The 576,716-nt window shown below is 37.6% G+C and overlaps 19 protein-coding genes, 5 long non-coding RNA genes and 1 pseudogene across 40 annotated transcripts; 15 read left to right on the top strand and 10 right to left on the bottom strand.

Annotated features, from left to right (window-relative positions):
* Positions 1–1,470: 1,470 nt before the first annotated feature.
* On the top strand, positions 1,471–10,313 carry LOC132113166 (uncharacterized). Its single transcript, XR_009425099.1, has 3 exons — positions 1,471–1,585; positions 9,978–10,042; positions 10,276–10,313. It is a non-coding gene; the product is annotated as an uncharacterized LOC132113166 (long non-coding RNA).
* Positions 10,314–21,666: 11,353 nt separating this feature from the next.
* LOC132113164 (uncharacterized) lies at positions 21,667–23,187 on the bottom strand. The gene is made up of 3 exons (XR_009425098.1): positions 22,888–23,187; positions 22,157–22,230; positions 21,667–22,031 (listed from the first exon to the last, which is right to left on the bottom strand). It is a non-coding gene; the product is annotated as an uncharacterized LOC132113164 (long non-coding RNA).
* A 61,987-nt stretch (positions 23,188–85,174) lies between these two features.
* On the top strand, positions 85,175–86,634 carry LOC132112436 (uncharacterized). The gene is made up of 3 exons (XR_009424952.1): positions 85,175–85,983; positions 86,084–86,127; positions 86,485–86,634. It is a non-coding gene; the product is annotated as an uncharacterized LOC132112436 (long non-coding RNA).
* A 51,987-nt stretch (positions 86,635–138,621) lies between these two features.
* Positions 138,622–140,923, top strand: LOC132112437 (uncharacterized). The gene is made up of 2 exons (XR_009424953.1): positions 138,622–138,760; positions 140,669–140,923. It is a non-coding gene; the product is annotated as an uncharacterized LOC132112437 (long non-coding RNA).
* A 20,184-nt stretch (positions 140,924–161,107) lies between these two features.
* On the top strand, positions 161,108–162,199 carry LOC132113163 (prosaposin-like). Its single transcript, XM_059520983.1, has 5 exons — positions 161,108–161,222; positions 161,338–161,402; positions 161,657–161,755; positions 161,838–161,999; positions 162,120–162,199. Exons 1-4 carry the CDS (start codon positions 161,180–161,182, stop codon positions 161,994–161,996), a joined length of 366 nt encoding a protein of 121 aa, XP_059376966.1. The 5' UTR covers positions 161,108–161,179; the 3' UTR covers positions 161,997–161,999; positions 162,120–162,199.
* An 11,441-nt stretch (positions 162,200–173,640) lies between these two features.
* LOC132113363 (tonsoku-like protein) lies at positions 173,641–180,849 on the bottom strand (annotated as a pseudogene).
* A 2,954-nt stretch (positions 180,850–183,803) lies between these two features.
* Positions 183,804–197,976, bottom strand: edrf1 (erythroid differentiation regulatory factor 1). 2 transcript variants are annotated; one of them, XM_059519909.1, is made up of 25 exons: positions 197,527–197,976; positions 196,987–197,189; positions 193,639–193,705; positions 192,887–193,012; positions 192,528–192,652; positions 192,294–192,444; positions 192,116–192,208; positions 191,867–191,988; positions 191,224–191,335; positions 190,987–191,134; positions 190,783–190,894; positions 190,582–190,693; positions 190,237–190,497; positions 189,959–190,030; positions 188,918–189,065; positions 188,632–188,823; positions 187,948–188,148; positions 187,540–187,761; positions 187,217–187,458; positions 186,688–186,846; positions 186,456–186,605; positions 186,216–186,369; positions 186,011–186,126; positions 184,819–184,997; positions 183,804–184,650 (listed from the first exon to the last, which is right to left on the bottom strand). In XM_059519909.1, the coding sequence occupies exons 1-25, from the start codon at positions 197,623–197,625 to the stop codon at positions 184,488–184,490; spliced, it is 3,729 nt and encodes a 1,242-aa protein (XP_059375892.1). In that variant the 5' UTR covers positions 197,626–197,976; the 3' UTR covers positions 183,804–184,487. The 2 variants fall into 2 exon arrangements, with proteins under 2 accessions (XP_059375892.1, XP_059375893.1); XM_059519910.1 differs by having other exon boundaries at positions 187,217–187,443; positions 197,527–197,975.
* Positions 197,977–198,593: 617 nt separating this feature from the next.
* Positions 198,594–200,621, top strand: tex36 (testis expressed 36). The gene is made up of 4 exons (XM_059520982.1): positions 198,594–198,759; positions 198,891–199,031; positions 199,864–199,944; positions 200,027–200,621. Exons 1-4 carry the CDS (start codon positions 198,706–198,708, stop codon positions 200,348–200,350), a joined length of 600 nt encoding a protein of 199 aa, XP_059376965.1. The 5' UTR covers positions 198,594–198,705; the 3' UTR covers positions 200,351–200,621.
* Positions 200,622–206,545: 5,924 nt separating this feature from the next.
* On the top strand, positions 206,546–251,078 carry LOC132112433 (C-terminal-binding protein 2-like). 6 transcript variants are annotated; one of them, XM_059519907.1, is made up of 10 exons: positions 206,546–206,761; positions 218,849–219,001; positions 239,825–239,979; positions 241,730–241,874; positions 242,681–242,887; positions 244,342–244,556; positions 244,665–244,795; positions 246,184–246,311; positions 246,643–246,757; positions 249,621–251,078. In XM_059519907.1, exons 2-10 carry the CDS (start codon positions 218,944–218,946, stop codon positions 249,787–249,789), a joined length of 1,323 nt encoding a protein of 440 aa, XP_059375890.1. In that variant the 5' UTR covers positions 206,546–206,761; positions 218,849–218,943; the 3' UTR covers positions 249,790–251,078. The 6 variants fall into 6 exon arrangements, with proteins under 6 accessions (XP_059375890.1, XP_059375886.1, XP_059375888.1 ...); XM_059519905.1 differs by lacking the exons at positions 206,546–206,761; positions 218,849–219,001 and adding exons at positions 225,578–228,188; positions 248,083–248,153 and having other exon boundaries at positions 249,621–249,756; XM_059519904.1 differs by lacking the exons at positions 206,546–206,761; positions 218,849–219,001 and adding exons at positions 225,578–228,188; positions 248,080–248,153 and having other exon boundaries at positions 249,621–249,756.
* Positions 251,079–252,837: 1,759 nt separating this feature from the next.
* Positions 252,838–256,895, top strand: LOC132112431 (keratinocyte-associated protein 3-like). 2 transcript variants are annotated; one of them, XM_059519902.1, is made up of 6 exons: positions 252,838–252,980; positions 253,491–253,675; positions 254,841–254,900; positions 255,137–255,334; positions 255,402–255,536; positions 256,061–256,895. In XM_059519902.1, the coding sequence occupies exons 1-6, from the start codon at positions 252,968–252,970 to the stop codon at positions 256,154–256,156; spliced, it is 687 nt and encodes a 228-aa protein (XP_059375885.1). In that variant the 5' UTR covers positions 252,838–252,967; the 3' UTR covers positions 256,157–256,895. The 2 variants fall into 2 exon arrangements, with proteins under 2 accessions (XP_059375885.1, XP_059375884.1); XM_059519901.1 differs by lacking the exon at positions 252,838–252,980 and adding an exon at positions 252,989–253,122.
* Positions 256,896–257,781: 886 nt separating this feature from the next.
* LOC132112430 (frizzled-3-like) lies at positions 257,782–291,927 on the top strand. The gene is made up of 7 exons (XM_059519900.1): positions 257,782–258,049; positions 259,437–259,977; positions 275,022–275,218; positions 276,145–277,162; positions 282,629–282,777; positions 285,761–286,000; positions 290,673–291,927. The coding sequence occupies exons 2-7, from the start codon at positions 259,519–259,521 to the stop codon at positions 290,887–290,889; spliced, it is 2,280 nt and encodes a 759-aa protein (XP_059375883.1). The 5' UTR covers positions 257,782–258,049; positions 259,437–259,518; the 3' UTR covers positions 290,890–291,927.
* A 3,329-nt stretch (positions 291,928–295,256) lies between these two features.
* On the bottom strand, positions 295,257–363,557 carry cdc42bpaa (CDC42 binding protein kinase alpha (DMPK-like) a). 6 transcript variants are annotated; one of them, XM_059519894.1, is made up of 39 exons: positions 362,394–363,557; positions 356,664–356,755; positions 351,432–351,515; positions 351,235–351,330; positions 350,782–350,930; positions 333,094–333,187; positions 329,919–330,119; positions 329,515–329,763; positions 329,322–329,401; positions 328,506–328,666; positions 328,303–328,425; positions 326,707–326,840; positions 325,741–325,983; positions 325,541–325,651; positions 324,183–324,430; positions 323,754–323,859; positions 319,585–319,709; positions 318,650–318,755; positions 318,360–318,508; positions 317,591–317,682; positions 317,403–317,479; positions 317,037–317,075; positions 316,273–316,392; positions 315,916–315,993; positions 315,485–315,590; positions 315,257–315,393; positions 314,897–315,036; positions 304,701–304,782; positions 304,362–304,581; positions 303,717–303,779; positions 303,012–303,605; positions 302,342–302,439; positions 302,095–302,179; positions 301,625–301,748; positions 300,430–300,547; positions 299,824–300,006; positions 299,067–299,184; positions 297,992–298,152; positions 295,257–295,694 (listed from the first exon to the last, which is right to left on the bottom strand). In XM_059519894.1, exons 1-39 carry the CDS (start codon positions 362,569–362,571, stop codon positions 295,563–295,565), a joined length of 5,496 nt encoding a protein of 1,831 aa, XP_059375877.1. In that variant the 5' UTR covers positions 362,572–363,557; the 3' UTR covers positions 295,257–295,562. The 6 variants fall into 6 exon arrangements, with proteins under 6 accessions (XP_059375877.1, XP_059375882.1, XP_059375878.1 ...); XM_059519899.1 differs by lacking the exon at positions 299,824–300,006 and adding an exon at positions 297,293–297,367; XM_059519895.1 differs by having other exon boundaries at positions 315,916–315,990.
* A 4,088-nt stretch (positions 363,558–367,645) lies between these two features.
* On the top strand, positions 367,646–370,033 carry LOC132113161 (left-right determination factor 2-like). Its single transcript, XM_059520981.1, has 4 exons — positions 367,646–367,930; positions 368,792–369,035; positions 369,151–369,402; positions 369,514–370,033. The coding sequence occupies exons 1-4, from the start codon at positions 367,666–367,668 to the stop codon at positions 369,839–369,841; spliced, it is 1,089 nt and encodes a 362-aa protein (XP_059376964.1). The 5' UTR covers positions 367,646–367,665; the 3' UTR covers positions 369,842–370,033.
* A 1,536-nt stretch (positions 370,034–371,569) lies between these two features.
* LOC132113362 (NACHT, LRR and PYD domains-containing protein 3-like) lies at positions 371,570–389,014 on the bottom strand. The gene is made up of 7 exons (XM_059521155.1): positions 388,963–389,014; positions 385,442–386,609; positions 381,459–381,629; positions 373,821–373,991; positions 373,262–373,423; positions 372,860–372,906; positions 371,570–372,639 (listed from the first exon to the last, which is right to left on the bottom strand). The coding sequence occupies exons 1-7, from the start codon at positions 389,012–389,014 to the stop codon at positions 372,113–372,115; spliced, it is 2,298 nt and encodes a 765-aa protein (XP_059377138.1). The 3' UTR covers positions 371,570–372,112.
* On the top strand, positions 375,042–377,671 carry LOC132113328 (left-right determination factor 2-like). Its single transcript, XM_059521128.1, has 4 exons — positions 375,042–375,057; positions 376,430–376,673; positions 376,789–377,040; positions 377,152–377,671. The coding sequence occupies exons 1-4, from the start codon at positions 375,042–375,044 to the stop codon at positions 377,477–377,479; spliced, it is 840 nt and encodes a 279-aa protein (XP_059377111.1). The 3' UTR covers positions 377,480–377,671.
* A 1,162-nt stretch (positions 389,015–390,176) lies between the features above and the next one.
* ahi1 (Abelson helper integration site 1) lies at positions 390,177–401,755 on the top strand. Its single transcript, XM_059519893.1, has 27 exons — positions 390,177–390,290; positions 390,743–390,799; positions 390,906–391,030; positions 391,134–391,672; positions 391,947–392,062; positions 392,338–392,512; positions 392,624–392,816; positions 392,899–392,994; positions 393,138–393,323; positions 393,410–393,562; positions 393,642–393,774; positions 394,505–394,628; positions 394,746–394,975; positions 397,640–397,746; positions 397,838–397,956; positions 398,496–398,626; positions 398,710–398,850; positions 398,954–399,144; positions 399,401–399,443; positions 399,571–399,602; positions 399,927–400,041; positions 400,230–400,288; positions 400,775–400,837; positions 400,928–401,090; positions 401,167–401,258; positions 401,340–401,419; positions 401,492–401,755. The coding sequence occupies exons 2-27, from the start codon at positions 390,790–390,792 to the stop codon at positions 401,652–401,654; spliced, it is 3,579 nt and encodes a 1,192-aa protein (XP_059375876.1). The 5' UTR covers positions 390,177–390,290; positions 390,743–390,789; the 3' UTR covers positions 401,655–401,755.
* A 514-nt stretch (positions 401,756–402,269) lies between these two features.
* Positions 402,270–406,000, bottom strand: slc18b1 (solute carrier family 18 member B1). 3 transcript variants are annotated; one of them, XM_059520978.1, is made up of 14 exons: positions 405,944–406,000; positions 405,696–405,829; positions 405,472–405,567; positions 405,298–405,371; positions 404,960–405,107; positions 404,561–404,717; positions 404,308–404,444; positions 403,987–404,088; positions 403,689–403,780; positions 403,494–403,589; positions 403,182–403,256; positions 403,009–403,102; positions 402,854–402,900; positions 402,270–402,638 (listed from the first exon to the last, which is right to left on the bottom strand). In XM_059520978.1, the coding sequence occupies exons 1-14, from the start codon at positions 405,963–405,965 to the stop codon at positions 402,542–402,544; spliced, it is 1,371 nt and encodes a 456-aa protein (XP_059376961.1). In that variant the 5' UTR covers positions 405,966–406,000; the 3' UTR covers positions 402,270–402,541. The 3 variants fall into 3 exon arrangements, with proteins under 3 accessions (XP_059376961.1, XP_059376963.1, XP_059376962.1); XM_059520980.1 differs by lacking the exon at positions 402,854–402,900; XM_059520979.1 differs by lacking the exon at positions 403,494–403,589.
* A 538-nt stretch (positions 406,001–406,538) lies between these two features.
* Positions 406,539–421,138, bottom strand: tulp4b (TUB like protein 4b). Of its 2 annotated transcripts, none has more exons than XM_059519891.1 (16): positions 420,990–421,138; positions 419,899–420,192; positions 418,394–418,663; positions 417,962–418,090; positions 417,162–417,323; positions 416,829–417,009; positions 416,155–416,262; positions 415,706–415,872; positions 414,391–414,615; positions 414,075–414,309; positions 413,814–413,976; positions 413,492–413,633; positions 412,419–412,512; positions 412,180–412,323; positions 408,659–412,086; positions 406,539–408,287 (listed from the first exon to the last, which is right to left on the bottom strand). In XM_059519891.1, exons 2-16 carry the CDS (start codon positions 419,917–419,919, stop codon positions 408,171–408,173), a joined length of 5,586 nt encoding a protein of 1,861 aa, XP_059375874.1. In that variant the 5' UTR covers positions 419,920–420,192; positions 420,990–421,138; the 3' UTR covers positions 406,539–408,170. The 2 variants fall into 2 exon arrangements, with proteins under 2 accessions (XP_059375874.1, XP_059375875.1); XM_059519892.1 differs by having other exon boundaries at positions 413,832–413,976.
* Positions 421,139–422,544: 1,406 nt separating this feature from the next.
* Positions 422,545–424,299, top strand: LOC132113158 (uncharacterized). Its single transcript, XR_009425097.1, has 2 exons — positions 422,545–422,658; positions 423,606–424,299. It is a non-coding gene; the product is annotated as an uncharacterized LOC132113158 (long non-coding RNA).
* On the bottom strand, positions 422,887–424,754 carry myct1b (myc target 1b). The gene is made up of 2 exons (XM_059520977.1): positions 424,629–424,754; positions 422,887–424,128 (listed from the first exon to the last, which is right to left on the bottom strand). Exons 1-2 carry the CDS (start codon positions 424,699–424,701, stop codon positions 423,611–423,613), a joined length of 591 nt encoding a protein of 196 aa, XP_059376960.1. The 5' UTR covers positions 424,702–424,754; the 3' UTR covers positions 422,887–423,610.
* Positions 424,755–426,803: 2,049 nt separating this feature from the next.
* syne1b (spectrin repeat containing, nuclear envelope 1b) lies at positions 426,804–534,868 on the top strand. The gene is made up of 145 exons (XM_059519890.1): positions 426,804–427,017; positions 434,775–434,836; positions 441,972–442,067; positions 442,233–442,316; positions 443,946–444,038; positions 444,140–444,318; positions 444,438–444,634; positions 445,630–445,739; positions 446,794–446,826; positions 447,031–447,138; positions 447,291–447,428; positions 447,768–447,932; positions 448,024–448,136; positions 450,032–450,200; positions 450,307–450,403; positions 451,969–452,171; positions 452,255–452,419; positions 452,637–452,789; positions 453,596–453,739; positions 453,821–453,988; positions 454,526–454,684; positions 454,914–455,078; positions 455,217–455,351; positions 457,490–457,648; positions 457,736–457,944; positions 458,957–459,065; positions 459,135–459,299; positions 459,775–459,942; positions 460,036–460,212; positions 460,335–460,475; positions 460,799–460,959; positions 461,079–461,229; positions 461,749–461,976; positions 462,053–462,151; positions 462,230–462,417; positions 462,507–462,630; positions 462,965–463,131; positions 463,809–463,962; positions 465,721–466,346; positions 466,425–466,604; positions 467,327–467,477; positions 467,574–467,732; positions 467,823–468,005; positions 468,096–468,197; positions 468,273–468,476; positions 468,961–469,168; positions 469,277–469,389; positions 470,049–470,254; positions 470,438–470,587; positions 471,288–471,579; positions 472,562–472,734; positions 472,812–473,121; positions 474,112–474,276; positions 474,397–474,753; positions 474,842–474,978; positions 475,609–475,786; positions 475,860–476,042; positions 477,141–477,284; positions 478,292–478,447; positions 479,955–480,119; positions 480,379–480,551; positions 481,213–481,366; positions 481,459–481,602; positions 481,688–481,852; positions 482,771–483,088; positions 483,316–483,471; positions 483,585–483,758; positions 484,095–484,421; positions 484,552–484,704; positions 484,780–484,947; positions 485,170–485,346; positions 485,432–485,578; positions 485,680–485,805; positions 485,898–486,074; positions 486,541–486,806; positions 486,926–489,086; positions 489,286–489,623; positions 489,757–489,901; positions 490,007–490,225; positions 490,450–490,718; positions 490,940–491,105; positions 491,390–491,545; positions 491,677–491,829; positions 491,937–492,119; positions 492,291–492,428; positions 492,525–492,710; positions 492,881–493,003; positions 493,663–493,845; positions 494,249–494,392; positions 494,902–495,090; positions 495,594–495,734; positions 496,596–496,715; positions 496,797–496,958; positions 497,063–497,257; positions 498,007–498,168; positions 500,574–500,765; positions 501,910–502,044; positions 502,208–502,311; positions 502,392–502,569; positions 503,598–503,729; positions 503,923–504,072; positions 504,969–505,178; positions 505,257–505,358; positions 509,126–509,245; positions 509,399–509,599; positions 509,688–509,861; positions 510,326–510,457; positions 510,626–510,822; positions 510,919–511,051; positions 511,458–511,640; positions 511,772–511,921; positions 512,115–512,291; positions 513,299–513,454; positions 513,546–513,701; positions 513,817–513,987; positions 514,069–514,202; positions 514,404–514,608; positions 515,667–515,849; positions 515,923–516,069; positions 516,941–517,095; positions 517,219–517,366; positions 517,548–517,642; positions 517,741–517,975; positions 518,051–518,245; positions 519,025–519,150; positions 519,220–519,375; positions 519,972–520,130; positions 520,291–520,457; positions 520,918–521,080; positions 521,486–521,673; positions 522,547–522,697; positions 522,774–522,956; positions 523,495–523,632; positions 523,715–523,906; positions 525,017–525,350; positions 525,461–525,529; positions 526,934–527,076; positions 527,179–527,305; positions 527,664–527,875; positions 528,956–529,156; positions 529,249–529,377; positions 529,463–529,675; positions 530,588–530,680; positions 532,814–532,872; positions 534,602–534,868. The coding sequence occupies exons 1-145, from the start codon at positions 426,951–426,953 to the stop codon at positions 534,849–534,851; spliced, it is 26,406 nt and encodes an 8,801-aa protein (XP_059375873.1). The 5' UTR covers positions 426,804–426,950; the 3' UTR covers positions 534,852–534,868.
* A 1,621-nt stretch (positions 534,869–536,489) lies between these two features.
* ccdc170 (coiled-coil domain containing 170) lies at positions 536,490–541,790 on the bottom strand. Of its 2 annotated transcripts, none has more exons than XM_059520975.1 (11): positions 541,672–541,790; positions 540,843–540,976; positions 540,511–540,767; positions 540,080–540,224; positions 539,827–540,012; positions 539,406–539,723; positions 539,148–539,327; positions 538,850–539,023; positions 538,016–538,258; positions 537,182–537,397; positions 536,490–536,794 (listed from the first exon to the last, which is right to left on the bottom strand). In XM_059520975.1, exons 2-11 carry the CDS (start codon positions 540,951–540,953, stop codon positions 536,519–536,521), a joined length of 2,106 nt encoding a protein of 701 aa, XP_059376958.1. In that variant the 5' UTR covers positions 540,954–540,976; positions 541,672–541,790; the 3' UTR covers positions 536,490–536,518. The 2 variants fall into 2 exon arrangements, with proteins under 2 accessions (XP_059376958.1, XP_059376959.1); XM_059520976.1 differs by having other exon boundaries at positions 536,654–536,843; positions 537,139–537,397.
* Positions 541,791–544,136: 2,346 nt separating this feature from the next.
* LOC132112424 (required for meiotic nuclear division protein 1 homolog) lies at positions 544,137–548,092 on the top strand. Its single transcript, XM_059519889.1, has 12 exons — positions 544,137–544,338; positions 544,622–545,028; positions 545,111–545,219; positions 545,330–545,405; positions 545,474–545,513; positions 546,083–546,183; positions 546,283–546,389; positions 546,515–546,579; positions 546,745–546,821; positions 546,925–547,045; positions 547,620–547,736; positions 547,940–548,092. Exons 2-12 carry the CDS (start codon positions 544,624–544,626, stop codon positions 547,970–547,972), a joined length of 1,251 nt encoding a protein of 416 aa, XP_059375872.1. The 5' UTR covers positions 544,137–544,338; positions 544,622–544,623; the 3' UTR covers positions 547,973–548,092.
* A 519-nt stretch (positions 548,093–548,611) lies between these two features.
* On the top strand, positions 548,612–556,928 carry zbtb2a (zinc finger and BTB domain containing 2a). Its single transcript, XM_059519888.1, has 3 exons — positions 548,612–548,796; positions 555,305–555,487; positions 555,575–556,928. The coding sequence occupies exons 2-3, from the start codon at positions 555,315–555,317 to the stop codon at positions 556,734–556,736; spliced, it is 1,335 nt and encodes a 444-aa protein (XP_059375871.1). The 5' UTR covers positions 548,612–548,796; positions 555,305–555,314; the 3' UTR covers positions 556,737–556,928.
* Positions 556,929–557,819: 891 nt separating this feature from the next.
* akap12a (A kinase (PRKA) anchor protein 12a) lies at positions 557,820–575,619 on the bottom strand. The gene is made up of 4 exons (XM_059521153.1): positions 575,368–575,619; positions 566,958–567,057; positions 558,303–566,794; positions 557,820–558,215 (listed from the first exon to the last, which is right to left on the bottom strand). The coding sequence occupies exons 1-3, from the start codon at positions 575,482–575,484 to the stop codon at positions 558,342–558,344; spliced, it is 8,670 nt and encodes a 2,889-aa protein (XP_059377136.1). The 5' UTR covers positions 575,485–575,619; the 3' UTR covers positions 557,820–558,215; positions 558,303–558,341.
* Between the last annotated feature and the right edge of the window lie 1,097 nt (positions 575,620–576,716).

Here is a 576,716-nt window from a genome sequence, read left to right as displayed (position 1 = left end):
TACATAAAAACAACAACAACGTGTACGTGTTTTTTTTTATAACGTGAATCTGAAGCATCAATAAAAAAGGCAGTACTCTAACAACTTTTATTAAGATAATACATTAATAAATGAAAATACTTAAAGTTAAAAAATATATAAAAATAGAAACAGAAAATAGTGAAATGAAGACCAAATTCCAGTAAAAACCTGTATTTTCATAATTCTCTTTGATGCCTGTAAGTACATCATTACGTGTATTTTGGTCTGATTGAGGTGTTTCCGTGAAACACAGAACAGCAGAGTGTGAGAAATCCTTATTTGTCCAGGAAAGCAGAAGGAGTTAGTTGGGCATTTTGTTGGGTAGAGAGCGGAGATTTGCCAAGATGGATGCAAGGCAACGGCGTTGGAAACTGCGTTTTCTGAGTCTCACGAGCGCGCCAGCTCTTTCCCCCCGTTTTCGCATCCTCCTGAAGCGTGTGATCAGCGCATATTGTACTTTTTTCTCTATCTTTTTTTCATATTTGTAAACATAATTGGCAATAAAGCTAATTCTGATTATGATTCTGATAATAATAATGATTAGGGGGGGGGGGGGGACACTTATAATGGTTTCACAAAAATGGAGTAAAATCTTATTCTTCATTCAACCCAGGAAAAATGTTAGCTCTTAACTAAAATATCCAATAAGCTTCCCTTTGTAAATGTCTTTGTAGTCTGTCACCCTTTTTAATAGATCCAGTCACTGTTTCCAGACCAATAGTTTTTTAAGTAGAGGTATTAGAATCATGAACAGACACACAACTCACTGACATAGGATAATCTTTGTTTTTTGTACGAACTGCATTTTTTGGATCCCATAATCTATCTTGCAACCTATGTTTAGTTTGACCCACATAGAAACAGTTACAAGGAAATTGAGGTCGATTACATACATACTCTTACAGCGTATAAATGATTTGATTGAATACATTTTCTTTGTGCAGACATCTACATATGATTTAGTTTGAATTACATTGTCACAATGATTGCAACGTCCACACTTAAACATCCCTTGTAACTTTATCATTGATCGAGGAAGGCTTTCTGTAGCTCACTATTGGAGGTTGAAAAATCTCACATAAACTACGATTGATCTCCCAGTTTTGATTAATTATACATTTCATTTCATGTAACACAGTACTATAATCCATCATGAAATGCTGTGTTGTGTTGTGTCTTCTTGCTTTTCTTTTTAAGAAGGTCGTCCTGTTGTAGTTGTCACTTTATTCAAAGCCTGATCCACACTTAGATTTTCTTAAGATTATGTTAAAAAGTACTAAAGAATAATTTTTTGTATATGTAAGTACAAAATTAGCACATGAAAATAGAGCACTATAAGTACATTATGGAAGTGCAAATTTTTCTCCTGCTCAAGACATCTGTGGTTTGTGGTTGGAAAGAAACGTTCACTTGTGGTGGATGCAGACCTCTATAATAGATCTCCACATGCTTCTGAGGAGCACTTCTGAACCTCGATTTTGAAAACTTCATCTTCACACTGGTTAGACATCCTCTGCTAAGATGCTCCGCAACATCTTTCTTGTCAGTTTGCTTATATATGCAGGTAAAATAATTAAGAACCATAAAGGAGATCATTTTTGAACATGATCAACCTTATGACAATTTCTGAATGAGAATAAATTTGGGGATCCCTAAAATAAAAAAAAATCTGAATAAAGCAATTATCTGTGTTTTCTTTTTAATGTTTTAGAATTATTAAGCTAAATCAAACATGTTTAAAATATAAAGTAAATAAAATCTAAACATAATAAATGTTCAAATATGCAGACAATATTCTGAACAACAGCTCAAAAGCAAAAAAAATAATTAAATAATCATAATTTTTACCATTTCATACTAGTGCATTGTTTCGTCTGCTTTGCAAAGAAATTAATCTAATTAAACTGAAAAGTATATGTTTACATCTTAAGTCATCTATGTTTCTTGCAGAATAAATATTAGTTCAGTCCACTGTGATTATGAAAGATGTGCATGAGGTTTGGACAGCTGCAGATAAATGAAGGGCTCTTGACTTCTGCCATATCTAGGACAGATCAAACCATTTAAAGTGACATGCCTGATTTGATGATGCCATTTCTGAATAATGTCTTACAGAACTTGACTTGTACGACTATGCTGAGAGAAAAATTAAAGGGACAATAAGTAACTTTTTAGGTATTTTAATATCTAAAATCAATATTTTTATTCATAAATATGCCCTCAATGGTGTACAAATACCTATGCCAATGTTTAAACTAATCCTCGTAAATGAAGAATTTATTATCTTTATATACATGGGACGGGTAGGTCGACGGAGGCTTCCATGTAGTTCCGCCATCTTGCAAAACTATAATAGCAGAGAGGGACAAAAAGTACTAAGCCAACGCGTTTCCACAACGCGTTTTCGGTCAGAGCCAGAAACGCAGGTGCAGAGCAGTGAGAGGCGCTTGAAACTGCACCGGCAAGTTTAAAAGTCTGGATTGCATTCTTATTATGGACCATACATATGCCGCGCCACAGGAGAAGAAAACATCGTCGCCAAAACGAAGTGCTATTAGAAGACATCCTGTCAAAGCTTTTTGGTACATATCGCCTACCGTAGATGCAACGCGCATTTGAAAAAGCGAGGCGCTGGAGAGCAAAATTAGTTTGAATGCAAAATACAATTTCACCACTAGATGGGAGTAATTCCTACTTACAGCCCCTTTAAATTTCACTCTTTTATGAGCCCCTATAAAATCAGGCACTTCTAAAACATTATATAATGCGATATATACTATACTATAATACTATAATGTTGCTTGCAAGAAAAACTTCAGTCACTTATATTAGTCATACACTACTGTTGCACTACTGTTAAAACTTAATAAAAAACGAATATAATATATAAAATAATCATAATATGTAGTTTTTCAAGTATAAAATAAACAAATATGAGCCTATCTTGTAAAATGATGTATTTACCAATAATTTACAATACACAATATTCACCATATTAATTTTATTGAAGCATAGACTATAAAGTTGATAAAGTAGCATCAAGACAAATAAGATTCAAGGAAAATAATAATGTATCATCAAAAATACATTAACATCATATATTAATCAGTTCACAGATGAGTAATGAAATGTCCTTAAAAGTCAAACAGTTCTATCAGTCAACTTTGATACAGATCACGTGATACATATAAGACATTTGGTACGGTTTTAGAAAATGATGATTCCTTATCATCACATCTAAACTGGTTTCATTTCCCCATCATAATCTTCTTCTCTCATGTCTGGAAACAGTTTGTGGCTGATGTCCAGAACCGATGTGGTGCCGCTTTTTCTCAGACAGAGGATCTCTCAGTCCTAACATCCCATTTTCAGACAGATCCCAGACCTGGTCAAAGTAAAACAAATAACACAAACAATTCACATGAAGTTGTTTAATGGACAGTCAGCTTAGCTTATGTTCTGCGTGATTTTAGCAGTTTGAGAAACTATGACCCTAGAAGTACTGTACACATACCATTTTTCAAGCTGTTTTAAGACCTTTTGAGAAGCTTTATCTTTGAAGTCAATTTACCACATCCTCTTCTTTCACTCCTTTCAAGAGCATCACTTGGTCAAGACACCTCATTTGGCTGATTAGATTATCTGTACAAAGTAAAATTGTTAAAATACAGCAATAAAAATCAATTATGCAAAAATTAAGAAAAGGTTACAGAGGCAAAGGACTTGCACATGAGACACCATTAGCATGTGTAGTTCTCAGAGACTGGAGTTTTTGCCTCTAGAATATATCTTTTGTTGCAGTAAATGTGTCTTTTTCCTCTAAAACCTTTCTCCAAAGTTCATGACTGAAATGTGTTTTAGTCTGTGCAATGTAAGGCCTGGCTTCAAACCAATCAACTATCAATCCACAATTTATAACACACGCAACATTTACAAAACAATGAAATAATGTAAATTGGTGTTTATATCAACTAAACCAATTTCATGACACTTGTCTGCTTTTATTTAAGAAAAACAGGTGGTGTGGTTTTTAAAAACTACAAAAATTTCCAGTCACGCTTTAGTAACATGCTATAATCATAGCTGTATCTAAAAAAATGATAATAAAAAAAACATATTAGAAAGAATAATCAAGGATGACATGAACAGTCCTGTGAGAGATCATCATGAAGTGCTGTAACACATAACACAGCATTGCTTCAATACACACATACAGTACCAGTGGACTTTAGCACCTTTCTGTCTGTGTTTGGGCTCAAGACAAGATGGCCGTCTTCATTCCTCATCCTGAGCAAATTATTTCCTTGGTCTTCCTTCTCTTCTGTGGAACAAGATAATCTCTACTTACTCTGTGGTCAATTAATATTGCTCCTTAAACATACAATTAAATTCATTTAAAATAAGATTCCGACCAGAACATTTGATGCGTAAATGTTGATTAAAAAAATTCTAAACAAATGTACCTGGGAAGGGTTGATCATAGCAAGATTCGCTGAGACTCTGTATCAGCTCTTTTCATTTTTAGGAAGGATTGTGAGGGTTGGCTCTTAAAAGAGCTGTTGAGCTCGATATTGTACACCTGAAAATGAAGGACATCATTATCTGCAAGCAATCCTGTAAGACAGAAAGGAAAGAAATATTATTACATTATTACATGCAACTTATACATTACTGTGGGTTTTTTTTAGACCATAAAAGCAGCCTCTTTAAAGATGCTGTATAATTAAATGTTAAATGCATCCATTATTAAAAGCAAGTCATTAATAGCAAGCTAACAGCACTGTTATCAGTAGTGTAATTAATCTGGTTCTGACAAATTAATCAAAGAATTGATATACCACGTGACACATCAAACTAGCATTTCCACTGTTGGAAACATAAATGACGAGGTGCAGAGAGATATCATGTATAGCTGGAACATGAACTGATGGGGCTTATTTGAAGTAATTTATTAAGAAGCCAATGGACAATATGAAATTTCTGACTGTGTGTGGCATCTGACTTCTTTCCAAGAAGAGCGCATGTTTCCAAACCAATAATTTTTTTAAGTAGAGGGATTAGAATCTTGAACAGACACATAATGCACTGACATAGGATAATCTTTGTTTCTTGTACGAACTGCATTTTTTGGATCCCATAATCTACAAGCCCGATTCCAAAAAAGTTGGGACACTGTACAAATTTTGAGTAAAAAAGGAATGGAATAATTTACAAATCTCATAAACCTATATTTTATTCACCATAGAATATAGATAACATATGAAATGTTGAAAGCGCTACACAATCCAAAAAAGTTGGGACAGGTAGCAATAAGAAGCCAGAAAAGTTAAATATACATATAAGGAACAGCTGGAGGACCAATTTGCAACTTATTAGGTCAATTGGTAACATGATTGGGTATAAAAAGAGCCTCTCAGAGTGGCAGTGTCTCTCAGAAGTCAAGATGGGCAGAGGATCACCAATTCCCCCAATGCTGCAGCGAAAAATAGTGGAGCAATATCAGAAAGGAGTTTCTCAGAGAGAAATTGGAAAGAGTTTAAAGTTATCATCATCTACAGTCAGGGCCGTCACTAATGGGGTGAAAGGTGGTGACGATTATAGGGGCCCACGGCCGAGGGGGGGCCCCCTGGCGATCTCAACCGTCTGGGTGAGGCCAGCCTAAAAAGACGATCAGGACAGGTTGACAGGCCAATGCTGCTTGTGGTCACGAAAGCTTACCATTTTCACGTGTTTTTAAGCCTTGCCACTTGTCGATTTAAACATTAAAAAGAGTTTAAAGCATTCAAACGCAAGAGGCGGAAAAGCGCTCAACTGAATAGCTGTTACTCGCGCGCTGTGTTCTGTGCGCACACGGAGAGAGAGCCGCATCTCACAGACAGCAACACTGAACCGAGCTCTCTTCTGCGAAGTTCTCCTCGAACTTCTTCCTGCACTTGAACGAACAAATACAAATCGCAGTTTAAACAAACAGAAAAGGATGTGAAAGAGCCCAATTCAGCACCCGCGGTGTTCTGGTGTTCAGGGCTCACACAGAGACAGGCGTCTCAAAACGCTTGAACACTGTATTTGCCTTATATTGCTCTTGTACCACAAATACATACACCGTAAAATTCATACCGTCTTGGAAAGTATTTTCGAAAAAAAAAAATGTCGGTTATGTCTTAAGTGAAAGTAAAAAGTTTAGAAAAAAATCTGATGTGTATTATATTTAATGGATTCATTGTCTCTTAAAGTGACCACGCCTAATTTAGCTATATAGCCACTGTAATGTTAATCCAAGAAAATGAAAGAAAGAAAATCACACACTGCTCTTGAATGAATTACTTTGTAGTTTTAACAAGAATTAATGCACAGTCAAACCAGCAATTATTCAGACACCAGATATAATTTTCTTTTTCTTCTAGTAGGTGCAGGACACTATAATACTTTTATGCAAGTGAGTATAGCAAAATAAAGTGAACTGTGACATATTATACCCAAAAGTTTTTCATACAGTGGACCACTAGTGAAATTGAATAATAATAATAATAATAATAATAATAATAATAATAATAATAATAATAATGATAATGATAATGATAATGATATATGATATCATGATAATATGATAATAAAAATTATTCAGCACCATATAAAGCACCATGTTTTGCTTATGTGTTTTGTCCTGAATTGCTAATAGAACCTTTTCACACCACAATCTAAACAAAATTAAGCATTGCTTGGTAATTGTTCAACAAAGTATTGATAGATGTGTAAATATTGTCATACTAACAGTTGTCTGACGTTTTTGCTGATTGTAATTCATTATATCTTTCTATCAAAGTTAGCTAACATTATCATTTGTTCTGACAGTTAAACTCTGAGATCTTGTCATATTTTATTACCATTTTCCAAACTATAGCAAGTAAACTGTGATAATGTGAGAAATGTTGAAGGTGTCTGAATATATTTTGGTTTGATTGTATATTTAATTTTTACATTGAACACTATGCACTGTAATTTTACATTTAATTGTTCTGTACCTTGACTCCTACAAACTTGAAAAAAAAATGTAAACATTGTGTAAATAGCACAAATAAATAAATAGAACGAACATGCAAATTAAACAATTTCCAACAGGGCCCACTGATACAACCTTCACCGGGGCCCCGCAAACCCCAGCTACGGCTCTGTCTACAGTGCATAATATCATCCAAAGATTCAGAGAATCTGGAACAATCTCTGTGCATAAGGGTCACGGCTGGAAAACCATACTGGATGTCCATGATCTTCGGGCCCTTAGACAGCACTGCATCACATACAGGGATGCTACTGTAATGGAAATCACAACATGGGCTCAGGAATACTTTCAGAAAACATTGTCGGTGAACACAATCCACCGTGCCATTCACCGTTGCTGGCTAAAACTCTATAGGTCAAAAAAGAAGCCATATCTAAACATGATCAAGAAGCACAGGCGTTTTCTCTGGGCCAAGGCTAATTTAAAAAATATCTTGCAACTTACGTTTAGTGTGACTAACATAGAAAAAGTTACAAGTACATCAAGGTCTATAGATTACATAGCTGTACGTACTCTTACAATATATAAATAATCTGATTGAATACATCTTCTTTGTGCAGACATTTACCTATGATTTAGTTCAAATTATATTGTCACAATGATCACAACATCCACACTTAAACATCCCTTATATTTCTCTATCCAACATAAACTTCTCACAACTTTATCATTGATCGAGGAAGGTTTTCTCTAGCTCACTTTTGGAAGGTGAAAAATCTCACATAAACTACGATTGATCTCCCAGTTTCGATTAATTATACGTTTGATTTCATGTGACACTGTACTATAATCCATAATGAAATATTGTTGTGTTGTGTCTTCTTGCTTTTCTTTTTAAGAAGGTCGTCCTGTTGTAGTTGTCACTTTATTCAAAGCCTGATCCACACTTAGATGTTCTTAAGATTATGTTAAAAAGTACTAAAGAATAATTTTTAGTGCAACCCGAATTCCGGAAAAGTTGGGACGTTTTTTAAATTTTAATAAAATGAAAACTAAAAGACTTTCAAATCACATGAGCCAATATTTTATTCACAATAGAACATAGATAACATAGGAAATGTTTAAACTGAGAAAATTATCAATTTTATGCACAAAATGAGCTCATTTCAATTTTGATTTCTGCTACAGGTCTCAAAATAGTTGGGACGGGGCATGTTTACCATGGTGTAGCATCTCCTTTTCTTTTCAAAACAGTTTGAAGACGTCTGGGCATTGAGGCTATGAGTTGCTGGAGTTTTGCTGTTGGAATTTGGTCACATTCTTGCCTTATATAGATTTCCAGCTGCTGAAGAGTTCGTGGTCGTCTTTGACGTATTTTTCGTTTAATGATGTGCCAAATGTTCTCTATAGGTGAAAGATCTGGACTGCAGGCAGGCCAGGTTAGCACCCGGACTCTTCTATGACGAAGCCATGCTATTGTTATAGCTGCAGTATGTGGTTTTGCATTGTCCTGCTGAAATAAACAAGGCCTTCCCTGAAATAGACGTTGTTTGGAGGGAAGCATATGTTGCTCTTAAACCTTTATATACCTTTCAGCATTCACAGAGCCTTCCAAAACATGCAAGCTGCCCATACCGTATGCACTTATGCACCCCCATACCATCAGAGATGCTGGCTTTTGAACTGAACGCTGATAACATGCTGGAAGGTCTCCCTCCTCTTTAGCCCGGAGGACACGGCGTCTGTGATTTCCAACAAGAATGTCAAATTTGGACTCGTCTGACCATAAAACACTATTCCACTTTGAAATAGTCCATTTTAAATGAGCCTTGGCCCACAGGACACGACGGCGCTTCTGGACCATGTTCACATATGGCTTCCTTTTTGCATGATAGAGCTTTAGTTGGCATCTGCTGATGGCACGGCGGATTGTGTTTACCGACAGTGGTTTCTGAAAGTATTCCTGGGCCAATTTAATAATGTCATTGACACAATCATGCCGATGAGTGATGCAGTGTCGTCTGAGAGCCCGAAGACCACGGGCATCCAATAAAGGTCTCCGGCCTTGTCCCTTACGCACAGAGATTTCTCCAGTTTCTCTGAATCTTCTGATGATATTATGCACTGTAGATGATGAGATTTGCAAAGCCTTGCAATTTGACGTTGAGGAACATTGTTTTTAAAGTTTTCACAGATTGGAGAGCCTCTGCCCATCTTTACTTCTGAGAGACTCTGCTTCTCTAAGACAAAGCTTTTATAGCTAATCATGTTACAGACCTGATATCAATTAACTCAATTAATCACTAGATGTTCTCCCAGCTGAATCTTTTCAAAACTGCTTGCTTTGTTAGCCATTTGTTGCCCCCGTGCCAACTTTTTTGAGACCTGTAGCAGGCATTAAATTTTAAATGAGCTAATTAAGTGGATAAAAGTGTAAAATTTCTCAGTTTAAACATTTGCTACGTTATCTATGTTCTATTGTGAATAAAATATTGGCTCATGTGATTTGAAATTCCTTTAGTTTTCATTTTATTAAAATTTAAAAAACGTCCCAACTTTTCCAGAATTCGGGTTGTATATATAAGTACAAAATTAGCACATGAAAATAGAGCACTATAAGTACATTATGGAAGTGCAAATTTTTCTCCTGGTCAAGACATCTGTGGTTTTTGGTTGGAAAGAAACGTTCACTTGTGGTGGATGAGGACCTCTATAAAAGATCTCCACATGTCTCTGAGGAGCATATCTGAACCTTGATTTTGAAAACTTCATCTTCACACTGGTTAGACATCCTCTGCCAAGATGCTCCGCAACATCTTTCTTGTCAGTTTGCTTATATATGCAGGTAAAATAATCACCAGTTCAGTTCAAATATCACTTTTATTTTGTGTTAAGTAAATATTTGTTTTAAGCTTGAATCATTTGATTTAACATGAATTATTGTCCATATTTGTAGTCTGTGGAGCTCATTGGGATATCGGTGAGGTGGACTCTGCTGAGGACCAAGATGAAGAGTTCTCTGTAAGCATCTCCTGATTACAACAGTTTATTAAATGAGTGTATACTTTAAAATAATGACAGATGCACATATCTGTTTAACCAGACTAGGGGAAAACCTTTCACTCATTTGCATGTGATTAACAGGTGATCATTGACTGATTAAGCAGCATAGTTTTTTTTATTGTCTCTATGAATCCAGAGAGATTTGAAGATGTATATGATTTATGTTTTCTTCATATCGCAATGTTTTTCAGGCTGATGGCATGCCGACACAGCAGTCATCTAGTGAGTGCATAATATGCAAATTGATCGTAAAGGCAGTGAAAACATTACTCTCCCATAAACCAACGGTGGTGGGTGTCATGTTTAATACTAAATTATTGACCTGACCATAAATTCTCATAACAACTTTGACAAAATGTATAATTTCCCTTAGGATGAAATCAAAACTAAGCTGAAAAAGGGCTGTAATCTATTAAATCAGAGGAAAGATCCATGCAAGCACTTCATTGAGAAGTATATGAACAAGCTGGTCGATGAGCTGATGACAGATGACGCCCCAAACAAAGTCTGTTCTAAAATTCTTATCTGCTTATAGGTACAGAAAAACCCATGCTAAAAATGTACAATCATGTCTTTTTTCCAACAGCAATATGGTGATAATGGTTAAATGAGGATATATTAAAACATTTTTTTACCCTTTTTAATTGTTGCAGGTCAGAACCTTAAAGGAGATCATTTTTGTACACGATCAACCTCATGACAATTTCTGAATGAGAATAAATTTGGGAATCCCTGCATTACAGTGAAAAAATAAAAAAATAAAATATGAATAAAGCAATCAATTATCGGTGTTTTGTTTTTATTATTGTCTGATTATTAAGCTAAATCAAACGTCTAAAATACAGTATAAAGTAAATAAAATCTAAACAGGATAAATGTTCAAATATGCAGACGATATTTGGAACAACACAAAAGCAAAAAAATAAATAAAATAATTAAATTATTTTTACAAGATCCATTTCATACTAGTGCATTGTTTCGTATGCATTGCAAAGAAATTAATCAAATTAAACTGAAAAGTATATGTTTTCATCTTAAGTCAACTATGTGCAAGAGGTTTGGACAGCTGCAGATAAATGAAGGGCTCTTGACTTCTGCCATATCTAGGACAGATCAAACCATTTAAAGTGGCATGCCTGATTTGATGATGCCATTTCTGAATGATGTCTTACAGAACTTGACTTGAAAATATAATTTCACTCTTTTATGAGCTCCTATAAAATCAGGCACTTCTAAAACATACTATAATGCGATATATACTATACTATAATACTATAACATTGCTTGCACACAAAAAAAATTCTGTCACTTATATCTGTCATACACTACTGTTACACTACTGTTAAAACTAATTTAATGTATAAAATAATACCGGTAATTAACAATATATAGTTTTTCAATTATAAAATAAACAAATATGAGCCTACCTACTAAAATGATGTATAATACTATAGTACCAATACTTTTCAATACACAATATTCACCATATTCATTTTATTGAAGTATAGACTATAAAGTTGATAAATACAAGACAAATAAAATTCAAGGAAAATAATAATGGTTCATCAAAAATACATTAACATCATATATTCCCCGGGCACCTCAACATAAATGGCTGCCCACCGCTCCGGGTGTGTGTTCAGTGTGTGTGTTCACTGCTGTGTGTGTGCACTTCGGATGGGTCAAATGCAGAGCATGAATTCTGAGTATGGGTCACCATACTTGGCTGTATGTCACTTTTTAGTTTCATATATTAATCAGTTCACACAGATGAATAATGAAATGTCCTTAAAAGTCAAACGGTTCTATCAGTCAACTGTGATACAGATCACGTGATACATATAAGACATTTGGTACGGTTTTAAAAAATGATGATTCCTTATCATCACATCTAAACTGGTTTCATTTCCCCATCATGATCTTCTTCTCTCATGTCTGGAAACAGTTTGTGGTTGATGTCCAGCACCGACGTGGTGCAGCTTTTTCTCAGACAGAGGATCTCTCAATACTAACATCCCATTTTCAGACAGATCCCAGACCTGGTCAAAGTAAAACAAAAAACACAAACAATTCACATGAAGTTGTTTAATGGAGAGTCAGCTTAGCTTATGTTCTGCGTGATTTTAGCAGTTTGAGAAACTATGACCCTTGAAGTACTGTACACATACCATTTTTCAAGCTGTTTTAAGACCTTTTGAGAAGCTTTATCTTTGAAGTCAATTTACCACATCCTCTTCTTTCACTCCTTTCAAGAGCATCACTTGGTCAAGACACCTCATTTGGCTGATTAGATTATCTGTACAAAGCAAAATTGTTAAAATACTGCATTAAAATTTAATTATGCAAGAATTAAGAAAAGGTTACAGAGGCAAAGGACTTGCACATGAGACACCATTAGCATGTGTAGTTCTCAGAGACTGGAGTTTTTGCCTCTAGAATATATCTTTTGTTGCAGTAAATGTAAATAAGGCCTGGCTTCAAACTCAATCAACTCTCAATCCACAATTTATAACACACGCAACATTTACAAAACAACTAAACCAATTTAATGACACTTGTCTGCTTTTATTTAAGAAAAACAGGTGGTGTTTAAAATGTTCCAGTCACACTTTGCTTACATGCTATAATTGTAATTGTAAAATAACATATTAGAATAATCAAGGCTGACATCAAGTCAAGTCAAGTCTGCTTTATTGTCAATTCTTCCACATGTACAGTACATACATACAGAGAATCGAAATTGCGTTACTCTCAGAGCCCCAGTGCATACAGATAACATTAACAGTAGAGCCTAAAAATCTAGATCAAATATAAAATGTGGATACAACTATACAATAAGGGAATGTAATAAAAGACATATAATAAAATTACAAATAAAGTTAAAGCAGCGCAAGGCACATGGTAGATAGAGTGCAAATCAGTGAAGTGAACAAACAGTTCAGATAATCCATTTTTAGTTAAAAAAAGAAGCTTATTCAGTCTGATTAAATTGACAAAGGGCTCAAGAGCAGTTATTTTGTTTAACTGACTGATGAGGTAGTAGAATGATGTCAGTTCCATTGTGAATGAGGTAGTGAGCAGATCAATGCTGCACAAAGTGACTAGTACATGTCATCGTATATTAGTGGAAGGAGGTGGTGGTGGAAGTACCTGGGGATGTGGGCTCTGGGGGGGGGGTCATAGTCCATTTATTTCTTCCTCTCAACGAGCACCATGAACACCGTGAAAACTACAGAATAAACAGAAATACAAAATGCTTCCATGTAGTTTCACAAATAATTTGCACATAAATCATCTTCACATATTAATCATTTTTACACCCAATACAAATTTTAACAAACCATGCGCTCTAGCTTGACACACCCTCACAGTACGGAGCTCTTAAAAATAACATGTAAGAGCAATACAAAAATAATAAAGTAAATCACAATGTAAACTCTTTCTTTACAAGATTCAAATGGATGAACATGATAAATAACTTAAGTGTTTACAAGTTTTTACCGTTCTTCCGATGATACGTGAATCCCACATTGTGACCAGGTGGCAAAGAAGTCGACTGGAAGTTGAAGTCGGCCGCGTGCCACCATCTTGTAGCAGAACTTCACTTGCGTTAGCTTTCCCATTGACTCCAATTCATTTTGGCGTCACTTTGACAGCGAATAACTTTACATCTGAGGCGTTTAAAGACTCCGTTTGTCCATTATTTATTTCTAAAGATACACGACAATGTATAAAGGGCTCCATTACCTTCTATGTTATATTATGGCCCCGTAGAAACAGTTTTTGTAAAAAATAGACTAACGATTTCGTCATAACCACTCGACTCTCTGTCGCTTTACCGTACAGACAGGAGGAGAAGCTCGCAGGCAATAAACTTAATATGGCGTACTGGCATTACATTTTAAAATACTATACAAAATAATTAATCAGAATACTTACTCCTGCTCACTCACGCCAAAGAACTCCCCGCTCAAGCTCGCCGTCTCTGCAAGATTAACGATGGCAGTTTGCACGCACAGCCACTTAGAAGATTTACATCTGTCAGAGAGGTTGCAGACGTCATCAAGCTTAGTTTGAGTCTGCGTGTCAGAAACGGAAGTGCTAAAAAACGCTAAAAATGGGCTTTACTTGTCTCAATTGAGTTCCAATGGGGTCGCTAAAAAAAAAAAAAAACATCCGAAGAAGAAAACGGTGCTTTTCAAAATAAAAGCGGAACAGACAAAGTGACACTGTTAAACATATAATGCCTTAAAATATAAATATAAAATGTTATATATGTTAGAAACTGTGTAGAATATTAATGCGATTTATAAAGACATTTACAAATATATATAATAATAAAAATAAAAAGATAAAAGATTTGTTAAAACATATTTAGACTAAACAATTTTATTCAAGAATAATATGATAAAACTGTGATAAAATAGACTTGACATTTATGCAATGGATCAGCCGTTGTTGTGTTATTTCACGAAATAGCATTAGGATTCGGTTGCGTGTTCTTGAAATCAGACAATTGTCTTTGACTTAAGAAAGAGTCAAACAGTCCCATCTGCTATCTGAATATTCAGTCTGTCTTCATCATGAATCATGAATCCATTCTAGAGAGAATGTGTGGTGTGTTAGACAGGGTGCTTTATGACCTTTATGAAAGAGGTATGTCTTCATCTAATTGAGCGTGACCGGTATTTAGGGTGACCAGGAATGTTAGGCAAGGCAAGGCTAGTTTATTTGTATTGCACATTTCATACAAAATGGTAATTCACTTTACATAAATGAAAGTAGAATAATCATTAAAATAATAATAATAATCACAACAGTAAAACAAGGAATAAAAAAAAGAAAACTTTTAAAATGAATTAAAACAGTTAAGAACAGAAAATGGTTATTGATAAGATACAGTACAACCAGTTCGGACGTAGCACAGTGCTCATTTCATTCAGTAAATGCACGGCTAAACAGAAAAAATTACTCTGACTCCAGAATCACAACAAGATTCTTGAATTAGTTTTAGTCGTTTGCCCCTAGAGTCAAGGTATGCATACGTCCTGAGAAATAAATCTTTGTTTCCAAATTAAACGACTTCAGTTTTCTCCTTGTTTAACCGAAGAATGTTTTGGCTCATCCAATCGTTAATTTCATCAATGCATTGGCAGAGGGAGTCAGTGGGGCCGTAGTCATTTGGTGACAAGTCTAGGTTTACCTTGGTAACATCTGTAAAGCTGTGATAGGCAATTTGGTTCTTTCTCATTATTTGCCCTATAGCGGGGGCATATACAGGATAAACAAGAGCGGGGCAAGAAATGAGCCTTGTGGGTCTCTGCATGTCATGGACATCTTGTTAGTCTTATGCTCTCCTATACCCACATAATAACCTCTCCCTTCTAAGTATTACCTGAACCAATTGATTACCACCCCAGAAAGCCCGACCCCGTTTTCCAGTCTCAAACGCTGCACTCCGATCTAGTAGTACAGCACTGATATTTTGCCAGAATCAGAATTTAAGCTAATATAATTTATTATCTTAATGAGCACTGTCTCTGTGCTGTGATGTGGTAGGAAACCAGATTGAAAAATGTCCCAGGAATCCAATTGAATTTAAGTAGCTGTTCGGCTGATTAAAAAAAAAAAATTATAGTTCTGCCTGGAAAAGGAAGATTTGATATTAGTCTATAGTTGCTCAATATGGTGTAATTTTAGCTAAACAACTAAAAACGCTTTGAACCACGTTTGAGAGGGAGTTAGATATGATCAACTGCGTAGACCGCTTATCCATTCTAGATCATATAAGAATAACATGATTAAAATAAGACACTTAGTTCAAATATAAACAAGAACCGCCGGACAACAGATGTAAAGAGAGTCTGTTTATTTAAACATAAAAGTAATATCGCTGTCATAAGAGATGTAGTGCATTTAAAACGTTTTCTCTAATATCCACTTTATCTTTTGCAGCGGACCGAAATGACAGGAGCATGCACTCACGCAGGCGGAGAGAGAGAGAGAGTAGAGTTGTGACGTTCGCGAACGAACCGATTCTTTTGAACGGCTCATAAACATGAACGATGGGAGCCGAGTCGCGGCTGGAGGGGAGCCGTTCTTTCTGTCGTTCTTTTTTCCTATGCGTATTTCACACAGATGCACACAAATGAGCTCCTCCGCGAGACAGAACAGTTATAGGGGGAGGGGCGCACCCAGCGCAGGCCAACCCTTTATAGCGTGATGATATTAGTTATTAGTTGTGCATGTTCATTGCAGCCCACTTTGTTATTGTTCATTGACTTGAAGGGGCTGATGTCCTATTTGCAAAGTTTACAGTAGTAATAGTATGTAGTATGTAGACATTTCCATTTTATTTATTCTAATTTTATCTACTTTAAATATTTTTTGTTTTCTATCAAAATGTTCTTGTGTGATAACAATTATCTTGTGTGAAAGTGTTTGTAGTAAAAGCTGTTTTTCACAGAAATTCATTGCAGCCGGCTTTGTTTTTGATGTTTAGTTGAGTAGGTATTGTATGAATAACATAAGTCAACGTAGCTTTACACACACACACACACACACACACACACACACACACACACACACACACACACACACACACACACACACACACACACACACTTTGTACTAAAGGTAAATCCAAAATAGTGATGTCACTGTCTAAGCAGAGGGATTTGTGCAACCCTATGGAATATAGTCCACACATGACAAACGAGGTAATAATCAATATTTCAGAATAATTCAAACTCAGATATTGGTGTGTGATATCTGAGTTTTAATTATTTGACTACAAATCTCACCTCATTTTTCCTCCCAGTGATTATTTCCAGGATAAACTGAGATGCCCCCAAGCTGGCTTCTTAAAACTGACTAAATATTTAAAAAGAGCCAAAAGAGCCGTTCTTTTGAACGGCTCTTTGAAAGGAACGGATCGCGAAGATCCGGATCCCCTCAAAGAGCCATAAATCCCATCACTAAGAGAGAGAGAGAGAGAGAGATAGAGGGCTCGCGCTACTGATTAGTTTAAACAAGACAAAATATTGTGGACCTCATTGAGGAATCGTAGTGCTCGCACGCGGGAGACTTTCAAAATAATGTCTGGGAATTTATATTTTTGTTGGTTTATTCGCAGTTTATTAATACGTTGAGAATTGTTTTATATAAATGGTAGGCTAAATTAAATGCATACACCCCCCCCCCCCACACACACACACACACACATCCAGACACACATGATCTCACGATCTGTTAAAATCATTTATTATATTTATCCTTCATCAAAACGTACTTGTTTTATCACAGTTTACACGTACACATACGCACACACACAGTGAGAGCGCGCGCTCGAGCATTACAGTTAGTGCATTCAACTACAATTGTCTTCTTGATTTCTGTGAAGGAATGTCTGCCAGGATCCAATAAAACTTTAGTTTTGAAAAAAAAAGTTCTGTTCCTTCTAATCTGGCAGCCGAAAACCCAACAAGAAGACATTTTAAATTCAAAACCTCAAACTTTTAGCGCACCTGCTATGAGCTCTGCCTTATTTTTTGTCTCCAGCTAGAGCGGTGACGTCACAGTGACGTAGGCGATTAAGGGGTCTATACATTTTAGTGACATTTGCGATTACTAAGAAAAACACGAACAGAGTATGTTATCTTTGAGACTATTGAACGATAAACAATATAACTGGCCTAATGCATGGTATTCATGTACACTCATAGAGAATAATGTGTTCGAATTTTAAAGCAGTGGCGCGACCCGACGCGGCGCTGCGCTGCGCTTCTCGTCCGGTGTGCGACCCCCTTTAGGCTTCAAAAACACACTTTAGGAGTCTACGGGTGACGTCATGGACACTACATCCATGTTTTTATACAGTCTATGGTTCGGAAACCGCATAGCCTTTAATTAAGCACTTAATTTCAATAAGTACTAACTTAACGAGCGCTAAAAGAGTACAGCCTAAATGCGTATGTATGAAGTATGAATGCAAATATTATATGATCATCCGCTATGTTGATCATGTGACCTACAAAGTTAAAACAAGCACAAAAATGCAAAAGACATAAGTGACAGGTTTATTTTGTAATTATCTTGATAATGAAGAGCATGGGCGAGGCTAGCCCCTTTTTAGGGGTGCTGGAGCACCCCAAAAAAGGAGCTCAGCACCCCTAAAACTTGGAGTAAGAAATTTTGTAATTCTAAAATTTTTGTTCGTCTTTTACACGGTTAAATATTGTCCAAAACATACTCCGTAGTTTGTGGTTTAAAATGTATGTGTTAAGGAGGAAAATGAAAACATTCCCGCATAGCAAATGGTGTCATCTTCTTCTCTTCTTCTACTTCTGTGTACCTGCACCGATCAGCACGACCGTCATCCAGCGCGAAACACACGCAGAGTGAGAACCCGTGATGTAGTGTTGTGATCGGTTGTGGTGCAACTAAGTTCCGAAACCATATCGGTGAATACTGGAGTCAGTTTCCTGAATCACCATGGTGGTACATCTATAATAAGTGTTTATTTTCAGACTATTTTAGTCCGGCGGGTCGCCGCCGCTGTGGAGTAGCACAGGACCTGGGTGACTCGTCCATATTCATAAACGGAGTGAAGTAACGCCGGTTACAATGTTCTTCCGCAAGACGCATGCAGTTCTGTTTATTAACTGCTAGAGCGTGAAACAAAAACAGAAGCGCGACAAATAAACTGCGTACCTGTGTACTGCGTACGTGTGTCTCTGTTGTTAAAGTTTATCGTTAATTTAATACTCGGGAGTCATGTAAACATGAAGTCACGTGCGTCTTTTCTCGTCAGTCGTCATGGAAACATGAAGCCCTGGCGTTTTGAGTGAAAACACGTATCACTGAAAACACTCACTGTGGCTTTTTAAAAGAATTGTTATTAATTCCTAGATTTATATCTGTTATTTTTCAGTTGTGGCTGACAATCAAACTAGACAATAAAAGAAAGTTTCATGTTTTTCTTTTGCTGTATTTATTCATTCATCACACACAGGATTTAACCTGAACCAGGCTTAACTCCTGAACTCCTAGCATTACTCTCTCTCTCTGTGTGTGTGTGTGTGTGTGTCTGTGGCCTGGCAGTGAGTGAAAGTGAAGTGACATTCTGCCAAGTATGGTGACCCATACTCAGAATTTGTGCTCTGCATTTAACCCATCCGAAATGCACACACACAGAGCAGTGAACACACACACACACTGTGAGCACACACCCGGAGCAGTGGGCAGCCATTTATGCTGCGGCGCCCGGGGAGCAGTTGGGGGTTCGATGCCTTGCTCAAGGGCACCTAAGTCGTGGTATTGAAGGTGGAGAGAGAACTGTACATGCACTCCCCCCACCCACAATGGACATACGACAATTCTTTAAAAGAAAAAAGACAGATTCAGGTGAGAGACGAGACAGTCCATAATGACCTCTGTCTTGTTTTTTTTTTTCTTCTGCTGAAAAGAGTTAAGTTAAAGTAAAAGATAATGCAAACCCGCTGCTTTTGTATCAAATTACTTATCTAGGCAATGGTCCCCTGCTTTTATTTTTTATTTATTTATTTCAAACTCACAAGTTTCTCTTGTGAAAGGAATTTGTCATTTAAAAAACGTTTCTAAGCCCAATAATAATACTAATAAAGACATTTAAAATGACTCTTGATATGAAGCTTGTTTTATTATTATTTATTGATGACATATTGGTTTATGAAAGTTCAGACAGGCGTGCATCCAGATATGTTAGAGATGGCCATTTGTAAATAATTTACAGAAGATGAATTACATTTTGTTGTCCAAGTACCTGTTACTTTGTTCAATGACAATAAAGTTGAATCTAATGTAACCAATCTGATGACTGTTGATACAAAAGGAGGCACATGGAGTTAACGGTCAGGAAAACCAGCTGAGTGAAGAAGGTTTTGTGTTTGTTACAGAGGGCTGTCTGTGTGAACTCTCACAATTAAGCTGTTGTTTTGAAAAGGTCTCAAAAAAAATAAAAATAAAACTGGATTTTGGAGTTAGTTGAATCAATGTTAAAATTATAGTTATTTTTCAATAGACATATTTTTTGTTTTCGTGTGAAAAGAGGGTGGGTGGAGGCATTGGGGCTCATTGGGTGCTCAGCACCCCTAAAGCTCTGACCCTAGAATCGCCCCTGATGAAGAGCATGTTGCAGAAACGGCTGCCTTTTTTATTTTGTGATTGTAGTATAGCCAATACTATTGATTTTAATTTTGTATATTTTTAACTCCACTAATGTTTTATCCTTAAAGAATTTTTTTATAATTTGAAAACCCAAAATCATTATCTCTTGAATATTTTTTCAATTATTTTACGTGAAAAATGTTTTTCTTGTATAGTATCTCATACTATGATGAAAACATGATTTTTTATTTTTTATTTACTGTTTTATGGCATTATGGTTGTTTATTGTTAGATACAACCGTCTTACCATGATCTTTTATGAAATAATTTGGCAATAATTATTAAAAAAAGAGGGTCAGGTGCACTAACTCCTCACAGCGACTCTGCAATTATCTGCACAAAGGGTACTTCGTTCAGCTGCTCGAAGATCTCACCTTTGAAGAAGACTGTTGATTTGACACTAAAAATTTAAGTATTACTACTCGAAAATTAACATTACCCCATAATGAATTGCATCTTTTGCCCACCCCAACACTCACCATGATAAATGCCAACCAATAATTATATAATTTTTTTTTCTTAAAATGACATTTTAGTAAAAGAAGCCAAATGTATTTTCTTTTGTGACACAGCTATACATGAATATATACTAGTTAAATAAATGCAGTCAATGTGAATACATCCATTTTCAGTCAAGCAATTAATACATGAATGGATAAAATATTTATGTTATTTACTGACAACAAAAAACATGTCTAAATGATTAAAATAATGTATATAAAGTTAGCATCACAATAAATGCATACATGTACAAGTCAACAACACATGATACAAAGCTTCATTCAAACTTAATGTTCTAACAATCATGTATTTACAGATGGTGAACCCAAAATCCTCCTGCCATCTGAACACAGCTGATACAGTTCTGCTGCTGCACTTCACAATCTCACTCTTCTCAACAGGGATGTCGTTGAGCAACAGGATGAAGGAGACGTTGATGATGGCTCTCTGAACCACACAACCTTAAAGCGAGAGCAGAAGAACACGTGCAGGACAATCTGACTGCTGAAAAACATTTACACAGAATTTACATATACAGAAGTACATGCATTGATTTATTACTTTTGTAGTGGGCTAAACCACTGAAGTGGTTCAAATGCATAAATAAATTATACATTTATCCAAAGTGACTTACAGTGCATTCAGACTAACAGTTTTACCTAACATGTGTTCCCTGGTATTCGAACCCCCAACCTTGCACTGCTAACGCAATGCTCTACAACTTGAGCCACAGGAACACCAGTGTGTCCTTGGGCAAGGCTCTGTTCCCCAGGTTGATCAGGGGATTTTAGGCCCCTGTAATAAGAGCACTGTCAATCACTTCAGATAAAAGCTCCATCAAATTTTTTGATGATGCTTTTGAAGCTTTTGAAAGTCAGCTTTCATTGTTTAAACAGTAACCAGCTGAACAAACTTTACCAAAATCACATCGTCAGTGTCTTGTGGTCTTTCTCTTGATGCTCTCACTGGCTCTGGGGTCACTGAGGATGAAGACACCACAGCAGCATCTGGTCCTGATGAGACAGTAAGAGCTGGAGTGATGTAGCGTCTCATTTGTGACTCTCGATCATTTCCAGGATGATGATTTGGTCTTCTCCATCCTCAGTGCACACATCAGTCTACAGACATTTTCATGCCCTACAAAAATACACATACACAATACGTCATTACATTATTCTTTTGTTTCAGGTTTTCCCTCTTTTTCACCTTTCCTTGCAGGTCCTGCTGCACCACAAAAGATCTGCAGCAAATGCACAGAAATCAAGAATAAGAAAGGAGGTGTAATAGTTGTTTAAAATTACATTAATTAAAATAAAATACAACTTAAGATTTAAAATGTTTCACTTATTTTTGTAGTGTACTTACACAAATCCTTTGATGGCAGCATTCCTTCATCAGTGTCTCTGCAGCAGATAAACACACGTGTGTCTCATCTGTCCCTGTAACATCCAGACAAGAGTCAGTCTCCTCTGTGATTTATCTGTGATATAATGCATTTACATGTTGAGTTAATAACTGATGTAACTCACTTTTTATCCAACACAAATGTTCCTTAAATTATCAATATTGCAAATGGACAAATAAAATAGATAACTTATGTTTAGTTACTTTACGTAGATTTGTTTGTTTACATGACTTACACTCATCTAAAGCAGTGTTGACAAAAGTGAATTCTACACAATATCACACACACATCACTCAGACACCTGTTTCATGTCTGTTAGATGTGCTCATCTACAATTCTTATCAAACATTATCCAGTCAGATGATAAATAGACATTTTAGTAATAGTCTTCAAGAAGTATATATGGTTTATGTAAATCCACTATTGAGTCGTGTACTTAATGGAGCTCCCCTGTTAGTTATGCATTATAAAACATGTTTACAGCAAAATTACAAATATGCTATATTATGTAGGTCACAGACAGACTGAGCCTGTGATACCTGGGGATAGCGTCTTTAGACCTTTTGCTTATATGTTGCTTACTTTACGCCTTAGTTTTAATAAATTATTAACTCCAAAAACAATACCACTGTATGAAAATGACTTATACACTTAAATTTAAATAACTATTTCGGAAAAAAAAGATTCTCACCGTTGTCTCTCACAGCAAGCTGTCATATTCGTCTTCTTTCCAGTTTAACGGCGGTTCGCATCCAGCTTATTGGTGCAATACCGCCCTCTTCTGTTCCGGAGTGTGGGTCAGATAATACGTTTTCCTACTAAAACGTACACTCTCACATTGTCCCCTAACATTAATATCTACACACACATCATGCATCAAATCCTGCCTAAAACCCCTGCTTCCCTTAAAATGTAATCAATATTTTACTCTGTGCCGCCATATTGCCAACAACTTATCGTTTTGAGGTCTCGCGTGGTTCTGTGTGATTTGGACAACTTCAAGTTACGCCTCCTACTTCAAGTTACGCCCCCGTCTTGCAGTCTGCAGACGTACACGCTTGGAAAAGATGGGCAAAAATCTTACACTAACCCATTTCAAATGATCCATGCTATCACCATGAATAAAAGTTAGAAATGTGGGTCTTTTATAACGTGAAATGTACATAAAAACCTGTTTTTGTTAAAAAAACTTATTTGAAAGAAAAATATACATTTATATAAATATAAAAAAATCATAAATTCTCACAAAACTGCATAAATGTGGAGTCATAAACAGTAATAAACAGAGTAAAATTAATAAAAAAAAATAATTATTTTGTTAAATAATTGACTTTTAATCATACTGTGGCAAGGTGGGGGGGGGGTGTGGTTTAGCTAACCCTGCAGCGGGGGAGAGGGTCAGGAGATGTGCGGTGAGTGAATGGGTTAAGCGCAAATAACGAACATCCAGCAGGACCCTTCATGATGGCCTGACAGCTCCAGGACTCTTGCCGCAAATGGTTGCTGGCCAACAGAAGCGATGTGGAGAAGAAAAATCGATCGTGTGGTGCTGGAGCAGTTCATCACTCGGCTACCGAGAAGAACTGTCGAGTGGGACCAGTGCCACCGCCCCACGTCGCTGGAGTCGGCAATTGATCTCGCGGAGGACCATATGGTGGCGTGCCCCGGGGTCGGCGAACCTCTCCCATCAGCTTCTCTCTCTCCTTCTTTTTTTTCTCCTTCTCTCTCTCGGCCTATCCCTTTACCCAGGTCCCGTCCGCCCTTTCTTGAGTGGCCAAAATCACTATTCGGCTCCCCGAGTCCAGTCCAACCACTTAACCCACTCCCTGCCACTGGAGCGGCGGGGAGTTCTGGGCCGGCCTGCTGGTGTTGTGGGGATTCAGACCATTTTGTGGACAGGTGTCCCGTTATGGAGGTGGGGATGATGATCTGGGTCTCGGACGTCCCGCAGGCTGCCCCCGGTCAGGCTGGGTGGTACCAAATACCTGTGAGTATCAAGGGGGGTACCTATCAGGTGTTGATGGATTCAGGATGTAACCAAACCTCAATCCATCAAAGTTTGATACAATCCGGGGCTTTGGATACGAGCCGCATGGTTAAAGTACGGTGTGTGGACGGGGATGTGGTTGAGTATCCTATTTTGCCAGTCGTTATTAAATTTAGGTGACAAAACCATAGTGTTGAGGTGGCAGTTAATCCGCACCTCCGGCATCCGTTAATTTTGGGAACGAATTGGCCAGTGTTAAAAGAATTATTGGGGGTTTTATGCACGGATGTGTCTTGGGGAAAGAATGCACCGGAGGGGAGTGCGAGTGTGCAGGCAGGAGAGACTGAACCGGGACCACTGAGTACTGCCTCAGCGGAACAGAGCAAAATCGAGAGAATTATTCTCTCGGAGCGCGATGATTTTCCCCTGGAGCAGTCTCAGGATGAGACGCTGAAATGCGCGTTTGAACAGGTCAGGACCATCGATGGTCAGCCTCTCCATCCTGGACAGCCGCTTACCTGTCCATATTTTGCAATAATTAAAGATAGGTTGTATCGAGTGACCCAAGACGCTCAGACAAAAGAAGATACAACTCAGTTGTTAATTCCTAGGAGCCGCCGGGAAATGCTTTTTCAGGCGGCTCATTCTAATCCAATGGCTGGTCATTTAGGACATGGAACGACTCTAAATTGCCTCATGACCCGTTTTTTTTGATCGGGTATTCACGAGAATGTGCGCAGGTGGTGCGTGGCTTGTCGTGAATGTCAGTTGGTAAACCCACCGGCCACCCCAAAAGCGCCTTTGTGCCCCCTCCCATTAATGCAGGTCCCCTTCGAGAGAATTGGCATGGACCTCATCGGGCCATTAGAGCGATCAGCATGAGGACATAGTTTGGCATTAGTCATTGTGGATTATGCAACACGATATCCAGAAGCAGTGCCTCTCCGCAACATTTCCGCTAAGAGTGTTGCTGACGCACAGTTTTCTTTAAACTCCCGAATGGGGATTCCTAAGGAAATCCTCACTGATCAGGGCACAGCGTTTATGTCACGGACATTACGCGAACTTTACAAATTATTGGGCATTAAATCGATTCGGACCAGCGTCTTTCACCCACAAACGGACGGGCTGGTCGAACGTTTTAATCGCACGCTTAAGACAATGATTCGGAAATTCGTTCAGGAAGACGCCAAAAATTGGGACAGATGGTTGGAACCCCTGTTGTTCGCTGTGCGAGAGGTCCCGCAAGCCTCCACGGGGTTTTCCCCCTTCGAGTTGCTCTATGGTCGCCAGCACAGGGGGGTGCTGGACGTCATAAGAGAGACTTGGGAGAACGGACCTTCTCAGTCTAAAAACAAAAATTCAGTTTGTGATGGACCTGAGAACAAAACTCCACACTTTGGGGCGGCTCTTTATGGAGAATTTGTAACAGGCCCAGGACAAACAGAGCCATCTGTATAACAGGGGAACCAATTTGAATAAATTTGCACCGGGAGATAAAGTGCTTGTATTACTCCCAACGTCAAGTTCAAAATTACTTGCAAAGTGGCAAGGACCGTTTGAGGTCACCCACGGCAAGTTGGAGAGCTCGATTATGAGGTAATAAGCTCAGATAGGAGAGGATCACGTCAAATTTATCACCTCAATCTCCTGAAAAAAATGGAATGAGGGAGAATCAGTGATGTTAGCGACGGTGATTAGCGGAAAGGATGATCTTGGACCAGAAGCAAATATAAAAAAACAATCTCTCGCTCTGGCCCCAGGGGGAGATCATCTCTCGCCCTCCTAGCTCATTGATTTGACTACGTTAAAGGCGGAGTTTGCTGACGTGTTTTCTCCCCTACCTGGCCGTACAAATCTCATTCAGCACCATATTGAGACAGAGCCGAGAGTGATAGTTCACAGCGGGCCATATCACTTGCCTGAAAACAAGAAAGAAGTAGTACAGGAAGAATTAGGTGCGATGCTTGAAATGGGGGTAATAGAAGAATCCAACAGTAATTAGGCGAGCCCGATAGTTTTGGTTCCTAAGACGGACGGCTCAGTGCGGTTCTGTGCGGATTTTCGCTGTGTCGAAACCACGGGTTGACGAATTGCTTGACCGGCTCGGTATGGCTCGTTTTTGTTTTCGACATTGGACTTAACAAAGGGTTATTGGCAGATCCCCTTGTCTCCCTTATCCAGAGAAAAAACAGCTTTCACGACGCCGTTTGGGTTACACCAATTTGTTACACTGCCTTTCGGGCTGTTCGGCGCACCTGCTACTTTTCAGTGACTGATGGACAGGGTGTTGCGGCCCCATGGTGCATATGCTGCTGCCTAGCTAGATGATATAATTATATTTAGTAATGACTGGCAGCGGCATAAGCAGCATGTGAGGGCGGTACTGAGGTCGCTGAGAGGGGCTGGGCTCATGGCCAACCCGAAGAAGTGTGCGATTGGGCGTGTGGAGGTAAAGTATCTGGGTTTTCACTTGGGACATGGACAGGTGCATCCCCAAATTGATAAGACTGTAGCGGTTGCGACCTGTCCGCGTCCCAAAACCAAAAATGAGGGGAGTTCTTGGGGCTTGTGGTGGGGGGTGAGGGGTATGTGGCAACGGGGGGCGTGGTTTAGCAAACCCTGCAGCAGGGGAGAGAGCAACAGAACACATGTCTCTTGTTGCAGTGATTGGCGTGGAGAGAGTATAAAACACCAGGAGAAACAGGAGCAAGTGAGAGAGAGAAGGACTGCTGGCTGCTACACTCATGGACTAATTTATGTTGATGGTTTTGTTTCTTTTGTGCTGGTTTTTGCACACTTTTTGTTTTGAATTGTAAATAAAAGCAGTCAGTAGTAACAGCCAACCCTGCCATCTTCCTTCCTATACAACGTACATTGTTACTATTTTTTTGAAGATCTAGAAAGTGTTTACCACTGTACAAAGTCTCATGCAATTTGGACAAAGAGAAAACAATTTTTTAATTTCAGGAAATGTCATTTGCAAGTCAAAAAGACCCCGCAGACCATATAAGGGTTAAAATTATAATAATAATGTCCATTAATTACAAAGTGTGATTGGGCTAGTCAACACTATTATTGTCAGTTCTGATCTCTTTATAGTCATGCAAAAATCTTTGTGTAAGGGCTTTATGCTTTTACAGGAATCAATAGCCACTGAAGTTTAATTTGCTATTAAGGCATCATTGTTAAATGTAATGCATTCTTGTCCTTCTGCAAGGGTTCACTCATCAGGTTCTCATGGTTAAATGGAGTCTATCAAGCTTTGTGGGAATTCCATGGCTGCCGATGCAGAGAACCGTGGCTCACAATTCATCTTCACACAGGTCACTCTCTGGACTGGCACCAGAGAGTGATCAAGCTGACGTACCCTCTTCCATTTGTGTTCTAGGTAAGATTCGGCTTATCTTTAAAGTCCATGTGAATCGGAAGTTGCTATCAACTTTATTTCAGTATGGTGACGTATTTCCAGCTAAAATTGAATATTGAATAGAGGGCATGTTTTTTCCGCTCCTGGTCTCTGTCTCTCACTCATAGCAAACTAATGGCTGGAGGAGTGTGTTTAAGGATATTCTACCCAAGCCGTCAAACTGACGTCATCAGAAAAGGAATGACATTCCATAGTGGATGTAAATGTTCAGATTTTGATTAAGGATTACAAAGATGATTATTTTTCTTTTTCAGCGGATTAACTCGCACAGATTGTTTGCATCAATGCTAGCCATGTATGCTAGTAAAGTCAATTTTGATTTCATGTGGACTTTAAGTTATAATCAAGGCTTGTTTATTTTTTTTTGCATCTACTGTCGTTGGTTCAATCTGTTTCCTCATACTTATCGACTTTGGTCTTACCTGGTTGTTTCATGGTCATGCTGATCTGGCTCATTAGGATCCTCTGTGGGTTCTAGCTGTTAGATGGAGTTTTATCAAGTGTGCGCAGGAGTCTAGCCTAAAGAATTATGTATGTGTATATGCTCTTGAGTCGCTGCTAGAACCCTAATTCTACCTCTATCAATTAACCTAAACGAATGACCTCCCTTACTCAATGCGGTGGTTTAGAATTCCTCTAATCTGCCATCAAACTGCTATGTACATGATCGTCCTCATCGGACATCCGTCAAGATCAGACTCTAAACTATTTCACATAATATTCAAGGTACAGTATAATCCTCTTAGCAAAATACTGGTGGCGGTTACTTCTCACATGGTCCTCATGTCCAGTTTATCATGGTTTTTCACATACAATGGCCTATCGTGGTCATCTACACAAGGCTTTCACATCGCATAGTTTATAGAAATGTATGTTGCCGATCAACGTAATTGCAACCCATCAGGCCTTCACTTTACATGGCCTATCGATGCTCCACATTACTCGACCTATAGCGGCTTTCGCTCAATTTGGTCTATTGTGACCTTCAGATAAATTACTATTGTTTACCTAACTGTCTATTATTGTCCTTCACAAAATTGACCTGTGATGACTTTTCTCATTACATGAACTGTGCTGTCTTTGTGTAAAATGGTATAATGTGGCCTGTCATTAGATGGCTCATACAGTCATCCGTTTGTAAATATGTATGCATTTTGTTTAAAAATGTAATTCTGTGTGTTTATGGTAAATTAAGCAAATACTGGTGGTGGTGTCACACCTATTCATTACATCTACTCTTTCATCGCCTCTCGCAGGCTACCATCATGGCCTTAGCAGCTATACTCTCTACATACTATTTTAGCCGTTCTATCACGGCCTATCGGGGCCTTTCTCTCTGCGGATAGTTTAGCTCCGTTTAGTCACCTGTAGAAGCTGCGATCTGTCACCGCCTTTATACATGACCACTTCTGCTGTTGAACTTTGAGTTCAAACATCAGATATCAAGCTACTGGGAAGATGGTCATCCTCCGCATTTGAATCCCACATTAGACCTAAACCACTATACAACACAAGGAATATCAAGCTGTCCTTAAGGTAATCTATATACAATTACTGGTGGTGGTACAATACCTCTTCATATTACTCCCAACAACCTCTGTGGTTTACTGTGGCTTAACTTGGCCTTTCTTTCTGTGGCCTGTCTTTCATGGCCTTCCCCTCTGTTACCCATCTCGTGGCGTTTCCCACTGTGGTCTAATTACTGTGGTCTAGTCTCAGCCTCAGACGTCATGCCCATGGACCATTGGCTAAGCGTCTGATGCACACGGGACATAAAATTGGAAATGCTTCAGAATGTTGAAGTCGTCATCAGATTGGTTAAATTCTACAGGAGTTCTGTGAGACGTGTGTCAAGTTCTTTCACGTTCCGCTGAAAACAAATATTACTGTGGTGCCAAACTCCCCTTCAAAAGAAGAAACCCCACATGTTTAAAACTGTGAGCGCTTATTGGGATCAGCTAAACGCTGGATTTTTTAAAAGTATGTGAAATATTTAAAGTTCACGGCATAGAATCTTTAAAGTCAAAGAGTTTTACACACCAGTATGTTACTGTGGTGACATTTCCACGCCTCGAAACGTGAAGATGAACAAAATGAACTGTGATTTGACATGTCAGTCAAACATCCTCATGGGCAGGCCTTGGCCAAGGAAAGCTGCCATGAATTCCAGACCTTCAGTCTGAAGGCTTAGCGAGACTAATTGTGGTTAACTGTCAGTATGGCTTATCCGACCTCTATCACTGTCTGGCCTATCGTGGTCTCTATCCAGCCTATGGTGGCTCTATCTAAACTTGCCTTGCCTTGCCTATCTGACCTATCATGGTCTCTATCAACATCCAGCCTTTCCTGGCCTCTATGACTACCTGGCCTATGGTGGCCTCTATCACTGTCTGGCACTCTTAAATGCTTTAATAATCACTTTAATTATGACTGATTTAAATTTTATTTTTTCTTTTGTCCTTATGTTCTAGGAGCTTGTAAGAAGTACTTCATCTGGTGGGTATTTAATTTTCTTCTTTCTTTTGGGGAATGCTCTGCCCTGCCTTAGTCTTCAGCAGGAATAGCTGGAATCTACAACGTCTGATTCAAGCTACAGATGGGGCCTACGCCAAAATAATTTTGTTCTTTTGTATTGGTTTTCTAAATTAGTACTTTTGCATTTCATCTTCACCTCCTGAGTCTTTCTGGTAGAAATGGAAGTGTCAGCGCAAGTTGTACAAGCAAGACTTAATGCCATGACACATTACAATTAAATCTAGCCAATAAGCACTCAACACGGGGATTATAAAAGCCCTTTACTCACACTTCATTGTGTTTGCAGATACTGCCGCAAAGTTTCCCCTCAATCCTCCCCAACACCACCAGGTAGGCCCTGTCCATGCGGGGGTATGCTCCGCCCTGCCTTAGTCTTCGGCAGGAATATTTATATAATATCTGATTTAAGATACTGATGGGGCCTATGCCAAAATAATTTAGATTTGTGTTGGTTTTGTATATACTTTTGCATTTCATCTTCACCTCCTAAATCTTTCTGGTAGAAATGATATATTTCATTATCAAAGATGATTGGCTAAAGCCTTTAAAGTAACTAAAAATGAGCAAGAAGTGTTGTGTGGAGGGATTTGTGTAGTATCAGTGTACTTATGTAAGTTGTTTGTCAAATGGAGCTGTTTAAGTTGTCTGATTGTTGTGGCAGGGGTGTGAAAATGGCCCGTTAAACAGGTGGTGTGTATGATGTGTGTAGGCGCTGGTGAAGATGAACAGATGAACACAAACTCATCATTCATCATGTCATTCCAGACCTGTATGACTTATTTTCTTTTTTGGATTACAAAATAACTTTATTAGGGTGAATTCAGTACAGTGGCAATACATTGTGACTAGGCTTGGAGACACTGATCTATAATAGTATTATAATATTATAATAGTATAATTTATATAAACTGGCGAAAATCATCTAAAATGGTGATACGTTAATGTGGAGAGATACAGAGGTAACAAATAACATTACATTTGAACCACTGATGGCACATGGACTGTTCTTTTCATACTTTTCTGGACCTTGATAGTGTACGTAAATAACTTGGCGGTCAATGGGACAGTCACAAGCCTCCCGGTTTTCATTCAAAATACCTTAAATTGTGTTCCAAAGATGAACAAAGCTTTCATGGGTTTGGAATGACATGGGGGTGATTAATGACAAAATTTTCATTTTGGGTTGGAGTAACCCTTTAACAAATAGGCCTGTTGAAATGATACTCCCCTGACCATCACACAGGTTCACAATGTCATAGACTCAACATATTGATCCTATATTCACATCTAATTAAGGAGGTGGTGTGCTTACACATAGCTACAGTCTGGTATTGACAACATGGGTATATCTGTGGTAGTGTAATTTCCACAATGTTATCTATTGAGCCTGTTAAAATTTTACTCTCCTGTCAAGCACAGGTTTATGAGTTTTGAAAAGCACTGGCTTGCATACATCTACTAAAAACCTCCAAAACATTAGCAGATTAAAAGACACTGACATTTCAGTCATGAAATGTTATGTTAAATATGCAATACAGGTGCTTCTCAGTAAATTAGAATGTCAAGGAAAAGTTCATTTATTTCAGTAATTCAACTCAAATTGTAAAACTCATGTATCAAATAAATTCAATGCACACAGACTGAAGTAGTTTAAGTCTTTGGTTCTTTTAATTGTGATGATTTTGGCTCACATTTAACAAAAACCCACCAATTCACTGTCTCAACAAATTTGAATACTTCATAAGACCAATAATAAAAAAAAAACATTTAGTGAATTGTTGGCCTTCTGAAAAGTATGTCAATTTACTGTACATGTACTCAGTACTTGCTAGGGGCTCCTTTTGCTTTAATTACTGCCTCAATTTGCCGTGGCATGGAGGTGATCAGTTTGTGGCACTGCTGAGGTGGTATGGAACCCCAGGTGGCCTTCAGCTCATCTGCACTGTTTGGTCTCTTGTTTCTCATCTTCCTCTTGACAATACCCCATATATTCTCAATGGGGTTCAGGTCTGGTGAGTTTGCTGGCTAGTCAAGCACACCAACACCATGGTCATTCAACCAACTGTGAGGTGCCAAATCCTGCCAGTAAATGAAATCAGCATCTTCAAAAAGCTGGTCAGCAGATGGAAGCATGAAGTGTTCCAAGATTTCTTGGTAAACGTGTGCAGTGACTTCTTCTCCTTAGCCCAGGTAAGATGCCTCTGACGTTGTCTGTGGTACAGGAGTGGCTTAACAAGAGGAATACGACAACTATTGTATAGCCAAATTCCTTGACACTTTTGTATGTGGTGGCTCTTAATGCCTTGACCCCAGCCTCAGTACATTCCTTGTGAAGTTCTCTAAAATATTTGAATCGATTTTGCTTGACAGTTCTCATAAGGCTGCGGTTCTCTCGGTTGGTTGTGCATCTTTTTCTTCCACACTTTTTCGTTCCACTTAACTTTCTGTTAACATGCCTGTATACAGCACTCTGTGAACAGCCATCTTATTGGCAATGAATTTTTGTGACTTACACTCCTTGTGAAGGGTGTCAATAATTGTCAGAGACCATTTTGAAGGCTCAGGAAACCTTTGCAGGTGTTTTGAGTTGAGTAGCTGATTGGCATGCCATCATTTTCTAATTTGTGGAGATTGTGATTTGGTGGGTTTTCGTTAGATGAGAGCCAAATCATCACAATTAAAAGAACCAAAGACTTAGACTACTTCAGTCTGTGTTCATTGAATTTATTTAATACATGAGTTTCAGAATTTGAGTTGAATTACTGAAATAAATGAACTTCCTCAACATTCTAATTTATTGAGAAGTACCTGTAGATGATTATCTTCAGATTATTATTTTTTTTGTTATGCTGGTTGAAAGTCTCTTCACGTCCCAATAGCAATCATTAAAGTTAAGTGTTTTAAATGTACTTAACTGTATTTATGTATTCTGTGGAAGATGTAGCACCAAATAACAACTTAATTCACATACCATAGCATGTAGCCATGAGAGCGCTGACCCAGATCCGGTGTTATTCTGTTCTGGTTAGAACTAGTTTTGCGCTGTTCTTAAGTGAGTAGTTCAAAGCATGATAATATATTTTAAGTTTCCGCACAATTTGTTGCTAGTTATAATTCCATTATAATCCCATAGGTTAAGTATAGAAAGGAATATTCCTACGTGGCCAGATTGTACAGACCAGAGGAGAAACATCGGGTCAGAGACACAGAAAGGACCTCTCTCTATACCAAAACTAGTAGGGGGCCCCTTCTCTCTAGGGAGGTATCAAAATTGTAAGCATAAGGAAAAGTTTAACTATTTTGAATGCCCTGTATACTGTATATAAGGAGATACCATATAACATTCGAGAGATATCCTTGCAAGGAACTCTGGACTTTATTCTCCTTGAAATAAAGTATTTTCGAATAATGTATCTCTTAAATTGTGACTGTAGTTGCATCTGATCAAATGCTCATTCTTATTCTTTAGCTTGGGTTAAACTAATTAATTTTACTTTGTTGGATCAGCAGCTATGCTAATGATGTCTCTATTTGTTTCTATTTTTTTCCACTTTACATCCCATGGTAACTAGGATTTACACAAGCTCCAGTCTGGATCCAGAACACCTGAAAAGAGATGATGCTGACCCCTCAGAGGACCCCAGATGATGCTAACCCTGAATCAACAAACAAATATTGCTACAAGTGTGACTGCATCATATAATGATTGCTGTTAATAATGTTCATCGTCTGGCTGACTACGTCTTGTATTAATTTTTTCTGAAAAATCCTGTCATACACGCACAAACTGACAGTCACCACTTATAAGCTACTACTAAATATTGTAGAAACTTACAAAAAAGTTACTTTGCAATGATTTGTATTGTAAAAAGCGCTATACAAATAAACTTGAATTGAAAAAAAAAACTTGAATCATAATCTAGATGTGCTCTGTTTGACAGAAACCTGGATAAAACCTGATGATTACATTATTTTAAATGAGTCTACCCCCCAAGATTACTGTTATAAACATGGGCCAGGCCAAAAGGTAAAGGGGGAGGTGTTGCTTCAATTTCTAACAATGTTTTCAGGATTTCTCAGAAAGCAGGCTTCAAATATAACTTGTTTGAAGTAATGCTGCTTCATATAAAATTATCCAGATAAACAAATGTTAATGAAAAATCCCCTGTGATGTTTGTACTGGCTTCTGTATACAGGCCACCAGGGCACCATATAGACTTCATTAAAGAGTTTGCTGATTTTACATCATAACATAATATGATGTAGTATTATTTATTTTCTTTTTTACAATAGCCTGTCAAGCAAGCTATTGTGAATGTAATGTCTGTGATTTTTTTTTAAATCATTCTATTTTATTTATTTAGTTTTGTATTTATTTTGTTAAAATTATATCTAGCGTATTTTCAAAGTTTTCTGTGTTTATTTATTTAATGGTAAAATTATTTTCTAGTTAATCGTTTTTTGCATGTATGCAGGCCTAGCCTGCGTTTAAACACTGAGGTGCCGCCAGTTGCATTTTTGTTTTAACAGTTAATGTTTTATATCGCTAATGTTTTTGTCATGTGTGGTGCTTTGGTTAAGCATCGGTTTAAAATGGTATCTGTGACGATTTCCAGTCAGGATTTAGACCGTATCATAGTACTGATACTGCTCTCCTTAGAGTTACAAATGACCTGCTCTTATCATCTGATTGTGGTTGTATCTCTCTATTAGTGCTATTGGATCTTAGTGCTGCGTTCAACACTATTAACTACAACATTATTTTGCTTCGACTAGAACACTTTGTTGGCATTAATGGAAGTGCATTAGCATGGTTTAAATCATACTTATATGACCGCCATCAATTCATAGCAGTGAATGAAGAGGTATCATATCGATCACAAGTGCAGTATGGAGTACCTCAAGCAGGGGCGGAGTGGGACCAAAAAATCTACCGGGAAATTTCGTAAACCACTGGCCCTCGGTGGTCAAAAAAAAAAAATGCTAAAAAATATATACTACTAACGTCATAACCCTTGCAAAATTATTTTAAATATATTAAGAAAGACACTGCTACTGGTCACGTGATCTATGGTTAGACTTTGTAAATTATATAGTTTATCATAAACTAACCACTTATAAATTACTTATAACTGAACTTTTATTATAAAGTGTTACTGATTATTAATTGGTGTTGGCGACGCCACTATAGTATGAATATATATAATACACACACCACTGTCTACCTACCACTAATTAAATTAGTCATTATTATTAGGCTACCAACATTTACTAGCTTGTGCTATGGTCGGCTAGCAATAACGTACGTTAATGCTTGAGCGGCGCCACTGTTTTTTCTGTCAATTCACCTGTTGACGCCTGATTTCGGAATAAATCCGTAATTTTTGATCACTTTGATGCATTCTCCTCCAGCATCCGCTTCTTCTTCATTCTAGCCTTTTCGGCCCCTCCTTTGTCCTTTCTCTTCTTGCCTTCCACGGGGGTATCATTAAATGTTAATATGCAACCACGCTAATCCTTCCTGACTGTCAATTTTTTTTTTCTAGAATTTGCGCGCTTTCTCTCTCTCTCTAGTCTGGCGTGTGCCATTTTTGGGTCATGCCATTATACTTGTTTTTTGTTTGTTTTTTTGTGAACATGAAAGATCTGTATGAAGAATATGACGGGGGAGATGAGATGAGTGTGCAGGGGGGTAACTATGACTGAGAAATACAGTGCCGGCCGCCGCGCTCCCGCTCCGGCCACTCTCACGGCCGTTATGAATAATTTATAATGGGCCGATCATGAAAAATTCATCAACCGGCCGGCCGGTCGACCGGCCGACCGGGAAAAGTCCCGATCGTCCCGATTGCCACTCCGCCTCTGACCTCAAGGTTCAGTACTAGGGCTGTTACTCTTCACGCTTTACATGTTACCCTTGGGAGATATCATCAGGAAACACGGTGTTAGCTTTCACTGTTATGCTGATGTTACTCAGCTCTATATTTCTTCGCGGCCCGGCGAAACATGCCAATTTGAAAAACTAACGGAATGCATAGTTGATGCGGAATGCAAAACTGGATCACAACTAATTTCTCACTGCTAAATTTTGCAAAAACATAGGTGTTAATTATAGGACCTAAAAACTCTGCATGTAATAACCTAAAACATTGTCTAAGATGGCTGCTCTGTCAATTCTTCATCATCAGTTAGGAACCTAGGTGTGCTACTTGATAGCAATCTCTCCTTAGAAAGCCACATTACTAGCATTTGTAAAACTGCATTGTTCGATCTCAAAAATATATCTTAATTATGGCCTATGCTCTCAATGTCAAATGCAGAAATGTTAATCCATGCGTTTATGACCTCAAGGTTAGATTATTGTAATGCTTTATTGGGTGGTTGTTCTGCACACTTAGTAAACAAACTCCAGTTAGTCCAAAATGCAGCAGCTAGAGTTCTTAATGAACCAGGAAGTATGACCCGGTCCTGTCAACACTGCACTGGCTCCTTATTAAACATCATATTGATTTTAAAATCTAATCATTACTTATAAAGCCCTGAATGGTTTAGAACCTCAGTATTTGAACGAGCTTTTGTTACATTATAATCCTCCACTTCCGCTGCGTTCTCAAAACTCAGGCAATTTGATAATACCTAGTATTTCAACTGCGGGCGGCAGATCCTTTTCCTATTAGCGCCTAAACTCTGGAATAACCTAACATTGTTCGGGAGGCAGACACACTCTTGCAGTTTAAATCTAGATTAAAGACCCATTTCTTTAACCTGGCTTACAAATAACACACTAATTATGCTTCTAATATCCAAATCTGTTAAAGGATTTTTAGGCTGCATTAATTAGGTAAACCGGAACCAAGAACACTTCCCATAACACCCTATGTACTTGCTACATCATTAGAAGAATGGCATCGATGCTAATATTAGTCTGTTTCTCTCTTATCAGTCCAGATCCAGTCTCTATCCACATCACAGGGTCACTGCAGTCACCCGGATCCAGTACAAGTATCAAGTATCAAGTCTGCTTTATTGTCAAATCTTCCACATGTACAGTAAATACAGAGAATCTTAATTGCTTTACCCTCAGATCCCCTGTGCATACAGATAACACTAACAGTAGAGCCTAAACATCTACAACCCGAATTCCGGAAAAGTTGGGACGTTTTTTAAATTTTAATAAAATGAAAACTAAAAGACTTTCAAATCACATGAGCCAATATTTTATTCACAATAGAACATAGATAACAAAGCAAATGTTTAAACTGAGAAAGTTTACAATTTTATGCACAAAATGAGCTCATTTCAATTTTGATTTCTGCTACAGGTCTCAAAATAGTTGGGACGGGGCATGTTTACCATGGTGTAGCATCTCCTTTTCTTTTCAAAACAGTTTGAAGACGTCTGGGCATTGAGGCTATGAGTTGCTGGAGTTTTGCTGTTGGAATTTGGTCCCATTCTTGCCTTATATAGATTTCCAGCTGCTGAAGAGTTCGTGGTCGTCTTTGACGTATTTTTCGTTTAATGATGTGCCAAATGTTCTCTATAGGTGAAAGATCTGGACTGCAGGCAGGCCAGGTTAGCACCCGGACTCTTCTACGACGAAGCCATGCTGTTGTTTTAGCTGCAGTATGTGGTTTTGCATTGTCCTGCTGAAATAAACAAGGCCTTCCCTGAAATAGACGTTGTTTGGAGGGAAGCATATGTTGCTCTAAAACCTTTATATACCTTTCAGCATTCACAGAGCCTTCCAAAACATGCAAGCTGCCCATACCGTATGCACTTATGCACCCCCATACCATCAGAGATGCTGGCTTTTGAACTGAACGCTGATAACATGCTGGAAGGTCTCCCTCCTCTTTAGCCCGGAGGACACGGCGTCCGTGATTTCCAACAAGAATGTCAAATTTGGACTCGTCTGACCATAAAACACTATTCCACTTTGAAATAGTCCATTTTAAACGAGCCTTGGCCCACAGGACACGACGGCGCTTCTGGACCATGTTCACATATGGCTTTCTTTTTGCATGATAGAGCTTTAGTTGGCATCTGCTGATGGCACGGCGGATTGTGTTTACCGACAGTGGTTTCTGAAAGTATTCCTGGGCCCATTTAGTAATGTCATTGACACAATCATGCCGATGAGTGATGCAGTGTCGTCTGAGAGCCCGAAGACCATGGGCATCCAATAAAGGTCTCCGGCCTTGTCCCTTACGCACAGAGATTTCTCCAGTTTCTCTGAATCTTTTGATGATGTTATGCACTGTAGATGATGAGATTTGCAAAGCCTTTGCAATTTGACGTTGAGGAACATTGTTTTTAAAGTTTTCCACATTTTTTTTACGCAGTCTTTCACAGATTGGAGAGCCTTTGCCCATCTTTACTTCTGAGAGACTCTGCTTCTCTAAGACAAAGCTTTTATAGCTAATCATGTTAAAGACCTGATATCAATTAACTTAATTAATCACTAGATGTTCTCCCAGCTGAATCTTTTCAAAACTGCTTGCTTTTTTAGCCATTTGTTGCCCCCGTGCCAACTTTTTTGAGACCTGTAGCAGGCATTAAATTTTAAATGAGCTAATTAAGTGCATAAAAGTGTAAAATTTCTCAGTTTAAACATTTGCTACGTTATCTATGTTCTATTGTGAATAAAATATTGGCTCATGTGATTTGAAATTCCTTTAGTTTTCATTTTATTAAAATTTTAAAAACGTCCCAACTTTTTCGGAATTCGGGTTGTAGATCAAATATAAAATATAAGTGTCAGGATCTGGGTTGTCTCTCTCTCTCTCTCTCTCTCTCATCTCTCTCTCTCTCTCTCTCCCTCTCTCTCCCTCTCTCTCTCTCTCTCATCTCTCTCACGGCGCTGATCCACTTGTCCGTGCGACACTTCTGTCGCGCCGCGCTCCACTATATTCCTATGGGTGACGTCACGCGACTTTGTCGCACCCGCAAAGCATTCCGGGAAGGCGGTGCTTCATTTGAAAAAGTGCTGCGCGTCAAAAAGCTGGCCGATGCCCATCTTTATGCAATTGAAGTCCGTCAAATGCGGCGCATCTATCCAATAGAAGTAGAGCATATGGAGACGGAGGGAAGTCTCTTCGCAGGTCACATCCTACTTCAAAAATGCGCGGAAACTTTAGTTCCAGAGTACAAAATGGAGGAGCTCCAACACAAGGCGGTGGTACTCCCCACACTCGCGCCGGACAACTTCACTCCAGATAGGGTGAACCCAGTGCCGACGACGTGGCTTCTTCCTCCGGAGGTAGAGCAGAGCAGCTACAATGATCATTCTCTTATTCGATTCATGACTGAAATCCACAAAACACATCACTTCCTCGAACAAATGCTTTAAATAAGCAACATTTCCCGCTTGGTCAAAACCACGCCCATAGCGGCAAACAGAGGAACGCCCATCAAAGTACAAATGTGGGGAGGCGTCGCGACACCACGCGACAGTCGTGTCGGATAAGTGGATCAGCGCCGTCACACTCCAGTGCGTGCACACCTGTTTGCGCTCTGTCATCACCTGTTCATCATTGCAATCAGCGCTTTCGCTGCTTTGCGCTCACACCTTTGTCTTGTCTTGTCTAATTACTCGGTCTACTTCTGGCATTTTTTCTCTGTCCGGAGTCAGATTATTGTGTGAGCTATGCCCTCGTATGCATGTCTACTGTAACCCTGTCTTGTCCTGTCTTGTGTAGCAGCGTTCGCCTTAGTGTGCCCTGTCTCCTGTTCCCAGCCGGGAAGTGCCTCACCTGGAGTTTCTCTCCGCTCAAGCAGCCCTACACCTGTGCAAAATCCTGAGAGCAAGTATTTTTTGTTCGGCGCTGCCCCTCCCGGCAGAGACTCTTCTGTCAAGTTTTTAAGGGGAGTGTTTTTTGTTCCATTTTTTATGCCATCTACCTTTGGCTGTTTTTTGTTAAATAATAAAGGACTTTGACTTGAGCTACCTTTGCTTTTGGATCTTCTGTCTCTTTGCCTGACAATAAGATACAACTATACAATAAGGGGAAGTCGTGGCCTAATGGTTAGAGAGTCGGACTGGCAATCGAAAGGTTGTGAGTTCGAGTCTCGGGCCGGCAGGAATTGTAGGTGGGGGGAGTGCATGTACAGTTCTCTCTCCACCTTCAATACCACGACTTAGGTGCCCTTGAGCAAGGCACCAAACCCCCAACTGCTCCCTGGGCGCCGCAGCATAAATGGCTGCCCACTGCTCTGGGTGTGTGTTCGCAGTGTGTGTGTGTGTGTTCACTGCTCTGTGTGTGTGCACTTCGGATGTTAAGTGCAGAGCACAAATTCTGAGTATGGGTCACCATACTTGGCTGAATGTCACTTTCACTTTCATAAGGGAATGTAAAAAAGACATTTAATTAAAATAAAAATAAAGATAAATAAAGCAGTGCAAGGCACATGGCAGAGTGCAAACCAGTAGAGTGAACAAACAGATAAAAAGATTTTTAGTTAAAAAAAAAGAAGAAGCTTATTCAGCCTGATTAAAGTGACATATCCAGACAAGATGGTGGATTAGCACCTAGAAAGGACCTCTACATCCCTGAAAGACAGCAGAGACCAGGACAACTAGAGCCCCAGATACAGATCCCCTGTAAAGCCCTTGTCTCAGACGACCACCGGGACAAGACCACAGGAAACAGATGATTCTTCTGCACAATCTGACTTTGCTGCAGCCTGGAATTGAACTACTGGTTTCGTCTGGTCAGAGGATAACTGGCCCCCCAACTGAGCCTGGTTTCTCCAAAGGTTTTTTTCTCCATTCTGTCACCGATGGAGTTTTGGTTCCTTGCTGCTGTCGCCTCTGTCTTGCTTAGTTGGGGACACTTCATTTAAAGCGATATCGTCGACTTGATTGCAAATGATTGCACAGAGACTATTTAAATTGAACTGAGATGATGACATCACTGAATTCAATGATGAACTGCCTTTAACTGTCATTTTGCATTATTGTCACACGGTTTTCCTAATGAATGTTGTTCAGTTGCTTTGACGCAATCTTTTTTGTTTAAAGTGCTATATAAATAAAGGTGACTTGACTTGACTTGTTGGATCAGACCAGGGGCCCTCTTTCACTCTCCACGTGCATCAGTGAGCCATGACCATGTCACCAGTTCACCTTTGTTCCTTCCTTTGACCACTTTTGATAGATACTGACCACTGCAGATCAGGAACACCCCACAAGAGTTGCAGTTTTAGAGATGCTCCAATCTAGTCATCTAATCATCTCAATTTGGCCCTGTCAAACTCGCTCAAATTCTTACACTTGCCCATTTGTCCTGTTTCTAACACCAACTTTGAGGACAAAATGTTCACTTGTTGCCTATTCTAACCCACACACTAACAGGTGCCATGATAAAGAGATAATCAGTGTTATTCACTTTACCTGTCTGTGGTCATGTATATGTATATGCATGAGAACATTTGCCATCCTCAAGTTAGTTTTACCACTTTGGTCTATGGTTTCATATGTGGTAGACAACAATTAAACGCAGAAGTAAAGACCAGCATTAAACTATCTTTAATACGTTTAAAACAGGTCTGTATCCTGGTGTTTTATTTACAGATTTATTAAAACAAAAATGTTGATTGAAATGATTTGCAAAAAAAGTTAAGTTTCTTTCCAACAGCTTCCCACCTCCAACTACACTTCCTAACAGCTACACCTACTACTACAGTATTTAATGTCTTGTGTCTTTATTTTCAAACTCCTGCACTTTGTTTCTGTTTAATCACACAAATCAAGTGCTCAGAGCTCACCTCATTTAAATTCAGGAGACAGCTGCTTTTAAACCATCTACATTATTATTAAATGCAATATATCAGTCATATTGCACTACAGGTTAAAAATAAACATTAAATGTTTGATTCTTACTTAAATTACTAAATTTACTAAAAATGTCCAGTGTATTGCAATGCTAAAGGAGCCCGACCAAGTATTGAGTGCATAAATGAACATACTTTAAAGAACTTGAACTTTTCTGTTTTGCAAATCAGGTTTAAAACAGCTCTGTATCCTGGTTATGTAAATTTCATTATTAGGAGCTTATTCATACATATCTTACAAAATTTGACAACTTGGGGTAAGAAAGAGTTGTTTAGTGTTATGCTTCCTTTTTTAATGTACATGTGGACAACTTGTTGATGTAAGAGAGTTGTTTAGTGTTACGCTTCCTTTTTTATGTAAATGCATGAGAACATTTACCATTCTCATGCTGGTTTTACCACTGTGGTTCGTTAGAAATATTAAAAATAAACAATGTTTTTTTCTGGGTACTTTTTTTTTTTACTTTTTATTTTTGGCCACACAGAAAAAAAGAATCCTCAGACTTAATTCAATACTATAGCTTGTAGAATTTTTGCAGTGAATGAGAAGATATTAACATCAATTAAGTTATTAACAGCAACTATTTATGCAGTCACACAAGTTTCCTAACAAATATATGTTTTATTTATTCACAAATTTATTAAAACAAAAATGTTCATTGAAATGATTTGCAAAAAAAGTTTCTTTCCAACAGCTTCCCACCTCCAACTACACTTCCCAACAGTTACACTACAGAATTTAATGTCTTGTGTCTTTATTTTCAAACTCCTGCACTTTGTATCTGTTTGGGTAGTTAATCACACAAATCAAGTGCTCAGAGCTCACCTCATTTAAATTCAGGAGACAGCTGCTTTTAAACCATCAACATTATTATTAAATGCAATATATCAGTCATATTGCACTACAGTGTAAAAAGAAACATTAAATGTTTGATTCTTACTTAAATTACTAAATTTACAAAAAAAAATGTCCAGTTTATTGCAATGCTAAAGGAGCCCGACCAAGTATTGAGTAAATGAACATACTTTAAAGAACTTGTACTTTTCTGTTTTGCAAAGCCTTTTTTGGTTGATCTAAGAAAATATTCTAATATTCTGAGATACTGGATTTTTGACATTCATGAGTTGTAAGCTCTAATCATCCAAATTAAATCACAAATAATAAAAAAAAAATCTTTTGAAATGTTTTCCTCCACTTTTTGATATAAGTTCCTAAATAAAATGTAGCAAAAATGTATTTCAATAATTGATATAATGTTACCAACATATTTAATTAATAAAATCTACCAACTTCCAAAAAGTGGTGAACCTCACATGAAGTTCAACAAGCATATTTAAACAAAGCACATTAAATTTTATTTAACAACATTAAATGTAAAACCCTAATGAACATAACTGCTGAGAAAAAAACTAAGAAACAGTTATTTCGACAACAACATAAACAAAAAAATGAATATTAAAGGGTTAGTTCACCCAAAAATGAAAATTCTGTCATTAATTACTCAGCCTCATGTTGTTCCAAACAAAAACAGAACACTTTTTGTCGGCAAAGAAAATAATAAAAACATAATTTATTCAACAATTCTTCTCCACAAGTTACTATCTTCCACTATTTTGGAGAGTACCTCAGAACTTAATCAACTTAATTCAGTGTTGTTTACGTTCAGTAGACAGCGCGCACATGCTGAATGTAAAAACATTTTACTTTCCAAAATGGAGGAAAAAAATTTAACTTGGGGAGAAGAATTGTTGAATAAATTATGTTATTACTGTTTTCTTTGCGCAGAAAAAATTTACTTGTAGCTTCGTAATATGTCACATGGACTATTTTATGTTTGCTACGTTTCTGGACCTGGGAACATTGCAGTGCTTTCCTTTCTACAGAGGATCAGAGAGCTCTCAGATTTGATCAAAAATATATTAATTTATGTTCTGAACAATGTCTTATCGGTTTGAAATGACATGAGGTTGAGTAATTAATGACATAATTTTAATTTTTGTTTGAACTAACCCTTTAAGTCTCATTCAGGGAATTCTGGGAATGTCCATTTTTGTTTTTTCACAGTTAGTTATACTGGGACTTGGTACAATTCTAGTTTATTTACATTTATTGATTTGGCAAACGCTTTTTATTCAAGTTTCAGTCAATGTTCAAAATAGTAAAAGCTAGGACAGGAAGGGACAAAGGGTAATAAAGGAATAGAAAAAGTGAAGGCATATTTTTTTTTTTTTTGAGGAGGCAGTTAGATGCAAGAAATAAGTTTTAGTTGTTTCATGAAGATTCTGACTGGGAAGATGAGAAGGTTGAGTTGCAGGTGATGCTCTTTCATCCATGCTGAGATGTTCGTCAGGCAGTCTGAGATCTGAGCAGGTACCATTGGATCATCCGGTTGAAATGAGAAATAGAGCTGTGTGTCATTATCATAGCAATAGCAGGAGAAACCATGTGCCTAACTGATGGGTCCCAGTGATCTAATTTATATAGAGAACAGGAGGGGTCCAAGAACTGATCGCTGAAGAACCTCAGTGATTTGGATACCTCTCCTCCACAAGACACCCTGAAGGACCCACCTGTGAGCTAAGACTGGAAAAATCATCAGCAGTTAAAGACAAAGGAGAGTATTGAATGTTTTGAAGAGTTTGCATGTGTCTAATGCACTGTTGATCTTGTTATGGAAGAAGTTAGTTATGGCAATGTAACAGTGTTTTACTGTAAAATTACATCAAACAATTCCAGTGTAATTCCAGTTATACACTGTTTATAGTATGAAAACCTACTGTTCACCAATTAAAAATTTTTGTGCATTCTTGAAAAATGTTTCTTAACAGTACAAGAATAGCTTGTACAAGAGTAGCTTGTAACAATAGCAGAACCCTTTTTGGTGCTGAATAGAACCCTTTTTGTAGGGTTACATTAAGAACAATGCCTTGAAAATGCTATATAGGACCTTAAAAGGGTTGTTATAAACAAGCTTTTTAACCATATTTTCATTAATATTAGTATATTTATATCATAATATTAATATTATTCATATTAGTTGTGTTTATTATTTATTAATATTGATTTTTTTTACCCCTCTATCTGTCTGGTATTACGATATTGTAGTTTATATTAGGGTTTTACATAAAAACAACAACGTGTCAACTGTTTTTTTTATATAATGTGAAATTGAAGCATAAAAAAGGCAGTGCTCTAACAACTGTTATTAACATAATACATTAATAAATGACATTGAGTTAAGAGTTGCAATGTGTCTCCTTCCATTTGTTTTTGTGTGAATGTGATATAAAGTCATGCAGCTGTGTCTTGGTATGTTTATGCATAAACCTAAGTAATTGGAGAAAAAAAAGACCATAAATTAAATGTTTTATGTTACTTACTATGTGGTAAAGAGGAGAGAAGTATCCTTAACTGAACAGGGCTGGTCACACATGTTCTCTTAAACTAAAGAGAGACAAAGATATGATTGGTAGGAAACCAGTTACAATTTGAAAGCTATAATTCAAAGACATTTTAATAAAGAAATAATTTACCCGTTTTATATATATATATATATCTAGTATGTATATATGGACTCCCCCTCCAGAATTTCACGTATAAACTTATAGTTCGTCTTCATTATGATGCCATATACAGTTTTGGGTGTTTAATTTTTAATTTGCATACAACCTTGTTAGCCATTACAAAGTGCTACTACTGCTACTACTACTACTACTACAAAAATGGAGTAAAATCTTATTCTTCATTCAGCCCAGGAAAAATGGTAGCTCTAAACTGAAATATCCAAAAAGCTTCCTATTGTAAAAGTCATTAGATCCAGTCACTGTTTCCAAACCAATATTTTTTTTTTAAGTAGAGGGATTAGAATCATGAACAGACACATAATGCACTGACATAGGATAATCTTTGTTTCTTGTACGAACTGCATTGGATCCCATAATCCATAGTTTGACCAAACAGTTACAAGGACATCGAGGTCTATAACTGTGTGTACTCAGTACAATGTATAAATTATATTTTCTTTGTGCAGACAACTACAAATGATTTAGTTTGAATTATATTGCCACAATGATCAGAACGTCCACACATAATCATCTCTTGTATTCCTCTATCCAACAATAACTTCTCACAACTTTATCATTGATCGAGGGAAGCTTTCTGTAGCTCACTTTTGGAGGTTGAAAAATCTCACATAAACTATTATTGATCTCCCAGTTTAGATTAATTTAACATTTGATTTCATGTGACACTGTACTATAATCTATCACGAAATATGGTTGTGTTGAGGTGTTCTTCTTGCTTTTCTTTTTAAGAAGGTCCTTCTGTTGTAGTTGTGTCACTTTATTCAAAGCCTGATCCACACTTATGTTCTTAAGATTATGTTAAAAAGTACTAAAGAATCATTTTTAGTATATATAAGTACAAAATGGAAGTGCAATTTTTTTCTCCTGGTCAAGACATCTGTGGTTTGTGGTTGGAAAGAAATGTTCACTTGTGGTGGATGCAGACCTCTATAAAAGAGCTCCACATGCTTCTGATGAGCACATCTGAACCTCGATTCTGAAAACTTCATCTTCACACTGGTTAGACATTCTCTGCTAAGATGCTCCGCAACATCTTTCTTGTCAGCTTGCTCATATATGCAGGTAAAATAATCACCAGTTCAGTTCTAATATGACTTCTATTTTGTGTTAAGTATAAATATTTGTTTTATGCTTGAATAATTTGTTTTAACATGAATTACTGTCCATTTATTTGTAGTCTGTGCAGCTCAATGGGATATCCATGAGGTGGACTCTGCTGAGGACCAAGATGAAGAGATCTCTGTAAGCATCTCCTGATTTGCATCTGATTAACAGTTGTTTGATGACTAATTAAGCAGCATAATTTATTACATTGTCTCTATGAGTCCAGAGAGATTTGGAGATTGGCTTCTGCTGTATTATTATCTGCTTTATGGATATATGATTCATATTTGCTTCATATGGCAATATTTTTCAGACTGATGGCATGCCAAAACTGATGGTAGCTTGCTTATTATGCAAAGGGGCCATGATGGGGTTGAATGAGTTACTCTCCTCTAAACCAAGGGCGGTGGGTGTCATGATTAATACTAAATTATTGAACTGAACATACATCTGACAACAACTTTGACTAAATCCCTAATTTCCCTCAGGATAAAATCAAAACAGGGCTGATGAAGGGCTGTGATCTATTAAAGGAGAAGAAATATCCATGCAAGGAGTTTGTTGAGAAGTATATGAACAAGCTGATCGATAAGCTGATGATGAATGATGCACCAAAGACCATCTGTACTACATTTTTAATGTGTGATTAGGTACACAGAGATACCCATGCCAAAAGTTGACAATCACATATTTTTCCCCACAGTAATATGATGATAATGGTTCAAATTTAGCTTTTTTGTGTGTTTTGTTTGTTGCAGGTCATTTTTGTACATGATCAAGCTCATGCCAATTTCTGAATGAGAATAAATTACTTTGAAAGCATTACATTAGAGTTCCTCAAATTTTATCCTGGAGGACCAATGTGCTGCCGAGTTTAGATCCAACCCTGATCAAACTCACCTACCTGTGATTTTCTAAAAATCTTTAAAACAATGATTAGCATGCTCAGGTGCTTTTAAACAGGGTATAGAAACTCTTCAGGAAAGTGGATCTTGTGGGCCAAATTTGGGGATCACTGCATTACAGTGAAAAAAAAAAATATATATATATATATATATATATATAATAAAAATAATAATAATAATAATAATATTATATATATATATATATATATATATATATATATATATATATATATATATATATATATATATATATATATATATATATATATATATACACACACGTAGGCTATATATAAAATAAATATGAACAAAGCAATCAATTATCTGTTTTCATTTCTTTTTATTGTTTTCTAATTATTAAGCTAAATCAAACATTTAAAAATAAAGTAAATAAAATCTAAACAAATAAATGTCATTCAAATATGCAGAGACAATATTCTCAACAACAGCTCAACAGCAAAAAAATAAAATAAATATAATAATCATGATTTTTTACCAGATCCGTTTCATACTAGTGCATTGTTTTGTCTGCATTGCTAATAAATTAATCAAATTAAACTGAAAAGTATATGTTTATATCATAAGTCAACTATGTTGCTTGCAGAATAAGTATTAGTTCATTCCACTGTAGTGGTGGAAATTATGATTCTTTCAAGAGATTCGTTCATTTTCAGTTCGTTCACCAAAATGATTCGATCAGAATCGTTCACTGATTCGTTCAGTGATAATTTCTTGTATTACACAAAATATGCCAGCAGGTGGCAAAAAAGAGTGTATTATGTGTTATGTCTTTAGTCAACGAACGAACGTATTCCCTTGTTACAAAAACTGATCTGGCTTTATAAAAATTTGTGCATAATCGCATTCAATATATAAAGTCTAATTAAGTTGATCAGATGAACAAAGCACGAGGTTTTCTTGCCTAATTAGAATTTTAATTGTTTGGTCATACAGTTTGTATATTATATATTAACATTCATAAATCGGGGATAAAACGTGGAGTTCTGTATGCTACATATCAAAACAAGCGTATGTGCACAGTACCTGTAACTGCGCTTTGTATTTTGCGAGATTGACATGCTAAATGGCAGACTAACCCAGTTTACTCTCATTCATTTCGTTCACGAACAAGATAAGCTATACCAGTTCATTTCATTCACGAACGACGTATCCGTTCATTCAACTCATTCACGAACGACATGTGCCAGTTCAGTCATTTAATTCACGAACGAGATGTACTAAATCATTCAACTCGTTCACGAACGACATGGGTATCAGTTCAGTCATTTCATTCACGAACGATAAGATCTCTAGATCTAGTTCAGACTCATATGAAACTCGTTCATATAAGGGCGTATTCGTTCACTACATTCAACAAATCACATGCTCTGTCACATCTCATACTCGAAGGCTATTGGCTCGAGGTTGAGTAATTCTTTGACAGGATGAAATGGTTCAGTTTCCCGGATCACTGAGCTGCACATGCGCTGCTTATAGCGCCGCGCTGCTGTGGAGGGAGGAACTTCACTGAACGAGAAATATGAGTCTGTATATTATGTTTATTATATATATATATATATATAACTTCAAACGGCTATTTCATTGAAAAAAGAGCGCTGCACATTGCAGTGTCACAAGGCGGAGCCATAGACTGTATAAAAACATGGACGTAGTGTCCGTGACGTCACCCGTAGACTCCTGAAGAGAGTTTTTGAAGCCTAAAGTGTGCAGAGGGGGAGGTGTCAAGATGGCGCCGCATTAACATCAACTTTATCTCGCTCTTATTCTAATTTATGTGCTGTGCTTAAAGCTTTGAATTTCTATGAACAATCTTTTCTATAACTTGTTGCGGAAGTTCGGCATACTCTTTTAAAACTGTCTTTAATGAGTTCGGGACCCCATTTTTGTTGTTTTTTGTTACTTTCTACACCTGGGTTAAGTAGCTCAGTTGCTACAAACATGGAGGAAGATATGGATACAGCTTCTTTTGAGGCTTCTGCAAACAGCGATAATCTAAAGGTGCATAATTAGGCAAGACGCCTAGAAAATACATTTGGAAGCTCTCCGGACACTCCTAGTAAGTCCCCTGCTCAGAAGAAATCTCGAACGAACACCCCCGACACAATATCTAACTCTGTGCTGCTAACGGCAATCAAAAAGGTCAGCAAGTTACAAGAAGAGTCGTTGGTAAAACTGCAGTTCGTCGAAGCCTCGGTGAAGAAAAACACCTCTTCAATCTGCAAGCTTACCTGCTCGCTTGAAGCCATGAATAAACAGGTGGATGACGTGACAGAGAAGGTGCTTTGTCTGCAATCAAAGGTGGAGATCCTCGAAAAAGAAAACAAGTCTCTCAAGGAGAAATGCAGCGGAATTGGATTGCTACAAACGCAGATGGAACCTCTGTGTAGCTGGGATACCTGAACGTGAAGGGGAAAATGTCAAAATGGTTATCATTGAGCTTTTCAGGAACCTCTCTCCACACTCCACGGAGAAAATACAGGACATGGTTGACATCGCACATAGACTTGGCCCCAAGTCTGGAAACTCCAACCCACGGCGTATCATCGTCCAGTTTTTATCCCGCACTTGCCGTGATGCAATATGGGCAGAAGCCAAACGATCTGAGCTGCTGGAACAGAAGAAAATTTGGATCCTGGAAGATCTCACTCAGGCATACATGCCAACCCTCCCTAATTTTCCAGGAGACTCCCGAATTTCAAAGCCCCTCCCGAAAATCTCCCGGACCGACCTTTCTCCCGAATTTCTCCCGATTTCCACCCGGACAACAATATTGCTACACCATCCGTCACTGGGCGCCGTTTTAGACCAAACGCTTGCGCTCCCATGGCGTCTGTCGTTGCTATGCAACTAAACTGCGCTCTCCATGATGACGACGAAGAAGTATCAGCAAAGGGTTAATTGATTTCTAGCCTCACCTCGGCTCGCATTAGCTTTACTACTAGATATATTTCTGGAGATGAGAAGGAAAAACCCGCCTGGAAAAAGTAGCGCACCACGTTGCTTCCATTATGAGCGTGCTCACCGCGGCCGCGCACCTACGGTTGAAATAACGAGCTTAAGCGCGAAAAAGATGCGATATGTGAACGGCCCCTAGAAGCAGACGTCTGAAATGAAAGGCAAGAACAGCTATTTATTTAGCTTTAGACTGTTACATGAAAATTTAAAATGAAATGTCATAATTATAATGTTTTGAGAGTTTACTTATGTAATTGTTGCATTATGCTATGAATTAATAAATGTTTATCGATAAGATCTAGCTATTTCATATCTCTTCATTTACAGTAGCTAACAAATTAGGGTCTAACCTCCTGAGGAGAGGCCTTATGGAATTGAATTTGTCAAATAAATGAATTACATTTTTCTTTGCGTTTGTGTATGTGATATATATGACGACACACAACCCCCCCCCTCCCCCGGTCCTTTTTAATGTCTCCCTAATTCTGAGGTCTCAAGGTTGGCAAGTATGCACTCAGGAAGACAAAGAGGCTAGAAACAAACTCTGGCCACTCGTTGAAAAGGCAAGAAAGGAAGGAAAGAAAGCTGGGTTTAATGGGCCAGTTGCTTTCATTAACGGGAAGAGAATTTCTGTGTATGATAGTATACCTCTTACACTTTGATTTTTCAAAACCCGATTACAATTTTTTTATTTTTTTATGTGTATATATATATAATATATATATAATATATATATATATATATGTGTAACGCGCGTGAGTATTCACTTGCTAAAGTCCTTACCCAGCGCTGTGTCGTGGGTTCTTGGCTTCGTTCTGTTATCCACACTATAAAGAGGACACTGGCAAGGAGCTCGGGTGATTACAACACTTGTTTATTGAACAATCAGAGGCAATATTCCAACTTGACCGCAGCCGATTACAGAGTGCGTCTTAGCTCTCCCTCTCTCTCATCTCAACAAAACCCCGCGTTCCTCCACTCCCGCGATCTCAATCGCGGGCGCTATTCTCGCGATATTAACCCAATTCCTATTTAAAGTCATAGAACATTTTAACTAAATTTCACTTCCTACATAATACTCCCTTACCCAACAAGAAATGTCCTCATTTCTATTACACAGTCCTGGAACCACACAAACAATTTTTTTTTTTTTTTTTTTTCAATTGTCTACCAACATGTCGAAATTAACAAAACATGCTTGGAAATACTGAAACAGAATAAATCAAATAGACTCTTAAAGGTCTCAATATACATGAGCCCTCTCAAAGTAAAGATTCCCATTGATACAGCTTTGCACATAAAATAGATTTAAAAAAAAACAACATAAAAAAATAACAACCTTTAGCAAATCAGTAAAGTGCAAAGTCTTTCAAATGGCAAGGCAACCGACGTGTCCTGGGGGGCATACCCCGAGTGGACACCGGAGTGTCAGGAAACTCATAAGCACCAGTTGACAGTCCAGCCTCCGGTATGCACCGTGTTAGAGGAAAGAGTTCAGGATTCGGGGTAACACGGCTGTCCTGTGCATTTTGTGTGGAGCTGGACGGTTGGGGGGTGCCAGGTTGTTGAATGCAACGTTGCAACTGGGGCAATGGTGCGGGCTCCAATGGAACCTGGGGTGCAGGGAGTCCTGGTGGCACTGGTGTAATGTGAGGTGGGACGAGGCCTGATAATGTATTCAAGGTATTCGGTTGAACAGGGGGGAAAGGGGGAAAGGGGGGGAGAAAGCGTGTGTGTTCTTTGAGTCTGTAATGTAAGGTTTCATACGATTGTAGTGTATTATTTTTGCTTTTGCCCCCGGTCTGGATACATCCTGCACCTCGAAATTAACAGGGGTGGAAATACCAGAGGGGCATATTGGTTGCAAAACCTCATAGGGGCCGACCCAACGTGGAGACAGTTTGTTATGGCGGTGGGCAGGATCATCCACTAACACCAAGTCACCACAGTTATAAGGAGTGTACTTTAAACGACGATCGTAGTTCAGGCGTTGCTGATCTTGTGCCTTGTCTCGGTAAGCAGTTGCAGAATGATAAGCAGCGGTCAATCTTTTGCGCAGCTTGTTTGCATATCCTGCTGGTGTGCCCGCTGTCGCTGCACTGCAAGCATTATCATTCTGGAGCAGTGTGTCCAGGGAGATGCGTGCCTCACGGCCATGAGCCAGAAAGAAGGGTGTCAATCCCGTACTAGTGTGCTTGGTGGTGTTATAAGCCAATGCAACCTGCGGGAGGTGCTCGTCCCATTCTGTGCCAGATGCAAAAAGATGTTTGGAAAGTTCGTCTTTTAGAGTACGATTAAAGCGTTCCTCAGCCCCGTCGCATTGAGCGTGATAAGGGGACGTACGAAGCTTCTTAATTGACAACAATTTACAAAGGTGCTTTATGAGGTCGGACTCGAACTGTCTGCCCTGGTCAGAGTGTAGGGCCTCAGGGACACCATGTTGTGGAACGTAGCGGTCAAAGATGCAGCCTGCTACGGAGACAGCCGTTTGATCCTTCAATGGGTAGAGATTGACAAATTTGGTGTATAGGTCCATCATTACTAGAACATAACGGTTACCCTTGGTAGAAATAGGCAACTCTGTTATGTCTGCAGCCACTATTTGAAATGGGCGGTCCGGGGAGATAGGAATGAGTGGTGCCTGAGGTCGGGGCACAGGAGAACACCTTGACTGACAAGCAGCACATTGGGAGCAATGTTTAGCAATGTCTGACGACATGTAAGGCCAGTAAAAGGACCGCATGGCTCTGTCCAGTGTTTTGGCCACACCATAATGACCCACTGAGGGGTGTCCATGGACATGACTGAGGATCTCAGGAATAAATGATGTAGGAATGACAACTTGTAAGGCCTTGTCACCACAAGAGTTGCGTGAATGTCTGCATAACAACCCATTATGAATAACGAGGCGACTAAACTGTGCCCACAGTTTTCTAAGGTATGATGATGCGTCACGTAGCCTCCATAAGGGTGGTCTACGTCCTGTTTCCATCCACGAGAGAACAGCAGCTAAATCCGGGTCTGACATTTGTTGTTCTATAATGTTCCAATCACTTTGGATTTGAACCATATTTGCTGTTGTGTGGTTTGGACCAAGCATGGGCAAGGGGGCATTTTTGTCCATGGGCAGTGTTTGGGAGTGTGCTAACATCGTTTTTTCCTGCAAACATTCTGATGTGGTCTGAGTTGCGGCAGAGACAGTCAATGCATTGCTCTGGACACACCGGTCCGGTTCCCGAGGATCGGTCTCTGGCCGTCTAGACATGGCATCTGCATTAAGGTGTTTAACTCCATTACGGTGAATTACATGCCAGTCATAAAGATCCAATTCTATAGCCCAACGTGCTCGTCTACCTGTGGGGTCGTGATCTAAGGGAAGTTTCTTGAGACCAACCAAAGGTTTATGATCAGTAATGATGGTGAACGGATGACAAGCAAGATGCAACCACACAATGGCAAACAATTCCCGATCGAAGGTGGACCATTTTCTTTCCGCAGCAGATAGAACATGGCTGGCGTATGCAATGACATGCTCTTTTCCATCTACTTGTTGTGACAGAACAGAGCCCAGTGAATGAAGGGAAGCATCAGTGTAAAGGATAAAGGGAATTGAAAAATTTGGAAATGCCATAATTGGTTGGGATGTCAGTTCCTGTTTCAGTACACTGAAAGCTTCATCTGCTTCTGCTGACCAAGAGAATGGTACTCCTTTGTGTGTGAGATGGTACAAGGGTTCTGCCGTGCGTGCAAAATGTCTAATGAATCGACGATAGTATGAGCACAGACCCAGGAAAGCCCTGACCTGCGTGGCTGTTGTTGGAATTGGCCATGTCTTGACTTTGTCTATGTTTGCTGGGTCTGGCTCGACACCGGCACTCGAAACACGGTGGCCCAGGAAGGTAACAGAAGAACATGCCAGATGGCACTTGGACAGCTTAAGTTTGAGTCCAGCTGTACAAAATCGCTGAAAAACTTCGCGCAGATGCTGCAGGTGTTGGGGGAAATCAGCACTGTAGACGATAATATCGTCTAAGTAGATCAAACAAATACTCCAGTGCAGACCCCGGAGCACGAGCTCCATTAAGCGCTGGAAACTGGGTGGGGCATTCGAGATCCCCATTGGCATCATACGGAACTGATATAGGCCTGTACCAGTGGAGAAAGCGGTTTTCTCTTTGTCACTTGGAGTGAGTGGTATTTGCCAGTAACCAGCAGTTAAATCAATTGTAGTAAACACTCTGGCCCCCGAAAGTCTATCGAGGGTATCATCTACTCGAGGAAGTGGGTGCAAGTCCTTGATGGTGACGTCATTGAGACGTCTATAATCTACACAGAACCGGTGTGTGCCATCTTTTTTCCGGACAAGTACTACCGGAGCTGACCACGGACTGTGAGATTCCTCGATGACGTTATGATCCAAAAGCCTCGACACCTCTTGCTGTAATACAGCCTGAGTAGCTGGTGACGTTCTATAAGGGCACAATTTTACTGGAGCCGCATCACCTGTGTTGATACTATGTGTAATCAGGTCAGTTTTACCATAGTCATGAGAATGGGAGCTAAAAATGTTAGCAAACTCTGTCAACAGATTTTTGAGCTGTACCTGTTCTTCGGCATTTAAGTTTGTATTCTCCAAATGCACATCAGGCACTGGATGAGCAACTTCTGTGGAAGTGGTCACAGCTGAGACTAATACATACTCATCAAGTGTATTGCCAGTGACAGAGAAAATCTGACCTAATGGGCATCCAGCCTCAAGAGAGACTGTTTCGTTGGTCGGGTTAACAACTCTAACAATGCCCCTCCCCTTTTGAACAGATGTCAGTGTTCGTGCGATGCCTAACGTCATGACTAAAGAAGCCTGAGGTTCCAGTATACCTATATATGTGTCTGTGAAAGGATTTGCTACCCCATTATCTTTGACAGAAATTGGGATTGCCATTTCTGACATAGGCGGGACAGTCACCTGAGCAATAGTAACAGCAGAGCTTTGCACTGGAATCAGGGACTGGGGTGGTGAGAAAGGCACTGACGTGTTATACAGTTGTAAACTTGCATGTGGGATGTCAACAGTTATGGCATGTTCAATTAGAAAATCCCATCCTAGTAGAACAGGATGAGTAGCTGTACGTACCACATGGAAAACATGAGAAAATGTTACATCTCCAATATGTATGGGAGCTATGACAGAGCCAATTATGTCCAATAGCTGTCCGGTTACAGATGACGCTAACACAAATGATTTACTGATAGACTGGGTAGACAAAACTGGAATTGATTTACGACATTCATCTGTAATGAGGGACAGACCTGACCCAGTATCGACCAAAGCATGGAGTTCGGTGCCCGCCAATGCAATTTGGATGAATGGTGTAGGTGGAGTAGCTTTAAGACTAACTGTATCAGAATGGACCATTAGTGGAGATGAAGCTGGCATTTGGTCCCCAATGACAACTTCTACTCGTTTCCCCGTTGTGGTGAGGAAGACCCCTTGTGAGGTAGGGAAAAATGCACACGTTGTGTGGGTGATCTTGACAAACTCTGGGAATGGGGGGGTGTCGACGGGGAGCTGTGTCTGTGGTAACTGGAAGTTCTGTACTGTGGGCTTGGTGAGGGTGAACGGGCATAACGGGTTCTGTGTTCATATTCAAAGTCAGACCGGCGGTCTCGTGTAGGCGAGCGGCCAGAGCTAAAGCTACTATAATAATGTTTATGGGGGGTATATTTGTCAGATTGTGTAGTGTGATAAACTGGTGACTCACGACTGCGGGAGGAAGGGGAGTAGCTGCGATGCCTTTGGTAGGAAAAGTCATCCTTTGGAAGTGCTCGATCGGTTTCTGAACGGCCGTGGTAGTGTCGTGGGGGACAGCAGTCATCCTGCGGGTGTTGTTGTCGACCTCGATGTGTACATTGTGAAGAGCAGCAGCAGCCCTGGTTGTAGTGATGACCGTCTCGGCTGTAATGCTGATTGTCACGGCGGTAATGGTGGTCGTCCCGGCGATAATGATGGTCGTCCTGATCGGACTGCCGATGGCGCACTGTAATGTCATAGTCCACGGCTGCACAGGTCCGATGTGGAGAGTGTGTGGAAGATGTCACATTGTCCTGAAGGCTGGAAATCTGCTGCGAGAGCTGGTCCATGCGTTCATCAGTTCGTCGCAGGTGAGATTGACGTAAGGCATGCAGGTCGGTTCGGAGTTCAGCAATGGCTGATGCTAGTTCAGTGATGTGGGTTGCAGACACCGTGCTGGAAGATGGTTGTGAATTTACAGTCACAGGCATAACAGTTGAAGGGTTAGCAACACTAATGGCCAACTGAGCACGTTCACATTGAGTGGCGACTTTCAAGGCATTAGCTAACGTTACAGCCCCGTGCTCATGGATTTTTAGCTGAAGTGATGGATCTAAGCCGGTCACAAATCTGCGAAAAATTTCACAATTCCGTGCTGCTGTATCATAATGAGGAAATGCTTCAGTCACTAGATTTGTGAGCTCGGCCGCATAGACTTCAAGAGGTTCTTGTGGTTTACGTGGACGAGCATTCAAAAAAGTCTGAAATGTGGCCAAAAAAGTTGTAAGTCCAAAAACAGTGCTCAAACTGGCTTTAGTCGAATCGTAGTCAGCTTTCACCGCAGTGGAGAGAGACTGCCAGTATGCAAATGCTGAACCAGTAAGCTTTACTGGGAGAAGTTTGGCCTTTTCCAGTGGTACAGCTGAGACATTTAATGCTACTTCGAATCTCTGAATCCATGCACTAAAAGGCTCCTTACCATCTCCAGAAAAAGGAGCAGGCAGATCAATTTTAAATGGCATATGTGAACTCATTTCATCTGCAGCGTGTCTGTCTCTCTGTATTGCAGCTGGGTCATTCTTCAATTGGGGTGGCAAATGAGAGGCAGAAATTTTAAAAATGCTTGTTTGTTTTCTTTTAATAAAATGTATTGCTATGCATTTAAAATTAGTTTAATATTATATATCCATTAAAATTGAAGCTTAATAAAATTTAGATTTTTAAATAATTTGAATCAAACACTGGTGAAACAACCACTTATGTCTATGGTGTTACCAATATTTGAAGTAAAATTTTGGTTTGTTCTAAAATGAGCAGGGATATGCAACTTTAGGTAATAATTAATAAATACATAAATTACTGTAAGGACTCGGTTGCATTGATCATTTAAATTTAATTTTTCAAAAGAAATGTTTAATTGTTCATCTTGGCCCCTATTTTTGCCAAAGAAGAATTGTTTAGTTTTTATTAAATGTGTATATACATAAAAAAAGGCAGGAAAAATGGTCTGTGTTACTTTTATAGTCTTTATTCTAAAATATTAAAACCACTTTACAGTCTAAAAACATTAAATTATATGATCAAATGGCTCTGAAGGAAAGAAATTTCAGATACTTTTTGAAGTAACACCACAGACATAATATAACACCACAGACATAATATTGCATAAAAGGTTTAACAATTTAAAGTTTATTGAGCAAAATACTGAAATTCATCATGAGTAAGATTACAAGAACTATCTTCTCTGATAAAAGAACATTTAGAGAAAAACTGAATAAAAAAATTATTAAAACACTACATAAACACTGTTTCTCACAGTGAGTGTTTCTCACTCTATCAAAAAATTGTCTGCACAATGGGTTGTGCTGCAATCACAATGCGTGATATGTTTCAATAGAGAATACAAAAAACTGTCCACAGACTTGACACAAAACATTCAAAAAAATAAATAAAATCATTAAAAAAATCTGAACATCTTCAGTGAATAAATCATGTATCCACAAACTCATTTAACACAAAACACAAAAAATGCAGAACATCTTCAGTGAATAAATCATGTATCCACATACCTGACAAGAGAGATACAATTATGTGATTATGGCTGTTCTATGTGTTTTATTAAAAATACAACATGTCTGCGGAGTTACTACAGAGTTACTATAGAGTCTGTGGTGTCTGTGGTGTTACCAGGATAGGATAACACCACAGACAGTAACACCACAGACAAATTAGCCTAAATCCAGACTTTTCTAAAATGGAGGCTGCCATCATGATGATTGAAAGATCAGGGCATATTTTGGAGATATGAATAAACATGCAATTATCAAAATTTTGATTAAAATTTGTAAAATCTGCAAGTTATCAACATAACACCACAGACACTAATAAAGTGCGACACATGAAATTGTCAGGAGTTTAGCTAACTTTAAGAAAATTAATAAGAAAGAATGTACTCACCATGCACCCCTCAGATCAACCAGCACCTGCAATGGCCTTTACACACAGGAAGTAGGCCAAATAGATTTCCCCCTTTTCTTAAAGGGACGATGTCCATTGATGTAACACCACAGACATGAATTTGGGGGACACTACTTTATTCTTAAATATTACAAAATATGTATTTTTAAAAACAATTTAATAGAATTGTACATGTTGAATTAAATCTATATTCACAATATAACCACTTTATTTGTGTTAAAAATTTTATATTGTTGCCATTACATTCTATGAAACCTCTCTGAGGTATGGCGGGAACATGCATATTTTGTTACAAAAGTAATCTTTCAAACTCAATAAAATATGTATTTTAATACAAAAATGTAATTATTAATAGTGCAAAAATTGTTTTTATCCTACAGAATACAAAAATGCAACAACAAATTTTTTTAATGGTATTTAAAGTTTATTTAAACTGTTTTAAAGTAGAGGGACACCACTTGCCACCACAAATGAAGAATGACCCAGCTGCGTCATTCTCGTCATCAGCCATTTTAATGAGGGGGGGGGGGGGGGGTGCACGTAATCCAAACTTGCAAAAAGAGCATGTGAAGAAAAAAATAATGTAACAGTATTTCAACGGCTCTGCAGGTTAAAGCGGTGATATTCGCGTCGTTCAATATGGAGAAAACAAGCGTCCAACAGAAAAAAAAAGGCAACCAACGCTGCCACCAGTGTAACGCGCGTGAGTATTCACTTGCTAAAGTCCTTACCCAGCGCTGTGTCGTGGGTTCTTGGCTTCGTTCTGTTATCCACACTATAGAGAGGACACCGGCAAGGAGCTCGGGTGATTACAACACTTGTTTATTGAACAATCAGAGGCAATATTCCAACTTGACCGCAGCCGATTACAGAGTGCGTCTTAGCTCTCCCTCTCTCTCATCTCAACAAAACACCGCGTTCCTCCACTCCCGCGATCTCAATCGCGGGCGCTATTCTCGCGATATTAACTCAATTGCTATTTAAAGTCATAGAATATTATTACTAAATTTCACTTCCTACATATATATATATATATATATATATATATATATATATATATATATATATATATATATATATATATATATATATATATATATATACACACACATATATATATATATATATATATATATATATATATATATATATATATATATATATATACATATATATATATACACACATATATATATATATATATATATATATATATATATATATTGTATTAACCTTTTTTGATTATTATTATTATTATTATTATTAACCTTTTTTGATTATTAATTGATTAATCATTATTATTTTTTTCTTTTCTTTTCTTTTCTTTCGGGGTCCACAACAGAGTGTGTTGCCCTTCCCAAACTTTATTGGGAATTCGAGCTTTATGCTCTGCATATCTTCTAAGAAGCACTTTATTTGTCGTATCTGTTTGTAACAGTTCCATTTACTCAGAGTTGAGTTCCACTACTATTTTTAGTTCGTATTTCTCTTGTTTTTCTTTGAATGTTCGGGGGCTACGTGACTTAAACAAACGAAAAGCTTTATTTTTGTTTTGTAAATCCATGAAAAGGGATGTTTATTTTTTGCAAGAGACACACTCTTGTGTGAATGACGACAAGTTCTGGCGTACCCAGTGGGGAAGCTCCATTTCTTTCTGTCATAACTCTAGTTCGTCAGGTGGGGTCGCTATTCTACTTGATTATGGATTTCAGGGAAAAATTATAGAAATGCTTTCTTCAGGGATAGGAAGATGGATTATCTCAGTTGTTCTCTTGAATAACAATTTCTTTATAATGGCTAACTTATATGGGTTTAACAATTCTTCAAACAATAAAACTCTTTTTGATAGTATAATCCTTAATGTAAATAATCTGAAACTTAAGTATCCCTCTGCCTTTACATTAATTGGTGGTGATTTCAATGAAGCACCAGACTTTATTGCTGATAGATTTCCATCTAGGTCTGTGTCTAACAGTGTTAACCCCTTAATAGGAAAGTTATGTAGATGTCTGAACCTGATTGATGCACATAGATATTTAAACCCTGATAGCCCTATGTTCACTTGGTTTAAATCTGATCTTTCTCAAAAATCTAATATAGACCTGTGGCTAATATCTGACTCTTTAATTTCATATTTGACATCAGCAGGAATCTCACTGTCACCTCTAACAGATCATGCAGCAATTGATATTACTTTTTCTGACGATGAATCTAAGCAAAGAAGAAAAGTTAGCCCTGGTTACTGGAAATTAAATTGTTCTTTTTTACTGTCTGAATCATATTGTCAGCAAATTAGGGAAATTGCAGAGAGTGTGAAGTCTCAGGCTAATATCTCGGCCACATCTAAATGGGAGCAATTTAAATATGAATGCAGAAAATTCTCCGTAAAATTTGGAAAAAATAGAGCATCTGTTAAAAATAAAGAAGTTACAGATTTATTTAGAAAGATGAGCCAAATTTTAATAAATCCCATCCTGGGAGAAGATGTCAAGCAATCTCTTTATACTTTACAAAGCGGGCTGGATGATTTATTTTTAGAGAAAGCAAGGGCTGCTTTCATTAGATCGAGAGCTAAATGGCTCGAGTTTGGGGAAAAAAACTCTGCTTACTTTTTCAACCTAGAGAAAAAACATGGAAGTAATAAGAGCATTTCCTCTCTAGTAATAATTCACTATCTAATGACCCCTCCATCATCTCGTCTCATGTTTCTAATTTTTATCAAAATCTATACACCTCTTCTTTCGATCTTGTTGCTTCATCTTTATTTTTCCATAAGGTTCATTCTGTGATTCCTAAAATTAATGACCACAATAAAAAACTTTGTGAGGAACCCTTTACTATAGATGATCTTTATAACATAGTAAAAAGAATGCCACACAATAAATCTCCAGGGCCAGATGGGCTCCCATTTGAATTTTTTAAAGTCTTTTGGGACTCTATTAAGTTTCTTCTTTACGAAGCCCTTATTGAGTGTATAAACAATGGTGAATTGGCAGAATCAATGAAACAAGGTCTCATTTGTCTTATACCTAAGCCTAATAAGGATCCCAATATTTTGGTCACCCTTTTGAACTCTTATTATAAATTATTGGCTTCTGTTTATGCTGAAAGGCTAAAGTCTTGCTTAGCAGACCTAATTTCTAACACTCAGTCTGGTTTTCTAAAAGGTAGACACATCTCTAACAATATCAGATTAATTATAGATATTTTGGATTATTCCGAATTTATAAATAAAGATGCGTTAATTTTGTTTATCGACTTTTATAAAGCATTCGATACTGTTGAGCATTACTTTATTTTTGAAGCCATTTATCAGTTTGGTTTTGGTAGATCCTTTATTAACGCGATTCGTACTCTATATAACGGTATTAATAGCTGTGTCTCCTTAGCTTCCGATACTTCTCCCCGGTTTTCGGTGGGTCGAGGTATTCGCCAAGGATGCCCCATCTCTCTTGTGATGGTGTCCGTTTGCCCCCTGTTGCTTCAAATATGTTGTTTTTCTTTCAACTGCAATAAAAAAAATAAAAAAATAATAAATAATAATAAAAAAAAAGTGTGCAGAGCGAGCCGTCGCCATCTTGGCAGCGCGTCACCGCGCGCCTCTCCCGGACAATCGAAAATGGGCAAAAGGGCGGTAGCTGGTTGCTTAAGCCACGACCACCTAGCGCGACGGCTGTGACAGCAGTGGCAATTCACCTGTCACCAGTGTTGGGGAGTAACTAGTTACATGTAATGGCGTTACGTAATTTAATTACAAAATTATTGTAACTGTAATTAGTTACAGTTACTACGAAAAAATTAGTAATTAAATTACAGTTACTTATGAATTTTTTAACGATTACAAAGGGGATTACATTTGAATATTTACACACATCCACATACAGATTTAACCCAAATTGCACTGACTATTCTGAGACATACCGCCCTAATAATTTCCGGGATGCGGAAATACAGTCTGGTTCGTAGAATCCAGTCATAAAAACGGAATGCCTAACGCGGATGGAATATGCCACATTTTGGATGACTAAATCAAAAGTAGGTCAGTACACTTGAATCAAAACATGACATGGACTAGTGTCTGTGAATATTAAGCCCCAAAAATGCAATATATGACTTGCACATTCCGCGTGTCTGTGGAAATCAGGCGCGGACTGGACACCGGGAGAACCGGGACAATTCCCAGTGGCCTGGCAGCTGATTTTGCCCCACTATTTAATATCATTATTGTATAATTGCCTGCCGAATGTACTAAAGCGATCATTTGCGAATACGCCATTTGATAATTAAATCTCTAATAAGTCATGAAGTGTTAGTCATGACTCGCACGCTCTCCGCACCTCCGCCAAACGGTTTGGATCTGACTCCAAGTAATCAATGCGAATAGAGAGAGAATAGAGTGGACTGTGGAAGCGCACAGCTGGAGCAGAGAAGCAGAACTATACTGTTCAGGGTTTTAGGTCAGTTTTATCTGTAAAGATGCTTTTTTTGTCTTTTTTTTTTTTTTATTAATCAAGCAGCAGCACGTTGCTCATCAGTCATCGCTCAAAAAACTATATTAAGGACATCATTATTATCTGTTGTAATGTTACAGTAGTTATTTAGCTGAAAAAAATTCGGATATTTTTTTTTATAGGTTTAGGGGGAGCTACGACATACAACAACACAACCCTTATGAAAATTAACATTTTAATATTTAACTATAAATTTAACTGTGGTAACAAAAAATTTAAAATTATTTTACAAATGTATTTATTTAAAAATAAATACAAATCCATTTGCAAAAAAACAAAAACAAAACAAGGTTATTTTACTTTTATATAGGCTAATAAAAGCATGGTTAATTTTTGTAAGGGAAAAACATGACTCATGTACAGTATTAGGATTTTTCTATAAAGATATTGTAGTATTGTAGAGTATTGTATTGTAAAGTATAGTTTTGTTCAATCTTGAGTATTAAAGTCATGAGAGAGATGGATAACAGGGCAAAATAAAGAGACTGAAGAGAAAAATAGAAGTGAATGTGCAGTTCAGGAGAGAACTTTAAATTATTTTGCATGGTCCCAAATTAAAGATTTAAACCTTTTTTTATGTCAGGTCCATACAAAAAAATAGTTTTGTCCATGAATTTGTTTGTATGAGTTTGAATTTTTCTGAATTTTTTTCCCAGTCCGTCCCTCCTGTGAATTAATGGCAAAGACATGGTTTCATTTACTACACATAGGCCTACTGAAGCTCGCAGTGTTTTCAACCTCTGCTGCCTCAATATAGGAGTACACTAGCACATAAACATAATTTCTAGAACTGCTCTGTGTCGTTTCATGTGCATTTTACTTATTTTGAGAAAACTATCATCATATACAAAGAGACAGCAGTTAAAAAAAAACACCAATGTTTCAGGAGTTTAGTACACAGAATACGTCACATGCTTATTAGATAAATGTATTTAAGTTGATGTATATGCTTTCATTTATTATTCTTTAATTTTCACAAATTTAGAAAAGTAATCAAAAAGTACTCAAAAGTAATTAGTTACATTACTTTAATAAAGTAATTGAAAAAGTTTCACTACTATTCCATTTTAAACAGGGTAACTTGTAATCTGTAACCTATTACATTTCCAAAGTAACCTTCCCAACACTGCCTGTCACTCAAGTGGCCTTGCCCTTAATTATGCAGAACTTTAAGGCTTAAAGGGTCATGAAACCCCAGACTACTTATTCTAAGATTTTAGCAGAGGTGTTTGTGTTGCACATCATAGAAGACAATGTTAGCATCCGCTAATTTTAACTGTTATAGAAAATTGGTTAATTTTAAGATTTTTTGCTCCATTTTCATCTTCTGGATTTAGAATCTACATTGTGTTGACGTCACGTCATGGATTGCAGAAGAGTGTTTGTTTTTTCTTTGTCATAAGAGATCGGCACAAACGTGATTCATTCATTTGGTGAGTGTTACCGTTTTTATAGCTCTCTGACACAACCTGTCAGAAGGCTTATATAAACGCCACAGAATAATATATATGTCTCATTTGTGAGTCGCTTTGAATAAAAGCGTCTGCTAAATGACTAAATGTGTAATATGTTTTCGATGCAGAGTGCAAATGGCTGTGCATTTATTTGTGCTTTTAGCTCGATGGGAGCGAAATGAAACTGTCTGAACGCAAAGCTGTGTATGCTGTCTGTCTCCCCTCTTTCTTCCCCCTCCCCAGGTCCGCTGCACACCACGCCCACTTTTTTAGCATTTTTTAAAACCGTGGTGAGAACTAACCTGTGCTGAAATGGGGGGTTTCATGACCCTTTAATATAATTTAAACGGATGGGACTCTTTTTTGCAGCCAGCTTCAAGTGGCCAGTCGATGAATTGCAGTTTTAGTCACTTCCTTATTGGCTTCACTAGAGAGAGCGGGAGGTTGCCACTCGGGTGGAGCTGTCGCGCCTTCAACAGACTCGCGCAACAGGCGTCACTGCTTCAGAGTGATTCTCAATCAATGAATAGCCTGAGACCGGGTATAGGTGTAACACTTTTTTCTTCAGCACCTAAAATTAAGGGTAATCCAAGTGATATGCCACAACAACAGTTTTATTTTAAATGAATGGCTGCAACAATGAAATGTGTGTGAATATGGGGAGTGTATGAGCATATTGTGTGTTTTTGTGCATGCACACATGTGCGTTTGTGTGTGCATGTCTGTACGTGCACTGCGCCTAATTTAGCTACTAGCTGCTGTAGCTAGTCCAACAAAATGAAAGAAAGAAAACCACTCACTGCTCTTGACTGAATTACTTTGTAGTTTTAACAAGAATTAATGCACAGTCAAACCAACAATTATTCAGACATCAGATATATTTTTTTACTAGTGGGTGCAGGACAAATGTAATTAGTGTAAGTGAGTAGGCCTATAACAAAATAAAGTGAACTGTGACATATTATATAATATATATAGCTATAATAAATATAAACTGATAAAAAAGTAAAAAAATAAAATAAAAATAAAAGTGGGACCAAAAATTATTCAGACACTTTGACCTGACCATGTTTTGCTTATGTGTTTTTTTCCTGAATTGCTAATGCAACCTTTTCACACCACAGACTGAACAACATTAAGCATTGCTTGGTAATTTTTCAACAAAGTATTGATAGTTGTGTAAGTTGTCTGAAGTTTTGGTTGATTGTAATCCATTACATACATTTCTATCAAAGTTATCTGACATTATCAAGATGAATTTGTTCTGACAACGTTTAACTCTGAGTTGTCATATTTTATTACCAGTTTCTAAACTATAGCAAATAAACTGTGATAATGTGAAAAATTGTGAAGGTGTCTGAATTAAATTTGGTTTGACTGCAAATTGATTTTACAGTGAAGACTGTGCAGTGCTATTTTACATTTAATTATTTGGTTTTTGTACTTGGACACCTACAAACTTGAAAAAAACTTAAACATTGTGTAAATAGAACAAATAAATAAATAGAATGAATATACAAATGAAACAATTTCAAACAGAGCCCACTGGTACAGCCCGCACTGGGGCCCCGCTAACCCCAGCTACGGCCCTGTTTATTTATATACTTGTATTAGGTTTCACATAATGTGTAAACATTTTACTAGTTAGACTTTTTCCAAACTATAATTCCGGACTAAATGTATAATCAAGTGAAACATTATGAAGTTTCAATAACAATATACACTACTATACCATTCAAAAGCTTGATGTAAACAATATAAATGTAACAAACAATGGCGTTCATTCTTTCAATTTATCAACAAAAAAAAACATGAAAGAAATATTCTCAGCTCTTTTCCACATTAATAATAATAATAATGATAATAATAACAATAAAAGGTTTTTTTTTTTTTTGGTAGAAAATCACTGTGACTGGAGCAATGATGCAATGATTCAGCTTTTGAAAGTCAGATTTGATTGTTCCTAATAAACTGTTTATCTGCACTTGCAAGTGAATATTAAATTATTTTGTGGAATAATTAAATATATTCTAAATAAACTACAAACATAAAAAAAAATATGCATTTATTTTGTCCTCACATTCTTTCTTGTAACTCCTCCCTCTCAGTGGCACAGATGACTGAAAGGCTCATTATGCAGCTCATTATGCAGGCCTTTGTCTTCTCAGGTGTAAATCACAATGATATTAATGATAGTTGACGCCTCCTCGCATATGACTTTTACAAACAAAAAGTATCTTAGAAAATTTAAATCAATATATTGTTTTCTGTGAGTGAGTAAACAAGATGATTTCACATAATTTAGAAAGAAAAATTCTAGGCTACAAGATCCAGTTCTTAGAAGTTCCGTGTTTATTGCCTTATTCAAGTGACATTTTTAGTTTTTCACTAACCACGCATAAACTTTCTCAAAAACACAATCATGTACATACATGCAGCTCACATATTATTATAGCCCAGTTTGTGCTGATTACACAGATTTGAGACTTTAGCCATTTAGATGTTTATAAGCAACTGAAAAAAGCACAAATGTCAGGGCATGACAAAACTTCTCCAGGCCCCAAAAAATACCCTTAGACCTAGGAGGGTTAAAATATTAATTGAAAAAAAGTTGCCTTTGTATTAATATTTCACAATGATACTGTTTATATTATATTATTATCAAATAAATGCAGCTATGGTGAACATAAGAGACTTCTTTCAAAAACAGAAATCTTACCCATGCACCCAAACTTTTGAACACTTTTGGTGTACATGGCTAATTTTGGATGTCAATGGAGGAAGATGCTCTTTCCAGCCGAAGCATGTAGTTTACCACTACAACCAACAGGGGCCAAATAACCATGCTAACCAGTCCAACTTTGAAAAATTTGAGAGGCTTTTTTTAACCAGGTACAAGGCTGAGTAAGTACCAGATAAAGCTATCCAACCACAACAGTTTCAGAAGAAAAACTAAACAAGCTTAAGCATGACTGATTACCTACATGGCACAATCTAATGAGGCTATTTAACATGAATGTTGTCTATTTAGATCAACAGTTCCCACTTTCACACTCATCAGTCATTTAGTTTTAGCACAAAACTCCCCTTTAAACATCCACCTCCAACACTTCCTTGAAAAAATAACAGGCTACTCATGTGCTAAACAGATTAATTAAATTAAATTTAGTCAAAGCAATTGTATCAGTGCCATTACAATAATAATTACTGATATACAGAGTCGTTTACATTTTCATTTAGGTTTTCATTTACTTTGTTTGCAATCAGTTTGTGATTATCACAACTCAGAGGCAGGATGCAAGTGCAAGGCGGTTTAATGACAAGGTAAGTAGAAGGTCAGACAAATAGATAACAATGAAATCCAAAACACAGAAGGAGAGTGGCGACGATCATAAGCTCTGATGGTGGGTGACACATGGACCTCAGTGGACAACAGTTATGATCCTCGGTAATCTGGTGCTGTATTTCCCAGTGAAGGTGCTTGTGATCCCGGTGCAGAGAACAGGAAGACACGACAAAGAATGAATGGGGAACCCACGATCCAATACAGCCAGAAGAACAGAACCAAACACAGGGAAGAACCACAACAATCTGACAACACGAGACACAGTTACTGCACTTAAATAGACACATACAATGGGATGCAGGTTATACTGTTAATCAGTTGTGATCAAAGACCACGCCCACAGAAACACACCTGCACACTAAACAAGCCGAGAGAGAGACAGCGGCTGATTTCTTGGTGTGGTGTTTGACTCGAGACTTACATGGAGGGATTATGTATCAAGTATAGTAGACAAATGTATAAGGGTAATGAATTTAATGAGATGTCTTGCTGGAACAGAATGGGGAGCAGATGTAGCTTCTTTGAAGCAAATTTATATATATTTAATTAGAGCAAGAATTGAATATGGGTGTTAGGTTTATGGATCTGCAGCCAAGTCAAGTTTTAGCTAGATTAGATGTAATTCAATTCTTCTCCATTGTGTTCCTTGCAGGTAGAAACAGGAGAAATGCGACTCTGTTTGCAAAGAAAGCAGCTTCAGGCTAGCTATTGGGTCAATTTGATAGGTCAAAGGTGTGATCAAGCTGGGAAAGAGAGGTGGCAAGTCTTTCAAGTTTTGGATGGACAAGGGAGACATTGGCACAGGAAATGTCTATACACTACATGACAAGAAATTTTGCCCAGGAGTACTGTGGCCATCAGTTCCAATTGGAGGTCCCAAACACTGATTTAGAGATACTTGGGATTAAGTCAGATAATCCTGAGGCAAATTTAGTGTATGAATTCCAGTGTCATATAAGAGAAAGAACATAATTTTTACTGATGGGTCAAAGGATCAAGAAATGGGTACTACAGGAGCAGCTTTTGTCGTTCAGAGGTGGAATGTCCAAGCTTCTAAGAGAACATCAAATTTCCTAAGAGTGTTCAAAGTGGAATTATACGCAATCCTGATGGCGGTACAATGGACTGAGCAGATTAGGAACCATAAAGTGTTAATATGTAGTGACTCTGTGTCAGCAATAAATAGTATAGGGAAAGGGTTTTCAAAGAGTCTACAAGATCTTGTGTATGATATTCTTCTGGCACGTGAAAAGGGGTGGGGTAGAGATCATCATTTGTGTGGGTTCCAGCCCATGTAGGTATTGCATTAAATTAAAAGGTTGATAAATTGGCCAAGGAAGCCGCTCAAAAGGAGACTATAGATCAGTGATCTCAAACTGAATTCCTGGAGGGCCACAGCTCTGCAGAGTTTAGCTTCAACCAGCTCCAAATCACACCTGGGGCTCGTTCTTCGTACGTCGCTAACTCAGTTAGCTGGATTTGAATGTTGACGATTTGGCATGATCTTGGATTGTTTGGTTCTTCGAAGCTCATCCCGGACTTGCTGTCATAGCAACAGGTGCGCAATCTTAAACCTGCTCGCGAGCAGGCTTATTTCATGTAAACAGGATTAGACAGCGGCTCATAAACGGAGATGATACGGGAAGTCCAGCGCGATAGTGCACTTTCTGAGATATATATATATATATATATATATATATTTTTTTTTTTTTTTTTTTTTTTTCCGTGACTCTTGAGATTGTCGTTTACATTTTTCATTTGTTGGAAAGGCACATTTATTTTCGACTTGTCGGAGTCGGGCTTTAACTACAGAACAAACTGTACCCTAAGATTATTTGCAAGTGGCTCTTTCATTTATAGCCTACTAATGGAGATGCGGAGAACTTGATGGAAAGTGCTGTCTGTCGTGCCATTCGGAGTTTGCCTGGTGCTTTTAGGTTTAAAAAACAGTTTTGGTGACATTTCCAAGCCACTTTAGACCCAAAGTTGTAAAGCAGTTTTTTAAGCAGTTTTTAATTTTTTTTATTTATTAGACGACTATACTATTTATTAGACTATTTAAATATTTTTTTTAATGAAGATCATGCAATCATGGCCATGCTGATTACAGTATATGTCACTCAGGCTTATGCTAGACCATAGACTGCCATCAAGGCCTCAATGAAGGGGATTATGTGAACAGAAAGGGGGTTCACAATGTAAATGTGCAGCCCAATTACTATTGTGATTCTTAATATTCCAGATTAATAAAATTATATCAAATAAAAAAAAGGCAGTTGACAAATCTTCCATATCACAAATGTGAAAGCAAATGGCCAGGATCTGTGCATGACTTAAGAATTTGCAGAGATTCACATTTATGCACATTATTTGAAAAGTGGTAAGGAAAGTTCCACAATTAAATATCAAGCTATATTACACTTATGCTGATCCTAACAGAACTGCATTATTTCATAGGTGATTATGACATGTTCCTGCCTGCAGACAGGTGTTTTATGACCCCATTCCCTGACCCAAACCACTTGCAGCTCCAGGACAAGGGCACACAATGAGATTAACTTTGGCTATCTAAAGGGAAGATTTCAGTGTCTGAAAAGTCTGAGGGTTGCACACCTGACAGGGCCTGTGACATATTACACAACATTGCCAAAAAAACACTTTTCATTAAATGTTTAATAAAAGACAAATATGCTTAGTTCTTTGAGTTTTATTTCAATTGTTCTTTGTAAAGAAAAGCCAGTGGTCAAGTGCCTGCAACAAGAGATATTAGACACATGCCTCATGCAACAAATAAAAAGGAAAAGTTGGCTATACACTGCCCACCTGTAGGCCTATGTCTCCTCTGTCTGTGCAGACTATTCTGTAGGCCTTTCTGTAGATGTGGAATCCTGCAACTTATACTGCAGCCATAAAGCATACAAGTATAAATTAAGTAAAGTTATTATGCACTTGCAGGTAGGCTAGTTCCTCCATATGACAGTTATCTGAGAGGGTTTATTCACTGTCCAGTGCAATGGAAACAAATAGACATTACAAAGTCTTATACTTTCTTTTCTTTGGAAAGTTAGAAAATGTCCACTTAAGTTAACAAGTGTTGGTGTATTATGTAAAAGTGCACAAAAGAGGAAAACACAATGTCATTAAAATGAACTACACTTGGGAAAAATGTGATCAATAACTCTTTTTGAACTCTTCTTCAATAAATAGTTTTACATTAACATAAGTTTATCAGTTTTCACTTTCACAAGTCAAAGCAATTCATCATTACTCAAGATTTAACAGTTGAAATGACTATACAGCCTTAATTTAATGCAGGAAAATATTTTACAGTGTAGGCTACTAAGATCTTTTCTATTTTTCAGCCTTTTTCTTGGTTGCTATTATACACAGACAACCATTTATTTAACAGTGCCTTTTATAGAAGAGAAGAGACTATAATATAACAAAAAAAATACCATGTAGAATATTTTGTACTTCACTTTTATTTGTTCCCATGTTCTAGTGTGGTGACTCTGACATTACAATGAACAAAATAATTATGCAATTATTAAAATACAAAAATATAGGCTAATAAGTGATAAAAAACATATAACATGGCCACTTCTAATGGATTTAAATTGTCTGCTACTTTTTGCCAGCCCTCTCTCCTGGCTTTTGCAGACTTTGAGGTGTTCCCTGGCGTTTTGATTAAACATTAAAATTCCGAATAAACTTCGACTATCTTGCTCTGCTGAGGAGAAAAACTGTGCGCGCTCTTTGGCAACGCTGAGCAGCCAATAGCAGCGTTGCTGATCAATGTTTCTACTATCGATACATATCCCCTTTTAAGCCAGCGCGTGAACGCGCAGTTATCTCAGATAACTCAATCCAGCGATACTAATCATAAACAACAGGTGTGTTCGAAGAGCTCAATTAGCCGGATTATGATTAGCACGATGAAATCATCTCGGATGTGTCATTTGATCTCGGATATAATAAGCAACGTACGAAGAACGAGCCCCTGCTTGGAAGTTTCTAGTAATCCTGAAGACCTTGATTAGCTGGATCAGGTGTGTTTGATTAGGGTTGGAGCAAAACTGTGCAGAGCTGTGGCCCTCCAGGGGTGTATTCCAGAAAGCAGGGTTAACTTACCTTGAACTAAAACCTGAACTCTCGGTTGATTAACCCCAAACCTTGCTAACTCAAGGTATGTGGTTCCACAATCGCGTCCGGGAGTAAGTTCATTCAACTCAGAGTATGTTTCTGGTTAAGACTCAAGACATTCTCAACCGAGCGACGAATCGACGAGTCACTATAGAACTATAGAAGTTAAACATTACCTTGTCATAGTGTTTTATAATTTATACAGATAACTCTTATATAAGCCAATAAAAGAAATAATCATATTAGAATAATATATTACTTTATTTATTAGCCTGCTTATATTATTAGCGCTTCCTCATTAACATCATATATATATATATAATAGGCTATATTACATATTGTAATATTATATAATGTTTTGCGCTATCTTTCACACCCACTGAAGGCTCGCTGAAGTGAACTAACCCTGGATCAGAAGCTGCTCCGGAGCAGGTTAAGTTCAGAGAGTGAGTTGCTATGACTACTAACATACCCTGAAAGTTACCTCCGTTTTTGGAACCAAAAGTTGAGGTTATCCGCTTTCTTACTCTTAAACATAACCAGTTATGTCACATAACCTGCTTTCTGGAATACCCCCCAGTAATTGAGTTTGAGACCAATGCTATAGATGTAAACATAATTCTAAGGCAGAGGGTAAAAGTACAGTATGGCAGGAAACAATGTTAAAATGGCAACAGTTTTGGGAGCAGGAAATCAAAAGGATACACTTATTTTCATTTTCGAGTAGGGTAACTGACTCGGTTAATATTTATAATAAAGGGGAATTAGTCGTAAGGAACAAGTTATTATTTCTAGAATGAGGATTGGGCAAACATTTTTAAATAGCACTTTATTTATTTTAGGAAAACATCAGAGTGGCTTGTGTTCATGTTTGGATCCTGAGACAGTGGAACATGTGCTGCTTTTGTGTAGAAAATATAACCTACAAAGACAAGATGTATACAGAGAATTGTGAGAAATTGGTTTGGAAGAAATATCTCTGAAAAGTATTTTAGAAGTAGGGGTAAGCACGAAAGGAAAACTCTGTCTTTTTAAATTTCTAATAGACTCTGGACTGTATAAAAGGATATAGTGAAATGGTATAATAGATCCATAGATAGCAGCAATACAACTTATTGGATGCCGGCTGCCATAAAATCCCATAGAAGAAGAAGAAGAAGAAGACAGCAGTTGCATCCGAAAACTTAGACAGGTGACTTGCTGCCTCGCTGTCGTATCAGGACTTTGTAGGCAAGGCAAGTTATTTATATAGCACATTTCATACACAATGGTAATTCAAAGTGCTTTACATAAAATATAGTAAAATAATCATGAAGAAAGATAAAAAAAATAAAACAAGCAATTTTTAAACTTTTAAAGTGATTTAAAAATGTACTTATTTAAAATGAATTTAAAAAAAGTTAGAAACAAAATTATTTTACATTAAAAAAAAAGTGAAAATACAGTGCAATCAGTTCGGAAATTGCACAGTGCTCATTCAAGAAATGCACAGCTAAACAGATGAGTTTTAAGTCTAGATTTAAATGTGACTAGTGTTTTAGCACATCTGATCTCTTCTGGAAGTTGATTCCAACTGTGGGCGGCATAGTAACTAAAGGACTCCCCTTGCTTTGTGTGAACCCTTGGTATTTCTAACTGACTCGATCCTAATGATCTGAGTGGTGTGTTAGGTTTATATTCAGTGAGCATATCTGCAATATATTTCGGTCCTAGGTCATTTAGTGACGTATATATACGATTAAAAGTACTTTAAAATCAGTGCTAAATGTAACTGGAAGCCATAAGGACCTGAGGACTGGTGTGAAATGCTCAGATTTTCTGGTTCTAGTCAGAATTCTGGCAGCAGCGTTCTGGATGAGCTGCAGCTGTCTAATGGTCTTTTTGGGAAGGCCGGTGAGGAGCCCATTACAATAGTCCACCCTGCTGGTGATGAAGGCATGAACAAGTTTCTCCAAGTCTTGACTGGAAACAAAACATCTAATTCTTGCAATGTTTTTAAATGATAGTATGCTAATTTAGTTATTGCTTTGACATGACTACTGAAACTAAGATCTGTCTCCAGAATAACACCAAGTTTCCTGCTTGATTTTTAGTTGTTTGACCCCTATATAAGTGTATTTATATAAGTGTTTGCACATCAGTGGCTACTTAATTCATTTCGATTGATGAATATGATTGTAGTGTTTACATGAATGCTAAATAAAGTGATCAGGTTGATGTCCGCATATATATATCTTACAAGCTTCAAATCTGATTTTTTTTTTTTACATGCGTACACTGCACAAAATACAGAGTTTCTCACTGTTTGCACATAATAACCACTCTCCTACATGGTTTCTTTATTTGTTTTTACCAGAAGATTTAATATTTATCCATTTAAGGATTAATATATATAAACTGCTGTGCATAGCTCTTATCATGCAAAAAAAAGCCTCTGCCTGCACCCAAAACGGGTTGCCTGTGGATGAGTATCCAAAACAAGGTCGTTCTGCTCCACTTCACAGTTGCCGAGTGAAAGGAGAGTTTTATATTGATAGGATACACATTTATACAACACTTTATTCAAAATGAAGAGCTGCTCGTTCTGTCATATGTCATTACTTTATTTAGTTTCAATCCGACCTAGTGTTTACCTGCACTCTCAATTGTATTAGAAGAGGAATAAACCACCCCCTTTAATCCGATCAAAATTTAATTCCAATCGAGCTCACTCAGATCAATTAAGGTGTTTACATGAAGGCTTTTTAGTCCAATTGAGCCATCAATGCGATTACAAATTCATTCAAGTTTATTTGTATAGCGCTTTTTACAATACAAATCATTACAAAGCAACTTTACAGGAAATTAAGTTTCTACATTATTTAGTAGTAGCTTATAAGTGGTGACTGTCAGTTTATGTGATATATGACAGGAATTTTCAGAAAAATTAATACAAGTTGTAGTCAACCAGATGATGAACATTATTAACAGCAATTATTATACGATTCAATCACACTTGTAGTAATATTAGTTCTGTTTGTTGTTTCAGGGTTAGCATCATCTGGGGTCCTCTGAGGGGTCAGCATCATCTCTTCTCATGTGTTCTGGATCCAGACTGGAGCTTGTGTAAATCCTAGTTACATGCAAAACAGAGAAACAAATAGAGACATCATTAGCATAGCTGTTGTTCCAACAAAGTAAAATTAATTAGTTTAACCCAAGCTAAAGAATAAGAATGCACATTTGATCAGGTGCAACTGCAGTCACAATTTATGAGATACATTATTCGAATGCTTGGCGAAAGAGATGTGTTTTTAATCTAGATTTAAACAGAGAGAGTGTGTCTGAACCTTGAACATAATCAGGAAGGCTATTCCAGAGTTTGGGAGCCAAAATGTGAAAAAGCTCTACCTCCTTTATTAGACTTTGCTATCATAGGAACTACCAAAAATCCAGCGTTTTGTGACCTTAGGGAGCGTGATGGATTGTAACGTGGTAGAAGATTAGTTAGGTACGCAAGAGCTAAACCATTTAGGCCCTTATAGGTAAGTAATGATAATTTGTAACTTAGTTTAGATGCAGTTTTAAGTTTATATAGCTCTTTCTATCCTTGTCACGCTGTCTGGTCTCTGTTTCCCTGAGTCTCCACTAGTGGTCTCACTTCCCCATAGGCACCTCACCGTAGGCACTACAATTCCCACAAAGCCTTGTCCCTTCATCACAGTAATTGCACTCCTGTTAATTGCACTCAGGTGTCTTCACTGGATAGTCATTACCCTGCTTATATTTACCGGTCTTTTCTGTTTGTCTTCATGGAGTCCTTTCATTCCGTCACCCAGTTTCCTCGCCTTCCGATTGTCCTCGTCTTCTGAGTTTCCGGTTCCCTTTCCTGTTCCTTCCCTGTTTGTTTATTTTTGGATGGATTTATGGTTTTGACCCCTGCTTGTTGGATGCTGATTTGGATTACCCATTAAAACCCACACTGCAATTGGATCTCTCGTCTCCTGTGTTTCCCTGGGTCTCTGGTCGTAACAATCCTATGGTTGTAAAGTACTGCATTTTATCTTTGGGTGCGATGGATGAAACTGAAGTGTTAGACGCTGTAATCTACATTCGCTATTGTATTTCTAATGTTATCTATTTTATCAGTGAAGAAATTCATAGTCATTACTATTAAATGTTGATGGAATATTTGAATCAGGTGGCATCTGGTTATTTGTTAATTTAGCCACTGTGCTAAATAAAAATCTTGGATTGTTTTGGTTATTTTCAATGAGTTTGTGGATCTGCTCGGCCCTGGCAGATTTTAGAGCCTGTCTTTAGCTGGACATACTGTTTTTCCACGCAATTCTAAAAACTTCCAAGTTAGTTTTCTTCCATTTGCGTTCAAGACTACGAGTTTCTTTCTTGAGAGAGTGAGTATTACTGTTATACCATGGCACAGTAGGTTTTTCTCTAACCTTTTTCAATTTGATGGGGGCAACAGCTTCTAATGTATTAGAGAAAATAGTGCCCATGTTGCAAGTCATTTGATCTAGTTCATGTGTATTTTTGGGTACAAATAGAAGTTGAGATAAATCAGGCAAGTTATTTGCGACTCTTTCTTTGGTGGCTGGAACAATAGTTCTGCCCAGACGGTAACGCTGAGACATATAGTTAATATTAGTGATACGCAGCATGCACGATACAAGGAAATGGTCTGTAACATCACTTTGAGGTATGATATCTATATCAGTAAGATCGATTCCATGCAATATAATTAAATCTGGTGTATGATTAAAATGATGAGTGGGCCCGGTGACATTTTGCTTGACTCCAGAAGAGTTTATTAGGTCAGTAAACGCAAGTCCTAATGCATCATTTGTATTATCAACATTAATATTAAAATCTCCCATGATTGGCGCTTTATCAACTTTAACCAGGTCTGAAAGAAAATCTGCAAATCCTTTAGGAATTCTGTATATGGCCCTGGTGGTCTATACACAGTAGCCAGAGCAAAATACACAATACTGTAGATTTATTTTACATATCTGACAGTGTAAAATTAAGCAGAAGTATTTTGAATGAGTTATCCTAGAACCTGTATCCTGTTTTCTGGGTAACATTGAGAATATCACTGTATATTGTTTCAACACCTCCGCCACGACCAGACTGACTGGGCTCATGCTTATAACAGTAGTTTGGTGGAGTCGACTCATTTAGACCAATATAATCATTTGGTTTTAGCCAGGTGTATTGAAAGCTGTAGTATGCACTGATTACTGTTACGGTTCTAAATCACCTTAGAGGACTATTTACACAAATAATGTCCAGTAACTAGGAGAGGATTAAAGAAGCCAGAGTCATGTGTCCAATTCACTCAATGTATTAATGAAAAAATGAATTATTTTCTCACAATGTTAACACAATGTAAATGACACAATAAAACAGCGTAGGCCTATGCAAAATAACCAAAACAATAAAACAATATTCTTTGAATCAAAAGATACAAAAATGTTGACATAAGGCAGTGAAAAGGTGTTATTGAGAATACTCAGTCCCAACAAGTCCCAGGTTTCCAGAGAATGTCCACGTAATGAAAGGAAGTCACAGATATCTTCAGACGTCGATCCTCAGACGTGATGTCATCACATTGGAACTCGAACAGACGGTATGTTAGTAGTAGGGATCTTTGTTTGATACTGATAGGGTTAATATGATGTGGTGATAACAGTGAGGCCTGTAGCTTCGTGTGTTACGATATTCAGTGTGTGTGTTGGGTTTGTGTGATTACAGTTCGCTGGACAAACGTGGATAAACGCGTGGTTCTATAATGAAACAAATAAACTCAATTAGTCTCTGTTACAATTCGTACAACAAAGTGCTGTGTCATTATCACTTCACATGATTGAACGTGAGAGACATCGCAAACATATGATAAGGGCATAATATAACAGCTGTTCTTTTATAACTGAAGAAATATCTTATTGATGCATCTAACAGCATATCAAATGATGATTATTGGACTGAATAATATGATATAAACACTTACGGTCTGCAATGACGCACGCGCTGATATTCACCATATAATTCCAGCAACTTCTGAAGCGATCACACAACATCGGCCGCCCATCACATTTGAAACGCCTAACTGCTCACCAGCTGAGTGCTATATATCAATCTATAGCTTGATGGCTTTAATCAAACTTGCCGCATGCATTTACAATACTAACACGCACCACATTTCTTCCTTACTTTTCTCCATTGCCGTATATCTGATCTCACGCTATTTTTCTCCAAACTCGCGAGACTTCTGATTAAACTCCGCCCACTCAACAGGCGCAACACTTGAACAGAATACTGAACAACTATAATATTAAAATAAATGTAACTTGACCATGGCCTTTTGCACAGCCGCCCCCAAATTTGGTATGCAAATTTGTCATTAGTAGGGTCTATAAGGAACTCTCTGTGTCTGGGGGTAAGGTAGGCAATTCAATCAACTTAGCTACTGGTCTTGTGTATGTTTGATCTTTCACTTTGACCACTGCTGTTCTGATTCTTTCATCTGAACTAGGAATGACAGCAGAGACAGTACCAACTCTCCAGAGCGCTCTTGGGATCTGCTCATCAACGATGAGTACTACAGTACCAACTGCAATATTCTCTTTCTCTCTGTACCATTTCTGCCTTGACTAAAATGTGGGTAGGAAGTCATGAATAAAATGCTTCCAAAAATGATCACTCAGAACCTGACTATGTCTCCATCTTTTTCTACTGAGTAATTCGTGGTCTGAATAAACAACTTGGGGCAAGGAGGAGTCAGGCCCCCCATCAGCAAAGAATTTGGCGTTACTGGGTCTGGATCTGCTATGTCGCTAGAGACATAACCCAATGGTCTAGAATTAAGAATGCCCTCCACCTCGATCAAGATGGTTCTCAATACCTCCTCGGTAACTGTCTGAGCGCCTAAGGTGATTCTTAAGGCTGTCTTTACAGACCTCACCTCTCTTTCCCATGAGCTGCCGAAATGAGGTGCACTGGGTGGATTAAACCGGAATCTGATTTGTTCTTTTGCTAGCTGGTCTCTAATGCTGGTCTGCATCTTGGAGAATGTGTCCTCCAGCTCTTTACATCCACCTCGGAAATTTGTTCCCTGATCAGAGAGAATCTCATAGGGTTCTCCTCTTCGGGCAATGAAACGCCTGAAAGACAGCAGGAATGAATCTCTATCCATGTGATCCAACAGATCAAGATGTACAGCTCGAGTAGTGAGGCACCTGTATACAACACCCCACCTTTTCTCAGTACGGCGGGTAACCTTCACTAACAGTGGTCCAAAACAATCTACTCCGGTGGAGTAAAAAGGAGGTCTACATAGCCTCAGACTTGATGTGGGTAAGTCTGACATTCTAGGAATCTTTGGTTTGCCTCTCCATTTATTACAATCAAGACAGTGGTGCTGATGTCTTTTAATCGCCTCTGCTCCTCGCAAAATCCAAAACTTATGCCGCAGCTCAGCATACACCCTGCCAGCTCCCGGGTGGTGCAGTTGATCATCATAATGCTTGATTAGGAGCTTAACTACTGGATTATCTTGTGACAGAACAATAGGGTGTAGAACTGCATCACTCAATCCATGGCACTTACGAAGTCGTCCTCCTACTCTAATCTAAGTCTAGTTCTTTGTCATACTCAGGAGCAAGCTTAATGAGTCGGCTATGTACAGAAATGTCTTTTCCTCCTTTGAGCAAAGCAAATTCGTCAGGAAAGTCATGCATCTGACATTGTCTAAGGATAGACAATTCTGCCTTCTGAAACACATCTGCACTGGGTGAATTGGTGTCATCAGCCGCCCCATGAAGGAATTGTGCCGTAGCCTCTAGTAACTCAGGATAGCTACTAAATTGACTGGGATCAGGTTCAACTTGCAGTTTATGTTCAGTCAATGAGCCGCAAAACACAGATTTCTTAAGTTCCTGAACTTCTTCAGGTGCCTGTCCTTTTGGTGCCTTAGGCCAACAACTGCTAGACTGCATCAAAAAGGGTGGTCCTTGTTTCCATCGTGTTTCTTTAGCTAGTTGAACCAGTGATAACCCACGCGTGATATCATCAGCAGGATTGGCTGCTGAATCGACATAGCTCCAAGCTCCAGAGTCAGACAACTCTTGAATTTCGGTGACTCTAACTCCTACAAACACTCGGTATCTGCAAGAATCAGACTGCAGCCAAGAAAGAACTGCAGTGGAGTCAGACCAATAGACGAATTTGGAGATATCTAGGGTCAGCTCTTTCTTCAAGACGTCTCCTAGTTGTGCTCCTGTCAATGCAACACAAAGCTCTAAACAAGGAATGGAGATTTGTTTCCGTGGAGCGACACGTGACCTTGCCGCCGAAGGCAACATGTATATTACCCTGACTGTCTTCAGAGCACAAGTATGCTACAGAGCCGTATGCTTTTTCAGAAGCATCACAAAACACATGAACACTGCGGCTCTTGACAGGATACTGAAGGCTGGAACTGTAGCATCTTGGCAGGTGGATCTGAGACAATTGTGGGAGCTCGCTCTCCCACTGATGCCAAATGTCTAGTAAGCCCGATGGTAAAGTAGGATCATCCCATCCTCGTTTCTTATCCCACAACAATTGCACAACAATTTTGGCTCTGGTGGTATATGGAATGAGATATCCAAGGGGGTCGTAAAGCTTGGCTAAAGTGCGATAGATTCTCCGCATGGTAATTTCACCTTCATCTCTCTCGTAAGGTTTGTATAACAATGTGTCTGATCTACATTGCCATATCAGTCCAAGAGCATTCTCCTGAGGGTTGATCATTTCTTGACTTAGCCAAATCTCCCCACTCTTCGACTTTAACTCAGCAGGAAGGTGGTGAATAACTTCAGGGATGTTACTGGCCCATTGCCTCAATTCGAATCCACCGTCCATAAGATGGCACTGCAATCGGTTTACCAGTTCTACAGCTTGAGCTTCAGTAGAGACACTCTTAAGACAATTGTAAACATAGAAGCTACGCTCCACCGTTTGACGTACTTCATCAGTACCTTCGAGATCCACCTTGGCATGGGACTGAAGTGCATAAGTAGCACAACAAGGGCTACAAGAAGTGCCAAATGGCAGAACTTGCCACTGATACACGATGGCCGGTTCAGATGTAATCCCATGACGCCACAGAAAGCGAAGGAAGGGTTTATCTTCATCAAGGAGACGGATTTGATGGAACATACCCTTCACATCACTACAGATGGCCACAGAATGTTCTCGAAAGCGAAGGAGAACTCCTAACAAGCTGGCACTTAAGGTAGGACCGGGCAAAAGATGTTTATCAAAGACTGACCCTGGTACTCAAAAGAACAATTGAAGACAATACGGTTCTTTGCATTGTGATGAACCATATGATGTGGTATGTACCATGACTGGGGACTCAGATCACATTCTGCAGCTGTCAACGGTGTGACGTAACCTGCCTCCAGCAGTTTCTGAATTTCTGATTCATAAGACGCAGCCATACTAGGTTCTTTAGATAACTTTCGCTCTGTGCTGCGTAGCAGGGCCATGACAGCCTCCTTGGGTGCGTTCAGAGGTGGAGGCAACTCTTTCCAGAGTAGAGGCATGGCGTACCTTTTTACACCATTCACATCGATCCTGATGGTTTTCTCCTCTAGGAAGCGAACAGCTTCCGCATCCTGTCGTGATCGACTGACCACTTTCTCAGATTGATAAGGAAGAGTATCCAGTTGCCAAAGCTTTTCGACTTGACGGAATAGCTCAGCTTCAGGAGAAACACAAGAAATGAATAAACATTCTTGAGCCTGCAAGTGAGGCTTAATAAGCCTTGAGGGACCTTGCAATGTCCAACCGAGCTTTGTATGAACCGCCGCTGGACCTCCAGGAGGCCCCAATCTCACTGGCTCAACAGGGGTTATCAAGTGAGGATAATCTGAGCCAATAAGTACCAAGGGCTGCGCTTCATGGATGTCATGTAAAGGTAAGTCACGGAGATGGTGATATCTTCTTTGCAAATCAGAGATGGGGTAAGTATGCTGAACCAGGGCTAGCTCTTTTGCTGTGAATGCACCCTTGACCGGGTAAGATCTGTCAGGGTGTGAAACAGGTGCTATGAAGAAAGATACAGATCTTCCATGAATGGTATGGACATCCTGCCTCACGGTACGCAGAGCCAGATCTTCAATTTCACCCTGAAGGTCTAGACGTCGAGCAGCTTCATTCAACAAAATAGTTCGCTCAGATCCGTCGTCTAGCACAGCGTAGGTTTCTAATGACTTATCCCCATTCCGAATGATTACTCGAATTAACTTCAGTAGCACTTGCCTGCTACTCGTAGGTCGATCCAAGTATAGGGCCTGAGAAGTAGGGCTTACTGAACTGTCCTCCGATGTCCGGTTATTACTTTTACTCATCACATCAGCGTTGGCATTGACTTCATGAAGAACATCAAGATGCCTCCGTTCACACCGCTTGCATTTCGCCTTTAACGTGCATTTAGAGGAAGAATGCCCTCGTCCGCAACGCCAACATCTATGTCCTGTTCTGATCAAACTCTCAATTTGCTCTTTAGTTAAGAGTTTGAAGTTAGAGCACTGATTCATGTAGTGTTGAACTGTGTTACAGAACTGACAATACTTTTTCGGCTTCTCCTGTGACCTTTCTGAGTCCATGCATTCAGCCTTTGGAAGCTCTACTGATCCTACTTTCTGCTCTTTACCATGTAGGAAAGTAGTCTGCTTTCGGGGCACAAAACCAGTTCGCTTGTCTTTGTGAACACTGTGTTTCACATGCTCACATAACATACTGTGTTCCTTCTACCTGCACGCAAACCTCATATTCCAAACATTCTGCGAAATCAATCAGAGTTGGAATAGGTGTCTGAAGTTAGCTCTGAGGTCATACGGCAATTTAGCTAAGAGACGAGAAACATGTGAGCCACATTTCAGTTCAGTCCAACCTGTGCTACCTAACTGATTTAACATTCCAACCAGTGCTCGGACACGAAGGGCAAATGCCTTGAAAGACTTCACATCCCCGCTCCTGATATTGGGCCCATCCATCAGATTAGTGATCCTTTGCAGTGCCAAATGATGTGGTTGCCCATACATATCAGTGAGCGCTCTTATAGTGTCACTGAATGGAGTACGACTGTGACTATACGAGTCAGCGACAAGTGCGTCTTCCAGCTTAAGGTGGTCCATAAGTATTTGGAACTTAAACGACTCAGAAGCGTCTTCAGGAAGAACGTTGTTTAATGCAAGCTTAAGACGGGAAAACTCTCGGGGATCATCCCGAACGAAATCTGGAATTGTAGGTGTCGGCCCTCGATATTGCATTGGGGGTGGATGCACAGGACGAGGAAGCTCAGAATATCCAAGCAAATTGTGAGAATGTTCAGATGTAAGTAACGGTCCATTATTTCGACTGTACTCTTGCCTCTAATCATTTGGAGAATGATCGAAACGATCCATGAAAGCATTCTTCTGCAGACGCTCTCATTTAAGCGGCGATGGTAAGGATCCGTTGCTGGATGATAATAAACATCATGAGAAGGCATAGTTGACCGCAACACTGGTGAGTCATCTGGATATTGCTGACGAATATCAGATGAATGAGGTGGCCGCAGAGGAACATTAGTATCATAATAGTGATCATACCGTGGCAAGTCATTTTTACTACTATGTGGATCATTATACGAAGGGGTCAACATACCTGAATTATGTGGACTATCACTAAGGCGACCTGCTCTCTGTAGACTGTCCGTAAGCTCTTCAATTAGCTCTTGCTCACGACTGCGAACTGTAAGGAGGGATTCATCTCTAGGTGGCACCAAAGGAGTATGTTCTGTCTGGCTAGAGTTTCCATCACCCTTAAATGACTCCTGCATACTAATAGACTTTGGTGTAGATGAAACCACTGCTCCTTCATTCAAAAGCTGTTGCTCAGATAATGAAACCTGGGAAGCTAACACAGAAGAGTTAACAATCATATCAGATATGCGTTGCATGTCTTGCCTCATTCGCCTATTTTCCTCCCTCAATTCACGCATACAACTGATCATATCAGACTGCTCATCTGCAAATGCAAGCTGTTTTGGAGGATAGCTAACCTCATAATCACGCAAATGTGTTGGCCTTCTTATTACTCTACATGGGCGTACAACCTCTGGCTCAATAACTCCCTCACTATTTCTGGACATCATTGCTAAGGTGGTTATAGCATCCGGCTGGAAGGACCATTAAATGTATTGAAAGCTGTAGTATGCACTGATTACTGTTACGGTTCTAAATCACCTTAGAGGACTATTTACACAAATAATGTCCAGTAACTAGGAGAGGATTAAAGAAGCCAGAGTCATGTGTCCAATTCACTCAATGTATTAATGAAAAAATGAATTATTTTCTCACAATGTTAACACAATGTAAATGACACAATAAAACAGCGTAGGCCTATGCAAAATAACCAAAACAATAAAACAATATTCTTTGAATCAAAAGATACAAAAATGTTGACATAAGGCAGTGAAAAGGTGTTATTGAGAATACTCAGTCCCAACAAGTCCCAGGTTTCCAGAGGATGTCCACGTAATGAAAGGAAGTCACAGATATCTTCAGACGTCGATCCTCAGACGTGATGTCATCACATTGGAACTCGAACAGACGGTATGTTAGTAGTAGGGATCTTTGTTTGATACTGATAGGGTTAATATGATGTGGTGATAACAGTGAGGCCTGTAGCTTCGTGTGTTACGATATTCAGTGTGTGTGTTGGGTTTGTGTGATTACAGTTCGCTGGACAAACGTGGATAAATGCGTGGTTCTATAATGAAACAAATAAACTCAATTAGTCTCGGTTACAATTCGTACAACAAAGTGCTGTGTCATTATCACTTCACATGATTGAACGTGAGAGACATCGCAAACATCCCTGCTGAAAAAAACAATAGAAACCATTACAGAATTTGTAATGGTTTTAATGGTTCTAATTGGAATTCTAATGGTTTTAATGGACACTGTAATGGTCTCTGTGGGTCTCTATTGGTAATTTGCTTTCTTCTATTGGTGGCATGTATTGTCTATTGGATACCATTAAGGACCAATAGAACACCTTTAGAAACTTCTGGTGGTATCTACTGGACACCAGTAGAAACCATTATGACTCCAATAAATTTAGTGGTTTCTTTGGAAAACTGTAATAGTCTTAGTGGGTAGGCTACTGCTGAAAAAAAAAATAAAAAAAAAAATAAAAAAATGAACACAAACAATAGAAACCATTACAAAATTTGTAATGGTTTTAATGGTTATAATGGGAATTCTGTTGGTTTTAATGGTCACAGTAATGGTCCCTGTGGGTCTCTATTGGTAAATTGCTTTCTTCTATTGGTGGAATGTATTGTCTTGGATTGCCACCATACGTCATTTGGAAAGGTTATTTTTTATTTATTAATTTTTTTAAATATTTTTTTTTTTGTCTAAATCAACTCAACTCGTCATGGCCTTCAAAATTGACGTTGAAAGTTGGTCTTTGCTTGGTTCGTCGGATTTGGTCCAAATTTAGCATAAAAATTGATGTTAAATAACAGTGAAATTCTGCGTGACTTCCACGTGCTGTAATGTGCGCGTGCGCAGAACTGGAGCGGAGGACGTCACCATGGAAACGAGGCGGCAGCCCAACCGTCAAGCAGCTGAACGCTGACTCTCAATGTGGTTTCACTATTTTTTTCAGGTAACTTTAGTCTATAAAATTACACAAATAGTACATTAAAGTGTTCCTGGCACTTTATTTCATGTAAATTATACGCTTACGTTTAATATTTACTTTATAGAAATGGTTTAGTGTCGTCAGAAAAAGTCCGTTAGCATCTCAACCGTAAGGCTAACTACACTAACAGTTAACTCTTATTTATTAAGTTTGGGCTTTTAATGTTATCTTGTGTGTAGATGATCATGATCGATCTCTCTCTCTCTCTCTCTCTCTCTCTCTCTCTCTCTATATATATATATATATATATATATATATATATATATATATATATATCAATGGATGAATGGAAGTAACCGAATAAATTTAACCCTAAAAGTATGCACCGTTTAATCCTAAAATGTGCACTAACGTAACCGGAAAACGTTACATCACTTACATAGATCGTGAAAATGGACTGACACCTTCAGGTTTTGATCTTTCATGGTAAATACATAAATACATACACTTGTTCTGTGATTTCAGAAGTGCCAGTAAAAAACCTCTATGACAGAGGAGAAGTTCCTGATTTTAACATTTCTGAAGGGAGCTGCTGACAGAGAGGATGAAAACACACACATTTTGATGTCCACGCTGTAGGAGCATTACTAAATAAGTAAAACTAAAATGTTTTATATATATATATTCTAGATAGGGCTGTGACGGTGGCTGATTTTTACCACCGCGGTAGTCATGGACCAACAACCGCCGGTGGCGCAGTGTTTGAAAAAAAACAAAAAAAAAACAAATAATAATAATATATATATATAATGTATAAATATATTGGTGTCAAAATTTGCTCGTTAACGAAGGCGATACTTTTTTTCCAGTTTAACGTATTCAAATCATTTTACGTAGGGGCGGGGATGGCCACCCACTCACAACTGCTGCTTCCGTCACTTTTTCTCAAGACAAGAAGTAAATTTATTCAGTCACAGAATGACTAAACAGGAGACGTTTCAGACACGCGCTCCACTTCACTTTATTATCAGGTGCAAGTTAAGCGAGCGTGGACGGTCCTGTGCTCAAAGGCGGCGCATAAACTATGTGCAAGCAGTGTCGTGGTCAGTTAATTCATGGAATTACCAAAAAAAGGTGATTAAAGCTGACTTAAACTGTGCATGCATGTAATATATTTTATATATATTATATACAGGATATATTTATATGTATGCACGTCTAGAAATCAGCCCATCTCACTCATCTAGCACATCCTATTTAATTCGTCAGTTAGTGTTTATTTGAGCACTTCAGTCAGTGAACGCCGCCTGCAAAACACTAAAATAAATATCAAAGAAATAATTCAGTTAAACAAGAAAGTAGCCTAAATAAGAAAAGTTAAATACCCCCTATCTAACGGACGCGAGCGACGCAGCGCGACAAAATACTCATTATAATCAGTGATGCTACACTGGATGCAGCACAACACGATATGATAAATCCCCGTCCGGTCTGTGATGTAGGCTACTGACACAGAGTTCATATGTCCTAGACACTAGACAGACTAAACCTGTAGCAACGCGGTTGTGTTGCGTCCGGTTTACTTTTCCGCCACCAAGCAAGCTCAATAACTTAGGCCGGCGACACACTGGATGTATGGAAAGCCAAAGTAGTCACTAACGCCTGCTCGGGCGTCTGATTGCATCTTGGCACGTCAAAAGCGCGCGATTTAACAGCAAAGCGCGCGTCCTTGACGCGCGATTTGCCATAACAACGCGCGTTCTTAGCGTGCGCTTTGGGATTGTGGACAACGTGCGCCAGAAACGCGCGTTTTATTGTATCCAAACGCGCGTCCTTGACGTGTGATTTACTGTAAAAACGCACGTTCTTAGCGTGCGCTTTGGAGTCACCAAAGACGCGCGTTTTTTACATGCGTTTATCATAATAGAAACGGGCGTCCAAGACGTGCGTTTTGAGTCGGACAAAACACGCGTTTTGAACGTGTAAACAGGTCAACCAAACTGGCGGTGCAAACGTCTTTTGAAGTATCCAAACAGGCGAAAGAAACGTGCGCTCTCGTAGTGTTTTCAAAATGGCACGTCGGAAGCGTGTGCTCACTTCATAGGGCAGGAGCCTGTAATGCTTTGTCCGCTATATATGGGCTATTACGGTAGCCTGAGGCATGACTGCCGCATACATATATATATATATATTCCACTCAGTCATAATGAGGGATGTTATGTTGTTTAAACGACACATTTTAATTGTATGTTGTTAAGCTTCATTAAAGAAATATGTCTGATACACTCTCTATTATAGATCAGTAGTGTGGTACAGTTTAGCCTACATGATGTCAGTTGTTGTTAATTTTAGCTGCTATCTAACGTTACCTGTGTAGCACCATGTAATGATATTATGTCATGGCCACGAGTTTCATGCGTAAACAAACCTGCGAGACCATAACAACAAGGTATTGTCAGAGTTGGATTCATTAATGTTTTATTTTGAATTAAGACTATTATATTAATATATAATTTTTTTTAATTATTAAATTATTATAATGACCATAGGCCTTGTCTACCGGCTGTATGCGATCGTCAGCATTCAAATTAAGTTTATCATGAACAAATGTTATATAAAGTGCATAATATAAAATAGACTTAAAGTAAAATATTTGATCATTGTCTTGTGAGTCCATTAACTAACTGATCGTCTTTCCCCCGTATTATTTCTATATTATTATGCACCGTTTAATCCTAAAATGTGCACTAACGTAACCGGAAAACGTTACATCACTTACATAGATCGTGAAAATGGACTGACACCTTCAGGTTTTGATCTTTCATGGTAAATACATAAATACATACACTTGTTCTGTGATTTCAGAAGTGCCAGTAAAAAACCTCTATGACAGAGGAGAAGTTCCTGATTTTAACATTTCTGAAGGGAGCTGCTGACAGAGAGGATGAAAACACACACATTTTGATGTCCACGCTGTAGGAGCATTACTAAATAAGTAAAACTAAAATGTTTTATATATATATATTCTGTAAATTATTATGTGAATTATATATTCTGTGAATTATTATTTTTCTTTTCTGCATTTCACCTCTGCTATAGTTTTTGCCAGAGCCATGGCTCTGGTTTATGCCTTATACCTGGCATTGTATAATAAATATTGTTGTCTTTGTGACAGTATGCTTATGATCCTAGGTTCTTCCATGCTGAATGGCTGTGCTCTAGATAGGGCTGTGACGGTGGCTGATTTTTACCACCGCGGTAGTCATGGACCAACAACCGCCGGTGGCGCAGTGTTTGAAAAAAAAAAAAAAAAAAAAAAAAAATAATATATATATATATATATATATATATATATATATATATATATATATATATATATATATATATATATATAATAATAATAATAATAATAATAATATTATATATATATATATATATATATATATATATATATATATATATATATATATAAATGTATAAATATATTGGTGTCAAAATTTGCTCGTTAACGAAGGCGATACTTTTTTTCCAGTTTAACGTATTCAAATCATTTTACGTAGGGGCGGGGATGGCCACCCACTCACAACTGCTGCTTCTGTCACTCTCAAGACAAGAAGTAAATTTATTCAGTCACAGAATGACTAAACAGGAGACGTTTCAGACACGCGCTCCACTTCACTTTATTATCAGGTGCAAGTTAAGCGAGCGTGGACGGTCCTGTGCTCAAAGGCGGCGCATAAACTATGTGCAAGCAGTGTCGTGGTCAGTTAATTCATGGAATTACCAAAAAAGGTGATTAAAGCTGACTTAAACTGTGCATGCATGTAATATATTTTATATATATTATATACAGGATATATTTATATGTATGCACGTCTAGAAATCAGCCCATCTCACTCATCTAACACATCCTATTTAACTCGTCAGTTAGTGTTTATTTGAGCACTTCAGTCAGTGAACGCCGCCTGCAAAACACTAAAATAAATATCAAAGAAATAATTCAGTTAAACAAGAAAGTAGCCTAAATAAGAAAAGTTAAATACCCCCTATCTAACGGACGCGAGCGACGCAGCGCGACAAAATACTCATTATAATCAGTGATGTATGGCAAGCCAAAAGGGTCAGAATTACGCTATAGATGAATCGCGTTTACAGCCAAACGCCGTAAAATACGGCGTTTTAAACCGTTTTTGCGCCGCGAAATACGCCGTTGTGATTACAAACGCCGTAAAAAACGTGCGAAAATGTGTCAATGACGCCGTATTTGACGGCGTTTTGGTGTCCATGAAAAACGCTGTTTTTTACGCCGTTAATGTTGCCATAGGACGGCGTAAAAACGCCGTTTTGGTTGCACAGAGCGCGCGTCATTCACGGCGTTTTGCTAATAATATAATGAGCCACGCCCACTGATTCCCGCAGCCAGTATGTTTGAATGGTTTTCACCCAATCAATGGTAACTTAAAACAGACCAGACTAATTGATCACAGATCATTCTAGCCAAATGAATTAATAGGATATTTAAGTACAATACCCCTTTCCTTTTTGGATATTTAATCTCTACTAACATTAAACATAAAAAAATTGCACCTCTTCATCATAGTGTAATGTAGGCTTATTGCTAAGATTATGTTCAACAACTATCCTACCTTCCCCATTTTATGTATTCAACTTACCACAGAGATACCTTTTACTACTGCGTTAGAAAATAAATGGACACAGCTTTGAGTAATGTTTCCAAATGAGAAAAAGCCCCTATTAAAGTGAGATAGTGTTTAATAGTTGCACATCATATTATGGAGCCTGTTGATCACCTGCTTGTTAAAGTGCCAGACTCCCACGTCACCGAGCGCTGGTTCATGTTCGGCTCTTAGCAGGTCTAGCCAGCATTTTAGCATTGATTAAACAGTGAATAGACGTCGGGTTCCATCATGTCCATAAGCCAGTCAACATTGAATTTTGTTTAGATTTTGCAAATTGGATCAAGGTTAATATTTTGAAATAGTTTCACCATCGTATACCTTTTCAACATGGGTGAATACACTACTGTACGTTCAATTACATTTACATTTAATCATTTAGCAGACGCTTTTATCCAAAGCAACTTACAAATGAGAACAACAGAAGCAGTCAGGTCAACAAGAGAACAACAACAGTATACAAGTGCCATGACAAGTCTCAGTTAGTCTAGTATAGAACGCATAGGTAGGTTTTTTTTTTTTTTTTTTTTTTTTTTAATTAAAAGACAAGAAAATGAAAAGTGCTAGTGTTAGTTGGTTAAGTGCAGGCGAAAAAGATGAGTCTTTAGCCGTTTCTTGAAAATGAGTAACGACTCAGCTGTACGAATTGAGATTGGGAGGTCATTCCACCAGCTGGGGACAGTCCAGGAAAAGGTCCTTGAGAGTGATTTTGAACTTCTTTGGGATGGTACCACAAGGCGTCAATCACTTGCAGAGCGCAAACTTCTGGAGGGCACATAAGATTTAACCAATGAGTTTAGGTAAGTTGGTGCCGTGCCAGTGGTCGTCTTGTAGGCTAGCATCAGTACCTTGAATTTGATGCCAGCAGCTACTGGTAGCCAGTGTAACCTGATGAGGAGCGGAGTAACGTGAGCTTTCTTTGGCTCATTGAAGACAACCCTCGCTGCTGCATTCTGGATCAATTGCAGAGGCTTGACAGTACATGCAGGAAGGCCCGCCAGGAGAGCATTACAATAGTCCAGTCTGGAGAGAACAAGAGCTTGGACAAGAAGTTGGGTTGCTTGCTCTGACAGGAAGGGTCTAATCTTCCTAATGTTGTATAAGGCAAACCTGCAGGACCGGGTAGTTGTAGCAATGTGGTCTGTGAAGCTTAACTGATGATCCATCACAACTCCTAGGTTTCTAGCTGTCCTCGAAGGAGTAATGGTTGATGAGCCCAGCTGTATAGAGAAGTTGTGATGAAGCAATGGGTTAGCTGGAATCACCAGGAGTTCTGTCTTCGTAAGGTTAAGCTGAAGGTGATGGTCATTCATCCAGCTAGAGATGTCACTCAGACAGGCTGAAATGCGAGCAGCTACCGTCGGGTCATCTGGTTGGAATGAGAGGTAGAGTTGGGTGTCATCAGCGTAGCAGTGATAAGAAAAGCCATGCTTCTGAATGACAGATCCTAATGATGTCATGTAGATTGAGAAGAGAAGTGGTCCAAGTACTGAGCCTTGAGGAACCCCAGTAGCAAGGTGGTGTGACTTTGAAACATCACCCCTCCAAGACACACTGAAGGATCTGTCAGAGAGGTAGGACTTAACCCACAGGAGTGCTGTTCCAGAGATGCCCATCTTTCTGAGGGTGGACAGGAGAATCTGGTGATTAACAGTGTCAAAAGCAGCAGAAAGGTCCAGTAAGATGAGTACCGAGGATTTTGAAGCTGCTCTTGCTAGTCGCAGGGCTTCAGTAACCGAGAGCAGAGCAGTCTCAGTTGAGTGGCCACTTTTGAAGCCAGATTGGTTGCTGTCCAGGAGGTTGTTCTGTACAAGGAATATAGAAAACTGGTTGAACACAGCTCGCTCAAGTGTCTTTGCAATGAATGGAAGAAGGGATACCGGTCTGTAGTTTTCAAGAAGCGCTTGATTTAGTGATGGTTTCTTGAGCAGTGGGCTTACCCGAGCCTGCTTGAATGCTGAGGGAAATGTTCCAGAGTGAAGAGAGGAGTTGATAACGTGAGTAAGCGAAGGTATGACTGAAGAAGAGATCGCTTGAAGGAGGTGAGTGGGGATCGGATCAAGTGGACAATTAGTAGGATGATTGGACAGGAGAAGTTCGGAGACGTCCATCTCTGAGAGTGGGGAGAAGGAGGAGAAAGAGTGTGCATCGGTCATTGTGAAGTTGTCCTCAGTCTGCGGTGTGGAGAATTGGCCGATGAAGAGTCGATGGAGGAGGTGGTGGCGGCGGATTAAGAAGAGAAGAGAAAGTCTTGAAGAGTGTCCGAGCGTCACAACAGCTGTTAATTTTGTTGTGGTAGTAGGATGTTTTAGCCGTGAAGACATTTGCAGAGAAGGAAGAGAGGAGAGACTGATACAGACTGAGGTCTGTAGAGTTTCTTGATTTCTGCCATTTCCTCTCTGCAGCCCTGAGTTTAGAGCGATGTTCACGGAGAACCTCAGACAGCCAGGGGGCAGATGGGGCAGTGCGTGCTGGTCTAGACAACAGTGGGCAAAAGTTGTCCAAGCAAGATGTTAAAGTGGAGCAAAGAGTGTCCGTAGCGCTGTTCGTGTCCAGAGCAGAGAACTGAGAGAGTGCAGGAAGTGAGGATGAAACCACAGAAGATAGGCGAGATAGAGAGAGTGAGCGTAGGTTCCGTCGAAAGGTGACCTGCGTTGGAGTGTGAGGCACTTCAGGAGTAAGTGCTAGATTAGCAGTAATGAGGAAGTGGTCTGAGGTGTGCAGTGGAGCAACTGAAGAGTTGTCCACAGAGCAACAGCGCGTGTAGATGAGGTCCAGTTGGTTGCCTGATTTGTGAGACGCTGTAGTAGACACTAGCTTGAGATCAAATGAGGCGAGCAGAGTTTTGAAGTCAGCAGCCTGGGGTTTATCTAGGTGGATGTTGAAGTCACCAAGCAGTACCAGAGGAGTACCATCTTCAGGAAAGTTTGATAGCAGCACATCCAACTCCTCCAAGAAGTTTCCCAATTGACCTGGGGGACGATAAATGACCACAAACTGGATTTTAACAGGGTGGGTTACAGTAATGGCATGTGATTCAAATGAACCAGTACCTGTAGGTGATGGCTGAAGATCAAATTTCCATTCTTTTGATATAAGGAGACCCGTTCCTCCACCCCTCCCAGTGGTACGAGGAGTGTGGAAACAAGTGAAATTAGTGGAGAGGGCTGCAGGGGTGGCAGTATCTTCAGGTTTGATCCAAGTCTCTGTCAGTGCCATGAGGTTGAGACCGGAATGAGTAGCAAGAGAAGAAATGAAGTCTGCTTTGTTAACTGCAGCCTGGCAGTTCCAGAGACCAACTGGAATAGAGAGCGTAGTAGTAGAGGTCAGAGGGACAGGCCGTAGGTTTGTCAGACAGGCCTTCCTGCGACGTCCATAGCGTGCTCTCCGAGTGTTAGTAGTGATAGTAGAGATCTGAAAGCACATAGTGACTACAGGTGTAAGATATTTGAGAACAAGATATACAAAAAGTAACGAAAGAGGAGAAAAGCAATACTCAAGTGCCCTGTCGGTGTCCTTGCTCGGTGGAGTCGTGCAGGTAGAGTCGATCGTCTTCACACGAGGAGGGCTCACACGAGGGCTGCCGCGACCGCTGCCGCGGTGAAACTTAGCGCTTTTGTATTAGCCTGATTACCTGTGATTGAAGTCAGCTGGCCACGCCTCACTATTTAGCAGATCGAAACCAGGCAGTCCCGCGATAGGCAAACGCAAAACCAAGCGCCACTGTCAGCACGTATTAACCAGGGTAAGACACACACAATTTAAACCAAAAAAAACTTTCCTAGCAATGACGATCACACACTAGTCTGATGAGAAAACAAGGCAAAACACTCACAAGCTGCTGTCCTTCTCTGTAGCTCGACTGTTTCTTCTGACAAGTGCTTTCTAAACAGCTAATTAAGTACTGTGACGAAGGACGACTACTTTCAGGCAGATAAAACTGACTGTTTGAGAAGCAGCCAATCAGAATTGTCACTGCGCTCTGCGGCTTGCTGAAGCAGACAGCTTTAGTTTCAGTTTCGAAACACTTGGAAGAGATCGCTGACGTTGAAAGACTGTGTAGTGTTATTTTTATAAATAATATAAGAAAGTGACGCTGTACTTATTTACAAGCTCCTAGTATTGTGTGCGTGCAACTACCAGTAAGTATACTGAAGTTTGTTGTTATTTTTACCTCACTTTTACCTCAATAATGTTGCGCATGTTGCTGTTCATTGTCGTACAGTATAATGGCGGAGCTTCGTACTGCTCTTGTGTTTAATTGTTGAGAATGCTGTTTATTACTGAAAGTGTTGATCTGCAAACCTTATGTGCCTTAATTGAAATAACTTCTGTTCTTGCACGATGTGTAACGTTGTTTAATTTAAGGAGTAACTCTGCAGTCCATAATTATTATATGTTCAGCTGAATTTTGGCATGTTGTATATTGTTGTAGTTAATGTGCAGCAAAGTAATCTTTGAATAGAGATATCGTGTACTACTGCATTTCTAAGTTTGTATTTACTTAGTAATAATCATTTATTATAACACTGCATTCAAGTCATACATAACAAAACATATATAATTTAATTTTGATTGTGTTTGTTTATTATATACCTGTTTCTTTGTTATTTATATAGAGTTTACATGTTTATTGATTTATGTCTGTATCTCTATTTCAGAACCACACACATATACTTTAAACCTTTATTTCAATAAAACACCTAAAAGGAACATCTCGTCTGCATTCTAATCGATGCCCCCTGGTGGTCACAACCTTCCAAAGACCAGTCAATTATACAGTCCTTAACAATCACCAAAACAAGTACTTTCACTGGCTTTGGCCACGCCTCACTATTTAGCAGATCGAAACCAGGCAGTCCCGCGATAGGCAAACGCAAAACCAAGCGCCACTGTCAGCACGTATTAACCAGGGTAAGACACACACAATTTAAACCAAAAAAACTTTCCTAGCAAAGACGATCACACACTAGTCTGATGAGAAAACAAGGCAAAACACTCACAAGCTGCTGTCCTTCTCTGTAGCTCGACTGTTTCTTCGGTTTCTTCAATTAGACCTAGTTCGCATTTAGATCAACCCTGTACATTCATAAAGGTTTAAAAAAAAAAAATATATATATATATATATATATATATATATATATATATATAATAAAATAACTGGCAGCAATGGCTTTAAAATCAACCTCAAACTACCACATGCTAATTTTTTTTTTAACAAGTTTTATTTTGGTAATATTCTGTATAAAACTGATGAATATGATCCCAAACTTTAGCTTGCAGTGTTTGTGCATGGATGACTTGTTAAAAACCTGTAGAACAACCATCCAAATACAAAAATAAAATAAAAATCCTGCACATTTTGCACTTGTAAGACAATCCCACGTACTTAGAAACCCCTGTACTTTTTTTGACTGAAACAAGTTGCTTTTATTTTGGTGAAAAAATATGGTTTATGTGAAAACATGTTATACTAATGGGTCTCATTACAAGAGATGCGTACATTTGTGCAGTGAAAATACTGAACTGTTTGAGAATGGAACCTGCAACAGAATCTGTGGTCCAAGACCAGTCTTGATTTTTGTCGACAGCCAGAGGTGGCCCTAAATTTGACAGTCACCTTAATTCTGTACGGAAGAACCCTACCTTGAATGAAATGCATTTAATATTTTAATTAGAACGGTTTCTTCAAATTGTGATAAAGTGTTACAACCAACAGCCTCGTTTTTTGTGGTTATGCTTTGGGTGATCCTTGAAAGAGTCCCAGCTCTAGGTCCTTTCTGATGCAGTCCTCTCCTCTCTCCCATGTGTGCGCTTTCTGTATGGTCCTTTACTAAATACTCAATATCAGCTCGTTAAATATCTTTAACTGAAAGCAAAACAAATCACATACAATATTTTCACTTTACAGTTCAGTAACAGTGGGGTTGGAAAAAGTGCACAAGGCTATTCATTAAACACTTAATGTATTCAGATGAAAGTTTGCAATATTAAATTATTCACAAGCAGTGTTTTAGAGCCCCCAGTTACACGGTTTTAATTAGAATCCTAACTATATAGTGTATTTTGTAAATCAAGTAAAATCAAAACCTATAACAATTGGTTGATGCATCCCTCCCAACTGAAGTGACAGTGAAATGTAGCAGATGAACAACTCCTTACCAATTTGCCAAGAATAAGCTAGATCTTTGATGACTCTACAAGGGGAAAGAAATGTTTACTGAAAAAGTTCTTAAAAAGTAGGATTTCATTTTATACCATTTCTTTAAACCAGTGGTTCTCAAACCTTTTATACCAACTTTAGAAAATATTTGGCTCTCCAAGTACTACCATAACGACCAACATTAAAATTTCAGCAGCATAGTTGGCCTAACTATTCAGCTACAGCTCTGCACAGTTTTATACGAGCCAGTTTTATTCCTCATAAGAATATTTATTGTCAGCCACTTCAACATTGTAAATACTCAGTTTTAACATTAACACTGTACTGTTTACATACTGTTAAATAATTAAATTATAAATTCAAATGTGTTGTACCAAAAGTGAAACAAAAACTGTACTATTTAAAATGGAAACACCAAAAAACAACTTTACTCAAAAGACCAAATTAAAATGTATTAACATTAATTTGTTTAGTGATTCCTCTGCGTACCACTAGAAGGCGCTAACTAACTAACGTTAGTGCTACTCGTACCACACTTTGAGAACCACTGCTTTAAACAATCTTGGTGGTATGGGGAATTTTGTCAAGGCTTATTTTCTAATGTAACCTATCGCTGGGCTAACTAGGATTAGCAATGTGTATTATTTTAAGGTGAGACACTGCAGGCAAAAACACTGGGCTTTTTGGTTTTTCATAAAATGCTTTTTCAAACTAGTGGAAGGAAAACATCCAAAAGACACTGTTAAGTATTTCCTTTATAGCACTTTATCTGTTTGTGTCAATAGATTTCAATTACAATACATATTTTTAAAGGCCGTTTTCTCAAAATAAGTTTTTTCTTCAACACTGAGCCATAAATCTCCGCTTCAGTAGCACTTACACACACCAAACTTGACATTTTTATTCCGGTCTATATTCTGAAGATTTTTTACAGAGGGATTTGTTCATATATATATTCCTTGATTATATACAACATTTTATTCCCCCCAAAATTGTGAAAATATATTGTTTTCTGGCTGTTCAAAGTTTTTTCTGAATTATGGAGTGACGAAAAAAGATAACCAGAATTCCCTCTGTAAAAACATTTGACTCTAATATGTCAAAAAAATTATACAAAAAATTTGAAACTGACTTCATTTAGTGTTCAGATTTTTGTACTAGACATTTATGCAAATTAGCACATATTTCATTAAATAATGCCTCATTTGCATATTTAAACATAACATTTTTGAAAACTTGTAATACAAATAATGTTTGCAATAATCAATGTATTCAATCAACTCTGTACATAAGGTGATAACTATTAGTTATTTTTTTTGCCCTATTCACCTGCAGTGTCTCGCCTTAAGAGACCATTCAAAGGATGGCGCACACATCTATCGCTGTATGTTTGTTTAACATTTAAACTTGCTGACGTTAGTGTACTGAAGGTTGGCGACTTTCACCTATAAAACAGAAACTTGCTGATTTACTAGATAAAACCAACACACCATTTCATATGCATAGATTATTTTACCTGATATGAAGTGTGCACTGCAAACACGAGTCTGTACGTCTGTACGTCAAGTCTGTACGTCGTATTGCATTCAACCACAACTGTCTTCTTGATTTCTGTGAAGGAATGTCTGCCGGGATCCGGTAAAATTTTAGTTTTGAAACAAAAGTTCTGTTCCTTCTATTCTGGCAGCCAAAAACCCAACAAGACATTTTAAAGTCAAAACCTCAAACTTTTATGAGCTCTGCCTTATGTTTTGCCTCCAGCTAGAGCGGTGACGTCACAGTGACGTAGAAGATTAAGGGGTTTATACATTTAAGTGACATTTGCGATTACTAAGAAAAACACAAACAGAGTATGTTATCTTTGAGACTATTGAACGATAAACAATATAATGGGCCTAATGCATGGCATTCACATCAGAAAAATATGCAAAGTCTCTAAAGGACAGACATTAACAAATTAGCAGCATCACACATCAGATGAGCTTCTAACTTTAGCTTCTGTGATACAATATAAATATACACACGGACAGATTTATCTTCTGCAGGTTACATGTCCTTTAGCCATTTACAAATTAACTATTTTTGAAAGGTATAGCGATTTTCTTACCTGATTTTGCCCATTTGTTTGCAGGACCTCGCAGATCACATCTGACCCATGTGCTTACATTCCATTCTAAAAATAAAACATTAACAGCTAAATATAAAATAATTCGGCACCAGCCCAGCAGTTTTAATGAGCAGCATTGCAATTGCCCGATTGGGTGAAAACCGTAGCTGTGGGAATCAGTGGGCGTGGCTCATTATATTATTAGCAAAATGCAGTGAATGACACGCGCTCTGTACAACCAAAACGGCGTTTTTTACGCCGTCATATGGCAACATGAACGGCGTAAAAAACGGCGTTTTTCATGGACACCAAAACGCCGTCAAATACGGTGTCATTGACGCATTTTCGCACGTTTTTTACTGAGTTTGTAATCACAACAGCGTATTTTGCGTCGCAAATACTGCAAATGCTCTCTTTTTTCTTTCTTTTTTTTGTTTAGAACTTATTTAATTTAGTTATTTAAATAATGTATATTACATTTTATTTTATTTTAGCCTTTAAAAAGTTTTAGCTAACAATACCAGCACTGCCATGCAATTGTATTATGTCACCCACATGCACTTCTCTCTGCTGTTTAAAAAAAATCTTTTTTTAATATTTTATTTATTTAAGTGACTACAAAAAAGTAGTAAAGAGAAATGATAAACGGTTTGATTTTATAATTATTTGTCTGTTGTTATTTCGTTTTGTTTGAGAAACGGAAAAATGAAATTAAGCTAGGTTTTTTTCTTGGGTAAAAACAAATAAACTTAGACTATGCATTAATAATTATTTTACATGCGTGGGCAGCTTCAGGTCCATTTTAGTCTGATTATGATATATTATTGACTATAGATTGGTATCTTTACCTGAATCGTGTCCCACTTTACCATAATGTGAGCAAGCTAATGCTGCTGTCGCCGCGGTCCTGACATAAAAGAGCATCTGCACTCTGCTGAAATTATAAGAATACACTATTTTAAATGTATTGTAATATTTTTCACAATACCGACTCTGGGCTAGAAATGTTTCTTTATTTGAGTGACTCAAGTTTGATTTAACGACAAATCTAAATACAAACAAAAAGAAATAAAGATAAATGATAATTTGATTGTAGTATTATCATTATTATTATGATTATTATTATTTCGTTCTGTCTGAAGAATGGAAAAACGAAAATTAAGCTATATATCAGACTAAAATGGGACTAATGCTGCACACGCATGTGAAAGAAATAAAGCATAGGCCTAGTCTAAATACTATTCACAAATGTGAAGTGGGCTAATTATTTAGTATTTGTGACATTCCATTCAAGTCCGAAGTTAAATAGGCCTATTTTAGACAAGATCAGGAAATACGATTAAAACTTAACTTTGAACCTCTTATGCTGTCTAACGTAAATTGAGCTCTTGGTTACATCGTAATTTGGTAGCAGATGGGTTGGGTTATATCGGGTTATTTGTCCCGCAGTGGATCTGGGCTGGATTTCCCGAATACTGAATACCCATTGGGCTTGCCCACAAAAAGAAAAAAAAGCCTTGTATGTATGTATGTATATGTGTATTTATATTTATATATTTACACACCCAGCCCACACTGTATACACGCTGTCCCCACCGTCCCCACACCCAGCCCACACTTGTATGCACAATCTCCCCACTGTGCCCACACCCAGCCCACACTGAACCTACGCCCTCCCCACCGTCCCCACACCCAGCCCACACTTGTATGCACAAACTCTCTGCCGTCCCCACACCGAATGCTTCCCAACTGCATTCCTCAAGTCCAACGCTGCTGCTGGGAAGTTGGTTATCACAGCATCTGCCAAATAATAATAATAAAAAAAAAAGCTTTTTTTATATTTTTTTACTTTAATTACACTAAGGAATTTTCATTTTAGTACAAACTATATATAAAAGTAAAATATTACGGTTCATATTTTTGTGTTTAACAGATGAAATGGAAGTGTTTAAATACACCTACCCAGCCCCTGCACCAAGGAACACAAGAACTACAGATGTTGAGGAATGTTGGCTTTATTCGCTTATGTATACCTTTAGTATTTTATATAAAATGGATGTTCTTATGGAACATTAAAAAAAAAAAGGGACAGTTCCAGTAAAGATTTTCTGGTGATGCACAACAATAATCACAATGTGGGAACTTTAAACTTATTTTCAAGTTCGAAATGTGACCTTGCTATTTGTGATGTTACTTTAAAATGCCACACCATCTTAAAGGGTTAGTTCACCCAAAAATCTAATTTGTCATTACTCACCCTCATGATTTCCAAAACCTTTAAGATCTTAGTTAGACCTCAAAACAAAAATTAAAATATTTTAGATTCAATTCGGGAGTAATTCGAAACAAATATCATTAAGAATCGAAGCTTCTTGAATCACGGTTCTGAGATGGTCCTTCACTAGATTGAAAAAGTCGGTTTTTGTGCACAAAAACTATTTGTTGCTTTATGAAAGTCATTACATTTGCGAAGTATGGTAACCCATACTCCGAATTGGTGGTCTGCATTTGTCCTATCCAAGTGCACAGACACTTACATTGTATTCATTAAATTAGCAGATGCTTTTATTTACACACAGCAGTGAGAAGTGAAAACACCATGAACACACACACACACACACACACACACAGAGCAGCTATATATATCCAGCGCCTGAGAAGCAACTGGGGGTTCAGTGCCTAGCTTGCAGTCACTTCAGCCATGGATCTTGAAGGTGACTCCTGCGAGCTTGATTCTGCTGCCGGTACCTGAAGAATGGTTTCATTTGCTGGCCCAGCTGTTCTGCCAAAGATCTCTTCTATTGCAGTGATCCACTGTCCTTTTTGTTCCAGGCAGCCCCGATCAAAAATCTGCATGGGTGTCTGGTGTTGTTCCGTTCTCAGCCCATGGTTATTCCACTGTCGAGTAAAGGCTGAGAAACGCCTGTTGATCCTCAGCACATAGACAAGGTGAAGAGCCCAGAGATGCATTTCATTATCTAGGTCCAAGATACCTTCAGCCTCCAGGAAGTGGAAGAGATTATAATAAACAGTCAATCCCCGCCACGTCACCCCAGAGCCTCTCAATTTTTGGTTGTGAACGCTCCTGCCTCTTATTACGCTGCCTCTCTGTGAGCCCCTGAAAAGGTTCATTAATCACACAGACATCACGGTTTACTCCTCCATGATCTGTTCGGACCCTAGAAGGCACTCAAAGTCAAGTCACCTTTATTTATGTAGTGCTTCTAAACAAAAAAAAAAAAAAAAAAATTGTGTCAAAGCAACTGAACAACATTCATTAGGAAAGCAGTGTGTCAATAATGCAAAATGATAGCTAAAGGCAGTTCTTCATTGAATTCAGTGATGTCATCTCTGTTCGGTTAAATAGTGTCTGTGCATTTATTTGCAATCAAGTCAACGATATCGCTGTAGATGAAGTGACCCCAACTAAGCAAGCCAGAGGCGACAGCGGCAAGGAACCGAAACTCCATCGGTGACAGAATGGAGAAAAAAACCTTGGGAGAAACCAGGCTCAGTTGGGGGGTCAGTTCTCCTCTGACCAGACGAAACCAGTAGTTCAATTCCAGACAGCAGCAAAGTCAGATTGTGCAGAAGAATCATCTGTTTCCTGTGGTCTTGTCCTGGTGGTCGTCTGAGACAAGGTCTTTACAGGGGATCTGTATCTGGGGCTCTAGTTGTCCTGGTCTCCACTGACTCCATACCTGGCCACAGCATTCAAAAAGCTATTCATTACTGTGCTGCTGCGGTTGTTGTTGTTCGAGGCACAAAGAAAAACTGTAAGACGACTGTAGCCATCTATACCACCGTGAATGACAATTCTCCATCTAAAACATGAGAAAAATAAATAAATGACATTAAAAGACAAGCGGCAAGTTATTGAATTGCCTTACTTTCAAAAAGTTCACAGTATTTTTTTTTTTTTTGGATACCATGAAAGCTACCTGCATTTTTTAATTCATTCTTGTGTTCAAAGAAAAACTCATACAGATGTTAAATAAGTTAAGAATGAGTACATGTGACTAATTTCACTTCAGTCAACCATCCCTTTAACATCTGATTGTCTTTTGCTGCAAAACCAGCCAAAATCAAAGCATGAGTTTTTCCAGAAACTCTTTAGTTTATACCATACTCACAAAACACTGCCACTACAATACTTTTCTTTAGCCTTAGAAAGAGCAGAATTATGAAGTTGATGTTTCTTTTTGCCAGGGACAAACTATGACAGGTTCATCATACACAAATCTTGTTTAGTTAATCTCTTTGAATGGATAAAAACTATGGGTGTGCAATATTACATAAATATTTTCTGGGGTTTTAGCTTTAATGATAATTAGATGAAATCTTACGGAGAGTGTTATTGTGCTGGTACCTTGACTTTTTTTCCATATTTGTCTTTTTTTGTCTAGTTTGCAATGCAGAGGAAACGGATATCTACCTTATCAATTTGTGGTTGCCATCTAGGTGCCACAGGGAGTTTGGACCAGTAACACTGTACAGCCTTCTGTGTGGTCTTTGTGACATGGCCCGTTGTGGCGCTACCCTTGGGTTAATTCGAACCAAGCTCCTCCGTACTCTTGTATTTGTACACGAATTCCATCTGCCCGTAACTGCACCCTGACAGCCTCCGATCCCAGCTTGTCATTTCCATCCACAACGTCGGTAATCACATCGAGGTCAACATCAGTTATTTCAGAATACATCAGAGAGGGATTTAAATTGAACCTCCTGGAACAAACACGCATACAAAAGTATTATTGCTTCTCAAAAATAATTTTAAACCATTAACTAAGTGCACTTTTCATGCATTACAAGTAATAAAAAGCTAATTTTAAAACCAAATCTTACTTCGCATCGTTTAAAGTGATGAGACTATCTCATCAGAATGGCTAATGTAATAAATTGCACTCACTATCTTTTTTTAATCTTCTCTAAAAGTTAAGATAAATTAATATGGGCTCATTAATACTTAGAACTTGCTAGACAGACAGTTTGAAAGCTATAGCTAGAGGGTTTAGACAGAAAAGACATTTCAGAAGAGTTTAGAAATGATAGATGGATAGTTTAGAAAATAGTTTTCTACAATAACTATTTGGATAGTTTAATAATAGATAGAAGTGATAGATGGATATTTTAGAAAAGTGGCCAATTAAGAAATACAGATGGTTTAGAAAAGATAGACGATAATTTAGAAATGATAAAAGGAATAATTTAGAAACAACAGATAAACAGACAGTTTAGCAAATAGATAAATTGACATTAGAAATTATAGATGGATAGTTAAAATGTAGTATAGAAGACAGAGAGAGATTTTAGAAAAGACAAAAAAGGTAGACACTAGAAAGCCAGAATTTTAAAGTTCAAGATATTACAGATACAGTTTAGAAATGACTTACCTTGTTGTCCATGCTGCCTATGGTCTTGTACCTCTGCTATAGATTCATTGAGATCATCAAGTAACTTGTCTGCTTCTGGTGAAGTGATCAGCCTCCTTCTCACCCATGCAATGCTTCTTTGCATTGTTTCTAGCCTTTAAAAAAAGAAGCCACTTTTATGTACTGAATTTTCAGGATGCAAAAAGGTTCATCAATATAATAATTTAGAATAGAATAAGAACATTCAACTTAATGGGCTAAAGAAAGCACACAAATCTAAGGTTCAGAAACAAGGTTGTGTAAACTCAGTCCTAGAAAGTCACTATCCAGCAGAGTTTAGCTCAACTTGCAATAAACCTTCCTGGAAGTTTCCCGGATGCTGTTGAGAGCTTGATTATCTGAATCAGGTGTGTTTAATTGGGGTTAGAGCAAAAAGGTCGCAGGACAGCGCCCATGTTTTACATAACCTGAAACAAAGCAATCTTACCTCACTAAAGTTGACTGTAATACACCAGAATCTTCTGTCAGCTGTCGAGTACAATTGTTCAGCTTCTGTTAACAACGCAAAATAAAATTTCTCCTGGTCACTTTGATGTCAATCAACCGAATCGAACTCGGAGATAAACTAGTCTGGTCTTAGTCATGTCATCATTGATTGGACGAGAACAGTTCAGACTTATTGGTTACAGAAATCAGTGGGCGTGGCTCATTATACTATTAGCAAAACGCCGTAAATAACTCGCGCTTTTGTGCAATCACAACGGCGTTTTTTACGGCGTCCTGTGGCAGGCCAAACGGCGCAAAAAGCAGCGCTTTTTACAAACACTAAAACGCCATTAAATACGGCGTTTTTTACGGTTAACGCGCGTTTTTAACGGCGTTTGCCATCAGGACGGCGCTGATACCGTTTTAAACGGCGTAAAAAAACGGCGTTTTGAATGTAAACGCGATTCATCTATAGCGTAATTCTGACCCTTTTGCCATAGTAACGGCGCTTATTTAACGCCTGGCGGCGTTATGAAAACGGCGTTTTAAAATTAATACGGCGTTGAAAACCACGCGTATTCTGAGCCTTTTGGCTTTCCATATAAATACGTGTATTTCACACGTAAACATATGGCAAGCCAAAAGGGTCAGAATTACGCTATAGATGAATCGCGTTTACATTCAAAACGCCGTTTTTTACGCCGTTTAAAACGGTATCAGCGCCGTCAAATACGCCATCCTGATGGCAAACGCCGTTAAAAACGCGCGTTAACCGTAAAAAACGCCGTATTTAACGGCGTTTTAGTGTTTGTAAAAAGCGCTGCTTTTTGCGCTGTTTGGCCTGCCACAGGACGCCGTAAAAAACGCCGTTCTGATTGCACAAAAGCGCGCGTTATTTACGGCGTTTTGCTAATAGTATAATGAGCCGCGCCCACTGATTTCTGTAACCAATAAGTTTGAACTGTTCTCGTCCAATCAATGATGACATGACTAAGACCAGACTAGTTTATCTCCGAGTTCGAAGCATTCGGTTGATTGACATCAAGGTGACCAGGAGAATTTTTATTTTGCGTTGTTAACAGAAGCTGAACAATTGTACTCGACAGCTGACAGAAGATTCTGGTGTATTACAGTCAACTTTAGTGAGGTAAGATTGCTTTGTTTCAGGTTATGTAAAACATGGGCGCTGTCCTGCGACCTTTTTGCTCTAACCCCAATTAAACACACCTGATTCAGATAATCAAGCCCTCAACAGCATCCGGGAAACTTCCAGGAAGGTTTATTGCAAGTTGAGCTAAACTCTGCTGGATAGTGACTTTCTAGGACTGAGTTTACACAACCTTGTTTCTGAACCTTAGATTTGTGTGCTTTCTTTAGCCCATTAAGTTGAATGTTCTTATTCTATTCTAAATTATTATATTGATGAACCTTTTTGCATCCTGAAAATTCAGTACATAAAAGTGGCTTCTTTTTTTTAAAGGCTAGAAACAATGCAAAGAAGCATTGCATGGGTGAGAAGGAGGCTGATCACTTCACCAGAAGCAGACAAGTTACTTGATGATCTCAATGAATCTATAGCAGAGGTACAAGACCATAGGCAGCATGGACAACAAGGTAAGTCATTTCTAAACTGTATCTGTAATATCTTGAACTTTAAAATTCTGGCTTTCTAGTGTCTACCTTTTGTCTTTTCTAAAATCTCTCTCTGTCTTCTATACTACATTCTAACTATCCATCTATAATTTCTAATGTCAATTTATCTATTTGCTGAACTGTCTATCTGTTGTTTCTAAATTATTCCTTTTATCATTTCTAAATTATCGTCTATCTTTTCTAAACCATCATCTGTATTTCTTAAATGGCCACTTTTCTAAAATATCCATCTATCACTTTTATCTATTATTAAACTATCCAAATAGTTATTGTAGAAAACTATTTTCTAAACTATCCATCTATCATTTCTAAACTCTTCTGAAATGTCTTTTCTGTCTAAACCCTCTAGCTATAGCTTTCAAACTGTCTGTCTAGCAAGTTCTAAGTATTAATGAGCCCATATTAATTTATCTTAACTTTTAGAGAAGATTAAAAAAAGATAGTGAGTGCAATTTATTACATTAGCCATTCTGATGAGATAGTCTCATCACTTTAAACGATGCGAAGTAAGATTTGGTTTTAAAATTAGCTTTTTATTACTTGTAATGCATGAAAAGTGCACTTAGTTAATGGTTTAGAATTATTTTTGAGAAGCAATAATACTTTTGTATGCGTGTTTGTTCCAGGAGGTTCAATTTAAATCCCTCTCTGATGTATTCTGAAATAACTGATGTTGACCTCGATGTGATTACCGACGTTGTGGATGGAAATGACAAGCTGGGATCGGAGGCTGTCAGGGTGCAGTTACGGGCAGATGGAATTCGTGTACAAATACAAGAGTACGGAGGAGCTTGGTTCGAATTAACCCAAGGGTAGCGCCACAACGGGCCATGTCACAAAGACCACACAGAAGGCTGTACAGTGTTACTGGTCCAAACTCCCTGTGGCACCTAGATGGCAACCACAAATTGATAAGGTAGATATCCGTTTCCTCTGCATTGCAAACTTTTTTTTTTCTTCTTTACTTTATTTCACTTGGTAACAACACTATTGTGTCTAATTGAATTTGATTAAAGACAAATATGGAAAAAAAAAAGTCAAGGTACCAGCACAATAACACTCTCCGTAAGATTTCATCTAATTATCATTAAAGATAAAACCCCAGAAAATATTTATGTAATATTGCACACCCATAGTTTTTATCCATTCAAAGAGATTAACTAAACAAGATTTGTGTATGATGAACCTGTCATAGTTTGTCCCTGGCAAAAAGAAACATCAACTTCATAATTCTGCCCTTTCTAAGGCTAAAGAAAAGTATTGTAGTGGCAGTGTTTTGTGAGTATGGTATAAACTAAAGAGTTTCTGGAAAAACTCATGCTTTGATTTTGGCTGGTTTTGCAGCAAAAGACAATCAGATGTTAAAGGGATGGTTGACTGAAATGAAATTAGTCACATGTACTCATTCTTAACTTATTTAACATCTGTATGAGTTTTTCTTTGAACACAAGAATGAATTAATAAATGCAGGTAGCTTTCATGGTATCCAAAAAAAAAAAAATACTGTGAACTTTTTGAAAGGCAATTCAATAACTTGCCGCTTGTCTTTTAATGTCATTTATTTATTTTTCTCATGTTTTAGATGGAGAATTGTCATTCACGGTGGTATAGATGGCTACAGTCGTCTTACAGTTTTTCTTTGTGCCTCGAACAACAACAACCGCAGCAGCACAGTAATGAATAGCTTTTTGAATGCTGTGGCCAGGTATGGAGTCAGTGGAGACCAGGACAACTAGAGCCCCAGATACAGATCCCCTGTAAAGACCTTGTCTCAGACGACCACCAGGACAAGACCACAGGAAACAGATGATTCTTCTGCACAATCTGACTTTGCTGCTGTCTGGAATTGAACTACTGGTTTCGTCTGGTCAGAGGAGAACTGACCCCCCAACTGAGCCTGGTTTCTCCCAAGGTTTTTTTCTCCATTCTGTCACCGATGGAGTTTCGGTTCCTTGCCGCTGTCGCCTCTGGCTTGCTTAGTTGGGGTCACTTCATCTACAGCGATATCGTTGACTTGATTGCAAATAAATGCACAGACACTATTTAACCGAACAGAGATGACATCACTGAATTCAATGAAGATCTGCCTTTAGCTATCATTTTGCATTATTGACACACTGCTTTCCTAATGAATGTTGTTCAGTTGCTTTGACACAATCTTTTTTTTTTTTTTTTTGTTTAAAGCACTATATAAATAAAGGTGACTTGACTTTGAGTGCCTTCTAGGGTCCGAACAGATCATGGAGGAGTAAACCGTGATGTCTGTGTGATTAATGAACCTTTTCAGGGGCTCACAGAGAGGCAGCGTAATAAGAGGCAGGAGCGTTCACAACCAAAAATTGAGAGGCTCTGGGGTGACGTGGCGGGGATTGACTGTTTATTATAATCTCTTCCACTTCCTGGAGGCTGAAGGTATCTTGGACCTAGATAATGAAATGCATCTCTGGGCTCTTCACCTTGTCTATGTGCTGAGGATCAACAGGCGTTTCTCAGCCTTTACTCGACAGTGGAATAACCATGGGCTGAGAACGGAACAACACCAGACACCCATGCAGATTTTTGATCGGGGCTGCCTGGAACAAAAAGGACAGTGGATCACTGCAATAGAAGAGATCTTTGGCAGAACAGCTGGGCCAGCAAATGAAACCATTCTTCAGGTACCGGCAGCAGAATCAAGCTCGCAGGAGTCACCTTCAAGATCCATGGCTGAAGTGACTGCAAGCTAGGCACTGAACCCCCAGTTGCTTCTCAGGCGCTGGATATATATAGCTGCTCTGTGTGTGTGTGTGTGTGTTCATGGTGTTTTCACTTCTCACTGCTGTGTGTAAATAAAAGCATCTGCTAAATTAATGAATACAATGTAAGTGTCTGTGCACTTGGATAGGACAAATGCAGACCACCAATTCGGATTATGGGTTACCATACTTCGCAAATGTAATGACTTTCATAAAGCAACAAATAGTTTTTGTGCACAAAAACAGACTTTTTCAATCTAGTGAAGGACCATCTCAGAACCGTGATTCAAGAAGCTTCGATTCTTAGTGATATTTGTTTCGAATTACTCCCGAATTGAATCTAAAATATTTTAATTTTTGTTTTGAGGTCTAACTAAGATCTTAAAGGTTTTGGAAATCATGAGGGTGAGTAATGACAAATTAGATTTTTGGGTGAACTAACCCTTTAAGATGGTGTGGCATTTTAAAGTAACATCACAAATAGCAAGGTCACATTTCGAACTTGAAAATAAGTTTAAAGTTCCCACATTGTGATTATTGTTGTGCATCACCAGAAAATCTTTACTGGAACTGTCCCTTTTTTTTTTTTTAATGTTCCATAAGAACATCCATTTTATATAAAATACTAAAGGTATACATAAGCGAATAAAGCCAACATTCCTCAACATCTGTAGTTCTTGTGTTCCTTGGTGCAGGGGCTGGGTAGGTGTATTTAAACACTTCCATTTCATCTGTTAAACACAAAAATATGAACCGTAATATTTTACTTTTGATAACCAACTTCCCAGCAGCAGCGTTGGACTTGAGGAATGCAGTTGGGAAGCATTCGGTGTGGGCTGGGTGTGGGGACGGCAGAGATTGTGCATACAAGTGTGGGCTGGGTGTGGGGATGGTGGGGAGGGCGTAGGTTCAGTGTGGGCTGGGTGTGGGCACAGTGGGGAGATTGTGCATACAAGTGTGGGCTGGGTGTGGGGACGGTGGGGACAGCGTGTATACAGTGTGGGCTGGGTGTGTAAATATATAAATATAAATACACATATACATACATACATACAAGGCTTTTTTTTTCTTTTTGTGGGCAAGCCCAATGGGTATTCAGTATTCGGGAAATCCAGCCCAGATCCACTGCGGGACAAATAACCCGATATAACCCAACCCATCTGCTACCAAATTACGATGTAACCAAGAGCTCAATTTACGTTGGACAACATAAGAGGTTCAAAGTTAAGTTTTAATCGTATTTCCTGATCTTGTCTAAAATAGGCCTATTTAACTTCGGACTTGAATGGAATGTCACAAATACTAAATAATTAGCCCACTTCACATTTGTGAATAGTATTTAGACTAGGCCTATGCTTTATTTCTTTCACATGCGTGTGCAGCATTAGTCCCATTTTAGTCTGATATATAGCTTAATTTTCGTTTTTCCATTCTTCAGACAGAACGAAATAATAATAATCATAATAATAATGATAATACTACAATCAAATTATCATTTATCTTTATTTCTTTTTGTTTGTATTTAGATTTGTCGTTAAATCAAACTTGAGTCACTCAAATAAAGAAACATTTCTAGCCCAGAGTCGGTATTTAAAAATATTAAATACATTTAAAATAGTGTATTCTTATAATTTCAGCAGAGTGCAGATGCTCTTTTATGTCAGGACCGCGGCGACAGCAGCATTAGCTTGCTCACATTATGGTAAAGTGGGACACGATTCAGGTAAAGATACCAATCTATAGTCAATAATATATCATAATCAGACTAAAATGGACCTGAAGCTGCCCACGCATGTAAAATAATTATTAATGCATAGTCTAAGTTTATTTGTTTTTACCCACGAAAAAAACCTAGCTTAATTTCATTTTTCCGTTTCTCAAACAAAACGAAATAACAACAACAGACAAATAATTATAAAATCAAACCGTTTATCATTTCTCTTTACTACTTTTTTGTAGTCACTTAAATAAATAAAATATTAAAAAAAGATTTTTTTTAAACAGCAGAGAGAAGTGCATGTGGGTGACATAATACAATTGCATGGCAGTGCTGGTATTGTTAGCTAAAACTTTTTAAAGGCTAAAATAAAATAAAATGTAATATGCATTATTTAAATAACTAAATTAAATAAGTTCTAAACAAAAAAAAGAAAGAAAAAAGAGAGCATTTGCAGTATTTGCGACGCAAAATACGCTGTTGTGATTACTAACTCAGTAAAAAACGTGCGAAAATGCGTCAATGACACCGTATTTGACGGCGTTTTGGTGTCCATGAAAAACGCCGTTTTTTACGCCGTTCATGTTGCCATATGACGGCGTAAAAAACGCCGTTTTGGTTGTACAGAGCGCGTGTCAGTGTTGCCAGATTAGAAATGTCGAAGTATCGTACCAAAACCTCAAAATTATCGTTTTTTGTGAAAAATTATCGTACACGAACCAAACACATACAATATAGCTATTTTCCAACAATTTTATTTTCCAAATAATTTTACAGCCAATTTAAACAAGCTGTGCAATACGCTCACACTAACTGGAGGAAGTCTGGCTACTTTTTTTTTTTTTTTTTTTTTTGCCAAAGTGCAAAAGATATGCCGAAAGACATTTTGAACTAGACCATAATTAAACTATGATCAACTTAAAAAAAAAAAAAAAAAAAAAAAAAAATTAAACTATGATACAGAGAGAAAAAAACGTTTACAATCAACATTAGAAAGATTCGAATTCTATCTCTAAGTCGCTGTCATCTTCGGATGCCACATCCACTTGTGCTGTGTTGGCAGATGTTGTTGGTTGGGGAATCCTTTTACAGTACAGATTGGATGCCGTCATGGAGCGCAGCATAGTGTTCGTCGGTTTGAAGGCGTGACACCCACCAGCATTCTTCACACACTCCGATGTGTGCAGGAGTCCATTCAGAGTGTCTGTAATGAGTCGGTTTCGTGGTTTTGTTTTGATTAGATTTACTTTTGAAAACACTCGTTCGCATGACGCATTTGAGTGGGGAAACACAAGCACATCCAGAGCAAACTTTCCCAGTTCACTGAACACAGCTTTCCCCTGTAAATCCTCCAACGTAGAAATATGATGCCAAAATTCATCGACATCCATTTCTTTCGTGTCTTCACTCAAGGCCATGAGAGGCAATCGCCTCCACTGATCATCAATGACTTGGAGACTGTCTGTGTCTGACCTGTCAATCACCCGTGGCACTTGTTCCATGAGGGGGAGCAGAGACGGATGTTCAACTCGTGCGTTCGCATCTGTTGCAGTGGCAGGAGAAAGGCATACAAGGCGGGTCAAGAGAGCATCATCAAAATCAAATCGTTTTTTGATTTCCCCGCAGGCAACCTGTAGAAAGTTCTGACAGCGCACATAAAAATCTGTCAGATTTGCTGGCGAAATTTTTGCCTGCTGCACATGCTGCATCACCTTTATGCCCAAGTACATTGAGCTCAGTGTGACTTTTGGGCCATTATTGATGTCAATGTCTTTCAGTGAATTGCGCATGACATGGTCCCTATCCATGAACGTCAGAAGCAGATCTTTGTAAGTCTCGCAGACCTTGCTTCTCAATGAAGTGATCACCACCTTTTCGCTCTGAAAATACTGATTAAGATCTGTGAATTTCGGAAGGACCCATTCAAGGAAATAATAGAAGAGGCGTAGAGACTGGTCATCGAGTGAGTGAAAAATAGTCTCCGCTGCAGTAAGTCTGGCCTCAAGCCACTGATCTGTGAAAAAAAGACGGAGAGCATCCCATTGCGCAGACACGCGTTTTACAACGTCGTTCAGTGACAGCCATCTAGTCTGTGATGGCTTGAGCATTTTGTGGGGCTCAACATGGCAAAAATCTTGAAATTCGCGGAGTTGCGCGATACGTTTTGAGCTGTTTCTGAAGTACCCATAAATGTCTCTGGCTAAATCCTCACACCTGCGAGGGAGTTGTCTGCATGCCTCGCTTGCGCAAAGGTGCAGTGAATGGCACGCGCAGCGCTGCACTGTGATGCCTGGAAGATCACTCCTAAGGCAGCTGGAGACAGAGTTGTGTTTCCCCATCATTGTGTTGCAGCCATCTGACCCGAACCCCACAATATTTTCGAGTGGTACACCTGCATCAGTGAATGACTTCATCATCTCGGTGTAAAGTCGTTCCGCAGTGGCTCCCTCTCTAGCATGTCTGTGGTCGTCTGTGTTCGAGAAGAGTTGTACCAGTTTCCAAAATCTGGTCTGAATCTTCTTTGGTCCCTCGTCAAAAAAACGAACAACCACACACAGCGTTTTTACATTGCCTATGTCAGTTTATTCGTCAATCAAAACACTGAATTTCTTTCTTTTAAGAATTTCTGTTAGACTTTCAGAATAACAATCCCCAATGACATGCTTGGTTATAGCAGCCGTCTTTGTGCGCCCGAGGGTCATATTTTGGGCTATTTGTGAATCGTGGAAAATATCTTTTAAGACCAAGACCAAATGGTCTGAGATTCTCAGAGGTACGTTGTGCTCTGCCATGAACCCTGTTAACTTGATTTCAGCATTCTTCACAGATTCATCTAACTTTTGTTTTTCAGACGGTTTCTGTAGGCATTGTGCTATGGACCTTTGTGATGGGGCTAGATTTTTCTTTTTATCTGTATGTTTCTTGGACTTTCCATGATTTTTTTAAAACCGTGATCTCTGCCACCATTTGGACGTTGCAACAACGACAGACTGCTTTAGCATCGTTTCCTGGGACAGGTTTTAGCCATCCTGCAAAAGTGGGGTCTTTTTCCCACTCTGTCCTATATGTTTGTGGCCTATGCTTACTTTTCCGCTGCTCTTCAGACTCTGCCTTCCTCTTCGCCCCTCCACTGTCCTCACCTTCCTTTCTGAACTCATTTTTTTTTGCACTTTACTGCTTCGTTTTGTTAAACTGATCTAAACCATAGACTGATGATTCTAAACTGAACTGTCTTCTTCGGCAAAACTGTGTAGTGTTGACGTGCGGGCGACACCGTGTGGTGCGTGTGTGTGTGCATGCGTGTGTGTTTGTGTGTGTGTGTGTGTATACGTGCTTGCGTGCAGGCAGGCGAGCCTGCGAAATAATTCGGGGTCAGAGAGAGAAGCGGTGTGTGTGTGTTTGGACGAACGACTGAAAACTCTGAAATTATCGTACATTATGGGATTTTTTTCATTATTGATCGTACATCGTACAGAGGTCAAAATTATCGTACAAATACGATAATTATCGTACATCTGGCAACACTGGCGCGTGTCATTCACGGCATTTTGCTAATAATATAATGAGCCACGCCCACTGATTCCCACAGCTACGGTTTTCACCCAATCGGGCAATTGCAATGCTGCTCATTAAAACTGCTGGGCTGGTGCCGAATTATTTTATATTTAGCTGTTAATGTTTTATTTTTAGAATGGAATGTAAGCACATGGGTCAGATGTGATCTGCAAGGTCCTGCAAACAAATGGGCAAAATCAGGTAAGAAAATCGCTATACCTTTCAAAAATAGTTAATTTGTAAATGGCTAAAGGACATGTAACCTGCAGAAGATAAATATGTCCGTGTGTATATTTATATTGTATCACAGAAGCTAAAGTTAGAAGCTCATCTGATGTGTGATGCTGCTAATTTGTTAATGTCTGTCCTTTAGAGACTTTGCATATTTTTCTGATGTGAATGCCATGCATTAGGCCCATTATATTGTTTATCGTTCAATAGTCTCAAAGATAACATACTCTGTTTGTGTTTTTCTTAGTAATCGCAAATGTCACTTAAATGTATAAACCCCTTAATCTTCTACGTCACTGTGACGTCACCGATCTAGCTGGAGGCAAAACATAAGGCAGAGCTCATAAAAGTTTGAGGTTTTGACTTTAAAATGTCTTGTTGGGTTTTTGGCTGCCAGAATAGAAGGAACAGAACTTTTGTTTCAAAACTAAAATTTTACCGGATCCCGGCAGACATTCCTTCACAGAAATCAAGAAGACAGTTGTGGTTGAATGCAATACGACGTACAGACTTGACGGAGATGATCATAAATAATGCTCGTGTTTGCAGTGCACACTTCATATCAGGTAAAATAATCTATGCATATGAAATGGTGTGTTGGTTTTATCTAGTAAATCAGCAAGTTTCTGTTTTATAGGTGAAAGTCGCCAACCTTCAGTACACTAACGTCAGCAAGTTTAAATGTTAAACAAACATACAGCGATAGATGTGTGCGCCATCCTTTGAATGGTCTCTTAAGGCGAGACACTGCAGGTGAATAGGGCAAAAAAAATAACTAATAGTTATCACCTTATGTACAGAGTTGATTGAATACATTGATTATTGCAAACATTATTTGTATTACAAGTTTTCAAAAATGTTATGTTTAAATATGCAAATGAGGCATTATTTAATGAAATATGTGCTAATATGCATAAATGTCTAGTACAAAAATCTGAACACTAAATGAAGTCAGTTTCAAATTTGTTTAATTTTTTTGACATATTAGAGTCAAATGTTTTTACAGAGGGAATTCTGGTTATCTTTTTTTGTCACTCCATAATTCAGAAAATACTTTGAACAGCCAGAAAACAATATATTTTCACAATTTTGGGGGGAATAAAATGTTGTATATAATCAAGGAAAATATATATGAACAAATCCCTCTGTAAAAATCTTCAGAATATAGACAGGAATAAAAATGTCAAGTTTGGTGTGTGTAAGTGCTACTGAAGCGGAGATTTATGGCTCCGTGTTGAAGAAAAAACTTATTTTGAGAAAACGGCCTTTAAAAATATGTATTGTAATTGAAATCTATTGACACAAACAGATAAAGTGCTATAAAGGAAATACTTAACAGTGTCTTTTGGATGTTTTCCTTCCACTAGTTTGAAAAAGCATTTTATAAAAAAAAACAAAAAGCCCAAAATCTCAAAATTGACAGGTGCTTGAAAAAACTGTGTTTTTGCCTGCAGTGTCTCACCTTAAAATAATACACATTGCTAATCCTAGTTAGCCCAGTGATAGGTTACATTAGAAAATAAGCCTTGACAAAATTCCCCATACCACCAAGATTGTTTAAAGCAGTGGTTCTCAAAGTGTGGTACGAGTAGCACTAACGTTAGTTAGTTAGCGCCTTCTAGTGGTACGCAGAGGAATCACTAAACAAATTAATGTTAATACATTTTAATTTGGTCTTTTGAGTAAAGTTGTTTTTTGGTGTTTCCATTTTAAATAGTACAGTTTTTGTTTCACTTTTGGTACAACACATTTGAATTTATAATTTAATTATTTAACAGTATGTAAACAGTACAGTGTTAATGTTAAAACTGAGTATTTACAATGTTGAAGTGGCTGACAACAATAAATATTCTTATGAGGAATAAAACTGGCTCGTATTAAACTGTGCAGAGCTGTAGCTGAATAGTTAGGCCAACTATGCTGCTGAAATTTTAATGTTGGTCGTTATGGTAGTACTTGGAGAGCCAAATATTTTCTAAAGTTGGTATAAAAGGTTTGAGAACCACTGGTTTAAAGAAATGGTATAAAATGAAATCCTACTTTTTAAGAACTTTTTCAGTAAACATTTCTTTCCCCTTGTAGAGTCATCAAAGATCTAGCTTATTCTTGGCAAATTGGTAAGGAGTTGTTCATCTGCTACATTTCACTGTCACTTCAGTTGGGAGGGATGCATCGACCAATTGTTATAGGTTTTGATTTTACTTGATTTACAAAATACACTATATAGTTAGGATTCTAATTAAAACCGTGTAACTGGGGGCTCTAAAACACTGCTTGTGAATAATTTAATATTGCAAACTTTCATCTGAATACATTAAGTGTTTAATGAATAGCCTTGTGCACTTTTTCCAACCCCACTGTTACTGAACTGTAAAGTGAAAATATTGTATGTGATTTGTTTTGCTTTCAGTTAAAGATATTTAACGAGCTGATATTGAGTATTTAGTAAAGGACCATACAGAAAGCGCACACATGGGAGAGAGGAGAGTACTGCATCAGAAAGGACCTAGAGCTGGGACTCTTTCAAGGATCACCCAAAGCATAACCACAAAAAACGAGGCTGTTGGTTGTAACACTTTATCACAATTTGAAGAAACCGTTCTAATTAAAATATTAAATGCATTTCATTCAAGGTAGGGTTCTTCCGTACAGAATTAAGGTGACTGTCAAATTTAGGGCCACCTCTGGCTGTCGACAAAAATCAAGACTGGTCTTGGACCACGGATTCTGTTGCAGGTTCCATTCTCAAACAGTTCAGTATTTTCACTGCACAAATGTACGCATCTCTTGTAATGAGACCCATTAGTATAACATGTTTTCACATAAACCATATTTTTTCACCAAAATAAAAGCAACTTGTTTCAGTCAAAAAAAGTACAGGGGTTTCTAAGTACGTGGGATTGTCTTACAAGTGCAAAATGTGCAGGATTTCTATTTTTTTTTTTGTATTTGGATGGTTGTTCTACAGGTTTTTAACAAGCCATCCATGCACAAATACTGCAAGCTAAAGTTTGGGATCATATTCATCAGTTTTATACAGAATATTACCAAAATAAAACTTGTTTTAAAAAAAATTAGCATGTGGTAGTTTGAGGTTGATTTTAAAGCCATTGCTGCCAGTTTTTTCATTTTATATATATATATTTAAACCTTTATGAATGTACAGGGTTGATCTAAATGCGAATAGGTCTAATTGAACGTACAGTTGTGTATTCACCCATGTTGAAAAGGTATACGATGGTGAAACTATTTCAAAATATTAACCTTGATCCAATTTGCAAAATCTAAATATAATTCAATGTTGACTGGCTTATGGACATGATGGAACCCGACGTCTATTCACTGTTTAATCAACGCTAAAATGCTGGCTAGACCTGCTAAGAGCCGAACATGAACCAGCGCTCGGTGACGTGGGAGTCTGGCACTTTAACAAGCAGGTGATCAACAGGCTCCATAATATGATGTGCAACTATTAAACACTATCTCACTTTAATAGGGGCTTTTTCTCATTTGGAAACATTACTCAAAGCTGTGTCCATTTATTTTCTAACGCAGTAGTAAAAGGTATCTCTGTGGTAAGTTGAATACATAAAATGGGGAAGGTAGGATAGTTGTTGAACATAATCTTAGCAATAAGCCTACATTACACCATGATGAAGAGGTGCAATTTTTTTATGTTTAATGTTAGTAGAGATTAAATATCCAAAAAGGAAAGGGGTATTGTACTTAAATATCCTATTAATTCATTTTGCTAGAATGATCTGTGATCAATTAGTCTGGTCTGTTTTAAGTTACCATTGATTGGGTGAAAACCATTCAAACATACTGGCTGCGGGAATCAGTGGGCGTGGCTCATTATACTATTAGCAAAACGCCGTGAATGACGCGCACTCTGTGCCGTCCTATGGCAACATTAACGGCGTAAAAAACGGCGTCAAATACGGCGTCATTGACACATTTTCGCACGTTTTTTACGGCGTTTGTAATCACAACGGCGTATTTCGCGGCGCAAAAACGGTTTAAAATGCCGTATTTTACGGCGTTTGGCTGTAAACGCGATTCATCTATAGCGTAATTCTGACCCTTTTGGCTTGCCATATAAACAACACGTATTTAACGCGTTAAATACGAGTTGTTTACGCGTTAAAAATCAGCACGTATTTAACGTGTATTTCACGTGTTAAATACACGTGAAGTACGCGTTGAAAATCAGTTTGAACGGGTCAATGTCATTGGCTGCTGAGGACTTGGGTCAAACCACTTCTGTGAGCTTAGAGGGGTGTACCATTCATAGACAGGCAACCATCATTTAACATGCTATAGATCAGCTTATTCAGCCTTATTATTTAGTCTTTTTTTGTATAGCCTATAGAAATAATATATTTATGAGTTTTATGAAATATTTATTTTTTAATAAATATTAATTAAAATTTTGTGCTGATAGTATAAAGTTTATAAAAGTTACAGTATTTTGTAATGAAACAGGACTTTTTGTTTAGCTCTTGACTCGCCGAAGTATACTATTTAAATACTGTTGCTTTCTGAGTGCCATACACAAAAATACCAACTCATAACTCCACGAATGTAGCAAGGAGAGTCAAAAGTTATAGTCTGATTCTACTGTGACGATCCAAGGGGCTGTAGTACTTTATTTTGTCCAGCAGGTGTCATGGGGTAACACTTTTTGTGTCTTTAGGTTAAGTGCTGTGATGCAGGTGTGGAAAATTGATTGTGATTAACTATGCTGCTTATAAGATGCTGGCTTTCTTACCCTCGGGAGGGAAGGAGATTGGGGCTTGGTCTCTGCTGGTCTTGCTGTTTGGTGGTCAGGTGGACTTTCTCACGCTCTCCAGTTCAAGGCTTCATGTTGTGTTTTTGTATCTTTATATATTTTTTATGTTTTACCTTAATGTAGTTATGTCTGTTTTCTGATTAAAATACAAATTTGTGCAAATTTGATTATGTTGTATGGACTCTCCATTCATGTTGCTACTCCTTGAGCCAAGGGGTTGTAACCCTATGTTCTGTCAAATGTTTAATAGAGTTCTCCAACTGATTCATGACATACATATGAAAGATCGTAATGCATTGTTTTTATTTTGGACTGGAATCTGCTGTTATTGATGATATGTCATTTTTCACAATCAGAGCATGTTTCATGATCATGAAGTTATAAAGGTAAAATCATGAGAATATTGCAGCATGTGCGCGTTTGGATTTTTTTTTTTTTTTTTTTTAATTCGATGACGAATATCTTCAAATCTAAATGACAGATTATTGTATAATTGGGCTCATTTTAATCTAAAGAAATTTAAATTTTCCATGAGCTATGCATGTTTCATGAAGTTATGAATGGAAACATAACATATTTTTTTTCTCAATTGAATGGTTTCATGTGTGTGATAATATCGTAAGTAATATATTTAGATCAAGTGAACAAATTACGATGAATTTGAGCTCCTTTTAATCTGGAAAATTTTCTGAAAAAAATGACCAATGATTTTGCATGATATATGAATGTTTCATGAAGTTATTAATAAAAGCGCAAAGTGAAACTAAAGTTATTTGTTGTGCTGTGCCTGTTGGGTTTTATGTGTTATAGCAATATGAGTAATATATTTGGATCTCATCCATGGATTACAGTATCTCTGGGCTCATTTTAATTGGGATAATATTCTGAAAATAATGATCTATGCTTGATTCTTGAAGCAATGAATGAAAACGAAACGTGAAGTATCGAGCTGTTTTTCTTTGCAGCCTCAGTGCGCCAGTCTGCTTTCATGTGTCACAGCTCTATGAACAAAATCTTTCGATCTGATCAAAGGATCTATGCATGTTTGGTGAAGTTAAGAGGTAAAGCGGCACGGGACTGAAACCTATGGAGCCCCTCTGGTCCCACTTTGTCAAAAAATATATATATAACTAACTCGTGGCCTCAAGATAGTGAAGTGTCTGACACTTGGACCCTCTGTTATTAAACTGGAATGTAATACTTCACATTCTGTGCAATATTATCTGTTTTAATATTCAGTGTAATATAATTTGCTGCAGTTCTGTTTCTATTTATTTACTAGTACCGTTTTTACAATCAAGTCAATTCTGTTAATACAGTAATGTAAATCTTGTAGGCTGCATATCCATAGTCCTTTATAATTCTTCTTCATATTTTATAGCATATATTTATAATTTTTACATGTATATAGGCTACTTGTTTATTTACCAACTTCTATTATTATTTATATTCCTTTAAATGTCTTGATGTGCACACCAACTGTGACACAAGAATTGTCCCCCGGGTTATCAATATCAATAAAGATCAAAGTATTTCTGATTCTGATTTTAAGATAGCCTATAGTAGTGTGCAGACTGGTTCATTAATTATTGAAGTGTTTCACATTTTGGAAAAGCATGTCTGTTTAGCCTGTTGACGGCAAAGAGTTGCAGGATGAGAATGCGTTAGATGATCATATGAATAATTAGCATAACAAGTTAAGCAGGTTAATTCAACGTTAATGGCTATCAAGTCCGATAAAGGGCAATTCCATGCAAAGGTCATCTTTACCATGACAAAATAAAGTTTTAACCAAAAGAACAAAACCCTTTTTATGTTGTCCATTTAGGTCTGTAATATACTGTATTAATGTGCTTTAACAAATTTTTTAAGAAAATTGCCTTGTTTATCCACCAGATATGAGGTGAGCAACAATGCTTAAATTACATTTTCAACCAGGCATATTTCATGCTTTCAAAAAAAGGTATCAAAGACCCCCCTTTTTAAACTTTATTTTAACAGTAAGCATTTTGCAGAAAGATGGAGGCATGCCTGAGAAATAAATGTACTAATTTGGTCAGAACAGCACTGCCTGTTGGCGCTTCAGTGCACTGTCACGTCCATAACGTTTTAAAGGTTTAGTTTATTTATGACAATTATAAATACAAATAACTTGAAACTTTATTTACAAAGCTAAATTATGTTTATGCTTATTAGGATCGACAATTCATCTCATTACTTTGCTCTGAACAACCATAATAATGCGTTACGGACGCTTCATATTAAATCATGCATATGGACTGTTGTGATCTGTTTCGAAACAGAAATGATTTTGGACAATTCAGTAAATGTTTGATTTGTAGAAAGACTTTTTTTATAGTGAATTTCGTTTTGTATAAATTGTATCTTAATAAAATGTGATGATTTTGACTCGCAACTGTGCATTAAAATCCATAAACGGCCGAAAACCGTGCGATCATTTAGACACAAAAAACGTAGGCTACATGATTGCTAGTGACTCACAGTGACTGCTAGTGACTTGCTACGGACAATAATGTCCATCGGTTCACCTGACTGTGGAGGAAACCTGTGATTTGAACTCCTATATGACAAACATTAATTGTTAATGTATTTAATCTCGACTGTCTTCCGTAATAGTCTCTGCTTTGTTCCGTCTGTTTGTTTATGCCTATTCATTCACATCCTAGTCGAGAGGCGCCCTGCAATTGCGCGAGGAACCTGATTGTTTTAGGCGCGAAACAGGCGCCCTCTAATTCGCTCGCGGTTCCTGTCATTCAAGCTCAGGTTTTGACAGCTCAAAGATAGCGTTATCTTAAAGCTATACGCCTACCACAACGACAGATGGATAAAATGGTAAGATGATACTAAAAACCACACACAATCAGGGAAAATAAATTGAATAAAAATCTAGTTATATTAATGTGTCATATCAAATATTGTCACCTCAGAGTCATTACCTCAGATGAGATACCATGACAATATAACAACCTACTTTATAGCAGGCTATATATGTATACATATTTATGTGTGTGTGTGTGTGTGTGTGTGTGTGTGTGTGTGTGTGTGTGTGTACACACACTAGGGTGACCACCTGGCTATTGCTCTGTTGCAGGTCAGCAGATTTGATTTTGCGGGACAATGCTGGACACGAGGGAGATAACTTACTATTATTATACTAGGTGAATAAATATAGATTTTATATTAGATGTCTTTTTGCAGTCATGTTAACATGTTTTAAATTGCTAATGGGCTTTATAAAAATGACGGTGCTGGCTGGCGCTGTGTGAATGTCACTAATAAAATACTAATAACTCTATTCAACAGCACGTGTCTATTCAATCTAAATAATTAAGTAAAAATAATAATCCAATCGCTAAAAAGCACATTTCCAAATAAGCACATAAATTCCAGTAGGAAAGACTAGAAATACTAAATGCGTTCTTACCGGATTCAGTGCATCTTGAATTTTTTTAAAAATATATATTTTTTGTCTGATCTGGCAGCTTCGTGTAGGGCCATCTCATTTATTATGTGTCTTTAGAACTCCTGGCAGGTGTAGCTGTAGTTAACTTTCACCAGGAGTTCAGTTCACTTTTTATGAGGTCCACAGTTGTGTCTCTGTCCACACAGCAGTCATCATCAGAGAAAACACCCTCTTTTTCTCAGTGTTTGTTTTCCCGCTCTGGCTAGAACCAATAATAATGGCTGCGCATGTTCAAAATGCGGGACAGGACGTCACCCTAACACACACATATGTTAAATCTCTCTCCACCTTCAATACCACGACTTAGGTGCCCTTGAGCAAGGCACCGAACCCCCAACTGCTCCCCGGGCGCCGCAGCATAAATGGCTGCCCACTGCTCCGGGTGTGTGTTCACAGTGTGTGTGTGTGTTCACTGCTCTGTGTGTGTGCACTTCGGATGGGTTAAATGCAGAGCACAAATTCTGAGTATGGGTCACCATACTTGGCTGAATGTCACTTCACTTCACTTCACTTCAATAACTTTATAAAAATTATAAATGTCAATGGACCTAATACTAGGTTGCTACACTTTAGGTAAAAGCTATGTCCAATGCTGAACGTCAGAAAGCTTTCAGGGAAAGGCACAAAGATGATGAAAACTACAAAGAAAAGGAGAGGAAAAGAAAGGGAGAGGAAAGGGCCAGAAAAAAACTCTGCAAACTAAAGAGGAGAAAGAGAGAGTTTGCACTCTTGCAAAAGAGAGACAAAGGAAAAGGAGACTCCGTTTTAAACGTCAACGTTTAGATGTACAAAGGGCTCCTGTCCCGGCATACAAGAGTAAGCAGTCTCTTGGGAGGGCAGTGAAACGAGTCCTCACTGCTCTTCCTCAAAGTCCAAACAAAAAAAAAGCAGTGATGAAAAAGATTGTTGACACAGTTGGATGTGTTGAGCACAGTGAAATGAAACAAGTAGGCCTATCAGTTACAACTGACCACATTAAAGAAAAGGTTAAGCAATTTTATGTCCGGGATGACATCTCACGACAGGCACCTGGGAGGAAAGATTCTGTTACCATAAAAGAAGATGGAGTTAAGAAGACATATCAAAAGAGGCACTTAACTATGTCTATTTTAGAGGCATATAGAGACTTTCAGCAAGAGTACCCAGAGATTCAAATCGGAAAATCTAAATTTGCAGCACTGCGGCCAGGAGAAGTCTTCACAAAAGCAGAAACACCTCGAAATGTTTGCCTCTGTAAATACCATGAGAACATACAAATGCTGCTGGAGAGTGTACATAAACACATCCCACGACATGCTTTCGAAAGCATACCAGCATTTATCAGAGCTGTGGTCTGCAGTCCTGACTCTCCGGAGTGTATGTTAAATGGATGTGAAACATGTTGTGATGCAATTCTCCTTCAGAACATCATTAGCAACATCCCAGATGAAGATAAGAACATCCAAACAACATGGCATTCATGGGAATCTGAAGGGGGGTTACAGGTTAAGATAATGAAGAGTGGAGTATTGCGCGGTGTGTTCGCATTGCTGCTGGCGTCGACCACTAAATTTCTTAAGCACTGCTTCATAAAAAGAAATCAAAGTGCAGTTTTCCAACAGAAGATGAAAGATGCAAGTGAGACTACAGTGGTGTTGCAGATTGATTTTGCAGAAAATTACACTACTGCATATCAAGATGAAATCCAGGCAGCCCACTGGACCAGCAGACAAGTCACAATTTTCACTGCTGTTGGATGGAGCAAAGCAGAGGTGCAATCCTATGCTATTGTCAGTGATACACTGGAGCATGAAAAGAAGGCTGTTGCTACATTTCTCTCCAAGGTGGTGGATGACCTGATGAAAAAAAACCCAAGCATGGAAAAGTTGAAGAACTTTCTTCATCACTGAAGAAAAGGTGCGTTAGATCAGCTGTGCTAAGCCGCAAGGTAATTGTGAACGATCCACAGTCCTTTGTGGAAACAGCTGCACATTACTGCCCGAACATTAATATCAAACTCGTTTTGGAAAAGGACATCCAGATGTTCACACATGAACACCAGCTAGAGCGTCTGTGGACTAATGTAAGACCTCTCATAGGTAAGTATTGGATAGCAATTTGTGCTCCCTAATGAATGTGTACATAATGTTATTCAAAGCGATATCTGTATTATTATGATGACCTTTTTGCACTCTTTCTTAGGAACCCAAAGTGTGCACCACATTGAACCCACCTCTTGGGGCCTCATCAAACATAGTCCGTATTCATCCTCAGAGGCAGCAACACATGCATTTCATCATTCAAGTGAGGTTGAGCCTCAAGCCCACCCATGTGAGCCATTGGGCAACATAAAAACAGGTGATTGCCTGCTGATCAGTTACAAAGGAAAGAAATCCAGCAGGGAGTTTGTCGGCCTTGTCACTGATTTGGATCCTGATGGTTGTGAAATGCAATTCCTAAGGAGAAACGATGAACTGGGATTTGTCTATATCCTGCCCACAAAGGAGGACAAGTCGTGGGTGGAGAAAGGACAAATTATCCACCATCTCAATCCTTTTGTTGACAACAGAGGCCGTTATACTTTCGAAGAGGCTGTACTGGCAGAATAAATGAATGAAAAATATTCATTAAAAAGAATTTTCATGAATTACAATTATTAAGATGAAAGTGTTAAGCATGAACGAATGAAATACATAAATCAAATAAATACCTTCACCCTCATCTTCTCTTATTGTCAGTTATTTTACATATTGAATTATGATGTACAGTTGGATCCAAGCTAAAAAAATAACTAAATCATAATTGGGGGGGGGGGGGGGGTCTTCAGAATAATTTCAGACAGTCTTCTTGTCAATGTCAAAACAGCCACTATGCGTCAACAAAAGCGCCATGATGGTTTGATTGTTGATTTTCCAAACAGATTCTATGTATTTCAGACACGTCACATCCATAACAGGGTTTTTGTCACATCCATAACGTTGTTTTTTACTCATAATACACTTCATAAAAATATTTATATTTTAAACATTGATATTTTTATGTTCAGCTAAGACCCCTTCATCATGTGGATAGCAATATTTACCACGACTTAGGTGCCCTTGAGCAAGGCATCGAACCCCCAACTGCTCCCCGGGCGCCGCAGCATAAATGGCTGCCCACTGCTCCGGGTGTGTGCTCACAGTGTGTGTGTGTGTGTGTGTTCACTGCTCTGTGTGTGTGCATTTCGGATGGGTTAAATGCAGAGCACAAATTCTGAGTATGGGTCACCATACTTGGCTGAATGTCACTTCACTTTCATTTATACATTGGACTTAAAAGTTCACAGACTTAAAGGAAATCGAACAGTATACAAAAAACTCTGTCATTTCCTGTCACATCCATAACGCATGCATATTTACCTTTTTTGGGGGTGCTTAAATTTTTTTTAGAAAAAAATATTTTGCCTGTCAATTCCCCAGATTGGGTGCTCTGAGAATATGCATTTCCAATTTAAATATTGTAAGAAGGTTTTTTCTTCTGAGACATTTCACCTGTCATTATGAGTTCATATGTCACATCCATAACGCTGGAATTGCCCTAAAATTATTTAAAATTGATAACCATTAACGTTGAATTAGCCTGCTTAACTTGTTATGCTAATCGTTAATGCTTCCAGCTATAGTCTTGCAGTAATTTGCCATCTAACTAAATGTTAACCATTCTAATTAAAACACTCTTACCTCTGTGAAGCTGTCACAATTATTCATATGATCATCTAGCGCATTCTCATCCTGCAACTCCTTGCCGTCAACTGGGAAATACCGGGAAATACAGATAAATAGATACAGCCAGACGGAGGTACCGTGACCTAAGCATAGAACGCCCTCTTCTGACGTTTTATCATAGGCTACACAGACATGCTTTTCCAAAATGTGAAACACTTCAATAATTAATGAACCAGTCTGCACACTACTATAGGCTAACTTCAAATCCGAATCAGAAATACTTTGATCTTTATTGATATTGATAACCCGGGGGACAATTCTTGTGTCACAGTTGATGTGCACATCAAGACATTTAAAGGAATATAAATAATAATAGAAGTTGGTAAATAAACAAGTAGCCTATAAACAGTCGTGGCCAAAAGTTTTGAGAATTACATAAATATTGGAAATTGGAAAAGTTGCTGCTTAAGTTTTTATAATAGCAATTTGCATATACTCCAGAATGTTATGAAGAGTGATCAGATGAATTGCATAGTCCTTCTTTGCCATGAAAATTAACTTAATCCCAAAAAAACCTTTCCACTGCATTTCATTGCTGTCATTAAAGGACCTGCTGAGATCATTTCAGTAATCATCTTGTTAACTCAGGTGAGAATGTTGACGAGCACAAGGCTGGAGATCATTATGTCAGGCTGATTGGGTTAGAATGGCAGACTTGACATGTTAAAAGGAGGGTGATGCTTCAAATCATTGTTCTTCCATTGTTAACCATGGTGACCTGCAAAGAAACGCGTGCAGCCATCATTGCGTTGCATAAAAATGGCTTCACAGGCAAGGATATTGTGGCTACTAAGATTGCACCTAAATCAACAATTTATAGGATCATCAAGAACTTCAAGGAAAGAGGTTCAATTCTTGTAAAGAAGGCTTCAGGGCGTCCAAGAAAGTCCAGCAAGCGTCTCCTAAAGAGGATTCAGCTGCGGGATCGGTGCCACCAGTGCAGAGCTTGCTCAGGAATGGCAGCAGGCAGGTGTGAGCGCATCTGCACGCACAGTGAGGCCAAGACTTTTGGAAGATTGCCTGGTGTCAAGAAGGGCAGCAAAGAAGCCACTTCTCTCCAAAAAAAAAAAAACATCAGGGACAGATTGATCTTCTGCAGAAAGTATAGTGAATGGACTGCTGAGGACTGGGGCAAAGTCATATTCTCCGATGAAGCCCCTTTCCGATTGTTTGGGGCATCTGAAAAAAGGCTTGTCCGGAGAAGAAAAGGTGAGCACTACCATCAGTCCTGTGTCATGCCAACAGTAAAGCATCCTGACACCATTCATGTGTGGGGTTGCTTCTCATCCAAGGGAGTGGGCTCACTCACAATTCTGCCAAAAAACACAGCCATGAATAAAGAATGGTACCAAAACACCCTCCAACAGCAACTTCTTCCAACAATCCAACAACAGTTTGGTGAAGAACAATGCATTTTCCAGCACGATGGAGCACCGTGCCATAAGGCAAAAGTGATAACTAAGTGGCTCGGGGACAAGAATGTTGAAATTTTGGGTCCATGGCCTGGAAACTCCCCAGATCTTAATCCCATTGAGAACTTGTGGTCAATCCTCAAGAGGCGGGTGGACAAACAAAAACCCACTAATTCTGACAAACTCCAAGAAGTGATTATGAAAGAATGGGTTGCTATCAGTCAGGATTTGGCCCAGAAGTTGATTGAGAGCATGCCCAGTCGAATTGCAGAGGTCCTGAAAAAGAAGGGCCAACACTGCAAATACTGACTCTTTGCATAAATGTCATGTAATTGTCGATAAAAGCCTTTGGAACGTATGAAGTGCTTGTAATTATATTTCAGTACATCACAGAAACAACAGAAACAAAAATCTAAAAGAAGTTTAGCAGCAAACTTTAAAAAAAAAAAAAAAAAATTTATGTAATTCTCAAAACTTTTGGCCACGACTGTACATGTAAAAAGTATAAATATATGCTATAAAATATGAAGAAGAATTATAAAGGACTATGGATATGCAGCCTACAAGATTTACATTACTGTATTAACAGAATTGACTTGATTGTAAAAACGGTACTAGTAAATAAATAGAAACAGAACTGCAGCAAATTATATTACACTGAATATTAAAACAGATAATATTGCACAGAATGTGAAGTATTACATTGCACTACAGTACAGGGTCCAGTTTAATAACAAAGGGTCCAAGTGTCAGACACTTCACTATCTTGAGGCCACGAGTTAGTTATATATATATTTTTTGACAAAGTGGGACCAGAGGGGCTCCATAGGTTTCAGTCCCGTGCCGCTTTACCTCTTAACTTCACCAAACATGCATAGATCCTTTGATCAGATCGAAAGATTTTGTTCATAGAGCTGTGACACATGAAAGCAGACTGGCGCACTGAGGCTGCAAAGAAAAACAGCTCGATACTTCACGTTTCGTTTTCATTCATTGCTTCAAGAATCAAGCATAGATCATTATTTTCAGAATATTATCCCAATTAAAATGAGCCCAGAGATACTGTAATCCATGGATGAGATCCAAATATATTACTCATATTGCTATAACACATAAAACCCAACAGGCACAGCACAACAAATAACTTTAGTTTCACTTTGCGCTTTTATTAATAACTTCATGAAACATTCATATATCATGCAAAATCATTGGTCATTTTTTTCAGAAAATTCTCCAGATTAAAAGGAGCTCAAATTCATCGTAATTTGTTCACTTGATCTAAATATATTACTTACGATATTATCACACACATGAAACCATTCAATTGAGAAAAAAAATATGTTATGTTTCCATTCATAACTTCATGAAACATGCATAGCTCATGGAAAATTTAAATTTCTTTAGATTAAAATGGAGCCCAATTATACAATAATCTGTCATTTAGATTTGAAGATATTTATCATTGAATTAAAAAAAAAAAAAAAAAAATCCAAACGCGCACATGCTGCAATATTCTCATGATTTTACCTTTATAACTTCATGATCATGAAACATGCTCTGATTGTGAAAAATGACATATCATCATTAACAGCAGATTCCAGTCCAAAATAAAAACAATCCATTACGATCTTTCATATGTATGTCATGAATCAGTTGGAGAACTCTATTAAACATTTGACAGCACATAGGGTTACAACCCCTTGGCTCAAGCAGTAGCAACATGAATGGAGAGTCCATACAACATCATCAAATTTGCACAAATTTGTATTTTAATCAGAAAACAGACATAACTACATTAAGGTAAAACATAAAAAATATATAAAGATACAAAAACACAACATGAAGCCTTGAACTGGAGAGCGTGAGAAAGTCCACCTGACCACCAAACAGCAAGACCAGCAGAGACCAAGCCCCAATCTCCTTCCCTCCCGAGGGTAAGAAAGCCAGCATCTTATAAGCAGCATAGTTAATCACAATCAATTTTCCACACCTGCATCACAGCACTTAACCTAAAGACACAAAAAGTGTTACCCCATAACACCTGCTGGACAAAATAAAGTACTACAGCCCCTTGGATCGTCACAGTAGAATCAGACTATAACTTTTGACTCTCCTTGCTACATTCGTGGAGTTATGAGTTGGTATTTTTGTGTATGGCACTCAGAAAGCAACAGTATTTAAATAGTATACTTCGGCGAGTCAAGAGCTAAACAAAAAGTCCTGTTTCATTACAAAATACTGTAACTTTTATAAACTTTATACTATCAGCACAAAATTGTAATTAATATTTATTAAAAAATAAATATTTCATAAAACTGCTATTTAAATATATTATTTCTATAGGCTATACAAAAAAAGACTAAATAATAAGGCTGAATAAGCTGATCTATAGCATGTTTAATGATGGTTGCCTGTCTATGAATGGTACACCCCTCTAAGCTCACAGAAGTGGTTTGACCCAAGTCCTCAGCAGCCAATGACATTGACCCGTTCAAACTGATTTTCAAGGCGTACTTCACGTGTATTTCACGTGTATTTAACACGTGAAATACACGTTAAATACGTGCTGATTTTTAACGCGTAAACAACACATATTTAACGCGTTAAATACGTGTTGTTTACGTGTGAAATACACGTATTTAACGTGTTGTTGACGCGTTAAAATTCACGTGAATTTGGCCCTCATGGCCTTCCATAGCCACGCTCTCGCCACGCAGCCAGTGTGTCACCGGCCTAACTCTTCATCTGAACGCGCTCTCTTTGAAATAGGAATCGTTGCCATATTTCTTGTTACCATCGTTTATTCATCGCTGTCTCGTTTGTATTTGGCCAGTTTGGAGAAAGCCTCACCAAACCTGACCAGCCAGCGTTTGCGATCACGAGAACTTGTGCAAACGCCGATGGGTGACATGAATGCAGATGACTCCAGATCGGTGATGCGGTATTTGCTTTCCCAACAAGATCCATCGCCCAACACTAAATTAATTTGCTGAATGCATAAACTGTATTTTCCTGTGCTCAAATCTGCATATCTAAAGGAATGTTTGAGGTAATTTGTTAATTACCATAGACATAGAATTTGCAACTATTACAGTTATTACACTTATATACAAAACTTTGTATTATGCTTGCTATAGAGTTTGTGACGTCGCGTGCACTACCGCCGGTGGCAGTAGACAACCGCGGTAGCAACCGACCACCGCGGTGACGCGGTTGTTACGGCAACCGTCACAGCCCTAGCTCTAGAGTCATATCTCCTGTCGAAGAACATTTTTAGACATTATGAACCATGAATAGTAAGCAATTCGTCAAACATACACTACCATTCAAAAATGTAAGGGTCAGATGTGTCATGTATTTCAAAGACAAATCTGAATTCAAAGTGATCAAAGCTGAATTTTGTTAGCAGAGTAACTCACGCAGACAACAGGATTACTGTTTCACATCAACCAGTTTTGTTCAGACTGGCGCACTTTTATTTAAACAGAAACATGCGCATTCATTCAGTCACTGATTAGGTCACATGACATACACTCTGCAATATGATTGCCTGGTTCAAGGAAAATAAATAAAAGGTAAACAAACCAAATATAAATGAGAGCACAATATTTATAAATCTCAACACCCCCACTTGCTCTCACATTTTTATTTCAACATTTCCAGTTCATCATCTCAATAAAAGTACAAAATTCATACACCAAACATAAATGAGTTAAATTTCATTAACTTGAGCTTTGTTGCTGGTTTTGTTAGCACATCTGCAACCATATCACCAGTTGGACAGTATTCCAGACTAATTCTGCCCTCCTTTATCACAGATCTCACAAAATGGTACTTAATGTCCACATGTTTACATCGTTGTCTATACACAGGATTTTTTGCTAAAGCAATGGCACCCTGATTGTCCTCATACACTCTCGATTCATATTTCTGACCATCAATGTTTTCTAACAATTGCTGTAGAAATAAACACTCCTGTACAGTCGCAGCTAAAGCGATATACTCTGCTTCACAAGTCGACAGAGCAACAGTAGGCTGTCTTTTGGTCTTCCATGAGACCAGTGGACCATTTTTGTTTAGGCTAATACAGTAACCTGTAGTACTCAGTCTATCAGTTACATCAGCTGCCCAATTCGCGTCGCTGTACGCATGAATCAAGTTATCATTTTCACCTTTTTTGTAACACAGTTCTTTGTCTTGTGTCCCTTTTAAATATCTTAAAACATGCTTGACAGTGTTCCACTGTTCTGTGGTTGGTCTAGTAAAATACTGTGACAGTTTGCTCACTACAAAACTTAGGTCTGGTCTTGTGCATGTTGCCAGGTAGATTAAGCTACCTACAACCTCCCTGTATTTTCTGACATCACTCATTTCCACAGCATCATCAGTGTAGTTTAGTTTCGGTTCACATGGAGTTACTCTGGACTTACAATTCTGCATGTCAAATCTCTCAAGTATTTTCTTAATATACCTACATTGAGACATTGTAACACAATCAAAATCTTGCTCATAATCAATACCAAGGAAATGTGTTAATTTTCCCAAGTCCTTCATTTTAAATTTTGCACTGAGTTTCTCTTTCACATGATTAAGCACATACATATTGTTGGCTGCAATAATCAAGTCATCAACCCATATGATTATAAAAACTTTCTCAGTTTCTGTAACCTTCGTGTAAACACAATGGTCAGCTGGGTTTTGAACAAACTTCATTTCACAAAGATACTCATGCAACATTCGGTTCCAGTTCCGGCCCGACTGTTTAAGTCCATACAGTGATTTTTTCAATTTATACACCAGTTTTGCATTACCTTGAGATTTTATCTCGTAACCCTCTGGCTGTTTCATATAAATGTCACACTCTATTGGCGCATGTAAGTATGCAGTGGTCACATCCATTTGATGAACAATCAAATTTTCCTGTACTGCCTTCTGTATCAACACTCTGATGCTTGTCATACTGGCAGTTGGAGAAAAAGTCTCATCATAGTTCACACCTCTCTCTTGACTGTAACCTTTGGCAACATATCGCGCTTTGTATTTGTCTGTTCCATCACTATTTTTCTTAATAGCGTAGACCCATTTACCCCCCACTAATTTTTTACCTTCAGGTAGACTGGTCAGGGTAAAAGTTACACTTTCCTTTAATGACTTCATCTCCTCATTCATAGCCTTAACCCATTCATCTGCATTCACTGATGTTACTGCTTCTTTGTATGTCTGGGGTACATTACATACAAGTCTGTAACAATAATCAATGTTAGCTCCGTCACCATCCAAACCACAAACATAATCACTTAAATATCCTGGCCTTTTCCTCTCTCTGGCAGGATTTCTCCCGGTTTCAGGTTTATGATCTTTTTGTGTTTGGTTTTCGCACATTTCTGGCTCTTTTACTGTGACTGGTTCTTGAGAATTTTGCAGATTAATTTCAGAACCTTCTCTTTTCGATTCTCTAAGATTATTCCCAACCCCAAAATCGTCACAATCATCATCAATCGAAATCTCGTCTGCCTCAGCACTCATTTCAGGTAAAAACTTAACTAGTCTGCGCTTCTGTATTTTCCTGCTATCAGGATAGTAGATCATGTATGCTGGACTATTCTTGTCATATCCCACAAAAATGCCCTTCTCACATCTAGAGTTCAGCTTACTTTTCTCATGTTGATAAGCGTAACACGGAATACCAAACTTCTGCATTCTAGAAATGTTAGGTTGCCTGGCTGTTAACATGAAGTAAGCTGTCTGTTTAGTTCGGTTATTAAAACATCTGTTTCTAACTACAGCCGCAGTCTGGACTGCATAGGTCCACAATGTCTTTGGTAACCCACTTTCTATTAACATGCACCTAGCCATGTCAAATAATGTTCTCCAGTTACGTTCCGCAGTGCCGTTTTGGTGTGGAGAGTATGGTGCAGAGGTCTCATGTCTAATACCGTTTCTACTCAATAATGCCTGGTACTCCCTTCCTGTGAACTCTGTCCCATTATCAGACCTGATGCATTTAACTCTGCCATATGGAGCCATATCAGCAAGAAATTTCTCTGTGGCGGTTATTGTGTCGCTCTTGTTTCTCAAAAAATATACAAACACCGCACTAGAATAATCATCTGTGAAAGATAATGCATATTTATGGCCGTCCTTGGACATTGGGTCTATAGGTCCTGCTAAATCGGTATGTACCATTTCTAGAGCTGCTTTGGCTCTCGCATCTGGCTCTCGGTTTCTAGTCTCAATAAACTTGCCTTGTATGCAAATCTCACACGGTGGGGTTGGTTTGTCTGCTCTATTCTCAATTTTCATACCGTCTACAACATTCTCGAGCTTAATTACATCCCCATAGTTGCAATGACCTAATATCTCATGCCATGTCTGCAAGTCATAACATTTTCTACATTGGTCATCACACTCGTTGTCTTTTGTGTGCAAATAGTACAGTTTATTGTGCACGTGTATGGGGAATTCAGTACCGTCTTTATGTAGCAGAACGTTCTTCCCTTCTCTGAAGATCACGGTTGCTCCATTCGAGGTGGCTGCCTTCACAGAGAAGATGTCCTGTGGGTATGTGGGGATGTACAGCGCGTTCCTTAGCGTTGTCTTGAAACGTCGTCCAGTGCTGTCCACCAAACATACTGCCGCGTCTCCTCTGTTCTTAGCGACTCCGTTGCACCTCGTGCCGTCAGCCAATTCCACACAGTGTGTGTCAGCCTGGAAACTGCTGTCAAACCACTGGAACTTTGCGATGTCTGTGATGATGTGTGAAGTTGCACCTGCATCCACCATTAGGCCCTTTCTTTCATCCTCATGCCTCCACATCTCAGCGTCGCTTGCCCGAAAAACATATTCTTTGTCACCCGGCTCCTCGGACACTTTTCTTGCGTTATCCCGCGGCTTTCTCCGTCTGCAGGTTGCATCGCGGTGAGTGGTATTTTTACATTGACTGCACCACTGTTTACGTTGGCATGTCCTTGCTTTATGGCCTTTTGTGCCACACCGGTAACAGACAATGTCAGCACTTGCAGCTGCACAGTCAGCAAAAGTGGATTTTGTTCCAAACTGCGCTCTTGCTTTCATTACATTGTCCCCGGACGCAGTTGTCCGCATATTTTCAATGTCCTCATAACTTCGAAGTCTTGTCTTAAATTCGGCAAAAGTCATTTTAACATCACTCTGAGTAACATGGATAGTAAATGGCTTAAATGTCTCTGGAAGTCCTTTCAAAACCATTGCTGTCAAAAGTTCGTCACTCAGATTCTCACCTGCATTTCTCAAAGCAGTGATTGTAGTTTCAGCTCTGATGACATATTCCGTAACACTCTCACTCGACAATTTTTGGAGTGAAGTTAGCTCTGTGTACAAGCTTATTACCCGGGGCTTCCCTTTGCCAGCATAATATCCACGTAAAATCTCCAGCGCTGTACGTCCGTCATCTGCTGCTTCTCTCATGACCAGCGACAGGCTTTTGTCATCCAGGAACTGTATCAGCTCAGCATAGGCTTCGGCGTTTTTCGTCTCGTCTTCCTCATCTTCGACAGAAGGCTCATTCAAAATAGTCTCTGTCAGTCCTTGTAAACAAAGGTGACCCAAAAATTTCGTCTCCCATAACTCATAATTTTTCTCATCTCCGTCAAAGACAAGCCTTGACCAGCGGCTCGATGATACCGCTGCTTTTGTCTTTCTGCTCATGTTTGCAGCCTCATGTCATTTCTCTTACAAACTCGGGTACACGCAGTTAAGTTTTCGTTGCGACTTTTACCCAGCGACTTAACACCCGTATTCTGGGCCCATAACCTGTTAGCAGAGTAACTCACGCAGACAACAGGATTACTGTTTCACATCAACCAGTTTTGTTCAGACTGGCGCACTTTTATTTAAACAGAAACATGTGCATTCATTCAGTCACTGATTAGGTCACATGACATACACTCTGCAATATGATTGCCTGGTTCAAGGAAAATAAATAAAAGGTAAACAAACCAAATATAAATGAGAGCACAATATTTATAAATCTCAACAAATTTTCAGCATCATTACTCCAGTCTCCAGTGTCACACAATCCTTCAGAGATCATGCTTTGTGAAATCAAGAATAAAATTGTACAAAATATTCACATATAAAGCAGTTATTTGAAATCGTACTAATATTTCACAACATTACCATTTTTATTTATGATCAAATAAATGAAGTTTTCTTAGTGTACATAAGACTTATTTCAGAAACATAAAAAAAATCTCTTATCTCCAAGCTGCACACTCTCACACTGTGTCTGTTAAAAATCATTCAAACTTTGTGTCAGTACATCATAAATAGGAAAAGGCATCAGATCACCGTCTGTGATTTGTTGTGTCGTGCCGCATCCAGTGTAGAGAGCATCACTGATTATAATAGGCTCTGTTGTATTTTGTTGTGCTGTCCAGTGACGACACAGTGTTAGAACTCTTGTTAAATATCATTACATATGATGTATGTATGATGCCATTCAGCACTGATAGATCTTTTCTATTCATCTATAAATCATTGATAAACCACAAGGTTACTGTAACATATTTAAACAATATTAATAAGAATAAATAAAAATGCATCTGTGACTTAATATTGCTTCTTATTTTTCAGTGGGTTGAAAGTTATCATTAAACACATTCAAATTACAGTTATATATATCCTGATAAATACAGGTGCAGGTCATATAATTAGAATATCATCAAAAAGTTGATTTCACTAATTCCATTCAAAAAGTGAAACTTGTATATTATATTCATTCATTACACAGACTGATATATTTCAAATCTTTATTTCTTTTAATTTTGATGTTTATAACTGACTACTAAGGAAAATCCCAAATTCAGTATCCCAGAAAATTAGAATATTGTGAAAAGGTTCAATATTGAAGACACCTGGTGCCACACTCTAATCAGCTAATTAACTCAAAACACCTGCAAAGGCCTTTAGATGGTCTCTCAGTCTAGTTCTGTAAGCTACACAATCATGGGGAAGACTGCTGACTTGACAGTTGTCCGAAAGACGACCTTTGACACCTTGCACAAGGAGGGCAAGACACAAATTTGCAAAAGAGGCTGGCTGTTCACAGAGCTCTGTGTCCAAGCACATTAATAGAGAGGCGAAGGGAAGGAAAAGATGTGGTAGAAAAAAAGTTTACAAGCAATAGGGATAACTACACCCTGGAGAGGATTGTGAAACAAAACCCATTCAAAAATGTGGGGGAGATTCACAAAGAGTGGACTGCAGCTGGAGTCAGTGCTTCAAGAATCACTACACACAGACGTATGCAAGACATGGGTTTCAGCTGTCGCATTCCTTGTGTCAAGCCACTGTTGAACAACAGACAGCGTCAGAAGCGTCTCACTTCAAAAAGGACTGGACTGCTGCTGAGTAGTACAAAGTTATGTTCTCTGATGAAAGTACATTGAGAATTTCCTTTGGAAATCAGGGTCCCAGGGTCTGGAGGAAGAGAGGAGAGGCACACAATCCACGTTGCTTGAGATCCAGTGTAAAGTTTCCATAGTCAGTGATGGTTTGGGGTGCCATGTCATCTGCTGGTGTTGGTCCACTGTGTTTTCTGAGGTCCAAGGTCAACACAGCTGTATACCAAGAAGTTTTAGAGCACTTCATGCTTCCTGCTGCTGACCAACTTTATGGAGATGCAGATTTCATTTTCCAACAGGACTTGGCACCTGCACACACTGCCAAAGCTTCCAGTACCTGGTTTAAGGACCATGGTATCCCTGTTCTTAATTTGCCAGCAAACTCACCTGACCTTAACCCCAAAGAAAATCTATGGGGTATTGTGAAGAGGAAGATGTGATATGCCAGACCCAAGAATGCAGAAGAGCTGAAGGCCACTATCAGAGCAACCTGGGCTCTCATAACACCTGAGCAGTGCCAAAGACTGATCGATTCGATCTGATTTTCCTTAGTTGTCAGTTATAAATAAATATATCAGTCTGTGTGTAATGAATGAATATAATATACAAGTTTCACTTTTTGAATTGAAATGATGATATTCTAATTATATGACCAGCACCTGTATACACAGAATGACTCATTGAACTGCTTGTATAGTTTTAATAATTCATTTATTTGTAATGAATAAAGGGATTTTACATTTGATTATTTGTTTTTCTTACTTGAATGCTTTTGTTCGAATGTAAAATAAAAAAGTGAATTATTATTAAGAAAAGATCTGCAGGAAAAGATGCAATGTTGCTCTGTGATTTTGCTTTGGAACCTTTAGAAAATAGAAAAGATTTGACTTTGCTAACTCTTTCAACTTCATAACGGTTGTAGCTCAGTATTATTTTGTCAGATTTCAACAAGTTATACATCATTTTGAAGGACTTTTTAATGAGAAAAAAACCTCAACTCATTTTTGCTCATTGTGACTTACTTTGCCAGCACAGGTCACATATGCTACTTAATTTCCACTTGAGAGTGGTCAGATTTAAAGTCTGAGATTAGTCCATCAGTTCTTGAATTTCAATTTTTATTTATGCGTGTGTGTGTGTTCAAAACAAGAGTGTCTGTCTCAGAACCTGAAGAAAAGAGGCCACACCTTATAGGAAATAAACGCCTCCTAAGTGTACGGAAATACCTGGCTGAGGAGATCAGTGACATAAACCAGATAAAACTGTCAGTGGTAAGTGTTTACATATCCGAATGGAATTGCTACAACCTCTTATCTAATATGACTCGAAGTGAATAGAGACTATGTATCATAAAAAGTAGACAATGTAATTATTCAAGCCTATTTGTGAAACTGGACCACAAAACCAGTTACAAGGGTAATTGTTTTTATTTTATTTTTTAGTTTTTTATAATAATAATAAATATGTTTTCCATTGATGTATGGTTTGTTAGGAGGACAATATTTGTCTGAGATACAACTATTTGAAAATCTGGAATCTGATGGTGCTAAAAAATCTAAATATTGTGAAAAATATTTCAAATCCAAAGCAAAGCATTTTATTAATAAAAAATTAAGTTGACACATTTATGGTAGGAAATTTACAAAATATATTCATGGAACATTATCTTTTTTTAAATCCTAATGATTTTTGGCATGAAAAATCAATAATTTTGACCCATCTTGCACACACCACATCTCGCTGTAACCAAATCTTCTCCGCTGTCGCAAAACCTCAACTGTGTGCATGCGTTAGTGGAACCAGACGATAGGCTTAAATGTTCCGCGACTTGACTGTTAAAAGCAGATGATTGGCTTTCCAGCGGGAGGGGTGGGACATGTGCATACAACCGCCATCTTTGCCGTTACAGGTTTTCCTTTTATAGTTGTATTGAGGATTGAGGAAGTGGTATATCTCTTATAAATTGTCTCTGGTATGGAACAGTGAACTGACTTGGAACCAGAATTCCAAGAATTCCGAGAGGAATCCAGTATTCAGACAGACCATGGAATAACTAACATTTATTTACTAATGGAACGTTATTCTAAAGTAATTGTTTTAAAAAATGTTCAAGAGTGTTTCACTTTGGTCTGTTACTGTAGGAACATTGACTTTACATTTCCATACTCCTAAACATGACGCTGAACAAAACAAACTGGTTTGTTTTACTCATGAACATAAAATGAGTAATGGACAAAAGTTCACATCTGTCAAGAACTTGAATCTGCTCAAAGTGCCCCCAAAGTGTTGGACGAATTTAAACATGATGATGTTTTGTCAACAACTAAGTTTTTGCAACTTTTTTGAGACTGCCATATAAATATATGTATAGATAATGTCACATACTGGTAATGTGGTTTAAGTGGTACATTAGGGCTGCACGATATTGGGAAAAAATGACATTGCGATATTTTATTTTTCTGCGATATATATTGCGATATTTTTTCTTACAAGCAAAAATGGGGTGAGCACACTTACATTCTCATTTCGTGTTGTTTGAAAATGGCTCGCTCTCTCTTGGTCTCTCTCTCTCTCTCAATTCAATTCATATTGCTTTATTGGCATGACATACAAAGGTACATATTGCCAAAGCATTGTACATAGCAGAATAGAAACAAACAAAACAAAAATACATATATATTCATAAGAAAAAAAAATTACATGCAAAATAAATCCATATACATTTCTATAAACATTGATGGTACTTCAAATGTACTCTCTGTCTGTCTCTCTCGCGCGCTCTCTCTCTCTCTCTCTCTCTCTCTCTCTCTCTCTCTCTGTCTCTCTCACGTGCGCTCTCTCTCTCTCTCTGTCTCTCTCGCGCGCTCTCTCTGTCTCTCTCGCGCTCCCTCTCTCTTTGCCCTGTTAAACTTGCATGTGGTTTTCAGTCCTGTCAATTATAAACTTTCACTCTATGATGGTTAAGCTGTGCAATTAATCCGCGAATCACACTGTCAAGGGCAGGGGACTAGCTGGCCCCTACAGTTAATGAATAATGGATCAACTACGACAGCCTACATCGCACATCCTGCGATGTGACTATCGTGGATTCGTACATCGCGATATCGATGCTTAAACGACACATCGTGCAGCCCTATGGTACATTGTCCTAATGAATTGTCCTTTTTTTTTTTTTGCAGGTCTGAGACAGCTACAATGAAGCCACAAAAACAGTTCATAGTTTCCTGTATTTCTATAATGCATTAATGAATAACAATAATTAAAATAAAATTTAATGTCAAGGTTTTGTGTTAATTCCAGCTATGTTGAGTATTCTGTGAATAATTTTGATTTTAGGTGCATATTCTTAATTCTTTGCAAAACAACCTGAACTGTTTGCTATTGAAAGGTTGGTATGTAGTTTAAATAAATAAAAAATTATATTCTTGACAAAACCTGTGTACAGTTTGTATTAATAATTTAAATTATTTAATTATATTAATTAATGGCCTAATTACCAGCTATCAGTTAAACATTTAAATCAGAACCAATACAAAACTGCAACGAAAGCTATTAAATATGTGCTAATAAAGACCAATACAAACTTGTAATGGAACCATCAGAACCAATACAAAACTGATGGAAACCATTAAATTTGTGCTAATAAAGACCAATACAAACTTGTAATGGAACCATCAAAACCATTACAAAACTGACGGAAACCATTAAATTTGTGCTAATAAAGACCAATACAAACTTGTAATGGAACCATCAGAACCATTACAAAACTGTGATGGAAACCATTATGTGCAAATCGTGACCAATACAAACTTGTAATGGAAACCAATACAAACCAATAAATCCTAATGGAATATGCCCAAAACACACTACGTAATGGAAACCATTTGGTAATGGTTTTAATGGTTAATTGCTGATGGTTTGTAATGGTTTTGTAATGGAAACCATTAGAATTTCTGTAATGGTTTCTATTGTTTTTTTCAGCAGGGATATGATAAGGGCATAATATAACAGCTGTTCTTTATATAAGATATAACTGAAGAAATATCTTATTGATGCATCTAACAGCATATCAAACGATGATTATTGGACTGAATAATATGATATAAACACTTACGGTCTGCAATGACGCACGCGCTGATATTCACCATATAATTCCAGCAACTTCTGAAGCGATCACACAACATCGGCCGCCCATCACATTTGAAACGCTCAAGCCTTGTTTATACTTTCGCCTGGCTCCGCAGCGCGAGTCTCCGCAGACTGCGCGCGCACCTCCGCAAACGGACGAGGCGTTTATACTTGACGCGCTCGCCGTTGTACTATTTTTTTTAACCGACAGGGGGCGACTCGGAGTAATTCTCCTCTAAACCACCTGGAATCGGCGGCGAAGAAGTAGTTTGCCGGAACAACAACACTGAGAACATGGCGCCTCTGGCTCTGGACGTGCTGAATGCTGAAGAAGAGTTGTGTTTGTTGATGTTAACTAAAAGACAAAATGCAAAAAGTGTTACAGTGCATCATATAATTACGTCAGAACAAAACGAAATTAAATTACCCCCCCGCAATGACGTCATTTTTGCCGCGCGCACCTTCGCGCTCCTGTGGACGCGTCGAGTATAAACCAGGCTTAACTGCTCACCAGCTGAGTGCTATATATCAATCTATAGCTTGATGGCTTTAATTAAACTTGCCGCATGCATTTACAATACTAACACGCACCGCATTTCTTCCTTACTTTTCTCCATTGCCGTATATCTGATCTCACGCTATTTTTCTCCAAAATCGCGAGACTTCCGATTAAACTCCGCCCACTCAACAGGCGCAACACTTGAACAGAATACTGAACAACTATAATATTAAAATAAATGTAACTTGACCATGGCCTTTTGCACACCAGGTTTAAGTCAAGCAGAGTACATCAAAACTATTATCTGTGATCATTTCTTTTACAATAACTGCTTTTGGTGTGAGTGATCTAATATTTATGAGCCCAAACTTTAAAAATAGTTTTTGCTCATTTATTATTTTTCTGGTTTAATCACAATAAGATTTTTTTTCTAGATCCTTCATTAAATTAATATTTTGACCTCAATATTTGGGGAACAGACACCGTTTTAACAGATTGGACAGCACAAGTAGGCTACTTCTATCATTTGAGCATTTAGAACAAAAATCATCATAATAGTTATTCATATGGAGCAAAGGGTCCTGGAGATGTTGTCAGAGAGCAGCTCCACTCCAACTCATCGTAGGTCATCAGCGCGACAAAGCCTAGGACGCTCCCAGAAAAGATTGCAATTATAAAAAAATAGCAGTTTCTGTTCTTTACACCATGACAATAACCATTCATTTAAAGCAACAAGTCTACTGAAACTTTCGTGTCCTCGTCCATACGTGGGCAGTGGTCCTGACACAATGATCATAGCCTCGGGCGTCGTGCTACGAACCGTCTCGATCAGGCTCCTGAAGTCCCTCTTCAGTGTCTCTCCGTCTGCTGCAGCGTGTTGTCGTTAACCCCGCTCTGGGGTTCTCGTCGGCCTTCAGGACCACGGGTATCTGCGCAGAAACATCGAGAACACGAGCTTCAGGGAAAGAGTGAGTGTGCACTTTACCTTCAGCTAACGTAGCATGGACGATGGAGTCTCCAATGAACACTGCGTCACGTCCCGTCTTGCGGAGGGGAGCGAAGCGGTTCCGGATGGAGATCTCGAAGACCGGAGGGGGAGAAGTCATCGCCCGGGGCTTGGCTCGCATCCTCCGCCGTGGATGCATCCAGGGTCTGTGGTGCCCCGGCGCCGGAGTGAAGGACATCTGGGAGGATTGCATCCTGGGTGCACCGGGCCTATGCAGAGAAATACACAGAGTAGACGTGGTGGGACTGTTACCAGCACGCTGTATACTTACCCCGGACTTGTGAGCATCAGCCCAGAAGGTTTCCAGAGCGGTTCTCCACTCTCTTGCCTCACCTCCAGGTCATGAATCTGCTTCTCCACGGCCTCCAGCTCAAGCTGCACTGAATGCAGCTCGAACGTGTCCTCACCTGCAATCAAAGGTAGACATACATCCGACATTAAAGCAAGTAACAGTGGGTAAAGTAATAGTAATATGTGTGAATAGAGTATTAGCAATGCAAGCGCGGTAAGCGACAACCATGCTGCCGATGTTAACAGGCTATAAGCTAATAGCAGACCCAGGAAATAAAAACAAAATTAGTGATAACGAGGCACTCTGATTGTTTTGTTGTAGAATACGATAGAGGATATATTCACACGTTATAGAAATTAAATGGTGTATAAAATAGATTTTTAAACATGGAACTGAAAGTCATGACATTTGCCAAGTATGGGAACCCATACTCAGAATTGGTGCTCTGCATTTAACCAATCCAAATGCACACACACAGCAGCTATATCCAGCTGCCCAGGGAGCAACTGGGGGTTCAGTGGCACTTCAGCCATGGGTATTCCACATGGGTGGAAGAGAGTGTTGTTCGTTCACCCCACTCCCCCATCTACCTATAACTCCTGCCGGAATCAAGACTTGAACCTTTGACCATCGGGTTACAAGTCCAACTCTCTAACCATTAGGCCACAGTTTCCTCCATAGCCAGTGAAATCAATTTTAGCACTCATTATGTCTATTACTAAGGCAAAAGGTTTCATTTTTTATTTTTTAAGCAATTCGTTCTTTTGGTTCAAAAAGCAAAGTTGAGTATACTTCACGAAAGTTACTTATATGCATTAATCTGGAGTGATGAATGGCTGCCGTGGCTGGAGAGTACACGTCTACATCATCAGTTTTCTAAGCTTTTTTTGTATTATTCATAATAATGAACACTTAAGATCCAATCACTGTGCTGTATTATGTATGAGATCGTCTTACAGTGGATAACTCAAATCTCATGAAAGAGCTAATGCGCTGTCAGTTTATCTCTGTTAACACAACCATAACAATATAAAAACAGCATGTGGAGCACGCATTAGAGACATTTCTGTGTGGAAAGCTGTGATGAGTTTCATAACACTCGCTGCACAGATCATATTTCATATCCAGATCGGAGCAAGCATGTTTCATGTTTATGTAAACATATTTCATAAACTCCAATGCTTCAAACATGAACCAGCATGCACCCAATGTCTTCAAAAAAAAGATGTGCAGCAGCAGCTGTGGCTCGTGTGATCATGAACACGACAGTATGGTGGAATATTGTGATACACAGCAAATAATACAGATCGAAAATTCAAAGAAGAGTAAACAAAGTAACTGCCTTTATTCTTTCTGTTTTAAAGCTATTTTTATATTCATTTGTCTTTATGAGTGTGCTGTAGGTCTGTGTTTTATTTGTTGTTGTATCCCCTTTTCCCATCCCCTACACTCCTACTTTTCCACAGTTTTACACTCATTTCTGGAGACTTTTTCAGATCCAGGGTGTCAAAGACCAGTGCTGAAACAGAGGGGTTTCATGACACTTTAAGCCCTTTGTTCCATCAGTTGTCATGAGGAATGTCAACTCATTGGCTAACAAAATAGATGAACTGGCTGCATTGGTGAAGAACGCCAGGATCTACAGGGGGTGTAGTTTGAGAATTGGCTAACCGCTAGCATCCCGGAAGCTAACGTGGACCTGGCTTCACCACAGTCAGAGCAGACAGAGACACAAAGGCGTGCGTAAAGATTAAAGGTGGGTGACTTGCAAAGTTTATTAAGTGTAATCCTAGGCATGTTACTGTGAAGATGTCAACTTGCTGTAGGGACATTGAGCTCTTGGTTGTGGGTCTACGCCCTTTCCACATGCTGAGGGAGTTTTCACACACCATCACGGTTTGTGTTTACATCCCCCCACTTGAGCAAGCTAAATCCCTGTGTAAAGTTATTCATTTGGTAGTTGCGAGACTGCAGACATTCAGAAGCCTTCATGTTTATTTCTGGGGATTTTAATCATGTCACAGTGGACTCTTCACTGTCTGCTTTCTCTCGGTATCTGGACTGCTTCACTAGAGGGAACAGGACTGTTGTTCTGCTGTATGCTAATGTTAAAGATGCATATACTGCCATTTCTCTGCCACCCTTGGAGAGATCAGAACACAGATTGGTTTTGCTCCAGCCTCATTATAAGCCTTAAGTAGTGAAGCAACCTATCATCACACGCTCCTTTAGAAAGAGGACTTTTGGAGCTGAGGAGGCCATACAGGACCTTTTCAGTCTACTGACTAGGGAATGCTACAGGAGTCGTATGGGAATGAGAGTTCCCCCTAGATCCATTTGCTGTTTTCCCAAAAATAAGGATTACTAGTTACATGAAGGACCTCCTCAACCAGAAGAAGAGGGCTTTTAAGAAGGGTGACTTGGAAGAGAATAGATGTATACAAAGAGAGCTCAAAGTCCAGGTGAAAAAGCTAAAGATAAATACAGTAGGAAAGTAGAGTAGAAGTTACAGCAAAACAGCATAAGGGAGATGTGGCATGGCATGAAAACTATGACTGGATGCAGTTAAAAGAGAGGTAATTTTGTGAAGGGGGATGTGGGGAGGGCCAACCAGTTAAACAACTTCTTCAATAGGTTTGACTACCCTGGTTTCACCTGGTGAGAGTAATAAACATCTTCAATCATCATGTATCAGGGTAGTAACATTGTAAGAAAGATGTTTTTCGATTTCACTAGTGCATTTAATGCCACCCAGCCCCCTCTACTGAAAGACAGACTGACAGAAATGAGTGTGGAGTCTTATCTTAATAAGCTCGTTACAGATTATCTGACAGAGACCTCAATATGTCCAACTGATGGATAGCACCGCTGATACTGTAGTTAGCAGCACGGGGGCACCACAGGGGACAGTGCTCTCCCCTATCCTGTTTGTCTTATACACTCCAGATTTCAAGTATAATTCAGAATTGTGTCATATGCCAAAAGTTGTTGTAGATGTTTTAATAGACTGTCATTGCTAGCATCCTCTTCTGTGCTGTCATGTGCTGGGTGAGCAGCATTAGAAAGAGGAATGCAACACAGGAGAGGAGGATTCTTAGCAAGTTATTGTCCATCTTGGACAATATCCATCATCCGTTGAGTGTCTGTTTTTAATTTTGTTATTTCCCTTTGGAATTACCGTAATTCCTCAAATAAAAACCAGTAGTCAAATAAACGCCCGACCTCTTATAGTGGCTGGGGGCATGGTCAACACAGGCAAATAAAGGCCGGTCTTAAATAAAGCCTGGGGGAAAATTTGTGCAGCAGAGCCAGATAACAAGCGTACACGCCCACTGCTGGAGCGTTTCTCGTTCTCGAGTCAAGAACCGGTTGCATCGGTTTTCGATTCACCGGTACACTGAACCGAGAAACGTTTCTGTCAGATGCGTCCGATTCGAGAACCGAGGAGCTGATGATACTGCGCATGCGTGATTCAGCGTGAAGCAGACTGACACACAGAATGTCTGAACCGAACTGATTCGTTTGGTGATTGATTCTGAACTGATTCTGTGCTAATGCTATGATCTCTGTCCACTGGAACGCTGTTGCTTTTTATTTAAAACAATTACTTATCAAACAGATGGAATTAGAAATAAAGGCCTGCTTCTAATAAAAGCCTGCTTCAAATAAAAGCCTGTTACCTTCTGCAGTTCAGGTAAATAAAGGCCCAGGCTTTTATTTGAGGAATTACGGTAATTAAGTATCTACTGTATCTATCTATCCATCCATCCATCCATCTATCTAAAAAGGCCATAGCCACCAGGGAATACTATTTTCATGAAAAGGTGTACATGGTCTGCAACAATGCTTAGGTAGATGGTACATGTCATAGTGGATGGACGGCAGGATCCAAGATTTCCAAGCAGAACATTGCCCAAAGCATCACACTGCCTCCGCTGGCTTGCTATAGTGCATCTTAAGGCCGGGACACACCAAGCCAACTTCAACTAAGTTGTGGTGACAAAAGCAGAAGGAGTTGTCGCCTTGTGTCAGTAGCATCAGAACAAAAAGCTGCACTTGAACACACTATCCCCATGCCAATTCAACATGCTAATTCAGGCAAACACTCGCCAGTGTGAATCCGACAAGAGGAACACACCAAACAAACTTGCCCGACCGTAGCTCAACTGTTGGATCAGACCACATGGGCCCTCCTTTACTCTCCACGTGCATCAGTGAGCCATGACCATGTCACCAGTTCATCTCTGTTCCTTTCTTTGACAACTTTTGATAGACACTGCAGATTGGGAACACCCTAAAAGAGTTGAAGTTTTAGAGATGCTCCAATCCAGTCGTCTACCCATCTCAATTTGGCCCTTGTCAACCTCGCTCAAATCCTTACACTTGCCCAAATTTTCTGTTTCTAACACCAACTTTGAGGACAAAATGTTCACTTGTTGCCTAATCTATCCCACACACTAACAGGTGCCACTATAAAGACATAATTAGTATTATTCACTTTACCTGTCAGTTGTCATAATGTTATGCCTGATCTGTGTATACATGTATATTCGTGGGAACATTTGCCATCCTCAAGTTAGTTGTACCACTTTGGTCTATGGTTTCATGTGTGGTAGACCACAATTAAACGAAGAAGTAAAGATCAGCATTAAATTTTCTTTATTATCTTTAAAACAGATCTGTATCTTGGTTATGTAAATTTCATAATTAGGAGCCTATTCATACATATCTTACAAAAATTTGTAAAAACTTTTTGAGGTAAGGAAGAGTTGTTTAGTGTTACGCTTCCTTTTTTAAAAATGTACATGCATGACATGCATGAGAACATTTACCATTCTCACGCTGGTTTTACCACTGTGGTTCGTTGGAAATATTAGAAATAAATGACGAAGTAAACAATGGCATTAACAGGTCTATTAACTTCTGTGATTGTGTAATTAGCTTTGGTAATTTTTCTGGGTACTTTTTCCTTTTCTTTTTTTGGCCACACAGAAAATGTGTGAATGAGAAGATATTAAAAGCAATTAAGTTATTAACAGCAAATATTTATACAGTCATGCATTCTTACTTAAATTACAAAATGTACAAAAAATGTCCAGTGTATTGCAATGCTAAAGGAGCCCAACCAATTATTGAGTGCATAAATGAACATAGTTTAAAGAAATTGAACTTTTTTGGTTGATCTTAGAAAATATTCTAATATTTTGAGGTACTGGATTTTTGACATTCATGAGCTGTAAGCTCTAATCATCAAAATTAAATCACAAAAAAAACTATTTTGAAATGTTTTACTTCACTTTTTGAAATAAGTTACAAAACAATTTTTTTTCATGATATTCACATTTTTCAAGATACAACTGTGTTTGTGTGTGTGTGAGTGTATATATATATATATATATATATATATATATATATATATATATATATATATATATATACATACACACACACACACACACACAGTGCCATAAAGGTTATAAATCTAATAACTGCTTGTACCACCGTTTGCAGCAACAACTGCAATCATGCGTTTGTGATAACTGTCAAGGAGTCTTTCACATCACTGTGGAGGAATTTTGGTCCACTCTTCTTTGCAGTATTGTTTTAATTCAGCCACATTGGATGGTTTACAAGCCTGAAGGGACTGTTTAAGGTCATGCCACAGCATCTCAATCGGATTTAAGTCTGGTCTTTGATCCACTCCAAATCCTTAATTTTGTTTTTCTTGAGCCATTAAGAGGTAGACTTCCTGGTGTGTTTCCGATCATTGTCCTGCTGCATAACCCAAGTGCACTTGAGCTTCAGGATTTTCTGATAGAGTGCAGAATTCATGATTCCATCAATTATGGCAAGACATCCAGGTCCTGAAGCTGTATAAAAATTTTTAGGCACGTTATACTTTCAGTGACGCATGCGAACGATCTCGGCGTCAGCGCGGAGAGTGAGGTACTAACTGATCTTTGCTTCATTAAAGTTTGCACATATTTTTTTGTCGCGAAAGTTAATCTTCCTTCAAAACAGCCGGTAAAAGGGTCGCGCGATAACGTGCGTCATCACTACGACACGGCATTAGATCTGGCTTTTGTTCAAACAGCGCTCGTTCCGGGACTGAACCAGGCAATGTTACTAGTAGGGCTGTCACTTTTGTGAAAAAATCATTTTCGATTTTTAAGACATAAGTGTTCATTGAATCGATTGTAAAATCGATTTTCCATGTCAAAAAAAAAAAAGATGTTTCCTTTTTCAACGTCAAATAATGGACGAACATAAAGAGAGCGCTGGAAACGCAAAAGTCAGCAATATTTCTTATTTATTGGCATGAAGTGCAGAATAACAAACAGCAACAGGAGTGCAACATTCTTGAAAAAAGATATATGCAGAGGGGACGGCTTGCAAAGTTTATTAAGTGTAATCCTAGGCATGTTACTGTGAAGATGACAACTTGCTGTAGGGACATTGAGCTCTTGGTTGTGGGTCTACGCCCTTTCCACATGCTGAGGGAGTTTTCACACACCATCACGGTTTGTGTTTACATCCCCCCACTTGAGCAAGCTAAATCCGTGTGTAAAGTTATTCATTTGGTAGTTGCGAGACTGCAGACATTCAGAACCCTTCATGTTTATTTCTGGGGATTTTAATCATGTCACAGTGGACTCTTCACTGTCTGCTTTCTCTCGGTATCTGGACTGCTTCACTAGAGGGAACAGGACTGTTGTTCTGCTGTATGCTAATGTTAAAGATGCATATACTGCCATTTCTCTGCCACCCTTGGAGAGATCAGAACACAGATTGGCTTTGCTCCAGCCTCATTATAAGCCTTAAAGGTGCATTGCGCAACTTTTCATGTTAAAAATACCCGTTTTCTAACCCATACATGCTTAAACAATTGCCTGATGGGCTGAATGAGCCCTTCTCTGATCACTGCGATTGCCTCTATAATCCTGTACAGTAAAATAAATAAGAGGGGTTCGGGTCGGAATCTGAGACTGGGCGTGACGTCATGCGCGTTCACGGCACGCTCATATGTCTGGCAGGTTTGTGTATGCGCCGACGCCGCAATTCTCCGTCGAAAATGGATTCTAAGAGACCGGCTAGTAGTTCATTTCAAACACCAACGCAAACTCCATGTAAGATAAAAAAAAGAAAACTTTTGTCTAGTGCAACCAAAAGGTCCAAATTGGAGTCAGACAGGCGTCGGGCTAAGACGAGAGTAAACATAGGGAAGGCTTTCAACAAATGGAGAGGTCTCCGGTCTGCTATAGGGCTCAAACGGGATCCTCAGTTGGCTTTTTTCTTGATAAAAAGGTAAGATATATACCATTCTCTAATGTCTGATACGCCCAATATATGACAATAAATGACGGTCCGTAAAATGTGTAATGCTTTAGCGTAAGCTAGATAAATGTACAATCGGAATAAGTTTTACTAACTTACCATTGTCAGTGATCAGGTTCAGAAACTGTGTATGACCTAGCTACTACCGGTAGCCTTGAGTCCTTTGCTAACATGCTATGTTGCTCACGTCCTTGACCAACATTGAATAATATATATCTTCTATTTCTGGAAAAATAGTAAATTGTTCCCGGGAATGTGGTACATTTTGTATGTAGTTTATAATAGGTATGTGGGGGCAACAATGTATTCTACTCTTTGTAAATCAATACGTTTGAGAGGCTAACTTTACTGGGTCTGGACCTGGTTTAGCCCTGATTTAATCCTATTTTTTTTATTACTTCGACATAATAATCAATATTATATTTACATGTACTCATTGTATTCTGTTTGGTAAGGGCTTTCTTGTTTTCAGCTATGAGAAGACTGTAGTATTACCATCTACATCTACACCTCATCAGGCATCTACTATAATAAGTCAATAAGTACTATATGTCATAAGTGGATACAGTAAACACATAACACAGTTCAACATGGAGATAGATGGAAATAAAAAATGAAGTTTTCTACTACCCCCATTTTTTCCCTCACACATAAGTGTGTAATTTACTCAATTGCCTTTACTTTCACATATTTAAAATGACTTTCAGATTTAAAACTTTATTACCTCTGAAGACATTATGATTGTAAACAAAAGATTTGTGCGGCTGATGCTCCTTGGGTTATGACCAGCTCGTGCAAGCGTGCGTGTGGTCCGTGAGCGTGCACACCTCTGGTTGCAGTTTCGCTTGCCGCAGAAAATGGCCGCTGACACCTTTCTCAGGTACTTCGAGACATTATCAAGGATCCTAGAGGTTCCCAAGACGGTTCACGTCATGGCTGCTGAGTCAGCGCCTCAGCACAAGATGGCCGCCAGCCCAGCGCCACAGCACAAAATGGCCGCCAGCCCAGAGCCACAGCACAAGATGGCCACCAGCCCAGTGCCACAGCACAAGATGGCCGACTCAACGCCTGAGTCTCCGGACAAGGGGCCACCCACTCGCCATCATAGAGGGCGGAGGAGGAGGAGAAAGGCGCCTACTGTTCCTCAAAGCCCAGAGAACGTTCCCGAGCGGACCGCTGTCGTCCAGGAGGACGTTCCCGAGCGGGCCACTGCCGTCCAGGAGGACGTTCCCGAGCGGGCCGCTGCCGTCAAGGATGACGTTCCCGAGGCGGTGCGCGATGCTGTTCCGGAGGCCGAGGCGGTGCCCGATGCTGTTCCGGAGGCTGAGGCGGTGCCCGATGCTGTTCCGGAGGCCGAGGCGGTGCCCGATGCCGAGGCGGTGACCGATGCTGTTCCGGAGGCCGAGGCGGTGCCCGAGGCCGCTCCCGATGCGGTGCGCGAGACCGCTCCCGAGGCCGTTCCAGAGGCGGTGCCCGAAGCCGAGGCGTCTCACGTCTCCACAGGCAGTCCAAATGCAGGTCAGGTGCCCATTGACTTTCCAGAGTTGAGTCAGTTCCCGGTTGACCCTCCAGAGTCGAGTCAGGTGTTCATGGACCCTCCTGAGTCAGGGTTAGTCACCGTCGACCATCCAAAGTCAGGGCTGGTTCCTGTTGACCTTCCAGAGATGAGTCAGGTTCCAGTGAATTCTCCAGAGTCGAGTCAGGTTCCAGTGGACCCTCCAGAGTCGAGTCAGGTGATTGTTGAATTTTCAGAGTTGAGTGAGGTTCCGGTTGACCTTTCAGAGGCTAATCAGGTGCTTGTGGACCCTCCAGAGTCAGGGCTAGTCACCGATGAACCTCCAGAGTCAGGGCTAGTCACCGATGACCTTCCAGAGTCAGGGCTAGTCACCGATGACCCTCCAGCGTCAGGGCCAGTCACCGATGACCGTCCAGAGTCAGGGCCAGTCACCGATGACCATCCAGAGTCAGGGCCAGTCACTGATGACCTTCCAGAGCGAGGGCTAGGTACCATGGACTCTCCAGAGACAAGGCTAGTCATCGTGGACCTTTCTGAGTCAGGTCAAGTCACTGGGTGGCCTTCTGCTCCGCCCTTGGGGACTCCGACGTCAACCACAAGGACGTGGTGGTCATCTGCTCCGCCCTGGGGGACTCCGGCGTCGACCACGAGGACGTGGTGGTCCTCTGCTACGCCCTGGGGGGCTTCCGCTCTGACCACGCGGACATGGTGGTCCTCTGCCCCGCCCTGGGGGGCTTCCGCTCTGACCACACGGACGTGGTGGTCTCCTGTTTCGCCCTGGGGGGCTTCCGCTCTGACCATACGGACATGGTGGTCTTCTGCTCCGCCCTGGGGGGCGCTTGCCCTGACTACATGGTTGTGGTGGTCTTCCGCTCCGCCCTGGAGGACTCTGGCCTTGACCACAAGGGTGTGGTGGTCTTCTGCTCCGCCCTGGGGGGCTTCATGTTGTTTTTTTCCTTTTGTTTTTGTGTTAATGTCTGTCCCTGTTCCTCTCTGTTAGTCTGGCCCTCCGTCCCTCCCCCTGAACCTCCTCCGGTCCTCCTCCCTCCTGGTCTTCTTGTTTTGAGTTTACATTCTGGTGCCTGTTCCCCATGTTTTTCTTTTCTGACCCTCCATCCCTCCCCCTGAGCCTCCACCTGTCCGCCTCCCTCCTGGTCTCTGTTTTGTGTCTGTCTTGGAGCGTCTGGGAGCCGCTCCGTAGAGGGGGGGTACTGTCACAGTGTCTGGGTTGTGTTCCCTGGGTTTCCACTAGGTGTCCTCCTGTTCCCACGGTGTGTATCTTATTATCACATCCTGTCTCCTTATTTGGTCTCCTTCCTCCTTGTTTAGTTAATTGATTGTTCCCCACCTGTCTCCATATTCCCCATTATCCTTTTGTGTATTTATACCCGGTCTGTCTGAGTCTTTGTCATGGAGTCCTTGTCGTTTGTGTGATACTTCCCTGAGTCTGCTCTGTCTATTCTTGTTATGTTATTGGATATTCTGGTTTTGACCCTGCCTGGAGTGTTTACCCCTTTTGGATTGCCCCTCAATAAACCTCATACCTGCATTTGGATCTCTCCCTTGTTTCTTGTATCAACGTACGTGACACTAGTTACATGAAGGACCTCCTCAACCAGAAGAAGAGGGCTTTTAAGAAGGGTGACTTGGAAGAGAATAGATGTATACAAAGAGAGCTCAAAGTCCAGGTGAAAAAGCTAAAGATAAATACAGTAGGAAAGTAGAGTAGAAGTTACAGCAAAACAGCATAAGGGAGATGTGGCATGGCATGAAAACTATGACTGGATGCAGTTAAAAGAGAGGGAATTTTGTGAAGGGGGATGTGGGGAGGGCCAACCAGTTAAACAACTTCTTCAATAGGTTTGACTACCCTGATTTCACCTGGTGAGAGTAATAAACATCTTCAATTATCATGTATCAGGGTAGTTACATTGTAAGAAAGATGTTTTTCGATTTCACCAGTGCATTTAATGCCACCCAGCCCCCTCTACTGAAAGACAGACTGACAGAAATGAGTGTGGAGTCTTATCTTAATAAGCTCGTTACAGATTATCTGACAGAGACCTCAATATGTCCAACTGAGGGATAGCACCGCTGATACTGTAGTTAGCAGCACGGGGGCACCACAGGGGACAGTGCTCTCCCCTATCCTGCTTGTCTTATACACTCCAGATTTCAAGTATAATTCAGAATTGTGTCATATGCCAAAAGTTGTTGTAGATGTTTTGATAGACTGTCATTGCTAGCCTCCTCTTCTGTGCTGTCATGTGCTGGGTGAGCAGCATTAGAAAGAGGAATGCAACACAGGAGAGGAGGATTCTTAGCAAGTTATTGTCCATCTTGGACAATGTCCATCATCCGTTGAGTGTCTGTTTTTAATGTTGTTATTTCCCTTTGGAATTACCGTAATTCCTCAAATAAAAACCAGTAGTCAAATAAACGCCCGACCTCTTATAGTGGCTGGGGGCATGGTCAACACAGGCAAATAAAGGCCGGTCTTAAATAAAGCCTGGGGGAAAATTTGTGCAGCAGAGCCAGAAAACAAACGTACACGCCCACTGCTGGAGCGTTTCTCGTTCTCGAGTCAAGAACCGGTTGCATCGGTTTTCGATTCACCGGTACACTGAACCGAGAAACGTTTCTGTCAGATGCGTACAATTCGAGAACCGAGGAGCTGATGATACTGCGCATGCGTGATTCAGCGTGAAGCAGACTGACACACAGAGTGTCTGAACCGAACTGATTCGTTTGGTGATTGATTCTGAACTGATTCTGTGCTAATGCTATGATCTCTGTCCACTGGAACGCTGTCACTTTTTATTTAAAACAATTACTTATCAAACAGATGGAATTAGAAATAAAGGCCTGCTTCTAATAAAAGCCTGCATGAAATAAAAGGCTGTTACCTTCTGCAGTTCAGGTAAATAAAGGCCCAGGCTTTTATTTGAGGAATTACGGTAATTAAGTATCTACTGTATCTATCTATCCATCCATCCATCTATCTAAAAAGGCCATAGCCACCAGGGAATACTATTTTCATGAAAAGGTGTACATGGTCTGCAACAATGCTTAGGTAGATGGTACATGTCATAGTGGATGGACGGCAGGATCCAAGATTTCCAAGCAGAACATTGCCCAAAGCATCACACTGCCTCCGCTGGCTTGCTATAGTGCATCTTAAGGCCGGGACACACCAAGCCAACTTCAACTAAGTTGTGGTGACAAAAGCAGAAGGAGTTGTCGCCTTGTGTCAGTAGCATCAGAACAAAAAGCTGCACTTGAACACACTATCCCCATGCCAATTCAACATGCTAAATCAGGCAAACACTCGCCAATGTGAATCCGACAGGAGGAACACACCAAACAAACTTGCCTGACCGTAGCTCAACTGTTGGATCAGACCACATGGGCCCTCCTTTACTCTCCACGTGCATCAGTGAGCCATGACCATGTCACCAGTTCACCTCTGTTCCTTTCTTTGACAACTTTTGATAGACACTGCAGATTGGGAACACCCCAAAAGAGTTGAAGTTTTAGAGATGCTCCAATCCAGTCGTCTACCCATCTCAATTTGGCCCTTGTCAACCTCGCTCAAATCCTTACACTTGCCCAAATTTTCTGTTTCAAACACCAACTTTGAGGACAAAATGTTCACTTGTTGCCTAATCTATCCCACACACTAACAGGTGCCACTATAAAGACATAATCAGTATTATTCACTTTACCTGTCAGTTGTCATAATGTTATGCCTGATCTGTGTATACATGTATATTTGTGGGAACATTTGCCATCCTCAAGTTAGTTGTACCACTTTGGTCTATGGTTTCATGTGTGGTAGACCACAATTAAACGAAGAAGTAAAGATCAGCATTAAATTTTCTTTGTTATCTTTTAATATTATCTTTAATATTACAGATCTGTATCTTGGTTATGTAAATTTCATAATTAGGAGCCTATTCATACATATCTTACAAAAATTTGTAAAAACTTTTTGAGGTAAGGAAGAGTTGTTTAGTGTTACGCTTCCTTTTTTAAAAATGTACATGCATGACATGCATGAGAACATTTACCATTCTCACGCTGGTTTTACCACTGTGGTTCGTTGGAAATATTAGAAATAAATGATGAAGTAAACAATGGCATTAACAGGTCTATTAACTTCTGTGATTGTGTAATTTGCTTTGGTAATTTTTCCTTTTCTTTTTTTGGCCACACAGAAAATGTGTGAATGAGAAGATATTAAAAGCAATTAAGTTATTAACAGCAAATATTTATACAGTCATGCATTCTTACTTAAATTACAAAATGTACAAAAAATGTCCAGTGTATTGCAATGCTAAAGGAGCCCAACCAATTATTGAGTGCATAAATGAACATAGTTTAAAGAAATTGAACTTTTTTGGTTGATCTTAGAAAATATTCTAATATTTTGAGGTACTGGATTTTTGACATTCATGAGCTGTAAGCTCTAATCATCAAATTTAAATCACAAAAAAAAATATTTTGAAATGTTTTATTTCACTTTTTGAAATAAGTTACAAAAAAAATTTTTTCATGATATTCACATTTTTCAAGATACAACTGTGTTTGTGTGTGTGTGAGTGTATATATATATATATATATATATATATATATATATATACACACACACACACACACACACACACAGTGCCATAAAGGTTATAAATCGAATAACTGCTTGTACCACCGTTTGCAGCAACAACTGCAATCATGCGTTTGCGATAACTGTCAAGGAGTCTTTCACATCACTGTGGAGGAATTTTGGTCCACTCTTCTTTGCAGTATTGTTTTAATTCAGCCACATTGGAGGGTTTACAAGCCTGAAGGGACTGTTTAAGGTCATGCCACAGCATCTCAATCGGATTTAAGTCTGGTCTTTGATCCACTCCAAATCCTTCATTTTGTTTTTCTTGAGCCATTAAGAGGTAGACTTCCTGGTGTGTTTCCGATCATTGTCCTGCTGCAAAACCCAAGTGCACTTGAGCTTCAGGATTTTCTGATAGAGTGCAGAATTCATGATTCCATCAATTATGGCAAGATATCCAGGTCCTGAAGCTGTATAAAAAATTTTAGGCACATTATACTTTCAGTGACGCAAGCGAACGATCTCGGCGTCAGCGCAGAGAGTGAGGTACTAACTGATCTCTGAGTTTGCACATATTTTTTTGTCGCGAAAGTTGATCTTCCTTCAAAACAGCCGGTAAAAGAGTCGCGCGATAACGTGCGTCATCACTACGACACAGCATTAGATCTGGCTTTTGTTCAAACAGCGCTCGTTCAGGGACTGAACCAGGCAATGTTACTAGTAGGGGCTGTCACTTTTGTGAAAAAATCATTTTCGATTTTTAAGACATAAGTGTTCATTGAATCGATTGTAAAATCGATTTTCCATGTCAAAAAAAAAAGATGTTTCCTTTTTCAACGTCAAATAATGGACGAACATAAAGAGAGCGCTGGAAACGCAAAAGTCAGCAATATTTCTTATTTATTGGCATGAAGTGCAAAATAACAAACAGCAACAGGAGTGCAACATTCTCGAAAAGATATATATGCAGAGGGGACGGCTGCCATAAAAAAAGAAAAACATCACTGCAGGCTTCAACCCGGCTGCATTTATGATTTAGGCAATTCAAAAATCTCCAAGATTATTTTAAATAGTGATTCAATCCATTTCAAACAACTGTTCAAAAAAATGAAACTTTAAATGGACCTGAGAAAGAGGCCATGTGTGTTTTTTATAGAACGTAATCGACACTTAGGCTAGGCGGCACTAGGCAGGCATAATGAAATGCGCAAAAAGTTACAAATTTATTGGACAGGAAAACAAGTCGATCAACATTTTCGGGGTTTATTCACTATATGTCCAGCTGTTGAGAAGACGCGTTCCGACCGCACTGATGTCCCAGGGACACTCAGGTACAGCTGCGCAAGGTGGGGGTATTACTGCCAATTTTCCACCACAAAAGCCGGTCGCTGTCAGCTTGCAACGGTCCTTTTCATAACTCAGAATCTCCTGCAACTAGATGCGCGAATGAGGCGAATTCGCGTCTACCGCGCCGCGAGACCCCCAGAGGCGCGTAAAAGCGTCTTTACATTGACTTAACATTGAAATCATTCGCACCAGGCACTCTATTCGCGTTTGGTGTGAACGCAGCATAAGAAGTCGCTTTCGACGTCACTGGGTCTTATCATAGACAGTAAAAGAAATGGACACAGCGACCCCAATGGATTCAACGGAGACAAGTGAAGTCATTTAGAAGCAAGCACTTCCTGGGGGGTCGGGCGTACTGCGCAGACTCAAACTGAACTTGATGACCTAAATGTCACGTGAGCAACCTGTAAGTCTTCTAATCGCTGTGCCAAGAGAAATCTGAATCACCCACCGAATCTTCCAGAGAAGGCGCGCGTGAACAGGAGCACATTTTGGTAAGTATTCTGATTAATTATCTCCCTTGACTTCATGCCTCCACGTTCCCCCGATTGCCTCATAGACAGTAAAAGATTGTCTGCGAGCTTCTCCTCCTGTCCATACGGTAATTTCTCTACTGTGCGACAGAGAGTCGCTGGTTATGACGCAATCGTTAGCCTATTTTTTTTACAAAAACTGTTTCTACGGGACCATAACGTAAGATACAAGGTAATGGAGCCTTTTATACATTTTCGTGTTTCTTTAGAAATAATTAATGGACAAATGGAGTCTTTAAACGCCTCAGATATAAAGTTATTCGCTGTCAAAGTTACGCCAAAATGAATGGGAGTCAATAGAATGCTAACAGCAGGTGGGGGTCCGCTAGCCAATGGTAGCGCCCAGGGGGTGCTTCCAAAAAATATGAAACCCTGCCCCCCTGGGTTTTATAGGCGCGTAAAATTGCTGGTATTTTCTGTCTAGCTTTCGCAAGGCATACTGCACTTTCGGATTTCTTTATTTTCTTTTTCTGCTTGTTTGTGAGTTTTGTTACATGTATATTTTTTATTGTTTAATTATTTTAAAATTAATAGTGTACATATTTGGTTAAAATCGATTCCCTATTTTCATTTTCGAAACCTTTTTTGGTTAGTCCGATCGATTTTGCAATCGATTTTCGAACTTAAAGTGACAGCCCTAGTACTAGGTCCCCGACCCAGGTTCAGTGCCGGAATCAATCCCGGGACGTGTTTGCTTTCACACAGAAGGTGACCCGGTAATGTTCCAGCAATTTGCCGGGTCCGACATGTAGAGTGAAAGGGGATTTGGTAAAGTATGATGTTCTTTTTATGAAATGCTGTGTTGGTTTTACGCCAGATGTAACGAGGCACACACCAAGTAATTTTTGTCTCAGTCCAAATAATTTTTGCCTAAATTTGTCACCATGTGACGACCCCTCCAGAATTTCACGTATAAACTTTGTCTTCGTTATGATGCCATATACAGTTTTGGATGTTTCATTTTTAATTTACTGAAAGCTTCAAGAACAGTTAATTATCAGTAAAATCTGGAGCATTGTTGTTCATGTAAAGGTACTGACTGATGCCTTTTGGCCTTTAGCCTTCCTCAGAGTGTGTCAGGTATCAAATGAATGGCAGGTGTATAATTAATTAGTCTGTGGCATTGGGAGAAACCGAAAAAGCCACTACAAAAGAGAAGTGACATACAGCTATGGTGACCCATACTCAGAATTCATGCTCTGCATTTAACCCATCCAAAGAGCACACACACAGCAGTGAACACACACCCAAAGCAGTGGGCAGCCATTTATGCTGCGGCACCCAGGGATCAGTGCCTTGCTCAAGGGCACCTCAGTCATGGTATTGCCAGCCCGAGACTTGAACCCACAACCTTAGGAGTCAAACTATCTAACCACTAGGCCATGACTTCCCCAAGGGGGTGTACAATAATAAAAAAAGTACAATAATAATAATAATTATTAAGGGGGTGAGGGGGGCATACTAATAATGTTTTCACAAAAATTGAGTAAAATCTTATTCTACATTCAACCCAGGAAAAATGTTAGCTCTCAACTTAAATATACAAAAAGCTTTCCTTTGTAAAAGTCTTTGTAGTCTATCACCCTTCTAATAGATCAGTCACTGTTACCAAACCAATTTTTTTTTAAGTATAGGAATTAGAATCATGAACAGACACATAATGCACTGACATAGGATAATCTTTGTTTCTTGTACGAACTGCATTTTTGTATCTTGCAACCTATGTTTAGTTTGACCCACATAGAAACAGTTACAAGGACATTGAGGTCTATAGATTACATAGCCGTATGTACTCTTACAATGTATAAATTATTTGATTGAATACATTTTCTTTGTGCAGACATCTACAAATTATTTAGTTCAAGTTACATTGTCACAATGATCACAACGTCCACACTTAAACATCCCTTGTACTTAAACAATAACTTCTCACAACTTTATCATTGATCGAGGGAGGCTTTCTGTAGCTCACTATTGGAGGTAGAAAAATCTCACATAAACTATTATTGATCTCCCAGTTTAGATTAATTATACATTTGATTTTATGTGATTCTGTATTATAATCCATCAAAAAATATTGATTTGTTGTGGTGTTCTTTTTGCTTTTCTTTTTAAGAAGGTTATCTTGTTGTAGTTGTGACACTTTATTCAAAGCCTGTGCCACACTTAGATGTTAAAAAGTAATAAAGAATAATTTTTTGTACATATACGTACAAAATTAGCACATGAAAATAGAGCACTAAAAGTACATTGTGTAAGTGCAATTTTTTCTCCTGGTCAAGACATCTGTGGTTTGTGGTTGGAAAGAAACGTTCACTTGTGGTGGATGCAGACCTCTATAAAAGAGCTCCACATGCTTCTGATGAGCACATCTGAACCTCGATTCTGAAAACTTCATCTTCACACTGGTTAGAGATCCTCTGCTAAGATGCTCCGCAACATCTTTCTTGTCAGCTTGCTCATATATGCAGGTAAAATAATCACCAGTTCAGTTCTAATATGACTTCTATGTTGTGTTAAGTATAAATATTTGTTTTATGCTTGAATCATTTGTTTTAACATTAATTATTGTCCATTTATTTGTAGTCTGTGGAGCTCATTGGGAGATCCGTGAGGTGGACTCTGCTGAGGACCAAGATGAAGAGATCTCTGTAAGCATCTCCTGATTACAACAGTTTGTTAAATGAGTTTATACTTTAAAATAATGACCGATGCACATATCTGTTTAACTAAAACTTTTCACACATTTGCATGTGATTAACAGGTGATCATTGACTGATTAAGTGGCACAGTTTATTGCATTGTCTCTATGAGTGCAGAGAGATTTGGAGATTTGCTTTTGTTATATTGTTATCTGCTTTACTGTATATGATTTATGTTTGCTTCATATGACGATGTTTTTCAGGCTGATGGCATGCCGAAACAGCAGTCAATTGGTGAATGCATTATATGCAAAACGATAGTAAAGGCGGTGAAAACATTACTCTCCCATAAACCAACGGTGGTGGGTGTCATTATTAATACTAAATTATTGACCTGACCATACATCTCATAACAACTTTGACTAAATTTATAATTTCCCTCAGGAAGAAATCAAAACCAAGCTGAAAAAGGTCTGTGCTATATTTGACCACAGGAAAGATTCGTGTGAAAACTTCATTGAGACGTATATTAAGAAGCTGGTCGATGAGCTGATGACAGATGACGCCCCAAACAAAGTCTGCTCTTTAATTCTTATCTGCTAATAGGTACAGAAAAACCCATGCTAAAAATGTACAATCATGCCTTTCCCCACAGTAATATTGTGATAATGGTTAAATGAGGATATATTAAAAAATTTTAAAACCTTTTTTGTTTGTTTGTTGTAGGTCAGAACCATAAAGGAGATCATTTTTGTACACGATCAACCTCATGACAATTTCTGAATGAGAATAAATTTGGGGATCCCTGCATTACAGTAAAAATAAAAATAAAAAATATGAATAAAGCAATCAATTATCTGTGTTTTCTTTTTTATTGTTTTCTAATTGTTAAGCTAAATCAAACATGTTCAAAATGTAAAGTAAATAAAATCTAAACAGAACAAATGTTATTCAAATATGCAGACAATATTCTCAACACCTCGAAAGCAAAAAATATTGCAGATAAATAAAGGGCTCTCGTCTTCTGCCACATCTAGAACAGATCAAACCATTTAGAGTGGCATTTCTGATTTGAATTGAATTTATGCATTTAGCAGACACTTTTATCCAAAGCAACTTACAGTGCATTCAGGCTAACAATTTTTACCTACCGTGTTCCCTGGAAATCAAACCCACAACCTTTTGCGTTGTTAACACAATGCTCTACCACTGAGCCACAGGAACACTAATTTACTAATCATTTAATTTAAATAGATTTGATGATGCCATTTCTGAATGATGTCTTACAGAACTTGACTCGTATGACTATGCTGAGAGGAAAATATAATTTCACTCTTTTATGAACCCATATAAAATCAGGCACTTCTAAATCATACTATAATATTAAATATATTATACTATAATACTATAATGTTGCTTGCAAGAAAAAATTCAGTCACTTATATAAGTCATACACTACTGTTTCAGAAAAAAATATAATGTATCATGGTTTCCACAAAAATATGACATATATATTGGTATAAAATGTTAAAATTCTTACCACCCCCAGACTTTTAAACAGTGGTGTACACGCCTAATTTTCAATGGATGTCAATGGAGGAAGATGCTCTTTTCTACCAAAATGTGTAGTTTACGACTACAGGGGTCTAAAAACTATGCTAACCAGCCCAACCTTGAACCTTGACCAGTATTATCCTGAATATTAAACAAACCTATAAATTGCTATCAGGGCACTGAACTGGAAATGGTTAAATGTTGAAAAGGTTTTTTGCTCAGATACCAGATAAGGCGGACTATACCAAATATAAAACAATGCAACTGCACCCGAGTACTAGGAGAAAAACTAAGCAAAGTATGACTGATTACCTACAAGGCACCAACTAATGAGGCCATGAGGCCATCTAACATGAATGCGGCAGAGGTGGAAAGTAACTATCCTTACGGAAAGAAATTTATTAAGAAGAAACTGAAACAACAGATGCTTCCATACTTAATTAAACATGATTATCAGACATAAAACTACGGAAGAGGATTAGGGCCAAGCAATATTAAAAAAATAAAACCATCTTGAGATTAAAGTCATTATAATCAAAGCTCCAAGCAAAAAAAAAAAAACATTTTCTTTTTTTTTTTTTTTTTAAACAAATCAATTAAAGAGCCATTGGCTCCTATAAAAGACAAAATTAGGCTGGAAATTTTTTTTTTAGGTGCCACAGAAATTTTTTTTATTTTTTTTTACGCTTTCACACCTATATTGTAATGTGTTTTTATCTTATAATTTCTTGTCTTTATCAGCATTTTAATCCATTTTATAGACGTTAGGAAACTAAGGTTTGCTTAAATTGGGAACTAAAAATGTTTTCCAACTTGGAAACTATATTCAGTCCCAAAGAACGGTTTATTACTCAGTCATTACTGTGCCAATTTCATGAACCATAACTATTTCAGCATCACTTGGCCCTCGAGTGTAGTTTGGGCTCCTCCTCAATGCATTCTATAAATGTTGTCCTGCACACATGCATTCTGTTATTCCTCTCAAGTCACTTGCAATTATATATGATGTGTTGAATTTGACCTATGCATTCTTGCATTCTTTCTTATCATGTCAACAGGTTAAGTAAAAATATGAATATGCAATATAGCACATACATTTATTCTGATGTAAATGATAGTTACGTTGCACTGTTTACACGTGCAAATGAGTGATTACATGAGACATTTCAGAAAGAAACTGTATCTTATAAAATACCATTTGATGTGCATTCATGTTTATTTCTAATAGTAGTAAAGCCAAAGATGTGATGAGTTCACATGCCGCTTGAACTGAGGTTCTAAAGGAAGCGCTCATGCCCATTAAAGAGTGCCAAATTGGTATTTATTTATTTTAGCTTTAAGTGTAGCGCATATCGAAGCTTGTATTGCTTCAGAGCAATGACGTCATTTATGTTGTCCGAAGCCTCCTTGACCAGACTGTTTCAGGAAGCGGTTAAAATCTTGTAAATTCGTGGACTGTAAAGTGTACTTCACAGGGTATTCCGCCATTTTAATAATAATTATAATAATTTGATACATTCTGGGTACTCAAAGTGCTTTACATGAAAAGGGGGATCTCCTCAACCACCACCAATATGCAGCATCCACCTGGATAACCCATCTGAGTTTCCATTCTGAAGGGGGCGAACATGTTCAGTTTAAATGGCACTGTGAATGGCATAGGGAATAAGGGAACATTGATACATCACTTCACAGGGAATGGAGAGGGAAAATCACCCAACTGTAATTGTGCACTGGATCACCAGTCAGAATTAATGATAAAGCAGAGCCATAGAGCAACAATCACACCACACTGAGTTGAGTTCATCACTGTTTTTTGATTTGAACCTACAACCTTTCCAACATCAGCTAAATTTTTTTACCAATCAATCCACTGGCAGGATACAAAAGCAAAATATGCAACAAAATTACAAATGTATGTATCCGAGCTGACAAGACACTTGATTAAATATTAAAATCATTGGAGGAATAGAATACTCCTTGAAGATTGAGATGGGCCAAAGGCCCCTCTATAGTGGCAGTAACCATAAAATGCAACTAAATGTCCTTTTTTCCACAAGGGGGCATCAGAGATGCTAACAATGATGTTAACAATAACATTGAATCACAATGATGTTTTTTTTTTAAATAATGTAAAGAAATATATATATACAGAGAGAGAGAGAGAGAGAGAGAGAGAGAGAGATAATTGTTGCTTATAGGTATGTACGTAAGTGTTTTGCCTCTGTCTGCTGTGTGTTTTGTTTGTCTCCATAACTACCCTCATTAGTTAGTCATTAGCCATAGACACTCATTGGTCCACCCACTCCTTGTTAGTTTCCATAGTAACTCATTGGTTCCTTCTGTTCACCTCTTGTGCTTTGTTAGTTGTTGAATGTTATGGTGTTGTTCTTCTCCTTGGATTCACGTGTTCTTGTTTTTTATATTAATTGCCTGGACTTAGATCCAAGCCTTAGCCTGTTTCCTCCAGCTCCTGCTCACAACAGTATATGCCATTGTAATACATTATACACTCACATTATTAGGTAGACCTGTTCAATTGCTTGGTAAGACAAATTACTAATCAGAAAACCACATGGAAACAACTCAATGCATTTAGGCATCTAGATCTGGTGAAAACGACTTGCTGAAGTGCAAACCGAGCATCAGAATGGGGAAGAAAGTGGGTTTAAGTGACTTTGAACTTGGAATGGTTGTTGGTGCCAGATGGGCTGGTCTGAGTATTTCAAAAACTGCTGATCTATTGGGATTGTAACGCACAACCCCTCAAGAGTATACAGATGGTCCAAAAAAGAAAAAATATCCAGTGAGTGACAGTTATGTGCAAAAATACCTTGTGGATGTTAGAGGTCAGAGAAGAATGGGCAGACTGGTTAGAGATGATAGAAAGGCAACAGTAACGCAAATAACCACTCGTTACAACCAAGGTATGCAGACTACCATCTCTTATCGACAACACGTCAAACCCTGAAACAGATGAGCTACAGCAGCAGAAGACCACACCGGGTGCTGCTCCTATCAGCTAAGAACAGGAAACAGAGCTTACAATTCACACAGGATCACCAAAATTTAACAATAGAAGATTGGAGAAACGTTGTCTGGTCTCATGAGTCTCGATTTCTGCTGCAACATTCAGATGGTAGAGTCAGAATTTGGTGTAAAGAACATGAAAGAAATGATCCATCCTTCTCTCAAGGGTTCAGGCTGTTGGTGGTGTAATGGTGTGGGGGATATTTTCTTGGCATACTTTGGGCCCCTTAGTACCAACTGAGCATTGATTAAATGCCACATCCTACCTGAGTATTGTTGCTGACCATGTCCACCCCTTTATGACTACAGTGTACCCATCTTCTGATGACTACTTCCAGCAGGATAATGCACCAAGTCAGAAAGCTCAAATCATCTCAGACTGGTTTCTTGTACATGACAATGAGTAACACAACCATCTGTATTAACATTTGAGTTTGCAAGAAATAGGTGTGGAGTTAATTCATAAACTTTTTAAAGTTGAAGAATTCTGTTTTCTTTGATAAACTGAAGAAATGTGCAAGGCTCGTTTGTTTGTTTCTAAAGGACTTTTCACACTGCACTTTATTAATGTCATTCTAAACCCAATTTCTAATTCCGGTTAATGGAATGTTTCATGTGTTTCAGCTTTGTCAGTCCAAGTCCATTCAGGAAAGAAAAAAAACTTTTATAGAGTCAGCAATATATGAGGATGTGCAATGTAAGAGTGATAAATGACACCAACCATGCAAATATGCAAAGCAGAATGTTAACCCAGGATTTAGGAATGTAGCATCTGTACCAAATGTACTCAGGATTTCGTTTTCCCATATTTAGAATGACTCGGGCTGAAAGGCATACTTAATGCTAAATGAAAATACTGTCATCATTTATTCACCCTCAAGTTATTCCAAATCTTTATAAATTTATTTCTTGTTTTGAACACAAACATTACAATTATTTTGAAGAATATGTGTAACCAAAGAGTTGATGGTCCCCATTGATTTCCATAGTATTTTTTCCATACTATGGAAGTCAGTGGAGACCATAAGGTGTTTGGTTACCCATATTCAAAATATATTCTATGTTCAACAGAAAAAAAGACATTCATGCAGGTTTGAGAGTGAGTAAATAATGAGAGATCTTTTATTTGAATGTGTACTACAACCTTAACTATTTCAAGTCTAAAAAGCCCTTGAATGTTAGCTTTAGCTGGGAAGTTGGTGAACTTCCTGGAACTTCTGCACTAGAGATAATGGTGTGATTATTGTGGTGTTGTATGCCACAGTTTTCTGCATATTTGTCATGTATACTCAACTTTACACCACTTTTTTGCTTTCAGTTGAAAATAAATGTGTGAAACAAACTTTAATGTTTTGTGACATGAGTTCTCACTTATTGGTCCATCCATTGGTCGCACATACTTTTACAAACAGAGGATGCTTGAATTAGTATTTTACTGGTCCGTTTCTTGGTCTATCAGCACTGTACCATATACATTGATATCCCATTCCAATTTTAAACTCATAATTTCTTAAATTTCACAAATAATCCGCAATAGAGACAATTTGGAGAAAGACTGTCAAGACTGTGAAAGACTGGGAGACTTTCAAAAAGAACAAGAAACTTCAAACATTACAATAATGATCGTTATCAGTTTGGTTGTCTTTGCGCAGATGAGCTTCTAAAACAGCTTTACTTTTGAGATACTGCAAGATACTGCTACTGCAAGATTATGTCACCACAAGCAGCTTTTAGCAGTAATACAATTTATTGTGTAAACAAAGAAGAATGATATCATATTTGTACTAGTAATTCCTCCCATTTGCTATCAGTTTTGAAAACTTGGAAAGCAATAGTACAGGTCAATATTGTAAACCTATTACTATTCCTTTAAATAGGATTTCATCATTGTTTTGAACTTACAATCTTTGCATTATCAGCCCAGATCTTTACCAACCAAAAAACTGACAGGATACAAAAGCAAAATGCACAATAATTTGACAATTTATGTATGTGAGCTGATGAGACACTGGCGATTAAACCTGAACATCAACTGAGGAAAAGAAAATATTGAAGTTTGATATAGGTCAAAGGTCGCTGGGCCTCCATGAGGGCGTTAAGAAGACTTTGAAAGCTAACTGAGATCACTAAAGGGTTGGCAGAGTCCAAAGTCCAAAGACACAAGAGAGGGGATAAAAGGAAAAACATCTAAAAACAACCAAAAAATTCAGACCTGTATGACATGCATTCTTCTATGGAAGACACAATGACTAGCTGGAACCAAGAACCACCTCTTTAAATGTATCAAATTAGGTATTAATTTGATTGGTGTAAGAGTAAGATAAATTTTCACATTTAAAATGGAAAACCACCACCACCACAAAAAAAAAAAAAAAAAAAAAAGTTGGTGAGGTGAGGTTTTGTTACTCTCTCTAACAAGAAGAGGATGATGGTTAGAAAAAATAAACACAAGATCAACTAAACCCAATGATGTTTGGTTCTTTTAACGGTTTTCTTAGGTAAATTCTACAAAGTTTCAAACAAAATAATTATTTTACAGCTTCCACCATGTACAATTACAGAAAAAAGGATTGTAATGAATTGTTTCTTTTTAGTCCATCAAAAACATAGAGTACATTTTAAGAGGCCAAACAGGCCATAATTATTGAAAAGCTTCTTGCAAACTCTGGTGAAGTAAACCCTTATCAACGTTAGTGAAATTGATTACTGAAAAGCCTGTAGGTTTCTAATAAGACTAAAGGAATTGATTAGCTGGATCAGTTGAATCTGAATCAGTCAGAATCTGTTGAATCTGAACTCTTTTGGACAGTGGCTCTACAGAAAATGAAATTGACACCTCTTCTTGATCTTACAGCTGTCTTTAATACTGTGGATCATAATGATCTTATTTGCTCTTTAGAACATCTGATCAGTATCAGGGGCACAGCCTTATGGTAGTTCAGTTCTTATTTCAAAGTTAGGTCTTTTTCTGTAGAGCTAGGCAAGTTTTCCTCATCACCTGCCTCAATTATTAGGGGAGTACCTTATATATGCACCCTTTATCAGGATGCACAATGTTTCTTTTAATTTATATGCTGATGTACCTCCCGCTAAAAGCTGATGATTCCATTCAACCATTGCTGGACTGTATCTCAGATATAAAAAAATGGTTATCAAATAACTTTCTCCAACTCATTGTGAAAAAAAACGAAATTAATGTTTTTGGTCCCCAAAAAATGAAAATGGATATTAAGGAGCTGGGCAATCATTTCCCCTCCATTTCCTCACAAGTAAGAAACCTGGGCGTTATCATAGATTCAGAATTATGTTTGTCCAAACAAATTAATTCTGTCATTAGGAACTGTTTTTATCGATTACCGGTCATCTACAAACTTAAATCGTTTTTGTCTTTTCAGGATTAGAAAAAGATTATTCATGCTTTTATTACCTCATGTTTGGATTAGTGTAACTCACTGTACTCAGGTCTTCCTCAGTCATTGCTTTCACGTCTCCAGTTGGTACAAAATGCAGCTGCAAAACTGCTGACTGGGGCAAAGAAATATGACCATGTCACTTCAATTTTAGCTTCACTTCACTGGCTGCCAGTCCATTTGAGAGTTAAGTTTAAGATTCTGTTGTTTGTTTTTAAAGCTCTTAAATGGTAAATGGACTGCATTTATATAGCGCTTTCAACAGACCACATGGCCATCCAAAGCGCTTTACAATTTGCCTCACATTCACACACCAACTGCGGTGTCAGCCATTCAAGGCGCCATCCAGCTCGTCGGGAGCAGCTGGGGTTAGGTGTCTTGCTCAAGGACACCTCGACACTTGGTCAGGTGGAGCCGGGGATTGAACCACCAACCTTCTGGTTTGTAGACAACCTACATGAACCACTGAGCCACTGCCACCCACAATCAAGCTCCATCTTATCTTTGAGAAAACTGCCTTTAAAGTTGTCCAAATGAAGTCCTTAGCAATGCATATTACTAATCAAAAATTAAGTTTTTATATATTTATGGAAGGAAATTTTGATCCATGCAATGTATTTTTGGCTATTGCTGCAAATATACCCCAGTGACTTAAGACAGAAGTTTTTATGGTCCAGGGTCACAAATTTTATCAAAATAGATTGATATAAGCTTTCTGGACCAGAACAAGAAATATGATTATATATCAGGTTTTGTTACTCTCTAACAAGAGAGTATAAAAACAAAATAACTAAAGTAGGCATGCAAAACTCTTTAGAGTTTAGTTTCAACACTGTTCCACAGTACATACCATAGTTGTTTAATGTATAATGCCAGTTATTAGATTGCATTATACATGTTTCATGGTAGTACAATTGCATTGTTGAAAGCAGCTTCTCTTATGATGGCACATTCAATTTCTGTGCAATAGCATTACAGTCTGAAATATGGTACTATTTAGATATAGTATATGTAATCAAAGTACTATCATTTTTTTAAAATAAGCATCACGCATACAGGAAGATGTATAAAACAAAAAAGTAATACAATCTTGACATGTTCGTGCTACTCATCTCACCCCACAATTTATGTGGTTTCTGGTTTTAAAGCAATGTTTTAAAAAGGAGTGGCACAAAGACAATCAAGCAAACAACAGTTTTCAGTCACATTGCGCTCAGACTCTTTTGCCAAACAAGATGCTGCGGAGTATCATCCTGATCACCCTGCTGATTTCCTCAGGTAAAATTAGCACAGATCAGTTGTTGTTAGTTATTTTTATTAAACAATTTCACTATATTTTCTTTTCCTCACTGAAAAACACAGCTTAGACTGATTTGGACCAGTTTAAGTTCAGTGAATGTACCTAAACTAAACATATCATTCTTATGGTTTAACTGAACTCATGCAGTATATTGCAGAACATTTATTACTTAATATGTCCTATATATATATATCATGCATTTATTCCTTACAGTTTGTGCTCTTCACTTGGAAATGCACAAAGCCAAATCTACTGAAAATGAATTTAAAGAAGACTATGTAAGTTGTCCTCAATGTTGTTTATCACAATCTCATTTTGTGTTTACATTTAAAGAAGCAAAGCAAATTATTTCACCAGATTGTGCATAATTAGTGCTGAAACAAACATATTTAACACAGACATTTTCTTGCCTTTTTATTATTGCATTTATTTCTAGTATTTTTCCAGATTATTATTGTTTTACCAAGCTTTTATGCCTGCGCAAACTTTTATCATAACAAATAACATGTACACAAATGTATCTAATTTAGTCATTCCCAATGATCTACATTGATGCTACTGCCATTAAATCCTGAACAATATACATTCTAAGGATGTTTAAGTCATAAATTACACCATTTGAGCAGCTTAAAGTTGATACAAAAATAATTTTAAACATTTTACAGCATTTTAAACCGGTATTTCCGCATCCCATTTTCTTACAGACTTACTATGACTGATATTTAATTTTTATTTACATTGTTGTAACATTTCTCCCTATTGTATACTTTTTTCTAATTATTAAATGTAACAGTTATAATTAAGGTTTTTAGTGTGTGTTTAAATAAGGTGGTGTACATCTTTGATAGTGACCTAACTGTCATGTAACTATTGACTTTAATATGCTGTATCTGTTATCTTGTTAGGTTGAGATGCCAACAGGACAATTCCCTGGAATGTGCTGGGCTTGCAAGTGGGCAATGGGGAAGCTGAAAAGTCAGGTCACCAATGGCTCATCTAAGGTTGGTAACAGTACTGTTTCATACTCTTTAATAAGTTCATATGAGGCTAATGGCCTAATGTTAACTCTACTGGTCACTTTACTACAGGAGGACATTAAAAGGATGCTGGGGATGGTCTGTGATGAGATCGGCTTCCTGAAGTACCTGTGTAGGATGTTTGTGAACAAGTACATGGGCACTCTGATCGAAGAACTTTCAACTTCTGATAGTGCCAGGACCATCTGTGTTCACGTTGGTGTTTGTTAAAGGCCTTTGAAAGTTTAATAATTTTTTAAAAGTTTAAGTCCTTTCTTTGATAAATTGAATAAATGCATAAGGCTATTTAGTTAGTTTGCTTCTTAAGGGCTTTTCACACTGCTCTTCAAGAGATAGTTCATCCAAAAATGAAAATTACCCCATGACTTACTTACCCTCAAGCCATCCTAAGAGTATATGACTTGCTTATTTCAGACTAATACAATCGCAGTTATATTAAAAAATTTCCTGGCTTTTCCAAGCTTTATAATTCAAGAGAATGGTGGTCAAGATTTTGAAGCAAAATAAAGTGCATCCGTCCATCATAAAAAGTGCTCCTCACAGCTCCAGGGGGTTAATAAAGGCCTTCTGAAGCAAAGTACAGCATTTGTGTAAAAAAAATATATCCAAATTTATGACAGTTAGCAGCTAAACATTATTGGATATTTTTCTTACACAAATGCATCAGATTACTTTAGAAGGCCTTTATTAATCCCCTGGAGCCATGTGAAGCTCTTTTTTTATGATGGATAGATGCACTTTATTTTGCTTCAAAATCTCAACCACCATTCACTGCCATTATAAAGCTAGGAAGAGGCAGGCTATTTTTTAAACTCTAATTGTACTAAACTAAGAAAATCATACGCCTGAAGGTGAGTAGATAAACAATGGCACAATTGTAATTTTAAAATGGCACAATTGTCGTTCTAAACCCTGCCTTTAACCCCCGGGTAAAGAAACCTTTCACACTTTAGAAGCAGGTTTATATGTAGTGAGAAACAGTTGGGTGTTAAAATGTTAGGGCTAAACACTTAGCAACAGTTATGGAAAAGTCGCACGATAAACTGTCGGTTTAGCTTTTAAGGGGAAAAAATGTCAATTGGTGACTGAAAATGTGCTAAAATTTGAGTGATAAAGAGTCTGTTTCATTCTTACCTTTACAGTCCAAAAACTCCATATAGAGAAGAAAGAAACAGCATAATTGGCAACATATAATATGAAGATGAGCAACGCAAGAGCTGTTATGTAAGCAAGTCACGATCTGTTAGTCCACTGACCCCACGAAAATGCAAAAAAGCGCAAAAAAAAATCTGGATTTAGGAATGTACAGTATGAAATGTCGGCATATGAATAACCACTTTTAATTGTTAGCCCCTGGTACATTCTGAGCAATGTGTGATGTGAAGCAAGATAACCCAGGATCCTGTTGACCCAGAGTTAACTGTTTCAAGTGTGAAAAGCCCTTGAGTGTTCGCTTTAGCTGGGAAAACTGAGCTAACATCAAGAGCACTAGAGCTAATGGTGTGATTATTACACTTTTGTATACCACATTTTTTTAATACTGTATACTCTCTTTTTCTTTAAATTACGCCACAATAAATGCATGCAACTCATGTTTTGTGACATGTTTTTGCTCTTCCAATTTTTGGAGATACTTTTACAAACAGAGGATGCCTGAGTTAATATTTATTGGTCTGTTTCTTGGTCCATAAGCACCACATTAACATATTAATATCCCTTGCCCATTTCAAACTCATAATTTCTTACATTTACCAAAAAATCTGCAATGAAGAAATGGGTTTGAAGTCAAGTATAAACAAACATACATGTCCATACAAATAATTACAATAACAAAAATACATAATGACTGTACACATGCTACAATTAGACAGTATTTACAGACAAATGTTTTCAAGAATTTGTCCATTAGACTAATGCTACTGCCAGAAAGAGTTTACTGAGAAGCTGCGGTGATGCTCAGCTTGCATTTGGAGTTGCGAGAACACATGCATGGGTTCTGATCTTCGTCTCCAGCTCTGCTGCAGTGCATCCTGGTCTAGTTTATTCAGACTCTGGGAGCACAAACGCAGGTCTCTGATGTGATCAGACAGACTTTCCAAACAAACATCACCCAGAGGTCCTGACACCTGACAGCCTGTCATGAAGAACAAGAGGAACTTCAAACATTACAGGACACAGTAAAAAGTCACATTCATAACAACAGTGATCATTATCAGTTTGGCTGGTGACACATCCAGCAATTCAAACATTGCACAAATTAGCTTCTCAAACAGCTTTTCCTGTGAGCAACTGATGCTGCAAGATTATGATGTGACTACATGCAACTCTGTAACAAAAATAAGCTTGAAGTGTCACAAGTGTCAGAAATTTGTCACCACTTCCAGTTAATTTGATATCTATTATCTTCATTATATGCCTTTTTGCAGCAAATAAAATGTTGCTTGTCAAAAAACTGAATAACATCATACTCTTACTAGTTATTACTCCCATTTTTGATCAGATGCTCAGAAAGCAAGGTCTGAATTGTCAGTAAACCTATCACATGAAAAGTACCCTAAAATTCCCTTTGAGTTTTAACCTCTTTGCTTAAAGGGATAATTCACCCAAAATTGGAAATTCTGTCATTAATTACTCACCCTTATGTCGTTCCTAACCCGTTAAGACCTTAAGATATTTATGATGTATTCCGAGAGCTCTCACCCTCCCATAGACAGCAAGGATCTTTTACAAAAATTGCCAAAAACAGCCCTCAAGTCCAAACATCTTAAGCACACGTTCTTGTTTTTATTATTTGGAAAGGGGAACTGACTGACAGGTTGTAGTCTAAACTGCACTCGAGGGAAGTAAGTGTACTTGTGTCAGGAGTTTAATGAGGATCTCCTTGAAAGGCTGGTCAGATGGACCTCTACAGACTGCAGAGAGCTGAAAGTGCGTGAGTCAGTGCATTGGTAACGTCTTCAACACAAGCTCAAAACCAGTGGAGCCCAGTGTATTATGGGAGAGGCACACTGTCCGCATATTTCCAATGCCTGTGAGAGCATAAAATAACAGACGGTATAGAAACAGCATTCATTCAGGTGTCTAACAGAGGTCACTTCAGATCAGATGCATCTGATGGTGCACCTACTGGCCATGGCGTTGGCTAAGAGGAAACGTTGTTGCTGCAGGAAGCATGCAGAGAGGCCACAAGCTTGCAGGGACAGAGTGGACAGCAGGGGGCAGGCGGACAGAAGACCTGCTAATGCCTGCATCTAGCCATCACCCAGAGGATTCATGCTTAAATTCATCTCCTCTAGACACTACAGAGAGAAAAGATTTGAATATAAAAGGAGCGGGGGGAAATTAATATATAACATATATAATCAATGTATGCTATTAAAAAGTATATTATGCATCACTCGTTTCAGAGAATGATGATCAACAAGTTCTCAGCAATCTGATTTCATGATGTGAGAATTTCACATCTGTTCTTTTAGACTTGACCATTAACGCTTTCCTCGTGAAACCACTGAACTAAAAAAGGGAAGCAGTTCATTTCTTCTCAGAGAGGAGCAAAACTCATGACCACATACTGACAAGAGAGTCTTAAATATCTTATATTCATTTTTCACACGTAGCTGCAGATCTTTAGATTGGTTCGGACTGTGGAATCAAATTTCCTCTATTGAGGACAATAAAGAATAAATATGAATATGAATATGAATATGACTAATAAATTCCCACGAGCCTCAGAAATGCGACCCTGGTCTCCTTCCTTCTCCTACAAAAGAACATTATCACATACATTTATGCAAGTTATAAGTTATTACAAGTGTATTTAAATATGCTAAATTAATCTTAATGTGAAAATAGGGGAAAGAGTTTAAACATGAAATATAATAATATTTTAAATATCTATTATCTACGGTGCGCGTAAAGTGACTTGTTCGGTTTACTTAGTTTTGTCGTGGCCACGACGTAATAACTCGTGGGAACGTGATAATATGTTGTGGCCACGAGATATTAATTTGTGGGAACGTCATATTAACTCGTGGGAACGTCATATTATGTCGTGGCCACGAGATAATTTTGTCGAGGTAACGACATCCTTATGTCGTGGCCTCAAGATGCTATGTTGAGGGAACAACATCCATTTCTCGTGGCCACGACTTCTTATGTTGAGGGAACGACATGTTTTTCTCGTGGCCACAAGTTTAATGCGTAAAACAAACCTGCGTGACCATAGCAACCCAGGTTTATCAGAGATGGATTCATTTATATACATATAAAGTGTTGGTTTTATCTAGTAAATCAGCATGTTTCTGTTTTATAGGTGAAAAGTCGCCAACCTTCAGCGCACTAGCTAGTTTAAATGTTAAACAAACATACAGCGATAGATGTGTGTGCCATCCTTTGGATGGTCTCTTAAAATAATACACATTGCTAATCATAGTTAGCCCAGCGATAGGTTACATTAGAAAATAAGCCTTGACAAAATTCCCCATACCACCCAAAAGTAATTCATATGGCCGTATGGCATACGGGTCAGGTAGCCTGCTTCCATCCGCGAGAGTTAATAAAAAAAGAAAAGCTGTCACAGTCCCGCAGAGTCAGGGACTGTACATATTCGGACAGTTCCGAACCTTCTTCTGCATCCATGTTTAATAAATCCCTCCTACAACGTGCTAGTTTATGCTTGTCAACACTGCGTCCGCGCCTCTTTTTGCCTCCAGCTAAGCCCCGCCCACCCGGAGACGTTGGAATGTTTACAAACTTTTAAGGGGTCTATAGGCTAATAATAATAATAATGTACACATATTACGTGAGAAATACTATCAGTTAATCGACTTACAAGACTGTAGGATGGATAAAAAAGTTCTTTATGTCATATTTATTTATGATAAACTTCATTTGAATGCTGACAATCGCATGTAATACAGCCCGGTAGCCAAATCATATGGTTAATATAATAATTTCTTAAAAAAATATTAAAATATTAATGAATACATCTCTGATAATCCCAGGTTGCTATGGTCACGCAGGTTTGTTTTACGCATTAAACTCGATGGTGAGTTTATCTCAGATGGTGAGATAAATGGCCACGAGAAAAACATGTAGTTCCCTCAACATAAGAAGTCATGGCCACGAGAAATGGATGTTGTTCCCAGGGGGGCAGGGTTTCATATTTTTTTGAAGCACCCATGGGTGCCGCCATTGGCTAGAGGACCCCCACTTGCTGTTAGCATTCCATTGACTCCCATTAATTTTGGCGTCACTTTGACAGTGAATAACTTTACATCTGAGGCATTTAAATACTCCATTTGTCAGTTAATTATCTCTAAAGAAACATGAAAATGTATAAAAGGCTCCATTAACTTGTATCTTATGTTATGTTCCCGTAGAAGCAGTTTTTGTAAAAACTAACGACTAACGATTGCGTCATAACCAGCGACTCTCTGTCGCACAGTAGAGAAATTACCATATGGACAGGAGGAGAAGCTCGCAGACAATCTTTTACTGTCTATGAGGCTATCGGGGGGGGGGGGGGGGGGTGGTGGAGGCATGAAGTCAAGGGAGATAATTAATCAGAATACTTACCAAAATGTGCTCCTGTTCACGCTCGCCTTCTCTGGAAGATTCAGTGGGTGATTCAGATTTCTCTTGGCACAGCGATTAGAAGACTTACAGGTTGCTCACGTGACATTTACGCCATCAAGCTCAGTTTGAGTCTGCGCAGTACGCCCGACCCCCCAGGAAGTGCTTGCTTCTAATTGACTTCAATTTTCTCCGTTGAATCCAATGGGGTCGCTGTGTCCATTTCTTTTACTGTCTATGGTTGCTCCCTCAAAAGTCAACATAGTATTCTTAGGCCACGACCAGTGTTGGGAAGGTTACTTTGGAAATGTAATAGGTTACAGATTACAAGTTACCCTGTTTAAAATGGAATAGTAGTGTAACTTTTTCAATTACTTTATTAAAGTAATGTAACTAATTACTTTTGAGTACTTTTTGATTACTTTTCTAAATTTGTGAAAATTAAAGAATAATAAATGAAAGCATATACATCAACTTAAATAAAGTTATCTAATAAGCATGTGACGTATTCTGTGTAATAAACTCCTGAAACATTGGTGTTTTTTTAAACTGCTGTTTCTTTGTATATGATGATAGTTTTCTCAAAATAAGTAAAATGCACATGAAATGACACAGAGCAGTTCTAGAAATTATGTTTATGTGCTCGTGTACTCCTATATTGAGGCAGCAGAGGTTGAAAACACTGCGAGCTTCAGTAGGCCTATGTGTAGTAAATGAAACCATGTCTTTGGCATTAATTTACAGGAGGGGCGGACTGGGAAAAAACTCATACAAACAAATTCATGGACAAAACTATTTTTTTGTATGGACCTGACATAAAAAAAGGTTTAAATCTTTAATTTGGGACCATGCAAAATAATTTAAAGTTCTCTCCTGAACTGCACCTTCACTTCTATTTTTCTCTTCAGTTTCTTTATTTTGCCCTGTTATCCATCTCTCTCATGACTTTAATACTCAAGATTGAACAAAACTATACTTTACAATACAATACTCTACAATACTACAATATCTTTATAGAAAAATCCTAATACTGTACATGAGTCATGTTTTCCCTTACAAAAATTAACCATGCTTTTATTAGCCTATATAAAAGTAAAATAACCTTGTTTTGTTTTTGTTTTTTTGCAAATGGATTTGTATTTATTTTTAAATAAATACATTTGTAAAATAATTTTACATTTTTGGTTACCACAGTTAAATTTATAGTTAAATATTAAAATGTTAATTTTCATAAGGGTTGTGTTGTTGTCTGTCGTAGCTCCCCCTAAACCTATAAAAAAAAATATCCGAATTTTTTTCAGCTAAATAACTACTGTAACATTACAACAGATAATAATGATGTCCTTAATATAGTTTTTTGAGCGATGACTGATGAGCAACGTGCTGCTGCTTGATTAATAAAAAAAAAAAAAAAAAAAAAACACAAAAAAAGCATCTTTACAGATAAAACTGACCTAAAACCCTGAACAGTATAGTTCTGCTTCTCTGCTCCAGCTGTGCGCTTCCACACTCCACTCTCTTTCTCACATTGATTACTCTCGGTCTGATCCAAACCGTTTGGCGGAGGCGCGGAGAGCGCGCGAGTCATGACTAACACTTCATGACTTATTAGAGATTTAATTATCAAATGGCGTATTCGCAAATGATCGCTTTAGTACATTCGGCAGGCAATTATACAATAATGATATTAAATGGTGGGGTAAAATCAGCTGCCAGGCCACCGGGAATTGTCCCGTTTCTCCCGGTGTCCAGTCCGCGCCTGATTTCCACAGACAGAAAGAATGTGCAAGTCATATATTGCATTTTTGGGGCTTAATATTCACAGACACTAGTCCATGTCATGTTTTGATTTAAGTGTACTGACCTACTTTTGATTTAGTCATCCAAAATGTGGCATATTCCGTCCGCGTTAGGCATTCCGTTTTTATGACTGGATTCTACGAACCAGACTGTATTTCCGCATCCCGGAAATTATTAGGGTGGTATGTCTCAGAATAGTCAGTGCAATTTGGGTTAAATCTGTATGTGGATGTGTGTAAATATTCAAATGTAATCCCCTTTGTAATCGTTAAAAAATTCATAAGTAGCCTAACTGTAATTTAATTACTAATTTTTTCGTAGTAACTGTAACTAATTACAGTTACAATAATTTTGTAATTAAATTACGTTACGCTATTACATGTAACTAGTTATTCCCCAACACTGGCCACAACATAAGGATGTCGTTACCTCGACAAAATGATCTCATGGCCACGACATAATATGACGTTCCCACGAGTTAATATGACGTTCCCACAAATTAATATCTCGAGGCCACGACATATTATCACGTTCCCACGAGTTATTATTTCATGGCCACAACAAAACTAAGTAAACCGAACAAGTCACTTTACGGGCACCGTAATTATCGACTGATTTCATTAAACAAAAAAAAAATGATAAGAAAGACTCTAATAATGGCCAATAACTGATAGGAAAACTTCTGTAATGTCCATCCCTAATAGATGATCTTACATTACTGGAACAATAAAAGTACACTTACCTGGAAAGCAGCTTGACTCTTCATTTCAAATGTGTCCGAATTTTTTGAGCCCCTCTCTAGTGATCTGAATGGCTGATATGTCTAAAATCCTCAGTTTGGACATAGTGGCTGCTGCAGAAATCAGTTCTGGAAGGAGCTAATTGTTCAGAAGGTTGGCAGAGATGCGCAGCTCTGTGAGGCTGGCCTGCAGTTTGAGGGCTCGGAGGAGAGGAGTCAAAAAAAAAAAAAAAAATTGTATATATATATATATATATATATATATATATATAGTACCAAATAAATGAAAATGTGATTAAGAAACTGCAGAATCGAGGAAGACATAAAACTAATTAGCAATGGAAAATAAAGTTTAGTATCATTAATATCTGTCTATTCATTTTATTATTATTATATTATACTGTATTTTATTATACTATATACAAAACTATTATATATTAACAATTTCTTCTTAGTAAAATTTTTTTTATTATTATTATTATTATTATTATTATTATTAATAAACTATTTATTTTAAAATTTATTTAAAAGCAGTTCCTGGCAACTCTTTTGCTCCCACAGTATGTTTGTTTTTCTACAATCCCTCTGTAAATGACTCTAATCTTGGCTTTCATTCTTTAGTTAAAAAAAAAAGTAAAACTTATGTATGAGCAAAAATTATTTGCTTTTCATTAAGCTCTTACAAAAACCTACAAACAATAGAAAAATACAGAGACGTTCGCCCATGATCTCTGACCTCTTCATTAGTGTGTAGCAAAGCTAGCAGTGGATCGGTGGGTAAGAGAAGAGTGCCCTCTTTCTGCAGGGATAGACGCAGCGGTGATCCACACGTCTTCACACAACCACGCCACCGTACAGGAGTCTGCCTCACTGCACTGCACAACACAACATATAACATCTATAATTACATACACTCAATGACCATTAAACACTATCTGATACATTCAAAAGCAGCATCAGACCTGTGTGGAACAGGAATCAAGAAGACATTGTCCTGATCTCTGACCCTCATCCTGATCGGTGCAGGAACATGGGCTGCTCGGTTCTGAAATGATGCTGGAAGCTATAAAAACTTTTTTATACTTTTTGACTCATTTGCTTAGTTTTGCTAAGAATTATGACATTTTTACATAAATAGTGTTAGAATTGCAGAATAACTGCATTCATTTCCAAAATGGTAACTGAATGCCACTTTATACATTAAACATACAAAGTAATAATGAGAGTGTATTACCACTGACTGATGGGCAGGAGGTGCAGGGGCATTGGATGGGCTCAGATCCTTGAGTCATGATTGGACTTTGTGGCCTGCTGACCTCCCTCCTGGCTAGATTCACCGGGCATTTGATTCATCTTCACCTGCCGAGACTTATTAGTGCCCTTCTTCAGAGACAGACCCCTACTGGAGGAACTTTGAACTGCTATGAGAAATAGTTAGAGGAATCAAACTAATTCACACTGACAATTATGTAATATCTGTATATTAATTAAAATATATTAATAATAACATACAAAAAGAACATTTTATGTCAAACATTAATTAATGTATTAATTCATTTCAGTGTTGGGAAATGTTAGTTTTGAAAGCATTCCAGGAAAAGTGTTACATTACCATATATATCATAATTACATCGAAATAAACAGGACCATTTTCTAAAAAAAAATTAAGTATAGAAAACACAGCATTGCACATTGCATAATTTCTTAATTAAACATTTAACTTATAAAAAATTTTTTTTATTATTATTCATTCAAATGGAGCTAAAATAAAATAAAAATATTTGATGAAACACTTATACTAAAGAGAAAGTTAGAAAGACTGCCTTGGCAACTCACTGAAATAAAAATAAATTAAAATAATAAATTGACTAAAATTTTAATAAAGTTAATTGAATTAAACTTAAATATTAATAAAAGCACCTACCAAAATGATTAAAACTTCAATTAAAATTAAAACTAAAAACATAAAAGCAAAAACAAATACAAAATATGAATAATTACAAAAAATATTAGTGCTGTCAAACGATTAATCATATCCAAAATAAACGTTTTTGTTTACATAATATGTGTGTACTGTGTATAATTATTGTGTATATATAAATACACACACATGCATGTATGTAATTTTTTTCTATTGTTTCTTGTTTCTTTTTTTTTTATTAATTAATTTTGTAACATTTTGTAACCTTTCATAACATTACAAATGTCTTTACTGTCACTTATGATCAATTTAATCCATCCTTCCTGAATAAAAGTATTGATTATTATTTTTTTATCTTACCCTGAAATTTTGAACTATAGCGTATCATGATTTCCACAAAAATATTAAGCAGCACAACTGTTTTCAACATAATAAAACTAAACATTTCTTAAGTGTAAAATCAGCATATTAGAATGATTTCTAAAGGATCAAGTGACACTGAAGACTGGAGCAATGATGCTGAAAATTAAGTTTAACACAGGAATGAACTACATTTTGAAATATATTCAAATAGAAAACAGTTATTTCAAATAGTAAAACTGAACAAAATCAATGTTTTTACTATATGTTTTATCAAATAAGTGCAACCTTGGTGAGCATTCATTATTTGAAACTTTTGACTACTGGAATTTTTCACTTGTTTATCAGCAAAAACAAAGTGTCTTACTCTGCGATGTAGATGCTTTGCTGTATGAAATCACTGTATGAAATCATTTCTTCATCCCATCATACACAGCCCAGATTCAGCAGCAGACGGGCTTTCATCTCACTCAGATCTTGTGATGATACGGTACCTACAAAAACAGAGATACAGTATACAAAGTCTCCTTTTTTAGCAAACATAGTATATCATCATAGTATATATACTACGTACAGTACTAGTAGTAGTATTTTGACCAGGTTAACCATGTCATTTTATATGCATAAATTCATTCTTTAACCTTCCAGGCGCTCATCTACAATGGCCAAAATCTTCTTGAATGCATCTTCTGCATGCTTCAAGCTGTCCAGTGAATTATCCGAATCAAAGAGGAAGAGGTATGTTTGTCCAATAGTGGCCAGAGCCCTCTGCTCCTCTGCTGCATCATGGACAGATCGAGCCAGATTCAGATGAAGCCTCTGGTGCTGAGAGAGAATCTCCATGTGAGGATGACTCCATGCAATCACTCCATTTATAACTAACATGTACTTGCAAACCTATACAAACATATTTTATACGTACATTATAAATTATGTATGGATGGATGCATAATTATACTGAATCACAGAATGCATCCAAAATATAAGTTTTTGTTTACATAATATATGTTTATTGTTTATATTTATTATGTATATATAAATACACATATATTTAAGAAAAAAATTACGTTTATATATTAATATATTTATATGATATAAATTATATAAATATATACATTTAAATACATGTAAGTATATTTTTTTAAATATGTGCTGTATGTGTGTTGTGTTTAATTATACATATACATATATAAACAAACTTTTATTTTGGATGCGATTAATCATTTGGCAGCACATATATACACACAGACACTGACATTTACATATGTAAACAAACCAAAACAAAAAAAAAATGTGTAGATGGTGTGGCTGATTGGCTAGTGTAGTTCACGTCAGGAAGCTCCCATGATTCTCTTCGTGTCGTAATAATGTCCATATCGAGTAGCCATCTTGATGAGGACTTTACCCTTCTTTTTTTCTCAGTAAAATGTTTATTAAAAAGCCACATATCATATGCCAGTGAGGTACACATATAAGATTAGAAAAATGTGTTTAAGTTTTTCTAATCACCATTAGTCTCAATTATATTTAATGAATATTAATGTTATTAAAATGCTTAAACCAAGTTTTTTTTAGAGTAACAGGTGTTACTATTATTATTTTATGAGACTCAAGCCTTGATAATCACTTACTTAATTTATTTTTTTCTTGAAAGTGTATTTACGAAGCCAGCGATAATAAAAGAATTCTTTCAAGCACAGTTTTGGAATGAATTTGGGGAATACACTGGACTTTCGTGGTTAAAAAATTATAAAAGTTGTACAATATATATCTAAGTTCTTACATGTATATATGACAAATCTAGAAGTCTTTCAGTTCTGAAAAACAAAAACATGACAATGACTTTGAGCAGCTTTGAATTTTGTTAAAAGATTTAAAAGCCAAGCCATCACAAATTTTTACAACCCCTTAACTAGATAATCACCGCTGTTGCATTGACCTTTACTAAATTATTGCACATTTTTATTGAAAATCTTTTTTCACAGTTCATGAGCTTATTTATACAGCAGAAAAAGAATAGCCTGCAAGTGTGCTTCCAAATAAAAAGTCAAACAAACCCACGTTCGCATTTTGTACATATTTTCTCATTAACGATAAATATCTGCTCTACAAACAACTGTACAGTTTGGGTTTATTATCATACTGTTTCATGTAGTTCGAGTCTGTGAGCTCTTATAGGAAGTCCAGCACAATGTGAGCAGAAGAAAGGCACTGCTGGTGAGCGATGTAGTTCACATTTTCTTTCCAAGTCACTTGCCAAAACTTATTAACATATCAGCTATGGTTGGTTTTGTAAAATTAAGATTGTTTTCAACTCTAAACTGGCATTAATAATGTCAGGAAGCCAAAGAGTCCTTTGGATTTGATTCTCAAGATGATGATCTTGCTTCATCTCTTCCTGTCGATGGTTTCAGCTGATCCAGCAGCTCCATGAAAAGGGAAACCCGCTGAATGAGCGGGACGGACTTTTCGGCCCGCAGGAGGCGAGAATATACGCTCTTGTAGATCTTCACCTGCTCCTCTTCTTTACCACTGCATATAAAAAAATAAAAATAAAAAAAACACCACATATACATTAAGCGCCACATCTCAAAACACTATAATGCCTTTTTTAGTAATGATACTAAATCTGTTGAATTTATATGGAATATGGTACTGAAGTATATTGTGTATAAAGTGTGTATATTTTGTATCTCTCACCTAAGTTTGCGTTTGCTTGCAGGGCTGAGTTTAATCAGCTGCAGCAGCAGGAAGGAGAAACTAGGCTCAAAGACGCCAGTTAACTTCACAACCTCGTCAGTGTTGAGCTCAGAAGAGGAAGAACTATCTGACGCCTCATGGAGTTCTTCAGGTCTGTCCGAGTCTGCTGGCGTCAGCATCTGTCAACATACAGCACATAACAGTGTAAAACTGACCATTCAACACAGAGAACAATTGTTGTTATTATAAATAATAATAATAATAATTCTATAATAATATTAAATCTAAGACTCTTTTTCCAAGGGGCTTAAAAATGAGAAATCATTATTGTTCATAATAATAATAATAAACAAAATATTAAACAAAAATAATGAAATATAGAAGACACTTTTGTCCATGGTGAGGATGATCATGATTATCATCATTATTATTATTATTATCTTTATTGTCTTTACAGACACATTCGTGCAAGGGACTAACAAATGAGAAGTTATAAATATTAATATTACTAATAATAGTAATGATGATAAATATTAACCTTAATATAATACACTTTTATCCAAGAGAGTTACAAATGAGAAATAGTTATTTATTATTAATATTAATTCAATTGATAATAAAAATAGACTTTTGCAATGAGAAATAATTATTGTTTATAATAAAAACATGAATAATAACAAACCAAATTTTAAACAAAAATAGAAGACATTTTTGTCCAAGGGAGATATAATGATGATGATGATGATGATTTATAAAATAAAACTAATATAATAACCTTTTATAGGCTTTATTGTGCTAGGGATTAACAAATTAGAAATTATTACTAATAAATAACAATAGTAATGATTAAAAATATTATATATTATATAAATATAACAACCTTAATACTAATTTATTCAAGGGACTTATAAATGAGAAAGTTATATATAATAATAATCATAAAAATAATATTATAATCTAATTATTATATCTTATATAATAAATATTAACATCTTAATTTAACAACCTTAATACAATGTACTTGTACAATGTACAAAGGACTAACAAATGAGAAAGCATTATTATTATTTATGATCATAATGCAAATTAACATTCTTAATAAAACAATGTTTGTATAAGACACTAACCTAAGGGACATATTAATGAGATACTATATTATATTATTATGATTATTATATGTCTGTGTATATACCTTCTCCTGTTGCTCCAGCAGCTCTTTATGGATGAGTTTGAAAGCATGCTGTGTTTCACACATGATCTCTAGAGCACCTGTCAGGGTTTTCAGTTTCACAGCACTACTGTTCTGACCTGGAAAACACAATAAAACATCCAATAAGAGGTTTCCTCGTGTTCCTTCAGCCTCTCCCAGCTGATATTCCCTGCAGTGTGTTTCTCACCTGCCAAGGTGAACTCAGCGAAGGCTACTCTCTCCAGAAGCGCGCGGAGCAGCTCGCACGGGGCGTCACTCAGACCAATGAAGAGCCGCACAGCCTTACTGTAATGCTGCTCTGCCAGAGCTCTGTGCTGCTTACGGAGACACTCGTCTCCAACCTGAGAGAGAACAAACAATGTTAAGTCTCACTGCATGTTGAAGATAAAGGTGTAGCCTCTTCCTCTGCAGGTGTCTGATGCTGTACCTGGTTGCGGTAGCAGCTGTGGTACATTGAAGCCAGTCTGTGGTGGATAGTGGCTGCTCTGTACTGGTAGAGCGGCTGGCGAGCGGACTCCGTCTGCAGGTCGCAGTACCTCAGCGACTTCATCATGGTCTCGGTGACTTCCCTCTCGATCTGAAACACAGTCCGCTCATGTCAAGTGGAGTTCATCATTTCAGCAGTCTGTACAGACAGAATGAAGTGTGTGTGTGTGTACCTGCTCCTGTGCTTTACGGGACAGCGGTGCATAGTCCTGGAGGAGTGTGGCTAATGTGAAATATGTTGTAGAGAGTTCCCAGTTTACAGAGTCCCAGACGGCTGAGTGACTCTCCCTGCAGCCCAGAGACTTCAGCGCACGCTGATAGTAATCTATCGCCTATTGATGGAGAGAGAGAGAGAGAGAGACGGCTACTGTCATGCTGCTACAGCAACAAGGACCCTCTTTCTAGGCTTATTTTGGATGAAGTATTACATTTACATGAATTAATTTATCTAATGGGACTTACAAATCAGAAATGTATTACTACTATTAAATATTATAATTTTTGTTTATTAATATTATTGTTGTTGTTGTATTTTCATATAACTATCTTGATATAAGACACTTCTATCCAAGGGATATACAAATGATGATGATGTACAAGAGAAATTAATACAATTTGTAAAATAGAAAAACTAAAAATAATAAAATTTTTAACATCTTAAATGTTCAAGTACAGTTCAAGACTGTATTTGTGATAATAAACCTTGTTGTAGTAGAGGGCTTCTTCTGGTGAGAACTCGCCGCGGTTGTGCTCTGATGTCATCACGCAGTGAGCCTGAGCACAGATACGCATGAGTCGACCGATGTTACACAGCAGCAGGGCTGTGTTCACAGAGTCTGAAATCGCATTGAAATCCTGCATGCCCTTCTCAAAACATGAGAAACTCTTTTTCCACAGCTCCTGCTCGGCCACACACACGCTCCTGCGCGCTGAAAAAGAAAAAGCTATACTTCACAAACAACTTTCGATAAACCACCCCTAATGTTTGTTGTTGAAGTCTAATAAAAAACTTAAGAACCCCTTACCTCCTTGTTTCTCCGCCTGCATGGCCGCGGCCTGGTTCATATAAAATACCCCCATCTCGTTACGGATATTACCAAGCCGTTTCAGAACCTGACCCAGCTGCTCCTGTCCCAGGTTCTTCAGAACTCCTGAGGTCAAAAGGTCATGGGCAGCCTCGTAACACTTGCAGCTGACGATCAGCTGGTACTCTGGGTCTGAGGCCAGATCAGTGGCCATGCTAAAGGCTGAGAGAGCAAAAAAACAAATGTTATAAGACACTGTCTCTTCCAAGAGTTTTAATATCCAATCCACATCACTGGTCCAAAATCCCATTCCACATCGGTGTTGCAGTAATTACAGTAGCTGCTACCAAAACGAACATTATATTATAATTTCTTCAGCAAAAAGAGCATGTGATGTAGTGTACAGACCTTGGCAGGAGCTCTCACGGTGTAGGCAGTGGAGGATCTCCTGGTCGTCTTTAGTCTGATAGTTGCATTCCTCCAGATAGGCAGCTCTGTTTGAGGTATTCTGGGCCAACATGAGCTGAACATCTCCACACAGAGACAGACACTGGCAGTGGAATAGAAGCACCTGCGGGTGGAGACCACCACCGATGGAGCAATAGCCATCTACAGGGACAGATAAAGCACATCTCGATCAAGTTTGAACAGATAAGCTCTAAAGAAGCTGCTTAAATAACAGTCTTTATTTATTTATTTTTAACTTCCTGTTTTAATAAGAACATCATGCACAAGTGTAAAATATTCACATTCAATATTCATATGTCTGAGGTCAGTAAGATATTTTTAATGTTCCTGAAACAAGACTTTATTATAAAAATTTAGAACATTACAATTTCAAATAATTGTTTCCTGTATTTTTTTTATATATTTGAAAATGTAATTTATTCCTGTGATGCAAAGCTGAATTTTCAGCATCATTACACCAATCTTCAGTGTCACATGATCATTCTAATAATTTGGGCTCAAGAAACATGAATTAATTTAAGCATAAATTTCTTTAAAAATAAAAATCTTACTGACCCCAAACTTTTGAACGACAATGTATGTCCTGAAGTTTTTTTGACAACACTGAGAGCTGCTTGTTCTTACCATGGCACTGCAGAGCCAGTTTGATATAGCGCAGGGCCCGTCCGTACTTCAGCAGGTTTGTTGCAGCCTCTGACAGAACATAGTACGCTTTCGACGCTTTCAGGAACAGCTGCAGTTTCATGCGGTGCTGCCATGTGCCCGGTAACATCCCAGAACGGGTTGGCACCTTCAGCTCCTCATTACACGGCCCGACTGTGTGACCCAAGATGAAGATGAGCATTGTACGTAATCAAATAGTGAAAGAAGAAACAGTTTCTGAGGAAGTGAATGGATGAGGTTGACTGACCTCTGTCCAGAAGCAGAGCAATCTCTTTCTCCACGTCTCTAGCTCCATTCTGACTCCTCTCCTCATATTTTAGAGGGATAGGTGTGCTGGGGTCGGCCGCAGGAAGGTCACTCTCTTTCTTTATGCTGCTGTCCACAGCTTTTAAACCCTAAACACACAGAGGAGGTTTGGCATTGGCAATTTTTTTTGGATTGATGGATTGATGGACGGATGGACAGACAAGATGGATGGATGGATAGACGTACAGACAAGATGGATGGATGGGGACGGACGGACGGAGGGTCAGAAAGATGGATGGATGGACAGACGGAGGGATGGACGGACAAGATGGACGGACAGACAGACAGACTGACGGATGGACGGACAAGATGGATGGATCGACAGAGGGATGGACGGACGGACAAGATGGAATGATGGATGGACAGAGGGACGGACGGATGGATGGACTGACTAGATGGATGGATGTATCGACAGATGTACTGATGGATCAATGGACAAGATGGATGGATGGATGGACAGACAAGATGGATGGATGGATGGATGGACAGACAAGATGGATGGACGGATGGAGAGATGCATGGATGGACGGACAAGATGGATGGATATTTGGACAAACAAGATGGATAGATGGATGGACAAGATGGATGGATGGACGGACAGACGGACGAGAAGGATGGATGGACAGATGAATGGATGGATGGAAGGACGGAGAGACAGGACAGAGAGATGGGACAAGATAAATGGATGGACAGGATGGACAAGATAGAATGGCAGATGGATGGATGGAAGATTATGGATAGATGGATAAGACAGAATGATGAACAGATGGATGGATGGACAGATGGATGATAGATGGATGGATGGATGGATGGATAAGATAGAACAATGGATGGATGGATGGATGAATAATCGATGGACAAATGGATGGACAGAAAAATCAATTGATGTATAAGATGAATGGATGGATGAAGTCCAGAGAACTAAGAAAATGCATGCAAATGAACAAAAATATGAAAATAAATATTAATCTAATTCTCTTACCTTTAGAATGTAGCTGAGAACCAGTCGGCACTTCACCTCCTTGTCTTGTGACACAGGAAATGCACCGTTGGGCTGGAAGGCAACATAATGCTAATAGTAACATGATACATTGGTAACATGATGCAAAATCATTATGCAAAATCATGCAAGGTGGAAAAGAGTACATTTACAAATATCTAAATAGACCATTTTATCTTCAACTATACATCAAATAGCTTATATTCAATCATTTCAGTGTACAAACAAAAATGAAACCAGTCTTCAGACTGATCTCCTACTCTGATCTGATGTGTGCTCTTGTATTTCTCTGGAACCGACAGCTCCCCGACAGACTTGATGATGGCCACAGCTTTGGAGTCATCCTGCGGCTCAAAGGAGGTGCTGTAGGAGCAGCTCTCATCTTCCTCTTCCTCCTCCTCCTCATCACTGTAGCTGTCTTCAGATCCCCCACCCCTCAGTGACTCCCCGTTCCCCTCGTCCTCACTCACATCATCCAGCTGAAACAGTTCTGCCAGTGTGTAGTGAGCCGAAGCGATGATCTACACCAGCAAACAGAAGAAAACTGTCAATATCATGCATCAGCTCAAGAAATTAATATAATGTAATGTAATGAAGCTTCATACCTGTGGATGCCGCTCCTCATCCAGCAGTTTAATACAGTTGAGCAACAGAGTTCTGATGGTCCCATAGTTCTTCCTGTTGTGGCTCTTCTTTAGCATCATGTTGCTAGCCACTCTGTCATGCAAAACATCAAATAGATTTGTCTCTGATGCTTACTGATGAAACTTATGGAACAGAATGGTAGTTATGAATGTAAATCATACTTGTAGAGAAGCACCGCTACAGGAAGTGTAAAGGGATTTTGGCATTTCTCCTCTGCCGCTTCTTCACACAGAGTAGTGAGGTCATACAGCTTCACGATGTCACTTCCACTAGCTGAATGGACAAAACAGAAAGCCTTTGGTGATTAAAGAAGTCACTTTAGCTGAAGAAGTTAGAAAGCAAACTTAAGAACATCAGCCGCCCACCTTTGAAGAGCCAGTACGTGTGTCCTTCTTTGGTACAGTTGGATTTCAGGAATGATAGGATATTCTGTGCAATGTCTTTGACAACCCGCGTCGAGAACGTAGAGTTCTCCAAATTCGGGATGTCCTCTGTCTTTATCATTTCATATTTCTGTAAATGAAATAAGAGTTGTTAGGAAATTGAATATTGTTGTACATCAATATGTGCAAAGCTATTTAATAATCACCAAATCATCTTACCTGCACAATGCCATTGACGTGAAAGCACATGACCAACTCTGGTACGTTACACATCAAATTATCTAGCCAGTAATCAATTCCTGTGAGAACGTTGATCGGTTTGTTGTTGTCCCTGTTTAGACAAAGTGAAGTATTTAAAATAAATATATAAAATGCTTAAATAAAAGATGTATGAGTACAAAAAAATATTTCTGCAAGTGGTTTCCTATGCTCAACAAGTCTGCATCTATTTAATAAAAAATGAATTGACGTAAAAACATCAATTTGCTACTATTAAAAATAACCTTTTTCTGTTGTAATATACTTTAAAATTTAATTTATTCCTGTGATGACAAACCTCAATTGATGCTCAATAAACTATAATCAAGGTTGAAAAACAGTTGTACTTCTTAATATTTTGTGCATTCTTTGATGAATATAAAGCTAAATATTATATTATAATATAATATAAATATTAAATATAAATTTAAGGCACTCTTGTTGAATAAAATATTACTTTTTTAAATCTTACTGACCCCAAACTTTTGATAGAGTTTAGCCTTCAAATGTAATAAATTTAGAAAAATTCAAAAGCAGATAAATATATCCTAAAATATATGAAACAACACAAAATTGATTAATTAATTAAATGTAGATCTCTAACCTGAGTCGTAGACTGACTGCTGGGTATCGGCCACCTCCAAATATGGGCATATTTGATCCCACAAGCATGTGGATGTCCTCAAACGTCCATAGAATATTCCGGACAAAGTCATTCCTCAAACCCTGAGACCGTAAGAGATAGAGAAAACTAACATAAAAATATTTTTTAAATGTTGTAAAGGCAAAATGTTCAGGTGCAGGTCAAGATATGACTTTGGAAGTTACAGAATGTTAAAGAAATGTTTATTACCTGACTATTTTCTCCTTCATTGAACAATGTGGGCAGATTTTGCTCTTTGGAAACCGAAGACACGTGACCTAATGTGTATGTGTCCACCTGCTCCTGAAAGACAGTGAACAGGCTGATTCAGCCTCAGATTCCCTGAGAGCACATGAGAAATGAGAAGCAGAGGAAAAGCTGAGCGCACCTGCTTGGGTATCGCAGACTCGTCAGATTCAGTGGTGGAACTGTTGTAGGTGGCAGGCCAAGACAGTCCTTCAGCCGCCGTCCCACATCCCTCTTCTGCCACCTGCTCTGTATCTGACGGTACAGGCACTGCAGTCCCATCACTGTTAATACTGAAACACAGGAGAGTATTGTGAATGGAAGTGATGAAATCAGTGCTGTCATGAGATGGCAATCATGTAAAGTCAGTTCTTACCTGTAATAGAGAAACTTCGAGAGGATGGCCTTCTCATTCCAGTGCTCTTTACTTTTCTTCTTTCTTTGCCACTTTTGGTCGATCAGACGCTGGTAAAACTCCTTCAGCCATGTCCAGTCACCAGTCTACAGGGCATTTCGAATATTAGGCTAATCTTATGATGGCATAAACACTCCCTTCACACATAAAATAAATCCTACATCATTTGAACAGCATAAATAAATGTTTCCTGCTATGTAATTCAGTATTTTGATTCCAGGCTTGAGGAATAGACATTAGAAGGTTAAATGGAGATGCTTTTATAGGCTCCATGACCAAATACTATACAGCTAAGAGAATAAGTGACTATTTCCTGTTACCTGTGATGACCTCATGAATAGCTCCTGAATGTCCAGTTCATCTAGCAGTAGCGTGCCGCCCACTCTGTGAACAGCCATACTGACATGAGACTTACTGTAGGGGATCTTCAACAACTTCTTGATATTCTGTTTAGATCAAGAAAAAAAAGTCATAAATAAACCATTCAAAATGTAAAAACTTAAAAACAAGGCTGCATTTATTTGATCAAAGAAACAGTAAGAAAAATAATATTGTAAAATATTATTGCAACTTAATATATGTTTTCTACTTAAATATAATTTAAAATGTAATTTATTGCTGTGATCAAAGCTGAATTTTCAGCATCATTACTCCAGTCTTCAGTGTCACATGATCCTTCAGAAATCATTTAAATCTGCTTTGCTGCTCAAGAGACATCTCTTATTATTATCAATGTTGAAAACGATTCTGCTTCATATTTTAGTGAAAACTGATAACATTTTTGGGATTCTTTGATAAATACAAATGTAACTTTATTCATGTCTTTACTGTCACTTTTGAACAATGAATACATCCTTGCTGTATAAAAGCATTAATTATTTCACAAAAAAAAAAAAAAAACGTTTACCTTGCATAATGTTTAGTTATATTCTCTTATATCATTATACAAACATATGACAGCGGAGCGCTGTGATCAACCAATCAGAATCAAATATTCAAGAAAGTCATTTTAATTTAATCATTTATTGTGTCATATAAAGAAGACTTTGTATTCTGAATGCTAGAGACTCACCTCTGAATCAGACACAACATCAACATCATCACCTATACAGTCAAGGAAGTCGTACGCCATCCCAAAACTGCAATTAACAAAAAGAAAAAAAGATCAGCTTCACTGCCATCTAAATATACACATTTAGGGACTGTTCAACCGAAAATTGTAATTCTGTAATTAATTACTCACCCTGATGTTGTTCCAAAGAACACATATTAAGATATTTTTGATTAAATCTGAGAGTTTTCTGACCCTGCATAGACAGCAACACAACTGACACATTCGAGGCCCAGAAAGATAGTAAGGACATCGTTAAAATACTCCATGTGACATCAGTGTTTCAACCTTACATTTATGAAGCTACAAGAATATTTTTTATTCACAAAGACAATTTTAAAGATATCCTCACTACCTTTCTGGGCCTTGAGCGTGTCAGTTGCACTGCTGTCTATAGAAGGTCAGAAAGCTCTCGGATTTATTCAAAAATATCTTAATTTGTGTTCCGAAGATGAACAGAGGTCTTACAGGTTTGGAAGGACATGAAGGTAAGTAATTAATGACATTGTTTTCATTTTTGGGTGAACTATCCCTTTAAATGTAATGTAACATGGAATACATTTGAAATGTAATACAGAAAAGCTCACATTAAATGTAACACAAGCTTTCCTGCAGATCAAACAGCAGAGCATGAGGATTTTAGGGATGCTCATTTCGATTAATTTTCCCGACCGACAACCGCCGCTAGTTAATCGATTATTAACCGTTAACTGATAAGATTATAATATTGAATTGGCATTAAATACAAATAAAATTGACGCGTATCTGTTACCCTTTAAAAAAATACAAACATTTTTTTTTTTATCAAAGGGTTTATTTTAACGTGCAAAGTGCAAACAGCAGCATACAGAACAGATCAACAACAGAACCTGGATTCAGTTTAAATTTCCACACACCTGCAGCATTTCTGACAGTGAGAGAAAAATAGAATGAAATAATACAAATAAAAAACAAAATAGGCCTACACTAAACATATTTTTAAACTTAAATGATTAACAAATTAAGATGACAAAAAGAAAACACTGAATCCGTTTGAACGAAACTTTCAAAAACCGGCAATTTTTTTCGTTAGACTAAGATTTTTCATTAAATTAAAATAGCAGCCCTACCTCAACACCTTGTCTAATTTTTATTTAAAAAAAGCAACATATCAACGTGATGTGGGGTCAGTCTGGAGCGCAGCCTGTTGACAGTTAGACCCGTGGCAGAAAACACCCTCTCTGATGGGACAGATGTACCGGGAATACACAGGTAACGTCTCGCTAGAGTGGCCAGCTTCGGGAAGCGCCTTTCATTTGCTTTCCACCAGTCAAGAGGATTAATATCAAGAGAAGGAGGATCGTCTCTCATGTAGATGTCAACCTCTGCTTCTGGATAATCAGTGGCTTGACGAGGGGTGCTGTAGTCACCTCCCAGGAGCATCATCATGGCGTTGCTTTTGCTGCGGTCTTCATCTCCAGCTTGTGTAGCAGACACCGCTTTCTCATCTCCTTCCGCATTGGCCATTTCCAAAGCAGCACACATTTCAATAAGTTTTGCTTTCGCGGCTTCTTTCTCTGTTTGTGCAAAAAAAGGGAGATGTTTATGGCGTGGGTCCAGGACAGAGGCAATCAGCGCAGGTTTGGCCACCAGGTCATCCTTGTCAACCTGTGACGAACATATAACCTCCTTTTTAATGCAAAACAACGAAAATAATAAATAATAATAATAATAACTACCTCCATGCGGCCACTTAAGGACTGCCGAACCTTTGCCTTGAACTCCGTCACTCTGTGGCCGTCATCCTCGGCTCTAATCAGGTGTGTATTCAGCAGGCTAAAGGTGATGGGGTAAATGTTGGAAATTGAAACGTTCTTTTCTGATGACATTATGGTGGTTGCACATTTAAAGTTTCCAACACGGGCGCAATCTCCTCCATTATTTACCAGTGTTCGTCTCGTATCTCCAGGGTTCTGGCATCTTGCAGCCTTGTAACTGTTCGGTCAGATAGAACAGCTGTAACAGACCACCTTTGTTCGAGAAGTCTTCCGAACATGTCACACACCGAGTTCCATCTTGTTTTACAAGACTGAATGAGCTGGTGTTTCGGAAGTTTCATTTGTGATTGTTTATATTCCAGTGCCTTGGATGCAGGAGTGCTGTGGTTAAAATGCCTAACCAAGCGCCCAGCTGCAACGATGACCCGATGCACGAACACATTAAATCCATCATTTACAGCGAGCTGTAATGTATGAGCAAAACAGGGAACCGAGTCCCAGTTCACCCGTTCTGGAGAGTTTGCAGCCACGATGTTGCGTGCATTGTCATGAACACATGCAGACACTTTCCCATCAAGTCCCCATGTCTCCACTGCATCAATTAGTTTAGCTGCGAGGTTCTCAGCTGTGTGTCTGCTTGGCATACTCTGTGTTAGAAGGACAGCTGTATTAACTTGCCAGTCCTCGTCGATGTAGTGGCACGTTATTGTTATATAGCTCTCCGTTGTGAGTGCCGTCCAGCAGTCAGTCGTGAGGGCCACAAACTTTGTGCTTTCGAGTTGTGATTTAAGCGATTTTTTTCGCTCCTCAAAACGGGCCTCAATTCTACGGGTAATAGTGCATCTTGATGGGATTTCGTAATTGGGCTCAATATAGCCCAGTAGCTCTTGAAAACCTTCACCACAGACGACACTTATGGGCAAAGTGTCTTTTACTACCATTGAACAGATTCTCTGCGTTATCTCCTCAGATCGCCGTGCATCGCATCTTCTCCCTGAAAACATGGAGGGCAAAGTTTGTTGCCCTTCATCACTCGAAGCTTGTGGGTGTTTGCTTCGTAAATGGTACTGCATCGTACTTGTGCTACTGCTGTATTTTAATACGGCGCCGCATAATTTACAGGTAACTTCGTCGCCCTTTCTGTTAAAATGATCCCACACAGTGCTTCTTTTCGCTCGCTTCATTTTGCTTCCCTTGCTCGGAAAAAAAAATTCTGCAGGCATGTGTCACTTGTGTGGTTGCGCGTGCCGATGCGCTCCGTGAGTTAATAAATATAAGCTATATAGTAGGCTATTTTATTTTTAAACCATGCAGCAAACTAAAAAAAAAAAGAACCTTAAAAAAAACGTTTTAAACCGTTTAACTGATAGTATTAATCGGTCAAAATTTTTACTTTCGGTTAACGGTTAAACGGTCAATATGAGCATCCCTACTCGCAATGTCAAGATCATGGGTTTGATTTCCAGGGAATGCAACGGAAATGGAACACAAGTCACTTAAGATAAAAGCATCGGCCAAATACACAAATATATATCTAAAATAATAGTGATACCTGGAGAAGGGTTTGCTCTTCCTGCTGGATCCGAGTATGGTGGTCCCTGCGGTGCCCAGCTGAGTATTTTCCCGCAGCCAGTTTGCTGGGGGCAGCTTGAGGTCGGTCTTCTCCTGTAGTAATGCATAGGATGAGGACGGCGGAGCGGCCGAGTACTTCACTACCGCACGACTCTTCACTTCATTGTTACCCAGACAAATAATCTAAAACCATGTATAACATACATACAACATTCATCTCAATAGGACTGAACATCTTTGAACCTGATGACATCCATCCACATTTCCAGAAATGCAAAGCAACATAAATGCATAATTAGTGCACATTCCTGTGGCTCAGTGGTAGAGCATTGCGTTAGCAGGGAAAAAGGTTGTGGGTTCGATTCCCACTTGTTAGGTAAAAAATGTAAAAGCCTGAATGCACTGTAAGTCGCTTTGGATAAAAGCGTCTGCTAAATGCATAAATGTAAGATAAGAGCATCACAGTCTCTAATAGTGTCACATTATAGTGTTACAGGGCTCAGGACACAAACTATCAGACCTGTTTGTTGTCTTCAGATGCAGGGCTGCTCTGATCCTCCTCATGTCTGGTATCCAAGTCTGTGTTCTTATCCTGAGAGCTCATATTCACCTCACTCATCCATCCATAACCTCCACAAAACGACGAATTACACGAAGGTAACGTTTAAAACATACAGTCGCTGTTTCTTTCACTCATACGCTGTAACTGATCATAAATCTGCCAAACTAACTAACGTTACTGGATCACACAGCAGACCATGTTGCTTTTTTCATTACATTTCTCACAGTTTTATTTTAAATGTCGATATGCGAGTGACTTGCAGAAATCTGTCAGATTAATCGATAACTCTCAGGCGACTAAATAAAAGCTGTCAACTGAGGAAATCCTGTGTCTATCACCTGGCAGCTTCTCACTGTGACTGTGAGCGTTCCAAACTTACTGTAGCTCTCACCCGGATGTACACGTGACGTCAGCGAAAGGACGTTCTAGAAAGGAGTGGAAATATGTAGAAATGCGTTAAAAGTGTCTTTGACTAAAATACTACATATAATTTTAAAAACACATCAATATAAATTTGTTATATATTTAGGATATATAGGTTATATAATGTACTAAATACTCATAAATATCGGTTTATTTGTATATATTAGTTTTTTACATATCGCAGTTATATAAATAATATACCCGTTAAAACGTATTAACGGTATTTTAAACTAAAATAATTACGTTAGATTGTATTTAAATGTTATTTTACGTTATATTTTAGATTATTATAATAATGGCATTTTATATATTGAATGTGATTAAAGTATTATATTACTATATATACATAATAGATTTACTATAACGTTATATAAACGCTAGTTTATAGTTATTAGGCTACTATACATATAAATAAATAATACACAATTGTATATATTATTATAAACGTTTCTTATCATAGTGTAATATTATTTTAAACTACAGTGTATCTACATACAGGTATTGCGTGTCAAAAATGCATATATTTATTGTGATTGTGTTTTTTATTATTATTGTGGTTGTATGTTTGTTTTCTGTGCTCGGTTGTTTATGAATATCGTATGCGTTCTGTTGCCATGGTTACAGAATCACAGTTTGCTCTCGTTCACCTGAGTTCACCTGCTTTAGTTAGTAGTAAACTTAGTTATGTGTTGTGTTTAAATTTATGCAGTGACAATGAGTAATGGAGGCAAGAGATACTTTAATAAGAAGAACAAGAGTGGAAACTGGGTAAGATAACCACTTCTTCAACTAGTCTTCAACTTTAGGCTGAATTTTACACTGCTCTCGCCTAGTTCTTTCTTTCTTTCTTTCTCTAATTGATTTATTCATTCATCATTGTGCCTGCTCGTCTTTTCCAGTTTATTCCCACTGGTGTGTCACACACTGAACAAACACGTGATCTGGGCACGAGCACAGGTTCAATGCTGGCACATGGAGTTCCTCAAGCCCTGACACAAGAAGAGGAGAGATATCCCAAAATATTCATCAATCCTGAAAAGGTTAGCTATTGCTATTAAAATAAAGTGATATTTTGATAGGTATTTCATATTCAGATTTTACTACAAAATACAGCAAATTACAACCAGTGTTAGATAGTAACTGATTATATAATCTGGATTACATAATCCAAAAAAAAGAAAAAAAAAGAAATATTAACAAATTTAATATTAGATTAAATGTTTGGTTATTAAAATTATTTTCAATTATTTTAAAATACTCAATCAGACTACAGTTACTTTTTTATTTATTGCATGATTATGTCATGGCAGTAAATTCATAATAATAATAATAAAATTCTTAATAATAAAACTTTTTTCCCTTGTTTTTCGACCACATGGCATAAACAAATAATACATATCCATTTTTATTGATATAATTACTAATAATTATTTTACATTTAAAAAATTATGATATTTAAAATCTTATTAAATATTTAATTATTATTATGTTAAAATATTTTACAATGATGTATATATTTAAAATATAAATTTTTTAAGATTTCATTAAAAAGATTATAATAACAATAATTTATTAACCCCTGTATTCACAAACCCCAGTTTGGAAAACTATCATGTAATTTAATATGAGTAATCAAAAAGTCAGATTATATTACCTAGAATGAGTAATGTAACTGATTTAATCACTAACTACAGTTTTCGTCATGTAATTTTTATTCAGTGATGGACTACAATTAAATTGACTACGAAAAAGAATTTCATCGAGCACTGGTCACAGATAGCAAATTTCTGGAGGAAATTATTTTTTAACTGTAATCATGCTGATTCATCCTTGTATGAAGAAAGATTCTCATGTTGATGCTTTCTGTGGCAGAAAACAATGGGCAGAGAATATCCACTGTCAGCACATGATAACCGCACAGCACTGCAGCACTCTGTTGACGTGTATGATCAGGTGAGCTCATAATTATGATAAACAGTGATTCTATTTATCATATCTTAAATCTTTATAAACATTTCCCTGTGTATGTGTTCAGGGTTTTGGCCGTAAGAAATGTTTTGATGAGCGTCGCCAGCATAACTCTCATTTCTACCTGTGCCATTATGATGAAGCCTTGAGTCCGGATAGCACAGCACAGTGGGACCACTTAGCTTATCGAACCGACTTCCTGCCTAAACAGGAAACCAAGGGCAGAGAAGACACACTCAGAAGACGCTTCCCCAGAGATCACTCAGCGAGGTCTCAAATGAACGCTACGGCTCAGGCCGGGGAGTGTTTCATGTGGTTTGGGAGGAATGACTCTAACCAGAACACTCCACTAAGTGTACTAGCAGTCACCAACCTCTCATTAACCCCTTAAAATAACACAATCAGAGATGATCAGACTTCAGTTACTGTTTGTGACACAAGCATGAACCTCTAGTGTCATTCTCTGCTTTAACCGGCAGAGGTCAGTGTCCTTTTGTCTGTCTATGCTGGTCAACTGGCATGACCACTACTATAGCTTTGCAGGGTCACAAATTCTGAAATCTGTTTCACTATGTAAAGAGCATCAGTGTTGAATGTGATATACTGTATAATAAGAAAAAAATAAACAGTTTCAGCTCAGTTGTATGTGAAAGAATGATTTATTAAAGCTTATTGTATTTCTTGTATTTATCAACTTTGTCAGCCTATATATGTATTAGAACAAACTTATCTCAGAAATAAATAACTGTGACAATAATTTGATGAGAAATGGTGTTATCTTACTGACATATTGCCTTTTTTTCATATTTGGAATTTTTGGTATAACAGCATAATATTTCACTTATTTTAATAATTAACATAAGAGTTTGCATATATATATATATATATATATATATATATATATATATATATATATATATATATATATATATATATATATATATATATATATTATTCTTGTTTTAGTAATTATAAAAATAAATTATATTAAATATATATATTATAATATATAATATAATATATTATATTATTCTTGTGTTAGTAATTATAAAAAAAAAATATAATAAATATTATGTTACTATTACTAGAGTAATACTACTATTACTTAAACTTTTTTTTTTTTTTTTTTGCTATAGGCACAAAAATCCTCATTTTTGCTTTGTTGAACTTGAGATACTAAAATACCTGAATTAAACCAATAATTAAAAATGTATTAAAAAAACAATATTGTTTTTTAAATAATAAAAATGACACAAGTACATAATAACACTACTAAAACTTTAAAATGAAGGTGAAAAAATAAAAAATATATAATGTTGTATCAGTGAGAATAGTGAGAACCAGCGAGAATCACAAAATTAAATTGCCATTTAATGTGGCATTTTACTCACCTGATGTGGTTCACAGTGAGAAATGGGGATTTGTGTGGATGTAAGGGTAAAAAACTCGGGCTTAAGCTCAGAATCCTGTCTTTGAAAGAGATTAAACAGTGAACGGCGTTAAGTTATCTCAGCTTCAAAGAGAGAGCGGGAGATTGCCATCTTATTCTAGCAGGTGTTGCATTTGAAACGACAGCTGTATCGCAGTCTGTGCACACCTGGAAAAGCGCAGCGAGGAGAATCCTCTGTGCTCTTCAGATTTCCTTTAGCCACACGTCCAGATAGCAGGAACCCATGGAGAGATACTGGGAGGAATCGCTGTCTTTGTTAAGCCCACATTTTGAAATGTAATCCAAGAACATGACATCCAGTAATTAAGTATTTATTTCTTTGATGGTAATGAAGTTTTGCACATTGCATTTCTTTCATAACCTATTCATGAAAGATAAGCATGTTGCCATGGTGATGGCACAGAGAATTCTCTTAACATTGTCTGTTCTCTTAATATTGTCTGACTTACTCTTGTGCTGGTGCTGGTGCTGAGTCTTTGTTTTTTCAAATGCTAAACTTTGATCTTAATGTTATTTGTCTATGTGCTGACAGCTAATTGCAATTCCCACTGTTGAAAGATAATATAGTGAAAAATAAATAGCTGGACACAAGCTGATGGATTTGCTGAATGCAGAATAACCCGGTTGAGATCAAAGAACTGCATCTCATTGAGATTCATCTTTTATTGTGCAGCACTTTAAAGGGCTCCGGTGCACCAACAAGCATTTGAGTTGTGTTAAAAATAAACTAAGTGCATTTTCTTTCAAAACAGGAAAGTTTTCAATAGATTGTTACAGTTCCATTTAACCAAACCTGTTCTGGTTTCTATTATGAAAGGATAGTCAGATGTCAAGGTACATTATAAAACATTAGAATGCATTATGTGTTAATAGAGTAGATTAATCATCATAAATCATTTCTGAATTAAGAGCCTTAACTTAAGGGCATTCCATCACTTCATTTCACTGGCCTTGTTATAATTAATACTGCCAGATAATGAATTAATGAAACAGTCTGGCATGTTTTACACGAGAGGTCAAGACAAATAATTTAACCCATAACGTTCTCTGCTGATGAAATAATTAGTGCATCTTAACACTCTAATTAGCTTTTTTTCCAGACAAGTGTAAACACATGTTTCTTTGTAATGCAGAAATCTGTCTGCAGTTATGTTTTGAAACGCATGAGATCTGCTGTCTAAACCCTTTCTTTGATTATAATTCATAGAGCATAATTCGGTTATGTTTTCTCCTCGTCAACAGCATCTTTTCCTTGACGCTGTTATTGTGAGTTATTGCTCACTGTTGCCTCTCAGCTGCACATTCTTGTTTTTCAGCTTGGCCCGGTGATAACTCTGTCTAACCTTGAGAAATGGCTGCAGGAGACCCGGCACACAGCAGAATAAACCTTCATTGCGATTAAATATTCATTCAAATGAGTTTGAGAGAGCTGCTGCATTAGAATATGTCATTGTTTAAGATTGCTCACATCCGTACAGGCGTATATCAGTCTGAGTGGATGTTACAGCACAGAAAACTCAGTGTTTGGTGTCAGATGTCAGTATTCAGTGCTGCACCGGTTCACTCAAGTGCTTCATTTTACAACTATTTGATCAAGCTACTCAGTTGAAGCATGTTCTTTTAAAATGAAAACACTGAGTTAAGCCAATAAAAATAAAATGAAGCAAACTTTGAATGTTTTAATGGGAACCTAGCTAACAAAATAGGTTCGACATTCAAAATTGGAACATTCCATTTCATAATTTTCCATGCATTATGTTTACTTTTGAATATTCTCTAAATGATTTGAAACCAACAGTAACATTTAGAGGAACGTCCCACTAAAATGTTCCAGAAATAATACATTCCATGAATGTTGTATATAAGCCATGTTTACTAATATCAGAACATTAGTAAAGACCAGATAATCTATTACATTAATGAAAGTATGTTTGTTCATAAATTTGAGAGAACCTTGCCAGAACTTTCTTTGAGTACATTTGAAAACATTATTTTTAGGGCTTTTTACACTTGAAAATTTGAATCCTGGGTCATTCTAAATCTCCTGGGTTATCTTGTTTCACTTTACACACTGCTCCCAACTTGTCATTAGGAGTCTCTAAAATATATATTATAATAATCTTATAGTTTCACACCCATGAATTAACCATGGTTTTGCTACATTAATTGGTATTTGTTGTAAAACTGTGGTTATACAAGTGGTACAATATGCCAAAAAACACTAAACTTTTACGATAATTAAATGATTAATTTTATTAAGGGATTTGTATGTGTACTTTTCTGTCATTTCTTCTTTCTTTGTTTTGTTTTTTTATAACTGTACTGCCTCAATGCTTTGGTGTTTTATACTGTTTAAGGAAAAAAAAGCAAGAATTGAAGAAGATTTGAGATATACATGCTCGGAAGATCAGAACTTCAAAGCGAGTTCATGATTCAGATTCATTTAAATGCTAATCATTTAGATACCTCGGAGTGGCTTCTTGTATCATTATTCACATCGGTACAATCATTGATTTAGATAGAAACTTCTGAGCGCATATGGCGAATCAGATGTTTAGATTGTAACCTTTGAGAAGGTTCGGGAATCATTTTTATTTAGATTGGAACTATCACGAATAATTTAAAGGGGTCCTTTTTCACCTTCATTTTGTTTTTCTTGAGCCATTCAGAGGTGGACTTGCTGGTGTGTTTGGGATCATCGTCCTGCTCAACACACTGACGGCCGGACATTCTCCTTCAGGATTTCCTGATAGAGTGCAGAGTTCATGATTCCATCAATTATGGAAAGTCGTCCAAGTCCTGAAGCTGTATAGCAGCCCCAGACCATCGCATTTCCACCACCATGTTTGACTGTTGGTATGATGTTCTTTTTATGAAGTGCGTGTTGGTTTTACGCCAGATGTAACGGGGCACACACCTTCCAAAAAGTTCAACTTTTGTCTCATAAGTCCACAGAATTTTTGCTCTAAAGTCTTAGGGATAATCAACATATTTTTTGCCAAATGTGAGACAAGCCTTTGTATTCTTTTTTGTCAGCAGTGAATTTTGCATTGGAACTCTCCCATGGATGCCATTTTTGCACAGAATATGTCTTATTGTTGAATCATGAACACTGATCATAATTGAGGCAAGTGATGCCTGCAGGTCTTTAGATGTTGTTCTAGGTTCTTTTAAGACCTCCTGGATGAGTCGTCATTGTGCTCTTGGAGTAATTTTGGTAGCCCGGCCACTCCTGGAAAAGTTCAACACTGTTCCAAGTTTTCTCCATTTGTGGATAATGGCTCTGACCGTGGTTTGCTGGAGTCCCAAAGCCTGAGGAAATGGCTTTATAATCCTTTTTTCAGACTGATACATGTCAACTATTTTGTTTCTCATCTGTACTTTCATTTCTTTAGATCACTGCATGATGTGTTGCTCTTTAAGCATCTCAAGCATTCACTTTGTCAGACAGGTTCTATTTAAGTGATTTCTTGATCCAACAGGTCTGGCGGTAATCAGACCTGGGTGTGGCTAGTGAAATTATATAAAATAATGTTTTTAATCACATTTCTTTCATGATTTAACAAGAGGGGGCAATTAATTTTTCACATAACGCCAGGTAGTTTGGACAGTTTTTTTCCCCTTAATAAATGAAATCATAATTTAAAAACTGCATTTTGTATTTACTTGCATTACATTTATGTAATATTACAATTAGTTTGATGATCTGAATCTTTTAAGTGTGACAAATATGCAAAAAAATAAAAAAACAGGAAGGGGCAAAAACCTTTTCACGGCGCTGTATAAGGGGAGAAAGAGAGAGAAGAGAAGATGTGAGGGATTTGTGAGGATGAATATGTGTTTGTGTGTGTGTGTCCTACAAAAAATATGTTTATTTCAAACTTATTGCCCAGTTTCACAAACGGGGCTTAGCTTAAGCCAGGACTAGGCCTTAGTTAAATTAAGATATTTAAGCAACTTTTACCACAGTGCCTTAGAAGAAAACATTAAAGGTGTGCATCTTGACACAGAACAATGACACTGACATATTTTAAGATATGTCAGAGCAAGATATTTTCAGCTGCAGACAGCTTAAACGTGGGACTAGCTTAAGCCTTGTCTGTGAAACCGGGGTATATGAAGTGCATTTGCAGTTGAGCCAAAAAAGACAATGTCTTATAGAGAAGAGAGAAATTCTGTGGATAAAACATGTGCATCAATAACACATGCACATTTTATTATCCAGCGTTGCTTGCATATTTGTATTCAATATCACTGTATTTTATATTGTTCTTTTTATGCTGCATTTTTTGGCATATCTTTACATATTTTGGAATTACATTATCTCCATCTGCACTACAGTATCTGCTTAACCACACACATCTATATGATTTATTGTCAATATTTACTGTTAATTAGTGAAAGTGTTTGTATTTATTGGCTAATCAACCTGATGTCAATGTGGCTGTCTTGTAAAGATCTGTGATGGTCTGACCCGAATTGACAATAAACTACTTCGATTTTTTTTTATATTAATCTACCTCCAACTGAATGATGTGAAGAAAAGCACTGACATACCTCTCACTGTTGCCACTGTCAATTATGAATGATGAATATTTTCATTTTTAAAGAGGAAACACAAAATGCAGAAATATTTCAGATTCAGTACTATTTCTAGGTCACTAATCAGCTCTTTTCTCTCAGATGTGAGCAGAATTTTTTAAATTAAATTCAAATTCAAAATAATCTCAGACTGAAATATATACATTAATATTCTCATCTAGTTTCACATATTAGGCTATTTCATACTTTGTAATTCATTTATAGTAAATGCCTAACCTAATTATTCAAATTAAATTTCACATAAATTTCACACAAACCAAGTTTGACATAAAGGAAGACAAACAATGCGTTTTAAAAAGGAGCTCTCTTAAAAGTAACAAAAATCAACACCAGGGGTCAAGTATGAGAGAATTTCCACTACTCTGCGAAAATAATTAATGCTAGTGTTCCGCAGGCTTGCTGTGGTCAATCTGACCAGTGCAAACGCACTCGATGTGGGCGTGACCCCGCGCTAACCGCGCCGCTATTGGCCAGCTCAACCCAAAGCCCCGCCTCTTTCAAAAAGATAGAGAAAAAAGAAAAGGAAAACAGAGAGACATCTCAATCCTTGCAACTGGGGAAAAGAAGAAAACGTAGTGCACCATAGTCTCCGAATCACCTCCTCTTATTTTGAACCCCTTAAACCACCTTCTTTCGCTCTGAACCAAACTGAGACACATTTCTAAGTTATTTCAATCACCCAAAGCCAAACATCACAATCAGATATTCAGTTTTGGCCCACGCTGGATTAAGTTTTGTAGCATTTTAAAGGTGAGTCGTTAATCATGAACGCTTCTACGTTGTATCTGAGCAGCGGATTGTTTCTTAATGGATATATGAACCCGATATCTTCATACATACATAGGCGTTTGTCCAGGTAAGATATAAGATGTACTCGCCGGTTGTTGGTTTGAGGAACCGCGGCTGGTGTTGCGCGGTGTGTCCGTATATGTGTGTGTTTATTCGCCTGCGACATGGAGGGGATGGGTGGGCTTTTCGCTGTGTTTCTAATATCCGAGGACATCTTGAGCCACTCAGCGACTGAAATAGTTGGAATGACTGTAATATTGGCTCTTTGATCCGTGGCTACATTGTATCGGCGGATTCTTCTGGATTTGATTACATTGCGTCCGTTAGATCAAGTGTTGCAACAATGTATAAAACAGCTTTATTAAAACTGTTGACATGTTGCATGTGTACTGATAGGATAGCATTAGCTTAATGTTGCATGTCTTATAAGGACACTATGTAAGGAAATGTACAATTTGAGACAACGTGGATGTAATATTTAGTTGATAATGTATGATTAGGTTGCTAAATAAGGTTTTGGCCTAGTATGATGTAGTTAAAAAGTTTAGTCTGGTTGCTGAACTTATTACATACGTGTTTTTGAAGATTTGTGATGATTCCTTACAGAATTAAAACAAGATATTAAGAAATGTGTGTGTGTGTGTGTGATGCCCCTTTGTCTGTGCTGGAGGAGAGGGGGTGTGTACAGATGTTCTCTACCAGGACATCTGCTGTTTCTAAGGGCTTTGTCAAGGGCCCTTTCAAGGAGGCACCGGGGCCCGAAAGAAAATGTCACTTTTCCTAGCTTAACTCCGCAAACTATGAAATGTGATGCAATCCTTGCCGGTTTAATGGATGCAATGCATGTGTTACTCACAAGCAGTTATGTATTCTCATTAGGTTGCATGTTTGGGTTTGACGACTGGAGACCTTGATTTCTAACACGTCCATTATGTTTCCCGCTGAGAATTCTCTCTCTCTCTCTCTCTCTCTCTCTCTCTCTCTCTCGCTCACCCTGGAGCGCTCACACATCACACACTGAATCATAGTGTACATGGCAGCATACGAAGCAAGAAGACATTTATTAGAGTCAGACAGGAAAATGCAAAGGGCTTCTTTAATATTTATGGCACCCTGTTTTTCAGGTGTGTGGAGGGAATGTGTGCATTCATTTATATGTTGCTTGGATCAGTGATTCTCAAGTGGTTTTACACTGGATATCAAGTGGTGACCCAGTACAGAAATGTGTCTTGAACAGAATATTTAGATTTTTTCTTTAATGTAGTCTGTTGAATATTGTCTCGTACCTTTCATGGTGGTGAATTTGCACCAAAATACCATAGAAGTATCTTCTCTTTCTTTTTAAAAGTTGATGAGCCTGTTTGGTTTTTGTCCTAATTATGCACTATTATATAGGTCATGACTTCACACTTTTGGGCCGCTGTGACCGCTGTTTTGTTTTTTTTCTGTTACAGGCACTTCAAATATCTTCCTACTTTTAAACAACTTCATGGTTTGGATTTATGGTGCTTATATTAGCAAATGAAACTATGACTTCTGCAGGCTTCAAACTATGAAGAAGTTATTGAAGTAAAATGTTATAAGATGTAGTCTATGTTTGTCAACAGTAGACTTTCATGTGTTCCATCTACATCATTTACTAAAGTGTCATGCAACTGTTAGGCCTGTTTGAAACTTATAAAGGACATGATTCATACACTCATGTGTGAATATCTAACAATATTAAGAACAATGCATTTGATGTAATGGAAAACAATATACATGTTCAGATAATGTTTTTGTTTGCATTCATTTGCTGTTTAAAAGTGTGGGGTCTGTAATGTTTAAAAACAAAAAAGGATTTTGCTCACCAAGCTGCATTTATTTGATCAAAAATACAGTATAACAGTAGCATTGGGAATTGTATTTCCATTTAAAATTTTAATCTATTTTAAAATGTCATTTATTCCTGTGATGATGATCCTACAGAAATCATTCTAATATGCTGATTTGCCGATCAAGAAACGTTTATTATCATTAATGATGAAAACTAGAAAAAAAGATTTAGATTTTTTTTTGCAACACTAAACTTTTGATCAGTTTACTACATCCTTGCTCAATAAAAGTATTAATTTCCTAATAAAAAATTCATAGTGACTCCAAGGTTTTGAACAGTGGTGTACTGTATCTTGCATATTTCAAGGTAGAACATATGATAGTCATATTTTTCGTATGTGCTGCATTCATCGGGTTAGAAGTGTTGTGTTGTTTGATAGCATATATGCTGATTTGTGTGTTTTCCAGCCTGTAGTTTTGTCTTTTACATGTGAGCATGTGTTCTTTCCCAAAAGTAATGATAACATCCAGTGTAGCTCTTTTTTCCAGTGCTGTTAAGACCATGAATGTTGACATTCCTCCGTGAGCGGAGCACAGAATAGAAATGTGTTTGTTTTTGAGCGAGTGTAAGGTGAATTTTAAAGAGCGACGCTCACTTGAGTGGTACAGAGAGGATGAATATTAATGATTTCTTCTCCGTTTAATACCTTGTTTAACACACACTAATATGGCCTCTTCTGCATATATTCTAGTGTAGCATTCCAGTGATTTCTCAACGGTAGAGAACTGAAAGGATGTCTGACGGGGTGCCTGATAGGAAGGTAATTGGTATGAAATTGGAACATGGCATCAGCCTAGAGCTGCAGAATTCAACCTGTATTTCATTCGCCGCTCGTCTGAGTCTCAGGGATGTGTCTGGCTGTCAGTCAGAATGTGATGAGATTCAAGCTCAAATGTCTTGAAGAAAAGATTCATTCATTCCCCTTCTTTACTATTAAAGAGTCAATTTATAAAGAGACTTTGAGGAGTGAAAAACATAATGGAATACTGCAGGAACTCTCTGTTTTGAGTGGTTTTTGCTGTAGATGTCAATGAACCTCTTCTGTTTTGTGATCTCGCACTCTTTCTCCTGCCAGACTCAGTTGTAAAGGAAATGCTACAGGTTTGCTTCCGGTTTCTTTCGTACAGGCATGAGATCCTTCATGTGCTTGACAAGGGTGGAAATCCTTAGTGTAAATTTCAGATCTGATTTGCCTACAAAAAGAGAATTTGGTTCATTTAGCATGGGTGCTTTTACTGTGTAACTAACAGAAATTATCATTCTGTTTGAACCCGTACATGTATAGACATTTTGGCCAATTCTGATAAAGATGATAAGACTGCATTTCTAAAAATGCATTTCTAGATAACATTTATTATATTGTTATCTTGAAACACGTGTCTTGTGTTTTCACATGCAAAAATGGTCTTTCAATTGTTTTGTGTGTGTAATCAAGCACTAGACAGACGTGTTTAACTCTCGCATCACACACCTTTTGGAGCATCTCACACTTAAAAACTCTCTACTCAAGTTAAAAGTAGTTCAATTAATTTTTTTTTGTATATTTTTAAGCTATTTTGCTTCAACATAATATTTTTTCTGACTAGTGACAAGTAAACATCCAGTTTTGTACACATTTAGGTATACATTTTATTGCACTGTTATTTACATCATTAGATTTCAATTGTGTCTTTAAAATGAGTAAAATGTCTTTCTCATAATTAATTGTTTTTGTTATGTGCTGAGGCAGAAAAAAATCTGCTTTAGCACTGACACCAAACATTCAAGTTTTATTTCTATCTATGTTCTGAATATTTTTAACAGAGGGGTTTGTTGTTATATCATTCACCTGGTTTATATGAAATTTTATTCCTAAAAAGCATGCTTCAAAAGTTTTTTGTTTTTTCTTTTAAGACAATTTATTACATAACAGTCTTAATGTATAAATGAAAGTTATTGTAAGTTAAAAATGTTCACATTTCTCTCTATTATACATTGTTTTTACAAAAAGTACACCATTTAAATAAGAAAGATATAAGATCGGCTTCGGTGATGCCGATGATACTGATAAAATTGGCAAAAAGATAAGCAAAAATAATTTCTGTTTCCAATACTGATTTGTTCAGACTGATATGATCGATTACCAATATATTGCACGACTAAATTGTTCTCTTGGATCTTTTGGCTTTTCATGAACATTTTGAGCATCTCTGACAGATAAGGGCATAATAACCCCTCGTCCTCTCAGGGTAGAGCAGATGTCCTTTAAGTCAGCCTGTGGATGTGAGGAAAATGTCTGAAATTGCTGATGAATGTTGAGTATTAATCCCCTGAGCTGAAATCATTTTGCGCTGTAGGAGGTGATGTGAGCAGTCTCTCCTCCAGGTTATTAAAGTTCGACTCCAAGAGCGAGAGTCAAAGCAGGGTCACTGAGTTCAGCGTGTTATGAAGGGGTCAGCGAGGCAAGGGGCCCCTTCATTGTGCTCGGGCTGTGAGGGGTCGCTTAGCTCATATAACTGTGACCATCACAGATCAATACAGCCATCACGGAGGTATTTGTGGAGTCCTATTATAAATGCCAGTTCACTTGCTTTTGCTTGTTGCCTTGTTTTGTGGTGTTTCTGTGATGAATGTGAAGAGGTTTCTGTTGTACATCGAGATGAAGAAAGCAAGAGAAATGACTGAGAAAGAACATGATGTGTTTGGAGATACAGATGTGTGGGAGCGAGGTCAAGTGTTTGTGATTTCGCATGAGGAGGTTTCTGTTCACGAAAGAGCGGCACAGAGGATTTTGTTGATGTTGCACTTTTGTTGCTCAGAAGACTTAATTGAGCTCTCAGTTATGTTCCATTTAAAGCTGAACACTTGCAGCATCAAATACAAATGCAAAATCAATGGCTTAGTTTTGATGAACGCTTCTGTTGATTAAATGAGAAGTCTAGGGAAAGTGAGATCTCTGGCTTGTGGTTGCAGACTTTGCTATCTTTTATGTATCAGTTTGAAAACTTGTTGGCATCTCTCTGAATATCTCTGTGGCAAGGGTTTAGTGAACCCTGCAGCGGGGGAGAGCATCAAGAGACAGGTGTTCGTTGTTTGTGCTTAACCCACTCACCTGACGCTCTCCCCCGCTGCAGGGTTCACTAAACCACGCCCCCCCTTGCCACAATCTCTTATACTTGTGCAGTTAATAATAATCAAAATTATAATTTTAAAAGATAGAAAGATAAACAAATAAATGCAATTCTGGCCAGAAAACATTTATATAAATATATAACAAATATATTTTGGACCAGAACAGCGTAACGTAAAGTTACATATACACATACATATATCTGGACAAAATAAAAATATTACATTGACACACTGATTATACACAGATTTTTTCTTCTTTTTTTTCTGAAATAGTTTTCTGCCATATTGAAAGATGTAAAGACATTTAGATCTTAAACGGAGAGTTTCTCTTTCAGAGCTCAGGTGACTTCATTGTCCTCCAAAAATGTTCTTTCAACAGTTTCTCCATGTTGATTTAATGTTTTGCAGTTAAGTTTCATACTTTAAAGGTAAAGCCAAATGCGTCAGTAGTGTGGTTATCATCGCTTAGAACGTTTAATATTGGAGGAATTTGCTTGAGAAATATTAAGATTTCTGGCTTTTGATAGATTTCAGACAGTACTACAGTATAGTGCAGTATAGTGCTGATTCTGAATAGCACTGAAAGTGGTTCATTGGCTTGTAATCATAGGGTAACCTCTTTAAGTGCTATATAGCTCCTATCTTTAAAGTGCTGTACAGTACCTCTGTCAGATAGACTATAGTGCTGTAGAATTATAAGAGGAACCTCATTCTCCTCCTCAGATTTCAGATATGTTACTTCACACTCATATGTTTGCTATGAATGGGAATTTAATACAGGGCTTTTTTATGCACTGGAATATTTCCTTACAGGGGGATTTGAGAACAAAATGTTCAAGAACCGTGCAATCTTCTGGAAATATACTGTATTTTAATGTCGTTTTTTAATCATTTCCCCAGCTAGACTAAGAGACAGTTACAAAGCCTTTAAAAAGACGGGCTTAGCAGGTTCTTTATACAGTAGCAGGGCTATGTAGCACCTCAACGACCTCAAAGAAATGCTTAAGAACCACATTTTTTTGTGTGTGTTTAGAGGAAACAGTTGAGATATTAAAGAGATAGAAAGTGAGATATGTGACTCAGACAGAAAGTGATTTGTTAGGAGATATAGGAGTTAGGTCAAGTGTTCATGACAACTCGGTGGTGTCTGCAAAACAATGTTAAAACCATAGACATGGCGCTTTATCTTTTATCATGCTTTATCAGTGACACATTGGGAGTGTTCTCTCTGTTCTTCTAAACTCTTTCAGTGCCTCCTCTGATAAGCTTCCAGTATGTTTCGACACACTTTACTCAAGTTGATTTAAAATCCGTCTGCTCTCTTTGTGTGCGTTACAGGAAGTGAGACAGTTCACAGTCCTGCTGCTTTGATGAGCGCTGGCATTTCTAAAGGTCTCTGGAAAAAACAGTTGTGATTTGATGATCTGCATATTTAAAATGCCACCTCAACAAAGTGCTCCAGAGCTGTTAAAGACGAAACATCTTGAGAACAATCACACAGGAGTTTGAAATTCACTGCTCGATTTGGTCAGGATTTTTAGTTCAAGTGGTAAAAGAATAAATAGATGAATCTGATAAAGAAAAGACCAGCTCATATTTCACCACAGGATCATACAGGAGAGGGAAATGTTTTTAGGACCATTTTTTGTGACATTATTTTCATAACAGTTGCGCACATTTTTCCAACAAAAGTCATAATGAAAAATAATTCCTCAGTTGAAATTCAGTATAAATAAATTCAGTGCAACAAACATGAACAAACATTGAAATATCTGGTTAGTTTGCAAATACCTTTTATTCCCTAAAGATGAAATTATTTATTTATTTTTCATTTTCATTAGGCTAAATAATTTGTTTGTTTATCTACACACACACACACACGCACACACACACACACACACACACAGGGGACTCTCCATAGGCATAATGGTTTTTATACTGTACAGACCGTATTTTGTATCGCCCTACACCAAACCTACCCCTAAACCTAACCCTCACAGGAAACTTTTTTTATTTGATTTTATTTTTTTACTTGTAATATTATCGTTTTGTTTGTATTCAGTTATGTATTTTTATTTTAGTTTTCAGTTTTTTATTTTTAATTAATTAATTTAATTTTATTATTTATTTATTATTTATTATCTATTTTTTGTTATTTAATTTTATTGTTTATGTATTTTTTTTTATCTATCTATCTATCTATCCATCTATCTACCTATCTATATACTTTTATTTATTGGTGTTTTTATTTTTTCATTTGTTTACTTTATTATTTTTTCCTTTCTTTCTTTAAGGCTGAAATATGACACAAATTTCACAGTTTTCATGTGACTGAGGAGTGAGTGAAGGAGTTTGACACCAAGAGCGTGGAGTATCAATGCGACGTTTAATGAAAATATTCACATAACAGCTCGGATTTGCATAACGCTTAATGAATATTAAGATGAAGTGAGGTCAGTGTAAATGTGTCTATTGTGCAGGATAAACATGAGGAACGAAACACACAAACATCAATCACAGAGAGTCATAACACACACACACACACACACAGGTGCGGCTGAATCAAAGCAGCAGGTTTGTGAATGGAGCAGATGTAATTCATGCTTTGTGTGAAGGAGTGCTTTAGAAACGCGAGTCTCTGAAGTGGATACAGCTGATGTCTCTGTGCCTTTGAAAGGTGTTTTCTTTTCTAGTGCTGCATGAACTGCCACAAAAATGTACATCTCAAACTAAAATCACTTATTATGACTTGTGCAGCTCTTTAGATCAGTCTTATTGGTTAATTAATTAAACAGAATTACATAAAACAGTCTTTCTGCTAATATTCATCTAGCTAATCATCTAAATGCTACTGCTATTTTTTAGTTTTTGCTCAGTGTTTCTATGGCAGGTTTGTGCCGTTCTTTCCTCTGACCTTAAACATAACAGCACAGGTCACAGGAAGTGATGGTTGCCTTGGTGACAGATGATGGTTGTGACGAGTGGGGCGGGGCCGAGGGACATGGGAGCGAGGCCGGTGGAGTGATTGGAGATGAACTACACCTGTTCGACCCGCCGGTCTCGAGGCCCATGGAGGAGATGGAAGGATATAAAACTGGAGCGACGACAGTGAAGGACGAGAGAGGACCAGGCCTGGGCGTTATTTTAGTTGTGTTTTGGTTTTTATTTGCGCGCACCAGTCGTCCGTGAGGGGCTGGTGCGCTGTTTTGTGTTTATTTTGCTTTATTAAAATGTTGTTTGATTGTCCGCCGGTTCCCGCCTCCTTCTTCCCGATGATTAGCAAGGTTTAATTCATTACAGTGGTGCCGTAACCCGGGAGAAGGAGGGAGGCGCTGCTGAAGATCCCTCGCTGCTGTGGTGAATCCGCGGTGCCAACGAGCAGGCGAGGAGTGTGCCGCCATGGACGCTCGAGGCGGTGGGCTGGAGCGAGTTGCCGGGGACGGGCGAGCTCGCTACCGGCCGCCCACGATAGGGAGGGGCGGCTGCCGTCCGTGAGGGAGCGGAGGAGTCTGCGCCGTTCGCCAGGTGGCCGGAGCCTGCTGCCATCCGCCGGAACGGGGAGGAGCAGGGAACGGGGGACTCCTGCCGGCTGCCCAAAACCGGAGGAGCCGTCGCCGTCCACCGGGCGGCGGAGGAGTGTCGTCCCGTCCGCCGAGGGCCGTCCAGTGCCACCGCCAGGCACCGCGGAGGAGATCGCCCAGCTGGTGGAGGGCCGAGCAGCGGTGCGTCTGGGAACCGGATTTTTTTTTTTTTTCCTCTCTCCCCTCTCTCGTCTCTGTCGCTCCTCCTTCCATCTCCTTTTCTCTCGCCTCGTCTGTCTCGTCTCTCGCCTCGTCTGGCCTGCGAGGGGCGATGGGGGTATGTGACGAGTGGGGCGGGGTCGAGGGACATGGGAGCGAGGCCGGTGGAGTGATTGGAGATGAGCTACACCTGTTCGACCCGCCGGTCTCGAGGCCCATGGAGGAGATGGAAGGATATAAAACTGGAGCGACGACAGTGAAGGACGAGAGAGGACCAGGCCTGGGCGTTATTTTAGTTGTGTTTTGGTTTTTATTTGCGCGCACCAGTTGTCCGTGAGGGGCTGGTGCGCTGTTTTGTGTTTATTTTGCTTTATTAAAATGTTGTTTGATTGTCCGCCGGTTCCCGCCTCCTTCTTCCCGATGATTAGCAAGGTTTAATTCCTTACAATGGTCATGGTTAATTATTACAGCATTCTGTCTCTTTTTGTATGGAATAATATTGTGATTGTGTATCTACTGTAGTTAGCTTTAAAATAAAATTTACAATATTTTATTTAATGCATTTCTGTTATGATTATTCTGATGTATTCTGTTATGCTATATATTTATATATTTGCTATATAAATATATTTGCTGTTGAAAAGCTTCAGGGCAGTAAGGTTTTCATGTTTTTGAAATAAGTGTCTTATAAACATGAAGGCTGCATTTATTTGTTTAGTAAAAACAGTAATTGTGAAATACGGCGATTTAAAATATCTGTTTTCTATTTAAATATATTTTAAAATGTAATTTATTTCTGTGATGCGAAGCTGAATTTTCAACATCATTCCTCCAGTCTTCATTTACATTTAAATTTACGTTTAATCATTTAGAAAAGAAAAGGTAAGTGCTAGTATTAGTTGGTCAATTGCTGCGAAAAAGATGTGTCTTTACATGTTTTTTGAAAATGAGTAAAGACTCATGTCTCATGTCTTCAGTGTCACATGATCCTTCAGAAATCATTCTAATAGCTCTTGGAACATTTTTGTGTAGAATGACTAAATAATATTTTTATTTTTATTCGTGGTGTCTGTTAAGTCAAGCAAGTATTGCTCATATAATCTGAGCCATAAATAAAGACTTGCTTTTTGACCCAGTAAATAACCACCTAGCTACTGGAGGAACACCCTGGCAACCACCTAAAGATGACCTGGAAACCACCTTAGCATCATGACACCACTCATATTTCCTTAAAGGGACCTACCCTCCTGTTTTTCAAAACCTGTATTATTATTTTCTTCTTCTTCTGTTGAACGCAAAAGAAGATATCTTAAAGAATGTCAGTAACCAGACAGTTTCTAGTAGCCATTGAAATTCATAGTATAAAAAAATAAATAAATACTCGGAAAGTCAATAGCTAGAAATTATTACACTATTTTCATTTTGGGGTGACCTGTCACTTTAAATGTGAGTGGTAAGTATAAAATCTAGTAACCACTGCATTTCCTCTCCAGATGCCTCATGAGACGCAGGAATAGTTTTAGTCTTCTTTTGCCATCACGATTAGAATTTTGGCAGTGTTTTAGGTCGAGTGAGCTGTGCTCTAAAACTGTAAGGTTTCTTGTCACAGAGTGCGATATTAAACTGTGTGTGTGTGTTAAGCTGTTAGACTCTAATACGCTGCTGAATCAACAAGGTGTTAAAGAGCTTGCTTTCACCTCCTCAAACGCTAATGTTATTGGCTATTGTTGCTGCCTCGCAGGTCAGATCTTTCAGATTACCCAGCATACAGCTGGAAAATATGAGTCTTTGCTGACCCTGTGACCCACATTGCCTTGGAGAACAGATTGTGTGTGAATGAGTTTGTGCAACAACAACAAAACAAAAAGGCCAAGGATGCTGCAGAAATTGCTTGTGCACTTACTGTGGTCATTGAAAGAGAGATCAGGAAAAGATGGAAAGGGAGGAAGTGCTCAAAAGGATGAGGACTGAGAAATGCAGGATGCCTTTTTTTAATTGAAAATGATCTGTTATGAAACACTCTTTATAAAACGATCCATCATGCATTTCTTTCATGGTTCTCTCCTGTCTGAAGGGTCGATATTTGTCCTTCAGCAGGATGGATGAAATTGAGTCGTGCTTTTGTAGGATGGCTGTGTGTGTGTGTGACGTGTGCACTGATCAGTTTCAGGTTGAGTGAGAGGGCACCGGTTCTTAAATCGCTGAAGCGAGATGTGTCTTGGTGAGTTCGTCTCAGCGTGGGACTGGAAGTCTGTTTGTGTCTCTTTCTCAGCTCAGGGAGACTGGCAGCTCTGCACAGACGTTTTCTGATTTCAAATGCTTTTTTTTAAACCTCAAAGGCCCAGCAAAACACACAAAAAATATTAAAGTTACAGACTCCAGTCACCTCGAGTCTAGTCAGAATGAAATAAAGCATGAAAATTGACCTTATTTCTGTGCATGATTCATCTCAAGAAAAATGTAAATTACTTTTATTTCTCTATTTAACTTTTCTGCTGATGGTATTCAAGGTCATATAATAAATTTGTTTTACTCCAGTAATTTTAGTGTTGTTTGGCATTAATCTAGCTTGCCAAGGCATTTTGAGCTACGGTAGTTGCTTTTAGGGGTGATTGCTTATTAAAAACACACAAGTCAAAACTCATCACTTCTTATGTCTTAGATGTAATAGTCAGTTAGATGTTTATATGGTTTTTAAAGAAAATGTTACTTTTTTATTCAGCAAGGTAATGACAGTAAAGACATTTAGAATGTTACAAAAGTTTTCAAATAAATGCTGTTGTTGTTTTTTTTACTTTCAACTCGTCCTGAAAGAAAATGAATGACAGTTTCCACGAAAATATTAATTAGCACAAACATTGATGATAAATTGTATTTAAAAATATATTCAAATAATAAATTATTTTAAATTATAACAACATTTTACAGTATTGCTCTTTTACAGGACTTTTGATCTAATAAATGCAGCTTTAGTGAACATAAGAGACAAAATCTTACCAACCCCACACTTTTAATGGAAGTGAACACACAATTTTAAGATATGACTATGAGTACGTTTGATTTTTTTTATTTAGATTATTTAGAATTTTGTAAATGTGAACATTTTGTATCACTACTGGAGTTTTATGTTATCTTTTAGGCTATCAAAGACTGTTATCATATGAAAATATTAGTTTATCTATTTGTTGTTTCTCCAGCCAAATGAATGCTTGAAGCTCATACTTATTTGAATAGTATCATGATGGCTCCCTCTAGCGGCTAAAATCATGTCATTTTGTCAGTTGTCTTCTGGTTTCATCTGGACTGTGTTTTTCTGTGCAGGTGTACGGTGGCGTTATGCCCACTGGAGGATTCTGGGGGCTGTAGTTTCCTGTTGTTAAGCTCAGTGAACAGCAGACGAGGAGAACAGAGCTGCCATGGCTTTGATTGACAAACACAAGGTCAAACGACAAAGACTTGACAAAATCTGCGAGGGTAAGAAATCTCACAGTGACTCTTAAGTACTGTGCCTGTACCATGGTGCAGTGATGGTATCAAATGATAATACATAATCTTACATATAAATGCTATTTTATATGTCCAATAGACTTCAAGAAATATGTAAGAATGTGTTTTTTATGCACTACAGTTTATAAGTCTATTATGCTCACTTATTTGATCACAAATACAGTAAAAACAGCAATGTTGGTAAATATTTTTACAATTGAAAACAACCGTGTTTTATTTGGATATAATTTAAAATGTAATTTTATTTTATTCCTGTGATTCAAAGCTGAATATTCAGCATCATTACTCCAGTCTTTAGTTTCACATGATCCTTCAGAAATCATTCTAATGTACTGATTTGCTGCTCAAGAAACCACGAATAGAAAGTTCAAAAGAACTGAATTTATTTGAAATGGAAATTATGAATATGTTTAATGTCACTTTTAATAAATCTAATGCATCCATGCCAAATAAAAGTATACGAAATCACGATATTAATTTTTTTTCTAAGAAGCTATGGTAATTGTGCAGTACTTTTTTGTCCTTTTCATAGTGTTTGTATATCTATCTATCTATCTATCTATCTATCTATCTATCTATCTATATATATATATATATATATATATATATATATATATATATATATATATATATATATATATATATATATATATATATATATATATATATATACACACACATATATACAGTATATATATATGTATATGAGTGTTTGTGTGTGGGCATGTGTGATAAGTGATGTCATCTCGGGTTCCCTGAGAAAGTTTTTCCAGCTTCCCTAATGTTCTTATTGGTCCCATTTGAAAGCCATCAGAGGCAGATTAAAAAACCAAAGGAATAACTAGTGAAACTAAATCCACATTTACTCCAAAACACATGTTGAACGTTCACCAAAGTTGATATCAGTCATGATGATGCAATGTTCCTCTAATGGAGCAGGAACTTAAATGACTGTTTAAACCCCATATCACATATACAGCAACACACACATACATGCAATCAATCTGTAATCCCCGGACACTGGGAAAGTTTTCCATCCTTTCCACAGAAAAACCACGGTTTGGCATCTCTCTGCTGCCTGATATTATAAGTGTATAAAAGTTTGCATTTGGCTCCTGGACCCCCTCCCTGGGACTCCTGAATGCGGTTGATCTGGCAGCCTTGTGTTTTCTTCCTCACACATCAATTAAGCTCAGGGTTTGGAAACCGAGGAGGGGAAATGTGCCTCTGGGGATGTTGTAAATGACACTGTGTACAAAGAGGAAGGGCCAGAGAGTCATTAGTTTTTTGGTCTGACAGGGTGTAGTTTTCATATGTGAGATGGAGACTGCTGACCGCTGAAATGTTTTTACAGCTTTATATGTTTATTTGTTTTATCTTATGGTCTTTTTTATTATGTCTCCATGTGCAGTAAAGGAATGTGTTAAAGTCACCATGATCTGTGCAAATTATTCCAAAGAAAAAAAGTTTTGTAATCTTTAATCAAAACATTTCTTCTGAAACTAATTTCTTTGCATTTGACGTCATTGGATAATGTTGACTAAAAGTCAAATAGCTATTTATACAGTGTTTTGGTAAACTTGTAATCAGTCTGTCAGTCTCCATTCTGGTATGGAACGGCCCTTTTTAAAAATTGATTTGACTCATCCCACATTTTTTCATGTTGAATAATACTTTTACACTTGGAAATACATCATACTGTGGATGTGAAAGAGTTTGTGATTAGTCGTGATTTAAAAAATGTTTTTTGTGTTCATGTGTATTGCGTTGCCTTTTTCCAAAGAAGCTGAGAGATGAGTTGAAATAGATTTCTGTGGTCATCAACATTATGCCTCCAATCCTTTTGACTGAACTTTTTGAACCTGCAACATTCCTTTAATGCTATGCGAGTTGACCTTGTTGCATTCAAAGATATTTCATGCTTGCTTGCATTAGACAAAAAAAGCTATTTCAATTGAATGTATAATTGTTTATTTATTTATTTATTTATTTCTACTAAGAAATTAGATTTATTTAACCTTTTTTAAATAGCTGTTTTTTTTAAATACATAAACTTTAATAATAATATTATTTGATCATTTATTTAGTTTATTGTTAAAGTAAGGTTTATTACTATTGCTATATTTCACTACAAAGAGTATCTATTTTTATTTTATAGTGAAATGTTACAAAAAGTAATGATTCTTGTTTAATAATATAATGAAATACTCATTTATTATTATTTATTTTACAGTAGAACTATACCATACCAATACTCATATTTATAAGTCTTTATTTCTTCATTTTCAATTGTTAAATCATCAAGCTTTTATTTTGAACACAGTGCTGTACTATAAAACATGCAGTGCATATATTTATTAAATTAAACCACAGCTTCTGTTATTTGGAAATTGCACTAAGCCATGCTTGACAGACATGCTTACCTGAGACTAGATGTGTCTCGATGTTCATCAGGTAGTTAAATTTTCTCCTGTGAGATTGTAATTTATTGGAAGATATGTGAGTTCCTCTAGGAAGCATTTCATTGTGGGGTTTTTGGCTATTGTGCTGTGGTGTCCCCTGTCACACTAGTTAAATAGTGCTTCTAAGTAGTGCAAGTGTGTGATACATTAACTGCTAGGTAAAGTTCAAGACTGAAAGATCAGGTGTCAGAAACTCGAGTCGTAGTCATATTCCCTACAGCTCCAGCACAAAGCCTACAGTCATCACATCTGCAGCCACTGGCTCGTTAAACGCATGACTCGCTTTCCCAGAGTTGGAAAAGCCAGGTTCTTCAGTATACCTCCCATAATGAAGAAATGTCAAGTCTCCCTTTTTCCTTTTTTAAAAAGAGCCTTATTACAGCACCACGATGGGACTCCCCAAGGGAATTCTGCTGGCAGAGGAGAAACCAGCAGAAAAGAAGAAATAGACAAGAGAAACGAGGAAGTTAAGTTGTGAAATGCGTTATAGTGAGATGTCTGAAAAGAGAGCTGTCAGCTGAATCGCTGTGCAGAGGCTGCCTAAGAAAAATCTATAAAATGGTGTAAAATCTTTTCAGTAGAAGAATTGTTACTTGAGTGGTTATGAATTGGACTGCACTGTTTTTCCCCGAATTAACACTGTAGCTGTATGTGGGCCTCAACCAAGGTTCCTGTGCTTCTGAGAAGAAAAGAGACAAGGCACATCACAAAGAGTTAATTGTATTTGCGGCTCTTGTGATTTATATTGGAAGATTAGGGTATTCAGATTATTATAACAGATGACAAGTAAATGTTTAATACCCTTGCTGGAAAAACAGGTCAAGCTGGTTTTCTGGAACAGAGTAGCTGGGTTGTTTTTGTACCAATGAGATTGACCCAGATGGTCTACCAGCTCAAACTTGGATCAACTAGCTGATCGTCCCGCTTATCAACCATGTAGACCATCTTAGACTAGTTATTGTTAACTAAAACTATTAAAAATGTTTTCATTATAGTGACATAAAGCTGAAATAAAATATGTAAGTATTATGCATGATAATAAGCAACTAGTTATTAGTGAGAATTTGTCCCTAAACTAAAGTTTCGCCAAATAAAAAATGAATATGATATATGAGAAATTTGTGAAATTTATTTTTTATATAGATTTTTTTTAAAACAAAATGTAAAAATGTTACCTTGGAAATAAAAAAGTTTGTTGAAGAGCTACAATTTCTGAAACTAAAACAAAAAAGAAATCAATGCTAAATTAAAAAAACTATAATAAAATGATGAAAGCATGTAACAAAATGAATAAAACTTAAATTTAAATAAATAAAAAAAAATAATTCAAAATAATAAATTATACTAGTGTGTAAATAATACAATAATGCTGTCTTAGACCAGACTGAAACCATGATAGAGCTTAAATCATTTTGTACACACAGCATTTCTTTTAATCCAGTGTTAGTTGTTCTTGCTGTATCAAAATGAGAACATTTTTCATAAATTGCCAATTTATAAGCAACTTTAATGAACAAAAAAACACAGTATACAGCATTAGGAACTCCCAGCTGAACAAGAAAGTGAGTAAATTAGTTGAAGCAATGTTTCATTTCACCGCATTCTGCTTTTAATCGCTTCATATCCTTTTTTTATGAATTTGCTTCCCTCAAAGAGCTCTCGTATTAGTAGTCATGTATAAAATTGCTTACACATGTATTCCCAGATAGGCAGAGAAGCTTGTTGAAGCCAAGTGTCCCACGGGGTTTTGTATTTGATTAGTCACAGTCTCTCAGGCACAAAGGATTTATGAAAATTCTCTCTCTTTTCCTTTGTTTCTGTCTCTCTTTCTTTCTCTCTTTTGTTCCTTAAAGTTCTGCAGAAGGATAACTAAAGACAGTGTTGCCATGATACAACTCTCCTGTTTTTTCCATTGTAATGCAACTGTACTGATCCATGTTGTTTTTTTCTTTTTGGTAATTGTGTAGCAGTTGTTAAAGAATCCAATATAATCCTCACTGTGTCTGTAAGCAAAAAGAAGAAAGAAAAGACTCTTCCGGAGAGATTTCATTTCATTTGGCTGTGTTGGATACTCTCTCTTGCTCTGTGCCAGAACCTAGTAAACTAGTAAGGCATCAGTGCCACGCTCCAAAAAAATGTAGGCAGTATAATTATAGGGGAGCTTGACTTGTAGCACACACAGAGAAGGAAATCCAAGCATGCAGTGCACTTATGAGGTGAGAGAATTGTTGATTATGATTATGAAAATAATTATTTTATCTGTTGCTGAAAATTGTTGACAAAAATAGTGCATTCTAAAATAAAGTGTTTTGTGTGTCACTGGCTGAACAATAAGTTATCTCTACTGACATTAGTGTTTAGGTTTGAATCTCCAGCATCAAATGCTTTTTGTGTGATGTGCCTGTGAAGAGAGGACAGTTAGGTCACTTATGACAAGAAAACTATAATGGGTGTCGTTTGCAATCTGGGAATGCTAATGTATTCAGGTGTAGTTGATTCTGAACAACAGGCTTAAAGCCAACATGAAATTCCTGCCATATCTGTATTACAGGCATGAAACAGTGTTTCATAAAAGTGAAAGGATCAAAACAAAGCAAAGTACTGGAAAGTCACTTTAAACTGTGCAGAGCTTTAGAAGGTATCAAAATGCAGAATTTATCACAATGACAGTGGATAGTCAAAGAATATGCCCTATTAATTTTATCCTCACAAATCTCTTTCTCTCCCTCCCTCTCAATCTCTCTCTCTCTCTCTCTCTCTCTCTCTTTCTGGTGTTTGTGGGGATCAGAAAGGATTTGGGTGGAGTGTTTCAGTGGCAGGTGGACAAAATCTGTTCACAACAAAAAGCTTGTCCTAAACCGAAAAACTCAAGATTCAACTGTTAACATTCATATTGCTGGAATGTTTTTCATGAAACACTATTTGAAAGCCTTTAGATATTGTAGTATTATTTGATGTCCCAGATTTTGCCTTTCAGCCCCTGTGGGTTTTATAATGCTTGTCTTTATAACATAGCCATGCTTTCTCAGTGGGGAATAGCAAAACACGGGGTGATGGCTTCTTTATGTAGAATGAATGTCTAAAAAAACTGTATTGGTGTATTCAAGGGATTGTTCAACTGAAGATGAAAATGCTATCATTATTTACTCACCCTCATGTTATTCCAAACCTGTAGGCATTTCTTTCTTAATGACCTTTGGGGTCCAAAAAACACTAGATCCCATTGACTTTAATTGTATGGACAAAAAGTGTCCCTTTAAAGGGTAACAAAGTATTTTTATGTTGTGCTGATGTTTCTAAGAAATTACACTATCCTTATGTAATTTAACTAAAAGTGGTATCGCAATTTGCTTGAGATCTAATTGGTTTTGTAATGAAGCTGTAATTCATAAGCTTCAAGAAGCTTTGTGACCTCATTGTTGGTGTACTGTGAAGGGTGTTTGGAAGCAGGGGTTCATAAAGCTGCACTGGTGTCGGCTCGGGTCATAAAGCAATAGATGAGTGGTGATGCTGGATCTCTGCATTTGCATTGCTCTGCAGGCATTGCTGGCCCATCATAGGATTATTGTTCAATCAGGATTTGACGTTTCCTGACAGTGCTACACGATTCTGCCCTGCTGCATTAGATCTGTATTAGTTTAACTGGCCCGCCCCACTGGCCCATCTCTTGGAGTCCAGCAAAGACCGCCTGCTTCATGCCAGCTGGACAGGCTTATGAAAGAAGCACAGACCACCTCAACCATTGGCATCAGGTAAGTGTGTCCATGGCAGCATGTGTTCCTGTCCAAAGGGATTTCATTTTATTCATTATCATCAGGGACACATTTTGTTTGCTTTTTCATGTGACGTCACAAGGGTGAAGAGTGGATTTAAGCTGGATTTATTTGGTCTGTAATCCCTCATAGCAATCTGAATGAGTAAAATGTTCAGAGTTCAGAGCGGATCAGCTTCACTGGATTATCACAAGCCCTTGCCTCCCCCACACCAACCCTCCCCTTGTTAAAATTTTTCTTCCTGTCTCTCTGTTTTTTCTCTTTTTCTTTCCCTCTGTCTGTTCACGCTTGTCGCTTTGCATTGCCAGAATGGAGTAGTCAGGCAGGCTTCGCCTACCAACATTATTTGTGAGAGTGCATGGTGTCCTCTTTCCTGCTTTCATCACCACCAGCAGTATTCCCCAGATTAATTATTCACCGATCGCCAAGCAAGAGGAGCCATTTGATAGCCAGTCCTTGCCACTGTGATAGAGACGGGAGACAGAAATTACAACTGGACCTTCAGGTGAAAAGCAGTACTTCTGTTTAAATTTGTTTCTTTCACCCTTCTTCCTCACACCACTTGACAACATCTTGCAACTAGAAACTTAAAGGAAAACCTTTCTAATTTTTTCTTCCCTGCGAGTAAGGTATATCTCTTCCTCATGTTGATCTCCAGTAAGCAGTTGCCGATCGGCCGCTCCCAGAGCTGGGACACGCTGGGTGGGAATGAGGGTCATTGGGAGCGCAGTGACGGTGTTTACGAGCAGCAGGCCCGGATGGCTGGTCGACGCAACTCGCTGAGCTATGGAGCGGATGTGGGAGGGGGATGGTATGAGCCACTGCCTGGAGTGCGTCCCCCTGACCTGGATTTGAAACGGGAGCAAGACTCCTACCAGGAATCTCTTTACAATCAGGGATATTTGGATCGTCCGGACCCCCGTAACATTAGAAAGAGTTCTGTTCCTGAGTTGAACAGCCATTACGACCGGTCACCCATGGCTCACCGTGGTTCCCTGCCACCCCACGACTACTATCAGCAAGACTCAGGCATGCCACCACAAACAACCGAGGGTTTTTATCGTGGAGAGCAACCTCATTCTATTAATAGGTCATCTTCACATTATGGAATGATGGCTGGTCCTCGGCAATTGTGGGAACACAGCTCAGGAAGTCGACCTGGTTCTGCTGCCCCAACACCCGCCATACCTCCTCCCCCACCTCCAACTGCTCAGGACATGGGTCGTATTTACAGAGAACCATCTCTGCCTGGACCCCCACATTCTACTCCTGGCAACAAAATGATGCAGGATGGGCAGTGCATTCCAAGCCGTGCACCATCTCCAGCTCGTTATTATATGGAGCCAAATTCTCCCCGTTATGGTGCTGAGCCACCTGCCTCTCTAACTAGCCATTCAGTCTACAGTGATGTTAACGGAAGGCAGATTGATCCTCATCAGCCAACCCCCACTTGCCTGGTGGTTGAACCAGTTGCTCAAGGAATGGATGGAACTGCCCGAGGTATGGTCATGCATCCAGAAAACCCCTCACAATACACCATGCAACAGCAAGCCCAACACCAGGCTCAACAACAAGCACAGCAACAAATGCAACAACAAATACAGCAACAGCAAATGCAGCAGGTTCAGCCAGTCCAGCAAATGCAGCAAGCTCAGCCAGTGCAACAAATGCATCAAGTTCAGCCAGTGCAACAAATGCAGCAAGTTCAGCAAATGCAGCCCAATCAGCCAGTGCAGCAAGTTCAGCAGGTACCACAGGTTCAGCCAGTGCAGCAAGTTCCACATGTGCAACCCATGGCACCCCCAAACCCTGTCTATACTCCAGCTCCCCCTATAGCTGCTGCCCCAGTAAACACTCCAAGTGTGGCCAATATTCCTGCTCCGTTACCTCAAATTCCTGCTCAGCCTTTTACTGCTCCTCTTCCCACTGTTCCTCAGACCCCAGTGGCTCCTGTAGACCCTAAAAAAAATGCGGACCCTGAGTTTCTGGCATTGCTGCAAAAAGAGGGCCTCTCAGAAAGCACTATAACCTCTCTACTGCAGCAGGGCTTTGACTCCACTGCAATGTTGGCTGTAATGGAGGAAAATGATGTCCGTTCAGTAGCTCCAAACTTAGGACAAGCTCGGGTTCTGTCACGTGTTGTGCTTTGTTGCAAGCGACCACCTGAAATCCTTCATTCTACCCCCCTGCATCCCAATGCTCCGGCCCGTGGCAGATCTAACAGCTTTAGCCATCGCAGTGACATTTACATGCACCAGCCACCACCCTTGACTCCAGGCATGGAGTCCCAGTATATGCAGCCACCCTCTACCCCCATGCAGACTATTTCTCCAAGGATGGGTGAAGGTTATAGTCGCAGACCCAGCAGTGCTCCCTCCCAGCAACTTCTTGAGACCAGTGGGTATCCTGGAGCCAGGTCTGTAGGAGCATACAGTGGTGCTGTGGTTCCAGTCCAGCCTCGCGCTTTGTCAGGCTACAATCCTCATGCTGGCTTGCCCATGTCACATATGACTGCAATGTCCCAACAGGTAGCCATTCCATCACATCTACCAGGAATGGCACCACAAATGACAGCTTTGCAGGCCCCAATCCATGCAATGCCACAGTCATTTCCAGCAGTTCCCCAACCAATGACTGTTCCTGCTTTGGCACCACAGCAGGCTCCGAAGGCATATACCACCAACTATACTGTACCAATGGAGTTGATGAAGAGGGATCGAAGCTTGGCTACAATGTCGCCCATGCCTAGTCACAATGCAAGCCCACAAGTACTACGGAAGGCTGGAATGTCCTCAGACAGAGCACTAGTACCCGTTGGTGGTGCCGTCCAAGGCCAAAATGTGAGTCTGTCTAATCAGAAGCTCAGCCGGCGTACTGGACCTCCGGTCATTGTCTCCACTATGGCATCGCCAGACACAAGTAAATGAAAGCCCTCTTCCATTGCCACCTTCATTTTCTCCTTTTTTCCTCTCCACCACCCCCTCCAGTGCTTCAGCTCCTAACTGTCTGTGTCAGAGTGAGCGTGTGTATCATATGGTTGTAGGTTAATTAATTTGTTAAATTTCTCACCTTGAACTTGAACTTGTTTGTTTTGTTGTTAAAATAGTTATGAATAGAGTTGCTAAGGATGTTCCTAGATGTTTTCCAACCAAGGCTCAGTTTTTTTTTAAATAAAGAGTATCAAAGCTTATGGAACTTGCTTGTTTTGTGATAGATCAAATTCAGCTTTCTTTTGTACATGAAGGCTTAGAAAAGATTAATTTATTTAGTGTGTCATAATTCATCATCTTTTTATACCTTGTCATTGCATAATTACATACCACTAAACATTGAATTTCTGTAGTCTAGCACAAACTCAATTGAAATGTATTGTAAATTGTGCTAGAATGTGCAAGCATGTTTTCATTATGTTGCCTTGTGTTTCAGTGGCCTGTTATGTTATAAGTCAGTCACATTTTTGCAATATTAGTTATTATCAGCTTCAGGGTGTCAGTGACTTGGATTGTGCTTTAACTTGCCTTGGTATTCTGTATTACATTGCTTTTATGTATATTCTGTAGTAGGCGTATCTAAATGGATTTGGACTGACATGTTTTATTTTTATTTTTTTTGTGACTTTGTATTTGCTAGTTTAAACCTCTGTCACTATCTGCCTGTCGCAGCTGAGCTGTCTGACTAAGATACTGTGAGTGAAGTGTAGCTTGTCAGTTAGCGGTAGAGCCCTTTCATACCATTTGATGTGAATTGTCACCTTTGAGCAAAACACAGGCTCAGGGAGAGAACGACAGTTTAGTTTTTTGCCAAGCACAAACTTCAATAGGAAATTTCCATTGCGAGAATCAACTGAGCATGTCGTTTTTCAGTTTATAGTTAACAGAGTGACATTACTTACATGACATTTAAGAAAAAAAAAATCATTATTATAATGCAAAAAAATATCCTTTTCATTATTATAATGCAAAAACATTTTTTATTAGCATGAAATGTCACAGTGCAAATGTTTTTTTTATTTTCTTTTATGCAAAATATATATATTTTTCTTTTGATTTTGGTGTGAAATGTGACTGTTTTTATGGGATTCATTCGAATGTTTTTGCAGGACTTATGTTGATGCATGTTTTGCCGATCGTGCTTAAGACTGTAAAGGGTCATATTTCTCTGTTCTTCAATCCCACCTGGTGCAGCTGGTGTAAGAGACAGTTTCCAGCCCACATTGACTGTTTCAGAATGATGACCAGTGACTGCATTGAGGGGGAGGGGAGGCAGCATGGGGAGTTTTATTCTGAGCTGAAATGGAGATGCAGTGTCAGACCCCAGCAGGAAATTAAACAACACATCACCATAGTCAGGCTAATCACATTGTGGTGATAGTAATCAGAGTGTATGGATATGATTGGAGAGCCTCTGGGGTGGGAGAGAAATGAGCGGTGATAAACATTATTAAAGGCTGACTGGTTCAGTGCCTTGTGAGCGAGCAGCTTCAGGAGTGTTGGGCAATATGTCCAAAATCACGGTACGAGTTATTATATTTCATGATAACAGCATGTATCCCAAAATAGTTATTAGTGCTGGAAATACAAGGAAGGATGGTTTATATGTTAGATAAGCATAGAAAAGACTATTTTTAGATAATGTAGTGGATTAAATACTTTGGAACTAGATGGGCTCAAATCACAAGATAAGGTTTTTTATAACAGATAAATCTGACATCAATCCATAAACAGTAATTCATTATGAAAATCTTAAGTTAAAAATTAATTATTTCAAATATTTCCACCATTTAAATGATATATGTGCTTATTGACACATTTCTGCTGTTATTCGCTCTACTATGCAGTGCTTTTAGATCTTTGAAGGATCTAGATGTTTGATATGTTGTTTAAGTGCTGGTTGACCTAACCAGCCTAGATGGCATCGTAATCTTTTACGACCGACTCTAATCCACGGCCTCCTCATGCATCCTCATTTCGTTTCTCTTTCAAAGGCTTCCATTTCCCTTTGTATCTTTTTTCCCCCTTTGCTTCTGTTACACCTTCCCTGCCATCTCACATGAGTTAATGGGTTTAGCTGGCTTTCGTTCCATATAATGAAACCATTTCTCCAGTGCCCCAGTCATCTCTGACTCCAGATGTTTCAGGTTGGATAGAGTCAGAGTACATTGCTCATGTTCTAAACATCTGTGAAAACCCCAGCGGGCAATAATATGAGCACTTCTCTTATGAACAGCAAAGTCATTTGCATGTGGGAGATGGTTTGTTTAGCCAGTAATTTCGTCTGCTAATGGACAGGCTGAAGACTGCGGGCTCGCAGGGTATTCCTTAATTGTGTGTTGCTAGGTGACCTGTTTTTGGTAGTGTCGACTGCTGATTTTTTTCTATTTTATTATAATTATTATTATTGTGCCATATCTTTTAGAAAGCATGCACATAAACCATCATTCTTTTTTTACGGTCTAATACATTTCAATGAACTGAACTGAAAAGAGCCTGCTTCCTTGACCATATATGGTCGTTCTAAATGCCCCCAAGACTAATTGTGTCTATATATGGACCTGCAGGGACAACCCTGGCAGAAGACCTTCCTTTCTAGTAAGAAGGGATTACGTAGCCATGGCGATGGGTGTCGCAGTCAAGCCATATGAGAGTTTTCCAGGTCAGGTGTGTCCATGTGTTTGTGTATAGTCGTTTGTGTTTTATTGTATCTGAGGTATTATTTGATATTGATTTTGTTGCTGGAAGTTCTTTTAGGAATAGAGCTCTTAGGACCCAGCGTTTAGAGTGATCATCCTGTAGTCTGGGATAAGCTGCTCCTGGTCATGGATCAGAAGCGTTACGCTGAAAGGAGGCTTCATGGTATGATTTACTCTAGTGCAGGCTGTTTAGTTGAGCTACTTCATTCTAGGCCACAGTGTTTCTGTATTTTCGCAGGTGACTGTTAGTGCTAAAAAAAACTACAGTTGTACTAGATTTGCATTTTCTGTGTAATCAAATGCAGCTTGACAATCAGCATATTGTTATTTTAGTTTTAATGAAAGGAGAATCAGCATATGGCTATATGGTTAAATATATGCAAGGACAAGGCCAATCACAAGTCCGTATGCAGATATTGTGGTGATGTCATCCCTGTTGTTTACCTTTTGAATGTCAAATGAGTCTAGCTAACTACAGCTTGATAAATAGATGGCACATTTAAGGTTAAAATGTTCAAAATAACATTTTACTTTTCTGAGCACATATCATTGTAATACTATGATATTATTAGGAGTAGCATGATGCATACCTCTGTAAATGAATATAGAAATGATTCAGTACCACTGTATTTATCAAATAATTTGATGTATGATGTTTAGTATAAAATATATGCATTTATGTTTGTGCCAGTAGCTAATACGGTGCAGATATATACATTTCTAATAATTTAATAATTGCAAATGAGGTTCTCAGAAAATCATGAAATTAAAAGAATACTTATTTTGCTCAAAATTTAATTCAAATATTCAGTTGAATTAAATAATCTCAAAGTGACCAAATACTGGTTTATGAATCGGCCTATTGGTATCTGATACCATTCCTGTGCTATACTATGTTTTTGTGAGGATTGATACTTTTTGATTTAGAACTATATTTATAGTGACTGAAGATTTAAATAAAGACTGAAGACTGAATATTAAAATAAACATGTATTTTTTTTATACCTGGCATGACTGTCCAAGAAAATAAAGGTGGCGGGTAGAGCATAAAAATGACTTGTTCAGTTTTTTTGCAATAATCTGTAGAAATTTGACCAGTCTCGTAGGAAATTTGGAGAAAAATCAACATGGAGTAGGAAAAAGAGAGGAAACAATGAATGAGAATGAAGGGCAAAGACGTTCAAACCCAAAAGTCGTTTCAGTGCCAATTTGTCCAGCTCAGCATATTCATTTACCGTTGGTTTCAGAAATAAAAAGAGAAGACAGAGAGAGAGAGAATGAAAGAAAAGAGATTAGAGAAGTAAAATCCCACTAGCCATCTGCACAATGGGCCCAGTGGGAAGAGGGGGGGGGGGGGGGGTCTGGGTTAGCGCTCTCCATCAGAACATAATCCTGCAGAAATGAATGAATGCGGGTACTGTAATCCCTGTCCGCAGCAGGACGACTCCTCTGACTTGTCTCTGACGTACAGAACTGTCCTGCATCATGGCATATTTGCATTATAGAATCAGAAATGTGTGTGATATTGGTTTGTTTGAACGTATGAATAATCAATTTTCCCTGGTGCAGCATGCAGACGAGAGCTGTATGTAAACAACTCCCAGCGTCTGATATTTCCTACTTCATAAAATGTTAAACAACTTGTAAATCACTTATGCCGTAGCATTATTTATTTGTAAATGGCTTTGGATAACAGCATCTGCTAAAATAATACATTAATTTCATGCTGCATGTATATGCAGTTCACTGCATTAGTCTGTGTACACCTTAAATCTGCCTTTTTACTGTGCATACTAAATGTTTGCACAGCGTCACAGAGAACAGAGGCTGAATGAATAAATGAGTGTCAAACTAGGATTAAACTGTAAGGATGGGCTGATAGAGAGTGAGTTTCTGGACAGTTAACAGAAAGGTCACTTGCTTTATTGGGCCAGTGCTGTATCACAGTATTATCTGTGTCTCATTCTGTATATTCTGTATTATCACAGTCTCAAGTGAATTTTTTGCATTGCAAACTTAAACATTTGGTTTTATGTGATGTATCCAATATTGTTGTTGCAAAATCTGCTGAACTAAATGTCACTAGGTTCAGGCTGCATATTTGTCTGATAGTCTGGGAAGCATTAGTTATTGCCAATGCCATTGTCTTCCAGGAAAGGTTTTTTTTTTTTTACATTTATTGCTCCTGTAGCTGTATAATTTTTTTGTATAATTTTTGATTAAAAACAGCTTGTTTTAACTTGTTTGGGGTGGGGGGGGGGAAGCCATCATGATGAAATAAAACCAAAAATACAAATTATATTTATTTATTTTCTATAAATTTCTATTAAAAATTCATATTATATTAATAATATAAAATATGTATTATTATAAATATAGTAAATAAAAATGGGTTCTAAAGCATGAAAAAACATGAAAAAAGGGAACAAATAATACAAATTATAATTTTTGTGGCATGTGAAAATATTGGGAGGGCAAAGAACAAGCCTACCAAATATATATAGTTGAATTTCATACTATATATTTCAAGTAACAAAAAGGGTTTTATGGTTTTAGTTTTAGGTACCTATAATAACCCTGATCCCAGCGTAAAACCCCCAAAAGTTCAAAGATACAAACAGAAACAAAGATACGTACTGTACCATGCAAAATATTGTCTTTGTAAAGAATGAGAGAACATGTGGATGGTTGCAGAAGAGAATCCTTGTGTGTGTGTGTGTGTGTGTGTGTGTGTGTGTGTGTGTGTGTGTGTGAGCTAGCAAACAGGTCCCGGTGAATTATTCATTGTGAGAAAATGAAAAGGTCACGGAGATTGAGTTTCATTCATAGATGGAGAGGCAGATCTCTGTATGAACACAGACAGCGCGTGCAGACGCAGATGTTGCATGGGCCTGAAAATGTTTAGCACTTTAATTCAATGCAAACTATAGAAGAAAAAAGACATGAAAGAATTGTCTGATACTTTGAATGCTTTGTGAATTTCTATACCTGCAAGGACAGACTTGCATGTGTACATCTGCTCAAAGAGACTTGTTCAAGTAATTTTTGTTTAAACTATGTGAAGTATTTCCTATTGAAACAATAAGAAAAAAGTAGACTAGGATTTCGGGAATTGATTAGATTGTGAAAAGTGGGTGTTGAATATCAAAACAGTGTGTACAAGTATAAGTGTGTGTCTGTTTTTGCTGTAACTCTACCCCTAATGTTAAGCACTGTCACCTCATAAAGAGCCTCTGTCTTTATTGTAACAAAACACAGCTGTGTGTCTCTCTGTGTGTGTGTGTGTGTGTGTGTGTGTGTGTGTGTGTGTGTGTGTGCATTGTAAACCTCTCGTTCCCCGGTCCAATCTCTTGTTCTGGAAGGCCAGATGGCTTCTGTCATATAGAGATCTAACAGAAGGAGGGAGCAAGAGAATGTGAAACTAATGAATAGAGGGGAAAAAAGTATTTTGGGGAATGAAACCAAGTGAGAGAGATCACATCTGCTGTGTGTGTGTTCGCGTCAAGAGGAGAGAATGAAGATTGAATGTTGGGCTAATTATCTGTGTTAACGTGTTTGTTTCCTCTTGTTTGCTCACCACACCAGGTTTGCTTGCCCATCACTATAAAGTAACAGTTGAGATTGTGTAATGTATGTAAGCTGAAGGATGTCATTTTATCCACACCATTCTGAGTTTTGGATGGAAAAACCTGTTTGTCTGAACAGTGAAGGATGGACAGGTGTTTAAAACGGGTTATTAAAAAGGATTATTATTTTTGCAGTTCTGTTTTGTTGACATACAGATAAGATAAGATTGTGCCGTTTTTATCGTGAAAACACCAGATCATGTGCCTCTTGAATTTAATGAAAAATAATGATGCGCTTCACTCTAAAACACACAGTGTATGTAATTAAATCACAATTTGTGATTTGATCATTTATTTGACACGTCATGCTTCAGTTTTTCCACTTATGATGTCTGTCGAGGTTTCTTGTCCCAAAAGCAGTGATAATTTAGTTTTTATTGCCCTCTCTCTGATCCTTTTAATACAGCTCATATGGGCTGTTTTTCCTACTGTACCTTTAAGACTGTTATGTAAATGAGCTCTGCTATGATCGTCTGACCGGTGTGCTTCATACTATCATCAAGGTTTGGAATGTTTCAAATACCAATAGGTGTTGATTATGTAAATGTGGGCGGGCATATGATAATGAGCTCATTGTAACATCATAACCACAATGATTTTGTTTCCACACGATAGTTTCCATAAATCTTCTGTTTGAACTGGGGGATGCTTTGTGTTGTGAACAACAGTATGCATGCACTGTTTGATTTTAAATGCTTAAGGAAAATCTTGTTTTCCGTGGCAAGTCCCCTGTAAGGATGATATTGTATGTCTAAATAATAGTGTTGATCTTGTTCTTCTGTGTTGTGTTGACAAGCTGTGTGTTAGGTAACCCTCCGCTCATATGGTGACTGGTCAACATCCTTAAATTCCTTTCCGTAAGTGTATTTTCTGAAAAATGTCTTGACTTTAACTGGAAATGTGATTTGGGATGGCGTGTATTGGCCACTGTGACGGTTTGCTCGTTTGGTCTTAAATAGCTTAAAATCACTCATTCAGCTACATCTTTTGTGTGTGTGTCTGCACTATGCTCTATGTTATGTTTCCTTTCAAGTGTTATTATTCATGTAGTGTTCAATAGTTCATTAATTAATGTGCTCGTTTGCTTTGGTGGTTAGTTTGATCATTTTATAGTTTGCCCTTTCATTTGTTGATTTATTTATTCTTTCATTAATTCAATGATCATTTATTTTTATTTATTTACTTTGGGTCTGTTCTTTTTTAATGTGTTTTTTAGTTGATTCATTCATTCATTTTTCATTGTGTGTTTGGTTATTAATTTGACATTAATTAATTAATTCATACACAGTGTGTGTGTGTGTGTGTGTGTGTATATATATATATATATATATATATATATATATATATATATATGTCAAATTAATACTAATTTCATTTTTGGTCAGTACTTTGTTGTTTTCCTTTTATTTAATTTATTTTTTGTTTACGCCTTTTTAGTTTGCTTTTTTTTTTTTTTTTACTTTTTTTGTTGGATCATTTGTTTGTTCATGTTTTTCCAAAACATATATTTTTTCATTCATTGATTTGTAGATAGATTGATTAATAATCAATCAATCAATCAATGTTTCAGTCTTTTAGTATTTCAGTCATTTTTCGTTTCCGTTTGTTCTTTTGTTTGTTTTCCTTTAACCTTCATTTTGCTTCTTTCATAAAGCACACACACATACGGTGTTCACATTACATAAGCCAAATAAATACCATTTTAACAGACAGAAGTGACTGTAATTTTTGAGCATAGAGGGAGGGTGAATAAAATAGAGGCAGAAAGAGCAAGAGAAAATAAAAGAAAGAAAGGCAGGCGGAGAGATGTGAGTGGAAGGGAGAGGCTGGCAGTCTCTAACCACTGTGGTCTCCAAATCATAAATTTGAGAGCGAGGGAGTGCGGTTGAGGGGAGAAAAAAGGAGTGGGTTGAAAAAAAAAAAAAAAGCAACAGAAGGGGGAGTGATTGGAAGCGTGAGGAGTGGAACGGCACAACTCGTTTGCACTGGCACTCGTGTGGGAATTTTTGACCCTCTCCCTCTTTCCGTGACTCCTCGACTCGGCCAGGCATAATTATTCCTCTCCTCTTTCACCTTGAGAGGTTTGCTCTAAAATGAGACGAGAGAGGGGGGATGAAAACGGCAATCAAGATGGACAAACCCAGAGCGAGAGGCTAGAACGAGAACAAGGAATGAAAACAACAGGCTCTTCTGTTCGTCTCTGAACGCTTGCCATTCTGCGCGACTGACCGAAGACGAGCAGAAATCTCTGCTTACCCACATATGGGGGAGTGAGCGAGCGACAGACAGACAGCGAGAGGAGGGAGAGACCCCCAGGACACAATCACAGGAGAAGGCTTTTTTCTCTGCCACCTCCCTCCATTTTTTTTCTCCTCCGTTTTTTGGGCTGCCCTTCATGGGAGGAATGTGGAGGCAGCATTTTCCAGGCAAGACGCATGTTTCCAAAATCGAAAATAAAAAGTGTGTGTGTGTGTGTGTTTGCATGCATGCGTGTGTGTGTGTGTGTGAGCAGTTCTCTGTAGTGTCACAAGCGCATGTCTTGGCTGCTCTCTGTGACACATCTGCAAACTAGTTTGTGTGTGTGTGTGTGTGTGTGTGTGTGTGCAAACACACACAGTGCATTGTGCGCCTGACTCCTTTATCATTAGTGTGTGTGTGTGTGTTAGGGCAGCCAAATCCCTGGCTAATAGATCAGGAGGGGTGGAGAGGAGAAAAAGTGACGCAGCACAGATACACTCTTATTTGACACTCACACATGCACCTGGTTTATTTCAGGTCCTGGACTGCCATTCAGTGATCTGACTGTTTTAACTGCTTTTCCTGCAAGAGTCTATTTGGTTTGGAGCAAAAAAGTGTGTTTTGTGTGTTTTCAGAAGTATTGTGTGTGTGCATGTGTGTTTGTGTGTGTGTTTATTTTGTGACTGTGAGAGATGAGGTTGCTTGGTAACCACAAGCAGCAGTTGACAGTGAGGTGAGGCACTTGGCTGCCAGCTTTTTTTTTTAATCCAAGATTGCTTGTGTCACACACACACACACACACACACACACACACACACACACACACACACACACTTATTAAAATCACAGTGGCACACCTAAGCAAGAGGTGGGGAAACTCACACATACAGTGTGATGTGCACGCTGCCATATTTAACACACACACACACACACACACATACACAATCCACGTCAACGCAGCTCCATGGAAAAATCTCCTCATTTCCTTTTGTTTTTACAGACTTTTATTGTTCAAGGGATTTCAAAGAGAGTATTACATTTCTCTCGCTCGCTCGCTCACTCTCACTCTCATTAGTTTCACATGCATTACAGGGATAGTTTACTCAAATCTATCATTATTTATATACCTTTGTGTTACAAACTTTATGATGGAACACTAATGGAGATGTTTGGTAAAATGTTCCACGCCGCTTTGTCTGTTTAATAAAAGCCATCATTTACTCCTCCAAAAAATGCACATTGAAATTAGTGTTTGAATAGAACATTTCACATTTAAATTCACATTTATTACGAACAGACCTAAATTTTAAGTGATTGTTTGCTTCTCTTTGCATGTAGCTTTCAAATATAACACATATTTGGCCTTTAACATTGTGACTGGTCACCTGACATGTAAAAAACAATGGTATGCAGTATTGGTCACTGAAAAAAAAAAAAAGATTTTCTTAGTATTTTTTGTCTTGTTTTTCAGTATGCATATCTAAGCATTCTTAAATCAACATATACTAACTTGAAAAATGCATCAAAATAAATTGAATTTAACCTTAAACAAGACATCTTTATTTAAAGAGAAAACAAGAATATTTTAAAACTCAAACTAAAATCAAAACCATAAAAATAAACATTTTTATTATTTAAAAATAATTGTTAGCTGAAAATAAAATAAAATATAAAAAATAAAACATTTTATAAATAAAAATATGAAAATAAAAAACAATTCAGCTAGCTGCCAAACCAATCATTTCTAAATGTATTTGGTTTAATAAAATAAAAAAATACAAATAAAAAAAAATCTAAATTTGTAACTAAAATTTAAATATTTAGCAGATATTTTTCTTGTTTTAAGCACAAAACCTTTCAATACTTTTTATAGTGTTTTAAAAAACAAGACTTGATGTCAAATGTACAATGCAACGTATTTGAATGTTTGTGAGTGCAAATGAGATTTGAAAGCTTTGGTGGAAGGAAAGTTTTCCTCATATAAAGCTGTCATATGGTACAGAAGATTATGCACAAAAATCATATGAACTACTTTTATGGTTCTTTTGTTTGACATCTTTGCAACTTGACAGCCAATGGTCACCATATGTTTTCATTGTATGAAAAAAAGGACAATTGTCTGTGTTCCAAGGAAGAGAGAAAGTCGTGGGTTTTAAAACAACATTATGGTATGTAAAAAAAAAAAAATCTACCCGCTGGAAGAAAACTGTAAGACTGAGAGAAATTGTGTAGGCAATAACAAATAAAAAGCCTTGCATGTCTGAAATCGATGTTTTGTCTGGATCTTTTGTGCTCTGTGATCAGAGTAAATTTGGAGATGCCTGTGGAAAATGGCTGAAGGGCCGAGATTTCCCCTGCTGCTTTCTGATTGGATAATTCCCCTGCTCGTCTCTGATTGGATAATGGTTGTGTACTGCTCGGCTCAGGCTCTGTTTGTTTTAAAAATCATTGAGTTTAAGTTTATCTTTGTTGTTCTTGTCCAAAAAAGCTTTTAGACCTCCGAAATTGTTTATGGGTTGGAAAATGAACAGTCGGCACAGTTTTGTGAACATTGATTGGTTGAGCACCTACATGAGTGTGTGTGTGTGTGTGTGTGTTAATACTGGTCTTCTGAGAGTCCAATCGTCTGTCCTTCCCTCTCTGATTTCTCCCGCTCTGATGTAGCGATCTCTCCAGCATGTCATTTGTGTTTCTGTTTGATGTGTCCACTGCTTATTTAAAGCGCGCCAGACCCCTGATCTCTCGCATCCCTCCGAGAAACCCAGCTCTGCCTTAACATCTCCCACACAATTATTTTTTAATAATACTCTGGTAAATAATTCTCTTTTTTAAATACATGGTGGAGAGTGAAAAGACAGAAAGCAAAGAACAAGATGTTTCCCCAAAGGCTATTAAAAATAATGTATTCATAACTCTGCCCAAATGCTATAATCACCATGACAACAAGACACATGGCAGGGGGCGAATGGGAAGTTCACATTTCTCTCTCTCTCTCTCTGCAGGTATAAGGCCGCAAATCATGAACGGTCCGATGCACCCTCGGCCGCTGGTCGCTCTGCTGGACGGGAGGGACTGTACCGTAGAGATGCCCATCCTGAAGGATTTAGCCACTGTGGCGTTCTGTGATGCTCAGTCAACGCAGGAAATACATGAGAAGGTCTGCTTCAACTATTTTTCTTGCATCACTAGCACGACAGCAAACATATTGTTCTAGTTGAGTTGTAAGTTAGCAGTATTAATTGAATCAGCAATGTTTTTAAATTAAATTTTGATTCAAATTTTTTAGTTGAATACTCCCAATACTAGAAACCAAAGGCAGAGGCACTGTTTATTTTGACTTTGTTAGCAATAGATATAGACGCTCCGAGTCCGACTATACTGGAAACTGTACTCCAATACTGGAACTGGGGAGAAAAAAAAAGTGTGTGTGTGTGTATGTATGTATGTGTGTGTGTATATATATATAATTTGACTATCTTTTTGTTTCTTTGTTTGTTTATTTGCTTATTTATTTCAGCATTTACCCAATATTTAAAATATATCTCAATATGTTAAACATTTTTACCAAACATTGTACATTTATATAATATAATATATTTGTATAGTTGTGTATATATAATATAATATTTATATATATATATATATATATATATATATATATAATTAAGCCTTTTGCCAATATTTAAAATATATCTCCATATTTAAAATGTTTTACCCATCAGGAATATATTTTATATAATAAATATTTACATAATATTTATATAGGTATTTATATAGATATGTTAATGTAACTGATTTGGGGGAAGTCGTGGCCTAATGGTTAGAGAGTCGGACTCCCAATCGAAAGGTTGTGGGTTCGAGTCCCTGGCCGGCAGGAATTGTGGGTGGGGGGAGTGCATGTACAGTTCTCTCTCCACCTTCAATACCACGACTTAGGTGCCCTTGAGCAAGGCATCGAACCCCCAACTGCTCCCCGGGCGCCGCAGCATAAATGGCTGCCCACCGCTCCGGGTGTGTGCTCACAGTGTGTGTGTGTGTGTTCACTGCTCTGTGTGTGTGCATTTCGGATGGGTTAAATGCAGAGCACAAATTCTGGGTATGGGTCACCATACTTGGCTGAATGTCACTTCACTCACTCACTCACTGATCTGTCTATATCAGAAGATATATTATTTCAAACAGATTTTCTAATTTTCTATCTATCAGCTTTAATGCTGTTTTTCTACTTAAGTTTAAATCCCACTGTAAACAAATAACAACCAAGCATGCAGCAACAAATAGCATGACCGCTGTTGTCTGATTCACAAGCTCCTATGAGCCAGTTCTATTAAATAATTGATCTAACAGACTCACAAATGCACCAGCTATGTGAATCTGATACTGACATACTGACTGGATGTCTATATGAGAGAGATTTGTTGTAATAAATGGTATGTTAATTAAAAGAACATTGAAATATGGCACATAAAATAGATTTGTTCAGTATGCATGTATGCATACTAAACAAAAACTGGAAGAAACACTGGCTCATAGAAACACATTAATTTCATAGTGACCCAATTATCAGACCCACTAATGCTGCATATATTCATTTAGTCTAGAATCTCTTACTCCTGTTCCATCACAAGGGAAAATTGCCTGTTAATTTTAATCATATCTTTTATTGCTGTCGGATTCAGAATAACGTGTTTGTAATGTGTGTAATTGCACAGATTATAAAACAAACAATTATCTGGAGTAAAAGCATGAAATGACATGTAGATAAACATGGCAAACTCATCATAAGAAATGCATTCCACCCACATACTCCTCCCAGGATGCTAAAAAATGATTTATGTGTCCTTAATAAACACCCCACTGCATTATTTTCTCATGTTTATAGTGTGGTATAAATGTGTCTATGGCAGGTTTTGAATGAGGCGGTGGGGGCGATGATGTACCACACCATCACTCTGACCAGAGAAGATCTGGAGAAATTTAAAGCCCTCCGAATCATAATCCGCATCGGTAGTGGATACGACAATATCGACATTAAAGCAGCTGGAGAGATGGGTAAGAAGTGTTTCCTGGTCAAAATATTTGCTCTTAAAGGGATAGTTCACCCAAAAATTTACATTTTATCATCATTAACTCTCAGGTTGTTTCAAACCTGTACAAGTTTCTTTCTTCTTTTGAGCAAAAAATAAGATAGTCTGCCTTGTAATGCAACTTTATGATGCGACCACATTTGTAACCACTCTAATGCATTGTAATATTTATCTGTTCATTGTTATATATATGTAATGCATTAAATGCGTGATAAAAAACCAGGTGCAGATATAGCAAGGAATCTGCAGATATTATAATGCAATTTAACTTTATTTATTATTTATGAAACAATATAATGCATTTCAACATATGAATACTGATGCATGACACACAATGCATTGTACATAAAAATAATCTTGTGTAAAAATCAGGTGCAATGTTGTTTTCGCAGCTTTCTGTACAATAAAATACCTCTAATTAATAGACAGTGAGAAACCTGAATGGTAGATGATATTGTGAAAAGCAATAGCAGATAAAATCTTGAATGAAAACATGCTACTGAAATCAAACACCGCTTAGCTGAGAAACCAGGTTTAATCTTTGTTCAGAAATACAAAGTACTCTGCATGTAATGCAGAAAATTTGGGAACAGAGACAGGAGGAGGTACAGGAGAGCTAACTGTGCTAACTGTGAGAGCTAACTACAGGAGAGAGAAGATGGGATCTGGGGTTACTTTACTGTAAGTGTTTATAGACCATCAGAGGCCATTTGAATCTGGTTTATAGAGTGTTCTGATATGAAAAGATTCATATTTACATGTTGTCTGCAGGTATTGCGGTGTGTAATATTCCATCAGCTGCTGTGGAGGAGACGGCAGACTCAACGCTGTGCCACATCCTGAACCTGTACCGGAGGAACACCTGGCTGTACCAGGCCATGCGCGAGGGCACACGGGTCCAGAGCGTGGAGCAGATCAGAGAGGTGGCGTCAGGGGCCGCCCGCATCAGAGGAGAAACACTCGGACTTATTGGCTTCGGTGAGGGACAGAAATATTGAAACAATTATGCAGATTATTTTTATGCAAAGGTGTTGTTTTTATTAACTAAAACTATTAAATTGGTAAATGAAATAATGTATAAATAAAATATAAATATGATTACATAACTTAAAATATTCTTGCCTTGGCAACTAACTGAAATAAGTTTTATTTGACTTACAAAATTTACTAAAGCTACAATTGAAATAAAAATAAGGATAATACTTGAAAACATAAAAAAATGCTTAAAGGAAAAAACAAATGCTACTAAAATGACTGAAATTAAAATATATTAAAATATAAAAATTAAAGACAAAATAAGAATAAATATATGGACAGTTATGCAATTGTAGTAAGCATGTAATAATGCTTGCTATGTAATAATAATGCTTGTTAATGTAATTTAATGAAAATTATTGCTATTATTATTGAACTAATTATTAGTTATCATAATCATAAAATCTAATGAATTATTATTTATTCATTATTGATATATACACTCATACATTTTATAAAACTGATTAAGTTTGTTTGAATGAACTCATATACTGTTTTTGTAAAAGTAAAAAAAAAAACTTTTTGTAAAAAGTAAAAAAAATTTTTTTTACATTTTTAAAATTGTAAAAAAGTAAAAAAAAAAACTTTTTGTAAAAAGTAAAAAAATTTTTTTTTACAATTTTATAATTGTAAAAAAAAGTCAAATTAAATTATAGGAATTATAGAGATCAAAACATGCGCAAATATCTTCATCTGTGACCTCGGACCACAAAAGCCACTTAAGTGTCTTAAGTGTCAATTTTTCCGAGCTTTCCATTGATGTATGGTTTGTAAGGATCGGACGATATCTGGTCGGGATACAACTATTTGAAAATCTGGAATCTGAGGATGCAAAAAAATACAAGAAGTACCTAAATACTGAGAAAATAGTTTCAGTAAAATAAATTTGCCCAAATGAAGTATTTAGCAATGCATATTACAAATAAAAATGCAATTTTGATATATTTACAAAACATCTTCATGGAACATGATATTTACTTAATATCCTAATGAAGTTCAGCTTAAAAGAAAAATCTATAATTTTGACCCATACAATGTATGTTTGGCTATTTCTATAAATATCCCTGTGCAACTTAAGACTAGTTTTGTGCTCCAGGGTCACATATGTTGATAGTTATATATAGCCACAATTTATCGCTGTCTATACGACCGATTTCAGGCATTAAAAAAAAATTTAATTAAGTATTCAATTTCGACCTCAAGACATGAAGATGTTGCAGATGCAAATAAATGATGTCATCATCTAATCAGGCCATTCATGTCAAATTTCAGTCCGTGACAGTGGAGGTTTCATGTTCCAAAAAGGACAAAAAAGCACCATAATTGTCCATTTAAGTTATATATGTCATCCTAAAGTCATTTCTGTGTTAACATGTTTATGTGTATTTGTCTCATAGGCCGATCGGGACAGGCTGTGGCTGTTCGAGCAAAAGCGTTTGGCTTCAGTGTGATCTTTTATGACCCGTACCTGCAAGACGGTTTAGAGCGATCGCTGGGCGTCCAGAGAGTTTACACCTTACAGGACCTCCTGTACCAGAGCGACTGTGTGTCTCTCCACTGCAACCTAAACGAACACAATCACCACCTCATCAACGACTTCACCATCAAGCAGGTACATTACACACAAACAGCACAAAAATCCCATCCAGAGATCTTGTGTGCCATCTGGTGGCTATGAGGTGAACATGACTGTGAAATATCATGTATGATGTTTTGATAGATGCGACAGGGAGCATTTCTAGTCAACACAGCACGAGGCGGTCTGGTAGATGAAAAGGCCCTGGCTCAGGCTCTCAAAGAGGGCAGGATACGGGGTGCCGCCCTGGACGTCCACGAGTCTGAACCCTTCAGGTAACATTTGGAATGACATGCCAATTTCAATCCAAACTCCATTGCCACTCAAAACTTTTCTTCAGCTGCACCAAAATTTGTATGCTGTAAAAATAAAGGTGCTTCATGATGCCATAGAAGAACTTTTTTTGTCTAAATGGTTCTATAAGAACCTTTAACATATGGAGAATCAGATTCTTTAAAGAACCTCTGACTGAATGGTTCTATGTGGAACCAAAAATGCTTCTTCTGTGGCATCGCCGTGAAGAACCTTATAAGCAGCCTTTAATTTTAATAAGTGTATAAAATGCAAAATTAGGATTAGAGCATCTTAGATATTATAGTACATTGAAAATCGTCTATTGTTTTTGGTGGATTTTCCAAATGTGCATCCATGAAGGCTTTTTTGGCTAATATGTTACCCAAAAAACTGCAAATCTAATTAATGCTTACTTTTTAGCTCTGGCATTATACTTTTCTAGAAGATTTGATATGTGCTGCACTACATGTGTATTTATTTATTTGATAAAACTGGTTTAAGTTGCTGCTTCTTTATTTATTGTAGTAATCTCAATTGATTATTCTTACTCTCTTTGATAATTACTTTTATTACTAGTATCCAAAATTTTAGTATTAGTATTAATTCATTTTAATATTGAAATGTATGGACCCAAAGTTGAGTAAAAATACATTTTAATTAATGTTGTCAAACAATTAATTGCATCCAAAATAAAGGTTTTATTTACATAATATATGTGTGTGTGCTGTGTATATTTATTATGTATATATAAATACACACACATACAGCATATATCTAGAAAATATTTACATGTAAATATTTATATTCATATAATTTATATCATATATAAAAATATTTAATATATAAATGTAAACACTTTCTTAAATATATACATGGATTTGTGTGTATATATTTATACATAATAAATATACACAATACACAACAACTGTATTTGTAAATGTATATATGTAAACAAAAACTTTTATTTTGGATGCAATTAATCGTGATTAATCATTTGACAGCACTGATTGTAAGGAAATTAATTTAGTTAGAAGCTTTTTTTTTTTTTTTACTGTTTTAACTTTCTATTCATCAAACAATCTTGGAAATGTATATATGTTACAGGAGTAATGATGCTGAAAATCACAATACATCACTATAATAAATTAAATTTTTAAATATATTCAAATAGAAAACAGCTTTTTTAAACTGTAATGATATTTTACAAAATATTACTGCATATAAATGCAGCTGTAATAAGAGCATAAGAGACTTTCTTCAAAAGCATTAACAAAATCTTATTGCAATAGAGTATGTACATGACCAATGACGTTTAATGTGTAGTAAATTGATAGTAAATTGCCTTCCTCATGCTCTGGTGTTCTCTCAGTTTTTCTCAGGGTCCTCTGAAGGACGCCCCCAATCTGATCTGCACCCCTCACACAGCGTGGTACAGTGAGCAGGCCTCACTAGAGATGAGAGAGGCAGCGGCCACTGAGATCCGCAGGGCCATCACCGGTACGAAATCTCCCATTGACTTGGTGTGTTAGAATATTTGCTATTCAGAATGGAACCACTTCTGATGATGAGGTCAACATTGTGATTATCAATGGGCAAGATCAAGTGTGTAGGGAGGAGTCCCGATTTATCTCTCTTTCTTTCACTTCTATACTGCATATCTTTTCAAACTATAATTTTACTTAAAACATTATTATTTTGCTGCCTGCTATGCACTTGTATTTCCTTCAGGAATTGTAAATCAAGTTCCTTTTATAAGCTCTCTATCTGTCTCTCAAAGCATGCGTCCTATTATAAATCAGCTGTGTGTTGGGTCTATTCTGGTTTTCAGGTCGTATTCCAGACAGTCTCAGAAACTGCGTCAACAAAGAGTTTTTTGTGACTACAGCGCCATGGGGGGTGATGGAGCAGCAGGTACATCCAGAGCTCAACGGCGGAGCCTACAGGTGACAAAAGAGATCTTTAACATCCAGATGGTTCACCTCGTTCATCATATCATACTAACCCTTCTTCTACCCATCATTTAGTTTGTTACCATCACATACACCCTCTTTTCTATGATTGACAATCTAGAACGGGTTCTTATTTAGAACTAAACCCAATGGATTTTCAATGCATTTTTTTCTGTTAATCTTTTAGTCCTAAAAATATTATTCAAGTCAAGTCAAGTCACCTTTATTTATATAGCGCTTTAAACAAAATACATTGCATCAAAGCAAATGACCAACATTCATTAGTAAAACAGTGTGTCAATTATACAAAATGATAGTTAAAGGCAGTTCATCATTGAATTCAGTGATGTCATCTCTGTCATCTCATTATTCTAATATAATTAACCTTTTTGAAAATCATTTTCTTAAGTATAAATGATATAAAAAAAATTCTTTGAACTATTCTGTATACTATAACTATATAACAGTGTGTGATAATTAAACCGTATAGACAGAATTTTTATTGAATAGTTTAAGTTTTTTTTTCTTACCACACTGGCAATTTTTTTCTTCTTCTTGTTTTCAGTTTAAATCTAACATACTTTAGTGAAATTTATGACCATAAAACAAGAAAAACTATCTGCAAGTGAGACACATTCTGAAAATGATGTAGTTAAATGGTATAATACTGAATAGTAATAGTTGAACAAATAGAATAATAAATATTACTTGCTAATAAATAGTATTTTATTATAGTATTTACTAAAATTATTTATTACTTAATACTATGATAATAAATATTGAGTAATAGTAATAAATATTTTTGTTATTAAATCAATAGTATTTTAAGTATAGGTTTTTCTAAAATAGTATAGTAAGTAGTAAGTATAGTATAGTAAGTGAATCATCCAATTAAATCTGAATCCAAACCAGAATGAAGCCCTGTTCTTTTCCACACTGGACTGAAGATCGCTCCTTACTCGCTGTGAGATGAAACACTTAACAAATTATCATTAATCATTGATTGCACTGTATGAGCAGGCAAGCAGTACAGCGGCTGTGTTTAGTAATGCAAACGCTTCATTAGTTCATCCCTGTGTAGTGAGTGTTATCCCTCCAGATCACCATATGCAAATAGACTCAAACGAGACCGCCGTCTGTCCCTGTGGAACACATAAATTAACTTCGACAGACTCACCTCTAGATTTACCCGCTATGACCCTTCTGAACATTTCCCTGAACTAACACCTCATTATAAAAGCATTTAACTCTCCAACCCACACACACACAAACCAGCCCCGATTGTGTTTCTCAGTCTGACTGCTTCTCTCGCTCAGCAGAGTGACCCAGCCGCTACCAGCCGTTTCTCCTGGCGGCCTGCAAGACAAAATGTATACCTAAACAATGACAGGTAACTACTTACAGTGTGCTGAAACACACGGTCCAAACAGATCTAAAAGACACTTGATGAACAAAACAATGATGTCTGAAGCAACAAGGATATCCTCACCTTTTATTTTGACATTTCTCATTCCCATAGAACATGCAAATATCATGTGATGCCTGCTGATTGATTGCTTATTTAAATTATACATAATCTTTGCTACCTCGTGTTTTTAGATGTGTTGTGTTTGCATTTGTTGTGCTAAATTAGACTGCCACTTTTTTTTTTTAATTGAGAAAAATTATTTGAGAATTCCGTAAATCAGTCAATATATAAATACATGATAAAAATGTGAACAAAATGAGTATGTTATCCAGGGATTTTCACTTTTAGAAATGTAAAATATTTGTCGAGCATAATCACTTTCTACATTGATATTGATGTCTTTGTCATATTTAACATGCTGAATTGTATGTAAAAGAAAAAATTGACAAGTATATTCACTTTTTTATGTTTTTAAACTATTAAATGAATAATTATTTGATTTTAGCCATTTAAGATAAATAAAATAGATACAGTTAAGTCACTTCTGATTTAAAAAAAAATTCTATTAAAACAGTAATATTGTGAAATATTGTAAAAAGTAATTTATTGCTGTGATCAAAGCTGAATTTTCAGCATCGTTACTGTAGTCTTCAGTGTCACATGATCCTTCAGAAATCATTCTAATATGCTCAAGAAAACATTTATTGTTATCAATGTTGAAAACCGTTCTGCTGCTTAATATAGTAATTTTGTAGAGGCAGAAATGCATTTTTTTTCAAAGATAATTTGATGAATTGACAGCTAATCATTGTTTCTTAGAAATCTGTTAGCACTTTATTTTACAGTCCTGTTCCGCATGTACATACTATGTAATTATTATAGTAATTACAATAACTATGTAATAACTAGGTACTAACCCTGAACCTACCTGTAAAACCCTATCCCATGTTACCTTGTATTACCAGAACTTTCTTAGATAAATACTCTGTAAGTACACTATAAGTACACGTAAGTACACGTACTGTAAAATAAAGTGCAACCAGAAATCTTTTAGAACAATATAAAAGTCTTTGTCACTTTTGATCAATTGAATGCCTCCCAGCTGAATAAAATATACATTTCTTAAAAAAAAAAATCTTACTGGCTCCAATCTTTTGAGCAGTAGAGAATATAGCAGTGATTTTGTTTTTGTCTGCAAAATTCAGTTTAAGCATTAAAGCTGAAGCCTTGAGATCAAATATTATTATTATTATTTTATTTTATTTTTTTAAGAAACCTGAGAAACATTTCAATTAAATATGCCCAAACTTTTGCTAGAGTATCAATTTAAAAAAGGTTTCTCCACCGAAGTGATGCTTTTGAGTCTGTAATCTTGTGGTAAAGGGCGGAGCATAAAGCGGACGACCTCATCATACAGTACCTCTCATTATTTCCTCTGTATTTTCTCAGGTTTCCTCCTGGTGCGGTGGGTGTGTCTCCTGGTGGCATGGGTGGACAGATCGAGGGCATGATGCCCGGGGCCCATCCCCTGCCGCCGGGCACCCAGCCCAGCCTCGCCCCGTCCCCCACCCAGCTCCTCAAACACAATGACCATAGAGAACACCTCGCCAAGTCATAACCACCTGACCACTGATCGACAGTCATTCAGCAAAACTGCAAATCAAAGAGACTAAGAGACAGTGAACGGGTGAACAAGCAATCAGCTGCCGCTAGCTGCACCGGAGACATGCTTCAAGGACGTCTCTCCACCGTCTTGTTTTCATTTTCAGTGTTTTTCCATTCATTTCCGTTGTTTCTGTTGTTCTTGTGAAGGGAGGACATCATTTCCACCTGTTTTTGAATCAGGTGGGCGGTGCTTTCTTTGTTGGGGGCGTGGCATGACATAATGGCCACACCTCTTTCTTGTGCACCAATTACAGAGTTCGAAACGTTGACAGTTATCAGATGCCATGCACTTGTCTTCTTCCTCTTCGCCTTATTTGGGCCCCTAAACAAAACTCATAACTGTTTCTTTCTTTACATCCACAGAATTAGTGCTTGTCTTTGTTTGAATGTTAAAAGTGCTTGATAATGAAAAAATATATATACAGTGTATCTATTAAGAGAACAGAGAGGTAAAGAATGGTCTTGGGCAAAGATGAAGATGAATTATTAGCTTTTTTCCAACATTTTGCATAGCTGATCTCTTGTTTACAGAATTGCACAAATTCAACAAGCACCAGCTCAGAAACAAGTCCTCTTCAAGACCCAAGAGCACACTATTTTACTGATATAGCCATTCATTTCGGTTCAAAATGAGTTTGCAGGATTTCAAATACAAACTGCATTTGGTTTTAAGATGTCAGTTTCCAAAATCTTCAATTTGGATTTGAATGAACTTCACCTGTGAGGGACATCATTTTGTTTTTGTGTTTGCTTTCAAATAAAGAAAAGAAAAAAAATTGATAGATGGCAGCTCACATAGAAAAAGGGACTGGAGTGAAAAACCGCCCCTGTCTCAGGAAGAACATTTACCGGTTACTCCAAAACACACGACTAAATACTCGCTCCTTCCCATCAGCCTACCCGAGGTATTTTTATAGATCTGCCATCCAGTACGTTTTTGGTGTTGAATGTATGGCAGTTAAATTAGATTTGTATTGTCTAGTTTAATGTTTTTGTAACCATACTTGCCTGTGATCCTCTCCCTGTTCCTTTTCATTTTGGGTTCTTTATGTGGAAGCGCACTGTTCGGAGCTCATTGTGTTGTTTTTATGCAATATTCTGAGGTCCTCGGCCAACTCCAGTCAGGTTGGTTCTGGAACTGTAGGTTTGGTTTTTAGTGTGAGTATTTGTATTTGTTTATTGTACCGAGGTGAACATTTAGCATACAGTACAGTTCAAATAAAAAATACCATTCTGACTTTCTGTTCTGTGCTTGTGTGTCTGTCTCGCTTTACACACACATTTATGAGGGTCTGACAGGATTTGCAGTATGTAATGACCTTCAGATGACCTCTGCATGTGTCTGGACGCCACAAGGGGTCGCTGTGGATCTGGGTTTTTTAGGTTATTTATGCACTGATAATTTTCACTCATATTTATATGCATACTTTAGGGAAAATTATAATAAGAGAGAAACAAGTCTTTTACAAAAAATTAAGAAAAGAGAACATTCAAAAAAAAAAAACAATAAACAAATCATGCTTAAGTCATATTCTACAAAACCATTTATTAATTTCTGGCAACATCATTAAAATGCTATATTATCCACTGTTATTAAAAAAGAAAAAAAAATATATATATTATTTTAAAGTGAAATGATACTATTAAAAAGTTATTTTTAAATCACTGTACTCCAAGTATTTGTAGTAAATTATTTCCTAAGTAAATTGTTTGACTATATTTAAATAAAATTTAAATATTAAAATGTTCATATTTTGTGTGTGTGTGTTCTGTAAATTTAGTCTATTTCTTTTTCAATATTCAGATATTATCTTGTTGACCTGATATGCCTGCGTTTTGTCCTTGCTTTCACTCTAATATTTGCTTAGTGCTGATATTGTAGGGTGTGATGTTCAGATATGACAGGACTTTGGACACTGGCATTGTTCTATACATCTCAGTAGATCAATGCTGTCATAGTTTGAATAGTTCATATGAACAGACAGATGCCAGATACTGTTTTAGTGCTACAGTGAATGTCATGAAACTAATTCTATTTTTGGATAGAGCATTGGTCATGTGAGATGCATCACCATCTGGTAAAATTATTGTGGACATAATGGAAAGCTAGAGCATTCCTAATGCCAATACAATGGCAGTATGCAATATATTTGTTTGTTGTACATTAAAATAAAAATCGTTTTTTTTTGCCCACCAGAATATCCCATTACATAAGAAAATAAGAGAGAGATTAGAGCTCTTCTGTATTCGCACTGAATATCCTTTGTATTTTGGCTCCTCCCACTTTTTTGTTTTTATTACAAAGCTTGTAAAAAAAATACTGTAACAGGGAAAGGACAATTAATCAATTCCAACAAAAAAAAAATCATAAAAATAAGAACAGAAAACAAATATTCTGAATTTGCATATGTCAAATTCGAGCGCCAACCTCCCGCTCTCTCTCGTGAGGCCAATAAGGAAGTGACTAAAACTGCAATTCATCGACTGGCCGCTTGAGGCTGGCTGCAAAAGGGAGTCAGTCCCATAGACTCCCCATGTTAAAATGCCCAACTTTACAGCACGAAAAAACATGTTTACAGCCTGGTTCAAAAAATGATTTTGGTCTAAATAGCTAATTTTGCCCTTCATGACAACTGTGAGGGGGGTGAATTTTTTTTTATAACTCATCCGTTTAAATTATATTAAGACTTAAAGTTCTGCATAATTAAGGGCGTAGCCACTTGAGTGACAGGTGGATTGCCGCTGCTGACACTGCCGTCTTGCTAGGTGGGTGTGGCTTTAGCAACTAGCTCCCGCCTTTTTGCCCATTTTTGATTGTCCGGCAGAGTTGCGCGGTGACGCGGTGCCAAGATGGCGACGGCCCGCTCTACACACTTTAGGCTTCAAAAACACACTTCAGGAGACTACGGGTGACGTCACGGACACTACGTCCATGTTTTTATACAGTCTATGGTCAACTTATAGTATCATCGATACATAAAAGTGCAAAAATAAACGTACATTATTTTGGCTCCTCCCACTTCCGCTGCACAGGTGAGTCGTGCGTGACGTCATCGGGCATGAAAGGAGGAAACTGCGTTTGATAGCCTAGTTTGTCCTTCTAAACTGGGTTCAAATTAACGGATACAGATATGTGTGATTTCGGTAAGATCGTCATTTATTTCTTTTTAATCGCACGTGCGCGAATTATACGTGATTTATAGTTTAATTTTTTTTGTAAAAAACGGTGTCCAGAGAAGAGTAGCCTCCGATAATCAGATGTGTTCTCGTGAAGTGCGCGTCTGTTGTAATGTTTACATTTTCCTCATCTCTATTCACTGTAGAAAATAATATTTACCAGCTGAATAAACCTGTAGGAACAATATTTTTTTCGCTAAACCAGATTAATAGGAAAATAGTATTAGCATCACAGTTATACTTCATACACAACTATTGCCTAAATATTATAAACTATATAAATCAGTTGATATGTATTGCAAGTAATTTTTTTCTATTGAGGCAACACTTAATATGTTTTTCAAATACATTTCAAAATAAATAAAATACGCTGGAGTTCATTGCAAACCTGCTTATTAAAGGTTCATTTGTTCTGATTCAATAAACTTTTGAGGTGTGACTTTTAAGTCCACGGTATAAAAGTGTGCTATATTCTAGACAAGCAGAAGGGCCCTGGACGGCTGATGAAGAAAGGATTGACCCTTATTGTCATCGGCCATGTTAATTTCATTCTGAGTGCCATCGTCCATGGCAGCGTGTTACGCCACGTATCCAAACCCAGTAATGAGATCTCAACAGAATATACCGTATCAAACATCATCTCCGTCACTTCAGGACTGCTGGTGAGTGGTTGCACTTCTGTGGCTCCTAAATGATGCTGATTCAACTCATGCATGTAGGTCTAATCTCCAGTAAGTGATGCTTTCTGAATGTCGAGAATATTCTCTCAGAAAGGGCCTGGTCACATGTCTGTAGTGTAAATCGAAGAATTAGCTACTACTTTGTGTGTGCTGCATCACCCAGTTCACCCAAGTTAAGTCTGCATATTGACTTAAGGAATATATCACACAAAAATTAAAATCTGCACAAATTTTACTCGCCCTATCCAACTATGTAGATTCTTCAACAGAGAAGATTTGGAGAAATCACATGCTCACCAATGAATCCTCTGCAGTGAATGGGTGCCGTCAGAATGAGAGTCTTAACAGCTAATAAAAACATCGCAATAATTCATGCTTCTCCACACCACTCCAGTCCATCAGTTACTATCTTTGTGTCTGTAAGAAACAAATTCATCATTAAGGCATTTTAGCTTCAAACTGTTGCTTCTTGCCAAAATATGAGTCCATAATAAATAATCCATAATAATGCTTCCTCCAGTGAAAAAGTCCCTCCCGTGTTGTCCACTCACATGAAAATCCACTAACCTATTTGTTTAGAACTGTTTTCGTTTGTGAACAGTGCTTAATCTGTACATATTTCTCTCCTGATTCAGATGAGATCATCTTTTTCACTGGAGAAAGCAAAATTATGGATGGAGGACTTGTTTAAAGTTAAAAAAAAAATAGTTAGTTTATTACTAATTTGCAGCTTTTTGCTTCACAAGACATTAACTAATGGACTGGTGTCATGTGGATTGCTTGTGGATTATTGTGATGTTTTTATCAGAGTTTGATTTTATCATGAGTTTGGTCTCTTGTGATGGCATCCATTCACTGCTAAGGATTTACATTTATCCAAATCTATTCTGATGAAGAAACAAACTCATATATATCCTGGATGGCCCGAGATTATCCTTGAATATATTTAACAAATGGTCATTTTGCTTTTTTTATTTTTTTTGGATGAACTATTGCTTAGCTGTTTAGAAAATTGCTTAAAAACTCTTTTCACACCTATTTAACACACTGAATTTGTTGGGGTTCCTGAGTTATTTTAACATTTCTACATTTCCCCACAGAAGAAGAAAAATCTGAAACCTTATCATGTTAACATGTTTTTTCTCAGAGCATTGCAAGTGGAATTGTTGCAATATTGGTGTCAAGGAATATTACCAACTTGAAGCTGGTAAGTAGGCCTTATCTAGGGTGAATATGTTATCTTTATGAGATGAGTATGAAAGCATGAAAACAAAACCAAAACCTGGACATTTAAGATGATTTAGGCATGTGGGAAAAAGAGGACGTGTAGTCACACTAAGCTTATCAACATTATTGTTGTTTATACCAATGCAAAAATACTATAAAATACCATGTTGTTTCCCTGTAGTGTTTAACACCACTCTGTTCTTCTGCTTCCTGTAGCACATCGGTCTGTTAGCGAGTTCCTTTCTGAACGCCTTTCTCTCGCTGGCGTGTTTAGTGGGGCTGGTTTTAGCGATCAGTATGACCATTTCAGCTGATGGGAGCACGCTCATGAAAGGATGTAATTCCACTAACATGCCTGTGAATGCACGATCTCCGGTCATCGTCAACTGTCCTTTCGATGCCACCCGCATCTATGTGAGTCAGTCTATTGAAATGCATGTGGTGTTTTTGAAATAAATTCGAACTGCTGTTTCTCCTCCAGGACACAACTCTTGCTCTGTGGTTCACCTGTGCTACGTTGACCGCACTGGAGGCTGGACTGTCTGTGTGGTGCTTTATTGTGGGTCTCCAGTTAAGAGGCATCGGACCCTGTGCTCAAACCTACATCAGAGAGCAGGTACATCTATCTAAATTCATCCAGACAGCTCAACTGAATGAACCTGCTGTTTAAAACCATAGTAATTTACATAGGGATTTTTCATGAACCTTTTTATGGAAATGATTTGTTAGGGTTCTGAGCTCTTTACATATACATTTATGCATTTAGTTGTTCACTTAAAAAATGAACATTTACTCTCACTCAGACTTTACACTCAGACCATCCAAGGTATAGATAAGCTTGCTTCTTCATGGGAATAGGTTTGGAGAAGTTTAGCATCCCATCACTTACTCACCAGTGGGTACACACTGCAGTGAATGGGTGCCGTCAGAATGTTGGATTTATGGACTGGAGTGGTGTGGATTATTGTGATATTTTTATCAGCTGTTTGGACTCTCAATCTGATGGCACCCATTCACTCGTGTAATTCCAAGAGGCAAAGAGTGGAAAAATGTCTTGAAAATCTGTTATTAGAAGTGATCAGTGATTTAAAAAGTTATCATATGCCCTCTTTTAATCATTGTGATTTCATTTCACAACAGCTGGAAGCGGAGGCACTAGCATCAGGATCAAAGATGGACCAAGACCATACGACTCAAGGAGAGCGTCTCATCGCACATCACTCGGCCAGTGCGTAGAGAGACAGTCTCGAGGTTAGGGTTGAAGTTTAATTAAACGCAGTGTAGTGCAACAGATCATAGTAGTAGTTAGTTACATTCTGAATCTATATCAATTGATAATGGTAGATGATCTAAAGCACTGAGGTTATGGTACACAATCAGTTGAGCTCCAATCAGATAGAGGTTTGGACTGTATGTTTTCAATGTTTTCAGTCCACACATGTAATTAGGCCGAAAACATCTTTATATCCATGATGTTGTTTTCTGAAACTGTATCTGGAGTTATGTTTTGTGGTTCCTGTTTACATTAAAATCCAACTTGTGCATAATTTCAAAATTAACCTGATGATTTTTCTAAAGTGACTATTTGTATTATTTTTTATATGAGATGTTATTGTGCTTGCAATGTTGAATATACCAAAGATATTTTCGTTAACTTGAAAGCAGCTGTTTTAATAGCTAATGTGCCACAGACTGAGCTCTTTATAACCCGTAATCATTCAGATATTCCAGTATGCCATATAGAGAGTGTGATAATCCATTATGATTAAATGATTTCCCTCTACATGATGCATTATAGTTCATTTCAAAAGACTGTGTTTGTGTGTTTAGAGAACTGTAATTTTGTTTCATTCCTGACGGATTATTCAAAAGTCCCTCATTTCAGTTCAGAGAGCTAAAGCATTGCTGTCTACGTTTCATTTTTATTACTGTTTAACACTGTGGTATGTTGTTATCAATGTGCATTATATTTGAATAAATACATATTAATTTAAAAATAGTTTTCAGAATCTTTTCTCAATGTAAATGTGCTCCATAATGAATAATTGTTTACATAAGTCTGTGAAATAATATTTTGATAGACAGATAAAGTAATTTCATTTTAGATTCCAGAAAAAAAGGTGAATGTTAATGTTTTAACCTAGACTTTAACCAAGAGAAAATTATTAATTGAACAATTATCTAAAATGCAATTACCTAAAAAGCTCAACAATTCAAACAAAAGTTATTTGACCCTTTTTAGGTGGATGTCAACATTTTCTGAAGACATACTTTGACCGATGCTTTGTTAGATTGTAAAAACACAGATCTCATGCTGGCTCTGTTTAATTCCATATGTAAGTTGATGTGTTCTCAGTGTTATGGTAAAGCTGACCTCATTCACTTCACCTGTTGAATTGTTGGACATCTGCTGATTATAATTTTCCAGTTACTATGTGGCTATACAATTATTATTATTATGATATTTAGTTTTTCGCTGTGTATTTTCAATTAATTATAAATTATTATATGCATCGCTAACACGTAACACGCAGAGCGGGTTTGTTCACATGGTACCTGTTACTTTTCTCAGCGCTGGTAAGCCTGGACTAATCAGAGTCGATTTTGATTACCTTAAAGTAGTGTTGAAATTATTTTTATAGTAAGAGTTGTGATAGGTTTTTGACATTTGTATGTCAGATACTAATCTGTCAAATAAACGCATTTAAACAATTACAGGTTTTAAAGGATACACTTCTCTAACAACACGTTGGATGTGAATGGGATTCAATGGCGGATTGTGTTTTGGAGCCACCAAGCGCCCCCTGGATGAAGATAGATGTATGTCTCGTTGGAAACAGCTGAAGGTGGGGCGAATCGGGAGTTTCGCTGTGAATATGCAAAGCCACCAGCCGTCCGTGACGCTCTTCATGTGCTCGTTTCTGGTAGTTTACGATTTTTGCATCCCTCAGCGTCTCAATGCAAATAAGCGAATGTGTTAAGGTTTAACTGTCTTAGGGAAGCTACAGCGCGCACTTCAGTGTGTTACATGAGTGTAGGTGCAGAAATCGAACCTGCTGCGTAAATCTACACCGAGGCACGCTGTATTGTGTCATATGGACAAAACCAGAGGAGCTCTGCCACGGAAAGGTAAAGTTTTACATGCATAATATTGCACGCACCGTCCGCGAGTTTTAACCCATATAAATGTGTCTTTATCCTTTATTTCGTATAACCATACATATGGTCTGCTGTCCATGTCTGGAATTGAATAATGTTCAGACATGTGGAGCCCCATAATATGTGTAACATTGCTGACACTGCAGTCCTGCATGAAATATCCGAATATTCGGAATATTTTATATGTGTAATGCAATGTAAGGTGTGCTACACCCTATAATGATAATTAATATATAATTATGTCTACTACTGTGTTTTCGTATAAGACCATTCCTGAAGACTTTATTCGGATTTTTAAATATCTGGTTACTGTGTTTCCTGGCTGGTTGGAGCAGGTTGTGTGTTGTAGACTCACACAAACGTGTTGTAAGGGGGATGGGATATGTTTACACTGGCTTCTGTTAATTCAGATTTAACACAATCGGGATTGAGAAGGGCTGTGTGAAGTGATATGTGAGAAAATGTATCATATTATTTACTCACTGTCCATATTACGATTACTACTTAATAGTTTATCTCACTGTATGTGTGTCTGTGTATTAATCAACATTGGATTCATTTGCGCATTTAAATCGGAAATGCATCAAATATATCATTTGATTTGATGCATATGAATCCAGTGTAGGTTTGTGAAGGAAGTTCATATTTCAGCTCAGTCTAAAAAAATGATTAAGTTATATAATGCATAATATAAATGAAGTATTTACAGTAAGATTTTTTTTTTTAAATTACACTTTTTAAACATTATTTTCATGACAATTAAGCAGATTTCTCCACAGAATTTCCAATAATTTAGCGCAAGAAAATCTTGTTCTCATTACAATAATACAGAAATCAATGCAATGTATTTTAAATTAAATTAAGCAATAAGTAAATTAAGTAAAACAGATACTACCATAATGGATACATTTGTTTTTTATATATTTATTATTATTTAATGACTTACATGCTATATGCACTAATGCATTTTTTTGCACTAATGCAATTTTCACAATAAATACAATTTTAAGGGCTCTTAAATAGGCTCAATTTTTTTCTGTTAAATAAAATATCGTTATTTGTTTTTTTTTCTCTGTTGATTTTAGAGCTAAAATATGACTTGACAGGTTTTTGTGAGGTTCATCTAGATAATGGATTGTTGGTTTTGGTTTACGGCTGTTATAACAGCTGTTTAAATGGTCTTTCCTGCTACAGGAACTGTTTACAAGCTAGGCTTTGCCAGACACAAAACTAATGAAGTAAACCAGTTAAAATAGCTAATTTGTTTATTGCACACTAGCTTCAGATGAGTCTGGTGGTGTCTGTATTTTACAAATCCCCTTGTTTTAAACTTGTCTTTTAATATGTGTCGTTACAGGTATCCAGTATCAGTCATAGCCACATCCTAAAGCCGATCTATTGAGGACCACCCTGATCAAAGACAGATTCTGTAGTCTTGTATGAATGTGAGAGGATGCATTAGACTGTCGAAGGGTCTGATCAAAGCGTGCACTGACCCGAGACGCCGGTCAACATCAGGTATCCATGAGGACCGGACAGGAAGGAGATGGAAGTGGTCGCTCGTAGCGGTATACCTTACACGCTGTGGTTTCTGCGTAGAGAATAAACCCTTGTGCTCACGTTTGTCCTCTCAGTCCTGTCCCGCCGTGTTCTGCCGTTCAAGCATGGGGCACATTGTGGATTTACCTTTGCGAAGGATGTGGCTCTTCTGTGCTCTTCTGGTTCTGTCCCAGTTCACCGGCAGCCTGGGCATCCACATGGATTCGGTGGGAAGTCACAGCATGTTCACCTGCGAGTCGATTGGCCTGCGAATGTGCCAGGATCTTCCCTACAACACCACCTTCATGCCCAACCTCCTCAACCACTACGACCAGCAGACGGCCGCTCTGGCGATGGAGGTAACCATGCTTTTCCTTCTGTCTTATACAGCTGGGATTTAGAGAAGGTGGCAGGAAATCTAGGTTGCCATGGAGCTGTTTGTCGTGGAAGCTTGTGGTTCGTGGTCGGTGCTTTGATGAGCTTGAATAATTTAGGCTGACGGTGGCTCTTGACAAGTGAAATAAGCTTTATTATATATTTTTAAAACATGTTTATATATTACCTACCAAAATTCTTGTTTTGAATGGTTATAGTGGCAGATAATGCTAAAAACATACTCAATTTTTCATTTTCTCTTCCCCCCATTTGTGTAATGCAGGACATGCTTGCTCAGGACTTTCTCAGAGTTTTAATGTCTGCCACGGCCATTTTGATGAATCATATCCATATGAAATGCAGTGAGATCATTTTTGCCCTGAGGTTTTTTGTGTGCGTGTAATGGATCTGTTATTCATCAAGAAAACAAACTCAGGTGCTGATATGTCTGTCATCAAGGATAGTAGATCTCCCTAAAAAGGCAAAACTAATTATAATTAATTATTTAAACTACAAAAAAAATTCTATATTATACATTTATATTCATATTTTCTTTCATGTTCACTATATATATATATATCAGTCAGGATTTGGCCCAGAAGTTGATTGAGAGCATGCCCAGTCGAATTGCAGAGGTCCTGAAAAAGAAGGGCCAACACTGCAAATACTGACTCTTTGTCATGTCATGTAATTGTCGATAAAAGCCTTTGAAACGTATGAAGTGCTTGTAATTATATTTCAGTACATCACAGAAACAACTGAAACAAAGATTTAAAAGCAGTCTAGGAGCAAACTTTTTGAAAACTAATATTTATGTAATTCTCAAAACTTTTGGCCACGACTGTATATATATATACTGTGTATTTGTGGTGTGTGTGTGTGTGTGTGTGTGTATATATACACACACACACACACACACACACATATATATATATACAGTGAAAAATATATTAATATAAAATCTAAATAATATTATATAATGTAGAGCTTTATGATTATGACAAGAATCATAATAATAGATTATTCCCTTGAAATTGTAATTGCCATTATTAATTACGATTACAACGATTATTAACATTGAATGATATTTATAACATTGTTTGATGCAACTGCAAGCCGTATTTTCAGATGAAAATAAAGAAGCTGAAAACTCTAACTGAAAAACTTTGTACTTTCTATAGTATATTAAACCTCAAATGTCAACTCTAGATCGGATTGATTTCTTTAAATTATAATATATATATATATATATATGAATGGTATTATAATGTTATACTAAAACTAAAATGTAAATAATGGGAAAAACCCTTAAGATAAAATGTAGAAAGAAAAAAAGCATCTTAAGTGTGCAGAATAATATAAAGGGACTTTGAACGATTAATTGCTGCTTTGAACGATTATGTCATTGTGGCATCCATAATTGTAATCGCGATTAGAAATTTGATTAATTGTGCAGCCCTAATATAATGTATGTATACTGAAACTTTTCCTCCTGCTAAATAATTAGACTTAGTTTTATTTAGATATTGATTATATGGATATCAGATGTGTAACTTATTAACCTTAATAATAAATATTATTTGTCTGTTGTAGAAATATCTAGAGGGAATGTCAAGAAGCTCTAGTATAACTCTTGTGAAATGCATCTGTGGCATCTCAGGAGTGGCTCGTCTGTTGAATATTCCACGTGTTAGAGGAACTAATGGTGCCATCTTCAGTTTTTTTCCCGCCTCTAACGAGCTCATAATCTGCTGAGAGCTGTAATGGCTGGATAGATTTGAGGCGTGGAGTAATGCGCTTTCTCTCATTGTTTCAGTCAATTAAACACCATCTGTGTTGTGACATCACTACAGAGCGGCCGGTGTCAGTCGGTCATGTGACCCATCATCTGGTCATCTGAGGCTCATGGTGGCTCATCTGTCAGGGGTGTACAGTATCCCCTGTGGGTATGTATTACATCACCCCGAGATGCCCTGCTGGTGAACCAGAGCAGAGACCGTAAAAACAACACTTCCCCCTTCCCATGCTGCCTCTGTGATGAGCTAGGGTTAAATCAGTTATCTGATACACTGCTCTGTTTTATGACTTAAAATAGAAGCAATAAAGTGTCTTTAACTATATGTATGTATTTTGTGTCAATGTTTAATTGTTCCAGCATTACTGAAATTATTTTAACTTAATTACTTGCAGAATTAATAATAATGTTTTTACTCACAATGTTTTTACTCTCTTTATTTGTACATCTGAGTATTACGAAAAATTACATATTTTGAAAATACACTTTAAATAATGTTCTCAATATTTTTATTGATATTTGTTATTTTTCCCAAAAATGGTTTAAATTGTTTGCAGATTTAAATTTTTTTATCACTCTAAATATATAAATAAATTATATATTATATTAATTAAAAATAATCATATAATACAGTAAGTTGAACTTTAGAGACATTGCATATTGTTTCTTTTGACTGAAAAAAAGGGGAAGAATTTATGTAAAATATAGACATATTATAAATATTTTAACAAATACAAATTACAGTTACATTTTAATCAACATAAATTAAGGAATAATTGTATTAAGAATGTAAGAATAAAAATAAAAAAAATTAAAAACTCCAGTTGCTCCTATGACTTAAAATAGAGGCCGTTAAATATTTTTTACCACTTATTTTGTGTAAATGTTTAATATGGTGTTTCTGCTGTTGCATACGAATAGTATATATATATATATATATATATATATATATATTATTCTATATATATATATATATATATATATATTATTCTATATATATATATATATTATTCTATATATATATATATATATATATTATTCTATATATATATATATATATATTATTCTATATATATATATATATTATTCTATATATATATATATATATATTCTATATATATTCTATATATATATATATATATATATATTCTATATATATATATATATATTATATATATATATATATATATATATATTATATATATATTCTATATATATATATATATTATATATATATTCTATATATATATATATATATATATTTATTTTTTTACACCTTCATCAGTATTGGTCACGATAACTTTAATAATATTATTTTAATATTTTTTTTTTTTTTCGAGATTTCTATACAGATTGATCTGAATGCTGTGTTTCAGAATTATTTTTAATCAAATCGGTTTGAACGAATGATTTGTTCGTAGATCGGACACAGGGCCGTATTAAGACAGTGTGGTGCCCCTGGGCACTAAACCTCAAAAGCACCTACCATTTTTTACAGAATTTTTTACAATTTACAGAAGTTTGAGAAATATCTAATAAATCATTTTTTCGTGTAAATAATTATTTTTATATTTGCATTTTTTTTTGCATGTGACATTATTTCCATTGTGATAAGCACAGACATTTCATTTCTGATTCCGAATTGTCATTACTGTAAAATAAAACCTTGTTAATACAGTAATGTTCTAGACAGATTTCATGGGATGTAGCCAGTTTCTGAAAAGGTTAAGAAGCTTGTGAATTCATTTGATCTGTTAACCCTTAGTTCAGCCGTTTAGGTTTTCACTGAGTAATTACAAATGAACCAGAATATGATGTGACTGTGGCTTTCCTTCATGGAACCAAAAGCACTCAAGGTTCCCACCCTGCGCTGATTAAAGATCTCCAGGGAAATTGGTTTTGGGGTCTACGTCTGCATTGTGATGCAAGCAGTGATGCTGTAAGTGGGCGGAGTCTGTGTGATAATGACAGACCTGTGTGTGAGGTCATCAGTCGTTGGCTAAAATGAAAGCCTGAGGCTGTTCAGAATGAAACACTAGCATACTGATTAATGCATGCAGCACATCATGCTGTAAAATGCCTAAAAATACTATGTGCGCTGCATACAGATAATTTGCATAATAATAAATAAAGACTTTTATGGTAGTATGCTATTACAAAAAGCCACAGGAATACCAGAATACTGCTTAATGCACATTATACTCTGTCTACTATTTTTGTTTAAAGAAAAAAAAAAATTCTTATTATATTTTTGTTGTTTTCAAGTATACACAACCGTAACATTCTTCAACAGTCAAGATGCATTCACTTGAGAGACAAAGGTGATTAAGTCATACTTAAGTGTGAAAAATGTGTTTATGAAAAGTCTGCAAAAATGTGTTTAAAAAAGAAAAATCAGCTAGTGGGGTAAGAAAAAATAAACTTGTTTTCCCTTAAAAAGAAGTTTAATTTTCTGACCCCAATGGCAGATTTTTGTTTTGTTTTAGATTTAAACTTAATTATGATCATTGTTTACAGAAAACAAGACTTAACTTATGTCTTTTAAGTAAATGTCTCTTGGTTTCAGAGTGTTTAAATATTTGTGCTGGAAAACAAGATCAAAATATTGTAATATCCAAATAGTCACATGACCTCAGTACTTTTCAGCACTTTTCATGTTTTGATCAAAGAATAATTAAACAGAGAGACTTTTATTACTTAACGTTTTATTTGTTACATTTTAATAATAATTTTTCTTTTTTTTTAGGTGAAATACGATTTTAGTAAGGTCACTTAATAAAGTTATTTACTTAATAATTATATTTGTGCTGGAAAACAAGACATAAATACTATAAAATGTAATATTCAGAATGTTTTATGCTACATTGTCACATGACCTGTGCACTTTGCTTGTGTACCGTAGTTCAAAATTGCATTGCATTGCAGGATACAGTTTAATGCACATTTTGGCAAATACAGAAGGCCGCTTGTGTAATCCAGGCATAAAGGAAATTTGCCACACAACATCTATACTGCAGAAATAGCACAAGTATTATGCTGATGTCCTATTCTGGAAGATTTTCCTCAAGAAAGCAGAAGAACCTGTGAATCTGAGATGGAAAGCAAGTGCTACTTTTATGCTGGCATGTATGCTGATGAAAGATAATGCATAGAATATACAAAGAACTCCCTGACAGGTACGTTTCTTTGGCTTTTTAAGTAAAAATAGTTCAGCTCGTCTGCATTCAGTTGCAGTCTAGCTGTGTTTGAACACAAGAACACGTCCTGTGTGAACGGCCCCTAATTCTGTACGTTTTTGTGTGCATTCAGATTGGAATAATTGTAATGGTGTGTTGTTTGTCTGTAAGACCCCCTGTAGTTTCTACAGAACTGCTCTTTTTGAGATGGACTCAAATCTCTCTTTCACTCTCTTCAATTCTCTCCATCTTCCTTAACTGGGTAGAGGCGTCACCATAGTAACAAACCGTGATTGTACGGCCTCAAAAGGACAAGCTTTAGTGTTCCCAGGAGGCGGTTCCTCACGCTGACCTCTGACCCCTGAGGATGAAGAGTTGTCAAAAGCCCTTCACTTCAGATGGGCCTGTTCCTACATCAGAGTTACCATGGTGCGACTATTAAAAATGTCAGGAAAGAGCGCTGAGACGAGTGAAAGCTTGGAAAGACGGGGCCAGGACGAGAAGTGGTCTTGATTCAGGGCTGGATGAATGACAGGACAGAAGGAGTGTGGGAGCGGGCTGTCCTTTCTTTCTCCTGTTATTCTTCCAGAGCTCAGATGAAGGAAATCACTCCCCGTTTGGCCAATTTTCCCCATTCAAGGCCCTTGAGTCTTTCACGCCTGTGTGAAAGTGAAGGGCCGCCCAGAGCCAATTGGTGACTGCAGAAGGAGTTTATCTTTGTTGTTGTTCTAGGAGAGACAGGATGTGTTTTATTCTCTGTGTGCCCCTGCACGCCACAATTTATTCAGCCGTTCAGAGCAGCCAGCGTGTTTCCGTGTCACTCACATGGACGATTCACTTCTCGTTTTGTGTCCTCGTTTATAAGCACTCAATCAGTGTCTCTTTACATCTGTGAACGCAAAAACACTGGAATGTTTTACAGCATTTTGAATGCATAAGTATTGCATTCTCTCCTTTCAGAAAATCAATCAATAAATAAATATCTGTTAGGAAGGTATTATTTTTTTCAACAATGTCTGTAAAGACATTTATTAATAAATATACATTTATTACAAAAAATCTAAGCCTATTTAAAAAAAATGCTCTTCTATTGAGCTTTATATTCATCAAAGAATTCTGAAAAAAATAGTTATATTGATAATAATCAGAAATGCTTCTTGAGCAGGAAATCAGCATATTATGATTTCTATAGAATCATGTGACACTGAAGACTGGAGTAATGATGCTGAAAATACAGCTTTGTGTCAGAGAAATAAAGATACATTTTCAGATACATTAAATAGAGAGCAGTTATTTTAAATATAATATTAATATAAATAATATTTCATAATGTTACTGTTTTTAATGTATTTTGGTGCATGCCTTGCTGAACAAAAGATATATTTTTTTTAAAGTAATTCATCACAGCAATATTTTAGTCTGTGATGTAACTCATTAAATATTAGTAAAAATGTCCTGTAAATTAGTAAATGTTAATATTGTTACAGTTCATATAGTTAATATTGTGGTGGTGTTTTTATTTTTTTTTTTACTATAAAGTCATTTAAAATTGAAGTTAAGCTAAAAGGGTTATGTAATCTTTTGAGGAAATTGTGCATTATTTAAACGTTAATTTTGTCATTTTCTGAAGAAATCTGAGCAGGTTTCTACCTGAGCATTCTGACAAGTTTTGCAAAGGTGTTACTGTGGTATTTTATATGGTTTTAAGCACTTTTTTTTCAACAGTTTTATTATTTTAAATAAAGTCCGATTTCTTCAGCTGACAGTTATGATGTCGTGTATTATCATTAATATACCAGCAGCTCTGGCCAATGAATACAGCTCAACTTCTCTGTGACATATCAAACTGTTCTTTAAACCCTAAGATTTGTATTTGCTGCCAGAAACACTGGATCTTCAGCTCTTCAGCAGGGATGTGGAGCTGCAGACAGACTGATGGTGGGTCACTGCTGATGGGAAACGTCCTGATAGTATCTGACAGTGTCCTGGGCCGGAGGGAAGAATCTGTTACGTAAGGACTCTTCTACGACTCTGGCAGTTCAGACTATCTAGTGCACAGCAGTATGTCAGAGCATGTTAACTTGAGACTTGTAAACAGAAAGAGATGCATATGTGTTTGAATGGGTTCTCTGTGTCTTCCAATCACATTCACCGTTGACCTGCTTTTATTAATGGAGTTTGCTAAGACAAGCATCACCATTATAATCACTTATACTCTGGGTTTGTGACTGGATAATAATTGTGCAAAATAATGTTCTAGATAAAAAATGGCTTAAAAATCCATCAGACTTCCACTGAATGAGAAACTTGAGCTTATTATCTACACATAGACAACTAAGCCATTAAATCTACAGTAGCTTAACAACCTCTGCAAATCTTTAGTTGACTACTAAAATAAATGTTTCAGGACAGTACTAAATCCACATGAAATGCATTTTGTATAATCCTACTTATTTTGGTAAAATAATGTATGTAAACGTCTGACCTCAGCTGAATATATGAGTGTGACTGTGAAATCTGTCATTTGACCTTTAAATAATGACAGTTTTGGGAAGCGTGTCAAGCAGAAACGCAGTCATTCAGAACTGATCAGCATGGCACACACACACATCACAGTAGGGAAAGGGTGAGCAATTCTCGCATTAGAAAGACTCAAACCCTTTGACTTTCTAACTCTCTGCAGAGTTGGTAAACTGGATTTTCCACTAGCACAAGGTCTGTTTGCTTGGCGATTCCACCTGCTCTGTGAGCGGAGGACGGGTGTGGGGGTTTTCCTGTTTCGGATCTGATTTCACTCTTTCACTATGTCCAAATCCACCAGAAAACACGGTCAGGCAAGAGTCCAGTCCAGACACCTGCATTACCCTGCAGGCATCCATTATGAGACTGCTTTTGTGGACACATACTATAGTACTACCATGTTTTTTATACTAGTCATTCAGCAGTACTATCGGAGTACCCTGATGTTTTAGACATGTATCTTGATAATACCATGTTTTGGGCTAGATATCATGGTAATGTCATTTATTCTTTAAATTAGTGCCATGCTGTTTGATTTAAATCATTCAGTTATTTGGTTATGTATTAAGTTTGGCATTTCCATGATTTTTTAGACATTTACTGTGGTATGTGCATGTGGTAATCAACAGCAGCACCATGATATATGTCAAACTATGAGCGTAATCATATTTTATGACATATAGCCTGCCATGTAATACCAGGGTATTTTTTAAAGTAAGATGTAAATATACCATGGTAAAAGAATATGGTAAAAATTCAGTACCTCTCTATATCATAGCACCCTGGCATTACGTTATTATTTTGATACATGTGGAATTTTTTTTTTAAGTTCCTTGTAAATGAGGTATCATGTAAATATGAACATGGTATTCATTCAGTGATACGTGTATATAAAAATAGCATGGTGTTACCATGACGTTTTAGATTATATTGTGTGGTAAAAGTGTGCTAATACCAAGTTTTGGGTCGGTATCATGATAATGCCTTGATATTCTTTAAGGACCATGCAATATTATTTAAATATATAAATATGCTAATTATTATTATCACATCACCAGCCATTGGCAGGTGTGGCAAAAAGTTAGTTTTAGGCCCTGATTATAAATGTTTGATCACCACATTTGAGTTATCATTGCAAACTGTGTTTATGTGTAGGCTATATATTCTGTTTATTGTATTCTATATAGTAAAAAGTTTGGAAACACAAATGGGAAGTATGTCCAAACTTTTGACTATACTGTACTATAATATAGCCTACACATAAAGAATATCGTCTGATAGATTGGTAGTGAACTTTTTTACTCCCTAATATTGGCATCGGCCCCCAAAAAACCAATATCGGTCGGGCTCTATTTAGCATGATAATACCAAGTTTTCTTTTTGGGCATGTATCATTGTAATGCCGTGGTTTTCTTTGAATTAACAGTATGATTTAAATTTATTTAATTATTAAATTACATATATTAAATTACCTTGGCGTTTTGGACATATGCCATGGTATATGATTGTGGTCATCATTCAGTTTCATGGGATGTCAAAGTGCAATGGTAATATCTTGATTTTTGGAAATATACCATGTAATAGCAAAGTAATTTTTCAAGTACCTCTAAGTATCATGTAAATGCATCATGGTAAATGAAAATGGCCATTTGTTTAGTACTACTCTATATTAAAGCACCCTGGCATTATATGGTTTTGGACATGTATCTTAAAATAAAACATGTTTTTGGACATGCATCATGGTAATACCTTGTTGTGCATTTCTACAAAAAGTACCATACAGTACCATTGAAATGCCATGGTATTGGCAATCGTATGCCAACCTTGTACCATGGTGCTGCCAGAGGACATTTTTGCTTTTTTCTGCAAAACCCAAAATGGTGCCAGGTCTTGTCCAGATATATGTGCTTCCTTTTCTACCTAATCCACACTGAAATACAGTTTGTAGACGTCTTAATGTGTTATTTTTGTTCTGAAGTAGCCCAGGAAGCAGTAAAAGCATGCAGCATTACTCTGAAAGCTTGAGGCTTTCAAAGGTAACCTCTATTCATTGATTCTTTAAATGAATCATGAGTCTGACAAAAGAAAAACAGGCAGAAACTTAATCCATCCATTGAAGTGTTAGAGGAGTGGTGCTTGGCGACTGTGAGAGACAAATGTGCTCTTTTGCACCGCTGCCAGAAACTCACCCGTTTCCTCGGGCTGATCCTCCTACACAGTCTGGGCTCGCTGGCTCGACGACGCAGCTTTCACATCAACCCCGCAATGTTTTAATTACCATTACCGTCTTAGACATGGAGATTAGGCTAAATAATATGTATGAATCTCTCTTTTGGGAACGTGTGAGTGGTCTTGATTAATTACACCTTCACGTCTAACTGACAGGCGAACAGAAAGAGCCGTTCACAGAAAACGCAACTCTTATATGCATTAGTCTTGCTTTATTTTTTGCTAGTTATACTAATTCACAGTGTGAAAGGTGCAATGTGAAAGCTGTAGAAAAGAGTAAATACTTCACTCGTCTTCCAACAAGGGACCTGGAAAAAGTTGTCCGTGCTTATATTTTTTCACGTCTAGACTACTGTAGTGCTCTTAATGTTGTCATAAACATGTCGCTCGCTTGCAGTTAGTACTAAATGCTGCTGCAAGGTTGTTAATGAATGCCAGGAAATGAGATCATGTTACTCCCTTCTTGTCTTTTTAGGATGGTTACCAGTACAATTTAGGATACAGTATAAGCTTTTGATATATGTCTTTAAAGCTCTTCATGGAATGGCACCAGGATACCTAGCTGAGTTTAATAAGCCCGACAGTCCAAGCGTTATACTAACATCATCAATTTCTTCTAACACTCACTTGTGCATGTCTCAGATTGAAGGGTAATTGTGCTTTCTCCGTCTGTGGTCCAAGACTGTGGAATAATTTGCCACTGGATGTTAGATCTTCCTTAACTTTAAACATTTGAGATCATATATTTGTACTTCCTGGCATTTAAGTATTCTACTGTGTAGACTGCAAGGTGCTACATAAATAAATAAACGAACGAACGAACACTTATGCAGTATAAGTTGCATTTTTCAAAACAGTGTCACACAGGGCCAGGCATTTACTCTGATGAGCGGAGTTTTTTAGGCTGTTCGTGCAGAAGCTGAGCTGTAGATGTGAAGTCAGTGATGTGAAAGCAGCACTGCTGTGGTGATGGAGACCTATGAGAGGCTGTTAGAGGAGGAATCGTCTCTAAGAATGGGGTCAGCGGGGTTGACACCCTCCGGGAAAGAGATGGATAGAGAGCTATCCAAATGCTCTCCCCGCTGGGAAGTTTGCGGTCATCGATTTTAAGTGCACATGCTTGAAGAAGCACGCTATGCGAGTGTTTACAACACACGCGTGTTAACGCACATATGGCTGCATGCTGAAATATTGAGAGTGATTGTGCCTGTTAAAAGCATGTGAGTGAGTGGGGTTGAACACGCTTCAGTGAAGAAAAATCAGTTGAAAAAAATCTTACAGTTGATTTGTATTACAGTAAGTGTATATATCATTAAATAGTTATTTTGGGAACACTTTACAATAAGGTCTCATTTGTTAACTTTGAAGCATTTGTGAATGCTAATCGAAATGCAAGCTAGTTTAGTGTGCATTATGTAATTTTAACGGATACAGTTTTTTATTTTAAAATGAAATTAACATTTTTAAATAGTATTGTTTATTTAGTGCATTTACTATATATATATATATATATGATGGCCACTCGTTTTCCTGCTTTTTTCTTGCCATAATACAAATTCTAACAGTCTATTCAGTAGGACTATCAGCTGTGTATCCACCTGACTTCTGCACAACACAACTGATGGTCCCAACCCCATTTATAAGGCAAGAAATCACACTTATTAAACCTCACAGGGCACACCTGTGAAGTGAAAACCATTTCAGGCGACTACCTCTTGAAGCTCATCAAGAGAATGCCAAGAGTGTGCAAAGCAGTAATCAAAGCAAAAGGTGGCTACTTTGAAGAACCTAGAATATGAGATATTTTCAGTTGTTTCACACTTTTTTGTTATGTATATAATTCCATATATAATTCCACATGTGTTAATTCATAGTTTTGATGCCTTCAGTGTGAATCTACAATTTTCATAGTCATGAAAATAAAGAAAACTCTTTGAATGAGTTTTGGGGTGGTGTTGGCGCAGTGGATAAGACACATGCCTTTGGTGTGAGAGACCCGGGTTCGAATCCACTGTGAGACACCAATGTGTCCCTGAGGAAGACACTTAACCCCTAGTTGCTCCAGAGGAGTGCGACCTCTGACATATATAGCAATTGTAAGTCGCTTTGGATAAAAGCGTCAGCTAAATGAATAAATGTAAATGTAATGTAAATGAATGAGAAGGTGTCCAAACTTTTGGTCTGTACTGTATATATATATATATATATATATATATATATATATATATATATATATATAGTAAATGCTGAAATTAGCATTCAAATAAATACTGTAGAATTGCTGTAGAAGTATTTTACTGTATATATATATATATATATATATAAAGTAAAAATTTTATATTTTATTATATTTTATTAAATTACCAAAGATTATTAAATATTTCAGAAATATTGATCATTGTTAGCAAATGTTAACTAATGTAGTTATCTGTTTAAAAAATGAAGCCTTATTGTGCATAAGCACCACTATTTTAGGTATAAATGTAACCCAGAAACATTTTATATATTAATTAATCTTTGGTAATAAATTAGGTAATACTTTAACATTTTATCATTAATCATTAACTTGGTTTTTGTATATATATATTTTTTTGGACGTACCATATTATTATGACAAATCATTGCTTGGCAAAGCTATTGTTGAATTGTGTCTGCATTATAATGAATGAAGCTGTCAACTCTGGAACAGTCTGTGAGAGACTTTGGAAAGTAGGCTATTGTTTCTACATCAAATTAGATTTTTTTTAAGCACTGTGGAATAAACGACATAGAAGAAACTTCAGTGCTTGACACATTTCTGCCTCCACACAGTATATACAGCCTCTTTATAGATCTATGTGTCATTTTAATCCAGCTTTCTTCATTTTAAAGTAGTTCATCGTTTCCCAAATGTCTGTGGCTTGATGGATGTTCAGCGCTCTTTTCCTCTTCACAAGGCTTCAACACTCAGGATTGTCTGTCTAAATTTGGCAGCGCTCATTTTTTTTGTCAGTGTGCGTTTTTTAGAACCTTTAATTCATGCTCACTAAATAAAAGGCTGTGATCTCCATTCTGGATTCAGAGTAAGCATGCGAAAGGGCATTTCATGCTCTGACAGGGAGAAGAATCATGGCGTTCTAGTGGCGTCTCTATCTGCTCGACAGATCCACAGATTATACTGTGAGACGGTCTGAGCTGCCGTTTGTAGTTACACCCCTGTCATTCATATGCTTTACAGAATATGTTGCTACCTTTGAAGGGTGATTTATGAAAAACAGGTGAGTTTTGACATGTTTAAACATTACACACTAACGTTAAAAAAGTCTTCATATCTTCCACTGTAGAAAGCCAACAACATTAATGCTCATAAATAGATATATTTGCAGAGCCAGCCATGTGTTTGTGTATTGTATGTTGTGTGTTGTGTTTTCTTCAGCATGTAGTACATGTGCCGCCACAAGGAATCCTGTCACGATATGACTGCACTATTGTATCAGATCCGCATAAATAATAAAGACGGCTGGTGTAATTCAGTTCCTCTGTTGTACCCGAGTCCGATTCCCATAAGACTGCACGGTTATCTCCTCCTGAATGTACCAGTAGAGCATGGAGTGATGGGGAGGACACTCAAAATCAATAAAATGACCAGTCTGGCATCTACAGGGGGCAAAACATGTCAAGAGCCATTTAAATTCTGTTCGTACAGCTCAATTACTGAAGTGCATGGGGTTTCCATGCAGGAGGCCGATAGTAGCTGCTCGTGTTTCTTTTGATGTTGCTTTAATTCACTCGCTCCAGAGGCAGGGTAAATATTTTATAACCATCCTCAAATATTGATAAAGCTTTTATTCATGGCTCATTTGCATCATACCAATTTTGAGAAAGTTATTTTGGAACTTTTTTAAGACGTTCTGGAGCTCCTTGCTGGTTTTCTCAGCAGTATGCTGGTGTCTGTGTCTTGGTGGGAAAACCGTAACTCATGCAAATGATCTGTAAATATTGTCCTACGTGGGGATTAAGTTCCACTGGAGCAATCCGGCAATGCTGCGGTGTGTCAATCACCCAGTTCTTTCCAAAAAACACGGCGGTCACAAAGGGCCAGACCTCAGCAGGAAGTGCATATGTATTGGCTAACCCCAGGTGGAGGCTTATTGTCTGTTCCTTCAAAGATTTGAATTTAAATGCCCGGCTCTGCAGCTGCTCTCTCTCCCAGCATGCACTGGGCCCCTTTAGGGCACAAAAGCGTCCTTGGAGCTGCCAAACTGGCCTGTAATCCTGATGAAGGGGCATCAGGTTACTGTACCCAGACAACTTCCTGCCTGTCTTCTTGCACCTTGAGATTCTGGGAGGCACGAAACTCTTCTCAAGGGAGAAGTTAAGAAATTTCTTAAGTGAAAATTCGAAGACATTCGTGAAAATGTTGAAAATTTTCAAATGACAGAAAATGACAGATTTTGTTGTTATCAGGGGCTGGACTCATGCAAATCTTCTAAAGAAATAAATCAAGAAATGTCTTAAGATTAATAAAAAATAAATGTCTTTAATCCCCAGATTGTTTCAGGAAGTTTGTAAGAATGTTCACAAGTAAAATTAATTTTTTTTTTTTTAAATTGCATGTTCTCATATATATGTTTGTAAGAGTCTTATTTATCTTAAGAAATTATATTAAGAAAATAACTAAGAATTGAGAAAATAACATTTTTCATAAATTAAATAGGTTTGTTAGAAAGTAACTGTTAAATTAAAAAGTTTTCAAATATTTTCTTAGGATCTTTTTTTTTTTCTTAAGATGTAAATGACTAAACGCACTTGAAAATTTTTTTTCCCTACCAGATTACTGTAAGATAAGCATATTAAGCATGCACAATATTTTTTTATAGCATCTGGCCTGATGAAAGTACTTTTAAAGTCTTTCTAAAGACTGATTGATTTGGGCATTTGAGACCAATTTTAGTGGTATCCTAACCTGAAAATATTACAATGATAATATGTTGAAAATATAAGGCCTCAATGAAATCATCTGAAAAGTAGTTTCAAAAGCAGAGTAAGTTGTACTTTGATTCCACAGTCAGACATCTTTGTTCAAAGAACAGCTCACATTGGATAACATTTTTAAGTTGTCAGTTTCAATTTTTTGTTGACTTCAGCCGGAGAAGTTTTCTTGCACCTCTTCCTTACGGGCAATCTAAACTCTTGCCAAGCAGGACTAGTGGAGTTCATTTTTCTCCCAGACTGCTGCCAGAGCCAAGCTGGGTGTTTTTACGAGATCTGTCATAAACTTTCTGGGTGCTTGGCACGAACTAACTCTCTGCTCTCCCTCCCCAAACAGCCCTTCCACCCCATGGTGAACCTGCAGTGCTCTCCAGACCTCCGGCCGTTCCTGTGTGCCCTGTATGCCCCTGTGTGTATGGAGTATGGTCGGGTGTCTCTGCCGTGCCGGAGCCTGTGCACGCATGCCAAGAGAGACTGCCAGAAGCTCATGGACATGTTTGGAGTCACCTGGCCGGAGGAGACGGAGTGCAGCAGGTACTCATTCAAGAGTTTGGGAAATTTAAGGTCGTTTTTGAGAGAAGGTACAAAGTGTACATTGGCCAATGTATCAAGATGTAATTGCCACATAATTGCTCAGCATTTCTGAAGGTAAATAGTGCTGTAATGTTTGAACATGTTTATTCTTGGACACGGTTAATAGAAAACGTTTTCTGACTGAAACGGTGGTTTAAGCAGATGCAGATGTTGAGGGAAACTTTTAATCTCCAGTGAAAACCAGTCATTCTGAAGAGAGAAAAATGTGTTCACAATTCAAACCAGGCTGAAATAAATCTGCAGCATATGTTAGATTAATTAATGTTAGCAGTCAGCAGTCAAACATTCAGTGGTTATATGGAAACATACTTTCAAAGCAGTAGTTGTCAGGAAAGAAAGCATATTTTATTACTCCAGAATCAACCTTTTAGTAGAGTTTAGTGAAACAAAACTTGCAGCAATAAATTCTGTGCAACATTTCTTGTGATTTTGTATAATATGCACCTGATGGACTTACTAGCAATCTCTTTACATGCTAGTAAGTAATCAAGAAAGAGCTTGTGTCTGTCATGGAAGTAATAATTTGCCTGGCCCCGCCCCTTTAGTTACTGTTGCTAGCACTGGCTGTTGTTAATTTTGCTACTGGCAAACATTGGGAGAGAAGTCAGGTTGGGTGAATAATTTAACAAAATCTGGATTAAACATGCTTTTATACTGCTCTGTTACCTGGAGCTGCACATCATCATCTTTAATAAAATAATAAAAAATTAGTGAAAAAAACAAATAAATTGTACCCAACAGAACCCAACATTTATCAGTTATAACATGAAAATATTTATTAATTTATTGTTATTGGCAACTGTATATATATATATATATAATTAATATTGTTTGTAAATATGTATGTCTTTGTCTCTTTGCTGCAGGTTCCCAGACTGTGATGAGTCTTACCCTCGTGCTGTAGATCTGCTCGTGAACGAGGATCCCACTGACCAGTCGTCCATGTCCGTTCAGCGTGACTATGGCTTCTGGTGCCCGCGCGAGCTCAAAGTGGAGCCCGAGTTCGGCTACACGTTTCTCGGTGTGCGCGACTGCTCCGCTCCCTGTCCTAACATGTACTTCCGGCGCGAGGAGCTCACCTTCGCCCGCTACTTCATTGGCGTCGTCTCCATCGTCTGCCTCTCAGCTACGCTCTTCACCTTCCTCACCTTCCTCATCGACGTCACACGCTTCCGCTACCCAGAGCGGCCCATCATCTTCTACGCCGTCTGCTACATGATGGTTTCACTGGTGTTTTTCTTGGGCTTTCTGCTGGAGGATCGCGTAGCGTGTAATGCAGCCAATCCGAGCCAGTACAAAACGTCCACAGTGACTCAAGGCTCGCATAACAAGGCTTGCACGCTGCTTTTTATGGTGCTGTACTTCTTTACCATGGCGGGAAGCGTTTGGTGGGTCATTCTTACCATCACGTGGTTCTTGGCTGCTGTTCCCAAATGGGGCAGTGAAGCCATCGAGAAGAAGGCGTTGCTCTTCCACGCCAGCGCTTGGGGAATTCCTGGCATGCTAACCATAGCCCTGCTGGCTCTGAATAAAATCGAGGGTGATAACATCAGCGGTGTGTGTTTCGTGGGCCTATACGATGTACACACTCTCCGCTGGTTCGTGCTGGCACCACTCTGTCTGGACGTCCTGGTAGGAGTGTCGCTGCTGCTGGCCGGGATCGTAGCGCTCAACAGGGTCCGAATGGAGATTCCTCTGGAGAAGGAGAATCAGGACAAGCTGGTGAAGTTCATGATCCGGATCGGCGTGTTCTCGGTGCTGTATCTGGTGCCGCTGCTGACCGTAGTGGGCTGTTACCTGTATGAACAGACGCACCGCTCCGTTTGGGAGACCACATGGGTGCAGGAGCGCTGCAGAGACTACCACATACCCTGCCCCTTCAAGGTAAATCAACAAACAAAAATACTTTATATTTAAATTCTACTTCTGCAAGTCTTGTTAACGGGGTCATCGGATGCCCATTTTCCACAAGTTTCTATGATTCTTTTGGTTCTTAATGAAAAGTTTATAACATAGTAGGGTTGTGCTGATAGACGATTGTATCGTGTATCGACGATAGTAAGAGATATCGACGATAGCAGATGTCTCTGTCGATAGTCAAGACGATATTAGGCTCAATTTCCTATTAATGTATTAAATTATAACAATAATAATTATTTTTATTTTTATTAGGCGGCCTATTATAATTTGGCTATCAAACTGCCCAGCTATTTCACTTCAGTACTGCGTTTCACACACACACACACACACACACGTGCGTGCGTGCATGCGCAAAAGAGGATGAGCCTGTAGCGGGTGAAGAAGTCTCCATCCACAAACAGACGTACATCGTCTGAAGATATAAGGTATTTCATTGCATCGGATGCCCATTGGATGCACTTTAACAAGTAATCTGAACGGTCTATATATGTACAATATTTTAAACAAGCCCTCACTAACTGAGTTTAATACCACATTTATGTTAGAATGCATGTCATTCTTGTATCTGTGACGGTGCGTTGGGCTCATCATGGGGCGCACGGTCTGGAGCGATGTATGACTGAAGACTCTGTTTATACAGATGTAAAAACGACGTTTTTTATACGTGACGTAAAAATCATCATCGGAGAGTGTGCGCGGAGGCTCTGAGCGGACGACCACGTGCCTCCCATTTTTTATGTCCGCACGGTAAGTAGGCTTCAAAAGCACAACTGCACATGTGCAGGCAGTGTGAAGAAGCCCATTGCTATTCGAACCTTTGCAATCCGTCAATAAAAGAATATAAAGACAGCCAGATGTGCAATAATTCTGGGCAGTTCACATGTTTGTTGCAGAGTGGACCATCAGCATATGCTTTTGCGTTCGGATCGGAAAATATAACACAGGCTTAATACATCAGTTCAACTGAATTTTACTCCAAATATATAAACTTACCTGTTTTGAAAACTTTATATTTAACGTGTATTAGTGTTAACCTGTTGGACTTTAAATGAAATCTACTATTGATTTTCACCATTGACTGATTTTGCAGAACACTAATAACTTCTGTGCGCAGATGCAGCAAATCTGTCACAGGATGCGCGATATGACAGTTGCGTCCGACTATATATGAACTAGCTGTTTTAAATACCGTACTTTTATATTTAACGTTAATTTATTAGTATGTCTGAAAGTATATTTTTTCGATTATTGGGGATGACATAGGTTCTCTCTCGCGCACCTGCGCTGTTTAAAGCATAATAGTTATGCTATGACAAGAACAAAGGGTCTCTCTCTTGCTCCACATATGCACGATAATATTGTGTATCGTCGATCTCATGGGCTGACGATATGACGATTTGAAAAATGACCATATCGCCCAACACTATAACATAGTTTGGTTAAAATTTCTCAATGGTAGTGTAAAACAACACGTTTTTACCATGTCAAAAAAGGCTCCGTCTAAAGCAAGCTGTTTTCTTGCATGCTGCTTTAAATACAAATTAACTCTTCTGACCGTGCCCTTCTCTTCCGTGTTGCTCTCTGAGAGACGGTAAACTTTAGCCACATTTATCACAAAACTTGCTAACTAGCACATTATTAGGAAAGGTTATTTGCAAAGATTAATTTACAAAACCTTATGCTCACTTTCTTCTGGAGGTGAAGGTGGATCATGAATGATTCGCTCAAACATAGGTGCATTTAGGTAGATTGGGGGTGCATTCCCTTCAGAAAGAAACGTAATCCACTGCGTCTTCAGCAGCTCAGGTGTCAGGAGTAAATTAAGACAGATATGATCATTATTACATCCAACAACAGAACACTTCAATCGCTTAGGAGACATTCTTGTCTACATCTGCTCCGGCGGTGAGACAATGGCGGACTGATGACAGCTCACTGAGGGCGGGTCTAAGGTAAGACACCAGTCCAGTCTGTGCTGAAACACTACTGTCAATCAAACTACACTGGGAGGGGCTTTGTCTGTGTGACGTAACACATACAGGTGTCTGAGATCGGCTCGATTTGAGGAAGGGGTAATTATTTAACAAGATAAAAAAATAACTCCGAGTGGATTTTTGTCGTTATAGGGTGGTAATGTATACACACTGCCAAAACACAATTCAGTTAAAACAACTTTTAAAAGTGCATGTCACATCCGAAATTATTTACATAATTTATTTGTATAAAGAATTATATTAGACTGATATAAATAAATTGTTAATAATTTTTTATTTATTTGATGAAACATTCAGTAAAAACAATAATAGTGTTAATTATTATTATTATTTAAAATAATTATTTCCTATTTTGATATATTTATTTTTTATATTGATATATTTTATATTTAAATATTATGTATTATTATTATGACAAAACTGAATTTTCAGCATTTATCTGAAATAGATAATTTTGTATCAATATTATATATTCATTGTCACTGTTGATCAGTTTAATGCATGAATAAAATTATTAATTTCTTTAAAAGAAAAAAAAATTACTCACCCCAAATGTATGTAATGGATATTTTATTGTTCATACTTATTTACCTTTTTTTTTTTTTTTTATATTTCTTATTTGGAATTTCACAGAAAAATACACTTTTGAAACTATTTATGCAAAAAAACTTACAATTCCATAAAGAAAGAAAAGAATCCTAATATTAAAATCCAATGATTGATTGATTAGGTTTCAGACTCGATCGGAATCGGACATTACCTCCCGATCAGAACTCGGATATATATATATTCTCATTATTTTTTAACACACCTTTAGTTATGCGGTGGCACAGAGTTAGACCCTTTTGACTCCACACAGAAACAGCAACGCGTGCGGCATGACATCACTTTGTTTGACCCATCACTAATAGAAACTATTCTGCCTTATTATGTGATAAACAGTGTTTGTAGTATATAAACAAATCATTATTATTTGTTATTGTCCAGCATTTATAGATTTCTAAGCCAATTAAAAGCTAGAAAATAAGAGAAAAATTAAAGTTGCCTATACTACCAGTAAGAAATTTTTGAACCGTAAGCTTGTTAATGTTAATGTTAAGAAGTCTCTTCTGTTCACAAAGCCTGTATTTATTTGATCCAAAGTACAGCAAAACAGTAAAATGTTTGAAATATTTTCACTAGCCTATTTAAAATAGCTGTTTTATATTTGAATATATTTCAAAATGTAATTTATTTGATCTGTTTTTTCACTCTTCTTTATTTTTTTTTTTTTAATGTATTATAGAAATATCGGATCGGGAATGGGTATCAGCAGATACTGAAAATCAAATGACTCGGACTCGAGGGCAAAAAAACCTGATCGGGACATCCCTAAAATACATATCATTCCCTGTATTTTTACAGTCAACTAATATATTCTTAAGCTAATATTTAAAACCTGAATTAATAAAACTATTAAATTATGTTTAATGAATCTCAGAATGAAAATCCTTTTTCTATACTGTATATGCCTAAATTTAGGTATAATATTGTAATATGTGATTGGTTTTAATGAGTTTCATTTTTAGACTTTTTTTTTTAATATAAAATATGAATTAGTATTAATAATAATATACATATTGAATATTTATCAGTCACATCAGCCATAGCATGCAAATAATGATTAGCTTATTGATATTGTCAATAATTTTAGAAGAAGAGACAGAAGAAGGGTTGTGTATGTTATATAGTGTTGTACATATTTTATATGTAATATAGTGCATGTATTTTTATATTCAAAGTTGTGGCAATCAATGTTCTGTCTTCATAATATCATTTCTACTGGAAAGATGAGTCTTTAAGCACTCATATTAATGTTTCTGGCAGCTAGAGAGGCAGATGTGGTTTAGAATCGTACCTCCCACTTTTCCTCCCCTGGTTTCAGCTGTTAGCCTCCTCCAAGTGTTGCACCAGTGTTTCTAATTCTCTTTATGAAGATGGAGACATCAGATGGTGAGGCAGTAGAAGTGTGTGATTGATTTACTGTACAGCTGCTTTGCTGTAGCTGATTGAATGAAGATGATTGTAGTAAAGCCCCACATTTGCTGCAGATATCCATGTTAAAGGTTCTTTTGTGTTGTGCAGGGAATGAATGGTGAGATACGATCCGGCGCAGTGATGCATGAGGCATTTTTATTACAGTGTAACCATAGCCGCTCGGCCTCTCCCTGCACACAATCATAAACGGATCCGAGCCGAAGCGTCACGTGATGCAGTAATTCTCTCCCCTCCCCTCCGGCGATCTGCTCCGTCTGCACCATCGCATGCTCTCTCTTTAGATGAATTCCTAGATTTAACTGTTGATTGTTGATGTTAATTTTCTAGTTTCTGCTAAGTTGCCGCATATTACGTTTTTCACCTTTGCTGTAATATTTAATAATAAAGTTTACTGTATTTTTTTATTTCTAAAAATGTAAAATGATGACAATAAAAATTCATGTTTAAAAAAAACATATACTTTATATATGCTTATATATATGTTTATATATATATATATATATATATATATATATATATATATATATATATATATATGTATATGTATTTTTATTTATAAATATATGTTTATTTATATATATATATATATATATATATATATATATATATACACACACACACACACACACACACTTAATAGACTTTAAACTTTACACAATTTAAAAGATTGCAAATTGCAGCTTATAAACAATGTAATATTCCTTTAATATATATTTCTTCGTTACAAATATCGTATTTTATTTGTATACCTTGAAAGCGATGTCATTTTGAATAAAAGTATCTCCCAAATGCAGGATTGCCATAAACAAGTTACCTTCTATCCATATTTTCTTGCAGGTTTTATGACTATTAATCAGCAGTAAACAGTGCATGAGAACTGAATTGTACATTCAGCTTAATTAGGACCGATTTGCTTTGAATTATAGATGCCTCACATTTCCTGCTATGACTCTCCACGCTCCAAGTACATTTAGTTTTCCTCTTATTTCTGCTCCTCGCAGATGGTTTTATCCTTGTAAATATGATAATTCTGACATGTCTTGAAGGCAGCATACATTAGTATTTTTCGTTGAATATGTGTCGGTGTATGTTAATGTGTGGCGGAAGACGTTAGATTTGATCCCATGTCATCTGACGATCTGACAGCCTGCAGAGATGGTACATGTTTTCTTCCTGTGTGTGTGTGTGTGACGTGATGTATGCATGAGTGCAGCATCAGGTGTGTTGTGTGAGCTAAATATGAACTACAATACTAATAGTATCAATGATACTAAAATATCACTGTAAAAGCTGTCAGAATAGCTGTAATAAACGCTGCATTACCAGAGTGTTCTGACTCTGAGTGTGTGTGAGAGCCTGAGGGAAGCGATCAGATGATGATCATCATCTCTGTGTGTAGGTGGAGCAGACCAGCAGGCCTGACCTCGTCCTGTTCCTCATGAAGTACCTGATGGTGCTGGTGGTTGGGATCCCGTCAGTGTTCTGGGTGGGCAGTAAGAAGACCTGCTTCGAGTGGGCCAGCTTCTTCCACGGCCGCAGACGCAAAGAGTGAGTTACAGTACCTTCATTATTCTGCTTCACTTCACAGGAGAAAAAAAACTAGATACTACAAGTGCTATTATTGTATGCACTGAATTCTAAAATTCAATATATTACTTCTATTATTTTAATGTAATTATAACACACACACATACACCAGAGAGCTGCACGGGTCTGATTTTGTAAATCCGCACCCGCCCGTACCCGCAGTGCTTAAAACCGCATCCGACCCGTTTTCCGGGACAACCTCAGCCGAAGCTGTCAAAAAGCCGGTACAAAAAACATGGCTAACGTTACCACAAAACTGAGTAACGCAATTTCGTCTAGCCTACATCATACAATTTTGGGTGTAGGCCTATAGTAGGCTGTGTTATGCATCCTGATTGACTTCATGATTAGTTAAATCTTCGTTACGCATGAAACGCAACATACCTGGGCTGCGTTTCGCGATAACATTTCTCTTAACGTGATACGAAGACTCTTAAGGTATAACTTAACTAAAGGTATACTACCACTAAAGGTATATCATTGCTAGGCGTCTTCAGGGCTATCATCCACTCGCGAGGCGATGGCGCCCTTCCTAGCAACGGCGCTGTTTTTGGTAAAACATGATTTCATTAAGTTTTGTTTTATGGAAAACTCTTTTTAAAAGATATTCATTTTTTATAAATTTTATCTTAATTTTGATCAATGTTTTATCAATCAATTGCCCATATTTAATAAATAAGAAGCAAATATATAGCAGACAATGTAATGACCCTAAAAAATATTTTGCTACCTAAAAGTTAAACAATTCTTGTGTCACGCATGCATGCATGTCTATTTCCCTCATATTAAATATAAAACGCATGTGGACTGATATTTTTCCAATGTCTGGGCTCCTTTATTAATGGAGTATATAAACAGACGTTTCAATATATTGGTATTAAATGCATTTTCTGAGAAACGTTTCACGTTTTGACTGCAAATGTCGAAATACGTGCTCTTTGGTCCATCAGTGCTTGTCACTGATCACATTAGAATAAAATATCTCATAATAAAATACAAAATTGACTGATTTATGAATGTATATGCATAGTTCTCATCAGTCGGAAATACAGATAAATGCTTTCATTTGTTGTATTTTTAATCCTGAAAGAAAACAGAACAACAAAAGAGCGAATCATTCCACCGTCTTGAGGTTGTGCTTCAAGTCGAACGCTCCCATTTTTAAATCGTTCACAGCTGAGCATCGCGAGAGGCGGATCTGCGCCAGAGCGCACATGTGAATGAGCTGCACAGTCATTTTCAGATGCAATAAAAAAAAAACACCTGGATAGCCTAGATTAGGCCCATATTCAGAAATGTGTTAGCTATGGAGAGAAATATCTGATATTCCGATTGTCAAATATATGCAAGTGGAAGTGTATTGTTGTTTAAACACCTTTATAACGATCGCGTTAGTGGAGCTTATGCGCGATATAATTTTATGACACAAATTTTGAAATGTAAAACACATTTTCAATCAAACACATTTTAATTCAGATTCTGTATATATATATATGTATGTATATATATATATATATATATATATATATATATAATTCAATAATAATAATAATTCATTACATTTATATAGCGCTTTTCTAGGCACTCAAAGCGCTTTACATAGACAGGGGGTATCTCCTCATCCACCACCAGTGTGCAGCATCCACCTGGATGATGCGACGGCAGCCATATTGGGCCAGAACGCCCACCACACACCAGCTTACTGGTGGAGAGGAGACAGAGTGATGAAGCCAATCAGCAGATATGGGGATTGTTAGGAGGCCATGATGGTCAGAGGCCAATGGGTGAATTTAGCCAGGATGCCGAGGTCACACCTCTACTCTTTTCGAAAGACTTCCTGGGATTTTTACTGACCACAGAGAGTCAGGACCTCGGTTTAACGTCTCATCCGAAGGACGGTGCTTGTTGACAGTATAGTGTCCCCATCACTAGACTGGGGCGCTAGGACCCACACGGACCACAGGGTGAGCACCCCCTACTGGCCTCACTAGCACCTCTTCCAGCAGCAACCTAGTTTTCTCAGGAGGTCTCCCATCCAGGTACTGACCAGGCTCAGCCCTGCTTAGCTTCAGTGGGAAACCGGTCTTGGGCTCCAGGGTGATATGGCTGCTGGCAATATATATATATATAAACGGAAAACAAAAACAACGAAAAAAAACAGCTGGCTGATCTTTTACGTCTGTTAACTAATGACTCATGCAGCCGTTCGTGCGGTTGTGATTTTTTAAAAGTGGAACGTAGGCCTATTTTTACGTTTGCACGTGACTGTTTGAACCCGCGTTTAGACCCGTGTTTCCCCTGTGTCCGACCCCGACCCGCACCTGTACCCAACACAGTTGGATATTTTTCACCCGTTTCAGCCAAATTTGCGGGTCACCCATTGGGAACCCGTGCAGGACTCTAACGTACACACACAAAGGTTTTTTTGTAAATTTTTACCAATAAATTTCCAGTTTTAAGATAATTTCCATGACCTAATGTTCCATTATTTTACAATAAGAATAAAAATCTTTTAGAATTTATCATAGCAAATGTTAAATTAAAATAAATGACTTTATTTATATATTAGTCACACACACACACACACACACACACACATACAGTATATATACATTCTTAGATTCAAGAAATCTGAATTCTAAAATTCGGTAATATACGATTATCTATGAAATATAATATTAATATATTTATTTGATGTACATTCTTAATTTAAGTGCTATAATAACATGATATATTGATAAAATATTACATATTTTATAAAATATTAAATATTTAATGTATATAAATCTGTAAATGTCAGTGATTATTCCGCTTGTCTTTCATTTTAATCTGATTTGAAATGTTTGTTTATTGACCTGTATTTGAACCGATTGACCATGTTGTTGGCTTGAAGATGCTGGAACACAAGCAGATAAATGCATTCATGTGTTTGTCTGTTATGCAGCAGCGGCGCGGTGAACGAGAGCCGGCAGGTTCTGCAGGAGCCAGACTTTGCTCAGTCTCTGCTGCGAGACCCGAACACTCCCATCATCCGTAAATCCCGCGGGACGTCCACTCAGGGCACATCCACCCACGCCTCCTCCACACACCTGGCCATGCTGGACGATGTGCGAAGCCAAGCCAGCAGCGTCCACAGCAAGATGAGCAGCTATCATGGCAGCCTGCATCGCTCCAGAGACGGCAGGTCTGTTCAGCAGCAGCTCGACAAACGCTTTAATGCCACAGACATCCAAATATGATTTACTAATGCCTATGCATACAGTATACTCACATAAAGACATGTACACTATATGTGACCCTGGAGCACAAAACAAGTCTGAAGTCACTGGGGTATAATTTTAGCAATAGCAGAAATTACATTGTATGGGTCAAAATTACTGATTTTTCTTTTATGCCAAAAATCATTAGGATATTAGGTAAAGATCATGTTCCATGAAGCTATTTTGTAAATGTTCTACTGTAAATATATTAAAACTTGTTTTTTGATTAATAATATGCATTGCTAAGAACTTAATTTGGACAGTATTTAGATTTTTTTGCACCCTCAGATTCCAGATTTTCAAATAGTTGTATCTCGGCCAAATATTGTCCAATCCTAATAAACCATACATCTATGGAAAGCTTATTTATCTTATTATGTATAATTCTCAATTTCGAAAAATCAGCCCTTATGGTCGTGTGGTCCAGGGTCTATGGAGCCAAAAGAGTCTCAATAAAGATAAATGCACACACTACATTCACATATGCACACATAGGATTCATACATGCACACACATAATTCATAAATACACACACAGGATACACAAATGCGCACAAAATTCACAAATGCACACACAAAATTTAAAAAGCACAGAAGATTCACAAATGCATACAAAATTCAGAAATGCACACAAAATTCAGAAATACACACACAATTCAGAAATGCAAACAACATTTACAAATGCGCTCAAGATTCACAAATGCACAGGACAAGATTCAGAAATGTATTTCTGATGCACACACACATATATCTTGATTTACAAACTGCTTGCGGTCTGTGAACTTCACTGCATTTGTGTGTGAATTTTGAGACTCCCCTGACTTGGCTCGACACACAAATGCCTTTTTTTAAACAGGGAATGATCTGCAACCAATCAGATATCTCCCTTCTTTTAGCCAATCACAAGAATGCACCCCACGTGGGGGATTGTTTACTTATAAGCCAATCAGCGAACGACTCTCTTTCCTCAGCGAACAACTCACTTTCCTCACGCAGCGAACGACTCACTTTCCTCAGCGAATGATTCACTTTCCTCAGGCAGCGAACGACTCACTTTCCTCAGCGAACGACTCACTTACCTCACGCAGCCGGCGACCCACTTTGCGCAGCCGGACACCCACTTTGCGCAGCAGGAGACTCACTTTCCGCAGCCGGAGATATCCTCTCGCAGCGAACGACTCACTTTCCTCACGCAGCGAACGATTCACTTTCCTCACGAGTCATGCAGCGAACGACTCACTTTCCTCTCGCAGCGAATGACTCATTTTCCTCACGCAGCGAACGACTCACTTTCCTCACGCAGCGAACGATTCACTTTCCTCACGAGTCACGCAGCGAACGACCACGACTCACTTTCCTCACGCAGAGAGCAACTCACTTTCCTCAGCGAACGACTCACTTTCCTCACGCAGCCGGAGACCCACTTTTCGCAGTCGGAGAGACACTTTCCTCTCGCAGCGGACCACTGACTCTCTCTTCATGTAGGGGCCGAATATTAAAATTAAAGTGACTTCTATATTACATCCTAAGGATGTTTAGATATATTTAAATATCCAAAAAGGTGTAATTTTTTTTTACTTTCATTAAAATATTTCAATAAAATGAAATAATTGCCTATTGCAAATTTATGAATCCATGGTTAACTTTTTTTCTGCAGTCACTGGGCTATATGTATTGAGACATTTTTTTATTTATATTTTGTAAAAAATAAACCTGAATTGTAATCTAAACATCTGTATTTTCATACAATTTCATAAATAAGTAGGCTATAATATGCCGCACCACAGGCATATCGCGCTGTGTGAACGCGCTCATGTGATTGGCTTATAAGTAAACAATCCCCCACGTGGAGTGCGTTCTTGTGATTGGCTATAAAAAGGGAGCTATCTGATTGGTTGCAGATCATGCCCTGTTTAAAAAAAGGCATTTGTGTGTCGAGCCAAGTCAGGGGAGTCTCAAAATTCACACACAAATGCAGTGAAGTTCACAGACCGCAAGCAGTTTGTAAATCAAGATATATGTGTGTGTGCATCAGAAATACATTTCTGAATCTTGTCCTGTCCATTTCTGAATCTTGAGTGCATTTGTAAATGTTGTTTGCATTTCTGAATTGTGTGTGTATTTCTGAATTTTGTGTGCATTTCTGAATTTTGTATGCATTTGTGAATCTTCTGTGCTTTTTAAATTTTGTGTGTGCATTTGTAAATTTTGTGCGCATTTGTGTATTCTGTGTGTGTATTTATGAATAATGTGTGTGCATGTATGAATCATGTGTGTGCATATGTGAATGTATAGTGTGCATTTATCTTTATTGAGACTCTTTTGGCTCCATAAGGGTCCCATATAGCAGATATGCTTAAGTGTAATATTGTTGCAAAATGCAACTATATTATTACCAAAGTCTTTATGTAAAATATATATGTATGTCCAGTTTTATCCAAACACATGAAGTAACTGAGCTACTTAATTGCTTGCATCATCAGAAAATCTGTGTATATATGTGTGTATATATGTATGTATATATGTATATATATACAGGTCCTTCTCAAAAAATTAGCATATTGTGATAAAGTTCATTATTTTCCATAACGTAATGATAAAAATTAAACTTTCATATATTTTAGATTCATTGCACACCAACTGAAATATTTCAGGTCTTTTATTGTTTTAATACTGATGATTTTGGCATACAGCTCATGAAAACCCAAAATTCCTATCTCAAAAAATTAGCATATCATGAAAAGGTTCAAGGAGCTATTAACCTAATCATCTGAATCAACTAATTAACTCTAAACACCTGCAAAACATTCCTGAGGCTTTTAAAAACCGCAATCATGGGTAAGACTGCTGACCAGAAGGCCATCATTGACACCCTCAAGCGAGAGGGTAAGACACAGAAAGAAATTTCTGAACGAACAGGCTGTTCCCAGAGTGCTGTATCAAGGCACCTCAGTGGGAAGTCTGTGGGAAGGAAAAAGTGTGGCAAAAAACGCTGCACAACGAGAAAAGGTGACCGGACCCTGAGGAAGATTGTGGAGAAGGACCGATTCCAGACCTTGGGGGACCTGCTGAAGCAGTGGACTGAGTCTGAAGTAGAAACATCCAGAGCCACCGTGCACAGGCGTGTGCAGGAAATGGGCTACAGGTGACGCATTCCCCAGGTCAAGCCACTTTTGAACCAGAAACAGCGGCAGAAGCGCCTGACCTGGGCTACAGAGAAGCAGCACTGGACTTTTGGACAAATTTTGCATGTCATTCGGAAATCAAGGTGCCAGAGTCTGGAGGAAGACTGGAGAGAAGGAAACGCCAAAATACCTGAAGTCCAGTGTCAAGTACCCACAGTCAGTGATGGTTTGGGGTGCCATGTCAGCTGCTGGTGTTGGTCCACTGTGTTTTATCAAGGGCAGGGTCAATGCAGCTAGCTATCAGGAGATTTTGGAGCACTTCATGCTTCCATCTGCTGAAAAACCTTATGGAGATGAAGATTTCATTTTTCAGCACGACCTGGCACCTGCTCACAGTGCCAAGACCACTGGTAAATGGTTTACTGACCATGGTATTACTGTGCTCAATTGGCCTGCCAACTCTCCTGACCTGAACCCCATAGAGAATCTGTGGGATATTGTGAAGAGAAAGTTGAGAGACGCAAGACCCAACACTCTGGATGAGCTTAAGGCCGCTATCGAAGCATCCTGGGCCTCCATAACACCTCAGCAGTGCCACAGGCTGATTGCCTCCATGCCACGCCGCATTGAAGCAGTCATTTCTGCAAAAGGGTTCCCGACCAAGTATTGAGTGCATAACTGAACATAATTATTTGAAGGTTGACTTTTTTTGTATTAAAAACACTTTTCTTTTATTGGTCGGATGATATATGCTAATTTTTTGAGACAGGCATTTTGGGTTTTCATGAGTAAAAGACCTGAAATATTTCAGTTGGTGTACAATGAATCTAAAATATATGAAAGTTTAATTTTTATCATTACATTATGGAAAATAATGAACTTTATCACAATATGCAAATTTTTTGAGAAGGACCTGTATAATGTATATATGTATGTGTATATATGTATAAGAATAAAATCAAGTAGCTGAGTTTTGCTATATACTGTAGTTTTTGTTACATATTGAAGATATTAAGATATTTAAAATATTTAATCAAATATTTAAAAATATTTATCTTATGTATAAAATAAATATTGTATAATTATATTAAATGTAATATTTAACTTTAATAGATATGTCTTGGTGTATGTGTAATTTAATTTTATTATATTAAATTCAGAAAAAATTATATTTCCACTCAAGTAAAACAAAAATGTATTGTTTATTAAAATACTTTGTAAATATTAAATTTGTCTTAATTTTATAATGAGAAGTGTATACATGTGTATTATTATATATGTCATAATTAATTATATACATATGAAATACATAAATACATATATATATATATATAATTTATAACCTCTGTTTTAATGCGTGTCTGTTGAGCTTCCTCAGAGATTGTCATATAGCTGTGCTTGTTTAGACACGTATACATACGTTTAAAGAAGCCTGAACTCAAATAAGCTTTGGGTTTTCCCTTTGAACGCAGGTTCACCCCCTCCAGCCACAGAGCCATGGAGGAACGCCCGGCATACGGGAGCACGCCTCGACTCAACGAGCAGCTGTCCCATCACAGCAGCCTTCACTGCCTCGACAGCCAGTCCAGACACAGCAGCGCCCGAGACCTGAGCGACGCGCCGGCCGCTAACATCACGCATGCATCCAGTGTGAACCGCCTGGCGGAGGAGGACGGGACAAGTGCGTAACGCAGAGACTGACACGAGAGGAATGGGAGAGTCCCTGTTCTGTAGCTGCTAACAGACAGATGTGTTTTTGGCAGCAGCAGGGGAGTCAGAAACTCAATGCATGTGTTTTGACAGAGCCGTCCTCTGGATTTGTCCCATTGCGCACCTGAGTAAAAGACATGTTTTCTTAGACACTACAAAGTTCTGCCAGATGAAGTTTACTGCATGTGATAAAGCAACATAAGGACGGGCCGCAGCTGTCCGACGGGAGATTTTTCCCATTACATCCATCACACAACCCAGTTTAAAGAGTTAATGGATCACGATGCTTCAAGATTGATGACTGTCCCATTAGAGATCAGGTTTCAAGCCCTTGAAAGCCGAAGGATGGTTCAAAGAGAGGGAGGATCAGTGGTTTTGTGCCTCTAGCAAGCTGTATTTGGTTTCTGATGGTAGTTTGGTGGAGAAAGCATGGGGGAATGATGTACCAGAGTCCTCACCAACACCTGATGTGCTTTTTCTTTGGCCGCTTGACGGCTGCCTACCTCATCACATCAGATCGCACTTCCCTCCCCACACTCATGTCACATTGCAGAATCGTCTTTCAGAACATCATCTTACACACAGATGCTTTCCGCCCATGTGTACAGGAGTCTTAAGCTTTGTAAATGGTGCTTCTTTCTAGTGTTGCGTCATGAATATTTCAGCAGGCCAGAGCTCATGCACCATGTTTATGGAACATAGACACATGTTGAATTTTCATGAATCCTGCTGTTTTACGATGCTTTAAAAGTGAAGTTGAGTGTTTTTGTTTACGTGTTGGATGAGATTACAGTGGTACTCAGTGCCTAAACATGTGACTTTGGACCTGTGCTTTGTAAAAGCTGTTTTTCTGATCGCTGTTACTGCTTCTACTGTACCTTTGCCTTCGGTTTGCCTTCTGTCCACTTAACTAATGAGGAACAATATAGCACTTTAACTGTGGCTATCTGTTGAATGTGTAGGCATTAAATCCAGTCATAGAGTCATCCAAGATTTCAAATAAAGCTTTTGTAAAAACAAATTAATAAATAAGTAAAAGATGTTTTGTAGTTCCCAATTTTATTGAAATAGTCCGATAATAAGCTTTCCATGTGAAAAGTGGTGTCTAAACCAATACAAATAACAGTACTCCACCTTAAATACACTTGTGCAAAAAAAGAAATAAGAAAAGGTCTACATTGCAGTATGGAGTAATTCATGTTCATGTCCCAACCATTCAATAAAATACAATAAAAATAAAACAATTCAGCCGTACAGTCCTTAAAACAAGTGATTACACCTATGACATGCAAATCTGTACACAGTCTTACAAAAATCTAAATCAAGAAATTATATGATATGAAGTAGCAATTCACTAACAAGGCAAACAAAATCCTCATGTGAAATGCAAGTGTGAATGTGTCTTTTAACAAATCTCCAGTCATCATCTCTCATTCTACCTACACGGATCAGTTTACACTGATTTAAAAAAAAAACTAAGGCACCTCCCGCTCTAATATTGGTCTATTCTGTACTAAGTAACAGTCCTAAAGATCAAACGACGTCTTGTCATTTCTACCATCTCGATTCTCCTCCATGCAAACATATAATCATTGGTTCTAACATACCTGAGAACATTTCAAACAGGTTTCCTGTTCATGTTAATACCATAACCCTGGCAATTTTTTTCTAACCCGTTACAACCTTATTAGAATAAACCTGTATTATGAATATTATTTTTTTGTTTGGAGTTAACCATGATCATGGATTTGAGCAAATGCTTAACTAAGGTCCCGAGTGATATCTGAGCTCATTTTAAAATGTATGTGCCGAATTCGCTCCACAGTGAAGGTTTCAATAGTGCTTGCATATAATGGAACATACTAAATGCTGGCAATACTAGAATTAATAAAACCACGGGTACATATGCACAAACTTTCATTACTTCTGTACTTGGATGTGCTTCAATACTGAAAGGTCATTAATTTTTTCAGCATACTTTAAAAAGAATAGTTCACTCAGAAAAAAAAAATTCTGTCATTCCAAACCTTTGCTCTTGTAATCTTATTTTTATGTTAGAGTTTTCAGCAATATTTAATTATATTTAATTTCAAGTAACATTTGTTTTTTGAAAAAAATAATAAAAATTAATAATACATACGGGCTACAAAGTGTAGTCCATTACTGATTCCAAATTACAAGATAAAAATTGTAATCAACAATGTTATCTATTACAGAACACATTTTAGCTAATATAATCTGACTACTTTTGCTTAACTTTATTGGACAAAGTAAGCTATCAAGGTTTGCAAAAACATAAGGGTGAGTAAATGTACATTTAGATTATTGAGTGAGCTATTCCTAAAAACAATCTGGTATATTTGGGAATTCAGAACAGCATCTAGATATACAATGAGCGTTATAAATATGCTTTGCAAAAGCAAGCAGTAATGCATGTGAATAATTCCTAAATGCCAATTAGTGTATGTAACCAGACAGAGGGACAGCTGAAATAGTTGTGCTGATGAGGTTTTGTTGGAGTCGTAATGGCTTTGCTCTCTAATCTGAGGTATTCTGAGGTTCAGAGGATGTTTGATAGTCTGACCCTGCATGTTTAAAACATCACTACAGCAGCTTTACTGTACGTCCTCGATTTATTTATATCAAATGACCTAATCTCCTGCTGGTCCTCGGGGTCCCAGTTTATCCATCATGTTTTAGAGGAAGTAAGTTTGAAGCATTGAAGCCCTTTAAATGCTCCACCTGATGAGTTTAGGGTTTCTCCATGTCACACAAACATGAAGCACTCTGAATCTAGTGGTCCAGGTTACACTACATGTTATATTCACATGTACACCTTAGGCAAAGTTTGGTTTTTGTGAGTTGGAAAACAAAATTATAAAACACAAAATAAAATACTAAAAGAATAACAACTGACATTAATATTTAAAGAAAAAAAAACTCTTTGGAAACAGCATTATTGCTTCGGTAACAGAACCGTGAAGCACAGATGTAGGCAAGAGTAACATGAACAAGGCTGCAGTGAATCTCTGTTACATTCAGCACAACAGCTTATTTATGATCACATGACTGTACGTGTTTACATATCTTTGATTTGTCTGAATGATAGATCTTGCTCACAATATGCAACAACATTCATGAAACACTAGGAGACTGCTTCCATGTAAATTGTTCTTAGAAAACATTCTTGCGTCGGTTTTGTTAAATATTGCTTGATTTAAAATTTCATTCAACGATGCACTAAATTTAAGACTGCCACCCTTGTATATATATGTATAATATTGTATTTTTTGCAAGTGTACACAATGTTTTTTTACAAACATTTTCATTGTAGCTTTCTCTATCTCACATTCCATGCAACAATTCACTCAAGAATTATTTCAAACAATTTTATGATAGTTTTGTTCAAACGACAATTTACGTATGACTGATTTAAGACCTTGTGGCGAAATTTAATGGCAACCTTGTGAATCTTGCACTGAATGTGAATTTATGCAAGAACGGTTTTATAAAATGTTATTGCAACCGTGTAAATCTTGCATTCAATGGGAAAATTTACAATAATTGTTTTATGAACAATTTGCTGTGGCCTTATGTACCTAGCTTTCAGTTCAATATTATACAAACTGATTTTATGAATGTGAATGTTTAATGCAACAATTTACACAGCAATGTTTTTATGAAGATTTTCACTGCAAGCTTGTTTACGTCATATTCGATGGAAAATTGTAAAAAAGTATGGCTTTACGAACAATTTACACAAAACTGTTCTCCATGTGTTTTATGAATGAGGCCCAATGTTTTTTATGTAGTGTTCCCTTGCAAGTCTTGACAATTTAGTGGAATTATGAAAAACTACCATATCTTGACAAAATAATGCTTAAATTGACAAGATTTCTGCATAATTGACTAGAACCTTGACATGGAAAATAAAAAGGAAAGAAGACTCTCTCAAAGCCAAGTCACTTATTTAACAACAGAATATATATTATACTCTACTTAAACTCTATTTACATTATTGAACTCAGAATCTATTCTTGAACTCTGACCTCTGACTGTGATGGTCAGCATGGCACTGGAGGGTAGAGGCTGAGTTATACAGTAGTGCCGCTCTATCGATTGGGGCTGAGCTCAATTGAAGTGTTCATGTTTTATCACATGGGATGGAATGCCAAGAACAGTTTCCCATGATCCTCAATGAATGTTTTCATGATCTTTAGTGTTATGTGTTTAAAGTAATATCCCCCCGGTCCATTAAGACTTTTTTCTTGTGTTAGATGAGGCACACTTGTCAACAAACACAGATAAATTCACATTAAAGCTCTGTGTTTGTCATTTTTGACCGCGTCCACACTGGTGGCGGTAGGTGATGAGCTACACTCAGTGGTCTGTTCTCCCATCCAACACAGGAACAGGAACAGTGGTGATGGGTCCACTCAATAGGGATGTAAGGTGCACAGTAATGTGTGTGTGTGTACAACAATCACACGTGTAATGCATATGCACACCAATACATGCAAACACACACACATCTGGGCCCAGCGGCGTGTTTAGGAATATGATGTATAAGGAGTCAGCTCTCGGTCTCAGGTATATGCCTGACTCTCTCTGGGCCCCACAGGGAGTCAGAAGGAAGAGGGCAGGGGCAGAGCTCATGTCTCCCAGCCCAGGTGCTCACCACGCTCCAAAGACTGAGTCTTGCTCTTGTGTGGGGATGTAGGGCTCGGTGGGCCGCTCAGGTTGGAGCTGTTGGAGGCCGTGGAGTGACGTGGAGAGTCTGAGTCCTAAAGTTAAAACAAGAGGGAAAAGTTAGTGACAAAGCTTTGTTTTAATTCTGTAGAATTTAGGTTTTCTTGTCTATTTCGGTCAAACATCAGTCTTATCAGGCCAAAACTAATCAATGATGCGTTTATAAGGATGTTAAATAGAGATGTTCAAAACGACATTTTCAAAGTGAGTGAATTGTCTGCATGACAAGATGGAGTTAAAGAAGCTTGTATGGGTTCATGTGACCAGACACACATATCAGTAATTAGAATAAATAGTACAAAGGTTTGAAGATTTTTTTTTAAGAAATCAATATTATGATTTCTTCACACTATTTATTTAATAAATAGGGTGCATTAAATTGATTGAAAGTGGGAGTAAAAATGTACATTACAAAAAAAAAACAACTGACAACAACAAACTGGTTTTTTTTACTTTCTATTTATATTTTGAAAATCCTAAAGTCCTGAAATGCATCACTGTTTACACTAAAATATTAAAGCAGCACAACAGGTTTCAGGATTAGTAATAAGAAATGCTTAATCAGCACATGATAATGATTCAAATGATCATGAGACACTGAAGACTGGAGTAATGATGCTGAAAATTCAGCTTTTCAACATAGAAATAAATAGCAATTTACAATATATTAATGGAAAAGTTATTTTAAATTGTAATAAGTTCACAAAATAACTGTTTTACTTTATTTATTATTAAATATATACAGTTTATAAAACATTTAGAAATAATAATTTTTAAAAACCTTAAGAAAAATTGCTTTTTGCATAATATCAGGGACATTACTCACTTCAAAAGATTTGATGTCCAACTGTAATTGCTTTGAAATGTATTATTGAAGGTGCTGAATTCATTAGAAGTATTGCTTTGAAGGCTGTAGTGACAGTGCTTTAAAGATGAGGAATTTAAGAGACTTTACTGAGGTGATGGTTCCATGTTAAGTCTCACTGGACTGCTAAATCCAGTTAAAATCTCTAAGAACATATCTCTAAATTCTTCCCTTTAAAGCAAAACCACTGAAAATATTAATAAAAAAAAATAATTTGAATACTCAACATCACTAATTTCCTAGTTAGTAGCAGCTGTGACCATTTTGGTCCATCTGTTATATTCAAAGATAAATGCTGTAACTGTGGTATAAATATTGAAAAGTTAAAACTAGAAAACAAATTGAAATTACCAATCAAAATTGCTAAAAATGAGATACTTTACTGCATAAAGTATGCATACTGCACACTCAAAATTTACTTAAACCGTATCTGAACATATTTATCCATTTTCTTAGTTGTTGGCACATTTATTGGTTGACGTGGTCATCTCTAAATACCCAAACAGCATCCCATTAAATGGTCTATTACTAGCTTGAACCTCCACGACATCAATCCTCCTCTTCATAATATAAAGTGGATGGATAAAAGGGGCTATGTGATATATTAATGCTATTACTAAAGCTAGCAAACGCTGTACAGTTCCACCACCTACACAGATCAAACACGCTTTTAACAAGGAGACAACTCAACTAACCCATTTCCTCCATCTGATGTCTAGGACGGAGCTACAGGGTTCAGATCTGGGGGAGCAGGGTCATGTATGTTACCTTTAGCTTACTAAGCAGGGTCCTTAAAGCCCTTTTCAGATCAGGAGTCTTCTCTGTGGGTGACACTCCTGGACACTAAAGAGTCACACACAGCACCCACACGTCATTATGGAGTCAATGTACACAGAGTCAAACGTGGGGCTGAGATGCAGACTGCATGTGTGTGTGTGTGTGTGTGTGTGTGTAGGAGGAGTGTTAGCAGGTCAACACCTCAATCTGTGGATATGTGTCACTTCACACACTCAACACATGCATATAGCGTGAGAAAGAGAGGATAGAGACCCTCCAAACACATTCTTGCAGGTGAAGCAGAATGGATGCCTGGAATTGTATAACACACTTCTAGTGCTCTCTATAGAGTTTAGCATGATCAGCGGCACAAAGAGCTCCAGGAGTGAAACTTTTACCTGCTTTGATCAGTCTGGAGGTTGAATGAACGTTAAATCAACATTCACAAAAAGAACACTAAAATACACCTTTTGAAATCCCACTGGACTTGTCATTTGTAAAATCGAAACATTTCCACATGACTACAGATCTCAGCAGTATTTATTTTATCCATAGAGAACCATATTTTTTAGCAATAAACAAGTCTAGTTTTTAAAATACGTTACGGTACTTTTAAGAGTGTTTTTACATCCCTTTCAGAAACAAAGGCATCTGGAAAAGCGGGCATTGACAATTGTTGCTTGTACTTACCTCTCGGTCAAATTGGGACAGGGGAGCGTCACCCCCGCAGTCCATGCCTCCTCCGGACGACAGGGAGCCATCAGAAGGTGACGTCATCTGCCGTTTGGTGGAACCGTAGCTGCCAACGGAGAGGTCCTGTCTCAGTGCACTGCCATTTTGAGAAGAGGAGCCTGGGATATGGAACAGACATCAACAGATCTTAAAGACCTGAAAAGTTTGAATAACACTATGTCTGGCCCAATGTTAAATCAAAAAGGCTAAATTTCAAAGTTCAAAAGAGTGTTCAAAAATTCAAAAAGAATGTTTTAAAGTTAGAACATAAAAAAAAACCGTTTGGAAGTTCAAAAGACAGATCGAAAGTTCTAAAGACAATTTGAAAATTCTAAATACGGTCTGAACATTCAAAAGTTTGAAAATTTCCAGAGCAAACATTTAAAAAAAGATAGTTTAAATTAAGGTCAAACCGAAATGAAACGGAACTTGTCAATTCTTCATCAGCTGTTCTATATTCAAATGTCCCTAAACAACAAAATGACCCATCTGACAACATGTACGTCACTTTTAATTTACTTTCAAAATATCATAATTGTACCCCCAAATTGAATATTAGGCCTTTGTCCTATAAAACAGGCACTCTTGTTCTAAATGTCCAATTTAACTTGTTTTTTCTCTCTTAAAGGGGTCATATGATGCTGCTAAAAAGAACATTATTTTGTGTATTTGGTGCAATGCGATGTGTTTGTGTTTTAAGGTTAAAAAAACACATTATTTTCCAAATACTGTATGTTATTGTTTCTCCTCTATGCCCCACCTTTCTGAAACGCGTCGATTTTTACAAAGCTCATCATTCTGAAAAGCGAGGTGTAAGCTGATTGGCCAGCTATCCAGTGCATTGTGATTGGCCGAATGCCTCAAGCGTTTGACGGAAATGTTACACCCCTTACTATACTGTGATGCCATGTGTCCAATAAAACCCATTTGTTGCATCCAGTGGGGACATAATTACTGATTAATAATGACTTGTACTCTCTTTTTACACGTTGCGGATCACACTGCGTAAACAAACACATATTTCAGTACTCACGTGTGCCCAGGCCGCTGCTGGCACTCATAGATCGTCCTGGTTCAGGCCTGGCCTTGCTGATGGAGGGGATACTGACGGATGCTCCCAGGACACCACGGCTCTCCTGAGGACGCACATTCTGAGCAACAAAAACACAGAAAAAATCTCTTACATTACATATTACTGAAATAAAACAATCAATAACTTTACAAAGCACGGGTAGACTGTACATGATCTTAAATTATATAACGAGGGGGAAATGAAATTATTTTCTCAGTTTTTGAATTATCTACATAAAACAACCAGAATACACAATCCTTCGTTCCCATGTATGAAACCCAATGAAAAGATAAAAGTTTCTTGTAGCTTATAAACAATATCTGTTAGCTTTGAGGTCATACTTTCTATTTAATACAATTATTAATATTTAATATAAATATTAAATATATAACATATACTAATATCCATATTATTTAAATTAACAATATAAATTAATAAAATATACAAAATTAAATTTGCATTACATTTTTTTTTAAATTGCAAATATATACATTTAATAATAAAGCTTAAAAATTAAATAAAAATGAAGGGAGGGATGATTTAGCATGCAAGAATCAGATTGTAAATTAAAAATATTACATGTAACTGACACAGGTGGAAAAAAATTGGAACATAGATTTGTTTAAACAATATGAAAGTGAGCTAATGCATGTGGGAATATATTCATCCTCTTCAGAGAACAGATGGAGTGTATCTGTGCATGTCTCTCTGGTCCTACCAGAGAGCAGATGGAGGCGGGGGTCCCAGGGGCGGAGCTGAGGGACAGGGAGTGGGAGGACAGAGGGGAGGAGTCCTGGAACAGGAAGTTGTCAGCAGAGGTGACAGTCATGTGATAGACATGCTCAAAGCTTGTAGGGATGGAGATGAGGCGCAGACGAGGAGAGGGGAGAGGAGAACCAGGCTGCAGTGGAAACCCAGGAGGAGCAGATATAGAGAGATGGAGGAAAAAGAACGAAAAAATAGAGATGCATGCAACATGCATCTGCTTTTCTGCTCAGTACTGGTGTAAATAAGAAGAGGAAGATGTGAGGTCATTTAAAAGACAACATGAAAGCAAAATTTACCCTACTTCATAAATGTGGCTTATTCTAAAGGAAATAAAACTGTAGCAGGTTCTTGACCTGTGCAGCTTCACATGAAAAAAAAAAAGTCATATGTGGTTTTATGTTGTCTTTCAAACAAGCTCATCTATAAATCGCAAATAATAACAGTGAACATGGCTCATGCTCATTAAAACAGCTCTTAGAAACAGATGGATGGAGGCGTAGAGAAGCGGGAGAAGAATATGAGAGGTGACGTTCCTCCTGCTGTTAGCTGCTCCTACCATTGGCAGATCTTTCAGGATCTGGATCCCGTCTCCCGGGCCCATATGAACCACATGGTTGAAGTTTGTTGGGTTGGAAATTAACTTATTCCTCATTTCTGGGTCTTTCAGCATCTCCCTAAAGAGCATAAACAATGCAGTGAGACACACAGCACTCTCTCAAAACTAGAATTGTTAAATTGTTAGACTGAATGCAATGGAAGTCGCTTTGGATAAAAGCATCTGCTAAATGCATACATTTCATTTAATTTAATTTAATATCAGGGCTACACGTTAAAAACTGATATTGCGATATTTTGTTTTTGTCTAATATATATCGCTATTTGAAGAAAAAAAAAGGAATTTTAAACAGGTTACTTGAATAGCTATATTAAGAATGAATTCATTAATTGTAGGGTTAGGGTGATTTTGTTTATTTTATTTTTATTTGATTTAAATTCATGTTTTTATTATTTATTATCTATTAATATTTGGGGGGAAACAATAAAACAATGTTTACAATAACCAAATCAAACCTAACCATTTCAAAATCTGAAAATGCTCTTTCCACCTGAGTTTTCATAGGCCACATTCCCACTGTTACTGCGATTACTGATTTTTATATTTAGATTTCAGTATTCTTAAAAATAATAATATAATAAACATTATATTATAATAATACTGTAAAAGAAACCATGTAAAATAAATAATAAACGGTTTAATTTTAAAGTAAATTAATTTTTTTATATTTACGTCTTAATTTCTCATTTAAAAAAAAAAATTGTAAACCATCCAACTTTATTTTGATGGGTAGCTGTTCTCAGATGCTGAAACACTATTATGAACTACATGCATATAAATGCTGCACTTTACAGTGAAATCAGTAAAAAAATAAAAGTGTATTTCATTTATTTATTAAAGCATATATTTATTTAAATCAATGAAGATGGGCTGCACACTATATTGAAATAAAATAGATTTTTTTCATATGGTTTAATGCCCTTGTCAAATTCCTGTGATTTACTCAATATAATGACAGCCTGCAAATCCATTCGTTTTTGATATATCGTGTAGACCTACTTAGTAAATATGCAAAGAACATTAACTACATTAACTAAATAAAATTATGATTAGTAAGAACATTAAACTTAATCCCCAGGGGTTAATGGTTTCCTTTGGAAGTCACGATGTTAGTGTTGTTAGGCTTGAACATCACCTCCTATGCAGAGCTCTCTCCTCCTCCGGCACACGGAACGAAAAGCGGCGTTTGCTCGTCATACTGCGCACCATCTGTTTGCGGCTCTTATCAGATGTCTCTGGCACCACCAGCTCATCTCCCTCTGCACATCATTACACAGAACACAAAGCATTACACACATTTCACAACACATTAAACAACAACTTTGCATGAGCTGATGCACACTATTCACAAGACGCAGCATATTAAGTCAGTTCTTTACATTGTCACAACAATATGAAATCAAATTGGTCCCCATTCTCTTTCTAATGCATGCAAATCATTAAGAAAACAATCTGCATTGAAAATATTATTCAAAATGCATTAGCTTTGTTTTCTCTTTCTCTGAAACAACTTTTCTTTTTCTTTTCTTATTATTTATTTCCTGTTGAATATGCATAAATACTTGGGGTGGGAATATTCAGAAGCTGGATGAGCAGCTGTCTCACCTGCTGTCTTGTTTTTAAAGTAGATAAGCCGTACGGTCTCCAGCCCCAGCAGGTTCAGAGAGCCATCAGCGTTCAGAGGATGAACCTGCAATGCAGGCGACCCACAGCTCATTAACACACTGCACTTTCATTTACCACCTGCTTCGACGTATACATTTATTTCAGAGATATGAAAAACTCTCTCTGGAAGATGTCTGTCTTTCTTATAATGTGTTTTTTTATTTATAAAGATAAATGAAAAATGTACCCTTTTCAAAGGCATCGTCTGAATCCACTCCATAGTGTTGACGTCGAATACATCCACTGCATTCTCACTATACACTGACAGATAAGGTGCATTATAACCTGCAAGACAAGAGTCACAGAAAACGGTTTTAATTTTCAATTTTGTTAAAAACACTAACATTAAGTGTGAGAAGCAATAATCTTTATAAACCCCACTAACTATTAAGCAAGCTTTCCAACATATGCAAATAAACAATCTTTATGAGTGTCATAAACTATGAGCAAATTCTCAATTTGAGTGCCTAGATTTATTTTGTTTTTTATAAAATCATGTATTATGATATGCATTTCAAATATTTATTATACTATACATATACCCAAGATCTATTTTTTTATTTGAATAAAATATTTAAACTTTACATCAAAACAATGCAGAAATATTACTTTGCCTACAATTTTTAAATTATACCTCATTATTTTCATATATCATTACATTAGACTATACATATTGTAAATTGAGTACAGTATTAAAATTTAGGCTTGTCATGTACTTCACGTTTGACGATGGAAATGTAATTCATTATTTTGAGTGCAGTAATTTCATCTTGAACCTTGTGGATTGGTATTACCATACTGTAAACAAGTGAACACAAGCCATATTAATCAGTACAGAAACACTGATGGTCACTCACGACATGCGGTGGGCGTAGCCGGCCACATCAGTTCCTGTTGTCGAGACCGTCTGCCCTGACAGTCCACGTACACGCCGATACTGCTGAAGCACAGGAGCAGCTCTTTACTGGAGATCTCCACTGCGCAGAGAGCGTCCATGTTACGCATCTCAATGAAGCCCAGGGTGTGATCGTCAGGGTGGAGGAGGGTGGAGATACTTGCATCCCCCTGAAGATTATAGCGCAGGAACCTGGACAGGAAGCCCACGCAGAGCTTGTCGCCCTGGAGCCCCATCCACTGCACGGATCCTTGGACGAGGATATCCCCCAGCTTCCGATGGCGCGTTTTGGTCTTGTTGAGCTCGTAGATCATCACCTTGTCAGGTTTTTTCATGGACACAAAGAGGTATGTGAGCGATCCTTGTCTGATCGTGCCCGAAACCAGAGTTTGGCAGCCTTTGGTCTCCGCTATCTTGTGAAAATTGGCCTCATCCAGTGTCGCCATTGGGTAGAGCCGCACATGCCTGTTTCGGCCCGATATCACAGCGATTAACTGTTCGGATGGGATCAACTCAATCTGATGGACCTTTTTATTGTCTCCTACCTTGATAATCTCTGTGAATAAAAACATATAAACAGTAAGTGGCAAAGAAATGCAGTAAGTCACCTATAAATGCAGCGGACTAAAGTGCAGTGAACTCAGATAAAGCTTATAATTACACTTACCATCTTTGGTAACATGAATAATGTACAACCCCTCCTCATTGCCCAGGGCTATCCTCTCATGATCTGCAGATAAACAGAAACGTAGTTCAAATAAACTGAAAGCAGAGTTTAATAAAACAAGGCTGGACTGAAATCGTGCAAATCGTGAAATAGTGCAGACTAGTTGTGTAAATTTGTATTTTTTAAAGGAGGGATTTTTCTTCTGATGTAAATACGTTGTTGTACATTAGCTCAATTGTGTTGAACCTAAGTTGTCTGTCTGAAATAAACTAAACTAAAAAAAAAAACTAAAACACAAACTAAAAAGGAGGATTTTTCTTACGCTTTTGAAATTCTAACATTCAATGTATCATGTAATTATTAAAAACAATTCAGACTACCTTTATATATTATTTTTATTCATTAAATTATATAATACACACACACACATACATACACATATATATATATATATATATATATATATATATATATATATATATATATGTGTGTGTGTGTGTGTGTGTGTGTGTTTTATGATATAATAATACATAATGAATGTAGAATTATAATATATAATAATATAATTCTATAATATAATGAATAAAAATAAATAAACACACACACTATAAACCCAAGATTATTGGTGCATGTGGTTGACTGTACCTATAATAGCAGCAGACTGTGTGGATTTGATGAGAGGCAGTGCACTGTCATACGCTTCTTTAGGGAAGTAAACAAAGCGTTCTTTCAGTTTGCTCTTCTTCAAGAGACGGTGCAGCTCGTTCAAGAGGCCGACCCACTTGGTTCTTTCCTGATCGCTGTCAGCCAGAATCAAGATGGAGCATTTCTTATTGCTGGATGCAGAGAGCTGGGATGCTGTCACCTGCAGGAGAGGAAGAGGAGGACAACTTTGAAATGCATCACCTGTATTTATTTTTAAATTACAACATAAAACTTATCAATATAAAGTTGTTAAAAACAAAAGTGGAAAAAAATACTCACCCTAAAAATACAGGGAATGTCCTTTCTATTCGCATGAATGACATCTGATTCCAAAACTGAGCTAACAGAAAATTCCTCATCCCTGAAACCAAAAGAGAGCGCTTTAGCTGTCATGCAAACACAGAAATCAGAATCAAACATAGGCTCAGATGGGACTTCCGCTTCTGGCCGAATGGAGTGAGCAACGAAGTTAGGCAGCTCCGCAAAAGTTTTATAAATTTAAATATCCTGGGTCAATGAACATCGCCCTTTGTCAGTAATTTACCTATAAAAATAATTTAGGACAATATTTGATATGAAGGGCACTCGGAAATACACACAAAAAACTCTACAAGCCACACAAGCACCGGTTGGCACTGCTCCGGTTAACAAGGCAACAAGGCCTCAACCGGCACTGCGAATGCTATTGCAGCACAGGCTGACAAAGCCCCGGCTAACACTGCTCCAGATAGTGAAGCTCTGGCCTGCTCACAAGATGAAGGCGTGATGGCGGAAGAAGAAACGCCTCTCTCACTGGGAATATTTTGAGGTGAACTACGTGCTTACCGCGAAAATTTAAAGAATGATATTAAAGCGGAAATCGAGATTATGCATCCAGATATACGCAAAGACATCACATCGCTACGGGAGGAAGCTAAAGCGGACATCAACACGCTCCGAAACGAACTTTCACAGAAAATAGAAACATTGCACAGAGCCCACACTGAAACGGCAGACACACAGAGAGAGATGGAAAGATCTCTCTGCGATGTTTCGGATAAAATAACCGCCATGGACAAAGCACACGCAACCTTACAGAAGGACTACAATAAACTGCAGGAAAAATACATGGACCTGGAGAACAGAAGTCGCAGGCAAAACCTACGCATCTGAAGCATTTCACCTGGGGTAAGGAGTAAAAAAACTGGACTGTAGGGATGTTGCGGTGACGGATTTTTTCCACCGGTTAATCGACGTGTAAAAAAAACGGTAATCCCGGTGTCACCGGGGTTGCGTGTCGGGGATTTCGGGTGGCCGAAAATGCGGTCGTGCAGACGTGCACATGTCTCAATTTACTTTCACTTTAATTAGCGGCAATTCAGTAGCATTTGTTTGAATTAATCATTGGTTAATTTATTTTATTCTTAATAAAAATACACAAAACAATAAGACACTCGCTTGTATTACACACATCTTTATTGCAAAATGAATAATAACTTAACACACCATGCAAAAACTAAACAAAAGCACTTATGAAACACCTTTAAAGTGCATTTATTAACAAAACGAACCACTGCACACATCGTGCAAGTATCAAACAACACTCGTTAAATAATTATAAATATTCATTAAATAAAGTGCCTGCCTTTTTCAGCAAAAAAAAAACACCGCACAACCATCGAATATGAAACGAACGAACATCAAAAATTTCATTAAATAAGGTAGCCTACCCGAATAATCACTGGACACTTAAGTGCAAAAAAAAACTAATATAAAAATTAAACTCACGTTAAGCTGTTAAAAAAAAGAGGTAGGCCTATTAACTGCATACACCGTCCAAAAAGTTATAAATAGGCTAAATGAGAAACAATAAACGAAAAACCTTCATTTTAAATTGCAACAGTTCGCTTTGAAACCAGATCTTCCGCCATCCTTTGCCAGTTAGCTCGCCTCACTCTCCTCAAATGATAAATGAAATCGGACACCTGCTGCTTTACTGCGGCGCTCGTTCCGCTTACGCTAAATTACGAAGGCACGTAGTCACTAACTGAATTAAGTGCTTTATTGCTATAGGCTAAAACTTCAACACGATGGGGACGGTGCCGGTGGTCAAGTGCTATGACCGGTAGGTGGGTTAAACACCGTGTACCACCGGTAACACCGACTATCGCAACAAGTCTACTGGACTGTTGCTCAGTGGTCCACAGTCCTCTTTTCAGATGAAAGTAAATTTAGCATTTCATTTGGAAATCAAGGTCTGGAGTCTGGAGGAAGACTGGAGAGGCACCCAAAGTCCAGTGTGAGGTTTCTGATGTCAGAGATGATTTGGGTGCTGTGATGTCTGCTGGTGTTGCTCCATTGTGTTTTATCAAGTCCAGAGTCAATGCAGCCATCTACCAGGAGATTTTGGGAGCACTCCTATCTTCCATCTGCTGACAAGCTTTATGGAGATGCTGATTTCCTCTTCCAGCAGGACGTTAGCACCTGCCCACAATGACACAACCAATTCCAAGTGGTTTGCTGACCATGATACTACTGTGCTTGATTGGCCAGCCAGCTCACCTGACCTGAAGCTCACAGATAATCTATGGGGTATTGTGAATAGGAAGATAAGTAACATCTGACAAACAATACAGAGGAGCTGAAGGCCGCTATCAAATCAACCTGGGCTTCAATAATGCCTCAGCAATGCCACAGGCTGATTGCCTTCATGCCACGCCACACTGAAGCCCATGTTGTATTTGAGTATTGAGTGCATAATTAAACCTACTTTGGATTTTAATTTTTCTTTTTCTTTCAAAGTTTGGTTACCGCTACAGGCACAATTGAGGCAGTTACCAGCTCCTCGTAGGACCCAGGACAGGAGTCATAGCACACACACACACACACACACACACACAGAACATAAACGTCAGTGGCAGCACCATCGTCGTGTGTTTGACAACAGAAAAGCATGTAGTGAGAAGGTGGGTACAGAGTAATGGTTAGATTATTATTGTGCTTCAGCCTGCATCTGCCCTGACCCAATTCTTTAGCAACAAAACAAACAAACCCAGACCCCAACAGGACGGCTACGGTGGCCGAGAGAGCTAAACGTGCTGCAAATGACAAAAATCCCTGCAAATTATGAAAACATCTTCATCAGTTTGACAACACGTGCTGCAAATACTCACAATACAAACAAATAAAGAAATTTAATATTTAAGGGAACCGTAAAGTGACCAACATGGCTGGGACATTATTCATTAATGTTTTCTCTGAAAAGATCTTTGTTTATTTTAATAATCTTGGTCATAGATTCCTTAGCTTTTTTTTATGGATATTATTAGCCTAAATAAGCTGACTAAATACACAATTACTGTAACTGTGAAAGGTTATGTAAGCTGGCTAACTTACTTTTACCACTTACCTTACAAAAACTACACATAGCCTATGGTTTTACTATTGAAATGAATTCATTAATAAATACATTATATAAAAAAAGCAAACAATTTTTTTTTCACTGTTATCATTAACAAATTAACCATGGATTTACTACTCTAACCATAGTTTAACCATGGTATTTGTACAACTATGGTTATACAAATAGTAATCAATACTCAAAAATAAAAAAACTTTGTTTAAATTTTCTTTTTGTTGGGGTAATTTTGTTTGTGTTGAGTATTTACAGAGCGTTTCTGTATTTGTTTGTGTTGTGAGTATTTGCAGCATGTGTGCTGTCAAACTGATGAAGATGTTTTCTTAATTTGCTGGTGCTTTTTCTATTTGAACGCGTTTTGTGAAGTTGCAGCGCGTTGAGCTCTCTCGGCCACCGTGCCTCGTCCCCATTTTGAATTCTTCACCCCACACTTACGTGCGCAACCATGGCAATGACGATAGCGGAAACAAGTGAAGATGACACACAAGCATATTCAAACAAAAGCCAACATGGATAAGTTGTGTGAAACAACACAAAATCAACGTTACTCACCTATCAAAAAGAAACAAAGAAACCTCAGCGTCCGAATCGAGCCCTTCCCAATCCTTGAGTTTCTCTCCACTGCTGGAAAGCTACCCCGATATTTACGTGGGTCCTGCCTCTTGCCTGATTGTAAACCCTCTTTTTTTATCTGCCATCTCTCTCAATCTGTAGTCGATCTGCTAATATGCTAATTTTGAATAAAAGCATCTGCTAAATGACTTAATGTAAATGTCATGTAATATGCGCCCTGTTCACTCAAATTGAGCGCTCTCTTCTCGCTATCAGGACAAGACACGCCCCCTTACCGCTGATTGGCTACAAGTGTGTTTTGGGACTCGGTCAGACACTGCGGTCAAAAGTGTGTTTTAAAAAATCATTTAGTACACATTTAAGGAGCGGCGGGTCGGGTCGCTTCTACTTAGACTAATGTACATAGTGGAAACTCACTCATTAATCATCTGTTTACCAATAGAGCCTTTCATTGAGACACTGAGGGGGACGGATCTGGTTACTATGAATCTGCGGGGGGTCATGTCCCCCCCGTCCCTAGTGCCATCTGCGCGCCTGCCCCTAAACCCCGAGCAGAAAAGCGCCAGAGAGCGATGATAGCTCGCCAACATTACTACACCGACAGGGAGAAGATTCTGCAACTATCCAGGAGCAAAGGCAACCTATTTTACAAAGGATCACCTGTACATATTTTTCCGGATATGAGTCCAGAGGTCAGCAAGCTGCGAGCTTCTTTCAACCCGGTTAAGGTGAAACTACGCAACGCTGGAATACCCTATAGTCTGTACTACCCGGCAAAGTTGATCATAACGCTGGGCAACACCAAACATTCGTTCACTGACCCACGGGCAGCTGAAAAATTTATCAAAACCCAGGCCCCATCAACTGCACAGGGAGTAGAGGATTAAAGTTATTTGAGTATTCCTTTCAACAGACAATTGTGATACCACCAAGGAAAACATACTAAAAAGACACTTCTCTTTTGCCTGTAACACATGTTTAATTTAGAGGATATTGGAGTAAGGTTGATAGAGAGAAAAGGAGGGGGAGGAACAATTATGTGTTGATGGGTGGAATAGCTGGAGGTGTGGGTGTGTGTGTATGCGTGGGTGTATGTAGGTATATGCATATGTATATTTATTTTATGTATTTTATTATTATTATTATTTATTTATTTATTTTTTTACTCCTACCCCTTTAAAGTTTTGTTTGTCATTTATTTATTTTTTATTTATCTATTTTCTGTGCGTATTGGACACAAACTGATTTAAATTTCAAGTTTAGGGAAGGGGGTAAGGAGTCAAATTTAATTACTATACTACAGTGGTTTTCAACCTGTGGTCCGCGGCCCCTAGTGGGTTGCGGTGGTATTGCAGGTGGGCCGCCAATTATTTTCTGTTCATTTCAAGTCCATTCTAGGGCTGTGCGATTAAAAGAAATCGTCATAAGATCACGATTTGAGCGTGCACGATTTCTAAATCGCTTTAGCATGATTTTCCACGGCCCTGACCTCCCGCGGTATGCTATCCGATCCAATCAGAATGCAACACCCCTAGCATGAGAACAGAACAGACTGGGCATCTGTCTAACTCCAGGTTCACACACACTTTCTGTGATGCGCCTTTTTTCAGAGCCCATGTTAACGGATCAGAGCGTTCACACTGCACACGGTAAAAGGCTAGAAATAAAAACGTGCGAAAATAATTAATATCTAACACATGAGCATAGAGAGAGTTGTGAGTGCACAGGATGCAGTTTAAGTGAGATAAGACACGTTTTAAGTGCGCACACTCTCTCCGCGCAGAGCAGCGTGTATCTGAGCAAGCACGTCTGGTTTTGTGACAGCGCAAAGGAAATCTGCGTGCGAACAGAGAGATTTGCACTCATGCATTATTTTAATGTGCTTTTGCGTTATATTTATGCGCTCTCGCTGCTGACCGCATACACATACTGTATACACACTGCAAACACCTGAGGCACCGCTACAATTAATGAGCTCTATGAACAATGCATGGCAAAAAAAATAAAAAAATAAAGTCCCTGTACACGGGACACATTTTGTTACATCTTTACTATAGGGATAATTTTGACATATGTTCTAGAGACGTTACAACTTTTTGATAGTTCTTATTGGTTTTCTTTTAGAAATATGTTTCAAATTAATCCTGAATGCATTTATGACTGTAAAAGTATATCGGTGTGTGTCACAATCGCAAAATGTATCAAAGAAATCGCAAAAGGTTTTTTTTTTTTTTTTTTTTTTAATATCGCACAGCCCTATTTCATTCAATAAATACAGTTAACAATCTATCTTCTGAGTACTAAGTTATTAACCCAACAATAGTGGGGTCAGTTAATTTTTTTGAAGTGGGCCGCAGAAACATATGTGTGTGGTTGTGTGGGCCGCGAGTTGAAAAATGTTGGGAACCACTGCTATACTAGATTTGATTTGTGTTTACTTTTATTCAATAAGAGTGGGCCACAACTACAAGAGATCTGACCCAGGAGTATATAGTATACAACTTTAGGAGTTAAGTGGGTAAGTCAAGTGTCCACGGACTTAGGGATTAGGAACGTAGAGATCTTTATGAAGATCTTTTTTATTCTTTGTTTTTACCCTAGCACGTTTAGTTTAGGGATGTTGAAAAAGTTCATATATTCAAGCTTTTTTTTCTACTTCAGAGGATGTCACACAAGATAGTTTTCACTGCCATGCATTAATTAAATATGACCAAGGTTAACACCATGTTGGCTAAAACAATTCCGCACAACTTGGTCAGATTTGTGACTTGGAATTGCAAAGGGCTTAATGGAACCATAAAACAGTGTAATATTTTAGCACATTTGAAAAAACTAGATTTGGATATTTGCTTTCTACAAGAAACGCACTTGAAAAATCAAGATCACAACAGATTACGCAATAAATGGATTGGACAGATATTTCACTCTAACTTCGGTGCAAAGAGTAGGGGTACAGCAATATTAATTAAAAAAACAGTACCGTTTATCGCTTCAAAGATAATACCAGACTCTCAAGGCAGATTCATCATTGTCACTGGTAAACTTTATGATAATTTGATCACATTAGTAAATATATATGCGCCCAACATTGATGACGAACAATTTATAAACTCATTGTTATTAAAAATACCTGACATGGACTCTCATCAACTTATAATTGGGGGAGATTTTAATTTAGTGCTTGATTCTGACCTGGATAGGTCATCACGGAGACCGGTTACTGTGACTAAAATGGCAAAAAGTGTTAAGAAATTCATGAATACTTGGCAATATTCTTATTATTCCCCAGTTCATCAGACTTATACCAGAATAGATTACTTTTTAATAGATAGTAAACTCCTTCAACAAACGAAACTTTAATGTTAATGTTGTCAGATCATAGTCCTCTAACTCTGCATTTAACTTTCGGATATAATCAAACATCGAAGATCTGGAGGTTTGATAACAGCATACTATCAAGCAAAGAAGGAATAGAAGAAATAAAAAAGCACATAAATTTGTATTTATCATTTAATGACACTCCAGATGTCACAAAATCCACCCTCTGAGAAGCGCTAAAGGCATTCATTAGAGGCCAGGTAATGTCATGGAAAAGCCTGAAAAACTAACAACAAAGGGAAAAAGAAACTCAACTAAAAAAAGAAATAACAGAAACGGATAGACAACATTCATCTAGTCCCTCAGTAATTCTACATAAGAAAAAGCTGGCTTTGCAGACAGAACTGGAATTAGTATACACTTCAAGAACAGTTAAAATGTTGACCAAAGCAAGGCATAGATATTATGAACAAGGGGAAAGAATGGGTAAGATTTTGGCTCAACAATTTAAAAAACAAACTGCAGCAAGGATGATTACGGAAATCCGCACAGATTCAAGCCAAGTTACAAGAGACCTACAGGGGATAAATGATACATTTAAATGTTTCTATAAAAAACGATATACTTCAGAATCCAAGAAAAACACATGGATATGTTTTTTGATAAAATGTCTATTCCAACAATTAGTTTAGAAAATCTAGAACAACTGGAAAAACCCATAACAAAGCAAGAAATTGAACAAGCTAAAAACAGTATGCAAAATTCTAAAGCGCCTGGTTCAGACGGCTACACTTCAGAATTTTACAAAGCCTTTAAAGAGCAGATCTCGATATTGCTGTTAGATGTATTCAATGAAGTCTTACATAGGGGCTCTTTACCTCCAACATTTTACCATGCAAGCATTTCTCTTATTCACAAAAAAGACAAGGATCCCTTAGACCCCGCGTCTTATAGACCGGTGAGCTTACTCAACGTGGACAATAAAATACTTGCAAAAATTGTAGCTACATTGTTTTTTAATATTAGAAGATTACTAAATATAATTCACACTCAGGATAAAAAAAATCTACACCCTGAAATTTGACTTTCCTTGGATGCGGAAAAAGCTTTTGACAGGGTCGAATGGGATTATCTTTTTTCGACCCTGTCAAAGTTCGGATTTGGCCCAAAAATTATATCTTTGGTAAAATTATTATATGCCCAACCCCATGCTTCAGTGCGGACTAACAATATGCATTCAAGTTATTTACTTTTTGCAATAGCCATTGAACTTCTGGCTCTTTTATTACGAGCAACGGAGGAGTTCATTGGGATCAAAAGGGGAAAAATGGAACATAAGGTTTCTTTGTACGCGGACGATCTGTTAATATACATTTCAAACCCTGTTAAATCTGTTCCTGTGATAATGGAAATTTTGAAAGAATTTGGAGCAGTATCAGGTTATAAATTCAATTTATCAAAAAGTGTTTTATTTCCAATTAATTCTAAAGCCCGTATGAATACTAATGTGTTTAATATCTTTCCTTTTTCAATCTCAACTGAATTTAAATATCTTGGGATAAATATCACCCAGGAATATAACGGCCTCTTTAAGCACAACTTTTTGAAATTATATGATCAAACGAAAAAGGATATAGATTCATGGAAAAATCTACCACTTTCACTAGCAGGTCGAATAAATATTATTAGAATGAACGTTCTGCCTAAGTTTTTGTTCTTGTTCCAATGTATTCTTATTTGGATAGCCAAAGCATTTTTTGGTAAACTAGATTCCCTCATGTCATATTTTATATGGAATGGCAAAACTCCTAGAATCAAGAAAAAGTTCTTGCAAAGACCAACTTGCCAGGGAGGAATGGGATTACCCTGTTTCCGACGTTACTACTGGTCATGTAATATCCGCTCAATGACGTTTTGGCTGTCCACTGAGGGGGCTGATTGGAGTAGGATGGAGAGTGAAAGCTGTTATCCCACCTCGTCAAAAGCATAACTTTATTCAGCTTTGCCTATTTCAAAACAAAAACTTGAGAACCCAGTAGTTTCTCATTCAGTTAAAATCTGGTCCCAGATTAGGATGCATTATGGATGGAGGGATGCGTCAGCTTTAAGTCCATTGATTAATAATCATACATTTCCTCCATCAGTCTTAAATATGACATTTCTTCAGTGGGAATATAAAGGTATTCGATGTTTAAAAGATTTATTTATTGAAAATATATTTCCCACATTCAAAAAATTACAGAGCAAATACAGTTTGGAAAGTAAAGATTTCTTTAAATACCTACAGATCCAAAGTTTTGTTAAGTGCTTATTTCCGTCTTTCCCTAATCAGCCCCCAAATTCTGCAATGGAAACAGTGTTTTTGTCTAATCCATTTCAAAGAGGGCTAATTGCTAAAATCCACAATGTGCTATCACAGGAAGAAACACACCTACATTGGACCATTGGAAAAGAGCCTGGCGAGATGACCTAGGGGTGTCTATTATAGACAATCAATGGTCAAAAGCCCAAAGAAATGTTCATTCTACCTCTGTTTGTATTAGACATGGTCTTTTGCAGTTCAAGGTGCTTCACAGATTGCATTTATCCAAAATAAAATTGTCAAAGATGTTTCCTTCCATTAGTCCTTCTTGTGATAGATGTTCACAAGGGCCAGCCTCTCATGCACATATGTTGTAGAATTGTCCTCACATTACGACCTATTGGAACACTATATTTCAAACCCTTTCCAAGATTTTGAAAAAACAGCTTAAGCCAGAACCAACTTGGGCTCTTTTTGGTGTGAAACCTGTCAATGTACAACTTTCGGATACCCAAAACAGCATGGTTTGTTTTGTGACCTTGTTAGCACGGAGATTGATTCTCTTGTGTTGGAAACAAAAAATGCCCCCTGCTCACTCAGCCTTAATGAAAGACATAATGGGTCATTTGAAATTGGAGAAAATTAAATACTTGTTAAGGGGGAAGTCTGAAATATTTTATTCAATGTGGCAAACTTTCATAGACTACTTTGGTGAGAATGTTTAATTGATTGGCTTAGCATGGAAATAGAAATGATGCCCTCTGATGTATGTTGTTTGTTATTGTGTTTTTGTCTTTCTGTATTTGATATGTAAAAAACCTCAATAAAGAGAATTATAAAAAAAAAAACATAGGCTCAGATGTTTGCTTTGAAGCCCTCACTGACCTCATGTCAATGACCTGGTTCACCACGACACCAGGCTGAGCAGCTTTGCCCTCTGGGAGATCGTATAAGAAGAGCTTGAAGTCACAGACTACAGCGATGGCCCTCTGCCATCCTTTCTTCACACCTAATGGTTTGGGTACCTGAAAGAAAAGAGCTCAGAATTAGCTCTCAATTAATTGGGATCTCCTAATATAGATCCAATACAGTATTATCTTTCACTGTTTTTGTTTTTTTATATTATAGGATGAAATTATACCTTTCCAACTTATGTCTGGTCCATTTTGCAAACTAAATTTGTATCTGCTAATTGTTCATTATGATCACAAAACTTTCATGGGTATTTAAAATGAAGCTTCTAACCCTGACATGACCCTCATAAGCTGTGCCGATGCCCTTCTGGGGGTCGATACCCAGCGGTCCTTTGGTTTGATCCGATGGGATAGGACACACAGCAGGAGCTTTGTCCGCACACGTCACGTGACAGGAGAAGTTACAGACTGTAGGAGGAGGACAACAAGGTGAATGCCAATCTTATCACTATTTACCATATCTATGACAGCCTCAGCTGCTGCTGTGGTGACCTCTCACCTTCACACGTACAGCCCTGTCGGATAAGTCCCACCATCAGAGACGTACACTGGTTACATTTAGTGGGCGTATTGAAGGTCTTCACCACGAACTGATGGGCTTTTGGCTAAAAAGAGAAAATTAGAACACTATAAATTACAGAATATCAGAATATAGGATTTGACTGATATGAAAGTAGCTAGAATCTTTAAAAAAAAGGTTATTTATTGGCCTTAAGGTTCTATGAAGAGCCTTTAACAATCATATAACTTTTCCAATGCACAAAAGGCTCTTTACAGTGCAAAAAGATTCTTTAGATTATTAAAATGTTCACTGAAAGGTTATTTGGAGAACACAAATTGGTGGTTTTATGGTATCTCTGAAAAAAAGAAAAAACCTCATGGAACCTTTATTTCTAGTGTAGGAGCAAAATAAACAAGTGAATGAATTACTTTAGGTGTGGTGTGACCAGAGCTACTGTATCCAGAGCGCATGGGAGTTTGTGCACCTCGTTGTGGCTGATCTACCTGCTTAAAGAACAGTCATGGATATTAGTCACAACATGTTACCATTCTTCAAGTCTCTTTTCCTGAATGAATGAAGCTCTGTTCTAAAACCTACTGATTTCAGATTCATAAGGCATCACAGTAAGGTGGCATCCCATGCATTTATTGTGGCTAAGGCAATCCCAGAATTCACATCGACAAGCATCATCCACAATGGCAGTGGAATATACTTAGTTTCTACGTCATTAAGTTTCAAAACAGAGATTCAGCATTACTAAAGGGGGTCAGAATTTGAGAAGTCACCTCTTGAGACTCCATATCACTTGTGGTGGAGGGTGAGCGAGAGTGGGACGTGACCTGGGATCTTCCATCTTCCTCCCGGGAAGGTGTGTTGGACAGGCTGAAGTTATCGATGGAGTCAATCTATTGAGAAGGTTAGAAAAAGGAAATGTTTAGAGAACAGATCCAGCCATACCACAAACCCATGAGCAGCAGATGGAAAACATAACGACAGCATTTAGACCCAAGACATGCCTGCTAAATGGAACACAACAGGCTGTGTGAAAACACATCATGCACATTAGCAGCAATTTGACACGACAAAGGTTTAAAAACAATTCCCAAGCCCAAACACCATGTCAATGATGGAACAAGAGCAAAGCTTGAATAATAAGGAAATCTGAAACACTGCTGAACACAAACGTCACACATCTTCTTCACAACAAGCTTGACAAGTTTTAGAAACAGCAAACATGAGTTAGAAGTTGAGTCATCAGTTGTGGTATAGAATAAAACCTCCATTGGTAGTGCAAGATGAATAAAACAAAATGCTGCATATGTATTAGCCACAGAAAGTGACAGTTTGTAGTCCAAATGTGTATGATGAAGACAAACTAAGGTGAAATGGACCCTGAATGTGACAAACAAGCATGTGTCCTTGGAAAAACCCTGGGAAAGGGGGGTATATCACTCATGCCATGCAGTAACACCGCAGACATGCATCAAAGTCACACAGTCCAATCATTGTAGGGTTCAACCACTTCACCAAATACACAAAAAGAGCTTACACGTCTGCCTTTGCCGGCCGGCCCACAGACAGTGGAACGCTTCATCACAGACAAAAACAGACCGATAGGAGGAGAGAAAGAAATAAAAAGAGAGCAAACAATATATGAACACAGAGAACAGGATTCACACACACACACAAGCTCACTTGCTTTTAAAATAACTGTCTCAAAAGCCCAGAAGTAATAAGCGAGAATGCATTTCACCCAGTTATTTAAACCACACTAAACCATTTAAAGAGAATATGAGGGGAAACAGAAATATCAATAAAAGCTGATTTCCCCTGAATAATAAATGAAAAAACAGACAGAACAAATTAATGTTACAAAGTCAGTTACTAAAGCCACATGTAAGTTTTAAATGCCTACATCAAACTGATCCAGGGCAGAGGTCGGAGCATTCAGGAATGCCAGGAAGGAATTCTGGGAGTCTTGGTGCTTGACCCCTGAAAAACAGAACATGACTTAGATGTTACATATGTGCAGAAACCGTCTTAACAATATCAGGCCTGTCTGTAAAATTTTGCCTGATTGATTTCAAATGTTTGTGTTTTTACCTCTGGACGTGCGCAGACTCTCAGTTTCCTGTTTCAGCCTCTGGATCTCTGCCTGCAGGTCCTGCCTCTTCTTCTCAGACTCCTCTAGCTTGCTGTGCAGAAAAAATATCAGACACAGAATGATGAGCATAACCTGATTAATATGCCAACATATGGCCTTTTTTAGATCATCAATGCTGGCTAACGGTCAATTAACATTTTACTGAATTATTAAAGCCACGATAAAATGGAAGCATAGACAGATCTTCTGTGTTGTGATACTGATCTGAGAAAAAAAAAAAGTCAACTTGGCACTGCAAACATTTACTACCATTTTTGAGTGCAATGTTGACATCAGATGGATAGAACACCATGTCGCCAGGCTTACATTTTACTGTAATAATGCAAGTTTGCAGGGATGAGAAGTTATGATACTTTCAGTTAAATATTAGGTAAAAAAAATGAAATAAAATAAACATTTGCATGGGTGAATTGCATGAATTGTTTGCTATAAGATCAATAACTGTTAATTAGAAAATGGATAAATAGTTAAGACTTTAAGGAATTAACAGATATCTAAGTGCATTTTTCATTTCAATCTCTTCATGTATAAATCTCATAAACGATCGTCAAATTTGCACAAAATTGGTCAAACACATATCCATTGATAAGTAATGCTGATTCTTCGCAGTTATTCACTACATTATCTACAAGAAAACACCTAACAAATTATTTCCTATTGACAGGTATGTCCTATTGGAAGCTTAAAAAGGAGAGATGTATGTTTTACCACTCAGTGGCCATATGTGAGGCTTTGACTTTATTGAGCTCATCCTGGATGGTTTGTTTGGCTCTAATCTCGGCATCAAGTGCAGACTGCAGCTCTAGACGCGCAGACATGTCCAGCTTAGCCAAACGTCTCACCTTCCATGGCATGTCCTGGAAACCACAACACCCACTGGTTTACAACATGCAGTAAGATTTGTAAACTGCATTACTCGCTAATGCTACAGTGCATTTCTAAAACTAAGAACTAAGTTTATAGTCAAGATCAAAGTTTAGTTGTAAAAGGACACTTACAGTAGCACGTGCACCCAGACTGGCGTTCCTCAGGCCTTCCAGTTCTTCTGTCATCTTAGTGGCCAAAGCCTGCAGATAACCTCGAGCGTCTTTCTCATCACTGACCCTGAGAGAGAAACACAGAGGCTGAGAACTGCACTTACAAAACATCACCACTAGATGGACCCACGGCAACATAAACACCTAGGGTTTGGTGCATTAGTTGCATCAGTGCTATAAAAAATAAAAACACCACTTTTTGGGAAATTTTCATTAAATGTTAGGACTTTCTGCTACTGTGCAAAGAAAACAAAACAAAATGACTTAAGGACTAGCTAAGTACTTGGCTAATGCTATGTCACCCCTGATCAATTCTACACCCTTGCACTTTTGCCTTTTTGGCTTCAAGCTCTGGATTTGTACATCCTGCAAATTTACTGATGCATTTGGTGAAGCCATTAAAATTTGAATCAAGAACTCATCGAAAAGCTCAAGTAAAGTTTTTTGTAAATGCCAATTGTGTGTTTGAAATAGCTATAATTTTTGAGGATAAAAAAAAATAAAACTTGTAGAGACTTCAAAAACAGACAGTCTTTCGAATAAAAGCTACAAGAGGGTCAAAAATGAACCAGGGTTTGAGGGCAAAAATGCCATTAAAACAAAAGCGCCAAAGTGCGCCACAAGTTTAAGATGTGTTTTCTAAAATGGTGAATTCAATGTTATATATAAAAATGCGTTTCATAATATTGAATTCTATGCCTGTCTATTAATAAATTTGTGTTTAGAACCTTTGCCTGCAATGCACAGCAAAGGCAAAATGCAGTAACTTCACTACCACTGGAACGAACAAAAAACTGATAGCAATTAACACAAATCTAAGCAGTGTTGAACCTGGACACAAGGACAGAACAGATCAAAGTCTAAAAGAGTGTGTGCATGTTGTGTGTGTTTCTCACCACTGAATGATTTCTGTGATCTGGGCCTCCCAGTGAGCCACACTCTCTTTCTTATCAGTCTGTTCTCTCATCTCCTCCTCCAGCTGTATGTTACTGCAGCTCAACTTCTCAAATGAAGCCATCATCTACACACACAAAAACATGCTACTGAACATACACACTACTGATCACAACATTTTATTCACCTTTTTTTCACCAAGGACGATTTAAGCAAAATTTTGAAGCGAGTGCATTATAAATCCATTTTCAAGCCGTGTATTTGGCTTATCACTACGGTACACCTACAGTCGTGGCCAAAAGTTTTGAGAATTACACAAATATTGGAAATTGGAAAAGTTGCTTTTTTTATAATTAAGTTTTTATAATATCAATTTGCATATACTCCAGAATGTTATGAAGAGTGATCAGATGAATTGCATAATCCTTCTTTGCCATGAAAATTAACTTAATCCCAAAAAAACCTTTCCACTGCATTTCATTGCTGACATTAAAGGACCTGCTGAGATCATTTCAGTAATCGTCTTGTTAACTCAGGTGAGAATGTTGACGAGCACAAGGCTGGAGATCATTATGTCAGGCTGATTGGGTTAGAATGGCAGACTTGACATGTTAAAAGGAGGGTGATGCTTGAAATCATTGTTCTTCCATTGTTAACCATGGTGACCTGCAAAGAAACGCGTGCAGCCATCATTGCGTTGCATAAAAATGGCTTCACAGGCAAGGATATTGTGGCTACTAAGATTGCACCTAAATCAACAATTTATAGGATCATCAAGAACTTCAAGGAAAGAGGTTCAATTCCTGTAAAGAAGGCTTCAGGGCGTCCAAGAAAGTCCAGCAAGCGTCTCCTAAAGAGGATTCAGCTGCGGGATCGGAGTGCCACCAGTGCAGAGCTTGCTCAGGAATGGCAGCAGGCAGGTGTGAGCGCATCTGCACGCACAGTGAGGCCAAGACTTTTGGAAGATGGCCTGGTGTCAAGAAGGGCACCATCAGTCCTGTGTCATGCCAACAGTAAAGCATCCTGACACCATTCATGTGTGGGGTTGCTTCTCCTCCAAGGGAGTGGGCTCACTCACAATTCTGCCCAAAAACACAGCCATGAATAAAGAATGGTACCAAAACACCCTCCAACAGCAACTTCTTCCAACAATCCAACAACAGTTTGGTGAAGAACAATGCATTTTCCAGCACGATGGAGCACCGTGCCATAAGGTAAAAGTGATAACTAAGTGGCTCGGGGACAAGAATGTTGAAATTTTGGGTCCATGGCCTGGAAACTCCCCAGATCTTAATCCCATTGAGAACTTGTGGTCAATCCTCAAGAGGCGGGTGGACAAACAAAAACCCACTAATTCTGACAAACTCCAAGAAGTGATTATGAAAGAATGGGTTGCTATCAGTCAGGATTTGGCCCAGAAGTTGATTGAGAGCATGCCCAGTCGAATTGCAGAGGTCCTGAAAAAGAAGGGCCAACACTGCAAATACTGACTCTTTGCATAAATGTCATGTAATTGTCGACAAAAGCCTTTGAAACTTATGAAGTGCTTGTAATTATATTTCAGTACATAACAGAAACAACTGAAACAAAGATCTAAAAGCAGTTTATCAGTAAACTTTTTGAAAACTAATATTTATGTAATTCTCAAAACTTTTGGCCACGACTGTATAATACGTTTTTATTATTCTGACTATTTTAGACTGGTTCTACCTCATCATAGACATAAGCTACAATGTTCTTTTCTTAGCGCATGCAGTTCTGTTTATTAACCTCTAAAACGGCAAAAGTAACGGACTGCAGCTTTAAATTGTTCAACAATACTCATTTGAGGCTTTTACTTCTGCACGATCCATGTAACACAACAAGCTCGAAAACATGTCCATTACCATGTCAGAAAATCACAAACCAATATGGCAATTTGAGGGGCCAAATGCAATTATATGGACCAGAGAGACAGCGACTGGCTCTCATCAGAGCCAGCTGGATGGACCACCATGCAAAGCCACCCGTGTCACTGTAATACCCTAAACCACCAAACGCTCATGAATAAGCATGACCCCCTCCATCTGCAAGGACTCAGTTGAGTCCACAGTAAAACGTCTGCAAGTACATGCATCCAGTCAATCTGATTTAGACGCACTCTCTATCTTAAGCAAGAGCTGGTCAGGTTGACCACCCTATAATTAGCTAAGCTTGCATTATCCGAGGTTTTCATTTAACACTACGCTCTGACCGAAGCACTGAACCTTCGCCGTGGTCCTCGGTAAAAGCGCTCCAGATTCCTGTCTGTTGATCAGCATATTTTCCTGTGCTTACAAAGCGGGAGGATGCTGACTGACTTCCCAGTAAAACATTGGCACGGTGGACCATCTCTTCAGCACAACGGACTCATGGAAGACCGCAACATTTTAGTCCGCAAATGACAACGGCATGTTTTCTTTCTTTCACAACTGAGTGTTGCCCTCCAAGGGTTCTTCTCTAAACATCTCTAGCTTTGCCGTCAGGCTCGCTGAGAACTACGAAACCGCTACACACACACTACAAGCCTTTCTTTGAACCACTCTGTGTGCTTTACACACTGTTTGAAGCGCTCAGAAACGATACCCAGAATTAATTTCTGGTTTTAACAAAGAGCATCAACTCTGACCACTAAGACGTGAAGCCTCCTGTCATCTTCAGCGTAATAACCACATCAAAAGCGACGTGGAATCTGTGACTTCAGACTTCAGTAACATGAGAGGTGGAGGCTGTGGTTTCAGGGTTGTGTGTTAGTGTTACACAGCATCCTGGAGCCACTGTAGTGTCACAGTATCCAAGCCTAAAAATACTGGTGCGCCACAAAATGGTAGTACAATTTTACAGTACAATACCCAGCGATGTAAGTATAACATCTACAATTGTTTGCACACCAAAAGCTTTATTTAAATCTAGGTTGAAATAAGCTAAAACAATATAGGAACGGGAGGATGACAAATACGTGAGAATCAACTGTTATTCGGGAAGATTTAAGATGACAACACTCATCACAAGCTATAAGAAACATTCAAACATGAATAGCACTGAGATACTTCAGCTGGAAATGCAGTTTTTAACCAAGTTTCACTTTTATAATAGGATGCTGGAAACAGTATATTCAGTGAGAAAATGTTTAAAGACAAGACTTGATTTTATGGTCCAATTATTTTAAGGTCCAATTCTCGTTATAAAAAAATCCATTAACAACAACTTTTGCCTCAAACTTCTAATTTGCTGCTTATTAACAGTTCATTAGGTAGTTGTTACGTTTGGGTATCTAGAAGGATTGGGGATGTAGAATATGCGCATACAGAATATGTGCTTTATAAGTACTAATAAACAGCCAATATGTTAATAATAGGCATGCTAATAAGCAACTTGTTAATAGAGAGAATCCTTTCCTATACTTAAGTATTACCAGTGACATTTATTGGAAATAATTGGAGAACAAGTGAGTTATATCAAAATAAAGAAGTTTTAAAACCTGGAAAAGTTGTGTTTTTAAATGGGCTTTTGGTTAAATGGCTAAAATACTGTTTCTGGTGAACACAACCTCAATATATTGTCAGGGCTATATTCTATGATGAAAAACATCAATAATTCCCCACTTGTGATTTAAAAAAAAATTTCTTGTCTTGAAATAGGCTATTGCTAAAAAGTGGCTAAATGGGACTAAAGGGGTTGTAGTTGTGTAGTTTGTTCTTCAAAACTTCAGCTTTTAACTTCTGCTGATTGTACCTCGCCTTCATAATTCATAAAAGCTATATTCATTTATGAACAGAACAAGTAAAAATCATAAACATTTGGTAGTCACAAGAGTGTCATTTCTGCAATAATCCAAAAGCCAATTGTCTTTTTGTTGAACCAGGTTGATGCAAACTTTGAGACTGGCCAACAAAATTATGTCAACTTTACATGAGTTTCCTACAGCAATGCTGGCTATTGGTTTACTTTATCCAATTGCCTGTGGTTCCTAAGTGACATCATTGGAAAAGCAAAGTCATTTCAGAGGTATAAGCGAGTTATCTCATTTGAAAAATGATGACGAATACATTTCTTTGAAATAACCTGCATCGCCACATTAAGTAAATGAACTGCTCAATTTCATGTTGACTTTAAGATATCATGACAGCCCTGACAGTGTGTGCATGTTCACCTTGTCAAGTTCGCTGGAAAGTTTCTTGTTCTCCTCTGACAGCAGCACTCGCTCTCTCTCGTACTTCTTTTTGTAATCGCTCTCAAACTCCTCTCGTTCGCTCTGACTGTGAGGGTGAAATGATTTATTGAACATCAGGGTTAATGCTGCACTCAGCATCTAACACACACTGCCAACATACTGACACAAGCCAAACTCCATAACTTATTTTATGGAACATAATCTACACTGTATTTTATTTCTTCCCCTGAAGTCCACTTATAATGTTAGTCAAGGTTCCTTGCACCACAAACGATTGCAATTTAGTTTTACATGACCACATTCCAACCTCTCTGACCCTGAATTATAAAGCAAAATAATACATGGTGGTATTAAAAAAAAAAAAAAACAGCTAATGTAAAGCGCAATCTCTTGCAGTGAAATCTGTACCTCTCTCGACGGGTCTTCTCCAGCTTGTCTTTGAGCATCATGATTTCTTTCTTTAAGGTGAGCTGCTGTCCCTCTGACTCCCGCAGCTCCTTCTTCAGGTTCTTCAGTTCGTTGGCATGTTGTTGTTCTCTGCGTGACACCTCTTCCTCATAGAAAGCGGTCTTGTTCTCCAGGTCTGCTCGTAATTTACTGAGCTCCTGGTGCTGTTCAGATGAGCCAACTCTTGGAGAGCGGCCCACCTGCTTCTGCTGCTCCACCACACAGGAAAAGAAAAGATACAGACCTCTATAGAACTTAATTCAATTTACATGAAATACCGTAATAAAATAGCTCACTAATTAACAAATAACGCATGAACTATAATAAAAAAAGAATATGGTAAAATGAATATGTATGAATTATAATAAACAATGTTTGAATTATAATAAACGCTTACACTTTAAAATTTGTCAAACTAAATAATGTATTAATCTGTATAATGTATTAAAAAAAAGAATAAAACTAATTATAAGTATATAATTACTTATGTATAATTATATACTTACATTTAAACAATTTATGAACTTTAATCAAATAATGTATTCAAAATCTATTTCATCACATATATTTAAATCCTTTATGAATAATAGCGTATTAAAATTAATAAAACAATCAATTAAAATTCTTAAAATAATTCAATAGTTCTAATATGATAATATATTAAAATGAATGCAAACAACTAATAAAATGACTAATTATATAATTAAATTAAAAATATATATTAATTACAATTAGTGCTGTTGAATGATTAATCGCATTCAAATTAAAAAGTTTGTTTACATAATTGTGTGTGTACGGTGTATATTTATATATACAAACACACACGTACATTTAAGAATTACAGTCTAAATATTTATTAAACATATACATGTTTGTGTTTTTATATATACATATACAAATATAAGTCTTATATTTAAAAACTATATGTAATATATTAATTTATAAAATACACACATGTAAATATTTCCCAAATGTATATATGTATATATAAATACACGCATTCATGTATATATTTAAATATACACAGTACACACACATTTTTTGTAAAGACAAACTTTTATTTTGGATGCAATTAAATCAATGAATCAATATGACAGCACTAAATAATTTGACACACTTTCATACTGACCTGTGATTATTACTTAATTTCTTAAACATTTGAGTCTTTTTATATTGCGGTTGTTGCCGTTTAATAAAAGCAAGCCAGCAAACGTCACATGCTGCTCTTATGCAAATTTCCCCGTGCTTGAAGGCTTGCACTGTTCCTAAAACCCCCTTAACAGTATTTTAAGAGAAGAAGTGTGTTTGGGTACACAAACCTTCATTCCCTCCAGCTCCTCTTCCAGCTGTCTGCTGTACTGCTCACTGCGTTCCCTCAGCTTCTTCTCTTTCTGAGCCTCAGCAGAAAACTCTTCAGCCTGGGCCTCCATCTACACACGCAGACACAGAGTTTGCACATATGTTATGTATGAACCCGCTGAACAGACTCCTGCGATCAGCCGCTCTCCTCCACACTAACCTCTTTCTTGGCCCGCTCAGCTTTGCGCACTTCTAGCCGCAGCGCCTCCACCTTCTGATTGAGGGAATCCATCTCCTCTTCTTTGTCCCGGAGCTGTCGGGAGAGCCGTTGCTTGTAGGACCGCAGCTCTGTCACCTTCTCACTCACCTCGGCAAACTCCTGCATGGCCATTTTCCTCTGGCTGTCCGCCTCCTTCAGCTCCTTCCCCTGAGTCTTCAGCTTCTCTGAGGACTCCTGCAGACTCTGCAGCCAAACAACACAAAGTGGAAATAAGAGACATACAAAATCATTTTATTAACTTAATCCATTTAAATTATTTATTAATGGTACATTATCAGAATAAAAACCTAATTTAAAGTAATTTATTAATAATTACTTCATACACTTTCATACTGACTTGTGATGATTGCAAAGAACCCACTTATTTATTGAACATTTGTATTATATTGTGGTTGTTGTCGTTTAACAAAGCAAGTCAACAGATGTCTCTAATAATAGAGAATTTGTTAATTATAATAATGATTATTATTTTGTATTATTATTTATTATTAGTAGTAGTAGTAGTAATAGTAGTAGCAGTAAATACAAAATTTTAATAAAAGTTAAAGTAAATAAAAATTACAAAATAAAACAGAATATGTAATATTTAAGAAAAATAATATAATTGTAATGTTTTATTTTACATTACAGTACAAAATTAATAACTCATTATTTCTTCACTTTCAAACAATAAACCATCAAATGTTAATTTTAACGATAAGCACTCCTCAATACAAATATGGGAAGATTGTGCATAATGCGTTCTCGAATCCCTTCATTCTGAAATAAGCAGAGCGCATTTCTTTAATTAATTGTGATTTGATATTCACACTAAGCCATGACGTGATTTCGGCTTTCGATTAACTGTGCCCTTCTCACTTTGCTAGTGAAAGGCATTGCTTGTGTGAAGCTGCAGTGGAGGTGTACCTTCTGCAGGTCATCTCTCTCCTGCTTCATGCTCTTGAGCTGTTTCTCCAGAGATCGGATCTGTTTGGAGGAGTCCTCCAGATCCCTGCGGGCAGAACTGGCCTGTTCGAACTGCTGCTCCACCTGTCCTGTATCTGAAGGAGGAGAGACATAACAAACTAGAAGCACAAACTATAATGTGAGGAAGTAAAAATAGTTTTTGCTTTTTATTTCATTTTAAACACAACTGCAAACGTAAAAAACTAAAATAATGTCTGGTTACGTGAGAAAATGTAATGATGCATGTTTATTAGGGGTGTCACGATTCTCCAAATCCTCGATTCGATTGCATTTTCGATTCTAAGGTCACAGTTCGATTCGATTCTCGATTTTTACATTTATTCTTTTTAAAGCACAGATTGTCATTTTTCAAACTAGACTTTTATGCAATATAATATCTGACCTTTGTTTGCAATGTACCACACTACATTGTCAAATTTAAAACTTTTATTAACAACATAATGTAACAATAACTTATATCTTTAGTCAATTGAAAACTTAAAATAAACTGCCATCCAGTTTCTCTTTTGTAAGTGCAGTCTTCTTCACAAAAGATGACATTCAAGTTCACAACAAAACAAACAAAAACAATAAAACAGACATGTCCATAGTCTCAGAACAATTAAGTGTCTTAACCTATTTCCGAACAGATGAACATATACCACACGGATAACTACTTTTTATCCCCTCAGAATGATGACTGTATTTTTTCATTCTTTCATGTTCTTCCTACAGATGGATATGTTGTTTAGAGCTGCTCTTTGAGTTGTCAAAAACATTAACATTTTTTTATAATAGAACAACACAAGACAACTGTAATAATTTTGCAGTTTTAAGTTCTTCTTAAAGAGGAATATGGAAAGAGAACTGCTAAAATATTACTAAAATAATGCGTTCTACTTGGGATTTTGTAGCGTGGCTCTAGCACGCTAATTAAATGCCTAAAACCGGAGTTTTCCACCACCGAATAAGGTCGCATGTCCGCGGCTATAAATACTCCTACCACACGCGTAATTGCATTTGCACGAGTTGAGTTGCTTGGAAGTTTAATTCCAAATGAAGACGGAAGAGTAGTTTGTGTAGTTGTTGGTTTAACAGATAAATCTATGTTTTTGTGGTGCCTGCGGAGATGCCCTGCCATGTTAGTCGTGTTGCCAGTGAGAGAATATGGTACACGCACATAGCACAGCTTGCAAACTGTTGTTTTTTTGTCGACAACGCGAACGTTGTCAACATAACTCACTGGAAATCCAAAATACTTCCACACCAGCGACTTCAGTGAAAGAGGAGGGGATTCGAGTTCTGTCGATGGGTCTCCTGCATCTGCAGTTGCCATGCTATCTTTTGAGTGGCTGTTAGAGGAGGTTGACTCGCAGCACTTCAACACATGTGTTTTTTTCCGCTTGGCAAGTAACCAGACGCAACATGGGGGCGTGACAGCATCGACGATTCCATTTTTTAATTCGAAGTTTGAGACTGTGACTTAATTTCGATCGATATCGATTTAAAATCGAAATCGTGACACCCCTAATGTTTATATGCAGCGACTGAGATTACCAGCGATCTGTTTCCTCAGCATCTCTATCTCCTCCTTCAGTCCACGGATCTCAAACTCTCTGCTGGAGGAAACAGGCCCGTCCCCGCTGGAGTGTTGCAGTACCTGAACCGTTTTGGTGGACTCTGAAGGCCAGAAGACATTTTAGCTGTCATTAATTCAGCAAAAAATAAAAAGGTCACTTGCATGTAAGACGGAGAGACACCTTGTAGTTTGCGACTGAGCTCCAGCTTCTCTTGCTCCAGACGACGGATCCTCCGCTCGTACGCCTCAGTGGCCAGGCTGTCTTCCAGGCCGCGCTGCACGGACACATCTATCTGCGCAGGTGCCGCAGACTCCCGCAGGCAACCACGGTCAGACAGCGTACTGTAGGAGAAAACACGCTCAAATGATCACAATGAAGACTCATATGGCTGTTTTTTTTTTTTAACCGTACCATGTTAAAATGGTACAAATTTTGTGTTATGGGTCAAATCGCCCCATATTGGGGTCCAAAATTGCCAAAAATTTTCAAAATGAAACACACTAAAGATTCATGCAAAGATGAGAAAATATCTACTGCAGCTTAACACAAAATATTTGAGAAACTAAATAATTCCCATCTATTTCTATTGTGTTTGGTGTCAATTTGACAATTATTTTCTTAAACTTCTTAAATCAGTCATCCAGTGATTGAGATGCAAAAAAATTACAACCTAAAACTGCCCTCAACAGAAACTCAACTAGATAAAGAAAGATTTTCCTTTGATGTTTCAGAAGAAAGTCTTACATTTCTCAAGTTGTCACTGTTTGATAACCTACAATAAAGCTTTTCTGTTTTTCAAAATGTTTTTGGCAAACTGCATGGAAACCAGTGGAGGATCAATTTGTCTTTCCAAAAGTGATCTATGTGTAGTGAAATAAATAGATTAACCAATGTTTCAAGCAGTTTAAAAAAATCAAATGTGGGTCAAACTGACCTGAACACAGCAGGAGGGTTCATGCAGGATCATCTCAGTTGAGTTTTACAGTAATATCTTACCAGTTGCTGGTGTAGGTGAAACCTACAAATGGGAGATGGTGTCCTGAGAAGGTGGTGTGGGACGGAGGCGGCATTGTCTCCTAAAACAGAGCAGGGATTGTAAATAGCAGCTGTACAATCTGAGGTGATACACCAAAGGTTGTGGGTTCAAACCCAGCAATGAGTGATCTTTTTAAGGTGTCTAAAACTCTACCGTGTTCTTGAGGCAGTCGTCATCCACATCAAAGTTTGATGTGTCAGATGGGCTGCTGACTTCAGGGATGTAGGGGGCGTCACATTTGAGGATGTTCTGCCAGTCAATGCCGGAAAAGAAAGGGTGCTGTTTGAAGTCCTCAATGCCGTTCTGACCCAGCCTGTGCTCTCTGCAGCAGATGAGTCTGCGGATCAGGTCTTTGGCATTTTCAGAAACATCGGTCACATGAGCAGGAAACTGGAACCGCTCCTGTGGGGAAAAACAAGGGGAAAAAACACTTTTTAAAAAATGGAGACACATCATCATAGGCTTTCATGGCATTTTCAATTTATTAAAAAAATTTTTTATCGCTAATGAACTATAGTACTTGACTAAAAAATAGCTTGTTATGTGTTATTCTGTACCTTGTGGTTCATAATCTTGCCATACGTTTCCACCAGGGACTCTGCATAGAAAGGAGTTTCCCCATACAGCATCTCATACATGCAGACGCCCAGTGACCACCAGTCACATTCCGGCCCATATTTCCCCTTCCCATCCTCCATGGCTTGTAGGATCTCAGGAGAGATGTAGTCTGGAGTACCTACAGCGACGGAGGATTGTACCTGTGAGGAAAGTAAACAGACATTAGAGGAAAGGCTACATATTACACCCAAAACTGGAACACGTTGTTAATCTAACAAGCTGTAATCAGATTTTTGAATGTACAATATCAGCAGTAAGGACGCATATATTTTTATCAATTCTTTTGGAAATAAAGTCGAGTTTACAAAAAACACACTTTTTATGAATACTATATATTAAGGTAACCATACATCCTCTTTTATGTCTAAACTGTCTAAAATGTGCAAGCTTTGTTTTCTATTCACATGCTCTCTATAGTCATCATACATTATATGTCTTCATATTTGTATTGCTTTTTGCATCATTATCTGTAAATCCTGCCTTTTTGTACAATGCCTTCACGCTACTGGTCGAATAATTTTTCAGTCTTAACCTTATGACCCCAAGTATGAAAATAACAGTGCATATTATGCATTATTTCCTGCGTTGTTCTCTTAGTACAGACTTTTAATAATAGTCATTTTCGGCTCTTTTTCATGTATATTCTGTACAAATGCTCTCAGAGGATCCTGTTATTATGTCAGTTTTTGAGGTGCACACTTGCCAAAAATTAATTATTACTTTTCCTACATAATTCCTAACAAAAAAGTCTTTTGTCTTAGACCTTTACAACCATATATAATTTGTCTTGATCAGATTAGAATTTAATTGTAATATAGTGAAGTAAATGTAGGCATCCCGTATACGAGACGGGGTGACCGTTAACAGGTTAAATAAAAAAAAGTCACCATTATGAGATTTGCATTATGTTTTTTTTGTCATTTATTCAATTGTCTGGCAACCTTTTAAAGGCCTGTGTATTAAATCTAGTCTTTAAACTGTAAAAAATTTTCAGATCAAACAAGAAAGTTTTATACTGTCAAATCAACTGATAATGATTTTTGGTGAATCTCACAAAACCTGTTGAGAACATGTACAGGTTACATTACACACAAAAAAAGTAGAAAAAGAAAATCTGATATTTTGCTTAAATCGTTTTGTACAGGATTTCTTTATTTAACAGTTTTATTTAACCTTATTATATATTTCCCAATTTAGTTTCGTCATGAAATGTGAACGGTGTGTTCCTGACAGGTTTTTGTGAGATTTATCTATTCACTGGGGCGTTTGTTATTAAGACTGCAGGAGAATTCAGGACCTGGCATGTTGAGAACAGAAACAGAGAGGCATTAAGTGTCTGTCTGAGCGGATCAGATCACATCACATCCTGTCAGTGAACAAGGCTGCAATACAAAGCAATACCTGGAAATGTTTTTTTATGGCACAACACTCATAACTATAAAATGCAAATATACAACTCAAAGCCATCGCATTGGTTGCAGCCAGCAGAGGTGGGCGGGGCTTAGGGGAACATGACTGTCAAAGTATTCAGATACACAAAGACCACAGAGCGCACTGAGAGAGAAAAACAGAGAGAGGTATCACTAGAGACCACTAATGAACGGGGGATGATTGGAGCTTCCTGGCCAGGGTTCAAGGGGGATGAGCGGGCGGAAACCGTCTGTAATGCAGCCCGTGGCAGATGTGTGCAGCTGGAAGAATTTGTTGAAGTGAGGCAGTAAATGAGCTGCTCTCGCTGGCAGTGACACACACTTGAAAACACATGGATATGTGAAGAGAGTTAGTCACACACGTGCGAACACGCAGAGACCACACTCACATTGCTCTTGTCAGAAGTCGGGGGGATATCCTGCCGCTCTGTCTGCGACGTGCCAGAAAACAGCAGCACATATCAGATGAAATACTCACCCCTGCTTCAAAGATGTGTGAAATACAACTCTGATCATAAACTGCCTTTCAAACCAAGGGGGTCCTCTGGGTCTCCTATTGTTTTATATTAAAACAGCGTGCCTACGGGATAGAGCTGGAGCCCAAAATCATCCATAGATATTTTTTTTTTTGTCAAAGCACAATTCACAATTTAATGTCTAAGCACTTCTACAAAGTGAAAGATGCCATGTGACCAAAAACTCCTTTGGTAGCATTTTCGATGAATTGTGTATTAGTAGTAGTCAACAAACACTAAACTAAGAGCACATTTTCGAAGTATCGATTGGCACACTTTCTTTATCTCATGCTCAAAAACACTGCATTTATATTGTGGAAATATTCTTATAATTTAAATGAACTGTTTTCTATTTAAATCTGTTTTAAATTGTAATTTAATGCTGAGATGCAAAGCTGCATTTTTAGCATCATTACTCCACTCTTCAGTGTCACATGATCTTCAGAAATCATTGTAAAATGCTGATTTGCTGCTCAAGAAACGCTTATTTTCTTATTATTACAATTGTTAAAAACAGTTGGGCTGCTTAATATTTTGTGGAAACCATGATACAGTAAAAAGAAATAGAATTAATAGAAAGATGAAAAACGTCTTTTTCACTTCGGATCAAAAAAAAAAAATCTGTAGTGTAATGGAGCAAAATATTCTTTGGACAGGAAGTGAACTAAATCATGGGAAAGCAACCAGATCTGAAACTGATCCCAAAAAGTCTTTGGAAACTTGCATCATACTTAAAAAAATGTATGAAAGGCATTGGTTCATGAAGCATTCTTTTCATTAATTTTCTCTGTAGTAATAAAAAAAGTCTTCAGTAATGAGCTCTATGGGACCAATTGGACCAGTTTCTCAGACTGAATCACAACATTACAAACTCTGATTTGAAGTCTCAAAAAGTATTGAAGAATTAGGCAAAATAAGACCAAGATAAATGACTGTGGAGGAATGAACTACAATTTCAAAATACTGCAATGTTGCCAATCATTTCATGAAAAAAAGACTTGCATTTCCACATTTCTGTCGTTAAAGCTTTCAAATCCATTCCAGTATAAATAAGGAGACCCATTTCACACTATCAGCATTAAACAACAATCCCTAATGACTCTTTTCTTCTTCTGTGAAATATGATCATTAATAATCTGGTGTGATATTCATAAAGCTAACATACTGACCGTTCCATCCTCCGTGAGTTTAAGACAGGAGCCAAAATCTGCCAGTCGAATGTGTCCGTTCACATCCAGCAGAATGTTATCGGGCTTGATGTCTCTGTCAGAGAGAAAACAGAAAGGAGATTTACGTTAACATCATATCAACTTCAAGTTGTTAAAAAGGTTGATTCAATTCCCAGGTCACACTGATTCATTTGAATGCAATGTAAATTGCTTTGGATTAAAGTGTCTGCAAAATGCATTAACATGATTGTATATAGTGCTGTTATTTTATTTGGTTTACATGGAGCAAAGCTCTTTTTGAGGCATGCTATGGCTTGCTGCTTCATTGTACAACCTTTAGAGCCACTTCAAGTCCAGTGCACATCTTAATGAGACAGAGCAGCAATTCACAGAGGACTTCACAGTGAGCACTTGTGTCCGCTCTGTAAATCACCTCTATTCCTGAGAGAGAGCCACATAGGAAACACAGAAACCTTCCATCCACTCCGAAAAACCCCGGCTCTCATAAGAGGAAGTCAAAACAAACAGGTCAGAGTTCTGAGCCTGTCATTTGGAGAGCTGGATTAGTCTTAATAGCATTTGAGAGGTGTTCACTGCCCCGTCTGTGACCTGCCCGTAGGGCACTACAAACACTAACAAACAGGAATCAGTGTCGCAAGTTCGTGTCTCCATTACAACAGTGTGTCAGAGAACACGCTCGCGGCGAGAACGAAACACAGACGGTTCTTATTCTGCTTTACGTTCTCACTCATTCACCCCTCGTAAATTTGATCCAGGAGTTTGACGTGGAGCTGTAATAAAGACAGAGCGTATGTTTGCGTGTGCCTTGTATAGACATGAATTATGACAGCGCTCTAGAGGTGAGTTTCCTTCAATATCTCACCCAAAAGGCTGCAGAATCCTGAAACAGTGTTCAATGGGCGGCCAGCCATAGAAAAAAGATTTATACTGAAAACAAGGTTGCAAAAAGAAGAATGGAAACTTGATACTGAGATCATATTCTACATTTTTGTAGAAGTTTTCTATTCCTGAAGTTTAAGAAAATAAGTCTGTGTACACTGAATACAAAACGCTATAGAATTAGAAACCAAGCAATCAACAAAACTTCCTGTCGCTTGCGGCGGTTTGGCAAAAAAAAAAAACTCATGATATTTACATGAAAGTTAGCACACTGTGTCTGGACGCGTTTGAAATTTTGTAAGAGTTCACTAAAAGCATAATTAGTCCTTTTTAATTTTTCGACTGAACATTTTCCAACCTCTTTTAGACATTTAGAATTAAACAGTATGCTTTCTCTACAGCATCTTTAGACTATTAATTAAAAAAAAAACTGACACTTTTATTTAACAATGATGCATTAAATCGATAAAAGAAATTACAGTGAAGACATTTATAATGTAACAAAAATGTATATTTCAAATAAATGCTGTTGAACTGTTTTGAAAACTTTTTTTCATCAAAGAATACTAAATATAAAATGGTTTGCATAAAAAAAATTATTAAGCAGCACAAATGTTTTCAACATTGATAAAAATAAGAAATGTTTCTTGCCCAGCAAATCAGCATATGATTTCTGAAAGATCATGTGACACTGAAGACTGGAGAAATGATGCTGAAAATTCACCTTTGCATCACAGGAATAAATTACATTTTATATTATATTCAAATAGAAAACTAACTTTTTTTTTTTTTTTTTTTACTGTATTTTTAATTAAATAAATGCAGTCTTGGTGAGCAGAAGAGATTCTATATTATGATCTTTTCACATGCACAAAGACTTTGTATAAAGTGACTGAAGTCATACTATTTATGATATTTTCTTGTCATTTATAGCTCCTGCTCTTATTGTATTTTGCAAAAATGCAGCATGAAACATTTATTCACAGGTTATTTAGATAAAAAAAGACATGAGCTCATGTAAACAATGGCATTTTTAATTGTTTTGGTAAACTATTGCTTTAATGTTCTCATGAGTGTGACATCATATCCATGACATTCTCTGAATACCTCATTTTTGCAGTTTAGTTACCATAAATGTTCTGGTGAAACTGCGGTTGTGAACTATGGGGTTTTTCAGATTAAACAAAGCTGCATTTTCCATGGAATGTCCCCTTAAAAACACTCCTGCTGAGACTCCATTTGAGAGCGGAGGAATGAAAACAAAGAGTACTTTCGTGGCCTACTACAATTTATAGTCATAACTGGGGACTCTTCCAAAAAAAAGTCAGCACGGGAAGCCTGGACAGCCATGGAGACTTCCTCACAGGGAACTTTTCTGGGCACATTAAAGAGTTGTATGAAACGGATCGCTGATTTGATAATTTTATCACTGATACAGCAGCGGAAACGTAACATTTTTCCCAGATGAGGACCTGTGTTGATTTGGCCCATGTGTGGGTGTGGGCATGGCACTGGTTTGGATTGCTGCATTAGAGGCCGTGTTTATTTGTTCCGCCCCTCTCTCTGGCTGCTTTCCCTCCATGTTTACACAGAGGCAGAGCTACTGTGAAGGGAGGCCGCCTCAGGAGAACAGACAGAACTATTCACATGCAAACCAGCCCAACTGACTAACATCACTCATCTTGTGCTCGATCGAGTTCAGGGTCTCCTAGAGTCTGTTCTGGGATCAGTGGAGAACAGGGATGACACTTAAGAATACAGTTTCACTTCGAACAATCAAAATTGCAACAGATGAAAAACATCTGCACATCTAAAAAAAGATGCATCATTTTTAAGACGTGTTCATTGAATCGATTGTAAAATCGATTTTCCATGTCTAAAAAAAAAGACGTTTCCTTTTTCAACGTCAAATAACGGACGAACGTAAAGAGAGCGCTGGAAAAGCACAAGTCAGCAATATTTCTTATTTATTGGCTTGAAGTTTCGTGAAGAATAACAAACAGCAACAGGAGGGCAACATTTTCGAAAAGATATATATGCAGAGGGGACGGCTGCCATAACAAAAGAAAAACATCACTGCAGGCTTCAACCCGGCTACATTTATGATTTAGGCAATTCAAAAATCTCTAAGATTATTTAGAATAATGATACAATCCATTTCAAACTGTTCAAAAAATTAAACTTTAAATGGACTTGAGAAAGAGGCCATGTGTGTTTTTTATTGAACGTAACCAACACTTAGGCTAGGCGGCACTATGCAGGCATAATGAAAAGCGCAAAAAGGCTAGGGGCATTACCAATTTATTGGACAGGAAAACAAGTCGATCAACATTTTCGGGGTCCAGAGCAGAGGGTTTTTTATTCACTATATGTCCAGCTGTTGAGAAGACGCGCTCCGACCGCACTGATGTCCCAGGGACACTCGGGTACAGCTGCGCAAGGTGCGAGTATTACTGCCAATTTTCCATCACAAAAGCCGGTCGCTGTCAACTTGCAATGGTCCTTTTCATAACTCAGAATCTCCTGTAACTAGATGCGCGAATGAGGCGAATTCACATCTACCGTGCCGCGAGACCTCCAGACGCGCATAAACGCTTCTTTACATTGACTTAACATTGAAACCATTCGCGTCAGACGCTCTATTCGCGTTTGGTGTGAACGCAGCATAAGAGGACGCTTTCGACGTCACTGGGTCTTATAGGTGCGTAAAATTGCTGGTATTTTCTGTCTAGCTTTCGCAACGCATACTGCACTTTCGGAATTCTTTATTTTCTTTTTCTACTTGTTTGTGAGTTTTGTTACATCTATATTTTTTTATTATTTAATTCGTTTAAAATTAATAGTGTACATATTTGGTTAAAATCGATTCCCTATTTTCATTTTCGAAACTTTTTTTGGTTGGTCCGATCGATTGTGCAATCGATTTTCGAACTAAAAGTGACAGCCCTAGTTTGTATATTAGACTATCCTTAAAAATGTTTAAAAAATTAAAAAACCACCACAAATTGCTTTCTGCAAAGTTCTGCTTCAGAAAAACAAGAAAAAAAGAAAAAAAAAAAGAAAAGAAAAAAAACAGTACAATATATTGAATTTCAATCTCAATTGTATTTCATATACAAGATAGGACAGATTTTTTTTAATGACCAATGCCAATGAGTCTGATTACAACTGTAAACTGAAAACTACTAAAAAAAAAAAAATCACTGCTGAAAGAAAAATTTTTATTAAAAATGAAATAAAAAAAAGAAATACAAACTTAAAACTTAGTTTAAAAAAAAACGTAAAAGCAAATTAAAAATGCTGTCTTGGCAGCTAACTGAAATAAGTTGAAAAATAATACAATTAAAAATGAATTTAAGAATTAAAATAATAGTCAATAAATTGCACTCTGAATTGTACTTCATTTCATAGTTATGAATGATGTTTTATATGACCAATGCCAATTATCTTTAGGTTTTAGAGTCTGAAAATAGTGTTGCTATTAACTGAAACTAAAACTAAAATAACCCAAAAAAAAACATGGCTAAAATAAAAACTGAAAATCAAAGCTAAAATAATATACAAATATAAAGAAAAATGTCTTGGGCAAAGTTTAAGTTGAAGTACTGAAATTGCTCAAACTAAAACTGAAATCAAATAAAGCTAAATAGAAATATTTACCAAAAAAAAAGAAAATTAAATTAAATTACAAAAACTTAAATTACTTAAAATGAAAACTGAAAATATAAAAATAAAAAGATTATTAGAAATATAAATGCCATAAAGTTATATAAATAATTCTAAAACAACACTGGTCTTATAAATAATAATAAATAAAGTGTTATGGATTTTTCTATGCTATTATGGAGTTTTGAAAATTCACTTTCATGCAGTGTGCAACAGTGTGAATGAAAACATCATGGAAAGTTTTTAATCTGAAAGTGCACGGTGTATAAATGTATTGTCTCTTAAAAGAAAAAGTCGACTGTGAATCATTGAAACAAGTCATTTTTAAAACAAATCCCAAACCGTTTCATGTTGACGTTAACATGAACCATTAGCATACTGCCCGCCCAAATGCAAATTCACTCTTTGCCACTAGGTGCCACTTTTGAAGCGGTAAAATAGAAGTTCCCTGGTAACGCTGTACACAAAGCAGCACTGCATTCACAAATGCTACTTTATCCGGCATTACAGGCATGATGAAATTAAAATGAGACCAATCGGAACCAATCGCAGCTTATTAGCATCATGCAAAGGAGGGGTTTCGAAAAATGAATCGTTTGGGAGTCTTTGAGCAAATAAGGCAAAAATAAAGCCATATTATAAGATAAAGTGTTTTTGATGCATGTCCTTGCATGCATGTCAACCTGTTGTTGGGGACTCCCAACACCAAAATATGAACCTTTCATTACCCATAATAGGGGCACGTTAGTGGTTTTGTCTTTTTAACACAATAATAATGAATTTGCAAGTCAAATATAGGGATGTAACCTAGTGAGACCACATGACAATCGTCTGTTCACTCCAGGTCAACTTCCCTCCTGCCAACAAGTGAAGTAAACCTGAGTCCTGACAACACCGGAGCTAACATCATCCCGTTGAGCAGTGAATGTGCTGAAAGAAAACCTCATCTTCCTCTTACATGAAGGATGCTGCACACAGGCCCTGACAGAAACGCAGCGCTGGGAAGCAGGACATTAAAATGAGATTAGTGCTGGTTTCCTGCCGTCCACGCACGATACCACAGCTGCACGAGAGACTACAAATGCAGCTTACAAACAGAGTCCAAACCACCATTAAAAGTACAAAAAAGCCTACAAATCACCATACACGACTTAGGTATGCACAATATATCAGTAGTCACATCTTTTAAGCCAGTACGGGAAAAATATTAGCCAACTCAGAAATAATATGAATACTTTAATTTATTTATATTTTTTTCTGTTAGGTTTAAAAGTACTAAACCCTTGACAAGCTTTTTGACTGAATATGCTAATGTTCTGCTTCTGATCCTTACATTTTTGTTTCAAATATAAAAAACGTATATATTAATAACTTATAACACAACATAACACATATTATAATATACATTGCATAAGCTATTGGTATCAGCTAATTTTTTTTGTCAACAGTGGTCAAAGACTCGGAAGACATTATTAGGAAGAGCTGGAAGCAAACAATAGAAAATGAGAGAAATAAGTCCCTGCAGACTGCATTAACCTCATCTCCCACTAAAGAAACATTCATCATTTAAGAACTAAAGTTTCCATCCAAACTAAATCAACCATGAAAGAAGTGGTGTTTAAAAAAATCTCCCATTTTTAGTCATAATAAACTTTCCAAAGCAGCTTGAACACATCTAATATAACAGATTCACATTGTTTATTGCAATTAAGTATGTGTGATCAGTCAGAGAAGAGTTATAAATGATGTTAGTGTGTGAATGGTCATGCAACGGTTCATCTCCTCGGGGTCTCTTTAACACACACACACACACACACACACAGATAAACAGGAGGAGCAGCAGCTGCTTAATAGATGGGCAGGTGGTGGAAGACTGTGTGTGAGTGAGTGTGTGTGTGATTGAGACAGTAAAGGATCAGTGAGCACTGAGAAACAGAGCCATGGTGTTAAAAATAACTTCTGTTTCTCTCTCAGTAAGCCCAAAAACTGCTCTGACCCTCAGAACATTCCAACACACTTATCAGACGCTCTCTGGAGGACATGATTCTGATTGGTCCAGTATGGCATTCTGGAGTCAAATATTCATCTAATGGCTGTATAATTTATGGATAATTATGTTTTATTTAGTGATTCAGAAAATAGTCATGTAATAAACAGGTTAAATGTACAGCCAGCCAGTAATTACTGCAAACTAAATGGCTTCACATCAGGGTTTATTTAGCCATAATCACTAACATATAACATCCAGAAAATAATCTGAACTATCATTTGGGGTCAGTACTTAAGTATTAATATTTTCATTCAGCAAAGGTGCAGTAAATTGATCAGAAGAGTAAAGAAATGTATAATGTTACAAAAGAGTTCCATTTCAAATAAATGCTTTACATTCATCATCACAGATTCCTAAAAAACGTATCATGGTTTCATCAAAGCACAACTGTTTTTTTAACACTGATAATAATAAGACATGTTTCTTGAACCGCAAATGAGAATGATTTCTGAAGGATCATGTGACACTGAAGACTGGAGGAATGGAGTGAAGCTTTCCATCACAGAAATAAATTACTTGTTAAAACATATTAAAAAAGAAAGCAGCTATTCTAAATTTTAGTATTGTATTTCACAATAGTATTTTCGATCAAAAAAATGCAGCCTTTGTGAGACTTCTTTCAAAAATATAAAAAAAAACATCCTAACCCTTTGAATGGTATACATATATACATTAATAATGAATAAGATGCACTCTTTCTGAGTCTGGCGGGAGGGACACAACTGGCACACTTGTTCTCAAATTTGGCAGCAGAAGATGCCCCATAAAAGGCCAGGAGGGAGAGAGTAAACTCAGTAAACAGGTGAAGAACTTTGTTTTGTGGACAGGCCACATAGGAGCTGTCTGAGTTCTCACACAGCTAGAGGAGTAAAAGATAGAGAGAAGGAGTGAAATGAGAAATGACAGAGAGGAGGACGAGTCAGGTGAGCTGCATCCGGAGGACACATGAACTGACAACAGAAAATCTGGGATGAGCACCAGTGCCAGATATGGAGAGATGATGGAGATCTGCAGCTGTGGTTCTCACAAATGGGCTGCAGGTCTGTTCTGTTTAGATCAATGACAATGGATGGAAAACTGATAAATGCAAATAACAGAACGCCAAGATAAATAGATCCATCAACCTTTTTACTGACGGCCCATATAGACTTTATCCTAGAAGATCAGTAACAAAGCTATACAAGGTAAACGAAAATATGATACGTGTTCACTTGGAATGAGGATAAACTGGTTTTGTGTCACAACTTTTTGGTTGCTGAGAGCATGAAACAAAGTAACCAATAATTAATGTGTTAATACATTTCAGTGCTGCTTTACTCTTTATTTTGTACAATTAAGATTTTCAATATTGTGTTATACTGATGTTCAATATAAAAACAAAGGAAAGGAAAAAGTATGGAATGTCCAAAGGGGGAAAAAAAAGCTTGCACAAAAAATAAATCAATAAATAATAAATGCAGAAAGGGGTAATAAAGACGGACCCTGGGAGAAAAGAAGCAGGAGAGTAATGTCCTATTAAGGCAAGCGTCTGATGCCAACCTCACTGCATGACGGCGAAACCACTGGAAACTCTTATCAGACAAGCTGCTGTTTACTGAAAAAGAGATTCGTCCTGCCAAGACACCGAGAGAGAGAGACAGAATTCCACACATTCCCTATATTAACAGCGTGAGAGACTCTTCTACGTTTACTTTGCACTAGTTGTGTTTGCAAAGGCGACCATCACTATTACTAGAGCTTGTGCTGATTTGAATAAACCCCAACACTAAGTTTTTGTCATGCCAATAAAGCACTGTGGAATTCGCAATGCCAGAAAGAGAGCGCACTGAATGAACTGCAACAGTTTCCCATGGCTAGGCCGTCCAAAGTCATGAGCTGTACTTAAAACCCTGCAACTCTCCATATAAATGCGTAAACAGTAAACACTGATGGCCTTTATATTGACCCAGCATTCCTTTCTATTGCATCTATTTCTTATTTGTCAGTCTCGCGAGTGGAAAGGGGGTGGACAAAACAGCAAACATCCCCCAAATCCTTCTGCAAATAGGCCACTTACAGTGATGATGACTAACAGCTATTTTCTCTTCCTGATCTTCTCTTTCCACAAAGATGGACATAGAAAAAAAAAATTTCTTCCTGTAGTTCAAAAAACTTTTAAAACTAAGTTCTATTCACAATAAAACTGTCCAACAAAAATAGCAGTTTTGCACTTATAAACAAAGAGTATGTTGTCTACCGGTAGATAAAATCAATCAATCAATCAAAAAAAATAAAAAATAAAATAGTGACTCAGTGTCAGTGAGTCCATCTCACTTTCTGGTGTCCAGCTGGCTTTAAATTCTTTTGTTAAGAGAATTCCAGACAAAGCAAACATTTCCCAGACACTTCACATAAACCAATTAGCTCCATATCACCAAATAAAGAGTCAAAGATGTCAGCTTTGTGCATCAAGTCTTCATAACACACACAAAACAGAGATAGAGGACAAGCTGTCCCAGGAAGGGAAGTAATCCTGCTTTAAAAGAGCACGGTTGATCTGTGGACACCATCTGCCCTGACTGCAGACGGACCGAGAGAAGAGTCATGGCTAACTGACCACTAACATCTCTGACGGTCAGCTGTCCAGCCGCATGTCAGTCACACCAAGACTCCCACAAAGAACCGTGTCTCATTTCCTGGAAATGAGACATCACTTCATATGAGGAGCAGAACAACTAGCTGTGGTGAACCACTTCCTTCAAGTTTTACACCACATCCTGTTTAGTGGTTTACATCAAGCCTCAACTTCCTTAACAGGTGCTGTTTTTCATAAATGCACTTAAAATGACTTAAAAAGGTCTAGAATATACAACAAGCGTGAGAAGAACAGTGTACAGATGAAGTTACTGCACCCCAGAACAACAGGATATAGATGAAGGCCTATATATACAAATAGATTTTATTTGAGAGAAAAAATAATAATATTTGAAAAAACTTAATTGATTTTAAAGAGATCTATATATATAAGAACTAAATTGGGGTTACACAGGGGCTTCTGGAAGCATTTACACGAGTCAAAATTATTTATTTTATTATTATTATTATTATTATTAGATGCAAACACCATTGGTTACCGTTTTTTCTGAGGTAAATGTGACGTTACGTGACATTGTTTACAAGCAGTTACTGTGTGGCTGAAACAATGATTGAGCAGGCTATTTAAGACAATATTGGCTGATAAGAGCTACATGCAAAATGTTTGCCCTCTTTCTCTTCCCTGTTCGCACATCAAATACCCTCAGACCCTTTTTAGATTGTTTAGTTAAGAGTAAAGAAAATACTACACAAAACTTACTAGCAGCTGCCAAGTGGTTATCAGTCTTACTTTTCCAGTACAAATAAGACCAGTCTACCTTTTCACAACTGAATATAAAAAGTTATGACGAGTCTGCAACCGGCCCCAGTTCTTCATTTACCTTTGTAAGATCACAAGTACCCTTGTAAGAACCCTGCCCTTAAAACACTTTCTTACTAGATCGAAGCAAATCTCACAGGTGACCTATTTTGATCTCAAAAAAGCTAATTTTAACCTAAAGGTGAGGTGTTTTCATCTATGTATCATTATTATTATTATTTTTTATTATTTACATGATACTTTACATGAACAACCAGTAAGTACACTCCCCAAAATATCTTTCTCTAAAATAGCATAGCACTGCTTTTTTGGATAGTTTATCTAAATAAAAACTAAAAAAATACAAATAAATTAATTAAATACATGCTGGCCTATCCAAAAATTCATCATTTTACCGGTCACCTGAATTACTTTCTGTGGAACATAGAAAATATTTTGAAGAATGTTGGTAACTAAACAGTTTTAGTTGTTTAGTTGTTACAAGCTGACTTGGAATACATGATAAAGATAATACAATGGAAGTTTTTTGGAATACAAAGGAAACTGTTGTCACCAACATTCTTCATAATGTTTTCTTTTGTGTTCCACAGAAGAAACAAAGTCGTACAGGTTTGGAACGAAATGAGGCTGTGTATAGGTTATATTACACAAGATTGTTTACATTCATGAGGATGTGTAAAAAATGACAGAATGTTCATTTTTGGGTGGATTATCTCTAAGTTTCAAAGCACCACAGTTTTTAGTTTGAAGATCCCAAATTCCACAATTATAGCCTTAGACAAGCAAAGCTATATATTCATTTAAAAGTTTAAGTCATTTAATTCACAGAGCTAAAAAAGCATTGAAGAATGAAAAACAATTGATGCTCCTGCGTAAGGACGCTGACTAAGGCATTTCCAATCATTATCTAATGACAGCTATTGGCAGTCGACTCTCAGAGACCCTGGGGACCTGTCCGACCCATCAGGTTATCATCTCGAGAGAGACGGAAAAGGGGTGGACTTTCAGGAATTCTGATCAATATCTGCACACAGTTTGGGGAAGATCAATAACTGGATTAATCACAAACCAAGCTAAAACACTAGAATAAAGATCTCAGGAGCTTCAGAATGACTGAGGGGTGTGTTTGCCAATGCGATAGAGGCCTGAGCTTATGATCACAATGAGCTCCAGGCATGATTTTCTCTGCCAGCAACTCATTCGAGCAGAAAACATGCACACCTGAATCAATATTAACCCAGATTACACAATCGCTAGGAGCAGAGATGTGAAGGAGAGGTTAATTCCCCATCCAAAACACCCCTGAGAAGACTCTTACAAGAAGAGACAAAACTTCACATTCTTAAACCACAATAGCCTACAGTAACGGATGATTTCCTCCAGTTGGACAGTCACTGTACTTCATAAACTCAAGCATTACAGTTGCTGCACTGTAAGAAGAGGAAGCTATGAACCGCCACAAAGGTCACGGAGTAGTTTACTGCTGACTTCAGTCTCGGCTTCCTGGTGAAAGAGACCGCAGGAATGCGAGGGGGCTTTCTCCTGCAGCCTACAGGACTCTGCAGATGGTGATCAGCGATGTGGTCGAGAATCTGGGCTTGAGATCTCGCCTCAGAAGCTGTAGTGCTGTTCATTCCTCTGGGAGCTCCTGAAATTCCAGGCGAAGATGGACGATCCTGGCTATCCCAAGAGGCTGTGCAGCTGTGCCACACCACACCCTGAATCACCCTCAGGGTCTCACGACACACTTCGGTTAGATTCAGGATGTTACTGTCCAGTTTGGTATAATTTCTTTCATTTATTTTTAAAACTGTATGCGGTTTATAACTATAGATGTTTCAAGCACATGTATGCTACAATTTGTCGCACTTTTACCATTTTAAGACAAAAAATTAAGTCTGATCAAATTACACAAAGGAGGGGTTGATATTGCTTCTGATATATCCACTCCACTCAGGTCAAGTTAAGCGCACAGCATTGTGGGATACCACAGAAACCAGAAACAAACCAGCACTGATGCAAAAACATCTGCAAATATCTTCTTGGTCTAATAGTATGGCAATTTGAAAATAATCCACCCAACAGAACAAAACCATGCCAAGAGCACATACAAGTTATATTTTCACTTCAAAATCAAATGAAAAAATTATATTTTGCATAAAAAAGTTTAAGTCTATGTTTTAGGCTTTTAAGATATTTAGCACAGAGACATTTCCAGATTTTAACATTAACATTATGAGAAATAAATCTACTTCTCTAAGTCTTGTCTTCTCTTCCGGGTCTGTTGTGAGCACGTTCACAACACTGCAGTGACTCTGCTGACGTGTTATCTTTGTTATTGGGCACACCAGAAAACACGTCAGCAGCATCGTACGTCAGTAGCGTCGTGAACACACTCACAACAGACCGGGAAGAGAAGACAATGCTGAATAAAGTTGTAATTTTTGTTATTTTTGGACCAAAATGTATTTTAGATGCTTCAACAAATTCTAACTGACCCTCTGAATTCACATGGACTACTTTGATGATGGTTTTTCTTAACTTTCTGGACATGGACAGTATACCGTACATACACTTTCAATGGAGGGACTGAGAGCTCTCGGACTAAATCTAAAATATCTTAACCCTCTAAGGGTTAAGAGTCTAAGGGTATTTTTGGGGCCTGGAGAAGTTTTGTCATGCCCTGACATTTGTGCTTTTTTCAGTTTCTTATAAATATCTGAATGGTTAAAGTCTAATCTCACTGTAATCAGCACAAACTTGGCTATAATAATATGTGAAATGCATGCATGTACATGATTGTATTTTTGAGAAAAAAAATGTTATGCGTGGTTAGTGAAAAACTAAAAATGTTAAATCACTTGAATAAGGCAATAAAACACATACAGAACATTGGTTCCCGGGATTTTTGAGAACTGGAGCTTGTAGCCTAGAATTTTTCTTTCTAAATTATGTGAAAATCATCTTGTTTTCTCACTTACAGAAAACAATATATTGATTTAAATTTTCACTTTTTGACACTTTTTGTTGGTAAAAGTCATATGCGAGTAGGCGTCAACTACCATGAATATCATTGTGATTTACACCTGAGAAGACAAAGACCTGCATAATGAGCTGCATAATGAGCCTCTCAGTCATCTGTGTCACTGAGAGGGAAGAGTTACAAGAAAGAATGTGAGCACAAAATAAATTTATATAATTTTATGTTTGTAGTTTATTAAGAATATATTTAATTATCCCACAACATAATTTAATATCCACTTGGGGGAGCAGTTAAACAGTTTATCAGGAACAATCAAAGCTGACTTTCAAACTAATTTTTTGGCATCATTACTCCAGTCACACAATCCTTCAGAAATCCTTTTAACAATCTTATTTTCTACAAAAAAACATGTATTGTTATTATTATTATTATCATTATTATTATTATTAATGTTGAAAAGAGCTGAGAATATTTTTCAGTTTTTTAGGGGGAATAAATTGAAAGAACAGCATTGTTTTTACATTTGTTACAGTTATCTATTTGTTACATTTATATTATTTACATCATGCTTTTGAATGGTATAGTATTGTGTATTGTTATTGAAACTTCATAATGTTATAATTATACATTTAGTCAGGAATTATAGTTTGGAAAAAGTCTTTGGAAAAAGTCTAACTAGTAAAATGTTTACACGTTATGTGAAAACTAGTACAAGTATATAAATAAATAAAAAGAGACTTACTCATGTTTATGATCTAGGCTGAATAAAGTGCTTCATTCTTTTTTTTCTGAGGAAATCCATTTCTCAAATCCTCAACCACATCACATCTTTTTGGGGTTCAGCTTCAGTTTGAATATGAATAGCGCTTTCAGCGCGGGGACGTGGTCACAGATATAATGAAGGGAAACGTGAAAAACGGACATTGCGTTGTTTTCATATGGATTACTTTATCACAGAATATCTGTTTTCAGCTGCTTGTTTAGTTTAAAAGCAGACATGTCAGGCTTTCTATAGATATCTCTCTCATGTCTCTTCGTTGAGTATTCACGGAGTTACAGTTCATTTTAATGACGTGTTTGTAAATGAAAATCAGCGCAGACAAAGGCTGCAGACAGCACACCTTGTTTGTTATCTTTATTTTATAAGTGCACAAAGTTTTGTTGTTATTATGTCTGTATCCAAAAAAAGTAGACCCTTTACAGATTCGATTGATGCATTGCTCTTATCTGTACGATTAAAACTGAAAGTGTAATTTAAGTTCTTTTCGGGGTTATCAGAAGAAAATGACTCATAATCAACACCAGAGGGTTAAACTGTGTTCCGAAGATGAACGGCGGTCCCACGGGTTTGGAACGAAATGAGGGTGAGTTTTTATTTTTGGGTGAACTAACCCTTTAACATTACTGTAATGAGCAAAAAAATAAAAATAAAAATATTATATATATATATATATATATCAAATTTAGTGATTTCAGGCAACAGGAGTAAATGTGGCCAACATAATGAAAACTTTATGGAAATGAGCTGCAAATCGATGCATCAACCACCAATAAGAGTGAAGTCACAGGAGCTCACATGATCAGAGCCGAGCTAGTCTGCAGATGGCAGTGGTGTGGCTGTCAGAGCCTCAGAAGTGACAATGAGGTGTCAAAATCCCAGACACGCTGCTGGGCTCTCGGAGGAATATGAGTGTTATATGTCTCTCAGACGCTGGCCAGACTGGCTAATAGCCAGACGCTGAGGGGAGGTGCTCAAAATACCCAGCATTCAGGAGAGGGTTGCTGCCGGTCTGCTGGTGTTCAAAGGGCTGGGCCGGGGCGTGCCACATACCTGTGTGCATGTGGAATGAAAGTCATGTGAGAGCTGAAGCGCTGACCTCTGGTGAACAGGTCGGTGCAGTGGTCCTGTCCTCTCGACAGGAGCTGAACAAGCAAATATTCACATTTATCCTTATAAAGAAACAGAACGGTCACACTCTCACTCTATATTTTGATTGTTTTGAAACAACATCACAATAAACTGCTATTAAATGAGTCTATAGCCGCCTGCCTGGACATCTAGTCAAAAGGTCAAAAGACCACATTAAAGAATGACAAAAAATTATATTTATTGTTTTGTGATTAAATAACCAGATACAAATTTGAGACCTTACAGTAAGAAAACTCCTGCTTAATACAAAGAGTGACGATGGCGGAGACAGTAAAACGTTCCAAAGTGTGGTTATACTTCGCTAGAGTTGATGCAGACAACGCTGGTTGTCATAAGTGCAACAAAATTTTTGCATGTAAGGGCGGAAACACAAGCAATCTGTCAAAAAAAATTTCAAAAGTGCATTATGTACAGACAGAGAAATGCAAAGTTTTCGACCGCCTAACACAACACAAAGTATCACAACACAAAGTACCGATAAGAATACCGTTAAAGTACCGGACCGTTAAGCAGTATCGGTAAGAGAAGTAATACTGTTAAAACCTTAACGATACCCATCCCTACCCAGGTCGGGGACCTAGTAACATTGCCGGGTTCAATCCCGGGACGAGCACTGTGTGAACAAAAGCCAGATCTAATGCCTTGTCAGAGTGATGACGCACGTTATCGCGCAACTCTTTTACCGGCTGTTTTGAAGGAAGACCAACGTTCGCGACAAACAAATGTGTGCAAACTGTAATGATGCATAGATCAATTAGTTCCTCACTTTCTGCGCTGACGCAGAGATCGTTCGCTTGCTTCAGTGAAAGTATAACGTGCCTAACGTTTTTGACTCGTACATTACACGTCACGCCCTGATGTCACGTTTCGTTACGGGACCTTTACAGGTTGTGTGTGAAAGCACGCACATATCCCGGGTAATCACTGGCAGTGTGAAAGTGCAAAATCTAGCGACCCGGGAACAATTGAAACGTCTGTATAATCTGTCAAGCTCCTGAAGTTTGCAGACGACACTACAGTCATCGGCCTCATCCAGGACGGTGACGAGTCTGCTTACAGACAGGAGGTTGAGCAGCTGGCTGTCTGGTGCAGTCTTAACAACCTGGAGCTGAACACGCTCAAAACAGTGGAGATGACTGTGGACTTTAGGAGAAACCCCCCTGCACTTTCCCCACTCACCATCATGAACAGCACTGTGACTGCAGTGGAGTCATTCAGATTCCTGGGAACCACCATCTCTCAGGACCTGAAGTGGGACAATCACATTGGCTCCATTGTGAAAAAAGCCCAACAAAGGTTGTACTTCCTTCGCCAGCTGAGGAAGTTTAACCTGCCACAGGAGCTGCTGAAACAGTTCTACTCAGCCGTCATTGAGTCAGTCCTGTGTACTTCAATTACTGTCTGGTTTGGTTCAGCTACAAAATCAGATATCAGAAGACTACAGAGAACTGTTCGGACTGCTGAAAGGATTATTGGTGCTCCCCTGCCCACCCTCCAAGAACTGTACACATCCAGAGTGAGGAAAAGGACTCAGAAAATCACTCTGGATCCCTCACATCCAAGTCACCCCATCTTTGAACTTTTGCCATCTGGCCGGCGCCTCAGAGCCGCAAATACAAGAACAGCAAGGCACAAGAATAGTTTCTTCCCCCAGGCAATCTACCTCATGAACAGTTAAATGTTTCCCACTTAAACTTAGTTTCAATTTGCTGTTGACTTCTTTTCAGTTGATATGTTTAACACAAAACTCCAAATATGGAACCAAAAACACAAATTCTTCCTAATCACACCATGCGAGTGCATTCACATAAGAGAGATGCAAGATAAGAGGAACAGCTGTCTTGGCCAAAAAGTGTCACAGTTTGTCACAGAACATATGGTGTGAGCGCTGACTACCACTCAAACGCAAACAGCTTTAACTGGACAGCAGGAATGTAGATCTAGCGCATCAACTCAAGCACGCTGCTGCAGGGGGAAAACATGCGTTTATATTCGAACAGTGAATAATAAGCACTTGAGAGTTAAAGCTCTCATAAAACTTATGATACGTAACAGACTTGCTGAACTGTAAAGCATCCAGCAAGAGGGACAGAATGACAGGAAACTCACAGCCTGGGCCACAAATAGGCAACTTCCTGCATAAATTACAACAATGGAAGGCCCACCCCTTTGTCAATCCAGTCTACTCAGCACCTAAAGTTTAGCTTTGGGTTTTACTATGGATGAGGTTATGTAACTATTCATTTCAAGCTTGAGTAAATCTGTCCAAAACTGGACAAAGCACTTAAACATGGGTAAAAATGGAACTTTGTCTATTTTCCCTTCTTTGGACAGGAGTTTTAAATTGTCCAAAACAAATGTCTCATGGCCGGGGGGCTAAACCTGTAATTACAGTCCTTATTTGAGTTCCCAGAGTGCATACTGTACAGTGCACGGACCTCTGCTCGGCTCCGCAGCAGCAGCCTGCAATTAGTAAGACCAGAATAAATCAATTCCACTGGAGCCACATCTGAGAGCCCAGGCGCCTCCGAGCGTTATCCCTGGAAGTGTGCGCTCCATGTATAGAACATGGCAGCACTGAAATGTCCTCTGTGATTGTTGAAATCAGAACAATTTAGTCCCTTCCTGCGTTCCCAAAATAATTCACATTCACACACACACAAATCATTTCCATTCAATTTGCTCCAAATGTCGAGCAGCAGAAATAAAATAAAAGGAAGAAGGACATGTAAAACCAGGCCGGTTTGCGAGCAGAACGGTCTCACCTGTGGACATAGTGGAGCTTATGCACAGAATCGATTGCTAGAACCATCTCGGCCAGGTAGAATCGGGCCATGTCTTCTGGTAAACGGTCCTCAAACTTGCTGAGAAGGGTCAAGAGGTCACCACCCACGTAGTAGTCCATCACCAGGTACTGCGGAAGACAGACATGTCAGAACTAAATAGTGTAAAATCAGACAGACACCAGAGAGAACAGAGTTGTGCAGGCCCAGAATTGTAGACTGAAAGTTAGAGCCGCCGATAGAAACGTGAAATGATAGAGCTACACAGAACGATAGATAAAATGATAGATAGGAAGATAGACAGAATGATAGAAAGAACAATAGAAAGATAGAATGACAGAACAATAGACAGATAGACAGACAGCCAGACAGATATAAAATGAGAAAAACAGACAAACAGACAGATAGACAGATACCCAGAAGGCAAAAGCCTACCAGGAAGTTGTCATCCTGAAAGGCGTAGTGTAGCCTGGTGATCCACTGACAGTCTCCATTTACCAGCACGTCCCGCTCCTCCCGGAAACATGCTGTCTGGAAACAAGACGACAAATTTGTTCACAAAATACTCAAAACTAAGCTTTCCTTCCTAAACTAATTCATTTTGAGATGGAAAGACTCATGAGTGTTTGTACCTCTGCTCTTTTCAGCATCTCCCACTTGTTGAGGATCTTCATGGCAAACACCTTGTCTGAACTTTTCACCTTTACAACTGCTACCTGTAACACACCGGAAAACACACATAGATCTGACACCCGGCTCCTCCATTAAGAAAGCAGCAGGGAATTCCTAGAGGTCCTGATACGATGATAACCCGCTGTGTGTTGCTTTTGTTCCATCTAGATTTCCAGATCACACATGGAAGTGGTTATCAGTGACAGTGGAGTTACAGGGCATGCCAGGTTACTACGAGTGTACACACACACACACACACACACACACACATCTATGATATCATAATATAACTCCTACTGAGAGAAAGAAAAGCATTCTTCAACAAAAACACAAACTCATGGCTCAAGTAAAAGCACAATCAGCTGGCAGCAATTCGATCTCAAGCCAGTGTCAATTTCACTGACAGCCAAAATGACAGTATATAAATATTATTATATAATCATTTATTAAATCTTTAATCTTAAATATAAGATATAAAGTATATAGTATTTAATTATAATACATAATAACGTAATAATGACAGACTTTGCTGAGCAAAAACTAAATTATAGAGAACACTGATCCAAACACATTCACCTAAATGGTACATAATGGATCAATAAAATGATGTTTGGTCCAGATGTTTAAGTGTAAGCATCATGGAAAAAGTAAGGGAAGTGGAATGGACATATATTTGTCTTGAATTTAAGGTGTCCAAGTGAAACAACGGTGTGATTCACTCCCTGCGATTAAATAAGCCAAAACAAGCATGCATTGAGAGGTCTGCACATTCCAGCCCGAGTCGGGATACGAGCATTATTCCAGACAGAATTCACACTCTTCTCTCTTCCATACACTTGATAGGGATTCAAAATAAACCAAATCCCAAAGGCACAGACCATAAAATTCAGTTTACGGTTGCTAAGAGAAGTTAGACTATCTGTTAAAAGTTTAAGAAAATATCTGATCGAAAGGACCCAGGGACTAGAAAGTGACTTTAAAAATAGCATTCAGAGCTTTGGCACTGTGCCTTCGAAACACACGGCCTTACATGGGTCAAACTCCCACAATGCAGACTTTGAAATACAGTTTTGGAAAACTAATTATTACTCAAAAATGACATTTAGCTTCGGTCATAACATTGTCAACAGTATGAGATATGTGGGTGGACAAGAGTGAGCAATTCAAATGAAAAAGGCAATGAAAACCAGGGGAAAAAGCAACAGCAAAAACATTTGTTCTTCACTCAGATTCACTGATGTTCTGAACACAGATAATTGAATCCTTGGCATCTTTAACTTTGGTCCTCTACTATTACCACTGCTGTAGTACAAAATAACCTAATGTATCACTTATTAACTAACTTTCGTTAAATGGAAACATATCACTGAAAATGTAACTTAAAAATAAAATATTTTCAATCAGAAATTTACAGTGCCTTGTGAAAGTATTAATCCCCCTTCATTTTTTTATACATTTTGTTATGTTGCTGACTTATGTTAAAATGCTTTAAATTACTTTTTTTTTTTTCCGACATCAATCTACTCTCTATACACCATTATGGCAAAGCAAAAAACAAGTTTTTGACATTGGCAAATTTGTTAAAAAAAAAAAAAAAAAAAACTTAAATGATTCCATTGCATAAGTATTCATACCCTTATCTGGGAGAGTTGAAATTTAGCTCAAGAGCAGTGATATCGCTTGTAGATGTTACTACACTTTGAGTGAAGTTAACCTGTGGCAAATTCAACTGTATGGATATGATTTGAAAAGGCACACACCTCTCAATAAAAGGTCTAACAGCTGAAAATGCATATCAGAGCAAAAACCAAGCCCTGTTTCAAGGAGTTTGATACAAACAGGACTCTTCCTAGAGCTGGCCTCCTGGCAGAACGGAGCAAACGAAGGAGAAGGGGTTTGATAAGTGTGGTGAACAAGAACCTTATGGTCAATCTAGTTGAGCTCTATGATCATATGTGGAGATAGAAGAAACCTACAGAAAGACAAACATCCTCCACCGATCTAGTCTTTACGGCGTCGTGTCCAAACTCAATCCTCTCCTCAGTGAAGACACATGAAAACTCAAAAAAGCACCTAAAGAACCCTCAGATTGTGAGAAACAAGATTCTCTGGTCTGATGAACCGCAATTCCAAGCATCATGTTTGAAGGAAACCAGCTGTGCTCATCACCTGCAGAGAACCATCCCAAAAGTAAAGTGTGCTGATAGCAGCCTCATGCTGTGGGGCTGTCTTTCAGTGGCAGGGACGGAGGAAATCGTCATAGTACAAGAAAAGCTCAATGCACCAAAATATTGAGAGCCTTAATTAAAAAAGACCAGTCCAGGGCATTCAGAACCTCAGACTGGGCAGAAAGTTCACCTTCCAACAGGACAATGACCCTAAGCACACAGCAAGAGTGACTTATGACAACTCTGTGAATGTCCTTGAGGGGCCCAGCCAAAGCCTGGGCTTGAACCCAATCAAACATTTCTGGAGAAACCTGAAAATGTGCATCTGCCCCCATCAAACCTGACAGAGTTTGAGAGGTGAAGAGGTGAGGACAAGAATGGAAGATAATTGCCAAATGCTGATGTGCAAAAATTGTCACATTATACCAAAAAGACTTGAGGCTGAAAAGGTGCTTTAACTAAGTAGTGAGTTAAGGGTATGAATACTTATGCAATGTACTTATTTCTTTTTTTTTTTATATAAATTCATGACATTTTGACAATTCTGCTTTTGCTTTGTCATTGCGTAGATTGCTGTGGACATAACAAAATGTGAAAAAATGAAGGGGTATGGAGTCTTTTGCAAGGCACTGTACAGTTGTGGCCAAAAGTTTTGAAAATTACATAAATATTGGAAATTGGAAAAGTTGCTGCTTAAGTTTTTATAATATCAATTTTCATATACTCCAGAATGTTATGAAGAGTGATCAGATGAATTGCATAAATTGAAAATTAACTTAATCCCAAAAAACCTTTCCACTGCATTTCATTGCTGTTATTAAAGGACCTGCTGAGATCATTTCAGTAATCGTCTTGTTAACTCAGGTGAGAATGTTGACGAGCACAAGGCTGGAGATCATTATGTCAGGCTGATTGGGTTAGAATGGCAGACTTGACATGTTAAAAGGAGGGTGATGCTTGAAATCATTGTTCTTCCATTGTTAACCATGGTGACCTGCAAAGAAACGCGTGCAGCCATCATTGCGTTGCATAAAAATGGCTTCACAGGCAAGGATATTGTGGCTACTAAGATTGCACCTAAATCAACAATTTATAGGATCATCAAGAACTTCAAGGAAAGAGGTTCAATTCCTGTAAAGAAGGCTTCAGGGCGTCCAAGAAAGTCCAGCAAGCGTCTCCTAAAGAGGATTCAGCTGCGGGATCGGAGTGCCACCAGTGTAGAGCTTGCTCAGGAATGGCAGCAGGCAGGTGTGAGCGCATCTGCACGCACAGTGAGGCCAAGACTTTTGGAAGATGGCCTGGTGTCAAGAAGGGCACCATCAGTCCTGTGTCATGCCAACAGTAAAGCATCCTGACACCATTCAACACTGCAAATACTGACTCTTTGCATAAATGTCATGTAATTGTCGACAAAAGGCTTTGAAACTTATGAAGCGCTTGTAATTATATTTCAGTACATAGCAGAAACAACTGAAACAAAGATTTAAAAGCAGTTTAGCAGCAAACTTTTTTGAAAACTAATATTTATGTAATTCTCAAAACTATTGGCCACGACTGTACATGTTTTTTTTTTTAAAACGATCGATAATGGCATGAGGGTACAAGACAAAAGCACATGTATGCATGTCTCCCAGCTATGAAACTGATCAATCAACAATCAATAATCGATTAAATTAATGTCAATCATCAATTAATCACTTATCAGAGAAGAACCAGAGATGTTATGAGAGATTTAAACTACACGCTCCAGCCTGGCTCCTGTCAGTGTCTTTATGAAACCAGGATCAGGGCGGCACGGGGCGGCCAGGGTGAGAGGTCAACCTTAACACAGAGACGACCCTTTCAGGACTACAAAGAGCTCCGTTCAGAGAGCATGACACCCATCAGCATCTGCCCAGTGTAGCTCTCATTCTGCAGATGGTGACTGTGTCATGCTCTGCAAACATTAAATATACAAGAGTGAAAATAGGTTGATTTTGGCTGCTAAACTGTTAGCTCAGGTTAAACACTTTCCCATTTTCACAGAGTAACAAACTGTACTTTACTCAGTTTATGACACATAAAATAACTTGGCATACCTTTGGGTCATGAATGATTTTTTTTGCCCAAAAAACAACAATGGCACCACAAGGGTCCTGGCCACTTCTCTGGTACTTAAACGACTCACTGGCTGCACCCCAATTCACACACTTTTACATTTTTTAGAGTATGTAGTTCACTGGTAAAAGCACCGGAAAGTTCTAAACTCCACATAAAAAATATATTATTTTAAGACATTTTAGACATCAAATGGCCACCCAGCATAATACCAAAATTGTTCATTGCACAAAATTTTATTAAAAAAAAAATAAAATTAAAAAACCTACATCAAACTTATCAGAACATTTTGGGGTTACAACCATAGACTGTATAAAAACATGGACGTAGTGTCCATGACGTCACCCGTAGACTCCTGAAGAGAGTTTTTGAAGCCTAAAGTGTGTAGAGCGGGCCGTCGCCATCTTGGCAGCGCGTCACCGCGCGACTCTCCCGGACAATCAAAAATGGGCAAAAAGGCGGGAGCTAGTTGCTGTAGCCACACCCACCTAGCGCGACGGCAGTGTCAGCAGCGGCAATCTCCCGGTCACTCAAGTGGCCACGCCCTTAATTATGCAGAACTTTAAGTCTTAATATAATTTAAACGGATGAGTTATAAAAAAATTCACCCACTTCACAGTTGTCATGAAGGGCAAAATTAGCTATTTAGACCAAAATCATTTTTTGAACCAGGCTGTAAACATGTTTTTTCCTGCTGTAAAGTTGGGCATTTTAACATGGGGAGTCTATGGGACTGACTCCCTTTTGCAGCCAGCCTCAAGCGGCCAGTCGATGAATTGCAGTTTTAGTCACTTCCTTATTGGCCTCACGAGAGAGAGCGGGAGGTTGGCGCTCGGTTACAACCCATCACTTAAGAGACCTTGCTATGTAGTATGGGAATTCAGATCCAGTCATTCACCAGAATCTCAACACAAGATGGACGCTTACCTCGCCGAAAGCTCCTCGACCAATGACCTTCAGGATCTCAAAGTCCTCCTTGTGCAATCGCATCTGTTTCACTTTAGAGGTGAACAGTTTGGCTGTGGAGAGAGAGAGAGAGAAGAGGTTATTACTGAAGACGTTCAAATCCATCACTTCATGATGGTGTGCCATAAGGGCCTGATCTTCTCGAAGGGATTTTGTAGCAGTTTCAGTTACAGCACAGTCACACAAGTCAAAAGTTCAGAAGCATCTCTGAGCAGGTGTGAAGGACAGATTGATGGTGTACTGCAATAAAGTATTGCAGGGATTGAGCTAAAAAAAACTGGCCACTGTGACTTGTTTTCCTCCCATGATAAAATAACTCCATCAATATTTCATGTCCACTTATTTGGCAAGTAGAAGCCAGGATAACAGTCATCCTGCCATTATCAAAAAAATAAACCTGTTCAAGGTGGTATGAGAGGTTTTATTTAGCGATGAGCAGCTTACAGACCTAGATTCTCATTTTCCCTAACATCTAATTACAGAGAAAGGTCTTTTCATTTTTAATCATGAATGGTAGCACAAATTTGCCATTTACCCTGTTATTGTGACTGATCCTGACAGTGAGGTTTGTATCTAATATACTGCAAATCATGATTGTGTACAATCACAAAGCTTTGTCAACAAGTATGGGGCGACTGCAGGATGACTTCCAACTTCCTTTAGCAATCAATTATTAGCCTACATTATTGTATGAAGCACACAGAATATGATTAACTGTGTGGTTGAGAAGATGTGCAAGGAGTTTCTATTGAAACCTGTTAAGAGGATGCACCCAACTCAAGGATGCATGTGATTACCATTCAAAATGGCCAAGAGCAATTAGCACATTTGAATTTTTAATACATTTAAGACCAATAATTATGCTAATAAGAACTATTCAAATTTGTTTTCTTTATTTCATCTTTTCCCTTCGATTAACCAGAATATCGTAAAGAATTGGGGGTGGGACTTTTTTACTTGGATAAGTAATTAACCACCTAGCAACTACCCACAACCTCCTAGAAGACCCTAGCAACCACTCTGAACACTTCTGCATCACGTGGCAAGATTTGGCAAACTCCACTTACATTTTCTTTCAAATCTTAAGAAATGTATTTGAGTCCATAAATGATTTCAATAAGTATCGGGTAAACTATAAATTACTGTATGACAAAGAGAGGAAAGGCTTCTAAGTTCTACTGAAGTAAGATTGTACTGCTACAAAGCTGTGTGCTGTGTATGAATGAACTTTGTAAATGTGTCAATGAATGTCACACTGAGTTCATAACTGCCATCACTGGAGACCAGACACAAAGACTGATCTTTTTTTTTTTTTTTTTTTACTTGGACTGCATTAAATCCAGTCTATTGCACAGACACCGAGCCTTGTGCTGTTCAGTTAACCCTGAAAAATAAAAACCGATGTAGTTAGCTGAAAGGTATAGTATTATTATTATTTTTCTTTTTTTTGTGGGGGGAGCTTGTTCTCATTTAAATATCCACATATCATATAAAAATATCACTCAAAGCATTTATTTAAACTAAGTTGCTTGTTCAGAAATTATAATGGTTATGATGTCAAAACCATGAGTAGATAAGACTTGACTGCTCATTTTTAGAACTGTAATCAACAATATTATTTTTACTCATTTAAAATCTTAAGAGGTTATCTGAACCAATTTGTTTCTTTGTGTGAGAGACAAACTGAAAAAGTCAAGGAGGTTTCAATCAAAGTGATTTGCTTAACTCCCGTCAGAAAACCTTTGGTTAAGGTGCTGCCTCACTTCTATGGAAACAGCTGGAGAAAACTTGGTATATCTGAAGTCTCTCGTCAAACACGCAACTCCAGATTCCACGTTCCTGTTGAAATCACCTGACTAGGATGTGCATTTACTGTCAAGCCTTTGACAAGAGTGTGCCATTTCTTTACTAACAGACAGCAAAGGTTCTAAACACATAACTAACACACTGTAAAATGACAGAAAGCAACAACAGTTCATGGCTGGTGTGGCCTAGTGGTTAAATATCTGGGTTGGTTGCTGGTGTTAACCTCTTATCAATAAATTATTAATTGACCAAGTCATTTAACACAACATCCTAATTGCAATGTTATTCTAGTGACAAATTATCCACAATGAGTATGAAAACAAAAAAAGAATTACAGTGGCTTAATGTGGATTTTGGATCAAAGCGGTTTCACTGAAACTACCCAGAAATTATAAAAGAAACAGAAACCAAGTGACAATCAAAATGTCTTCTGCCTTATTGCTCTATCTGGTTAAGAATAGTGGCAGAGCCAGTGCCAATTCCCAAAAAGCAGAATGCCAATGCTGATATAAATTTTATACACTATAAATATATACTATATCTTTTAATTTCTTGAAATTTTTCACTAAACATGATCAGTCAAAATTATTAGATTATTAGTTAGTGCCAAAAATCTCCCAAGAATTTTATCAGTCTATCAACACAACACTTAGCAAGAAAGATATAAGATAAACCGATTATTTCTCGCAAAATCATGACGAAAATGATGTCCTCTGAGATAGATGACCTAATATGAAGCAAACAAGACTTCAAGCTGCAGAGGACGATTTCCATTAGCCAAAATGTCAGGCAGCTGATATGAAATCAACACACACAGCTTTGTGGGATATGACCAAGATTTCCATGTAAACAATGCTATGAATATCAAATGTTACCACAGTGTCTGGCATCTTTTTACAGGGCAGTAGAAACAGATGGAAAACAGACCACCTGGAACTGCCATCACGGCTCCAATACATCAAACAGGCAAAGTGTATAAAGTCTATTTATAAAGGACAGCTTAAAGGTCAAGCCTTCCAAAGGAGAACCTACACGGTTTCCAAAGTGTCCAAAACAACTGCAGCACGCACAGGTCGGTGTTCTATTAAAGATATGAATGCAGAAAGCTCAATGTATATACATCACTGTCACAGGCTCCAGCATAAGAGGACACAGTGCTGCAAATCAAATGAACCACACCATCTATCTCCAGCAATACCCAAGAGACCATATAAAGGCAAAGACACTGGCAGGATCATTAAAACTCGATTTCCATAGAGGGAAAGAAGCACCAGACTGCAGAAAGACCTCAGATATATTTGTGAGTGCGTGCCGTGTTCAAACCTGTTCTGCTCGACTCCAACATCAAGAGCATTTTCACTGTGAAATGTCTGCATAGCACAAATAAATAGTCAGACCTCTTCAGCTTGTGTTCAACGTCTGTAGTTTTACTTCATATACATTAAACTAATCATTTAAGACCCATTACATCAACTGAAATATTACGATTAAGGTACAATCATTTAAAAACTACAAAAAAACTTTACTTGAAAAACACTGGTAAAAAATCTGAAATCAAACAAACAAATACAAGAAACTGTAGATGTCAACATTATGTGTAATGCAAGTTAATACAATGATAAAATCATAATTAAGGGAGTAAATTTAAAATATTTAAATTGTGTTTAATCTAAAAAAAAGACAAGACCATAACATTATGTAAAAATAAAAATAAAAAAGACAAAAATAACAGGATCTCCAAACATAAGCCAGCCAGTTTTTCTGAAGATCAGTAATGTCACGAAACATAAACGGATTTTAACTCAACTACTAGTGTTTACACTAGCGTTTTCATCTGCGAGAATGCAAACAACAATGGAGGAACAAGTCTGGTCCTAAACCCAATCCGTTCAGGACAGACAACAAGATTATTTCCATCACTAAAATCATATTGGCCTTGCAAATCACAGCGCATGACACTCCTAAACAAGCGTTGACTTGCTCGAATACAGATACAAATAAGGACTGAATATAAAAGGAAAATCTCGTGGTGAGGAACATTTAACCTTTGAATTCGAGAAACCTCCCAAAGTTAATACAAACCTAATCCTAAAATATGAGACCGGTTTTACCTGACAGCAAACCCAACCTGCATAAATAAACTTATCCAGTACATATGAAAGCTAGAACACTGGGAAAGCAGAAGTTGGGGCCGTGACAGGACAGCCATATAAAACCGCCTGGGATGTCAACCAGCTGTCCAAGGAAACTCTCTACACAGGGGACTTCTTCAAATACCAGAGGGTAGTTGTTAGTCACCGTTCACCGAGTCAGTCTTTCTTTCAAACAGTTGGGCCTGAACAGCATCTGTGACTTGCACATTCCTACAATGGCCTTAAAATAAAAGTATTTAGGCCTATTTCCAATCAGCAGAGAGAGCTTGAAATCACCACACTAATTACTAATTAGTCAACTGATGTGTTTAAAAGCAGACTTTTATTTTATATTTTAAAGATGCCTGATATATGCCTGATTATCTGGGTAAATAGTTAAAGCAGACAATATCACTAATAAATTTTGTACTTTTTATTGCCCATTATACAAAATAATAATTTGATGCCAGATTTGAGGTAACCTGAAGTTAATGTTTTGCTTATAGGGTTTGAACCTACAAACTTTCAGTTACCAGTCCAGACTTAAATAGATGATTCAACACCAACAGAAACATTTCAGCATGAACACAAAATGTATTTCTTATCCAGACATTTAAACCATCACACCTAGTATGATAGATATTGCATGCACCATCTCAAGAACTGTCAGCTGTCAGATAACTAAGTTAAGGAATCCCATCTGAAGCATGTGGTTGTCCCAGGTCCCTGACAGAGATAACACATATCTGGCTGATGATCTGGGCACGAGTTCAAGCTTGTCCTGGCATCGTCTCCAACCAACCTGTGGCTAAACAGTGTGTAAGGATCATTTTAGCCTAATGCAACAGAGAGAGATGTTTACAGCATTTTAAAATGCAGAATTTAAGTTGTATAACTAAAGAATGAATCAACCACCCAAAGAGCCTACAAATTCCTCCCAAGCCCTGTAGAATATGTGCAAAAAAATATGTTGAAAAAAAACAAAAAAAAACCTATTTTATATATTCTTGCCACAGACAGAAGTAGATTTAATTGATTACTTTTCAACTAACTCTCAACACATTCGATAGCACATGTATATATAAATCAAAATGGTTTGTGACACTGTTTAATCAAATTCTAATACCATACACTCCCTTTCTGAGGTAATTTCAATCCATGCCCCATGTTCAACATGCTGGTATGATGGCTCAGAATTTAAAAGCATGTTGCTACTTGACTTTTCCAGGGCTGTACACACACACACACACACACCTGTGATTTAGTGCTGCCTAATGTGGCTTAAAGAGATTTGTTGCATGAACGTCAGTGAAATATCCTTATTTATGAGCTCTTTACAACCCAAACATCTACTGAACTTAGGTACCATTCATGTTTTAATCAATAAATATGATGACTATTAATGCATGGATTTGATATGTGTTTAACTTAAAATGCACTGGTTTACAATGGTTTAAACATGAAATGCATTGTATGATATGGGATAAACAAAAAATGCATTGGTTTAAGATGGCTTGAACGTGAAATGCATTGATTTGAAATGGGTTAAACAAAAAATGCATTGGTTTAAGATGGCTTGAACTTGAAATGCATTGGTTTGAAATGGGTTACACATAAAATGCATTGATTTATTAGAGTTTAAACATTAAATGCATTGAATCAAAATGGTCTGGGCATAAAATAACCTGATTTAATATGGTTTATATATGAAATGCACTGATTTTAGGAAATGTTTTTAAAGCATTATACTCACTCCATTCCAAAAACTCAGCAATGTTCTTCTCTCTTCTGAGTGGAGAGTTGATGCACCCATCATAAAGGCAGATGAGAACATCCAGAAGAGTTTCCACACTAAAACACTGTCCATTGGACTGGACAGGACCATCCAGAATAAGTTTTTCCAGCTTTTTCAAACGCACTTCTCCAGACATGGTTCAATACCAGTGTCAGTCCAAAATTTGTAGTGTAATGTTATTTAAATAGATGAAAACACGCGAGAACTCTTTGGAGGGGATCTGTAAATAGCTATAAATATGACCCACCCATCATCACAGGAAAATGCAGTCACAAAACTGCAGTAAACTAAAAACTAATTTTAATTTCATAATTTAATAAAACTTATCACTACATATTTTTAATGTACTATGTACTCGGTGACCAACAAACCACGACAGGGGGGAAATGACAATTTAAGCCATTATCCTTCCGCCTAAAACTGTAATGTATCTCTTGTGTTTTTTAAGTGTTAATTTAACTTACATTTAAGTGCCTTCTCTGTAGCTACTCAAGCTAACCAGCTAACAACATTCTCGCGACACAATGTATCTTAACAGTTTTTCTCTCATATAAATACAAAACAAATCGTGTATTAATGTTACAAGTAACGTCAAACCATGTCAAGCACATAGACTTAAAAACATTCTCAGTCTGTTCAACTTTAACGGGTTAAAATAACTGATGCTAACGATCAGGCTAATAAAGACGGTCGGCTAGTAAGCTAACAGATTTTTTATCTCATCCTGAAACAGAATTTTCCTCAAAATAAGCAGATATAACGTGACACGCCCCCCAAAATGTGACATTTAGACATTACGTGTGTGGAAAAGATGGATAGAATATTTTTTATGTCCGATAAACAGAGTTTAGCGAAGTTCCCCAAAGGCACCGATTGAGTGTCGCTTAGTTTTCCATAATCCTTTTCCCATGAATAATTGCTCAAAAATAAGTCCTGCCCACGGGATGAAGTCCGTCAGAGGAAGATGATGATGATGGGGTGAAGATGAGGAGGAGGAGGATGGTGTGGATGCGGGGTGAAGGGGTAATTCTCTCTCATCTGCCCACCGCCGATCAGTCTGATTCGGGAATGATGAGGAGAAACATGGCGACTATTCGCTCGCTCGCTCGCTCGCTCGCTCTCTCTCTCTCTCTCTCTCTCTCTCTCTCTCTCTTTCTCTCGCGCTCTCTCTCTCTCATGCGCGCACACGCGTCCTTTCACATTCAGACACATACACATAATGCCTAAATAAATAAATAAACATACAAAGGCTACATATATATATATATATATATATATATATATACATATATATATATATATATATATATATATATATACATATATATATATATATATATATATATATATATATATATATATATATATGCATTTACATAAACATATCACACACATATATAGACATTCACGTGCCTAAAACATACATAAATACAGATATAGATACAGCCTCTCATATTTATTGAAGAAATAACATATAAATGAAAACAAACATAACATATACACAAACAAACACACATGCATATAAACGCAGAGACACACTTTCAAAATACACAAAAAGAAACACAAATGCACGTTCATAAAAAAATAAAATAAAAAAATAAAAACATAAATGTGTCCATAAATACACATGTATAAAAACAAAAAACATACTGTAAAAACACTCTGTAAAGCTTTTTTGCTTAAACAGGGAACTTGGGAAGATTATTTCTATTCTTTATTGTATTTATTTATTGTATTGGTTTGATGTAGTTTAGTTGAATGTGTCTGTGTCTATTCTAGAACAATATGGTCATTTTACCTTCGTTTTATGTTTATTTTTATTTTTTTTATTTTATCTTTACAAATGGAAAACTTTGTAACATTCTTTTATATATTTTTTAATTCCAATAAATGTATGTCGACATATTTGTCAGTTTATACAAACATTTTTATGAAATGTAAAATACAGAAAAGGTGCTCTCGCTGTATAATATCTGTTAACTCCCAAGTACAATGTAACAAAATTAAAAAAGTTCACTTTAATTGTTATCTTCAATGTTTATGTAACACCCGTATGTTTATGTAAGTGGTACAAATGTCACAACCTGCAGTCCTAAGTTAATTGCAATTCATTAAGCCAGGCTGAATTGGATTACCAATAAAGGAAATAAAGTTGAACCTCTGTAAACTGAGATAGCTTAAATAAAGGTGGCCAATTAAAATGGATTAAATTATATGCTGATATTGTTTCCTTGTGTTGTTGTTCCTTTTGTACTATTGTGATATGAGAATTTTTATTGTATTAATTTTGGGGGTGGGCGCTTATAAGCTCTTTTGCTTCGGCCCACTCCTTTTGAGCAGAATGGTTACTGCTCAAATAAAAAATATATATAAGTTATTATGATATAATAATAAAAAATACATTTTGGTCAATTCTACAAATGCCAGAGCTCCCCTTCCAAAAATCCACTGAGTCTGTCCAAACTTTCCTGCAAAGACATGGTAAAGCAGCGACACCTGTTGGTCATTTCAGTAATCCACTACTTGTCTGCAAGACATTAATGGAAATAAGCTGTGAAGAGCTATTTCAGAATGAATGAACAGAACTTATGACAAACTGTGATGCAGAATACATTTTTTATTCTGTTTTGCCATTTTCAAGCAAAGAAAACCAAAGCAGACTGTGTATTAACAGTTTGTCTGGCTGAATAGCTTAATTTCATTTCTATTAGTCTTGATAGTGGATCAAATAAAGCCCTCCATCACTGATGTGTGTAGCTGGGCTGGTTTCAATGAACAGCTTCTATAACGCTCATCATTAACACCTTTTGTGTTTATTGGGGCTCTTGATTAAAAGACTGAAATTCAGGTGAGTGTTATTGTTGGTTTAATCCTTTTTGATCCCTTTTCATATGCAAACAGAAAATGAGAAATATCACTTTCAGTCTAGATCATCTAATTAATTGATGTGCTAGAATCTGCAGCATGGAGAAATCAAAGAAATTCAATTGCAGCACCCCACCCTCCAAAACAACCGTCTAGAAATAATAGTTTGGCTTAATGAGTCATTGAAAGTCTCATGCCTAAGATCTTTTTTATGATGGTGTGTATTCAAATCATTTAAACTCAATACAGTTTTAACTGGACTGTCTCATGAAATATCTTACACTGACAGAAAGTACCACTAAAAATATACAATGTACTGGAACTAAGTATTATTAAATTATACTTAATTTAAATTCTACTTACCCCTGGTTTCACAGACAGGGCTTAAGACTAGTCCTAGACTAAAATGTAAGTCTGAGCTGTTTCCACTGAAATAAACTTGCACTGACTGATCTTAAAAATATATCAGTGTCTTTTTAGTTTTAAGATGGACATCGGTAATGTTATTTTCTAAGCATGTTTATAAAAATTACTTAAATGTCCTAATTGATCTATGGTCTAATCCTGGTTTAGTCTAAGCCCTGTCTGTGAAACCGGGCCTTAATTTAATAATATCTTATATGAACTACCACAGTCCAAAAATAAGTATAATGGTCTAGAAATAAATAACAATACTGCTACTAATAATAATAACAATAAAAAGTGCTTTATTTTCATAAACAGGTTTAGTTAAAATGTAAAATATTTCAAATGTACTTAAACATCGGAATTATAAAAAAAATATTAAAATATTTAATATAATAATAAAATATATAAATAATTTATTTAAATAAATCTGGGGCACTAAATACATTAATATGTATCTACATACATTTTTTACTTTTACTATAAACTTTTTTTTCTATCTTTATTAATTTGTCAAATGTCAAACTGTAACTGTCTTTAATCAAGGACACTTTTTTAAGGAGCAGCTGAACGATTTGACAGAGATACAACTGAGTAAATGCACACATTTAGCATTTTTAAGTCTTTACAACAAATTATATTTATATGAGTTGCATTATAAGTAAATAAAATCAATTCATGTTTTAGATGAATAACTTTAAAATAATAAATGCAATTATAAATAAACACCTGCTAAACTGTTTTATTATAATTTTATTTTATTCATTTATTTGTTTATTTTTAAATCTCAGACTACAAACAAGGCTGCAGTTTTTCAAATATCTAGTTTAGTTTTCATATATATATATTTAATAACATATAAAGACTTCAAGTTCTGTATGAATTTTCGTTCTCAAATTTATGTTAAAGAAAATGTGGCTTATCCATAGTGCTATTGACTTAATTTAGAATAATAATAGACATGTTGATTTGTAAACATTGGTTTATACTTGTCTGGCCCATCCTGACAAACAGCGTCAGATAATAACACGATTACCATGAAAACGTGGCTGCGTAGCAAGTAAATTTGCTTAGCTGTCTGACGTGATGTGATCCGTCATCAGCCGTTCCTGTGCCCTCATTGTCTGACATCCCAGGACAACCTGCAGCCCCAATACACAATACACAGACTGGGGTAACTTTAGTCCCATGTTGGCAGGACAGAAGGGGTCTGAGCAGTCCTGCAATAGTAACAGATAACCACCCCCTTGAGAAACTCCCTCCAATCCACATCTCTGAACACACTCCTGGATTTACTGCCTCTGTTTGTGGAATAATGACTGCAGGGTGGCCATTTCACAATACACTTTCCTCTCTCCTCTGCCCTGCCAAATACACTTGTACTGTAAAATCTGTAAATGCAACAAATAAGTAATTGAAGCACTGATAACATTTTCGAAAATCTCATAATGCCCTATAGTCATGAAGAAAAATGTTCTTCACAAAAGTACATTCAAGGAATACAGCAGTTTATGCTGCACAAATAATACATTAATGAAATAACAAAAATTAAAAATATAGTAAAAAAAAATGCTTTGAAATAGATTCAGCTGATAAATAAATTAATATATATGAATGGAGTGTAAACACATAAAGTGAGTGTGAGTGTGTGTGTATATATATATATATACATTAATAATAATAATTCATTAATAATTAACAGACTTTTGGTCTGTACTGTATATATATATATGATGAACATACTTAGTATACATCTGAAAAACTAAAGTAATGAGCAACAATAGGTGGTCTAAATGGGGCATAGCTTTGGGGTGTCTCTTTTAGGTTGTCTCCTCTTTGTTAGAGGTGTGAAGAGCTAGACGAGGAGGGGGGAGGGAGGGGGCAACTGTATATAAACCCTGAGAGACTCAAGAGTCAGTCATTCAATCAGGAGAGCGACACTGGCATCACTACATCAAGCATGGCTCTGCTAATCCAGCTGTTCATTTGCGCCACAGTGATCTCATTCAATGAGGGATTCGACCATGAGGATATGAAGCAGGCCATGCTCCAAAAACTTGGACTAACTGATCTCCCCAGGATTCAGAAGAGAGATTTGGAAAATCTAGTCATCCCAGCTCATATCAAGAACAAATACCTGTCCATGCTGAAACTCCATCACAAGCGCAGGAGGAGATCTCTGCCAAGCCTGGCGGGAATTCTTAGAGGCATCCATGGGAATGCAGGTGGGTTATATTTACAAAATGAAATTGAAAAAGTTTTAAATGTGTGCATTGTATCCTATATGTTAATATTAATAAGTGTATTTGGTAACAAAAATGAGCAACAGTAAATACTACAAATTACTGGACCATGCACTAATTACATTTTTAAAATGTATAAAATTTGTTGCATAATAAATAAATGCTAAATGTTCTTTGCAAAAAAAATAAAAAATTAATGTATGCTTTCGAAATAATAAATAAAAATGCAATTAGAAATAATATAGAAATTATTTGAAATAGATTAAACTAATAAAAAAGATACATAAAGTGCACTTGCAAAATGAAACAAACTTTTAAAAAACAGTAACAACTTGTGCATAATATATATTTTAATATTAGACAGTGTAATTGGTTTCATGCAACTAACAATAAAGAATGCAACAAATAAATTAATACAATTTACATTTTATTAACTGATGTTAATGTATAAATATATTTTTGTTGCAACAATAATGTTATAAATATATTAATGTCAAAATTAACATTAACCAAAATTTTAAATTGCTGTGAACATCTTATATTAACTATTGCAACTAATTACTGTAAAAGTATTAATTGAGTTCATAGTAACTGTTGCAACTAATTAACTTTGTGGCCAAATTCAATTAATTGCTTACTTTATGTTTTAAAATGTTGTCTAAGTTACAATTTATATCATTACAGCAATTTTTTGACTACTATGGATTTACTTTCTAATGAAGAATATTAAGTTAAAATTATTATGCTGAATACCAAAAAATAATGCCCTAACATTAAGATGATAACATTTTTACAGTGCATCTGCCATAAACTATAATCTAATGTGTTCTCTGTTTCTGTCAGATATAAGAGGAGAAATCAAGTACTCCGACACAACCCGTCAGCGTCTTGTGTTCGACATGGAGTCCCGACTGCAAGAAAACACTGAGGTCACAATGGCCGAACTGAAACTTTTCCAGACAGCTGCACAGAATCCATCCAAACCTGAGCGAAGGCACCACAGACCCATTAACAACGCCAGAGTGAGCATCTACTGGGTGGAGGTGCTGGCAAATGGCTCCAACAGAACATCACTCATTGACTCAAGGTACATCAGATGCCCACATATAATAAAAACATGAATAAATGCACAAATAATAACAGTATTTAATTTTATAATTCATGAATGGGAACTTATGCGTCCATATTCACTATTTTAATAGACTGGTTCCTATCCATGAGTCTGGCTGGAGGAGCTTTGACGTGACTCAGGCTATTCATTACTGGTCTAAAGCCCAGAAGAAAGCACCTCTGCATCTGGAGGTCTGGACTGAAGGAGAGAGACCTGGTAGCTATGCCGCTGAGATGGCCAAAAGAGTGCACTTTGCCACACAGGACCCGAAAGAAAACACCCTGGAAAAGGATGTGGGTGCACCTGAGCTTGTGTTTTACACTTTAAACCTGGATGAATATGGGTGAGTATTGTTATTAAGCTGCAGCTTATTTAGTTTACATGACTTGCATTGAACTTTATACCTGTCAATCATATAGTTCTCAACTAAAATCCGTAATTTCCATGTCAACAGATCTCAAGGGAACTGTAACTCCAGCCCAAACAGCAGCAAGTGTTGCCGGGAGGAGCATTTCATCAATTTCCGTGAGCTGACCTGGACTCAGTACTGGATCATCGAGCCGGCCGGGTACCAGGCCTTCAGATGTGCAGGCGGATGCAAGCAGCCCAAACACAGTTACTATGGATACGGGCAGAGGACCTGTGCGGTGATGGAGAGTGCACCGCTGCCCATGATGTACCTGGTGAAGAAAGGAGATTACACTGAAATCGAGGTGGCAGAGTTCCCGAATATGATTGTTGAGAAGTGTGGCTGCTCCATGGACAAAATCTCTCCAGTCTGAGACTGTCTCATGTTTACTCACAAATTAGAAGTGATGTTATGATTCAAATGATATGTCTCATAGTTATTGACAATCACATTTTACAGTTCCCCACTGAGCACTTGAAAATCTAATTATTTATGAATTATTCATTTATGTAATATAGGCATTTGAAATTGCCTGTTGTTTGATGTGTTTTCTGAACAAATAAAATAAGTAATTTTATGTTTATGAGTCATGTTTTCATGCTTTTTTTATTTAAAAATGAATCATATGAATTATATATTTTTTTTGTTTCAGTATTATAGGCCTATATAAAATACCATTCAAAAGTTTGGGATTGTGTTTTTTTTTTTTAATAGCTCATCAAGGCTGCATTTATTTGATCAAATATACAGGAAAAAATGTAATGGCATGTCATGGACATCCACTTAGACTTCTTGGTCAATGGACCAAAGCGAGGCAAGCCTCCGCTGTAACTTTACCAGCATGTATCGCTGTTGCACAGTGTTACTTCATAAAAACGAGTGACTTCCCAAGGTTGTGGTCATCCCTGTTGCTTGTGCACCTTTTCCTACAACACTTTTTCCTTTCAGTCAACTTTCTATGAATATATTTTGATACAGCACTCTGTGAACAGCCAGCCCTTTCAGCAATGACCTTCTGTGGCTTATTCTCGTTGTGTAAGGGTGTTGATTGTGGTTGCATGTTCTAAACTAGCCCAAGAAGAACCCAGTATTTATACTCAAACTAATCAAGCTCAAAATGGAATATTCAATTTTTTTGAGATACTGAATTTTAGATTTTCCTAAGCTGTAAGTAATTATCAGCAAAATAAAAAAAACAACTCTATAATATTTAAGTTTGTGTGCAATGAATCTAGAATATAAGAAAGGTAGGTTTATTTTAATTAAATGACGAAAAATTAATATATTTTTTTAGATGCACCTGTATAAAGACAGACACGATTGAACGAGAAGCGGGTGACAGAGACCTCTTGTGGTGAGATAAATGTACTGCACTGGATTCACACACACATTTGACCTATACAAACCATCCCCACCCGTCACTAATATTGATACATGAAATACAACATGTACCACAAACAGCGGTATTTTCCGCTTTTAAATGAATCAGAGAATCACTGGAATGCTCTTAACACAAATGTTGCCTTTTATTTAATTAGATTTTCTCTATAAAAAAATATCACATTATCACTCACTGCAAACCTCCTGTCCTCAGAACATCAGCTCAAGCTTAATGTCCAGATAGATTTATAGATTTAAGGAAAACAAAACAGACTGTCCATCCATCCATGAAGATTCCCCACCTGTGACCTGAGATGACGGGGAAAGGATCCATGATCACTCAACCCTACAGAGGATAAGAGAATGGATAGATGGAAACATACATATTTCTTTTACAGAAACATTACTATGTCCTGACAGATGAAAGAAAAAAAAATCATAAGGGATTACAGCTATCCTACTTTTTGATGTCAGATATTTGCCATAAATGCTCGACACATTTTTGTATCTGAAGTGTTGAGCAATACTGAGTAAAAAAAAAAAAGAAAGAAAAATTTTATTTGTCATTGATTAATAAAAATGAGATGAATATCAATCATACATTAAGTAACATGATAGTAACATGATAAAATTACAGCCCATAATATTGTTGAGCTCAAGGCATAAGTTGATCATTGAATCTATTCAAGCTCTACAACTATGAGATTCTCAAACTCTCCTGAGTAAAGTAAAATATTGATTGCTTAAATAAATAAATAACAATCTTAGTGACACCAGACTTTTGAACAGTAGTATACAAACTTAAAAGAAAAGAAGAAACATATCCTGAAAGAAAAAGAAAGACACACTTATACATTTTATGCATTACTCCAGAAAAATGCTGTAACAGACAAACCACACTTAATCAACAGATTAATGGGTTTACAACTTGATACATATATTTACCTCATTAATTTGTTAATTAATGTTGATTAAAGTAGCCATTCCACTTTACATGTCCCTGACATGCTTGAACCTTCCACATGGGACATTCACAAAAGGTACAGTAGATGCAGGGCAGTGAAATAAAAAAAAGACATGCATACCTGAGACATGTTTTTAAAAGTTGAAAATCTTTTTACTTTAACAAATGACGTTCTCAGAATGCCGCTCATGCACAAGAGGCTGCTAATGATGTGAGTGAAAATGTTGATGACGTCCGTCTAGTGCATGATGCATTATTTCTTTCACTTTCACTCTTGTTTCTTAAAGGATTCTGTTTAATCTAACACAGAGAAACTGAGCTAGCAAAATAAACCCCAAATCCAGCATAGAGGGGTTCAGTGAATGTGGTGTTGAATGTGTGTAAGTGTGTGGGTGTGTGTGTGTCAGAGATGCTGTAGAAGGACAGAGTGCCTGCCGACCAGTTCAGATACACTCCTACTCTGTTAGAGAATGAAGAGGCAGATAAGATTGTGCTCTTATTATTGTATTTGATAGTGAAACTCTCTTTAAAACAGATCAGACTCCATGACTTTTTATTGTATCCAAAACTACAGTCCTCACTCAATCCTTTCCTGTTGATTCCTTTATATGTCACTGATATATTAACCCCCTCTCCGCTCCATTCAGTCTCCCAGTAACAGCGTCCAGTCAGACTCTCTCTACACAGAACCTGATAAAACTCATCAAATCTCTCTGGATGATCAGGGTATGGCTGCTTATATGTCACAAGTGTCAACTTTCTGTTCCTCTCAGACAGAATGAGATGAGTGTTTGCTGTGTTTAAATCCAGTGTGAGATCACATACATCTGAACACAAGAAGAATAATTACATTTATTACAAAAACAAAGAAATAATGATTAAAATCTGTATTTTAATTTGACATATTTCTTCTCACTTATCTATCAACTGTAATGTAAACATCCTAATTAGTCGAATGTACAAATTACTTTCTGTGGAGGTTTCTTGTAGGGTTAGGGTGTAGAAAATATGAATCACTCACTATTAAATAAAAGTGTAGAAACTTACATTTCTGTAGTCCTGTTCTAATCCTGAAGTCTCCTGCATGATCCACACTATAAAAATAAATTTGATATGATAATGACATAAAGAGAAAACAATTCAAATCCACACACTTAAAAAGTACTTATTACTAATTATTATTATTAATATACAATCACACACAATTTTTAGTTTCTAAATTAAAAATAGGTTTAAGACTTTAAGGGAGATTCATCAAACTCTGTATGAAGTTTTCTAAGACTATTTGACTAAAATATATGTTGTATAATGTTTGCATCATAATACTAACCCTTTTCTTAATCTTTCTGTCAAAATCTATCAATTGTAATGGTTTTTGACAGCTCGCACATGTACTTTATAGCACACACATGAACAAAAACATGTGGTGATTGTTAGTGTTGAACATACTTGAGTTTGTCCAGTCTGTAGTTTGGATCAGTGAGCAGCTTGACTAATGATTGTCCTGGGTGATTGTAGCTCAGATCCAGCTCTCTCAGGTGTGAGGGGTTTGAACTCAGAGCTGAAGCCAGATAACCACAGCCTTCCTCTGTCACCATACAGCCAGATAATCTACATACATACACGCAAGCACTCAATATTACTTCTTCTGAGACTGGAGATCATCTAAAACTGATTCAAACACAGAAGATTCCTGTAATTCTGTTATATTCAATTTAACATTTTTATCCACAGATCACTGATTACAAGTTCAGTTCAGATGAAGTAACTATGGGTTTAGTGTTTTACTCAATGTTGATAAAGCTGATGATCTCAGTAACATTTTCAGATCATCTACGCTCCACACAACAAACATTTAATTAATCAAAGAACAACAGGCTGGAGCCAATACAAATCCTAAGTAATCAGACACACTGGGTTGTGCTGACATGTTACAACCAACCAGGAGATCAGTACCAGATCAGATATTTAATTTCATAACTAAGTAAAGTTTGATCTGTTTTATTACCTCAGTATGTTGAGTTGACAGTGTGAACTCTTCAGTCCATCAGAGAGCAGCTTCACTCCTGAATCCTGCAGGTCATTGTTACTCAAGTCTAGCTCTCTCAGTGTGACTGATGATTGTAGACATAAAGACAAACTTTCACAGCACTGATCAGTGAGATTACAGTCAGCAAGTCTGCAATGAAATAGGAAATATGGCTCAATACAGAAGATATGATTGAAAAATGACTGTTGTCTGAGTAGATATATTACACATTGATCAAATTAATAATGAATGAACTCTAAAATTTGAATTACTATAATCTCAAATAGGTTTACATTAGTGTGGTCAATCGGGTTTAAATATTCCAGTTTATGATAACTTAATGTAGATGTGTTATAGTCTAAAGATTGTGCTGTCCCAAACATTTGGAAAGAGTGTCTTAAGTTTGTTATTAACAAGATTCCTGATCATTCCTGATCATTTCATCATTTACTTTAATAGCCTGAGTGGCCAAAAACATATAGTAGCATATTTTAATATATATAGCTTAATAGTAGCAATCAGTGAGATGGAATGTATCATGATAAAGTAATTCTCTGAATATAAATTGACACTCTCAACTGCATTACCTGTCTAGATAGAGCTGAGCGATATGGCCCAAAAATTATCACAATAAAATAGATAACTCTTGATAAATTTAAAATCTTTATTTCTTTGAAGAAAAGTCAGATTTTTGCTCCTAAGTGAAAGTTGTAGAAACCAGACCATTAATTGTGGTTTCAAATGAACCTATTCCTTATGGTCAGAACATGACTGTGGCGAGTGGGGCGGGGCCGAGGGACGTGGGAACAAGGAGTGAGGCCGGCAATGATTGGGCAAATCAGTGTCACCTGCGACCCACCGCCGGTCTCGAGTCCCACATAGGAGATGGAAGGATATAAAACTGGAGCGACGACAGTGAAGGACGAGAGAGGACCAGGCCTGGGCTTTTAGTTGTGTTTTGGTTTTATTTTGTGCGCATCAGTCGTCCGTGAGGGGCTGATGCGCTGTTTTGTGTTCATTTTGTTATTAAAGCTTCATTTTGATTGTCTGCCGGTTCCCGCCTCCTTCTTCCGGATGATTACGAAGGTTCTATTATTACAGTGGTGCCGAAGCCCGGGAGAAGGAGGGACGCGCTGCTGAAGATCCCTCGCCGCTGTGGTGAATCCGCGGTGCCACGGAGCTGGCGAGGAGGATGCCGCCATGGACGCTCGAGGCGGTGAACTGGGGCGAGTTGCCGGGGACGGGCGAGCTCGCTGCCGACCGCCCGCGATGTGGAGGGACGGCTGCCGTCCGTGAGGGAGCGGAGGAGTCGGCGCCGTTCGCCAGGGGGCCGGAGCCTGCTGCCTCCGTGAAGGTATCCGGAGGAGCAGGGAACGGGGGACTCCTGCCAGCTGCCCAAAACCGGAGGAGCCGTCGCCGTCCACCGGGCGGCGGGGGGGTGTCGTGCCGTCCGCCGAGGGCCGTCCAGTGCCACCGCCAGGCACCGCGGAGGAGATCGCCCAGCCGGTGGAGGGCCGAGAAGCAGTGCGTCTGGGAACCGGAATTTTTTTTCTCTCTCTCCCCTCTCTCGTCTCTGTCGCTCCTCCTTCCATCTCCTTTTCTCTCGCCTCGTCTGTCCTACCCCCAGGTTCCCGCAGGTTCCCGTGAGCGGTCCCCCCCGGAGGGAGGGGGGGGGTAGACCACAGTCTCGAGGGTACCCCCCGGCCTGCGAGGGGCGATGGGGGTATGTGGCGAGTGGGGTCAAAATGAAATTGAAAAAGTTTTAAATGTGTGCATTGTATCCTATATGTTAATATTAATAAGTGTATTTGGTAACAAAAATGAGCAACAGTAAATACTACAAATTACTGGACCATGCACTAATTACATTTTTAAAATGTATAAAATTTGTTGCATAATAAATAAATGCTAAATGTTCTTTTCAAAAAAAATAAAAAATGAATGTATGCTTTCGAAATAATAAATAAAAATGCAATTAGAAATAATATAGAAATTATTTGAAATAGATTAAACTAATAAAAAAGATACATAAAGTGCACTTGCAAAATGAAACAAACTTTTAAAAAACAGTAACAACTTGTGCATAATATATATTTTAATATTAGACAGTGTAATTGGTTTCATGCAACTAACAATAAAGAATGCAACAAATAAATTAATACAATTTACATTTTATTAACTGATGTTAATGTATAAATATATTTTTGTTGCAACAATAATGTTATAAATATATTAATGTCAAAATTAACATTAACCAAAATTTTAAATAGCTGTGAACATCTTATATTAACTATTGCAACTAATTACTGTAAAAGTATTAATTGAGTTCATAGTAACTGTTGCAACTAATTAACTTTGTGGCCAAATTCAATTAATTGCTTACTTTATGTTTTAAAATGTTGTCTAAGTTACAATTTATATCATTACAGCAATTTTTTGACTACTATGGATTTACTTTCTAATGAAGAATATTAAGTTAAAATTATTATGCTGAATACCAAAAAATAATGCCCTAACATTAAGATGATAACATTTTTACAGTGCATCTGCCATAAACTATAATCTAATGTGTTCTCTGTTTCTGTCAGATATAAGAGGAGAAATCAAGTACTCCGACACAACCCGTCAGCGTCTTGTGTTCGACATGGAGTCCCGACTGCAAGAAAACACTGAGGTCACAATGGCCGAACTGAAACTTTTCCAGACAGCTGCACAGAATCCATCCAAACCTGAGCGAAGGCACCACAGACCCATTAACAACGCCAGAGTGAGCATCTACTGGGTGGAGGTGCTGGCAAATGGCTCCAACAGAACATCACTCATTGACTCAAGGTACATCAGATGCCCACATATAATAAAAACATGAATAAATGCACAAATAATAACAGTATTTAATTTTATAATTCATGAATGGGAACTTATGCGTCCATATTCACTATTTTAATAGACTGGTTCCTATCCATGAGTCTGGCTGGAGGAGCTTTGACGTGACTCAGGCTATTCATTACTGGTCTAAAGCCCAGAAGAAAGCACCTCTGCATCTGGAGGTCTGGACTGAAGGAGAGAGACCTGGTAGCTATGCCGCTGAGATGGCCAAAAGAGTGCACTTTGCCACACAGGACCCGAAAGAAAACACCCTGGAAAAGGATGTGGGTGCACCTGAGCTTGTGTTTTACACTTTAAACCTGGATGAATATGGGTGAGTATTGTTATTAAGCTGCAGCTTATTTAGTTTACATGACTTGCATTGAACTTTATACCTGTCAATCATATAGTTCTCAACTAAAATCCGTAATTTCCATGTCAACAGATCTCAAGGGAACTGTAACTCCAGCCCAAACAGCAGCAAGTGTTGCCGGGAGGAGCATTTCATCAATTTCCGTGAGCTGACCTGGACTCAGTACTGGATCATCGAGCCGGCCGGGTACCAGGCCTTCAGATGTGCAGGCGGATGCAAGCAGCCCAAACACAGTTACTATGGATACGGGCAGAGGACCTGTGCGGTGATGGAGAGTGCACCGCTGCCCATGATGTACCTGGTGAAGAAAGGAGATTACACTGAAATCGAGGTGGCAGAGTTCCCGAATATGATTGTTGAGAAGTGTGGCTGCTCCATGGACAAAATCTCTCCAGTCTGAGACTGTCTCATGTTTACTCACAAATTAGAAGTGATGTTATGATTCAAATGATATGTCTCATAGTTATTGACAATCACATTTTACAGTTCCCCACTGAGCACTTGAAAATCTAATTATTTATGAATTATTCATTTATGTAATATAGGCATTTGAAATTGCCTGTTGTTTGATGTGTTTTCTGAACAAATAAAATAAGTAATTTTATGTTTATGAGTCATGTTTTCATGCTTTTTTTATTTAAAAATGAATCATATGAATTATATATTTTTTTTGTTTCAGTATTATAGGCCTATATAAAATACCATTCAAAAGTTTGGGATTGTGTTTTTTTTTTTTAATAGCTCATCAAGGCTGCATTTATTTGATCAAATATACAGGAAAAAATGTAATGGCATGTCATGGACATCCACTTAGACTTCTTGGTCAATGGACCAAAGCGAGGCAAGCCTCCGCTGTAACTTTACCAGCATGTATCGCTGTTGCACAGTGTTACTTCATAAAAACGAGTGATATCCCAAGGTTGTGGTCATCCATGTTGCTTGTGCACCTTTTCCTACAACACTTTTTCCTTTCAGTCAACTTTCTATGAATATATTTTGATACAGCACTCTGTGAACAGCCAGCCCTTTCAGCAATGACCTTCTGTGGCTTATTCTCGTTGTGTAAGGGTGTTGATTGTGGTTGCATGTTCTAAACTAGCCCAAGAAGAACCCAGTATTTATACTCAAACTAATCAAGCTCAAAATGGAATATTCAATTTTTTTGAGATACTGAATTTTAGATTTTCCTAAGCTGTAAGTAATTATCAGCAAAATAAAAAAAACAACTCTATAATATTTAAGTTTGTGTGCAATGAATCTAGAATATAAGAAAGGTAGGTTTATTTTAATTAAATGACGAAAAATTAATATATTTTTTTAGATGCACCTGTATAAAGACAGACACGATTGAACGAGAAGCGGGTGACAGAGACCTCTTGTGGTGAGATAAATGTACTGCACTGGATTCACACACACATTTGACCTATACAAACCATCCCCACCCGTCACTAATATTGCTACATGAAATACAACATGTACCACAAACAGCGGTATTTTCCGCTTTTAAATGAATCAGAGAATCACTGGAATGCTCTTAACACAAATGTTGCCTTTTATTTAATTAGATTTTCTCTATAAAAAAATATCACATTATCACTCACTGCAAACCTCCTGTCCTCAGAACATCAGCTCAAGCTTAATGTCCAGATAGATTTATAGATTTAAGGAAAACAAAACAGACTGTCCATCCATCCATGAAGATTCCCCACCTGTGACCTGAGATGACGGGGAAAGGATCCATGATCACTCAACCCTACAGAGGATAAGAGAATGGATAGATGGAAACATACATATTTCTTTTACAGAAACATTACTATGTCCTGACAGATGAAAGAAAAAAAAATCATAAGGGATTACAGCTATCCTACTTTTTGATGTCAGATATTTGCCATAAATGCTCGACACATTTTTGTATCTGAAGTGTTGAGCAATACTGAGTAAAAAAAAAAAAGAAAGAAAAATTTTATTTGTCATTGATTAATAAAAATGAGATGAATATCAATCATACATTAAGTAACATGATAGTAACATGATAAAATTACAGCCCATAATATTGTTGAGCTCAAGGCATAAGTTGATCATTGAATCTATTCAAGCTCTACAACTATGAGATTCTCAAACTCTCCTGAGTAAAGTAAAATATTGATTGCTTAAATAAATAAATAACAATCTTAGTGACACCAGACTTTTGAACAGTAGTATACAAACTTAAAAGAAAAGAAGAAACATATCCTGAAAGAAAAAGAAAGACACACTTATACATTTTATGCATTACTCCAGAAAAATGCTGTAACAGACAAACCACACTTAATCAACAGATTAATGGGTTTACAACTTGATACATATATTTACCTCATTAATTTGTTAATTAATGTTGATTAAAGTAGCCATTCCACTTTACATGTCCCTGACATGCTTGAACCTTCCACATGGGACATTCACAAAAGGTACAGTAGATGCAGGGCAGTGAAATAAAAAAAAGACATGCATACCTGAGACATGTTTTTAAAAGTTGAAAATCTTTTTACTTTAACAAATGACGTTCTCAGAATGCCGCTCATGCACAAGAGGCTGCTAATGATGTGAGTGAAAATGTTGATGACGTCCGTCTAGTGCATGATGCATTATTTCTTTCACTTTCACTCTTGTTTCTTAAAGGATTCTGTTTAATCTAACACAGAGAAACTGAGCTAGCAAAATAAACCCCAAATCCAGCATAGAGGGGTTCAGTGAATGTGGTGTTGAATGTGTGTAAGTGTGTGGGTGTGTGTGTGTCAGAGATGCTGTAGAAGGACAGAGTGCCTGCCGACCAGTTCAGATACACTCCTACTCTGTTAGAGAATGAAGAGGCAGATAAGATTGTGCTCTTATTATTGTATTTGATAGTGAAACTCTCTTTAAAACAGATCAGACTCCATGACTTTTTATTGTATCCAAAACTACAGTCCTCACTCAATCCTTTCCTGTTGATTCCTTTATATGTCACTGATATATTAACCCCCTCTCCGCTCCATTCAGTCTCCCAGTAACAGCGTCCAGTCAGACTCTCTCTACACAGAACCTGATAAAACTCATCAAATCTCTCTGGATGATCAGGGTATGGCTGCTTATATGTCACAAGTGTCAACTTTCTGTTCCTCTCAGACAGAATGAGATGAGTGTTTGCTGTGTTTAAATCCAGTGTGAGATCACATACATCTGAACACAAGAAGAATAATTACATTTATTACAAAAACAAAGAAATAATGATTAAAATCTGTATTTTAATTTGACATATTTCTTCTCACTTATCTATCAACTGTAATGTAAACATCCTAATTAGTCGAATGTACAAATTACTTTCTGTGGAGGTTTCTTGTAGGGTTAGGGTGTAGAAAATATGAATCACTCACTATTAAATAAAAGTGTAGAAACTTACATTTCTGTAGTCCTGTTCTAATCCTGAAGTCTCCTGCATGATCCACACTATAAAAATAAATTTGATATGATAATGACATAAAGAGAAAACAATTCAAATCCACACACTTAAAAAGTACTTATTACTAATTATTATTATTAATATACAATCACACACAATTTTTAGTTTCTAAATTAAAAATAGGTTTAAGACTTTAAGGGAGATTCATCAAACTCTGTATGAAGTTTTCTAAGACTATTTGACTAAAATATATGTTGTATAATGTTTGCATCATAATACTAACCCTTTTCTTAATCTTTCTGTCAAAATCTATCAATTGTAATGGTTTTTGACAGCTCGCACATGTACTTTATAGCACACACATGAACAAAAACATGTGGTGATTGTTAGTGTTGAACATACTTGAGTTTGTCCAGTCTGTAGTTTGGATCAGTGAGCAGCTTGACTAATGATTGTCCTGGGTGATTGTAGCTCAGATCCAGCTCTCTCAGGTGTGAGGGGTTTGAACTCAGAGCTGAAGCCAGATAACCACAGCCTTCCTCTGTCACCATACAGCCAGATAATCTACATACATACACGCAAGCACTCAATATTACTTCTTCTGAGACTGGAGATCATCTAAAACTGATTCAAACACAGAAGATTCCTGTAATTCTGTTATATTCAATTTAACATTTTTATCCACAGATCACTGATTACAAGTTCAGTTCAGATGAAGTAACTATGGGTTTAGTGTTTTACTCAATGTTGATAAAGCTGATGATCTCAGTAACATTTTCAGATCATCTACGCTCCACACAACAAACATTTAATTAATCAAAGAACAACAGGCTGGAGCCAATACAAATCCTAAGTAATCAGACACACTGGGTTGTGCTGACATGTTACAACCAACCAGGAGATCAGTACCAGATCAGATATTTAATTTCATAACTAAGTAAAGTTTGATCTGTTTTATTACCTCAGTATGTTGAGTTGACAGTGTGAACTCTTCAGTCCATCAGAGAGCAGCTTCACTCCTGAATCCTGCAGGTCATTGTTACTCAAGTCTAGCTCTCTCAGTGTGACTGATGATTGTAGACATAAAGACAAACTTTCACAGCACTGATCAGTGAGATTACAGTCAGCAAGTCTGCAATGAAATAGGAAATATGGCTCAATACAGAAGATATGATTGAAAAATGACTGTTGTCTGAGTAGATATATTACACATTGATCAAATTAATAATGAATGAACTCTAAAATTTGAATTACTATAATCTCAAATAGGTTTACATTAGTGTGGTCAATCGGGTTTAAATATTCCAGTTTATGATAACTTAATGTAGATGTGTTATAGTCTAAAGATTGTGCTGTCCCAAACATTTGGAAAGAGTGTCTTAAGTTTGTTATTAACAAGATTCCTGATCATTCCTGATCATTTCATCATTTACTTTAATAGCCTGAGTGGCCAAAAACATATAGTAGCATATTTTAATATATATAGCTTAATAGTAGCAATCAGTGAGATGGAATGTATCATGATAAAGTAATTCTCTGAATATAAATTGACACTCTCAACTGCATTACCTGTCTAGATAGAGCTGAGCGATATGGCCCAAAAACTATCACAATAAAATAGATAACTCTTGATAAATTTAAAATCTTTATTTCTTTGAAGAAAAGTCAGATTTTTGCTCCTAAGTGAAAGTTGTAGAAACCAGACCATTAATTGTGGTTTCAAATGAACCTATTCCTTATGGTCAGAACATGACTGTGGCGAGTGGGGCGGGGCCGAGGGACGTGGGAACAAGGAGTGAGGCCGGCAATGATTGGGCAAATCAGTGTCACCTGCGACCCACCGCCGGTCTCGAGTCCCACATAGGAGATGGAAGGATATAAAACTGGAGCGACGACAGTGAAGGACGAGAGAGGACCAGGCCTGGGCTTTTAGTTGTGTTTTGGTTTTATTTTGTGCGCATCAGTCGTCCGTGAGGGGCTGATGCGCTGTTTTGTGTTCATTTTGTTATTAAAGCTTCATTTTGATTGTCTGCCGGTTCCCGCCTCCTTCTTCCGGATGATTACGAAGGTTCTATTATTACAGTGGTGCCGAAGCCCGGGAGAAGGAGGGACACGCTGCTGAAGATCCCTCGCCGCTGTGGTGAATCCGCGGTGCCACGGAGCTGGCGAGGAGGATGCCGCCATGGACGCTCGAGGCGGTGAACTGGGGCGAGTTGCCGGGGACGGGCGAGCTCGCTGCCGACCGCCCGCGATGTGGAGGGACGGCTGCCGTCCGTGAGGGAGCGGAGGAGTCGGCGCCGTTCGCCAGGGGGCCGGAGCCTGCTGCCTCCGTGAAGGTATCCGGAGGAGCAGGGAACGGGGGACTCCTGCCAGCTGCCCAAAACCGGAGGAGCCGTCGCCGTCCACCGGGCGGCGGGGGGGTGTCGTGCCGTCCACCGAGGGCCGTCCAGTGCCACCGCCAGGCACCGCGGAGGAGATCGCCCAGCCGGTGGAGGGCCGAGAAGCAGTGCGTCTGGGAACCGGAATTTTTTTTCTCTCTCTCCCCTCTCTCGTCTCTGTCGCTCCTCCTTCCATCTCCTTTTCTCTCGCCTCGTCTGTCCTACCCCCAGGTTCCCGCAGGTTCCCGTGAGCGGTCCCCCCCGGAGGGAGGGGGGGGGTAGACCACAGTCTCGAGGGTACCCCCCGGCCTGCGAGGGGCGATGGGGGTATGTGGCGAGTGGGGTGGGGCCGAGGGACATGGGAACAAGGAGTGAGGCCGGCAATGATTGGGCAAATCAGTGTCACCTGCGACCCACCGCCGGTCTCGAGTCCCACGTAGGAGATGGAAGGATATAAAACTGGAGCGACGACAGTGAAGGACGAGAGAGGACCAGGCCTGGGCTTTTAGTTGTGTTTTGGTTTTATTTTGTGCGCATCAGTCGTCCGTGAGGGGCTGATGCGCTGTTTTGTGTTTATTTTGTTATTAAAGCTTCATTTTGATTGTCCGCCGGTTCCCGCCTCCTTCTTCCGGATTATTACGAAGGTTCTATTATTACAATGACAAACACTTGTGCGTTTTGAATTCTTTACACTTTTCCAGTCATTTTTTAACAAAATAAATATTTTAACAGAAAAATGTATTTCTTACTTAGTTTCTGCATGTTCTAATGAGTGATATTGTTTCAAATCATAATACTATTTTAAAATCATAATATTGCAGTACATTATTTATTTATTTTTTGTCTCTTAGAAATGCACATTTGACAGTAGCTTGAGTTACATTTACATTCCGTTTAGTCATTTAGCAGACGCTTGAGGACAAATGAGGACAATAGAAGCAATCAAAAAACAACAGTAGTAATAGTTTGAGTTAGGATGCAGTAAATTAGGATGACCATATGTCCTTCTTTTTCCAGACATGTCCTCTTTTGGGACCTAAAAAATGTGTTCGACCAGGATTTCTAAATTGCCCAAATTGTTGCCATTCATGGTGTGCATTTTTGTATTAGAGCCTTGCGCAGGTCTGTTTTCTTTAATCCTGCTCCCGGTGAATTTATGAGCCTTAGGCTACCCCCCACTCTTGTAATATAATGTTCTAGTGCATTTCAATGTCTGAAACCATTATCTTTGTTTTACATTTCATAATAAATTCAGACAAGCTCAGTACTGAATCGTTTTTTGAGGGTTTGTAATTCATGTTTAGTGATGTTCTTACCAGGTGGTGGATAAGTTGTATTTACAGTATGTCATTATATGAATCATTAATAGGAATTAGGACTGTCAGTGAATATTTTTTAAATCTTAATAATTACATGCTTTTCTCATTAATTAATCTAATTAGTCACAAATAATTATTTATCAATATTTGCTAAGAAAAAAAACTCTTAATGCCCCAAATAAAGATTTAAAAGATTAATTGTCCTTTTAGAGAGTGACGTTGAATAGACAACACAAATAAAGTGGTTTTTAAAAACGTTAACATTGTATGTATTAATTCTATGACTCTCCTCATTAATTCAGCACATTCTTGTATTCTATCTGGAATATATTTGTAGCCTCTCCATCACATCTTGTTCTTCAAAGGGATAGTTCACCCAAAAATGAAAATTCTCTCAACCATTTACTGAACCTCTGTCATCCCAGATGTTTATGACTTTTTTTCTTCACATTAACACAAGCAAAGATTTTTAGTCCATATAATGCAAGGGGGCAGAACCACTTCAGAAACCAAACAAAGTGAACACGACGGTCAAGATGAAAATATTTCTATTTGTATTTTTCTTACGTTTCACTTAAGAAGACAGGGGTTTTATTTATTAACAGGGGTTGCATGAGTTACTGTCATATTCTCTTTGTGTATAGTTTTTGAAGTGTCATTTTTGGATGTCCCCATACACTTGCATTATATAAAGAGAATTTTTTTTTTCTCAAAACTCTTAGTTTGTGTTTATCTGATAAATTAAAGTCATATAGGATGGCATGAGGGTGGAAATGATGGAGTTTAATTTTAATCCCTTTTCCTGTATTTTTATTTATTATTTTTTCTTTTTTTTTTTTGGTGTGCCGCTGGGTTTCATTTTAATTGTTGTTATTGAACTAAATATACATGTTTGACCTGAGCCATTTCATTTTTTGTTCGTTTTCTCCCTTTAACCATTCTTCTGTACTGTCTGTCAGAAAAAAAGTACTTCTACTTTTTTAATACTTGAGTACAATTTAAAACTTTTACTCAAGTATGATTTTGACCAGATACTTGTACTTTCACTTGAGTAAAATTTTTGAGTACTTTTTACATCTCTGATAAATGTCATATCTAACAATTATCAAACTCTTTTTAAAGCTTTAATGAGGAAAATTATATGGCGATAATTATCATTTTATCGCCCAGCACTATGTCTAGATTATTATAACTGTGTACTTTTCTTGGAAATCTAATCTAAATCAAATTAATCAATTAATACTCACAGCGCTTTTCTGCAGTTCACCACAGCTGGTATCAGTCTTTTTCTACCCTCAACTGATGTGTTGTATTTCTTCAGATCAAACTCATCCAGCACCTCCTCTGATATCTGCAGCATGTAGGCGATTGTTGAGCAGTGACCAGGAGAAAGATGATTCGCTGAGTGATTCTCTGATTTCACAAACTTCAGAATCTCTCTGTACAGAGTCTGATCATTAATTTCCAACAGACAGAGGAACAGATTGATGTATTTGTCAGCTGAGAAACATTTATCACCATTTATTGTGTCTTTAATATACTTTGTGATTCTCTTGATGGTCTCTGAGCTGTTCACTGTGCGCGTCAGTAGATCCTGTAAGAGCCTCTGACTGAAGTCCAGTGAGATGCCCAGCAGGAACCGCAGGAAAAGATCCAGATGTCCATTTTCACTCTGTAAGGATTTATCAATTGTGCCTTCTAGTAGCTCAAACAGACCGATTTCTCGACTGTACCACTTATATCCTTTCAAAAATGTTTTCAGTGATTCCGTGTTCCTGACTGCATGTGAATAATACAGAAAGAAAGCAGCTAGAAACTCTTGAAAGCTCAGATGAATGAAGCAGTAGATTTTCCTCTGATGAATCACAGATTCCTCCTTAAAGATCTCAGTGCAAATCCCAGAATACACTGAGGCAGCAGTGACATCTATCCCGCTCTCAATCAGGTCCTCCTCGTAGAACATCACATTGCCCTTCATCAGCTGTTTGAAAGCTAGTTCAGCAAGTTTTAATATCATGTCTCTGTTGGACTTCAGGAGTTTCTCTGGATCTCTCTCATCATACCTCTGATTCTTCATGTTGATCTGAGTCAGCAGGAAATGGATGTACATTTCAGTCAGAGTTTGGGGGATTTCTGCACTGTTATCTTTTTTCAGGAGGTTTTGAAGCACAGTGGCTGAGATCCAACAGAAGACAGGGATGTGACACATGATGTGAAGGCTTCTTGATCTTCTGATGTGTGAGATGATTCTGCTGGCTTGATGCTCATCACTGATTCTCTTCCTGAAATATTCCTCCTTCTGAAGCTCATTGAATCCCTGAATTTCTGTCACACGGTTGATGTATTTTGAGGGGATCTGATTGGCTGCTGCTGGTCTGGAGGTGATCCAGATGAGAGCAGAGGGTAGCAGCTCTCCTGCAGTGGCGCCCCCAGAAAATGTTAACAGGGGTGGCCAAATGAGGCCACAGTAAATTTTGGGGGTGGCACATTAAAATTAAGAAAAAAATTAAGGGTTTGCAATATAGACAAAAAGTTATATCTCTGTGAGTTCTAGGATTTTATCGATAACGATAATTTCACTATTTTGCTGAGTGTTATTGTGCTGATATCTTATTTTTAATTGTGCTGACACCTGATTTTTTTTTTTTTTTTACCTTTACACCATTGTTTCTAAAAGTGTGCACCATATTTTAGGTCAAATACTTGCATTTGGGCTGTTACCAAGCAAATGCAATCAGTATCAACAAAATTGATCTTTATTCTTGAGTACTTATAGAGTAGTACTGCATCCTTCATATATCCAAAAAGTGTTTAGTTTTATCATATTTATAAAAGAAAAATACATCTTTCCTAGCTATAAGGAGCTATAATACTGATGTTTCCTGTTGTTTCCATTAACATATATTCACTTATTGGCTGATTTCCAACAAAATACAGAAATCTGATGCGATTGTACTTACATGAATGGGGTCTTTTATCACAGGGACTGTGTTCTGTCGATGTAGCATACTTTGTCAGAATAGCATACTGGAAGTTGACTTTTATAGCGGAGTCTGTCTATTTAGCCTACTTTGTCTGTATTAAAAATACAGTTTATACAGGGGTATGCTTTTTTGATAGCCCCTGATTTAATAAAAATACAGTTATAAATAAAGGGGTATGCAGTTTACCGCTTGTAATCTTAGGTTTTAATAGCAAACAATGTGCAGCGTGGACTTGGGCCTTGTTTATAAAACATTCGTCACTCAAATGACCAGAACACACAAAGAAAGTGACATGACATATGGCCAAGTATGGTGACCCACACTCAGAATTCGTGCTCTGCTTTTAACCCACCCAAAGTGCACACACACAGCAGTGAACACACACACACTGTGAACACACCCAGAGCAGTGGGCAGCCATTTATGCTGCAGCACCTGGGGAGCAGTTGGTGGTTCAGTGCCTTGCTCAAGGACACCTAAGTCGTGGTATTTAAGGTGGAGAGAGCACTGTACATGCACTCCTCCCACCCACAATTCCTGCTGGCTCAAGACTCGAACTCACAACCCTTCGATTGCGAATCCGACTCTCTAACCATTAGGCCACAACTTCCCCTTGATGCACTCAGTGGCTGCCCCGGAAAAACAAACTGCATCCACTGTTCATGTAACGTTGGGTTCTTGGGGAAGTGGTAAACGTTCCCTCACATCCAAAAATGCACTTATTTGGAGGCATTCTGGAACAAATCCTATGCAGCACTGACGACGATTTTGAAGTGCTTTGATGTGCGTGGTCTCACTCTCCTCTGATCAATGTGTGCACGGGCGTGCTTTTCCGGGAGAAATGCTCATATAAGGACTTCTGTTCTCGTCTACCTCATTAAATCCACGATAAAAAAAACAGCCGAAACTTGTGCCGCGTTCCAGACAACCCGTAACCCATGTTTTTCCAACCTCAAACCCGTGAAAGTGCAGTGGAACAGTAGTCAAACCCATGACTTCCCACCCGTGAACTCGTACTAGATCGATGTACTCCGAGTTCCAAGTTCTGACGTCACACAGCACGCGAAACAATGATGGCAGCCCCTAAGAATAAAGTGGTGCAAGTGGTACACGTTGGAAAAACTATTTTAGGACAATGTAACATTGCAATAAAATTAATAATCTAGCTACAATTCCTTGCGCGCAGGAAATTTGGCGTGACTTGACTGGAACGATACAAAGTTGTTAGTCGTGGTTTGAAATCGTAACTTACGAGCTCAAAAACCTGCCTGGAATGCAGCATTGTACCAACCCAGAAGTAATATTTTCGACACAAAAAATCTCAGTCTCATAATAATAATAATAATAAAAATCTCATAATTTCTTCTAAATTATTTTTTTAAAACCTAGGCCATGTTTAGCATGAGAATCCATCTCTTTAACACTGTGAACAACTCTGAATAAACGAAACACCATTGTACCTCCCCTTTAACACTTTAGCCTACTCTAAAACTACCCAACACTAGGATTTCAACACTGGAGATTTTGCTGTGTGGTCTCTCTTTTTTGTCCAAAAACTTTTCACATTTACACCATTTACTGTAGGACTTTTTTCATTTATGGCTTTACTAAACTATCGATGCTGATATTGTCACAGTATCGTTTTGCTTTAGTTACTGTATTTCTGTGAGACTGCTAAAGCCAGACTAAAGTTACAAAAAATAATCTAAAGCATTTTAAAATATTCTTACATATAAATATAAGCATTTACACATGCAGATTCACACTTGATCGAGCCAAACCTACCTCTGACTCTGACTCTGACTCGACGATGAAGACCATCAAACACAAACTCCATTCAGTCCATAAATCCATTTTACTTCTACATTTCAGAATTAAACGGATCGATTTACAAACTGATTTACATTTTTCACCTCAGCTTTTCTCTCATGATTTTATGTTTCCTTTCACATACTGGAGCCTGCTGAAAATGTTTCACTTTCCCTTTAACCAGCTTGTTTGGCTGGTTTTAGCTGTTCATCCAGCCTGGCTATAGTCATAGCTGGTCAACCACAGTCTAAAAAATGTCTTTAATGCTTCTTGAGTTACAGGCATTTACACATTTACACATTTTGGAGCTGTCACCAATGGCAATTTGCATAAGGATTGCCGAAATATATTATTTAACTATGTTAATACATGAATTTAATATTTATTGTACTTAATATGTTACTCTTTCACCAGCTGAAAATGATCAAGATCTAAGATAGGGCCATTACTGCACTAGACGTGAATGAGGCACACGATTATTATCTATTAGTCGCGAAATAACTTGATAAAACATTAACATATGTCACTAAATGTTCTCTGCTCTCTTTCTGTACAATGAATGTGTTATGAATAGTAGCCTAACTTGCAATGTTTTTTTTATTTACATTAACTTTAAATGTTAAATTCACATTAAAAACTATGTTTATATTAAACTAAAAAATATGTTATGGCATGACACCCATAGGCTATCTGTTAATGAAGTAAACAGGTAGGTTTTTTATGCATAGTTAATAGATTACATTATTAGGTTATTTTGACTGTCATAGATCAACATTATCTATAAAGGTGAGAATCGAGATATTTCATGATATAGTTAATGCGACTGGGGGTATTTCGAATAAAAAGGAAAAAATAAAGTGCTGTTGTGGTTGTGTGTCACATGACGACCGGCAGCAATAAATTACCTCGCAAAGAGTGAGTGCATTAAATATTAAATTGTGTGAATATTGGATCAATTTCAAAAAGGGGGTAACAGAGACCTCTGGTGGTGAGATGAACGTACTGCAGAAGTCTTACTAATTTGTATTTGAAATAGACTTTCATGTAATCAATTAGCACACGCTTTTATCATTACTTTATTTAGTGACTTACGAATGATGAACAATACAAGCACGTTTATAATCTAAAATAATAATCTAAGCGTTGATGTGGCAACAGTAACCAAGGGAGGCGGTGCTAATCTTGTTGTTGTTGTTGTTGCTGTTGGAAACGGTCTCGCCAGCAATGGCTGCTCACTGAAATCATTATGGATCCTCTACAACAGACATGAATCGACTTCTTCGCTGCATTTTATTGCATATAACGTACGTTAATTTCGCAGAAACCTTACATTTAGCAGTAGAATAGGTATAAAACGAAATAGATTCGCTTAATTTTCGAACGAGATGTAATTCTGTGTGCTGGCAGTGATTTGTTTGTGTAGTTTCAGCTAGCGTGTGAGCTAACGTTACAACATCAACAATCACTGATCCAAACATACGCATTACGCTATTTTGTTATTTTCAGAATCGAATTCATAATCAGATGAAATCGGGATTGGTTTATTAGCTTTATGCCTGTAGTATAGTAGCTAATATAGCACAGAAAAGCTGGATTTTAGAGGTGTAGTTTCTGTGTTAAATATTACATTAATCTGCTTAACCTCAATAGTAGTTCTAGTAAGAATAACTTATTGTTACTAGTAAAGACTGTCTAAATGTAGCATTGGTAATAGAAACGACAGTTCTTCTTTGATACTATTGTATGATATTTTCAGTTTTGGGATTGTTGTTTCCAGAATGAATTTTTCCATATTTCATCAGAATGCCAGCAGGTGAGTAAAGATAACTCATACTTAATATATAACAGCTCTTTTCTCTGTCACTGATGATCATGAATGTTCTTATGAGCTGGTTTCTCTGTAAATCTCTGTTTGACAGGTCAAAGTGATGTGAGAGCTAAGACCAAAGCTCGCTTTGACGAGGTGTTGAAGAGATACACAAACCCTCCCTCAGAGAAAAAGAAAGCCAAACAGATCACTGACCAGTCCCAGGAAATCATCGTGGTTAGTAATATTAAAAATAATCATAATTTAACCTAGAAAAAACATAATTCACCCCTGCATCCCATAACATCTGTCATTTGAACTCCATTCTTTTTTCTTGCAGCTTCAAACCTTGAAGAAGAACCTAGATTTGACTAAAGACACTGAAGATGATGAAGCTATCCTCCATAACACATATGATCCAGCTCAGGGCAGCCCTAGATTCACCAAAAACAGGCGCAGAGAGAGAGAAGCATCTGAAAAGACTAACATAAACAATGCTGTAAGTGAGGAGGAACCAGCACTGACCGGTGGGAAGAAGAAAAGCAAAAGGAAACTCCCACAACCACCAGCTCTTGTACCAGATGAAGAAGACCATGAAAGGAGGACTGAGACAAAGATTGATGGAAAACATACTAGGAAGACTAGGAAAGCAAAGAATAAAAGTGGAAATGATGTTAGTAGACAGAAAGAAGACACAGAGACAGAAGATGATTATCTGCAGGCGTACCAACATCAGATCTCACAGGAGGAAGAGAAGGCTGGAAAGAAGACGGCACGGAAGAAAGCCACAGAGAAGCTTGCAGAGAGCCAGCTGTTAAACAATGAGCTGGAGAAGAAAAAGAAGAAGGTGAAATCAAACAAACATGATGGTGATAGAAGGTAAAAATCAATGCATATTCATAAATGATCACAGTTAACATCATTCATATTAGGACCAAGATTATTTAACATTATGTTGAACTTTTCATATTTGTTTGGTGATGCCAGAGCTGCAGAAATGACACACTTTGTCTTTAATTGAAGGTTAAAAGTGGCCTTAGCCAGCAGTTAAGCATATTTAGGAGTACAATAACATGACTTTTCTAAAAAAAAAATTAAGATTATAAGCCTGATGGATTTTCCTCTTAATTTTATTTAGCCTTTTTGTTTGCAGTCAAACTGAAGCATCAGTGGATAACCAGACAGAAAATGTCCAGGATGATGTTGTGGAGGAGTTCAAGGAGGACACAGTCAAACCCAAAGTGAAGAAGAAAAAGAAACAAAAAGAAGGTATGATAAGCTATAATTTGCCATAACACATTAACATTTTTCTTTCATTTCTAGGCTCAATATAAATATCAGATATGCAATATTTCCTCAATTTCTAATATAACATGTCTAATATAGCTGCAGTGCGCTGTTTTTATTTATTATTTTGGTTGCCACCACCATATTCTCTCAATATGTATATATATATATATATTGTGTGCATTTCATTAACACTATGAACACTTACTACAGATGTGATATTAATGTTGATTGTGTTTGTTCATTTCTGGTTGTAGTGATTGTTGAGGAGGAACAGGCAGAGGAGAAACGATCCTTTGACGACAGTCTGGTGCTGGGAGTTTATATCCACAGGACAGACAAGCTGAAGACGGACCTGATGGTGTCTCACCCCATGGTCAAAGTTCACGTGGTTGATGAGGTCACTGGACAGTATGTCAAGAAAGAGGACAGGTTTGGATTTCACTTGTATTGTTTTTACCACCAAAACCAAAACCTGCTTGAACCAATTGGTTTATAATCTTCATACCAAATGCAATCTTATTTATTTTATTTGGTTCTCAGCCATCGTCATGTTTCATCCTTCTATGAGCAAGAAAACATCGAGCACATCCTGCCCATCATAACTCAACCCTTTGACTTCAAGAAACACAAAAATACAGTTCCAGAATGGGAGGAACAGATCATCTTCAATGAGCGCTTTGGATATTTCCTTCAAGACGATGAGGAGAGTCCACGTGTGATACTGTTTTTTGAGGTTTGTGCACTTGGATAAGTTTAAAACTATATTTGCATTCTCAGAGCAAAGAATGGAATGACTAAAAAACTTTGTGTTACAGATTCTGGATTTCATTAGTATGGAGGAAGCACGAACAAACATCTCTGTTGACCGACATGAAAGGGGTTTCCGGAAAATTGCTTGGGCTTTTTTGAAGGTACCAGCTTTGATTTTACTTTAGTCTTCTAGTTAATCTTTTTTTATAGATGTTTGGTCATTTTGTATGTCAGTTTCATAGATTTCATGTGACAGTAACCTTCATAAGTTCTGGGGTAGATTCCTATTTGCTGTTTCTTCTAGCTTGTAGGAACCAACGGTGTCTTGAACGTTGACACCAAACTGCGTCTACAGCTTTACTGCCCTCCTCCACGAGCAAAGAAACTGCCACAAACAGTTGAAGTGTTTCAGTGGTGGTCAAAGTTCCCAAGAAACAAATACGCCTCAACCCTCTACGTCACAGTGAAAGGCCTCAAACCACCAGAACATGTAGGGTCACTTTTTGAATTTAAAAACCAGTGAAAAGACTGAAAACTGGTGCCTGTTGATGTTGATTTGGACTGTTTGTTGAACAGGTGGACCCCAGTATCCGCTCCATGATGGCTCTCCAGCAGGAGCGCGGCAGCACCTCCTACAGTGATCTCAATACTGAGATGACCATTAAAACCAGCACACAGATACAGGAGAGCAAATCAGAAATCATTAAGTGGAGCCGCATACCTGGACAGGTATTAGAGTGTAAAAGTTAGGTGAGTCAGTAATCCTTTTTGTTAGACCTAATATGTTTCTTATTGTTTATTTAAACAGGTGTGCCGCATTCCGAATAAGCCAATGCACTCCTTCCGTGGAGGTCAAATAGGCTGTTTTACTCTGCGTTTCTCTCATGATGGACGTGCACTAGCAGCTGCATGTGCAGACAGAGATGCGTTTCCAATCATAAGTGAGTAATTTTAGGTATACGTGTTGTTTTTTGTGTGCACTGTATGTATATATATATTCATATAATTTTAATTCGAAATAAATTATTTTATATATAAACAACAGATTTTTCTGAAATATACACATGCATGTGTTTGTATTTATATATTCATAATAAATATACACAGTACACAAAAACTTTTATTTTGGATGCGATTAAACACGATTAATCATTTGACCGCTCTAATATATATATACAATTTAATTTTTTATTACATATTTTTTTCACAAAAGCCATAAACTTGTTAGCTGACAAAATAGTTTTGGGAAGTTAAAATTGTAACATGCTATACTTAATCTAAAACTATTTTAAACAGAATTTTGCTTGGCTTATAGTTTTATTATTATTATTATAGTTTTATTCACTTTATATTAATTAAGAGAATAAATGGAATATTTGTATTTATCAAACCAAATTGTATATTACCACTCATTACCATTTAAAATAAATTCGTTAAGGCAACTGTGTTAAATGTGGTGAAAAACCTGATGAAAAGCCTAAAAGGAAAGAATGTGATGTGTGTCCAAGTATGGTGTCCCATACGAAATATATGCATGCCATGTATTAAATAAAATAATATACATTTTAACCTAACATTAAAAAAATTATAAATGCTATGCATCAACTTATCATCAATTTCTGCAAATACTGCATTCCTGTATGTAATTTAATGAAATCTCTTTATTTTTAGTATATGAGATTCCGTCTGGGAAAGTTTTGGCATCCTTTAATGGCCATCTGAGTGTAGTATATGATCTCTGCTGGTCCAGGGATGATAACGGACTATTAACGGCTTCCTCTGATGGAACAGTAAGGTAAAAAAAATTTTTTTTGCATATACAGAGCTTACCTCATAATATTATGCATCCTATAATTACACCACAAATATGAGTGAAAGTGTGAGCCATCATTTTTTTTATTTCCTTCCTCAGAGTGTGGAACGTTGAACGACTGCAGAGTTTTGCTCATAAGACTCTTCCTCACCCTTCATTCGTGTACTGCGCCCAGTTCCACCCGCAAACCCAGAGTCTGGTGGTGACGGGGGGTTATGACGGGGTGCTGCGTGTCTGGAGTGTACATGTACAAGATGTGAATGGGCAACTCCTGCAAGAGTTTGACGGACACAAGACTTTCATCAACACGCTGTGTTTTGATCCAGAAGGTACTGAGGAAATGAACATATTAACTGTCTGGATGTAATTTAATTTAATTTATTTTATTTGATAGGGACAATGCTCATTGATCAACAGACAAGTTACTTGCTGTAAACAAGCCAGAGTTAGCTACAAGTGCTAGTTTCCATCTGTTGTCCCTAGCCAGATCTTAACAGGCACCCTAAAATACAAAAGTCAATAAAGATACACTAAAATACAGTAGCAATGTAATAAATACAGCAGAAATTTTAAAACAATATGGGCATACTCTCAAACAGACAATATGTTGTTCACATCATCAACCCTCAACTTAATTACAGTATAAAGTAGATACAGTATATGAACAAATAATAAAAAAATATACATACATACATACATACATACACATATACACACACATATATATATACATATATATACATACACATACACATACATATATATATACACATACACACATACATACATGTTCACAAACTTAAACATTTGGTGTATGGTTACAATTATAATTATCCCTAATCCAAGATTTAAGCTGGTTTTTAAAAGAGGAGAGACTATTACACTCCCTTAACTCATTGGGTAGGCTATTCCAAAAAATTGTAGCTCTGACAGAAAAGGCTGTATTTCCAATCCTACTTTTTCTATATTGAACTATGCAGTCCCCTCTGGTGGTTGCTCTGGTTACTCTATTGACCCTATCTTTCTGTTTTATAAACTGGCACAGTGGTGGTGGAGCAAGCCCACGGAGTACCTTAAAGACAAGACATGCGTCAGCAAAGTGTCTGAAGTTTTCAAAGCTAAACATATTGTGTTTTTTGATTATGTGACAATGATGATAGCTATTAGCCTTACAGTCCAATGTCTTTAATGCCTGTTTATAGAGTGACTCCAATGGTTGCAATGTTGTTTTATTGGCTTGCGACCAGCTTGTTAAACAATAAGAAAAATGTGATAAGATCATCGCATGCAAGAAAAGCTTTGAAGCCTTCAATGGTAGATATGATCTTATATGCTTAAAATTTGCAAGATTAAATTTAACAATATTGGCAACCTTTTTTGTATGCTTTTTAAATGAGAGTTGTGAGTCTAGGATGATTCCCAGATATTTAAAGTCAGATACCACTCTAACCTTATCTTGGTTAACAATTACCTCAGGGTCATAAGTCACAGTAGTTTGTTTTGTAAAATACATACATACTGTTTTACTTATGTTCAGATGTAAGCATGAATTAGTTAGCCATATGGATACCTTGCTCATGGCCTCAGTCAGTTGGTGTGCAGCTTGTTGTTTATTTTTAGCATGCACGTAGAGGACTGTGTCATCTGCATACATTTGTAAATTTGTAAATGTACAGATGGACAAACAGTGGCCAGGTCATTTATATAGAGACTGAACAAAAGGGGGCCCAGTATAGATCCTTGAGGGACACTTATTCTAGAGTTTAGATATGTGGATTGAGTGTTGTTAATGCGTGTGCTTTGTTTTCTGTCAGTTAAATATGATTTCATCCATTTAATTGCATTCCCACAGAAATTAAAGTAGGATAATTTTGACAAAAGAACGTCATGATCGACGGTGTCAAATGCTTTTTTGAAATCTAAAAATATTGCACCCACCACGCCTCCTTTATCTAGATTCATTTTGATGTTCTCAATAAAAAAGCAGTTGGCTGTTTCCGTGGAGTGAGTACTTCGAAAGCCAAACTGCATTGGGTGCAGTGGTGTATGGCCTTTACTAAGATGAGCAGTCAGCTGTTTCGCCACCCATTTCTCTACTACCTTGGATATTACAGGTAGTATACTGATGGGCCTATAGTTCTCTACTAGTGTTTTATCACCGGCCTTGAAAATGGGGGTTACCACGGCTGTTTTCCAGGAACTTGGGAAAATACCTTGTTTAATTGATAAATTGATTAAATGTGTAAGAGGTATAATTAAAGACTGTTTATGAGTTTTAAAAAATACAGAATCAAGACCAAAAGCATCTTTAGCTTTTGAGTTCCTTAGTGAATTTATGGTATTCTCTACCTCAAGTTCACTAATTTCCTCAATTCTAAAAACTGGTTTGTCATTATCAATAGGAATGCTCACTATATTACTAGTAATGCACTTCTGTGCCAGTTCCTCAACTGATTGGATAAAAAATTTGTTAAAAGTGCTTGCTATAATATCTTCTTCTCTGGTTATGATTCCATTTAATTTCAGTTCAAGTGCCGGTGCGCAGTGCTGAGTATCTTTACCAATTAATTCATTAAGATTGTTCCAGATTAATTTCCCATCTCCCTTTGCATCATCAATTACTTTTATATAGAAATCTGCTTTGGCTTTCCTTATGTTCCTTACTACTCTATTTCTGAGGGATGTATAGCTATACCAGTCACTTCTGAGTCCTGACTTAAGTGCAATCTTTAGTGAGGAGTCTCTGTCCCTCATCTGTTTCCAGAGAGCCTCATTGAGCCAAGGTTGAGAATTTTTCTGTCTTGGTCTGTGTGACATTCTTCTGTTATATAAGGATATTATAGTATTAATAGTGCTTGAAAACATATTGCAACTGTTCTCTATATCTTCAATTCAATGTGATTCAAGACATTAGCGAAATTAGAGTAACTTTGCTTAAAAGTGTCTGCAAAGTACATGTAATTTAATGTAGTAATATGTTGGTCTTCACTTAGGAAGCAAAATGTTTTCTGCGGACAATTCTGGACTTGTTATTGTTTGGGGAACCAAGGTGATGCCTGGGTCTCACCGTGGACTGACCAACCAATGGAGCATTGAGAGGGTAAATGCATTCTCAAAGATTACGTAGAAGAGCTAAATAAATAACTAATAAAACTAATTTAATAATTTTCAAATGTAATATTTATCTTCAGGAAATTAAAGAGGCAGATCTGAATGGAATATCCATCAATTCATTAGAGGTGCATCCAAATGGAAGACGACTTTTAATTCATGCCAAAGACAGTGTTTTAAGGGTCATGGATTTGAGAATGTAAGTATCTACCTTTTTATTAATATTTAAATATTAGTTTAATACCATAATGTAAAATTATTAAAATTTGGGGAAAAATTTAGTCATTATTCAAAATGAATAATTAAAGGGATACTCCACCCCAGAATTAAAATTTACCATTAATCACTTTACCCCCATGTCATTCCAAAGCCGTAAAAGCTTCGTTCATCTTTGGAACACAATTTAAGATATTGTTGATGAAAACCGGGAGGCTTGTGTCTGTCCCATAGACTGCCAAGTAAGTTACGAACAAAGCTTTTACGGGTTTGGAATGACATGGGGGTAAAGTGATTAATGACAAAATTTTCATTTTGGGGTGGAGTATCCCTTTAAGATAAATCATGTGCAGCAAGTCTATATATGTCTATTAAGAGTAATCTAAGCCAATTTTACTTCCCTGTTGACTTTTTAAAAAGCACATGAATCAGTGCATTCGTTGACAGTACCGGTAATTATAGGCAAGTACTCAACCTAAATAAATGCAAATATCAAATTAAAAACAAATACTTGTTTTACAGTTTTGCAGTGAAGAAATACATAGGTGCCACAAACTACAGGGAGCGAATCAACAGCACATTCACTCCCTGCGGAAGCTTCATTTTTTCAGGCAGTGAAGATGGACTGGCGTATGTGTGGAACTCTGAGACAGGTTTGGAGATACTTTTGAGTCTCTTAAGTATGGATACAAAGAAAAATCCAAGTGGAGACTGAACTGGGATATCTGTTGTGTAGGTGACCAGGTCGCTGTGTACTCTGAGCTGTGCTATACATCTGCGCTTCGATCTGTAGCTTTCCACCCTCATGAGAACATGGTGGCCTTCTGTTCCTTCGGCCAAAACCAGCCCATCCATCTCTATCTGTATGATCAGAAGGGCGAGTCCTCTAAACGACTGAGAAACCACTGATTCATTAGTATTTAGAGACAAGTCATATGATCATTTTCTTTTAAAGATGAGTGTTTTGTGCTTGTACGCAGTGGCTCAGATGGAGGTGGAGAGTTTGAGAGGCTTGAGCCGGTCAGAGTATCTGGACAGTAAGTCGGGCAGGAATTCATCAGAGGTCACGACCTTCCAGAACACTACAGCCACCGGCATGGACCGATTCGCCAGCACAGCTCGTGTGTCTCTAAAGATGCAGCGGGTCAAACAGAAACTAGACTCTGTACTGGTAAACATGTTGATGGTTATATTAAACTAGATTTAAAAAAAAATAATAATCAAGACAAACTTTGATGTTGGCTTGACAAAGCCTGACCAGAAAGTTTGAATCCGTTTTAAAAGCTTGAAGGTTTTTAGTTTGAATCAGTTTGAAGTTTTAAGGGCCAAAAATAGATAATCTGTTGTAAATGTATTAAATTGTATCTGATTATTATCAGCATTGTAATTCAGTCAGTAATCTGTCAGCTATACTTCTTTTCTTTCAGGAGCCCCATCGCAGTTCCCCTGGTGTGGATATGTATGAACAAGGCAAGTGATGTACAAGATCATTTTTATTTGAAATTGAGAAAATAAGATGTATTTCTAATGCATGTGCAATGAATTCTGTTGTAAATTAACACAAATAAATACATAATTTCTTTTTTTTTTTTTTAAGGTGGCATGTCTTATCTGGGAAGGAGTCAAGAGGTGAATATTTGTGTCTTTTGCACTTGACTATAGAGTAACACTTGTAAAATAGATTTTAGAGTTGATTAATGTTTATAGACACAAACAGTACTAGTTTTGGTTGAATTATAATTATTCTATTTAAACCCGATTTGTTGTAGTTTACAGGTTCAGTTTACTCCTTGAACTGATTATACAATGATTGAAACCATTTGCAATGAGATTATAATTCACTACAAGAGCAGCACTCATATTTTTGTATATCCAAAATAGAAACCGTATCATATAGCATTCATACTGAAGCTCAGTCCTACATCGAGCTCTTGTTATTGTGGCTTCTTTCAGGGCCTGGCATCGTATCTTCCTCCTCCATCTCTGTTGTCTCCTCACTCCAAACTACGGATGTCCTCATCACTCACTGCTCAACTCATTCCACAGACCACACTCTCCTCACACAGCAGTATGTTCTCTACATTATCCTTTATATTATTTAGGATAACTTGTTCATGCATTGTTTTGAAGAGCACATCTCACACTACAGGGTAGAGAAGATTGAAAAATGTTAGTATGTATATTGAAAATTTTAGATAGTTTCCAAGGCACTTAAAATGACATGTTCATGGTCTTTAAATCATCCTCTCCTCTCAGGTGGTTACAGTCCTGCTGGCCAGCCCATTAGAAGAGCTCCATCCCTCAAGCACCAGAAAGTAAGACAATGTGATCTGTTTTTGTATTATACTACAGTTTTTAAGAAATTAATACTTTTATTCAGGAAGCACACATTAAATTGATCAAAAGTTACAGTAAAGATTTTTACATTGTTACAAAATATTTCTATTTCAAATAAATGTTATTTTGAACTTTGAACTCATGGTTTCCACAAAACTATGCAGCCGCACAACGGTTTTGAACAAGCAATGATGGTTGAGCAGCAAATCAGCATATTAGAATGATTTCTGAAGGATCATGTGACACTGAAGACTGGAGTAATGATGCTAAAAATTCACATCACATTAATAAATTAAATGTTAACGTATATGAAATAGAAAAGAGTTTATATTGAGTTTTCATCAAATAAATGCAGGCTTGATTAGCATTAGAAAAGTTGTTTTCAGTTATATTTTTTGTAGTTTTGGTTTGTTTAAAAGATACAATCCCAGTCTAATAATTGAAGATTGTGTTCATGTTCGCAGAGTTTACTGGATTATGAATTCTCTCAACAAGCAGAGACAGACTTTGGGCAAATCCATCAAACAGTAATCTTTAATGTTTTCTTATAATACACTGCTATAAATTTGGAATTACTTGGAGTCAGTTAATGACCTCTTGTATTAAATGTTCTCTAGGTCGTGTCTTTATACGAGTACAGAGCCAATCGATCAGATGAGCTGTCGATACGCCGCGGTGACGTGATCCATGTGCTGTATAAAGACAATGACAGCTGGTGGTTTGGGCGACTGGTCAGTGGACAGGAAGGATACTTCCCAGCATCCTATGTGGCTGATGAAGGTTTGTGAATAAGGTTTGATAACCAAAAGCACATGTATGATATTATATTGCCTAAATCCATGTGTATCTGCCACAGGGAGTTTTGATGACGAGCTCTCAAGAGCTTTAGAAGCACAGCCGTCACCGTTAGATGAACCTGAAGGAGTTGAGCGTGCAACACCAGTCCAGGTAATGACACATTTTCATTTATTCCTCCCATAAAGTTAGTGAAACTTCATAGTTTGACCCTTATGATCTCTATACCTGCAGCTGTCTGCAGCCATCAGTGCCTCTGGAGAGCTGAAGATCATCTCAGAGCTAGACACTGACCCAGAGGCGTCCTCCACCATGTATGAATGAAGCACATCCGTCATCTGAGTACTTACATTCTTGAGCACACATTGATATTATTTTCTTGACAGGACAAAAAAGAAAAAGAAAAGGGTGAAGCGGAGTGAAGTTCCCTCTGATCTGCCTCGGGTCCCATCCTCAGATCTTGAGATGTCTTCAGCATCTTCCAGGAGGAGGAGACCCCTCCCTAGACTAGGACAAGCCAACGGTGCGTTCGAAGGTGAAGGAATCTGAATGCTAAGACTTACCTCCGTTATGAAGGAACTAAGGACGTAGACACAGCGTGTTTCAAAAAGTGTTTTATCTGGATGTATTTTTTGTAGTTGGGCTTATTTAAATAATAAAAAAAAAAAAAAAAAAATATATATATATATATATATATATATATATATATAGTAATTTTGATACTGATAATTGTATTATGTAGTTTTACAAGATATTTTTACTGTTTCTGTATAGTATTTTGTGTACTGTGTTATTTTTATTTGTAAACATTTTTTTTATTTAAGTTTTGAATATAACTGCAACAACTGTACAAATTGTACATTTGTAGAAGTTGTTTCCAACAGGAGTATGGCAGGAATTTGTAAATCTGTAAAAAGCCGTAACAATGGGAACAGTCACAAACTAGGGCTTGATGGGTAATCTGTGTTAAGTAATATTAAAATACAAATCCCACATTCTTGCGCCACTCCAAAAGATTTCTGAAACCTCAACACGACTTCAGAAATAATCCTGTATATACAGTATATCTCATTACATTACATCTCATTAATCAAAGTTACTATAAATAAGCCCCAAAAATAAACACACTGTTAAGTGTTTATCAAAAAGCACACATCAGATATGTTTAGTGTAAATGTCATCTTTTTACTATTGTGCATTACTTCTCTCTTAATTCAATCTTCTTACAGGACTTTTGCATTTACATTGTAAATGTCCACTGAACTGTGTACAGGTTCAATTCAACTTGAAATAATACATTTATGACATCTTTGTTGTTAAACAGACCTTCTCTGCCTTCTTCATTTGTCATCTGTCAATCATATCCCACATCACCTGTATTTAGCAGCAATATGATTAGGTTTGTTCTTCCATCTAAAAGCTCGCAGGGGCTTATTTCAGCGGACGTCAACCGTGAGATGATCTGTCTTGGGGAGAAGAGGGGATGTTTCTCCCTGAGATGAAGATACGTCAGTCCTGTTGGCCTTTTGTGACCTGAAACACATATATAAAAAATAAAAAAAAACTTTAAAAAAAGATGATGCATGATCAATGGTTTCCTATGACTATTTTCTGATTATACCCCATTTACCAACTTAAGAAGTACTTCACAGAATGAATGATTTTCAAATATTTATAGAATTTAATTTTAATGATTATTTACCATATTGCTAAATAAAGTGATACAAATATAACAAGAAACTGCTTACTTCTTTTGTATGTCCTCTTTTGTGAAATATATTACTTGTAGGAAGGCCTAAAGAATGTTTGGGTAAACAAATAAAGTCAATAAATTAATATATATCATCACAGTTCATACCAAACTACCGGTAAGTGCTTTTATTTGGAAATTAATTTTTCTTACAGCGAGAAAGGCGAGTGCGCCTTGAACTCCTGCGCTCCATTCAAAGTTGAGTGCTTGTGTGATGTATCCTCCAATAGTCGGCCCAAAGAACATCCTTCAACACGTAAAAGATGATTCAGGTTTCATGATGAGAAATTCTAAAGTATATTCTTAAACTTTATTTTCTTACACACCCAGCAGACCAGACTGCAGAGAACAAGCCTGACACCAGCCCCAGAGTACTCAAGCCCTCCTCAAAGCCGTTTTCACTGCAATACGATGAACATGTGCATTAAAACATGTTTCTATTTTTTTTGAGGTTTGTATTGTTGTTTTGCTCAGTTTCAGGGTTAACTGCATTTATTCAAACCACTTCAGGAATTTAGTGTGACATAACTGAGTGAATTACAGTCACGGTAAGCTCTTAAATGGCCTAACATAAAATGTGACTCAGTGCTGAGTGGGAGAACTAGAAGTGGATTTGTATGACGATGTATTTGCCTCACTATGCACAAGCGATCATCTCAGCAAAGGTGGGGATACAGGTCATACAGAGAGAGAAGCCCACCACGATCAGCATGAGGACGGTGAGCCAGAGCTGACTGAACACAAAAACATTTCACCCATTTGTGCTTTGATGTTGCATAAACAGCAAAAACTGAGGAATCGGCATTCACAAAAGTTCAAAATGAATGTTTCACCTTCTAATATGGAAAACAGGAAGTGGGCCGAGGAAACAGAAGCTCACCGCTGTGGCCATTCCTCCAACAACCATCATCCATTTCCTAATTGACTGCACCAAGAATCATCTTACAGCAACAGTTGAAATTATTTCTTAATAAATCAAATTTGTTCCAAAACAAAACATTTCCAAAAGCTAAAAATAGTTATAATATAAATAAATACATAAATAGGTAACATTAAAGCCTCAAATGTCAAAACTTTTTCTTTCGTGGAATTTTCATTTGTCACTGTAAAAAACCTTTAATATTGACTTACAGGATATTTATCACTGATCACACCAAAGATGGGTGATGCCACCCCATACGGCAGTGAAAGTCCAATCATGAGCAGCCCCACTGAACCAGCACTGAGATTAAGCTGTTCACAAAAAATATACAGAGACGTGTTTTATATTATAATATAGAATGAGAACCTTTACATTAACATTTACAACAGTATTTTGGAATGAAGAGTTTAGAACATTAGAACACTCACTATGGTGGGTTTACATGTAGTCTATACGTTTAAGCACAAAATATTTTATATTATATATATATATATATATATGTTTTCATGTAGTTTCTAAATCTTCATAACCTTTTCTATGGCAAATATGGACAGTGTTGCATCCAGGAAGCCAATTCCTGAACTCAACGTGAACACCACAAAGCAGATGAGAAGGATCTTTATTCTGGTACACAATCTGAGGAAGAAATTCTGGGAAGGAACAGCATCTATATTTGAATGAAATAAACAGACGTCTAGCTCTATAGGAGTATGCCAAATGGAATAGGCTTAAATTAAATTAAATAAAGACGTAATATTTAGTCAGTATGAATTCTTCACTAACCAAAGCTTGGTAAAATCCACAAATTAAGAGGCACTGTCGCAAACAGAAGACATCCTGTGAAAACGAATGGGATTTCATATCCAAATGACTGATAGAGCCAGCCGCCCAATGGAGGCCCCAATATCAGCCCAAGACCTGTAAAAATCTCCATGAAGCCCTGAGAGAATGAGATATCACTGTAGAGACACATTTAACATTTTAGCACACTTGTGTTAATATGAATAAAAACATAAGAACGGTTCTGTGTATATGCCTTGACCGTGAGAACCCAAACAACCAGACAGACTGAATAACTGAATCTAAAGATGATTCTCTTGAGAAACATCTTTTGTGACGTGCAATAGTGCTTTCTTTGTCACTTTACTCCAAAACACCATTACTGCACTGACCACAACTCACCAAAACAGTCGCTATGTTTTCTGGGAAAACTTTTGCTGAAACTGCAAAAGACGATGTAACGGCGGCGGAAAAACCAATTGCATTTACGCACCGTGTGATAAAACAGAGCACGATGAAAACTGTCCCATCAGACACTTGGTCAAGAAATCTGAAGAAGAAATTATATCATTAATTATGAGTCACCAGTCATTTTCATGCAATTTCCTATAAGATTAAAGTGATTTTATCAACATTTAGGCATAATCCAACATGTAAATTATCTGAAAGCTAATAGACACAGACTAAAGTACACAAAATACTATATTTAAAACACGATAAAACATCACAGATTCACTGACCCGAAGAGTACAGTGGATCCACTCGAAATGAACAACCCTGCCACAATCATAAACTTAGCTCCTATCTGGACAATCTGAAACAGAGGTCAAGCGCACTGATATAGTGTGCTATCTATAATGGAAAACTGTTGAAAGCTGTTGTGTATCTTCTGAAATTAAAAGTTATTAACTTACATATTTACCAAGTATCAATGAGCCCACCAAAGTGCATAATGCATAGATTCCGAATATTAAACCAATCATAGCTTGGCTGACACCTTTCTTCTTTGCCTAGAGAGAATGAATCAGATTGAAAGAAAATTCATTCTTATCCTACTGTAGCATGATTTAAGCACAGTACTTAGAACAAATTCTATTTCATATTGTTGATCATATTACATAAAACATAATCTTTGTACCTCATTTGGGAAAAATGGTCCAAGAATGGAGTAACAGATCATTGAACTGAAGTTTATGGAGGCCATTGAAATAAGTGTTAATATCTGCTGTCTGGATATTTTAGTGGCTGGAACCTCAGGTGTTGAAGAATCACCTAAATGAAGTTAACATGCGTTCACTGATCAGCAAAGAAACAATGTCAAATGCAAAGATTCAAAACGCTGCTAAACACCCATTAACATCAACTCATTTAAATGTGTATACATACCTATAGCTTCATCGATATCCATGGTCAAGTCTCTGAGATCTTTCACCGCGTGCTTATCCTGTCAGCTGGGAAACTCAACAGTGGTTGGTCTTCGAATCGATTCTCAAAAGAACTGAATCTTTTCAATGTTCGGTCGAACCGATTCGCAAAGCGCGGATCACTCAGCTATGTTTAAGAATAAAACCTGTTAAGAATATTGAAATTATTGCTATTGTTCTTAATACTGGAGACATTACAGAACTGTTCAATCAGTAATTTCCAGTGTGAAAAATGTTCGAGCAATAAACAGAACATTTAATGCATTTTTAATAGCCTAATACAGAACAGTAATTTCATAATCAACTAATTAATATAATTCAAAATAAAAATAAAAATGTGAACGAACCGATTCGTTAACATGAATCAAACTCAAGATTTTATCAAGGACTAGGAAGCACAATGCGAACATTAGTGCGCCGTCTAGAGGTCAGTGCAGGAACAAAATCTCAAAAAGCATGATTATCCAGTTGCACTGCTTTTCAAACCTGTGATTTTCTCAAACATAATCTAAAAAATGTGATTGAGATTAGTTTACAGCATCAATAATCAACACAGATTCCATCAAACTAGTTTGATTTTATTTAATACTTTAAGCCTACTCTGCACAGACATTCTAATGCTTTTCCAAGACACCCTTGAATTACGTTTTGTAAATGTACATTAGAATAATTAAGCAATAAGCACAGTACAAGCCGCACATTTCACATAATTTAATCTAGGCCTGAATATCCCAGTTCAAAGTGACTAGAAATAACTGCAAATCATCAAAGCATACAACATCAAGAATAATCAAGAAGTGCTTAAAACGTCAACCATATCACTACCCCACTCTGAACCACGGTTTGGCTTACAACAAAAATGTGACTAAAATGAACTTACTAGAAACCATCAGAAACTAAGCAACAACAAACAAATCAATTAGCTGATTTGCCATAAGAACTATTAAATATTGATGCAGAATATTAAACATTGATAAATGAAATATTTGAAACCAAATATTAAATATAATTATTAAAAGATGTTCCTTTACATAAATCAAACTAAGCAATTTAGGTTGACTATTTAACTTAGGAATGAGAAAAACTCCTACATATCAACTTCTGATTTCATTTAGATCCCATTCATTGCATAATATACAGTGTGTTAAGTTTGATTTATATAGTGATATAAGACATTTTTGGCAAAATTAATGCATACTGTATAGTTCGTGCTAAAGTGTCATGGACGATATGAGTACATTTTTAGGTACATCTAACTACAGCACTTTACTGTCATGTCACTTACATGACAATGACAATATTATATAACATATTTGAAAGTAATTAAAAATTGTTGTAACTTTTTTGTTACTATTAAAAGGCAAACATTCATTCAAAAAGGACATTACTGAGATACTGCAATAACACAGTGTGCAAATGATGCAATATAACATAAGACATTTTGTGAAGAAAAAGTTCAATTCAAAGTTAAATTGATTTTGAAACCATAAAAATGCATTCATTATAGTGGCACAATTGGGAAAATATGATTATAACTTGAATATACTATCTCTGTTTCACTTCATGGAAGTGAGTCACGGGATGAGAATATTCAAACATAACTTGCTTTTTTCCTCTCTAGATTTTCATTGGTTAGTGACCACAAACAACAGACAAAATCTGTCACTTTACAATGATTATACATAGGAAATCCCAATTTGGCACATAAATCTCTGGTACAAACATAAAAGGAGGTGGGGAAATCAGAGGAAAAAAAGAAAGAAACAAAGCCCACAGTCTAAGATTCACCTTTAGTAATTATCTTTATATTTAAATCACACCATTATATGCTAATGAAATACATGGAAAAAAATCAATGAAAGTGAATTAATAAATAAAACAATATCCCATCAATACACAAATATTAACTTTTTTCAGATGTATACCAACCACCTTTTAGGTGGAACCTTAAATCAGCTTGTACCTTTGTTAACAAAAAGGTACTTTAAAGCACTACATCTATTTTCGGACCACCTGTCTACGTCTTGTGCACGCTCTGCCTGAGAGTGACCAGATCTCTCGCCTACTAACTGGCATCGTACAGACGTTATGGCAGCAGAGAATGTAATATTTCTCACAATTTGCAATTAACAATAAACTATTTTTCAGTCCATCTGTTATAAAGGACAAGATTGCTGGAGAGGTTTTTTTCATTTAAGTCTCTGAGTTACATTGGCCAAGGCAACAGCAAATGCCTGTACCGCTGAGAATGGATACTGAAAATCCAGGATATATGCATTGCCATCGATTCTGCCAAACTGCATTACCTGTAATAGAGAATTATGGGGTTAGATGCAGGCTAATGGTTGCAGGGTAGATGTTTATTTCTCAAAGCCAGTGGTTCTTTTATCCTGGTCCTGGGGACACCCTGCTTTGCACATTTTCTATGTCTTCCTTAACTGACAAACAGTTCAATTCATGGAGATCTCTCCTAATGAGCTTGTGATCTGAATCAGATGTGTGAAATAAGGAACACATGCAAAGGGTACCTAGGACCAGAATTAAGAACCACTGCTCAAAGCTACTGATTATGGTGCATATTTGTTAAAGGTGTAATTTCGTTGCCCCTTGTGTCACAAAATGGAACTGCTAAAATATTATTTTCAAACTTGTATCTCAAATAAATAAAATCTTTTACCTGGCGTCCATCAAGCTCAATCTGAAAGTTTTTGGCCGACTCCTGTGTCACCCGTCCTCCAAAGTCAAGCTGGTAAACCTGGGTGGCTTCGTTCCACAATGGCTGCTTGTTGGCCATGACATAGACAAAGCCTTGGCTGCCAAGACTACGATCCTCTCTCTCGTTAGCTTTACGACACTTGATTTCCTCAAGTTCGTTTGCTGTACGCATATTGCGTTTGCTCTTCCATCCTTTCTTGCTGCTCTGGCTTTGGTTCATTAGCTCGTCACCACTGATGAAGAGTTCAGGCTCACTCTCTGAGCTGTCCTGGAACTCATTGGAGGTCCTACTCAGTTTCTTAGCCTTGTTCAATGGCTCTTTCTGCCCTTTAGGTTTCTTCTTTTCCCTGCTGCCAAGTCTTGGGCTGGAGATCAGGGAATTAAAGTCAGAGAGTGTGCGATTCTCTTTTTTGGATTTCCCTTCAGAAACTCCAGACATATTGGCCTCTTCTGCCCTACTGTCAAGCCTCTTACGTGTCTTCTTGCTGAACCTCTCTGCTCCTTGTGGACTCTCATTGAGAGAGGACTGATCCTGAAAGCTCTCCCCAGATTCTGCAATCACCTCAGAGGTGCTCTGATGGTTCAAGAGCTCAATGGGTGGAGGAGGAGGAGGAAGAGGAGGTGGAGGAGGAGGTGGTGGGGGAGGTGGAGGTGGTGGAGGAGGAGAGAGAACCGGCTTCTCCAGGGCCTGATGGGTCTTACTGGGCAGTGTTGCAGAGTGGTCTGGCATGGGAGGACAAGTGCTGTATGTGCTCCAAGGATGCAAGCTCATTGGATGCAGCTGAAGGTTGCTGCATGAGCTAGTCCCTGGGTACATGGGAGGCAGAGTGCAACAACCTAGATTGGTCAAATTTGCAGGATAACCCGGGGGTAGGACTAAAGTTGAGTCTGCTTGGCTGAAAGGGCTAGATGTTACCATGTCACTGGGGCCACATGATTGTGCAGGACTCTGCAAAGGCTGTAGTTGAGATCCACCATGCCCTACAACTGACGGGAAGGGTGAAAGGGATAACTGATATGCTGAAGGGAGGGTCATAGAGCTGGGACTGGCGGGAGGTTTCGTTGAAAGGACAAAAGGTAGTCGGGTCATGTCTAAGTGCTGTGGTTGGCTAAGTAAAAATGGTGGTGGCTTATGTGGTGGTCCTGGAGGTCCAGGCAATACATTTTGTTCTTGAGGTATCCACAGTTGTTCTGCTGCAGGAGAGTCCCATTGGTAAGGTGGAGGCCGTTTGATTGTCAAATTGACATCAAGTGTTAAATGCCGCACTGACTTTTCAAGATGGCACTGCTGACTTAGTGTCTCGTCTTCCGTAAAGGCAGAGTTCACATAGACAGTTCTGTCTCTACTTTTGTCAATGGGACTCAGGAGATTATAGGAGGACTGGGAGGCTAATGGCGAGGCACTTTTGGAGTGCACAATAATCGTGCTATGTTGAGCCCCTTTTCCAGGTGGAAAGTCTTGCCTCACCACAGTTCCTCCAGCAATTCCACTGCTGTTGGTGCCCCCACCAGTGACACTTACACTAGTGCTGCTGCTATTACTACTACACTGAGTGCATGTATACAAAGCCGTAGGTATCCTTGGCTGATAGGAGAGTGTGAGGGAACCGTTCATTTTGGATTTAGTCGGTAGAGTCCTCACTGTATCCACCATTTGTGAAACCTTCAGGGTCGGTTCCCTGTGATCACGGCGCAAAGTGGCATGAATCAAACTGCTGTCAATCCTTTGCGTGGGACTTCTGATTGTGTTCATTTGGCTAGATGTGTCAGGATAAGGTGGTGGGTCTCCGCTTGGTATGGAATATCTAGGCACTGAGAGGCGACTAAGAGTTGCTGAGCTGTATGGCAACTGGACCTTCTTGTTCTCAGTTGAAGTTACTTTCAATGTGGCGGAGCTGCCCAGTTCTTGCATCCCATAGGTATTTTGGTTCCTTAAAAGACGTCTCCTTGGGCGACACACCTCTTCAACATTTCCACTGCTGTCAAAAGTAGTGATTCTTTCATAGCCTAGTGGAGTTGGGTACTGGAGGCTAATTGGGAGAAGAGAGAATTCATCCTTAGTTAAACATGGATCTGTTGACAGTGTAGTGCCATTCTCATTACTAACAACAAGACCAGGAGGGGCCGTAGTGGGTGTGGCAGCTGCAGCAGATACCACTGTACCTGGGTAAGGTGGTGGAGGGTTTACTTTGCGCATCTGTATCTCAATGGTGTCAGTTTCAATAAATGACTGTGGTCGTGAGGGAATCTTCAGAGGGAGAACTTCTCGTCTGTCTGGAGGATGGTCTGGATGAGGAATTTGAGGCATTAGCTGTAACTGATGGAGGGATAGAGTAGCATACCCTGAAGGTGGATGTTGAAGGGAAATTTGCATTTTAAGCTGCTGCTGCATTTGCTGATGCTGTCTTTGCATTTGTTGATGCTGCAGCTGTATTTGTTGATGCTGCTGTTGAAGTTGTTGCTGCTGCTGTCTCATTTCTTGTATTTGCTGTCGAATTTGTTGCTGCTGTTGTTGCATCTGTTGCTGCTGCTGCTGCATTTGCTCATGCTGAATCTGCAACTGGTGCTGCTGCTGTTGGAATTGTTGTTGATGCATTTGTTGTTGATGCTGCTGCACTTGCTGTTGAATCTGATGTTGCTGCTGTTGCAGTTGCTGCTGTTGCATTTGCTGCTGATGCAGTTGCTGTTGATGATGTTGCAACTGTTGTTGATGCTGCTGTTGCAGTTGTTGATGCTGCTGTTGAAGTTGCTGTTGCAGTTGATGCTGCTGTTGCAGTTGCTGTTGATGCTGCTGTTGCAGTTGTTGTTGTTGATGCTGCTGCGTTTGCAGTTGCTGCTGATGTTGCATTTGTTGCTGCTGCAGCGACTGTTGATGCAGCTGCTGTGACTGATGTTGTAATCTCAGATGCTGCTGCTGTGGTTGTAATTGCTGTTGATATTTAGATTGTTGATGGTCTTGTTGTTGCTGTTGTTGTTGACGTTGTTGGTGGGGTTGTTGTGGTAGATGATGTGGAGGAGGAGGAAGAGTTCCGCTCAGGATATTACTAATTTCCAGTCCACTGAAAATCACCTGTCCAGGGTTGGAATATCTGGTTGGCGCAGTGTATTGTGCTGTCACAGTGTCCTGACTGTGCTCAGATACTGTTGCATTAGCCGCTGCTGCTGTTGCATTAGCTGCTGCTGCTGCTGTTGCTGCTGCAGCTGCCGCTGCTGCAGTGGCAGTGGGATTGGTAAGGACATCAAGCTGAATATTCTGGTTGGCTAGGAGAGACTGCACTAAGCCTATACTCTGCGTAGGTGACATGGCTTGAGCAGGGCTGTGAATTGGAGCAATGGGGATATTAACTGTGCAAGGAGGATTGTCGGCTGACACTCCTGAGGGTCCCATAACTAGAAATAAGCAAGAACATCTTGAGATTTCTTTCTTATTTTAGTTGAGCTACACAGAGACAAAATGTACAAAGATGTTCCACTGATTCTTACCAGGTAAATCATCTTCATCTTCACTGAACACATTGGGATTAAAGACTGGCAGACTCATGAAGTCCAGCGATATTTTACGCACCTCAGGCAAATAAATCGTCATCTGACGAGGTTGCAGGTGTAGCAAACTAGTTTTATAAATAACTGGAACACCATGTCAAGACATATTTTAAAAACATTAAGAATATTATTTAAAATAATTATGTGAAACTGTTTGAATATAAAACATGACAACATACCTGCTCCCAAGTTAGCTGGCAAAAATGAGGCAAGGCCTACAATCTTAAACTTTGTTCCCCAAATGTTAGAGGTGACCTGGGCCAAGTAATTATGCTGCAAAGCAAATTAAGTGATAGCTATAGAAAATATTCAAGGTCATATTCCAGGGATAGGCAACGTTAGTCATGGAGTGCAGATTTTAGCTCCAACCTTGAAAAAAACCCTCACCTGCCTGTAGGTCTGTCAAGAATTTTTTTTTATTTCAAATATTCGTCGCAAAAAACATTGCATTCGAATCTTAGGTCTGTGTCAAATTTATTTAAATTCAACTTTAAAAAAACATGTCTCAAGACTTTATGGAGGTTTTTCGCCATCCCACTGTATCTCATGTTTTTAAATGAAGAAAGTAGCCTACTCTTTGTGATTGGTTTTCGGTCCTTTGTATTAAACTATACATACCTGCACAGTGCTGTTTTTTTTCTAATTGTTTAAGCAATTTAATTAATTATATATGGTTTATAAACATTATTTTAAACATTATGCACTTTTTTTCCAAAAACAGTTGTGTTATTTTATTACACTTTGAAGAAATGTGCATAACATTTTGTGCAATGCGCTCTCTTGTGGCTTTAGGAGAAAAGCCAAAAGCTTTTTTTCCGACTAACTGAAATTATGCCTTTTAAATTCAAATATACGGTAATTCGAATATTTAAGTAGAAAATTCAAATTTAGTTTTTCAGTCATTTTGACAGCCCTACCTGCCTTTAGCCCTTGTAATTCTAAAGACCTTAATTAGCTTGTTCAGGTGTGTTTGATTATGGTTGGAGCTAAACTCTGCAGGACAGGGGCATTCCAGAACCGATGTTGCATATCCCTGTCATAGACGGTTTACTGTCATTTCTCTTCAGCAAAGAAGGAGTTTAAAGAAAATTAGGTGTCTGCTAAAGTCATGCTGCAGTAAATGTGACAAACGTCTCATTCAGTATCAAGTAGGCAGAGACAATAAATACAAACACTTCCCATATTAACTCTAGGCAAGTAGATTAATATCAAATTATTGCCAAAATTAGCTTGCAAATAAGACGTTAAGTACCTCACTAAAGCCATCAACTGGAATTTCTCTTCGAGTAAGACTCGGAGACCGAACTGAAGGCTTCTTTGGTAATCTAGGAGACCTAGACATTTCTTGAGATGTTTGGGCAAGTTTAGGAGACTTTCTTGATTCCATATTAATTCTAGAAAATAAAACAAATATGAAAGTTAACTTGCTATCAAGTTTAAAATAGTTTTTTTTTGTAAATTAAGTTGTTCCGAAATTTACTGTATTGTGTTTTGTCAAGATTGTAAAGGAACAAACATTTCTTTTAAGTTTCAGGCACCCTGTAATATTGTGTGGATTTTATATTCAACAGTACCTTATATGTTTAGAGTACCTAGGAAGCTTAGGAGACCTGTTTCCTCTAGAAAGTTTGGGTGACTTTCGCCCAACCCACTCATCGCTCAACTCAATATCGCTTGAGTCTGAGCAGTTACAGCTGTCAGTCATATAGGAGATCATCCCATTTACACAGACCTCATCTGAAAGACAAGATTACATCAAATTAAAGACCAATGCATTTACTCATGAAGCTTGAGTTTAAAGTGTACATGATCAGCAACAGTGCATATACCAGTACCTGCTTTACCATCCATTTTTGGGTCCATAATGACAAACTCCGGTCGCAGTTTGCTGATGCGACGACCATTGAGAATAGGCACCAAACCTCCCAGGTGTTCCAGATAGAGGGTGTAACAGGGGCCTCCTGCTTCTGGATTCTCCTCTGAACGTTTCATAGTGCAGTGAAAGCGTTCATTCCCTGCTGTCGGATAGCTCACAAAGTCTCGGATGTTATTCGGATCTGGGATGGGTGGCTGGTGAGATGTAAAAGATTATGCACTAAGTTCAATGCATACATTAGCATACATCAAAAACTTTACTTGCTTCTCTTGTACCTTGATAGTTGGGATGAAAGCAGTGGTGACATAGGAACAGAGGAGTGAAGGCATGTTCAGTTTTCCCACATCTCTCTCCTCTTTAAGAGCACTGGCAATGCCCTGCTGACACAGAAGCTGCAGGCTGGCCACACGGTGCTCCACACGCACTACATACAGGGCTGGTCCACAGGCCAGAAACAGACGCGAGTCCCTGTGACCCCAGCAAATCGTGGTGATGGGCCTCTAAAATAAAAAGATACTTTGATTATCAATATGTAATTTAAAAAAAATTATTATAGGTTCAGTCCCATATGATCCTTCAGAACTAATTCTAATATGCTGATTTAGTGCTTAATATTATTATCAACGTTGTAAACAGGTTGATTGCCCTTCAATATTTTTGCGGAAACTATTATACTATTTAAAAGTTTGGGGCGAATAAGATATCTATAATAAGAAATTAAAACATGTAGTGATACATAAAAGATATATACAGATTTATAAAAAAAGAGTTAATACTTTTATGCAGCAAGGACAATAAATCATTCAAAAGTGACAAATGTGAACATTCCATTCATCAGAGAGTCTTGGAAAAAATGTATCACTGTTTACACGAAAATATTAATCAGCAAAAACTGATAATAACTAATAATTCAGCACCCAATCAGCATATTAGAATGATTTCTAAAGGATCGTGACACTGAAGAATGACGAGATAATGCTCAAAATTTTGCTTTCCCATTACAGGAATAAATTGCATTTTAAAATATTTTCAAATAGAAAAAAGTTGCCTTAAATTGTAATAATATTTCACAATATTACAGATTTACTGTATTTTTGATGAAAAATGCAACCTTGGTTACTAAGCAAAAAAAAAAACGTAAACTCTTGACCGATAGTGTATATGTGACCCTGGACCACAAAACCAGTCTTAAGTTTATTTCGAGATTTATAAATCATCAGTATACAACAATACATAGAACAATATTTGGCCGAGATACAACTATTTGAAAATCTGGAATCTGAGGGTGCAAAAAAAAAATCTAAATATTGAGAAAATCGCCTTTAAAGTTGTCCAAATTCATTCTTAGCAATGCATATTACTAATCAAAAATTAAGTTTTGATATATTTACATGAGGACATTTACAAAATATCTTCATGGAACATGATCTTATCTTGACGATTTTTGGCATAAAAGAAAAATTGATTATTTTGACCCATACAATGTTTTTTTGGCTGTTGCTACAAATATACCTCAGCGACTTAAGACTGGTTTTGTGCACCATGGTCACATATGCTTAAACTGTTAAATGATGACTGGTTACAGCTCACTTGGGCTGGAGTTTCTAATGTGTATATATGTTCCCCTTGGACATTGTAAAACTTGACAAGGGCGTTCCTCATTAAAGAGGCACAGGCTGATTCAGCGGGCAGGCCGTGTCTCTCCATCCCAGCCACTGCCAGCAGGTCTCCCTGAGAGCACCATTGCACCTCCACATCTGAAAAAACACAAGCATGTCCAGTCAGATTACAGTACGATGTGTGGCTCTGTCACAGAGGATCAACAGGATTTTTGGTTATTTTTACTGAATTACTCTGTAAGTGTAACCAAGAATTCATAAACCATGAAAAACCTTGTTACTATAAAATGTAATCAACAGCATGCCACAGATGCTCATTATATTAAAAATAACTTGGAATATTCTGTTAATAACCATCCAGTGGCAGTTATAAAACATGTACTTGGTAATTTATATATTGCAAAAACAACCTTGTTTTACCTTTCAGTCCTGAGCGTATAATGCTAGGTGAAAGGTCATCATAGTTGTTCATCAAACTAATGTCTCCTGATATGAAGCTGACCGTGAGCATTGGTTTGAGATTTTGCACTTGAAAGGAAACATGGTTTTATAGTTAATAACATTCAGAAAGTCAAATAAACATCACTGCCTTGCAAAGATCCATAAAAATGTCTTTGCATAAACATTTCTTAAAAATAACAATCCAAAGTAGAGTTTTATCGTTTTTTAGAAAACACTCTGTGGCTTCACTTTTCTTTAATTAATGGATGATGCATGCAGTGCACTGGGCCTAAAAACCTATTATGTAATCTCAAAAGTTTGTAATCGCCAAGAAATGCAAGAATACAGTGAAAAAAAATGACTTAAAAAAAAGGCTTATTATATATACAAATGTCCAACTTCTTCCGCATACAAACAGAATACTCACTCAGCACAATATACTGCACATTATAGAATATTTCAACTAACTGATAGCTTGTATAATCATATTATTATATTATCGTCCAGTGCTAATCTGCTAAATGTGCCTGTAAGGCATGAAGATAAGATATTATCAACATCACGATTTGCTGTAGAGCTGAAACATTGAAACAATGTGCACTGTGAAAAGTGCTAAGCAAATAAATTTGACTTTATTTGAGAGTATAAAGTACCGTGAGCTGGAGTAGGGTCATCGGAGTCTGTATCGCTCTCAGTGCTGTCCTCCACCAGGAAGTTTGGGCAGTTCCAAGACATGCTGACTATGCCATCTGACTCATGCAGAAGAACATGGGCAAGCATACGGCCGTGGCAGTCCATCACTATGACTTGCCCGTCTGCTGTTCCAAAAAGCACCTAGGGAGATTAAATGAATGCAAACACCAAATTAGGAAAACTCAGGCATCGGTCCAAAGGCAGCGGTCCAAATCATTTCATCGTTTGCAAACAACCTGTTGACAGCAAATGCACTTTTGCCTCAATTTGATGAGGCCACAGCAAAGAGTTACCTGCTGGTCATCAGGGGTCCAGATTCCACAGGTGATCTGGCTCTCCAGATTGATCTCAGATGACCAGTGTCTCTGACCGCTCACTGAACCCACCAGAACAAAACCATCCCTGTAGGCGATCAAGGCCTGTGTACCATCATGTGACCAGGTGAAGTCACTCACCTAGATGACAAACCACTAGATCATTGAGCAGTTCACGTTAGAATAACAATGAAAATAACTTTTCATGGTCTTGATAGTGTTAGAAAAGTGCAGGAGTTGAGAAGTTTTATTAAAAGAAATTGACTGATTAACTAAATTTTGTAAGTAATTTTGAACAATAAACATGAGAAAGTGGCATGGAAAAGAGATATAACTGAATCACTATCTCATACTTATTTAAATGGTCTTACTATAAATCCTGCTGTATATTTTTTTAATATACACATTTCTAAGACTTCTAAATTACCAACATCTAAACTGCTGAAAAACCTGTTGTAAACAATCTACTACAAGCCTTTTTTCATTTGATTGATAGTTTATAGTTTCTCGAGTAGGAGCTATATATTGTCATATCATATTATATGAGCTACTAAAGCCTGATGTTTTAAAATATCATATTAATTATTGCTTTGTTCAATAAAAAATTAAATAAAATGTTCCATTGTTTCTGACTATTATTTCATATATTAGGCTTTACAAGGTCAATAATGCATTTAAGATAATGCATGTTTTATGCAGTTTAGGAATATTGACATCATGGAAATACATTGACATTCAGCACAGGTTAAAAATAAGTGCAAAATATTAACATACTGTACCTGAGCACCTCTGTCATTCACCAACTCTACAGACCATCTTCCTTCATACTGGATCCACACAAATATCCCTCCCTCCATGTCACACGTTGCAAGCTTCTGAAACGGTTCATTCCACCTGACAAGGACAACCTACACAAGAACAGCACCATGGGAATGAAGATCTAGCAAAATTTTGCAGGAGTACATGCTACTCATATAGAACTCACAAAAAGATGGTCATTTTAGCTCAACTTAGAATACTAGAAACTTACCTCATATAAGGTTAAATCCTTTTAAACACATTTATCAAAACATACACTGTAAAAATGGTCAGAGTTTTGATGGTAAAGATGGTGAAAAACTGTAATAGCTGTAAATTTACAGTAAGATATACTGTTTTTGGAAGTCATCTTATAATTTACAAAGATTTACAATGAAGAGGCAAACTCCCACCTCACTATTATGACCCCGTAAATTGAAGTTGATTCGTTGTGGGGTATTTCTGTCCCTTCTACAGTGACTAGACGTGAACGTCACACCCACAACACCCCTGGCGTTCCCAGTGGCCAGCCAGCCTTCCTCATAGTAGCGCTTCCTGCACACCGGCTTCTCCTTCTCACTTTTGGGAACTCTCCCTTTCCATGAGAGGCAGAGGATGTTGGAGTCACTGCAGAGGACCGGACCATGTTCCACCGCAGCCAACATCCCTACAGACTGACCAGGCTACATGTATTGAGGGAGATGAGAGGGAGTTAATGCAAAAATAATGATTTCACAGACAGGGCTTAGACTAAGCCATGATTAGGCCATAGTTCAATTATGACATTTAAGTAATTTAAATTATAAACATGCCTTTGAAAAATCATTACTGGTGTGCATTTTGAGACAAAATAAAGGCACTGATATATTTTAAGATCAGTCAGAGCAAGTCTCTTTCGGTTGAAACAGCTCAGAATTAGATTTAAGTCTGGGATTAGGTTTAAGCCTCATCTGTGAAACCAGGGGAAAATCTGTCGCTTTTAATAGTAATTAAGTTATATTAGTGCATATTCATTCAGTAAATGGGTATTTAGGCAGGCCAAGGTTATTTATACACACTCAGAAGATTAAAAAAAAGTACAAAAGTTGTCTCTAAGGCAGTACCTTTTCAAAAGGTACTAATGTACCATTTAAGTACTAATATGTACCTTTAAGGCACTAATATGCACCCTTTTGGAGTAAATAAGGTATAAAGGTGTACCTTTTAAAAAGGACACAATCCCAGTGACAGCTTTTGTGCCTTTTTATTATTTTATTTTTTATGTTTTTTAGTCTATAGCACATTTCAAACACATTGGCAATTCAAACTGATTAACATAAAAACAATTTAAACATAATGATAAACTAATAAATAAAAGTAAGCATAAGTAAAATATAGAAAATAAAAATCTAAATTAGCCTGGAGATTTTTTCTTCAGAATCAAAATTTTAGGTTAAAAAAGTGTGCATTTTAAATGCAGTAACTGATCACCATTGTAAATCAACATTACCTTACTGCTTACTACATATACCTTCTGCTGACAAAGAATGTAACATGCAATAGAAATGTAAGCCATTAATAGTTGGATTTGAAAATTAACAGCCTTTTTTAAAAATATTTTCATTATTTTTGCAATTCAGTTTTGTGTTGCTAGTGGCACAGAAATCACACACTTTACCTTTAAATAAACCAGTGGTCTGACAAATCACATCTAATACCATACAAACTGCAAAAACAGGCCTAATACAGTACTTATAAAAAATAGTGTATAATGGTTTTAGATTTGGTTGTAGGTGGAATGCCACTTGCAAAAACTAACCATCTGACATTATCTGTCAAATTTCTGTTTCCAAAATGAACTACAACTGTATTAAAGAACATATATGCTTTCGATGCACCAGAAAACACAATGCAAAATGTAGTTTCTGAAAATACTCACCTCTTCATAGTCCCTGGACATTATTGGTCCAAATTCCGTCTTTGAAGGAGTGCTCCATTTTGCTAGCTTATTCAAAAAATGTGCAGTACAACCTGAGAGTGCTTAACTGCAGATATGTCTTAAGAAAAAAGAGTGACTATTATCAGGCCATTATAGTCTGAGACTATGAGCAATGCAGTCTGTTCTATTTCCGTTCCAAATATTGTAAATTACGTCTAAATCAAAAGTCAAGGCCTACTGCAGTTTATCCTCACTATACAAAACCAGCTTTCAGTTTTCGGTAGTCCTGGATTTCTATGCAAAGAGAAACACACACGCAAATGTATTTATTTATATGAAAAAGCCATATATCATTTGCAGATTTAAAAGGAAGAACAAGCCACCTATGATGAGACAAGCTCTGCATGCAGAATCATTTAAAGGCATTTAATTTCTCTGTCTGCACCCACACTTGAGTTGACATTGGTCCCATTACGTCAAAAGATGTTTAAAGCCCCCGCAATTCATGCTTTATACTCAGAATAATGCAACAGAAATTATGCATCGAAGCATCTGTATAAAAAAGCATGAAAGGTAAAAAAAAGGATACAGACAAATATGCACAGTTAAGGATGAGGCAGCTCACAGGCGTCATGGCAACAGGGATGTGATGATGGCTGAATTTTAATGACACCCAACCTAAGACTTCATAACTGCATTAGTATTAGTTTTTCCATGCGTTTCTCTTAGGCTTAACAATATAGATTTAAAAAAATCGTTTAAAACATAATCTCACTGTTTAACGACAATACATTCAATATAAAAATATTCATATAGGGCCGTCGAATCATAACTAGCTCAGTTTTACACATCTGCTTATATTATATAAGAACTGTGGCAGGTAATTAAACTGGATGCAGTTTAGAATAAATCCATCAACTATGGTTGCCACCTACACTCGTGATATAATTACACAACCATCCAGTACACAACATTGACAATTACTGTGACATTCCAAATAAATAAAATGAGAACAATGTGAGCCAACAAGAAAACAATTAATTCGAGTGATAAAATAAAAATTCTGCATACATTTCTATCAGCAAACTCACCTCTATCAACTCGCTCTCAATGCGTCTAAATGGTAGCCAGATCCTCATGGGAGATCTTACCCCAAAGAACATTAATTTCAATGCAGTTGGATGCTGTGCATTGGCGCAAAATAATCCCCGAGTGAGGGATTTTTCATCGTGTGAAGGCAACCCGCGCTCTGACGGAATGGTGCTGTGGATCACATGACTGCCAACCCCATCCAGATAGAATACAACAAATGCGGTTTACAGGCAAACTGGACTGATAAAAACACCCGGCTTCACTCTTATTTTGCCATATGTTTTAAGATGCATGAAACTGAATAATGTAAAGTTTCACTGAGAAAAGAAAGCACACATTTTAAAGACTGTACTATTAAAGCAAGTTACTAGAATAATACTGTATATGTTTCAAAACATTCGTTCATCTCAGTGATATCTCAAGTTGTTTTGATCATTTCAACACTTCGCCAGTGCTTTGTTACCCATTAAAAAAGTAAATAAAATCCTTGATACGTGTTTGCTTAAATACATAGCTGCTATGGACCATGTTCATCACAAAGATTTGTTCGGTGTATCGTTTTACAAGGTAGGTACATTCATAGACGTAAACAAAGTCTATGGGTAGGCCTACAGGTGCTGCGAATGAGTCACTGAATCATTCACGCAAACGAGTCGTTCGCGACCTGAACACGCGATTTTCCCAGAAATGACAATATTTTTTTCCATCAGTTTCCTAAAATGCTGAAATTTTATTAATGCGTTGTGTAAACGCACAACAACCATAACCTAAGTATATTATACTAACAGTTTGTTTTAATAATGTTCAGTTGATTCATAAACAACTTCAAAACACCAATTCCTTCAAAGGGGCGTATCGGTTCAGCAGCCCAACCAATGAAATGCTCCATCACATCCCGTTCTCGATGGCTATTGGCTGGTACTATGCTCAGTATTTGAAGTCACGTAGGCCTACTTCAATTGAGGTGAGCAAATTCAGTGTGCATACTGTGCAAACGAACTATTTAACCAGCTCCGAGACAAGTGTCATACAATACAGATTCTGTAAAATGATCTTTTTTCATTCCATGCATAAAATGTCCCTACAACACAAACAATGAAATAAATGTTCTGATGTGTTTAGGTGTTTTTTTTTTATGTGTGTGTGTGTGTGTTTTTTTTTTGATGAATCAGAAAACCTAGCAATGCCCTCTCTCTATAATAATCTAATTAGCCTGTATTTTAATTATGTATTTAACCTGGATTGCTGATACCTTGCTGGTGTTTATACCCAGTCTTATTTAATAAGAAAATTATTTATTTGAATGTTTATCAATTATTACTGCACTCTTTCGTAGCTTAGCACAGATGTAGGCTACCTCAAAGGTCAAGGTAACTCTGGTGACCTTTGTAGATTTATAGAAAGGGACTTTTTGTTTTGAAACTCATCTGTTGTGCTTCATAGCTTTTTCTATGTTATTTACTTTTTTTGTACTGATAAATTGTACGGATGATTGTAAAAGTTGTTTTCTGTTAGTGAAAAGGAGTTTCACCAGCACTTATGTGCTTTTTTTCCAGACAGCCTGCAGCAAGGCTCAGGAGAGATACTTCACTTTCATTTCTGGAAAAGCAAACAGAACAATACCATATTCAAAAGATTCCCAGGAGGTCTTCTTCTGTACTTTCTGACGTATGTATGCTTTACTTTAGTTAATAGACAAAAATTAAGTATACAGTATTCTTTAACCTACCAAGAAATTGCCATGATTTTTAAATGTATTGTGGCATACTGTATATGTACTGTGGTATATGAATACAGCAATCATTCAGTACTATGGTGATTCAGACAGATGTGTCACATTGATACTTTGTGAAACTCGTGGCTAATGGTGCGATAATCCAAAAAAAATTTTCAACATTAGTTAGTATTCTTTTATTTGTGCTTTGCTTTACTTCACTGCTTCAATTCAATAAGCAAACAACCAAAACTAACAGTGACAAAAGAACGTAAAGATTTAGATGCAATAAAGCATCTGTTATTTTTAATGACCGGGTTAATCCTAAGAAACACAAAAATAATTCCATTCCACATTTTTACACCATGGGTTACACTTTACTATAAGGTTAAATTTGTTAACATTAATTAAATAACATAACCTAATAATAAAAATATTTTTAGAGCAATTATTAATCTTAGTGAATGTTAATTTCAACATATTTGTCTTAACAACTTGGCATTGTGCATCATGACTATTGGTCATTTTTTGACGAACAGCTTCCATCTTTGGATAAAAGCGTCTGTAAATTATTAAAATCAAAAATATCTCTTGTATTTATTATTATTTTTTAATGAACCTGAGCTGACATGAGCTAGCAATGAACAGTGGTATTTTAATTACCTAACGTTAACAAAGATTAAAGAATACTAATAACTGTATTGCTCATTGTTAGTTAACGCATGAACACTAATTAATGGCATCTTATTGTTAAGTGTTACCCATGAAAGTAATGCAAATGTGTGTAAAATCAGGGTAACTGTCAAATTAGAACCAGACTTTCTTTTATTTTTTTCCCCTCTTTTGTCACGTTTTATCCGTGTTTTGGGATTTATGTGCAATCCTTTGTCTCTTATCACAGTGCAGTCAGGTACAGGACTCTTGAAAGATGTGAATGACACTGTCATAAGCAGGTGGTGGAGTCTGTCTGGGTAGGAAACCCCTTAGACTGCCCTTCCCAAGCCAGAAGGACTCCGCTGGTTCTGCACTAAATGGATCTGTGATGTTAGGAAGTAATGCAGCTTGGTTATCATCCTCTGTTTCATTACTGGTCTTCTTGGTCTTTTTTGGTGGCGGCCGAAAAGTAGAGTTCTGAAAGCTAGGGCTTCTACCCAGCAGCTCATTGGGGTCCACAGAGGTCTGTCTGTGGAGGGGCAAAACCACTCTTCCTGCAGATTCACTGTTCTTGTCGAAGCCGTGACTCTTGTAATGTCTGAGGTGGCAGTGCTGATTACGTGTGCCTTTAGATTCTAACGACTGGGTTTGACGTCTGGTGATCCTGACTGAAGCCCTCCGTCTTGACATCCATGTAAGGAGGAGGAAAATCAAGATCCCGATGAGCAGACCAATTAATATCGACAAGCAGAACGCCAGGATGAGCTCCTCTGGGTGGAAAGGTTATTGTATTTTGAGTATATAATATCAATACTAAAAACAATCTTAAATACATATTGAATAATTGAGTTCAATGTTCGCTTAAATTTATACACACACACCAAGAAAAATATATTTTTGTTAAGTTGTAAATAAAACATATTACTGGTTTTTCGACTTAATATTTAATGTTTAATTTAATGTTTTACTTGCCATTTCTTTATAATTATTTGTACAATTTTATAGCCTTTGCTACAATGAGAATTGTTTCTATAGATTTTTTTGCATGCATGCATGCATGCATAACTTTATATAATCTACATTCAGAACAAGTTAACAATGCTGGGAAAATAATAATAAAAAAATAGAAATAGAACATTATTGATTAGGAGATACATTTCTACAAACCATTCTGAAATACTTTTTGCACACAGTTTATATAGGTATAAAAGCGAATTTACACTAAGCCAGCTGAAGCAAACTAGTAAAACAAACGCATGCCAATTCTTACCAAAATCAATAGGTTTAAGTAATTCCCAAATCGCACTGGTTTCATTTGAAGCCATTATAGTTAGCAGAATCATGTCAACATGCAGCTAAACTCTCACTCCGAGCCCACAGGAACTGTTCACTGTATTTCTCAGGGATTATGGCACTTTTTTTGTTTGCATGAAGGGAAACTTTGTCGTCATTCTTCCTGCCTCTTTACTCGTATAATTAGCAAGTGCTAGGCTTATCTGTTCAGGACAGAGATCCAGAGGAACAGGGCTGTTTCCTCTTGCATCATTTCCTTCTTTTCAGTGGATACAATACAATGGCTTCTTCACCCCATTATATTATAATAGACCAACTTACACCTTTCAGCACTTGAATTTTCTTCTTTTGCTGTAGATTTGTTTTGAGATTGAGTGAAAAATAAACAAATACTTTTGTCAGAAAAAACGAACAATAGATTTCTCAAGCTTTTATTTGACACAGTTCCCAAAAGAACATGAAAACGCCCCCCAGGTGATAAGTTCTCAGCTGTCACAGGGGATTTCCTTACTGCCCTAGTATCTGTACCTTCTGGCATATCACTGTATGTTTCATGAACAGAGAACAAATTATTAATATTATTCTTACAAATACCCACTAAGTACTATAACTGAAATTGCCTAAAAATGCATGCATTCTCAGAAGAAACTGGGAGATGATATGTATTGTCAAAATGCAACAAAATTCCCAGTCAATTAAAACTTCTGGTGTGATGAGTCGTGCAAAATTTTTGAGTGAAGGATAGATTATTCCTAAAACAATAGGAGGACATGCATGCTCAGAGTTTGTAAAAAAAAAAAAAAAAAAAAAAACAAACAAACAAAAAAAAACACCCGGAATGGCCAGCAGATGTCATTATTGAACCATGTAAACTGTGATGTAGATCTATCTATCTATCTATCTATCTATCTATCTATCTATCTATCTATCTATCTATCTATCTATCTATCTATCTATCTATCTATCTATCTATCTATCTATCTATCTATCTATCTATCTATCTATCTATCTATCTATCTATCTATCTATCTATCTATCTATCAGACCGCGGTCTGTTTCATCGCTCTGCTTTGATGTGTGGACGCCCCTTTGTTGTTATCTGTATCACCGCTAGATGGGGGTAAAGATCAAATGAAGTAACACGGCCTTGCAACATTGTTTAAAGGTTTCCATAGCAACTCGTCTAACAGAAATGTATCATCATCACATGAGACGCAAGAGCCCTACGGGAAAGGAAGCGTCATCTGCTCAAGGTAATACACGCACTATAAATGAACAAATTTACAAAACTGAAGAACATGTATTCTGATAAATCAGGGCCGATTTTCTTGAAAATGTGCGCAGTAGATTTCCTGTGTAATCTGTAAGCATGCTTTTGACTGCAGATATATATCTTGTTGCTGAGTTTCTGTTGTCTTCACTTAGTTACGTGGATAACTTGGCTGATTAATATACATACAAATCTTTCATGCATTTCATGTGCAATACACAATGTAAGATTAACTGTTATCCCGGTGGGCAAGCACTTATTTAATTATTGACTAGCTACTGTAGTACTGTAAAAAATGTGCAGTTTCCTCTTAAAAATTACTTTTCTTTGTGCTTCAGTATCATTCATCAACAAGTTTGCATGCTTAAATGGATCATTTATTCATCCTGACTATTTCTTCTTCTGTGGTGGTGTTCTTACTGTTAACTAAATCTCAAACTACTAAAAATCGTTTTTTTAGTAATAGAAATAAAGCTGATATAAAATATAAATGTAAAACTGAACTTAATGGAAATTAGAAATGCTGAACATGAAAAAGTAAGGGTGCTATAATTGTTAAGACTGATTTTGTTTGCAACCATATTTATTTAATCATAATTAATGTAGAAATCTGGCTTAAATTAAAACTGTTAGTGGTTCTTATGATGTGATTTTGTTCTGACACCCTTGCTGTTACTTTTCCTTCTCGGTTCACTGACTGTAGATAGAAGAGGACTTCTGATTGGTCGACTACTTGGACGAGCACCTATATGAAACCTGCTTTTCTATTGGGCCACATCAAGCTCCTGGAGTTCCTGCATCAGTGAGTGAGATAGAGATAGAGATAGAGATAGAGATAGAGATAGATAGACAGAGAGAGAGAGAGAGAGAGAGAGAGAGAGAGAGTTAGAGGCAGCAAGAGGAAGAGAGAGTTGTAGGAGGGGCAGATGGGGATGCCCCCTTAAGAAAGTCGTGCAGTATCTTCTGTCTTCTGTACCGACTGCATGAGTGATCCAGTGTCAGAGGAGCACAGGACTGTAAAGAGGGACCATGGCTTCCCTCAGCCCTTTCGGACGGTCCAGCAAGGACATTATGAATGTGATGCAGAGGCTGCAAGGTTGGTGATGCTATCTTTCTGTTCTTTACCTCCCACAAACGTCCTCTGGCTCTGTGAGTCAGGAAGAATTTAGCTGATTCAGTGCCTTCACACCAAGAGTTTGCCAGATGCCTCTTGCACAAATGCACCATATTTGACAGCACAGGAACTTACCCACTTGAGAAATCAATATTGATGCTTTACCTAATGGCTGTGTGTGTCCATCCTTTTGTCTTTAAACTAATGTTGACATCATATGCAGCTCATGTTACTCTTATGTCAGTGTTGCAAACAGAAATGTCCAGAGGGAATCATGTACTTTCATTATGATGGCTTGCGGACGCCTTGGTTTATCAGCTGATGGTTCAAATTGACAGGTTGTGTGCTGCAGTGCTTGAGGACAAGTTGCTTTTCTCCCCTTTTCAACAGGAATAGAGGATATATTTGCGTCGTGATGCTTTCTGCGCATTTTTTGACCTAATTTTGTCTGCTTTGTGCTGAAATAAATAGGTAATTTAGTTAAAAAAGCACAGAAGGCATGAAATCTAAGTACAAAGAGCTGTATTGTTAAATTGCCCTAGTAATGGTTAGTGTTTTTTTTTCACAAAGAAAATTGATAAAAGAATCTTTGGGGATTAGGTTTGTGTCTAAAATAGTTTAGCCTGTGAAGGTCATCATTGTTTTGTCTTACAGGAAGTTGTCCTTGACAAAGGCCCTTTTCTAACTCTTGTGTTGCCATGAAGGGGGTATAGTTTTGTTTGACCTTTCTTACTTGGATGATATTGATATTCTTTATGATAAGGTGGAGCACTCTGTCATGATGGATGTGTAAAGACATAATCCTGCCGATATGGTGCCTACCAAAATTATGGGTAATGCTTTTAAGGTGGCAGGAAGAGTTTGAATGCTTTGCTGTCATTTCTGGAGGAGGGAAAATATAAAGCCACCCAAAAGAAAAAACATAGAATTGATGATTGCCCTTCTGAGAGTGAGTGACGACGTTGTGATGCAGGGCTCGTGCTGATAGAAAAATGTTTCCATAATCCACCTGTTCTGCTGGGAAGCTTCAATATTATCCATCACTGTATGGCTTTATTTCTTCTGATGTTGTTGTTAACTAAATCTTGAACTATTATTGAAATAAAGCTAAAAAAAACATAAATGATAAATATTAATTAAAAAAATTAAGCTAAAAAAACTTTAATAAAATGAGAAATGTTGCTTTGGCAAATATCTAAAATTAGGTTAATGTAGAAAAATTACTAAACTGAAATAAAAACCAAATTAAAGCTTAAAAATCTCAGCTAAGCTAATTCAAAATATTTTTAAATACTATAACACTATAATAATAAAACCAGAAAAACAAGTTTGTTCTCTGGAATGCAATATATATATATATATATATATATATATATATATATATATATATATATATATATATATATATATATATATATATATATATAAAATTAAAGTCAAAGGGCTCCAGTATTGTTCAAAGGTTTTTTGAATGTCTTAAAAGTAAGGCAGAATTTAATTAAATTAATTAATATCCGTAAATTACCGTTGCTCTTACTTTGAAGTGTAAAAATCTACATTGTGATAAAACACCCAGACCAACCAATATGCTCAGTGCCCAAATTGTCTAGATTTGGACAGGGACTCTATAGTAGGTGGTGTGTGGGAACAGGAAGAACCTGACACTGACTTGAAGATGTTCTGTTCTTGGATGATGGAACAGATCGATTTTTGGACTCCTTGGCTTGGCTCCCTGTCCATTCTTACTGACTGATGGCTGTTACTCAGTGTTGGCAGAGGCAGGGCAAGTCAATAAAAAGCGGTAACAAATTAGCTGTCATCTCATTCTTGTGGCCCCCTGCATAGATTTAAAAAATGGTTTGATGGCAACCCGTTGGTCGAGCATAGTGAGACCTTTGAGAGTGTTCATCCCGTGACTAAGTGAAGGCAGATGTTTCTCTGTGGGCTTTCATGGAAGAGTAATAACAGCATCAGGCTGGTACAATGTTCTGCTCAATAATTGATTTAAGAATGATTTCAACTGCTCTTACGACAACAAACAGCGCAGGAGTATGTGGAAAGAGCAATAAAAGCATCTTTTTAAACTTAATAACCAGGTCATGTCTGGGTAACAATAATATGCATAAGCAAGCAGGTGACTAACTCTGACGTGATTAATTCAATAAAAAGTTCATTTTTATGAACTTCGATTCATTTAAAATAAACATGAAACAGTCTGAAACTTTCATAGTATAATATTTTGAGAGAAAACGTAGGATGGGACTTGATTTTATTAATTTATTAAGTGGATTGGATGGTGAAGCGTGTTTGTATATGGGACTGAAAAACAATATTTTGTCTTTAAAATACCATGCATTGATAAATGAGGCACAGTAAGACCAGGAAGGTATTTTAAGACACTACATGTCAGGTTGACATTAAGATTTTATCTATTCATGACTAGTGGAGGTTTCGTTTTCACAGTAACCCACAAGAACTCACAATCATGTCCTTAAAATCTCAATAAAAACACTATTGATGAATAGTTAAAAATGATCAGGGATGGAAGAGTGTGGCGCATGCAATTATTAAAAGCCTCTAATGCATTTCCTATGTAAACTGTAGAGGATATTGAACTATTTCCTTGTGGAGACTTCATGTTTATTTCTTATCACCATGGTAATGCCCACATGCTCATATAGTCTTCGATGAAACAAGAAGCTACAGAGAGGAACTTAGTATTCAAACCCTTCAGGAAGGAAGTTACGTATGCATGATAACTTGCACTTCTGTTTTTACCTCCAAAATTTTAAGAGTCAGTCATGCATTTTTTAGCTTTAGTGTAGGTGATCTTAAATGATGTCTGTTTAATTAGATGAAAATGTATCCAACTAACCCTCCCACAGACAGTATAAAACTTACTTAGAACACATTAGCAATTGAATAGCAACACCCTACCAACATCCAGAACACCTTATTAAATTGGCAGTAAATTTTGCACCGGCATGGATTACTCACATTTAATGGAAAAATTATTTATAGTGCATGTTAAGTTTTTATTTTGCAAATTGGCTTCATTTGTAGTGTAGTAGATTTGGCGTTTGATGGCGACACAGTGATTGCATACGAGGGGAATTCTTTTGAAATGTGTTCATGCATATGGTCAAATGTATTTTGCACATCAGAAGAGGTGTGTGCTAGTTAACATGGTACATCAACTGCGAATAAGGCGATGTGTGGTTTATGTGACAGAAGGTCTGTGGTTACTGTTTTCAGAGTAACTTTCAGAGTTTCCCTCTCCGTGGTGGTGACTGGCGCATGCCAGTTTCAAGCCTGTGGTAAAACCGTTTGACATCTTCCTTTCATTGGCACGAATGATTTTTATACAGCATCCACTTCCTTTAGATACATATCAGATGAAATCTCTCCAACGACAAAGGATCTTGTTGTTTTACTGAGACAATGTCTGCATGAGAAGATTGTTGTCTTGACTGAATTATAAAACTTTTGGTGTAAGATCAGTAACTGTTTCAATATATTGTTAAAACAAAGGTTATGTCTACCGCCGTTAAATGCTCAAACCTGATGAGGATTTAATGCTTTCTATCATTAAAGACACCACTCTCAACAATGAACTGATTTCAGCTGAATAATGCATGAAAAATTACAGCTAAATTAAGATCTGTTTACATAATTGAATCACAATTTCCTTTTTTATCACTGTAAAGCTACTTTGTATTGTAAAGAGCTTTATATAAATAAAGGGTGAGTTGTTTTGACTATTATCATTATTACACTGATCAAAATAGATGGTTGAATATAGATGCAGGCCATATGTCGTCACAGAATGTTTTTAATAGGACACTAGATGGCACTATTTCAGTGTTTTATATTTTATTCTACATATCTTAAATGTATCCCTTTTTTGGCCTAATGCACAAAATCAGCTTTTGCATTTCTCTCTTGAAACTGCAAGAGTGATGTGTAGAGTATTGAAGACTGCACTCCATTCAACAGATGACAGCAACATCTGACCTGTTGCCCATGATATCATCTGTCCCGAGTTTGTTTTGAAAGCAACTCATTTAAATTTTAGATGCTCCACTCACTTGTTTCTCTTATTTCTGTGTGTAGACTGAAAGTGACTGTACATTCATTAATACTTAATTAACTCTAATTCAATCTTAACACTAGGTGTGAGTGCAAGTGGGCAGTGCTACAAGAAGACCATCAATAAAGCTGCTTTTTTGATTGTAGATGGAAGAATCCAGTTTGTCTTGTTGCAGCACTGGAATTGACTGTAGATGCTAAACACTAATGATCATCCATTGATTACTGATGGAGAACTGTGGGACTTTTTTTAGCATTAAAAATTTTAGCCTTAAACCCTGTATCCTGAAAGCCTTTACATTATTGTGCGATAATATTTCAGGACTGGACAGCTCCATAATCTGTCTATCTGTATAAATGTATATATACAGTATATGTATGCTAGATAAAATAAATACAATACATTTTCTCACCTTAGTCTAATCCACACAATTTCAGGACTTTTTAATATGTTTTAAAGAACCCTGAGCTTTAACCCTGTTATCTAATAGAAACAAATTGTGACTCATTAGATGAGCATGTGATGGCAGTAGCACTTTTTCACAGATTACATTATCTTCTGTGACTAAAACAGTTTGAGGTACATTCCTCGATCTTTAACACAAAAGGCTTTTTGAGATATAAATATCTGAGCTATGCCATGGTGGGTGAGCGGTCAGAGAATGGATTTTTCCTCTAAGTGGACTTGTGAAAGAACAGTTATATTTTGTATATGCACTTATGTTTCAGTGCAAGGAAACATGAAATTGAATGAAGTAATTTAATAAAGCGTGTTTTTTTTTTTAAACAAGACAACACAAAGCAGTGGAAGCATGGAAGATCAAGACTTAACACTGGGGAAGTCCGTTTCTGGTCATAAGATGGTCTTATAATTGCACAATTAAATATATATCAGGATGCAAATAAGTATGTTGTGTGGTGGATTGGGTTTGTGTGGAGCTCATGCTGTGGGGTGATGGTCAGGAATAATAGACTGATATAGTCACTGACTGCACCGTAGCAGGTGGCAGATGCTTTGCACTGGCTGTGACATAAATGATTCAATACTCGTGAGTGTAGTTGGTTCCCAGTTGCCATATAGCCATTTGCAAATAATGCATGTGTTACTTAGTATGATTGAATGACTTTTGCCATAGACACATGATAAATTAAAAAGACTTTAAAGGATTAAAAGTCAACATGACTTCATAAATGTATGTCTGAATTAAACCGAATAATAAATGTGAAAATAGTGGAGCTTGATTTTACTTATTTACTTTTGATGTACTGCCATTTGAAAGTGCAAAAAGACTGCATTTATTAGATCACATACAGGAAAGGTGATAAAATAATGAAGAAATATTACAATTTAAAATAACTATTTTGTTTTTGAATATATTGTAAAATGTATTTTATTCCTGGTGTGCAAAGCTGAATTTTCAGCATCATTACTCCAGTCTTCAGTGTCACATGCTCCTTCGTGGATTATTCTAATATGCTGATTTGCTGCTTAAGATAAATTACGGTTCAAAGTTTAATACTAGCATAAGTGTTAGTCGTTTGTTCAAATCATTAATTCAAAGCAATATAGTGATTCTTGCCTCATAAAACACCCGTAATAATGTTTAATTAATAAATTGCACACAATAAGACCAGAAACATGTATTAACATCTTTTTATTCATCATTGTAAAGACAGAAAAATCACTTTCTGTTTGCTTTGTTTCTTACTTAGACATGCAAACACATTCAAACCCAGATTAACTGTGTCATGTCATGAGTCCTTTGTTGTATAGCATCCTGGACTGCATCGAATCTGATTATTTGTTAGGCCATGCCTGCATTAGGGTGTCTGCGGTGCTTGTAGTGGAGGCCCAGTGGAGTTCAAGCTGTGTAGCACGAGTACTGACCCCCACCCTCCCATATAAATCAGGATAACACCAGCTGTCTGGTGACATCACAGCCCCCTGCGTGCTGATTGGTCGATCAGTGCCATAGCCGGTTAGTATGGCTGCAGCTGTGGGATGCTGCTAGAACTAGAACAGACCTGAACAGAGCATCCACACCAGCACGACTCCCCAGCCCCACCAACAACCGGAAGTCTCAGGGCTCCTAAAAACTGCCCTCGATTAGCAGCCTATCCACAGCGGAGGAGAGAGAGAGGCAGAGAGAGAGACACCAGGAGGAGGGGGAGGTTTCATCCTCCAGCACTCAGTCGCGCTGTGTTTTCACACGGAAATGTCCTCCTGCTGCTCTGTTCTGCTTCCCAGAGGAAATAAAGGATAGCTGATCTGGTTTTCCTCCCAGGATGACACTTGCGCACTTTCACACATGAAGGACACAAAGAAACAAATGCAGGGCGCACAATGGCTCACTTTAAGGACGTAGCCATGAAAAAGACCACGTCTCTGAATCTGGTGACGGGATTCTTTCAGTATCTCCGCGGTAAGTGGGACATCGATGTCTCCTCTCATCTCACTGGAGTGTGGGAGCCTATAGCTCAGATTTACATTTAGTCTGTGCTCCACTGAATGTAGGTGAAACAGATGCATGATCCAGATATGCAGTGACACGTCTCTGGGTCATATGGCTCACTAGACATTATTGGCCAGCTGAGGTCTTCCTCATCTTCCTCCTCGGGAGAGGTAATCACCACGTTAGCACGGGTCACGGCTGCACACGAGTGCTGATGCAAACCTCTTTACAGCTGCGCATGTTGGATTATGACGGCTGTGGTGTGCTTAAGGATGCACTGGCATGCCATGTGTGCTACAGTACAGCAAAGGATGCTTCCAAAACATGCCCCGTGCATTGCATTAGTACATGCATGCAACCATAGGATGTTGTCTGTTGTAAAAATTGCTGATCTGTCTGAGCCCATGATGCATAAATATGTCTGGTGGGTGTTTGTTGGTGACCTGAATGACCTTATCTGTGTCTAAAAATGCTCTGCTGGATTTGTCCATTGTGTTAACAGATCTCACAAACTTCCATTCCTGCTGTTTGTGAAGTCAATCATCTCTAGTAATATTGCTTATACTTAGGATTTGTGATTTAAACAGTACTAAACAGTTACAGTATTAAACTTTTTTCACCTTGCAAACAATAAAAAAATCGGTAGAATGTTACATAAACTTGGGTTGACGCCACATAGCAGCACGCACAACACCATGCTAGCTATGACATAGCAATGCAAATCCATAGTTACAGCCTGGCAACCTCTCAGAACATCCTAACTGCATAGCAACGCTTTAACAACCACCCTGTGGCTTTTGCATTTCTTGCATCTCCTTGAGAGCTTGTGGTTTGCACATACATGAAAATTATGAGCATATCTGCCTGTGTCTGTGTAAAATCTGCATTTATGTTATTTATGCTGAGTATATGTAATAATGGGAATATTGGCACATGTTTCTGATGTTTTTGCTCATGCCACGTGTGGACTCTCAGCCCTCCTGTGCTGGTGAATATCTCCTCTCTAGCTCTATAGACTTATAATAAAAAATGCACAGTATTCAATATTAATCCTCACAAATATAAGAAAATAGCGAGGCGAGTCATGATGACTGTAAGTAGAGTGAAGAAGACAGGAAAGCGTAATATCTGATTGGATATTGAAGAGTAAATCATATCTGCTCACTTATGTGGTTATTGTGTTTCTGTCTTTTGCAGATGAACAAGAGGCAGTGCAGAAAAGAACTTTCACAAAGTGGATTAATTCACACTTGGCCAAGGTAAGATGTTTTGCAGTTTATTTCATCTGAATGCCACAACATTTAGCTTGTAGTACTATTTACACTGGATTACAGTACAACAACAACACTTTTGGACACTTTTAAAAATGCTATGTTATGGCATTATATAACAAAATATCATGTGTCTTTTGTGCTGAAATACTGCACAAATGTTGCTTTCATTTTTCTAAGCAGTTTTTTGCTATGAGTTTTAATCAACTTGATCCAGCGGATCTCATTTTGATGAGTCATTTATTTTTACTTGCTGTTACTATGACAAAAACCTGTACACATTTCACTTGTTGAACATTTGCCAAACTATAATGCCAGATAAAATATGTGAAATCGAGTTCAACATGTTGAGATATGATAGGCAACCTTTCATTGCATCTAAATGTTGGAGGACTCGTCTGCATTAGCTCGAAAACCTCCAGTGATTTATGAAAGGGCATACTGACGTGCAAAACAACATTTTTACTTCATATTTGTTAACTCTGAATTTGTAAATTAAGTAACATCATTTTATTGACATTAGTAACTCTAATCAAATTATATACATACATTTAAAATGTAAATCATTACATTACCGCTTTACCAGGAAAAGTCATTAGAATACAGTAATGCGTTAAAATACAGTTGTGCATTAAAATTATCAAAAGTTCTTGAACTGAACACTGAAGTAATGGCTAATAAAAACTCAGCTTTTCAATCAATGGAATAAATGGCGTTTTGAATTATATTAAAATAGAAATCAACTATTTAAAATTGTAATTTACAGTTTTACTGTATTTTTGATTTAATAAATGCAGCTTTGGTGATTTTTTTCAAAAACATTAATCATGTAAAACATAGCAAACTTGTATTTGCTTAAAAATTATGCAAATTATATCTTTCTTCAAAATAAATGACTTTTTTTTATGCAACGACATTTAGACACTTTATAAATGTGGCTTAAGTGGTTTTTGCTGCTGTATATCATGATAGACAATCCCTAACTGAGTATATAATGCTAGACTGTTGGTGTTACTCTGAGGAAACACACCAGCGTTGTCTTATGCACTAATGTCTGTGTTACTGTTCTCTTGTCTTCCTGACCCATCATCCGTGAACAGTGAATGGTCCATGTGATTTGCTTTGTAGCCTAATGTCATAATTATTCTAAAGGGCAAATGTCTGTGTAACCAAGTAAAACTCAGATGATTAAAGGCTGATGGTTGTGCAGGACAGTAAACAGTGAGTGAGTGGGCGTAATGCTATAATACTCTAATAAAAAACCATGAAGAGTGCTGTTTGTGCTGTGTGCTCTAGGAATGAGTGCTGTGTTGTGATTGCGGCCCACTGCCACGGTCGAGATCTTGTGTTAGATCTTGTTGTGGGCTGAGCATTAAAAAAACCCTGAAAATGTGCTCTGAATTTATGAAATGATGTTGTGGAAAAAAGCAATGACACACTTATAACAAATTTGTTTGAAATTGACATAAGTCATAATTATGATGAAAAACATTGACATTATGAGATGATTATGAAAAAAAGCAATTACATAATTATGTACCAAATTATAGCTTAAAAGGGAAATATATATATAAATAATTACAATCAGTTATGATTAATTACAATTATTTATATCAGCTGCCAGTAGTAACTGTAGCGGAAATATTATTCTGTGTTTATCCAGCGAACATTCGGTCTAAGTTCATATCAAAAAGATATTTTCGTGGCCAAATAAAATAACTTTCCTACAGTATTAATGCATTAGAGCATGTAGCTGGATCAGAACCGTGAAGGGACACTATTCACAAGAAGGACCAGACGCTCATGTAATTTGTGCACAAAAGTTTTATATATAAAGGGGAGCTAAAGTGGATGAATGAAGCCATTAGAGGAACCAGAGAATGCAGTCATGGAAGATAAAAGTAAAAAACCATCAATGCCATTTTACAACGGGGTCTACAGTACAGCTAATACTAAACCTTTGTTTCGTTTAGTTAAATGTACGATGTTTGCATTGCCTTGGTCGTGTCCGGAAGCAGTCTCGGATGAAAGTACAAATGGTTTAAAGGGTTAGGTGGTGTTGGAGTTCTTTATGTTCTTCTGGGTTTGAAGCATGATGAACTCCAAATGATGTTATTCTGGCTCGCCGGTGATTGGGAGAGTTTTCTCCCAGATGAAGGTGATGAGAGACGAGAGACATCAGCTGAAATCCTTGGTGAATAGAAAGACGAGGCCGCAGCCTGTTACAATCTCATGGTGTCCTAAGAAGAGTTCTAGCTCAGTTTTCTCATCTTCTCAGAATCTAAAAGAACTTTAGACTGAGGAGTGTCGAAGCGGCTCTGGGACTTAGGAACCAGAAAATGAGAAGTTAACGAGAGACCAGTGAAGATACTAAAAGTAAGGCGGATCACTGAAGTGAGACCTTTACAATTCTGAGGTGGACACACCTCTCGGGAGTCAAAGAGCCAATGGTGACTTGCACTTCTGGAGGGAAAGTTTATGACTCTTTGTTTCTGAACATGGTCACGACTTTCACTTTCACTTTTCTTCGTTTTGTTGTGTAACTGGACTGGATGCTGATGCAAAGACTACTAAAGATTCTTAGAACACTAATATGCTGCATAGGTATAAACATATAAAGTGAAATGACATGTGGCCAAGTTCGGTGACCCATACTTGGAATAAGTGTTCTGCATTTATCCCATCGAAAGTGCACACACACACACACACACACACACACCGTAAAAACACACAACCAGAGCAGTGGACAGCCATTTTTTTTCTCGGGGAGCAGTTAAAGTACTTGCTCAAGTACACCTGGCTGCAGCCTGCAGATCGAGGCAGGCCTGCATCTGGTTACATGTGTTGCCCTGCCCCAGACCTACTCTGATTGGTTCAATCATCTTTTATCCAGTCAAATTCACAAATGAATCAGTGGGACATTCTAAAACGCTTCACGTTAAAGTACGGGGCTCAATGCATTAAAACGGTGTTTTAAAAAGACCAAACTCAGTAAACAAATTATTAATAAAGCATTCTATTCACAGACATACACAGAATATGAATGCAATGCGTTTAATTACACGTTAAGAATTTTCCTCCCATAACCTGCTTGTCTGTAAATAGAATGCTTCATTAAAAATGTTTACTGAGTTTGGTCTTTTTAAAACCCTTTTTGATGCATTATGCCACGTTAAGCATTTTCCTTTTAGGTTCTCAAAAAGTTTAACTTAACGCTGTTAAAATGTATGAAACTGTTTACTGAAATAACCACAATCTTAACAACTGCACTAAAATAAGAGCAGGATGCATGAAATTGGGTTTAGTTACTATAGCAAAGGATTATAGCTATGTCCTTTCAGAATCATCACTGGCCGGTAGAAATAAAAGTTTCTCGATTTCTTCACTTTAAAACAATGAGAAGCTGCATATTTTACTGATATAAAGGGGAAACTTTTATGATTGTACTAAAGAAATGTAGTAAAGAAAATTAAAGTTTCCTAAAGATTCAAATGACACACAGCAGACACATTAGCCTATTGTGGTGTCATTTATCAACTGCATGACAGATCATTATATGTAACAATAATTGTCTTGTCACGCTATATAAATGAACACAATACTGATACATCCTTTTCATTTCCTTTCTCATACTCTGATGATATGAAATAATACTATAATAATTTCAAAAATTATTTAATACATGATTAATTCTTCTATCTGAAGACCTGATCCATTGTGGATAATCAACCCAATTAATTTACTAAATGTAGTGGGTTGTTCGTCTGTTAACCTAAAGATCAGCTTAATTTAGCAAAGCAATCATTTCAGGGACATGGAACCAGAGGCCTGAGGTTTTATCTAATAATTCTGACTTTTTATCTCATAATTTTGACCAATGTCATAATTAAGACATAAGTCATAATATAAAATACTTTATACTGTATATTTTGGGATGCACTTTAGACTTCAGAAAGGTTGAAGATGAACATTTAAGTTTAATTTGACATTTCCACAAATGCTGACTTTTATCTCATGATTTTTACTGTTTTATGTCACAGTTATTACTTTATATCTCATAATTTAGACTTTTTATATAATTCATAATATAAAATACTTTATACTGTATATTTTGGGATGTACTTATGCCTTCAGAAAGGATGAGAATTAACGTTTTACTGTTTAATTTGACATTTCCACAAATGCTGACTTTTTATCTCAGAAATTAAACTTTTTATGTTACAATTATATATCATTATTTTGACTTGAGTAAATAATGACTAATTTCTTAATTATGACACAAGTCATATGAAAATACTTTTATATATACTGGAATATAATTATGCCCTCAGAAAGTTTTTACTTATGTCATTAATATTAACTTTTTATCTCTCTATTGACTTTTTATGTCACATTTATGATTTTATATCTCATAATTTAGACTTATCTCATATCTCATAATATATTTTTATATATATTTATGCATTTGTCTGTGTGTGTGTGTATGTATTTAAGTCATATTTATGATATTTGTGTCTTGTGCTAAAGTAGCGGCAGGGCACAGATGTTTATGTCTGACAGGTGAAAGTGCTTTAACTGAACTGAGACTTTCTGTAAGATTATCGGTCCTATTCCGTTAAGTTGACTGTTTTTCGGGATATATATCCCCTGTAACCATTTCTTGCGTTATGTGGAAATGCAGATTGAATCCCTGTCCATGGAGACAAGGGTAATTCTGGGAGGTTTTGGACTCTGTAGGTATGTGCAGATGGCCGTCGAGAGGGGCTAGAACAATTCTCAGTGGGAAGAAACATGTTTCGCTCCTGAGGTCTTGTGTGTGTCCGCTGATTTCAGATACTGTGATTAAGAGTCAGCTACAGAATATTCAAGATGCAATCATTCAGAACCTGGTCAGCATTATATGGTGCACTTTACATTTTGAAAAAGCGATTAATTTTGAAAAAGTAAATAATTTCCATTAACAGCATTTGCAACCCTTTTTACTGCCATAATTTGACTTATTTCTGAGTGAAGCTGTATAAATACAAATAATATTTTTTCAGTAATCAGTTGTTTACAAAATCAGAATAACTTTATGATCATCTTCTACACTGTACACTAGAGTACATTTTACAAGAAAATACTATTTGAAGAAACACAGTGATTTCTGGACCTATACAACTTATTTTGTTAACCTGAATCTGAAAATGTGCATAAGAGTAGACATTTTTCCTTAGAAAAAAGTGTGCATTTGCTAATGCAGTGAAAAGAAGAAACAGTTTTTGGGACAGGTCTAAAAACATGCATTGAAATAAATAGAAAGAGAAAGCATTTGAAAATTGAAGGAAGTCACTATACTTTTATGTACTGTATGTGGTAAGAAAATGCTTTAATAGCACATAGCAAATGATGACATCAGCTGTTCATTGTTAAAGTCACATGGTTTTGTAAAATGACCCACATGCTGAAGTGGAGCTGTTGTGAGTGTTGCTCCTCCCACTCACCTCATTATGCGTGATTAGTTGCTTTGGTGATGGGGCACTTTGCAGCACACAAAGAGAGGATAATCTGACACAAATGGTGGGTTTAAGTATTCCAGTCAGCACAGATTGCACTGAGGCATCTTTTGTTCCACACAATCTGCTGCAGAACAAGAAAGTTTGAAGAATCCGAGTAAAGTGCACACAGCCTTTGGTTTCACAGCAGTGAAGCAGCGTCCGTACAGAAAGCACACACTCAATGCATACTAACTGAGCTGCAGAATATGCTTTATAAAGCTTCATGAGTCTGCAGATGCTGTCTGTGTGTGTGCTGGTTAGCCTGTCTGTCCAGCTATCTTGTGTTGTTTTATTGAGTATTTTTGCATTTGATCCATAGAAATAAATTGAATGTCTAGCTTCCTTTATTTTTTAGTTTTATCAATAGTCAGCATGACCAAAGCTTATGTTTTGCACTTCACTTATGAATCTTTTGCGTGATGGAAAGTTTTGTCTATTTTGGTTTGACCTCTGACACATCTGTTATCTTTTCCTATTGTGTCCATTTCCTTTAAAAATTGAAAGTGCCTTTACACTCTTTTTGGTGTTTGTACGTTAGCAACTGAGCTGAGATTTTAATAATAGACCCAGACCTGCATCTTGTACTGAATTTATTTGAAAATACGGAATAATTGTAGTATTGGAAAATATTATTACAGTTTAAAGTTTTTTTTTTTATTTGAATATATTTTAAAATGCAATTTATTCCAGTGAAGTAAAGCTGAAGTATCAGCATCATTACTCAAGTCTTCAGTGTAACATGCTTTTCAAGAAGAAAAAAAAGTTATTATCATGCTATTAGGTTATGTTATTATTTTTATTATTTTGTTGAAAACAGTCGTGCTGCTTTATGTTTTATGTTATGTTTTATATTATTGTTTTAAAAGTACTGTAGAATTTCAAACAGCATTTATTTAAAATAGAAACCTTTTGTTAGATTATAAATGTGTTTACTTTAAATTTAATGTGTCATTGCTGAATGAAAGTAATCATTTACTAAAAATAAAATAAAATCATATTACTGGCATCAAACTGAATGATCACCATATTTATATAAAAAGCCCCGTGAATATTTCACTGCTTCACCATGAAAGAAAAAATTAGAATTTACAGTTTATTTCCGTTAGAGTTTCATCTGCCTGCACAGACTGTAGCTTCAGTGTTTTTGTGATCGCAAGTCTGAATGCTGCGTGGCACTTCTGGTTGAAGTGTGATGTGAGCCGGAAAAAATTAGACGAGGAGAGATAATCATGAAATTTCGAAGCAATAAAGACCCCTCTCCACAATAACTTTGTAGCTTTGTACTATTACTGTATATCAGTTATTCATTTTTTATTCATCATAACACATTTTTAGACAAACATCTGCTGTAAACATAGTGAGAACTTGTTATACTTCATGTATCCCAAACCATGAAAGAACATTTCCTTTGCCAGGAACTTAAATTCCTCTGCAGATGATCTAAATCAATTTATAAGGTAGAATAAGAATGAAGTAGAATGAGAATAATAAAGCGAAAGAAATTAGTGCAGAAGCATCCAACACATTTGCAATCAAAGCACCATAAGTGTTCATTAAGTCTACTGTTCATTTTTGTCCTTTTCCAGCACAAACCTCCTTTTGAAGTCAACGACCTCTTTGAGGACATCAAGGATGGGGTGAAACTGCTGGCTCTGTTAGAAGTGCTGTCTGGACAGAGATTAGTAAGTTTTTCTGTGATGCAATATTTGCAGATTATCTCTCTGTGAAACCTCTGCATTGAGCGCAGCAGCTGGTGGGACAGAGTCTGTTTAATGCCAAGATGATGGGCTTCATAGAGTCCTTCCTTTCATTTTTACTCCTGATAAACTCCTCATATTTCCCCGCAGCCATGTGAACAGGGCCGCCAGCTCAAAAGGATCCACTGGGTGTCCAACATCGGCACAGCTCTTAAGTTCCTGGAGGGAAGGAAGGTAGGTGACTGTGTTAACACTGAGCTGCTCATGTGTCTTAATTATATGGGGATATTCTGTGTAACACTCCCTGCTGGGTCATTCCTGTTCTGCAGTACCTTTCTAGCTTTTAAAATTAATATGATTGCGCTATAATTTCAGGAAGTCTTTCTAGGAAAGGATATAGCAGGCCGTCAGAAATATGCTCTGTTAAAGATCAGACAAGGACAAGAAATGAACAGGATGGAAATGAAGGCTAAAGTTAATAATTGAGGGTGTCAACTTAAAAAATGAACTTTTGTATTAAAAAACAGTTAAACTGATTTGTGCAATTTGATCAAGTATGATAGATGTTTTAGAGTGACAGTTCGAAGAATTCATTAAATGAATTGATGATACTTCCTTTAGTTTTTTCATCAAACGTGATGTCACTTCCGTGTCAATAAAGCTGCGTTTAGAAATAGGGATTTTTATGGACATGATATAAAAGAAAAACATATAAATTGATCACCAATATTTAAAAGGATATTGTTTTTATATTTAATAGATATTTTATTTTAAAAAATAGATTATATATTATATATATAAAAAAATGATGTACAAATATTTCAGATAAAAGTAAAACTGATTTCAGTTATAAAAAAGGAATGTTTTATGCTTAAAGGTGAATTAAAAAATAAAGTAGAAGTAATATGTGAAAAATTATTACAATTTAAAATAGCTATTTTGTGTTTTAATATATTTTAAAATTGATATTGTACTGTAATTAAATTCCTAAATTATTGAAATTTGTTCTGCTGCTTAATATATTTGTGGAAACCATGTTACATATTTTTTTCTTAGGATTATTTGATGAATAGTAAGCCGCTTTTATTTGAAATAGAAATCTTTTGTAACATTAGAAATGCCTTTACTGTCCCTTTTGATCAATTTATTGCATCCCTGCTAAATAAAAGTATTAATTTCACCACCCTTTTTTACTGTTGCTGAATGAACTGAACAGAATGATCCAGCCGTATCTGTAGTCTTATCTGATCATTGAATATGCTCGTATGTCCCAGTCTGGCATCCGTCATCATTCTTCATTTCTAACTGTGTGTTCTCTCTTAACATGTCTTGTCTCAGTCTGTGTACCGAGGTTCTCCGGTCAGTACTTCTCCTAGTCACAGTTCTCACAAACACCTCCTCTTGTTACGCATATCTGCTTTTTGATGATGCGTACCATATTCAGTGAAAACTTCATTATTTGCTGATCTGTGCTGTAGCTGCTACTGGCTGAAAGAGCCGCACTTATGTTCAGAAAGTTTGTTTTTTCTACAGCATCTCTTATGATGTCCGTGACTGGCTGACCATGAGCAAATTGCTTTTTCCTATTCACTCACATGTTCCTCATATACTCGGTGCATTCATATTTGCTTATTCACTAAGAAGTGAATATGTCTGGCTACTTATTTTTATTCCAGTCGACATGAAGTCAGAATAAACCCTGCTTGTTTTCTTAATGCACGTTCCTGGTGTTATTCTGCACGATTCCTAGTGCTGGTTCAGACTGGCTTGTTTGCACTGACCTCAGATCTTTGGATAATGTCTGTTACATTCATATTTTCAAATGATTTAGACTTTCTAACATGAGAAATATTTATTTTCCAGATCAAATTAGTCAATATCAATGCCACTGACATTGCTGATGGACGGCCGTCCATCGTATTGGGGCTGATATGGACCATTATCCTCTATTTCCAGGTAATGTTTGCCAATTATGATGGTAGGATCTGGAAAACTGTAGGTCTGTATAGGTCTGTGTGTATCTGGGTTGTGAGGATCTGTCCCTGGAACTTTTGCAGATTGAGGAGTTGACCAGTAATCTTCCAGCCCTTCAGGCTTTATCCAGCAGTGCGTCTTCGGTGGACAGCATGGCCAGCTCGGAGATGGGAAGCCCACCTATGAAACGCAAAGTGATGACAAAGTTTCAGGGCAATGCCAAAAAAGCCCTGCTCAGATGGGTCCAGAGCACAGCAACCAAGTAAATATGAGCTCTATTGAGGGTTTAAATGTATCATTTGAAATGGATATGTCAACCAACAAGAATTGTGTATAGAAACTGGCCTAATCTTCTAATGAGATGTTATTTCTTCTCTCGAGGCGTCTTGGGATTGAAGTTAAAGACTTTGGTCCTAGTTGGCGCAGCGGTGTGGCCTTCCATTCTGTTATTCATGCCATTCGGCCAAACCTTGTGGACATGGACATTGTGAGAAAAAGAAGTAATCGTGAGAACCTTGAAGAGGCCTTCAGCGTGGCAGAGAACGAACTGGGAATACCACGTTTACTAGATCCTGAAGGTAAGGATACGGCTTATTTTACTCTTTAATGTCCCTTGAGATAAGCAGTGTTGACTTATAAAATAGCACCATAGTGTAAACATGGTCTTTAAAATTGGTTCTTTGAGAATTACATGTTTTTTTCGATATGTGCAAAGTTAATATAATGACATTCTTTTAAATGATCTTTGATTACCATACAAGTACCATGCTATAATAAATCTAAAGCATAAAAACATTATCCAAGCCAACATTATCTAAAAAATTTTTAATCAATAATAAACTTTTATTATTTGGCAGCTGGCTGCCAAGGCAACATTACTCTTTTTCATTTCGTTTAACTTGATGTAGTAAATTAACTAAAACTTAAACTAAAATCTATAAAAAAAAATATAGACACATATAAAGAAAAAAAATACAAAAACACAACAAAATTACTAAAGCTTTAACTTTAAATTTAAATTAACATGAAAATATAAAAACCAAAACTAATTTACAGTATTAATAAAAACTGAAATAATATAATAACTATAGTAAAAGTATTGTGTATGGTATAACCATCTAATACCATGAATGTATCGCCAGTACTAATGTTGTGTGCTTAATAATGTAGATTCTGTCAATGATCTGTTGTGCTTTTGAAGAGCCACTCATTTGGTTCAAGTCTGATTTGAATGGACACTTCTTAATTATACTAGAGATCCATCATTATCAAGCCTCATTATAGACAGACGCTGTTATAGTTTGTAGGTCAAGCATGTCATCAGGCCAGATCAGACAGAGAGTAGCATGACATCATGGTGTGATCTGGAAGAAGCCCTTTGAAGAAGCTATAAAAAGCCTCATTTGGCTCTTCGGGTCAGTGGATCATCTAATGTGACAGTCACCTGATGATGCACTGTAAAACTCAAACAAAAACTAAATGCATGCATAGATACATACATAAATAGTGCAATGGTAATATCTCAAGGATTTTAAATTTTGTGGTTCAAATCTATAACTTTGATTTATTGCAGATGTGGATGTGGACAAGCCTGATGAGAAATCCATAATGACATACGTAGCTCAGTTCCTGAAGCACTATCCAGATCCCCACCAGTCTGAGACAGATGGACAGCAAGAGGAGGTACGCTTTAGTGCTTATGCTCTTGTATAAGCTAAAAATACACTAGCCGCTTGCTGTTGTTCTTTACTGCAGTCACTGCTGTAGTGCTTTCAGACACTAACATTACTGTAGTCCATCACAATGTGGAATCCATTCAAGAATCATTTTACTCTAGAATCACGGCCATGGTGCATTGCTCTGTGTGATCACTCTGTCTCTCTGTATGTATCACTCGCCGTACGCATCCGTAGCTGGTTCGTTTCATTCCTACATTCGCTCTCTCTATCCCAGCTCTACAGGTAAGAGTCGATTATGTCTCGTCTGCATGAGGTTCATTTAGTGCATGGGACATTCTCAAGAAACGATGCCATATGTGCTAGAAAAGTTTAGGAAACATTATTACAACACAGTTACTGTAACTTAGTAAATTGCAGAAACATGCATATGCTTTTCATAAAATATAATTAATAAATATAATGAGTATTTATCAATAAATCACATTTTATAATTGAAAATAATATTCATATCTAATGATTGTGCTCATGTCCAAAAAGGATTTGGGGTTAAAGATCTGTGCAAAAATAAATACGTTTTAGTCAGAAAGCATAATTGCACACACATTGTTTACTTCTTAAAATGTATTTTTTGTTAAATGCCCTGAAGTGCATGAACAACGAATATTTTTATTCATACATATTGATATTTACATATAGGCAGTGAAGCATAATCTTTTTGTTTTAAAAAAAAGTTGTGGTAGATCTTTTTATTCTAAATGAAATAGAAAATTAGCAAATATACTGTACATTGACAGATGAGAAGCAAACATTTCAATATAAAAACAAACTATTTAAAATTTTGTTTAGCAGTATACACTTAACTAAACTAAAATCTAGTTAATTATATGATTATTCATTTCTGAAGACAGTTGTAACACAAATGTCACTGTTTGCTGAGAATGGCCTGGCGGCGGTGGATACTCTCTGCTTGTTTCCTCTCTTTCTCTGGCTTTGATCTTGCTAACGTCTTGACTATGTTGTGTTTGCATCTCTTGATGTGCCTTTGCTCTCCTGGACAGTATGATCCACAAGATATAGAGCTAATGCTTGAGGTATGTGTGTATTAATACATAGGGCCATAACAGCTCCGTATTATGTGTAACAAACTACAAAATAGTGGAGATCTTCTTCATTCTTCTTTGGAATTGTTTCACACTGCTGTGTTACCTGCTCTGGGTTCTTGTTATAAGGGTTTCTTGCTGAATACCTGCTAAGCGAGTGATAAATCTTTGTTTCTTTCTGTCTGATGTGCACAGCGCGAGGAACGCAAGGTGCTGAGGGAGGTGAAGATCTGGTTGGATCAGCTAGAGAGAGATATACTGCGTGCACAGGGATCTGAAGAGAGTCTCACCGACAAATATCAGGTGAATCATGATCTTTAGGCTGCTTTTAAGTTTTCAATATGCAAATGAGCTCTGGTATGATTGGCTAAACTTTTCGCATTTGAAATGAGTTGTGAGTTTGCTATCAGGTCAGATGTAATTATTTCTCCTCCATCCTTCTTCTTTGACTGCAGGCTTTTAAGAGTTACCGTGTGCAGTATGAGATGAGAAAGAAACATATCGAGTCTCTCCTGCAGCCGGTGCACAAGGATGGCAAACTGTCCGTAGACCAGGCCGTGGTCAAACAGGCCTGGGATCACGTGTCTGTCAGGGTACGTGATTGTATATTTGATTATGTTTGAAAATAGTTTTTACTTCTAGTCTAATAGTTTTAGTTCTACTCTGAACTGTTACTGCTGTGCTTCTCTAGCTGTCATTAGCTGTAATGAAGTGTGAATTGAAGCATAGAACATAGATACAGGCTTCATTACTGAGGAAAGAGAACAGACACACAGAGAAGGTTTTGTTTAATAGAACAGAGGAGTCCACAGAGCGGACACTACAATCTGGCCAGATACTTGACAGCTTGAAGGGTCCTCACAGACAGCAAACAGCTTTCAAAGCAGATCTCTCCTTTTGATATTTGCAATGCTTTTGTGTGGCTTGCGCAGCTCTTAGACTGGCACATCCATCTGGATAAGTCTTTGCCGGGGCCTCTGGGAGTGATCGGATCCTGGCTGCATCGGGCAGAACTTTCCCTGAGAGAGGACATACACATTCAACAGGCCCACGAAGAGACTGCCAACATCATCCACAGAAAACTGGAACAGCACAAGGTAGGTGCAAGAACTTTTTTCCCTTTCTTAAGGGAATTGCTTTTATCACTGTGCTGCTCAAATTAAAAACAATGTCTGTGCTTCTCTGCAGGAGGTTTTGAAGAATTTGGAAGGACACCGACAGACATTTCAACAGATTCACAGAGACCGATCAGTAAACGGCGTCCCGGTTCCACCAGAGCAGCTTCAGGACATGGCAGAAAGGTTAAATCTTATGACCTTAAGTTTCATTTAACTGTTTAAAGGTGCCATGAAATAGCAACTGCAATGCATTTAATGTATGTTATGTTATGTACAATCAAATACATAACAATGGCAATTTAGGGTATTAACTGTACTGTTGCTATAGACTTGAATAGATTACAAACTTAGCCATATTTAGAGCCATCAAATGACTTGAGACATTAAGCAACCATCCAGGGGTGCTTTCCCAACAACAACTATGGTCGCAAGTTCCGTCATTACCAATAGTGTACAATGGAACTATTGACTATAGTTAGATAACGATGCTTTTGGGAAACGCACCCCAGAACAACTTAGCAGCTACCTAGACCACACCAGGCAACCACATAACAACACCCTAGCAACCACCCAGAATGCCTCAAAAAACATGCAGCAACACCCTAGCAACCACCAAGAACTCCTCTGACAACCACATAGCAACACCCTAGCAACCACCCAGAACGCCTCAAACAAACATACAGCAACGCCCTAGCAAACGTCCAGAGCTCCCCAGACAACCACATAGCAACACCCTAGCAACCACCCAAAACACTTCAGGCAACCACATAGCAACACCCTAGCAACCACCCAAAACAATCCAGGTAACCACATAACAACGCCCTAGCAACCATCCAGAGCTCCCCAGACAACCACATAGCAACGCCCTAGCAACCATCCAGAGCTCCCCAGACAACCACATAGCAACGCCCTAGCAACCACCCAGAACTCCCCAGACAACCACATAGCAACGCCCTAGCTACCACCCAGAACTCCCCAGACAACCACATAGCAACGCCCTAGCTACCACCCAGAACTCCCCAGACAACCACATAGCAACACCCTAGCAACCCCCCAGAACTCCCCAGACAACCACATAGCAACGCCCTAGCTACCACCCAGAACACTCCCCAGATAACCACATTGCAACGCCCTAGCTACCACCCAGAACTCCCCAGACAACCACATAGCAACGCCCTAACTACCACCCAGAACTCTCCAGACAACCACATAGCAACGCCCTAGCAACCCCCCAGAACTCCCCAGACAACCACATAGCAACGCCCTAGCTACCACCCAGAGCTCCCCAGACAACCACATAGCAACGCCCTAGCAACCACCCAGAACTCCCCAGACAACCACATAGCAACGCCCTAGCTACCACCCAGAACTCCCCAGACAACCACATAGCAACGCCCTAGCTACCACCCAGAACTCCCCAGACAACCACATAGCAACACCCTAGCAACCCCCCAGAACTCCCCAGACAACCACATAGCAACGCCCTAGCTACCACCCAGAACACTCCCCAGATAACCACATTGCAACGCCCTAGCTACCACCCAGAACTCCCCAGACAACCACATAGCAACGCCCTAACTACCACCCAGAACTCTCCAGACAACCACATAGCAACGCCCTAGCAACCCCCCAGAACTCCCCAGACAACCACATAGCAACGCCCTAGCTACCACCCAGAACTCCCCAGACAACCACATAGCAACGCCCTAGCAACCCCCCAGAACTCCCCAGACAACCACATAGCAATGCCCTAGCAACCACCCAGAACTCCCCAGACATCCACATAGCAACGCCCTAGCAACCACCCAGCACACTCCAGGCAACCACATAGCAACGCCCTAGCAACCATCCAGAACTCCCCAGACAACCACATTGCAACACCCTAGCAACCACCCGAAACTCCCCTGGCAACCACATAGCAACACCCTAGCAACCACCCAGAACTCCCGAATAAGACCAGCAACATTTATTAATAGATTATTATTTTAAATTGACGTTATCGACTGTAATTATAGAAGCTCAAAATCCCAAATCCCATGAGTTACTGCTATATTTACTAATATGTCATGTTTCCACAGGTTTAATTTCGTGTCCACGTCGTCTCACGCCCATCTGATTAAGTTTGAGTTCTGGGAGTTGAAGTACCGTCTCATGGCGTTTCTCATGCTGGCCGAGTCAAAGCTCAAATCCTGGATCATTAAATACGGCCGGCGGGACTCAGTGGAGCTTCTTCTGCAAAATTATATTGTATGTCCTCCAGCGTATTTCATAAACTCTTAATCTGCTTTATAAAAACTGATTTATCTGACATGTTGTGAAACATCTTCCCATTACTGTCCTCTTTTACACACAGGCATTCATCGAAGGCCATAAGTTCTTTGAGCAATATGAAACCACGTTCCGGACTCTGAAACAAGCTGCAGACTCCTACTTGAAATCTGGGGCTTCAGGTAAGATACATCACACTTTAATGCATTATTCCCCTGAGGCTGGAGATTCATGCAGCTTTTTATAATCGTTCCCTGGCAGTGTTTTTGAGCTGAAATGAGCCTACTTCTATGTGATCAGGCAGCCTCATTCTGTCACACATCCTTGAAACCTTCATTAGTGCTGTGGAGTAATATTGTTTCTTAGAATATTATATTTGACACACTCAATCTGATGGTATTCTTTGACATATACTAAAAATATTCTGGGTGAATGCATAGAATATATTGAATGTATAGAATGGATGAATGTAAGAAATGAAATCTCCTGGTCATATTTAATAAATATATATAATATTTTACTAAATATTTCACTCCAAAATCAAGAGGGTAGAAGGCATTGCATTTTGCATAATGAAATTAAGTTTTCTTGCATTGTCACATTATTTTCATGACAATAAAGCACATTTTACCCCATCTATCTGGAAAAGGTATTTTAAAAATAGCATTATTGTGTTATGAACATACACCAATGAAAGTTTTTAATTTAGCAAGTATGCATAAAACTGATCAGAAATGACAGTAAAGACTTTGACATTCTTACAAAAAATTGTTTCAAATAAATGCCTTTGTTTCGAAATTATATCAAAGAATCCTAAAGAAATAATAATAATTAAAAGTACGTATATATCACCAAATCACCAAATGAGAATGATTTCTGAAAGGCTAATGAGTAATGATGCTGAAAATTCAGCTTTGCATCACATAAATGAATTAGATTTTAAAATATCTTCATAAATTCACATAGAAAACAGTTATTTTAAATTATAACATTTCACAATATTACTGTGTTCTAATATATATTTTTGATTAAAGAAGTAGCATATGAGACGTAGCCCCCCCAAAAAATAAATAAATAAATGATGTTCTATTTACAAGATTCGGGAGGAGCGCGTCAGATACTTATCAACACAGGTGGACCACAATCAAGTAATCAATACCACAGTATAAATATCGCTGACTTACCTCTGTCCATTGACGGTTTATCAGCATCCCTCCTCCACCCCATCTCCCCACTTCGAGTTCACTTATAATAGACGGGGAGCCCTTCCCCGGACAGCACGCCAAATACGCATACTATACCTCAGCTAATTATATTGTAAGCCTGAACTCGTGAATGTTAAAGTAAATAAAATTGAAAAAAGAATAAATATAGCCTATTTTTATGCAAGATATAATTTCTTATGAAAATGGCAAGAAACATGAGCTGGATGTGTTATTGTTAGGTTTTAGGACTCAGTACAAAGGTGCCATGTGGAGTGCGTGACTTCAGCACAATTAAAGTACAACATTAGTTTTCCCAATTTAGCTTTAAGTATATCAGTTTAGTATACCAAAAGTACAATTGCAGGTTATTAAATAAATGTATTTCAAGTACATTTTAGTATGTTTATTTTTAGTCTAATCCACAACACTGGGACCTTCCTGACTCTAGGGATTGATTTGTGTGGAAATCAGACTGAGAAATGCATTTGTTTTTAGTGTGCAAGACTCGTTGCCTCGTTATTCATAATGTGATTTGCCTTCAGCTGAGGAGGTAGAAGGCGTGAATAAGTTTCTGAGCGAGGCCACAGCGCAGTGGAAGAACCTGTCAGTGGAGGTGCGCAGCGTCCGCAGCATGCTGGAGGAAGTGATCTGCAACTGGGAGAAATACAGCAGCACAGTGGCCAGCCTGCAGGCCTGGCTGGAGGACGCCGAGAAGATGCTCAACCAGTCAGAGAGCGACAAACGGGTGCGTTGACAAGTTTGAGACGTTCAGATGAAATGCTGTTGGTCGAAAACTGTTGTGTATAAACAGTGTGAATTCTTCTGCAGGAGTTTTTCCGGAATCTTCCACACTGGATTCAACAGCACATGGACATGAATGATGCTGGAAACTTCCTGATTGAGACATGCGATGAGACCGTGTCTCGAGAACTGAAACAGCAGTTGCTGCTTCTCAACGGCCGATGGAGAGAGCTGTTTGTCAAAGTCAAACATGTAAGACATGTGACTTATTCTACACTACACATCAAGCATTTTGTTTTTATCCCTCAAGTCAGGGTTTCCTTTTACCCAACAGTCATAATTTAGTTTTTCTTGACTATTTTTCTTTTTCTGACCCTCACTGACAGTCTGTTGCACCTGTACCTTTTATGAAATAATGTCAATATTCATACTGGTGTAAACATAATTCTGATGATATCTTTTTTCTTAGTATGCGAGAGCAGATGAAGTGGACAAACTGAGAAAAGATTATGATGATGGGATAGAAGCTTTAAAGGCATTTATTGACACGGCCAACGAGAGGATGAACACTCCAGTTCAAGTTTCATTTCTGAACATACGGACACATCTACAAGACGTTGAGGTAATCAGAGTTCACAAAGCTGGTTTTCTGGAATTCTTGATACTGATTGGTCAGTCGCAGCACAGACCACTTTTTTTCACTTTCTTGAATTTCCACCAGTTTTGACCAGTTGACTTTATTGACTGACTTGACAGACTACTATTCAAATGTTTGGAGATGAAACAATTGTTTTTACTTTTACATTTACATTTAGCAGAAACTTTTATCCAAAATGACTTAAAAATTATGACAATAGAAGCAATCAAACCAACGAAAGAGCAATAATATGCAAGTGCTTTGACAAGGTTTTTTTTATGTTTTTGAAAAACGGCTCTTATGTGCATCAATGCTGCATTTTAATCATTCAAAATATATAGTTAAAACAATAAAATTGTGAAGCACTATTTACATTTTAAAGTGTAATGTATTCATGTGATGCAAAGCTGAATTTTCTGTGTCTTCAGTGTCACATGATCATTCAGAAATCATTCTAATATGCTGATTTGCTGCTCAAGAACAATTTTTTATTATTATCAATGTTGAAAACAGTTGTGCTGCTTAATATTTCTGTGGAATGTGTGATAAATATTGATTATTTTCAGTATTTTTTCATTAGAACAGCATTTTTAAAAACAGAAATATTTTGTAACATTATAAATGTAAATATTTAATGCATCCTTGCTGTTTAAAATTTTCACTACATTTTTGAATGGTAGTGTGCATACTGTAATATGTGAATTTATACAGTTATCCATTCAGTATATAAAAAAAAATATGATGTTTAATGATGCATCAACTAGAGATTATATACAACTAATTTCTCACAGGACATCAAGCACAAAGTGCCGTTCATGGAGGCGGCGTACAAGACAGCCACACGTAACGCGCAGCAGCTGACCAAAGACCTTACTGAGGAGGAGGTCGCTCAGATGCTGGCTACCATGACAAACATCAAGGATGAGCTCAGCAAGGTGCATACCCTGTGTTTTCCACCATGAACTGCCACATTAAACCGTAATCTCACCGTCTCACATTATGACCTCAATGTCTAGATCAGAGAAAGAGCTCTGCCCCTGCTGAGGGACTCCCAGGCCATGCTGCCTCCATTAGAGGAGATGGAGAAACATATCACTGGCTTCTACCAGTCGCTGGAGAAGGCGAGCCGCATCACTTCCTCCCGGGACTCCGAGGCTCCAGGAGACTTCAAGCAGAAGTGTCAGGTGACTAAAGGACTATGGGTTTGAACTCAAAGGTGGCGTGACAATGAGATTTTAGGGTTATAATAATGTTAGCTTCATGAATTATGATTTTTAAAAGCATTATAGTATAATATATCATTCAATTCTGAAACACAGCAGTTAACTAAAACTAAAGCCATGAAATAACTTGAGATAAAATAAATGTTAACTTTATTTATTTATTAAATAAGTATATAGAAAACAATTCCAGCCAAGGCATTCATTAAAAAAATTAATTCTAAATATTAATAAAAACTGTAATAGTATCTCTAAATTACACTGGTTTAAATTCTTCTATGTAATTTAAACATTTTTTTTGCTTAACCTTTGTATCCAGTCAAAATGTTTACTCAGGAGTCCAAATATTTTACGGTATGATAAAAATTGTCCAATAGTTTTGGTCAAAAAATAGTTTTGTGTGGTTTTATGATTTTAAGGTTTTATGAGCACACAATCTTAACAAATTTATTTGCCATTAATCCTCTCTCTTTGTATTTTCTCTATTTACACAATCATCAGGAGCTGGTCACCTATCAGCAGAGCTGTAAAAAGTGTCTGTCAGGGATCGATAAAAACCATCAGATCATTCTGAAATCACTGGACACAAGCAAGAACCTAAAACACCTGGACACGTCACTGCTAGAGAGGAGGATCGCAGAGCTCCAGGCCTCTTCACAGGTGGGAAGAGCAACCTCATGGCATAATGCATGTTTGATGTTTTAGCACAGTTTGAGATCTCTTCTGAAACAGATACAGAAGAACAACGATCTGAGAATCAGGAGAATTAGGCAGAATCCATCGGGTCTCATTGTAGTTTTGGAGAAACAATTGTTATATGAAATAAATCCCATTTGTGAATTTTCTTTATAAATGTCCATTGTTGTACTGTATGTTCAATCTCAAAAAGGGCATGGTAAAAGAAACCACAGAATGGAAGAGGCATGTGGAGGCGAACAGCAGCCTGATGAAGAGATTTGAGGAGTCTCGTGTGGAGCTGGAGAAGGTTCTGAAAATAGCTCACAGCTGCATGACTGAGAGAGGAAACCCAGAGGACCTTCTGAAAAAACACACTGTGAGTAATGAAACCCGACCGTCTATTCTAGTGCTTGCAAATAGGGCGAAAGCAGAGTTTGATCTTTATTCGGTCTCCAGAAAGAAATGTACTCAAAGCTGAAATGATTTCATAACATTTCTATTGAATGTCCTGCAGGAGTTCTTTGGGCAGCTGGATCAGAGAGTCCTCAATGCCTTTCTGAAAGCCTGTGATGAACTCACAGATATACTACCAGAGCAAGAACAGCAGAATCTGCAGGAAACAGTCAGGAAACTGCACAAACAGTGGAAGGTCAGCATTTCAGACTCACCTCACAATACAAACCATTTCTATAGAATATCAAAAGTTTACTAATAATTCTATTAAAAAAAAAATCAGTTTTTAGTTGTTGTTATTAAATTATTCACTTACATTTTAATAATAATAGGAATAATATTTTTAAGTTGATCATATTATTATTATTGTTATAAATTTGTATTGTTTTCACTGTTCATGTATATCAAACTGTTTTTAATTTATGTTGTTACAGAACAGCAACAGTACATAAGCACTTAATTCTACAAATGTTTATATATATGATTATATAAGTAAATAAATAAGTTAATAAATACTGAACTATTATATATATACATATTATATACAACCCGAATTCCGGAAAAGTTGGGACGTTTTTTAAATTTTAATAAAATGAAAACTAAAGGAATTTCAAATCACATGAGCCAATATTTTATTCACAATAGAACATAGATAACGTAGCAAATGTTTAAACTGAGAAATTTTACACTTTTATCCACTTAATTAGCTCATTTAAAATTTAATGCCTGCTACAGGTCTCAAAAAAGTTGGCACGGGGGCAACAAATGGCTAAAAAAGCAAGCAGTTTTGAAAAGATTCAGCTGGGAGAACATCTAGTGATTAATTAAGTTAATTGATATCAGGTCTGTAACATGATTAGCTATAAAAGCTTTGTCTTAGAGAAGCAGAGTCTCTCAGAAGTAAAGATGGGCAGAGGCTCTCCAATCTGTGAAAGACGTAAAAAAATTGTGGAAAACTTTAAAAACAATGTTCCTCAACGTCAAATTGCAAAGGCTTTGCAAATCTCATCATCTACAGTGCATAACATCATCAAAAGATTCAGAGAAACTGGAGAAATCTCTGTGCGTAAGGGACAAGGCCGGAGACCTTTATTGGATGCCCGTGGTCTTCGGGCTCTCAGACGACACTGCATCACTCATCGGCATGATTGTGTCAATGACATTACTAAATGGGCCCAGGAATACTTTCAGAAACCACTGTCGGTAAACACAATCCACCGTGCCATCAGCAGATGCCAACTAAAGCTCTATCATGCAAAAAGGAAGCCATATGTGAACATGGTCCAGAAGCGCCGTCGTGTCCTGTGGGCCAAGGCTCATTTAAAATGGACTATTTCAAAGTGGAATAGTGCTTTATGGTCAGACGAGTCCAAATTTGACATTCTTGTTGGAAATCACGGACGCCGTGTCCTCCGGGCTAAAGAGGAGGGAGACCTTCCAGCATGTTATCAGCGTTCAGTTCAAAAGCCAGCATCTCTGATGGTATGGGGGTGCATAAGTGCATACGGTATGGGCAGCTTGCATGTTTTGGAAGGCTCTGTGAATGCTGAAAGGTATATAAAGGTTTTAGAGCAACATATACTTCCCTCCAAACAACGTCTATTTCAGGGAAGGCCTTGTTTATTTCAGCAGGACAATGCAAAACCACATACTGCAGCTATAACAACAGCATGGCTTCGTTGTAGAAGAGTCCGGGTGCTAACCTGGCCTGCCTGCAGTTCAGATCTTTCACCTATAGAGAACATTTGGCGCATCATTAAACGAAAAATACGTCAAAGACGACCACGAACTCTTCAGCAGCTGGAAATCTATATAAGGCAAGAATGGGACCAAATTCCAACAGCAAAACTCCAGCAACTCATAGCCTCAATGCCCAGACGTCTTCAAACTGTTTTGAAAAGAAAAGGAGATGCTACACCATGGTAAACATGCCCCGTCCCAACTATTTTGAGACCTGTAGCAGAAATCAAAATTGAAATTAGCTCATTTTGTGCATAAAATTGTAAACTTTCTCAGTTTAAACATTTGCTATGTTATCTATGTTCTATTGTGAATAAAATATTGGCTCATGTGATTTGAAAGTCTTTTAGTTTTCATTTTATTAAAATTTTAAAAACGTCCCAACTTTTCCGGAATTCGGGTTGTATATATATATATATATTTGTGTGTGTGTGTGTGTGTGTGTGCTTTTATCAATTAAAGTGGTTAACAAATGGAAACTGATGCAAAACCTGCCATTTTTAAGTAATTTAATACTGTAGTTGAATTACAAAAAAGCACTTTGCAAGTTGCATTGAACTGCACCCACAATATGAAAATGCGTGTTTTCTGCAGGATGTCCAAACAGAGATTCCCTCTCACCTGCTGCATCTGAAGGTGGAGCTGGAGAAGAGTCGTCTGATGGCTTCGGTGCAGGAGTGTCAGGCTGAACTGGCCCGTGAGAACCGTAGTCTGCAGAGCATGGGCAGCGAGAGGTTAATCAAAGAGCACAGGGTGAGAGCCACCAGCATTACACCCCTCTAGAAGCACTCTTTCTGACCTTTGAAACAGGCAAGACTTATATTGGATATTTTTCTTTAGATGTTTTTTAAGGAAAAGGGTCCACAGGCTCTTTGTGAGAAGCGGTTACAGCATATGGAGGAGCTGTGCTCGAAGCTTCCAGAGAGCGAACAAGCCCGGCAAACTTTAGAGAACGCCAGGACAGCATTTGCAGAGGTCAGAGAGGATATTGACAGCACACATCAGAAACTAATGCAGCACCCGGACAAGTGGAAGGAGTTTAATACCAGGTGAACCTTTGGTCCTTTGAATATTGACTTTTAATTGGTTGAAAAAATAATATTCAGTGATATTATCGATTTAACTGCACATTCGGATAAGAATATTTGAGCTGAATTAAGATGGATTATGACACTAACTTTAGAAAAATCTACAGTTAACTGAATTGAATTAATATTGAATGGAATTGAGCAGAATACTCACCCTATTGTCTATTGTAAAGCTGTTTTTAGCTCAGTTGAGCTCTTTTCATGATTGTATTAACTTTGCACAATTATTGAACTGAACTGAATCAACATAGAACAGACCGGAGCTGAATAATGACTTAATTGCCTTCTGTCAAGCTGCTTTACTGTTGAATTGTATTCGCTTCATAACTATTTGCAACATTCCCTCTGTTACTGATCTAAATTGAATCAAAATGTAACTAAATTGAGCTATATAATGACACTGTTGTCATTTTCGAATTGTTTTATAGCTGAAATTGTATTTGTTCAGTAACTGATGGATTTTAATGCAGTGTTGCTGTTGTTTTCTTGTGTATTAATGTGAAGCTGCTTAACAAATCTGTATTGTAAAAATTGCTATATAAATAAATGTAGCCTTGGACCACAAAAGCAGTCTTAAGTCTCTGGGGTATATTTGTAGCTATAGACAAAAATACATTGTATGGGTCAAAATGATCTTTTTTTATTTTATGGCAAAAATCATAAGCAAATTAAGTAAAGATCATGTTCCATGAAGATATTTTTTAAACTTCCTACCGAATATATATATATAATTTTTTTTTTTTTTTTTTTAAATAGTATATCTATCTCGGCCAAATATTGTCCTATCCCGACAAATCTCAATTTCAGTTGTTTTTACCTTATGACTGGTTTTGTGGTCCAGTGTCTCAAATGTGATTTAAATATTGTACTGTTTTTTCTGTTTCATGTGAAATCACTGCTGCTGATATCAATCAATTTTAATTTATAGAATATTGAAATTGACAATATAATTAGATTTTGTGTGTGCTTGCAGGTTCTCTGAACTCTCCGCCTGGGTTGCATCGAAGGAAAGTCAACTCAGACTTCTGCGAAACAGAGCTGGAGACCCCAGCAAGCTTGGAGAGGTCAAATCCACTATTGAGGTGAGAAACAAAGATGAAGTGGGCAGAAACTGAATGAATCTTGATTGATCGCCCCTTCATGATTTGCAGAGTCTGAGAAACGATGCTGAGCTGCAGGAGGGGAACGTGAGCTGGTTGAAGACGCGTTTGGCCGCTCTGATAGAGGTCTGCACAGAGAGTGACACTCAGAGACAGGGAGCTGCTCTCAGCAAACTCTCCTGTGACTTTAAGGGTCTCCTCACATCCCTTTCTGAGGTAAGACATACTCATTTAAAAAAAAAGAAAATATCAAAGTAAATCAGCTGCCAACTGATATCTCTATATTATATTGAACCTGGAGGTGAGGATTTTGAAAGCAAATTTTCTATATTATTATATTTAAAGTATACATGAAATATATATAATATAGATATATATTTTGTAGCTGGAGGTGATATGTGATAATATCAATAGAAATATATAGAAAATATCAATGTAATTCAGCTGTAAGCTGCTATGTATAAAGTAAATGAATCAATTTTCTTTGGATTAAACAACTTTTTGTTGAGATTATGTAGTTTTGCCCTATCACCCACTCATAGTGGTTTCTTATTTTGGGTTCAAACATTTAGGCCTACATGACCATTTTCCACCCTTTTAGAATTAAACTGGCTGTTTTAGCTACAGGAATTCTTTTCTGTGTTACGATGCTTTTAAATATTAATAACAGATTGTGTGTGTGTTGTGATAGTCAGAGAAGGTGGTGCTGGCGGTGAGCGACTGTGTGCAGTTCAGAGAGGAGGTGAAGACTACACTGGAGGAGTTGACACAGGCTCAGCAGGAGCTGCAGTCAGACACCAGCAAGATTCTAGACTCTGAGTCCATCAGAGAAGCCCAACAACTGCTGCTGCTTCATCAGGTGCCACCCTCACTGAATGAAACGCAACCCTGATTCATGAAGCTGAAAATCATATGTATATCTAACACATTCATGTGCTTTTCTAATGTGCAGCAACAGCTCAAGCGCCTCCGGCTGAAGAGGAAGGAAATGCAAGAGCAGATAAACCGTGGAAAGCAGCTGCAGGTAGAGGAGGGTCTGGAGGAGAGCCTACAGGAAGACCTGCAGAAACTAGAGGCTACCTTGAGCAAAATGGATCAAAGCACAGAGTCACAGGAACAGAACCTGGAGGTTTAGTATATTAATTTATATATTGCAGTTTCACGTTGATTCATTTATTTTTTTATTTTGTTTTGTTGTTAAGCAGATCAAATATTTTCTGGCTTTGAAACAATGTCCATCTCTGTTGTCAGGTGACTTTAGCTGCTTGGCAGGAGTTTGAGGGTCAGCAGGCAGCAGTGAGGGAGTTTGTGGGTAAAGTGCGATCGGTCACAGAGAGAGAAATGAACTTTAGCAGTCCAGACAGTCTCAGCGCAGAGCTGGAGCAGACCAAGGTGAGAATAACACTTGATCTTCAAGGGCTCGGTGTAAAGAGTCACCTTTAATTAAACATGAACGTCTTTATTTTGAAAACAGAAGAGCTGCAAGAGCTTTTACAATCAAAATCCTCATTAGAAAATCTTCTCTGGGCATAGACTTAATGAGCCTCATTAAAAGCCATTGTTAAATAGCTAATATACACTCAACTGTAAACAGCATAAAAGCTAAAGATCTACAGGCTTTTGTTTTGAAATCATTTGGTTTATTCTGCTTCACAAAAACAGACAAAACAATGCCATGGACATTTTCACTTCATCTGTTGCTATTGACCCTGCAGGATCTCCTGAAACAGTGTGAAACCGAGGCCAGACAGGTGAACACTCTTCTCAAGAGGGCTGCAGAGATCCAACTGTGCCCCAAAAATCACTCTCTCCTCCAGGATCAAGCACGTGCTCTGAGTGAACAAGTGGACAAAGTTGAGACTGGACTCAAGCGAGAGTAATACCCTACTTTATTTCACAGATTCTACGCTAAGATTATTTAGACAAATGCATTAAACATTATCTGTGAATTCATTATGAATCTGAATTTGATTACAACTGTATATCATTTTTCAGTGTGAAGACTTTGGAGGGGATGAAAGACCAGTGGGATACTTTTGGGACTGAGTTTGAAGCATTTTCCACATGGATAACGGAGAGAGAAAGAGAAATGGATGCCTTGAAAACCTCCAGCACACCTTTGGACCAGCAGATCTGTACCGTAAAGGTGTGAAAATAAATACATTTTTAAAATCATGTGAAATGTTTGAAATGACTGCTTGGCTACTGTATTTATTTAAAAACTTTTCTATGACTTTTCTATGATGAAAAACTATTTGTTTAATTGAAAATGTTATATATATTTTACATCATTCGTTTTTTTTATAACTTCAAGAAACCTGACTGTATGTATAATAATTGTATTGTATTAGTCTATAATAAATGTTATTTTTTATTTAGTATTTTTAGATTTTTTTGTTAATATCTTTAATATTTATAATTGCATATCTTGTCATTTAATGTTACAAAAATGTAATTGTTGCTTGTAATTTAATATCCACTAATTTTATTTAATGTGCTAAGTTGCATGCATAGGTGTGGTCCTCCGTTTATAAACTGAAAAGCTTATATTATGCTTAAAGTATTTTTTTTCCATTTTTTATCAAACTATTTCAATAAAATGCAATTTTCTATATAAACTCTCGCTGACATTGCAGCATTCTGTCTCTTATATTCTGATGGGCAGGAAATTAGAGAAGGTCTGCAGGAGAGGTCACAGGTTCTGTCCAACCTGGAGGAGAAATCTCAAGCGCTCGTCCAGTTTGTGTCATCAGGTGAATCTGCACGAATCAAAGCCCGTCTCACACAGATTGGCAGATACTGGGAGGAGCTTAAGGAGAGCGTGGAACATCTGAATGGACAGTTGGAGGAAAGCTCCTACCACCAGACGAAGTTCAATGCCAACCTTCAACAGGTACGTTTGAACATGCTGTTTACTGCAATCTTACTGAAGTCTTATGTTCTCTAATGACATTGCATACTTTTAAAAGGTGCAATCAGAGGTTGAAGATATACAGAAGAAACTTGACAGCCCTGTCACCTCCTGTGTGTCTTCATCCGAGACCTACAAAACTCTACAGAGTCACATGGTATGATCACTGCGTGATACATCATACTCATTTATTTGCACCAGTTCAGCTTGAATAAGTGATTGGTTTGGTTTTCAGGATATGTTCCAGTCCCTGGAGAAGCTGAAGGCCACCCTGCTGTCCCTGTCTGCTGGCACCCGCAGGCTCAGCGAGAGAGAGAAGGCAGAGAGAGCCGTGGCTGCCCTGCAGCAAAGTTACGAGCAGTGTTTAAAACAGGCCAAGGAGAAACAGAACCAAATGGAGAGCCTTCTGTCACACTGGCAAAAGTATGTTTTGTCTCTGTTGGTATCTACTATCAAATTAGTAAAAAACTTTTAAATCTGTTTAAATATCTTGATTATTTTGTCTATTTCAGGTATGAAAAGGATCGGTCTGCCCTGCAGTCATGCCTGGAGAGATGTGAATCCATAACCAGCCCTGACTCTCAGTTCCTCTCGGTCGACAAACTAAAGCTGGATGGAGAACTGCTGGAACTGAAAGTAATTAATTCAATAAAGCATGAAACAACATTCACAGTGTATTTTACGATCTGTAATGTGACACATTTCTGTGTGAAACTGAATATTTAGCTGGAAATCATGAATTACACGCTTGGTTTTATCCATTTGGATTTAAGTGAATTGTGAAAAATAGACCTACAATTATCATTTATGCTATTTTTCATCTCTTCATTTTAAAAGCGAAGCTTTTTAAAAAATATTTGTGAGTAAAACTCAATGAGTTTTTGTCTTTTTTTTAGAAAATGGCAGGGATATTTAATATCAGAAGTTAAATATATTTTAATTTCATATTGTATCTAAACTTCTTTTAAAGCACCTTCAGAGTGAACTTCAGTCTTTGGAGTCGGTTTACAACAGTCTGGTGGCCCAAACACCAACACTTTACACCACTGCATCAGATGAAAGTGTGAAAACACTCCAAGAAGACCATGAACAGCTCGAGAAAAGATGGATGTGTCAGACCACAGCTATACCTCAAAGGTCAGTCATGTTAAGCATAAGCTGCAATTGTTTAAAGAGTCCATCTTTAGGTTTCTTGCATCAAAAATAGTTGTAATTAAGCTTTCTGACAGCGTTTTTTTTTTTTTGCTATTGTACTGTTGATACTATCAAAAAATATCGTGGTAAATCAGCTGCGAACTGATATCTATATATTATGTAGAACCTAGAGGTGAGGATTTTGAAAGCAAATTTTCTATATTATTATATATAAAGTATGCATGAAATATATATAATATAGATATATATTTTGTAGCTGGAGGTGATATGTGATATATAGAAAATATCAATGTAAATCAGCTGTTAGCTGCTATGTATAAAGTAAATGAGTCAATTTATTCAGTTTGCATTTGTTTAAAGAGGCCATCTTTAGGTTTCTTGCATAAAAAATAGTTGTAATTAAGCTTTCTGACAGCTGTTTTTTTTTTTTTTGCTATTGTACTTTTGATACTCTTATAAATAAATGACCTCTGTTATGATCATCCAGCTTCCATGTGCTGGCATACTGTAAATCAGGCTGTTGTTCATGAGGCTGGATCAGTATGTTAATGTGCTTATGTATGTTTGTGGCTTAAATTTCATGAATGGTTTGGGTGGAGTGAGTGATAAACTTTGCATTATGTCTAACATAGTACTGTTCATCAAACGCTTCATCCCAGAATCCAAGTGCTTCAGGAGCACCTTTCTCGGGTGGAGCAGTTTGATCAAGCCCTGCAGAAGTTCTTCAAATGGGGAGAGTCTTTCCTCTCATCTTTACATTCGTTTTCGCACGTTGATATCACTGATCTTCAACCTTTCACCAGTAACATCAAGGTACGTTCCATTATGAGAGCCTCCATTCAGTGCGTGGTATGTAACTGGTATGTTGAAACTAAAAAGTGATAATTATAGAATTTTTTTTGGATTCACCCATGTTTATGTTGCAATATAGAAAATAATCATTCATGTATAGTAGCTGCTGAAAATTGACGGCTTTGCCATCACAGAAATAAATGTCATTTTAAAATATATTCAAATAGAAAACAGTTATTTTAAAAAAAATCACTGTATCACTGATTTTAATGTAGTTTTTATCAAATAATTGCAGCCTTGATGAGAATAGATTTTAGGGATGCACAATATTATCGGACTGATATCGGAATCAGTCGATAATGGCAAAATATAAATATCGGCATCGACCCGATATGAACAATTATGCCGATATGTGTTGCCATTAAGAGGAATACATTAACTCACATTAGCTCAGGGTGTGCTAGAGGTTAGATCACATCAGCATGTAGCTCATACTTGAAGCAAAGTTTTGCCTGAAGGATGATTAGATTCACTGATTAAGGTCACCGCATTTAAACTGAGAAATCATGTACAGAATGAGCATTTGGTGTATGATAGTAAACAATAAAATAGCACGTGCAATGGCAGCAGTGACAGCCTCCCCTGGGTCTTAACACCCATTCGGTAAAGAGTTTTAAATAATTCTGTACGGGGTGCTGTTGGCCTACTTCTAATGAAATGAAAGTAAAAAACACAACATTTAGACTGTGTTTCTGATTAAATAAAGCAGTAATTGATAATAAATTATAAGTATGTTTTGAGTTAAAGGTCAGAAGCTACTGTATAGCTTACATGAAAAAATAAAATAAAATCACAAGCATGACACTTGTAAATTAAATAATTTTATATATACTGATTTGTTCATACATGTGTAATATGTTATATTTTAAAACAAATTATGAGCTCTAAAAGATTTTCAGAATTTTTACAACTCCTTTGCTTTAAACCATCCACAAATGTTACATTTTAAAATAAAATGTTAAGGTTACTACTGCATCTCCCTGAAAAATAAAATAAAATGCAGCAATTGATATATAGTTTATTTATAGTTAAAAGAAATTCATTATGGTTTATTTAATTCTAACAAATAAGTTATTGTTAAAAACTAACCAAAATTAAAAGTAATATGCTTTGCTTTGATTTCCACACAGGAGAGACTTGGTTTTGTTTTCAAACAAAAGGAAATATATCGGTATCGGCAATCGGCAAAATGAGTTGAAAAATATCGGCATATCGGCAAAAATCCAATATTGTGCATCCTAATAGATTTCTTTGTAAAACACAAAATCTTATGAACCCCAAACTTTTAAAAGGTAGTTTTATGTAAATAATGTGAATTTCAATCAAATTCAGTGTTTTAATACAGCCGTCTGGATATTTTGAAAATGATTGCATTTATGAATATTTGATGAGAAATTCAATAAATTTTAATTATTGTGCCAGAGAAAGGACATCTATCAATTTGAGGAACTTGTTTTTTTCTATTTTTACTTTAAAAAAGGTTTTTAACCAAGGTAATCCAAATTTAGTCTTAATTGTTTCACAAAAAAATTTAACTTAAACATCATATTTAGTTTTACTTTTGAATAGCTAAACCTGACAAAGTAATATATAGCTTAATGTGTTAAATTGAGAACCATGTTAAATATAAAATGAGAAGAACAGAGTATGTTACCTACCTGCAGGAAGAGAAATTGGCAATTTTACAAGGCAGTATTGTTTTATAATCATTCCCACCAGGAGAGGAGAGATGATCTGCTGAAGCAAAGTGTTATAAGACAGAGTCTTCAGCAGGAAACTAAGACCTTGTGTGATGTTTGTGAGCCGGCTGAGGTCCAACAGCTTCAGGGAAGGTGGGAGAGCTCCTTGCAGCCGTACATGGAGGCACATCAGCTGGTTGAACTACGAGGCGAGAGTCTGGAGAAGCTAGATGCCTTCTTACACACCCATAGTGTGGCGGCCGGCGTCCTTCAGGGCCTCAGACAGACCGTGGAGAGCGCTGGGAGTTGGGATAAAAGCCGGGTGGACGAGCTGCAGAAAGAACTCGAAGCTATCGTTCCTGATATTAGTCGCCTTGAAACGCTCGCTGTGAATCTGGATAGCAGTCTCTGTAAGGCTCATCTCCACCTGATGAATGGAAAGGACACTCGATCCTCGTGCCGCTCATTGGCCGACTCCTTGAGCGTGGAGCTGGATGCTGTTAGGAACCTACTGGGCTCCAAACAAAGTGAAGCTGAGGCTCTCGGTGCTCTTTGGAGCTCGTTCAGACAGCGTAAAGAGCAGCTGCTCAAAACGGTAGAGGATATTGAGGAGAAAGCAGATAAACAGGGCCTGAAAGAGCCCAATGTGCTTACTCTACAGCAGAGGTATGGATTTCTCTTTTCAACAGGACTGTTTCTATTTCATATCTATTGGGCTGCTTATTGAATTTGTGATGTTTTTAGGCTTCGGTTCTTCAATCAGCTGGAAGATGAGCTGCAGTCACACCAGCATGAGGAGCAGTGGCTCGGGGACAAAGGTCAACAGCTGGCTCAGAGAGACGCTGAGCTGGGTGGAGAAGTACTAAGGGAAATTAACCTCCTTCAGACCACCTGGGAAGACTCCAAGAAACTCATTACTGAAAGGTGAGCCGCCAGTATCAGGCTCTTATACTGGATTTGTTCCACTTTGTAGTGAGATGATTAAAAATATAAATAACTTTAAGTGTAAGAAAATGTTCTTGGCTGCACAGTATTCATATTAATGGTTGATAAATATGTCAATGGAGAATTCTTAACTAAGATTATTAACTTGCCCTTTTAGCCATATTTTTTTCTTCTCCTAGCCAACCAATTTAATTTAATTTAATTTAATTTAATTTAATTTAATTTAATTTAATTTAATTTAATTTAATTTAATTTAATTTAATTTAATTTAATTTAATTTAATTTAATTTAATTTAAATATTTTTTCTAATATTCACATCTTTAGTGGTTACATGATTGGCGTGACATGATTAGTGGCCACTTTTTAATTTTTCGCAACGAAATGAAATGAAATGAAATGAAATAGGTATTTAGCTTTTAGACTTACTTTTAGACTTACTCATTCAGTAATGCAGTAACAATATTATAGACCTTTATGGAGAACAAACAATTGCATGTAATGTTTAATTAAAAGCTTTAGTAGCAACAACTTGTCTTTATAGCTCTTGAATGGTCTGATTTGATCAATCATGTTTTGCAACTTGGTCTAAAAGTTCGAGCATCGCTCCCTGAGGGTATCAAAGTTAATTTTCCATATTTTAGCTATTTCAAAGTGCAGATTTTTAGTGTCTAACTGACACCTTTGCATGTTTTTGTCCCAGGCAAGAGCAGAGCAGCATTTTGGTAGAGCTAATGAAGGACTACCAGAGCTTAAAGTCTTCAATAAACACAATATTGGAGAGTGCTGATGCTATAGCCGACATTAAAGCTGTCCTAAAAGACCAAGAGGATACACGAAGATCCCTGTTGAAGGTAAAACTTGACAATCTATATTGCAATACTTGTTAATAGAGTTACTAACTTCTACTATCAATGATAAACTTAAATGTGTGGTCTTCCTTTCTGTAGCATGAAGCTGTTAAAGCAGAGATGGCCAGTAACCAGGATGTACTAGAGCGATTTTCAAGTAAAGGAAAGAAGCTTTTAAGTAAATTAAACAAGATCCCTGATTGTGACACCCAGATCGTGAAGACAGAAATAGATGCCACTGTGGACCGGTGGCTAGATGTGAGTTTATCCGAAGGCCAATTATTGAGTCTTCAAAAAAAACAAAAAAAAACTCATATAACAGAGCCATTATTCTTCATATCCACACAGGTCTCAGAGAAAATTGAGGACAATCTGGAAAGTCTCAAGAGGAGCTCTGGTCTGTGGATGGAAATCTACAATATCAGTGGAGAAATCGAAAGCTGGTCCAACAGCTCGGTTAGGGATCTTACAGATGGACTCAATAACTTCAACGATAGCCAGAAAACCGCAAACAAACTCTCCGAAGTCAAGGCATGTTCAAGCTGTGATATTAAACACATTCATGAAACCAGAGCAACAGTTTTGTAATATATTTTCTGTTTTTTACTTTTTTCTGTGTAGGCGGATGTTGGCCTGAAAGAAAAGAAGATTGATGCTTTACAAGAGAAAGTTTCAGAGCTGAAACAACTGTGTGGTGGCCAAGACATCCCTGCTAAACTGCAGGTAAGACCGATCTCCATTTGTTCTCCAGCTCATTGATCTGATAACTGGTTTCATCACCTGTTCGCCATCTTCCAGGTCATGGAGACAGATCTCAGAAGGAAAATGAGTAGCATTGAAGAGTTATGTGATCAAGCCAAGAACAACCTCCAAGATTTCTGCTCTAAGAAGAAGCAGCTGGAAGATTTTCTCAGCCAGATGTCCGAGTGGCTGAAGAACGTTGAGAGATCTTTGGTTGATTCACCGTGTGGAACAGCTCCTGAAGAAATCTGCAGAGTGAAGGTACAGAAAGTGTGTTTTTTTTTTCTTCCGTATTGTAGGAAACATATTTACATTTATGCATTCAGCAGACGTTTTTATCCAAAGCGACTTACAATAGAACACCATAAGCAGTTCATTGTAGAGCCAGTAATATTTGATGTATACAGTGCCATGTTTATTAGAAACCTGGATTAGAAAGCTGAAAAATGAACATTGAAAGTTGTGATGGTCTCAGCAGTTCTGGTGGATGTTGGCTGCTCATTGCACCAGAGAGAAACATAGAGGGGAAAGCTTTTGGATTTTTTTTTTTTTGACTTTTTTAAGGCATATCACAATTAGTCAATCATAACAGAGGACATTTACTCCACATATAGCTCTAGAGATCAGAGAGGTTGAAAAACGGTCACATGACACTACATTATGGCTGTTATGAAACAAAAAACCTTGACTAACATTATAAATGGACTTTAAAGAAATTTTTTTTTTCTATGTATACAATTCATAGGAATTCCAAAAGGAGCTTCAGAACCAGCAGGCGAGCATTGACTCGGCCCGGGAAAACCTGAACACGCTTTGCAGAAAATACCCATCCGAGGAACTTGCCGGTCTAGGTTCCTCTCTGACCGACCTCATCAAGAAATATGAAATGGTCAATCAGCTCTGTGTTAAGAAGCTTGGCTCCATGCAGCATGGCCTCCAGCAGCACTTCAGTGGTGAGAATCACTGTATTTCTGATTAAAAAATGATCTTCCCTATTGATTCAAGGACAGACACTGTGGAAAGATTGTTTACTTACTGTCCACTTTGTCTTCTCTTCTCAGATCTGGTGAAGGAGTTTCAAACATGGCTCTCTGGACAGAAAGACATTGTAAGAGAATGTGCCGATCATTCTGGTGACATGAGTGTGGTGGAACGCAAACTGCAGAAATTGAAGGTATTTCATCATTTTTTATGACACCTCATCCAAACTGAAAGGGACATGCTATGTAAAACACTAAAATTGCAGCTAATAAAGTAATAATTAACTGCATTATGGGCATACCTAAAAACTGATACCAAGCATCAGGTAAAATGTTTTAAACCAACACTTAATGTTTGTGACTGGTTAGAAAAAAATTTAAGCTATTTGGAAGTAACGTCAAATATTATTACAATTTCAAATAACAGAATGCATTTTAAAATGATGCAAACCTGAATTTTCAGCATCATTCTTCAGTCACATGATCTTTTAGAAAAATGCTCATTTGCAGCTTAACAAACATTTCTTTTTATTATTAATACTGAAAACAGTTGTGCTGCTTCATATTTTTTGGATACATTGATACATTTGTTCAGGATTATTCATTTAATGAATAGAAAGCTCAGAAGAACGGAATTATTTGAAATAGATTTTTTGTAGCATTGTCTTCACTTGTCACTTTAGATCAATTTAATGCATCCTTACAGAATAAAAGTACAAAATGATAGTGTACTGTATTTCATCCCCTCCTTCAATAAAATTCTTTGCTGTTTTTTGGCATGTTTTATCTGTAGTACAAACAATTTCTGAGATGTTATGCATGTGTTACTTTTAACACTTACATTGTAATACAGGGAGCTCTGGAGCGGGTGGATGATGGAGACAGCCGTCTAACGCTGGTGTGTACGGAGGGTGAGAAGCTTCTTCTGCACCTCCCCAAAGCCAGCGCTGGCCAAGTCCAGCAGAACCTCTCCTCCATCCAGCAGGACTGGGACAGTTACGTGGAGCAGTGTAAACAGAACCAGCAGAACCTGGAAGAGAGCGCCAGTCTGCTCAGCGGGTGAGAACTCAACAGCGGCGTCACACTGGGTTAAATATTAGAGCGACAGATTGTTTGAAACAATTCCTGGGGATAAACGGCTTTGCTGTGGAAGAGAGGAGGACCTACACTCTGCTCTCAAGTTGGCAGGGGGTTATTTGTCACCGAGCGCTGTGAATTGAAATCTGTACTGTGTCTTTCTAGCTTTGAGAGCCGTCTGCAGAGGTTGACCCGCTGGCTGGAGCGCATGGATGTGAAGATGAGCACTGAGCTGCCTGAGGGAAGACACGGCGATCAGGAACGAGTCACGCTGGAGCGCGTGGAAGAATTCCAGCATGAAGTGCTTAAAGAGAGGTTATAATATGTTAAACTGATAAATAGCAATCTTTTGTCCTATTTGTGCATCCTCAGTGGATAAATAAACGGCCCACTGTTTTTTTGCACCAGTATACCATAATTTTTTTTTTTACCTTGTATACTTGTTTAGAAAATATATTATAAAATATCCTAAATAATTAAATATTTTATTATTTTATTTACTAATATATTTTGTAATTTTGGAAATTCTATTTATAAATAATTAATAAACAATGTTTCATTATTAATGAATGTATATTGCATTATATTTATAAATAATAATAAAAAATAATATGTTCATATTTATGGACATATTTTATTTTATGTCATTTTTTTTTAATTCCTTTTTTTAATTTTTAATTTTTTTTATTTTAGGGTTTTTAATTGTAATAGTACTTGCAAGAAAGCATGTTAAAATTCCTTATACTACAAATACTGTATTATATTAATAATATTAATATTTTAATACTAAGTTTCTTTGTTTCTTTGTCTATTTATTTATTGCATTGTGAAATAATATTTTTATTGTACTTAAACATTGTTTTTGGGAAATGTGACCTGGACATGTGAGCTAAGACTCATACGTGTATGTACTGTATAATTTTATTGCATTCACTCACTGTATTTCCTGTAATGTTTTTATATAATGTGTAAGTAATTTACAACACAAACAATTTTCCAATCTTTTATCCTGCAGGGACTCGTTTGAGAGTCTGTGCCAGGAGGCTCAGTCTCTGGGTGAGGGGGGTCACGGCAGCGGGGCGGAGCTTCGAGCGTCTGCGCAGCTGCAGCTGCAGCATCAGGCGCTTCTCAAAGCGGTGAGGGAGAGACTGCGCATGTGTCAGCTCAGCCTGCAGGAGCAGCAGAACTTTGAGGAGATGCTGCAGAGCACCTGGGGATGGCTCAGCGGCGTACAGGAGCGCCTCAATTCACTCAACAGCACCAGCGGGAATAAAGAGACCCTGGAGAAGAGACTGGAGCTGGTTCAGGTCAGAAAACACAGTCATGCCACCCAAATGAATATTCAGCGATTGTTTTTCTATTATGGGATATTTAATTGTAAAAGTACTCACTAGGCGAATGTTTTTGTTGAAACTCCTCATACTTTATACTTTTATACTATATTAATACTTCTGACACTCTAATGTACGGAGCCCCCCACATGACATGCAAGAAAAAATAAATTGTGCTCACGATTTACTAATTCGTTCCCTCGGTGTACTAAAATGTGCACGATTTAGCAAATCGAGGGAACGAATTAGTAAATTGTGCGCACAATTTATTAATCGATTGAACGAAATAGTAAATCGAGGGAACGCAATAGTAATCGTGTGCACGTTTAAGTACATTGAGGGAACGAATTAGTAAATCGTGCACACGATTTAGCCTACTATTTTTTTCCTGCATGTCATGTGCATGGCTCCGTACTAATGCAATTAATTATACCTAAATGCAAACTCTTCGTCAATCATTATTTTATTATATTATAATATGATACGATACGATACGATACGATACAATATAATATAATATAATATAATATAATATAATATAATATAATATAATATAATATAATATAATATAATATAATATAATACCATGCTTTTAAAACTTTATTTTTAATTTTTTTAGATTACCAGTCTTGTTAATTATAATTGCATGCATTTTATTAAACCAGAAATCAAACTTTTTCGTCAATCATCTTTAACTTTATTATTGTATTATTGTTGTAAATAATAATTAGAGCATAGGTCATATATTTAATTAAACATGAACTCTTTGTCTGTCATCATTATTATATTATATATAAATTATATTGCATATTGTTATGTTATTGATACAATAGCCAGGCCATATTTTTATTTCATTTCGAGATTACTAGTTTTTTAATTAATAATGCACACATTTTTTTTTTTTACAAATTTATTCTGAAATTATATGAGCATTGACATTTGGATGATATTGTTTCAGGACATCCTGCTGATGAAGGGTGAAGGGGAGGTGAAGCTCAACATGACCGTAGGGAAGGGAGAACAGGTGCTGAAGAACTGCAGTAGGGATAAACAGGAAATGATCCGCTCTCAGCTCAAGAGTCTGAAGGATTCCTGGGCCAATATCCTCATGACCGCCATGAGCTGCCACAGGTGAGTTCCTGAGTCCTCTAATCAAGCCTCACGGTAACTTGGCAGAATACTGTAATAATGGTTTGTGTGTGCTGCAGTCGTCTGGAGTGGACCGTGGCTCAGTGGGGCAGTTTCCTAGAGAGTAAAGCTCAGCTGCAGCAGTGGATGGAGATGGTGGAGCAGGAGGCAGGAGTGACTCTGCCGCAGCAGCCCGGGCTGAAAGAGAAGGCCTCGCTGCTGGAGCGCCTGCGGGCCATTCAGGCCGACGTGGAGGTCCATTCAACAGCACTGACACGTCTGAATGAGAAGTCCACAGAGCTGTATGACAAAACAGGAGAGCAGGCATTCGCAGAGGGACCGAAGTCTGAGTTCAACAGCCAGTTTACCAACATCACAGCCGTCATTAAGGTATAGAATATAGAAGGCAAACCACTTCCTCTAAGTCACTCTAGACAAGCCTTATAAACAACATGAAACATAGCCATAATTTGAAGTATTTTATTTCGAAACTACTATTCTTGTTAATTATGGCATTGGGCATATATTTTATTAAACCTGAACTCAAACTTCTTTGTTGATAATCATTATTATATGTGACCCTGGACCACAAGACCAGTTACAAGGGTCAATTTTTCGAAATTGAGATTTATACATCATCTGAAAGCTGAATGAATAAGGATTGGACAATATTTGGCCGAGATACAACTATTTAAAATCTGGAATCTGGGGGTGCAAAAAAAATCTAAATATTGAGAAAGTCACCTTTAAAGTTGTCCAAATGAATTCTTAGCAATGCATATTATTAATCAAAAATTAAGTTTAAATATATTTACGGTAGGAAATGTATAAAATATCTTCATGGAACATGATCTTCACTTAATATTCTAATGATTTTTGACCTAAAACAAAAATCTATAATTTTGACCCATACAATGTTTTTTTTGGCTATTGCTACAGATTTACCCCAGCGACTTAAGACTGATTTTGTGGTCCAGGGTCACATATATTATTATATTACTGATATAAATTTAACACTAGGGTCTTGTTTTATTTTATTTTATACAATACAGTGCAATACAATACATAAACCACTTCCTGGAAATGTATATGCCTTAAAAACAACATGAAACAGATTTAACATCTGTAATGTACCTCTGGGAAGAAAAATGTTGATTAAGAAATTAGTCAATTTCTTGGTTACATCAGCAAAAAATTAATAATTAAGTTTTAATGAAAGACTATAAATTTTTTTATTTTGAATAATAGTTAATATACATAATAATAATATACATCAAAGAATCATTAACAATAAAACCTGAAACATTTTTTTTTATTAAATAAGGTCAGTTTTCTGAGTTTCAGCATTTCTGATGTTTCGTGTAATGTCTTATTTTGCAGAATAAGGTGCAGCAGATGGAGGAGATCGTCAAAGAGCATGAGCTGTACATGGAGTCTGTGCGTGACCTGAACGACTGGCTCACATCAGCTAAAGAAGAGCTTCAGCGCTGGTCAGACATGTCTGGAGACGCCGCTTCTGTTCAGAGGAAACTCTCTAAAGTCAGGGTATGTTCAACTATACTGTGCTCTGATGTCTTGTTGTGCACATAATAAGACCAGAAACATTGATTACAGAAGTTCATTTTGATTTCACGTTGACTTTAAAGCTTTGTGATTCAATTTTAGGGACTGTTAGACTCTAGGAAACAAGGGCATGAGCGTCTGACCCGTGTGCAGAGCTGCGGTGCTGCCACACGTGACCACACGTCCACGGTGGGCTGTGAGATTCTGGAGAGAGAGGAGGCCGGGCTGCTCTCGGCCTGGGAACAGTGGGAGCGCGGAGCTAAACACACGTGCTCCGGTCTGGAAGGCGTTCTGGCTCAGATGGCCAGCTCGGAGCAGGAGTTCAGCAGTCTGGCAGCGCAGCTGGAGCAGGACCTGCAGGAGTTCAGCAGCAAGCTGCAGGAGTGGCGCAGCAAACTGAAACAGGTGGAAGAAATGAGCTCCGGTGAAGAGGCTGTACAGGGATGGCAGATAGCAAAGGTAAAGCCTACAGAGCAAGTGATAAATAATAATAATATAAGATTTCTGCTCTTTAAAAGTCACTGTACTTAATGTTTTTATGACTCAGGATGCCCTGGAAGCACTGCTGAACATTGAGCCCATGTCAGAGAATTTGAAGTGTCAGCTGAATGACTTGTGCCGGTTCTCCAGAGATCTGGGCGCTCAGTCTGAGAGAGTGTCTGCCCTCATTAAAGAGTACAACAGGTAAGAGAGCTCAAGGCCAACTCTTCCAGGCTTTACTTTAAGTTCTAGTTCTAGCAGAATCTGAGTACACAGAGTTATTACAACATTAGATCCAAATGTTTCTTCATGAAAAATCTTAAAATGAAAATAAGAAATCTTACTTTAACACTAACTGAAGTAGATTATATACTAAAATGATTGAACCTAAAACTGACAAAAATACATAAATAAATAAAATAGTAATATCAATTATAAAAAAGGTAATACAATTGCAAAAAGCACATAGCAAAATTACTAAAACAAACCAAAATTAAAACTAAAAATGGATATATAAAAAACAGCTAATTCAAAATGAATAATACTGTACTGAGACAGACTGGCTGAGACTGACATTTAAAACCTACAATAACAGTTTTGTTTTTTCACTTAACATTTCAGCAAATCTGAAATCAATGAAAATTGACCATAACAATAGTCCGGCATACAACAAAACAGCAGCTCATTCAAATAATTGAGCGGAAGCCACAAATGGTTCATTGGAAATGAATGGAAAGTTTGTGTAGAATCATATCAGAGTCTACAGAGTCTGAGACTACATGGTATCAATGTTCAGATCGCTTCGTTTGCAAACATCTCTCTTCCTTCACGTAGCCTCAGTCTCCAGGCGTCTCGAGAGTGTCAGGGAAAGGAGAAGCTCCTGGAGCAGCGCTTCCGTGCCACTTTTCGAGATTTCCAGCAGTGGCTGGTCAATGCCAAAATCAATACGGCCAAGTGTTTCGATGTGCCTCAGAACCTGGCTGAAGCATCGTCCAGCCTGCAGAAGATCCAGGTAACATCTTATCGATTTACTATTGTTTTCCACTCAACTCAGTTACGATTCTAAGGGTAAGTTCTTATTGCAGGAGTTTCTGAGTGACCGTGAGCAAGGCCACGGCAAACTGAACGCAGTGGCAGCCAGCGGAGAGCTACTGATGAGCATCGCTCCCAAAGACAGAGTAGAGTCCATCAGAGCCAAAAACACCACGGCCAGAGAAGACTGGAAAACACTCATGATGAACCTGCACCAGAGAGAAAACGCCTTACAGGTGTCTGACCATCATTTGATTGATCCCAGACGCTTTGCAATAACAACAATAACAAATACCTGCAATGTTCTAAAAATCTTACATTTAGTATTCATGTTATTCGTTTGTTTTTTCTCTCGAAAGGTTAGAACAGGGGTTGGCAACCTACGGCACGCGTCCCAACAGTGGCACGCAGAGGGATAATCGCTGGCACGCAAGCAATAAGGAAAACTGTATAATGACGAACAGTTTGATGTAATAACTTCTCATAGTCACACAGCCTGTTAGGAGCTACAAATACTATTAAAGTGTGAGAATTAACTTGCATGGATGCACGTGCAAACACTGCACATACTAGGTGCTTCAGATCAAAGCCTCGGTCTAACAGCACTCGTCAATGTCAAAATGAATGAGATGGCCAATCAGATCAAAGTAGGCGGGGTTTACTGTTCACAGAAGCAGAGCGCGAAGCGTCAGTTTAACGTTAAAGAGAGTGAGGTAAGATTAAGCTGCAAATCAATTAACATTAGTCAACTTTTAATAATACGTTTTACCATAGAAATGTTAAATGACCTAAAGCTATATCCAGTGATGAAAAATTTTCTGAAATATGGCCATTTTGAGAGAAAGAAAGTGGGGGGGGGGGGGTAAATTGTCTCTCTCTGCAGATAATGAAGCAATTTTGCCCCTTTGTTGTTGAGAAATATAATGTAGCGATTCAGTATCGATTAATAAAAGTAGCGTGACAACACTCATAGGTTTATGAGCTTCTGAATGCTACTTTTTGCACAGCACGATCTCAGATCTCTGTGTGCGAGTGGTGTGTGTTGTGTGTGTGTCTGTGTGTGCACGTTCATCAATTAAAGCAGTGCATTAACGTTGATTAAACGTTAAAAAAAACTTTTTTGTGCACACTTGGCACAGTGGTTAACCATAAAAATAAAAAATGGCACGTCATGCCGAAAAGGTTGCTGATCCCTGGGTTAGAACATTACTTGCAATCTCAAGGTGTACTTAAGTTAATAATTTATATCATCGACCACAGTAGACCAAAAAAGATCTGATCTGGCTAATCAGTCATTCTGTTAAAATGTACCGTCATTGATTTGTTTCTTCCAGAATCTTCAGGCTCAGATGCGGGACTTTGAAACGAGCGTGGAGCCGCTGCAGGACTGGCTGAATGAAACCGAGGAGGCCATTCAGGAGAGCAGCAGTCGGTTGCATGACCTCACAGCCAAGAAGCAGGAGCTGCACAGGCTACAGGTGAAAAGCCATTAGCAGAAGAGCCCTTCACAAGCATCATTCTAGCCGATCATTGCTCTAATGAACTTTATAGGCTTTTTTGTCAATGTTTTGCTCATATGATTTTGTGAATAAATATAGATATGTTTTGAGTATTTAAATCAATTTATTTGAGATATATTTTATTTTATTAAAAAATGGTTACATTTATTTTGATTGTATTTATTTGTTTATTTTTAGAGTGTTTTTTTATGTATTATATATTATTTTTATTTTAATACATTAAATAGCATTCACAGCACATTTAATTTCCATAATGTGACAAATTTCTCAGCGGATTTATACTTTGTCTGTTGATTAAAATTAGTCAGTAGCCTGCATAGCTTTGGTGACGTAATATGAAAAGCAGACGTTATTTTATTATGATGAAATTATAAAGATTTTAGCCAGTTTCGTTTTAATAATATTATTAATATACTATTCTGGTATTTATTCATATTTAAAATAATTTTTATATTTGAAACATTTTCTAGTTTTAGTCATTTCTGTGTATTTTTTATTTATTTACTTATTAATATGTAGTTTTGGTTTTATAACAATAGTATCCAGCACTTTGTTATTTATTGCATTTTTTTGTTATTTTTGTTATTTTGTTAATTTTTATTTTAAAGTTTTTATCTAATATTTATATTTTATTTTATTTAAGCTTTGTTTCAATAAATGCAAACAAGTTTAGTAGTTTAAAATGTTAGTTTTAGTTACAATAACAACACTGGGCATGTGTGTTATAAAAGTAAGTAGGGTCTATTGTGTCAATTTTTGCAGAAAATGATCAGTGCATGCGATAAAAAGGCAGCTATATTTACATCATGCTTTAATATGCTTTCCTGTCATACTCATATTAACATGCTTGTCCCCAGTCTTGTGGTCCGTCCTGTTCATGTGCTGCCATGCTGCTTTATTAATCATCTGCTAACTCAGGAGTGTGTGCGATGCTGCTCTGTGCTAATGTGCCTGTGCTTTCACAGTCTCTGCTTGAGGAATTAGCCTCTAAGGAGTCTCAGCTGCACAGGTTGAGGGAGAAGGCCCAGCAGCTGTGGGACGGACACACGGCTGGAAAGGGCTTTGTGCACCGTGTCTCGCAGCTCTCAGCTCAGTACCTAGCTTTAAGCAACCTGACCAAGGTAACGTCCCGCCTGTCTGTCTGCTGGCTACCTGTCCCTAATGCTGCAGGGGTCGACAAACTGGATGTGTACATAGGGCTGTGTCTGAAACCTTAAAATGCTCTTATTAGGCAGCAAATGAAAGTTGAATGGCATCAAAATATGCCCCAATCCAGTGTTTCTGTAATGTCCTGATACCAAATGGTGTTATATTTTTTCATTTATTTTTATTATGTAAGATTTTTTTTAAATAAATAATATTTTTAATTGTAATGTCCTGACACCAAATGGTGTTGTATTTTTTCATTTATTTTTATTATGTAAGATTTTTAAAAATAAATAATATTTTTAATTGTAATGTTCTGACACCAAATAATTTTTTCTTTTTTTCATTTATTTTTATTATGTAAGATTTTTTTTAAATAAATAATATTTATAGTTGTAATGTCCTGACACAAAAAGGTGTTGTATTTTTCTTATTTTTATTTTTATGTAATATTTTTAAAAATTAAATAATATATTTTTTTTAATGTCCTGTCACCAAATGGTGTCTGTTGTAAAAGTAAATCAATTTCTTAAATTAGATTTATTTATTTATTTGTTTGTTTATTTGTATTTTTGAACCCTTTATTTTATTTATTTTTATCTTTTGTTTAATTTTATTTAATATTTCTTCATTTAAAATTATTTTTGCTTTAGATTTTTTTTTGTCCTGTCACTGTCCTGGTGTTTGATTTGAACAGTTAATTAGAACTCATTTATAATTTTAATTAATTAATTAAATTAGTTTAATTGTTTAATTTTAAAGCATTTTATATTTAAATAATTTTATTTTTATTTGTTTACATTTTTTATATTTAATTGTTATTTGTTTAATCCTTTTTTTTTTTTAGGTTGATTTCTTTTATAATTTCTACTAAGAAAGAAGCATTATGGTCATTTAGTATTTTCTTTGATATGCTAAATACAAATATTAATTTCTCCTATACCATTAGACATGACATTGTGACATCTGAAACCAGTGTGCTTTGAAAGGTGTGCTTTCATATAAACTGTTTGTTAAGTCCCTTTGCTTTCGGACACAGTTCACATGTTTCAGTTTTGGGTGGAGAACACTTTTGTTCTGGAAACTTTATATGAAGTAATTAAACGTATTTTTTTCGATGTTACGTTTATATTATATTTAAGTTTTGCTACTCATTTTTTTCATTTTTTATCAGTATTGACTTATTTAGAGCTTTGTAAGTTGGCATTTTTATGCCCTGGTGTCTACTAATAAACAAAGAAAAAAAAAGTCATAAGGATTAGCCCTCCAGAATTAATAAATGTACTATACAACATGATTTGAAAGCTCTCAGCTGCTTTCCTTTTAACACATTTACTGTCTCTATTAAGATGCTTCCTTTACTGAATGATTAATTACTAAACTGTGTGTTATGATTATGTACAGAAGCCACAGTTACTCTCTCGAGTCACTTTATCTCAGGGATGTGATTATTTATCTGGTTATGTTGTGCTTGTCCAATAGGAAAAAGCCTCTAGAATCGAGCGCATGGTGTCCGAGCACCAGCTGTTCTCGCAGGGCCTGAAAGAGCTGCAGAACTGGGTGGCTGATACCAGTCACATGCTGCAAACCTACTGCACTCCCACCGCAGACAAGAACGTGCTGGACAGCAGGATGATCAAAGTCGAGGTGAGGACTTATTTCCAAAACCATAACTGGGTGCTGCATGAATCAAACATTAAATGGGGTGAGGTCATGCAACATCAGTATAGCATACTACGCTATTGAAATGTTTATTGTTGAATGCTGCATACTGTTTTTCCATACTACTTTTAGTATTCAGTAGTACACTAGTACTCCACTTCAGCGGAAGTATTCCGCTTTGCATTTAATTTCATGGCTCTTAGAATGTAGTTTGTTTTCACATGAATGCATCCATGTTTTCCAGGCTTTGTTAACGGCACGCCAAGAGAAGGAGATACAGCTGAAGATGCTGCTGACGAGAGGAGAGTCGGTCCAGAGAAACACCTCCGCTGAGGGGGTACCGCTGGTCCGACAACAAATCGAAGACCTCAAGGACTCATTGGATGGACTGTTGTCAGCTTCTATTCAATGCAAGAGGTCAGTATTAATAAGGTCTTATTAATATCAGTGCAGCCACCTAATGTGAGATACATCTGGCCTGGAGAAGACAGATATTAAATATCCACTTTGATTCAAGTCATGTTAACCATCTATACTACAATAATACCAAAATCTTACTACATTACGGTACATTTATACTGTGATTACAGTGTGTATATATATATATATATATATATATATATATATATATATATATATATATATATATATATATATATATATATATATATATATATATATATACACACGATGTACATATCTGCAAATATGTAGTTGAGAGAAAGGGCAAAAAAGGTTTATTTAATATATATAATTACATTTTCATATAAATATATTGTATTCTGCCCTATATGTAAAATGTTTTATTAAATATTATATATTACATTACAAATTTCATTACATATATTTACATGAATAATAGTAAGATCAGTTTTATATTCATTATTGAAATAAATTATAAGTCTAAAATAAAAAAATAAACAACTTTTCATTAATTGTTAATTAAAAGACCCATAAGAGAAAATCTAGCCCTATATTGCCATCTCTAGAATCCCGTACAGCCAAAAACAGTTCTTGATGAGAAGAGAGGTCTTGGCTGAAATTGAACGTGCTTACTGATGTGTTTGGGGTTAAACAGTCAACTGGAGGGCGCTCTGTCGCAGTGGACCAGTTACCAGGAGGACGTGCGTCAGTTTGTGAGCTGGATGGAGACGGTGGAAAAGACTTTAAACTCTGCAGACAAACAGTGCTCTGAGATGAGAGACAAAACTGCCAACCTGGGCAAAGCCAAAGTATGGTGCTACTGTCAGTGCTTTGAGTCTCCGAGTAATTGTGTTCTAGTTGTTGTCAGTCCTGACATACTGTACAAACATTCTCATTTCAGTTGCTTCTAGAGGATGTTTTAAGCCACAGTAGCGTCTTGGATGTCATATCCATGAAGGGATCCAACATGGCCGAGCACTATGTCACCCAGCTAGAGATTCAGGACTTGCAAGAGCGCTACAATATTGTCAAAGATAAAGCCCAGGTATAATGCACTGCTCTCATCGGTCACCTTATAGAATATGCTGAATATTTGTGTTAATGGACTCTGCCATATTCTTCTGCCAAAGTGTGCAGTTGCCAGAGCGGAGCAGCTGGTGTCGGCCCATCAGGAGTACCAGCGCACCCTGCAGGAGTTTAAAGACTGGCTGGAGCAGCAGCAGGAGAGACTGAGCAGCTGCACACAGCTGGAGGGAGACGTCCAGACTCTAGAGGACACACTACGCAAACTACAGGTCAGAGGACGTCTTGAACTGTGACACATTATTTGTTCATTTTATCTATCTTGACTTTTAAAAATATATTTATACGAATGCTTTTTACATTTAGTTATGTTATGTTAAGAAAAAAGAATTGGGTGAATGATTTAAATACATCATAAACATAAAATGCTTAAGATAAGTAGAACGTGTATATTCAAATACATTATCAAACATATATGATATATGAACTTTCTGACTGTTTGAAATGACATTAAATAATGTTGAATTATTCTATATGTACTGTATAGAGAGAGAGAGATATTTTTTACACCAGTATTTAGCAGTAGATATTACTAATGCACTGATATAGTCTATATAAATTTTGGTTCATTCGAATAGCTAACTATTTATATGTAATTATTATAATGTCTGACATTATAAATGATATTATTTCATGATTTTTCTGTTGCTTTTAAATAACATGCTAGAATATGTAAATATCAAGAATATGTAAATATCAAGCATCTAAACATTATAATCTATGCTAGAAAGTTGTTGCATAATTGTTGAATATTTTTATGACCAGACACAGAAGAAGAGAATACTGCTTTTTAATTAGGTTATATTGTTTTAATATATTAAAAATAATAATAATAGTCATTGTTATTTATTTTTATTAAATAATGAATTGTTATTAAAAATATATTTTATACTTAAATAATTAAAATAATTACATTTAAGACATCCAGTTCGCTCAGGGCCCCTGGTTTAGAGTCAGTTATTTAAAGAAATGCCAAGTTTGGCAAAAACCAATGTAATTGCCAATAAACTGTGCATCCATAATGTTTTTATTTTTTTTAGTTTTTTTTGTAATGTCTGCTGAATAGTTTGATTATTTGGGGTTTTAATATAAATATGCATTAGAGGAATAACTCTATTATCTGTCTCTAGGAGCTTCAGGTGCATTGCACAGAGGGTCAAGCCCTGCTCAACACACTGCTGGTGACCCGAGAGCAGGTGATTCCCTGGGGCGTCCCGCAGTTAGAGGACCGATGTCTGGAGACGGTCCAGCAGGAGTGGGGCTCATATCAGACCCGGCTGGGTGACACCAGATCTCAGCTCAACCGCGCTCTGGCCAAACTCCGGCAGATTGAGCAGAAGTTCCAGCGGCTGGATAACTGGCTCAAAGGGATGGAGACTAAAGGAGAGTTACGCTCCAGCCGCCGCTCTGACAGAGCAACAAAAGAGGCCCAGCTTCAGCTCCTGACGGTTAGTCTAGGAACCATACAGCCTAGGATTTACTTTGAATCCATTTTTACTGATGAAACTGCTAGTAGATTTCACAAGTCTGCAGAAAGAGCAATTAACACATCCAATTAAATGTGAAATTTTGAAGTACTTAATAATAACTGAATTAGCATTTTCTTGTTTAACATTTTATTTGCAAAGAAAGCTGTTCCTGTGGAGTCTGATATGTTGTTGTGATGTCTCTTCAGGGTTGGCATGAGGAGGTGCTGGCTTATCAGGAGGAGATAGAGGGTCTCAGTGTCCTGGCCCAACAAGTTTTAGAAGAGACGCCCATGAGCAGCAGAGTCAGCACTAGAGCTACACAACTCACGTCACGCTATCATGCGCTGCTGCTACACCTGCTGGTACACTAAACACACACGCACACCTAGATTTTGAGTCAGTTATGTCATTAAATTATAGGCTTAAAACACACATATCAATATAACACAAAGGATCGTGCTAAATGTGTTTGTAGGACACTGTGAAGCAACTGAAGGAGGAAGTTTCCAGCATTGAAGAATCCCAGAGTGTCTTCGGCACCTTCTCTGATTGGTTGAGCACAGCACAAAAGAACTTCAGCAGTGTGACCACCACCACCATTGATGTGGTCGATCGTGTTGCCATGGAGAAGAAGATGAAAAAACTAGAGGTATCTTGGGTTATTAATAATTATATATTTTTTTTTTATTAATACTTTTATTCAGCAAGGACACATTAAATTAATCAAGGATGCATTAAAGTGACAGTGAAGACAGTTATAATGTTACAAAAGATTTCTATTTCAAATAAATGCAGTGGACTTGTGGACGTTCTATTCATCAAAGAATACTGGAATAATACTGAATGACGGTTTCCATAAAAATATTAATCAGCACAACTGCTTTCAACATTTATAATAAGAAATGTTTCTTGAGCACCAAATCAACATATTAGAATGACTTCTGAAAGTTCACGTGCCTAAGAAACTTTGTATTTAATGTCTCAGGCTTTGCAAGGTGACATGGAGCTGGGTCACACCTTCCTGAAGACCATGCGTGAAAAGACGGATCGTGCCATGACGTTCCTGGAGGAACCTGAGGCAGAGCAGCTCAAGGAAGAAGTCGACACCCGACTTTCCCAGCTGGAGGCGTTGATCAGAGCTCTGCGGTCAGAGCTCAGTGCCACCGAGAAATCCATACAGCTCTCTAAAGACTTCCTGGACAAATACAAGACTCAAGCACAATGGCTTACAGAGACCAAATCACTGCTGGCATCTCCAGTGGAGCCAAAAGCTGAACTTTACCAAAAGAAGGCTCAGCTAGCCAAATACAAGGTGAGCAAAACACTTTTGGTGAGTAAAGAAGATACATGCACTGAATTAGTTATGAGGATGATAAATGCAACCATCTTCAGAGTCATGTAAATCCTTTACTTTGTCAAATGTTTCCTTTGTCCCCTTCTAGACAATCCAGCAGACCATCCAGTCCCATGAATCAGCAGTAAATTCAGTTATAGGGAAGGGTGATGGACTTCTTGAAACAATCCGTGACCCGTCTATCAGCGAGAACATCAGCAAGCTGAAAGCTGACTATCAAGAATTATGCAATGATGCCAAGGTACTGTCATGCAAAAATGGTCTCTGCTTCCTAGATTCCATGCACTGTTGCTTATCTAAAATTGTTCCATTGTAGGTCCACGTTCAGAGTTTGACGGAGAGCGTGAAAGAGCATGAAGACTATAACAGTGAACTGCAAGAAGTAGAGAAATGGCTGTTACAGATGTCTAGCAGGCTGGTCACCTCTGATTCCATGCAAAGTGGCAATCTAGAGACAGCCACACAACAACTAGCCAGACACAAGGTGTGCTAGTATTGTTATTATAACATCAAAATATCCCATGAACAATGGCTTTACAGTAACTTGCAATCAGAAAAACTTCCAGAAATCACATAAACATTTATTTTCATAGTCTGTTTACTTTTGTGGCACCTGGCATATTGCACAGTTTGTACATCTTTATACTTTTAACTAGATATCCACATATTTTTTGGGAAATACATGATTTGACCTATTTCTTCTCAGGCAATAATGGAGGAGATAGCTGGTTTTGAGGAGCGTTTGACCAGCCTGAAGGACAAAGGCGAGTGTCTCGCAAGTAGCTGCACAGAACAAGTCCAGGCCAAGATCAGTCAGCAGATCCAGGCACACCAGCTGGGAACCAGAGACAGTTATTCGGCTATTTGCAGCACAGCTCAGCGTGTGAGCACTCATGCTAATAAAGGATCTCTTTATCACAAATACCTTCTTATTATTTCGGTCTAATGTTTAACATTTGGCTCATCAGGTGTATCAGAGTCTGGACCGTGAGCTCCAGAAGCACGTCAGCCATCAAGACACCCTGCAGCAATGTCAGACGTGGCTGTCCACTGTTAAGGAGGAGATCCAGCTGCAGGCGCAGACTCCCTATGGCCTCCAAGAGTCTCTGAAACAGGTAGATGCCACAGAGCTGCAGAATGATTAAATACAAATCAGTTTCAAAGTTGTCTAGACAACCTAAATATATTTAGTTACATTTTGACTGCTTATCCACAGGTGAAGCACTTTAGGGCTCTACAGGAGCAGGCCAGCACGTATCTAGACTTGGTTTGTTCATTGTGTGATTTATCTGATGAGTCCGTGAGAGCTACAGCTGCCCAAATACAGGAAACCAAAACGATGGTTAGTTTGATTACACAGAATCAACTAGCACTGCTATGGGATCTGAAATTATACATTTACTAATAATGTGATTGATATTGTGAATTCTTCAGATTGAGGAGAGGATGACCACTTCTCAAGAGCTGTCGGATAGCTGGAGGGAGATTAAAGAGCAAAAACAGGAACTCTCAACACTTTTCCAAGATATGGAACAGCAATTGCAAAGTTTATCCAAGAGACCAGCTGAGTTGGACCCCAAGATTGCTCAAAACATGCTCGATCAAGCCAAAGTAAATGTCATATTTCTGTTGAATTTTATACATATGATAAAAAAAATCTTTGATAAGTAATTTATATATTTACACACACACACACACACACACAGACACACACACATATATATATAAATTAAAAAAATTAAAATGACATTTACATACATTTAACATCTGTAATTTGTACTTTGAGTCAAACAAAGTATGATTATATTGGTTTATATTATTTTTCATATGCCCTGGCATTGATTACATCAGCAGGAAGGGGGGAAAGGCTAAATGTTTCCATTGTGGAGAAAGTTATTACATTATTAAATTTTTATGAAAACAGAATTTCTATTTTTAGAACAACATGCGCTGATGAATTGTTCACAATAAGACCAGGGTGATTTATTTATAACATAAAAGAGTGTTTTGTATTTCATTTGTCATGTTGTCTCTTTTTATACACTTGGCTTATTCTCTGTGCTCATGTTGCCTGTAGGAATTTGGCCAGCAGCTTCAAAGCAGACAAAGCACTCTGACTAAGATGACAGAGCTTGTGAGTAAGATGACAGAAGGGCAGGAGTCTCCTGAGCATACAGAGATTGGACGACTGAGCCATGCATGGCTGGAGCTGTGCCATCAGGCCAACAATCTGCAGGCTCAGAGAGAGGAAGATCTGCAGAGGACTAAAGAGTATCATGACTGCATCAGTGCCATGGAAGCCCTCTTTGAACAGGTTTCCAAGGAATGGGACAACCTGGCCAGGTAAAATTGTTATTCAGGATTTAGTGTAAATGTATTCATATGTCACTTTTAATTAGTGCTAAACCAGAAGTGTAATTTGAGATTTCTGGGAGTTACATTATTATTTTATGATCTTGTAGAACTGATGCTGAGAGTTCATCTGATCATTTGGAGGCTCTTCGGAAGCTCTCGGTTGTTCTTAAAGAAAAGAAAAGCACACTTGAGGATCTCAAAGAGCAGAAGCAAAAAGTAATGTACCACTTAAACCTGGATGATAAAGAGTTGGTGAAGGAGCAGATTGGCCACTTTGAGCAACGATGGGCCCATCTGGAGAGTCTCATAGAGAGGAAGATCCAAGACTCCATTGTGACCCTTGAAGACATGGGCCAAGTTGAGGCCCGTTTGAGGGAAGCTCGCGAATGGGCTGAGGAACAGCAGCCTGCCTTATCCGAAGCCATGAAAATGAGTCCTCCACCTGAACTAGCTCAGAGTTTCCTTTTCGACCATCTAAGCATATGCAGTGAGCTGGAAGCCAAGCAGCTTCTGTTGGCTCAGGCTATGAGTGATGCAGATAGGGTTTTAGCACATCTGGGGCTTAACGAAAGGCAAAGACTGCAGCAGCTCATCTCAGAAACTCAAGCAGAGGTAGAGTCCTTGAGCGTCAAAGTTGCTCAAAGAAGGAAACACCTGAGCAAAGCCTTTACAGAGAGAACCGAGTTCCTTTTGGCTGTGAACCAAGCTATCACCTGGGTCCAGCAAAATAAAAAGAAAGCACAGGCAGAGGAGTACATAGCCCTTCTTCCTGATGACCTATCTAAGCAGGTGAGGACTTGCAGGAATATTCAGAGCAGCTTGAGAGCCTACCAGAGTGAGCTGACCTCCCTGTGGTCCCAAGGCAGGGATCTGATGAAAGACGCTGCCGAAGAAGAGAAATCCGAGATGCTTAACAAACTCCAAGAGCTGCAGAATATCTTTGAAGTTTCCCTACAGAAGTGTAGCCAGAGGCTACAGGAACTGGAGAAAGTGTTGGTGACCAGGAAGTACTTCAAGGCAGATCTTGAAAAGATATGCCAGTGGTTGAAGCAAGCCGATATTGTGACCTTCCCGGAGATAAACCTCATGAATGGAGATGCAGAATTAAGTTCACAGCTTACAAAATATCAACAAATATTGGATCAAGCCATTGAATATGAGAACCTCCTGCTAACTGTGCAAAGAACAGGTCAAGAAATACTTTCCACTCTGAATGAAGTGGACCATTGCTACTTAGATGAGAAATTGATTGCTCTTCCACAGCAGTACAATAATATTTTGGGACTAGCCAAGGAGAAGCAAGAGAAAATACAACAAGCCATTCTTGCCAGACAGGAATATGCCTCCTTTATTGATGTGACACACAAAGCGCTTAAGGAACTTGAGGAACAATTCCACAACTTGGGAACGCAGTCTGTCGGCATTAAGACTGAGGAGGTTGTCAGCCTTCAGGCTGATTATAAAGCCCTCCTGGAAGAGCTGACCAATCTTGGACAAGCTGTCAGTGAGCTTAACCAGAAGAAAGAGGGATTTCGTAGCACCGGCCAACCTTGGAGACCTGAAGAAATGACCCAACTGGTTAGCCTTTACAACAGTCTCAAAAGATTGATTGAGCAGAGGGTAGAACATCTTGACGACACTCTGGAATCTTTCGAGGACCATCAGGCCATGGCTATGCAGGTTGATTCAGAGCTGAAGGCCACCAAAGAGCAACTGGTGAAAGTCAATGCAGAGACGCAGTCAGCTGAGGAGAGATTGAAAAACTATCATTCTCTGGCCGCTAGTCTTCAAGGTGCCAGCTCTCACCTCACTCGACTCATGGAGCAGATGGATAACCTGGCACCCCACATGGATTCAGCCGCACACGAGGCTTCAAAGCAGCGAGTAACCTCTTGGCAAGATGAGCTTCAGTCCTTACAGTCAGCTGTTGGGGAACTAATTGTGGAGTGTGAGAACAGGTTTGTGCAGAGTAAAGACTTTGAGACCGAAGTCAATCGGACCTTAACTTGGCTCCAGCAGATCAAAGATGAACTTGGCTCTGAGGTGGTGGTAGATGTCAAGGTTGAGAAGGTCCAGGAGGAAATCCGAAAACAACAGATTATGCAAGAAGAAGTTCAGTCGAGGCTTAGGATAGTGGCAGCTCTAAGCACCAGAGAGAAGCAGAAGTACACCAGTGCCAATGAGCTTGTCCCCCCTCATGTTGACTCAAGTCTACAAGAAATGGCCAAGCTGGAGGCTGATGTTCAACGTGCCCTCAGCTCCAAACAGGCAAGTTCTAATCCAATCTATCAATAGAACCAAGACTACTAGTTAAAGCACAAAATCCTGCATAAATTTTCAACATAATCCCCCGACATGGGATGCATTGAGCCTAACAAGCTTCTTAACTACCCAAGCCAGCAAGACTTAGTTAACCAATGGTTCCCCTTAGCTAACTCACTAACGAATCCAATTGTTTCTTCTGTAGATAACGCTAGAGCAAGCTCTCGCCTTGTGCCAGAAGTATCACTCCAGAATGCAAACAGCTTGTGAGTGGCTGGAGGACGCTGTGGGCTTCTTGCAGCAGGCCAGTCTTGGGGTGGATGTGGAGAACTACGAGGAGTGTCTGAGGCAACAGGAAGACATCATGGCCACTCAACAGGAGTTCCTGGGTGTTCTTGAGGAGCTGGATTCATTGTCACCTCAACTTGAAAACCTGGTCAACCCTACAGCCAAGGAGCAGCTTAGACTTAGTGTGGAGTCTGCACAGCAGAGAGGTGTGGAGGTCAGAGACAAGCTTCAGTGCCACCAAGACATCTTAAACAGGTACAGTTTAGTACAGAACACAATTTTCCAGAACATATGAGCTCTTAGATCTATTAAGGGTAAATTTACCCAAGTTTTATGCTAATAAAGATCAATGTTTTAGTTGTCACTGTAATAATGTGACCTTTTTCAGCTGTGTTACCCAGTGGAATTCATATCAGGAGGCCAGACAGACAGTCATTGAGCTGATGAATGAGGCAGAGAAGAAGCTAACAGAGTTTTCCACAGCCAAGGCTGCAACAAGCCAGGAAGCTGAAGAGAAACTCCGTAGTCATAAGGTAAGCCACGTATGCAGAATTGGCTCTCTTTCTTGAGTAGATAAACTTATTCAACTGTCTACATGATGATAAACCGATCAAAATGTTTTCATCTTTGGCCTTCAGTCATTGGTGTCCATGGTGAACAGTTTCCAAGAAAAGCTGACTGGCCTGGAAGAGCAAGCCTCCCAGTTAGAGCTGGTTGGAAGTGATGCCAGTAAAGCCACCATAAGTCGATCCATGACCACGGTGTGGCAGCGCTGGACCAGGTTGCGCAGTGTAGCACGAGGTCAAGAAAGGGTGCTGGACGATACAGCCCACGAATGGAGAACTTTCAGGGAAAAGGTACAGTTTCACTGTCGATACTTGTAGCCAAATATTCCAGGAGTCCTCGTTTAATGTTATGATGTTCTGCACCTACTAAAATTAAGGAAATGCAATGCTATAACTTTTAAATGGTTTGAAATGGTATATTGATTATATATCAAATTTAATGCTATGAGATTTCGGGCAAACAGGTAAACATTACAAAGACTGATATCTTTTTTCAAACAACTTATGTTGCTCAGATGGTGAAGGTAAGAGCTGTAACAGAAGAATTGAAGGGCCGTGTTTCTGATTGTGCTGCTGAGAAAGCCTCCAAAGCCACACTGCAGTCACATCTGGACCAGTATGAGCTGGTTGGTCAGGACCTGGAGAGAGAGCTGTCTTCTCTAACCCTCTTAAGACAGTACACTCTCAGCCTGCTACATGGTGTGGAGGTGTCTGTGCCAACGCCTGATCATGAGCAACTGCCAAGTCTGAAGGAGGTCAAAGTTGTGCAAGATCAGCTTGAAAGGTACATTACCTTTCTCCAATCCAGTACAAACCAGTAATAATTAAATCCACCAAACAATACAGTAACTCAATGTATTCGCATCTAGTGCAAATAGTAAAAACTGAATACTAACCAGTTTAAAGTCAGTGTAGTTTTGCTTCCTGTCATGGTCTAATCAGACTGTGATGCTGCATGCCAAATATGGACTGAATGCTAATCTGTGTATGCTGTGTCTCTTGTAGTCTTTTGCAGAAGGCCAGGACAGGAAAGACTCAGGTTCAGCAGGAACTGTTGGATAGGGAAGGTGTGGAGAGAGGGCTGAGTCTTGTCAAGAGCTGGATCCAGGACTCCAGGGAGCTTTTGCTGAACCCCACATCTGATCTGAACATCCTGACACAAGAACTGGAGGTAAACAAAATATGTGAATTCTGTAACAAACAATAATTGTTTGACAGCTTGTCATTATATTGCATGTATGTTAAGAGAGTTGAAATGAAGTTAAATACATGGCATGCAGTATTTCTGCCTAGTGCAGGATTTATTGTATACTACACATTTAGCAAATATAGTGTGTCATCCTGCATTGCATGCATTTAGAAGATTTGCCTAATGTGTACAATGTTCATACTATAATAACATCATATAAATAAAATGGTTGTATAAATTTGATTTTATATTGTATCATTGTGAAGGTGATGCATGGAGAGCTGATCACTCATCGCCAGAATGTGGATAAACTCACAGAACAGCAGCAAAGTAAATACCTGGACCTGTACACTATTTTACCATCTGAGATCTCAATGCAACTGGCTGAAGTGTCCCTGGCACTGGGATCCATTGAGGACCAGGTACATAATTACCATTTTCTTTTTGGATTAATATGCAGTTTCTCATTAATTCGTAGGAGACATATTTTCATCAACATTAGCATATTTAATAAAGCCTTATGCAAGATATAAAAAATGAATCATATCTTTAGGTTCAAGCCAAGGAGAGAGACATCCAGAAGACCAGAGTTATCAAAGAGGAGTTCAACTCCAGAATTCATGACGTGTCCGAAAAATTGAAGGCCGTCTCTGCCTCTCTAAAGGAAAAGGCCACTGATATTGACCAGGCCAAAGATGAGGCCAGAGTATGTTGTTGCATCCCAATTATAGTACAATTTATAATATTTATTTTTTAATATAAACAAATTTCCCTCTTTTGAATGAGCATAAAGTACTTTGACTGTATTCCTAGAGTCACTGTGATGAACTTGAAGGCTGTGGACGAAATCTTGCTGAGCTAGAAGCAGCAGTGCAGGACTTTGGTCGCCGTAACCCTCTGATAGCCAGGCAGCTGGCTGATGCAATTGCCAGATTACGAGAGATTCATCATCAGACTCTTCGACTGGCTGAATATAAGACAATATGGCTGAAGAAGGTAAGAAGATATATTATACAGTAGTATGTTAAAATAGAGAAAATAAACATTCAGCTAATAGAACAAAAGGTACAACCTCAGCCTATTTCCTACAGGCTACTTGCTTTTTTAACCTTTTAATTAGAGCTTTTCATGTATTGCATATGATGTGGTGTGTCTTTTTCTCTCAAGGCTGATGCACATCTAGACGAACACAATGAGATGTTTGAGTTCATAGTGAAGTGGACAGACAGAGCCAAGAGCCTGGTGAAGGCCAACATCATCTGGAACTCCTCCTCACACCTGCAAGAGCAGATCAGGATGTATCAGGTGAACCACAATACACTGAAGACATACAGTATATAGCATAGAGTCTGACTGCAGTTGTTTTTGTGAAATAACCTTCCTGTGTTTTTGGCCCTGCAGTCTGTTCTGCGTGAGTCGCGTGAGCTCCATGGTGACCTGGAGGTCATGCATGAGAAAGTGGAAATACTGTCTGAGATGCTGCAGGTGGAGGCAATGGGACAGCAGGTATCAGAACTGAGCCGCCACACTGAGGAGCTGGAGCAGAGCATCAGATCACGACTGCAGAGTCTACAAGATGCAGCAAAGGTTTGAATTGTTTTGTTCTGTTAACTACACTATTCTAACTCCATTTTTGCCATGAAGATAGTCTTAGATGCTGACATGGCAATAAAAATGATAAACTAACTATCAAACTGGTAACTACACTGAAGACTTTTTCTCTAGCTCAGCGTGACTGCATTTGTATTTTGTTTCAGGATATGGAGAGGTTTGAGAGTGAAGTGAAGGCCCTGCATGTGTTGCTGGAGCAGGTTCAAGCCACTCTAACATCTCCTGAACTGGCTCGACTGAGCCTGAAAGAACAACTGACTCAAAGACAGGTGCATTTATCTGTCTTGTTCTTCAAGAAGCATTTATTTTCCTAGTTAAGAGACCCTGTAAAAGGTTTTATATAATACCTATAATTCCAAGCATAACATGCTTGACTGAATGTTAGATGTTAGAAACCAGAAAAGCTTTAAGGAATAGTTCACCCAGAAGTGTACTCACCTTCTTGTCATTCGACATGTAGATGAGTTGGCTTCTTCATTGAAAACAGGTTTGGGGAAATTTAGCATTACATCACTTCTGTGGTCAGACTTTAATTTATGGACTGGAGTGGTGTGGATTATTGTGATGTTATTATCAGCTGTTTGGACTCTCATTTCTGACGGCACCCTTTCACTACAGAGGATCTATTGGTAAGCAAGTGATTTAATGCTACATTTTTGGATGTAGCATTTTCAGCAGAGTTTCATTTTGGGTGAACTTTTCCTTATGCATATAAGTATGCATAAAGTAAACATAATTTGAAGTATATAAGACTTTGGCTGTAGTGTAACTGGTTCAATATCGGGACTGGTAACAGAAAGGTTCTTCTGATTAATTATTGAGTACTTTCTGTCAACTTGTTTTTGCTACATACATATTTTAGTTTGGAAGGGAAGCAGTTTTGTTCTCATAATAGAACACCATTTTAAAAAAATGATCTATTTTCCAGCGTTTGCTGGCGGACATGGAGAGCTTCAAGCAGCAGGTAGAGGCCGTACAGGAGTGTCAGAGCGCTGTAAGAGTCCCTGAGGAAGTGGTGACCAGTCTGTCCATCTGCCGCACTGCCCTGAATCTGCAGCAAGAGGCCAGTCAACTCCAGCACACCGCCATCCAGCAATGCAACATCCTACAGGTAGGAGGAGCTGTTGCGGCAGCAGATGGGAATAAAAACACTGTTTACCAGCCACCAAACACGTCTGAATTTTCACAGATCATGTGTTGAGTGCTTATAACTTATTAGGCACAAAAGCTGTGTTTGTTTGTTTTTTGATCTGTAAAAAAGTATTATAAATGAGAGATGAATTTAGAGGAAGTACATAATGATAATGAACATTTCCGTGAGGTCTAACATAATGAAACAACTTTCGTAAAGAAACTATACAATGGTTCAGTTTGTAGTTAAATATGTCAAAGATGTCTGAAAGAGGTTTAGGGGTGTAGTAATTATAATTAACCTAATAACGTAAGTCCAGTAGGACATCCCCGTAATAATATTAAATCTAAAAAATGGATGTATTTGTGTGATGTCTGTTTAGGAGGCGGTGGTGCAGTATGAACAGTACGAACAGGAAGTCAGAAACCTGCAGGCCATGATTGAAGATGCTCACCGGGTCATTCAGGACCAGCCTGTGAACACCAGCAACATCCAAGAGCTGCAGGCACAAATTAACCATCATGAGGTGCATTTATTTACTATTATAGTATTTATTCATATTTTTCAGTTTTCATTTGAATTTTTATTTATTATTATTATTTTCCGGATTTATTTATTAATAATTTATTATTATTCTAAATTACATTTTTTTATAATTTTGTTATATGCTTTTGTCATTTTTTTTCATATTCCTGTATAGCTTTTTATTTATCTATATTATTTTTTTATATTCATATGTTATTTTAGTTCAGAGTTATTTCAGTTATTTTCATTTATTTTTAAATATATTGATCAAATAATCAAAAACAATTACAATAATTCAAGAGTTTTAGTTTTAGGTAAAAATTCCATCTTTGATGAAGTGAGATGGATATTTAGATCGGAGATGCTACACTGTCTGCTAATCTTGTTTTTTTTGTGTGTTTTAACATCTACTGTTTGTGTTTAGCCAGACTGATCTTTCCTGTTTCTTGCATTAACCTAAATGGCAACTAAATAACATCTTCTGAATTCTGTTTATTTTTATCCGAACAGGAATTGGCCCAGAAAATCAAGGGCTACCATGAGCAAATTGCATCCCTGAACTCTAAGTGTAAGATGCTGACGGTCAAAGCTAAACATGCCACCACGCTCCTGTCAGTGAGTGATGCAGAGGGTTTAACCGAGAATCTGGAGGAACTGGACGTTGATGCTACTAAAAGAAAGACCCAATCACAAGTTTCCGTATGTATCATTATCCTGAACACAGGCATGACCGTGTAATTGTGGGAAAAGGAAACAGACTAAAGTGTTAAATGTTTAAAAAGCAATTGTGCTTAGTTCATAAATTCAAAGTAACCCTATGCACTACAAAACATGATTTGTAATCATGCTTTTAATTGGCTAATCAAATTTTTTGTCTTGTATTAAAAATAGATTATCATCCTTAAATCAAAATACATTTTCTTGACAAGCAAATGACTTAAAATATTAGGATTGTTACCCTTTAAAAAAGGTTTTCAGGTTAATCCAAATGTAGTTTTTAATATTGGAATGGTTTCATGAAATCAAAACAAAAGTACTAATTAAGTGAATGATGCAGAATAAGAAATCGACTTCTGACTCTCTTACCTTAATTGGCTTTTTTACTTTTCTCGCTGTGATCTTTGCATGTTATAATCAATTAACTTTACAGCTCTGTGAACTGATTGACTGATATCTTCTGCTCTCTCTTGTGATGCTGTCAGATGTCAGCTGGTTGCTGTCAGTCTCTTCTGTCTCCTGTGACAGAGGAGTCAGGCGAGGAGGGCACCAGCAGTGAGATCTGCTCTCCTGCTTTCTGTCGATCTCTCTCTCCTATCACTAACACAGAAGCAGCTATTAGCAAGGTATTAACAGAAGAAAAAAAAATGTGTTGCTTGATCGGATTTCTAGCAGACCTGTACTGCCTTTTTTTTTTTTTTTTTTTTTGCAATTCCCAGTTTCACCTTAATTTTATTCAAAAAAAAAAAAAAAAAAAGGGTTGGATTGGAAACTTACCACAATATCTTAGAAGTAGTTTATACTGCATACTAGTTGCAATGCACTACATCATTATTTGTTGTGTAAAAAGTGTCTTATCTTTGTCCACCACATTCAGATAATGCATACCTATTGATATCCAAAAACAGAATCAAATATTTCTATAGAGTTTTAATTATTTTTATTTCAGTTTTAGTAAATGGCAATGTGCTCTGTTTGTATAATGTGCCTTTTGGTAAATGTAGCAGGAAATTATTTCATATATGCAGAAAATTCACATACTGTGCAAAATATTCATAGGGTTATTATAGTTAAGTAAAACTGAAACCATTTTTAAAAATTGTTACTTGAAATAAAATAAAAATTAACTGTATTTTTTTTTTTCAGTTAGTTGCCAAGGTCGCATTTCTTATTTCAATTTAATTTATCCTAATGTGCTAAAATAAATCAAACCAAAACCGAAATACAACTAAAAACATTCTAAAAACTAAATAGACATATCTTATGTCTATATAATTTCTATATAGATATATAAAAAGTCTAAAAATGACAGTAAAAAAAAAACACTCAGTTATTGATATTATTATATTATATTATAATACGCTTCATTTGAACCTGAATCAGTATGGTCTGTGACAGACAGCAGTGCAGTGACTTTGTAGTACATTAACATGATGTATTTGTTCTCTCTTATTTATCATCATCTTTTTGGACTGTCCTAAATCTAGATGTCCATGGGAAGGGCCACTCTCACCAGAGCGCCCATCCAGGAGCTGTACAATCCTGCGCTGGAGTCTGTAGCGAGCTTAGATGATCTTCAGCGCTCGTGGGAGACGCTGAAAAATGTGGTACGTATGACTTTTCTGGTCAACAGTCAGATGCACCAGGATTTCAAATCTGGTCTTTGAGTTTATCTCTGTGTTTTATAGATAAGTGAAAAGCAGAAGACGCTCTACGAGGCTCTGGAGAAGCAGCAGCGCTATCAGGGCTCTCTACAGACCATCTCGACTAAGATGGAGTCCATCGAGACCAGATTAAACGAGCCCCCCATGCACGATCTCAGTCCTGACAGACAAATGGTGCTACATCAGGTGAGAAGATTGAAATACTAAACTCTAGCTCCAGCTGTAGACCCTAAGAGATTCATAAGAATATTGATGCACAACAAAAACACCATACTTCTGTATTCCTCCAGAATCAGATGGAGGAAATTGTCAAACTGCAGAATGATATAGATGAGCTTCAGTCCAGCTTCACAGAAGAGCTGATCTCTGATTCGGTGGACCCGGACTCTGCGGATCAGCTGGCCATGCAGTCAACGCTCACTGTGCTGTCCGAGAGGATGGTCACCATCCACATGAAGGCTTCTGGAAAACGCCAACTTCTTGAGGTATGCCTAGAATCATAATTAAATAACAAGTCTAATTTACATACATAACATACGTAACATACATTACACAGATACATAATTATTGCTCAGTATTTTGCAAACAATAATGTAAGACAAAACTTTATTTTCTGATAAGGAAAATTGCGACTTCAGTTGTAGTTTTGAAATGCAAACCAGGTGCCTATGAAAAAAGGTAGTATGGTTAAAAATTAAATATTACACCTTTACCTACAACATTTATGCTTTTGAAATAAGCCTCTTATGTTCACCAAGGCTGCATTAATTTGATTAAAAATATAGGGAAAAAACTGTAATATTGTAAAATAGTATTGCAGTTTAAAAGAGCTGTTTTCTGTCTGAATATATTGTAAAATGTCATTTATTTCTGTGATCAAAGCAGAATTTTCACCTTAATTACTCCAGTCTTCAGTGTCACACGATCCTTCAGAAATCATTCTAATATGCTAATATGATGCTTAAAAACATTTTCAGTGTTGAAAACATTTGCTGATATTCAAGATTGTTTGATGAATAGAAAGTTCAAAGAAGGAGCGTTTATTTGAAATAGAATTAGTTTGTAACATTATAAATGTCTTCACTGTCACCTTTGATCAATTTGGTGCATCCTTGCTAAATAAAAGCATTATTTAAAAAAAAAAATAATAATAATTCTTTCATTTTTAAAGACATTTCTTCGTAAAGTTATGGTGTAAGTTTTCACTCATGTTTATGCATGCTGATGTGTGTAGGAGCGACAGAGTGAACGTGTGGAGAAGCAGCAACAGGTGCAGGATTTGCAACGCTACCTGAACCAGGCAGACCAGCTGGACCAATGGCTGCAGAGCACTCGCAGTAACATCACTTCCTGTTCTCAGGACTCAGACATGGAAGAGCAACTCATAGACTGTCAGGTTAGAGCGCCCCCTACAGCAGACCACAAAATGTCTACTCTATGAATTATTTACAGATTGAAGTACAAAAGAAAATGTATTATTTTATGTTATTTATGCCTGCTTTTTTTTTTATGAATGAGTTTTGTTTAATTCCACAGGACTCAAGGAAACTTTTTTTTTTATCCGTAAACAGCAGTATTATTAGAGGACCTCTGAGCGTTCAGATGGATTGATTCTTAAGCGTCTGTGGCACGAGCTGTAATCAGATTATGTAAATGTCTCAGCGTAACACCGTTTACAGTTATAATGGCTTTAAGGGTATTAAAGGATTCCTGTGAGAGGATTGGTGCTCACTGGAAATCTGTTCCGCCCCTTATTACATATTCATGAGGGTGGCTGTAGCATTAATCCCCTTTCACACTGCCATTCCGGCAAATACACGGGTAAAATGTTCCGGCAGTTGTTCCCGGGTTGCTAGATTTTGCACTTTCACACTGCCAGTGATTACCCGGGATATGTGCGTGCTTTCACACACAACCCGTAAAGATCCCGTAACGACACGTGTTCTCTTTCATCATCTCGTGTTCGAGATCCACCTGTGGGAAGGACTTCCGTACCTGACCTCTGCAGAAGCATCCAATTGCACCAAGTCTGGCTAGACAGACAGAAGCGCGCAGCCAATGCCAGGTAAGGCCCCACCCCTTACCTAAGGGCATATAATGGCTACAACGCTGCTATTCTCCAGTTGACATTTGCTTCTCGCGATCTCTGCACTGACACAGTTCGGTTGGAATACGCTGCTCACTTTCGTGTGTTCAGGAGGATATATCTCCAGATCAGCCTCCGCCAGACGTGACAGTCGTCTTTTCAGCCTTTTCGCTGTGTTCTGCATTCGGAGCCGCCCGCGCTCTCGCCTTTTTCACCTGCTCCTCCTTCCATGGCTGCCCGCCACTGATTTTTTCGAGTTCTTCACTGGTATGTCACTGTCTCAACCTTCCGCTTCTCCCGGGAACAGCCTATCACGCTCAAGAAGCCCTAGAGAATCCGGAAAATTGCAACCATTGCCTTATGCTGCCCAAGAAGCTGTTACGACGCCGTCTTAAAGTTGCAGCGACCCAGTGCTCCGAGCTTGGCCCTTCTGACTCGGACGGGGAACATGGTGACGACGTCGCGCTACCGGGGGACTCCCTGGGTGCCGCCTCACATATTTGGGCTGACCAGCCCAATCCCGCATTCCCCGAAGAGGACATCTTCGCGGGCAACCTCAAGCTCATCGACGAACCGGCCGGTTCCGGCGATGAGGATGATGCGGCCCTTCTTGGAATCTCAGAGGACGAGGAGGCCATCCCGCCCTCTGGCGTTCCCCAGGCTAGCGTCCATGCAGCCCTGCCTCAATCCATCCTCCTGGAGGTTTTTGAGTGAGCGGCCGCTCACCTCAACATTGAGTGGCCAGCTCCGCAGAGCGCCACCGACCAGGAGAGGGATATCTACGACGGGAAAGTGTTGGGACCTCCTCCCGGTCTGAGCCGGTCTTGTCCAACAAAATGGACCGTTTTTCTGCCTCAGTTCAGGCGGAGATTTTGGACGAACTAGGGCAACAGCTGGAAAAGGGAACTCCTTCCCTACCCTTGTGGAAGGAGATCCTTACGCTGAACGACCTTGTCCTCCGTAACGCTCGGCAGGCCGTCCAAGCCTGCGGGCGCTCTATGGCGCTTTCAGTGGTGGGAGAGAGCGCGCTCTGGCTTAACCTGTCGGGCCTTCCTGACAGTGAGAAGCGGCGCATCGCGGGCGCATCACGTGACATCAGGGCGTGACGTGTAATGTACGAGTCGAAAACGTTAGGCACGTTATACTTTCACTGAAGCAAGCGAACGATCTCGGCGTCTGCGCGGAAAGTGAGGAACAAACTGATCTCTGCTTCATTACAGTTTGCACATATTTTTTTCGTCGCGAACGTCACAGCGCTCGACCCGGGTCGAACCCGGCAATGTTACTAGGTCCCCGACCTGGGTTCAATGCCGGAATAAATCCCGGGACGTGGTTGCTTTCACACAGAAGGCGACCCGGCAATGTTCCGGCAATATGCCGGGTCCAACGTGCAGTGTGAAAGGGGCTTTAGTGGGGAAAGGGGCGGGGCTACTTTTGCCTTCATGGGAAGGTTACAAACAGGCAGATGTCACTCTGTGCAACATCTTGACTTTTAATTGCAAGCTTATGCGTAGTCTTAACATTTTTTAAGTGAATTTTGGATACAATTTTAAGTATTTTTAAACCTTCCCATTATCCTAAAGAATGAATGTTTACTGGGAGCATGGCACGTGAGGGATTACGGATAATGTACAGTGCTGCAGGTGTTAGTAAGGGCCTGGGGTGAGAGCGTAAGAACCATGTTTGAGCTGGCCTCGCTTCTGTTGCTCCTGCAGAACATGCTGCTGGAGATCGAGGAGAAGGTGCTGGCTCTCTCCGAGCTCTCCAGACACAGCGAGAATCTTCTCCTGGAGGGCCAGCCAGAGAACAGGGAGGATGCGGAGCAGCTGTCCAGGAAGCTGCGTGCACTGAAAGGCAGTCTGATGGAGCTGCAGAGGATGCTGCAGGACAAGCAGATCAACATTCAGGTGCCACTTGAACTCTGAATCAGTTTTTGACTCAATGTCCGAGAGGTTCATTTGAATCTTTAAAATAAATAATTTGAGGTAGTACCATGGTTTGGTAATAGTGTGTTAGTGCTATAATACTTATATTATACTGAATAATTAACTTATGCATATACCATATATCATATAATTACATTAGATGGTGCTCCGAGAAAATAAAAAGAGTATTACAATGCCTAAAAAAACATAGTATTATCATGATACATAATAATAATAATAATAATAATAATAAAAAACTTTATTTATGTAGACTCTTTTTAATAAAATGAATCTTAACATGGTTCACAGGTGAGAATAAAAATATTTATGGAAATTAAGCATGAAAGCAATAAAAGCAATAAATAAAAAACTAAATAAAACCAAATTACAATAAAATCATAGTTTAAAGAATAGGACATATTAAAATAAAATATTAATTAATTAAAAACAATTAATTAAAACGTTTTGTAGAGAAACGGTTATAGTTTTTACAGTTTTAGAAAACTCATATAGAGTTTTTTTTAAGTAAAGTTTAATTCATGATTTTGAAATGTAATTAAAAATAATATTTCAATGCAAACAAACAGATTATTACAAAAATGGCATTCATTAAAACTAAATATAATTTATATTGTTTGTATAATATATTATTTTAATAATATGAATCTAATTTTAATAATGTTATTATAATAAAATATTAAAATAAACATGATATAAAATAGGTTTTATTAAAATAAAATAGATTTTCTATAATAAAATAAAATATGATCAAGACATGTTTTTTTTTTTTGTGAGATTCTCTAAACGGTTTGTCTTTTATGTCCTGCAGGCGACTTTAATTTGGGAGGAGTTGAAAGGCCCTCAAAGAGGAAGTGTAATAATAATATATCTCAGCTCTTTTGCTTGTCACTCTATGTGCAGAATAATTCAGCAGCACTGGGTTCGGTCTGAATATGATAATCTCCTGCACGGCTTCCTTTTTTCCTGCTATTATATAAAAGAATATTGCAGAATGATTGCTGATAGGATGATCGTTTGATTTTATGATCATGATTGAGTTTCAGCAATGTGGTTTTCGATATTCATGACTATTAATCCAACTATTTGCATTTTCCCTCTCCTGCAGGATTCCCTAAAGGAGCCGTCAGACTCCAGTGAATCAGACTCCAGTCTCTCCCAGGGTCCAAACATGCAGGACTGGCTGGCCCAGGCCCGCTCCACACGCAGCCTACAGCACCAGGACACCCTCCAGAAGCAGAAGGTAGATCACATGTTACAAGACGGTTGTTTTGTGGCTTTAAAAAAAACTAAATAATGGATCTAGAACTATCAACATCGTGTCCACCACTGGGACTGAACCTGTAATTGTTGCATTCATTAAGAAAGCATCTGCTAAACAAGGAATGATAATATTGTTCATTCAGGAGCTTGAAGAGCAACTTGCAGAGCAGAAGAAGCTGTTGAAATCTGTAGCGAGTCGTGGAGAGGAAATCCTCACCCGTCAGCAGGCGTCACCCGTCAGAGCCAGGTGCAGTAGCACTTCTCTTACACCTTACTGGAATATAACTGTTACCTCAAACGTTTACATCTGTGACTCTCTCTTCACAGTTCTGTCTGTCAGATGTTCTGCAGTGCGACAGAGATCCTCTCGCCTGATGTGGAGCAGGAGGGAGACGTCCAGGCCGTGAAGAAACAGAGGAGAAAGAGATGGGAAAGTCTAAAAAAAGACATGGCCACTAAACTACGGCTCCTTATGAACACGCTGGAGCAAGACAGCAAACAACCGGTACAGTGACTCCTTACTGTGTTCACATTAAGCTTCAAAAGCTTTGAGATTCAGAGTGTGTCAAACTAACAAAGTTCCATTACGTCTTCAAATCTTTAGCATTAAATTAAATCGGTTCGTCATTAGGGGATGACCTCTGTGAACCCATGAACCAGTCTCAATGTTTTTTAGCGGTTTTATAAATTGAAAATTAAACATTTTTAATGGCACATTTGTATAATAGCAAGGAAACATTTTGCCTGATTAATCGAGATCTCCATTAAACAAACAAAACAAGACCTGTAAATATATTTAATGAACCCATCTCATACAGATATTGCATATTAAATTGTATTTTTAGAGATTATACTATAACTAAACTTATGCATTTTATGCATGTTTTATGCATGTTAAGGCTTAGTTTTTGTTGCATTTACACCATTTTGACCAGCATTTTCAACTGTGTTGAAACAATGAATCATTTTGAAAGCAAGTGCTTTAACTGATTCTAAGTTTTAAAAATCAAACACTAGTTCACATAACTAAAATGACTAGTTCACATAACTGAAATGTAAGAGGGTAGATGACGAGAAGCATGAACTCTTTTTAGCTTCAAGTTTTTAGCTTCAAATGCATACATTTTAGCAATTTGATCATCTTTTTAGATTTTTTTGCAGATCACAAAATTCATAAAGGTTGACAAATTGTTTTCTTTCATTAAGTCTTTGAATTAATATGAGCATACAAAAAAAAATCAATTACCGGCATTATTTTTTTGATAAACTGATTAGGAGTTTTAAAAATCCTAATCTATATGCTGAATATTACGCACTTGGCAGATGCTTTTATATTATTTGACCAGTTCATGCATTTCCTTGAAATAACCAGATTAGTCTTTCCTCTCTTTTTATCAGTCTATGTTAAACTTTAGCACTATTCTTTTTGTTGCCTGGCTGTCCTTCAGGGAATATTACTGCATAACTGTTGTAATAATCAGAAACTGCCTTTGTTGGTGGAGTGTTTTGTAAAAGTTGTATATTTTCGAACAGTTTTACTCCAGAACTGCTTGTGTGAAGACTGCAGCTCTGGTCTATAAGAGAGAGACTCATGTCCAGGACAAGTCCAGCCTGATGTCTCTCCACAATGAATTCAGTCAGACAGCAAAGGAGATGACTCCTCAGGTAGACACATCATATAAAACACTTCTGACTTTTTGATACAAACAGTTGTGACAACACAACTGAATGTTTACACTCTTAAACCATGGTAGAATCACTAATAATGTCCGTTCTTGAGTTGAGAGCTTAGCATACTGACGTGTGTGTGTCATTGGTGTCATGGTAAACATTATGTAATGTCTGATGGTTTGTGCAGGCCACAGAGCGACAGGTCATTCTGATGGAGCAGCAGCTTTATTCAGCAGTCACAGCCACGTCCTCGTGGGTGGATGATGTGGAGAACACACTGTTTTCTGGCCCTGTGCTGCTGACAGAGAACACTGAGACGCAGCTCTCCAACCATGAGGTCTGATCAGATTTTACTAGCTAATAACTGATTCCTGTGAGACAGATAGCCTTCCTCTAGAAGAATGCCAGATCCTATTGCCCACATTCAGTGCTCTGCAGGTTTTTTCCTTACAAAAAATATAATACTTTAAAATCAGTTTGTATCTGACATAGAAATAGAAATGCACCTCAGTAGTCTTTATATGCATATATTTATATATATATATATATATTTCTTATGGCCTGGAAATTACATGGAATTCTTAAAATTGGATTAAATTATTCTTGATTTTTTTTTTTATTTAAATTTTTAAATTCTTAAAGTTATTAATTATTATAATATTAGTCATTTTAAGTAGATACTATTTTTTTGTATAATTCCTGTATTTTTAGACAATTTATAGTATAAATGTATACTTTTAATTACAGATTTTTGGGACTCTGCTTCCCATCTGTTTATATACATGCTCCAAGTACTAAAGCTTTCCTAATAGTCAGTGTTGTTTTATATACTATTACTGTATTTATTAATTGTTATAGTTTTTTTTCTCATTTTAGTTGAGTTTAAGCAATTTTGTTAAATTTTATTTATTTTTTTAGTTTTAATAATTTTACTTGCCAGAGCAACATTTCTATTTTTTTAATTTTTTTAGTTTAGTTTTTTTGTCTAATATATTAATAATAACATTAATTTTATATTATTTTATTTTATTTCAATGAATAAAAAGGATTTTTAATAGTTTTACTTCACAGTAGCAACACTGCTAATAGTGAAAAGTAAAAGGAATATTGTTGGCACTGTGATTAATTACTTATACTTCTGTTTTTAATAAAAGCATCTGATAATGCATACATGTATAAATAAATCATAAGTTTTAGTGAAGTTAAATTGTCAAACACTTCCTTGCATTACAGACATTGGGAAAAGAAGTGACGGAGGTGACGAGGCAGCTCAGCCGCAGCGAGGGGCTGATAGGTGGCTCTGTGGGACTATCTGAGGATGAGCAGACCCTGATGAAGGACACCCTCGACTGTCTGACTCGACGTCTGGGAGCTCTGGACTCAGCACTGGACTGCCGCTGTGACACCATGAGGAGCAGGATGCGGGAGCTCACAGCTTTCCAGGTGGGAATCAGGCACCGCTCAGTTCTGTACAATAATGCAGTACAGTAACATCATCTCAGTTCCTGTTTCTTTTTATAGACAGAGCTGCAGCATCTCTTTACAGCGCTTAGTGAAAGCAAGTTCCAGATTATCCAGAAAATGGCAGGAGTGCTTGATCACACAACAACTAAACAGATTGAAGTAAGAAAGAATAATTCATATTTGATTATTAATGAATGCATTCGAATAATTAGCAATTACTAATTGTATTTCATTATTATATGTTGTCATATTTATTAACAGTGATTGTAGTAGTATTCCATTATAGTTTTATCTGTATACTTGTTACGATCGGAGACCCAGGGAAACACAGGAGACAAGAGATCCAATCGCAGTGTGGGTTTTAATGGGTATTCCAAATCAGAAATCAACAAGCAGGGTTCAAAACCATAAATCCATCCAACAAATAAACAAACAGGGAAGGAACAGTAACGGGAACAGAAACTCGGAAGACGAGGAAACTGGGTGACGGATAGAAAGGACTCCATGAAGACAAACAGAAAGACTGGTAAATATAGGCAGGGTAAAGACTATCAAGTGAAGACACCTGAGTGCAATTAACAGGAGTGCAATTAATGTGATGAAGGAACAAGGCTTTGTGGGAATTGTAGTGCCTACGGTGAGGTGCCTATGGGGAAGTGAGACCACTAGTGGAGACTCAGGGAAACAGAGACCAGACAGCGTGACATTACCCCCTCCTCCACGGAGCACCTACCAGATGCTCCACTCGAACCCAAGAAGAGACCAAGGAACACAGAGACCAGGAGGGAGGTGGAGCGTCGGAGGACCAGGGGGAGGGACGGAGGGCCAGGTAAAATGGGGAAACACGAGACAAGAAGTGCAAAAAACAAGGAGCCCAGGATGGAGGTGGACTGGCGGAGGATCAGGGGGAGGGAGGGAGGGCCAGGTCCATAGAGGGAAACAAAAACAAGGAGCCCAGGATGGAGGTGGACCGGCGGAGGATCAGGGGGAGGGACAGAGGGCCAGGTCCATAGATGGAAACAGAGAGAAGACGAGCAAAAAACAACAAAAAAAACAACAACAAAACACAAGTCCAGGAAAAACATAACGTTCAGTGTCCCAGGGCCGAACCGACAGGGCAGGAATCCAGAGAGGAGCAAGGTGGAATTAGAGCCATGCGGCCGAGACAGAAGCCCACCAGGGCGGTGCAGAAGACCACGCCTCCGTGTGGTCAAGACAGAAGCCCACCAGGGCGGTGCAGGAGACCACCACATCCGTGCGGTCGAGACAGAAGCCCACCCAGGAGGCGCAGAAGACCACCACATCCGTGCGGTTGAGACAGAAGCCCACCAGTGCGGCGCAGAAGACCACTACATCCGTGCGGTTGAGACAGATGCACACCCGGGCGGCACAGAAGACCACCACCTCCGTGCGGTCGAGACAGAAGCCCACCAGGGCAGTGCAGAAGACCACCACAATGGGATCGATGACACAGGAGAGTAAGTCTGGTAAGGAAAGTCTGAAACAGAGACCATGAACAAGTTAAGGGTGGCCTCCGTGGCCACGGCAGGATCATTCGAGCTCTCAGAGAGTTCGGCTGAGACGTGACGAGGCTCTGGAAGTTCCGCAGAGATGAGGATAGGCTCTGGTAGTTCAGCCGAGACGTGGGGAGGCTCTGGTAGTTCAGCTGAGACGTGGGGAGGCTCTGGTAGTTCAGCAGAGACGTGGAGAGGCTCTGGTACATCCGTGGTGTTTCAACTGGATTCATGAAGATCATTGGTGACTTGCCTTGGCCCATGAAGATCAATGGTGACTTGCCTTTGCCCATGAAAATCAATGGTGACTTGCCTTTGCCCATGAAAATCAATGGTGACTTGCCTTTGCCCATGAAGAACACTGGTGACTTGCCTTTGCCCATGAAGAACACTGGTGACTTGCCTTTGCCCATGAAGGACACTGGTGACTGGACTTTGCCCATGAAGATCAATGGTGACTTGTTTTTCCCCATGAAGATTAATGGTGACTTGCCTTTGCCCATGAAGAACACCGGTGAATTGACTTGACTCTGGAGGGTCAACGGTGACTAGCCCTGACTCTGGAGGGTCAACGGTGTCTAGCCCTGACTCGACTCTGGAGGGTCAACGGTGACTAGCCCTGACTCAACTCTGGATGGTCAACGGTGACTAGCCCTGACTCGACTCTGGAGGGTCAACGGGAACCTGCCTTGACTCTGGAGGGTCAACGGGAACCTGACTCGACTCTGGAGGATCAACGGGAACCTGACTCGACTCTGGAGGGTCAACGGTGACTAGCCCTGACTCGACTCTGGAGGGTCAACGGGAACCTGACTCGACTCTGGAGGGTCAATGGTGACTAGCCCTGACTCGACTCTGGAGGGTCAACGGTGACTAGCCCTGACTCGACTCTGGAGGGTCAACGGGAACCTGACTCGACTCTGGAGAGTCAACGGGAACCTGACTCGACTCTGGAGGGTCAACGGTGACTAGCCCTAACTCGACTCTGGAGGGTCAACGGTGACTAGCCCTGACTCGACTCTGGAGGGTCAATGGTGACTAGCCCTGGCTCGACTCTGGAGGGTCAATGGTGACTAGCCCTGACTCGACTCTGGAGGGTCAACGGGAACCTGACTTGACTCTGGAGGGTCAACGGGAACCTGACTCGACTCTGGAGGGTCAACGGGAACCTGACTCGACTCTGGAGGGTCCACTGTGGCTGTCATCTTGTGCAAAGGCGCTGGACAAGCGGCCATCTTGTGCCATGACTCTGGACCGGTGGCCATCTTGGGCAGTGGCGCTGGGCCGGCGGCCATCTTGGGCAGTGGCGCTGGGCCTGCGGCCATCTTGGGCAGTGGCGCTTGGCCGGCGGCCATCTTGGGCAGTGGCGCTGGGCCAGCGGTCATCTTGGGCAGTGGCGCTGGGCCGGCGGCCACCTTGTGCCTTGTGCCAACCCAAACGCGTCCAACTGTTCGATTTCCATGCGAGGTACCGGTTTATCCAGACCGGTGTTGAAAATGTCCTTAAGGGCCGCCTCATTATATCCCATACCCTCCGCCAAGGTCCAGAACACATGTGCCATTGCACCCACCTCATTGCCCTCTTGGCGGAGGGTGGTTAAGTTTAAATATTTCGCCCTCCGTTCCACCATACTGGCTGGGGAACGGGAATGAAGTCCCACACCGCTGGATCTCGACATTGATGGAGTCCTTCTGTTACGATCGGAGACCCAGGGAAACACAGGAGATCCAATCGCAGTGTGGGTTTTAATGGGTAATCCAAATCAGAAATCAACAAGCAGGGGTCAAAACCATAAATCCATCCAACAAATAAACAAACAAGGAAGGAAGGAACAGGAACAGGAACTCGGAAGGCGAGGAAACTGGGTGACGGAAAGAAAGGACTCCATGAAGACAAACAGAAAAGACCGGTAAATATAGGCAGGGTAATGACTATCAAGTGAAGACACCTGAGTGCAATTAACAGGAGTGCAATTACTGTGATGAAGGAACAAGGCTTTATGGGAATTGTAGTGCCTACGGTGAGGTGCCTATGGGGAAGTGAGACTACTAGTGAAGGCTCAAGGACACAGAGACCAGACAGCGTGACAATACTATTATAATATTTATTAATATTTTGAACATTTTTATATTTTCGTTTAGGTTCATTTATACATTTTGTTTTGTTATTTTTATTAGATTTAATTTGTGTCATATTTCTATTTCACTATTTATTATTTCAGTTTTTATTATTTTAGTACTTCAACTTAAATATTTTTTTTATTTAATATTTAGTTAGTTGCCAGTATTTCTTATTATTTTATTAGATGTATTATTTTTTAGATTTATTTTTTAGCTGTTCTTAGTGTAGTTTTAGTTAACAGTTAACAGTGCATCCAATCATATCACAGTGAACTCACTTTTGTTCTGACAGATCATTGCAGAGGCAGAGGAGACGCTGAAAGACTTTGAGCACAGAATAACAGAGCTGAAAGCCAAAGGGGCGGAGCTACAGCTTGACCAGTTCTCCACCAATGAGCTGTTGAAGCTACAGGTAACAACCAATCAATGATGTCAACAAATCTGTCAAACAATTTTGTGTTCTCAATTACTTTAAAAACAGAAACATATGAAGTATTCCCAAGTTATACTGGTTTAGAAATAAAATAGCTGAATCTTCTCAAAGTTGTCTGTGTGTTCTGGACAGGATGCTTATGAGGAGCTGGTGATGACGGTGGGCTCTCGACGGAGCGGGTTGAACCAGAACATGGCACTGAAGAATCAGTATGAACGAGTACTGCAGGATCTAATTGATCTGGTGGACACGGCCCAAGATAAGATGAACGTGGACCAGAAGATGATCGCCAGCTCAGTAGAGGATGTGCACAACCTTCTAGACAAACACAAGGTACATCAAACACCCAACTATGTCTTGTTTGTCTAAAAGATTGCATGTCCTTCTGATCCTCACATGTCTCTAAATGTTTCATTTCCAGGAATTTTTCCAAGGCTTAGAATGGCACACGGTCCTCACCGAGACGTTCTACAAAAAAAGCAGTGCCTTTGTTTTGCCACGTGAGCGACAGACTCTGGAGGAGACACTAGCCCGGGCTCAGGATGTGCTTAAGCAAGCGCACAAGAAAGGAGTTGAGCTGGAGTGCGTCTCAGAGGTAACAACGTTTCTAAAGTATGGAGTCCGTAAGATTTTCAAAAGATGTAAAAAAGAGACAGTAAAGACATTTATATTGTTAAAAGATTTTTATCGCAAATATATACTGCTCATTTGAACTTTCAGTTTATCAAAAAGTCCTGGAAAAATGCCTCGTGGTTTCCACAAAAAATACAGATAATAACATATAATAATAATAAATGTTTCTTAAATAGCAAATCAGCACAGCAGACTGGAGTAATTATGCTGAAATTTCAGCTTTGCATTACAGAAATAAATTACATTTCACAACATATTTTAAATGTTAATAATATTTCACAATATTACTACATTCACTACATGTTTGATCCAATAAATGTGGTTTAGGTGAGCATAAAGGGACTTTCAAAGCAATTAAAATACCCTGCCGACCCCATAAAAGTATGAATTCTTTTTTTAGTATTTGTGTTTCTCTGACTTTATCAGACGTGGAGTCGTCTAGTTTCGGACTATCAGACACTGTACCGATTGCTAGAGGCTGTGGAGGGCAGTCTGCCGACCGCTGGCCTGGTGGAGGAGACGGAGGAGAGACTGGAGGAAAGAATAGAGCTCCATCAGGTATCTAATGAAGTCATGAATCTTCATGGTCCATCCCTTGTTAGGATTAGTTGTAACGAAGTCTAGAGTAACTTTCCAGCATGGGTATGATCGGTGCATTAGGATAGATAATCTGATCATACCAGATCTGTATGTGATCGACTTGACCTTCAATTATCGTCTCGTTAGGCCCTTAAAGCCAGTCTGACAGAGCACCAACACAAGCTGCATCAGGTGCTGGAGGAAGGCAAGCATCTTCTGTCTTATGTGAGCTGCTCCAGCCTGGAGAACCAGCTCACTCTTTTGGGCGAGCACTGGCTCAACAATTCCACCAAGATCAACAAAGAGCTACAGATCCTGGAATCCATCCTGAAGCACTCAACCAGGTCAGGAGCTGATATATGGTTTTTTTATATAGTGATGCATTGTTTTATTAATTTGAATTCATAGTCTTCATGATAAGATGTGCTTGATTGTCACAGGTATAAGCGTGAGTCTGGTGAACTGAGTCGCTGGCTACAGGAAGCTCTGGAACGCTTGGAGTTCTGGAGCACACAGTTTGTTGCTGGTCCTCAGGAACTGGAGACGGTTAAAGACCAGCTATCAGCTTTTCTGGTTAGTTAGACTGGTGCAATGTTAAGAAATACAAGCATGGGGTGTGTTTAGGATGTTGGTACATTTGTTCAACTGGTTTCACTGGAAAACCACACTGGTCCAAGTGTTTATATATTTTTTTTTTTTTACTTTTTTTATTTTTTTTTTACTTTTTTTATCCCAGTGTCTCGGACCATATTTATTTATTTATTTTTAATGTTTTCATTGTGTTTTATTTAATTTTTTATTCATATATAATTATTATATAATCATTTGTTTTCACAGTTAGATGTATTTGTCAAGGGAAATAGTTTAAAAAGAAGCTTTAATTAATTATTAATTATTACTAATTATTAATTTCTTTGCATGCCCATGAGGAAGTAATTCCTTTCATGTGGTTTCATGTGTCCTCTTGTCTTCTGTGCAGGAGTTCAGTAAGGAGGTGGAGAGCCGCTCCGGTCTGAAGGCCTCAGTGCTGAACGAGGGAAACCAGCTGCTCAGACTCAAGAAGATGGACACTGCACCTCTGCGCTCTGAACTCTCCTGTCTGGACTCTCAGTGGTCCGAACTGCTCGCCCGCATTCCCATAGTTCAAGAAAAACTCCACCAGGTACTGACTGCTCTCTAAACAAGCTTATCTGCTCCAATAAATATGATTCGTTTCACTTCTGGGGTTCATTGGTCCTGTCAGATCTTTCTTAGTCTGTCGTTTTTTTAAAGATATATTGTTTGTTGTTTTAGTCTCAGATGGATAAGCTAGCATCCCGTCACGCTATCGCTGAGCTTGTGAACTGGATGTCATTGATGGAGAGAGTGATAGAAGAGGATGAGGAGAATCTCAAAGGGGCTGTTGGGTCAAAGGTCATCCAGGAGTACCTGCAGCGATACAAGGTGAAAGCATTTACGGTTTTACCCCTGTTAGAGTCTACAAAAGCTCTGTTGTATTTAAGTGGGTAATATTTTTTCAAAGTAATCTGTTGGTTGGACTGGATTTCATGACGATCATCAGAAGTCTACACAAGAGTAATTATCAATTTTTATGTTTTCAAGTTTTCTCCATGCTTTTGTCTTTTTCTTTCTGTAGGGCTTCAGAGTGGATGTGAACTGCAAACAGCTGACTGTGGACTTTGTGAATCAGTCAGTGCTCCAGATCAGTGGTGCGGATGTGGAGAGCAAACGCAGTGATAAAACAGATTTTGCTGAGAAACTGGGCGCTATGAACTGCCACTGGCAGACACTGCAGACACGTATCACTGAGAGGGTGAGACTTCATGAAGTGTGCTTATGCACAGATGTGATCTTATAGTGTGCATATTTCTCAAAACTGCCATTGATGTGGAAAAGTGCTTAGTGTCACATCAGGGTCTGAGCAGACCTTTTTCCACAGGTTTTTGGAAATGTAAGCTGTTCTTGCAACTCGCTTTTCTAAATGATAGGATTTGGATGATGCCTGGTGATCTTTTATATGTTAGTGACATAAATAAGGAGTCTTTTATAAGGCTGAGAGCTAAAACTATTCAGTTGCACGCAAGTTCAAGATTATTTGCAATTCGTAATTTCACATCTGAAAGAGAGACATACATGCATTTTCAAACTTTGCAACATCTTATAAATGAGGCCACAGGTGCAGCTCATACATACTATGTACAGTTTTCAAACTCTATTCAGACTTTTGGTAGATAATTTCATTCTGAGCAGTTCTATAAATATTATATATATATATATTGTACATTTATTTAAATAACACATACACAAACAATTTATTTAAAAAAATTGATATTTGGATATTTAAAAATATACTATTCATATTCACTATTCAAAAATTATTATCCACATTAAATTTTTGATTTCCAGAACAAAAACAGCATGTTCTGCACTAAAACATAATATAATATAATATATTTATTTTTATATTGTATTATATTATTATATAATATTATATTATATTTCAGTTGATCTTGTTTTTTTAAGCATTTTAAGTCATTATTAATTTAGCATTTTAGTCATCCTATGGCCCCTTGGAAGGTTTATGAAGCCTTCTGGTTGAGATCCACTTTAATAGTGTTTTATTTATTTATTCATTTATTTATTTTATTTTATTTTTATTTATTTTTTAGTGCATGTCAGCGATGATGCCATTGTAATATTTGCATACTAAATTGATTACATAAAGATTTATTATTAGTACTACTTTTTGGTACATTATTGCTGAATTGTATCACAAAATTGCATAAATGTGTTGTTAAATGTTAATTTTTGTTGTTTCAGTTACAATATCTGGAAGGCTTGTCAGAATCCTGGGTTGAATATGAGGGTAAAGTTCAGACTCTTCAGGCATGGCTGAACGCTCAGGAGGACAGACTCAAGAGAAAACACAGGATTGAGAATTTATCCTCTGTGCAGAATGCTCTCAAAGACTGCCAGGTTTGACCCATTGACCAAACACATGGTCTTATTTTATTCAACATGACCTCCATTACTGGAATACAGATTTTCTCTCTTTTTGTCACTTTAGGAGATGGAGGAGATGCTGAAGGAGAAGGAGAAGGAGCTGGAGAGAGTGGAGGAACAGGCTTGTGCTCTCGTCCAAAATAAGACCGACGAGGCCTGTGCTGTTGTCATGGAGTCTCTACAAGCCCTGAACAACACATGGGCCAATCTGGACCACCTGGTATTTACTGTTTTAATTAGACCATAGTCTGATTCTATAAGTATCTTTACTAAAGGGTATAGTGTTTATATCTGGGTTTCTGCATGTCAGTTGTATTTATATTGCTGTGTTTCAGATCGGACAGCTTAAGATCAGGCTGGAGTCTGTCCAGGACAAGTGGAGTCAATACAAACAAGCGTCTGAAGAGATCAACGTCTACCTGATGGAGGGACGCTACTCTGTGTCCCGCTACCGTCTGCTCACAGGATCTCTGGAGGCTTCACGGCTACAGGTGGAGAGTCTACAGGTAAAGCAAGTTCCAGTTCATCTGCAAATTGTGGATTTAAAGTGGAAAAATGTCTCATATTGTTTCCTTGGACATCTGTAGAACCTGCAGGAGGAGCTTGAGAAGCAAGAGAGCAGTCAGAGGAAGTTTGGATCAGTTACACATCAGCTTCTGGAGGAGTGTCACCCGTCTGTGTCTGACACACTCAATAACACACTGAAAGACATTAACGCCAGGTGCAGTTTTCATTTTTTCATGTGCATACAATTTACTTTTTTGTAAATGTGATGGTCTAAGACTACAATGAAAAACATATCATCTAAAAAAATGCATGTTTGTAATCCAAACTGCAAGCTTGCAAATGCAAAGTCATTTTTAGGCTTGAGTGGTTTTGTGAGTGAGGTTGATGTAATAGAAGGGTGTTTTGTGGTCTTCAGGTGGACCAGTCTGCAGGAGGAGATCGTGGAGCGTCTGAAGAGCAGTAAGGCTCTCCTGCAGCTGTGGCAGAGCTATAAAGATCTTCATGGACAGAGCGACTCCAGCATCCAGACACTAGAGGAGAGAGCAAACCAGATGCTGAAGACAGCTGGCCACAAAGACATCACAGAAGAGGAAGTGTCCACCTGGATCCAAGACTGTGCTGTGAGTGTAATATTGATTTGGATTATGTGGTAACACTTTTAAAAGTTGTATCTGTTAACATTAACAATAGTTAATGCACTAACATGAACAACAAACGTTAATAAATGCTGCAAAAACGTTGATTTTTAGTTTGTGAGTCAATGCTAATGAGACCTCATTGTATTGTGTTACAGATTGTTAACATGTTCATTGTTCACTTTCATAAGAATCATTCTTATTGTTAACTGTAGCAACAAAACTTTATTCTTATAAGTGAACTTGACAATTTTTGCATATTTATCAAGTGATCAGTTACTTCTTTTATCTGATATATTCTCTGGTTAGTCAGGAGTATCGTTAATACCCACATCCAATTGTTTATTTTTTAATTAATTTCAATACATTTTTCACAATTTTTTTTTTTATGTAATGCCTTACATTCAATTGTGTGAAATACTCTCATAAATGTTTATGTATTCTACTAATGCACTAATCATAAATTCTGAATTTCATATTCATCCTCAATCCAAGCTATGGATGCATTTAATTCATTCATAATTATTTTCAATGAATTTTATATTTTTAGATAAGATTTTAATCTCTTAAATGAGATGTATGCTCTTATAACTCATACTACATTGTAATATTTTACTTTTACATAATACTAAGTATTATAATGCATTAAAACACATAATCAATGCTATAAAAAATAAATCATATCATGCTTTATAGATTTAAGAAAGGTTACCATGAGTAAGTTAGGTATCGTGCATTACAGCTGTGGTTATGAAACAATTACAATTACAGAAATAATTACAAAAAAGTTTATTTTGTTTAGGATATGGCATTATAGATATGTTTATGAAGCATTAAGAATATCTGGACATTATTTATGATTTAGAGCTTTAAATCTACTACTGTAAACCCTGTAGAATACAGAAGTGGTTTGTGAATATTGTTTGTGGACCCTAAGTGTTCACTAATGCACTAATCATAAATTCTGAACAGGAACTACTTAACGTACATGTTTTTGTTTTGTAATCAGTGCAGTACTTTCCTCTGATCCCGTGTTCCCTCAGGAGCTGCTGCGCTCTCAGGCTCCCGTCCAGGCGTCTCTGCAGGTTTTACTGGAGCTGGGAGAGCAGCTCAAACAGCAGGTGGACACCTCAGCTGCGGCCTCCATCCAGTCTGACCACCTGTGTCTCACCCAACGCCTCAGTGCCGTAGAGCAGAGCCTGAGCCGACAGCAGGTGGCACTGCAGGTGAGTGAAGAAGAGCATTCAGTGCCCTGTGAGAGTGTTTGGGTGTTTGGTACTGAGGGGTTTTTCTCCCCAGGCTGGGGTTCGTGACTATGAGACGTTTAATGAGCAGTTGGACTCTCTGTCCCGCTGGATCGTGGAAGCTGAGGAGGTTCTGAAAGGTCAGGATCCCAACGGTTCCTCTGACCAGTCACTGATCCGGGACCGCATGGAGGAACTCAAGGTATACACGAATGAAGAGATCAGTTGTGCTGGGATGCCTGAAATATGCAAAAATCTGATCCATGTTGTTACAGTTTTTTTAAACGATTTCATTCTGTTTCACAAGAATTTAAATATAGCTAAAATAAAACATAAATAGTTAAAAAAAATTTATATAAAAAAATTATAAATGTTACTTTGGCAACTAGCTGAAATAAAATCATTTGAGCTGAAATCATTAAATTATTAAAATCATTAAAGCACATGAAATGACTAAAAATGTAAATCTGAAAATCGAAATATAATAAAGCTCATTCGGAATATTAATAAATACTACAGTAGTAATTAATACATACATAACCATCAAATAAAACTTAAATAAAAATATAAAAATTACTAAAACTAAAACTGAAAACAAAAAATCATTTTAAAATGAATTAAAATCATTCATTCATGTAACAAAATTAAATCACAATTAAAATTTGAAAAATAAAAGCTACCGTAATTCAGAAAACTATAGTAGTATATTAATAATAGCGAAATAACCCAGGATCAGGTGGTCGATATGTACACTGGAAGTCAAAATATCAGACACAGTTGATTGAATTTACGTTTCTATTTATGTTCAAATTCCTTTGTCCCAATTTTTCTTTGCTGCTGTATGTACTCAATTATTTTTGTACAAAATTGCTGTACTTATATATAAGTTATGAAAAAAGAATGTGTGAATTTATTAAGAAAAAAATTAAAGCAGTTTTTAATTGATTCACTTTTTTTTATCAAAATAACAGAATATCTGAAAACTGAAAAAATGTGCAATAACTTAAATTGACCAGACCAGTATATGAATTGACCACCAATGTTTTTGTTTATTTGTTGTTGTTTTTGTGCAGAAACAAATGCTGAAGTTCAGCAGTATGGCTCCTGATCTGGAGCGGCTGAATGATCTGGGTTACAGACTCCCTCTCAACGACTCGGAGATCAAACGCATGCAGAACCTCAACAGAAGCTGGTCCAGCACCTCGGCTCAGACCACTGAGAGATTCAGGTTTGCTCAGGCTCATTATAAAGAGAGGTTAAATCTTTTTTTAATACCCTGCATGGCTCTTTTTGGGCTTCGTGGAAATACATAGTACTACAGTAGATATTGTTGTCTAAATTCTCTTCTCAGCAAACTTCAGGCCCTTCTACTACAGCAGCAGACCTTTCTGGAGAAGTGCGAGGCGTGGATGGAGTTCCTGGTGCAGACGGAGGAGAAACTGACCGTGGAGATTTCCGGAAACTTCCAGAGCCTGATGGAACAGCAGAGAGCTCATGAGGTGAGTCGTACAAAAGTGACGTGACATAGAGCCAAGCATGGTGACCCACACTCAGAATTCGTGCTCTGCATTTAACCCATCCAAAGTGCACACACACAGCAGTGAACACACACCCAGAGCAAAAAAGCAGATTAGGAGTTGCAAACCTTGCCTAGATGCTAATAAATGAGCAATGTTACAGCTGTTTCAGGCAGAGATGTTCAGCAGACAGCAGATCCTTCACTCTATCATCAGCGATGGACAACACATGCTGGAGCAGGGACAGGTGGACGACAGGTGAGCGACATCATCAGATATATGCATGTGCAAGATACTAGCATTCAAAATACCTGAACAGACTGAACGCTCATATCGAACCTGACCCGTGTCTCCAGAGATGAGTTCAAGCTGAAGCTGGCTCTGCTCAGTAACCAGTGGCATGGGGTGGTGAGACGGGCACAGCAGCGCAGGGGCATCATAGACAGTCTCCTGCGGCAGTGGCAGCGCTACAGAAAGATGGTGGAGAAGCTGAGGAAGTGGTTGGTGGAAGCATCCCATCAGGCCGAGACCCTGCAGGCGGGTGCTCCTGTGCCACTGCAACAGGCACGAGCCATGCTGGATGTAGTTCAGGTAAGTATTGTTTGATCTAATATGCTTTTGTGCTGGCTGTTGGCGCCCCCTGCTGAAGCTCTGTTGATCCTGCAGCTGAGGGAGAAGGTTCTGCTGAGACAGCAGGGCAGTTACATCCTGACGGTGGAGGCAGGGAGACAGCTGCTTCTGTCTGCTGACACACGGGCCGAAGCCGCTCTACAAGAGGAGCTGCTCGACATACAGGAGCGCTGGAGACATGCCAACATCCGCCTGGAGGAACAAAAGAAAGAGCTGGCCATCCTGCTCAGGGTACAGATCTTTATCCCACCTGTTCCCTTCATTTGCAGACTTTATTGCTGCGTGTCTGGATAAGTTTAATGATTCTTTTCTTACAGAATATTCTTAAAGTTATTCATCCCACAAAACAAAAATATCAGGAAATATTGTAAATTGTGGTTTTGAAGTCTGGAAATTGATGAAATCATTGGAAATGGGAAATAATTATTATTTGTTGTCATCATTTATTAGTCAAACAATATGAAACCCTGAATATTACACTATAGTGTTCCTAGAAGTTCTTGCACTTAATTAATAGTCAACTAATAATCTTTTGTTACCTTTAATAAAAATTTTATATTTTAGATTAGAGTTAGATTTATTTTGTATAAGCTAGTTCTTGTTTTCAAGTAAAATAATAAATTAATAAAAAAATCTGAGATATGTAAGATAATAAAAATTGAATAAGCATAACCTAATTACTAAAAATGTAACTAAAATCCAGATTGAAATGTAAAACTAATAAATAGAGAGAGATTTTAGAATTTTAATTCCAAAATAGGGTGTTTTTTAGTTTATTCTAAATTTTATTGTACTTTTACTGTCACCCTAATTCTGTCAGATATTTCTATCTAGTGGTTCCAGGAGTTATTTTGCTCTCAGACACATGTCTGCATGAGTTTGTCTACATCTCTAGCTTATTGAGTTTAAAGCTTTTTTTCAAATGATAGAGTAATGCATGATACTGTAATTGTTAATATTATGTTTAATGTACCCAGAACCCACTTTGACTTGTTTCAAACTGTGTGTAGGATTGGGAGAGATGTGACAAAGGTATCGGGGGATCTCTGGAGAAACTAAGAGCTTTTAAACGCCAGCTGTCCCAGCCACTTCCAGATCGCAATGAGGAGCTTAAGTCTGAACAGATGCGTTGCAAGGTATGCAGAGTTCAGATTCAGTGAATGACTATGGAATGATGCGACATAATAAACGCCCATATCCTGCAGGACCTGGAGAGCATGTTTGACGGCTGGAAGGAGGATCTGACCCATCTGACGGTGTTGAGAGAGTCTCTGTCCAGTTTCATCAGTCCTGAGGATCTGCGCGTGCTGCAGGAACGCATTGAGCTCCTGCACCGCCAGTGGGAGGAGATCTGTCACCAGGTACACATCTGGCCATTAGGTGGCGCTGTTTCACTACATATGCCTGCATGCTTGGTGCAAACGCTTTCAAAACCTTCCTAGAGATCAAACTAATGCTCTCTAGGCTCCATAGGAAGCTCATTAGGTTTTCTAACACCATCCATAGATCACTGCATCAAAAATTTTTTTTACAGAACATATTATTATATGTTCTTGGTAGTAGAGAGCAATGCAAAGCGCTCAAAGTGAAACTTGAATGCAAAGCATGAAGAGTTTTATGCACCTTCTGTGTTTGTGGCATCCGGTGCGTGAGCTGAGACACCACAGGAAGTGAGCGTACGTTTGATATCTCCGTAGACACATATAAATGTAGGCACAGGCTGTCAGAAACTCTTCACTCATGCTTTATTTTTACTGGCGCTCTGGTAAGAATGCGCTTCTGTCTTTATGGTCTAATTTTGGGAACATGTAACTGTGTTTATTAACACTTTAATTTTTCACATTATAGAGATACAGAGAGACTTTGTGCCTAAATATTTATTGGATGTAATTAGATTTGGTTTAAATGCTCAGCCGTATGTGTGTGTGTGTGTGTGTGTGTGTGTTTGTCTGTGCAGCTGTGTCTGCGCAGGCAGCAGGTGAGTGAGAAGCTGAATGAATGGGCCGTCTTCAATGATAAATACAAGGAGCTGTGTGAATGGCTGACGCAAATGGAAAGCAAAGTATCCCAGAATGGAGACATCAGCATTGAAGAGATGATCGAGAAACTACGAAAGGTAGCGATTAAAAATTACATGTCTTTTGTGTTGTATATACAGTATATAGAATGTTTATATATATATATATATATATATATATATATATATATATATATATATAGAGAGAGAGAGAGAGAGACTGTTACACATAGTGAGGATGTTTTTCGATGTCTCTAAGGACTATCAGGAAGAGGTGGCGGTGGTTCAGGAGAATAAACAGGAGCTCCAGCAGCTGGGTGAACGTTTAGCTCGGGCCAGTCATGAGAGCAAAGCCTCTGACATCCAACACAAACTCGGGAAAGTCAACGAACGCTGGCAGCACCTGCTTGACCTCATTGGGGCCAGGTACTGGAACACACACACTGTGATTATCACCACTATTTCACGCTAAATTCATTAAAAAATGATTGCGGTTTGAATCTGCATTGTGTTTCGATCAGATTTCCTTTTAGATTTTAATAATTTCATTTTGTAATTCTTTGGAATTTTGTGGTTTTTGTTAATTTTTAATAAATATATCTTGTCACGTCTGTGAATTTTGAATTTCAGTTTTAGTTGAAGTTCAAGTTGCTAAATGGAAGTGAGAAATGCTGCCTTGGCAACTAGTTTAGATCAATAAGCTATCTTATTATAATTATAAATAAAATGTTGATATTTTATTTGATTTCAGATCATGTTTTCTTTAGTTCAAGAAATGAAAGTATTTTTATGTTTTTAGTTTTAGTTAACTATAATAACCCTGATGTAGACACAGTATATTGTGTCAGAAATTGTGAAAAGGCCGATAATATGTGTGTGTGTTCAGGGTGAAGAAGCTGCGGGAGACTTTAGTGGCCGTTCAGCAGCTGGATAAGAACATGAATAGCCTGCGCTCTTGGCTCGGCCACATCGAGACCGAACTGTCCCGTCCCATCGTGTACGACACCTGTGACTACCAGGAGATCCAGAGGAAACTAGATCTACAGCAGGTACACACACACACACCCACACACCCACACACACACACACACACACACAGACACACACACACACACACACACACACTACCAGGAGATCCAGAGGAAACTAGATCTACAGCAGGTACACACACACACACACACACACCCACACACACACACACTACCAGGAGATCCAGAGGAAACTAGATCTACAGCAGGTAAACACACACACACCCACACACACACACACACACACACACACACTACCAGGAGATCCAGAGGAAACTAGATCTACAGCAGGTAAACACACACACACACACTACCAGGAGATCCAGAGGAAACTAGATCTACAGCAGGTACACACACACACACACACTGCATTGCGAAAGCATTTTGATTCATTCCGATGAAGCATTATTTATGCCCTTGGTTCAGGAGCTGCAGAGAGACATCGAGAAGCACAGCACAGGTGTGGCATCAGTGCTGAACCTGTGTGAGGTGTTGCTGCACGACTGTGACGCGTGTGCTACAGACGCCGAGTGTGACTCCATCCAGCAGGCCACACGCACCCTGGACCGCCGCTGGAGGAGCATCTGTGCCATGTCCATGGAGAGGAGACTCAAGTACGACCATCAACCGCACCGCGTCCTTTTATTTCTCATTTCATTTTATTTGTATTACTTTTTTATATTTATATTTAGCTTTGATCTTTAGCATTTAAAAAAGTTTTGCTCTACATTTTTATATATATATATATATTTTTTTTTAATGTTAACCTATTTCAGCTTTATTGCAGCTTCATTTCAATTAATGAAAATAATTGTTTTTATAGTTTATTTTTTATTTCCGTTTCAGTTTTACAAATTGTATCACTTCATCTTACATTTGTTTTTTTTTCAGTTAGTTCCCAAAGCAATGTTTCTTAATGTAGTTTGTCCTGTTTTATATTATATTTTGTTTTATAATTGTATATATTTATTTGTTATTTTATCTATTTCAGCTTTATTGCAGCCTTATTTCAATGAATGAAAATGATTTTTAATAGTTTTATTTATACTTAAATTTTATGATAACAACACACCTTTGTGTTGTTGTTCATGTGGTTAATGACAAATTTAAACCTTTTATATTTTGTATTTTATTTTATTTGAACACTCTCAGCTTTCATGTTTATTTTTAATTGTTTAATAAAAAAATTGTGCTTAATGACAAATTTTGCTCAGCATTTTAAATTTTTAATGTTAATGTATTTCAGCTTTATTTCAATTAATGAAAATCATTTTTAAACGTTTTTTTTATAGTTTTATATCATAATTGTGCTTAATGACAAATTTAAACTAATTCTTCTCAGCATTTTATATTTTTAATGTAAATCTATTGCAGCTTTATTTCAATAATTATAACTATTAAAATAATTTTTAATAGTTTATTTTTTACTAGTTTTATACCATAATTGCTAAATGACAAATGTGAACCTAAACTTTGCTCCTTGAAAGGATTGAGGAGACGTGGCGTCTCTGGCAGAAGTTTCTGGATGATTTCTCTCACTTCGAGGAGTGGCTCATGTTGTCGGAGAAGAAAGCCGCACTGCCAAACTCTTCAGGTGTCCTTTACACTGTTGCCAAAGAGGAGCTCAAGAATTTTGAGGTGAGATCATCCAGACTGAATGAATGTAGTGTTGTTAAACTCAGATTTATGATATTAACGCTCTATGTTTCTGTAGACGTTCCAGCGGCAGGTGCATGAAGGTTTGACGCAGCTGGAGCTGATCAATAAACTGTATCAGCGTCTGGCACGTGAGAATCGCACCGATGCGGCCTGTAGTCTGAGAGAGATGGCCCACAACGCCAACCAGCGCTGGGACAACCTGCAGAAACGAGTGTCCTCCGTCCTACGCAGGCTAAAGGTACAGAGCTCTGATTCGTTTTACACCAACATCAACTCAATTGATGCTTAGACACTCATCACTTAAGATACATATTATAATAACACAAATCTGTGAAAGAACTGCCTGTCTTTGCTTTTTTTAAGTTGATTCAAAGATAATTTATCAAATGCAGAGCAATATCCAGCAATAGTAAACCCAAAATATAGTTTAACTTTTAAATGTTGTATTTATTTTAAATAAATAGTTTAATATAATTTTTAAACTTTGTACTATATATATATATATATATATATATATATATATATATATATACACACACACACACACACACACATAATATAATTAATCATAAATGCATATATTATGTACATTCTTCAATAAATCAGTGGATAATACATGAAATAATATAATCTAAAGTGATATTTTTGTAAATTAACCTTTCAGTAAATTTTTCGTAAATCAGCTGTTTCAAAAAAATAAATATATTTTGTAATATTAATGATTAGATAAATGCAAGTGGGCTTTTACTTTATCAGATTTTGTATTTCCTCCGCAGCACTTTATATGTCAGCGGGAGGAGTTTGAGACTGCACGAGACTGTATCTTGGTCTGGCTCACAGAGATGGACCTGCAGTTAACCAACATTGAGCATTTCTCCGAGTGGGACATCCAGGCCAAACTCAAACAGCTGAAGGTATCTCTCTGGCCTTTATCACTGCATGTGCTCTCCATATCTCCTGTGTCATCCTCTGATGGAGGTTTTCTTCTGCGTCCAGGCGTTCCAGCAGGAGATCACTCTGAACACAGCCAAGATTGACCACATATTCCAGCAGGGTGAAGCTCTTCTGGAAAAGAGTGAGCCGATCGATGCTGCTGTGATCGAGGAAGAGCTTGAAGAACTGCAGCGTTACTGCCAGGAAGTGTTTGGACATGTGGAGCGCTACTACAAGAAACTTACACGATTACTGGTACTTTAATTACATCAGATGCTTTTTCTGACTGATATTGGAGGACTCTTCCATTCTTTTTCAATTTGTTTCAGACTTATTTATATGTACCTATCTACCAACCTATTTATTTATTCATTTATTTATTTATACATTTGTTTTTTTGTTTATATTTATTTTCAGATTTATATGTACCATTTTAATTTATATTTACCTTTTTATTTATGACTTCCTTCTTTTATTTATTTATTAGTTATTTACTCATTCATTTATAGATTTTTTCCTATTTGTTTATCTTTATTCATTTTATTTTATTTTAATATTTATTTATATTAACATTTATTTGTTTACTTTTCATTTGTTTATATTTACCAATTTATATTTATTTGTTTACATTTATTTATTTTCATATGTATGTATATATAAAGTTTTTATTTTTTATTTACATTTACCTTTACCTTTTTATTTATGACTACTGTACTATTATTTATCTTTATATATTTATACTGTTTATATTTATTTATATTGTTTACCTTATTCATTCATTCATTTTTTTCATTCTATTTTATTTTATTTTCACATTTAAATAAACCTTTTTCATTTGTATTGTCTTTTTTGATTACTTTGTATTTATTAATTCATTTAGTCAAACATTTTATATGCACATATTTTGTTTAGCATTTTTGGCCATGTGTGACCCTGGAGCACAAAAGCAGTCTTAAGTCTCTGGGGTACAGTATATCTGTGTCAATAGCCAAAAAAACATAGTATAGGTCAAAATTGTTGACTTTTCTTTTATGCCAAAAATCATTAGGATATTAAGTAAAGATCATATTCCATGAAGATATTTAGTAAATTTCCTACTGGAAATAAATTAAAACTTAATTTTTTTTTTTTCAGATTTCAGATTTTCAAATAGTTGCATCTCGGCCAAATATGGTCAGATCCTAACAATCCATACATCAATGGAAAACTTATTTATTCAGTTTTCAGATGATGCATACATTTAAATTTTGAAAAAGTGACCCTTATGACTGGTTTTGTGGTCCAGGGTCACATTTTATTTCATCCACTTTAATCAGTCAAGGTTTCGATCCCACAAACCACTGTGAATTCTTCTTCTTCATCCAGCTCACAGACGATGAACATGACGTCTCGTCCTCGGACCGGGAGTTTGATCTGGACGAGCCTGCTGACGTGTCCAGCTTTCCTTGGAGTGAGCGTCTGGGCGATGGTTTTCTGTCGCCTCTGCCCTCGTCCAGTCGCTCTGCGTCGCTGGCCGCTCCTCTACGGTCCGAACGCTCGGGCCGAGACACTCCAGCCAGCGTGGACTCCATCCCTTTGGAGTGGGACCACGATTACGACCTGAGCCGGGGTCTGGAGAGCGCCAGCAGAGCCTTGTCCTCCGAACCAGGAGAACAGGGAGAGGACGGATACCTGCAGGGCTCAGCATCTGCCCTCTCGGGTCAGTGCGAGATCTTGAGAGAGAATAAACTGGTGGCTGTAGCAGATGATGTTAGTGTGGGTCAGCATTCAATCATGTTTGTATTGTATGCATGCATATGTTTCTTTCAGATGTAGAGATTCCAGAGAGTCCTGAGGCATATCTAAAACTTACTGAGCAAACTCTGAGGTCCAGCGCTGGTAGGCAACAGCAGTCCGAGATCTGAGACTCACTCACTAGTCTGTCGCCTGAGATTGTGATCTTTAGTTTCTACTCACAAACCGAATCAAAGCACAGAGCTGTATTTTCTAACCCTTCTCTTTTGATTTGTGTTGCTTCACACTGTGTGTTAACCTCAATAATCAGTTCTCCAGTGTTTGCATGTAGTGTTACAGAGTTCACTCCGGTGTTTGTTCTGGGTTTCTAATGCTTTTGGATTTGCCAAATCAACAGCATTACTCACAGTATTTTGCAATCAGAGTAAATTGTTAATTACAAAAAAAAATTGTTTTAAATCAAGTGCTTTAAAATCAAATATTAGTAGTATGGCCCATGTGTATGTTTTCAATGGTCGCACTGGTCCAAAGGAAGAATTTTACATATCAAGGTCAAATTTTAATCTGAAATCACAGATTAAAAAATATATATTTTTAAATAAAGAAAATGAAGCCTATTTTTGGAACAATTCCTAAATGTTTTCACACTTTTTGATCGTAAAAGCAATTTCGCCCCGAAATTCTCATCACTGTTAAACATCTGAATATCTTTTTGTAATTAGATTCACGTTGTGGATTTTTGTTTAAATCTGTTATTTTATTATTATTTATACTATTATAGTATTTAGTAATATTCTGATTTAGCTTTTTCTTTTTATTTCCAGTGTTTCTTTGAGTAGTTTAAGTTGTAGTCATTTTGTTATGTTTTTATCATTTAATTCGTTTTTATTCAGCTTGATTTTTGTTTTAGTTTTTTGGTAATTTTAAGACTTTCAACATTTTATTTCTGTCAATTGTTAAAGCAACATTTCCTATTTTAAACGTTTTTCACCAAATATTTCTGTTTTTTATTTTATTTCAGCTTCTTTTTAATTAACAAAAAAAAAAAAACATTCTTAGTTAACAGTAACAAAACCGGTTTAAAAAAGCGTTTCATGCATTTTTTTAAATGCACAATTTAAATGATGATTTTTTGCATCACAGTAATGAGAATGGACATATTCTATTAATAATAATTCTGTAGTAATCTGCCATGAAAATATGTTAAAGCAAAAAAGCTTTAGGTCAGCAGATTATAAAACACAAGTGACCCTTTAAAAACCCTTTTCCTAATCGAATTACCTGGATAAGTAAAGGTGAACAAACATTTTTAAAAGTGCTGTATTAGATGTCATCCTGAAGAGCAGTGTGTATACTCACTGATTGTAAACTGCTTTGACTAATGATACTTCTATTTAGAAGCACCTAGTATGTTTGACTAATGAGAAAGCAATCATGTGACGATCTTGCACTGCATCAGGCCTGAGAAAGAGAACACGGTTCCAAACGCAGCTCAGAGCAACTTCCTGTTGTTCCTCCTTTTAAAATGAATCTGCTGTTCCTCTACAGGTGACGCTGGATCACTGGAGACTCACATCAGGCAGCTGGATAAAGTTCTCAACACCAGCTGCTTCCATCTGCAGCAGACGGAGAGCATCATACGCAGCCGGACTCCCACCGGCCCGGAGCTGGACGCCACCTACATGGGTTATGTGAGTCATCATCTATAGGACTACTGAATATTAGGGGAATTGTCTCTGGTTTGAATAAGAAAGCATTTGCTAACACTTTTTTAATCTTTATTTCTCTCTCAGATGCGTCTTCTTGAAGAATGTCGTGGCAGTATAGACGCAGTAAAGCGAGTGGGATTCGAGCTGAAAGAAGAGGAAGACAAGATATCAGGTTTCGTCAATCCCAACAGCTCAGAGTCCCAAACTTCAGGTACAGAACCAGATAATATTCTGAGCCATGCATATAAAAACATGCAACCTTAAAACTAATGCTGATGGTATATAAGCCATTAAACATTATATGTGTTACATTAAAGATCGGCTTGGAGGAAATGTAGAATATGAATATTCAGTAGTAATATTGAGTAAGACTTGCATCTGATCGTGAAGATGCAGCTTTCATTATTATCGAGCTATATTTTGCATGCAAAAACACTTGCGTGCAGCGTGCATTTTATAATAAATGGAATATTTTGGATTTTGATTTTCTTTTGTCTGATGCATCATAAAATGTGTATTTCTGAATACAGCTACCGTACTATGAAGTGTGACCCGTGTGTGTTGTGCAGGTGTGATCGAGCGCTGGGAGCTGCTGCAGGCTCAGGCTCTCAGTAAAGAGATGCGCATGAAGCAGAACATGCAGCAGTGGCAGCAGTTCAACTCGGACCTGAACAGCATCTGCAGCTGGCTGGACCAGACAGAAGAAGAGCTGGAGCAGCAGCGGGGACTGGACCTCAGCACGGACATACAGACTATCCAGCTACGCATCAAGAAACTCAAGGTCAGACACGCCAGCGCTGTTAATTATCACTCACACTATTTGTTACTAAGTGCTCCGATTACTCAAAACTGACACATTGAAGCTATATAGCAGGGGTGTCAAGCTCAGTGCCTGGAGAGTTTAGTTCAATCACACATTCCCTGTAGTTTCCAAAGAAACCTGAAGGACCTGATTAGCTGGATCAGGTGTGATTAATTAGGGTTGGAGCTAAACTCTGCAGAGCTGTGGCCCTCCAGGAACTGAATTTGATGCCCCTGCTATATAGCAGTATTAATTTAGATATAATTATATATATTATATATAAAAATGAAAGTAACACATAACAAAATTTCTAAAACTTTTTCTTGTTTGTTGGTTATCCATCATAAACTCAAATAAAACTAACTAAAAGTAAATTAAATTAAATTAATGCATTTAACTAACGCTTTTAAAGCGACTTACAGTGCATTCAGGCTTTTTTTACCTAACGTGTTCCCTGGGAATCGAACCCAAAAACTTGCGCTGCTAACGCAATGCTCTACCACTTGAGCCACAAAAAAAAAATCGTTAATACGGAAAATCCTAAATTTAAAAAAACTTAATTAGAAATGTTGCCTTACTAGATTTAATAGTGAAATAAAAATAAACTAAAGCTATATAGAAATACAAAAAAAATAAAATCATCATCATAATGAGAAAAACAGGTTGTTAAAACCTAAACTAAAATTTGAACAAAAACAACAAATATAAAAATGAAAGCTAATTAAAATATATTAATAAATACTGTAAAAATATATAAAACAAATACAAAAATAATACTAATCCCATGATAATCTTTGAACCAGTTTTTGTTTGAAAGGTTAGAGTTTTCTTTGTTTTATTGTTTGTTGGTTTTCCAATTAAAACAAACAAAACTAAATGATAAAATTAAAAATAAAAGGCAATTCAATGTTTTAAGAAGTATTGTAATAGTAATAATAATACTAAAAAGACACTAATGCCATGATATTCTTTGAACCTCATGGTTTGTTCGTTGGTTGTCCAGTTGTTCAGTGTATTGTGGCATTGATGTTTTTCTCTGTTGACCTGTGACCTGTGCAGGAGCTGCAGAAAGCTCTGGATAAGCGCAAGGCCATCGTGTTGTCCATTAACCTCTGCAGCGCCGAGTTTGTGCAGTCGGACAGCGAGGAGGCACGAGACTTACAGCGACGTCTGAAGGAGATGAATAACCGCTGGGAGCGTCTCAGCAGCTCTCTGGACGACTGGAGGACCGCGCTCCAGCACGCGCTCTTGCAGTGCCAGGCAAGAAGCTGATATCAGAAGATATTCGTTCAGAAATTCTGCTTTCATCAATGTTGAGGGGTTAAAATCACAGACCTTTTCCTAATCTTCAGGACTTCCATGAGATGAGTCACGGTCTGCTTCTGTGGCTGGAGAACATCGAACGCAGGAGGAATGAGATCGTCCCGATCGACCACACTCAGGACAGCGATACCCTACAGGAGCATCACAAAACGTTTCTGGTAACTTACTCCTCTTTTGGGTTGGTACAGCATTTGGGTAAGAAGTTGCTTGGTTTGTTTTGATTTAACACTGATTGTTCTGCAGCAATTCCGCCGGGAGCTGCTGGACACGCAGTTGAAGGTGGCGTCCCTGCAGGACATGTCTCTTCAGCTGCTGGTCCACTCGGAGGGCACTGACTGTCTGGAAGCCAAAGAGAAGGTGCATGTGATCGGGAACCGTCTCAAGCTGCTGCTGAAGGAAGTGACGAGAGACATCAGAGAGCTGCAGAAGACCCTGGACATCAGCAGCAGTCAGCAGGTGAGTTACTGACCACCAGCTTTGATCCACACAGTTTGCCTGTGTTTGACTTAAATTATATTAGTGCCTGTAAACATGAAATTCATTTCATGCAAATAATTACATATTTCCAAATATTTCTAAAGCCAGGAAAAGGATGGGCCACAGGATGCCTTAAATTGTTGTTGTTGTTATTATTATTATTATTATTAATAGTAATAGTATATTGCAATAACCAAACTTAACAAATGCATGCAAACAAACATGAAAATTTTTATTTTTCCGTTAATTTTATTTTTATTTTAGAACAGTACAATATACAATACAATTCCAGTTTTCGAAACTTGAATTAATTGTGGTTAATTTACCTTTTTTATAGGTGAATGTATAACCTATATTAATTACTGTAATAAATAAGTAAATATAAATTACTGATTAGTATATTATATTATAATGTATAGGGGGCTTTGCATTTTGTGTTTCAATTCTTCAGTTCAAAACGGTTGATTTTTTTTTTGCAGCAGTGTGCTTTATTATCATTGAGATATAATTGTTTTTATGAATATTTTGAACTAGTTTTTATTTCAATATTTTGTTTTCATTTTAATTTCAGTTAAAGTTTTAGTAATTAGGTTGTGTTTTTTGTCATTATATATATATATATATATATATATATATATATATATATATATATATATATATATATATATATATATGCTAGCTGAAATTAAAAAAAGTTTTTGTAAATTTGTTGTATTTTTATATATATATAGTGCATTTCATTTCAGTTGAAGTTTCATTTTATTTTTTTATTTCAAGTGACAATTGTTTTATAATTTTAGTTTGGCTACAATAACCCTGATGTGCAGTCTGTCTAGTTTTTTAATCACACTGTCTTTCTCCAACCGTCCTCATCACACACTATCTCTGTAGGACTTGTCATCTTGGTCGTCTGCTGATGATTTGGACACTTCCGGTTCCCTGAGCCCTGTTTCTGGACGCAGCACTCCCAGCCGCCGGCGATCGGTAACACGTTACACTCATGTTCTGTTGGGCCCTTCAGAGATCACTGTATCTCGTCACGTTGAGCTGATGGTTTGACACTTGAATGTTTCTGGAACTTGGCCTTCAAAAACACACTTGACACCTTATTAGTATACTTATTAGTTTGCCCAAAGTTCCTCCAAAACTCAAGACCTTCCCAGCATGCTCTCTTCTAATGCAAGAGCTGAATCAGAACTGGAGATGTGATTCGTCCCTGTTGTGTTTCTACATCCTATTGATTGATCCCAGTTTTACATCCTTTAAACACCTAGTCACACCCTTATCACTCCCCTAAAATCTGGCTTGGTTTGTTCCTCCACTCATTTCCCACATTCATGTTTATTCTAGATTCCCACACTGTAGTCATCAAGGAATACTGGTTCTATGAAAAAAAAAAAAAACACGTCCAGGTCATATTTAACCTCAAAATTTAGCATGAATAAAATGAAGCCTTTTTGGTCCATTAACATTTTATGATTATAATGATCATAAACATTATAATGACATTTAAACAGGTTTTCCTCTTATATTATTACTATTATCCAGAAGTTTTTTCTCATCAGATTCTCATTATAATAATACAATGATGCATATTTCAACAAACTACTGTAATGTATGTATATTTAAAATTATTTTAATATTTAAAATAAATTAATTGATTCAATTCTAGTAATTACAAATGTTAGCTTGTCATGCTCCTTAATTTTTGTTTGTAATATTTATAATACTTAATGATAATTTAATATAATTATAATATAATTTGTGCTGTTAACAGTTAATCATTATTAATCGCATCCTAAATAAGTTTTAGTTTGCATAAATGTTTTGTCTATATTTAATATGTATATAAATCCACACAGATACAGTATAAATTTGGAAACTATTTACATGTATTTACTATTTATATTCATATAATTTATATAATAAATAAATACATTTAATAAACAGTACAGACCAAAAGTTTGGACACACCTTCTCATTCAAAGAGTTTTCTTTATTTTCATGACTATGAAAATTGTAGATTCACACTGAAGGCATCAAAACTATGAATTAACACATGTGGAATTATATATGGATTTATATACATAACAAAAAAGTGTGAAACAACTGAAAATATGTCATATTGTAGGTTCTTCAAAGTAGCCACCTTTTGCTTTGATTACTGCTTTGCACACTCTTGGCATTCTCTTGATGAGCTTCAAGAGGTAGTCACCTGAAATGGTCTTCCAACAGTCTTGAAGGAGTTCCCCGAGAGATGCTTAGCACTTGTTGGCCCTTTTGCCTTCTGTCTGCGGTCCAGCTCACCCCTAAACCATCTCGATTGGGTTCAGGTCCGGTGACTGTGGAGGCCAGGTCATCTGGCGCAGCACCCCATCACTCTCCTTCTTGGTCAAATAGCCCTTGATGCCTTCAGTGTGACTCTACAATTTTCATAGTCATGAAAATAAAGAAAACTCTTTGAATGAGAAGGTGTGTCCAAACTTTTGGTCTGTACTGTAAATGTATAAAAATTCTGAAATAGACAGATGCATGTGTGTTATTATATATACATAATAAATAAACAAAGTACACATACATATATTATGTAAACAAAGTTTTATTTTGGATGTGATTAATCATTTGCCAGCACTAAATATAGCATATATATATATATATATATATATATAGAGAGAGAGAGAGAGAGAGAGAGAGAGATAGATTTATGTTTATATCATTTATAGATAGATAGATAGATAGATAGATAGATAGATATTCTAATAATAAAATAACATTAATTTGAGAGATTTTTCCTGTTTTATGGCATTTTAAGTAATACACAATTTCCTGGGTAAAATATGACCTGTGACATTCTCAGAAAACAGACGAAATGAGCTTTAAACATCTTTTATATATATATATATTAAAGGATCACTTGTCGGCAAGGCGGTTTTCTGAGAAGGGTGTCATGAAGAACCAGTTTCTTTGTCTCCATAGAAGTGCTGTCACCCCATCAGCACTCTTTTGATTTTGTTGGTGCTCTTCTTTTTTGGTTTTTCTTTCATCAGTAGCTTTGTCTTTATTTGCCTGGACTGAAACATTCTTTCTTTCTTTTACCCCCCTGTTCATTGCAAACAGCCTCGGGGCAAAAGTAGTCTGTCACAGCCCGGAGCCTGTGTGAGCAGTCCACTTCACAGGTACCTTTCTCCTGGTTTCTAGAACACTTGGAAGATAATGGAACTCAACCCATGACCTGAGCGTAGACCCCTAGCGCTAATGGCTCTGGGGTTGACCCTTGAGTGGACAGTGTCCTACAAACCATGATACACAAGCTCCATGCTCATGCTGATGACTTCCATCATCTTCTGTGATTCTAGACACTGCTCAGGTTAGGGAGCTGAGATAGACACTACTAAGGGAGCTCGTGCACATGCGTGCTTGTTTTCTATATTTTGCGGCTGTAAATATGGATACTCTAGGCTGCTTGCTATTGAGCCGTTCATTTTTCTTGTCTATTCGGCAAGCGTCTGCAATGAACAATCTTGGCAACTTTCTTTTTTTCTCTCTCTGGTGTGTCACATCTGCTCTTTCACGACTAATCAATCATCTTCTCCCTCCTCCAATCTGCCATCCGTGCAGTTTGATGACATGCTAGAGAAACATGACTCGAGAGACTCAGTGTTAAGACTCTCTTCCGGTGGGACTAATAGGAGCAAAAAATCCGATTTTCCATGTGTCAGCATGTAGTGGGTTATGGTGAAATTACAACAAGATATTTTAAATTATAAAATAAGTTTATAATATCTTCTTTTAATACTAGATCATTGAAAGTAGCATCAAAATCTGGTTTTCCATGATATTAACTATGGTTATTCACAAATTTATTTGTAGTGGATCATAGTAAAATAATTAAGTTTAATAATATTTATTTAAGATAATTGCTAAGATTTTATAGTTTATAAGATGTATATAGTTAAGATAATTGTTTAATTGTTTATAATTGTTAACTATTGTCCCATAAGTATAAATAATGGCAGTATGTCCCCTTTAAAAATTCATATTCACAATATAATAACCACATTATATATATATATATATATATATATATATACATACAGTATATATATTTTAGTATTAAATGTGGTTATTCACAAACAGCTGCTTTGTAGTGGGTCACGGTAAAATTACAAGAAGTGTATTTATTATTAAATAATTAAGTTAAATAATTAAGTATTTTTTTTATATGTCAAAATATAAAATAATCAAGTATTTTTTGCTCATGAATTGCATACTTGTTTTTCCAGCATATTTTTTTTAACTATTAGGCAACGGCAGCCCCAAACTACAGCTATATATTAATGAAAACTCTGAAACTGGAAACCATTGAGCTGTTTTTCCTGTTAGCATGGTCTCTGTTTAACAGCGCTTTAACAAAAAAGGCATATTTAAAAATACAGAAACTCTCTTAAAATGGCCCTTTTGCTTTTAAATGCTACTGAAGACTTCAAACTAACTATCTGTGTCAAGCTTTGGCATCTAATGTGTTCCCAAATGTCATATAACAGTGTATATCAGCAAATGAACCAAGAAATATGCACAGAGAAAGCTTATTTACATTCTTAAAAATAAAGGTTCCAAAAGGGGATTTTCATAGCGATGCAACTGCAGACCTTTTTATCCACTATATAAAAAACCTTTTGTGGAATGAAAATATTCCATGGATGTTAAAGGTTCTTCGTGGAACCATCAATGCCCAATATCCAGTGAACCTTTCATTTTAAGAGTGTAGAGAGAAAGTCTTTTGTGAATCTACAAAGCCCATTTCTTCAGCTACAGATAGGAATAGCTAGATAACCAGTGTAATTTCTATCATGCACCTATTTTTACATCTGAGCGTTTCCACCTCTTGTGCTGTCTCATGTATAGCAGGTCTCGCAACGCCGCTGGATCCGGTTCCTCCCTTTCTGACGAGGAAGAACCACCATCCTGGTGCAGAACCTTCCTGAAGCGAGTCTTCTGGGCCGCACTGCCGCTGCAGATCTTCCTGCTGCTGGTGCTGGTGGTGGCCTGTCTTGTGCCTACATCTGAACACGACTACAGCTGTGTCCAACTCAACAACTTTGCCCGCTCCTTCCACCCAATGCTCAGATACACCAATGGGCCTCCGCCTAAATGAGCAACACTTTTAAGACAAGACTGCAGCTCAGCATTGGGTTTTCTTCTAAATTGACTACTGCCGTTGAGTTTGGCAGCCTTTAACATGTCCTTGTACAGCAAATACAGCTGCTAATTTTACAGTATATCACTCGGAGTCTAGTGTAGATGTTAGAATAAAGCCTACTGCACTGAAAACTGCTGTCAGCCCAGTGTTGTTAGTGCTACTGATGTTCTTCCATGTTTGATATGAAGGAGGAAACTAGAGCGTAGGATATTAACTCAGCACTGTGAGTTAATCAGGCCTTTTTTAATCAAGAAAAAAAACAAGTTTATTTGGAAAAAAACTTAAAGGTGTTGGGTTGCTTTTATCAAATAAATTACTTGTAAAAAAAGAGAAGATAAAAAATCCATGAACTCTATATTGCAATTATTTTTTATATGTATTTTTGGCATGTGGTCATTCTTTGGTTTCCATTGGATTAGTCATTGTTTATTTTTCATTTTTAATCTTAACTAACCTGCTGTACTATTCAAGGTAACTGTGTTATGAATATAATCTACTGTATGTAAACCACTGATATCAAAGAAAAGGATATTTATGTACGTACAGTTTGCTAAAGCAAACATTCGCAGTGAAAATATATATGATATACTGTACACATAACCTGCTGATAAGTATTTTTCATTACAATTAAAGACTGAATGACCATAATTTGATTAATTGTGAATCATAATTGTTTTCTTACCTATTTTCTGTCGCAGTTTAAACACTGGAATGATTTGCTCGTAATATCTACAGGGTTGTATTACCCAGTTAACAGGGAATGCTCTCAGAAGTTTTGTTATGAATTAACATTCTTTCAGTAACATTAATAGAATGTTCATTTAAAATGATCTGTTCTTTAATAACATTCTGAAAATGCTTTTTATACATTGTATATTTGCACAGAGAACATTCAAAAGTAACTTTCCATGTTTGCAAAATAATCAAATGGAATGTAGTTTAAAAATTTAAAACATTAACTGGATGGTTTGAATGTTCTTAGAATATTCAGAAACAACATCTGGGTAAAAGCATCAAATCATTGCATACTTCCATTAACCCCGATTCAAATTTGTGGAGTCTCATTTATCGCAGCAATCATGGTAAACATCTCTAAATATTTAATGAAATACTTGCCATTAATATGATGCATGCATAAAATTTGTTTAATACATGGTTGCTTTTTAATTACTATCAATAGTAGGTGCTTTTTCTTCCCAGAATGGTGCCGTTACAGAAAGCATGATCAATCCTGGTTAAAACACTAAACAATTCTGGTTTTTTGACCAGTGAAATTGTGCTGGTTGAGCTAGTTAAGAAGCCTGGTGGAGAAACCAGCAGCATCCAAGCCACAGACTATCCAGGCTCTTCAGCTGGGAACGGGATGAACATTAAAGCAACTGTATGTAGTTTTGTCTATTTTTGTAATTTTGGAGCCCCTACAGTTAATTGTAATCGACTGTCTGTTGTAATTACAGTGGGTAGATGCACACGTGCGTTTGTTGCTGCTGTAAAGCCATCCGCCTTTTGGTGAAGTACACGCATGGGAAAGAAGCAATGACACTTGCCTTTTCAGAAGTCAATGTACCATCAGAACAATTTTGAAACTTGTATTTCAAAGGCAAAAAAATACTTAGAGTTGCTTAAATGTTATTATTATCCGAGGGGGCCGCTGGGCTGTCCGAGGTTGTTCCGGAGGGAGCTGGCAGAGCCTGGGGTTGGAACTCGTGAGAATGAGTGATGTTTATGGAGGAAACTGGAGCTTCCCAGATGTGAGGAGCGTGATGCTGGTGTAGATGAGCAGGACAGTGACGTGACTGAAGCAGAACCTCCAGCCTTCTGAGAACTTCATAGTTTGGGACGCAACCTGTGCAGTCAACACCTAACATCTGACTCACCACCATGTAGAAGTCCAGTAACTGCAATGTAGGAACATACTAGTTACTTTTAACAAAGTTAATCCATTTCCTGTATATATATATATATATATATATATTTGGGGTGAGTAATATCTATTTTGAAAATATTAATACTTTTATTGAGCACGGATGTATTAAATAGATCAAAAGTGTCAGTAAAGATAATTTTACAAAATATTTATATTTCAAACAAATGATTTTTATTTGGTTCAGCAAAGAATCCTGGGGGAAACGTATCACTGTAATAATATTTCACAGTATTATTTTATTTACTGTTATTTTTGATCAAAGAAATGCAGCCTTGATGATCATAAGAGACTTATTTCATCTTATGGACTGCACACTTTTGAACGGTAGTGTATAACAGTCTTGTATCAAACTCTGTACCTGTTTCTCGGTGTGAGTGAGATCTGCTATAGCACTAGACTGAGTGTCCAGCAGTCTCTGGGCTTGTTGAATCTCATCTCTGGCTCTGAGTTCCTGGTTTTTCATCTCTGACTTGATGGTGGTCATTTTCTTCTCAGTCTTTACCTTGTTCTTCTCAAGCTTTCCCAGGTTCTTATTCTGCTCCTCTATGGTTTGGTTTTGTTCCATCACTTTGATCTTGTTGCACCAAAGACAGCAGAAACTAAGCACTTACTGTACAAGCATCGCCACACTCTACTCTACATGTGAAACAGCACTTTTAGAGATGCATGAAATAAAAATTCAGGCTATTTTCCAAATGCATGTTATTGCTCTAATTGCGAACAATTCATTGGTGCATGTTTCATTTTTGATTTGTTTTGACCCTGTAATTCTTAACTAAAATTTCACTACTTGATATTTCATCACGACTTTAAGGGTCAAGATTAGAACCATTTATGTTCATCATTTGGCAGATGCTTTAATCCAAAGCAAAGCATTGTATTCACAGCTGTTTTCTCTACATTTTATCAGTATGGATTACTCAAATGCATGATTTTACTGTTGCAGGTTGGATGCTCTACAAGCTACATGAACCATCTGTATGCTTTAAGGATCCAGAAACCAAAGCACTGATCTAAGTAATCTATTTTATTATCCATAGAACCATATTGTCATATAACTCAAGTGCCATATACAGTAAAAATGGTATATATTTACAGAGTCACATTTGTGTTTTTGAATTAAAAATGTTGTATTTTAAGCTGAAATGACTCTTTTTGGTGAGGGTCTGTGGGCCAGGCCTCGTCCCTGTACCTTGAGCTCATTGGTGTGGGACAGCTGGGCTTTCAGATCGGTGTTGGAGAAGCGTAAGGTGCTCAGCTCCGCCTGCAGACGATCCACACGCTTCTGGAGCTTCTTACAGGCCAAAGTAGCATCATCTTTCTCCACCGCCAGAGCTGAGCGGCTCCTCTTCTCCTCCTCCAGCTGGACCATCTTCCTCCTCAGCAGCTCCAGGTGAAGCTCTTTACTTTCTGAACGCTCCTTATGTTCTTTAAGCTGCAGTCATTGATGGAAATGATAAACCAGTTAATCAAATAATAATAGAAATGATAGGTAGGTAGGATTGTTGTATGGTTTATATTTTATATTGAAACGTTTTTTGCATATTTACACTGGTTTTACATTGAATACTTTTAAAATAAATGACAAGTATAATAAATAAATGAATAGTATAAGAAAAATACAAAATAAAAATATAATACATTTTTAGAATTTGTTTTGATAAAAGTAAGTCATTTAAAATTTTATTTAATTTGTTTTGAATTGTTTATTTTTTAATTATATTTCTAATTAAATTATTCAAATAAAATAAAAATTTTACCATTTGCATTTGTGAACTTGTTTTTTTTTTTTTTTTTTTACCATTTTAAGCTATGTCACTTATCATAAGGAAATTTGCATTAAAATTGGGCATTTGTTTGTAAATCTGTAACAATTATTTTTCATTTCTGCACTCTTTTTCAAGATAAATTATGATAAAATAGGGCATTCATTTTTAAACCTGTAACAATTATTGTATATGTGGAAAGATTATGCACCAAAAACAGAGAACTAAATTCATTCCTGTTCTCTTTGACACATCAGCACCTTTCTCTGAAGGCTGTAGATTTGTGTCTTGGTCTCCAGTAAAGCTGTCCCTTCCTGTCTGCTCAGCTGTTCAGCTCGTGTAAGAATGGCTTCGAGTCTCATATCAAATCCCAGATCTGCAGCAACACGATCCACTTTCAGCTTCTCTGAGAGCTGCTCCACAAACCGCAGGTACTACAGAGAGAGAAGATCGTTCATTTTAGGACATTTATGATACATTCCAATTATGTTCTAATTCCAAATGAGACAGAGGCTAGAAACAGTAACAGGCTTGGGCAGAATAAATCCAGTTCCTCACATGCTGTTTGTCCTGGTTCATTCCATCTTTCCAGACTCCAGCCGTAAGCAGCTCGTCCTCCAGACTCTTGATTCTGTCCAGCAGCTCGTGTTCTCTCCGTTCTGAGCTGCTCTGATACTCTTTGTGTCTAGACAACAGCTCTTCCACCTCCGCCATCCTGCCCTCCGTCTCCAGCTGAGACTAGAGCACACAGAGAGCACAGGAGTGAAAAAATAGGAACACAGTCTATGTTATAATAATATGAGATGCAAACATTACCTTCTGCGCACTTTTCTCCCTGCTGCACAGGGCCGTAAGTGCCTTCAATAGGTCACTTTGTGTGTGTTGAAGAGGACGAGACTCGTCCTCCAGCAGAGCTTCCACATTCTTCATGAAGGCCTCATGCTGGCTGTGAGATGCCTGAGCTTCCTTCTGGCAGCTGTGGAGTTTATTTTGCAGATCTTGAGAGAGACTCTCATAGTGGCGACAGCTCTGCTGTGCGGACGCCAGCGCCAGTTCAGACTCCTGCAAGGAGGTTTTCAGCCTCTGCTTCTCCCTCTCCAAACTTAGTTTCTTCAGGGAGATTACATCCAATTCCTTACAACAAAAATACAAATAAAAATGCTTTTGAGAATGTCACATTTTCTCATAAAATATTATGTATTTTGTAGCATTTTTGCATTATTGATCTGTAAGATACCTGTCTGGTAGAGTTCAGCTCATTCACTCTGGAGCCTGAGAGCGTCTGTTCACGTTCTACATCAGAAACCAGTCTCTTGACTGTTTCTCGGCTGGCTTTACACTCCACCTCGTACAACTTCACGCTCTCCTCTAAAGCACAAATGCAGTTCTTCAGTCGGTCTCTCTCCTTGAAGCAGGCGTCCAACTTATCATAGACAGATATGTTAGAGATCGTGAGAATCCTGGTTAAAAGCATATATGAAAACACTTACCATGGATATGATATAATCCAAAGGATCCGCCTTTCCTGACACATTTACAGACACTTTGTTTGCTACTGCTGATATAAACTCATCAGATCTTCTATGGGTCTCAGCAGCTTCCTGTTTTGCCTTGTTGCATTCTGCAAAATACTGTCTGCAATATTTGATGACAGTGTTTACTAAGAGAAAATCTAAACAATAAAATCACATAAAGATGATGCTTTGAATGACTAATTTATAATAAGCCTTAGGATTGTTTACACTTCCAATGCTTTTCAATGCTGTTGCTTTTATGCATGTTAATAAAAGAGAATAAAAGAGAGAGAGAGGTGCAAGCTAATTTACTGTTATACTAAAATATAGAAAATTGTATCATCATAAAACAAAGAGATTCTAGGTGTGTCCAGACGTTTGACTAGTAGTGTGCAATAAATGCTCACTTTGATTTGATATCAAGCTCCATGATTTTCTGCTTGATCTCCTCATTCTCTTTTGTAAGTGTCTGTACTCTCATGTCCATGAAGCTTTTGGAGGAGGTGATGGAGAGCATCTCCTGCTCTGTGTTGTAGCTGCGTTCTCTGAGCGAGCTGATGAGAGACTCCTGTCTCGCCTCTTTCTCTTTATGTCGATCTACAGCATCCCTTAAGTTTTTCAGAGTCTCTTCTTGAGATGCAACTTTGGATTGGCTTTCCAAGAGCTGTTAAAAGCATTAGATATTTCACATATAGAATGTGCATCTAAAACACCACAAATGACCAGTGAATATAGAGACCTGTGATTGGATTTTGTTGTATTTGGTCTGCAGGACGGCCAGTTCCTCACGGGCCGTCTCAGTGGCCTGTTTATAGTGTGTGAGGTGCTGCTGGATTACAGACTCCTCCATTGCCAAACCGCTGTCAGTCAAACCTGAATGTATCCATAGCAACAGTAACATTCACCCAGCTAACAGGGAACATTTTCAGAATGTTCTGGCAAGGATCTCTCAAAGTTATGAGCAAACATTCTTCCAGGAACATTAGAATGATGGTAAAAAGGATTTCTGATTTTAATAAAATTCTGAAAATGTTTACAAATCACAAAAACTTGATAAATAATTAATGGATCTTTTTTTTTGTGTGTGTGTGTAATGTTTCCCTTTTGATATTCTGATATTCTAAATTAAATGTAGCTACTTGTTTTAGAATGTTTAGAGAAGTTTTGAGACCAAAAATCTAGACAAAAAAAAAAAAAGAAACTTAATTTAATGGCTATGTTACCAATATATTTTTAGAACATACTTTTTGTTTGCTGGGCACAATTAATATTCATTAACTTTTTATAGTAATAAAATACAATGGATTTTAGTTATAAATGAACAAAATTGTGTATATATGATTATAAAAGATATGGTGGTATAAGACATTAATAACAATTTTATTGACTTACTAAATTAGTCCTTGTTGGCAAGTCCTGTAGATGTTTTATCATTTTATAGATCCTGAAACAAAACCAAATGATGGCTACAGCAGTAGACAGCAAAGCAATTAAACGCAACAATTCTCTTTGTAAAGAAAAATGAGAATGTATCACTCTGTAAACTGGCACAATGTACAAAAACTCACTTGTCTCTGTTATTGCTCCACCTCTATATCAAATCTCCTCTTAATGCTCAGTTTTTGTAGGTTATTCATGTTAATGTGTCGCTGTAGTTTAGCAGGTTTCCAAGCAACACAACAACATTTAACGTGCTCACCTCTAGAGGGCGCGCCAGCACGTGTTCCACATTCATTTATTTGGTACTAGATGCTTTTATCAGAGCGACCGACGTACAATGTTTTCATTTTATTTTTACATTTTATGTTCTGACACAATGAATTTCAATGGTGACAAATAACATAAAGCTTCCTACCTACCTGCTGCAGAGTCTTGATAAATATGTTCTATTTAAAATTTACTCGATTTTAACATTTTTAATAAAATAGATGATTAAAGATGATGATGTAATGATTTAGATAGATAGATAGATAGATAGATAGACAGACAGACAAACAGACAGACAGACAGACAGACAGACAGATAGATAGACAGATAGATAGATAGATAGATAGATAGATAGATAGATAGATAGATAGATAGATAGATAGATAGATAGATAGATAGATAGATAGATAGATAGATAGATAGATAGATAGATAGATAGATAGATAGATAGATAGATAGATAGATAGATAGATACAACCCGAATTCCGGAAAAGTTGGGATGTTTTTTAAATTTTAATAAAATGAAAACTAAAAGACTTTCAAATCACATGAGCCAATATTTTATTCACAATAGAACATAGATAACATAGCAAATGTTTAAACTGAGAAAGTTTACAATTTTATGCACAAAATGAGCTCATTTCAATTTTGATTTCTGCTACAGGTCTCAAAATAGTTGGGACGGGGCATGTTTACCATGGTGTAGCATCTCCTTTTCTTTTCAAAACAGTTTGAAGACGTCTGGGCATTGAGGCTATGAGTTGCTGGAGTTTTGCTGTTGGAATTTGGTCCCATTCTTGCCTTATATAGATTTCCAGCTGCTGAAGAGTTCGTGGTCGTCTTTGACGTATTTTTCGTTTAATGATGCGCCAAATGTTCTCTATAGGTGAAAGATCTGGACTGCAGGCAGGCCAGGTTAGCACCCGGACTCTTCTACGACGAAGCCATGCTATTGTTATAGCTGCAGTATGTGGTTTTGCATTGTCCTGCTGAAATAAACAAAGCCTTCCCTGAATTAGACGTTGTTTGGAGGGAAGCATATGTTGCTCTAAAACCTTTATATACCTTTCAGCATTCACAGAGCCTTCCAAAACATGCAAGCTGCCCATACCGTATTCACTTATGCACCCCCATACCATCACAGATGCTGGCTTTTGAACTGAACGCTGATAACATGCTGGAAGGTCTCCCTCCTCTTTAGCCCGGAGGACACGGCGTCCGTGATTTCCAACAAGAATGTCAAATTTGGACTCGTCTGACCATAAAACACTATTCCACTTTGAAATAGTCCATTTTAAATGAGCCTTGGCCCACAGGACACGACGGCGCTTCTGGACCATGTTCACATATGGCTTCCTTTTTGCATGATAGAGCTTTAGTTGGCATCTGCTGATGGCACGGCGGATTGTGTTTACCGACAGTGGTTTCTGAAAGTATTCCTGGGCCCATTTAGTAATGTCATTGACACAATCATGCCGATGAGTGATGCAGTGTCGTCTGAGAGCCCGAAGACCACGGGCATCCAATAAAGGTCTCCGGCCTTGTCCCTTACGCACAGAGATTTCTCCAGTTTCTCTGAATCTTTTGATGATGTTATGCACTGTAGATGATGAGATTTGCAAAGCCTTTGCAATTTGACGTTGAGGAACATTGTTTTTAAAGTTTTCTACAATTTTTTTACGCAGTCTTTCACAGATTGGAGAGCCTCTGCCCATCTTTACTTCTGAGAGACTCTGCTTCTCTAAGACAAAGCTTTTATAGCTAATCATGTTACAGACCTGATATCAGTTAACTTAATTAATCACTAGATGTTCTCCCAGCTGAATCTTTTCAAAACTGCTTGCTTTTTTAGCCATTTGTTGCCCCCGTGTCAACTTTTTTGAGACCTGTAGCAGGCATTACATTTTAAATGAGCTAATTAAGTGGATAAAAGTGTAAAATTTCTCAGTTTAAACATTTGCTACGTTATCTATGTTCTATTGTGAATAAAATATTGGCTCATGTGATTTGAAATTCCTTTAGTTTTCATTTTATTAAAATTTAAAAAACGTCCCAACTTTTCCGGAATGCGGATTATAGATAGATAGATAGATAGATAGATAGATAGATAGATAGATAGATAGATATGAAATCGTTAATCTCGATTTCTTATGAGAAACATATTAAGAGAACAAATTTAGCAAACCTAGATTTACATATGCTTTTTTAGACGAAACTTACCAAATAAACAATAAGGTTCAAAATAAAAAATAAAATAAAAAATCCGAATGAGTCTGTCCGACTTTTACGTTCAATTGGACGACGTCATCAAAATACAGGAAGTGCCCGCATCACTCGTGAGTCGTGCAATCACTGCAGTTCGGACTGTCAAACTGTATGTGAATGTTTGAGAATGTTGCAACATTTGTATCTCCAGTGTAACACTTTCTGTCACCGAACGTTCTAATATTTGGCGGGAGGGGACGCGACGCGACAGGTACGCTACAGGTTTAAAGAGAACGAATTACTGTGAATTATTAGAATCAAATGTAAGTTTAGTGAACAGCTCGCGTTTACAGTAGAGTACAAAACAATTAATATTGTAGCTGCTTTATGTCAGCTGATCAGAATGAAGCTTCAATCGCATTTGCTTCTATTGACCTTTATCATTAATTGTGAGGAAGGTTATACATAATTAGCTATGACCAATGCAGTGTTGACATGCTTGTGTTTCAAGGTCAGTTCAAATAAAGGCCTCTTGGCCACTACATGCATGCTGATGTAGACAGAATTTGACACTGTTTTAATGCTGAAACTGCTTGATTCATACAGGCATGTCTCTCAAGAGTTTCTGGAGGTTACATCGGGCTTTGAAAATGACACAAGCCTGTGGATTTGCTCTCAGGACACTAAATGGATTAAACAGTGTCACTGCCAAGAGGTTAAACTGCACAACACTGGCATCCAGTGCATCTACATTAAACCTTCTCAAAGACTGGAGGAATCTACACACCAGTTTACACAACCATAGATGCTTGTTGCTGAGGGGAGTGTGTCAGAGACCACATTTTGAAATGCTAACTCCTTTAAATGTAAAATCCAGTTTACAAATGAGATCGCAGTCCACAACATCCTCCACCATGTCAGTGCTGAAACAAGGAAGCATGTCGGGAAAAAGGACTTTTAAGGGACCAAGAACCAAACAACCTTCACGAACCAACCAGCCGAGTCTGGAGGAGGTGTGTAATGTTTTTATTTTTGTTGTTGTAAAAATGATCTTTGGAATATATAATTATGTATCTATCTAACTATGTTTTCCAGGACATGATGCAGTGCATCGCATACGCAACTGCAGATCAGTACCATTTACCAACCCTCTGTCACGATCTCATCGCTCATGACTTTGCTGAAATCAAAGAATTTCCCAGAGGTCTGTTCGTCTGCAGCAATTTCTTATGTTTTTGACCATACACAAAAACTACTGCATTCCATTCTTGTTTGAAGGACACACATATTTGCAGTGAATACATCTTGTTTCAGATGCTTCTAATGTTTTGGTGATGGGAACAGAGAGCGCTGCAAAACCTTATGATAGTGGCACAATATTCGTCTTCAGGTATGCTGAATGATGTTTTGTCATTTGAATTTCTGGGGTTTACAGTTTTTGTTTTGTTTACCACGCAGAGAAGGCTCTGTGGTGTTCTGGAATGTTGAAGAAAAAACTGTGAGTAGAAGCTCTGTTCATAACATAACATTTGGAATAATTAAGATTTGTAATGTTTTTGAAAGAGGACGGGGGCTGCATTTATTTGATGTTTACAGTAAAAAAATAAAAACAGCAATATTGAGAAATATTAGTTTAAATAATTATTATAAATATATTTAAAAATATAATTTATTCCTGTGATACAAAGCTTAATTTTCAGCATCATTACTCCAGTTTTCAGTGTCACATGATTCTTCAGAAATCATTCTAATATGCTGATGTGGTGTTCAAGACATTTCCTTATTGTTATCAATGTTTAAAACAGTGTAGAAAAAAAAACATAAATGCTTCTTTGAAGCCAGCATATCAAAATAATTTCTGAAGAATCATGACACTGAAGACTGGGAGTAATGATGCTGAAAATTCAGCTTTGCATCACAGGAATAAGTTACGTTTTAAAATATAGTCAAATAGGAGTTGTAGTAATATTTCACAGTATTACTGTTTTACTGACTTTTTGATCAAATAAATACACCCTTGGTGAGCCAGCCTTGATGAATACTAGTTAAACTCATGTTTATACTCAGGTAAAGACAGTGATGAGGATACTGGAACAGCATGAAATTCAACCCTATGAAGTCGCCCTAGTCCACTGGGAAAATGAAGAGATCAATTATACAGTAGGAGAGTGAGTCACAAATCCTTCATTTCTTAATGCAACCTATATTAAAAGCATACTGAAATTTCCAGTATTTTTTCATATTTATTAATTTATATGTTGGTTTAGGGGTAATTCAAAGCTCCATCGTGGAATTTTCTTGTTTAATGAAGAGCTGGATTATGACCAGGTTGTTCTGGAGAAGTTTGCATTTTCCAATGCTTTATCACTGTCAGGTAGGATACTGTATGTTTAGTTTTTTAAAACACTTTTATAAAAACATTGAAAACATTGATGAGTTGTTATATTTTTATTTGTGCATTTTCGTGTTAATATTTGTGTTTACCTTGCATGATTTCAGTAAAACTAGCAATATGGGAGGTCTCTCTGGACAACTTTGTTGAGTCCATCCAGTCAATTCCTGAGGTAGATCCACTTATGTACTCTTTCATAGGTAATACCAGCATTTGCTGCTTTTAGCAAGTTAAAATAGTTCTTTATATTAAATGGCACAGATGCAAACATGTGTTCTGTTTTTCTATAAAGCTCAGTGTAAAAGGAGGTAATTGTAGCCATAACACCTTTTAACAGCTGCTGAAGTCTGGACAAAGAGTGAAACTGTCCAGAGCTGAAGTTATGCAGAAGATAGGGGAGCTCTTTTCCTTGAGGTCAGGCTGATTTTGTGTCATTTTATCATCTTTTTAATTTTTTGTATGAGATAACCTGCTATGTGTTTAATTGAATTATTGCAAACGTTTTAACCTTTTACAGGCACTGCATAAATCTCAGCTCTGACTTACTGATAACACCTGATTTCTACTGGGACAGAGAAGATCTTGAGCAGCTCTATGACAAGACCTGTCAGTTCCTCAATATTAACCGGAGAGTCAAGGTTAGTGAAAGTACTTGCATCTATCTTAAAGGAAAAGTTTGCCTAAAAATGAAAAGTAGCTTAACATTTCTTCAGAACATCCAAGATGTACTGCAGATTAGTTTGTTACTTCATTTTAAAGAACTTTTGCATTCCATCATTTGCTCATCAGTGGATCCTCTGCAGTGAATGGGTTCCGTCATAATGAGAGTCAAAACAGCTGATAAACATATCACAATAACCCACACCATCAGTTAACATCTTGTGATGCAAAAAGCTGTGTTCGTAAGACACAAATCTATCATTGACCTGTTTTAACTTTAAACCGCTACACTTTACAAGACAATTGCTTGTGGATTATTGTGATGTTTTTATCAGCTGTTTGGACTCTCATTCTGACGGCACCCATTCACTGCAGAGGATCCATTGGTGAGCAAGCGATGTCATGTTAAATTTCAGCATCTACATCTTGGATGACCTAAGGGTGAGTAAACTTTAAGAAAACTAAAATTTTGGGGTAAACTATTCCTTTAAGGGACGTATAAATATCTGGATAAAATGTTTCTTTGATCCTAGCTCACTCTGTGTTTTCTAGGTTGTGAACGAGAAGTTACAACACTGCACTGAACTTACAGACTTGATGAGGAATCACCTCAGTGAGAAACACAGTCTCAGACTGGAGTGGATGATCGTTGTACTGATTGCTATTGAGGTTAGTTAACACTGATATCCACTTGAAGCAGACTTTCATTTTATACACCAGTTCAATAGATAATAAATAATATTCAGCTGCACTGTTAGAAACTGTTGAAATGTCTATATCTTATCATATTTATGTACTTCAAATTTGATGTAAAGTAAACCTTTTGCAAATTCCATGCAAAACCTATATACATTATTTTCTTTTATCTATAGGTGATGTTTGAACTTGCTCGTGTAATCTTCTGAAGACCCACAGATGCAGTCTTAAAATGGCATACAGTGACTTTTTGTAAACCAGCAAATAATTTTGTTTTCTATAGATGAAGTTCTCATTGATAAATCATCGTGTCTTTTGCTAATCTTATTGTTGACTGACCTGAAATAGTTTTTTTTTTTTTTTTTTAAATAAGTATTGGATAAATAGTGGCAAATTTTGTGTCTGTTTTGCCTTCTTTTCAGAAAGGTGTGGGATAGAAATCACTGTGGAATCTATATCCTTAAATCTACTCCTGCTGTAAAATCCAGATTAAACAGATAGCTGTGGTTTGGAACTTCTAAATGAGCTTCAGTAATATAAATCCACTCCAAAATGTGCACATCTCTTCACATGCTGCCTTGTTGCCAGTGGCATGGAACTTAGTTTTGTTATTGTGTTGTGCTTAAGTAGCCTCTGACAAATAACAATACAAACATTTTTTTTTTTTTTTACTTTACAAGCTGTGACAAAATTTTTTTTTTTTTGGAACACGTATACAATATTAAGCTTAAGAAACAATCTTAATAATTTCACTAGTTACTAAAAATGATGCTCGAGTGAACCTGTTTACAATTACAATATGACGTCATGCTGATGTTCTAGTGTTCTCGCGGTTGACTGACTGATTGATTGATCAGCCTCTAGTGATTGACAGCCGTTCGATACGGCGCGCGCTCACGTGATTCAAATCCTCCGGAATACGGCAGCGGAACACAGACTGAACCCGTACTGCTCGGTGTAGAGGTTTCCTCCGCTTCAGACAACAAATTACACCGAATACGGCATCAAGAGTTCTGTCGAGAAAGAGCAGACGGTAAGAGACGGCTTTAATTAAGGTTCTGTTTCAAACAAGTGTTTAACACAGCGAATGTCGGCTTGTTTTTAGTCCAGAAACGTAGACCACTAACTGCGATTACAGTGTCGATTACTCTCGAAAATGATTTATATTTCGACAGTTTTCGCAGCGGCATTGCTTGTGTTTATCGGAAGATTAACGGTTTTCATTGCTCTGTTCATCTGTCTAATTTTTCTTTCGCTCGCTTAAAGTGTTAACGTAATGTTATTTTATTGGGGTCATTGCGTGAGCGCGTGTTTCCTTTTTGTCCGCGGAAACTTTTGTACTCGGAATTCACCAGCGTGGGCGGGGCTTCAACACACACACACCCACACACACACACACACACGTACGTACGTACTGTAGTTGCCTCAAAACCTATTTAAACCCTGAAACCACACTTTTCTGAAATAGAGCATTATGTAGGTTTTTAGATTTAATTTTTGTTATTTTTTGGAAGTGAGGAATGTTATCACAAGTAGTTATATATATATATATATATATAATGTGTGTGTATATATATATGTATATATGTGTGTGTATTAATGTCTCACAAGGTAAAAATTTATATTGTGATTATTTAAAATGCAATAAATCACTAAACATTTTTGTTCTACATGGACCTGTTGTTATGAAAGCTGCAATGTTATGCTTTTTTCTTTTGAGCAACATCTCACAATTGGTAAATATAGTTCAATAACTTACAACTTTTATAAAAGGAAAAGCATAAAAAGTTATTAAACACCCCCGACATAATTGTAAAAGTGTCTATTTTAGTAAATGGAGATCATTTTTTCATCCATATATTTCTGAAAGTGTAGGAACTTGATACATTTGCGTTTGAAAACAATGTCCTCTAGTGTGCAGTGTTGGGAAGGTTACTTTGGAAATGTAATAGGTTACAGATTACAAGTTACCCTGTTTAAAATGTAATAGTAGTGTAACTTTTTCAATTACTTTATTAAAGTAATGTAACTAATTACTTTTGAGTACTTTTTGATTACATTTCTAAATTTGTGAAAATTAAATAATAATAAATAAAATCATATACATCAACTCAAATACAGTTATCTAATAAGCATGTGTCATATTCTGTATAATAAACTCCTGAAACATTAGTGTTTTTTTCTTTGTATATGATGTGATGATAGTTTTCTCAAAATAAGTAAAATGCATGAAGTGACACAGAGCAGTTCTAGAAATTATGTTCATGTGCTCGTGTACTCCTATATTGAGGCAGCAGAGGTTGAAAACACTGCGAGCTTCAGTAGGCCTATGTGTAGTAAATGAAACCATGTCTTTGGCATTAATTTACAGGAGGGACGGACTGGGAAAAAAATTCAGATTGGAAATTCAAATTCATACAAACAAATTAATGGACAAAACTATTTTTTGTTTGGACCTGACATAAAAAAAGGTTTAAATCTTTAATTTGGGGACATGCTAAATAATTAAAAGTTCTCTCCTGAACTGCACCTTCACTTCCATTTTTCTCTTCAGTCTCTTTATTTTGCCCTGTTATCCATCTCTCTCGTGACTTTAATACTCAAGATTGAACAAAACTATACTTTACAATACAATACTCTACAATACTATAATATCTTTATAGAAAAATCCTAATACTGTACACGAGTCATGTTTTTCCCTTACAAAAATTGACCATGCTTTTATTAGCCTATATAAAAGTACAATAACCTTGTTTTGTTTTTTGTTTTGCAAATGGATTTCTATTTATTTTTAAATAAATAAATTTGTAAAATAATTTTTGGTTACCACAGTTAAACAATAGTAACCATTTTCTCTGGATTATTAGTAAAATAACAAAACTTTAATTTTCGTAAGGGTTGTGTTGTTGTCTGTCCTAGCTTCCACAAAAAATCTGATTATTTTTCAGCTAAATTACTACTGTAACATTACAACAGATAATAATGATGTCCTTTATATAGTATTTTGAGTGATGACTAATGAGCAACGTGCTGCTGCTTGATTAAATAAAAAAAAAAAAAGACAAAAAAAGCATCTTTACAGATGAAACTGACCTGAAACCCTGAACAGTTCAACTTCTCGGCTCCAGCTGTGCGCTTCCACAGTGCACTCTCTTCCCTCTCTCTCTCTGCCTCTCTCTCTCTCTCGCATTGATTACTCTGAGTCTGATCCAAACCGTTTGGCGGAGGCGCGGAGAGCGCGCGAGTCATGACTAACAATTCATGATTTATTAGAGATTTAATTATCAAATGGCGGATTCGCAAATGATCGCTTTATTACATTCGGCAGGCAATTATACAATAATGATATTAAAATAGCGGGCCAAATCGGCTGCCAGGCCACCGGGAAGTGTCCCGATTCTCCCGGTGTCCAGTCCGCGCCTGATTTCCTATAGACACACAGAACGTGCAGGAGTCATATGTTGCATTTTTGGGGCTTAATATTCACAGACACTAGTCCATGTCATGTTTTGATTCAAGTGTACTGACCTACTTTTGATTTAGTCATCCAAAATGTGGCATATTCCGTCCGCGTTAGGCATTCCGTTTTTATGACTGGATTCTACGACTGTGTTTCCGCATCCCGGAAATTATTAGGGCGTAGCCTATGTCTCAGAATAGTCAGTGCAATTTGGGAAAGAAATCAGTTAAATCTGTATGTGGATGTGTGTAAATATTCAAATGTAATCCCCTTTGTAATCGTCAAAAATTTCATAAGTAACTGTAATTTAATTACTAATTTTTTCTTAGTAACTGTAACTAATTACAGTTACATTAATTTTGTAATTAAATTACGTAACGCCGTTACATGCAGTGTTGGGGAGTAACTAGTTACATGTAACACGCAATTTAATTACAAAATTATAGTAACTGTAATTAGTTACAGTTACTAAGAAAAAATGAGTAATTAAATTACAGTTACTTATGAAATTTTTTACGATTACAAAGGGGATTACATTTGAATATTTACACACATCCACATACAGATTTAACTGATTTCTTTCCCAAATTGCACTGACTATTCTGAGACATACCGCCCTGATAATTTCCGGGATGCGGAAATACAGTCTGGTTCGTAGAATCCAGTCATAAAAACGAAATGCCTAACGTGGACGGAATATGCCACATTTTGGATGACTAAATCAAAAGTAGGTCAGTAGGCCTACACTTGAATCAAAACATGACATGGACTAGTGTCTGTGAATATAAAGCCCCAAAAATGCAATATATGACTTGCACATTCCGCGTGTCTGTGGAAATCAGGCGCGGACTGGACACCGGGAGAAACGGGACAATTCCCAGTGGCCTGGCAGCCGATTTTGCCCCACTATTTAATATCATTATTGTGTAATTGCCTGCCGAATGTACTAAAGCGATCATTTGCGAATCCGCCATTTGATAATTAAATCTCTAATAAGTCATGAAGTGTTAGTCATGACTCGCGCGCTCTCCGCGCCTCCGCCAAACGGTTTGGATCAGACAGAGAGTAATCAATGTGAGAAAGAGAGTGGAGTGTGGAAGCGCACAGCTGGAGCAGAGAAGCAGAACTATACTGTTCAGGGTTTCAGGTCAGTTTCATCTGTAAAGATGCTTTTTTGTCTTTGTTTTTTAATTTATTTAATCAAGCAGCAGCACGTTGCTCATCAGTCATCACTCAAAAATCACTATATAAAGGACACCATTATTATCTGTTGTAATGTTACAGTAGGAATTTATCTGAAAAAAAAATCCGATTTTTTTTGTAGGTTTAGGGGGAGCTACGACAGACAACACCACAACCCTTACGAAAATTAACATTTTAATATTTAACTATAAATCCAGAAAAAATGGTTACTATTGTTTAACTGTGATCACCAAAAATTTAAAATTATTTTACAAATGTATTTATTTAAAAATAAATACAAATCCATTTGCAAAAAAAAAACAAAAAAAAACAAGGTTATTTAACTTTTATATAGGCTAATAAAAGCATGGTAATTTTTTGTAAGGGAAAAACATGACTCGTGTACAGTATTATGATTTTTCTATAAAGATATTGTAGTATTGTAGAGTATTGTATTGTAAAGTATAGTTTTGTTCAATCTTGAGTATTAAAGTCATGAGAGAGATGGATAACAGGGCAAAATAAAGAGACTGAATAGAAAAATGGAAGTGAAGGTGCAGTTCAGGAGATAACTTTTAATTATTTTGCATGTCCCCAAATTAAAGATTTTAACCTTTTTTATGTCAGGTCCAAACAAAAAATAGTTTTGTCCATGAATTTGCTTGTATGAGTTTGAATTTTCCAGTCTGAATTTTTTTCCCAGACCACCCCTCCTGTAAATGAATGCCAAAGACATGGTTTCATTTACTACACATAGGCCTACTGAAGCTCGCAGTGTTTTCAACCTCTGCTGCCTCAATATAGGAGTACACGAGCACATAAACTTAATTTCTAGAACTGCTCTGTGTCATTTCATGTGCATTTTACTTATTTTGAGAAAACTATCATCATATACAAAGACAGCAGTTTCAAAAAAACACCAATGTTTCAGGAGTTTATTACACAGAATACGTCACATGCTTATTAGATAACTTTATTTAAGTTGATGTATATGCTTTTATTTATTATTCTTTAATTTTCACAAATTTAGAAAAGTACTCAAAAAGTACTCAAAAGTAATTAGTTACTTTACTTTAATAAAGTAATTGAAAAAGTTACACTACTATTACATTTTAAACAAGGTAACTTGTAATCTGTAACCTATTACATTTCCAAAGTAACCTTCCCAACACTGGTTACATGTAACTAGTTACTCCCCAACACTGCTAGTGTGACACCATATCCTGATTTTAAATCAGCCAATTCCAGAGAAAACTGAATTAGTTAAAGGACCTCATTCATTGTCATGTTACTGAAGCCCATGACATGAACTGATTGTACATTTTTGTCTCGGAATTATTCAAATATTTAACTTTCTTGGAACCACTACAAAAAGTTTTGTTTTGTTGTCCTTTGGTGCGACACCCCTAAATGATATATTTTTAATAAATTTGCATGTTAAACTACATAATGATTGAGAATTAGGCAAATGTGTCTTCTTGCTTACCGCTAATGACAGGTTAGCGTTGAATAGCAAGGTCATTAATTGACACGAAAGGCTGGAACGTCATATGATGTGATAGAAAATGTTCTCCGGTGTGACGCCTATACCGTGACTCCAGGACAGGGACAAGGTCTCAGAAGCATTTTAAACAAATAAGATTTAACTCCTTTTTATTCATTTTTTTCCCCAGTATTCTTAAATGCAATAATTAATTAAACTATTTTCTGATGTTTTTACAGAAAACTTTTATGAAGTGTCATGAAAATAAGTAGGCCAATAAAGTTTGATCCTTTGTTTCTGAGACCTAAAGTATTGAGGGAGAGAAATTAGTGGAAGAGAGAGGACACTGAAATATAGACAGAAAATTAACAAGGATCCACACAGAAGGGAGGAGATCCTGAGAGAACAATGCAGAAAGAAAATAGATTCAAAATGATGGCTTAAAAAGAGTAGCTCATTCACATTTTAATGATTCTAGTCTGAAAATCAATCATATTTAGCTGTGCCTCACATGCAGCGGGGGCTAGAGTGTTTCAGTGACATTTATTGCGTAAGAGACTGAATTTTGTTGATAATTTTTGTTTTAAAATACATGTTGATATTGTTTGTATCAAAATGAAACTTTATTTCTCCTTTGACATGTTCAAAATGAAATAGAAATAATTTAATAATTACTGTTTCTGTCCTTTAGTGTGACGTAATTTCCTAAGGTGTGACACATAACAGAACCACAGATTTGTTTTTATCTTAAAATTTTTTTTGCAGTACGGGAGATGCAAATATCACTCAACCTAAAATGGTATAATTTTCAGTTTTGATTCGATGATGGCAAAGTTTCTTGAAATTGTCACGGGGGGAAAAAAAATAGCACTATATGAAAGTAAGTGTCTAACAGTGAAGATAAATCTCTCTAATGCTATTTATGTATTATTATTAAGAGGTTTTTTCTTTTCCCTAATTTTTGTTGTCATAACGTAGGACAAATTTATGGAACAGTTCGTAAAAAAAAAAAAACAGTAAAGGATTTGACTTTTTTTCTCAAAGATCAGACTTGCAGTGCATTTATGCATTTATGAAAAAAAAGCATGCGCACACACACACACACACACAATCAAATTGATATACAAAAAATGGCCAGAAATATGATTCAGAATATATTTACATCAATATATTTTATACCAATGTATTTTTTCATTTATTTTTAAAATGTATTTCAATAAAAAAAAAATGTATAAAAAATATTTTGTCCTCTGTATATTTTAGTCTAAGAAAATGCATTCACATGTCACAATTGAGGGGGGGAAACTATTTTACTATCTAATTATTACTATTATTATTATTACAATGTATATTGGCCAGAATTTGACCGAACCTACTGAAAACGAATATTTTCTTTTAATTTGTGTGTGTGTTTAGGTGGAAAAAAATGGACTTGGCCCATCATGGTCTCGTTCTCCTTAAGCGCCTCAATGCTCAGAGAGAGTTTGGTTTCCTCTGTGACTGTACTGTGGCCATCGGGGATGTTCTTTTCAAAGCCCACAAAGCCGTTCTTGCAGCGTTCTCAAACTACTTCCGAATGCTGTTCATCCATCAAGACAGGTACTACAAGCATGATTGCAAAAAAGTGCTTTGTTCACATCTGCAGTACTCTGTTATTAAATGATTCTTTATGCTTCTCTTTTGCAGTAACTGTGTTCGACTGAGACCTTCAGACATACAAGCAGATATCTTCAGCTACCTGCTAAACTTAATGTACACTGGAAAATTCACCACACAGCCCATTGACCCGCTTCGCCTTGAGCAAGGTGTAAAATTCCTGCATGCCTACCCTTTATTACAGGAGGCAAGTCGTCTTATAAACCCTGAGTCCCATTATGTACCTTTGACAAACTCACTTTATGGAGTACAGATACCTGATCAGACTTACAGTGGGCCTGAAAGAAATACAGCATGCAAGGATGGCATCTATTCTAAAAACTCTGAAAGCGTTAATCGAGAATTTTTGGACATTTCTAAAATGGATTACAGATCGCCACAACCTGTCGGGATAGAGTCACCCACCCAAAATCCTGCAGCCACAATGGTCCAACACCTCACATATGGCATAATGAGTAAGAGTGGTTCTTCCAGGAAGCATTACGCCTGTAATTATTGTGGAATCCGTTTTAACCAGAGGTGGAAGTTGAAGGAACATCTCCTTGTCCACACCAAGCAAGCAGCTGAGCCACATGTGTTGTCTATGCAAAATGATCACACTATTGAGCTCGAAGGTCAGGAAATGGAGGAGGAACATTTGCATGCTGACAGTGATGTTATTAGTGATACCGATCAACAGGCGTGGATGGAAGACACCCCACCGCCCTCTGAAATTGCTGATATAGACAACCTGGAGGGCACTGAGATGGGACGTCAAATGAAACGCCGAAAATTTGAGTGTCCGACCTGTGCTCGCAAGTTTCTTCAGAAGAGCCACTGGCGTGAGCACATGTACATTCACACCGGAAAGCCATATAAGTGCAGTGCTTGCGGAAAAAACTTCTGCAGAGCCAATCAAGCTACTCGACACGTTTGTTTGAGTCCGGACACAGACTCGTACATTATGGTCAACAAACAGAGTTTGGTTATGTGTGGTGGAGAAGACAACAGTCAAGTGGAAGCTCTCTTTCAGTCTTCTGAAAGACCTTATAAATGTAGCATGTGTGCAGCACCTTTTGCAAGTCCTTCTGAGGTTCCGAAACATCAGTGTTTGACTGAGAGTGATGCTGTACCATTGGCAGAAAATTCACTGGGGGAAAATCAAATGAAGCACTTAGAGACAACTACACCTGAAGTAAACATTCCTTCTTGAAATGTCATGCTAAAACAGTCTTAGATTATTGCCAGTATTTAACTGTTTGTATGTTTGTGTTGTTATGAACCAAGTGATGTGTTTTTTAAGGTCTACAGCATTTTCATGTCTTTTTTTTTCTATTGAAAGGTAATTTGTGAATTTGTTTGAAACTAATAAAATGCAGAAACTTAATGTTTCCGATCAGAAACATTTCTGGGTTGCCTCGTTAAGTAATTGTACATTGCTGTAATGTACTAGCATGCTGTATATCAACTTTTTATAAATTACAAGTCCAAAATTGGTAATGTTTCTTTTATTTAAATAAAACTTACAATTATAATTTGTATTAAATCATACATTTTTAAATGTTGCAAAATCCAGGAACAATACTACACTCTTGTATTTAGTTGATTGTTAATATTGCAATTTCTTTAAAGATGCATAGCCTGTACATCTGGTTTCGAACACTACTTAGCAATATATAAGAATATGTTAAAAATTTGTTTTCAATACTGTCATGGCTTATTGCATCAGGCCAGATGCAAACCTCTGTAATACAGGCAAGGCAGGCTGTATAATATGAACAAAAATGCTCAACTGGAACAATCGTATGCAGTACAGAGTGTTTTGATACTCAGGGAAAAATAAAAAAAACTTACATGGGGAAAAGTCAGTAGTTGCAACTTTAGATTGCATGCTTAAATTTTTATGCCAAAAATATAGTCACAAATATTTTCTAAAATTGGGTGTTTCTGTATATTAAAATTGTTAATTACAAAAACAATAGTCATAACAATGACATGGCAACAAAAAATAAATCATAAGTTTGATAAGATTTTGACTGTTCTTTGTAAAACAAATTAAACAATCTGTCAGTTTCAGTAATTGTCTACATCTGACTGAATACTGAGTATAAAATAAATGTATCCTAGATGCATATCAAGAGGTATATATAAATATTGTAGAAACTTAATTTTAAAATAAGTTGCTTTGCAATGATCTGTATCGTAAAAAGCACTATACAAATAAACTTGAAATGAATTGAATTGTATATGATGGTTCAAAATGGAAATTACCTTTGATTTAGTGAATATCTTTAAATACCAGGAATTGCACATCCTTTTACAATGACAATCATTTTCTTACAACAGGATATCATGTGGCATAAGCTTATGCTAATGTCTGAATAATGATAAAACAATTCATACATTTATGACAAATATCCTCAGTAAATATATGACAAAATAGCTGCTTTTGAAGGGGTTTATATGTTAAAATATTTTCTGCATGAAAGTAAAAAAAAATAGTTGATGATACAAAAAAACAGCCTCTCCACTGAATAACTACTGTTTTTGGTTTCACCTTTGCTTAATGGAACTTTAATGATGCAGTTTTACTTTACATTTTTTTGTTGTCAGAAATGTGAATCCCAACTTGTGCTGAGTACAGCCTCCTCCAGGTGTAAAATGTTCTTAATTATCCTTGTTAAACTTGCATCTGAAATTACAGAATTTGTTATGATTAAAAAAAAATCTAACATCAAAAATGACTGATAACTGAATGCAATATAATAAAATGACTTACCAACTCATCAAATCTTTCATCTGGTGTAGCACGCCACTATCAAATTGCAGCATCAGATGTTTGTTTAGCAGCAGTATCTTGGGGCGCATCCTCTGTGCATGTCACCTGACATGGGGAATCTCCAATGTTATCTACAGCATCCTCCCACACATCCTCCTCTACCTCTGACTGAGGTTCTGTTGAAGTATGCCGCAAGGAAGCCTTCCCATTTTTTTCATTTGATATACACTCTTGAGTTAAAACTGATATCTTTACCTCTTTCGCAGCCACAAATGGTGGTTCAACATCTTTAGACACAACTGAAGCCTCTGACTTTGCTTCCTTTTTCTCCTGTTCAACTACCTGCAACGTTGTTTTCTTTACTTCTGGTGTAGCAACAGGTGGAGTTGTTGCTACTATAACTGTGGCAACAGCTGGTCCCATCATCCCATGGGATAAATGTGTCTCTGCTAGTGGTGTTTCCTGTCGTGCCTTTTCTAATGTAGTCACAGTGGGTGCCTCCATCCCAGTTACAACTGATGTTGCCTTTACTAAGACCATGGCTGGTGTTGTCCGTGTCTGTGCTACTTGTTCTGTCATTGGTGTTTGTACTGCTAGGATCACAGCAGGTGCTTCTGGTACTGAAACTGGTGTCTCTACCACTGGTGGCTTAACTTCTTCTCCTGCAGTCACTGCTGGTAGAAATACTGGAGGTGCAGCCTCTTTTGCAATCACTGAAACCAGAACTGGTGTCTGTACCACTGGGATCATAACAGGTCTCTCTGCCATTGCAATTGCAGTTGGTGCTTCTGTGGTAGTTTCTAGTACTAGGCTCACAACTGACCTTTCCACTACTGAGATCACAACAGGTGTTTCTGCTGCTGCAGTCACTGCTGAAACAACTACTGGAGGTGTAGTGTCTGTTACCTTCTCTGAAACCTGACCTGATGTCTGTACCACTGGGGTCACTACTGGTGTCTCAACCACTACAACAGGAGTTGACTTTACAACTGGTGCTTCTACTACTGGGATCATAACAGTTGTTTCTACTGTTGCAGTTACTGCTGAAACAACTACTGGAGGTGTAGTGTCTGTTACCTTCTCTAAAACCTGACCTGATGTCTGTACCACTGGGGTCACTACTGGTGTCTCAACCACTGCAACTGCAGTTGATTTTACAACTGGTGCTTCTACTACTGGGATCATAACAGGTGTTTCTACTGTTGCAGTTACTGCTGAAACAACTACTGGAGGAGTAGCTTCTGTTACTGCCACTAAAACCTGACCTGGTGTCTTTACCGCTGGGGTCACTACTGGTGTCTCAACCACTACAACAGGAGTTGACTTTACAACTGGTGCTTCTACTACTGGGATCATAACAGGTGTTTCTACTGTTGCAGTTACTGCTGAAACAACTACTGGAGGTGTAGTGTCTGTTACCTTCTCTGAAACCTGACCTGATGTCTGTACCACTGGGGTCACTACTGGTGTCTCAACCACTGCAACTGCAGTTGACTTTACAACTGGTGCTTCTACTACTGGGATCATAACAGGTGTTTCTACTGTTGCAGTTACTGCTGAAACAACTACTGGAGGAGTAGCTTCTGTTACTGCCACTAAAACCTGACCTGGTGTCTGTACCACTGGGGTCACTACTGGTGTCTCAACCACTGCAACTGGAGTTGACTTTACAACTGATGCTTCTACTACTGGGATCATAACAGGTGTTTCTACTGTTGCAGTTACTGCTGAAACAACTACTGGAGGTGTAGTGTCTGTTACCTTCTCTGAAACCTGACCTGATGTCTGTACCGCTGGGGTCACTACTGGTGTCTCAACCACTGCAACTGCAGTTGACTTTACAACTGGCGCTTTGACTACTGGGATCATAACAGGTGTTTCTACTGTTGCAGTTACTGCTGAAACAACTACTGGAGGTGTAGTGTCTGTTACCCTCTCTGAAACCTGACCTGATGTCTGTACCGCTGGGGTCACTACTGGTGTCTCAACCACTGCAACTGCAGTTGACTTTACAACTGGCGCTTCGACTACTGGGATCATAACAGGGGTTTCTACTGTTGCAGTTACTGCTGAAACAACTACTGGAGGTGTAGTGTCTGTTACCTTCTCTGAAACCTGACCTGATGTCTGTACCGCTGGGGTCACTACTGGTGTCTCAACCACTGCAACTGCAGTTGACTTTGCAACTGGCGCTTCGACTACTGGGATCACAACAGGTGTCTCTACTGTTGCAGTTACTGCTGAAACAACTACTGGAGGTGTACTGTCTGTTACCTTCTCTGAAACCTGACCTGATGTCTGTACAACTGGGGTCACAACTGGTGTCTTAACCACTTCAACTGGAGTTGACTTTACAACTGGAGTTTCTAATACTGGGATTACAACAGGTGCCTCTACTGCTGCAGTAACCACTGATACAACTACTGGAGGTGCAGGCTCTGTTACCATCACTGAAACCTTACCTGGTGTCTGTACCGCTGGGGTCACAACTGGTGTCTCAACCACTGCAACTGGAGTTGACTTTACAACTGGCGCTTCTACTAATGGGATCATAACAGGTGTTTCTACTGTTGCAGTTACTGCTGAAACAACTACTGGAGGTGTAGTGTCTGTTACCTTCTCTGAAACCTGACCTGATGTCTGTACTACTGGGGTCACAACTGGTGTCTTAACCACTGCAACTAGAGTTGACTTTACAATAGGAGTTTCTACTACTGGGATTACAACAGGTGCCTCTACTGCTGCAGTAACCACTGATATAACTACTGGAGGTGCAGGCTCTGTTACCATCACTGAAACTTTACCTGGTGTCTGTACCACTGGGGTCACAACTGGTGTCTCAATCACTGCAACTGGATTTGACTTTACAATAGAAGTTTCTACTACTGGGATCACAACAGGTGTATCTACTGCTGCAGTCACTGCTGAAACATCTACTGGAGGTGCAGTCTCTGTTACCATCACTGAAACCTGACCTGGTGTCTGTACCATTGGGGTCACAACTGGTGTCTTATCCACTGCAACTGGAGCTGAAATTACAATACGAGTTTCTACTACTGGGAACTCAACAGGTGTTTCTACTGCTGCAGTCTCATCTAAAATATCTACCAGAGGGACAGTATCTGTTACCATCACTGAAACCTTACCTGGTGTCTCTACCATTTGGGTCACAACTGGTGTCTCAACCACTGCAACTGGAGGTGACTCTACAAAAGCTGTTTCTACAGCTTCTGATGTTTCTGATGCTGCAGTTGCTGCTTGTGTAACTGGAGGTGCTGCATGTATTGCAATTACTGAAATCTGAGCTGGTGTTTCTACTGCTGGTGTCACAAGTGATGTCTCTGCAGCTGCAGTTACTACTGAAGTTTTTATTTCTGGGATCATAATTGTTTCTGATGCTACTGGAGTTCCAGATGATGTACCTACTACAGGAGATACAGCTTCTGCCACTGTCATTGAAATCATAGCTGGTATCTCAGTGTCTGGTGTCTTTGCCACTTCCACTACAGTTGGTTTTACTGATGTGACGGAGACAATGAGAGTTTCAATTACTTGGCTTACATGTGTTTCTGCAAATGAGGTCACATCTAGTGTAACCTCTTCTAGAGGTACAGTCTCTTTGACTGAAACAACAGCTGTAGTCTCCACAAAAGATGTTTCTGTGGCTGGGATCTGTAATACAGGGGACACTACTGTTTTTTCTACTGCAGCTGGAGTTGATTTTACTGCTGTGACAGAAAAAACAGGTGTTTCTACAACTGTGCTCAAAACTGGTTTTTCTGCTATTGTAGTAGTCACTGTTCCTGTACTTACCACTGGAGATGCAGCTTCTGTTACTATTACTGAACCAAATTCTGGTGTTGCTACCACTGGAATCACATTCTGTATCTCCACTACTGGGGCCACAGCAGTCTTCACAATCACTGATTCGACATTTGGTGTTTCGACAGGTGTCTCTTTTACAGGCGGTACATCCTTTGACCCATTGCCTAGAGTTACAACTGGTGTTAATTCATCTAAAGGTGTAGCTGGTGTCACTACCACAGAAATAACAGTGGGAATCTCCACCACTTGTTCTTTGATCACTGTTGTTAACACTGATGTGTCAGAGTCTATGTTTTGATTTTGTGATGTAACAGCAGAATTATTAGTATCAGTTGTTTTTGCCATAGATGTAACCACTGGTGTTTCTACTTCAAGTTCTTTAGCCACTGAGGTGACAACTGGTGGCTCCACTTCCAGCTCAGTTACTACAACTGTCTCTACTTTCACTTCTGATACCACAGGAATTTCTACCTTTGGTTCTCTCACTTCAAATGTCTCAGCCCTGAGTTCACTCACTACTTGTGACTGTATCTCAGAAACAGCAACTTCTGGCATTTTTGCTGTTACTTCAGAGGTCAGTGGTGATTCTTGTGCAATGGTTGTTATTTCGATTACTGCAGGTATTTCATCTTTAATTTCTGTCTTGTCTACATGCAACTCATTTGACAGTATCTTTTCTGTTACCTGTTCAAGAGATTCACATTTTAGACTAGCATTTTCATCTTCTTCATTCTTCTTTTCACTCATATTACTAACCTCTGTTTCTGCAGCAGTATAATTTAGTGCCAGCACTGCCATTATAGGTACTTTAATCATAGTCATATCTGAATCAATCCTTTCTGGTTCTGGTTTGGGAGCAACAGCCATTGTATCTTTTTCTTCTGGAACTGCAATTTCTTTCATTTCTGATGATGTCATTGCTGGGGACTGGTCACCATCTATTTCTTCACCCTCTTGTTCTGTTGCTTTTTGTAGCTTAGATTTTGAAAGTACCTGTGTTACTGGTTCAGGTACCATAGGCTTCTCTTTCCCAGATTGTTTTGTTGTTTTCTCAATAATGGCAACCATCTCTAAAACTTTACCAGTTTTAATATTCTCTGTTGTCGCTGGTTGTGCAATTTCTGGTGCTACAGGTTCTGCTTCAACTTCTGGCAATACTATTTCTAGCGGTATTAGTATGACTTCAGAACTAGTGTCAGGCAATTCTGGTGTTTCTGTGTGCTCAGATACATCTTTTGAAAATGCAGAAACAACTGTGTGTTCTCTTATTTTATAAACCATGTCTCCAATTTCACTTCCTGGATCAACAATTATTTCAGGAGATTCATCAGTAGGAGTTTCATTGCTGCCAGTGTTTGTCAGAGGTTGCCCTTCCTTCACTGCATGTTTCTCTTCCTCTTTCACAAAAATCCTATTCGTTCTGTCAGTTGCACTGTCTTCCACTTTATCATCCAAATGTATTTTAGTGTCTTCTTTATGGTGCTCTTCAGTCTCTTCAACTAATACTGGTTCTGGAAGTGACACCTCCTTGGCTGGCAGCTGTTCTCTGGCTCCAGCTTCTGAAATATTTTTAACTGCTTCTGAAGCAACATCATCCCCTGTTTCTTCTTCTACATGTATTTCCTTAATGTCCTGCTGTGCCGTTTGTTCATAATCGTTTTCTTCTATTTTCCCACTGATGTCCTCCACAGTCACTGCTGAATCACCTGCTAATAAGACTGCATCTTTTATGTCAAATTGTATTTCACAGGCTTCAAGATGTATTGATTCAGCTGCTTCTAATTTTAAACTCCCTTCTAACCCCAGTGTCTCTGCCTGTATGTGAACTGGAATCGGACTTATAATACTATTAGTCGCTGTGACTTCCAGACACTCCACAGCAGAAGCATTAATTTCTATTTCTTTGACTTCTTTACTTATGTCTATATCACCATGTGTCAAAGTCTCAACTACTTCAGTGGATGCAGGTTGATCATACTCAGCAACGAACAATTTAACATCTGAAAGCATGAGGTCTTTTTCAGGTTCAGCAGCTACTGGTTGTCCATATACAGGTTCCTCTAACACTAAATGCAGTGGACACTCTGTTTCAGGATCATGGGTGTAATCTGACATAACCTGTTCCAGCCCAGCTTCACTTTGCATTGTCTCAATTACCCGTCTGAGTTCAATACCAGTTGTACATTCCTCTCTTTGTTCCTCCATATAAGTTTCCTCTGATTCTCCCACAAGAGGCTCTGCCACTAACTGAATAACTTGCTCTACACTTAGCTCAGTTTCAATGGCAGATTCCTTTTCACTTACAATTACTTCCTGATACTCAGTCTTTAGTTCCTTAATTTCAGCCTCATAGACCTCATCTGTCCAAAGTCCTGCAACTTCAATTTCATTTTTAAAGTTATCAGAGACTAATTCAGTTGGGACAGCATCACTTGCTTCAGGTATTGCCTCCACTAAGGGTGCAGGGAGATGTTCTTCAACAGATTCTATTTCTTGAGATTCTATTCCTGTACATATTGCTGTTGCCTCAGTTTTCGTATGTGCAACCAAAACCTTTGTTTCCTCTGTTGTGGAGGACTGTACAATATAAGGTGAAAATGATACGGCCAGAGATTCTTGGCTTTCATCTTTTGTAGTTAATGACTGAACACTTGGAGTCATGCAGATAGATTGAATAGCTTCCTGTAGGATCACATCTGGTGTTTGTAAGCCATATTCAGCTGACACTGGTGTAAAATGCCCAGATGACCGGGGTGAATTGGTTAGTTGCAAGACTGCCGAGACCATTTCAGTAGTGTCATCCCCAATAAATTGTTCACTTGATGGTTCTAGGGCAGTGACCGCATCTGCTGTCAACTCCACAATGTCCTCAGCTAAGGTGTCATCCTGTGTTGTCCACTCAGCAGATGATTTTGGTGTTTCAATGCTTTCCTCAATGATGCCTTCTTCTGGAATATCACTCAGTTGCTGATGTTTGCTCAAGAAGTCTGTAAGTTCTTCAAAGTCTTCTGGTAATCCACATATGACTGTTGGTCCAGTGTTAATTGGAACTGTAGCTGCAACTTTTGGCAACAAGTTATTAGATGTGTCTTGTTCTAACACTTGTGAAGTCATCTCTGGCATCTCATGTTCTATTGTGATTTCAACTTGTTGCTCATGCAACTCCTTCAGACTTTCAGGCTCAATTATTTCATACTCAGACAGAGGAATAATAGCTTGGGTTTCATCATCTTCATCACCTGTTTTATGATCCTTTGCAGCCCCATCGGAGGATGTCCGGTCTTTCCTTTCATCTGATTTTCTCTTTTTATGCCCTGGAATGAGTTTCTTCATAGAAAACGGTTCGTCTTTATTCATCTCACTGTCTGAAGGTATTTGCTCAGGGGTACTATTTTCTCCAGTTCTGACCTTTCTCTTCTGGGTGACAATTTTTTTTAACGTCTTCCATGTGGATCCCATCTCTTCCTCAGCAGGACTTCCACTTTGTTCATTAGATGATGTGAGATGATCATAATCACCCTCAGTTGAACTTCCAAATGGAGAGTCAGTTGTTTTCTCATATACTTCTCTTTTCTCTGGTGTTTCATCCTCATTTGTTTTTCTAGCTCTTTTTTTAGCAGAGCCACCACAAATCAGTGCCTCCCAGGAAGCGGTGGTGTCAGATTTCTTTTTGGACTCTTGAGGGCTTACATCAGCCACCAGCTCCTCTTCAGCAGGTTTTGGTTCCCCAACCACTGGTTCCTCCACTTTTGCGAGCTCTGTCAATTCCAATGATGGTTTTGGATGTTCAGAGACTTGTTCTTCTGCCTCAATCACCTTTTCTGCAGATTTACTTTCTCGCTGCCTTTTTGTGGAAAATTTCCTGAAAAGTCTTTTAAGTGGACTTCCTTGTACCTTATCTTTCTCTAGAGAATTCTGAAGCTCTCCTTCAGGTAACAATGTGTCATTGTCTTTCTCCTGTGTATCTTTTTCTTCCTCTGATGTAATATAAGGGATATCAAGGCATATACATTTACTGTTTTCTTTTTTGGCCTTTTCTAAACCCATTCTCTCAATTCTCTTGATTTCGTCATCCTTACTCTCTTTTAGCATTTCCTCTTCTTTCTTTTTCTTTCTTAAACTGGCAAAAATTCCTTGTGTAAAGAATTGCTTGATTGGTGACATTGGTTCCTCCAGCTCAGGACTTCCTTCTTTTTCCAGTTCTTTCTCAGGTGTGTCCTCCACATGATGTTCCACTATCTTTATGTCTTGATCCAGCTCTTTTTCGTTGTCTGTTTGTTGAGAGGGTTCAGCTGCATCAGGCTGGGAAGACACCTCACTTTTTCGTGTCTCATCAGGTGTGTTTTCATTTTCTGCCACTGTACTGTTTTCCTGGGTGTCACTGGAGTCCTCTGAGGGACTTGTGACTTTTTCTACTTGTCCATCTGATTCAGTGTTTTCACATGTGTCTTTTTTTAGGGTAAACTTAAATCCAACAAATCTGAAGATTTTTTTGAACCCAACTTCACTAATATCATCCTCCTCAGCTTCCTCCTTCACAGTCACACTATCTGCATCCACCATCTCTGTGCTCTCATTCTTTATTACTGGTTGAAGAGCTTCCATTTCCTGGATGTCTTCAATTGTCTCTGTGCCATCTTCTTTCAGAGTAACAAACCCTGAGCCAACTGACAATGAATAAATAAATAACTAAGAATGAAAAGTGCCATGGTAAATGTACACTCAAAAAATATTTGATATTTACTACTATTAAAAAAGTGCTGTTCTCATTTCACTGGGAGAAAATAAGGGAAACAATGAAAGTAATAGCAATAATATAGTTTTACATACCATCTGCAAGTACTCTCTCCTCAAAGTTGCCATTTAATTCATCTGCATGGTTCCTTGTCTTTACATTCAAACTGGAGATCCGGCCGTTTTTCTGTAATAACTACATGTAAAAGACAGGACAGATTAAGGAGTGACTAACAAAGTAAATTATACTTAAATTATTTGTCATTACATTATTTTAGCTCTTATCTATACATATTATCTATATACAACCCGAATTCCGGAAAAGTTGGGACGTTTTTTAAATTTTAATAAAATGAAAACTAAAGGAATTTCAAATCACATGAGCCAATATTTTATTCACAATAGAACATAGATAATGTAGCAAATGTTTAAACTGAGAAATTTTACACTTTTATCCACTTAATTAGCTCATTTAAAATTTAATGCCTGCTACAGGTCTCAAAAAAGTTGGCACGGGGGCAACAAATGGCTAAAAAAGCAAGCAGTTTTGAAAAGATTCAGCTGGGAGAACATCTAGTGATTAATTAAGTTAACTGATATCAGGTCTGTAACATGATTAGCTATAAAAGCTTTGTCTTAGAGAAGCAGAGTCTCTCAGAAGTAAAGATGGGCAGAGGCTCTCCAATCTGTGAAAGACTGCGTAAAAAAATTGTGGAAAACTTTAAAAACAATGTTCCTCAACGTCAAATTGCAAAGGCTTTGCAAATCTCATCATCTACAGTGCATAACATCGTCAAAAGATTCAGAGGAACTGGAGAAATCTCTGTGCGTAAGGGACAAGGCCGGAGACCTTTATTGGATGCCCGTGGTCTTCGGGCTCTCAGACGACACTGCATCACTCATCGGCATGATTGTGTCAATGACATTACTAAATGGGCCCAGGAATACTTTCAGAAACCACTGTCGGTAAACACAATCCGCCGTGCCATCAGCAGATGCCAACTAAAGCTCTATCATGCAAAAAGGAAGCCATATGTGAACATGGTCCAGAATTGCCGTCGTGTCCTGTGGGCCAAGGCTCATTTAAAATGGACTATTTCAAAGTGGAATAGTGTTTTATGGTCAGACGAGTCCAAATTTGACATTCTTGTTGGAAATCACGGACTCCGTGTCCTCCGGGCTAAAGAGGAGGGAGACCTTCCAGCATGTTATCAGCATTCAGTTCAAAAGCCAGCATCTCTGATGGTATGGGGGTGCATAAGTGCATACGGTATGGGCAGCTTGCATGTTTTGGAAGGCTCTGTGAATGCTGAAAGGTATATAAAGGTTTTAGAGCAACATATGCTTCCCTCCAAACAACGTCTATTTCAGGGAAGGCCTTGTTTATTTCAGCAGGACAATGCAAAACCACATACTGCAGCTATAACAACAGCATGGCTTCGTCGTAGAAGAGTCCGGGTGCTAACCTGGCCTGCCTGCAGTTCAGATCTTTCACCTATAGAGAACATTTGGCGCATCATTAAACGAAAAATACGTCAAAGACGACCACGAACTCTTCAGCAGCTGGAAATCTATATAAGGCAAGAATGGGACCAAATTCCAACAGCAAAACTCCAGCAACTCATAGCCTCAATGCACAGACATCTTCAAACTGTTTTGAAAAGAAAAGGAGATGCTACACCATGGTAAACATGCCCCGTCCCAACTATTTTGAGACCTGTAGCAGAAATCAAAATTGAAATGAGCTCATTTTGTGCAAAAAATTGTAAACTTTCTCAGTTTAAACATTTGCTATGTTATCTATGTTCTATTGTGAATAAAAAAATTGGCTCATGTGATTTGAAAGTCTTTTAGTTTTCATTTTATTAAAATTTAAAAAACGTCCCAACTTTTCCGGAATTCGGGTTGTACTATTTTTGGCAACAATCAGTTTGTCTCGTCTATATACAGCACGGCTCACTCAGGCCAAAGAAGCTACGGAAAAGTACAACTATGAAGTCTGAATTCAAGTTAAGAAATTCCCCAAACATTTTTACAAAAGTTATCACAATAATATATTTTCTGAATGTTAAGTGTCTAACTACAATGTAGTTTAAAGGAGATGGCCCTTGGGATCTATCAAACAAAATAAATGAACACTTTTATGGAACCCGAGCATCACATAGCTCTCCTTTGATTAAAAGCCATCTCACAGACTTCCTGTTAAACCATGGCTGACCTCATCATGTTTTACATGGAAAATCGATGCACCCAGTGCAGTAAGGGAGAATTCCATCAATCCTTTGGGTATAAGAGCACTACAAATATCCCTCCATTAATGTGCACACATTAATACAAAAGAAAGAAAAAAAAACACTGACAAACCCCAAAACTGACAGGAATTGTGATATGAAATAAACATTTTTTTTTTTCAAAAACCGAAATTGCATTTTAAAATTCGTAACCTACATATGTATTCCAATAAAATAATTCAGAGCAAACAAACATCAAAGGACAAACCTCAAACCACATGATAAGAAGCAGTTTAGTAGTGATTAAACACTTTTAAATGTAATTAAATTCAAGTAAAAGTAAAAAAGATACCATATTATTTGCCAGACACTGAGGAATAAATGTAGTTTATTCTTTCTGCAATATTAACAGACATACTTGACAGATGACATCTGAGTTCATCCAAATATGTCAACTTCTCAGACCACAAGCCTTCAGTGATAAATGTATATATATAATTAATGCACATCAAACAATGTGCTCTCTTATTAAACTAAACTAAATTGTCTAATCTGAACTACCAGAACCAGAGCATATTTTGTTCATACAGTGAATTTAGGCCAAACACCTATAAATAGGACAAAGTCACCTACTCTTCTTTCTTTTGACTCTCATTACTCCAGTTAAATGACTGCAAATGATAGTCAGGTTATTGCATTATGGGCATTCTTAAAAAAAAAATTCTTCAACAAACAAATATGCAAATGCAAAATGACAATGCAATATGTAAAATGGCAATGCATTTCTGTATTTACATTTACATTTTCCAATACATTTGTGCAACGTTTGGTGCAAAATGAAAATGAAAATTAAATTACATAATTTTCATTTGGCATTTCATACACCAGTTTTAATATGTAAAATGAATACTAATTTTAACGCTTTATAAGTTGCAAAATTAAAATGAAAATGTATTACAGAAATGATTAGATATGTATAACATGTTCAAGCAAAAACTGTGGCAAAATTATCATTTAAATGCTATTTTTCTTAAATGCATTAACACTCACAGTCAAGACACTTCGATTGCATTTTCATTCAATGTCCCGCAATGAATGTAGCAAAATTCAATGTGCACATTGAAAATGCATTCCGAGCCCATCACGTGTCCGCCCCCTCCCGCCATGTCAATCACTGCGTGAACAAGGCGGGGCTTGCAGAAGGTCAGAGACTCAAATCTCAAGAAGAGGATTCAAGTGAGAGAACATGGACAAGACAGTTGGTCCGTGTACGTTTTGATCATTTCAGTTTATGGCTTCAATATTTCATTCGCACTTGTGGGCAGCGCTGAAGCGCTCCTTTCATCTGATTGGTCGAATCGCTCCACCTTCAGCACAGTCTTTTCATTCTTTCAGGCAGAATAAGAGTCAGTGCGAGTAATGCACTGTAATGTCTGAAACCACCGCTCACTGTTAATTAGCATAATATTTGAATCAGATGTAGCTGGGCACATAATTTGTGCTGCTGAGACCTGCAAGAGACCCCGTTAAATTATTTCTAGGTTATAGTATTGTATAAATATTGTCCCACTGATAAAAAATAGTGCAAATAGTTCCGTCTCCTTGGATAACAGTGAAGTGGAAATAAATATTTAGATTTATGAAATAAAATTAATAGGATTTTTTTGGCAAAGCAACACGAGTCAGACGAGTCTGAAGATCTAAGCTGAATTTGGTGAAACATTAAAGTTCTAGTCTGTGTCAATTAATCTCATAATAAATAATAATGTTACCAGTATTTTTCGGTATAAGTTGCATCAGTCCAAAAATACGTCATGATGAGGAAAAAAACATATATAAGTCGCATTTATTCAGAACCAAGAGAAAACATTACCGTCTACAGCCGCGAGAGGGCGCTCTGGGGTAGGCTACAGGAGCACTGAGCAGCATAGAGATAATTTTGCTATTTTTATTTCAGAAATGTAACAATATTAATTTTTACAATTATTTATTAATGTCACACACACATACCTAGTGCCTTATGACTTAAAAGATGAGATTGGTAAATGTTACAGACATGGAACTGTTCAGTCTATTATTGATTTTTATTTCCACTTCACTTTTTTCCAAAGAGTCAGAAATATTTGCACTGTATTTATCAGTGGGACAATATTCATACAATACTACAACCTAGAAATAATTTGCAGGTCTCAGCAGCACGAATTATGTGCCCAGCTACATCTGATTCAAATATTATGCTAATTAACAGTGAGCGGTGATTTCAGACATTACAGTGCTTCACTGTACTGTACTGCACTGACTCTTATTCTGCCTGAAAGAATCTCTTCTTGAGATTTGAGTCTCAGACCTTCTGCAAGACCCGCCTTGTTCACGCAGTGATTGACATGGCGGGAGGGGGCGGAGACGTGATCGGCTCGGAATGCATTTTCAATGTGCACATTGAATTTTGCTACATTCATTGCGGGACACTGAATGAAAATGCAATCGTAAGTGTCTTGACTGTGAGTGTTAATGCATTTAAGAAAAATAGCATTTAAATGATCATTTTGCCACAGTTTTTGCTTGAACATGTTATACATATCTAATCATTTCTGTAATATATTTTCATTTTAATTTTGCAACTTATAAAGCGTTAAAATTAGTTTTCATTTTACATATTAAAACTGGTGTATGAAATGGCAAATGAAAATTATGTAATTTAATTTTCATTTTCATTTTGCACCAAACGTTGCACAAATGTATTGGAAAATGTAAATGTAAATACAGAAATGCATTGTCATTTTACACATTGCATTGTCATTTTGCATATTACATTCCAAATTGAATATCGCTACCCATATGCTTCCATAGACAGAACTGTCACTTGACTAATCAGGTAATTGTTGCATTGTCACAAAAATGTATAATTTGCACACATTGCACACAGTATTTTAAGCCATTTGGTATTCGCGCACTCCACAGGCTGTCAATGCGCCCTTACAGTCACATCCAAAGCTCGCGAGTATAATGTAGCCTACGAGTTATTTTTCGTGCTTTGTTCAGTTTAAGCAACCAAATACAAACAATATGATGTCTGATGGGTTTTGACAAATAAAACAGTTTCATGGCACACTCTGCTGAAATACAGAGGGGAAAAGAAAGAAAAGGCGGAAAAATCTATAATTAAACAACACTGCGTTGTCAGTGTCGGTGTTGTATCAGACACGTGCAATTAACATCAGGCTATATGAAAAACAAGCTCAAATGGAGTTAACAAGGTCTTTTGACAGCGAACAGGGGCGTCACTAGGCCCTTTTAAGGGGGCTTCAGCCCCCCTAAACTTCTACCCAGCCCCCCTAAAAAAATATTTGATTAATAAATTTTTTATCGCTTCAGTCCCCTTTAAAAAAACTCATTTGAAACGGCGGCAAGCTGCGTCAAGTTTCGGCTCCTCCCCTTATCTGAGTCTGCTTGGAGTTAGCGCATTTTTCCAATCTTCAGTGGCGCCGAGCAGCGCGAACATCAGAGAGTACAAGGTGTGTCGTGAGTGCATTTATTGATAGATTGCTATGATATTACATCTGCATCGGTGCAGTTCTTTGTCATAAATGCATTGCAGTTTACATAATGTAATGTTACTGGAGCATTGGGAGCAACACGGGACGGCTCGGTTTCTCATCCAATATCAATACGTTTCGCTGCGTTCACCTTCAGCCCTTGTGTGATAGTTGTTTTTTATTCCTACAAAAATGAAGCGATTAACACCCATGAAAACATACTTTAGAAAACGGTCATGATTTATTTTATTTATTTACTTTTTAAACTTTAAAACATATTATTTTGTATTTTGGCATTACATTATGCTGCCATGCACAGAAATGATTAAAGACACACATCATTATCTGAAAGCACTAGATGGCCCAGAGAGAGAACATCATTATTATTTTGGAGTTTTTTTGTTTTGTATTAATAAATATAGTTTTGTATTAAGTAATAATGAATCAGAAGGAGTGTACATACATATATTAGAGTAAGAGTAAAAGGGATTTGTGATTTTCTTTACTTGATTTATAGAAGTGGCAAATTGATAATTCATGTTGTTATTTTTAATAAATAGAAATAAATATAGAACAGATTAATCATATTGCCAATAGACAGTTACATTAATACAAGTTTAGCTGGTTAGTTAAATGATTTGAAATTAAATAGATTTTCACGGGGTGACTTGGTGAATAACCAACCGTATTGTTGATTACAAAGGCTAAAAAGCTTAAAAAATAAATAATTTATATTTCATTGTTGATGGACTTAGTTACCTAGCTTTCCTGGTAGCTTTGTCTGAGAAAATGATTCATAAATCAACCTATCAGTTGACCCTATGTTTACTTTCTTCACTGACAGACAAAAATAAAAAGCCTATATCAGTCAAAGCTCAGCTTTACGAGGGAAAAGACAGAGCAAGATAAAAACCAAGAGAAAAAGAGTGTGATGCTGATGAGGTGAGGAAAAAAAACAGCTGCCCGCACATGGTTTTAAAGCTATTGTCATCCAATTTTTTTGGCCTTCAAAACATCTTAAAATGCACATATGTACGTAGATCGGAGAAATCAAAATTTTCTCGGGGGAGCATGCCCCCGAACCCCCCTAAATAACTCACATTCGGTACCTCATTGATTATAAAACTGTGCCATATGCAAGTTACTGGATGAATGAATGAAACTAGTTAATAATGAGCATTAGAGTATAAACTATTTTTTTTTTTTTAAATCATTTTGAGCCCCCCTAAAATGAAAATCCTAGAATCGCCCCTGACAGCGAATGAGGAGATCTGAGTTTTGTCCGCATCTGAGGGAAGTGCAGCGCATTATATGCTGTCTCACCTTTTACAGGCTAGGATATAACGTTTATTGTTGCTATATGGGCGCTCAGTTTTTTTTTTTTTTGCTGTTTAATACACTTGGCAAAAATCTCATGATATAAACGATAAAGTGCTCATGCACAGGATATTTAAAACGTAAAAAAGTATATTGGCTAGATGGCAAAAAAACCTACTTTTCCAGTCTTCAAGTACACACAATAGCCTTTACAGACATAGTGTTTGACTGAAGAAAATCATGTCTCAAACTGTTATTTGTTTACCCTTGGTTTGCAAAAACGATCTGTCTCCTCCAGGCTGTGCGCGCGCGTCCATCTGAGTGAAGGCGCGTGAGGTGACGACGAGGTTTAGCAAGAGCTTGAGGAACCCATGGCATTATAAAGTTTTACTGACAAGCTATTTTAGATACGTATCATTGGCTAAATATTTGTAAAAACCCTCTGATTTAAAATAATAATAACGTATTATAGAGATATGAATTTTGGATAATTTTTCACGGCACATATCTGGCTATTCTCTGTCTGCCATAATGAAACGCAGCCCCTGGAGGAGGGGATCCGCCAAAATAAGGTGCCGGATCAGATTTCGGAGGTGCCGGATCCGGATCCGGCTTGTTCAGGTGTTCTGACAAATAATGCTACCTATCAGATTATGCTACCAACACTGTATTTATCATACTGTAAGGGTAGGTTTAGGGTTGGGGTAGGTGTACATGTTAATAAAGCCTCACACCTTATTAATATCATGCATGAAGCAAAATCTGATAGGTAACACTTTTCGCTATCGAATTATGCTACCATTGGTTTTAATGGGAGGTAGCATTTTTCGACAAGGCAGCACAAATCGACAGAACACCGGCACAAATTAAGCCCTGATAGTATGACAACAAAATACTATTTCAGTCTTTCTATACATCAAAATTCCATGTTTAATCCAATGTGTATACGTGCTATTTTTGTATATATTAAGACATTTACTTGCAATTTCTGGGTGAAAATTGTTTCAAAGTTGAGTAAATTGCTTTAGTCAGCTGTATCTGAAAATCTTATCCTGTAATGAAGACTCTCTATTTTCTCTGACTTTCCTCTCTACTTTTTCACAAATGTGCCAACTTGCCAAAGCACCAAAGTCCACACTATTTTATAAGTCCTAAAAGTAGGCTACCTGATATATAAACAAAACAAAACTTGGAAATCCCTTCTCCTCAGCTAAAAAGAGCAGCACTGAACAATAAATTGTTCCTGTCTACCTACACATAATTTTGAGCATCATATAGCCTAATGTTCTGCATTACCTCAAAAATGCCGTAACGGAGGCAGCACACTATGTTTTGAGTTGTGTGTCTTTAGATTCAGAGCTTGGGTCTTTGAAACTTTGTGAAGCATTTCTCTGCAGCAGGAGGCTGGTTCATGCATTCTACCTTGTTATCAGCACCGCCTTCATCCCGAGCATCGCTCGCCGCTGCAGGGAGCTCCTCCGCCGCTGCGTCCTCCTCACATCTGCTGTCCCGTTGCGCGGAGGATGCCGTAGCTCCCATTTCACAATCCTTCTCTCGTTCTCTTCGGTCTCTTTCCTTTCACCCGATGTAACTGCAAAGCAAAAGGGGGAATACCCGAAGATGAGTGCTGAACGGTGGTCAGACTCAGAAGTGATGCCGTTGAGCTCGATGCAAACTCTTTTAGGAGACATCCTGCCTGCATCACATGAACACATTGGCACGCCTCGACGCATCAGTGGGAGAGAGAACAGGAGTCCCGGGATGACCGAGGGACAACCTCTACAATTAATGTTTTTATCGCATGATAAATGATTATGCTTCTTTATCCATCGCATGTGTTTATGTAGATTCCAATGACTGCATTGAGTCACTCAAAATAGCTCCTATTGTGTGTGGAATAACTATAATTTTTTATTTAAACTTTTTAAGCAAACTTTAATTTCAAAGTTGTAAAAATGAAGCACAGATCTTCTCATGGGACTATGAGGGGAAGCACTTGATTTTATTTTGTATTTAAAGCAATTAAACAGTCAAATGATTTAATTTAATGTCACTTAAGCATAGTAAATCCAATTAAATAATTTAGAAAACTAAAACTATCAAAAGTCAAACCAGAAATCCAGTTCACATGGCCCACCTATTTATATAAATAATCCATTATGAAATTGTGGATAGTATGTGGCACTCCCTAAATAATAACAGGTTTCACTATTACAGCAATTTTAGAGACAAATATTAATGACATTCTAGAGAATTCTGTGCTTCCAACTTTGTTGCAAACGTTTGAGGAGCGATGTTTTCTGTTCAGAAAGCATGAACCTTTCCCTGTATGTTAAATGTTAAACCCTTCTGGGAAGGCCTTTCACTAAATGTTAAACACTGATTAAACCTTCATGGATTTGCATCATTTTAGATTTAGGAGCATCAGTAAAGACGTCTGGCTTGCCGTTGGTGTTCCAGCTGATCTTGAAGATGTTCAGGTCTGAACTAAGTTCATGCCAGTAAGTTCCTCAAAGCCTTTCTACATGCAGTATTGCCATGCAGGAATGGCATATATGCTTTCAGTGTTGTTGAAGCTGAGAGGCTCTGCTTTTCTAGTTTTACATGCTACAGCATTAAGATTTGTCCTGACAGGAATAGACAAACCAAGGGGCTGTGCATATACTTTGACCACATACATGTGGCTCAAATCTAATATTACTCACTTTTCAAAGAACGACTTACATTTGGTGAAGTATGAAGGTTAAAACTTCATGTTGTTGAGCTGCTTT

The sequence above is a fragment of the Carassius carassius genome, chromosome 32 (genome assembly GCF_963082965.1).
Source record: "Carassius carassius chromosome 32, fCarCar2.1, whole genome shotgun sequence".
Classification (NCBI taxonomy): domain Eukaryota; kingdom Metazoa; phylum Chordata; class Actinopteri; order Cypriniformes; family Cyprinidae; genus Carassius; species Carassius carassius.
This window is presented reverse-complemented; position numbering and strand designations above follow the sequence as displayed.

Bases quoted from the DNA above. Each gene is read 5' to 3' on its own strand.
- myct1b (XM_059520977.1), bottom strand. From the start codon at position 424,701: ATGATTCTGCTAACTATAATGGCTTCAAATGAAACCAGTGCGATTTGG. The intron at 424,129-424,628 runs GTAAGAATTGGC...CTTTCCACCCAG, and splicing joins ACTTAAACCTATTGATTTTG to AGGAGCTCATCCTGGCGTTC.
- zbtb2a (XM_059519888.1), top strand. From the start codon at position 555,315: ATGGACTTGGCCCATCATGGTCTCGTTCTCCTTAAGCGCCTCAATGCT. The intron at 555,488-555,574 runs GTACTACAAGCA...TCTCTTTTGCAG, and splicing joins CTGTTCATCCATCAAGACAG to TAACTGTGTTCGACTGAGAC.
- syne1b (XM_059519890.1), top strand. From the start codon at position 426,951: ATGGCTTCCCTCAGCCCTTTCGGACGGTCCAGCAAGGACATTATGAAT. The intron at 467,478-467,573 runs GTAAAACTTGAC...TCCTTTCTGTAG, and splicing joins CACGAAGATCCCTGTTGAAG to CATGAAGCTGTTAAAGCAGA. The intron at 485,347-485,431 runs GTGAGCACTCAT...TTGGCTCATCAG, and splicing joins TTTGCAGCACAGCTCAGCGT to GTGTATCAGAGTCTGGACCG.
- LOC132113362 (XM_059521155.1), bottom strand. From the start codon at position 389,014: ATGGAGTTTGTGTTTGATGGTCTTCATCGTCGAGTCAGAGTCAGAGTC. The intron at 373,992-381,458 runs GTAATAAAACAG...ATTTCATTGCAG, and splicing joins TGTCAACTCAACATACTGAG to ACTTGCTGACTGTAATCTCA. The intron at 373,424-373,820 runs GTAATAAAACAG...GTATGTATGTAG, and splicing joins TGTCAACTCAACATACTGAG to ATTATCTGGCTGTATGGTGA.
- ccdc170 (XM_059520975.1), bottom strand. From the start codon at position 540,953: ATGGAGGAGTCTGTAATCCAGCAGCACCTCACACACTATAAACAGGCC. The intron at 540,013-540,079 runs GTAAGTGTTTTC...GTCTATGATAAG, and splicing joins TGGATTATATCATATCCATG to TTGGACGCCTGCTTCAAGGA. The intron at 539,024-539,147 runs GTGAGGAACTGG...CTCTCTCTGTAG, and splicing joins TGAACCAGGACAAACAGCAT to TACCTGCGGTTTGTGGAGCA.
- cdc42bpaa (XM_059519894.1), bottom strand. From the start codon at position 362,571: ATGTCTGGAGAAGTGCGTTTGAAAAAGCTGGAAAAACTTATTCTGGAT. The intron at 318,756-319,584 runs GTGAGAAACACA...TTTCTCTCTCAG, and splicing joins ATCACAGAAATCATTCAGTG to GGTCAGTGATGAGAAAGACG. The intron at 315,394-315,484 runs GTGAGAGGTCAC...CTCCTCCTACAG, and splicing joins ACAGGGCTGTACGTGTGAAG to TCTGTAACTTCTCCTGTCAC.
- LOC132112431 (XM_059519901.1), top strand. From the start codon at position 253,095: ATGTGTTCTCGTGAAGTGCGCGTCTGTT. The intron at 254,901-255,136 runs GTAAGTAGGCCT...TGCTTCCTGTAG, and splicing joins ATATTACCAACTTGAAGCTG to CACATCGGTCTGTTAGCGAG. The intron at 255,335-255,401 runs GTGAGTCAGTCT...TTTCTCCTCCAG, and splicing joins TCGATGCCACCCGCATCTAT to GACACAACTCTTGCTCTGTG.
- LOC132113328 (XM_059521128.1), top strand. The intron at 376,674-376,788 runs GTACATCAGATG...CTATTTTAATAG, and splicing joins ACATCACTCATTGACTCAAG to ACTGGTTCCTATCCATGAGT. The intron at 377,041-377,151 runs GTGAGTATTGTT...CCATGTCAACAG, and splicing joins TTAAACCTGGATGAATATGG to ATCTCAAGGGAACTGTAACT.
- tulp4b (XM_059519891.1), bottom strand. From the start codon at position 419,919: ATGTCCAGGGACTATGAAGAG. The intron at 418,664-419,898 runs GTGAGTATTTTC...CAATACATGTAG, and splicing joins TGTCCAGGGACTATGAAGAG to CCTGGTCAGTCTGTAGGGAT. The intron at 418,091-418,393 runs GTGGGAGTTTGC...GTTCTTGTGTAG, and splicing joins TACGGGGTCATAATAGTGAG to GTTGTCCTTGTCAGGTGGAA.
- edrf1 (XM_059519909.1), bottom strand. From the start codon at position 197,625: ATGAGTGAGGTGAATATGAGCTCTCAGGATAAGAACACAGACTTGGAT. The intron at 191,989-192,115 runs GTAATAAACATT...TTACGGTCTCAG, and splicing joins ATGAAGGAGAAAATAGTCAG to GGTTTGAGGAATGACTTTGT. The intron at 188,824-188,917 runs GTCAGTCAACCT...TGGGTCACACAG, and splicing joins TGCTCTGCTTCTGGACAGAG to TCGGGCCGTGTAATGAGGAG.
- LOC132112424 (XM_059519889.1), top strand. From the start codon at position 544,624: ATGTCTCTCAAGAGTTTCTGGAGGTTACATCGGGCTTTGAAAATGACA. The intron at 545,514-546,082 runs GTGAGTAGAAGC...GTTTATACTCAG, and splicing joins GGAATGTTGAAGAAAAAACT to GTAAAGACAGTGATGAGGAT. The intron at 546,184-546,282 runs GTGAGTCACAAA...ATGTTGGTTTAG, and splicing joins ATCAATTATACAGTAGGAGA to GGGTAATTCAAAGCTCCATC.
- tex36 (XM_059520982.1), top strand. From the start codon at position 198,706: ATGAGTAATGGAGGCAAGAGATACTTTAATAAGAAGAACAAGAGTGGA. The intron at 198,760-198,890 runs GTAAGATAACCA...CGTCTTTTCCAG, and splicing joins AGAACAAGAGTGGAAACTGG to TTTATTCCCACTGGTGTGTC. The intron at 199,945-200,026 runs GTGAGCTCATAA...GTATGTGTTCAG, and splicing joins CTGTTGACGTGTATGATCAG to GGTTTTGGCCGTAAGAAATG.
- LOC132113161 (XM_059520981.1), top strand. From the start codon at position 367,666: ATGGCTCTGCTAATCCAGCTGTTCATTTGCGCCACAGTGATCTCATTC. The intron at 367,931-368,791 runs GTGGGTTATATT...TGTTTCTGTCAG, and splicing joins AGGCATCCATGGGAATGCAG to ATATAAGAGGAGAAATCAAG. The intron at 369,036-369,150 runs GTACATCAGATG...CTATTTTAATAG, and splicing joins ACATCACTCATTGACTCAAG to ACTGGTTCCTATCCATGAGT.
- ahi1 (XM_059519893.1), top strand. The intron at 392,817-392,898 runs GTTTGTGCACTT...TTTGTGTTACAG, and splicing joins GTGTGATACTGTTTTTTGAG to ATTCTGGATTTCATTAGTAT. The intron at 398,851-398,953 runs GCGAGTCCTCTA...GCTTGTACGCAG, and splicing joins CTATCTGTATGATCAGAAGG to TGGCTCAGATGGAGGTGGAG.
- LOC132112433 (XM_059519903.1), top strand. From the start codon at position 225,914: ATGTTGATCTCCAGTAAGCAGTTGCCGATCGGCCGCTCCCAGAGCTGG. The intron at 239,980-241,729 runs GTCTGCTTCAAC...TGTCTATGGCAG, and splicing joins CGCAGGAAATACATGAGAAG to GTTTTGAATGAGGCGGTGGG. The intron at 244,796-246,183 runs GTAACATTTGGA...GTGTTCTCTCAG, and splicing joins CACGAGTCTGAACCCTTCAG to TTTTTCTCAGGGTCCTCTGA.
- LOC132112430 (XM_059519900.1), top strand. From the start codon at position 259,519: ATGAATGTGAGAGGATGCATTAGACTGTCGAAGGGTCTGATCAAAGCG. The intron at 259,978-275,021 runs GTAACCATGCTT...CTCCCCAAACAG, and splicing joins CGGCCGCTCTGGCGATGGAG to CCCTTCCACCCCATGGTGAA. The intron at 282,778-285,760 runs GTGAGTTACAGT...TCTGTTATGCAG, and splicing joins CACGGCCGCAGACGCAAAGA to CAGCGGCGCGGTGAACGAGA.
- slc18b1 (XM_059520978.1), bottom strand. From the start codon at position 405,965: ATGGATATCGATGAAGCTATAG. The intron at 405,830-405,943 runs GTATGTATACAC...AACTTCATTTAG, and splicing joins GGATATCGATGAAGCTATAG to GTGATTCTTCAACACCTGAG. The intron at 403,257-403,493 runs GTGAGGCAAATA...ATCGTATTGCAG, and splicing joins GAGATGATCGCTTGTGCATA to TGAAAACGGCTTTGAGGAGG.
- LOC132113163 (XM_059520983.1), top strand. From the start codon at position 161,180: ATGCTCCGCAACATCTTTCTTGTCAGCTTGCTCATATATGCAG. The intron at 161,223-161,337 runs GTAAAATAATCA...ATTTATTTGTAG, and splicing joins CAGCTTGCTCATATATGCAG to TCTGTGGAGCTCATTGGGAG. The intron at 161,756-161,837 runs GTGGGTGTCATT...AATTTCCCTCAG, and splicing joins TCTCCCATAAACCAACGGTG to GAAGAAATCAAAACCAAGCT.
- akap12a (XM_059521153.1), bottom strand. From the start codon at position 575,484: ATGGGAGCTACGGCATCCTCCGCGCAACGGGACAGCAGATGTGAGGAG. The intron at 567,058-575,367 runs GTAGAATGCATG...TTTTACATGTAG, and splicing joins AAGGCGGTGCTGATAACAAG to TTATTACAGAAAAACGGCCG. The intron at 566,795-566,957 runs GTATGTAAAACT...ATTCATTGTCAG, and splicing joins GGAGAGAGTACTTGCAGATG to TTGGCTCAGGGTTTGTTACT.